Source organism: Diorhabda sublineata, chromosome 4 (genome assembly GCF_026230105.1).
Source record: "Diorhabda sublineata isolate icDioSubl1.1 chromosome 4, icDioSubl1.1, whole genome shotgun sequence".
Taxonomy (NCBI): domain Eukaryota; kingdom Metazoa; phylum Arthropoda; class Insecta; order Coleoptera; family Chrysomelidae; genus Diorhabda; species Diorhabda sublineata.
In genome coordinates, this window is record NC_079477.1 from 24,022,511 (window position 1) to 24,599,226 (window position 576,716).

The following is a 576,716-nucleotide window of genomic DNA, read 5'->3' on the forward strand; positions in this document are numbered from 1 at the left end:
TCTACTATAGATTGGGAAAGTCCTCTGGAAAAGCAGATTTTTTTTATAAAAACTTCAACAATTGACTAGAGGAAGATTATATTAAGTTTGTAGTCGTTTCTTGGACTAGTTGGCCTCGTAAGTCATCACCAGAGGTTGAATATGGGGCTAAACACAAAAAGTTCAACGTTTTCTTGATTGCAGAGGTCAAGAAATTCCAGATTTCTAAGAAACTCTACTATAGATTGGGAAAGTCCTCTGAAAAAGCAGATTTTTTTTATAAAAACTTCAACAATTGACTAAAGGAAGATTATATTAAGCTTGTAGTCGTTTCTTGGACTAGTTGGCCTCGTAAGTCATCGCCAGAGGTTGAATATGGGGCTAAACACAAAAAATTCAACGTTTTCTTGATTGCAGAGGTCAAGAAATTCCAGATTTCTAAGAAACTCTACTATAGATTGGGAAAGTCCTCTGAAAAAGCAGATTTTTTTTATAAAAACTTCAACAATTGACTAGAGGAAGATTATATTAAGTTTGTAGTCGTCTCTTGGACTAGTTGGCCTCGTAAGTCATCACCAGAGGTTGAATATGGGGCTAAACACAAAAATTTCAAAGTTTTCTTGATTGCAGAGGTCAAGAAATTCCAGATTTCTAAGAAACTCTACTATAGATTGGGAAAGTCCTCTGAAAAAGCAGATTTTTTTTATAAAAACTTCAACAATTGACTAAAGGAAGATTATATTAAGCTTGTAGTCGTTTCTTGGACTAGTTGGCCTCGTAAGTCATCACCAGAGGTTGAATATGGGGCTAAAGACAAAAAGTTCAACGTTTTCTTGATTGCAGAGGTCAAGAAATTCCAGATTTCTAAGAAACTCTACTATAGATTGGGAAAGTCCTCTGAAAAAGCAGATTTTTTTTATAAAAACTTCAACAATTGACTAAGGGAAGATTATATTAAGCTTGTAGTCGTTTCTTGGACTAGTTGGCCTCGTAAGTCATCGCCAGAGGTTGAATATGGGGCTAAACACAAAAAGTTCAACGTTTTCTTGATTGCAGAGGTCAAGAAATTCCAGATTTCTAAGAAACTCTACTATAGATTGGGAAAGTCCTCTGAAAAAGCAGATTTTTTTTATAAAAACTTCAACAATTGACTAGAGGAAGATTATATTAAGTTTGTAGTCGTCTCTTGGACTAGTTGGCCTCGTAAGTCATCACCAGAGGTTGAATATGGGGCTAAACACAAAAATTTCAAAGTTTTCTTGATTGCAGAGGTCAAGAAATTCCAGATTTCTAAGAAACTCTACTATAGATTGGGAAAGTCCTCTGAAAAAGCAGATTTTTTTTATAAAAACTTCAACAATTTACTAGAGGAAGATTATATTAAGCTTGTAGTCGTCTCTTGGACTAGTTGGCCTCGTAAGTCATCACCAGAGGTTGAATATGGGGCTAAACACAAAAATTTCAACGTTTTCTTGATTGCAGAGGTCAAGAAATTCCAGATTTCTAAGAAACTCTACTATAGATTGGGAAAGTCCTCTGAAAAAGCAGATTTTTTTTATAAAAACTTCAACAATTGACTAGAGGAAGATTATATTAAGTTTGTAGTCGTCTCTTGGACTAGTTGGCCTCGTAAGTCATCACCAGAGGTTGAATATGGGGCTAAACACAAAAATTTCAACGTTTTCTTGATTGCAGAGGTCAAGAAATTCCAGATTTCTAAGAAACTCTACTATAGATTGGGAAAGTCCTCTGGAAAAGCAGATTTTTTTTATAAAAACTTCAACAATTGACTAAAGGAAGATTATATTAAGCTTGTAGTCGTTTCTTGGACTAGTTGGCCTCGTAAGTCATCACCAGAGGTTGAATATGGGGCTAAACACAAAAAGTTGAACGTTTTCTTGATTGCAGAGGTCAAGAAATTCCAGATTTCTAAGAAACTCTACTATAGATTGGGAAAGTCCTCTGAAAAAGCAGATTTTTTTTATAAAAACTTCAACAATTGACTAGAGGAAGATTATATTAAGTTTGTAGTCGTTTCTTGGACTAGTTGGCCTCGTAAGTCCTTACCAGAGGTTGAATATGGGGCTAAACACAAAAATTTCAACGTTTTCTTGATTGCAGAGGTCAAGGAATTCCAGATTTCTAAGAAACTCTACTATAGATTGGGAAAGTCCTCTGAAAAAGCAGATTTTTTTTATAAAAACTTCAACAATTGACTAAAGGAAGATTATATTAAGCTTGTAGTCGTTTCTTGGACTAGTTGGCCTCGTAAGTCATCACCAGAGGTTGAATATGGGGCTAAAGACAAAAAGTTCAACGTTTTCTTGATTGCAGAGGTCAAGAAATTCCAGATTTCTAAGAAACTCTACTATAGATTGGGAAAGTCCTCTGAAAAAGCAGATTTTTTTTATAAAAACTTCAACAATTGACTAAGGGAAGATTATATTAAGCTTGTAGTCGTTTCTTGGACTAGTTGGCCTCGTAAGTCATCGCCAGAGGTTGAATATGGGGCTAAACACAAAAAGTTCAACGTTTTCTTGATTGCAGAGGTCAAGAAATTCCAGATTTCTAAGAAACTCTACTATAGATTGGGAAAGTCCTCTGAAAAAGCAGATTTTTTTTATAAAAACTTCAACAATTGACTAGAGGAAGATTATATTAAGTTTGTAGTCGTCTCTTGGACTAGTTGGCCTCGTAAGTCATCACCAGAGGTTGAATATGGGGCTAAACACAAAAATTTCAAAGTTTTCTTGATTGCAGAGGTCAAGAAATTCCAGATTTCTAAGAAACTCTACTATAGATTGGGAAAGTCCTCTGAAAAAGCAGATTTTTTTTATAAAAACTTCAACAATTTACTAGAGGAAGATTATATTAAGCTTGTAGTCGTCTCTTGGACTAGTTGGCCTCGTAAGTCATCACCAGAGGTTGAATATGGGGCTAAACACAAAAATTTCAACGTTTTCTTGATTGCAGAGGTCAAGAAATTCCAGATTTCTAAGAAACTCTACTATAGATTGGGAAAGTCCTCTGAAAAAGCAGATTTTTTTTATAAAAACTTCAACAATTGACTAGAGGAAGATTATATTAAGTTTGTAGTCGTCTCTTGGACTAGTTGGCCTCGTAAGTCATCACCAGAGGTTGAATATGGGGCTAAACACAAAAATTTCAACGTTTTCTTGATTGCAGAGGTCAAGAAATTCCAGATTTCTAAGAAACTCTACTATAGATTGGGAAAGTCCTCTGGAAAAGCAGATTTTTTTTATAAAAACTTCAACAATTGACTAAAGGAAGATTATATTAAGCTTGTAGTCGTTTCTTGGACTAGTTGGCCTCGTAAGTCATCACCAGAGGTTGAATATGGGGCTAAACACAAAAAGTTGAACGTTTTCTTGATTGCAGAGGTCAAGAAATTCCAGATTTCTAAGAAACTCTACTATAGATTGGGAAAGTCCTCTGAAAAAGCAGATTTTTTTTATAAAAACTTCAACAATTGACTAGAGGAAGATTATATTAAGTTTGTAGTCGTTTCTTGGACTAGTTGGCCTCGTAAGTCATTACTAGAGGTTGAATATGGGGCTAAACACAAAAAGTTCAACGTTTTCTTGAATGCAGAGGTCAAGGAATTTCAGATTTCTAAGAAACTCTACTATAGATTGGGAAAGTCCTCTGAAAAAGCAGATTTTTTTTATAAAAACTTCAACAATTGACTAAAGGAAGATTATATTAAGTTTGTAGTCGTTTCTTGGACTAGTTGGCCTCGTAAGTCCTTACCAGAGGTTGAATATGGGGCTAAACACAAAAATTTCAACGTTTTCTTGATTGCAGAGGTCAAGGAATTCCAGATTTCTAAGAAACTCCACTATAGATTGGGAGAGAATCTAATGTTTCCAAATTTTTCCATGGTCCAAAAGTCGTAGTCGACGATTCTGAAATGCCCTGGATTTCGATTCCTGACAACTAGCATTTTGACTAAACATAAAGTACCGCAATTCACAATTTACAGAGTAATAGTTTTTCATTAAAAAACTAGAGATGATCTGAGAACTCAAATAGTATTTGCAGGAGCCCTACAAGGGTCAAGGATCAATTCTAATATCGAAACTCTGAAACTAATCCAAGATAAGGTAACCAGTGCCATGTGGATTCTAAGAAGATGGCTTGATGACCAAGGACTATCGCCACCAATATAATCTTCTTGACCAGGAAAGAACGCAAGTTTGACAATATCCCAGCGATGAAAATCGAAGAGACCTTTATTGAGACGAAAGAAACCATAAAATATTTAGGTTTAGAGCATGTAAGAAAACAAAGCTTCACACTCACACGATGGTTAAGCCCACTAATTATAAATATTTGACTGCCACCAAAAGGAGACTGCTGGTGTCAGACATCAATTCACTACTTCTGCACCACAGAAGAATAGCCAAGGTACAACGCAAGGATATACGTAAAGAAGAAGATAGATAAGAAAGTGTCATGACCATAGACCATTTGCAACAAAGGTATGATATGGATCAACGATGTAGATGGACCGCGCGCTTATTATCATATGTCAAAAGCTGGATAGAGAGAAATCACGAGGAAGTGAACGGACAAGCCACGAATAATGCAGAACATATATTCTTCGAATGCAGTTATTATGATAATAAATGAATATATTTGGCACGTTGTAATCGAGTATGCAGAAACAATTATTCGGACAAATAAATGGGATATTTTGGTGGATGACCTCAATCGAGAAAAGTACAGCTAGAGATATCACAGAACAACAAATAAATGGAGCATACGCAAGTCAAGCGGATAAAAATCAAATAGAGGTTTTGTGACTTACAAAAAATTCAGCTTTGACAAATAAATCAGTTATTTTTATTCTTAATAATAGCAATAATCATATTTACAAGACGTCTCAAATATATATTTGCACTTCAATGAATTAAATTGATGCGGAAATGTAAAAATGTCAGAATTAAGCCTTGCAGAACGACTCCGTTCATGTTAGTCTTGAGTCAAATGTCATTGAGACATCTTTTGACATGGCGCATAGTATTGGACACCCATAATATGTTGTTCCATGTCATCTTCGGACTTTATAAAGCATTATGCCAACCTGGAGTGATTAGGATATTTCTTTAGATGAAATTTATTCTTTGGAATATATGAAGAGACTTGCCGTGTGTTTGACTAACTAAAATCGCAATTCTACAAGACACATGATCTAATCAGAGCTACAAAACCCATGTGAAAGGATTAATATGTATTTTTTTATCCCACGATATCCCATCATTGTAGCTTCATAAAAAATTGCCTACCTTCTATTGACGCGAAGGAAAATGATGCTCAATATTAGGTGCTGGAACACTTTTAATTCTTACTCTTTTTTTATATACAGTCGGCAACTGTGCTGTTGAAAAAGACGATGAAAAAACTGTCAGAATCAGTAAAAAAGGGCGTTGTCTATGTGTTTTTTTCATCTACTTAACGATTGTTAAATTTATTTATTGTTTTGTGAATTGTCAACCTAACTTAACCTAACCTAACCTACTATTCTTATACTTTTGTTGTTCTTTCTTGTTTCCTAAGAAGTTAAAGACTTTCTCAATCATTCAACCAACTGAATTAAACCTGATAGAGAAAGGCGAAATCCAAATTAACAGAAATATCTACGATTTTTTCGATAATAATATGTAGAAAACATGAATCAGTAAAAAACAGTCTATGTTTGTCTATGTAAATGTAATGTAAATCCGTTTATGACATTTTTGTTGTGTGCAAGCTCCGACACCTGCCACGACGGATTTTCATATTTATCTACTGAATTAATGAAAATTTCCATAAACTAATTAACTCCAACCCTTTCCGGGCTACCTTTAAATAGACGAAGTACGAGTACATCCAAATATGCAGTATGAAATGAAAGTGTGGAATTTATAAAAACTTTAGTGATAGTTTGTATGACGCGAAATTCGATAAACGGCAACACTGCTACAGGTATCTGTCATTTGACTCTTACCTGTCATTTTAATCTTGTCATATTTCAATAAGCTACGTCATATAGTTTGTGTTTGACAGTCGTTGTTAGTTTTAAAAAGAAAATGGAAAACGGAAACGGAGAAATAATTAAATTTATCTTGTTTTCGTGAAAACGTAGATTAGATGATTGATATTTAAGAGCGGGCCTTTTACAGAACCACAACATTTCTTTCTGGATTCATTAATTCCTTTCATATAGTAAATACGAAATTACTGGTATGCTCGCTAGACATTGTCTGGTGGATCATCATCTGAAGAATATGGGAATCCTCTTCTGGGGACTGTCTATTGATAAATAGCTATAGCTATTCACCTATAGCTATAAGAGCCTCTCTTTAGTAACGTTCTAAGTGTAAATTTCTATTAACGGCTTTAAAAATGACACCCAGCTCCATTATTGAATTTCTGGGTTCTATATAATAATTCATTGACGTCCATGATTCATTAATTATGTTAAAATTACAATCTCGTCCATTCTTTTATCCAAATTTAGTACCTAGTGATTAATTTTGTTTTTAAATCTGAAGAAATGGTTCGACGGAAGGAAATTTGATGAAATGATAACACACAGAGGTCGAGAGGGACTACGAGAAAGAAGAAAATAATTTTTTTACTAAAAAGTCTGCGTTAAATTTTATAGACTTATTGACATACCCTCGAGAATTTACAGTATCATCATTTATTTGGGTGTAAATTAACTTCAATCAAAATCCATTAGCTTATTTGTCCTATATTTTCAATGTTTTAGGTTCTCTGTATATCTCAAATCTTCACAATATATTTATCAATATTTTTAGCAGCTTTCAACAGCATTTTCGTTTTTTGTGAACATTTCTTTACGATTCCAGATCATTGATCTTCATTCCAACATTTATTTGATTTTCCTTATAGTTTTCAGCAACTCATTTTCCACCTTTTCACAATCCTGTATATAAATATCGATGGGGTTGTTCACGAAAAGGTATTTTTAATCTCAGCTTTACAAGGAGGGTCATTAATCATTGAATTTTTAACCATGAGAATGGATGACGTATCGCAATGCGGAGATAATATTTGCCATTGTCCTTTTATCCTGGGATTTAAAGGATAAGGGCTAATTTAGATTAAATAATTAAACGTTCAATAAAATTATATTTCACCTAATTCTATTTGGAGTAATTTTTAACTAAAAAATATCCTAAATGGGTAAATTGATCCAGAAGAAAAAGGAAATTACCTCAGTTATATTACTACAATTGAACTACAGGTGATTCTACCTAATATCTTTTCGAAGCTTATAATTGCTGAAATTGTTTTTAATTATTACTGTTTGCAGATTATTATATTTTTATTTCTAAGAGTTCCAATCCCTCTCTGACTTTGTGGCGATACAACTCTTCGTAAGTTGCTTGTAGCTCCTTTAATTTTGAATTTACAAGTTTCACTAATTTTTCTTTGACTTTGTGGCGTCACAACTCTTCGTAAGTTGCTTGTAGCTACTTTAATTTTAACTTTACAAGTTTCACTAATTTTTCTTTGTCTTTGTGGCGTCACAACTCTTCGTAAGTTGCTTGTAGCTACTTTAATTTTGAATTTACAAGTTTCACTAATTTTTCTTTGACTTTGTGGCGTCACAACTCTTCGTAAGTTGCTTGTAGCTACTTTAATTTTGAATTTACAAGTTTCACTAATTTTTCTTTGACTTTGTGGCGTCACAACTCTTCGTAAGTTGCTTGTAGCTACTTTAATTTTGAATTTACAAGTTTCACTAATTTTTCTTTGTCTTTGTGGCGTCACAACTCTTCGTAAGTTGCTTGTAGCTACTTTAATTTTGAATTTACAAGTTTCACTAATTTTTCTTTGACTTTGTGGCGTCACAACTCTTCGTAAGTTGCTTGTAGCTACTTTAATTTTGAATTTACAAGTTTCACTAATTTTTCTTTGTCTTTGTGGCGTCACAACTCTTCGTAAGTTGCTTGTAGCTACTTTAATTTTGAATTTACAAGTTTCACTAATTTTTCTTTGACTTTGTGGCGTCACAACTCTTCGTAAGTTGCTTGTAGCTACTTTAATTTTGAATTTACAAGTTTCACTAATTTTTCTTTGACTTTGTGGCGTCACAACTCTTCGTAAGTTGCTTGTAGCTACTTTAATTTTGAATTTACAAGTTTCACTAATTTTTCTTTGTCTTTGTGGCGTCACAACTCTTCGTAAGTTGCTTGTAGCTACTTTAATTTTGAATTTACAAGTTTCACTAATTTTTCTTTGACTTTGTGGCGTCACAACTCTTCGTAAGTTGCTTGTAGCTACTTTAATTTTGAATTTACAAGTTTCACTAATTTTTCTTTGTCTTTGTGGCGTCACAACTCTTCGTAAGCTGCTTGTAGCTCCTTTAATTTTGAATTTACAAGTTTCACTAATTTTTCTTTGACTTTGTGGCGTCACAACTCTTCGTAAGTTGCTTGTAGCTACTTTAATTTTAACTTTACAAGTTTCACTAATTTTTCTTTGTCTTTGTGGCGTCACAACTCTTCGTAAGTTGCTTGTAGCTACTTTAATTTTGAATTTACAAGTTTCACTAATTTTTCTTTGACTTTGTGGCGTCACAACTCTTCGTAAGTTGCTTGTAGCTACTTTAATTTTGAATTTACAAGTTTCACTAATTTTTCTTTGACTTTGTGACACATGTGATATATGACTTGATTTAAGCTTTTATTATGGGGTAGAATCACCTATGAAATATGTATTTGGGATTTTTCTACAAAAAACTGTGTATCAAAAAATATTATTTAGCAAAAAGCTCAATTTTTAAAAAAAATTTGTTGTACGATATATTTGATTTAATATTTTATTTTTACAATCATGTTCCAAACGGCATTAACTGTATCAGGTTGTATTTTTTTACTGGTTGGTTCACTACAGTCTATAGTGTAACTTTCAAAACACGATTAATTGCAAAATATTATTTAGTAAAATATTTTTTTTAGATATAAAAAGTTTGTTTTTAAAAATTTATTTTGACGAAAATAATCAAAGTTAAACTGAATTGAATTAGATTTAAATTGATATTTTATTCTAGTTTTAATTATCACAATTGTTGCATTAATTACTAGAAAGAGTATTTTCTTGCCATTTGGTTCATTACAATAGATAATATTATACCCCTAACAGGATTATTGCAAAATATTTGGGAGAAAATCTATTTTTTTATGAAATTTATTAAAAAAATACTCCATATCTAGAAAATTCACAACTCTCCGTAAGTTATTTGTAGCTACTTCAAGTATTGAATTTTTCATATTCCTTAATACGCATGTCTTTACTTACGAATATCATTTCCTCGTTTCCTTTTGTTTATTTTTCGTATAGTCCTATTTTGCCCGTTTCTTCCAGTATTTCATATTTCTTTTTCGTCAATTTTTTCAGTATTGAACACAAATTTTGTTTCAGCTTTTTTACTGTTTACTTAGAATTGTCAACCTAAATCCATATAACTAGTACTTCAGGGTTTCTCGTCTTCGTAATTCCCATTTAATTCTCCACTGTTTTCAGTGGAGAATATGTTGGTAAAGTGTTTCTTTCTGTGGATTATAATTGCTCATCAGCAGTATGTAAGATAAATGAACTATTGTCATAAAATTTAAAAGAAAAGTCCGTTGGATAATACGGTAACTTGGAATTCCGAATTTATAATATAAAAAAATTTCTCCCTATCCTTTGAACCTAACCTAACCCACGTTTATAGTTAGTGTCCCCTTTTTGATTATATGGTGTAATTAGTTGTAGTAAAAGTTCATAGTCCTCATTTGATATTTTAGTAAAGTCTTCGAACGTGGCCCCATCATCTGTTCTCAAATTTGTTAGTAAACTAGCCCGTGGGCCGTTCTGAAATAATGTTCTTTCCCATCAACTTTTCTTCTTTCGTTGACTACGTGCATTGCTTGGTACTAAATAAGCTGCTGCTAAAATGGATCAGCCATATTCTAAGTCTAAGTAGACAAAAAATTCCAGAAAGCACGATGTTGTTTCGGCGGAAAATAGCCTGCCGCACGCCACGTCGGCTGCAACAAGGAAAACGCATGCCACATAGTGTTGCCCCAGTGTATAAAGTCCCTAAGACGTAGGTTAATTTTTTAAAGAACGCATATATAAGGTTAGAAAATAAATAAGAATGTAGCTGTCACAAAAAACTGGACGTGGTTAAAACCTTAATGAAAATCGCTAAGTTTATGTATATATGTGTGTGGAGATAATCATAAATCAAAAAAATGTCAAAAATACATGTTCATTCATCTTAATATTCCATCCAGAATTTTTAAAACCGTCTCTAACAATTTATTACTCGGAAAATATGCTTCAAACCTGAATTTAGTGGCAATTATAACATAAGAACATCGCATGTGCCTTTAAGCAGTTTAATTTTTTGAAATATTGGAAATAGATTTTATCAAGCCCTTCCGATAGCTTCAGGCTTACCTCAGTGAAGAAAATGATTAGTTACTAGTTCGTTTCAGGTGTGCTAGTATAGTCGCTTTATTAAGATCGTCCGCGATAAAGCATGAATGTTTCCAAGTTAAAATAAGTACCAAAAAAATTTAATTTTATTAGCCAAATGATGGATAAACAATATTTTTTACGTGGAACAATTTTCGACGTTTATTATTATCAAATATTTTAGTAAATTCCAAAAATTGCGACTACCAATCCTATATTGTTTATTAAACATAAATAGACGAAATTTATTCATTGAAAATGGATTTTCTAAATCTTCCACTGTGATTTTCGTGTCCCAGTCGGAATTGGTATTTCAAGATTAGGTTGACAGACGGAATAGCCCTCGGTAGAATATAAAAATAAGACGTGTATGACCGAGAACAAGCAATAGAACCTTATAAATCACTTCGGAGCTGACAGAAAAAAATATGACTTTTGGCATTTCCCCTATTAAACGCAGATTAACCTTTGATTTACGATTGTGTGTCTTAATGGTTGTAATTAACTTTAGAAATTTCACTTTTTTTTGTACATATGTCGATTAATTAACTTTTTGTTCGACTTTTGATATACGAGGATGGCTCAAATAGAAATCGGAAAATTATAGTTTTTAACTTTAACCCAATGGTGTCTCGGAACAGCGAATGGGGTGTATGAGGTACCAATTCAAACTTTAATTCATTAATGTTTTCCTTTTACTTCACTTCATTCACCGTTTTTGTTCCATTGTGACCAAACGCGGTATCCATCTTGCGCACAGCTTTCTCATATCCGGTATCATACAGTTCATCCACTTTCACGAAACTAAATTGTAGCTTAACGTTATTCGTATATCATTCTCAAGTTTGGTACAATAATTGTATTTAAACATTATTCCTAACTCATTATTACATACAGGAGGTTTAAAATATTCGTATTATGCTCAATAACAAGACAAATTATAAGTTATCTTGTCTGTTATCTGCTTTATTTTAAGTTAGTTTCATAGTAGCAAAGTTTTCGAATGATTTCAAATAGTTTATTTACATTTTGAAGCAGAAAGGACACCTACAGGATTTAAAGACGAGCTTCACAATCACATGTTGTTTGATACAAAATATTTACGCGGATATCAGTCAAATTAGACCAAAAAATTGTAGTCAAGTAAACAAAAGTCTCATAGGGTTGAATTTGTATTGAGACTTTAGGCTTACTACTAAAAATAAGCCCCAACGATCTCTTATGTGCTAAAAAAGTTAACTAACTTCAAAGTCCATTTATTTTTTGGCGTTCATTTTCACCCCACTTGAATTATTCAAATATTCATTTCTATTTAATGTGGGGTAGAATTTTTGCTTGGTTGCGGGTGTCACGTTTGGTCATACAAATTTTATTTTCGTGCCATCTCTTGTGTATTATCCGGTACCTTCTCATGAAAATAAAATTTATAGAATCTTAGTTCGATTGGAGTTCGTGATAACTGACGCAGATACCGCAAAAAGTGTCATGAACATCTACACCACGAAGCAACTTTTTATTATTAATACATATTTCGGAAAAAAGTTATTTTTCCAAAAATGTTGGAATATTGCAATGCTCCAGTCCTATACGATTATATGATATTTAATTTATTTGAAAATATGTCTATAAAATATTTAAAAAGAATAAAGAATGTCTTACCAGTTTCATGGGACATATTGTATAATAAAAGAATGTTATATATATATTACATAAATTTTTTTAGATATTTATGAAATTTTAATGAAAATAGGCCAGTAATTGAAGCTTTTTAAGTCTAGAAATTAAGTTCAAATCTCAGTTTCATCACAAACCTAAACTAACCTAACCAATCACGTGTCCTCCATGCTGTCATAAAATATTAATAACATCTCATACCAAAATAACTACCAAATTATTTTTTTCTTGTTTGCTTATTCCATATTCTTCCTAGAATTAGAACACGAAAAGTTGAAAGAATTAAGGCGAAGAAATAAGATTTAATAATAATACTTAAGAAATGACACAATAAAAATTAGAATAAATAAAATTGAAGGTTATGTACAGAGGTTGTAAAGTCGGTTTTCATATGTGAAGATTCCTACACCTCAATTTAAACAGTCATTTTTGAGACGCCCTTTATATTGTAGTTATAATTATTTATATGGAAAGAGAATTGGAAGATGATTAACATATAAAACCGAAGTCGCTATTAATTTTATCTCTTTATAACCAAAAGACAAAACCAAAATGATCTCAAATACCAAGGGTATCAATTTTGAAACAAGCGACTGAATTTTTTTCCTTCTTCTTCTTTCTAGCATGGATGACCATATTAGTAGGCTACTGCCTGTTCATTGCCAGTAAGTTTTCCCCGGAAAAACGAAATCCAGCATTTTATTTTAGCTTTCTTAACAAGTCTATCGTCTTCCATTCTTTTTATATGTTTCAGAATTTTCGTTTCTGTTTAATATCTTCATTCCGTATTCTGTCATGTAGAGTTTTACCTCTTCTTCTCTTTTACTGTTCTTATTTTGACCGTTCTCATTGTTTGCAGTTTCCTACTCGTGTCTGGGTTAGTTTCTGTTGCCTAAGTGATGATAGGTCTTACAGCCGTTTTATATAGTTTGATTTTACTCTCAGTATTTAGGTATTTGCTTTTTCAAAGTATATATTTCAAACACAATGAAATTCGAGACGCTTTCCGTGTGATTCGATTTCATTGCATCGGTTCTTTGGATATCATTAGGTATTTGGTATTTTCGGTGTTGATATTTACTTGTTTTGCTTTAGTGTTATTATCTTCAGTATCGTCAACAATCACATCATCGTTATCATAGCAGACGACGTGAAAGAATGTGTTTCCCGTTTTGAATCCCGTTGTTTTGGGGTGTTTTATCCTTTAAATATGAAGAAACTGATTGAGTGTCCTCGTTTGTTTCCTGTGTATACATTTATATCTTTTGACATACTCTGATTTTTGTTATGCACTGCACACAATCATATCAACGTACATATTCAAAATATACGTACATTTGATAACGAATCAATTACTTTTCTCTATATTTACTACTTTAAAAATCTGGCAACGTCTACGAAAAGCTAAGAATCAAACGAAATAATTTCATTAACCTATTATTAAACACTATCTATTCCACCCAAGATCTTTCCTCGTATTGAAAATCGAATAGTAGGTAAAATTTATATGAATGAGAATAAAAAAGTTAGATAGGAACATTCAGTTCACATTTACTTCTCTTTATAAGATCTAGGTGTTAAAGTTGTGACGTAAATAGTCGAGCTTTGTGCCAAAATTCGAAAAAAATCGGAAATTGGCGCCAGAAGTTTCGTTTGTTTTTATTGTTACCGTGGAACTGTAAAAAAAGACACGGGTCTTCATCGATTTTATCTTTTGTTCTCAATAAATAAAAGGTAACACGTTTTTGGCATAAATATCAGCGTTCCAAATATTTATTCGATTTATAATAATCGAAAAGTTATTCTAAATAAAAATGCTATTAGGTAAATATTTACATTGATAGAGTGATTTGCAACAGCATGACTAAGCTAGAATAATGTTGCTTGGTACTTCTCAGCATTTATTGTCATTTCTGTCCAACCTTTCTAGTTTCAAAAACCATAATTTTTTCTGTTGAAATTTCGCGTTTGAATCCTCGTGATTATTAACTATTCGGAATATTTTCATATAACGCCCTTAAAAGGTCAAAAACTGCGTTATGCGTTTTGCTCTGTTTTTTCTTTAACATTACCGGTAAAGTTTGTCATTAGTTTCACGATTTCTGATGAAGCTAATCAATAGAAGTCATCACAGTTGGTTGTAGTTCCTTCACTATGAAGCGTACATTTTCCAGCTACAAAATAAATTTCAAAAGCTGCCGGGGAATGTTACGAAGATGAATTTTTTCGCATTTAAAAACCGAAATGACAATCGGTGGATTACTCAATAATTTGGTAACAAACGAAGTAGTTTAACAAATTACCCAAAACTCCAGCTAGGACGGGAAACGTAATGGATAGTTTGTGGAAAACTATCAAAGAGTTTAATAAGGTCAAACGCTTTTGTGAGATTAATGAAGTATAAAAATGCTGGGTTGTCATATTTAATGGATTTCTTATCAGTATAATAAATACTGCATCTACTCAGGATCTTCCTTGCTATGGCAAGGAGAACGCATGGTTCAAAATAATGATCTGAATGTATATCCTTATTCAAAAAAAAATTGTAACAAGATTTGGTTCGAGCAAGATGGGTAAGGAAATGAAGGACGTTAAATCATTAAAACTAATCCTTTGGATTTAATAAACTCTGGTTCATCAGATGATCTGTTGAACTTCGAATAATGAAACATTGGTGTACCAAACGAGGGGCTAGAAGAGTCACCGCTCTCCCATTTGATCTAATGAGCTCCACATCACAATATGGATTGAGTCGCCCGCCATTAGATCAGTTTTACTTGAATTTGATGATTACAGGAGTAATCCGCCATCTTAGACTGCGATTGGATATTGGAGACGGTCCCTCCTTCATGCACGTTAAAAATTACTTCAAAATACTTGAAAAAAATATCATTTTTTTCATGGAGTTTCATGAGTTGAGTAATACCTCTTCAGAATTAGAATTGTGGTAGAAAAAAAGGATTTAGCAGGAGACGAATTGGAGGATTTTGATTATGGAGGAGGAAGGCTTGCATTTCTCATTATAGGTGCATCGACTACGACTACGATCTTTCAGTAGCTTTTGAACTGTAAAGACCCGATTGAAAAGTGACCCAACAAAGAAAACAAGAAAATTTTGGAAAAAATTATCTTTATTTTTCAACGTAACCTCCTTTTACTTCAATAAAATTTTCTGTGCGATGTTCAATAAGTTCGATACCCTTTTTATAATTAGAATCGTCAAGATAGCCATTAACTGCTTACATCACCTCTTTATTGTTGAAAAATCTTTTAGCATTGAGTAATTTTTTCAAGTCTGAGAATAGAAAATAATTCGAGGGAGCCAGATCTGGCGAATAGGATGCATGAGGTAGCAATTCAAACTTTAATTCATCAATTTTGGCCATTGCAAAAACGGATTGGTGATCTGGTGGATTGTCTTGATAAAAAACACTTTCTTCTTAGCCAGATCCTGCCATTTTTGCTTGATTTCTTCGATCAATAAGTTTGCATAATACTCGCCGTTGATAGTTTCTCCTTTCTCGAGATAATTAATGAAAATTATCCCATCCGCATTCCAAAAAACCGACGCCGTGATCTTGTTTTCAGATGGAATGGTCTTTGTCTTCTTCGGAGACGGTTCTCCCATTGTTTTTGTTCCGTTGTAAGCAAGAGCGGCACCCATCTTGAGCACAGCTCTCCCATGTCCATCCAGTAACGTTTTGTGGATTTTCTTCAATATTTCTGACCTCATTTCAAATAAAATTATTGAGTGCGTACTTTCTAATAGAAGCAACCACCGTCATCTCTAGGTCAGGCCAGGTACTTCTGGGACCATTCTCATACAATGGGAGAAGACAGATTGATTGGGTCGTGTTTAATGAGCGTCCATCGGAAATTTTTTAAGGAAAATCGGTGCTGGATCCAAGAAAAATGTTAGTAGTATAACATATGTAACTAGAAAACAAAATCAATGAAATAATTGATAAGTAATTGTTATAATTATACATTACTTTCATAAAATTGCAGTTTATTTCATTCCGTGATAAAATTTTATAACCTGAACGATCAAGTTTTGATTCTGGGTACGCCTTTGTAACTGAAGACGATAACTTGATTATAGAAACATCTGGCAGATATTATAATTGTGAGGATTAGTGTAGTGGTATTAGAATATAATTAGATCTTTCTTTATAATTTCAAAAAGCACTTGCTGTTTCTCTTTCGTTGTTCTTAACAACTTCAGTCTGAGAATCCATATGCTCCGTGGTTTTGAATTAACAACAAAGCGTACAGATTCTAAAACCGACGATGTCAAACTTTCATCTTGTTCGATCATTATTTTCGTAAAACATTTTCCGTACATTGTTTTTTTAGTTACTATTAAAAACAATTTGAGGTTAGTCTTTGATTCCAGAGGGCGGTTTATATCTTTTATCACGATTCTTATAGTTTTTCGTCAAAAAGTTTGATTTGTAAATCTTTACAGCGACAAGTTTTGTAATATAATACAAACTATTCCAACTTATAAAATAAATTTTCCTTCGCAGACACACAAGGCTATAAAAATACTCGGAGTTATCATACCCGAGAGATTTCTCATCTTGAATAATTGCGGACATTTTTGTATAAGGTAAGTAATAAAAGTTACAAACATAAAACTGGCGGCACTGGTATTCTTGGATATAACTTCATAATGAAACAGGGTGTGTTATGTCGCCATTGTCCATGAAACTCTCAGAAATATCCATCTGAATTTTATAACAGATTACGAAGTGGTTGTTTGTTGTAGACAGAAGACACTAGATCTTCAAATATGGGGTTTGTAAAAAAAGTTAAGAGACGTTCCACCTTCGCTTTCACCTTTTACTGCGAATTTTGACAAATGACAATGACAATTGGTACAGTCGAACAAACGTTACAACTAACCTAACCTAACCTAACCTAAACAACTTAAACAACAACTTAAAGAGATATTTCAGGTAAACGAAAAGGTAGTCAAGCTAGAAAATTAAAAAATTAAAACCTTAATCCTATAAATCGAACGGAGAAATCAATTTTTAAAATTTTCGGAAGCAGTAATTTGTAAAATTCCGCATAATAATGCATTGGTTCGGTTAGCTTAAGATTAGGTTAGGTTAGTTAAATAAAATAACAGATTATAAATTTGTGAAACAGGTTAGGTTATATTAGATACACTATTAATATATATTATATTTTTGTTTTAATAATTAAAATCCCGAGCTGCGTAACTTTCCGTCACGAGTTGTCAAATCTTCAAGACAATCACGATCACTAGTTGGCACATTGTAACAGAAGTTAAACTTTTATGGCGGGTATTGAATTTTCCGCTTCCACTTTTAACTCACTACAAAGTTTGACACTCAGTTCATCAATTCGTACAGACAAACTTTTCAAATTTAATGAATTGTCAAAATCAGTTGATTCCCATTTGAAAATTGCCATCGTGGGGTAAGTTTCTGTGTCGTTTGTGAATTTATTTGTTGTATTTTAGACTTTATCATTTTACTTACCAATTGGCACTCCAGCTCGGTGTGAGCCTCGGCCTTCTTGACGATTCGCCTCAAATCTGGTCTGTTTTTTACCAGTGTATCACATCAAATTTTCGTGAACTTAATAAGTTCATCTGATACGGGGTCTGCTCCTTTTTCTACTGCTGTATTTCAATTAAGAAAATATTTACCAAGGTAGAATTCCTGAAGTAGTTAATGATATTCATACTTAACACACTTTTTTACTATCACTACTATTCCGATACTCTCATTTATCTGATTTTTCTGACTTTTTGTTTGGAATCCGGCTTGAAGGACCAGAAACAGCTTTCACTATAATGTACTAATTCTGTTTTTGTAAATAAAACGTCGAAATTTTTTTTATTACATAATTTATTTTACAGCATACTTTGTTTACAGCATGGGAGAATGTGTGTGTGTGTGTGACATAGATAAATGTGATTAAATTGGTACGAAAAGCTCTTAATCTTTTAATTAAACGATTAAATCTAATGATCCTCAGTTTATTTACAAGGATAATGAGAAGAGCACGTTTTTATCTTTGTTTTTTACAATTTGCGGAATGTTTTAGAGTTATTTTATACAGATTTAATCTTATTTCTTTACAACGTTCATAGTAAATTGGATGAAATGGAAAAAATAATGGTTATTGTGAGGGAAACTTTTATAATTCTGGAACTAAATGCGAAATTTTGTACACGGTAGACCCAATGATATACAATTTTACCAGCAAATCAAAAAATGTATTATATAAAAGTTTTACACAAATAATTATAAGATTTAAGGTAGATTTTGATTAGATAAAACGTGCTTTTCATTTCTAATTTCGATTTATATGTATAATTGGTAAATCATTAACAAAAATATGTTCTTAGAAGGTAAATTATGATTAAAATGTACTTGAAAACAGAAAATAGATGCTGTAAAATTTTTTTTTCCGTGCCAAAACGTTTTGCAATATTTTGTATGAAAAAATCACAACATATACTTTGGCAGGTTAATATTAACCTCACAATCTTTTAGCCTGTAGCCTTAAGTATAACATTTTACATATAAAGCACACAACTTCTAAAATTCTGAGTGCGTAACAAAATTTTTGGATAAACCTCGAAAAAAAAATAATTCCTAATGGTTCGAGGTTAGCGCAAGGAGCTGGACTGGGTATTTCTGGACCAAAATGCAAGCTCTCTACACCTCTAGGAACATTACACCATATTTAAGGTAAAACAAACAAATTTGCTCAGGAATGTTTGGATAGAAACCTCTCTAAAAAGCAGATAGCCAAACGACCTTGAAATTCCCGAAAGCTATTGAGTCCAAACTAGTGTGGGAGTGTAAACAAACTCTAAAAGCATTAATTAACAAAAACAAAGTAGCTCTAATGTAGTTTCCGGGTTACCAGAGTATACCAGGAAATGAGGAAGTGTAGACAGCCTTGCCGAAAATGAGGCAACGATTCCATACCTTGGATCAAAGCTCTACTGCGACCTCACGAGATGCCACATCAATAACGAACTAAAAGAATAACCATATCAGCTCAGAAGACTGAAAAACTTGATAACCAGTAACGACATGTAACTGGTGGTCTTCTTCTGACAGATCACTGCCTCGTCAAATATCATCTTAAGACGATGGGCATGGCAGAGGACGACAACTGCAGATTCTGCGAGCAAGCAAGAGCATGTACTCTGCGAATGTCCTGCTCATTTCGCTAAAATGCTTGATAACCTTGAAGGAATAGTACTAACACCTAGATTCACGGATACCCTACAGCTACATCGTCCTCTATCTTGTAATAATACGAAATCCTAATGTGAATAAACCAAAATAACTGAACGTATCAACAATATATGACATTAACGCAGTCTGTTAGCCATTTCGTCTGCTTATTATCGTTTTCTCCGGCTATATATGACTTTATTAAGGTCATCCAGGGTGTTTAGAGTTCACACAAAATGTTATACCAGTTTAGAATTACATCATTCAGTGCTTCCAGCGCTGATGGACTATCTGGGAAGATACGAATTGAGCAATTTGTACTTTTCTATTATTTGTTTCATTATTATCGTTTTGTTTTTAGTTAAGTCTATTGGGAACGCTTTAACATCATCAATTTCACTCATCCGACCAGTTTTACCCTTTTGATATCGTCTCATTACAATTTAATGTAGAAGCAAATAAAAAAATTTCAACCGACTAAAAGGATTTTTATGACTTGTGCGTCTTTGGACCGATTCTTGTTGGAGATCTGAGCACCATATGCGCCAGATTTCATTCCCAAGCTGCTGTAGTCGTGATCAAGACATCATACATCGACTCATCAGTTTATTTCATTCTTTAATACTCAGTTGTTGTTTGTTGTGAGTGTTACTGAGAGAAATTGATTTTTGGTGGGTTTTTATTGCTACAATTTTTTTGGCACACGTCTCAAGATGAACAGCGTTGCCAAGCTTTTTGAAGTTTAGTTATAAGTGATCCTGATAAAATATATTATGTTTTAGTCTGCATATTTATTTTTATACATTTTTGGTTACATATAAAAATTGATGCGCAACTAACTAGTGGTACCAAAAAGGGAGACAAAATTTTTGAATTCCAAATGAAACGATGTTATCCAAATCATTATGGAGTAAATTCTAACTTCAAGAACATATTTTGTGTTAATGAATTATCAAAAATAAGATATTCATCCAGAAAAAGTACTAATACTAATAATAAATTCCGTTTCCATTGCAAAAATTACATAAAGTTATTTTATAAATGCGGATATTTATGAATTCATTCAATGGATCTTAAATATTAAATTTTAAATATAAATAAGTGTGTCTAATATCACTAAAATATTCATATTTATACCCGAAGAAAGTTATACAAGGTGATCCGGGACTTGACGCAAAAAATTCAGAACTTCTATTTAAGTATATTTTCTAAATTACATTCGAATATTATTAATTTTATATGGATGATGATAACGTGTATTCATGAAGTGTGTTTGAAGGAAAAAATAATTCTAAATTACTAACTGAAGGCCAGGGGCGACTCAACAATCCGTTACTTTTACAGGGACAACTTATACAATCTAAAGATGAATTTTTGAATCAATTTTTAACGAAAAGATACTTTTTGTTCAACACGATAAAATATGGTTTAAGAGATATGTAGGTTTCCAGATCGTTGTACATACCAAGAAAACCGTTCGCCTTAAAGAGACATTCTGAAAAAAATTATCATAAAACGAATTATCTATTGAAAATACGTATTGAAACATAAGTTAACAGTTCTTGGAGAACTAATGAATACATAACTAAACATTTGTACTACATACTTTCCCCTGAATTAAACACCAGTAGACAAAAGGAATGAAATGATCGATAGAATAAACTTCTATTGCGACGTTATGGAGCAGAATCTTGGAATGCTCCTCCAAGCTAAAAGAAATATCCTGCATAGACTCTGGAAGTGTGCAAAAGTGCAAGGTGCCCACTACGAACATTTACTATAGTTTTTTTTGTGTTTATTTGATAAGTTGTAGGCTAAGCAACTAAATTTTGCTACAGTTCAATTTTTTCCTAACACGATGTTCGACAGTATGCAATTTAGCTAGAAAAGTTTGTGTTTTAATATCTCCTGTAAGTATTTTCAATAAATAATTATGGATGTCTCTAAAATTCTACATATCTCCTAAACCGTAAATTTTATAAAGTTAAAGACTATCTGTGAACGTTACGGATTATTAACCATTCGGCATGAGCCGCCCCTGGCCTCCAGATAGTGGTGTGGAATTATTTATTCCATTACACACACTACAATCATCCATTAAAAATTCATAATGGTAGAATGTATAATTTAGAAAATAGACTTAAATATAACTTCTTATTTCGCAACTTTAAACGCCTATAACTCAGAAACAGCTAAATTTTCACGTCATCAAGTCCCGGATGTATGCAAATAATAAACAGTGTCAACGTTTTGTTTATTTGACACCATTTGCAAAAGATTTTATATATTATTAGCAAAGCATATATAAAATGGATTCTATTCACATTTCAACGTGTTTCAAACTTTTTTTTTTTGGAAATGAAAAGAATCAGTATAAATGAGTATAAAAATTTACCGTTCAGAAGTGAAAAATGGGAAAGATTTAACCGAAAAAGAAGCCGAGACACGGTTTTATCATTGAAGAGATGTAATTACCAAGAAAGGCATTACTTTAATTTACCACCCGAAAGTATTTATTGGAGTGGCTGATATAAAAATTATCCAGAAATGTTGGAGGATATATAAATGGAATTGTTATACATTCATTTCGATTTATCAATACTGCAAGTACTTACAAATCCAATTTCTGGTTGAGCAAATTGAAACCATTCAGTTTTCATTTTATGGTTGATAAAATTTAGTACAAACATAACTATTTATGACAATTTTAACAACCTATACGTCAATTCACTTTATGTTTTGACGTTTTTCTTATTTTTTATTTCTATTTGACAGTTTTTTATTCAACAAGTTAAATATTTCAATCATTCCATTTAGTTTACTTTGAATTCGGAATGTTCATTAGAAAATGTAATATTTTCATATTTAAAAATATTAATTTATAAATGCATCTGTATATATTGGTAATTTGTGACTATTTTATTTATAATATCTACAATACGTGATTATCTGCGATAAAAAAGAAAATTCCAACCGAGAAACGTGATAAAAATGAAGGAAAATCAAATATTGACCCAATCTAAAAATCCAGGCATCAAATGAGAAAATATGAGGAAATTGAAATTTGAAGCTAATGCTATAATTCATACAGAGCGATTCATAATCATTATAATTTAGATGATTTTATAAAAATGAGTCAGCACGAGTTTTTTCGTATTTTCAAAAAATGTATGAGGATGAATTTATTAATCTCTTTTTCTTTTTTATCTTTAGCGGTTCAACACAACTATTGAGCGATTACTTCATCTTTCTCATGATATTTTGTCATCAGTTCATCAAAGAATACAAAAATACTGATGATAATGTGGACCAAAAAGACGCATACATATTAGCTACGATAAACTGAATTTTCTTAGAAATATAAAAATAATTATAGAAGCTTCTATATAATAGGAGAATACAGCTTGAACGGGATTTGTACCTTCGACCGGCGAACCATTTAACCGGCTAAAAACCACAATTAAAGTGGTGGGATATACTAACAGTAATAAACCACAAAGAAAAGTTACAAACAAGCTCACAAACCCACATACAATTGAATAGGAGTCTATGTACGTTTCAATCGATTTAAAAATATCTAATCACAATTTAAAACACGGTCCACACGCCCTACCAAAGCGCGTTTTTTGGGTTCAGAAGGAAATTGGAGAGAAGGGAAACTAATAGGGAAAAGAGAGCCCGGACGATCACCTAAGAGATAGATGGACAGCTGGCAGTACACCTCCCAGGAACTGATGCATAGGTACCTGCAAAACTAACAGATCATAAGATCTTAAAAATGAATAAGAATAAGAAGAAGAAGAAAAAGAAGAAGAAGTCAAATGGCTAGTTGTCGCATGGCTGTCAAAGATCTTCTTTCTGGAGTTTTTCTATGTATAAGAATCTGCATCGTATGCTAAATCTATCGTCTGGAGGCGGCATTCACCTCGACAAGCCTCCTGATTTTTCGTATTTATATTGATACATTCTTCTTCTTCTCCTTCTTCTTTTAATGCTTATCCATTAATGGATGTTCGCGACCACATTTTTCATGGCTTCTCTATCTCTAGCGGTATGGATCAATGTCTAAATATCTTGTATACCCGTCCACTGTCTCACGTTCCGCAACCATGACATTCTCTTCCGTCCCAATCCTCTCTTACCCTCAATCTTGCCCCCGACTATCAGCTGAAGGAATTGATTTTTATGGCCTCTCATTATATGGCCAATATCGTCATTCCTCACTTTGGCAGTCCATGGTATATTCAGGATTCTACGAAATACCCACATTTCGAATGCCTATAATTTGTTGATGTTTTTTACCTTAAGGGTCCGACCCTCCATCCCGTAAAGAAGCACTGACCAAACGTAGCAGCGCAAAAGTCTCAGTCTAAGATCAAGATCAAAGTCGGTACATGTAAATACATTTTTAAATTTTATGAATGTACTTCGAGCTTGTTCAATTCGGCATTTTATTTCACCGTCCGACGACCATTCTTCATAGAGCCATGTTCCTAGATATTTAAATTGTTCTACAGGTTCTATAGGTTTTCCATTATATGTTACTCTAGATTTTCTAAACGTATTCGCTTCCCTAGTGATAAATCCATGTGGTTCTCTTGGCAAAAATACACTAGGTAGTTTCCTGTTGCCTTCCTAGTTTTGCTTCAACCGCTCATAACCTGGAGAACAGACGTTGTTTGCAGCCGCCCACTCTGGGTCAGACGCTGCGTGGGAATCTTCTTAGCTTCCCCTTCATCACTTAAATTGATACATTGATACATTCCATAGATCTTATTTGATTGTAGATTTCCGACAGGCAGTGATTCGTTAAAGATATTAGACTCAAAATGGAAGCAAATGATAACAGTTAAATGGCATTTCGTATATTTTTCTTCTTGTTCAGTGGCATACCGCCCTTTTAACTGGAATAAATATGGGACAACGCTGTTTATTCTCGCTTCCATTCTTGCTTATAAAAGTCAGTGACAAAGCCTTTAATTAATAATAAATATTAACAATAAAGGCTCATTGTGCCCTGACGTTGGGTCCTATTATGCGAAAATTAATTGTGTTATGCATTCAAGAATTGTCTCTTATCGGTTTCGAAGAGATTCACGACATAAACATAGATTGAATTAATTATATAAAGAAAAACTGATTGAATTGAATATGAAAAAATATCTAATTTAGATCAGAACATAAATAATAATATGGAAAATGCGTTCCTGTAAAGAAATTTTGGCTTATCATAAATTTGGTAATTAAAGTTCAATTGAAATGTTTATAGTGAATAAGAAAGCAGGTTTTGAAGTAATCTAACTATTGAAACAAACAACGATTTTTCGAAATAAGTCAAAACAAGTTCAAAGTTATTGCTTGAAATGTCTTCAGAAAGCGAATCAGACATTCCATTTGAAGTAAGAGGTCTGCAAATGTTGCATTGTGTACGCCATAGCCTACCAAAAATTATGCGTTTGAAAAATATAAAGAACATCAACGGAATGGTACTACTTGCTTATTTTGAAAATATAGAAACATTAGAGGCGTAGACCATGTGGACAAAACATTCAATGTTGAAATATGAACTTACTGTGAGCAAAAATGTCGATATCAAGAAGTGCACTATGCTGATGAGACGAATAACATGCAAACAAATCGGAGGTTTTGACGTAGAAAGATATATAAAAGAGAATGAAAACGAAATGTTTTTATTTGCAAAAGTACGAATTAATTTACTAAATGTTTATAATTTATTATTAAATATATCTGTTTCTTAGGTCGTAGTGATAATAGGGATTGCGGGAGTCTGCAGGAAGGCTGAACTGATGTTCCTACAAGAAGGAGACGTATTTGATGAACGCATCTTTCTTAAAATTACTATTCCAGTAAGCAAAACACACGTTATTCGTGAATTTGTGGTCACTGCTAGAAATATTGTTGATATCATCGAAAATACCATTGGAAACTTACCAGAAAGGATTGTTCAGTACCTAATATTAAAGGATACACAGGACATTGTTTCAGACACTCGTCGGCGTCTCTCTTGGCGAACAAGAGCGGACATTAGACAACAAGTTGAAGAGAATATTCATCCATAAAATGGAATTACTCTAAATAGCTTGAATAATTTGTTTTCGGTAAGGACTTTGTTCCAAATTTCTCGTACATCGAGCTCCTGACACTCTTTTCACAATAATATTAATATTTTCAATTCATTATTGTTTTAAGGTTATTTAAATGAAGTTTTTCTTAAAGTTCTAGTCAACAGAGGGCAAACGGTTGTAAAATGTTTACTACAGGTTGAACGGAATTTGTACCCTCGACCTGCGAACCCAGAGGTTGACGCTTTAGCTGGTTAACGCACGTACTTAAAGTGGTGGGATATACTAACAATAATAAACTACGAAAGAGAGCTATAACAAACAAACAAGCTCACAAACATCATTACAGGAAACATACTTTCCCTTATTTTTTCGTTTACGTGGTTAAAAAAGCAACGGAAACATATTTAATTTTAGATTCAACACAAATCTTTATTGTGTCAGATAACGGGAAAATACCCGCTGGAAACGACTGAATTAACTGCTAAAACATATCCATAGCCAGTTAAGATCGAGACAAGACGGATAGGGATGACAAACTTATCGCGACCAGTTGAATAAATGGATTCTGCGTTCTGATATATGTCTAAATAGATTGATAATATTGGATGTGAGTGATACGAGGTCTGGCTATTAAATAACAAGACTACGCGCCTAGAGGGCGCACTAGACGGGTGCGGTAACAAACAAGTAGTGCGTTGGGTGTCTATATATCTAGCATCAATCTCAAATTTCTCGTTAAATTGAAAAGAACTCCGACTGAATGTTAGAAATTGTTGCAAGAGGCCTATGTGGACAATTCTCTATCTCATGCACGCGTTTTTGATTGGTGTAAGAGCTTTAGTGAGGGCCGAGAGAGCACTGAAGATGACCAGTGCCCTGTGACCGTTTCAACTCCGAAAATAGTGACCAAATCGTGCGCGCAGATCGTCGAATGAGCATCCGGATGATTGCCGAGACTATAAACGCCGATAAAGAAACGGTTAAAAAAATTTTACACGAGGAATTACATAACAATAATCTGCGTGAAATTGGTGCTAGAAAATCTGACTCCTGACTAAAATCTCTTCCGTCAACGGGTCTGCTCACATTTCCTTAAAAGGTTAGAAAAAGATCTGCTTTGAAAGGGACCCGATTTGAATCGATGGAAGCGGTAAAGCAAAAAACGGCGGAGTTTCTAAGATTTTTGGAAGTTAAAACTTGGCATTTTCCAAAAATAATTAAAACAACAAATTTTTAAACAGAAGAGACCTAAAATAGATAACATTTAGATGCATTAATATATCAAAAGGTCTAAGAAATCAGACATTAAAGAAATTTACGTGAAGATTTCGATATTTAATTTAAATTTTGGCGAGAGCGCTGATTGGGAACTCAAATTTTGGCGGACGTACTTGCACATTCGCCAAATTATACAATGAAAAAGCACAAGCATATTTATCTCTTTGGAGAATACTCGGATAAGTTTTGGGTTGATAAAATGATGTACTAGGGTAGATAAATAATATTTTTGCTTATATTGCAGTAAAAATAAAAATATAATTGCAATTATCTTTGAAATATGTTTTTATTCTAACAAGTGTATAAAAACAAACCACTTACTACGTTATGTCATTATTTTTGAGTCAAAGTTCTCTTGAAATAGTGTTTCCAAGTTTGGTCGATAATTTTAATCAATTAGAATATTTATTGAAATTCCTTTCCATTCAACAATGTGTTCGTCTGGAGATACTCTATTTTCTTTGATAGGTCTAAGCTCTAATCCAAGTGATATTAAGTCTCAAATACATTTATTAGAAGTTTTTGGTCCACACTACAACTCTGCGTTTATTTAAGGAACTTTAATTTGAGGATTATCGTCTATTATACAAGTTGCAAATAACTCGAACCCTCAGAACTGATTACACATATACGGAATTCTGAAACTTCCGCTACTGAAGATTGATTGTTTTTTGTACGTGGGTTAGTTACTAATTTTAAAAACATTAATCAAAATCAATCACAAATATGATGGTATTTTGTTACATTGATTATTTAGTTAGCATAAAACATATGTAAATACAGAGGGTGTCTCGAAAGTAAACCATCACCATCAACTATGAGTTGGAAAAATCTTCTTTTTGTACTTCTTCGGATATTTTCATTCGTCACAATCTCAATAAATGGTACTCCTAGCATTCGGCTATCTAATATCTTGGTCTATCTCTCTCTCATCCTCCCAGTCTTTGTCCAATCAACTTCCGAGGTATTTGTGGCGTATCCCCCGCTCCAATACAGCTCCATCTATCAAGAATTGTGCACGTTATCGTAAAGTTTGTTTTGTGGCTATTTATCTCTAATACGTATTTACTAATATGATTTAGTCGGTAGATTATGTGCTGTAGATCTTCAATAGTGTCTGCTATCAGAACTTTCACTTCTCTATCTTCATTTTCAAGTGCTTCATTAGAAGTTAAATAAAAGTGGAGATCGGATGCAGACTTGTCTAATTTCTCTGCTAATTACTATGTAATCTGTCTATTTTTGAGATATTATTGCACAAAAAGTTCAAAGCAGCCTTGGAAACAAGGAAAATATGTAGGAAACACACAGTTAATGAGCGAACGGTACAGTGTTGATTAAGGCGTTTCAAGATCTATAAAAGTTGTCGAAATTAGTACCACGTTCAGTGAACCAACAAGACGAAGCTAAACCACATACTCCGGAATGAGATCGAAGAACTTAGTGCTTATGAACTTCTACTATATCCATTATTTAGTCCAGATCTTGTACCGTTAGATTATTATTTATTCAGATCCACGACGGAATTTTTGCGTGCGGAAAAAATTGAATCTGAAAGCTTGATAAAACCACAGAATTATTTTTGTATAATTTTTTTGGAGATACCTGTGGTGGAACTGTAGGTTGTAGTGCTCGAGAAAGACGTGTCTTGGTGCTCGGTGCTCAAGAGCCACGTCTGCCTGGCGAGATTATTTTGAACAGCTCGGAAGAGCATCTCCCATAGTAGATCTTTCTCTCCTATGCTCTAAACTGTCCAAGTTTCTGGTCAATTCTGGATAGCCTATAGATCGAACTAAATTTTGGAAATTGACATTATTTGTGTGTATCCACCGTTCAATAATGATAGAAATATCAATAGGAAGTTCTAAAAATGGTGCTAGCACTAGGGTTGATTGAATTTCGTATGCATTTATTGGTGAAATGTCTAAAAAAATGACTATATATAGAAAACGATTTAGAATATCTTTCAGGAATATGCAAAATTGCACCTCCTCGTTCCCTATTATGTTCCCGAAGATAACATACATCAAAGGATTGATCACGGAATCTAAATCTATTATATCTCATTTCAAATTCGCGTCATTAATAATTTTCAAAGTTATTTCATATTTATTAGCGATAATCATTTTTTATTCTTCGAATAATCAATTAAATACTTATTCTAATCCAGACTTACTACAAATTCTAATCTATACATCGATAATGTAAAAAACGATTCACAAATTATTAAATAGATTTTTGAAATCTATCAAAATCTTCAACTATTTATTGGCATTTATCAAAAATCGAAAGCAAATAAGCTTCTGCTTGGTGCAAAATGAGTTTTTGAGCAATCCTTTGAGAATTTGCTACCTTCTCGATGAATATAATGTATCCCAGTTGTTTCCCTACCACCTTTCACCTCGTTAATTTCAGTGTACCATGTTAATAAGAAGAATAGCACCAGCTAAAAAGCACTGAAGCAACGATTGAAATGGTGTAATTGGTGCAGAATTGCAGGCGTCTTCGTTGCAACAGTAGGTCATGGAATGCCAGTTTTCTGAAAAGAAAAAAGGTTGTTACAATTATTTTTGAAATTCTAATTTACGACATTAACTTTTTACGTTTCTCCTTTTTGAGCTTTCGACTTGTGAAGCAAATTAGATATTAATAATTCGCAAGATGAAGCTTTTATTTCGACCTTAGTATGCATTAAATCATATAAAAAAAGTTATTACATATTCTGTTTATATAAGTATGTATTATAGTCGAAAGAAATGTAATTGAAAATAGTATTAATAATCTACAATTTTTCAGAAGTGCCATTGAATGTTGAGAATTATCTCAAACTACTATATTACACAATAACTATCCATCTAGTTAACCTAACCTAACCTAACCTAACTTAACTTAACCTAACCTAACCTAACCTCACCTAACCTAACTTAACCTCCTGAATTTTTAGAGTACAAGAGAATACCTCACGAAATTTACTTATGGTTATTTGATGTCTTCAGATAGTATGTTATAATTTTCGTCAAACCCATGCTTACCGACTACCATGTAATTTAATATGAAACCTAACCTTCACTAACCCATAGAGATCAAAATAAAAATATAATTCAATGTGATTTCTGTATTGTAATATTCCTAAATATAATTTTATGTTTCGAAATTCGAAAAAATACTTAAACAACACTTAGTGTCTTAACGTACTTTAGAAGAAATCGTGTGAATGAGAACTGCTAGAAAATCGCAATGCAGCATATTGAATTACTGACGTTGATATGAAGAATAACCTGGACGTTGGTTTTCGTATCCGGAATATATAATTTTCTAATTCGTCTATGTCATCTAACTTGAAACTACATATTCACGACGTCATGTACCAAATACAACAACAATTATCGCCATTTTCCTTCAAGTTTCTCCGATTTAGACCATTGCGATAATCTACTGTATGCAATATCATACTGTTATTTCGATTTCTGTGGCACCAGATCCAACGGATTAAACAGCATGGCTCTACTTAGGAAAGCGGAGCACGACCTTCACTTACCCACTCCACGTTCACATTAGTTAAGGGCTCAATATTTTACAATGCAAAAAATGCACAATCACTTGCCAATTGAAATCACTTATGGAGATTCTCGGATAGTGTCTGCTGCCAAGGATATTTATTATAACAGGAGACTCGCCAATTCTCGTAATGTTTCTAAAGAAACAAACAAAACAAATCAAGCGTCGAATTATAGTTCAATAGCACAAGTCTCAGTACTTGACCATATGTTGTTTCTTTTGTTTATAAACGACTATCTAGGCATTAATGGGCCTTTATCTATCTACTCCACGTTCAGAATTAGTTGAAGGATCAATACTTGACAAGGCTATGAGAATAATTGAGAATTTCTACTGGAACCAATTAGCAAACCTTACAATCGAAGAAGAATACACATAAAAAAGAAAAATGAGAAGAATCCGTCAAGTCTGCATATTATCTCCAATCATGTTCAACTCTTATTCAGATATAAAGATGATTCCACCGTATTTGCTGACAAAATAGAAGATTTACAAAGGCTAATCCAAGAAGACAAAACTCATGATTATGATCCCAATAGAAAGAATCGAACAGTATCTTCAAACAAATGAATGCCCACCTCAAAAGTTACAATGGATGCTGAGAAACTAAGTTTTCTGTCCTGTTTTATAGAGTTGATTCCTGGACCTAGAACGGAGATATGAACAAAAGATTAGAAACAAAGAAGAAGTACTTGGAAGAATAGGGAAGGTAATGATAACTATAAAAACGAAACTAATTCCATTAATCCAAACCATCTTGCAATGCAAAATATTTGGAAAAAGAGGTCCTGGAAGGAGTACCACAAACTAATATTACAATATATTCAATTTGTAGTACTTATTTGCGTCGTGACGTAATAGGTAGTTGTGTCGATTTAAGTCCATCAGTAATGATGAAAAGTTATTAGAAAATAGAAAATTAGAAAATTTGTTTACCAACATCTATTCTGATCAAAGAAAGTAATTTTGGTAATGTTGACTTAAATATATCGATGTGTATAAAATATTCAAAATTCAATCTAGTCTTTCACAAATGAATGATGCATAATTCAAAGAGGGATTCCACCAACTTGAGATGCAATTTGTTTGAGATCTAACACTGCAGATTTATTTAATTATTCAGATGATATAATTAGTAAACTATGTGGCTTCTAATATGGAATTCTCACAAAAAAGTTGATGAGATAACAAATATATGAATAGTGCAAAAACAACTACTCAGTATTTAATGAATTATTTTAGAAGAAGCATTTTTACTATAAAGAATTATGGCTTAGAGTTCGAATATACAAGGTGTCAATAAATAAAAACTTAATTTTATTTATATTTCAACCCAGTATCCTAATTCAAAGATATTATTCAATGATAATAATTTTTTCCACTTAATTTTACATTTTATAATACAATAATAAGACAGATAAAGATGGATAGAGCAGAGATAATGATATAGCAAAAAGATAGAAGAAGGAATTAATAATAATTAAAGAAAAAATAATGATGACAGTGAATGTATGCAACGTTTATTGAGAGAAATGAACGATACAATGAAAATAATAAAAAGAACTAAAAAGAAAAAAAATTAAAGAAAGAAGAACTAAAAGATAGTAAAGATAAAATGGAATTGAAAAGGATTTAAGAATTTGAGAGTATAGAAATGTAGAAAAAATATGATCATGGAAATATTGAAATAAATACAGAGAACGAAGTTAAAATGACGGGAAGTTGCCTAAAGTATATGCATCTCATTCCACCTCTACTCTACCGGATGAGTACACGTTGATATATTTTTAGAGTTGCCAAAGTCCCACAACTAAAACATTTGTGACGAGTTAAAACTATCTGTATATCGCAAAATATACTTATAGTAAAATCATGAAACTTTCTACTTTTAGGTTTTCGGATATAATCTTTTTAACTAAAATGTTTTCAAAGATGGTCGACATCCGGTTCTACCGGAAATCGGCTGTACCTTTGTTAATTTAAATAGAACACCCTATATATTGATACATTTTTGAAATCTACGTGAAATTATAGTATAGTTTTGTCTAAAAACTTTTTTTAAGAAATACATACTTTTTGATTTATTAATTTTTTTGTAAAAAATTTGACCGTTGCAGACCCTTAAAAATTATTTTTTTACGTAGATACCCTCAAAGATATTAAAATGGTTTCTATTTGGTTGCTTTTAGCAAGGTCAGAGATATTTGAATCTATCTTGAAAAATTTTTCATTTTATACAGGATGTGTATAAAAAGTGTTCAAAGTTTAACTTCATAAATATCAAATTTCTTCATTTTTTTAAATAGAACGACCCGGTTTTTTCTATTTTAATGCATTCAGGGGTAAAAAATAAGGCAAATTCATGTATACTTTCCTATACCTAAACCTTACCGTTATCCAGGTATTACATGTTTTCTGTACATTTTTAGAGATGCAGGTGTAGTCTAAATTTTATTTTGACCCGTTTAAACAAACGTTAAGAAATAAAAAAGTATTTTTCTTTATCTTGTCAGGGTCTGTAAAAAAGTCAAATAAAATTGTATTTACTAATCCTATCACAACTTTTGATCGTTTCCGAGATATTTTAGGTGTTTTAAATTGTAATTGTATTTTTTTTTCAATTTTTAATTTTTTCTGAATACTTTTAGTAGACTTTGTAATCAATGACACTTATTTAACTGTCATTAGTCAATTTTTGATACTTTTGATAATCGTTTAAACAGCTCGTTCTCAATTTAATTACCTATAAATTGAATTTACATCACACCTGCAGAAAACATTTAATATCTGGATAACAGTAAGATTTAGGTATAGAAAAGTATTAATGAATTTGTCTTATTTTTTTACCCCCGAATGAATTAAAACAGAAAAAAACTGGGTGGTTCTATTAAAAAAAATAAAGAAATTTAATATTTATTAAGTTAAACTTTGAACACTTTATGTACACACTCTGTATAAAATAAAAAAATTTTCAGCATAGATTCAAATACATCTGATCTTGCTAAAAGCAACCAAATAGAAACCATTTTAATATCTTTAAGGGTATCTACGTAAAAAAATAATTTTTAAGAGTATGCAACGGTCAAATTTTTTACAAAAAAATTAATAAATCAAAAAGTATGTATTTCATAAAAAAAGTTTTTAGACAAAAGTATACTATAATTTCACGTAGATTTCAAAAATGTATCAATACATAGGGTGTTCTATTTAAATTAACAACAAAGTTACTGTCGATTTCCGGTATAACCGGAAGTCGACCATCTTTGAAAATATTTTAGTTAAAAAGATCGTATCCGAAAACCCAAACGTAGAAATCTTCATGACTTTACTAAAAGTATTTTACCACATACAGATAGTTTTAACTTGTCGTGGGACACCCTGTAAAGTATCTATGTTTTATTTTGAATCAAATCTAGTAAAAGAAAATTTTTCTATGGAAATAATAATGATTCGAAAATTTAACATTTTTAGCGGATTAAAACAAAGTAATTTGTTTACGTATTTACTTTAGATGCAATCAATCTTCGGTTCGGTTCAAAGTAGTCAATAAAACAAGCTAGAAATTACCAAATTGTGTTTTAGTTCGTTTCACGAGATTAAATTGAACGCAGAGGTTCAACAAAATTATTATTATTGATGTATTGGAAACTTTAGAAAACATTAAAAATAGATCCACGAAAATCTTAACTCGATTATACGAGGTTTATCTATAAATTTTTCCCTTATCTTGAAACATTTCCATGTATCAAATTAATCGTTTTGATTTTAGAACCAAAATAGGTCTAGACCTAAAACCAAGATAATGGATCAACAAAAAATAAAGAAGTAGATAAACTAGTATGTTGTTTAAATGTCTCAGTAACTATTAATACGGTTCTTTATATTAATTTTTTACGAAAAAAAAAAACTATTTTATTGATGTTGAGGGCGTATCGTCGTTTATGTCGATTGGGAAAAGTAATTCTACTCTAATACCGCAACAATAAGAAATCGACAAAAGTTTTTAGATAAGAGAAGGATAGAGAAAATGATTGATTCGCGTCCTTATAAGAAACGAAAGAATTTCAAAGCAGTTTTCCATCGTTTTTCAGATACGGAAAGATAATCAAAGTGTGTCAAAGAATGGATTAGTAATTTAAAAATCAACAGCACTTTGTAAAGTTGCAGTACTTCAAATCATCGAGAATGTACACCATAAAGCAGATTTTTCTGAAAAATAAGCGAGCTCTGCGTTTTCCGTTGGGGTTTTCGCCTTTTTCTGTTGGCAGCACTTCATAAAGAGCTCGTACTGTTTTTCGTAACTTGCACGAGATTTATCCGGCAACGAATTAAAAACGGCCGCATTGCTTTTCATCGCTGACGTTTTCTTTTCCATCATCATTCATTTTTATTCATTAATTTAGACAAAACTTTGAATAAAACAAATAATTTCATAAAATTTAAGGTTATGCAAAATCATCGAAGTAAAACTGTCAACTGTCAACAAGTTGCTAGAGTCACTCCAGAATCACTCCAGAGCGTCCCAAAAGTGTTTTTGCGGTATGTAACTGTCACTTTCACTACATGGAACACTCAAAACGCTACTTTCGGTATGTAAATGAATACAGAACGAACAACTTTCAGATGGCGTCGTCTAAAAATATTATTTTCACCTACACCACATACATTCATATGGATAATGACGAAAACTTAGTTGGCTATTATCAAATACTTGACACAACTGACAGATTAAAGAAGTTTTTTAACTTCTTAAGGTAATTTTCATTCACGGTTTTGATAATACTCCGCCAGAGATATCGAAAAAAGCATCAAAAGTAACTTTAGATTTGTTGCTGGAAATTTCGAGAAAAAAATATGAATTAGCATTAAATACAAAAATAAAATCTTCGGAAACTGTACGTTTGGTAAACTTCGAAAATTTTAAAGCCGTCTACACTTTGGTCACAATATTCAACGTTGCCAAGTACTATCAGTATAAAAAATAACATTGATATATCCACTTAACAGAAATTACGTTCATTTTTGAAAACTTCGACAATTACGGCGACAAAAAATCAAACTTATTGACATCAGGCCAATTGCAGATATTTTTAAACAAAGCTCCAAACAAGGAATATCTACTAATAGAGGTAAATTTATTTAGAAGAAACTATTTTTTTTGTTTTTTTTACTTGCAGATATCTGTAGCTACAGAAGTAACTACAGCTTCTGCAAAAAGGATTTAGAAGATTTATATTCAGCTGAACTTGTGAAATTAGAGAATTTTATGAAATATATAAAAAATATGCTGCTCTTCGACCGATTGACTTGCCAGAAAAACGTTTCTTTTTAATTTACCAACACAGAAAATATACTGGACAGATTTTTTTAAAATTATTATTAAACTTAAAGCGCCATGGAGGATGGTAATCTAGTATCGTGTGTATTAAAAATAAAATTAACGTTGTTAATTAAATCGTTAACTCCATTGAAAAACCTCTCGAATCCTTTACAGAAATGGTGTATGAACAATCAACACTCAATATCTGAAATTAACATAACAGAAAATGTAATAAAAAGAAATGACGTTCCGGGTTTAACTATACGAAATTGTAAAAATTTCACAATCAACTACAATTTTAAATAATATTATTTATTAGTTAAGAGAATACTTCAGTATTATTTCGGTTTTACTAATCATAAAAATAAACATTAAGTTACATTACTGTTATTATTTCAATTTGTGCAGTTGTAGACAAATTATAGTGTGCAACATGTGGGGAAAGTACTTTTCTCACTCGTGTGAGAAAAGTTGAACTTTTGTCATCAAGAGCTAGAAAGTATGCGTAATTTCAAATCAAAAAATCGATTTAAAATTAGTGAAAGTTTGATTAGAAAAACTACATCTAAACCGTCAAAACAACAAACTATAAAATGAGTTTAATAAAGTGTGATAATAAAATAACAAAGCCAGTGAAAATTCAACATAAAAAACGTCTGGTCAATTGTTTTTTCGGTTTTTTGTTTGACGTAATAAAATTATTTTGAAAAAATTTTTATTTCTTCGCAAAACGACTTGTAAAGACAAAATAAACAAGATGTGATATCCTCAAAAGACGTTAACCTTAAAATAAATGAACTCTCCAGATTTTCTGAGAGTCTTTCAGTGTGAGAAAATAAGTTTTTTCTTTTAGCTCGTTTTCGTCATTCTCAGATTAATTTCTGAAATTAATTTCGCAATGCTGAAAAATATTATCTCGGTTTTGAGCCACATTTCTACAATCCTAATAAAACTTTAATTTGCTTTGGAATAAATGAATCAATATTTTATTTTGGAGGGTTCTATAGAGAGTTTTCAAAGCTCCAAACTCTTTTTACATTGTTCGCATTTATGGACTCTTTAGTATTTAAAAATCACACTTCGTAACCTGATAAACAATTATTCTTTAGACTACTATTCAAAAAAAGATTTGAAAATTATTTGTAAGCATATAGTTGTAATCCTCAAGTGATTGGCAGCTTGTTTATATATCAATCTCGAATTTCTAATGGAATTTAATGTTAATGCTCCGGGCATTGAAATTGAAGATCGAGGGTTCGAGTCTCGTTTAGAAATATTTACTTTTTTTATATAAAAACCGATTTTTTGTAACAAAACAACATAATATAGTTAAATTAAGAAAGCATTTGACACTGCCGTGGTTAATAAGTATTATTAAGGTCGAGAAAGCAGATATATACCTAATGAGTACACGACATAACAGTCGTGGATAAAAAACTTTGTTTAACTAGTGTTAAAAGTATTTAAACGGACGCTTTGTTATAAAATTCAATTTTAAGCCATGTCAGCTTGAATTAACACTTTTAACGTCAGTCAAATTTTTCGTATTTATAGCAAAAATTTTCACAACTTTGAATCTTGCCGTACTGAAGACGTAAACAAAGTCAGAAACGTTCAAATAAACAATAATTTTTACGATAATACCAATAAATTTTGAATAGAAATATTTATTAGAGTGAGGGACTTAATTTATCGACGAGACTCTTGATAGCATCCACCATCTTCATCATCAAATTGTTCCCCTTTCACTTGCTACGCCTTTAGTGCGTGATTTATTATTGTAAAACAAAATAAATTCAATAATAATTATTCCTTTTCGAGTCGTTAATGCAGATAACTTCTTGTAACTTATACAGTATGACTCCATTAGATTAGAAGTACGCGTGTAAGTTATTTATGCCTCTTTAAGGAGAAAACGGGTAGAGACATCTGTAGAATATTTATTGCAAATCATGAGACGGTCCTAATATTTATCTATGGTACTTTGAATGAAATACGTAATGCGGTCTATGAGTTCTCATCTTTAAATAAACAAAAAACTGTGATTATTCTCTGCGAAGCCACATTAGTGTACGAAGATGGTTCCAGAAGTACATTGCCTAACTTAGAGATGGCGGTAGTTGCTTGAAAAATACCACTGTATCAGAAAGTACGACCTGCGAAGACTGGTCGACCAAAGGTGAAGACAGAAATGTTGAAGAAGATACACAAGCGTTACTGGATGAACGTCGACTGAAATTTTTACTGAGAATTTGGACATGATAAAGCTGTGCGCAAAATGGCATTTGCTTACAATGGAACAAAAACAGCAGCGTGACGTTATTTCCTTCGAGTTTTCGGCAATATTTACAAATAATAAAGTCGAATTTTTTCAATTTGGTAAAACAACCTCGATTCTGTATAGCCGTAGTTGCTGAAAACTGTACAGAAACAGAAAAAAATATTAACGATGTATATGGTGTACCTTGTAAAATTGAATCCACCATAGATCTTCAATTAGGACTAAAAGTCGATAATCTCAACGTAGTTTTCAAGTAAGTCATTAAATTTATAAATATACTCATTAAAAAACACTTAATTCTGATGTGGAACGGTTCGTAATTTCTAAAATTTCACTATCGTCGGGAAAATTCATACTCACAGACTTCAATACTACATCTAAACGTACAGATCATCAATGGAAGTATTTCATTCTGAGAAATAGCTTTTTAAACCTCTTCTAAGAGCTTGAGGAAAATACTACTAACCTTCTTAGAATGTGACTTTAAGTGTATGGAAATAGTCTAAAGTTTATCGATTCAATTGTTGTCAGGGATTATCTTCATGAAAAATAAGATTTTGCGGTAATCTGATCAGAATTAATTACTTGAATGTATCGATTTATATAAAAATTTCTCCTGATGAAGACTAAACGTGGTTGGTACTTTAGTACAAGCATCATGCAAGACTAAGCGATGTTTCACAACCATATATGAAACGTGGGTCCATCATCTCACACCCGAAGCAAAATAACAATCATAACAATGGACTGAAACGGGAGAATCGGCTCCAAAGAAGGGTAAAGACTGTTCCATCTGCAGGTAAAGTCTTGGCGTCCGTTTTTTTTTTGGGATAATTTTCATTAGCTACCTTGAAAAAGGAAAAACTATCAACTTCGAGTATTATGCGAGCTTATAGCAATGTTTGAGCGTACAAATCAAGCAAAAACGGCCACATTTGGCTAAGAGGAAAGTGTTGTTTCTTCAAGTGAATGCACCAGCTGACATTCATTATTGCTACCTTATGCTCCAGATTCAGCCCCCTTGGTTTATTTTCTGTTTCCAGATTTGAAAACATGGCTTGATGGTCGAAGATTTTCCAACAAAGAAGAGGTGATGTCAACAGTTGATGGTTATTTCGAGGTGCTTGACGATTTTTATTACAAAAAGTGTATCGAACTTCTTGAACATCGCTAGGAAGAGTAACCACCTTCGTATAATAACCTTGAAAAGCTAAGCAAAAAGGCAAGTCAAAGAAATAAACACGAAACAAGCAGAATAAAATTTATTTTCGTAAAATTAAGAACATTTGATATTCTTGTGAAATTTATTTCAAAAAGTAGATATTTTCCGATAAAACTCTACTATAACAAGTATTAAATATTTCAAATTATTCCCGTTTAGGAAATCTTGGAGGAATATCTACAATTATACCCTCTAGATCTTGGGATACATCGTTATCATATGTTTCTTCTCTACCTTCTTCTTCAAAATCCCATGGGATATTATGACATAATTTTGTGGGAATTGTGTGTGCAGAATCTCGAACTTCCTCCACAATTTTACATCTATAACCAAAACGTTTATTTATGAATAATTAAGAACTTGAATTTTCTAGATCTAGAGTCAAGAATTGTTATATATCTCAATCATGGTAAATGTATATGATATTTGAAAACTTTCCTGAATTTTTATAGAACACAAAAAATGTTCTGAATCCTTCAGAAAAATTTAAACAATTTCTACAAAGTTCGATATAATCGTATTTCTGAATCGTTTATGCTAAATTAGAATGAATTCTTTAAAATCTGATGAAGTTATAGATATTTTCTGAAAATTTGATCATTTTATGTGAATAATTGTGGTTTGAAATGAAACATAATTTCTAACCAATCTATACGGGGTCTTTCAAAACGTTCGAATGCGAGTTATATCACTGCATTAAGGGAAAAAATCGATTAAAAATCACCAAACAAACACAAGTCTATAACGCAAAGCTCAAAAATACGACAGCAGCTAAATACTTTTATGGCTCTTTCGACCGCTCGATAAGGAGGAACTTAAACGTTCCACAAGCTTTGATTGGCTAAACCTTATTGTTAATTTGCGATTAATCTATGCGTTATAGACATGTGATTGTTTGGTGATTTTTAATCGATTTTTTTCGCTTAATGCAGTGATATAACTCGCATTCGATCATTTTGAAAGACTCTATATACGAGAATGATCCCAGAAGTACTTGGTCCAAAAAAGAAAAGACAAAAATTATGGAATATTATATAAATAGCTCCAAACACTTTCCCCAGAGACGTTTAATATCTTTTTTATTATAAGAATCCTCAAAATAACAATTTCGTGCCGACATCATCTTTTTGTTGGGAAATCATCGACCACCGAGCCAAATTTTCAAGTCTGGAAACAGAACATAATCCGAGGAGGCTAAATCTGGTGAATAGGGTAGCAATTCAAACGTTAATTTATTAATTTTGACCGGTGCAATGATGAATGTCAGCTGGTGCATTCACTTGAAGAAACAACACTTTCCTCTTAGCCAAATGCGGCCGTTTTTGCTTGATTTCCTCGCTCAAACATTGCTATAAGTTGGCATAATACTCGCAGTTGATAGTTTTCCTTTTTCAAGGTAGCTAATTAAAATTATCCCAAAAAAAACGGACGCCATTACCTTGCCTGCAGATGGAACAGTCTTTGCCCTTCTTTGGAGCCGATTCTCCCGTTTCAGTCCATTGTTATGATTGTTATTTTGCTTCGGGTGTGAAATAATGGACCCACGTTTCATATATGGTTGTGAAACATCGCTTAGTCTTGCATGATGCTTGTACTAAAGTACCAACCACGTTTAGTCTTCATCAGGAGAAATTTTTATATAAATCGATACATTCAAGTAATTAATTCTGATCAGATTACCGCAAAATCTTATTTTTCATGAAGATAATCCCTGACAACAATTGAATCGATAAACTTTAGACTATTTCCACTACACTTGAAGTCACATTCTAAGAAGGTTAGTAGTATTTTCCTCAAGCTCTTAGAAGAGGTTTAAAAAGCTATTTCTCAGAATGAAATACTTCCATTGATAATCTGTACGTTTAGATGTAGTATTGAAGTCTGTGAGTATGAATTTTCCCGACGATATTGAAATTTTAGAAATTACGAACCGTTCCACATCAGAATTAAGTGTTTTTTAATGAGTATATTTAGAAATTTAATGACTTACTTGAAAACTATGTTGAGATTATCGACTTTTAGTCCTAATTGAAGGTCTATGGTAGATTCAATCTTACAAGGTACACCATCTACATCGTTAATATTTTTTTCGGTTTTTATACAGTTTTCAGCAACTACGGTTATACAGGACGAGGTTGTTTTACCAGATTGAAATTGGAATACATCGAAACATTGACTATGGCGTCGATTTCCAGTAAAAATGACTGTATCATTTTTATCTGTTATGATTCCATAAGAATGTTTATAAATTGATGATTTAGTAAAACAGTAGATTTTATAAAAACCTTCTTCGTTATAATAAACTTTTACGCAGTTTGTATTTGTGTTAATTTCATCTGAAATTTTAAAATAAAAATTTTATTTCGGCAGATAATATCAATTCTACAAGTATATGAATGTTTCGTTTCAATTGAAAAGCAGACTTAACACAAACATATCAATTGGTAATTATGTAATTATCTATAGTACTTACCTGTAGTACCATAGCTTGGAAAACTAGTAAATAATAAAACTGATATAGAAATAGAAATTTGAAATAGCTTCATCTTAATGTGAATAATGATTAGGTCAATTTAGTTTATCGTGAAATGAGATAGTAACTAAAACATTACTCAAGGCTGAGTGTTATCGACCAAAATAACATAATTGATAACATATATAGCAGAAAACTTTTTAATCTACCAACTAAAGTAATATTCACTCATCATCATCGAGAAATATGATACGGAATACACGGTTGACACCACCACTGCACTAGCATTCAAAATTACACTGTCTGACGTGTGTTTCGATAACCTAGTTAACGTCTTCAGAGGCTCGAGGTAAACTTAAAACTAATGAGTTTACTTACCTGTTTTATACTTAATTCTCTTCCCAATAAACCTTGGCGGGAATCTTCACATTCATTCTTTGAGTGGACTGTAGGGAACTGGCCCTTTGTCTAGCAATTTCTATGCCTTCGAATTCATTAATAATCCAGTCAAAATAGACAAAGATAAGTCATAACTTAGCCAAAATTCGCATAGAGCTGAAAATTGACAGATACATTAAATACATCATTATAAATGAAAAGTCAAAAGTCCCCTTCGATTCTACTTCTGCAAAAAATTTTATTCAATGTCAAAAGTACAAAATTAAGGTTTTTTCCATTTTTCTCGAAAACGGTGAGTATTATCGTGAAAGTAGGTCAGATAAAAGTTGTAGATCATATAATTCTCTACAAAAATGGTCCAGTCACTTTTTCTCTTACGACTCACCATTCGTGAGATATCGCGGTTTTAATCGCTAGAAAACATCTTCATCTGTTGATATCTGTTTGATCGATCTATGAAAGTTCCAACAAACCAACAACAATTTCTTGCAAATAGTCACAATAAGTATCGCTTCATTATAATGCTATGTGAAGAATTTACAGCTGCTGGTTTTTCAATAAAACAAGCTGATAATGATGCTGATGTCCTTATAATTGAAACATCAATAGAACAATGGAAAAGTTCAAATACTGTCGTTGTCGGGGAAGATGTTGATTTGTTGATATTATTGACTGCACGGACCCTAAATGATAAAATTATTTACTTTTTAAAACCTGGGAAAGCTCAAGTACAATCAACAATATATTCATCACAAAGTTTGACAGCATATCAGAAATGTAAAGATCATATTTCATTTTTACATGAAATAACTGTAAAACTGTGAAACATCAGTGTTTAAATTGTTTGGGAAACTTAATCGACATCGTTACAAATGGAATTCGTTTTCTTCTTGCAATATATGGTGCTCCAAAAAAAATTGAGTCCATAGACAAATACAGATATTTGAAGTTTGTAAAATCTGCATGGAACAATAAAACAGTACAGCTGTCTTGTCTGCCTCCAACATCTGTTTCTGCCTTTCAACACTTGTATCGCGTGTATTATCAAGTTCAAGTGTGGCTAGGCAATGAGCTGGAACCAGAAGAATGGGGTTGGAAATTAACAGATAATTATTTGGAGCCAATTCAAACTTTACTCCCACCTGCTCCAGAAAAACTACTCGATACTATTTTTTGTAAATGCAAGACGGATTCTAGTAAAAATTGTGACTATCAAAAAGTGGCCAGTATGCTTCAATTGTCAGGGTCAGACTTGCTCCAATATTGGAACAAATACAACAGAAATTCTGCAAGAAGAAGAGAATGAAGACGAAGGAATAATTGTCGAAGTAGAATTAGACAATCATCTTATATAATGACATGTAGAAAAAACAACCTATTCCACTTTAATCATTAGCCATATTACTATTCTTTCAATTAATAGGATACGATCTGATCAAACTTTCTTTATTACAATAGATCGTGGAGTATACCTACTGGGGAAACCACGTTAAAAAAAAATGCGCCAAGTACATTACCTCACAGGTGGTGCGGAAATGTGTGCATATTATGAAAAATATGAATTTTCTAAAGATTATAACCGCGATATCTCACGAATGGTGAGTCGTAAGAGAAAAAGTGACTGGACCATTTTTGTAGAGAATTGTATGATCTACAACTTTTGTCTTATCTACTTTCACGATAATACTCACCGTTTTCGAGAAAAATGGAAAAAATCTTAATTTTGTACTTTTGACATTGAATAAAATTTTTTGCAGAAGTAGAATCGAAGGGGACTTTTGACTTTTCATTTATAATGATGTATTTAACGTCTCTGTCAATTTTCAGCTCTATGCGATTTTGTTTAAGTCAAATGTCTATTTTGACTGGACTATAAACAATTTGAAGATCAAATATCTTGATGATTATATTCGTTTTGTACGAGGGTTGCTACTTTAGGTTCGGCAAATATTCATTATTCAAAATAATCTTCAAGATCAATACCCTTTTGCATGCGTTTGAACCAATTGTCCTCCAAAACATATGAGGCATCAACTGCTTCTTCAGGAGCAAAAAAACGTTGGCCTCGCAATTTATTTTTGATCTGCGGGAATAAGAAGAAATCATTGGGCTCCAAACAAAAACTGTACAACGGATGACTCATCAATTCGATGTTTTGACTATTCAAAAACGTTTCTGTTTGAACTGATGTGTTAGAGCTCTGTGAAGAATGATTCGTCTTCTACGATTGGTTTCCCTGATTCTTTCGAACACTTCTGGTAAAGAAATGTTGGTGTGTACCATTCAGAATTAACCGTTCCACGATGCTCTAATGAATTGTTTCGTCGCAAACAATTTTTGTTACATTTGGCTCATCTTAAAAGATAAAATGTCAAACTTTATGATGAAATAATCGCAACAGTGTTGCCATATTTCGAAATTTAAGTAGCAACACTCGTATACCAGTTAGATATTTCTTTCTCTATTATTTGTAATTTTACTTAAACCTAATTATTGATTGTTTGAGGTAATAGACTATTATTATCTCGTATTGATTGAATGGTCTTGTAGTTGAATTCGAATTTCTGGACCAGTGTCGAAATTGATTAGAATACGAGATGCAAATGTATCTGGTTTGAATATTAATTGGAATTCTGACAGTTTCAGATATTCGTGATTCTACACGAGTTCGTAATGAAAAAAAAATTTTTTATTGATAGATTATAATTATACAGAAATAAATGAAAATATTCAGACATAGTTTATACCAGAGATTCCCCAAAACATACGTTTTAAAGCGCGTTTACTTTGGAAATAAATTTTGAATCATTTAATTTAGTTCAATGCATATAATTCAAGTTCCAATTAATTTAAAAACGCATATTAAGATCTAAATGCGAGCTTGGTATGAAAATATGGTAAAATATCAGGACTATATACATAAATAAGGACATTTCATGACACATCTAACTTAAAGGACTTCTCCGAATTGTCTACTGTTGTGAACCAACAACAAATTTTTCATAGCAAAATGTGCAGCTCAAGAAATATCATGAACTTACTTACATTGTTTTTGAATAGGGTGAGGAATATTTTAAATTTGGCCCTGATATAGAAAATACTTTCCTCTGCAGTGGAATTAGTAGTAGTTTTACGATCGACGATGTGGGATTTAGAAAAGGGTTTCACGTAATGGTCATGAGGGAATTGTCAAAAAAGGCAAGACCCAAATTTGTAATATGCCATAAGATCTGCTTCTTTGGACTGCAATATTTGTTACAATTAAATATTTTTGATTTGTTAAATATGAGATTTTGAATCTATAAAAACATTTATTACACTTTAAGATTTCTATTATGATATAATATAATAAATATACTATTATTAATATAGGACAAACACCACAAGATTTATAACATAGATGTGAAAATCATAAATTACGAATATTTGAAACGAAACCGAATGCTAATTGATAATAGAAAGTTTTGAAGGATTATTTGTGATGTAAAATCCCAATGGACCTTTATTCAAATTTAATTAACGAATCAGTAGGATAAAGCATGGTCTAAAGGACATAGAAATAGGACAATGATGAATTTATAATATTCTAAATATATCTCGTTGATAGACATTGCAGCCGTTACCCTAATAAATAATTTGAATATTCTCAGTCTGTTTTCATTTTCATGTTAATACATTTTGGATGTTATCAATAATTGACGCATCAATGTTCATCCTATTGGAAAAATCGACAAATATAAAGTTTACGAATTCAATATTACAACATGAAAGATAGTCGCAGAAGATAAACGCTTTTTAAATCTTCACAAGTTCATAGACGTTTCTTCTTTACGGAAAAAACTGAAACTGGAATAGTATTTATTACAGATGGAGCTCCGCCACATTGATTTATTTCTATATTAGAAGTTTTTGACTGAATGCTTTCCTCCACAATGAAAATGAAAACCTCGTTTCAATTTCGAATTTTTACTTTAATAAAAAGTAATTTTCAAAATTAGAGACATCGTTTATAATAATTCTTCGAAATCACGGTAATACGTAGTAAAAGAAAACATTCTTTCAGTTGATATTGATCTTTGACGAACCAAAATAAACAAGAGATTCCCTTTTTTTTATTAATTATTCTCCAAGAAGGTGAATAATGTTCATTTCGAAATTTTATATTTTACAATGAGTCAAATCCATGCATTTATAATTTAAAACAAAAGATGTTATTAATGATGTCTACGAACCAATCATTCACTGCCAGTTTTCAACTATATACAATAGAACCCTATTAAACTCCATTAAGTGAAGGTGTTCATAATGAAATTTCATGATAATTGTGGGAAATATTGGAAAATGTTGTTGTCTTTTATGTGATGATTTTCAATAGATGATTAATTATAACATAACTCTTACTTATAGTAGTAAGAAAGAAAATTACCATAAATTTTCATTTTTTGATAACGAGAAGACTAGAAACATTGATCTGGATGCTTGTCTAGTACGAGAGATACTTTCTATACTTTGAGATGAAAATATTGAAGATGTTTGGTCTGGAGAAAATAAAACAACAAAAATATACTTAAATCAAATTAAATACCTATATATTCATTGGAAAAATGTCATTCCGACCGAGGAGTGTGGCAAATAATCGGGAAATATCACAAATAGTACAGTGAACCAAGCAAATCATTCGCAATTTCAAAGACCTACATGGATTAGTTTGAAATTTTGACAGAAGATGATTTGGTACCAATGTATGCTTCTACCCCAGGGGTGAATGCCAACCTTACTCAGAGGTGGAAATTTTATGAAGAAAATGTAGAATGAAGTTTTTTATTTAACTCAATAATTTCTGAGTTATTTGCGATTGAAAATTAAAAAAACAAACCACGTTTTTCAACATTTTTTCACGAAAAACTCGAAAATTAGGCATTTTCTGGAAAAAACTATTCTCATCAACATTGAAGCTTATAAAAAAACAAAGAAATTAGTTAGTTTAAATTAAATTTTTTAAATAATATTTAGCAACTTATGAGGCACTGAAAGCAGAGGTTTCAGCTCAAATAACGGAAAAACTATCAATTTTTCATAAAAAATTGTAATAAACATTTTCAAAGTACTTTTTCAGACCTTTAAAATGAGCTTTTATAAAACCGTCTAGCATGAAAATTAAGCGGGTTATGACGAAAATAAGTTTCCATACAATACAAAGTAGTTCGGCAATTCGACTAGAGATGGCGTTACTGCGCATAACGTCCACTAGTTCGGCTGCAACTGCGTCTACCTCTCCTCAAAAGATGGCTCTAGACGCTACGATTTATATTCAAATACGCCCTTGGAAGCAACTCTTAGTATATAGATGTTAAGAGAACACAACAAAGAACACCAACCCATTTTTTAAAGAAAATTATCCGAGGAGGCTAAGTCTGGCGAATAGGTTGCAATTCAAACTTTAATTAAGTAATTTTAGCCGTTGCAACAACGGATGTGTGGGCTGTTCTTCTTAGCCAAATACGGCCGTTTTTGCTTGCAGACCTTGCCTATAGATGGAAGGGTCTTTGCCCTTCTTTGGAGCCGACTCCCCTTTTTCAGTTCATTGTTTTTATTTTTTTTTTGTATCGGGTGTGAAGTTATGGACCCACGATTTATCTATGGTTATGAAAGGGCGCAAAAATTCGGCGTTAGTGTTAGGTTAGGTTAGGTTATCTTCATCTGTCATATTCAGCTGCTTCAACGATCATACCTTGTCAAATGTCAACGCAATTTTTGCTAAGATCCAAATGTAGGCTGTCATGTCAATAGGCAACGCATAGAATATGAAACAATCTCAAGATGGATGTACTTTAGATCTTTACACCAAAATTACCAATGTACCAAAAATAAAGTCAAGAATTTCATATTTTCATTGATTTTAAATAAAGTGAGGTTATCTTATATAATTTTTGTGTTCATTAGAGTATTATATCACTCTTATACCATAATTATTATATATTACAGAGTTGTTTGGGACATAATGACACCCGATCTTCTACATCATCCACTTTACTTAAATTATGGACCTTCTCAACTCTCTTCTTCGACCCTCTTGAGTCTATAGCTTAAAATTTAGTTACGTAATAGACATCCACCCCAATTTAATATACTCAAATGCAATAAAACATTCCATTCGTGAATAGACCGGTATAATCTTCGTACTCGACTTATCTTTCTCAAAAAGACAATTTATAAACATTAGTTCTATCAAAAGTATCGCTAAATAATAGCCACTATTCCTTTCAAAAGACAGGATCGTATTATAAAGATAAATTTTCGTTTTTCGTTGATTTTATGAATTCAATCGTGGCCGCACTTCGCTACTGGATAAATTTCGTAAAAATCTGGTAGTTCTGCCAGAAAACATCGATATTTTGCGTAGATTTATATTGCAATATCAATATTTAGCTGTCAAAACGATTTGTTCGTTAAAAAAAATTCGTGTCGATTGGTGCAAAGAAACGCTTCAAAAAACCTCTATAAGATCGTGAACCAATCGAATTTTTTGGTCTTTCAAGACGCGCCAAATCCAACAAAATGCACAATTAAACACATTTCGTTTTCGAAATTATGTAATTGCACAACTGCCAAGATTACAACCACATTGTCAAATCTCAATTTTTTTGAGACTACTACAAACGTAAGTTCACAAGTAAACTGTAAAATGTAAATATAACTAAAGGTGTGTTTACATGAAAAGTGTTAAGATAAATACACACTGTACATTTACCAGCTTGTTTTTTCAGAACTGTCAATTTATCAGCCAGAAGTATCCATTTTCCATAACGACAATGCCAAGCTGTCACACGTTTTTGAACTGTCAAAACATCGAATTGGTGGATAATCTGCCGTTGTTTGACACCCAATGATTTCTTCTAATACTTATATATAAAAAATAAATTGCGAGATCAACGTTTTTCTACATATGGAGCCATATCGATTTATAAATATTTGTTTTCATTTGTCTGTCACAAAATTTAAGTAGCTACCTCCTCACCGATTCAATATTTAACGTTATTACTTGATAAAATAATTGTTTATGTCATAATTGAATCAATATTGACGTTCGTGTCATTATGAAACTCAAATTTATATATGTTGGAAGTTTAATCTTCATACAAAGCTGCTTTGCTTTATACTCAAATGTGAATCACGTGGCGGATCTAAGCCCCAATAATTTCGAAAATTTAGTAGTAAAAAGTGACGAAGTCTGGGTGGTTCAATTTTACGCACCGTGGTGTAGCTTTTGCCAAAATTTCGTTCCAGAATTTACGAAATTAGCTAACGTTCTAAGAGGAATTATAAAAGTGGGAGCGGTTAACGTCGACGAATACCGAGAACTAGCAGGAATTTATAATGTTAGAGGTATGCCGACGATAAAAATATTCGCTGTAGATAAACAGAAACCCGAGGATTATACTGATGTTAAGAATGCTAAAGAGATTATGAAAGCGGCTTTAAACGCAGCTTCAGCTAAGATAGTGAGCAGATTTGACGTAAAAGAGCAGCAAGAGTTTATAAAAAACATAAAAGATGGATACGTAGTCCAATTGACAGATAGTAATTTCAATGATTTGATATTACTATCGAGAGATATATGGATGGTGGAATTTTACGCGCCATGGTGTGGATATTGTCGAAATTTAGAACCTCATTGGCAAAAAGCAGCTGAAAAACTACGCGATAAAATTAAATTTGGAGCAATAGATGGCACTGTTCACAAAGCTAAAGTAGCAGAATATGACATCAAAGGTTATCCTTCTATAAAATTATTTATTCCTGGTTCACCTCCGATTGATTACGACGGCGAAAGAACTTCGAGAGAAATCGTATCATGGGTAGAAAAAAAATATGATGATACTATCCCAACACCACAAATAACAGAAATTGTAGATGAGCAATTAATACTCAAACGATGCGAAGGTAAAGAATGGGCTTTAGTGACGTTTCTACCAGATATTTTGATTTGTAAATCAAATTGTCGCAAATCGTATTTGAAAACATTGAAAATGCTAGCTGAAAAATTTAAGAAAAACAACTGGTGTTGGTTGTGGTCTGAAGCTGATGCTCAACCGGAAATACAAGAAATATTACATGTTAGAAGATCTGATTATCCAGTTATTATCGCTGTTAATACTGAAACTAAAACTTACAGCAAACATACGGGTGTATTCAATGAAGAACAAATTTATAAATTTTTGGTTAATTTGAACGCTGACGTAACTATCAAAAACCCGATAGAAACCGATACTTTTCCCGAAATAATTAACATTGAACCATGGGACGGTGAAGATAAATTTGAATCTTCAACTGAGGAAAAAGATGAATTGTAAACATTTTTAAATACAATACTTTGAATAATGTAAAATTAATTATTTGTGTGTATGATCAAAATCACCATCTTCTCCCGTAGATCTTGCTTTTTGGGATTATAGTCTTATTACAAGGGGTAGATCTTTCGCTTTATTAATTTATAAACTTAAGATAATTCATAGATTTGGTAGATACCTTGGTGGAGCACTGACAATAAGCAAAAGTCAGCAAGAGTCATGGAGATCATAATGCAACCTTCAGCAGGTCATACTAACCAAAATTTAAGTAGATTAACTTCGAAAAACAACCAAAATTCCAGAATTTATTATGTTAATTTAGTTGAAAATTTAACCATGATAGGAAAAGTGTTAGTTATGGTAAAGAGATGGATTCTCGTCTTAAAACAATAGAGGATTTGAAATACAGTATTAGTACATGTATGTAAATTATTTTTCCACAATTATATACTAAAATAATGGATTTTGAATCATTTGAATCTTTAGAAAATACTAAAATAAAGCACGAAACTTAATTTCTGAGCAGTAAACCGGAACAAGATGCATTCGGTTCGAGAGAACCTCAGGAAACTTTGTGAATAAAAATTATGATTAAGAAATGAAAACTCCATGACCAATTTGCACGGGACTCCAGTAGATGACGTAGATGTCGGCCACCTTTAGCACCAAGTACCTCGTAGATTTTTTCTGTCAAGTTCATCGTCCCATACTAGTAAAATTGAAGTATACCTCATTTTGTGGTGAAATAAAAGTCAATTTTACAACTATTACTTTCGTAGAAAATGTCTTGCTACGTAATATAACTTTATCTGCTTCAAGATTCAAGGAAACTACAAACCTTCTAAGGATAAAGATTTTATTTATCTTCAAAGTAATTACGATACATTTTACTAACCAATGCTTTTATACAATTTGAAACCTTTTGATGTGCTCTACAAAAATTGATAGATTGTCTTATATTTTTGATCTTCCTAAACTTGACGCATGTACGAGGATGGTTCCAGGAGTACCTCGCCTGACCTAGAGATGGCAGTAGTTGATTGACAAAATACCACTGTATTAGAAAGTTTACAAGATGCATTCGGCTCAAGAGAACCTCAGGAAACTTTGTGAGCAATAATTATGAATAAGAAATGAAAATTCCATAACGAATTTGCACGGAACACCAGTAGATGACGTAGATGTCAGTCACCTTTAGCATCAGGTACCTCGTAGATTTGTTCTGTCAACTTCATCGACCTCGAAAGCCCCATACTAGTAAAAATGAAGTATACCTCATTTTGTGGTGAAATAAAAGTCAATTTTACAATAATTACTTTCGTAGAAAATGTCTTGTCACGTAATATAACTTTATCTAATTCAAGGAAACTAGAAACCTTCTTAGGAGAATGATTTTATTTATCTTTAAAGTAATTACGATGCACTTTTCTAACCGATGCTTTTATATAATTTGAAATCTTTTGCTATGCATTCAAAAAATTAATAAATTGACTTATATTTCCGATCTTCCGTCACGAAACTTGACAAATGTACGAGGATGGTTCCATGAGTACCTCGCCTGACCTAGAGATAGCGGTAGTTACTTGTATTAGAAAGTACACACTCTATATAGCATATATTTCAAGTTTGAAGACGCCAAGTTGTTTAGTAATGTCAACAGTAAAATATTGGATAACAGAGTTCAAACGAGGCTATACAACCTGCGAAGACCAGCAAGGCAGTGGTCGACCAAATGCGTCACCTCATTTGGTCGACATTTGGTCCAGAAATGTTGGATAAAATCCACAAGAAATGCTGGATAAAATCCACAAAGTGGTACTGTATGATCCTCGACTGAAATTGGACGAGCTAGTAGACACTACACATTCAGCATATCGCATATTTACTGAATATTTGGACATGAGAAAGATGTGTACATGATGGGTGCCGAGTTTGTTCACAATGGAACAAAAACGGCGTCGTTAAGATGTTTCTATCGAGTGCAAAGAGCAATCATAACAATGGACTGAAGGCAATACCTGAAATATTTTCAATTTCAATTTCAATAAAAATCGAAACAATTTCAAATAATCGATCAGAAAGTAATGTTCATACCTCCACTGGTTGGTGGTAGTCCTTTTTCTGAAAGAACGGCACTTCCCTGTAAATGTAAATGCTACCATAATATACCAAAAACTAGCCACATATTTACGAGTTACCCAGAATGTTATCCAACTTCTTATTAATCTGATCGAATTTAATCTGGATACAGCTTCCTGTTAATTTAAAACTGAAATGGTTCGGAACCTTTCTCAGATAACCCCAGTGAAACTCATTAAGGCATATGGATATGTGACGGGTGATTTACTCTCTTTTTGTTTGTCTTGAAGTTGACGTTGATTAAAGACGCTTTCTAGTTGGGGTAACACACACTTCTCGGTATCAGGTGTCTTATTAACAGTCTGCTGTTGCTTGAAATAATGAGATATCTATAAAGACCTAGAATATGGTTACTACATAATGAGATAGTTCTAAAGTGATATAAATGAGGATTTAATGTGAAGGGAAAGACAAAAGAAATAGCTTTCTCTTTATATAAAATATAATTTTTATTGTACGTTTATAAATACCAATTATATTCGAGTGAATTGAAAATGATTTAATGTGCGTTAACTTGGTTAGAAGTTTAAAACATTGAACAAAATATCTGGCTATGAAGTTCCATCTCTAATAGTACAGTGAACAAAAGTTATTATAAACTACTGGATAATTAATTGTACTCCAATTTGATAAGGAAATTTCTATTTTTAGCCCTCTGAATCTAATTATTTATTTTTTATACTGTTATCTCAAGATAGAGCCGATTCAGAAAGTTCTGGTGGAATTCAAAAACAGTTTTTTGATTTCCAGGACTATTTTGTTAAGGTCCAAAATGCAAGTATAAGTGTATCGATACCTGAGGTTGATTTGCTACTGATTTTCTGCGGAATTATTTTATTTACAAAGGCTGCTACTTTTGGTGGGAAAGCAACAAAACATCTAGAAGAATTACCATCAAAGCTTTTCAATGGATTCAGAAGCCCATAAAGTAGAACCTTAATAGTTATATGCAAGCAAGTCAATGACATATTCCCATTACTGCTGTTGATGACTCCAGAATCGTAGAAAGATTTTCAATGGTTCCAAAATGATTTATAAGAATTGAAACCAATAAAAAAATAATCAGAAAGGAGGGTTTTAATTTTTTTTTGATAGTTGGAATGCAAGAAGGATTCTGATGCATGTCGAATCGAAAATTCCCACTTATTGAAGTTAGTACGAAATTAAAATAGTCCGGTCAAATTAGACCAAAAAATAGTAGTGAAGCTACATAAATTCCCATCAAGCTGAAAATCAGTAAAATTGTATAAAATACAATTGAAAATAAAATTTGAATGTTCCTTATTATTTCCGTGTATAGAAAAAATTTTTATCAAGGTCAAAGGACAAAAAAATGAGTTTTTCGCGATTATCAGCAAAACGGTAAGTTTTATCATGAAAATACCTCAAACAAAAATTGTAGATCATAAAATTATGTACAAAAAACGTAGCAATACTTTTTTTTCTACGAGCCACCGTTTCTGAGATATAACGATTCAAATAGTTGTGAAAGTTATAATGGTTCAGATTTACTGTCGTATTTAATGGCTATAATGATTGCACGAGAAATACCAAAACTTATGATAAATCCCACAAGTCAATAGAAATTTCTTACAAATACTCACAACAAGTCTCATTTCATTTCAATATTGTAAGAAAAATTTACTGGTGAAAATGATGAAACCATTAAATACGACAATTTTTACAGCTTTTTGAATCATTATTTCTCAGTAACGGTGGCTCGTAGAGAAAAAAGTATTGCCACGTTTTTTGTAGATAATTTTATGATCTATAATTTTTGTCTGAGGTATTTTTATGATAAAACTCACCGTTTCGCTGAAAATAGCGAAAAACTCATTTTTTTGACCTTTTGCCTTGAATAAAATTTTTTCCATCAATGGAAATTATCAAATTCTATGTTTAATTGTATTTTAAACAATTTTACTGATTTGCAGCTTGATGAGAATTTATGTAACTTCGAATGTCTGAATTGACCGGATTAAAATGTTTTTCGACTATTTTGAAACCGTTAATTTGGTCGATAGCAATTAGAAATGAAAAAAATCGACATCCATGATATCTTCGAAGGACGTATTTCGATTATACGGAAAATATTAGCGATCGAATCAAGTTTTTGATGATTATGTAAAAGCTGAATGCTTTTGAGTTCTAAAGCTCTAAAATAGGTTGTTTATCTAGTAATTCCGATCATCCGTTACTTGGATTAGCCAACCAAATGACATTAATATCTAGATTTGTCAATTTACAAATATAATTCAGGTAGAAATATGAGGTTTTATACATGAGTCGTCATAAATCAGGCAATGCACTCGAAAAAAGATTCAAGAAATAATCAAACCTGCCTGAGGTGCCCGTGTGTGGGTAGGTGTCCATGTGGTAGGTCTCGTGGGTCCGTACTTTTATAAGGGATCACGTGACGGGTTAAAGTTATCAGGAAATACTCGAAGATTTACGTTTATGAGATGTTTATATTAGAAAGTACACAATCTGTTACAGCATATGTTTCAAGTTTGAAGACGCTACGTTGTTTGGTAGACAATATAAAAGCTGAACTAGAACTCTCTGAGTGAGACAGCGGTAAAATATTGGGTAGCAGAGTTTAAATGAGGCGAAGAGCAGCATCGCAATAGTCGACCAAATGAGGAAATGACTCCAGAAATGTTGAAGAAAATCCACAAAGCGGTGCTGGATCTTCAACTATTGGAAGTACGTAAGCTAGCAGACATATTAGGCATTTTAAAAAGTGCAGTACATCGAATATCAACCGAAAATTTAGGCACGAGAAAGCTGTGCGCAAAATGGGTGGCGCGTTTGCTCACATTAGAACAAAAATAACGTCGTGAAGATGTTTCCTTCGAGTGTTTTACAATGTTTCATAACCCTGGATGAAACGTGGGTCCATCAAAACAAAAGAACAATAAAAACAATAAACTGAAAAGGGAGAAGCGGCTCCAAAGAAGACAAAGACCGTTCCATCTGCAAGAATGATCATAGCGTCGGTTTTTCGGGATGGACGTGGAAGACGTGGAATCATTTTCTTTGCTTACCTTGTAAAAGGAAAAACTGTCACTGGCGAATATTATACGAATTTATTGCAGCATTTGAGCGAAGAAATCAAGCAAATAGGCCAGGTATTCAAGCATTTCCTTTCCGAATTATTTAATGCAGCACCGATTTATTTGAAATTTATTTGACAGATGATAGGTGTGTATCTAAAAAGCGAGATCTACATAGTGCCGAAATGTGCAACCCCAAAAAATCGGAAGATCAGCAAATTTAAAGTAAAAAATGTCATATAAAGTTTTTTCGCCAGATTAATAGTTTTTGAGTTATTCGCAATTGAAAAGTACGATTTTTCGTCAAAAAACAGCATTTTTCAATAGTTTTTTACGTATAACTCTGTAATGATGTATTTTATCGAAAAAATGTGATAAACAAAAATGAAGCTTATAAGAAAACAAAGAAATTAAGCTTTATTTTAAGATCATAAGGTTCTACCTAAGCAAGTTATAGGTACTTGAATAGCTTTTGTTTTACGTAATTGAACATTTAACCTAAAATAACGGGAAAAGGGTACATTTTTCAACAAAAAGTCATAGAATACTTTTTAAAGAGCTTAAAAAGACCTTTCAAATGATTACTGATAAAAGTCGTTTTGATTGAAATATTGAGATATGACGTAAAATAGTTAAAGCTAAAAAAATTACACTAAAACTCATACTATTTCATTGAAAATCAAAATAAATACTTTATTTGGATGTTACTTACGACATTTGAGAGTTTCACTGATTAGAAATGCATATTTTTAAAAAAAATGAGCATTAAATAATACTTTTTTTTTATTTTAAAAAAAATTTTTTTTGCTCATTTTTTCTCCATAACTATAAGAGATACAAAAACAAATAAACAGTCAATACACTTGGATACTGAAAGAATTCAGAATCAAAATATTAACAGTCATTAAAATTTTTTTCTTAAGGATTGACAGGGTATAGACAATCAAAAATTAATTCAAGTAGAAACTTTAATACCAAAAAGAATGAAAAATCTAAAAGTTGGCAGTCATTAGATTTATTTTTATATCATTCTCTGCAAAGGGGTAGTTTTTAAGGGTTGAGTAATGAAAATTAATAACCAATTTTATTGAAATGCTTTGAATTTTTCACAGTAAAAATAAAATTGCAATGTTTTAAATGGTTTTTTCCTATATTATTTTCATCAGAATGGTAGATTTTAAAGATTTTTAAGGGTTGATACTTCAAAATATATGAATTTTTTATTATACAATATGTTAAGATATTTATGCTGCATACACGAAAAAAATTTGAACTGAAAAAAAGTAGGAACAACTATAATATTGATATTTTTCGATAAGGGGTGGTTTTCACCCCTTAAAAACAATTTACACACCTTGCGACCATGTAGATCTTGATATGGAGGTGAATATGAGCTTAATTCTAAATTTTCAGGAAAATCGGAGCTGCATTCAGAGGTTTGACACCATTTTGAGTTTGAATGCCTGCACGAAAAACCAGTCGCATTTGGCTAAAAAGAAAGTGTTGTTTCATAATGACAATGCACCAGCTCACACATTCGTTACTGTAATAGTCAAAATTAATTAATAAAAGTCTCAGAATTATCAAATCGAACTTATTAAACATCGTTGGGAAAAATGTATGGAGCTAAAATGAGTTGAAAAATAAATATATTTGTCCAGAATTGCTGTCTTTTCTTTGTTGGGCCTGGTACTTCTGAGACCAAACTCTTGTATAAAAGTTTAGTAAAATCACTCTCCAAAGACGGACCCGAATTTTCGTTTCTTGAAACCAAATTTCCTAGATTGACTGTGATGGAAATTAAAAAAGGCATTTTCAACCATCTTGACATAAAAAAATTTTTTTATGTAGTTTCAGACCTAGTAAAAAAATGCTTGGCTTTTATCGATGTAAAAAAAATTCCTGGATGCAGACCACAAACTTTTAAGCAACTCTTCAATTTCGTAGATACTTCTTTAATTTTTTTTCTGTATAACACGATTTCAGTAAAAAAATTAACGCGGGGAAAAATTTTATCAAAAAATAGTATGAGAAGCGTAATCAAGATAGATAGCAGCCAGACATGCTTGCCGGGTCTATAAGAAAAAAGTTAATTGTTCCAAAAAATTACTTGTTTATATAGAATATAAAAATTTATAAAATTTCAACTGAAATAAATAAATGCGTTGCACTACTCATCTTGATGTGTGATTTATTTCAAAGTTTCCAATAGTTCCAATCGTAGTTACACAATGGAAAAGAAAAAATTACTTTGTTGCATGAGTTATATTAAAAAAAAAATACTTTTTGGTACTCCTTAAAAGATCTAAGATAATCTTGTCGAACTGTTATCCCAAAGATTGGAAACGTTATTGAAAGCTCTGTCGTTTATAGCGTCATTTTTCAAAATTGAAATATATCTCAATCTAACCGTATCAAAAACACCATGTTTGATACTGGTCAGTTTATTTCCATCGAGATTTATAGATCTGATGGCTGCATTCTGGAAAGCGCCTTCGTCTATATCTGATATTAAGTTATTGTTCAATGTGAGTTCGTCCATTTCTAAATTAGCAAACGTATCGTTGTTTATTTTGGATATGCGGTTATTATGTAGTAGAAGCTTCTTTATCTTGGACGACTTGAAAGCTGACGGCGATATATTTAATATTTGGTTGTTGTTCAAAAGTAAATCTAAAATAATATTAATCAATATTAACTGTTAAGAACAGGAGATTATAGTACCGATTGCAACGGATTATTCATCAATGTTGTGTTGTTTTTTGGTAAATAGAATCGTTAGTTCCCCGATTTATCACAATTTGTTAATTAGACAGTGAGTTTTCCCATTAACAAATACAAATTTTTTAAAACAAATACCACTACACGTTATCGCGTCAAAATGCGTCAAAGCCGGAACATAACCTCACTTTTTAGTGTAGTTGTGAGTTCACTCAACTCAAGTCATATGACTAACTAAAAAATACTTTTTAATCTCCTCCAAGAGCAATACAATCATTCCAACGTTTCTCTAACTAATAGTTGCCAAGGATTTGTCTTTTGCGTCAAAATAAGCTACAGTTTTAGTAGTTTCTTCTTCATTTGAACTGAATTACTTACCAACGAGCATTTTTTTTAAATCAGCGAATAGACAATAGTCACTAGGAGCCAGATCTCGACTATACGGTGGATGAGGAGCTAATACGTTTAATATAACCATCGTTGCCAATGACTTGTGAATCGGTGCAATGTCTTGGTGAAACAAACGACATATGTGGCCGTTTTTAGTTGATTTTTGCCTTCAAACTCTATGTAGTATTCGCTATTGATTATCTCTCCTTTTTGGATGAATAATATTCCATGCGCATCCCAAAATACTGAAGCCATAAGCTTCCCAGCTGGCTGTTGTGCCTTTGGACGCTTTGAACGTAGTTCACCGGCTGCAGTCCGATCAAATGATGATCATTTTGATTACTGGGTGAAGTGATGGATCCATGTCACATATCAACTCAAAAACATGGCCAAACACTGCTCTAAATCATCAACGCGTTGTTTTTGATCGACTGTGAGTTAACGCGGCACCTGCTTTGAAAAAAACATTCTCATGGTCACACACTGCCTTCTGATATCTTTACGGCCTCATATATCTCAAGCAATTTCCATTTACGATTTATCATAACCAATTTGAGGACTTTTTTGATTTTTCCTGGAGTAATCTCATTTGGACGACTAGAACGTTCACCATCATCGATATCTGTACGACCACGTTTTAATTCAGCAAACCAATAACAAATTGAAACCATTGCTGAGCTTGTACGGTATTTTTTCTCATCAAGAAGCGATGATAAATTAAGACACGAATCCATCGTTTTGAAAATAAGTAGCTTCACTTAAATGACTGTCACTTTTTTCTGACTAATCGAAATGTCATGACATTTTACACATAGTCTTTTGAAAGTTGGTACTTCGTAAACGTCATATGGATTTGACAATGGCAGCGTCATCTTTGAGCTGACATTTTACACATAGTCTTTTGACAGTTGGTACGTCATAAACGTCATACAGATTCAACAATTGCAACGCCATCTTTGTGCCAGTCACACGACTTATTGAGTGATGTAATATTGGTTTCGGAGAGATATAACCCTTCGGGCGCAAATAGTTACCGTAGTAATTCTATAATCTCTTACCTTGTAGACATCTTTATTTATACACATATTACATACTTAGATTATATCAGAAATATGTAAAATATATATTAAATTACTTAGAAAAAAAGTCAGTTATAAATTTTTCTTTATCAAATGACATTCTAGATTTGGATGCAATTTTCCGCTTTTTCTTTATCTACAAAATATCCATGCGTTGAGGTTGAATTTTGCTCTATGTACAGGGCAATATCAAAAGCGTTCTATTAGAATCCTCGTTCAAAGTTTCTTCACCATTAGTTTCACAGTCTTTGTCACATTGGACAATCCACTCCTCAACTTCACTGGTAGGGACATTCGGTTGTATGCTTTGTAGATCTTTAATTATTTCTTGTGTGTTGTTGCTTTGCTCATCTACGATCAGGCCGATTTCAGTCAAACTTACGCCAAGATTTTCGCAAAGTGTAAGATTTCAGTTCCTTCTATGAATCAGCAATTGCATAGATAGCATCTTTGATGTTAGAGGATTCCAATGATTCAAATAAGTTGAAACCTCCTTTGGACTTTTCTAAAACTAAACTGATGTACTTTCTGCGATACCGCCTCTTTATCCATTAAGTTCCTGATCCATTAGATGGTTAAGTGATGTAACATTTAGTGGTTTTTATGTCCCTTTTCACTAATTTCTCCTCGAATGGATGTGATGGTGCGTTATTTAACAGCAACACCAGTAACAGGAAGCTTTTTTCGTTTCAAGTCCTTTTCAACAGATCGAACGAACTCGTCGATAAATCAAGATAAATTTATGCTTTGGAATGGAAATTTGGGTGTTCCATCAGCGTTGCTACAAGAAGCAATAGTTGGCCTTAATCTTTTATAAGTTTTGTTCCTGCGACGGTATCATTTGATGAAGCGAGTGTTTTGTTTGCAAGCATTTTATAGTTTAAGTCTATTTCGTCAATGTTGTAGATTTGGTAAAGTAATAGTTCATATTGTTGGACAAATTCTTGAAACTTCACAGACAACTTCTCGACCATCTCAGCATCTGTGGATAGTTTTTCAGAAATTGGAACAAACCGGACGCCATGACGGGCTTTCCAGTGATCAATCTAGCCTTCACTAGCGACGAACTAACTTCTGACTTCTAATTTTTTGTACAAAGCCTATCCCCGAGGGCGGACGAGGAGGTGACAAGATTTTTACGAAGAAGGCATCCGAAAGCTTTCAAAGAGGTGGCGAAAGTTTGTAGAGCGCGACGGAAACTATCTACTGTGAATTTCCGGTTTATATTTGAATCACCCTCGTATAACCATAGTAATGTACAATATAGCTACAATATTGTGACTTTTCCGGTGAATTTGAACTACTCTAAATAACTCGAAAGCGCGCTCTAGTTCTACAAAAGGAAAGTCATTTCATTATAGATATAAATTGAGCAAAATCTTATTGAAATGGAATTATTTTGAGAGAGTTTGAGTGCTAATTTTGGAGGAATTTAAATTTTTTTTAATTGAAACATACCAGTTCTATTTTTAATGACTATTCAAAATTTTAAAATCACATTTTCCTACTAATTTATCTATCAGAAAACACTGCAAGATTTTAACGATATAAATGATTCGTGACGTGTAAAGGTATTTGTATTAAATTCTATATCTAATCGCAGTATATTTAATACTTATTTCTTATAATTACCTTGTATATTAGATCCGTTAAAACATCCATCACCGATACTAGTGATATTATTATATGATAGGTCCAGATAATGCATTTCGAAAGAACGTACAGCCGTTCCTTCGAGATACGTGATTCTGTTTTCGGTAACGTTCACTTTCGATAAACTTTTCAATCCATTCAACATTCCTATATCCAAAGATTTCAGTTTGTTGTCGAACAACCACAAAACTATCAAACTATTCAAATTTTTCAGTGAAACTCTTTCCAATTCGTTGACTTGCAATAAAAGGACAGTAAGTGCTGGTAAATTCACTGAAAATATCTTTGATCAAGTTTACAATAAAGATAATACATTTTCGATATGGTGGAAGACACGTTTTTTTGCACTACAGCGTTTAGCTGCTTGTCTAGAAGAAACAAGAAATGCTATTATATCGTGAGAGCCCGGAGAAGCCGTTTTGGAGAAGATGTGGTTGAATATGTATTGACCCAACAACGTGCTACATAATTAGGATTCAATCGACGATCTTCAAAGAAAATATAATCTGAATACGTTCCCTTAGAGTATGCAGACACTACACCAAATGCTAAGCTCGGACTGTCAAGCGAAAATCACCAGAAGCTTCGGTTAATTTCCATGGATAACTGAACGAGTAGACTAACCTCTTCGGAGGTAAACGTATAGCACTAGAAAAATCTTTACAAACGTCTAAAACTACTACATGACGTGATGTTAGTAACGCTCTAAGATCAAAGTCTCTTATATCAAAGTTACTTTTGTCGAAGACTATTTAGAGCTCTTCCTACAGTTCCAGGTTCGTTATAAGTTGCTTGCTCCTACAACTTTTTCGTTCAAAACATTTCCAGTAACTAGAAAAACCAGGATTGTTTTTTTTTCTTTTTGTCCAAAAGAATATGTACTACTTTTTAAGAGAGCAACGTTCTGTAAGAAGATTATTGAGAAGATGTACCAACATAGATATTTATCATATCTATGAGGACTAAAACTTTTTGGTGTGATTTACTCCTGGAAGGATCCGCTATAGATCAGATTTTTTTGATCTAAAATCTTAAAATAATCGGAAACTGTTGAGAATTGATCAAATTGACAGCTGACCCGACCTATCCCTATCTCACACTATTTTGTTTTATAGAGTCAAAGTTGGTAACCATGTTTATATTAATTTTTAATTTAGTTAAGTTGGCAGGCGATAAGCATGTTCAAGTGACAGTGAATGACTGAAAGAAAAAAAATTGTGACAGACAAACGTGTTCCAATTGGTAATTTTAGAATTTTTAAGTATTGAGCAACAATCCGACGATTGTTCAACAAGATTTTTGTTAATCAAAACAAGTATCATTTCTTTATCATTTATCAACCCAAAACCACTGAAAATAACAACAGAAACCGAAGCCAAATAGATTGTAGTTTGGCTTGAACCGTGCCATAAACATGGCACTTTTCTATTTGATTGAAATTTTTTGTTTGATACAACAACAGCTGGAGAAACAATATTTGCGCAACTTCTATTTAATGAAAATAACTGGGTTTTAGTTATAATTACTCACCAAATGAGCTGGCTTCTATTTGTTTTATATTATTATTATCCAGATCTAATTTAGATAGCTTTGGTAAATTTTCGAAAGCACCTTCTTCGATTCTTTCTATCCTATTAAAATCGATTCTGATTGACGTTAATTCTTCTAAATCTTTAAAAGATCCTTTTTCGATTACTTTGATAAAATTTACACTCAATACTATGGACGTTATCTTTTTCATACCCTCGAAGGAACCACCTAGCAAATAAACATTTTATACATACATCTATTAAAATATTACGTATTACGTATCATTCTCGTTTGTTTTTATGAGCTATTTTGAAAAGCGACAAGATTCGCAAATCCCATTCAAAAAATTATTCTAATACATGATGTTTAAGGTGAAAAACGAAATATGGAAGAATTGATTGATCAAGAAACAGAGGTTACCACTACCAGAGAAGTTATTATCGAAATAAAAGAAAATATCGATCCGAAAAAACTCCTTATTCAAGAAAAAAGTTAAATAAACTAAGTAACCTGATAAATAATGCCTTCAAATTGAAGTATGTACCCAGCTTTTGGAAAATTGGTTATCATGTCATGACTACTCTTATTCAAAAGACAAAAATCGCTTATCACCAATTTGTATTTAGAAATAAGCACTCAAGCGTTTAATAGATTAGCTCAAGCTTTTCCATCCATACATATCGGAAAGATATTTTAGAATCAAGCAAAAAGAAGCCTATTCAGATTTTTAAGAAGTTAAAGCTGGAGTACCACAACGAAATGTTCTAGTCACCTTCGCCGACGGCATCCATTCTAGCAGGAGGAAAGAGCAATGAAAAAGCAATCAACAGGTTACAACAGCTATCCACCTTTCCATGATTGAATGAAGAAATGGAAACAAAACGTATTGAAACTTAATCAGTACAGTTCACAAAAGGATAGATCATATTTCAATCAGAATGAATAGGAATGTGATTCCACACTCAAACACAGCAAAATCATTACGTAGATGCCAATCTTCGATGGAAAGTGCATGTTAAATGTAAAAAAGAAGAACTTGAACTGAAATATAGAAAAATTTACTGGCTAATTGAAATAAACTCCACTCCACTACATAAAAAACAAAATTTTGGTGCAATCTATTCTACAGAATCTAAGGAGCGCTGGGTATACCTTAGTTTTAAGTTTCTAACTCTATTAGATTATCACAACTAAGTTGGAATTTCTGGAACCGATGGCGATATTCATACAATACATACAATTTGCTGAATAAGGGTTTGGGTATTGATGTTGCGGGCGATGGCGATCTCGGCGAATTGATTGGATATATTGAAAGTTCCATTCAGTATCTGCCTCAAGACGCTAGGGACTTCGTCCGGGCAGCGTGCAGAAGTCAAATCTTGAAAAATATGTCTACTAGAGATCTGAATACTGTCAGGAGTTTGAAGAGGAAAGATTGTTTCTAGTTGAAAGCTGATAAAGGAAACAACAACTTAATTGAAATAAGACCAATGATCACAAATGTGAAAGAAACACTTAAAAATTGTAAGAACCTTATGTTAACGAAGGAGTTTAAAAACCTACAGATCAAACCTGAGAGTTTTTCAGTGAAGAATTCCTTTGATGTAAGCGGGCCAATCCCACAGACCTTCGTGTAGCTTGAGAACTTACTGAGATCTAATAATTTGGGAGCTGATGTGATAGAAAAGTATTAACATTTATCAAAAATATGTATGGAATAAAACTATTTCCAGTGCAACAACAAATTCTATAAGATGAAGGAACAGCAATGGGAAACTGCCTATCACCGTTCATGGCTGAACTGTTCATGAATCATTTTGAAAAGCAAAATTCAAGAGTTTCAGTATTTTCCCAGGATATGGTACAAATATGTGGATGATATTTTCGCCATATTCAATACGAAGAAGGCAAACGTAAACGAATTCATTTTGGAACTCAACTCAAAATATCCATCTATAAAGTTCACCTATGAAATGGAGGATAATGAACAGTTTCAGTACTTAGGAATAGTGATAGGTTAGAATTTGATCTATTTAGGAAAAATACCGCTACGTGCAGGTACATCCCGATTGATTCTTTTCATTGTATCCAACATAAGATGGCCAGTATCCATTTCTATTAGATTAAGTTAGAATTAAATTCCTCATTCATCAATGTACACCAAATTGTATATACTAAATGCCTTTCACTATTTTAAAGTTAGATAAATGAGAAACTAAAATAAAAAGCGACCCCTTAGAGTTGATTCATAGAGATTATTTTTATACAACAAACTGAAACAATTGAGAGGGTATCAAAAATTAAAATAACAAGAAACCACTTGGAGCAGTAGTTTGGGGTATTAGATATAGTCTGAATGAAACGAGAATCAATCTCTCGAAGGTACAAAGACTGGTTGCCCGTCACCATCACTAAAAGTGATTCTAAATCTCCCACCTCTACACATAGTACTGGAAAGCGTGGAAGAAAACACTGACCAAACCTGGGACATGTCTCAAGATGATTAATCGAAACGAAAAAGTTTAGCAAAGTGAAAAAATGTATCTCAATCTTAAGTAAAAATAAATGAGATTCAAGCAAAAATTTATGCAATTGAAGAATGTATCCATTTCAAAGATATCGTCAATATCCGATAGGCAATACCATAAAATCCAAACTCGTTTGGGATTGCCTGGAAAAATTAAACGAACTAGACGAGAAAAATGAAATTACCCTACAATGGATTCCGGGACACATCGGAGTGAAGGGAAATGAAATAGCTAAAACAATGCCAGGCAAGCCCTTCATAGTACCTAAACTCTTCTCCGAACAATGGACCGTTTATTAGGACAACCTACAAGGAATAAGACAGGCATACTAATAGAAGTCTTAACGTAGCACTGTCACCTCTTTAGACACCTAAAGATGCTAGATTTAGGAGTTTTGTTGCATAGAGGACCTCTAATCACATTTTCATATGAAACCCTACAGAACTCTAGAGCACTACACCTAGTAGCATATGAAATGAGAGAGAGAGAGGAATGCTTTATTGTCTCAAAACATTGTTACAATTTATAGACAAAAACTTGTAAAAACTAAAAAAGCGGGATGCGGGAAAAGATAATATCGATTTGATTTCAATTGGCAAGTGATTGTGCATTTTTGCATTGTAAAATATTGAGCCCTTAACTAATTCTGAACGTGGAGTAGGTAGATAAGGGTGCAATAAGTTCTCTGAAATTGGAGATAACGCAAACGGATTCAAAGATTAATAAGGAAGGAAGTCCCTACTGTTTAGTCCTAGTACATATTTAACAGCTCTTTTTTGTAGTTTGAATATTCGCTCAAATTGAGTCGCACGTACCCCAGAAGGTGAGGGAATATCGGAGATGAGACTCAATAAGGGCATAAGAAACTGTTAAGAAGGTAGGTAAGTTCAGTTCTTTTGGAAACTGATCTCAGCGCAAAGCAGGAGGAACTTAATTTTTGATATCTACATACTTACATACAAAGTTTCTTTTCAATCAAATGTAAATAACAATCTATATATTAATAAAAAAATTTCAATACCTACCTTCGACTGATTTTATTTTATTATCATCAAGATACAATTTAGTAATTGATAAGTTTGTGAATATTCCTTTCTTGACAAATTTGAGCGAATTTTCCGCGACCACCAACGAATCAAGTTTCTTAATGTCCTTGAAAGCACCAACTTCTAATTCTCTCAAATCAGTTTTGATGATCATTAATTGTGTTACATTTAAACCTTTGAACGCCCCTTCGTATATCTTTGGTATAAATTGTCCTTCAATTTTAATAGAATCGTAAACATCGGGATCATAATTGATGAGACTGTGCGGTAAATTGTTGGACGTTATTGTAATTTGTTCTTTTTTAGTTGGTTGTTTTTTCGAAATTAAAGAAACTTTAACATCAACGAAAGTATTAGTTTGTGACAGAACGGTTTGTATAAAAAGAATGAATATTAATAATGAGTTTCTTACTTCTGTCGACACCATTTTCAATAAATATGAATTAAACTGAATACAAACTGTTGTTTTACGTCAAATCGAGTACATATCTATTTGATAATGACCTCAGGGATCAGTTAATATCAGCTACTAAGCAGCTTATAACGAAATGTATGCTTCAAAAGTTGAAAAAACAAACTAATGATTACGGATATCTTTTGTTTTTATTTTGAAATTCTAGTCTGGAGAAGTGTTTGTAAAATAAAAGTATAAATATTTGGTTCACGTATAGTTTAAGACACAAAACTAAACCGTCATCGGTGACTTCTAGTATCAAAATGTTAAGTAAACTTTGCTCCAATTGATATTTGTCGTGATAAACGACAAAGAATTTTTTTCACATCATTTTCCTAAAAAGATCGTGTCTATTACTTAATAACCACCAACATCAGTGGATTTAGCTATATGACAATAATTATTATCATAAGGTGTGAAAAGGTGTGTAAACTTCACAGTTTTTTTTTGAAACAACAGTTAAATACTTAAGAAAAGTATTAAAAATTGTTTGAATCTCAAATCAGTGCTTTAAAGTTCTACCCTCGAGACTTAGGAGAAGGCCGAGCAACTCGCTACCCCTAAATGACTTCCCACTACTCCTAAATTATTAGTTTTTTGAGATTTAACAAAATTTTCAAAAATTTGTTTCGCATGATTTGCGTTTGATTGAATTAGCTAACCCCAATATCACATCATGGATAGAACACCGAACCAACGTATCCGTATTACAAGAAATTGGTCCACGTCTAAGGCTGCTAACCAGAATAAACTGTTGCAGTATCTGGTGCATGTAACTAGAAGATCAGGAACAAAGAAACGATTAATCATAGAAGAGAAAGTAGAAGGCAAACGCTCAAAAGACAAATCTCCAACTAGATGGATAGACCAAACAACCTTGATACATATGATAATTCATCAGATAGGCAAGCATGGAGAAAACTGCTGAATCAAATATAAATGGTGTCACTTCATCGTTTGGAGGATAATGGAAAGAAAAGAGAGATGATATCACATGTTTAGCAAATGATTGGATGGATCTTTCTGAAGATATTTATTCTAAATGTTCGATAAAACTATCAGGTGCTTCAATACAGCAAAACTAATCATCTCATATCCATGATCTACGAAAGGAACAAGTACTTCATCTAAAACCATCAGATCACTCTTAAGTAAGTTACCAATTAGCAGTGGTGTACCTCAGGGTTCAGTTTTAGGTCTTCTTGTTTTGGTATTCATTAATGATGTATCATTTTCAGATATAAACGCCTGATTTTCTACCATGGCAAAGATCTCATAACTACTAAATCCTGGGCTCTGTGAAAACACTGGTAAAACTTCGATTTAATACTGTAAAAGAGTTTCACAACATCTAAAACCCTACAATGACTTAATATGATCTTCAAATTCGTTGCTTGGTCTGCATATTAACGATGACTTTCAATAGTCTGTACATAAGGACATTTTGGTGAAAAAAAAAATATCTCCTGCTTAATTCAGTTCTTGTACTTTTTAACAACTCGTTGTTCGAATCGCATCTTCGCTATGGTTAACCTTCCTGGGGGTCTTGTAGTTTGCATTTCTTCGAATCTATCTTCAGGTTTCAAAAAATAGCTATTCGCTACATTTGTGGTTTGAATTGCGAATTCTATTTTGAAAAATACAAAATTTTGACCCTTGCCCGCTCTATCTCGTTGTTCGAATCGCATCTTCGCTATGGTTAACCTTCCTGGGGGTCTTGTAGTTTGCATTTCTTCGAATCTATCTTCAGGTTTCAAAAAATAGCTATTCGCTACATTTGTGGTTTGAATTGCGAATTCTATTTTGAAAAATACAAAATTTTGACCCTTGCCCGCTCTATCTCGTTGTTCGAATCGCATCTTCGCTATGGTTAACCTTCCTGGGGGTCTTGTAGTTTGCAATTCTTCGAATCTACCTTCAGGTTTCAAAAAATAGCTATTCGCTACATTTGTGGTTTGAATTGCGAATTCTATTTTGAAAAATACAAAATTTTGACTCTTCCCGATCTATCTCGTTGTTCGAATCGCATCTTCGCTATGGTTAACCTTCCTGGGGGTCTTGTAGAAAAAAGAAAAAATTTGGATATTTATTTAACAATATCCACAGTTGAAAAGACCATCCCAAGGTATTTCTGTTTGAAAGACCTTAATATTCTGTAGCACAATTCTACAATCATTAATTGGCATAATTCATTATTTAGTATCATTATTTTTTCCGTAAAATCAAAGTAATATCAATGTGCTTTCGTCCGTTTTTCATTTACAAACCAATTAAAAGTTGAATAGTAAAAATAATATAACGGGCGTAATAGAATTTGTTCTGTACAACAATATGGAATTAGTAATTACTCGTAATAGATAAAGTAGATAGTAAAGCGGATTTCTGCATACGTTGCAGTTGTTATTTCCGGATTTGTTTATGTCGCTGACGTTGCGACAAAATCAGGGAAGATTCGAGACAACGGGAAATTGAATCAGCACTAGTTCTGATCCATATTAAATATAATAAGACAAAACCACATTAAATAATTCGTAAAGTGTTATATTAACTTTAAGACTAATTGTGAAATTTCTCTATGTACTCATAAACTAAATAATAATAATTTAACACCCTTAATGGGGGTTGCGCCGCAAACATCATATCTAGATCCTCTGGAACCGTTCCCATAGTTCATGTCTATACTTTGTCGGTTATTTCCCGCTACAACTCATCTTTTACTGTCAATTTATAACTTCTATTCTGCTTAAATCATCTTCTAACTCTTTTAACCACTTTGTTCGTGGACTATCGCGTCTTATTCTTCCTCCGGGATCCCATTGAATCATTTTGAATGCTTCAGATTTTGTTCCTTCTCTCTATATTGCTCCAACCACTTAAGTCTCTTAGCTTTGATTTTTTTTACAATATCTGAGATCGTCGATTAATTCTTGGTTCATTCTTATCTCCTCCTCCATTAACTTTTACTAGTTTTTCTTCATCATTTCTTGTTTCAGCTGCTGAATACATCATTACTGGTCTAATCATCGTTTTATATCATTTTTATTTCTATTTTTTATTTTTATTTGGTATTTTAATCATTTCATATTTTTTTTGTTTCAGCTTTTAATTTCCACGGTGAAATACCAAGGAGTAGGCAGATTGAGGCCTTGGAATCAACCAGGACAAAGGGGTGATTCGTTGCGTTCATTTGGTAGATTGAGACCACGGAATCGGATTACTTATTACAAATGAACAAATAACCACCCCGTCCTTACCCTTTTGTTTATAATGACTCCAAAACGGGAGCCGAAACGTCGAGAATTTTTAAAATACCAACGCGGTTCAACTAGTGAACCTTTTATTCATAATAAAACTTTTCTGCTCCCATAATTTCATACTCTCCAAGTTTCACTTTTCCCCCTTGATATTGCTTTCAAATCTCAGTATTTTTGTTATGTTTTCATTGAGTTTTGAACCCATTCGTTTTTTCTCTGTAACTATATCTTTTAATATTGTCTTCTTTTGGTTTTACTATATCATCAACATAACGATTATCTGTCCACTACTTGATATAAATTCTTTCTATGGATTTTCGTTATTACTCCTTCATTAATCACAAACTCATCAGATTCTCCTTTAGGTGTTAGTATGCTGACCCTTGTTTCGCTCGTAGTCATCTTGATCTTCCTAGTTTTGCATCTATATCTTGTTGAAAATCGTTGGAGAACAGCCATCACTAGTGAACATTTTCAGTGAATTTTTAAACATGGAAAAAATTGGTCATCATATAAGAGCTGAACTAGATTGTATTTTGGGCGAGACTGCTCCTTCGTTATCAAGAGTAAAATATTGGGTAGCAGAGTTTGAACGAGGTCGTACGACCTGCGAAGTCCAGCATCGCAGTGGTCGACCAAATAAGGTGATAACTCCTAAAATGATTAAGAAAATCCATGAAGCTGTACTTGATGATCGTCCACTGAAAGTGCGTGAGCTATTTAATGAAGTAGGCATTTTAAAAAATGCATATTTGGACATGAGAAAGCTGTGGGCAAGATGGATGCCTCGTTTGCTGACAATGGAACAAAAAAGAAGTCGTGAAGATGTTTCCATCGATTGTTTGGCAATGTTTCACAAGGCTAAAGCCAAATTTTTGCGCCGTTTCATAACCATGGATGAAACGTGAAAGGGAGAACCGGCACCGAAAAAGTCAAAGCAAAAACGGCCTCTTTAACTAAGAAGAAAATGTTGTTTTCTCAAGACAATGCACTAAAGCACACATCTATTATTAAAATGGCCAAAATTAATAAATAAAAGTTTGAATTTCTACCTCATGCACCCTATTCGCCAGATTTAGACTCCTCGGATTATTTTCTGTTCCCAGACTTGAAAAAACATCTGTATGGTCAAAGATTTTCCAACAATGAAGAAGTAATGTCGATAGTTAATAGCTATTTTAAAGAACTTGACAATTCTTATTATAAAATTATCATTTTCTTTGTTGGATCAGGTACTTTTGGAACCATTCTCATTTATGAAAACATTGAAAAATCAATTTTTTCCAAACATAAGTAGAGGTATAATCCTGTAGAACGATTAAGCCTGCTCTCTAGCTGGAAATTCTGGAATTCTTTTGCTCAAATCTTCTTCAGTTTAAACAGAAATTGTGCCTTCACTTTAACCACAGCAACAATTCTTTTCTCTTTATTGATATCTAAACTTACCAGGAAACATCAAAAGCTAGAGGAAACAAAAATCTTCAACAAGAAAAGTTACCAACAATTTATTTCTCACTATCTCAATGATGATGGATCTTTTTGATCTTTTACTCTCCATGGACAGTTTATTGAAATATTTTTCTATTCATACGCATTTGTAGATACTTCTGTGACTCAGAGCTGTATTTGACCTACATATTAGTCGCCAAATTATTTACGAATATACCGTTTTATCAAAGTATCCAGCTACTCCAGTAACAAATGTCCAAATACCCCTCTAAATCCTCTCAAACGGAACCGTTTCTATTGTGTATAACACCGGAAGTTCATAATATGTCCGCCTCGATCGTCATCATAAGCTTATACCCATCAGTGGTCCTTAATCGTTTGAAACATATACATCTGCTAACACGCGTGGATAAATACGTCGGAATAAGCCGTTTCCAAGTGGAGAGCACAGGACGGAAAACGGACTATTATTCTTTATTAGTAATTTCATAATATTGCGAGATTAAGCAGATGTTTTTTTTTGGGTAAACCAGGCAGTTACATTTAAAGAGAATAAAGGATGAAACGAAACAACATCCAGAATTTACAAAAAAAAAGCGCAATCGATACACCCGTCATCCAAGAAAATCTGGCGCAATTTGTAACACGATAGGCACACAGTCTATTCTACTTTATACTCCATCTGCCATTTACTACACGTACAATTTAGAAAGTTGGAAAACAGGGTCGGATCCAGGGGATTTTCAGTTTTGCAGGAACCTCAATTTCTTTTTGACTAATCCTTAAACAAGATGAAACTATAATTTTATCATGTTGAATTCTGGTCATTTTTTCAGTTAATAGACTTTTGAAAATCACACTTTTGTCTTGTGTGATCTCTCTCAAGTAGGTATTCAGCTCCTGACATTTTTCTTCTTTTCTTCTTTGTTGTTAAATATCTATTAGTCCAGTGAACAACGGTTTTTACCTCAGATTTTTATTAAGACGTATTTGCTTGAAATTTTAACAGTAGATAATGAATGTCTTGAAAAGCAATGACGGGGTGTATATACCACCCCAACTAGAAAGTGGTAATTTTTTTGTTAACCGTAAAAATCGATAGAAAGAAGCATTATAAGTATAAATTACTCTATGGTGTTTTTTCGAAAAATGAATACTTTTTGACTTATTCGTAATTGAAATTTTTGACAAATAACTTGAATTTTTTCGAAAAAACTTTAAGAAGGTTTATTATAGCTTCTAAAAAAATAAAAAGAATAATTTTTTTTGGTTATACACCTAATACAAACAGAGTTATGATTTATTAAAGGTGGAACTTATTTAGTCAACCGAAGATTATGGAAAATTGAAAATTGAATAAGAGCAAAACGGTCATTCTAGCGAAAAAAAGTATTGAATCTTTTTAAAAGAATTTTGAAAAACCATTCAAATGAGACTATATAAGATTTTGTAATACATAAAATAAGGGAGCTATGACGGAAATAAGGAAGAATAGCTTCATTTCATTTCTACCCTAGGTACTGTCACCCTAATTGAAATAAAATGTTATAAAGTTTCAAATCCCTTTAATTGAATACAAATATTAGGATCAAGAAGTTTGATTAGTTTAGAAAGTGCTTGATTCTGAAAAAAATTATGGTTTCAATGGACAAAGCATTTTTTAATTTTTTCAAAAATTACTTAAAAAATTTGATAAAAAAACGTTAAAACGGCTATAAAACAAAAAGTTTTTAGGTTTTATTTAATTTTTTTTTCAATTATAACCCTTCAAAGCTCAAAGTAGCGTGTGACTGGTACTTTTTGGAACCCTTTGAACGCTTCCCTTTTAAAAATAAAGATTTCAATTTATTCCAAATCTATTAGATTATAAATTTTTCTACAAAATGGTTAGCTCAAAAATAAGTTTTTTTTTATTTCGGAGCAGATAAATTTTTGAGGATACGTTTATATAGGTTAAAATACAAATATTAAGGGTTGAAAGACATAAATAGTATTCTAAAACATCATGCGATTTTTATTTTAATAGTACAAATGTTTTCTAAATACTTTAGCTTTTACTTTATTGAATTTTGACAACAAGGGATGGTTTTTACCCCTTACAATAATTTCCACATATTGGCATAGGGTAGATTTCAAAGTGAAGAGTAAATAAAAATTCCATACCATATTTTTACCGCTGTTCACTGGACTATATGGTATCTATTTTTCTCCATTTCCTTTTCTTTTTCATAATATCTAAATAAATAAACGATTTTTGACGATTTTAATCTGTTGTACTTTCGGAAAGTACAAAATAATTTTGTAAAAATACCGGCTTTAGGAATATTAGCCATAACGTTTATTTTCACGATCTATTCGATTTGATTCAATTGTGTATGATTGAAGATGTGTATCAATCACGAATCACGAAAGATTTAGAGCTCAAATTGTATTCAAAAACTAATCCAAATCCGATTCTGATAATCGGTATTCTCCAAAATTCGACACTCTTCTGTCAACGTGCTTGTGGTATCGTTGTAGCACGTAGTCAGGATTTCAGTCGAGTTAGTTTACACACATTCGAATACGTCGATAACATGCCATTGTTCATTTGTCATTTCTAATCGCAATCACTAACAGCATGCGTCATGTGCTATTCGTTAACAGCTATATACACAAACGTACTTTGAAATAAATAAACTTTTCTATTACAATCCTGTCTTTCCTCAAGTTTTTTGCGTGTTTGGCAACAATGTCGGATAGAATTTAAGCTAACAGTCTCCGAATGTGAAGTTTGCAATCTTTCACAAAGAGGATGCTTCAGACAGTAGCACCTGTTTTTCTTTTTTAGAAGGAAACGATATCGATATAGATGTTTTCACACTTAATTGATAAACACGAAAGGATATGTTACAGCAGGGAATAAATAAACACTATATACCGGGTGTGTACAAGAAACACGTGAAAATTACTTTCAAAATTTCAACTCCTCTACTAGAGAGAGTATTTTGAAATATAAAATAAGCAGATTTTTTTTAAATTTCCCCAATTAAGTGACACTTTATCGAATTCTTCAACAAATTAGTCTATTTCTTTATGATGGGGGAGAGTGGTAACCTTTTTATGAACTCTGTAAGTCCGTGTCTGTTTAACCTAATTTTATAAACTTAATTTTGTTTAAAAATAAGCACGAAAAGTTCAAGTAACTCTTTTACTTTTACTAACACTTTAAAAATAAACGAAATTAAAATGAAAATAGCGAATAAACCGTATGTAAACGGCAAGAATGTGTTTTCAAACTTCTATTAGGCTGGTTCGCCCAAGCGGAAACAAAAAATTTATTTTTTATGTAAACAGATCTAACAGTGAATTACTTAGATAACTAACTACGTAATTAGTGATTCCCTAGGAGTTCAAAATGTCGTCCATCTTATGAAATCACTCGCTGAGTGGTCCGGGTGATCAAGTAAATAAACTTCCACGTTCTATCCACCTATAACGGTAAATTTGATCTAAAAAATGCCGAATATATATGGAATTTTAACTAATTGTTTCATTCAAGATCTCGCACTAACAATGTTATCGATTTGCTGCGTTGTTTTTGCGTGCAAGCTGCAATTCTAGTGAGAAATCTAGTTACTTTTGGTTTAACAACCAACCTGTCCATGACTCAAAAAGCAAGACAGCAGCAGACATAATTATTGACAGCGATCTATTAATCACTTCTTTTGCTTAATTCACTTAATTTGAGGTTAATAATTCATTAAAATTTACTAATGGAATATTTGTTAGTGGCAGTCGTGATGCAATGGCAAGTTAATTCATCTATGCATTATTTTGACCCAATATTACATGGAATTTCTTGAACGTTGTCTTGTCAAGCGGCCTTAAGGGTATGTCAAGAAGTGGTAATTCCTTTATTAAAAAGTCTAAATACCTAGTCTGTTTGAAAATTTTTATATATAAAGAGTTTTCCAATAAGAGGTGTTATTTTGAACAGCCCGCTATTTCGGTAAATGTCACTTTTGAAGCTGTCATTTTTTGACATTTGACAAGTAGAAACTACACCATTAAAGAAAATGGAACGATACACGCTTCAACAACGCAATGAAATTATTAAAATTCGCTATAAAAATGGTGAAAGTTTGGCAGAGACGGTTCGTAAAACTAAAACATTTTTGGGTCGACGTGAAGCACCTTCTCGGACCGCAATACAGAAATTGGTGGAAAACTTTGAGCTGTTGGGACAAGTTAGTGATGTTAAGAATAAAACCTGTGCACGTCGCTCAAGAACAACTGAGAATATTGCTGCTGTAGCCCAAAGTGTTGAAGAAAACCCAGGTTTTGTCCATTACTCGTCGTTCTTTGGAATTAGCCATTCCACAAACGTCATTACACCGTATTTTGCATAAAGACTTGGGTCTTAAGGCCTATAAAGTTCAGTTAACATAAGAACTCAAGCCGGCCGATCATCAACAACGTCGTGTCTTTGCTGATTGGGTCCTTGAAATGCATGAAAATGATCCAGAATTTCATCGAAAAATCATCTTAACTGATGAGGACCATTTCCACCTTAGTGGTTACGTCAATAAACAAAATTGTCGAATCTGGGGCTCGGAAAATCCAAGAGTTATTGTTGAAAATCCTCTCCATCCTCAACGCGTGACTGTTTGGTGCGGTTTATGGTCTGGCGGTGTCATTGAACCTTACTTTTTCGAAAATGAGGCTGGAGCAAAAGTTACGGTGAATGGATTGCGCTATCGAGAGATGATTAATGATTTTTTATGGCCGGAATTGGATGGTATTGATTTGGACAACGTTTAGTTTCAACAAGACGGCGCTACGTGCCACACAAGCAACGAAACCATCGATCTTTTACGGGAAAAATGTCCGGACCGTGTTATCTCTCGAAGAGATGATCACAATTGGCCACCGAGATCTTGTGATTTAACACGTTGCGATTTTTTCCTTTGGGGCCACGTGAAAGATAAGGTCTACGCCAAAAGTCCAGCATCGATTCAAGACCTCAAAGATGGAATTCATGAGGCTATCGAGGACATAGGGCAGCCGCTTTGCAATTTGGTTACGGAAAATTTCATGAAAAGGATATGGTCCTGTAAACGCAGTCGTGGCGGCCATTTGGCTGATGTTGTGTTCTATTATTAACGGCATACCTTCCTCTTTATAATGAAATAAACATCCGATCATTTATCTCAAAAAATGGCATTTTTCTTTGAATATCAAAATAACACCTCTTATTGGAAAACCCCTTATATTGCAAAAATGTCTACTTATGATAATATTTTTATTTAACCTATATTTATATTTCTTTTTGAACTATTCATGATTTGTTGTGCTACTAAAAGCCATTTCTAGTTAGAGGTCGTGTTTTAAATGCTAACAAATGTAACATGGGACGGCAAAACCCAAATAAACGACCAGGATATATGCTGAGCCATTAATATTCAAGCGAACGTGTTTGACATAAAATATATTCGGTTGCGACTAAAACGAATACCGAACGTATTAGCAAATGAGTTCAATAAAAATCACGGAAAATAAAAACCGTTCGGGAATTAACTAAAAATAGTTTCCTCAAAGTAATCCTGGTGAACAAACCTTTTGTACATAGAAAAAAATAATTATTGCAATCAACATTGCAATTGACGTGTATGATGAAGCATCAACTAATTTTAGTGTCATTGTGAGATACTTTATAACTCAATATTGGCCTCCCCGCTCACCGGACCTTAATAAATGTGATTATTTTCTTTGGGGGGTATTAAAGGAGTTATTTATTCCAATAAATTCCCAAGAAGAATTGTTGAATCAACTAACAGACAAATGCACTACCGGCAATGATAATTGTTCATTTATTAAAGGAAAAAATAACAATTTAAGTACTTGAAAACTGAATTTCAAGTACAATGTACGAGGTCTGGCTATTAAATAACGTCTAGAGTCTAAAGACTCGATTTGAGTCGATGGAAGCGGGAAACCAGAGCTCCTAAAGGCTCTCGCCAAAGAAGACTTCCAGCACTGCTAGGATCAATGGAAAAAACGTATGGAAAGGTGTGTGGCGAGGGGAAGGGAGTATATTGAAGGGGTGCATTTGAATGGAGAATAATTTTTATAATAAAACCCTTGTTATTTAATAGCCATACCTCGTATAAGCAGCTTTTTTGTATCAATTAATTCCTCTCACTTATCATTATTTAATGCCCTTCACAGACACAGTCCAAATTAGGTATGGGTGGCAAATACATTTATTTTTCTTTCAATTTTTGGTCCTACAATTCATCAGGGATGCAGATCGTCATAATTAGGGCCTCCGCTCGGTTCTCATGCAGTACAACCTGTATAGTATGGTCTGGATCAAGGTTTAGTTTTTTCGAAAAACTGAAGGCTTGCAAGTTGTCCCAGTAAAGGAGGGCGAAAAAATCCCTAATTGAAAATATATCCATTCCTAATAATTTCCCTGAAGTCTTCAATAAGTTTACGCTTAGGACACTCGATTTTAGTGTTTATATCTCTTTAATTTTTTTTCATACAAAAAAATTGTAGCAAATTATAGGCACTATAACTCGGCGAAACCATATTTCCAAAAAAAATTCACGACCATATATATTTCGAAATATTATCAAAATTTGGAAATTTATTCATAAGCATAGTAAAAATAACCGAATCAACATGATATTTTGATGGAAATATGGAGGAAATAAATGAGTTGGTGTTATCAAATTTTGAAAATTCAAAAAGGCGATGGCAAAGAAATTGTAGTTCAATAAACAATACCAAAAAATTTCCAGTTAACATTATAATAGACCTTCAAAAAATATAAATTTTGGAATAGATACCAACGAGAATGACTCAAGTTTCCAATACCTTAACACGTTCACTGCCAAGAAAATTTTCACAATGTTATTCGATCGTATTATATGACAAAATTCTTAATAATCACACGCAAATTAGATGAGTTCCAGAATGTAAAATAATCATACAATAAGGAAAAAATTGAACGATTGAACAAACTTTAACTATATGAGAACTTGGTTACGTGAAGACTGGTCATCAGACTTAGAGATCAAGTGCAGGATAGAAAAAGCAAGAAGCTCATTCGTGAAAATCAAAGACGTATTTACGAACGTTGACTTTGACCTCAACCTCAGAATAAGACTACGTATATGGTAGTTTTCCAATAGCTTTCATATTTGGAGCTTGATTTTCGTGCAATTGATATTCTTCTTCAAGATCTTTGAAGTTGTTGTTGAGCACTGCTACTCAGCAGCAGCAATATCTCCCATATTTCCTAACTATCATCGGTACAACAATGTGATTCATCTTATATTGCATAATTCTCTCAATTTTTCCTCCCAAAGATACTACAGCTTTTTGTGCAGCTTGTACATCTTTAGCAGTCACTTCCACTTTTCTTCGAGCTTTTTCGTCCTCTTCAATAGCGGCTTCTACTTCTTCTTGTTTCTACGTTCCCAACGGCATCCAAATTACTATTGATTGACTACTATTAATTTTTTTTTTTTTGAATTTTACTAATCTTTTTTTCTTTTTTTCTTCCTGAGCCCTCAATTCTCTATCTTCCTATTGTCTTAAAAGTTTTTCTGGGCATTATTAAGGTGATATCAGACGGTTCATTTTTTCTTCATTTCTGTCTTTCATTCAGCATCTTTCATGAAGAATGAAACGTCTAGGCATTAAATGAATCAAAAGTGAAAATGAATTTATTAATGAACCAATCCAGCGATGTTGGATTTCGGCATTCGGCATCAATCACTCGCACTCCGAATGAACGAATAATAAAACGTTCATTCTTTTGCCATTTTGTGTGTGTCTTGTGAGCGTGGAATGAAAACAGAGAGAATATTCACTTGAGTGATCATTCATCCGAATAAACCGAAAAACCGTCTGATATCACCTTTAATGGTCAAAAATTACTGCCTTGGTGATAGTTAGAGTGATATTTCTGAACCTTTCTTTAATCGGCTTTGTCCGAATTAAATCTAGAGAAAGAAATATTTCTGGTTCCATGGTTGTAAACTGAAAATTAACACCATGAACAGATTGGAGGCATTTGAGATGTGGATCTACCGAAGAGTTCCAAGGTCGACAAGAAAAACTAACGAAAAATTCTGAGGAAACTAGGTACATAAAGGGAATCGCTGGGGATTGGGCGGAAAATGTATGTCGTGGCTCCACAATATAAAAAATTCGACAGGGATAAGAGCTGCATGAGAATTAATTCATACAACCAGAGACAGGATAGGATGGTCAGAAGTGGTTGGAAATATCCATTAATGGATAACAAGAGAAGAAGAAAAGAAGAAGATCATTGAAAATACAAATTTATACACAAAGTTATTATTATTGAAAGTTATTTATAGAATCCGGAAAAATGGTTGTGGGGACCAATATTCATGTGGAAATTTTGAAATTTAGAAATCTCATTTAAAAATTATTCCATATTTTAGGATAAGTTGAAGAATTTGCGCTACCTTACTGTTTATTGCGTTACCTTTTTTTCTATTGAAATTTCGATAAAAAATGGATTATCATGGTTCTTACCTCGATCTGAGCATTTAGGAACGCAGTCCTTAACAGTTGATCCTTCGCTTATATATTTCTGAAACAAAAGAAATGCTCTAGTAGCTTTATAAGTTAAAATAGAAAGAGAATTTTATATACAACACTTTAAACTTCAAAAGAGGTGTAAAAGTAATTTACTTGCTACGTAATTTTGATGACAGAAAAAAATTTTATTAACTATTTAAATACAATTAAATTCTTATTGTAGAATTTTCTGTTATTTTGAATTTTCGAACTAACCAGGACGAACAAGATAGCTGTGTCGGAAATTACTATTAATAATGCTCATATATACTCTAGTTTGAGCGAAATTTAACACGTTCACTGCCATGTAGGTCGACATATGTGTACTCATTTGAATAACATCGTGTAGCTTCAACCAGAGCGTATAATTTTGGAAAATTAAATGTTTATGCATTGTCAGTCTCATAGAAAATTTCAATGATAATGCAGTTTTTATGGAAAGAAAAAAACCTGATAAAACTTTGATAACTTGGAACTCTGTTTTACAAAAAAGAATCTCACGTATTATTTCCAAATTCGTGAAAATTGGTAATGTTTTACACCGTTTTTTACAAAATTTTGGAAAAAATGATCTCCTTTTAACTCCGTACACTTTTCCCAGTGATATTTAATAAGTTCGATACACTTTTTATAATAAAAATCGTCAAGTTCCATTAACTGCTGACATCACATCTTCATTGTTGGAAAAATTTTGACCACCAAGTCATTTATTTAACTTTGATGATCCTAGGGAGCTAGATCTGACAAATAGGGTGCATGAGGTACCAATTCAAACACCAATTCAGTGATTTTGACCACTGCGATAACGAATGTGGGAGCTGGGGAATTGTCTTGATGAAAAACACTTTCTTCTTAGCCAGATGCAGTCGTTTTTGCTTGGTTTCTTCGCTCAAGCGTTGCAAAACTAATACTCGCCGTTGATAGTTTTTCCTTTATCAAGAAAGTCAATGAAAATTATTCCACGTACATCCCGAAAAACCGACGCTATACCATTCTTGCAGATGGAACGGTCTTTGTCTTCTTTGGAGCCGCTTCTCTCTTTTCAGTTTATTGTTTTGATTATTCTTTTGTTTTGATGAACCCAGGTTTCATCGATGGTTATAAAACGATGAAAAAACTCGGCTTTATTTCTGCCATTGCCAAACCGATGGAAACATCTTCACGATGCTGTTTTCTTTCTTTCTTCTTTTGTTTGGAAACAATTTTTGTTAATTTTGGGGGTTTTCTAGTCCATCCACATCTTCCGAGATTTCCATAGGAGCATTTTCGTTTTGGTTTTGGACCCTAGATACTCTTAGAACGATCACGAGCTTATGCATCCTTCACCAGAAGTGAATTTGTGAATTGGCGAATACATGGCAAGCAGGAATTCATCCGTAAATTGATAGTCCCATCAAATATTCTGATAGATATATTTTTTATTACAGAGAAAGTAGAATTACTTTTCATCGTGTGTGTGGGTGTGTATGACAAATAAAATGGCTTTGAACCAAGTCCATCATCCACAGAAACTTTTTATCGTTCAAATGCAAGTTGTTTCAAATTCATTAACTTACCAAGGACACTGCGATGATCAAAACAACTCTAAACAAATGTCCAAATTCATTAAATAAATGTACACGTTGAACGCTAGTTATAGACAACCCTGTGAGTCAAAGAATTATAAAGAATTTTTTGTTGTTTTTGATGGAAATTGAATAGTCTGCTTTGTTGCAGAAATGAGGAGGTTTTTCAATCTCTTCTTGCAAGCGGAATAATTTCGAGCAACTATTAGGATATTTCGCGGTTCAATATCGTTGTTTTGAGGAAGATTTCGACTTGGAGTGACCCCTACAAGATTAGAAGAATACTAGTAACGACTGGTTTATAAGAGACCGTGTAGAAGAGTCAAAGAATTAGAAAGAAACTGATTAAGTAAAGATCATTGTTGTTTATGGTTGGAAGCTTGAATTGTCAGGCCTCGGTGGCAGGATTTTGAAGTTTACAAGCTACTGAAATCTACCGTAGTTTTGTGAAAAATTTTACTCGAAAATCGGCTTCCACAGCATCGCTTTTCCTTGTTTGTCATAGACAATTAGACAACTGCAAACAGATTTTATTATTATGAATTAATAGAAGATTTCTACATCTGTTTATCCCCAACATTAAATTACATTTATTTCCAAGTATTGCGAAGGTTTTTCCAAGTTATTGCAAGATTTATTTTGATTGTAAGATTAACCTCAAATCAGATTTTCGTATTCTCTACATTAATCCTTCTAAGTAGCTCTATAATATAAATATTCATTCTGGTGGATTATTTTTAATACTGTATAAACTTCTGTGACAGTTTTTCATAAGAGTTTCTACATTGTTTCTATGCTCCAGCGCACAAATTCGCATTTTTCTACTAAACTGAAACTACTCATTTGCTTTTTTTTCTATCTATACTATGTCGCACATGTAATTTCAATTAGGATTTTATCAATTTGTGTTTTTGGTACACGCAATGGACATAAATACGAAACATACAAGTTTGCCTGGAAAACAACTATGGAAACTCTGACTCAGATTAAATCTGGGTAACTTCTATTATCAACATGTTCTGTTGCGGTTTAGTCTCCAAGTTATGAACCAAAATATTATATTTTAAGTTCAGTGGCGTATCAATTATGTTTTAAAGCTACAAATATAAAATTAATCCCGAAAAATAAGAAAAATTTACTAAATAAGAAATACTGGATGTTAGGACATTGTATAGATTTTTTCTAAATATGACTTTTTGTCCGATTCTACGGCTGCTTTGCTGCCTTCTTCATCCAGGCTTGGAACCGACCATGACTGAGCTACTTAATCCACCTAATAGTTAACAAAAGTGGAGTTCTGAGCTCTGGAACATGTGAATGGAAAGAAAGAATGGAAAACAGTAGACTTGTTAAGAACACAACCCAGAAGACAAAATACCACCTAAACGATTGCTCGGATGCTGAGCTTATTGGTAACATCAGGCAGTAGCCTACTAATATATTCAACCATGTTAGAAAGAGAAGAAGAAGACTTTTTTCTCTAAAAATCATGAAAAACATGTTCATTGTCTTAAGTAATAAAACTTGAAATAAACCTTTGATTCTGGACATACCTAAGCAGTCGCTTTTTTCATTATTCGACACTGTATTGTTTCCAAAGAGCCTCAATACATTTAAGTAGTTGGTACAAAACGAATAGTGCATTGGGTATCTGGATATCTTGTCTATGCACGTCCCAAAACGTGTTCCCGTCACTATTATAGTATATGTGTTTGAAATGAACGTGCCACGAAATCAGGAACAACGTACCAATCTGAAATTTGTCGTTAAAATGAAAAAGAATCCGACTGAGTGCTATAAATTGTTGCAAGAGGCCTATGGGGACAATTCTCTATCTCGTGCGCGTGTTTTTGATTGGTGTAAGCGCTTAAGTGAGGGCCGAGAGAGCACTGAAGATGACCAACCCCTAGGTCGCCCTGTGACTGTTTCAACTCCGGAAACAGTGATCAAAATGAACCAAATTGGCGTGCAGATTGTCGAATGTACATCCGGATGATTGCCGAGGCTGTAAACGCCAATAATGAAACGGTTACAAAAATTTTAGACCAGGAATTACACATGACAAAAGCTGGTACCAAAAAATCTGACTCCGGACCAAAAACTCTTGCGTCAACGGGTCTGCTCAGATAACCTGGAAAGGTTAGAAAAAAATCTGCTTTGAAATGGACCCGAATTGAGTCGAAGGAAACGGTAAAGCAAAAAACTGCAGAGGTTTTAAAGGCACTCACCTAAGAAGGCTTCCAGCACAGCAAAGCTCGACTTAAACTTATGATACTTATCATAGCCTTACCTTTCAAGTGATAATATACACACTATACTTTAAATACATTGTCTAAATCATATTATAATTATCTAATGACGTATAAATACAAGAAACGTCATTACATAGTATCTATGAGCGATTCAAACTGACTAAAAGCAGTCAGAATCAGTTTAAACTTGATAATAGGAATCCAAACGTTCCAAACAACTTTCTAGTGAAACATTTAATCTTTTTTATCCTTTTTTAGTTAATATTGCAGCAATTGGCACGGCACTGAGTTTTCTTTCATTACATTAGATGTTATTAGAGAAAATACATTCTTAATGTAGCAACATATATGAAAGATAGAGTAGAAGTTGAATATTATCAAATAAATGTAATTTTATTTGTGTTTTTAAAACTACTAACCAATGAAAACCATTTATTTTTCCTTGAAAATGGTGAATTTGTAGTATATATCGCAACTTACTTTGCAAACCAGGGTTGTAAAGTTGTTTAATGGAATTAAATTCGTTGAGTTGGTATCATTGACATTCGTTTTTTTCTTATAGAAAAACCTTATGTTTATTTGCAGTTTAATTGCGGTTATATTACATTTTTACGGTTCCAAGAACTGTAAACGCGGTAATAAAATATTCGTATTCCACCATCAATTTCATTTCTCTTTTTCTATAATCCATTCCACCGAAAGTCATTAAATTCCACCAATTTTGTTTTTATTCACATTCCTCACACACAATTAAGAAATAATAGTAACAATTTTGTATTTAGTTCTGAGATGTGGCAGCACTGATGTGAATATGTCAAATCTGACATTGCCATCATGACATTTGACACTTTTAATGGTGAACGTATTTAGAACGTGTTGTCATACGAATGATATTTGAATTGTTACCAACGTAGATGGGTTAAATTTGATTCGTATACCAGCATTTATTTACCAGAATGGTCAGGGAAACCAATCGCAGAAGACGAATCATTCTTTACCATGACAATACATAGTTCAAACAAAAACGTTTTCAAACAGTCAAAACATCGAATTAATGGGTCATCCGTCGTACAGTCCTTGTTTTGTACACAATGATTTCTTCTTATTCCCGGAGATCAAAAATAAATTCAGGTCAACGTTATTTTACACCTGAAGAAGTGGTTTATGCGTTCAAATCACAGTTTTCAAAGGTAAACTCAATCAAAATCAAGCCATATGTTGTTGACAGTTGTCATCTATTTCTCGATCGTAAATCGATTTTGACGAAATATTTCAATCGAGAAAATTTTAAAAAATTCATTAATAAACTAAATTATCTCTTACAAAATAATTCATGTTTCTGTAACTAGTTTCCGCGACGAGTTTTTCGTGTTTCCTAACCTCAAAGTTTATCGCATAAAAGCTTATTTTGAAGAAGATCGCTGGGAAGTGTATAGATTTAAGACGAACCTCGTACATTAGAAAGCCCGTTTGAAAATAAGCCGTTTCCATCTGTATATAAGAAACAAATTTAAAAATAATAACGGGATTCGTAGTATTTTCAAAAATAGTTACTTCATATCCTAGGTCAAATATCTAATTATATCTACAAGTTCAAAACATTCTTGAACTAAATTTCACTAAAATGAGTCGCTTATATTTTTGTTTTTGTACTTTGTTCTCTATTTTGAATGGAGTTTTATGTGATGAAAAACCCAAAAATTGTAAGTAAAATATTTTTTTATTAAACATGAATAAAATAACTATAAGAATTGTATCAATAGATTTTATATTGTGATATTACGAATGTTATATGACGCAATTTTTCAAAAATTTCCAAAACTTACTTCATTTTAAGTATTCAAACTCAAGTAATCGATATTCTATTTAATCAACAAAAGTATGAGAAAATTCCATGCCCATTCCAATTTTATATATCTACATGCCTAAAATATTCTTCAGAAAAAATAATCATCGATATTAAACAACTATATTTGATATTGAAAGTGCTTTTGACTCGATTGAATTGATAAAGTTATAATATCCTTCAAAAATCTAGTTTAACATGTTTTAAACATGTTTTTGATCAATGCGTCCTACCAGTATTAACTTATGGCTCAAAAATAATGATATTTACACAAAAAATGGTAATTAAGATAAGAAAACCCAACTAGCCATTAACAGGTCCATGTTAGGGACTGACATTACGAGATAAAATCCGAAACTGCGTGCATGAAGAAAAGTTATGGATGCAATTGCATTTAAAATGGAACTGAGCTCGCTATGTTGCCAGATTGCTAGACAAAAGATGGACGAAAAGAATACTAGAATGGCGTCCTAGGAATGCACATCCTTTACATAAAAAAACCTTCACAAAACGTAACAAACCTCATTACATCCATACATTTTCCAAAACAACAAATCTGATATTTATTTATTGAACAATATTTCTTCAACTTTGGTATTGATGTCAACCACTTTATCCACGCTGCTAGCATCTATGAAACACAAATAAATTATAATTTGGTTGTTTGCAGTAGTTTATTAAAAATATTTCTAATTGCAATTATGAAAAATTCAAAGACGATTACAATTAGTTATTCGTCTCCTCTTGGAAACATCTTTGAGTTTCTAAGAAGGCCAGTTCGGAAGAATCAACTGTGGAATGTGTGGCGTCAGCATCTTTCCTTCGGAACCTATGGTGGGAGACGACTTAATTCATGTCTTAAAACGAAGAGCCCTCACGATTTTCACAAACCACCGAACAACAACTTTACGTTTGATCTTTCATTTGGGTACCATTTCACACTGGAAACGAAACTGCACATCTCCATGTCAAAGAAGCTTTTAACAATATTTGAGAAATCATAATTCAGCTTGCTTAGAATCGACTTTATCCAATATTCTTAGCACAACAGTAAGACTGCAGTTCACAAAATCCATTCGTCTATTTCGAATTAGTCATAGTAAACACTTCATACTGTCATAACTATTATGCTGCTCTAGTTGCGAAGCAGACAAAACTGCTCTACAGAAATTGAGGAATTTTTAGAGTTTTATGGATACATCTTCGGTGAAACCTCTTAGGTGTCCACTATATACCTCGGTATTGATAGCAGAAAAGCCCTTCATGGAACCCGAACCCTTCTGAAATATTAACTAGGAAAAAGCACTGGAAAACAAGGTATATAGGACTCCTACAGGGGACGAGACATGCAAATACTCTCCTGGGAAAATATAACCAAGTTCTGCTGAATGTATCAGACTAAGTAAGCATACGAATACTAACAGGAATTCTATAGGGGCAACAAATACCTGAAGACGCTAGACCTAGAAGGTAATGCGGCGTGCAGATTTTGTTGCACGGAGGACGAAACCTCTATCCACATTGTCTCGAAGGAACTCCAAAGCACTACACTTGGATTCGTGTGAAATAGAATTAAATTAAAGCCATACCACAATATGAGATCCCAAATCCATACATACTTTGATAGCTCGACCATCTGGAACCTGGAGCCTTAAGCTCACCAGGCACAAAACAAGACTTTTCGCTCGAATCAACCAGATTTTCTATTGTCCTGGAACAGGCATGGAATCTGACAACGCTCATAAGCTAATCTCGGTATTGAAAGGAACCAATATTATGGGAATATTTTCAAACTGATCATTTAACTTTTATTAAAAATCATAGGTTCAATTCCATCAATATCATTTCTGTTCAAATATAAAATACTTACTACCCATCAATTTGTGTTTTTAAATAAAAAATGCACAAATGATGATTATTCTCAATCATTAATAATGTGTACTCTAGCCTAAACAATCATCAATCTACTGCAACAACTTTTTGTGATTTTTCTAAGGCTTTCGATTGATTACTACCAAAAAAAATAAAGAACCAAACCAGAAAATCATTTACCTGTACACCTACGAGAATTTATTCTTAAATCTCGTTATCTAGCACGTTAATGTTGAATTACCTTCTTATAAGGTTAATTATTCACTTGAACGTATGTGATAAACAAAAAAATTCGTGATACAGGATGTTTAAGGAATATTGAGAAACAACTATTATTAAAATTATGATGAAAAATGAAGAAGAACTCATCAAGATCCTACCGCAAGGACAGTGATGAAACAGGAATCAACGAAGCTTCAAATACCAAATCTTGATGATTGCATACAACGCCATCTCCGGAACTGTTTACTTGGTCAGTTAATAAAACATCCGATCGTGTCTGTTTTGGAAAATCTGTTATGAAAACTTTGAACCGAATCCAGGAAGTAACTAACGGAAAGACAACGCGGAAATCAAATCATCAAGATTCTACAGCAAGGACAGTGGTGAAACCGGAATCAACGAAGCTTCAAATACCAAATCTTGATGATTGCCTCTTGCATGGTTCAAGTTATACCTTACAAACAGAAGTCAGCTTGTAAATTTTGATACAACGATGTCTTCTTGCAAACCACTAAAATGTGGAGTGCCCCAAGGCTCAGTACTAGGCCCTATTTTGTTTCTTTTGTTTATAAACGACAACGACGACACTAGTTTCTATTTAGTCGGACTTCTTAAAAAGATTAAAAATTCTGACTCTCCTTCTGACTAAGGGCTCAATATTTTACAATGCAAAAAAATGCATAATCACTTGCCAATTGAAATCAAATCGATATCATCTTTGATAATTTTATAATTTTCTTTATTTAGTTTTTACAAGCTTTTGTGTAGAAAATTTTCACAATAAAACATTTCTCTCTTTCTCATATAACTTATATTTCTTTTATCTGTTGCAGCGACATTTCATTTTACTGCCACTCGTGAAGGCACATGCGTCAAAGTCTACTATTCCGAAGACAGTTTCTATAAAATCTACTGCTTCGAACAAATCAACAATACCACCTCTTTAGGACTCACCACGGACAGAAATGATACGTTAATTTACAAAGGATATGGTGAAACTTCGGAATGTTTCGAAATCCAAAGATCTAGTAACCACACGTTAACATGCTTGAAATTGCTATCTGAAAATTGTAACGAATACAAAATGAATAGCACTTTTAAATCTCTCGACGAGATAGATCAAATAATGTGTAATAAAACTGACACGAAAACTTATTTGGGTATTGAGTATCAAAATTTGAACGTGATCTTTCGATGCGTGTTATTTTCGAACGGTGTACCAGATGGAGAACCGCACGCGAGATTCTGCTACAACCGCCCTACTATAGAACAAAAACTCAAATTGAAAAAATCTAATAATTTTTTAAGTAATTTAATGAAGATGTTCCAAAAAGAACAAAACTAAAATCTACTGTAGTTAAAAGTAAAAATAATAAACTTCATTCATATCTATGTAAGTTCGAAATAGTTTGTGATCGTTCGGAGCAATATGTGCGTTCCAACAAGCAATGAAATGGATGTAATGTCTGTGGACCATTCCAACAAGTTCTGAATCAACTTCGCACGATTTTTTAATCGTCAGAAAAGTAATTTGTTTATGGTGCAGTTCAAAAACATCTCAGAATGGCGCTAGTATAGACAAAAAGTAATGGTAGATGAATTCAAGTAAACCGAGCTAAAAACATAACCTAAAAAAGTTATTATGAGAATGTGTACCAATAGTATTTATTTTTAATTCGTTTTTGGCACTTTCTTTGAAAATTTACCCTCATGTTAATGTGGCGCCACCCTTATTTAACGCATTTCGACACTTTTCATATATACAGATTGTTCTTCTATTTACCCTCCATAGTTAAATATAATATAATTATTCTAATTCGTGTAGGTTTTTTTTTCTTAGAAATAGACAAATCGTAAATCAATTACGAATCTATTCACGATTTATCAATCTATAAATTGATTTTAGGATTTTTCGTTGAAACAATTGTATTATAGTCTGTTTTTATGAATGAGAGAATAATAAAATGATAAAGCATTCGTAATCTATATCTTCTATTAGACAAATGTGATATATTTTTGAGAAATGTCATTAAACTGACTTAAAAAAGGCAAATTTTTGCTGAAATTTCACTAAAATGACAAAAAACATAAAACAAAACTGGAATGTCATGGAACTCATGAAATTGAATTTATTTATTGGTGAAATTTCATTAAAATCACTTAAAAATACTTAAAAAATTATATCTGTGGGACAAACTGTCTCTATGAAAGTATAAAAGAAAAAAACATGAGAAATGTTAATGAATTGAAGAGAATGAAGTAATTTCACTGAATAAACATTAAAATCAATTTGATTTTAAACCGAAATCTAAAGATAAGACAAACTGTATCTATAAAAGCTAAAAATATAGAAAAATGACGTGGGACTGATGGAAATAAGCTCATTTTAGGTGAAATATTACTGAAAGAATAGGAATTACATTCAAATCAAATGGATTTTTAACAGGAATCAAAAGATGGGACATACTGTATCTATAAATGATAAAAATATAGAAAAATGATGCGTAAATGAGATCATTTTTGATGGAATTTTATTTGAAACAATGAAAATTACGTTTTTCCTTATTTTTTGGTGGAATTTTTTTAAAATCATATGAATTTTGAACCAGAATCAATATATGGGACGAACTGTATCTGTAAAAGCTAGATAACAACAGGAATATCACCGAAACTTGAAAATAAATTCAATTTTGGTGGAATTTTATGTGAAAGAATAGGAATTGCATTCAAATCAAATGGATTTTGAACCAGAATCAAAAGATGGGACATACTGTATCTATAAAAGATAAAAATATAGAATGATGCGGAAATGATGGAAATCGGTTCATTTTTGATGGAATTTTATTTGAAACAATGAAAATTACGTTTTTCCTTATTTTTTGGTTGAATTTTTCTAAAATCAAAATATGGGACAAACTGTATCTGTAAAAGCTAGAAAACAATAGGAATGTCACCGAAACTTGAAAATAAATTCAATTTTTGGTGGAATTTTATGTGAAAGAATAGGAATTGCATTCAAATCAAATTTTGAACCAGAATCAAAAGATGGGACATACTGTATCTATAAAAGATAAAAATCTAGAAAAATGATGCGGAAATGATGGAAATCAGTTCATTTTTTGATGGAATTTCATTTTAAACAATGACAATTACGTTTTTCAGATTGTTTGGCGGAAATTTATTACAATGATATGAATATTGAAGCAGAAACAAAATATTAGACATACTGTATCTGTAGAAGCTAAAAAGAAATATGAATGTCCCTGGAGCTTGGAAAATGCATTCAATTTTTAATGGAATTTTACCGAAAGAATGAAAGATGGGACATACTGTATCTATAAAAATTCAAAATATAGCAAAATGGAAATAAGCTCATTTTTTGGTGGAATTTCATTTCAAACAATGAAAATTATATTTTTTCAGATTTTTTGGTGGAACTTTACTAGAATGATATGAATTTTGAGCCATAATCAAAATATGGGACATACTGTATCTGCAAAAGCTAGAAAACAATAGGACTCTACCTTGAAAATAAATTCAATTTTTGGTAGAATTTCACTATAAAGGTATGAAATTAAAACAAGATTTGAAATACCGTAACTATAAGACACACTGTATTTGTAAAGCGAAAAAGTTCACTCAAAATTATGGAAGTTATGTTTTTCTCTTTTTATGGTGGAATTATTAAAAAATTGACTATAAAAGGTTATATTGGTGGGAAATATTTGAAACAATACAAGATGATGAAAACCAAACGTCGTGCCTTCCGATAAAGACGAAGAAGACCAAAAAAATGTGGGAAGAAAAAAGTAATAAAGAAATGTTTATATTAAACACATCTCTGCTTCAAAATAACATTTTTTCAAACAATGGTCTATTATGTTTACAGTTGCCTGTGAAACAATAAAATAGTTGATCTTAAGGTTCAGAATTGAAATTGCAGATGACGTTGTCGTACAGATCGCTGGATTAATATTAAACAAAATTGTTAATGACAACCAAATATATATTTTTCGTCTTCTAATTGGAATTTGTATTAGTTAACTTTCGATTGATATAAATAATGATTCAATCAACAAACATGAGCAATGAATATTTAATTTAGGAACAAATTGCTTCACGGGAATATTTTCGTGAAATAATTATGATATACGACCTGACAATATGTTTATAATAGATTACGCCTTTTCATTCTGTTATGTAAAATCAAATTTGAAAAATATATATGTAATTATTGAAGTATTATTTATATCTTCTGTTCTACTGGATATTTTTTCCAGAGCATGCATTTAAAAATCAGACCTCAACACCTGCAAAATTTTATCACTCACAGTACAGCGACTTAAAGAAACGGAGAAGATATAGTATAGAAGTGGTTTCCAATTCAGGAATGTACAGGGGGTATTGAAAGTAATCTGATTGCTGTGAGCGATTTCGTATTGAATTTTAGAAAAAAAATCTTTAATAGGTTGTTTTAATGAGCGAACTTTGGCTGCCGCTATCTTAAGAGGTTGTCGTAGCCAGCTCTCAACATCTCCAGATTAACGTCAAGTTGAACTTGACGTTATATTCAAATGGTGAAGTGAAAACTTTTGTAAAATATTGATAAAACTGTATAAATTATTACCTTGGTAATAGAGATAGTAGCTCGGATCAATGAACCTCTTTTAAGACGTCAAAATTAAATTAATAGGTTACGGTGGGCTGAAGAATATAAAAATTAGACGCATGAAGAGTTTTATGCAGTGATAAATCAAATTTTGAGGTTAGATGTTCGTCACATTATCTCTATTTTTATAGGATTCAGTGATTATCACTGAAGATGATAATTTGGTAAACAGTGTAATGTTAAGTATTAATAGTCTAAATATACATATCCAGCAAGCATTCTTCGACGTCTAATGAATGGTTAAATACGTTCTATAAGGCTGTTTTCACAATAAATCTTTTGAAGTCGTCGCTGTTTATTCCAAAATTCAAAATTGGTTCGGCCTTGGAGTGCAGCAACTACAGAACGGTTTGTGCCAGAAAAGGGAACCAGGGAACAAATATTAAATATCAAACAACTTATTGAAAAGGCTAGAGAATATTCCAATGTATCTATTTTGTTCCAAAAAGCTTTTGATAAAGTTAACTGGAGCTATCTTTGGACCATACTAGAGGAAATGGAAACGCCAAAACACCTGGTCATGTCAAAGGCTCTATATGAGTGGCAAGACATTGATCATGGCGTGAACCATACCAACAATAACAGAAATTATGACCAAACTGTCTGTTATTGGCGAAAAATATGACTTAAAAATAAATAAATCAAAAACGAAAATAATGATAGTTGATAGACAACTCAAAACAATGCTCCAGGCAGAAACTGCAGACTGAGATGTAAACAATTTCAATTATCTTGGTTCCTTTTACTGTTTCAGTACCTGGAACATGTAGCTAGAAGATCAGGAACAATGAAACGATTAATCAAAGAAGGGAAAGTAGAAGCAAACGCTCAAGATGCAGATCTCCAACTAGTAGGATAGATCAAACAAAACCCTTAATAAATATGAGACTGCATCGTGCCGAAAAGATTGCACAAGATACGCAAGCATGGAAAAAACTGCTGAATCAAATATAAATGGTGTCACTTCATCGTTTGGAGGATAATGGAAAGAGGAGGAGTCATCACCGACTATCGCAGTCTTGAGAGGTTGTGGTAGCCCAACATGCACATCTTCTGATTAGCGTCAAGATCAAAATGAGGTTATAATCAAATTGTTTTAGAAAAAACACTTTGGTGCTTGTAAATTAGTACATATATTTTATTATTTTTAAAATTTTATCCATCACCGTCTAGATCTCCTTTTTTATCAAAAGCTATTGTATTTTAATAACTTGTGTATGTATATAATTCCTACAGGCTTATCTGGCTTCCGGCTTCGAGTTTTTTCATTCTTTCTTTTTATATTTTGTCTCATTTTGCTAGTCCTTCACTCCCACTGTCCTCAAATCGTATCTAACCCATTTTCCCTTCCTCTTTCTATTCTTTTTTCTTTCCTATTCCACCTTTTAATAATCGTTTCACTCATTCATCTTTTGTCATACATTTTAACAAAAAATAGGTGATGGGTAAATTATAATGGATGATATTGTAAATTCTATATTCTTTTTTCTTTTCAAAAACAACAAAACTCGAACTAATTTAACGGTTTTGTTAATACTAAATTGAAAAATATATTGGGTGAGGTGAAGGCCGCTAAATCGGATGTGTTCGTGATTGGAAATTGGCAAAGCTTCCAAAACTATAAAATTATTACCGCATTTAATTTATAATTTTCGTCGTCCATTGCAAATATCTTCCGGCCGACGGAAATTCTATCGATTTTTACTATAAAAAAATATCCAATGGCGCGGTCGAACTTTAAATCCTACAAAAACACACACAACGTTCCATAGAAAATACCAAGCCGCTTAAAAATTTTTATCAAGCGAAAAAATGGTACTGTGAATTATTTCTTCGATGTTTATAATTGTAGTTTAGTCCCAACTAGTCCTGTGAAACGCAAGATTGTGCTGTGATTATACTGTTTGGACCAAGACTCTCTCTTAGACGCATACTGAAGATAGCCTGGACTGCGAGTATCACCAACGACGAAGTACTAAGACGCATTGGTCGCAAAAGCTGTTGACAATTATTAAGATAAGAAAAACATTTTACGCAATGACAAATACGTACTGCTACAGAACATAATTCAGGGCAGAGTAGAGGGAAAGAAATAAGAAAGAAGAAGAAATCTTGGCTCGTTAACATAAGAGAATGTACTAATCTCAGCGTTGGAGAATTGTTTCATGTTGCGAGGGGCAGAAACGTGGTCATGAAACTTCAATGAGAAGACGGCGACTATCGGTTGAAGCTCGTGCATGAATCTTCATAGTATATGCAAAAGTAACCGTTCCATACCTCGTAGTACGTGAAAAAATATGCATCCACCAGGAGTTTTGGCGATGGAAAACGTTCAACGTGGTATTGATCAGTAAACGTGATTAAAGACACTCGGGAATAGAAATAGCAGCTCAGATCAATGAAAAGGAGATTGAGAGACGCTGGACTTTTTAGAAACCTTTTTAAAACGTCAAAAATGAGGTTGCGTTAAGATAAATAACATAAAAATTGAAGGTATGAAGAGTAGGATAGAGTTTTATGGAGTAATGAGTCAAACTTTGATGTTAGTCCTTTTAAATGTTTAGTCAGTTTCTTGGTCAAACTAACAGTTCCCGTTTTTGAAAAAAAGAATAGGTTACACTAGTTTACAATCATTTTTTTATCCATTAAGGTGAATTTGTCTAGAAAAAGCGATAGAAAAAAATCTATCATGTCTGGTTCAAGAAATATTTACAAATATAACTGAAATTTTATAGATATTTAAATTAGTTTCTCTTATAATAGACCATCAGTAATCTCCTAACATGTTTTCATCCTAAAATCTTTGATTTCGTCCCACGAAAACCTTTTTTTCGGTGAAAACGTTCTTATTGTGAGTGCAAAAAATGAATCTTCAAAAATTTTCTAATAAATCGGTTATAATTTTGTGATTTCCACTTTTTATTTGCCAAAAAAGTTTCCATAATCATTTTGAATGACTACCAAGCTGATTGTTCATTAACAGATAAAAGGCTTTTATAATTTTATGTATTTGAGGGCCAAAAACTCTCTTCCAGTTTTCCCTCAGCAATATTTGGAAAGATTTTTTGTGTAAAGGGGATAGAATGATGTTATTGGGATCTACCAACAGCCCGCGCTTAATGTTCATTTTGCCATGAAGACTCTTTTCGAATAGACCATTCTTTTCCTACACAATAATGTTGTTTCGCTTTACTGTTCCACAAACAAACGAAACAACAGTATTTTGTGTAACCACCCTACAACCCCAATAATATATTGATGACCTTGAGATCGCCGCACATTTTCCATAGCAGTTCTTTATACTTTACACATCGTTTCACAATTAATTGTGTGTTCTATTGGTAGGGACAGTTTTTTATGACTCTTGTATAATAAAAAAAGGCTTTTAGATTATATTTCGAAAAATCTATGATTAAGCGCCATCATAGTTTTAATTCAATGCTCAAAAAGTCCCGGGATATCAGTATATTAACAATAGTCACCTTCTGTTTTAAAAAATTCTGAGTGAAGTTTGCTGTTGTTTCTGGAAAACGTTACTTTTGTAAGAAGTGCTGTTTTAGATCTTGATAATTGTAAATCTCTTATAAAATTATTCGAATCGACTTTGTTAATTAAATGTGGATTGAGAACTTATCAGAATCACTAAAAATCGGTTTGAATTCAACTCCATTGTCACCTAGTACTCGAATTACCGGGACACCTCTCCACATAGTACTGGAAAACCAATAATAAACTATAACAAGTGGGATCAAAACATAATCTAGAGAGGAACTATCGCCAACAGGAGATCATCATCCTGTCCAACAGTCAAACAGCTATTAGAACTCTAAACTTCAATATAATAAAATCATGGACCCCTCTGTGGCATCAGCTACAGAACAATGGAAGAATCATTAGAAAGGAAGTTGATAGGAGCGAAACCAATTATTGAGACGATCTACAGAGGCTAAGACAGGCGAAGACTCTCCCTGAAAACTCCTCAACAAGCACCTGAAGACGCTGAAGACACATTCTATAAGGAGTGTGATTGATGAATCAGCAGATACCATAAATCCTTTGTGTCGATGGGTATACGACACCCCAAAGCCATACATACTTACCAGGACATACTGGTGAACCAAATGGAAGGGAACGATGACCACTAGAGTAAGACGATTCTACAGCTTTCGCAAAATATAATGAGTCATCCACTTTTTATCTTAATTTGCAACAGGAAATCAAAAATGAAGAAGATATGCACTTTTTAACGAGTCGACAGTGTGACTTCTCTTTTTTGAAAATATTAACTGTCCACAAACATAACAAAAACGATCAGAACTTTGTTTACACTTTCTACTAGAGATTTAAATCAATCTGAACCAAGATAGTTGTCGTTTGAAGCGAACGAATAAACAATAAACCGTCATCACCACGTTAGGTAGTTAAAAAAACATTTGACTACAGGAAAAAACTGTGACGTGAGTTATCTCAACCTTCTGGACGTCGCAGGAAAAGATAAGCGAAATCGTGAGCCTTGCAGTATATAAAAAAACTTTTGTTCCAAAGATTGTGACATTAATCCGTTTGAAATTTGAAATTAATATATTTTTGTCCAAAAAACGGATGTCAAAGTTCTCATAAGTTAATTGGCGCAGTCAATAGGATGTCTGGGAATTAATCTAACTTGATGTCTTTCAACGGTACCCCAGGTTTTAGAGCTGCTCGTGATGTATCTGGATGTCGGGAAGAAGTATTAGTTGGATGTGTTTCTGATCAGGGACTTCGATTAAGAAGGTACCTTTCAGCTTTTTCGCTCATCTTTTCTGTCCGTCGAAGTTTCAATTCACGACGCAAGAGGGGGTTAAATTGATAGCGATGGAACCATAGGAGTCTAGGAAGTTATCTCGTGATAAAATATTTCTGCCAACAGGTTTAAGGAAAGTGGATTAACATATTTATATACATTTATTTTGGGGTTAAATTTTGTAAACTAGTGTTATTATCTCTCTTTTTGTGGGCTTTTGTGATTTGGATACTAAATTGGAAAATCTAGGACCGTTTCCAGTGAACAGACACTTCATGACGCGAGTTTAGATTCAGTCACTGAAGATGATAATTTGGTTAACGAAATGCGCGTCGAACAATGTAATTATAAGTGTTGGATACTAGTTTATGTGAATTTCTGTGAAAAATTCTTGCTACGATTATTTTTAACATGAAAATTTTCCTGTACGCCTGTGGCAGTCCGAAATGTTGGGAGGAAATTGTTGATGTGGAAATAAAATGATTTGGACAGCATGCTATTTTCGTTTCGGTTAGAAGGGCACTTAATTTTAAACGGAGATGTCGTGAGTTTGAATTTTAAGTACACGACAAGAATATGACATGTATTATTTGTAAAAGATGATGGATGTATCTAATATCCGAATAATTATTCAACAATTTTTTATTAACGTATTCCAAACAATCGAAACTGATTATTATTTCATTCTAAACAAAAATATTCACTTTTTAGAATGTTTTTTTTATATATATAAAACCTTCCCAGATATTTCTGTCGAGATAAACCTTTTCAACATAAATGTTCCATTAAAATTAAATCAGATTTAGTTTGGAAATGCTATAGGGCCCTTTGGGGAAACGTTAAAATTCCGCCAACAACCAAAGCAAGGGGTACGAAATGTTGGTAAAATGTCATACGTCTAAAATTTCACAAATTGTGGCAGTTTGTCAGCCTATTTATTATTCCACCCATCCACGTAAGGGTATTCTTACCAGTGGCGCCACTAAAAATAATAAATTATAATTTATACATAAACACAATTAGTTCGCCCCATTTTTTGAAATGTTACGTTCAAAAGAAAAATTGACGTTGCAAATGAAATCATCACTGAATAAGTCATGTGATTGACAAATCCATATGACGTTTGCGAAGTACCAACTTTCAAAAAACTATGTGTAAAATTTTATGACATTTCGATTAGTCAGAAAAAAGTGACTTCAAGTGCAGCTTCTTTTCGTATTTTCAAAAACAATGGATTTTTAATTTATCATTGCTTCTCGATGAAAAAAAAATAATATACCAGCTCACCAAAAAGTGTTATTGGAATCTGCTTTATCGAAAAGAACTATTTGTTATTAGTTTGCTGAATTAAAACGCGATCGTACAGACACCGATGATGGTGAACGTTCTGGTCGTCCAAGGAACTCCAGGAAAAATCAAAAAAGTCCTCAAATTGGTTATGATTAATCGTAAATATAAATTGCATGAGATAGCTAAGGCCATAAAGATATTAGAAGACAGTGAATTTAGAATTGTGCATGAAATTTGATCTTGAGAAAGCTTTTTTCAAAGTGGGTGACCCGTTTACTCAGAGTCGATTAAAAACAACAAGATGTTGATGATTCAGAGCAATGTTTGGACATGTTTACACGTAATAAGTCAGATCTTTTTATCGATATTTGACAATGGATGAAACATGGATCCATAACTTCACTCCGGAATAAAAACGATAATCAAATGAATGAACTACGGCCGGTGAACCACGTCCGAAGCGTCAAAATGCACAACACTCAGCTATAAAGATAATGGCTTCAGTATTTTCGATGCGCATGGAACATTGTCTATCTCTAAAATCAACAATGAAATCAATCAAAAATCAATGAAAAACGGCTTCGTATATTGAAGAAAAAACCAAGACAATGCACCGATTCACAAATCGATGGCGACGATCAATAAATTGAACGAATTACACTTAGAATTGCTTCCTGATCCACCGTATAGTCCAGATCAGGTCCCCTGTGACTACTGGTTATTGGCTGTTATTAAAAAAATGTTCACTGGTAAGAAATTCAGTTCAAATGAAGAAGCAATTGCTGAAACTGAAGCCTATTTTGAGACAAACGACAAATTTTTCAGCAAGCACGGCATCAAGAAGCTAGTGAAGCATTGAAATGATTGTATTGGTCTTGAAGAAGATTACATTGAGGATTTGAATCGATTTTTGACAAAAAAAACTGTTTCAGTTAGTCACGCGGCTTATTGAAGAGTGATGTTTTTTAGAACTTATTATGTTGATAAACTCCTTATACTAATCTTTTATTAGCTACCTTAAATTCTACAGGAGGAATATGAGCATAAAACTCCACTTCTTTCATAGGCAACTGAAGAGGTTTCCGGAAAATCTAGGAAATTTCAGCGTGGAGCAGGGAGAACGTATACACCAGGACATACGCGTCAAGGAAATCGCCGTAAGGTTATTTAGGATACAAATATAATGTCTTTTAATATAACATATCATATAATGTATTCAGCAACAACGAAAATTCCTTTGTCAACTTTATATAACAGCTAAATGGATATAGAAAAATCAGCAACCATTGCTAGTTAAAATGTTTTATAGAGTATCTTTTTTTGAAAACCACATTTCCACAAGAATTTTGTACGTTTATTAATGTAATCCTGTGAAGGAGAAAAAATCTAAATTAAAATGCTAAAACCAAAACGGATTTCTTTTCAAACGCAACCAATTTTCCAAGAATTTCCCACAAGAGGCGCGGATAATATCTAATAAAACTTTTCACAACATTGGCATCACTATATACTATAAATCAAAGTGCAGCTTTAGTTTGATTAAAAAAGCGAGCGTAGTGGGGAATGTTAACAATTTTTAAATAGAATTATTTTAACGAAAAGAGAGAATTTTTAAATCGTTCATTCATGATATAGATAAATATCTATTAAAAAGAGAGCGAATCGGTAAAAATTAAAAATGAAACTAAAAATGTGAACGTTCTGATTCTGATTCTCTTTTCACTGAGCATAATTAGCACGATTGGAATAATTGGAATAATCATTACCAAGAATTTTCTTTGAATCCCAATGTTTAGAAGCAAATTTTAACACTTCCTTGGTTATACGAGGGTCGCTAATCAATATTTTTCAAAATATTCTTCATTAAGATCAATACGCTGCTGCATACGTTGGAACCTATTTAAAGTCGAAGCATTTTTTCAATTACATGTGATTTGAATGCATCTTCAGGTGTACAAAAACGTTAACCTCACAATTTATTTTTGATCTGCGGGAATAAGAAGGAATTTTTGAGTGCCAAACAAGGACTATACAGCGGATGACCCAACAATACGATGTTTTGACTGTTTAAAAATGTTTTTGTTTCAACTGATGTGTGAGAGCTCGCATTGTCAGGATAAAAAATGATTCTTCTTCTACGATTAGTTACCCTTATTTATTGAACACTCCTCTCAAACAAATCCTGGTGTCGCAATTCAGAATTGACCGTTCTAAGTTGCTCTAATGGAACTGAGGCGACCATTTGCTTCGTAGTGCTTCGTGCGCGAACAATTTTTATTGGATTCGGTTCGTCTTGTTATTAAGATTCGGATTCGTGTGCATAAATCCATGATTCGTCGCCAGTCATGATCTTATAGACATCTTTTGAATCGATAAGAGCTTTTTTTGAGCGATTAACAAATTATGCGGTATCCAACTCGAACTAATATTTTTGACAGCCAAATTTTCATAAAATATTGAATGTACGCAAGTGGAACTAATACCCAAGTATGCCTCAATCTCACGGTATGTTACATGACGATCTTGCAATAACAGTTCACCCACAGCATCGATGTTTTTTGGTCCATTTTTGTCGACTGTTACGAAATTCATCTTGTAGCGAAGTGCGACCACCACTGAAACCAGCGAAAAACGGTGACTCGGGATGGTGTTTCATCACTAAAAGTCGAAGCGAGTTGATTGGCGCACTGGTATTGGGAATGTTCATGATTTAATTACATTTTTTGACCAAAATGTATGTTTCAAATATCTGTGAACGTTCTGGGTACGTTCAACATGAAAAATGTCAAACTTTAAGATGTCAGATTTGACATATTCACGTCAGTGCTGTCATATCTCAAAATTGAATGCAAAAACCAGTTTTAAAATATTTAGAAACAAAAGATAATACAATATATTTATAAAAACAATAAATGCAATCATAAGAAATAACCAAAAATCAAAAGGCTTCTCTACAAATATGGGATTAAGACAAGGGGAAAGCTCAAGTTCATTATTTGCACTGTATCAAGTAAAAAAAAATGTGTAGGACAATTGCAACTACAAAAATGTCAGAAATTGCACTTCGAATTGATTCACCACCCATTCTATTCACCAAATCTTGTGCCCAGCGATTTATTCCTGTTCCCTAACCTTAAATTTTCACATATAGGAGAGATATTTTCATCAGACAAGGACATGTAAACGCCTATTTCGGAGAGAAAGGCGGTAACTATAACTTGGAAAGGTTAAAAAGGTTAGGGGACCGTTTTTGGTCGTTCGTGGGGTAAAATGAATGAGACGTTGAAAATTATGTGAATAATAACTTGAATCCTACGTATAAATAAATTATTTTTATCCTTTTTTTAAAGTCCAAGGATTTTTTTTCCAGAAATCTATGGTATACTGCGAAAAGTTTGCAAGTAAATATTTGTGAGATTGGTACAAGTTAATAAATGTGTAGTACTCCATTTTATTTTATTTCGATGAATAATTTATTTAAATAATAACAAAAACTTACAATACAAAACTTGTGCTCCTTTTTAGGACACTCTATCAGCTTCATAAGAGTTTCGTTCAAACAAGGAGTTATAGAACCAACTCCTTCGTTATACATCCCGCATTGAAAACACTGCAAACCCAAAACAGTGGCCACAAAACAGACAAAAACCCCGCCGAATAAAAAAAATTTAAATCCCATTTTTTCTACTTTAAAAAAGTTTTTTAATTTATCGATATTTTACTATGGATGAACCGGTCCTGTCTAGGAGATGTTTTCAAAGCGCGGCCCAAAATTGAACTGAACTCCTGTAACGGCAACAACTTCGGAGTTTGGAGAGTTGCGTCGTATATAGAGAGACAAAAATTACGTTTAAAGGTACATAAAATTAATAAGAGGAATAAAAATTTATATATCATTTTTAAATAATGGCTAATACGAAATTATCATCATAAACATATGTCAAGTTGAGAATTACAACCACCAGGCTACAAATTCAACAAATTTCCATAGATAAGTCCCAGCGTTATCTTTAATATATAAATAAATCTGAGTTGTTTGTAATTCATAACTGCTTTGGTTCGTTGTGCTCTTTTGGATACGCAGCAATATTAAGTTGGATAATCGATATTCTTAATTTAATTCATTAGGTTTTTTCCAACTTTTCAGCCTTTTTTTATTAATTATTAACATCATTCGTTAAAAAACTGGTGGCGTCCAATTTAATACTAATTAATTGAGACCGAATACCACTCCCTAAGGAAGTCTCCTGTCCGAAAGTGAGGTTATAAAATTGGCCGTCGAAAATTTCAACAATTCGTGAGATTCTTCGGCACTGATTCAATACATCGGAAATACGTAAAATGATTGTAGTAGAAAAATGAAAAGCTGGAATGGGATTATAAGACATAATAGTTGAAGTAAGTGCTGCTATTGAAATTAGTTCACGGTATTTTTATATCTCACCTCGTATGTTATAAACTGAATTATAGTTCAATACGTCAGATTGTATATTTTGTTTTTATCGACCATATTTTAATTAAGAATACTGAATTAGAATTCGTAATTTTACGAATGTTTTTGTAAAAAACTTATCGGATCGGATGTAATCATAAAAACGAAAAAAATAATGCCTTATCGTTCCTTTAAGGTATTTTTTACAAACGATTTCCGTTTTTTTCGTGAATTTTACGATTGCAAATAAGACGGATGATATGAAAATCCGTAAAGTCGGAAAAAAGCAGTATAATATAATAATAAAATACAGGCAGTTCTAAAGAAAAAAGTTGTTTTGACTAGTTTATGGCTCAATATTTCTTTTCCTAATGTCCTTTAAAAATATTTCATAATAAACCTTCGAAAATATTTATAAAAAAATTTACACATCTAAATTTAGTTTAGGAAAGTATTGTTCCATAAATAATAGTTAATAATGTGATTTATTTAATTAATATCTTTGATTACCCACCTTATTTTTTTGCTGTGTTGATATTGAAACAATAAATTCCTGTGAAATGTTATGCAACCAAAATTAAAGATTACTATTAAACTAACAAATTAAATATCTAATTGAAAGACACGGGGGATTTTTTGGGGGATAAAAAGTTTTAGGGAGAAAATGAATAACTTGTTTAATCGGAATTTTTTCGCTTAAACAAACTAAATAAAATTTAAAATGTCTAAGTTTTTGAATTCTATGAAAAGTAGTATGTCGCCCTCTATCGTTCGTTTCATCAACTTAGTGGTATTATGTTTAAATATCAGAACAAAAGTAATTTTTTATTAAGAAAATTTTATATGTATTTTTTGTTCTAATCGATGCTTTTTATATTCATAACTAAATTTCATCACAAAGAAAAACTTACTTTATCTTAGTGTTAATCTAGAGGATTTTAAAATATGCTTGGGGAAAAAAATTTCGACCGATTGGCATCACTGGTACTCATTGTCAAGCATCTCGAATTATTAAGGTTATATTCAAACTGTCAATGACACTATTGTTTTATTACATTTTGTTTTTAAATAGTTTTTGATTGAAAAAAAAAACGCTGTTGTAATCTATTTTTTGTGATATATCTAAAGTGTGAAATAAGATTCAATTATTTTTGGCGTAAAAAATTGTTTTGACAACCTTAAAAATCTCTATAATCACAAAGAAACTCCATAAAAAGCCCAACTGAAGATGAAGTGAAAAAAATAGTTAAGAGCACAAAGTGAGGTCAAAAACAAACTCAAAATGTCATTTTTGGGCCGTATACTTTATTTTCAGTGAGAAAAATAATTACCAGTAACGATGATTTACATTAAAGTATTTAATATAAAAACCTTCATACATAATGGTTGAAAGGAATAAGATTTTTTAGATTTATATTCAATACATTGATATACAGGGTGTTACTAAATTGACGCAAATTGCAGGAAAGAGCCATCTTAATTTCAAACAAGCAATCACCTCCTGAATTTTGTTGTATGAATTTAGATACATCCTGTATATCCAAAAAAGAGGAGGATAAGGTAAAAAATAATAAGGAGGATGTTATTTTTATAATTTTTTAGTTTTAAAATTTGTAGTATATGAATATAAATAATTGTTATTAAAACTTATATTTCAACTAACCTAATTTTAAATAATAAAATGTTCAAGAAATGAAACAAACATCTTAATATTTAATTTCCTATACATTGTTTTAAACTTTTCAAAGAATTATTATACAATGTTATTTTTTTTTTAACAAAAATTAATGTTGATATTTCCATCATTGCATGCATTATATTTTAATTCAGATTATCGAGTGTCAATACACAATTTAATTTGCATTTTCACAAGCATCTATCCAATCATTATACACATCAACGGGTTCTGATAAGAAATTTATAGTTGTTTGGAAATCTTCCAAACATACTCTACATGTTATTCTCGCCGTACTTCGCCCTTTATCCCTGTAAAAAACAAAACTTGAATCTATACCTCCTTTCGGTGGCCTAGGAATTACGAACAATGAACCAATCTACTAGCATTCGTTTTTCTATCATATTCATCAACTTCAAACTTCACTCAAATAAATGAAGAAAAATAATAGAATAAATTAGGGCGAACAGCGTAAGAAATCACTTTCCAAATAGCGTACCTACGAAATTGTAGCTGTAAAACCAGAAGCAGCGGTATATATAACACATTATTTACAAACATTACCATGCATGCATAGGTAGAAACTTACATTTTCACATCACAGGATTTTTCGTGGTTACAGAATGGGCAATTAAAAAGTATATCCAAAGGTTCAATGGCTTTTCTTTTCGCTGGAGGTTTCCTTTTTGACTTCCTTCGACCCATTTCAATATTAAATGAACAAAACTAATATTCTCTTTATTTGGCTGTCAAAAAGTAAATACATCAAACTGTTTACAACATTAATTACAGAAGTACGTTCAACTGTGCACTAAAATGGGCAGAAATAACACACTCTGTCATGAATTGTGTGCTCTGAAACATACGCTCTTTTAATAAATTATTCATTTATATATAATCGTGATACAAAATTCCTAACAATTAAGGAATCAATATTGTGTATAATAATATCACACAGTTTTTGTATAAAATTTAAATCATTTGCAATTTTTTGAGATGATCACAGAACATATTATTTCTGTATCTGTCATTTGAAAACTTCAAAGTCCAAAAACATTCTAACCTAACTACATAAAATGCATTTTAGTTGATCTATGAGGCATATGGTTTTTATATATATATATATAAGAATCAACATAGATAGGTGATAATTTGTATAAATGATTGAAAATGAGTTTTTCACAAGAATTTCAAGTAGTTGTTTTGGCAGCTGGTAAAGGTTCCAGAATATCGGAAATAACAACGGGAAAACCTAAATGCCTTCTACCTATAGGACCTAAACCACTTGTTTGGTACCCTTTGCACAAATTACAAACATCAGGATTTCACGGTATATAAATGTAATTATAATATGTATAGTTTGTGCGAAATTAACAAATTTTAGAGGTAATCTTGGTGGTGCTTGAACATCAAAAAGGAGAAATCCAAAGTACTTTAGAAAAAAGTGATTTAGATATAAAAATAGAATACTTGTCAATAAGTGAAGATGAAGATTTAGGTACTGCTGATACTTTGAGACTGATTCAAGATAAATTGAAATCTGATGTGTTAATATTCTCTTGTGATTTTGTTAGTGACGTTAATTTAAATGGACTTTTGGATGTGTTCAGAGCAAATAACGCATCGATTGCTTCTCTGCTAATACATCCTCAGAATACTGAAAACATTATTGTACCAGGCCCAAAATCTAAACACAAACCAGGTATTAATAAAAATTTGAATAAATTAACTACTTAAACTTGATAAACATATTTCAGAAAGGGATATTATTGGAGTGGATGCGCAAACAGGTAGATTGATATTTCTAGCGTCTGCTAGTGATTTTGAAAGTGAATTATCTCTACCAGTATCCCTTCTCAATAAACATACAAAAATTAAAATTCATACTAATTTGATAGACTCACATGTATACGTGCTTAAAAACTGGGTTATAAAATATTTAAAGAGCGTTGATAATTTTACATCATTGAAAGGTAAATGTTGAATATTCATAAGATTGTTGGGATACTATAAATTTTCCTTTAGGTGAATTTCTGCCACACATAATCAAAAAACAACTATCGAAACCTACAGATTCGTCAGATACAAAAGAATCCATTTTAAACATTAAATATCCTGATGATATATTTTCTTTTGCTAAAGAAGACAAATTGGAATTGACTATAAGAGAACTATCGGCTTTTAACGATCATATAGGAGATTTGAAACCAACTTATCATGGGGATTCAATAAGGTGTTTCGCCCATATAGAACCGAAGGGTAATTTTGGGGTGAGGGTGAATACCTTACCTGCTTATTGGTCTACAAATGCTAAGGTATATATAATATCTTATAGAAAAAATGATTTTATATAGATGCTAGAGTTTTTCTTCTTGTTTTCACTTTTGGTCGTGTTCCAATTGTTTTCTCAGCCTTAGAAGCTTATTTTAGTTTTCCAATGTTAGTGAGGAAACTCAATTTTAGCTATGTCACCACAATCTCTTTAATCTCCTTCTGGTTCAGCTTTTTGGTAGATCTACTGCATCCTGATGTTCTAAGGGATGTTTAAATTGTAGTCTTATTAGAGAAATCATTGAGATTTTTATGATCAATTAAAGAATTATCCTGTCATTGTAAAAACCAATTAAAAATCACTTTAGTTAGAAAACCAGGTGTTTCCACAAAACATTTCGAAATTTTGTATTTCGTACCAAAAATTTCATTATTTTTGTGATGGTATAACTTTAAATAAGCAAATTTAGAAGCTAAATTAGTTAGAAAAAAGATTACTTGTGTTTTAGTAACTGATATTACCTTATAGTTAACATTTACTACCCATAGATAAAATCAATTTGATCAAAACAAATATCGTAGATCAATTGAACAATTTGTTTCTTTTATATACATTTTTAGATAATAGATCTTTGGAGTTCCTTGACACATTGTAAAGAATTAATATTAAAATCACCAAAATCAACAATTGTGTCTAATCAAGTAGATGATAGGTGTATTATTTGGGAAAACGCCAATCTCACTGAAAAAACTTCTTTCAAAAACGCCATTATCGGAGCTACCAGTGCAATAAAAAGTTTTAGCAGAGTGTTCAACAGCATTGTGATGAACAACGTTACTATACATGAAAAGTAAGTCAAATATTAAATCTGGAATTGAGTTTTTTGATAATATGTTTATTTACAGAGTTGCTATCGAAAATTGTATAGTTTGCGATGGTGCTACAATTGAAAGTGGTTGTAATCTGAAAGGATGCCTTATTGGCAGTAATCACGTTGTTGCAACAGGCTCTGAACACATGAACGAAGTTTTAACCGAGTCCGATAGATTGATGGAATTTTAAAAAAATTATAACTTGAAAAAACTATTTCTCTTTTTATTTTTATTCCTATTACTTTGAGGGTGATAATGTACAAATTTTATTAAATTTTTTCTCATAAACAATTAAAGAAGTATATTGAACATAATTTTAAAGCATTTTCCCAATCCCATTTTGAAATAGACCAAAAAACTGTTTAATGCCTCCCATTTCTACAATTATATCAATCATGACTTATTTTGCAGAGACAATGAGCATAACAAAAAAAGAAGTTGAAATGATGCTTAAAATAGAAATAAAAATTATTGACCTGAAAAAGAAAATGAAATATAGAACAGGGACGAAAGGACATGACTTCTTCAGAACAAGAAGTGCTGGAGGTACAAATTATGGTAGAGATAATAAAAAAAAGCTAAAGAGAGAAGACTGGGATAAGAATGATGGTGGACGCAAGATGGAAGAAGAAGACAGAGTCCAAGGTGATGAAGGAATTTGAAAAAATGGCTATGAATAGGCAGACATGGAAAGGGATGGTAAACAAGCTGTAGGTGTAGGAAGCTGATAATTGATATTGTAATTTTAAATAATTATTGATACTAAAATTGGTAAACTTCATACTCTAAAAGTGTAGTCATTACACCACAATTTTGAGTAGTTCAAATGCACTACAACTAACAACTAATGATTAGTTGAGGGAACAGTTTCGATAGTAGGCCAAATGACCAAAATTACAAGCCATCCACACAAATCGCCAAGAAAATTTGTGCAATAGAAAAGTTTGAAGTTCATAGATACGGGTGAGTTTTTAAATCAATAGTGGCAAAGCTGGTAAAATCAATTTAAATTCTATTGAGGAAAGAACAAAATAGAATTAATACAGATAATTTACACTATTTATAACAAATTCAACTTTGATTCTTGAATAATCTACTCGCATTATTCACTCTAATAACGCTGAGGCTCATATTATAAACTTTATCTTCATGTATTACACAAATCGCAATATTCTAAATATCGTTGATTCCATTTTCGTTCTTTCGAAAACTGAATTTTTGACAGAATATCGTTATCACAGACCATGTATTTTTAAAAGTTTCGTGATAATATTTTTTGTTCTGGCGAAATTGGCGGTACCTAATAATGTTAATCATAACTATTTATGTTATTTTACAATAAGCCATACCACTACGTTGAAACAAGTAGAAAATTTTCAAATTTATCTTTTTTATGACTCAAAGTTCGTATATTTTGTTTAAATTGTATTTCTAATTGAATATAGAAGTTAAATTTAGTACGTAGTCTGACCTAACCTCACAAGGGTTATAACAGAACATACCTTAAGGGTATACGAAGTTTTATCTATGAGTAAAAATACTTTGCAACAGTGCTATCTAGAATGTTAATTTAATTATATTAAAACTATTTATTTTCGAAAAAGAATGATACTATAGGTTGGAGTGGGAATTATTATTTGTATTAGTTTGTTTCCTTATAACCATACAAAATATGATTCTGCTCTCTAAAAATTTACAGCGCGATGTTGCCTTTTACAAAACAAACCATAGTTGCTGGAAATCAGCTGTAATTGTATATTAAAAAGTTATTTTTGGAAAACTAATCTCAAATCTTATAAAACAAAAAGATACACTTTAGATTTTTTCATCTACTGTGAATTTTTTATAGTTTTAAAAATGTAATTTTTACATTTATATTTTTATTATAACGAATGTTTTCATTAATACTAAAATAAATACAGGGTCGAGTCTCATTTATAACTGTTTTTTCAATCAATCTTTATATACACTGTTATTTAACCAACAAAATGTATTGGAAAATGATTGAAAAAAAATAAAAAACGATTTTTCGATAATGTATTTCTTGTAATAAAGAAAAACAATAAAGGTATTTTCAAGCATTATTATTATTATTATCTGAAATAGCTACACATTTAAATCTTATGTGTAGTCCAAAGCAAATCAATTAATTTCATCTTCCATTTAATTGAAACTCTTCTTGTATACGTCTCATCGTCTCTGCAGCTACATCAGTGTATTTCGTCAAGTTTTCAGTGAACCATCCTGTAGGAAAAATGGGAAACATCATTAAGGTTCCGGCTAATATAACCAAAGGCCAAAGTATGGAAAATATGAATTGTATAGTTTTCGTTATCACTACCCATCCCCCAATGAAACAGAGGAAGGCTATTATGGCTATTTGCGTATCTTGAGTGGTCAAAACACGCGAGAGACTTTTTACTACATTCTCCATGTGTATTTTCAAAATTGTTACTAATAATTTGAAATCTTTGACGTCTCTGCCAAATAAAATCAGTGGCGTATTGAAGTTCATTATTATTGAAATAATTTATCAACAAGATCTCGAAGATTATTGTTAATAGTGTTATATAAATAAATGGGAACAAAACACGTGTAATTGGCCACCATAGCATCAAATAAAATTTTTATAAATATATAAACTAATATACTAAATATACAAACTGTACAATATTCGTTATTACTATCCAAGCAGCTAGGAAACAGAGAAATCCGATAATTATAACTTGGTTTTCTGGATCTGAGAAAACGTCGTCCAATTTTTTCAACAAATACATTTGTGTGTTTATCTACGCTCTTCACTTAAATTTCTCACTGTTATAAAAGGACAAAACATTTGACATTGGCACTCTTTAATTATAATGACGTTTTCAACGGGCCCATAGACTACTTATGCGAGATCCAAATTTTGCTGGATACTACCCTGACGTCGAAATTTATAGTCTGTGTTTGGTGGATAGATATAATATTAAAGATAGAGAGAGCGACATGTAAGTGGGAATGTATTATCGGAGGATAGAGAATGAGCATTTCGTTTACCATTCTATATCTCTCTCTACTCGTTATTGAAATCAAAACTTTATTTTCTTGCTTTGCCGTTTCCACCAATCGCAACGTCATCATGATCCAATCAGAATAGGATGGTGAGAGAGATATAGAGTGGTACACATATATGTAATACTATTATAGCATTGTATAAAGAATAGGATAGTAGGTTAACCTTAACGAGGTGGACGCCACCAATAGATGGCAGTGGTGAGTTGGCGTCCACAGCACGAGTTTTCTTAGTTTTGGTTGCCGAATTACCCCAATAACAGATGGCGCCAAAATTATTTAAAATATTATATTCAACCCTTAAGCTGTGTTGTAAAGTTTCTTATTTTGGGTGCCTATAGCAAAGTTGCAATTTGAGTTCATTATTGTATTGTGTTCGTTGTGTTATTGTAAAGTTTCGTTGGTAGTGCATTTGGATTATTTTTTTATTTGACAATCTTTGAATTTGGATATATTTCATTTTTAAGGTAAATGGATATTATTACAATTAATATACATCATTACTCTCTTAGTTAATATATTCAAATTATAAGAGGCGCTAGATCTATAAATGCTACAGCTTAAAATTTCGAAATAAAACTGTATATTTAGCGAACTACTTACTAAAATGTATTTATATTACAAATAATCACTTGTTCTTTTCAATTTTTTAGAAATGGCTGGAAATAAGTGTGTTTATTTCAAGTGTGGACTAAGTAAGAGATCAGATCCTACAATTAAAATGTACCGATTTCCTGTGAATGACCCTACCAGATGTCAAAAATGGATCATACACTCGGGTGAGTTATTCTTAAGACAATTATTTTTCATAAAGGAATAAAACAATAATGAATGTGAATAAATGACTGTTTACAAATGTTCAATACTAAACATAAGTAGGTATTTAATTATCGTCAAATAAAAGATAATTCGTCCAATAGTTTTTTTTTTGATATTAAGTTTATTTGTATTATAGTTGCATTGCATATTAAACGATTACAATGATTTACTACAAATTCCAAATGCATTCAATCTTATAAACTTATCAAAAGTACTTGAATCATACCTAAGTTTAAACTTAGAAGCCACCTTTATAGTAAAGATAAACAGAATAGAATAAAACAGTTTTGAAAATATTTCAAACTTATACATAAACACAACTAACGGAATACAAAGGACTGAACTTTAATATTTCATAAAAATTGAAATAGTATTTTTTGTTATTTTTTTATGTTTGAACTAAGCACATAATAATAAGGTAGTGTATCTGTGTGTTTATATTTGGAAATTATCCTGTCAATAAGGCAAAAATTATGGTCTTATGAATTTCAATATTTTTAATTTTGTAACAGCAAACGGAAAGTCAAGTTTATGAAACACCCTTTACTTCAAAGATGATAATATATTACTAACTGCTATATCTGTTTGATATAAGCTACCACGTTGGTAAAAAAAGTAGTTGTTTGTTCCTTGTCAATTGTCATTTTCAAATGGTTTTGATTAGATAAAAACTGATTTAGTTTTTACTCCAATAAATTCTCAAGGAGAGTAACGCATTTGGAAGCAGAACGTGTGAATGTGGTTTGGAGTAATTTTTATTTCCCAGACAGTCGTTTATTTTGTTTAGATATTGTTGTAGATATGTTGCTCTACATAAGAGTTTGTATGGTTTGCTAATATTGCTTCTTAAATGATGTGGTAGTTATATTTCTAGTTGTCGGGAGACCAGTAGTAAACAGTGAGTGAGGTTTAAGCACTTGTTTTTTTTTATACTTCATCACAAAATATCTTTCTTGGAAATATAATTCTAATATGAGGTATATTGTGTGTGGGAACTGTTTCTGCAGTTAATAAAGTAAACTTGATATCAACCTTATCAAAGACTTAGTTAACATCTAAGAAAGCTGCTACACTTTGTACTTGTTTGATGATGTTGTCTAGATCCTAATTGGTGTTTTGTTAACATAATTTAATTTTTCCAGTAATTTGCTCAGGGTAGGAAGAAATTAGATAGGTTTGTAAGTAATGTTATTAGAAAATATTCTAGGTTTAGGGATAAGTGTAATTTAGGAATTATTTTCCATTCTAACAAGACTATAACTTTCCTAAGTTCTTTCATAGTTTTTCTGTTTTAAGGTCATAACTTGGGGCTTTATTAGGATGTCTAATCATTGCTTTTGCTTCTTTTACTGTGAATGAAGAAATTTGTGCAGAATGTATTAAAGCAACGTGTTTTGGAATAAAAAGTGTATGTATCTTGAAGAACTCTCTCTTACATTGTTAATAACTGGTAAATTTCCATGTAGCTGCTGCTTTGTAGATCATTACCTAATTTTTTATAGATAATCGGGATTTTCTATCTTATCAGCTGGTATAAATCTCTTTCAAACCCAATTATGTTTTCTCCAGGTCCAATGCTTATCTAGATATTTGACATCTTTCATTGTCATATAATTTGATAGAATTTGTTTAAGAGAGACTTCTGGACATTTGCCTTAACAGTTGGTGAAAGTTACCTACATCTCTTTTGCTTTAATTTGCCATTTCTTTAACCGGTTTTACACCTTATTGAGGTGAGTTTTGGAACCATTGATATTCATACTAAACACACTGTTTACACTACACCAACATTCACAATTACACTATTGTGTGTTGATGTAGTGGTAGTGTAAACAGTGTATTCAAAGCTGTAGTGTACTTGATGCTACAGCAGGATTCAATTGTTAAGAGTGAAAAAATTACAAATTGTTTAATAAATGCGGCTTTTTATTTTATATACAAAAATACAATTTTAAATTCTAAATAAACTGACTCAACAAATATATATTTACAGTGGTATTACACTAAAATAGACACATATGTGGTAAAATACTTAATAAGTAAAAAGATTGGAGATTTTTCGAGAAAAATTTTACAACTTACAAAATTTGGTAGACTCTATTTGTTTTGTATATAGAGAGTGCAAAAACTCTAGTTTCAAATGTAAATTATATATCCTAGATGTTATTTTATATTCCTCTAAATTAATTTACTTTTATTCAAAAGTTTTTTCCGTTGATGTATTGAAAAGAACATACATCGGATTCTATTTGTTGACAAATTTCAGAATAAATTTGAAAACTATAACGAAAGGACAACTTTTTTAGGAAAATACTTTTTATAGCTTTTTAATTTAAAGAAAATTTTATGTTCGATTCAATTTTTTGAGCATATTTCCTGTAAATTTTGAAATTATGAATAAATTTCTTACAACAGGGCCATTTTATTACTTGTGATGGTAATAAAACAGACTATAGTTAACAATTTGTCATTGCAGGCTCATACAATGTACAAAATTTGCATGTAGTGATTTTGATATCCTTAAAGAACCGCTATCTTAAGAGAAATTTTTGTATAAAAGTAAATGAGCTTAAAAGGATTTAAAATCAATTGTAGTTTACTTTTAGCTTAAGGGTTTTTGAACACACTATATATTTGAAATAATTTTAACAATAGTAAAAGATTCATATAAAATAAAAAATTGATGATGTGAATATTTGAATACATCATTACAGTATACGTTGTTGTAAAATTATTCAGTACTGGATTGTGTGACTATGCTAGAAATTTAATTATTTTGTTCTTATAATAAAAAAATATGACGATACAACAGGGCTGAAAATATTTAAACAACGAAATTTTGTGTTTCTATTAATCAAAAAAGTTTTAAAACAAGGCATAGAATAATAGAATTGAGTTTGATACTGTAATATCATCACACCAACACTAACAATTATAATATCTGATTATTTGATGCTCAAACCAGATATAAACCAGCAACTAATGGAGGGTCAAAGAACCAGATAGTGTAATTGTAGCAAACAGTATGTTCAGTACTCAAAAAATCAAACATTTCAGTTAGAATTCAAGAAGGACTAGAATTATGCTCTAACTGGATACAAACTAACAATTAATAAGACTTTGAAGAACTAGAAAATGCATATGTGAGGGTAGTTGTAGAAAACGTGTGTTCAGTACCCAAAAATCAAAAGTTACGATTAAAATTCAAGAAGGACTAGAATGATGCTCAAACTGAATATAAACAAGCAATTAATGGAAGTTTGAAGAACTACTAAGTGAATATGTGAGTATAGTTGTAGCAAAAAGTGTGTTCAGTACTCAAAAAATCAAATGTTATGGTTAGAATTCAAGAAGGACTAGAATAAGGCTCAAACTGGATATAAATTAGCAATTAATGGAAGTTTGAAAAACTTGAAAGTGTATATATGAGTGTAGTTGTAACAAACTGTGTGTACAGTACCCAGAAAACCAAATGTTAGGGTTAGAATTCAAGATGAGAAACTAGGGATTCAATTTGAGATGAGGAAATTCTAGGTTGATATAAAATTAGTTTGTTGAGGGCTAAAGAATGTATGGATATGAACAAAATATATGAATATTCATAAAATTAGTTTATTTTTGATGAAAGACCAATTATTTTGAATTTTTGTGTAGAATAAAAACACAAAACTCAATATTATTTCTTAAAGATATGCGTTTTTTATTGAAAAAAAATATCACTGTCATTATACTGTTTTGCCACACAAAGCCATGTCCAACTCGCCCAAGATTGTTCGAATAAGTACATAAAACAGGTATTTTTTTCATATCCTAATAAAAAATCTTTATTTTCAAATAATTTTTCCAGATTTAAAATTATTGTGGATATTTATATGCATCAAGTGGATTTTCTTACAATGTATCCTGATTTGGAGTTACCCTTTTTCAATAAAAAAAATTAACAGAAAATAATAACGGAAAAATATGTCCAAGGAATATTGAATGCTATGACGAATTTAGTACAGGCTAAAAATGATTATTGCTGGAAATTAAAGTTTGGAATTGAGGCACTAATGGTTGTTCCACAACTAAATGTACCTTTATTAATTCTGATCTCAAAAAATAATTACATTTGTTTTTTATTCAGAAAAAAATGATGCAAAATCATGTTTTATTATTAAAATGGTGAAAATCATTAAAAAATTTGGTATTTGAGATTTTAAAACACAGATTTTGATTCACACTGTATTTATAGGACTTTTAAAAGCATTTTAATGGTCGTTTTGACCGAATAGAAAGTTTTAATAACAAAAACTTTTGTTTTTGACATTACAAATGTCCTAGATAAAAAATTCAATATATAGTGTGTATTAAAAAGTAGGAATTTTTAAATAATAATCGAAATGGAAGATCATAAAGTTAAAAAATTAGTTTCTAACGATTAAAATCCCACAATTTTAACTCACACTGTATTTCCAGGACTTTTTAAAGCATTTAAATGATCCATTTGACCCAATAGAAAGTTTGGATAACAAAAAATTCTGTTTTCGAAAAATATAACTGTTCTAGATAAAAAATTCAATATGTGTATTAAAAAGTGGGAATTTTTAAATCGAGGAAAAAATCCTGATATTTTGTAATATAATAAAACCATAGTTTATTTTATAAATAAAATTAAAAAGTTTAATAAATAAAACGACTTAAAACCAGTATTCGGAAACATACCTACACTAAAAAAAAGTAGAAACTGCATTTTTGGATTGTTTTAAAAATATAAACAGTCAGAAGTGGTAGAAGAAATTTAATTACTGGATAATGGCAAAAGGGCATTAATAAAAAGACGTAACTTTGTGTCGATAAAAATAAAAATCATTAATATATATATATACATACACTACACCTCATAATTGATTAATTTAACTAAATTAATATTTAAAATACCTCCAAAAATATAAATTCCCTTATACTACCACGTCCAAACCATTTTATTTTCCTAAATCGCATTTTTTATAAATAGAAACAAAAATTATTTAAAAAATAAAATTCGATCTAATCTACTCGATTTTTTTGCTATTATGTTTTGTTATAGATTGTGTTACGAAACCTTTCGTGCTACCATTCGAATAGCAAGCTTCATAAGAATCCGTAAACTCCCCTTTGATGTAAGTATTGTTAAGAGTGCCGTTGCTGTTGGATTTTTTGATACCGTTGGAATTTTCGTCATCCAAAATAGGCTGAGAAAAAAAATATACATATAGAAATCAATTAATGGTGAAATTCTTAATTAATATTAGAAAAATTGATCAAATACGTTTTTTTTTATTTAAAATAATGATAAATTGATCTTTTTTGCAGTTATTTTACACTTCATTATTATAACTATGAAAATCTTTAATAAAAATGAACAAAAAATGTAAATGAAAGAAAATAGTTTTTGAAAACTAATATCCTGACATTTTTAATCATATTTATTTCATTACGGTTCAATATCCTACAAAATTTCTATAGAATTCAGGTATGGTCAATGTAATTGCCATTTCATAGTATCAATTTTAACTTCTTTCGGTTAATTTTAGATTAGATTGGATCTAGTTTGTTTTTGCTTGGTACATATACCCAAAAATATATTATGTACCTCCAAAATATGTAGATTCCTCCCTTAAGGAAACTATTTTTCTGGGGGAGACCCCTAAACCTTTAGCTGCTTTCGTGTCAGTTTGACTTGCTCATTGAATCTTATCGTCTTAAAGTGGTTTTTGAAACATCAGGAGATTAAGCACTAATTTAATGTCGTTTCGAGACACCCCAAGAAGTTTCTCATACTTTTTAAATGATGGTTATGAATCTTTTGGATTTTGTTAGCCCCATCTAATCTTTCATCTATCTGTTGAGTTAATTGTTGGTGTGTCATCTAATGAGACAACTCAGATTCCAAAAATGGAGTTGTTGCCCCTTTTTGGCAAGTTGTTTGCTTCTTCATCGCCTGGTAGGGTCACTTTCTATTCATAGATGCCTTAAGATGAAATGGAAATAGATCCTGTGCTATCATTATGGTTTTCTCGTAGAATCTGATGGTTTTAATACAAGAGGTACCAATAATCAGATTAATGTCATTTCAAGACATCCCAAGAGATTCCTTATACCTTTTAAATAATATAGTTTGAATTTTTTTAGTCCTAGAGTGTTCCTTAGTCTTAGTCTTTTCGTTCAATTCATTGTTGATGTATCATCTAATGAGGCAATAGTAGACCTCTGACTCAAAAAATGCAGTCTTACTCCTTTTTTTGGACACTCGTGAGCCTCTTCATTGCCTGGTATACATGGCAGCGATATTAGGGTCACTTTCTATTCAAAAACATCTCAAAATGAAATGGACATAGATGCTGTGTTGTCATTATGGCTTCCTAGCAAGATATTATCGTCTTAGAATGTGTTTTATAAGATCAGGTACCATTTAGTAGACCAATAACAGTTTAATGTCGTTTTGAGACATCCCAAGAAGTTTCTCCAACGTTTTAACTGTTATAGTTATGAATCTATCGAATTTTCTTAGTCCTACAGTGTTTCTCCATTTAATACTTCAGTTATCAGTTCAATTTGTTGTTGATATGACATCTCATGAGGCAATAGTAAAACTGTGACTCAAAAATGGAATCTTCCCCTTTTTTTGGCAACTGCGAGTGCTTCTTTTTTGCCTAGTATCCCCTAGTGATCTAGTAGCTACGTTAGGGTTATTTTTCTCTATTACTAAAGTTGGTTTACATTCCCACGAAAGCTTGGAGGTGTCCTTAAGTATCAAAGAGGATGTAAATATGCTTTTTATTGAGGCACATACTAACCCTGCCTGAAAACTAGTTAAGGGTTATTCAGTGGTATGGAGAGCTGTATTTTGATCCAAAAATTTCCAATCCATCTCTTTCTAATAGCTTCAAACAATCTGTATACCATAAAAATGCATTTTGAACTTACAGAAGACCCTTACATTGTGGTCATTGATTACCATTTCGAATGGGACGTCTGTATGTATTTGGTTTCTCACCGCTTTTCAGTTTTATTGATTCTAGAATCTTTATATGACCTTTCAAGTTCCTTAAATTTCACCATAAAGTACAATGGAAGCTAGTTTAGTACCACCTCCAAGGTTGTGGTGAGATATTTTTCCATGTTTACCAAACATATTAATATTGTCCAATCTATTTTGAGTTGTTTTATATCAACAAACAAGTAATTCTTGTGGTTTTAATGAACCGTTATACCATCTTAGAGGCTAAAATCCCTATAGCTATTTTTAAGGTTGACGATGAGTCCTAATAGCCACAGTGGCTTTGTCTATCTTATTATTTTAAGTGAGTATTTGTTCCAGGAGGATTTCTTTATTTTACTGAAAAGGTTCAGTTCCTTCAAGGGTATAGTAGTAATTGAATAACATTTATTTTTGTCCCTAGATCAATTTTAATACTTTTTTTGCTCTAGTATCACCATCGTACTTCAAAAAGAATTTTCCTGTTGGATAGAATAACGCCCTTAGACAAAATTCAATGTTATCCATATCAATCTGCAATTGGTTACCATTTGACAATATATTGTCGAAGGCAGTATCTTCAGTTTATCCAAGAGAATCTTCAATTGGGTCGAATTTTACCTTTTTGGTGATAATTTTCTCAAAAAAGTAAGCTAATATGGAGGACATGTTATAATTTGTAAAGGTATTAGAGTTTCGAAAACAATTGTGATTCTGGAACCTTATGTAGTACAAAATTATCACCAGGAAGTGGGAATTTCTTAATTTAACCTCATCAAACACTTTGGGGGAATTTCTTGTAATACTATTACCTAACCTCACTTCTACATTCATATATATATATATATATATATATATATATATACATATACAGTGTGTGCTAATAAATACTTACCATACATGCTCCATTGTCGGTGCTTTTCACAGTCTTTTTGTCACCGGTATATTTGACTTTATAAAAGTCGGAGAACAAAAATAGAAACATGACCCCGTGTAGGGCTATCCATACCATAAATCCCTTGGGGTAATTACATTCTGTGAATAATAATTGGAACTGATGGACGAAAATGGCGACGAATTGTACCTATAACAAATTATAAAATAATTTTTCGGAAAAACCTTAAGGAAAAGTCATTTTACCATTTGGAAAGTGGTCAGGTACTTCTTCCACCATATGTACTTTTGGTATTCGGGGCCCATAGCTGCGACCATATAATAAAAGTACATGATGATGTGAACGAAAGCGTTAAGAAGGGCAAAGAAGGTACTGTGACCACCTAAAATTGAATTTCAAGAATTGAGTTTATATTATAATTTGAAATGTTTTAACGTCGAAAATCATTTGAAGTATTAATGGATCTACCTGGTGCAAATTTTAGACCCATCCATACAGAGAAAGGCATGCAACCATGATGGATAACATGTAGAGTTGATACGTGACTGTTTTTCTTCCGTAAAATGAAGAAAAGTGTATCGAAGAACTCCGTAAACTTTGAAAAGTAGTACCACCAGCAGGTACTTGCCATCTAAAAGAAATAAACTTACAAATTGAAGTGGCAATTTTTGCTACACACATTTTATTTGGTTCAAAGGAAATATGAGCATCCTTTTTATACTGGACAATAGATGTACAACGTAAACGATAAGGTTTTCCAGTGGTGTGCGTAAACTTTTATAAAAGATCAAAACTTTCATTAAATTGACAAAAATACAAAAAAAAAATATTAAAAAAGCAAATGACAGGCCAAAAATTGATATATCGTATTTTTCTACAAGGATTGTCCATAAAATAAAGTTCTGAAGGATGTGCAGATTCTAGGAACGCTATTAGACATCTATTGGATGTAACTTGGTTTCCTTTCTCCCAATTCCCGCCCCCGGTTTTCTACAACGTTCATTCTTGTTTTGGTAGCCATAAAGATGCCCAACACGCTACGCCACCCCACGTATCGAATATCTGCATATGTTTTTCCATTTCATTCAATTGTCTGCGTACATATTTCACGTGAAACGATTAAAAAAACTCAGATGTAACCGACGCGTGTTAAGACGTGTGAACGCTCCTCTCTTACCTTTGTACGTTGCATGGCGTGGGGTGGCGTGACGTATTCCTAGAAGGCTTCGACCTTTACGCTCTGTGATTTGTGTGCAAAAACTGTGTGAGGTATATGGAGAAAAGTAAAGCTGAAAGGGTGATGATTCGACACCTTGGCGAGATGATCCCTTGCAACTTTTTGAGACATCGCTTAGGCCATGCCAAGATTTGTGTTAAATACGCTGACGGATGACAACAAACGGGAACGTGTGTAAACCACCCACGATTTTCTTCATATCCATAAAACCGATGGCGAGCATTTTTTGTGAGACGAGACATTTGAAAAAAAAGAACAATCCCGTCATTGGAAAAAGCTCGTCGAAGCCGAAGAAGTTTAAGCAAATTCAGTCTGCCGGCAAAGTGATGACGAGTGTTATGGGACAGGAAAGGGTTGTCGTTGTGCGAATTTCTGCTTAGCGGCGCAACAATTGTTCGAGGCAATACTTAGCTCTGAAGACAAATGAAACGCAACAACAACCTTCGTCATAAAAGTCCTCCGGAACGTGAGATGTCTCATAATTGACACTCAGTGCGAGGCGCTAGGTTATGTAAAAGCAAGCTCGGTACACTGAACGTAGAGGGTTGGTTCGTGTCCAATCAACGACAACGAAGAACAAGAAGAGCTCAACATGTCATCCATGTCATCTTGAACCTTCAACCAACCAATCTGATTGGAGGATGCAGGGAAGTAATAAAGAAGAAAGAGTAAATTACTTCCTCGCGAAGTAATGATCGACGGCGGTTTCCGCTGGGAATTACAGGCCCACAGAGACATCTATGGAGTAAGTTTTAATATATGTGGGGTGCACTCCACCAAGAAAACTCTCGTCCGCATACCGCCCGTGTTACAACTGATCTCAACAACAGATTTGGATGGAATACTGTCTCACAGCCCTTTTACAACACAGACTTAGCCTCTAGCGATTACGGTTCCCCATTCCCTTGGGAGATACGCATTTCACAATTGAAGAATAGCTGGAAGAAGTTTTAAGAAAATTCTGTCTGCCGATCAAGTGATGGCGAGTGTCTTTTGGAACGGGAAAGAGTTTATGGGGATCGCTACTGTCAAACTCGCGATTCAAATCAAGAGGAGAGGCATGCTCACAAATGGAATGCCTCTCAATCAAGAAAACGCTCGTCCGTGTTAAAACTGAACCCATCAACAGATTTGAATGGTATACTGTCTCGCAGCTTCATTACAACCCAGACTTGGCCCCTAGTGATTACCACCTCTTCCCTTGGGAGTGACACATTTCACAAACGACGACGTTTATGTCGGAAAATCACGGGAAGTCTCAGCTTTCCAAAGATATATTTCTCAATACCAATAAACATGTTTTTCATTGTGAAAATTTGTAGGACGAGCTTTATATGATATAATGGAGAAACAAAATTTTGTAAAAAAAAGTGTGGGTCTCGTAGTTCTAACCTACAATTATTTTTTTCGTAGATTCTACATGGATTCTACATAACTTAACGTTTCTATGACTGCTTGTTTATAATGAAACAACCATCTAATTATAGTAGCCCTAGTTAGTGATTACGAGTATTCCGATGTCAATGACCACAGCCCTTTTTATTCACTGGAAATTTATCACGCCATAATCATTGATTTTAACTGTCGTTAACGTAAATTTTTTTTCCTTTCGTATTACTGCTTTTTTTAGAACGTTATATAAATTTATATATGCATGATATATTTGAAAAGATTTTGGAATAAAATTGATATGAGATTCGAAAATAAATAGCAAATTATATAGATATTAAAGGGTTTGGGAATTATAAAACTTACCCTTAACGCTAAAGGACTATTCGAGTAATCTACCGGTTGACATCTAAAGCTATAATCACCCCACCAACCACTCATAAGATACTGAAATGAAAAATATTTATGGATTCACCCTCGTAAGACGAAATTTATCAATTAAAAAAGTGAATATATCCGTTAAAAATGACTTACTTCATAAAACAACCACGTACTAAAAATAGTTTGTACTAAATTGTAAAAAATTAGAACATTTCTAAGATTCAACGGTTTTCTATTTTCCATTATCTTCGGTCCTAAGACTTTGGAAAAATACGCGTAAAATATGCATATTAATAACGTTGGTATAGGACTAGACATCATCCACCATCCCTTCACTCTAGGATCTGTAATTGAAATTAAAAAAAACATGTTATAAAAACTATTTAAGTGTTTTTATATATATATAAAAAATTAAACTAGGCAACACCGCTTCGTCGCGCACAAAAATTATTAGTCGGATAACCTGCTAGTCTGGACCGTTCTTGGAACGGTTATTGGGAGCCATAGATATTTTCTGCGCAATCTCCGGCTATGGTAATAGTACTTGCTATCAACCAAGTATCAGGAAAACCCTTCCGGAAACGGTTCAGAAACGATACTTAAGTCGATTGGAACGCAAAACGGTAACCGCCCGGTTGGAACACGTAAACTCTATTGCGCAGAATCGTCACCGTACCAAGGACGGTTTTTTGATGGGTTAGAACGAACCTCATAAAAAGTTTCGAAATAAAAATATAAGTTTCACTTGAAATTTTATCATCAACGCAACGAATCCGTCTGAAGTTAAGCCGATGATGAATTTCTTTGACCTCTTCCTTTGAGCAGTGAAAACATCAACTTAGTGGAACGGTTCAAGCCTGTTTCGGATCGTATATATACCTACAGAGTGGTAGACAGATGTGGAAGTAGTGACGGGATATTTTGGAGTTATGACTAAATTTCCGAAATGTCATTGCCATATATGGTATAGTAAACATCAAATTATTATTTTCTTCAAACAATTGGATATCAATAACACGTAGGATTTAGAAAAAAAATTAAGAATATCAAAATTTCTCGTTTCTGTAGTTTCTTCATATATAAATATTGCTACGAGGTTTTTGCTACTAGTTATGAAATGTGGCAACATTGATGTGAATATGTCAAATCTGACATTTTTAAAGGTGAACGTACTGAGAACGTGTTGTTATACGAGTGTTATTTGAATTGTTTACAGATACTTGAAGTATACATTTTCTCTTCAACATTTTAGTGCGAGATTTTTTATGACTTGCCGTCATCGGACGAAGCACGCGCACGCATCAGACGATCGGATTTTCCGAATCATCCGTACGGAGTGCCAACAATGTCTGGAATATGCGCGCTCATCATCAGGAAATAATGTGTGATATTCTCCTGGCTCTTCTGATTGATTTAATTAACTCAAATTGATGGCCAGCTGATGCTCTTTCTCTTCTTCTTCAGCCAGCAAGCAAGAAACTATTATAATGTCTTCAATATCCATACTGTACATTCTACAAAAATCAAAATTTTTATAATTGAAGTCAAAAACCAGGATGCCACTCAAATTCACGACTGGCGAGAGACTTCGGAATCGGTAATTTGTGGAGCTGTGTGCGCAGCCGTTGAAATAAATCCGATCCGTCCGTTGCGAAAGCTCCATCTGTTGACGACAAATGCGTGATTAACTAAACTCGTTTCGACTTTTGGTGAATAAACACCATCTCTAGCCATCGTGTTTCGCTGGTTTTCCGATTTCAATCGTGGTCGCCCTTCGCTACAAGATGGATTTCGTGAAGGTCGTCCAAAATCGACTGTTGCGCCAGAAAACATCGATACTGTGCACAAACCGATCTCGTAAGATTTAAGCATATTTGGGCTTTAGTTCGACTCGCATATTGCATGAATATTTGGCTGTCAAAAAGATTAGTTCGCGTTGGATTCTGCATAATTTGATGTGTCGATTGGTGCAAAGAAATGCTAACAACAATCGACTGTATCCAAATCCAACTAAAGTTGTTCACGCAAATGGTCAAAATAACTGGACTTGTCGCCGCCGTTCCATTAGAGCAACGTAAAACGGTTAATTATGATAGTACACAGCATTTGTTTGCTAAAAGTATTCGAAAAAATCAGGGGAACCAATTGTAGAAGACGCATCATTCTCTACCACGTTTTCTCTAAACGTTTTTGAATAGTAAAAGCATCGAATTGATGGGTCATCCGCCGTACAGGCATCCAATGATTTCTTCATATTCCTGTAGATCAAAAAGAAATTGCGAGATGAAGAAGCGGTTGATCCGTCAAATCACATATTTTGGAGGTACCTCTATCGGAATGGAAAAAATGTTGCTTCAAACACATACAAAATAACAAAGCCATATCAAATTAGTATTTGTCTCTTAAACTTAAGTAGCAACTCTCGTATCTTATAATAATTGTGACGCGTTTACGTAGGACAGGCATATCAGTATTTAGAAAATAGATTAAAAGATCATCAATACGTTCAATTATAAAAATTGAAGAATTGTTGAAACTGAATCAAATACATGTAAAAAAAATTACGAATAATTCAATTGTTGGCTGCTACATCGAGTCGATTTCGATTAGGTCGAAGCATCAATGTCAATAGAAACATATAAAAAGGTATAAGAAGTAAAAAGTTGCGAGAAATTTATTTCCTTAAGGTCTATTTTCTAAATTTTTAAAAGTTATTGGAATCGATAATATATTTAAGTTTGCAAATTGCTACGGTTTTGGAATTTTGTGAAATAAATTAAGTTTTTTTTTAACATACCGGTTAGGAAATGCCGTCAATAATTAAAAAAAAATAAAATGCTGTTTTCCACAACTAAATTATAGTCTATTATATATATTTTGCGATATTATCTCTCCTAAGCCAGTATTTCATGAAATTAGGAAGAAGAATTTGATGACGTAAATGAATTTTCAATAAGTTACGATTTTGAACAATTAGATTTTGTTTTGGTTAATTCAAGGCTTAACTGTTTTAATTATAAATATTGATGTTTGTAAAAAATTTCCATTTGACGTAAATAGTAATTTTTTTATATTCTTCATATCCCCATTGGTATAGATATTAAAATATACAGTGTGGTACAGAAAAAACTATATAAATTCGTTATCAACAATTGTATGGAAAAAATGTTATTCACCCCCATAGAATTGACAGTCAAGTCAAAAAATTGGTCTAAATACTTATCGTAATTTATAGTTTTTGATAAACCCAAAAAAATAGGAAAGCTCCGCGGGGTTTTTGAAACTTGGCGATCCCTATTTAAATAAAAATAAGTTTTTTCACATTCAAGATTCAAGTTCTTATTTATTGCAGTATTCCTTGAATGATTTTTATTTCGATGACCAGGTATTTCTCAAACAATCTACTCTATTCATTTCTCTTTATATCAAAGTATAAACCCACTACATTAGGATACTTGCATAGAATTTCAATTGTTGTAAAATTATACCAGCGAAAGATTTCAGTACGTGATGGCACTCCAATCAGGAACTAACACGACTTGTGTATTCATTAACTGATCGTTTTTGCGTTTTTTACTGGGTCATTAATAAATAAAGGGTCAAAAAGGAACGTATTAGATTTTTATTAATAGAAAGGACATCTTCAACATAAACTTTTTGGTATATACTAGCTTTGGTAAGGGAAATAAGATTATGTAAAAGAATAAAATAATAGATATCTAGACATGCGCCGTATGAAGTAAAAAATCAGCCACTAACTTTATGTCGCTCACTAATTTACAAGACATTTATTTTAGTCGAGTTGTTTCTTCACTAAAATACAAAAAAATAAATGGAGTTGCTATAAATACACGGGAAAATTTTTTAAACAAATTTAGAACATTCAAATCCCAATAACATCAATTCTTTTAATCGCAGCTGTCCAAATTTTTGATTTTTAATGTTTGGTCATCCTGAGAATTTAATAGGTCCTTCAATGGATCGCCCATCTCCAAACCTACGTATATCAACAATTTTTTTACTAATTTGCAAAAAATCTGATGGCAAATTTTTATTCTCATCTACCATTATCTGTCTATGATATTCGTAGCATCCTAAGATAACGTCACATCTCTCGAAGGCTTCTAGTCTTACTCTCACAATATGCTTTGAGGGTATAGGTTTCTTCATAGCACTCGAGCATCCATGTTCTCAACTCCTACATGAGGACGCGGGTACAGAAAAGTGACCGCGGTCGAAATTAAGATTTTGTTAACAAACAAAGCCTCCCTCGTGTCATTTCTAAAGCTGAACCATGTATCTTTTATTTTTTTTACGAACTCGTCCATTGACATAGACCATGAAAACGGTTCTGTCCTATTACTAGGGTTCTTCCGATATTATCGATATGGGTATGGTATCGATATTTTTTCTTTCGATACCGATATTTTTACTCGATATTTTTGTTCCGATATATTATCGATATCAGTAGAGACTTGTGAATTTCGAATCAATCAAATCAGGACCTCATCTAACTACCATCTTTTTTACAGATTATTTTATTTATATACGAATTAGGAATTTTCCAAAAGTACATGGAATCAAAATAAAAGTTTTGATATTGTACCAAACTCAAGGAGGCGGAGCCCCGGGCTAACAGTAACGGCAAATTAGTATAACCAGTATAAGAGTTTAAAGTTTACATGTTTGATCTTTAGTAACCGAACCGCTTACCGTACCGTTACCGAGTACGTCGTGTACATCCTGTACATAATTATTTAAATGTTTTATTTACGTTTAATTTATTTATATTATAGCTACATAAATGTCGCCCCCCAAAAGTAAAATTTGGGCATTTTTCGACAAGAAAGACGCCAATGTGTGCAAATTATGCTTAAGATAATATTCAAGTCTAAATTAATTGTTTTGATTTTGCTATGTGCATTTTTTCTCTAATTTCAGTTCTGCTGGATTACCCTCAACCTCAACGTCTGCAACAGGCCCAAAAAATGTTGAAACACCTGCTACGTCAAGGAAAGCAGATGTTTCGTTGGAAAAACTAAATCCTATAAAACAGTCATTAAAAAAGGTTTCTTCTTATAGTGGTAAGGAATTTCAAAAACTGAATCAAGTATGGTTTTTCTTCGGTATTATTTCACTTATTATTTCTTTTGTTTCAGAAGGTGGAACTCGTCACGCTGCCATATCCAATGCTATACCTATGTTTAATTATAGAAGATTGCCGGCCCTTCAATATTGTAAATGGGTTAGGATTCGCCAAGCTAATGAAGGAACTGGCACCATCTTACAAAATCCCATCAGACATTTTTCAAAAAATGCCTAGTTTCCAGATATGGCACACTAGCTGCCCAAATGAAGGTAACACTGCAAAATAATCTTCATGTTTTCCTCACTACTGATACATATTTGGACTGAGACCATGTCCGAAACTAGCTATCTGGTTGTGACCGTACATTTTTTACAAAATGCAAAAATTGTGTCTGTGGACCTAGCTGTGAAGGATCTCTAAAAAAGTCGCACAGCAGACTATATAAAAAAGAGATTAGAATTAATATTAAATGAATGGGAAATTCCCCTTGAAAAGGTTGCTAGTGTGGTTTCAGATAGTGGCGCAAACATAGTTGCAGGGGTCAAAAAACTTGTTGGGGAGCATCGCCATACCCACTGTTTCCCATACCCAGAACCTTGTAGTAGAACCTGCTATAGATTTACCGTCAATCAGTTGTGTAATTACCAAAGTGAGGGCCATCGTTAAATTTATAAAAAATAGTGTTAAGATGTCTGATAAGTTAAGAACTCTACAAGTTAGCAGTGGTGTTACGGAACAAAATACATACAAAATCATTTTGGATGTAAAAACTCGATGAAACTCTTGTTTTTATATGGTTGAACATATATTACATTATATGGAAGAAGTTACAAGTCCCGAAATGCCAACAGCTCAAGAAATTGAAATTCTGAGGCAGTTGGAGAAAATACTCAAACCATTTGAGTACGCCACCAAAGAGATGAGTGAGGAGCGATATATAACGGTGTCAAAAATAATTCCAATGGTGTCCTGCCTAAAGCAAAGCACGGAGGCGTTCATTACCAATAATGAATCAATTAATGATGTGAAAACTTCGCTCTTGGAGTCGTTAAAAACGTTGCTGGATCCGAGTTGAATATACATTTCATCGATGCGAAAACAAATGCAAAAGCCCAGGCACGAGTTCGTTCAGCATTAAAGAACGATCTTTCTACATCGGGTGAATCTGATGAATCTGACGTCTCACCTCAGCCCTATGATTTTAGGCAGCATCGCCGAAAACTGGCCCATGGGCATGGTCAGGGCCCCTAGAGGCCAATAATTAATCATGAACTTTTTTCGTACTTGACTACTTCAGTTTCGGAGCTTAAGAGCAATCCTCTGCAGCACTGGGGGGAAATGAAAACTGTTTTCCTAGGCCTGTACAAGTTTTCAAGGGAATATTTTGTTAATTTGACCACTTCTGTTTCCTGTGAACGGCTTTTTTCAAAGACTGGTTCAACGTTAACTAAGACCCGAAACAGGTTAAGTCGAAAATACTTGGAAAAATTAATATTTCTGGCTAGTCTTGCTAAAAATTAAAGTGTAACTTTTTCCCGTTTGGTAATGTTTGTAAAACTTAATATTAATTTGTAGATTTGTTTTTATTTTATATTGTAATTATTAATTTTCTTTGGTTCCATTTATAAATAACTGACCTAAGTTTTAATATTCATTTATACTATATTGTAATCGTTTTAATTTTTTAAATTAAAATTATAATTTATATTAACAGCATAGTTCCCTTATTTGATTACTATTCCTTCTTGTCAGTTTCTCATCAACAGCAAGTAATATGACACATCCAGTGACTAGGAGCAATCTTCGGTTATGGGAATATTCATTCAATATCCTAAAAACGAAACCCACCCGTTTATTCCGTAAAAAAGCAAACAATGCTTTAATAGTTTAGTTGCCATATTTTGAGGAATTAAGGAAGTTTTGTTGCTTTCAATAAAATAAGTAGCAGTTTTTAAAATGGATAGCATTTATTAGGTAAGAAGGTATCTGTGTTATCATATCTGAGATTTTTTTTACAATGTTTATTACTTAGTTAATAAATGTTGGCACTTAAACAATAGAGAAAATTTTAAAAGTGCCTTATGTGGACATATAACACGATACATCGATATTTTTGGGTAGCGGCAGAACCCTACCTATTATGTAAATAGAATCTAGAGTTTGGTGGACGCGCCGGGTACAAATTCCTAGAATGCGCTGATTATAAAGCGGCATACTTCGTATAGTTTTTATAGGATGTTTATATCGTGTTTTGACTTTTTTTTATAGAATCCGAATGATCGAGAAATCCGTTTTATATAAATATGCGCAGTTTAGTAGCCACATTCAGTACCTAAATAATCCGATGTCGTTAATAATTAGATAAGTGTTTAGTAATAAGTGCATAGTTTAGTGAATAGTGAATAATTTAGTGTATCCAGTTAACGTATAAAGAAATTAAATGAATAAGTAAGATACGCTGTGTGGAAAAAATTCACCTCATCGTTAAAAAAATCTGTAAACAAATAAGGATTCCATTAGTATTGTTCCTGATTCTACTTTAAAATGGATTTCAGTTTTACTGTGATCCGATAGTGGACCCTTTTACAGACTTGGAAAACGATGGAAAATAGTATCAATGACTTCCTCTTCGTTCTGTTACCAATTAAACATTGATTCATTAATAACACCATAAAAATTTACCTGGGACTCACTATAATGTACTTACAAACGGTAGAAAGAGGCACATATTAGTATCAAAATGGATTGTATCGAGCACCGTGTGGTGATTAAAAAAAAAAGAGTTAAAATAGTGAAAAGTGTCGTTTATTGTAGTAGATAAACACGCAGGTGAAGCAACTACAATCGTTACTATCATTTGATATTTCTATTTTTGGAACCTAACCTAACCATAGAGAGATCGCTTATTTTCAGGATGTGAGTAGCAATTTTTTTTGTTGTTATGGTCACGATTGAAGCCCACCAGAGACATTATATTAAAAAATCGGTTATAATTTACTCCATATGGTTGTAAATTGGTATATTATTTTGTTTATGACTTGAAGATTTGCGTTAATGTCTGAATTTTAAATTTTACCAATACGTAAAAACAAAATGTGAAAGTTCAATGTTTTCAACTGAATATTCAATAGATTTGATTGTGTTTATTGCGTAAGAAATTTAAATATTTTTGCAAATTTATTTATAATTTAAAAGAACACTGATTATTTTCGATTAAACGTAATTAATTTTTTCGTAGATATACCTAAAAGATTGGATATGATTCGATAAATAATATTAGAAACATAAGGTCAATAATCTATAGAAGTGGAAAAGCATTATAAAATATTTCGTTAATCGATTTCTGCGGAAATTGCGCGTAATTGATCAGTTTTATTGTAGATAAGCGTACTTAAGTACCTACTTCAATAATAAATAAGCTATTACTCATTCTTATAGAAAAATAGTCGTTTTTCGGTATAACGGGAAACGATATGAGGTTCTAAATAAGTTAGATCGATTATTCGTTTCGAATACGACAAATTTTCCAATTCAATCAAGTCAAATTTATCCAGATTCCAGAGTATCTTCAATTAAATATTAACAGTAGTCTTTATTCTTTATTTTAACATCAAACTAGAGCTCCAGAAGATAAAACCAGACTAAATGCTACCCAACTGAAATGCAACTGAAAAGACTAATCCAAAATATCGAGAATAAGACTATAAGTAAGTATTTGAACGAATTGACAAACGAGACCAAAATATTAAAGAGGTCAATCACCCAAAAACCTCCAATCAAAAAACCGAGATGGTAGCTGGGCTAGAAACAACCATCAAAAAGCAAATAGATATGCAGAACATTTAGCACACATTTTCACAGCAGCATCAAGAGTTGAATAGTCAAAACAAAATGAAGACAGCTTGAAAATAACTACTACAAAGGAAATATCTGCCCGAAGAAATTTCTGGCATTGGGGAAATACTAAAACATTCACCAAAGAAAATTATAATGAAAGTAACGCAACTTCACATCAGTTTGGTTTCAGAGCAAAACACTTCACCATAGATCAAGTACATAGAATAACCGATTTCATAGAAAAATCACCAGAAAAGAAGGAAGTCTGCTCCTCTGTTTTATTAGACGTTGCTTAGACATTTGACAAAGTTTGGCATGAAGGGCTTAAATATAAATTGAACAAACTCTTGCCTAACCTATATCCAAAACTATATATTAGAACGAGCCTTCAGAATAAAACAAGAAGATGTTTACTCAGACTTAAAGGAAATCAACGCGGGTGTACTACAAGGTAGTGTTCTTGGGCCGGTTCTCTACCTGTTATACACTAGTAACATCCACATTAATGGACGACACAGCCATTTAGACCGTAGTTCATTCTCACAAAGAAGCATCAATTAATAAAATTGATTATTGGACCAATAAAATGGAGGATAAGCTTGAGCAGGAAAAAATCAAAAAAACAATTAAAAATAGACGATTAACAGTTATAATATGTTAATGAGCAAAATATTTAGGGTTTACACTAGATTCGAAGTTACGCTGGAAACTTCACATGAAAAAGAAACCAGAAGAACTACGGGATTCAAATATGGAGATGTGACAGCGAAAACAACACCCATATAAATCAAAATTTTAAAAAAAAGGAGCATCGTGATGAACCCTGATGAATCCATTTGACGGGGCATCATATAGATTTGACAATGTTAGCGCCATCTGTGTGTCAGTCACAAGATTTATTGAGTGATGTTATATCTAAAAATTGTACATAACTTTCGAATGCGAGTTTTTTTACTTCTTCTGAAAAAAATTATCATGGTGATTTTAATATTTTTACACTATTAGAAAATTGAAATTTCAATTTCACCAACTTTTTATAAAACGCTGATATTTTGACGTTTTAATTCTTTATTATGATGCTTTTTCGATAGTGAGTCAAAATATGATGAAAACATAAATATTTCGAATCAAATAAATTACAATGTGTTTGGAAAATAAAAAGGTAAGTTTTCATTAATTTTGTGACAAATATTTTGTTTGTAATAAATAAAAAACTCGATTTATTTCAATTTTTCACATAAATTTTTGAGATTATGTGGAAAAAGTGTCAATACAATAGTTGTGGATCTTTTTATTATCTACAACTTCGCTATTAAACTTTTTTTCCATAGGACATAGTTTTGTCCTTTCACTTCTCGGCCTCAGATTAAGCGTAAATTATTATTTTTTTTTTAAAAAGGTTTCATCCTATTTTTTTTCTGCTTTTTATTGTTTTTAAAGGCTTCTACCCTGGTCTAATCATTCTATTTTGGGTCTCAAAGTGATCTCGATTTCGTCTCACCTCTCAAGCACAGCATTTACTTCTTTCAAATTTCATAATATTATATCTTAAATTAAATAATTAAAAATGTGCTGGTTCATGTTTTAATGTAACTAGTTAATGCGCCGGACTTGAAAATAAATTTATTGCCAATCCAAGTAAAAAAAAGTGTAGGTTTTTGATTCAATTTCATCTATAATTTTGAAAAATTATTATTTTTTCGTAGGTATTAAATGGATAATTAGCATCGTCGTTTCTTTTATATCAATTTTTAATTGGGTATTTTGGTTTTTGTAATCGAGGATTTTCATTTTTTTTAAGTATAAAATATTAATCTCAAATAGATAAATAACAGAAACTGAATCGGTATTTTAAGAAATAGCTCATACTGAAAAAAATAAACTTTCGCGAAATCGACATAACTGTTGAAAAATTCAACATTCTACCATTTTATTCTTCAAACAAATTATGCACATTAGGGTGTTTTTTTAACTATTTTTGTTATTTCTGTCTCGTTGGGAAATTTGTGTGCAAGTACCCAAAAAGTTTGGGCCCTTATTCAAATGGTATAACTTATATAATGACCTATTCCAATATATAATTATTAAAAATGAACTTACCACTTTTATTTTCTAATATATCATGGTATTTATCTATAACACTGGTAACTAGATGTGACATTTTGGTATCTAAAACAAAAATTAAAATATAAACAAATAAATTTCTTTAGTTTCTTAATTCTTAAGACTCTTTTATATGTTTTTGTTACTAAATTGTCTTGATTTTAGATCTCTTAGCATAGGACAAACATCTCAGTATTTAGTAAATAGATTAAAAGGCAATCAATACGATATAAAAAAATAAAAATGCATTAAGAAACCAGGAAATATCAAAAATATATAGATTATGAAAATCAAAATAAATTAATGGTTCTTAAACATTACAAAGACCTCAACAATTTGAGTAAACCAGCCACCGCAGGCACCAGGTACCTCGCCGTCGTGATATTGACGTTCAGAAACTTCGAGAACCCCCAGGATGTATATATTTGACCAAATTTATAACGAGTTTTCATCATCATGAGTGCCAGGTACCTCGTAGACTTTTTCTGTCATGACATTCGTGTTCAGCGACCTCAAGAACCACCAGGATGTATATATTTGAAAAAATTCATAACTAATTTCCACGGGGCTCTAGTAAACGACATGATATCGGGTATCCTGGGTGCCAGGTACCTCGCAGACTTTTTCTGTCATGATATTCGTGTTCAGCGACCTCAAGAACCACCAGAATGTATATATTTGAAAAAATTCATAACTAATTTCCACGGGGCTTTAGTAGACGACATGATTTCAGCTATCCTGGATGCCAGGTACCTCGTAGACTTTTTCTGTCAAGATATTCGTGTTCAGCGACCTCAAGAACCACCAAAATGTATATATTTGACTAAATTCATAACTAATTTCCACGGGGCTTTAGTAGACGACATGATGTCAGGCATCCTGGGTGCCAGGTACCTACCAGACTTTTTCTGTCATGATATTCGTATTCAGTGACACAGGATGTATATATTTGACTAAATTCATAACGAGTTTTCACAGGGGTTCAGTGGGAAGGAAGTTTACCTTCAGTCTCTGAAGACTATAACTTGGTTAACGAAACGCGCGTCAGATAGTGTAATCGTTAAGTGTTGATGTAAAGATTGTTTTCAATATGACGATTCCAGAAATTCCAAATTTGTCCCCTGTACAAATACAATTTTCATTTCTTAAGGCCGTTTGACATCGCATCATGGTTGCCACTAATCTAAATTCCATAAATATTCCAAAAGTAAACAATTTCCTGATCTTAAAATGTATTTAATATTTTGTGAGCAGTTTGAAAACGAAAATAACAAATAGTAGTAAATAAGAAAAAAGTCAATGCATCAGTGGAAATAATGTATACGGTTACTATCTTGCTTTTGGAGCCTGAATGGCAGAAAAGAACATCCAGGCGATGTCTGGATAGATCAAAGGGGGGCTTGAGTTTAACTATAGAATAAGACGAGAAAACATACAAAAATTAGTTGAGAATTGATGAAGAAACGTTTGAAAAAACACTAAGGAAGACCTAACCAATCAACTGAGAACTTGATCTCTTCATGCTTTTGATCAGGAAATATTGCACGTTGTGTTGAATCAGATCAAGCGGCCTTTATTCATAATTCAAAATTTCCTGAAATTCCCCCGAATCTAATGCACTTTGTTGCATCTTGATCCGTCGTACTTCTCAGAAATTCGCAAGTTTCGCCCTTTTTTGTTGTTAATTGTTGACACATTTCGCGAAGGCGAACTTGAAATACGAAAACGGCGTTTATTGTTTCAACTAATTAAATAAAACATAATCTATCTAACATAAATACGTTGAAAGTTTTGGTATGTTTCACGTATTCTACAAACAGCATTACTGCAATTAAAACTGGGTCAAGGTATGCAATTAGAAAAATACCGTATTCGTTAAAACAAGTAGACTCTTTACAATATTAAGAAAGTGTTTTCATTTCTATCCCATGAATCACATTTGTTGATTCATTATTATAAATATTATCGTTTTATAATACTCGATAAGATTATTACAAAATAATACATCTATGAATTCTGTAAATGGGACTATTAATTTTTGTAAAAACAAATGTCATCGCTATAGCAGCCTTGAGATTGTACAATTGACAAAAGACAATTTTGGTATATAGTCTTGGTATAATCACGTGACCGATTCAGCCGAAGCAGCTTCACAAAAACTTCAAGACCAAAAAACTATATATATCCCTTTACAAGGCCTAGATTCTTCCATCTTTAAAATATTGCTCGCCCATAGGAGCTCGGCTCCCAAGCAAGCCCCGAAGATGCTCGACTAAATACAGAAGACAGCCGGGAGATTTATAGGCGATCCAGAGTTGACCAGAAACTTGGACAGTTTAGAGCATAGAAGAAATTTCGTTGAACGAACATTGTTTTAGCGATACTACAACGGCAAATACTCTTCCGAACTGACCAGCATGATACCACCCATGTATTTGCAGATGTGGATCATGAACATCGAGAAATGCAAGCCGGTGGAATGGAAGGCACTTCTTTCTCGAGCACTACAACCTACAGAACTTCATCCTGCAAGCACCACTCGAAGTACTTGATTGTTTACCCTCTTCTGCTTGGTTTTAACATTAAAAAGGAAGGCTTTCCATTTCCTTCTGTTTTTCGCTATTTCTATAGTCTTTTTTCATGTTAAGTTTATCTGTTGCAATTCTTTCGCGATAGTTTTTTACAGGTCTGCTGTTTTTGCCTGTTATACAATGCGTCTTAAAGGAAAGTTCAACTCTGTATTGCTTAGTGTAAACGCAGCTATTCGGTACGTCTGGATCTTGGGAATTTAGTATCTACGCAGCGTTTCTTTACAAAAATGTAGCACGTAAAAAAGTTGTAATATTTGTTATTTAAATGATGCGCCAAGTGCTCGACTGATTGGAAAATAAATCGAGAAGTTTGAGGAGACCGGATCAACATTGGTTAACCAAAATCCGGACGTCCAAGGTCTTCTAGAAAGGTCGAAAACAAAATTCGTTGGTGCAAAAATTGAAACCTCGGTGTGCTGGTCAGAAGCTTGGCTTCGTTAACTAGATGATTGACTGCTTTTCAACGTTTACCAATATCTACAAACATCGGAAGCCTGCGGCCTGCAATGTCATCTCGAGAAATTATGGACTCTTACTCTTTTGAAAATGAAATGGGGAGCAGTTACGATGTATGTTCTGTGCAAATATTGGGCGATTTCTTTTCAATGGTTCCAGCAGATCGAAGCAACTTCACTTGCGGTTGATTTTCTCACTGAATAACGAACTGTAAACACGTAATATTATAGTAACGTCCTAAAAAACACTCGATATTACAGACTTTGGAAACATTGAACGAATTGGATTTGGAAACTCTGGATCATCTTCCTAATAGTCCCGATTTGTCGTCCTGCGACTATTATTTAATCGATCCATCGAAAGCAATTCGGTTGTAAAAGAATACGAATGTTTCCGGAGAGGTGGCAAAAGTATGTAGATTATGACGAAAACTGTCAAACATTTCATCTCTGTAACTTAATAATAAAATTTTTTATAGAAAATTTGAACCACCCTTGTATATTACTATAGGATTTGACAATATCTCAGTATATCCAAGAAGAGAAACTTTAGTTATCATGGAGTAAAGCTAGATGATTATGATAGAATTTAATTTTGTCGAACCATAATGTAAAAGTTAACTTGGTTTCAATAATCTGACCACTGTTCTCGTTGGACGTCAAGACTATCTAGAATACTCAATGCATGTTTATTCTCTCTTAAATACTAATCCTATTGTATACAAAATCTATAATTAATTATATTTATGTCGTTAGAGCCATATCAATACAAAAATAAAGGTTAGGCATTTGATAAGTTAATGAAACTTCAAGTGTCTAAGGTACATATGGAATCGCTTAACTACGACGTTGGTTCCCGTAGGGAACGGTCAGATTACAATAAATCTTACCGAATACAATAGCAAATAAAAGTTATTTATGATTGATGTTCCCATTAGGAAGGTCGAGATAATTTCCAGATTTTTCAACAAACTTTCACGCACTACACTAGTATTATTAGATTTTTTGTTTCGTCATACACATTCACTTGTCAGATCTTTTAAAAATTTCTCGAAATTAACGAAATTTAGTCTGTTGAAATTACATAAACAAATAATTAAATGGATAAATGCCTGACCCAGATAAATAGATGCGTCAGGAGGTAAGTTATTATGGAAGTATTAATATAGACATAGCAACGTGAACAACTGCAATATACAAAATTGTGATCAAAGCAGACACTGTCAATGATTTAGAGAGATTTCACTTTCCCAAAACTGAATTTTTGTGAAAAATGTCAATGGAGGTGTCATATGAATACCTGGCCGGAAAAACGTTGCATGTAGGAGAGTGACTGATGTCCAAAACGCAATTAAAACGACAACTGGCAAACTAAAGAGCAACATATAACGTTTTTCCACTAAATAAAACTCATCCAATTGCAAAAACAAACTTAATGGGTGTACAAAATCTACCTATTCATTGATATGTTCAATCACATTTTGGTGAAAGATTTGGGATATTGGAGGAGGGATAATAAGAAAATTGAAGCGATTAAGCCGATTTTATTGACAGAAAATAAACAAATATTTACATGAACAATGACACAAACATTTATAATGAACACAAGTTACTGAAGAAAATATAAGTGGTTGCTACCTTAGCTCCAAAATACTACAAAACTGATGGAAGAGTTTTATAAAACGCCCTATGGTCAGGATCTGTGAGACACCGAGCCATATCCATGAGGTCCTTCTTCTTCTCTTTTGGGCAAGAGTGCTGAGTAGAGGTTGGGAAGATCCTTGACGTCACATGGATTAAACCGGGTCGGAAACACCTGTTCATCCAGAGGTATTTTGTTATCATGATTTTTTCTAGATTTTTCCACTTTGATCCAATACTAAGAATGGTTTGTTTAGTTTTGCACCAACTATTACGTGTTTCCAATCACCTAGAACAAGGGCTTTCACTCTTTTCTTTGCACGTTCGATAAGAATGAAATCTCTGTCAAAAAGAACAAATAAATGGTCGGTTTTTCACTAAATAACTATATAGGATGAGCTTATTCCAACTATTGTTTTGGCCTGTACATCGATCTGACCAAACTAGGGGGTAGTGGTCGAAATTTAGAGGTGGTGTATCTCAAAATGCAAGATCCGATTTCCTTCGAACAAACATGTTTACAACGATGCCAGTCATATTGTGCATTGCCAAGTTGTATGTATAGTACTGACGTTGGTAGTACACGTCCTCGTGAGTTAACATAGGTTTAAAGACTTCCTGTAGGTTTACACATATTGTTATAGCATTTCTGTTTGGTGAATCATCTAAAAGAGTCAGCTTTGCAATGATGTAGACGACTATCAACTTCGATCGACTTTATCTCTTCGTCAAATTAAACTCTCTTTTCAAAATCTTACCAAGCAAAGTAGAGTTTTCTCGATTATCAGGGTATTTCTGTTTGAATAAACGGTGGAGACACTCGAACATTTTTTAGATGAGACAATTCGACGATTCAAGTGAGTGCCCCTCTTATCTTTTAGTGCAAGCTGACCATCTTTTATTTTTTGTTGGTGTTGGTGTAATGGCAAACGTTTTACGACACACGGGTTTCACATTCAAAGAATAATCAAAAGAACCTTGTCGTGTTGATGTGGAATCTGATTTACCAGTACGCCTTTTCCGTGGTTCACGTAGAGCGATGAATTTAAGGAGTAAAAGAAATTATCACAAGCCATTGAACATCCTCGAGGATTTGTAGATGGAACCTTTTCAGGAACGACATCGTCCTTTCCGCAATTGGCTTTGTATGATTTTCCACTGTTTTACATAATTTTACGCTTCTTGTCACTCCATTCGGCGAACTGAACAGCACGTTTACGGTTATTCACTATTTCTAAATCACTAGCCGTTATATTAATGATGGGAAATGAGTAAACAACAAAGTGGACACACTATGAAACCTCACAGCAACAATACAACGTGGATATCAGCGCTGCCAACATGATACGTTTTTCTACCAAACCCAAGCGTGATTCGCCTCCCTTCTAGCGCATTATAGGCTATCTAACGGTTTGAAAACTAACTACTTCAAGGTGGAAGTCGATCCAAAGATCGTTTATCCATCAAAAACTAACTGAACTTTTCTTACGTGGTTTGATTCGTGGCCCCCCGTAACATTGCAATTTATTCTAACAAATAAAACTTCAGCATTACATCATTGTAAACAATACGTTATTTTCAAGCACCCCGTATAATTAAAAGATACATTAGATCTTATAAAAGTGAAAGTTATGGTTGTGTAAATGCATATTTTTTTTCCTGCAATAACATCAATAGGATTGTGTAGTTTTTAACGAGTTGGTTGAACGCACTACCGAAACCGAAAAAAAAAAACAAGTTCCACCTGATTCTGTATAATAAAATGCAATTCACAACGACCTAAATCTTCTCAATAGGGGAGATGCGATGTACGTAGAGAGGTCTATCATTTCCTAACATATAAAGGTCATAATTAAAAAAAAAAACGTGATTCTTGTTCAATATATTCGTCTTTTATTTTCACAAGCTTTCTAGAAAGCCCGACCAAAGCTTTTATGACACTTATGTCAAATATAATGCATCTTTAAAGTTAAAATATTCGTTAATTCCATTTTCGCTGCTAAATCTTTTATGTCTTACCTTGGCTTTCAGCTTTGCAAACAAAAAATAATAGGACCGGGTCAGATCAGTGAAAAATATTTTTTCGCGTTCGATGCAACAATCGATTGTATGTTTTTTTAAGACGAGCCAAATCCAACAAAAGTTATTCCCGTACGAGGCATTTCGAAGCAAATGGTTGCCTGTTTTTATGGAATAACTACAGGCATGTCGCCGCCGTTCTATTAGAGTAACGTAGAACGGCCAATTATAAATGGTACACCAGCGTTTGTTTGCCTATGTGAGGCCCAGATATAATGGATCTTGATAAAGGATTATCTTTCAACTTTCATTTTCTTCTAAAGTGTAAAGATTTACATCAATAGTTCCTTCAATATATTACTTGTTTCTACTTACTTGAATGGTATTTACGTGGACCTCTGTGTCGAGTCCAACGTTTATATCTGGAACACTTTGGGAATCACTGAACTAGATCAATCTTAAGCTGGGTCACACTATATAGATGGAGAGCTTCGTAAATTTGATGCCATTCCGTGTTGCAGAGCTACATATAGCTTGGGAGGAACCGGAGTGTTCAGTTCCCAGCCAGGTGCCGAAGAAAAAGGTAGATCTTGTAGTAGCCGCTGTTTTCGCCGCATCAACTATGATATTTTCAACAGAGATAATAGGATTGAATTTGCTATACAGCTGAGCTATATAGCAGATCACCAGTGCCTTATTTTGAACTTGTAGCAGAGCTTTATAGCTGTGCTGCAAGTAGCTCTGCTACTTAGTATAAACCTTGCTTTAGTTTCCATTTGGACGAATGTGTGTGAACCTTGCTTTAGTTAACATTTTGACGAATGACAGTGTGAACCTTACTTTAGTTGACATTTTGATGCATGTGTGTGAATCTTGCTTTAGTTTCCATTTGGACGAATGTGTGTAAACCTTGCTTTAGTTAACATTTTGACGAATGACAGTGTGAACCTTGCTTTAGTTAACATTTTGACGAATGACAGTGTGAACCTTGCTTTAGTTAACATTTTGACGAATGACTATGTGAACCTTACTTTAGTTGACATTTGGACGAATGTGTGTGAACCTTACTTTAGTTGACATTTTGATGCATGTGTGTGAATCTTGCTTTAGTTTCCATTTGGACGAATGTGTGTGAACCTTGCTTTAGTTAACATTTTGACGAATGACAGTGTGAATCTTGCTTTAGTTAACATTTTGACGAATGTGTGTGAACCTTGATTTAGTAAACATATTGACGAATGACAGTGTGAACCTTACTTTAGTTGACATTTTGATGCATGTGTATGAATGTTGCTTTAGTTTCCATTTGGACGAATGTGTGGTTTCAAAAAATATGTTATTTATATCTATAAATAGTTACACAATGGAGATTGCGGATTGGTGATTGTTTATTGATAATTTAAAAATGTAGGTCATCGATTTGTTGAAAATAAACCAAAAATGAGATGACTCTTGTCAAGTGAAATTAGTACATTGAATCAACGATTACAGTAACGTATGACGTAAATTGTCACTTTCACTTTCTTCGAAGATATTCATTCGTTCGAAATATTTGTTGTTACATATATAGTTGTTTGGAAAATCGTCTGTCAAGGTTATTTGCCCGTCTAATGCATAGTGGAATTTCGTCAAAATAAACAAATCATAATATTTTTTGGAATTACTAAATTATTAATTTAGAAAAAAATCTGTTTGTTAAAAACATTTTTAAATCAAAACATATATTTATATACATATATATACAACAAAACAACAAATATTTATCAACAAAATTTTTATTATTGTTTATATATTATTGAAAATATTTTGTAAACAAATAATGAAAATAAACGAATTTGATCATTAGAAAATTTTATATTTTGACTGAGATTATCTTTCAAAATAAAAAGCAAAATTAATTAAATTGCCAATAACGAATTATAACATTTTATTATCTTAGAATATTGAACATTAAATAAAGTGCTAGTCGTTTGAATAACATTTTTTGCCAAATATGATTTTATTCATCAATGTAATCTCCAATTCCAATGCTTCTCTAACTTCTCGAAGGTTTTGTCGTTTGCTTCAAAATAGGCTTCAGTTTCAGTTTCTTCACTTGAACTGAAATCTTACCAGCGAGCATTTTTCTGAGATCAGCAATAGCCAGTAGTTACTGGGGGTCAGATCTGGACTATAAGGTGCATGAGGAAGCAATTCGAAGTGTAATTCGTTCCATTTAGACAGAAACAGTAGGTTTTTCTTCGAACATTTTTCCTTGATTTTTGCCTTTAAACGATCCAACAATTCTATGTAGTATTCTCTGTTGATTTGGATATAATCGACGATACCATAACCTTCCCATCTGAATATTATGTCTTTGGACGCTTCGGACGCGGTTCACCGGCTGCAGTTCACTCAGATGATGATAAGGGCTGTATGGGGGATGTAGCATCACTTCCAGCCAAGCACCAATAGATTCCCACGAGTTGCCGAAGATGTGTGAGGCCTCGCATTATCAAGGTGGAACCGACTTGACATTTCTGGCAGTTTTTCTTTGATTGCTTCATTCAGTTTCATTAATTGTAAACAGTGAACATTGGAATTGATCGTTTGGTTCCTTGGAAGTAGTTCAAAAAACACGACACCTTTGAAATCTCATCAAAATGACAACATTAGCTTTTTTGTTGTTTTACAGCTTTCGATTTGGTTAGTGCTGGTTCATCGTGTTTTCTTCTCAATTGTTTTCGAACTACGTTACTGTACAGGACCCATTTTTCATCACTGGTGATGATCCTTTACAAGAAAGAGTCGGTTTCATTTCGTTTAAGTTGTATATCGCAAAAGTTGATTCTTTCAATTCGTGAGATATCCAAACATCAAGCTTCTTAACTATCTTAACTATCCCAAATATCTAAAGTGTTTTCCAATTGTTGTCTGTGATAAATGTACACTCTTCGCAACATCTGGAACATTTATTAGACGATCCTCTTCAATTATGTCTTTGATTTGGTCTAAAGTTAGGTCAATGTGACCAGTATCATGTGACAAATGGCAAAGTACAGCACTAACATAAGATATTCAAAAAATGACCGAGATTTCAACTTTGGGCCCTTGTACTTTTCAATCGAAATTTCATCACAAAGTTTCGATCGTGATGTTCACAAAACTGTGTAATTTGTTCACAGACATATTTATGTATTTTTGTGGTGTCATATTTTGACTACATAAGTAGAACTATAACTGAAGCACCGCATATTGATAAATCAACAATTTTAAGACAATACAACCCTGTTAATAAACATAAAATTTATACTTGACAATATTAAGATAATAAATCGAATATTTAATGAAGTTTTATTAAAATAAGAATTCATCTACGTCTCAATAGGGTTGAGGGTATTTAGTTAGACTCAATAGTAATTTATCACTTACTACTAGCATTTCGATTTTATCTCATAGAGATGACACAAAAAACTTGCATTGGATACTATAACTTTCAAATATAGATCAAAATATTCGAAAAAACGTTATGAGTTATCAGTATATGATGTTTAAATAATATTTTGAATAATTTTTTTCTCCTACATAAAAAGGAATATATCAACAATTAGCTTCATAATGTTTTTATGTTAAATGCAACTCCCTGTATATTATACGTAATAAACGAGTGTTTAATTGTATAAATAAAGGCAATGAATAACTTTTATAATCTTAAATTATCGCGAAAAAAATTATTTTTATTTTGACTTAGTGATTAAGTTTAACAATAAAAATCTTCGTGTTGAAATATTTTTCTTGTTAACAATATTATAGGTTTCAAAGAGTATATTTACGTCATTATCTAAAAAATTCAAATGTTAAAATTAGATATGTACAAAACCTCACATCAAAAATAATCTTTAACAGATTAATCCAATTTATGTACATGTATCATTACTAAGTACATTCCAGCAGAATTATAATTGAACAAGAGAATCATTTTAAGTTTTTATTGTATTTAAAGTTTATTATTGAGTGTTAATTTTTATACTCTTCAAATTTATTCAAGGATTGCATTAATTATTCAACCTAACCTCAAAAATGTTTCGATATTTAACTGTTGGGCAACTCACAAAAGGTAAGTTGTTCATAAATAAAAATAATCGATGTTTAATCAGTCCTAACTCGTATTTTACTAATAACTATTAATTTCCACTGTAAATCTATCGTTGGAAACAAATTTATTTCTTTTTAAGTAATTAAATAAAGCCAGTAATAATATTTCTAATTATTGTTTAGTTACATGGTAATTCCCAGTTTTTTATATGTTTTGTACGTTAATCAGAAATAAAGACCAAAATATATCGATTCAAATCAAATTATCAAGATATTAGACGTCCAGTTGAGTTTTTAAATGAAATAAAAATAGGATCAAACAAAAATCAAGCATCTACAATTTTTGAATCATTCCTCGTAACGTAACAAATAAGAATTAATCTTTAAAAAGTTCATTTCCTATGGTACCATAAATAGACGAAAAATGATTTAAAAATAGGTGTGAGCGCTATAAATTGATTATTTATTATTCTCACCTCGTACTTTAGAAATTAATTTAATTTATAATTTAATAATTTATACGCATAACTTTATGGTATATCTAATTCAAATCAACATTTTAGGTGTAAAACAAGGTTTACTCTTTAGAAAAAAAGTATTAAAAAATTTAGCCCCTATCGCTCCCAAACTTGACAATAGAAAGTAGAATTTCGTATTTTGCATTCATTGATTGAGTAAAAGTAGGGTTAGGTAACATCGAATTATATTCAGTAGCCAACAAACGATTGTATCTTCATCGATATCAAATTACAAGTTTTAAATATGAAATCTAATTTTGAAAATAAATGAAATAATAACGTTTATAAACATAATTGTGACAAGAGTTGAATTATAATACAATTGTGGTTATTTTTTCGTTTATCACACCATTCACTAATAATTAAAAACTAGAAAGTTTTTATTATAATAGAATTGGCTTACATAGGTATGTATTATTTTATTAAGGGTAACGTTTAATAAGAGATAGAAATAGTAAAAATTAACAAATTTAAATTCTAAACTTTTAATAAAACAAATGAATTATATCTAATAGGGCATTTGTGAATAGATATTAAGTAACCGTGGATTGTACGACTAGCCAGAACTACTACAAAAATAGTAGCAAATACTGTTATCATAATAAATGAATCATTAAAAAAATTTGGTATATATAACTGTCACATGAGGATATGAATGAAATAATAACTACAAACCTTTTATAAATCGAACCAGTTGGATAGATCGAAAAAAATCCAAATAATCACAGTGAGTTTATGTTTTGCCCACTCACAAAAAATTATCACCACTGAAAATAAATCACCCGGCGGTTCTTAACGAAAACGTTTAGAGTGAGAGCCCACTTGAAATAAATTAACTAAATTAAGCTGTAATCCGACAATATATATGTGCAATTTTCTAATGTTTATCACTGAATTGAACACATTGTTTTAATTTTAAATTAATATAGGCGTGCCTCACTTTATAAATAGGAAATCGGTCAAGACGCCTCTGAATGTGACAGCTCACTCGAATTCAATATCTAGGGTTTCGTTGCGTTCTTTTGAGCGAATCGGGAAGAGCAGTTATATATAAGCTGTCGTATTACGACGATCATTCCCGAACGCTAACTAGTAAAGCTCGACTCATACTTCAGACTCCGTGGTCAGTATTCAGTTTCGATCAGATTTCATCACTTAGAGAAATGGTATTTTTTTTTAAAATTATTCCAAAAAAATATCCAAATAACGAATGAAATATTAGAAATAAATAAATATTAAAGAAACTACTGTGAAGTAATTTTTTTAACTACTAAAAACTTAGAAATCATGTGAATTTTTATTTATATTTTGTTAATACGAGGGGAATAGAAAGAGTGTGAATAGAGTTTTGTACATTGTCCACCTATAATCAGAATTTCGTCATAATCATTTGGATTCACCAGAAAAGATAAAAATAATAAAATTAACTTAAAATAATGTTGAATATTTTGTTTCCTAATTACATTTCAATTAAATATAACTTATGAATTTTTTGTCAAGTAACGTGGAATTTTATTTTAAATTGGGTTTTATTTAATACCTTTAGATAAATTAGATGGAATAAAACGTAAATTAAGTTTTTTTTTATTTATACTAATTGGTTTAGACCGATATCTAACTTTCATGACAAATGAAAATTAGAAATATGTATAAACAAAGTGGTTCTTAAGGTTAAACGCAATATATTAGTCAAGCACTTTATGAAGCCTCAAATGTCTGTGCTGGATGATAATTTATTTTGAAAACAGCTTGATTCTATCATAGTCAGTAGGCTAATGTAACAATGAAGTTTATAAGGAATTTCAAGGTAATAGGTTCGAAGATATAATCGCTTAATTAAAAAAAGTATATCCTCCCTAAGAATTAGGAAAAAATGTTTCACTTACGACCAATTCAGTCGTTCAAACTTTTTATTATTTTTATTAATAATTGATAAAGTTTGAAGTTGGGAAAACTTCAGAAATTGTTAAATCTGACGTTCTCTCATCAAAAATTTTTCTTCTTCATGATTTTCTCATTTTACTCCTTTCTTAAATTCGAATGTTTTGATAATGCAGCTGATTCATTTAATTTTTCTTTGCTAGACTATAAATAGGGTTAACAAACCTTTTAATAATCTGTTTTTGATGATCAAATGTCGATAATGCCATTTATTTTTTAATAATCTATAATTATATATTAGTACATCGAAGCCCAAAGATATTCCTTATACAGGGTTAATCGTTTCATAGAAAATTTATTAAATAAAAATCAAAGAATTCGATCATGAGGGGTTTATTCAAAATATTTTGAGGTTTTTAATGTTCTAAAGCATATATCAATTGAGAAAAAATTCTTGTTAATTCCTTCAATCACAATTTTTCCTAATATACATCTCAAAATAATGTCACAAATCTCAAGTTATGGAAAAATTAATATTTTTTCCAAAATTTTCGTCATTATCTAATTAAGTATATTATCTGGACTCGATTGGTTTTTTTTTAAACGTTATTTCAACTAGAAAACCCATCAGTCATCATTCTACTTTTATTATACGTACAGGGAGGGTTAAAAAAGTTGTTGCATCACAAAGAATAACCAGTGGGAGTGTTTGATACTTCACACAGCGTATTATTCAAAATTAATAACGTAATCTTAAGAAAAACCAAACAGTCATCGTTCTACTTTCATTATACTTACAAGGAGGGTTCAAGAAGTTGTTTCATTAAAAAGAAATTAACAAAATAATTACTTAATATTATTAAAAACCCATCAGTAATTATTCTACTTTTATTATACTTACAAGGAGGGTTAAAAAAGTTGTTTTATCATAAAAATATTAATTACTGGGAGTTTATGATATCACATGTAGTATATTCAATAATATTAATAGCTATTGCTATTTTTTGTCACAATAAACCCGGGCTATTATTGTATAAAACTGATTTCTATAATTACGTTAACGAAAAAAATTGTTACGTAAAATATGTGTAAAAAACAAATTAAACGAAATTATAAACGATAAACTCATGATTTAATAGAGGCATAAATATTATAGGGTGAAGCAAAAACATGTGCAAAAAATATATTTTATTCAAACAAATTTTCAAAATGAGAAAAATAAAACGATTTATAAAAAATAATACTGTTCATCTCGCCGCTGGGACTCCCGAAACCTGAGACATATTTTCGAAACTTTTCCCTTGAAAATAAATCAGCTGGAGATAAGTCTGGGCTACGAGGGGACTATGGATTATCTCCAAATCGCGAAACTAATTAGTGAATAACGAATGAACTCTCGTTACGCCATCTTACTGCATCCATTTACTAATGTTGTAACCTTCAAAATGATGTAATTTCAATAACCCCACATCCTGCACTAGACTTGTTACAAAAGTGAAAAAATTTATGGTTCACCCAGTATTATGTCTTTTATTATTATTATTAATGATCAAATCAACTATACCTTACAAAACTACTTTGTATTTCGTCAGATATATTCATAAAAAAATAATTATCTTTATTCCAGTATAACAAGGTAAACATGAAATTGATCAGCAGCTTTAAGTTTTATTCAGTTAAATATTTGTATCAACAACTTGATTATAATGTATAATGAATGAATGAAGAGGGGCTTTTTGGAAACTATAATCAGATTAACTTAAAATTTATTGTATAATAGAATAAAGTACTACAAATAGAGAAAACTAGAAATTCCCTCGTATACAGCACGATTCCAAACAGATTATAACATGTTCCGATTAGGGATTTACTCATATCACCTTTCATCTTCTATTTATGATAATATCTGTATAAAAATCATTATCAACTGTGCTATATTACGAAAACTAATTGCTTTTGGTTCTAAATTAAACTTTCACTATCAATAATTGTTAAATAATACTTTCACGAATAGATCACTAGTTGGTAACGGTAGTAAATCAAAACAATAAATCATCGTTCCAATGGGATTAACACTTGTTAATCATAAGCAAAATTCAATTTACTAATTTTCGAATTCACGCCGAATTATGAGTCACAATGGTGGCCATTGTTAAGTGCTGGAACATTTTTAAAACAAGTTACCATAATGTCTTATCCAAAATTATCCAAACTCATAATATTCCTCATCTTACTTGTATAACTATTGGAACCATTTATTTTGGCTATTTCATTTGTATAAGACTATATATTTCTGACTAGCACTAGATAATATTTCACAGGACTTGATTTTGTTCAAAGTTATTAGAAATTCCATGTGTATAAAATTAAAAAAAAAATACGTCACGAAAAAATTAAAATTTCATTTTTGAACAATGACCATTGTTATAATAGTGTTTATTTTTATAAATTCGAAAAGCATGGCCTGCTATTTGAAAATCTAGTAACAATCACGCTCATATCACATGTTGGGACACTTTGCATTTAATGTCAATTTTTTGCATCTCAATTATGCACATTACTCTCTGATACTAATTGTTATACTAGATCTCGATTTCTTTTTCATTTTACATTCTTACAAAAGGATCAAAAAATATTTTGGAACAACAAAAGCAATGAAAAGTCATTAAAAACATCCACAGGAAATATAATCGTGCATAGTCGTGCGAGATCGTTTTGATATTAGTAGGATACCCTCCAGAGTTGTAATTGAAGATTTATTTGAAAAAACAAGGTATTGTTTGAGCTTGCATTAAGGTAATAAAAACAAAATAAAAACGAGTTAATAAATAAATAGCATCTTTCCTATAATGCCCCTATACTTAGTCATAAACATAGATAAATTACAATAGCATAGAGAAATTCTTCTATGATTAACTAGCGCAAGGACTTCCACAGAGTTTCTTGTGGAAGTCTTACAATTAGTGCTGTTTCATATCTCATTTGTCTCAAATCTGGAATTCAATTTACATTGTATAAAATTTCGAGCTTATTCTTAATTCTTTCATCATCGTAGATACTTTTTACTTAACGAACTGTTTTCAGAGCGTAGAAACAATAAATTTGTCTACTTCTTTCATGTTTCAGACATTCATTAAACCATTCCTAGTTGGTTGCTTTTCAATTTATTCATTCGTGAAAAATCTATTATTTTAATAATAAATCAACTTCTCATTTTCTGAAATATAATGAAATTTCATTTGTCCTGTCATCTATGTTAACTGATTATTTTTATTAGAAGAAATCTATCCTCTCAATTATTTCATAAAAAAAGAGTAGAAATCTGTAACTCATTTAGAAACATACCTGCCATCTATATATCAGAAGAAAAATTAAAATGAAACCAGGCGCTATGAATGTGATCACTCTGCCATCTATGCACAAATGGTAATACCCATTTTTATTTCGAGAAGGAAAGAGTATATTTTTACAAATTCCTATTTTATCAATCCATGAGGTTGATCATAAAGTTGCGACCTCATTTTTATGGAAAGTAGAGAGAAGGAGAACTGTGTATATCAGTTATATCAATTTTGCAGAGGGCCATATATTAAATTTTGAATTCGTAGGTGTGGCAGATTGAAAATAAAAAAAATGAATTGAATTATTATAACTTGCTTGCAGCTAAGAGATGGCGATACTGTCTTTCTTTCTCGCTTGTCTAGGCACGCCCTTGAAATTACTTATAAACATTCTTAGACTTGAAAGTACAAGTATTGGAAACTGCGGTAGAAGAATTTTAAGTAAGTTTAATAATAATGATTTTAGGTTATATGTACTACGGTACACTTCAATTTATCTACAATCTCTACATTCATGTCATATCCTTTGTCTATACCAGCGCCATTGTAGAAGCTTTTTGAACTGTCATTTATCGTATACAGCTGGACAATGTAATAATTCTTCTTCTCTCTTCCCCTCATATTCACTTTTTAATCACTTATGAAGCAAACTGGAGATTTTTCGAGACTTCTAGAACGCCAAAAGGAAATCTTTAAATAATAATATACGATTGATTTGAAACTGAATATAATTATATGTATGAATAATTATCAAATTCTTTATTTAGTCCACGCCACTGGTCGATAACTAGTTGGCGCGTGCTTACCACTCTCATTGCGATCAACTTTTTTATACTAAAATGTCTGCACTATATTTCTAATGATAATTATTCGATAATTATTGGATAGGTAATTGATAAATTAAACAGATTACATGTATTAAAATGAAGTTTACTCAAAAAAGTAATTCTACAAATAATTCTTGTCAAACGTAAGTTGATTTGAGACGTTTAACAAAAAATATATAAATATACAAATAAAAATTACAAATATTTACAAATCACCTTATATAATTTATTTTACACGATGTAGCACGTGCGGTATTAGTATTATATACCGATGTATATTTTCAAAGCTACTTTTGATAAATTTTATTTTTTTTTTAGACTCGTATTTCATAAAACAGTTGGTATTAATCCATCACAATGAACAATATATAAAAAATCTACAATTAATTAAATATATAAACAAACAGAGGCAAGTTTGTAATCGTTATAAATATTAATACAATAAATGCCTCGTACACAAACACCCTGAACACCTTGTGATGATAATAACGATGATAACCATTTTTGTAACAACTAAAATGATATTACATTTTGTCGTTCTTTTGTAAGAACGCTCTATTTCTTAAATCGCCATCTTTATTCGTCGTATAACCGTTCGTCATGGGTTTCATACCGTTTATTGCATTGGTATGATCGTAGAGAGCTTCTTGGGTGGTAAAACATATACCCACTTTTGATTTACTAGTATCGCCGTTTCTTTCTTTCGCCAACGCCTGAAATAAATACTATTATTTTATATATCACATAGAGGTAAAATAGAACAAAAAATTAACAATTATGTCTCATGTAAATGTAAATATCGATATACAAAAAAATAGATTTGGCAACACTGCTCCTCAATTGTCATTTTTTAAGAAAAAGTGACGTAGATATTCCGAAGGATAAGAATTGAATTATTTGGTTCAAATTTTATTATAATCATATAATTTTTTCTAAATTTTATATTATTTGCTATAGAATAATGTTTAATTATGGTAAAGCGGATATTACCGTCCGCCATTCTAGATACCAAACTTGTTTATTGCTCCTTCCTTTACGTTTAATACCTTGGTTACGTACGAGCGGCAAATCACAAATATACCGCCATTTTGCATCATGGCTGTTTTGTGTGTCAATGAAAATGTAAAACGTGTTTTTGTTGTTGTGTAGTGATTTTTTTGACATATTTGTTGTTTTGCAGTGATTTTCTTAAATAATAATTTTTTTGTGATAGTTGTGCTGTTTATTCAAGTACGTATTTTATACTACTATTAGTCTATTACCAGTTGAAAGTGGTTTGAAGAAGACTACGAGGTTATTTTATGCTATACCATTTCATTTAAAAGTTTTTTCTGTTTAATTTTTAAATGCATGTACACGAAAAAAGTAATTTGAAAATGCAATAAAATTAAGAGAGGTGATTTCATTAGAAAAAATTAAAACAAATATAACAGGTGGGGTAAATAGAATAATTTCATCCAATACAGTTGCTTTCGAGGGCAATACAATGTTATAGAGTTCATACAATTTTTCGATTCCATCTTTATATGTAGTACGATTTGTCTTTAGCTTCAAAATAGGTTTCAGTAATAATGTCTTAATAAGCGCAACTTTCTGTCCAATGAGGTCTGAAACAGAATAACATCGTTGAGGGCCGAATCTGAAGAATATAGCGATTTGAAGCCAAACTCTATCATCGTTTACATTAATTTGTGACATGGTTGCATGAAATATCACTTTCTTCTTCAAATGAAACAATTTTTTTTTATTTTGTCTTTCATACGCTCCAATAATGCTACGTAATACTCGATTTTCATACTTTTTGATTTTTAAATATATTCGATTAATATTATACAAGATGCATACCAAAATACTGATGTAATAACCTTGCCAGAAGTAGTAGTAGAAGAACGACAAATTTCTACAGGTGTCCTTTGAAGGTTAGGGCTAATTTGAAATCATTTAGATTCAATACTACGTACTTCCTGCTTTTCAACTCAAAAGAATTCCACTACATGGCAGTTCCACTACATTTTCGAAAGAAGTGGGGTATAGAAATGAGGAATCTGAAAAATCTCCTAGCTCCACCAAATAAAACATCAATCTTGAGAACTAACAATGGCAAAATCAAAAATGATTACCATAATAGTGATCTAGAAGGAATAAACTCAAGCTAAGAAGAAGGAGAAGAATCCATTGGAAATGAAGTCGAACTAATTGAAGATATAATTATAAAAATAAATGATATAGGAGCTATTTAGAAGAACATATAAATAAAATTAATGAGCTTGAGATAACATTAATAAAAATTGTTTTTTACTTCATTTATATCTAGTACTGCCCTCTAATATGAAAGCTACATATCAAAATGAATATACTTCACTTATCATAAATAATTAGTAAAATAATGACAGTAAGTTGAAATTTACCAAGTCAGTTAGTTACTTTAAGTCATATTTAGAGCAGAAGCATTGTTAAAAACTTTGCTAGTTTAATGAAAATATTCTAAAATTGTTTTTATTATCTCTAATGTACGACATATAACTCGGTGCAGTTCATTACCTCGGCTTTGGCCTTCTTTTTGTTGTAAGTTTCTTTATAAAAGTTGGAGAACAAGAAATAAAACATAACGGCATGCATTCCAATCCACCAGACGAACGCTTTTGGATAATTGCAATCAATAAATAATAATTGGAAGGCGTGAAGCATCACCAAAACAAATTGGACCTGAAAAAAAAAATAAAGTTCTCTACAATTAGTTTTAAGCTATCTACCGTTAGATAGCGCGATAAGCAAGAAAAACTTACTAAGTAAGGTTAACGCTAGATGTAGGGAATTACTACTTTAGTCAATTTTATTTTCAATTAATGTCGAATTTATTAGCAACAAAAACATTTCATACGTAAATACGTGAATAATTCCAAGTAGACGTGAATTGCAGAAATAAAATACCACGTTGTAAAATTGAAAAAATTCTGTTTTTAAACTTTATAAACAATAGCAACCATTGTTATTATTTCCGCATAGTTTCTATTAATCAAAATGCACAATAAAATTTTTAAAAATTAGAGGACGAAAGTATAGTATCTTCACTTGCTATATACAGGGCGTCCCTTTAATAAAAACTGTAAATTAGGTAAACAGAAAGTCTAAAAAAAGATTAGATTCAAATAAATAATTAATACCATTTGAATAGCCGTTAAATATTTCTTCCACCATAAGAATTTTTGGTATTTGGGTCCGAGGGCGGCGAGAAGATAATAACTATACATTATAATGTGGACGAAAGTATTCAAAAACCCGAAGAAAGTAGAATGACCGCCTGGAGTGAATTTTACACCGAACCATACTGACATTGGCATGATTCCGTGATGAATTACATGAAGAGTCGAAACGTGGTCGTATTTCTTACGTAGTACGAAGAAAAACTGAAAAAAAATTTCCATATTAGATATAGAAATCTGAATTTGTTTTATAACTTACCGTATCAAAAAACTCTGTGAATTTCGATATGTAGTACCACCAACAACCACTGGCTGTCTAAAAATAAAAATATTGTCATCATTATAATAGTTTATTGATTTTTTCATCAAATTCATGCATAATACTAATTGCGCAATTGAATCTTATCAAATATATATATATATATATATATATATATATATATATATATATATATATATTTATACCGCTGCTCATCTGCCATTTTCGCAACCATTCATACATCTTCACCCCATTGTAACTTTCCCTGGAATTATCAGCCTAGTTAATAAGTAAACAGCAGCAATGAACCATGAAGTTTAGTTAACTAAAGTCTCAGTAGAAAAACAACATATTAAATTACGACGTTTTCAAGATCTGGCAAACATTATTAGGACCTGACCTTTAATCTTTCAATGTCAAAATACAAGCTGTCAAGAGTGGGAACTTATAATTCATAATTTTTACGGAAATTTGATTAGAAGATTATTTCATTGAATAATCAACAATTTTTTGTGGTCCGGTTCTGGATTTTGTATATGAATTGAATATGAATATGTATTGAATAATGTATGATACAAAAAAACTCGTTACCATCTTAGCAACTACCTCAAATCTTAACATATATCATTAACTTTAATTTCACCCCTTGAATTACTTTTTTATACACGTAAAAAAACATGATTTTGAACATAAATTGTCGATACTAATGTAATTTTCGTTGCATTAGAATAAAAAATATCTCTGTAACGCTATTTAACGATTAGTGTATGGTTACTCATTGTCAGATATACATCATCCCATAAATTATCATTTATTCGAAGAAAATTTTATATAGGTAATAACAGATTGAATCTATACAAATAACAATCCAAGTCTAGAACTTCTATTAACGTATTGCTCAATCAGATAAGTGAAATTCTCTTCTTATTTGGTAACGGTAGACTCTTTCTCCGTAGCATAAACAGCGACGCTTGATTTATCTTTGGCGTAAGTATTCAGTAAAACCCTAAACTAGACTCTTACATATAACAAAACAAATAAATTCTTAAAAAATATGCTCTGGATGTGTTGCAAAAAGTAAAATGTTTGAAAACTTGCTTTGGATGTGCACCAATAAGTCATACACTGAAAACCGCGTTTCTAGATGTGTACCAACAAGGCAATCATTCAAAACCACGTTCCTGGATGTGTATCGGCAAGTCAAATTTCTCAAAATATGCTTGGGATGTCTACAAATAAGTCAAGTATTAAAAAACACGTTCTGGGCATGTCCTAACAAGTAAAATGCTCAAAACTATTCTGGATGTGTACCAATAAGTCAAACACTAAACACTGCGTTTCTGGATGTGTACCAACAAGTCAAATTCTTAATAGATGAGCTTTGGATGTATGCCAAAATGTTTCAAAACTTGTTCTGGATGTGTACCAAAAAGCCAAATGCTCAAAACCCCACGTTTCTGAAAGTACATCGACAAGTCAAATTTTTCAAAGTATGCTTGAGATGTCAAAGTTTTATTTTGGATGTGTCAAAATTCTTAACAAATGAGTGCCAAAATATAAAATTCTTGAAAACTTGTTATTGATGCGTAGTAAAAAGCTAAATACGTTTCTGGATGCATACAAATAAGTCAACTTCTTAATAAATAAGCTTTGGATGTGTACAAGTGAAAAAACCACGTTTCTGGATGTGTATCAACAAGTTAAACTTCTCTAAATATGTTTGGGATATCTACATACAAGTCAAATATGAAAAAACACGTTCTGAGTTTGTCCCAACAAGTGAAATGTTTAAAATTTTATTCTGGATGTGTACCGACAAGCCAAATACTCAAAACCGTGTCAGTCAAATAATAATTACAAGTTTTGGATGTGTACTAACAAGACAAATAATATAAAACATATTTGAAAATTCGAATTATTTTTAATTTTTTGGTTGAATATGAAATGTTTGTGTTGTAGTATAATTCCAGTCATTTACATCGGCATTTCCATTATACAGCATGTCCCAAAATAATTTAATATCGATATTTTCGTTTTCAAACTTGTTTTGGATGTGTGCCAACAAGACAAATGTTTAAAAACTCGTTCTGAATATATTCGAATACATAGTCGAGTACTAAAAAACAAGTTTGAATGTGTACCGGGTATGTAAGACTGTGTTTTAAACACAGTCACTCAGTACCTAATATTTCTTTAGTTTTTCGCTTAATTGACGGTAATAATTAACAGTTTTTTAGACAGATTAGTCTATGATTAACGTTGCGAAATAGCTTGTGGTTTACAACAATAAAAAAGTGCTACGAAACCTATAAATTAAAATATCGTTAAGACTTGTTTCGCAATTTGATTTATAATTAATTAATTTGGTTCCAACTGCTTTGAAAAGAGAATAAAAATAGAATACCTGGACGTTTGTGTGGTAATGATGGACAAAATTATATTGAAAATGTAGTATACAGTTCAAACTGAAAGATAATGTCTTTATTTTCAATAAATAACATTGAAAAAAAACTTCTTTGTATATTAATGAGCAAATAATATCAGGGAAAAGTCAGGGCATATATTTTTAGAGGAATGACCTTCTCAACTTCATTATTTCACGTGTTTTTTTAGTTCTACACTCAACAATAATGGAGTTTAGTCTTCGTTTATGATTTGAAGTATGGCAGATATTTAATCAAAAATATTATTTCAGTATTGGTTCCTTTTTAAGGATCGTGGACAATAGGTGCGAAATCAGGCTAGTGACCGGACTTCTAATCGGACACTACCATCTAAGATGTTACCTTCACACCATGGGTATCTCGCCCATGGTGGTGCATGGAGGACGACGAAAGTTTAGGCCACGTGATCTGTGAGTGCCCTCAACTTACACGGGCGCGGCTTAAACACCTTGGCAAACCCTACAACTTGCCAAACGACATCAAAGGGCTTAAGCCAAAGTGTCTGACGGCTTTGGTAACGTCAACTGGGGTACGACGGGCCTATCTGAAGGCTCAACGGCTTCAACGGCCACCCACACCTATGAAGTATGAAAGATCGTAGACCTAGTGATTGACATTGCAAATTCCAAAACACTTTTTTCCAAAACAAAGGAAAATGTTTAGAAACGAGTTAGTTTACATAAAATCAACTACATTGTTTGTCTTCCCTATTCCATGAGGAACGATTAATTTTAACAACACCGTCTCGATTTAATGTTTCCCTAAATCGGTAATGAGTTTTTTTTTAACTGATCCGCAAGTATCTACAGAGTGTAGCGTGTACTAATTTAAAGGTAGGCGGAGGTGCATCGGCTTTTTTTCCAATCCCAAGATCTACATAAATCTATTAACACCCTATAAAGATATAATGAAAGCCATAGATACTATTAATTAAACAACCAAACAACCATACAAACGGTGTTAGTTGTGGGAGTAATGGGAAATGTGCTAATTATTTGAATTTTCTAAATCTCTCGAATTTTCGAATCCTGTTATTGCTTGTTAGATTTAGCATTTTTTTTCGAAAGAACGAATGTGTTTATGTGAAATTTGACTAAGACTAATAGTATTAAATGGTCATTGACCTTTTTCAAGGTTAGAAAAATTACAGATCTCGCTATTTTTTTGTCGTAAAACTAAAACCGCTGATATATAATTATTAAAGGAAGTTATTAGTGATTATTGAACAGGAGGCAATAGAAAATTATTGTAATCGAATTACGAAATTCAAAAAATTAATGAGATATATTATTCCAAAAAATCAGGATTCAAATTGCCAAAATATTCTATTTATAGTTCACACGAACGCAGTATATATTTTACTTTTTTAAACAAATCATTACTACAAAGTGAATAAGCAAATCGTTTCTGGATCGGAATTGACGTCATGAGATGTAGAGAGGTGGTTGCTTCGAATGTCAAGTGTCAATAGACTTGTGTGTCGTATATTCTCTAATCCCATGTTGAAATATGATCCATCTGTCATAAGGATCAACCATCTTGTGTTTAATGTCCTCGATGATCGCATCTGTCATCCATCATATATGTCAAACATCTGTATTGTGGGTCATCGTAAGTTGTAAGGGTACATTACATAATTTGAATTGAGATTGGAATCTCAGATTGTTATTAATTTTATGCAACAGTAAACTTTCAACAAAACACATGATTTTATATTATAATTATTAATCATATATTTTTTTAAACTACACCGTATTCTTTTCTTATTTAGATGATTTGTACATTCTTAAAACTTACCCGTAATGCTGAAGGTGATAGAGAATAGTCCACAGGTTGACACCTGAAGCTGTAAGTGGTCATCCAACCAGTTACACAACTCTGTAAGACAATAAGATAAATAATTAATCACAGTAAAAAAAATCTATTTTGTTGAAAAGTTGTTGAGTTCCTCTTTAACTAGAGTGGGACTGAACATGAACATTTCTGCGAACAATCCGAGAGGAGGTGTCAAAACTAATAAGAATTCTCCCGAAGATGCGTGGATCAAACAGCTGCAAAAGAGCCATTCACAACATGATTTTGTATAGATTAACAGAGTGGAAAAAGGATGTCGTCGTCGAAAAAACCAAAAAATACTGAGGTGGTCCCAAAGAAACGCACAAACTTAAAACTCAAAATTTAGAGCAGCCTCGGGAAGCTACAAAACAGAGTCTTAGAAAGAACTCTAAGAATGTGGTAAGGAAGATGGGAAAACGAGACAATCAAAGCACAGTGCATAATAGGGTTGCCAACACTAAATCAATAAATAAGATTTCGTAAAACAACAATTAATAAACTTAAAAAAACTGAATGAAGTGCAGTATTTTCTTCGTTCTTCATCGGTTACTATTTTTTTTTTGGCATATTCAAGCCCTTATCTTGTTGAGAATTAGACAAAAAATCAGTGCAACTCATCTCTAAATTTAGAGATATGAGAAGTTCGGCTCTCATCAAATACGAGGATGTATTGATATCTAGTTAGCCTAGACCAGTTCCATGCATAAACAAAATATTGCGTTACCATAGCAGCGAACAATAACTTAGTAGAAGTGTCAGTGTAAAGTTTAACGTCAAAAAAGTGAACCAGAATTACGCAATAAATTAAAAGGAAAAATATGTCCACCGAAATTGTGAAAATCGAAAAATTGGAGTATCGAGCCATCATCAAGTACCTGTGTTTAGAAGGGTTAAGAGGTAAGCATATTTACGAAGAGATGCTTAATACCCTTGGTGATCAATGTACTTCTTATGTGACCGTGAAAAATTGGTCTACAAGCTTCAAAAGAGGTACATTTTTCATTGAAGATGATGACCAATCGGGAAGGCCAGTTTCTGTGTCAGTTCCCGAAATATCGACCGTCGAATTGGGCTAAAACGGATATCTGAAGCACTGAATATTTCATATGAACGCGTTCATCATATAGTTCACGTCAATTTGGACATGAGAAAAATTGCCACAAAATTGCTGCCCAAATGTTTGAATGTTGACCAAAAGCGTGCAAGGGTAGAAGCATCGCGTTCGATCTGTGCTCGATTTGAAAACTATGTAGACTTTTTAAGCCGAATTGTTACTATGGATGAGATTTGGGTACATTTCTACGATCCAGAAACAAAGCAACAATCGATGGAATGCGACACTCTGGTTCTCCAAGACCTAAGAAGTTTCGTGTCCAAATATCTGCTGGAAAAGTTCTTGCTTCAGTTTTTTGGGATCGCCATGGAGTAATAATGATTGATTTTTTGGATAAGGGTAGAACAATAACTGGAGATTACTATTCGACATTACTGACCACTCTACGGGAAAGAATTGAAGAGAAAAGTCGCGTAAAGCTATCCAAAGGTGTTTTGTTTTTACAGGACAACACCTGTGCACATAAATCTTATGTTGCCATGCAGAAAATTCGTGATTTATAGTTTGAATTACTAGAACACCCCCCTAATTCACCAGATTTAACTCCGTCCGACTATCATCTCCTTCCTCAACTGAAAAAAAGTTTAAAAGGTCGTAAATTTTCTTCCAAAGGGAGGTAATAAAAGCTGTGGAGCTCTGGTTTGCAGAGTAGGAAGAAAAATTTTTTTTTGAAAGGTCTAGAGACGTTGCAAGATCGTTGTAATAAATGTATCCAATTAAGAGGAGAATATGTTGAGTATTAAAATATTTTGACATTAAAATTTTGTTTGGTTCCATAGTAGGCTAAGAATTTTTCAATATATCCTCGTACATGCAGTGGTTTCTGGATTTCGTCCATTTGAACTGGGAGTTCAGAAAAAACTAATTTTACAATAAAATGATTATCGAATAGATTTTTTTCTCAATGCCAGTGCAGTGGTAGCTTCTAAAAGGAGTTTCAAAGAAAAACCTCCGTCATGGATAGACAAGATATTTTCTTCAAAGTATTATCGTCGCTGACGTCAAAATTCTTATCTAAATAGTGGCCAATGTTGTCTTAAAACTCTGGAAATCGGAAAGTGCACTTCGAAAAATGGCCATCCTCAGATGGGAACTAAAGAATTGTTCTTCTTTTCTATCAATAATTGATACTTTTAAGTTTTTAAGTTGCAAGGAGTTCAGTACCGCTGGTTTCAGTTTTCTGAAGTCTATATGGTTTTTTTATGGTGGCGCATATATTGGGAAGAAAATAATCTCATAGAGACATTGGGTGAGAGCAATTTGGGAGTTAGTGCAAATGATGATAAAGAATACCACATCCAAGAATAAGGAAAAAGACGAACTATATCGAGCTGGTAAAAATCGCTTGCAGTTCATCATTAATTGAAGGGGGAAAGAGAACAACCACCTGCACTCGGCAAGCCATCAATTAGGCAGAGAAACATCTACAATTCCTTACCCGATATTCTTCTCAAAAAACTCTTGAACTGCAAACACCTAACCTTCATTACAAGTCGTCTAAATGACCGCTACTATCGAATCAAACAACTCCGCTGCCAAAGAAACTCTTCTCACATCCTGGCTCTCCACAAAGCCCAAGAAAAAACTACTCTATACGCCCATTCGGCTACTAGCAACAGTATACGAAGACCTCCCCAAGAAATACCGTAACTTCTTAGATAATTCTCCCTTAGCCATTAGATAAAACCCTACTTCTCTCTTTTCATCGATGTGTTGCAAGTTTTCGTCGGTTTTTCTGTAACCTAGTGAACCAGTACAACAGCCAGGATAGGGAATAATGCAGCCGCAGCTATACCCACCCGCAAAAGAAATAATATATCCCTGAACCAAGACGAAATCAGGTTTTTAGGTTAGAGCTTTTTTTCTTCTTCTTCGAACCTATCACCACAACACCAGCCCTGCAGAGGAGAAACTCCTATATTAGGGCCAATTCCAATAAACCTTCCTCTCTATCAGAGCTTCCTCATCACACCCAAATATACACAACGAATATACCTCTCCAGATAAGAGAGCCGGATGCCAATGAAGATAGGACTAAACAGCATAGCACAGCATCTTCGCGGGCGGTTTTTGTCTATTGCTATGCCTTATTATGTTTAAAAAAATAACCCTATAATCCTCTAGATGAAATGGCGGATGAAAATTCCAAGAAATTAATGAGATTCATCAATTATTAGGGAAGCCAAATGAATGTTGATTGGTTGGTATTAAGAAATTTAAAAAATATCATTAGTTACGTTAAAAAAGTTAATATACTTACTTCGTAAAACAGCCACGTACTAAATATAACCTGAAATAAATTATAAACAATCAAAACTTTCTTCAGCTCGTACGGTTTCCTATTTTCCATCAATTTTGGTCCTAATATTTTTACTATATATACGTATCCTAAGCAGATTCCCAACGTGTAAAAAGGTGAACTCATTAACAACCAATCGTTAACTCTGGGATCTAAAAGAAAAAATTGTTGTTCGAGTATTTGTTAATTGAATTATTACAGTATCTACTAATTGTTTAGGTACCTAATAATGGCGTGTAGGTGTACGAGAACCACGAAACTAGAGGAGCTAGATCTGGCAACACATTTGAATACCTAGAGTTTCGATTCATATCAATAATACATCAGAAAAAAGTAACTAGACTTTTCTTTTTAGAATTGCAGCTTGCACGCGATAAAAGTGACACCAAATAATGTTGCAAGTGCGAGATTTTGCATGAAACTTCATCTGCGCATGCTTTAGATCAAGAAATATTGCGCGTTTTTTTCTGTTTTATATCTACATAGCTGAACGTCAAAAACTGAAGCTGACGCAGCAATGTTGCCACTTGCCTCATACATTTTGGACTTTTAGTAATATTTTTATAAAAATAATTCATAAAAATAAATTTGTTTTATGTATACAGAGTGTCCCACGACGAGTTAAAACTATACGTATGCGGCAAAATACTTATAGTAACTGTTACTCTGTTATTTCAAATGGAACACCCTGTATATTAATCCATTTTTGCAATCTACGTTAAATTTTAGTATATTTTTTTCTGAAAACTTTTTTCCAAAAATGCATACTTTTTGGGTTATTATTTTTTTTTGTAAAATATTTAACCATTGCAGACCCTTGTACATTATTTTTTTATGAGGATACTCTTATGAAATGGTTTATGTTTTGTTGCTTTTAGCAAGGTCAGACATATTTGAATCTATGTTGAAAGATTTCTCATTTTATACAGGGTGCGTATAAAAAGTGTTCAAAGTTTAACTTCATAAATATCAAATTGCTTTATTTTTTTAAATAGAACTACCCGATATTTTAATGTATTTAGGTAGTAAAGTATACATGAATTCGCCTTATTTTTTACCCCTGAATGCATTAAAATAGAAAAAACCGGGTGGTTCTATTTAAAAAAATAAAGAAATTTGATATTTATGAAGTTAAACTTTGAACACTTCTTATACACACCCTGTATAAAATGAGAAATTTTTCAATATAGATTCAAATACGTCTGATCTTGCTAAAAGCAACCGAACAGAAACCATTTTCATATCTTTAAGGGTATCCTCGTAAAAAAATAATTTATAAGGTTCGCAACAGTCAAATTTTTTACAAAAAAAAATTGAAAACTCAAAAATTATGCATTTTTCGAAAAAAGTTCCTAGACAAAAGTATAATAAACTTTTATGTAAATTTCAAAAATGTATTAATATACAGGAACGTAGAAATTTTCATGATTTGACTATAAGTATTTTGCCAAATACAGATAGTTCTACTCGTGGGACACCCTGTATAATTTCTGGAGATCCCATTTTGGGATTTAATAATGATCTTTCAATAAAGATTATTTGTCTTAATCAAATAAAATCTTCATGTAAAAGGATGGTAATTAAGTTATCAGTATTTTGAGACCAGATCGCTTCGTGGTATACGAGGACTATATGAAAAGTTTCCGAATCCAACTTAAAAATTGCAGATTTATTTGAATAAACCTGGGATATGTTTTTTGATTTTTTTATAAAATAATTATTTGGGAGGAATAAAGAAAGGTGGCGACGCTTTGGCTCTTCTTAAATAGAATATACTTACCGCTTTTATTGTCCATCAAGTCATGATAACTGTTAATTATATTGCTAATTGTTTGTGCCATTATTATAACTGAAACAATAAAAAAAGCGTTAACAAAATGTGTAAATGACATTTTTTATGGATATTGTCTATTAAAAAAATTCAATTTACGCTACCGCCATTTTTAATATCAGAAATTTGAAAACATCTACTTTTTGAGGAATATTTCCTCTATATTTCTATATAATACCAATTTTATTCTATTAGTTTTATTACATGGCAGACCACCAATGATAGAAAAACATTTAACACACACATTAATAAAAGTCCCAGCCGAAAACTCTCACTTTCTATAGGTGATTTTCGCTAAAAAAAAGCGACAATTTTCCACTAAACCCGCCATTTTTTACTAAATTCCACCATTGTTAAAATTGTGTGTATCGGTTGACATTTGATGGTTAACTGATAGTAGAGGATCAAGTTGATAACCTTTTATGAGGATCTGTCATTCCCAATTAGCATTATTGTAAATAAACATAAAAAGGGTAGTTACTGATCATAACATATTGTTAGACCGCGAGAGCAAGGAACATTATAAGATTTTACAAAGAAAAAAAAAGTTTTTTGCCAGTGACTTGGATGGCAGGGATTTCGATTGATTAGATTTTTTCGTTCATGAGGTAGATTAGCTCGATAGAGACAGTGTGGCCACAAGAGAGTGGCCGCCGTGTTTAACTCAAAATACGACATAAAATAAATCATTTTCGTACTTTTTTAACTAAAAATACTAGCCCTTAGAAAGTTTTTGATTAAGTATTATAACCGTTATTATGAAAAGAACACAAATAAACCGCGTTTGGGTTAAAAATGGTTACCCTACGAGTGGTATCTTGGTTTGTAAACGACTTTCGAAACGAGGTTTTTCTTATGTAAAAAAAAACAGAGGGTAAGCCGCATTACACTCGACTAATTCGAGTGGTGCCTGACGTATGATGATACCTGTGGATATAGGTCTTGAACTTCTATAGGCTATAGTGCTCGGGAAAGACGTTCCTTGGTAGCTAATTCCACAGGTTTGCATTTTCCCCGATAAATTGTTTTTTGGGGATTTGCCTGACGAGTAGGTCTCGGAAGAACATTTACAGTGGTAGTATCATTAAAACAAGTCTAAGTTCTAAGCCCTCCAAATTTCTGGTCAACTTTGGATCGCCTACAAGTCTAAATGCTCCCTTCTGTATTGAGTCGAGTATATTCAGAGTATGTTTGGGAGCCGAGCTTCAAATGTGCGAGCAATATTCTAAATATGGACGAATCTGGGCCTTGTAGAAGATAAGAAGCTGTAACGGGGTATAAGCTCTTTCATTTTAAAGAAAGCTTCAAGTTTTTGTGAAGCTGCGGTGCTAAATCGGTCACGTGACTATTCCAGGACATAATGCTTCCAATCTGAACACCCGACAAGGTATTAGTATGAAGTAAATAAGATTGTGTTGCAACGTCGTGGATCATTTCATACATTATGCATTAGATCGTCATTTCTCGAATAAATTTAAAAATATTGAACAAATGTCCTTCTTATAGTGAAACTTTTGTATTTTTCTACATTTATAACATCGTTAATTCAAACCTACTTATAGTATTATTTATAAGGAAATAAGTATAAACTTACTTACATTGAGATCACTTCTAGGAAGTTAGTTGAATTTTTTTAAAATATTTTTACATGTTATAATATTCATTATAATTTTTAATGGGTTTGTTTGTGTTCCTTATTTTTTATTATTCCTTTCTGTAAACAAATATGTCGTTTTAATCTTTGTATCCAAAAGGAATTTTTTCCTAATTTGTTTTCTCTGATTCTTTTTTTTTGTTTTGTTGAAATTATTATTGACCTTACGTCAATGTAAATAAATTTCATTCAACTACACACCCAAAGATAATAGTCGGAAATTTTCATTTAATCAATAACACTAATTTGAATTTATAAAAATTTTGTTTATTGGCATTGTTAAATCAATAAAATCGCTTCATTAACCTTTGAATTCGGGGGCTTATAAAATTAATGTAACGTTGAGAACCCCTTAAGAAATGTACAGAAGGATATATTATTGGCTCAAATCTATCTTTAGTCATAGCGACTGCATAAAACGATTGACGTATGGACCTATTTGTGGACCACATTCCTCGGGTTGATTCGTTTCTACATCTCCCCAGCTCCAGTGCCTCAGCTTTGATCTGCATGCCTATGAAATTATCTAAATCGATCTTCTCGACCTGTAACCAATGTTTTCGTTTGTTAAGATTTTTTCATTCCAATTATTGTGATATCTAATAGCTTCTTGGTTAGGTCTCTGCATAAAACACCTTGTAGTATCAAATTTAGCATCGCTTAATCCGGGGTCTCAGTGGGACCCCACTTACCTCTGTATAATATCGCGACTCACTTGCAACGAATGCTCAAAACACACTAAAACACGATAAGTTTTTTTAATTTGAAGCACATAGAGGCGCAGTTGCCGATTTTGTTTCAAAAATATTAAGAAAAATATTGTATTGCGTCCTTCAAAACCCCCCTTCTAGAGTGTATATTTTTCCGACTTGTTTGAGAAAAACTATTTAATAACGTTGCTACTTTAATAAAACTATCTAAGTTATTTTGAATATTATATTTTCCTAAAAGCCTCATAGTATTATAAATAATTTGTTTATTGTGCTATTTATTACTGTACTGTCTAGAAATGACACAAATACCACGCAATATTCACTGTATTATATACAAAACTATAACATAACTTGAAACTTCGCCATCTCTATTTTCCTGTAAAACTTATCTGATTCTGTCGTAGTGTAGAAAACTGTAATTCTTTTTGGTCTATTTCCGACTCTTAGATTAATAAACAATGTACTTTTGGCGTATTTTAGCACTTAATACTAATTATAAAGCGTCGTTTTAATGGATTTTTTAATTTCATAACAGTTTCCTATCCAAAAAATGGCCCTAACGGCCCCAAATGAAAATTTGAGGTTATAGATATAACGTGCAGCATCCTTTACATTTGGTATCAATGACTAAAAAAAGAAGAATATTTCGAACCGTTTGTTTCGTAATTTCTTATGTTTCCTGTATTGGATGGAAATATAAACAAAGAAAATCATCGATTAAATGTATTATTAATTAGGAAACAAATACTTAAATAAAAAATCACTTTCTAATTTTGTCATGACGTCGAAATCAAATCAAATGGTATTCAGTTTCGCAGTAAATATTTACTAACTAAGATTTAAATTGCCAAGTTCACGTGTTTTGCATAAAATTTTGTTTGATAGACAATTTTATTAAAGTTCAATACCACGTAGTTGGTTTATTGTAATACCCTAAATAAATTTCCGAAATAAAAGTTGTATTCAACTATGATTAATTTCTATTATTTTCAATACGTATACAAGTAAATGAATTGTCGAAAAAAGCAAAAAACCATTAAAATCCTAAGCCTCAGTAACGCTGGTTATAAAAATTAATAAAAAATGTAGGGGGAATTGACTCCGTTCGTTTCTGAATTTAGTGATAGGAATTACTCTTAGTAGTACAGGCGAATTAGGCTAAAACCTTAAATTAAATTCGGCGGTTTTGATTTCCTAGATACTCGGATACTCCGATTTTCGAAATTTCGGGACTTGAAATTAAAAAAAAGTTTGAAATGCGCATAACTCGAAAAAAAAACTACCGTATTAAAAAATATGGAGTACAAAATTCTCTTCAATAAAGTTTTTGTTCCTAACCTCAAATTTTTCACCTTAAAATTGGTTCATACACTAAAAAATATTTTGAATCGCAAAAACTACGAGGAATTCGAAAAAAGTACTAGCGCAAACATGTACAGCATAAAATTTTCTAAAGATTGGTCTCCAAGCAATTTTTCCTAACCCCAAAATTTTCACCGTAAAATGGTTTCAAGTACTCTAAAACATTTTGAGTTGTGGATAACTCGAAAATTATGAGGAATCAAAAAAAAATTGTAACAGAATATGTAGAGTACAAAATTCTCTACCAAAAAGTATTCCCGTTTCTTGTTCCTAACCTCAAAATTTTTACCTTAAAATTGGTTAATACCCTCAAAAATATCTTGAATTGCAAATAACTTGAAAACTAAAGGAATTCGAAAAAAAATGCTGGAACAAAAAATATACAGCACAAAATTTTCTACATCTCCGGCTTTCGGCTTTGAAGGAGGTTTACTCACAAATAGTTGCTCCAACGAAAAAATTACTGAAAACTTTTTTTGTAGAAAATTTTGTGCTCTACATTTTTTGTTTATGCAGTTTTTTTCCGATTTCTTTCAGTTTTTGAGTTATTCGCGTTTCAAAATTTTTTTGAGTAACAAGTTTCAGAATTCCGAAAATCCATGATCGTAATTTTGTCAAGAGCTATCAGGCGTCCTCAGTAACCGAAAACCTTTGAAAATCTAGGAAATCAGAAGCACCCAATTGGTATCGGTAATGCCAGAAGTAGCTAATTCTAGGGAGAAACTAGGAGATTTTCAACATTAATTTATTTGCATAGGCCCGATGAGAAAATTACGTATAGTAAAAAATGCAAATGGAAAATTAGTAGATCTTCATATTTCTTTCTCTTGAGTGAATTAAAAAAAGTTAGGTTATGTGAAACTTAATGAAACGAATATTTTGTTAGCATTTATTTGAAAAATGAGGAATAGAACATAGAGGCGCTGTAGTATCGAAGGCAACCAGGAAAACGAACTGCGAAACAGAGAAACAAGAACAGCGACGCTTGCGAGGTGTTGACACGTCAACATTTCTATAGTAAGCATCGTGACGCGGCGTACGGCGTGACGCTGTACGTGGCCGACGGCGTTTATATTAAACCGTAGCCTAAAATTGGGGTGTAAAACAGAAATGGACCAATTCGAATCCTGGCAACATTCTGAAACATCCTGCATTCTTTTCAAAGCTCAAAACCACACACCGAACGCGAGCGATCTTCACATTTGTGTACTCAACTCCATCTAGCTCCCGCTCTATAAACTCTTATTTTATTATGTTTCTAGATACGTACAGAAGTGGAATTGTTAAAAATAACAGGTTATCACAGACAAAAGACGATGTTTACTAAGTATAAAGATAAATGGAGAAATGTTTCCATAGAAGGTGTATCTAATTTAATATTTGAATTTTGGTAATTTGATAAACAAATGAAGTCTCGATTGTTTATTTATTTTTGGAAAGTATATGTAAATAATTTTTTTCTCTCTCAAGACTTGATGTATTTATAATTATTATTTTTGATATTTGCAAAGGAAATTGAATAATTTACGTATAATATATTCTGAAAATTAGGATCTACGTAAATCGAGGAGAATTTTGGAGGTCATAATCTGAATATTTTAAAGTGATTAAACAGGTATTAGAAATATCTCTATAATCAAGATGAAATATTGCTAAAAGCAGTGTCACGTCATGTTTTACGTAAATCAAGTAAATCGACAAAAAAATAAATAAAATATAAATAAATCAGTAACATAAACCAAGATTACCAAGATAGTGTATATATTAGTTCAGTCAAATTGGCTTAAGAAATACGATTTTCGAGGGAACTTGTGTGAAAATTGAAGGTCATATCTATTGGTGGTAATGTCTAAAGGGTGAAAAAATGGTTCAACTATAACTTAAGTAAGGGTAATAAAACCCAATATTTAATCCGAAACTTAGTACAGTCATTTTAAATATTATAAACGGATTTATCTAAGGTAATTTCTTACCATCGCGGTCCCCTCATTTTTTGGCTATAGAAAATCGAAAAATCATCCGATTTCGATGAATTTTTTTTTAAATCTTGGTTTTTACGGCGGATTTACGAAAAAATATTCGTGAAAATGCACTCATTCACGTATAACTGTTAATAACTTTTTTCCTAATAATAAAATGAAGTTATTATATTTTTTTTCATAATCTACACAAGAAAACAACAAATTAAAAACATTTATGCAAAAATGTTGATTTATCATGTTTTTACAATTAAAAATATTAACTATATCTTTTAAAATTGATTTATGATCACATTTAAAGTAAGAAAATCATATAAAATCTTCAAGTGAGATATTTCCAATATTTTTTCACATAAATTCGCCCTAAAAACGAAGATTTTCAAGAAAAATTAATCGAAATCGGATGATTTTTCGATTTTCTACAGCAAAAAAACGAGGGGACCTCGATAGTATAAAATTACCTTATCTAAATATTTCCTAAAATTTTCATGAATGCACCTAAGCTAATACAAGTTTTCGGGGCTAATTTCCGGATAATTCCGGCAACGAATGATAGTATAGTTTGGTATATACAATGGGGTGGGGGTGGAGACTCCAAATATGGAATATAAAGCTGCAGAAGCAGCTAGGGGGCGGAGATATGCCAATGTGATTTTTTGACCATTATAATTTACTCTGGGGCTATCAAACCCGTATATGAAATATTTTTTTTGTCAACTCGTTTCTCCGATAAACTTCTTGATATTCGTTCAAGAAAATCCGTTTTGTGTCTAATTAAAAGGGATTTAATATTGTTATTAGTGATTTTGACGTTAGTTATTTCTCTTTCTGTTTGTTTATTTATGATGGTCTTTTAGCTCTGCTTGCTATATTGTCGTTCATAAATACAGGATTACAAACAAAAAATTTTGAGGTTAACTACAGTAACCTCAATTTTTATTAATATTGTATGAACGTCAAACTGCAAAACGAAAAGTCAAATTTATGAATCGGCTTTAATTATTTGGTGACAACCAATTTCGTTTCACATTTATTGTTCTATTGCATTGTTGCCAAATTTTTCAACATTCTTAATAGTGTCAATTTCATTGTCAGCGTTAACTCTATGCTTGACCTTTGTTTTTAATTAGTTTTTATGTCGCAAAGTAAACTGTGTGATTCAGTTTACAAACAGTATTCGACGTTGCAATCAAAGTCACATCTAATGCATACAGTGGCGTATCAGTTGAATTTAAAAAAGGGGTATCTATCTATTTTATAATTTCTATACAGATAAAATGTTGCGAAAACTCAAAAACTGAATATTTCAATTTATGTTGGGTTTAAATTTTTTTTCAAACGTTAATGTAGCTTAATAAGGGTTTTTTATATAACTGCATGATAATTTTTCATCATTAGTCACGGATTTTGGTGTTTTTTGACGTAATCTTTCATAACTGGTTAACTGTCTTGACCGTTTTTTCGCTTCTGGAGTAGTGGTGGATCCAGATCTCATTTACTGTTCATTTGAATGTTTGTATGTTTTGTAATTTGTAATAAATAATTTGTAATGTTCATTTGAATGTGCCATAGTGAGCTAACGCTTCACCCGACGTGATATATACAATATGGCAAATATAACTTTTATAATCATGAATGATGTATGCGTCGGTGACAAATTTCAATAAGCTTCACTCGAAGTCTGCCGCTTCGATCCATTTTATTATAGTAGACTTCCAACGACCAGTCTAGTTGTTTTGAAATATCTCAAATTGAGTTTCGTGCTTTTTTACTAAGCATTATAACAAATACGAATCAAAAACAAAATGGAGGTTGTTTACGTTGACTTGGGAATTAAACCATCAGTAGATCTTAAGTCAACAAAAATGATTTAAAGTTTGAAATAAAAGAAATTACAATGGAAATATGAGCGTGATTCCCAATGTGCTTCAGGTGGACCACCACGGGAGACCGACGGGGGTCTACGTTGGGCGTGACAAAAAATAGGGGTCCGCAAACGTAAGCGGCGGTCCATGAACATTTATTTGGTTTCGATATTAAAAAACTAAAATGTTGGCTTGACTTGTCCTATCAATATAGACAGCCCGTTGCCGCGTTGGCCGCCGTCCCGTTCACAACGCTTGTTAAGACGTGTAAATTAATACGACTTGTGGTGTATGTGCTTGCAATCTTGCATGAACGTTACTTATTGGTTCTGGATTTTCATAGTAAAAAGTGAATCGATCTTGATTTAAAAGTAAACCTGATACATATTAACGCAGATGTATTTGACAGATTTGTTCAAAAAATTTGATGACATCAACTTATAATTACAAGGGGGCAGCCTCAATTTGATAAAACCAAAGAGTGTAATTGCAGATTTTCTTGGTAAATTGGAATTTATGAAGGAAAATATTGTACAGCACGAATTTTCACAGTTTTCAAACTTGTCGCAGGTGGAATGCCTTGAAGAAGATATTCAGACATACGTTCAACATTTGATTGCACTGCATGATGATTTCAAGATAGTCTGTCGATGGAAATACCACCATGGATCACAAATCCATTTGTTGAACGGTGTGGAGAATGTAAGTTTCTCGAGCTTAGTACTAATAAGTAGCTGAAAGTGTCGCAAAAATTTGTTTAGTCGTATCGAGCAATCAATTTTAACCTTTTTTCTTCGAAAACTGTTAATTAGTCGTTAAAATGCAACGCAATTTTCCATAGATAAATATAATCTTTTTTTCGAGATTTGGAAATTGGGATCCACCGGATACAGTAAAATTTCGATGGTGTATGAATCAAAAAAGGTTGGGAACCAAAGGTATAATTATTATATGTCTCCTGTCACAATGGGTTCGGCTATCACAAAAAACTATAACTAAGTGAAAAAGAAACGAAACTCGAAATTTGAAAACTTTGGAAAGATATAATTCCCTACATATGTAACTAGAAAACGTCAAACGTCAAAGTCAAATAATTCTATTATTCATGCGTCAATTTAAGACAATACTTGAGCAGAACATGGTACTGAGAAGTACCAGATGATATTGAAAAAGAAAATACTAAAAAATGCACTAAAAAAAAGTTAAGTTATATGAAGAACCAAGAAAAGATATACATGAATTAATTGATAGCTCTTGATCCAAAAGTAACTTAAAAGTACATTGATTGTGATGCCGTATTGCTGATTTAATATTTATATTTAGGTATTGTAAATCCCCGCGTTTTAGGGGGGAAACACGTGTTGTACGGGGGACATGGAATCGCGCTTATATTGAATAATTTTCTGTCATTGAAGATGTTGGAATTTTTTACCAGATCAATATTGTTGAGTAACTATGAATGGGTCTCTCAGTTAAGTTGTTTTTAAAATAGAATTCGCAATGAGTTTTACTACTTAAGCCATAAATATAACGAAAAGCTCTACTTTGTAATTTGAAGATTGATTTTCGAAGAGGTGCAAATTACCAGAAAGGCAAACCATGGCGAAGATGCGGTTCGAACAACGATTACTAAGTTGTTAAAGCAATACGAGAATCGAGCTGTTTAGACACAGATTTAATGGCAAAACAAGCAGAGGATAATTTTCCCCCAAAATCTTTACATATACAGACCATTGAAGGGCACGTCAATATGTAGACCAAGAAACTTGATCGAATTTTAAGATCGTATTAAGTCATTGTTGAGTTTTAGGAGCAAACTATAGTTTGAACAGAGCCTCAGACCTAATAATGAGATCTTTGCTTATAGTAGAATGTTATAGTTCATAGTTGTGGGCGATTAGGAAGCTGTTGAGCACATAAGCCTTCAGATAGACCCGTCGCGCTCCACTCCAATCAGGCGCTGCGGCTTGAACCCTTTTATGTTATTAACCAAGTTGTGAGATTTGTCCAGATGTTTAAATCGCGCTCGAGTGAGTCCACGGCACTCGTAGATAACGTGGTCTGCGTGGTCCACACACCAACGATACTCCGGATCGTCCGTGATGCTCATGGTGTGGAGATGGCATCTTGGATGGCAGTGTCGGGTCACTAGTCACGCCTGTTTAATTGAAGTGAGACGCACAGGGTCCATCTATATGTGCTTGTCTCTTTCCAGTTGTCTCTATCCATCTCTGCCGAGCTCGTCTTGCGAGTGGACCGGTCAGAGACGCGATGGCATCGCTTTTGGTCACACCAAGGATGGGTTTTGGACCCATCGGTTATTTCCCAAGTGACCGGGCTCCCAAATGAGCTGGATCTTGCAGCAATCGCTTACCAGACTCTCTCGCACTCCAGCACTATCGTTTTAAGCCGTCATCAATTTGTAAGTCTGTGACATCGTTAATGTGATCAAAAAAAGAATTGGACCTAAAACTGAACCCTGAGGTACGTTGGTAAAATACTGGAAACTTTATCATTAGTTCGTACAAGTGTTTTCTACATTCAAGGTAAGATACAAACGATTTTAAACGAATACCTCGGATGCCGTTATACTCTAATTTGTTAACCAGAATTTCATGATGAACACAATCGAAGGCATTATCGAAGTCACAAAAAACCGAAGCCTTACAAAATTTATTATTAAATGAGGTATATTTTCCATTAAGAACAGGAAGCTTAGGTTTGTTCTTGGCACCTGCATTGGAACTGGACCAGTGCAGGTCAGTTCATGAGTGTTTAGAATTAGTTCTATCGGATACAAAGAACGATATAGTGGAATGGAGCATCTGTTGATTGTTGTATTTGAGGTTATTTGATGTAATTCAGGCCTTAGAAGAGGTTTTAGTACTTTTTGATATTTTACATTCGTCCGATGACGAAGTTGTAGTGTCACCGTTTCCAGATTACACTGTCTTGTACTACACTGACTGAATTGACTCTAGACCTGATGCAAGCAGTACAGTGAACTGGATTCACTAGTTCTATTGCACTGCTACTAGGAACAGCGACACTAGCGCTAGTTACAAATAACGCTTTAGTGTACACATCCTGAAGTAGTTCTGCCGGTGCAGTTACCAAGAACAAACCTCATTAGTGCATTTATTGAGTAAGAAACCAAATTGTTTAGCTTTCAAGATTTTATGTTTAAAAAGAAAAGGGAATGGACAGTTTTTCATTAGTCTTTCAATTATCTTCGATAAAATTGGTAACAATGCAATATAACAATTATAGCTGTTATTAGAGAGCTAAGGAAAAGCCTTTTATCAAATGATCCGTTCATTTGAGAGCATAAAATGTTAATGATCACTTCTGGAAAATTTAAAAATAACTAACTCAGTTGAAAACCCATCGATGTCGCAGGAAGATTTGTTTTAAATGCTGAGTATGGTTAGCTCTACAGGAAGACATTGCGCATTACGACTTGGAGATATTTTAGAGCTAATATTCTCATTATCGTTCACAAAATAGTTGTTAAGTGCGTCTAGGTCAAGGTCAATAGAAAATGATGATGACACACCAAGTTTCTTTGGAGAAATTTTTAGCTCTAGAGATGCGATCATTGTAACAGTTTTGATACAATAATTTATAGTTATACGGAAATATACTGAGAAATAATCACAGTTTTTTTTAAATTTATGATTTTTCTATGGACTAAATACATAATTTTTAGAGGATCTTATTGTGTTCGGTAATTTTTCTTAATCAAATTCCTATGTAAACACTCGTCATGTGTATAATGATTATTTTCAAAATTTTTTACATCTCGTACGAGTTTTGTAAAATTTTTATTTTTTTCTTTAAAGTTTGAAGTGCAATAAATATTTCTATATAGTTGAAGTAATAGAGTACTCACTCTGTTTATTAAAAAAAACTACACTCAAACTGATCACCTTAATTATTAGAATAAATATACGGAGCCCCCCTCTATTTTTTTAATTAATAATTCAAAAATTCCTTATTAATATATCTGTTTTTTAGTATTATAGTGATTATTTCTGAGTACGTCAGCAAAATATTAATTTAGTGATCATCAAAATCCAGTTGCGATAATAAAATAAGTGAAACTTTAATTTTTTTTTCCTAAATAAACTTATTGTTTCGGAATATTTATATAGAATAAATGTGATTTTGGAAAATACGTTTAAAAATCAATAAAGTTTCATAGAATCATTTATTTTGAAAAAAATTCACTACGAAAACGTTGGGATAGAAAACCTTAATAGTCCAGTGATCACAGCTCCCGACTCACGAAAATTATTTATGTCGCTGACATCTAAATTTTGTCCCCTAAGCGATATATTTTGGTCAAAATTGCGAATTTTGCAAATAACTCGAAGTCTATGCCAAATTTCAGAAAAGGTGAAGGAATCAAAAATGTAATTTAAGAATTTTTCTACAAAAAAAGTTCCCTGTGATTTTTCCCAAAGAGCTGTCATTTCTTTGTAAAATGCGCTCATACTTCGGGGTCACATCTTACTAAAAAGTAAGTCACGTAGAGTCTGAGGGAAATTATGTCTTCGGTTGAAGAAGAATCTGCTGTATCTCTTCGAAAACTCAACATTTCGGGACGAAAGAAAGTGCATGTTGGGTTTTTTCATAGTTGACAAGTTTGGTTACTTTTTTACAAGTTGTTGAATACCAGTTCCATTTTCGCAAAATAACGAGAAAACTAAAGCATGCATTTTGTAGCTGAGTTGTCAAGCTTCAATTTCCTCCCCAATAAGTTCGTAAAACCTTCGGTTTCCCATCAAAAATTTGAAAACTCGCCAAAACAACATTTTTTTCTTAAATCTTTTTGCGATTTTCGAGTGTTTGGTTTTAACGCATCATACGAAAGGAAAAAAGAAAGCTTACGTGATATCCATTACAAAATAGAAACCTCTATCTACTGGGAGAGTTTCTTCAATACATCTACAGGTGTAGAGGGCGCTGTCGGAGCAAAACAGAAAGACGGCAAAAAACATCTTATTGGTGCACGTGAAAGGATTTAATGTTAATTGTTGAATGAAAATTGGAAAATAAATAGTGAAAATGGCAGAAAAGGAACCTAATGGGAGTGCTTCAAGGTAAAAAATTAACTGTGTTTCTTTTTTAGTACGTCAAGTGTCGTAAATGCCTACATCAAAATACTTTTTGATTAATAAAATATTGAATTATTCTTATTGTACTGATTGCGATTTTCTTCAATAAATATGAGAATGGAGGAGACTTTCTTGACGAGTCACATGTAAATATCCATAACAAGTGAAGCCCAGAGTCTCAAGTCGTGAAATAAGACTTTACTATAAAATGTGGTTAGAATAGAAGTTTAGTTAAATACTGTTTCAAGTATTTTCATTGTACCAACTTTTCAATGTGTTATTTCGATTTTCAAACTTTTAAATGGCGAACCGTAAAATTGGAAAGCTTCCTCTTGATAATCAGACCAAATTTGACCCTGCAGAATCTTTTATTTCCAATTTTTAGCATATTTGAATCTGGTTTCCGGGGTTCTCATTGTATGAACGCTTATAGTCTGACTCTCTATATCTCTAATGTGTTACTGTGAACTTTATGAGCATTGAGAAGTTTTAAAGCCTTCCAACAAAACGACTCTCATCCGTGTTTATACTACCGAACAACTTTCTTTCGCAGATCTACACCTTCAGATAACAATTGTTAGAATCAGTTAATATCGGTTCCAAAGGATTGGGTATCTTGATATCTTGATATCTTGATATCACTAATTCTTAGCGAAACTCTTCTAGGGTCTCTTCCTCCCATCTAAGATGCAACCAAATTGCATTGCTTAAGATTGTATTTCCAGGTTCAAGTATGGCTCTCCAATACCAACTTAGATCCAGTAAAGTGAGGATGGGAGACATTTTGTCACCAACAGCAATGAAGCAACCACCAGCGCCCTCAGATATCTTGAAAATAATTTTTTGGAACTGCCAAAAAGGTGGTAGTAATTTGTGTACTTGCAAGAAGGCTGGACTGCTATGTAGAAGCCTGTGCGGGTCGTGTTTACAAAATTCATGCACAAATCTGATTCCTGTTAACTTGGAGGAAGAAGAATTTTTTGACCGAGAGACCAGTCCTGCAAGGAGAAGACAGTGAAGACACCCAGATGGGTACGGAATTCCTTTTGGAAAAATGCTCGAGAGTGATGATGAAATCGACTAGATCGCAATTGATTCTTTACATTCAATTTGTCTTTGTCTGTCCCACACTTAAGTTTAGAGTACTTACAACAATCAAGATTTTAAAAGAGAATTTCTGGCATTTTAGGTTAGGAAAAATCATATTTGAGCTTCTTCGAAGGTAATTTCCTGCTCGGCATATTTTTTTCAGAAATTTACTTCTAAATTTCAAGTGTTTTTTGAGTTATTCGCAAAAAATGGACTGTTGAAAAAATTCGCTTTTTGTAAGAGTAATTTTGAGATTAGGAAAAAATCACAGGGAACCTTTTTTGTAGGAAATTTTTTGAGCTACATTTTTGTTCTCTTCACTTTTTTCGAAATTCAGCATAGATTCCGAGTTATTGGCAAAAATTCGAAATTTTGAAAATTTAATCAAAAATATATCGCTTAGCGGCAAAAAATTTGATTTTAATTTTTATTAATTTTTATTGTATCGATAGAGCATCTTGAGAACTACCTAAATCCAGAAAATCAGCGACATATTTTCGTGGGTTTTGGCTCTAATTGTGCTGTAATCACCGGACTAACTTATTAATCAGATAAGAAAAAATTTACTGATGAGACAATTAGAGCCGATCCTCACTATATTGCAGTCCTTAGTTTGTCATGATCCAATCACGCATATAAAGTGCTGCACAAAATTAACGCACTACTCTTTGAAAGTAGGCCATGGAACTAGTTTGACAGTGACAGTTGTTTACTATAATATGACGCAATCTTATTTTGACAGTAATTCGTATTAAACCTCGTTTTAGACTAAAACTTTCTTAAAAAGTGAGGATTGAAACAAAGTAAGGTGTTGATTGTAATTACATGCAAGTTTGGAAGTTCAATTAAAAAAATGGCTGCCAAAGAAGGAAGGAAGGAAGACATCATTCTAGGACAAGGGAGAAAACGTTTTGAAACGTGTCTCGAACGGTTAGAAGACGTTCAGGGTTTGCCAATTGTAATACCTCTCCTAAAGTGGTGGTTTTAATATGTTTTGGGGAGTAATTTGCTCCGATACTCATACGGAATTGATCCTTATACGTACGAGTTCTATGAATGCCCAATATTACCTTTTACTTCGTTTGTTGGGTCTAATTTTTTAGTCATGCAAGACAACGCTCATCCCCACGTGGCTACTTATATGATCCCTTTATTAGAGTGGCCACCTAATAGTCCGGATGTGAATCCCATAGAACATCTATTGTATTATATCAACAAGGGGATTCGAGGTCATAGTCCCACTGTTTCTAATCACAACCAACTCATAGAGGTCGCTATTGAAGAATGGAAGAATATACAACAAACTTTTATTGAATATTTGATGGTTGATAATTTTAAAATTTGAATTTTGTAACCAAAGATCCGAGTCTGAGTCGTGGTTAAAATATCAGCTGACGAAAATTATTCACGAGTATGTAAAGTTTAAAGTCAGTTACCAATACACAAGTAAAACTAATAAAGTCTAGGTTTAGATATGAGTATATCCGGAATATGAATGAAGAAATTTTCATTCTAATTCAATTTTTTAAAAATACCGTTTAATGTACACCACTGATTACCTCGAAATGTATTGGATATTGGAAATTATTGTCTATTTATTTAAATTGGTAAATGTCTAACAAATAGTTTAGTAAGATTGTAATTACATTAATGCTGGGCACATCCATTATTACTATCGATGTTTTATCATTCTTTGTTCTTATAGGTTACCTACATCGTAGAATATACAAGGTGATAATGAAATTATTTCACATATTATAGTTTATAACATACGCAGATAAAATAATGCATAAAATGTTTATCGGTGTCAGTCTTTTCCACCGAACGAACTCAATTGCGACTATTTTTGTTTTCAAACATAGGAACAAAAAAAATTTTTCGAAAACAAACTCGAAACTCGATTTAAAACCGACTGAAACTAGTCCGAGTTCTCCAAATAGAAACAATAACCTGCCCACTACCGAAGATCGTGTTTATTCTATTTATCAAAGAAAAATAGTGATCCAAAACAATGATCAGTGCATGATCATCACGTGAACATCCCAGACGAAACGCGGCGCGGCTTCGTTATGTTGTATAATGACACGGATATCCTAGCGAAAAATAAATGATAGTGAATATTTATAAATACGAAATGAAAGAAAAATATGACAAAACTGTTGATGACTTTATTTCTAAAACGGCAAATATCCTTAATCGTTCGTGAGTACAGAACTAATCATTCAGTAGTTGACCCAAAAAACTATCCATCCAGAAACAAATTCAATTGATCATTTCGACAGAAGCACCATCAAAGTTGTGCACAATGAGTTATATACTGTGGATAAAGTTCTAAGAGTAGTTAACGAAAATAAGGACAGATTTTGAAAGATTAACATTCTATAATTTATTAAAAGAAAGTGCGCAGGACTCCCAACTCAAAATTTCCTACGAATCCGCTATAAACAGTTTCCAACTACAATATTTCGTTCGGCTAACGCCTAAAGGCTATTTCAAATGTATTCCCAATAATTTAGGCCCCCCAAATGGAAGTTTGACAAGATTACACACTACTCGACACGAGTGTATATTTTTCTCTGACCCATGATGGTCGATCAAGTCACAAATCAGTCTGGACAATAAAAAAATTTTCAGCGTTATTGGTTATGAATATTAAAGCATTTAGAACAGTTTGTTTGTTGGCTTAACTAATACATTTCTGCCATACATCATAAATAACAATGAAATCAACTCAGAAAAATTCCAATTCATTTCAAAAGAAAAAACAGAGTGGCTATTGAGAAGTATCCATGGTACATGTCATAGACGGTGCAGAAAATTTTGTTGCATGGTGCTAAAAAAGAATTATAAGACTTTCAGGATCAGAACCTCTACCAATAGATAGAAACCTCTGGAACCTTCAGATCCTTTTATTAAACATAACGAAGGGTTCATTGAATCGTAATTTTTTGACTTTGAATCCCCAGTTTTTATTATCGACAAAATTGTCCAGATTTTGAATTCCTCATTAGTTGTTTAATTTTTCTCGAAATTACAATGAAAACAGTTTACTTTGATTTATATTTTTGCTCTGAGTCGAATGAGGCAAACTCCAGGTTTTTATGTTAAACCTTAAACGGGAATTAAATCACATATGATACCATCTATCCAATATTTTTTTTAAAAATCGGCGGTAAACCTTTGAATCTGGTTCTTTCTCTCATGGCAAGGGAATTTAATTGTGAATGTGTTGGTAATACTGTTTTACGTCAAACGAAAGTTATAACAACATTTATTAACAAAAACCTTCAATAAATCACATCTCATCAGTGAAATGGCGTCTCATCCTAAAAATTTAATTTGTTTTTTGTTATTGTACAAACAACATAATGTTTTTGGATCGCGGTAAATTGTCTTAGCTTCATAATATTGTATTGAATGCAATTATGGAAAGGAAAAATCGTGATAACTGATTTTCTATTTGATACTTTACCCGTTTACGGTAAAAGTTAAAATTCCTTTTTTTAAACAAAATTTTTACGCTTTTGATAACTATATTGATATTTATTATATTATTTTGTGTATTATTATATTATTTTCAATAAAATTATTTTGAGCTAAGATGCGTTGTTGTCTTAATTTATTGCTCTCATCTAAGTGATATGATTGAATGGCCATGGGTCTTGTTTTACCATTATTTAAATAAAAATATATAACAAAAGCAATCAAAACTAATTACTATTTAAATTTAATGGCATATGTCATCTTTGTATGGTATTTTGAAGAAAAAAAATTTAAAAAGACTATATAAATGTGAAAAAATTATTTCAGATAAATTCTAGAAATTTTTATCTAAATAACTATGAATCTCAGTACCCCCTAAACCGGCATATGGTTCAAATTTGGAAAAAAAAGTTTTTTTCTGGCATCTTACTTGAGGTTTAAATGATAGGAAATCATGAAATATCGGATTTTTTGCGACACTCTGTGCGCCATGTATTTAAATATTTTCAATTTTTCATATTCTAGCCGTTTCTTCGAACAACTTGCTCAGACCGAGGCCTAAGTCACTAAGGATTTGTTGGTATATGTATATTACTATACATATATACGTAAGTTTCAACTAGCTACATAACCTCTTCGCCATTCTCGTCTCTAAGACTATCGCTCATACGTTTTTTCAAATACATATGCTTGATTCTCATATGGGTTTCTTCTTGCTTTGGCTGCTTTGAATATCGAATTGGACGAAACGTTCCATCAGGCCATTTTCTTAATAGAAAAGCTCTATTAAACGAAATGGAGTCTAGTAGTGCTAACAGGTTATTGTAGGGGATTTGGAAAATATCTTCCAGTAGCCAAATATTCTCATCAGAATCTTCTATACTATTATTTCGAAGAAAATACGAGGATGTATTGATATCTAGTTAGCCTAGACCAGTTCCATGCATAAACAAATTATTGCGTTACCATAGCAACGAACAATAACTTAGTAGAAGTGTCAGTGTAAAGTTTGACGTCACAAAAGTGTACCACAGTTACGTAATAAATTAGAAGAAAATTGTGAAAATCGAAAAACTGGAGTATCGAGCAATCATCAAGTACCTGTATTTAAAAGAGTTAAGAGGGAAGCAGATTTACGAAGGTATGCTTGGTGATCAATGTCCTTCGTATGCGACCGTGAAAAATTGGACTGCAAGCTTCAAAAGAGGTAATTTTCCATTGAAGATGATGACCGATCGGGAAGGCCAGTTTCTGTGTCAGTTCCCGAAATATCGACCGTCGAATTGGGCTAAAACGGATATCTGAAGCACTGAATATTTCATACGAACGCGTTCATCATATAGTTCACGTCAATTTGGATAAGGAAAAAATTGCTGCAAAATGGATCCCGAAATGTTTGAATGTTGACCAAAAACGTGCAAGGGTAGAAGAATTGCGTTCAATCTGTGCTCGATTTGAAACCGATGTAGACTTCTTAACCCGAATTGTTACTATGGATGAGATTTGGGTACATTTCTACGATCCAGAAACAAAGCAACAATCGATGGAATGGCGACACTCTGATTGTCCAAGACCTAAGAAGTTTCGTGCCCAAATATCTGCTGGAAAAGTTCTTGCAGTTTTTTGGGGATTGCCTTAGAGTAACCATGATTAATTTTTTGGATAAGGGGATAACATTAACTGGAGATTACTATTCGAAATTACTCGGAAAGATATCCAAAGGTGTTTTATTTTTGCAGGAGAACGAACACCCCCCTTATTCACCAGATATGGCTCTGTCCGACTATTATCTCTTCCCTCAACTGAAAAAAAGGTTAAAAGATCGTAAATTTTCTTCCAACCAGGAGGTAATAAAAGCTATGGAGGTCTGGTTTGCAGAGCAAGAAGAAACATTTTTTTTGATAGGTCTAGAAACGTTGCAGGTTCGCTGTAATAAATGTATCCAATAAAGAGGAGAATATGTTGAGTAATAAAATATTTTGATATCGAAATTTTGTTTGGTTCTATAGTAGACTAAGGATTTTTTAATATATGCATAGCTTCTTCATTTAAGTTTGTGCTTTCTAAAGCTAACTCAATATTTTCTTGAAATTGCGTTGCTGGAAAATTCCATTGAGGAAACTTGCCATTTTTTTGTGTATACTTGTTTTTCTCGTTTTTCTTCTGTGTACATGGGTACTTGACCTACCATCTCAGAAGAAAGCTCAGAGGGGACTGCGGCAGTCGTACTTTTCATAGGATTTGGTATTGCATCTTAGTTTTGAACTTTTGAACCTTTGATTAAGCTTTCATGTGGCAAAAAAGTGTTATTTTTCTCACCGTAGCGGTAGGAAGAAAATATAGGACAAAACGTTAGCGGGAATATAAAGTAGGGAAGTAAGAAAATGGAAGTTATAGGATATATCTAATTGAGAAATAATATAAATTAGCAAATCAATCATGAATTTTAATAAGATGCAATTAAAAAATATCCTAAATTGCGATAAAACTTAACCTTGACATACAAACGACTTTTGAGGAGTATCAAATTTTTTTATTAATAAAAACGAAGGTTGACGAATGCAATTTTTAAGTTTATTAAGAAATCAATAAACAAACACCCATATTTGTTGATATTACGTATTACGACAGGATCTTAATACAAAAAACAATCAAAATCCGTTTCAATTTTTTTTGCTTAATCAAATATCTACGCAATATACACTAATAGTCAATTAAATCATGATAGAACAGGTTTTTTCAATACACTCATTTATTTGTTATTAATATTAATATTTTCCACGAATTCTCGACAGATATTTTAGAAGATTCGTGTATATTGATATTTCTTTGACTATTTCTTTTCATCGCAATTATCGTAATAATACAAAGAAATTGTCAAATATTTTAAAACATCGTCCATCATCATCATGTAACTCCCAGTAGAGCTGTCATTGTTTCAGCAACTGTATTAAAACAAACAGACCGATATTCGTCAAATTTTGTTAACTAAACCTCTATTTCCTTCTGTTTCTAACTATTTCTATAATCCCCATGTTAATTACATCGGTTCTTATCCATTTTTATACAGCATCTTTTTCTTTAACTCTTATATTATTATCAAATACTTTTCTGCTTATTTTTGTTACTGGTTTCCTTAGTCTAAGACCCCATTTTCTCTTCGTAATTGTTATGTCTATATTCTCTTCTTCAGTTTTGTTTTTTTGTTTTGTTTTGTTTGAACATCTTTCTATTATACTTGACCTAGAGATGGAGGTCGTTACTTAAAAAATACCTGTATTAGAAGGTACACAATTTATACAGAATATGTTTCAAGTTTCCACATAATGTTTTAATTTGAAAAGCCTTAGCTCAACCAATAAAAAACCTAAACTAGATTCTACTTTGGGTTAGACTGTTAGTAAGACCTTCGTTATCAATAGTAAAATATTGGGTAGAAGAGTTTAAACGAGGTCGAAGCATCACTGTGGCCGACCAAATGAGCTCCAGAAATATTGAAGAAAATTCACAAAGCGGTACTAAATGATCGTCGACTGGAAGTATAGACATAGTAGCATTTAAAAAAATGTTTTGCGCCTTTTCATAACCATGGATGAAACGTAGGTCCATTACTTCACACCCCAAACAGAACAACAATCAAAACAATGTACCGAAAAGGGAGGACCTGGTTCCAAATAAGGTAAAGACTGTTCCATCTGCAGGATAGGTCATCGACTACCTCGAAAAAGGAAAATCTATCAACGGCGAGTATTATGCGAACTTATTTCAACATTTGAGCGAAGAAATCAAGTAAAAACGACGGCATTTGAATAAGAAGAAAATGTTGTTTCATCAAGAGAATGCACCAGCTCACGCATCTATTATTACAACGGACAAAATTAATGAATTGGAGTTTGAATTGGTATATCATATACTCTATTTGCCAGATTTAGCCCCCTGGGATAACTTTTTTTCGAAAATTTGTTTGGCCAGTTACTTCTGGTAGCATTCTCGTTTATTTTTTCTATTTTTTTGTCTCTTTATTCTTCTCTGCACTTAAATACGTATTTTTATTATAAAAATTTACATAAGAAGAAGTTATCAATATAGTTACTGTAGAGTTTTATTACAAAAATACATACATCATATGGTGATGGGAAAAACCTGATTAATTGATAATTAAAGAATAAAACCATGTAAGAACATTTAATCTTTTCAATTGAATAGAATACTTCTAAAACAATTATAATATTTCGAAGAAGAAAATCTGCTAATTAGAGTCATCCTGTAATTGGAGGTTATTTGAGAAATTTTCATGTTTCTGCTGTTCTACATCTGATTTAGATAGTCTGTCATCAATTTTAATTCCAAATCACTTTCTCTTTTGAAATGTCTTGTATTTTGTTTCTAAAACCGTCACCTTCAGAGTAGTTGGGTAGTTATTAACAAATGTCACTAAATCCCTGATTTATTTCAGTTAAATTGATAGGTAGAATTGTTTGATAACATGTTGTGATAATTTATTTTAAAAATAAATGTCGAAAAGTTAATAAATTCTAATTATAAGCAATAAATTGTAATTTTTTATAATAATCGCAAATAATAAAAACTCAAATTTGCCTCTTACGTTAATGAATCACTTTATATTATATGCAGCTGTTTAACTAAATAGAAAATGTACCAGGTTATCAACATAAATTGTCCCCCCTTTTATGTTTCAAACAAATACTGAAACCAGATCTAATGGGCTGTTTCCACGTTGACGTTTGACGTTTCAAATATTCAATATTTCAAAACGGTCACGATTTAGTTGTTATACTGACGAAAATATTAATGAAATTATCGAATCAAACATACCAAAAAATACCTTGGCCTACTGTTTTCGAATTTTTTTCGAACAATTGTCAAGCTCCTTGTATTATTACTGCTTAATAGCAAACGTGTGTCATTTTGCATTTTGTTGGCTTATTTGAAAAAAACGAAATTGCTTTTATGAAGGTGATGAATTTCTTCATACTTCGAACTTAGTGACCCGACATTAAAGTAAAGGTGGCCATTATGAGGTTATGTATCATTGCACTCGTTGATGCTTTACAAGGTTTATTGTAATTGACACATTCTAAATGTCAACACGAAAATAATTAGTGAATTATTACATAGGTACAAGTTGTCCTAATGAGGATAAAACGAAAATTTTGCGATTTAGACCTGAAGAAATCGGCATTTATCTTTGAAGTTGGGAAATATATATACGCATGCTTCAAGTGATTTTTACCGGAATTTCATCCATTTTTGAGTCTTAACTTCTATTTGACAATAGTACAAGGGTTGCTTGTAGTTTTAAGCATGGCAGTTTTAATTTATTTAATATATAATTATGACAATGTCAAAATTTCGTAAATTAATGAAAATTCTAGATTCTGGGTTAGATACTATTTAATTTTTTTAATTTCTTATTACTTAAACCTTTTGATATATTAATACATCTAAATGTTCTTGATTTTAGATCTCTTATGTTTTAAAATGCGTTTTTTTAATAATTTTTGGAAGATAAAATTTGACGTTTCGACTTTTCTTTAAGTCTTTACCAAAATTAAAAAAACTTATTTTAAAAAATAAGAGACCTAAAATCAAGAACATTTAAATGTACTATATACTATTTAATTCTAGTTACTGTTTACAATGTTTGCATACAACACCTGCTCTGGCCCTACACACGCCCTCTACCGGGTGGGACCGAGCCTGATCGTGGTTACAGTCCCCGCAATCAAATATGGGGGCCATGGTTTTAAGATAGACAAAAATTTATAATTGGATATGGCTTTAATGTTTTTCAAAATATTCCCCATTAAAATGAAAACATTTTTCATGTGTTTGAACCAATTGTAAGCATTTTTTCCATTCTGATTGAGGTACATGTCATTTTAATGCATCAACCGCTGTTCCATTTGGAAATTGACCTTTCTACGTTGCTCTAATGGAACAGTGCTTCGTGTGCGAACAACTTTTGTTTTGTGGATTTGGCTCGTCTTGACAAACCCATGCAGTAGATTGTTTTTTAGTTTGGGGTTCATATGAATATAAATGATTCGTTGCCTGTCACGATCGTATAGAAGTACCATAATTGAATTTTTTTGGCATTTCTTTGCACCAATCGACGCGAACTTTCTTTGAGCGATTGTCAAATTATGCGGTATCCAACTCGAACAAATCTTTTTGAGCTAAACGTTCGTGCAATATTGAATGTATGCGAGCGAAATTAGTTATGGAATGTTTTTTCCAACGGAAACGTATTTGTTTTAAAAGAGTGCTTGGACTCATTATCGCGAATCGTGACAAGAACTTTGTCTACTGCCAGAAGAATTTACTTAAACTAGATTATAAATGTGTTTGATTTCCACCTTATTAATTTTATTCACATAATTCAATTGCAGATAAAAATCATCCTATTGTCATTCACCTTTTTGATCTTTGAAATTTGAATTATATTTTTTATTTTTGGTGAACTTAAAAGTTCAAAGGAGCGTAATTATTATTCATACCTTTTCAATTGTAATATTTTAAACAAATTATAAGAAAAATAAAGCTAAAATATGTGAATATTGAATTTTCATTCACACAAATACTTCCTTATAACGATGAAAATGATTAATGAAATGATCAACAGGAACAGTACGGATATAAATAACACATGGCAACAGAGCGATATCTAGCTCGTTATATTTTTGTTAAATAGATACAAAAAAATATTTTAAATGAATTTGCATGTATTAACCACATAGTAAAAACGATATTTGTATTATTCGTTTCTTTAGTTTCAAAAAAAAAAATGATTAGCCTGTACAGTATTAAGTAATATTGTGTAAAAATTTTTAATTAATTACTTCCCACAAATAGATTTTCGGAATTAAATCAAATACAAAATTTCAATGATAAAATTAAATTCAATGGTTGGTTTGGCATCATTAACCGTTATAATTGACACACATCTTGAAATGATAGTTTTTGAACATCAGAATTCATTAAAACAATTCAATTTATAATTATAATAAAAATCTAGTACAAAGTGAGAGCTAGTACGACTCTGGCTTTCGATAATGATTAGATTGCATTAAAGTTTTATTTACAGCTGCGTATCGAACAGGTTATTGCATTTATGATGTAATTACGTACGAATTTATTTTGCTTACTATCATAATACCATCTTTTCTTGCGTAAAATCAAGTTATTACTTTAATTAAAGAAAAAATTTTCATATTTTCTACACGAAAGACATTTCAGAAATAATGTACACACAATAACTTTTTTTCGTTCTTAATTATAATTGTTCAAATTAATTTCACTAACCATAATCAATTTTCAAACTAGAGTAAAAGCAAATAGTTCTACAAAAGTCCAATAAAACTGTAAATAAATTGTTCCACTTCCACCATTTTTGTTTATGTCTAATTTGAAGTTATTTCTCTTCGTTTTTAGAGGTCCATTTCTATGTGGCTATACAGGCAGCTTTTGAGTAGACAATAGCATCTCGATAAGAAGCATTGACTATATCACAATTATTCTTTGTTAAAATTGTTTTAAAAGCTTTGTTTTATCTAATAGTCAAGGAAAACTCTATGTATTTCTGAGCAGAAATACCCAGTAAGCAATCCTGGTTCATACGTCGTGTCGTGAAGCATTTTTTAAGAAATTAGTCGAAAATGTATATCTCAATCCGTTGATAACGAAAATCTAATGATTTTAAATTAGTAAATTACAGTCTCATTGAATAAACCGGATATTCAATTTACCTAAAAAATACAAAGACGAGATGTTGGTAAACGACCTTGAATTATTAATTTTAAATGAAAAATGGGATTGATATAAAGGAAGTCTTTCAAGGGTATCACCAGAAAATTTATGCAACTTAATTCCCAACCGATTTTTTTAGACGAAATTGCTACTAGTATCTAGAGGTGTTTGCTAACGGTTACTTTTTATCATAATCGATATCTTTTCGTATGGTTCATATATATACCAGTGGAAAGTATATTATTATATGTATATTAAATATCGTTAAATTTATCGCGAAAATTAAATTACTAGTGGTTATACTATTGATAATATAACTTTTTAATACTGAACATTGACGTTAAATCCCATCTCGTTATTTTGGTTTCGATTAACTCATCATCTCTACTCTCCTCGCGGATCGTACAATCTCGAACACTTGACAGTTGCGGCGTTGCCGTATTTATTTCTCCATTTAAAGTTAATGTTTCATATAAATTTTCAAATATTAACAATTATCACCTAAACTAGATCGAATACATTCATTTACCATAATTTCATTAAATATAATCAATTATCGAGTATGCCAAATATAATAATGCAACTCTTAATTATGTTACGGTTGAATAGTTATATAGTACAAATAATATTTAATATGAAATAATAAGGCAGTGAATAAATAAAATTTTTTTAAAAACGTTTAGAAATATTGTTCAAATAATTTTTTTGTTCTTTGGGTTAACTTTGATCAAAAATCAACATTATTATGACAGTATTCGAAAGAGAAAGATTCGTTGGGTATATTTTTGGTAGGATAAGGAAATTTTTTACAGTGAGAAAAGTTCGTTTGAATTGGCCCGATAAAGGAGTTGCTCCTCTGCAGGACTGGGGCTGGGGAAAAAGAAAAAAGAAAAAACTAACGACCGTTTAATTCTTTGTCGTTTGTTTTTTTTTTAATTTTTATTTGATAGGAATCGAGTAAAGGCCGGGTCACACTTTTCATACACCGTTTAGATCCTATTCCACTCCTATTTTGCTCCAATCTTCATTTTTTTGTGTAAATTAACGAAAAAAAAATGTATGAATTTATAACAGTATTAATAAATTATTTGGTAACAACATTGAGATCTTTATTAGGTTACGTGTATAAGCACAGCTCATCTCTACCAACCTGTCCGATGATATTTTAATATAACAAAAAATGACTTTTCAATACCGGTTTAAGCATTACATTAAGGGACTTTTTAGTCTTATTCAGAGCTGTATCTTCATGGATTCGCATATTTACGTTAAGTTTATAGTTAAAAAATGTGTAATCAGTAGTTATCTGTTCAAACAAAGAATGTTATTCAATTCGTTACCAACTTCACGCTTCAAATGTCATAAAATGGTGGCTAAACTTACAATGTACCAAAGAAAATTATTTAAAAAACAAATCTTAATATAATTAACTATTTTTGTGTCAGAATATTTGTAAATAGAAACTAATTTTGTACGAGATCTAATAAAAGATTAAAGGACTTCTTTAGTCTTATGCAAAGCTGTATCTTCATGGATTCGCACATTTACGTTAAGTTTTTAATTAAAAATGTGTAATCAGTAGTTATCTGTTTAAACAAAGAATGTTATTCAATTCGTTACCAAATTCACGCTTCAAATGTCATAAAATGGTGGCTAAACTTACAATGTACCAAAGAAAATTATTTAAAAAACAAATCTTAATATAATTAACTGTTTTTGTGTCAGAGTATTTGTTAATAGAAACTAATTTTTATACGAGATCTAATAAAAAATTAAAGGACTTCTTTAGTCTTATGCAAAGTTGTATTTTCATGGATTCGCACATTTACGTTAAGTTTTTAATTAAAACGTGTAATCAGTAGTTATCTGTTTAAACAAAGAATGTTATTCAATTCGTTACCAACTTCACGCTTCAAATGTCATAAAATGGTGGCTAAACTTACAATGTACCAAAGAAAATTATTTAAAAAACAAATCTTAATATAATTAACTGTTTTTGTGTCAGAGTATTTGTTAATAGAAACTAATTTTTATACGAGATTTAATAAAAAATTAAAGGACTTCTTTAGTCTTATGCAAAGTTGTATTTTCATGGATTCGCACATTTACGTTAAGTTTTTAGTTAAAAACGTGTAATCAGTAGTTATCTGTTTAAACAAAGAATGTTATTCAATTCGTTACCAACTTCATGCTTCAAATGTCATAAAATGGTGGCTAAACTTACAATGTACCAAAGAATAAGTATTCAAAAAACAAATCTTAATATAATTAACTGTTTTTGTGTCAGAGTATTTGTTAATAGAAACTAATTTTTATACGAGATCTAATAAAAAATTAAAGGACTTCTTTAGTCTTATGCAAAGTTGTATTTTCATGGATTCGCACATTTACGTTAAGTTTTTAATTAAAACGTGTAATCAGTAGTTATCTGTTTAAACAAAGAATGTTATTCAATTCGTTACCAACATCACGCTTCAAATGTCATAAAATGGTGGCTAAACTTACAATGTACCAAAGAAAATTATTTAAAAAACAAATCTTAATATAATTAACTGTTTTTGTGTCAGAGTATTTGTTAATAGAAACTAATTTTTATACGAGATCTAATAAAAAATTAAAGGACTTCTTTAGTCTTATGCAAAGTTGTATTTTCATGGATTCGCACATTTACGTTAAGTTTTTAATTAAAAATGTGTAATCAGTAGTTATCTGTTTAAACAAAGAATGTTATTCAATTCGTTACCAACTTCACGCTTCAAATGTCATAAAATGGTGGCTAAACTTACAATGTACCAAAGAAAATTATTTAAAAAACAAATCTTAATATAATTAACTGTTTTTGTGTCAGAGTATTTGTTAATAGAAACTAATTTTTATACGAGATCTAATAAAAAATTAAAGGACTTCTTTAGTCTTATGCAAAGTTGTATTTTCATGGATTCGCACATTTACGTTAAGTTTTTAGTTAAAAACGTGTAATCAGTAGTTATCTGTTTAAACAAAGAATGTTATTCAATTCGTTACCAACTTCACGCTTCAAATGTCATAAAATGGTGGCTAAACTTACAATGTACCAAAGAAAATTATTTAAAAAACAAATCTTAATATAATTAACTGTTTTTGTGTCAGAGTATTTGTTAATAGAAACTAATTTTTATACGAGATTTAATAAAAAATTAAAGGACTTCTTTAGTCTTATGCAAAGTTGTATTTTCATGGATTCGCACATTTACGTTAAGTTTTTAGTTAAAAACGTGTAATCAGTAGTTATCTGTTTAAACAAAGAATGTTATTCAATTCGTTACCAACTTCACGCTTCAAATGTCATAAAATGGTGGCTAAACTTACAATGTACCAAAGAAAATTATTTAAAAAACAAATCTTAATATAATTAACTGTTTTTGTGTCAGAGTATTTGTTAATAGAAACTAATTTTTATACGAGATTTAATAAAAAATTAAAGGACTTCTTTAGTCTTATGCAAAGTTGTATTTTCATGGATTCGCACATTTACGTTAAGTTTTTAGTTAAAAACGTGTAATCAGTAGTTATCTGTTTAAACAAAGAATGTTATTCAATTCGTTACCAACTTCATGCTTCAAATGTCATAAAATGGTGGCTAAACTTACAATGTACCAAAGAATAAGTATTCAAAAAACAAATCTTAATATAATTAACTGTTTTTGTGTCAGAGTATTTGTTAATAGAAACTAATTTTTATACGAGATCTAATAAAAAATTAAAGGACTTCTTTAGTCTTATGCAAAGTTGCAAAATATTAATTTTGACACAAAATTTATCAAAAAAATAACGATATGGAGCAATTTTATTGAAATTTTATTATCACTGAAATACGGTGTGGAGGTTATTTACAATGACTTGTGACAATCATTTTTAACAATTAGAAATGGGTCTTTGCTGTTCCGCTGAGATGAGACGGTGACTACTCCAAAAAACATTAAATTATTGGAGGAAATCACCTAAAAACAAAAAAAACTGCAGCACAGACCGGCATTTCCAAAACAAGTATTCTAAGGAGCAGGAGATTAACAAATAATTTTATTTTCGTTTAATGCATAATAAATATACTTCGGAAAAATCAATCGATCTTTTTGTATAAACATCTTTGATTACAGTAAAAAAATTTTTGGTTCAAAAACAATCGTCTTACTTGGAATCAAAGTCTAATTATTGTTCTTAATATAATGCTGTCTGCAATCGAAGGTCTTCTTGTGAATGACCTATACGAAATAATTTTTTGTTCCCAAGGTACAATTAATCACCTCACATATTTATATACAAATTTCGGTATTTCAATAAAGTTTTAAAAAAACACGTTCAATAAATATTTTTTCAACCGGTAATGTACTTTTGCGAGTATGTTAAATAATATTATTGGCATCGAAGATTGAAATTAATAACATTTCGTGACTGCCGACACAATATTTGTTACATGCAATTGTTTTCAATATAAAATGTCTCATTATTGATACCCAAATTAAGAATTACCACTCTTATTTCTTTGTTTATATTCTCGAATTTTTTCATCAATGTTTACAAAACAAATAATTTTCTAATTAAGATCGTTACCGTTAAAAAATTCTAATTTTTCGTATATTTATTAAGGACATAAAATTTGAATTAGATTCACCGAGATAACTCAATAAAAAAAACTAGAAATTTAACTTCAATTTCATACGCTCTCTGTAGTTCTGATCGTTTTTTAGTTATAAGAAAAAATAACCATCAGAAACTTTCAAAAACTGATCGTCTTCAAATGTATTTGTAATACAATTATTCTAATTCTAATTATTTACGAATAACGTATAAAAGTTCCAAACTCTAACTTTATATCTACAGAATCGAACAGTAACAGCTTGGCAACCATGTACGCGAGTTACGATATTATTTGCGCGGTAAATTCAAACGGCATAGTACCAGCTGGTTGATACATGATTCAAAGAATACGACAGGCAGAAATTGAAACTGCTGTCTTATGGACACGTTATTAATTATTAGATTTTTACATGGCTTATTAAATGATTTGTATTATCAGAATGAATTAAAGCGTATTTTCAAATAATAACGTATTATAATGTAAAATAATTGAGTTTAAATCAAAAAATTTGAGAAACCATGTTGCTGAAGTATTTAAGAATTTACAGAATGGAAGATTCCATCATCAGTACAATGACAAAACACGTATTTTCAAAGTCTTTCAATGACTTTTTATAGATATAATTATAGGATATGGATTTAATCGCATCTGGTTGTGGCTACTGCTACATATATACGTTATTGAAACATGAAACTTGATTAACACGATGCGGGTTTCTCTAGTATTTATGTTAAATACTTAAAGCGATTATACATAGTCAATCAGATAAAAAATTATGAATTGCAATTTCGAATATTTCATTGACCTACAAAAATAGTTTTACGCCTGCTTAAAAAAAAAGTGAATCAAGGTTCATAAAGGATTTAGACGAATTAAATTCGTACAGGCTTAGTTTAAATGCGTGAGGGTCAGTTCTAGGAAGTTCCTTGAGAATGATAAATCTTTTTACGTAAATTAGCAAGGCGATAGAAGCTTTCATTTCTCTATTTGTATAAAATAGCTTTCAACTAAGTCATATTTTCAAATTTTGGAACAGTAAAGCAGTAAGTTGCCTACACTTTTGGATCCCCAAAATTCTGTACCCATCAAACCTAGTTTTTACTTTCTTAGGTGAATTTTCCTCAAGATATTATACCCTCAAGGGCATAATAGTGTATCCATGTTTAATGTACCGGGTGGGCAACTAAAATCGGCGGATTAAACTAAGAGCAGTGTGCTAATCAATTTGCTTTGACTTTTGGTGATGATCAGGATCGTCACGTGACATACCGTGAGATTGAGGCATACTTGGGCGTTAGATCAACTCGCATACATTCAATATTGCGTTAAAATTAGGCTTTCAAACAGATTTGTTCGTGTTAGATACGGCATAATTTGACAATCGCTCAAAAAAAACTTGTATCGATTGGTGCAAAGAAATGCTGAAAAAATTCATTCACGGTACTTCAAAGAATGTCTATAATATCGTGACTGGCAACGAATCAAGGATCTATTCTTTTGAAACAATCGACTGTTTGGGTATTTCAAGGCGAGCCAAATCCAATTAAAGAACCTCGAAGCAAATGGTCGGCCGCATTTTGGAAATAACTGGACATATGGCTACCTTTCCATTAAAGTTACGTAGAAAGGTCAATTCTAGATGATACGCCAGCATTTGTTTACCAAAAATGTTCGAAAAAATTAGGGAAACCAAACGCAGAAGACATCAGTTCAATCAAAAACGTTTTTGAACAAAAAATGTCTATAAGATCGTGACTGGCACTGAATCAAGGATCTATGCTTTTGAAACAATCGACTGTTTGGGTATTTCAAGGCGAGCCAAATCCAATTAAAGAACCTTGAAGCAAATGGTCGGCCGCATTTTGGAAATAACTGGATATATGGCTACCTTTCCATTAAAGTTACGTAGAAAGGTCAATTCTAGATGATACGCCAGCATTTGTTTACCAAAAATGTTCGAAAAAATTAGGGAAACCATACGCAGAAGACATCAGTTCAATCAAAAACGTTTTTGAACAAAAAATGTCTATAAGATCGTGACTGGCAACGAAACAAGGATCTATTATTTTGAAACAATCGACTGTTTGGGTATTTCAAGGCGAGCCAAATCCAATTAAAGAACCTCGAAGCAAATGGTCGGCCGCATTTTGGAAATAACTGGACATATGGCTACCTTTCCATTAAAGTTACGTAGAAAGGTCAATTCTAGATGATACGCCAGCATTTGTTTACCAAAAATGTTCGAAAAAATTAGGGAAACCATACGCAGAAGACATCAGTTCAATCAAAAACGTTTTTGAACAAAAAATGTCTATAAGATCGTGACTGGCAACGAAACAAGGATCTATTATTTTGAAACAATCGACTGTTTGGGTATTTCAAGGCGAGCCAAATCCAATTAAAGAACCTCGAAGCAAATGGTCGGCCGCATTTTGGAAATAACTGGATATATGGCTACCTTTTCATTAAAGTTACGTAGAAAGGTCAATTCTAGATGATACTTCAGCATTTGTTTACCAAAAATGTTCGAAAAAATTAGGGAAACCATACGCAGAAGACATCAGTTCAATCAAAAACGTTTTTGAACAAAAAATGTCTATAAGATCGTGACTGGCAACGAAACAAGGATCTATTATTTTGAAACAATCGACTGTTTGGGTATTTCAAGGCGAGCCAAATCCAATTAAAGAACCTCGAAGCAAATGGTCGGCCGCATTTTGGAAATAACTGGACATATGGCTACCTTTCCATTAAAGTTACGTAGAAAGGTCAATTCTAGATGATACGCCAGCATTTGTTTACCAAAAATGTTCGAAAAAATTAGGGAAACCATACGCAGAAGACATCAGTTCAATCAAAAACGTTTTTGAACAAAAAATGTCTATAAGATCGTGACTGGCAACGAAACAAGGATCTATTATTTTGAAACAATCGACTGTTTGGGTATTTCAAGGCGAGCCAAATCCAATTAAAGAACCTCGAAGCAAATGGTCGGCCGCATTTTGGAAATAACTGGATATATGGCTACCTTTTCATTAAAGTTACGTAGAAAGGTCAATTCTAGATGATACTTCAGCATTTGTTTACCAAAAATGTTCGAAAAAATTAGGGAAACCATACGCAGAAGACATCAGTTCAATCAAAAACGTTTTTGAACAAAAAATGTCTATAAGATCGTGACTGGCACTGAATCAAGGATCTATGCTTTTGAAACAATCGACTGTTTGGGTATTTCAAGGCGAGCCAAATCCAATTAAAGAACCTCGAAGCAAATGGTCGGCCGCATTTTGGAAATAACTGGACATATGGCTACCTTTCCATTAAAGTTACGTAGAAAGGTCAATTCTAGATGATACGCCAGCATTTGTTTACCAAAAATGTTCGAAAAAATTAGGGAAACCATACGCAGAAGACATCAGTTCAATCAAAAACGTTTTTGAACAAAAAATGTCTATAAGATCGTGACTGGCAACGAAACAAGGATCTATTATTTTGAAACAATCGACTGTTTGGGTATTTCAAGGCGAGCCAAATCCAATTAAAGAACCTCGAAGCAAATGGTCGGCCGCATTTTGGAAATAACTGGATATATGGCTACCTTTTCATTAAAGTTACGTAGAAAGGTCAATTCTAGATGATACGCCAGCATTTGTTTACCAAAAATGTTCGAAATAATTAGGGAAACCATACGCAGAAGACATCAGTTCAATCAAAAACGTTTTTGAACACTCCAAACAACGTATCTATGAGTCATCCGCCGTATAGTTCTTGTTTGGCACCCAATGATTTCTTTTTATTCCCGCAGATCAAAAATAAATTGAACTGTATAATAAAAATAAAGTTTCAAAGTAGCGATTATCGTGTTAAATAAAAATAAATATTATTCATTAAAATTTTATTCAACTGCAGATAATTTAAAGATTTGCAATCTTCCAGTTGCTTTCTACAAATTTGTTCAGCTACAAATTTATTTTTAAATACACGTGAATATTTTGAAACGTGTTCATCAACATGGAAAGGGATAACATTCTTTATTTTCAAATAAACTTTTCTGCATTCGTTAAAGACACTTTCTCAAAGTTTAAAATTGAGTTTTACAGATTTATCTTCAATGATAAATTTAGAAATTTCGATAACGTCAACTTTGCAGCTTACCTTGACCATCGTCCGTAATTTATAACCTTTTAAGACTTCATTTGGCGCGGTCAACGAACGCCTTCATTTTGAGACATTGAATATTTTTTCAAGGTTGTTGTCTTCAAAACAGGCAAGTTTGTTTTTGAAAAAAAAGTATAGTGTCTAAACGTCCTATCATAAAAAAGAAATAAAGAGAAAAGAAAGACTGTACATTTGTTTGGAGATCAAAAATATATTAATTCTACCAAAAAACCGGATAAATCAGTGATTATAATGTTGTTGATTATTTATTTATAAATATATGTATATTTAAACTAAACAGGTATCAAGTTATACTGGATATACAACCACATCTACAGTGGGTCCTCAGGTCTCGAACCGGATTTGAACCGGGGTAATTGAGCGTGTTGGTGAAGTGGATAACACAAAAAGTTTTCGCTCGAAAAGTGAATCAATCAAGGTCGTAATAGACATATAAATTCCGAATTGAAATCAATTCATACAGTCATAATATTCGACAAATCTTTTCGACTTTACAATCCATGAAGACGTTGTCCTCCTTTATCATTGTGTTTGGGTCTGGTTCTATCTCTTGTAATCTATTTTTGAAGCGTCCAATCCTTCTACTCCTTTCCTATAGATATTTGTTGCTGTTTCGTCATTCATCCAGATATCCCAGCCACTGTTTTGGTTTTTCTGCAACTTAATTAATTCCTCAAATATCTCAGTATTTTATTGGTCCATATATTTTTCCGATATTAAGTACTGGATGAGTAAAATAACTTTGAGAACGCGTAAAATTCATTTTCAAAATTTTCAGTCTAAAATTAGAAGACGTATTTGAAAATAGGAAATTAAAAAGGAGAAATTTTTGAAAATTTACCCAATTAAGTGGCATTTTATATACTATAATTGAATTCTTTAACAAATTCTACGCATTTTTCATTACACAAGCTTTATTCTATCTTTTCAAATAAGGTGTGGGGGAGTGGAAACCTTGTTCTGAAAAAAAATCCTTGTAAGTCCGGTTCTGTTTAGCCGAACTTGATCGAAATGCGGTTTTCGCTATTATAATATTAATTTAGTTCACTTTTAAAATATTTGCTTAAATTTTTATACTTCCATTTAACATTTACAAGAGAAATCACAATTTCTAAAATATACAAAACAATGCCCTCTAGTTTTCACGTTGCTAATTAAATTGCTTAGCACTTATATATTTTGTATTGATGAATTAGAGCTCTACATCAAGTTTATAAAAATCGAATAAGCAGAACCGTACTTGAACCGTTTTTCATAACAAAATTTCCAACTCTCCCCCATTTCTTATTTGAAGAGATTGACTAAAACTTGTAGAATGGAAAATGCGTAGAATTCAATTATCTTATAGAAAATGCTACGTAATTAATTAAATTTTCAAAAATTTTGCTTTTTTTATGTTTTTTTTAAAATATGCCCTCCGAATATGAACCTGAGATCCAGAGTTATGGCCGAGGGCTGTTCTTAATTGCCCATCCGGTACATTCGGTACAGTTCCTTACAGTTCTATCTCTACATCTTCGACTAGGACGTCATAGAAATACCTCGCTGTCTATATGGTTACAAACGACATCCCTTAGTAAAATTTTTATCCGGGTTACTGTAAGGGTAATTGCGCCCCGAAGACCTTCCGAGAAATAAGGTACTAAGTTCCCAGGGTTCCCAGGATAATCGATATTGATTTCTGGTTAACCATATCCTTACCCGGAGCTTACGTATATTATATATTACCAACTTATTAATCATATCAAATTGATATAACTACTATGGATTTTTGATATTACATCACCAAAAATATTTTTGCAAATTACATTCCCGACATGCTAGTATTCGATTTACCTTTGAAAAGTTTTAATTATATTGTAAACATGAATTCAGAGTCCGTTATTCTAAATGTGTCCGAAATGTTAAGTGAAGAAGGAAAAGTATATTGTAAATGGTTTTAAATTAGGTTTCAAATAATTTCAAGTCGTAAACAACGATGGACATGTACAAAAACAACGTTTATTAAAAAAAAAAAATTAAATAATTGTGGACGCCCTTATAGAACACAATCCTAACCTAACTTAATCAATCAAGACGCTACAGAACAATCCAGAATCATAATCTGCGCAACACCAATATGGCTGCTGAACCACAAACAACGTATTTCCGCTATTGTGACCACAGAGCTTTGCTACGGTTCAATAAACTTAAAATAATTTCAAAAACTGCTTAGTTTTTCGAACTTATATGATTTCTAGGTTTCGTTTCATCATACTTTACAGCTTCCCTAGACAGGATGGGTTTTATTAATGTACTGATACGCGCTAATTTAGTAAAAGCATCAGAAATATCTTCTGATGATGAATCTATATGCAGTTCTTGAGTACATTTACATGGAAATTCTTTTGGAACATTTGAAATTAAATTCTGCCGAATAATAGTTGAAACTACGAACAGAAGTTAGGTTAGGTTAGGTATGGTTTATAGCCCGTGTTTAAACTGGAATCCCAATCAGGGTTTAATGTATCCTCCAGATGTGAGGGCTTCCCTGATAAAAGAAGCAGAGGCTGGACTACTGTATCAAGCATATATTTTGGAAAATAATTTAGGCTGCTGTGAAACGAAGGACTTTGAAAAAAACTGACAGCATCTCTTTTAGATCTAAATTCAAACTCCGCGCAAAATCATCGTAAACAACTTTTCGATTAAAATGAGATCAACCACATCGGTTAAACAGATGTTTGTGACAGATTGTTGAAGTTTATTGAAACTTGTAACATTCCATTTTATATATTTTAAATAAAATATAAAAATTTTGTTGCATGCTGAGCGCTGTTAATCGTCTGGTTTTATGAAGATCTTAAAAAATCTAACAGCGATCATTTAAATCCTTTTGGAAATAACTAGTTTGTCCTTGCGAATTTTTTTATATTAATCGGAACATAGATTGGTATGTAAATTGGTTTTGCAAACACAATTTTACGTAGAAATCCCTATGACATTTTACGAAATACCAAATATAATAAGTAAACATATATTTAAGTGAATTTTATTAATATAAAATATACCTACACTAAGAAATAAGTAAATGAATAAAATATAAACTATTTATAATAAAAAAAAACAAGGCAATAGCTATATATGATCAAAGGTTAATTATTTTTTAATAGATGCGTGGAAATTTCCAAATACAAACATTGAGAGAAAAATCTTTGTTGTACACAAAAGATTTTTACGCTCCATCTAATTCCAAGGTCTTTATCTCAATTTTATTATAAAATATTTTGTTTTCTTTCTTTATAAAATTAAATACTGGAAATATAAGAATCACATTGAGAATTGGCAACATCGGTGAAAGTTTATACTATACACAAACGTCTCGTGACTGCTGGGTCAACCCAACGGTATTTTTTTCACATTACTTCGTTGTTGAATTCGAATTTTGACGTATTCAAAACCAAATAAATACAACAAGTGATAAAGTGCGCTGAATACGAGTCATCTGCTATTTCCAGATTTTACCATCGTTACCCAAGAGACTGGTAACTTTCATGGTTCCAGCACATCGCTGTTCAAGTCCTTCAAGAGCTCAAGAAACCCGACGTGTGGATGGACAGTCAGAACAAGACTTAAGGCAGCTAACCTAGAGTCAAAAAGCCCAGCTGCTGGTCCAAAATTAACTCCAGCCCGTCTACGAAGTGCCAAAGAACACGTTAATTGGACTGATGAACAATGGGTCCGTTCTCATTTCAGACGGATGCAGAGTGTAGCTGGATGCTAGAAATCGAAGAGGTTGAGTCTACAGAAGACCTGGAGAAGGATTCGCTTAAAATCCCGAACTTAAATACTATCGAGAATGTATGGAATGAACTTAAGAGGAAAGTTTGAGCTAGAAATCCTGATATAGCCACGAAATCGGATCTCAAAACGGCGCTTAATAAAATATAAGATAGCATCGAACAAGTAAAAAACTTATGAGATTTGAAAAAACGATTATTTTGACGTATTTGAGCTTGTATTTTCTTTACTGTTGTTTGTTTAAGATTTCTTTTCGTTTCTTCTTCACCAAAAAAATAATGGAGGCTGTAGATTTTTCGCTATAGATTTTTCCGCGAGCGTGCGACTTAGTTTTCAATTGAAATGAAAATTGTACAAAAAGTTTTTAAGACCCATTCCTCTCAGAAATCGACAAAAATAATTGTAGGAGTCAATAAAGTGTTAGACAAGTTTCAACAAGCTTTAAACAAAGGTCAACTTGCCGTTTCAATCTATTGTATTATACTAGAGTTCGAACGAGTCAAAATGTTTTGAAAAATGTCTCAAATTGAGTTTCGCGAAGTTATAAAATCTTTAAATAGAGAAGGATCTACATCAACACAAGTCAAAACAGGAGAAGGAGCAATTAGAAATGGGATTTAGCTGTTTCACTGGGAGTGACTACTTCAGAAAACTTTGAATTAGTGGCGGAAATTGTAGCACCAGCATTTCCAAAACGAGTGTTCTAAGGATAAAAATTGGTGCAGGGAATTCTATGAGATGCAAAAGTGCAAGGGTTGATTTATATCCAAAAAGGAATCCATGACGTAGCATCAGAAAGGAGAACCCGCGCTAAACAAGGCAATGGTCACGAAGGGTATCAAAAAATTGATGACGAACGCGGCATATTACTATGACTTACTAAGACAGTTGCTTCAAACAATAATTATCGAAAAAAGACGCAGTAAAATCAGCCGGGGTGTTACAATCAACACTACATCGCTTTCTAAGGCTACTGTATGTGGTTTCAAGGTATTGATCACACACCATATAGTCCTGATTTGACCCTTTCCGACTATTTTTTTGTTCTCAAAGCTGATTGCCTAGTTAAGGGGTAAAATATTTAACATCAACGGGCATTGTAGGAAATTTCGACTTTAAAGATGCTTCATATTTTTCTAGTGGCAAAGTAACTTCATGTAGATGTTTTGAAAAGTGCGTGAAAATAGAGGAAGTATATATTGACAAATAAGCACAGTTTTTAATTATTTATGACCTTTCTAAGTTAGTCAGAAATCAAAATCCTTAAGTGAAATAAGGGCATTCGGAAATGATTTAGTTTCAATATTTATGTTCAAGTGATAATTTATTTATTAGTTTTTAATACTTTTCCTACCTAGGTAGTTAATTGTATATTATAATTGATGATTTATTATGAAATAATGTAATAAAATGAATAATTTACCTTATAAGTTGCGAGAAACTAACCACTGTCACAACAAACCACAAAACTTCATCCACTTGTCGAATGTTTACCTTGTATATCGCGAAAATGAAAGTAAATCCGCGACTGCTTTGACTAGTTTTCTATTTATCCTTCCAAACGTAAAATCAAGCGAATGCAACGACCAAATAGCGTACCGCGAAGAACCACCAGCTTTAAATTATAAAAGCAAAGTTGCATTTATTAAGTCCCCACCTTCGTTTCTTTTTTTTTTCGATGATTGTTTGACTTAACCTAAGCCACACGTGGTTTGTTGAATGGATTTTTTGTTTTATTAAAATTATGAATAATTGCATATTCATTTTGATTATAAAAAAAATCAATTTGAAATAAATAAAAACAAAAATACAAACAAAATATGAAATAAACGAGAAATAAACAAACCAAATAAGTTACATGGTAATTTAGAGTGAGTAATAATCATTATATACTTATACACTTATTTATATTTATCCTCAACTATCCATGAATTCATTGAAAAATGGAAAATTCGTTACTGATAAACGTTTTTATTAATGATAACGTTAAATAGATAATTTTCTAAAGCCCTAACCGCCAATTTTAATGTATCCGTGCAAGAAATCTCTTTTAAATCTGACCAGAGGACCCGTGCTGCTCCGCAGAAATGACTATTTGAATAATTATAGCTTCTTCATAAAAATAATCGATACCTATGTCGTCAAATGTAAAGTATCGGGACATAGTCAAAAAAATCAGTTGGATTTCCCCGCATAACTCTCGTCAAACTCACCCATTTCACTCATATGATGAAGTATTTGAGAGACACAAAGCTTTCATTGAAAATCGTAGTCTTAGAAAACTAGCCTCATCAAAAAGTCGAAACAATGGTACTCTAAAGTCGTGGCGTTGATATCCTAGAGTTTGACACAAAAAAAATGCTTAACAATGTAATTGGGAACCGTACATTCAATAAACGAATTATTACTGGTGACGAAACGTGACGAAACGTCTAAGCTCATCGTTTTTTTCGTTTACCCCGGTGTGTTTTATCATGAATTTGTTGCAGAGGGTCGAACAAACACTAAGAAGTACTACTTGATAGTTTTGAGGCTTCTATATTGAGCAATTCGTCTTAAACGACTAGATTTTTGAGCAGGCGATTCATAGATTTTTCACCACGTAATATTCTATCGTGACTGAAAAATGCTAGTAGCAGACAAATTTCTTGATTGATTTATATCATTCCATGAAAATGACATCATAATTCGATCATAGACATAATAATACTAGACTGCGCGATTTATATACTTTCTATTATTGAAAACTCGTGCTAACAACATCTAGTCTAGTCTAGAAGATATTTTTGTTCCACTGTGAGGTAATTGATGAAGTAATTTGAGGAAATAGAGATAAAGAACGATGGAAGAGGTACGATATATGTAACTTTCTTTGTTTCTCGTTTGGAAAACGAATTTTATCGAATACGCAGTCTAGTTTTAGCGAATGGCAATGAAAAAAATCTGATAATCTCGCTAAATCGGGAACAGTTTTTCATGGTACCCGAACCCTTCTGTGGTATCAGCTCAAAACAACTAAAAATTCACTAGAAAATAAAGTAAATTGGAGCAAAACCAATTATTGGAACAACCTATAGGTGCTGAGCCAGACAAAGAACCTTCTGGGAAATTATAATCAGAGTAGATCTGCAGAATGCATCAACAAACACATGAAGACGCTAGATCTAGTAAATAATGCGTAAAAGGGAGCGAAACCAATTATTGGAACTACCTACAGGTGCTGAGCTAGACAAAGAACCTTCTGGGAAATTATAACCAGAGTAGATCTGCAAAATGCATCAACAAACACATGAAGACGCTAGATCTAGTAAATAATGCGTCAAAGGGAGCGAAACCAATTATTGGAACTACCTACAGGTGCTGAGCTAGACAAAGACTCTTCTGGGAAATTATAACCAGAGTAGATCTGCAAAATGCATCAACAAACACATGAAGACGCTAGATCTAGTAAATAATGCGTAAAAGGGAGCGAAACCAATTATTGGAACTACCTACAGGTGCTGAGCTAGACAAAGAACCTTCTGGGAAATTATAACCAGAGTAGATCTGCAAAATGCATCAACAAACACATGAAGACGCGAGATCTAGTAAATAATGCGTAAAAGGGAGCGAAACCAATTATTGGAACAACCTACAGGTGCTGAGCTAGACAAAGACTCTACTGGGAAATTATAACCAGAGTAAATCTGCAGAATGCATCAACAAACACATGAAGACGCGAGATCTAGTAAATAATGCGTAAAAAAGAGCAAAACCAATTATTGGAACTACCTACAGGTGCTGAGCTAGACAAAGACTCTTCTGGGAAATTATAACCAGAGTAGATCTGCAGAATGCATCAACAAACACATGAAGACGCGAGATCTAGTAAATAATGCGTAAAAAAGAGCAAAACCAATTATTGGAACTACCTACAGGTGCTGAGCTAGACAAAGACTCTTCTGGGAAATTATAACCAGAGTAGATCTGCAGAATGCATCAACAAACACATGAAGACGCGAGATCTAGTAAATAATGCGTAAAAAAGAGCAAAACCAATTATTGGAACTACCTACAGGTGCTGAGCTAGACAAAGAACCTTCTGGGAAATTATAACCAGAGTAGATCTGCAAAATGCATCAACAAACACATGAAGACGCGAGATCTAGTAAATAATGCGTCAAAGGGAGCGAAACCAATTATTGGAACTACCTACAGGTGCTGAGCTAGACAAAGAACCTTCTGGGAAATTATAACCAGAGTAGATCTGCAAAATGCATCAACAAACACATGAAGACGCTAGATCTAGTAAATAATGCGTCAAAGGGAGCGAAACCAATTATTGGAACTACCTACAGGTGCTGAGCTAGACAAAGACTCTTCTGGGAAATTATAACCAGAGTAGATCTGCAAAATGCATCAACAAACACATGAAGACGCTAGATCTAGTAAATAATGCGTAAAAGGGAGCGAAACCAATTATTGGAACTACCTACAGGTGCTGAGCTAGACAAAGAACCTTCTGGGAAATTATAACCAGAGTAGATCTGCAAAATGCATCAACAAACACATGAAGACGCGAGATCTAGTAAATAATGCGTAAAAGGGAGCGAAACCAATTATTGGAACAACCTACAGGTGCTGAGCTAGACAAAGACTCTACTGGGAAATTATAACCAGAGTAAATCTGCAGAATGCATCAACAAACACATGAAGACGCGAGATCTAGTAAATAATGCGTAAAAAAGAGCAAAACCAATTATTGGAACTACCTACAGGTGCTGAGCTAGACAAAGACTCTTCTCGGAAATTATAACCAGAGTAGATCTGCAAAATGCATGAACAAACACATGAAGACGCTAGATCTAGTAAATAATGCGTAAAAAAGAGCAAAACCAATTATTGGAACTACCTACAGGTGCTGAGCTAGACAAAGACTCTTCTGGGAAATTATAACCAGAGTAGATCTGCAAAATGCATGAACAAACACATGAAGACGCTAGATCTAGTAAATAATGCGTAAAAAAGAGCAAAACCAATTATTGGAACTACCTACAGGTGCTGAGCTAGACAAAGACTCTACTGGGAAATTATAACCAGAGTAAATCTGCAGAATGCATCAACAAACACATGAAGACGCGAGATCTAGTAAATAATGCGTAAAAAAGAGCAAAACCAATTATTGGAACTACCTACAGGTGCTGAGCTAGACAAAGACTCTTCTGGGAAATTATAACCAGAGTAGATCTGCAGAATGCATCAACAAACACATGAAGACGCGAGATCTAGTAAATAATGCGTAAAAAAGAGCAAAACCAATTATTGGAACTACCTACAGGTGCTGAGCTAGACAAAGACTCTTCTCGGAAATTATAACCAGAGTAGATCTGCAAAATGCATGAACAAACACATGAAGACGCTAGATCTAGTAAATAATGCGTAAAAAAGAGCAAAACCAATTATTGGAACTACCTACAGGTGCTGAGCTAGACAAAGACTCTTCTGGGAAATTATAACCAGAGTAGATCTGCAAAATGCATGAACAAACACATGAAGACGCTAGATCTAGTAAATAATGCGTAAAAAAGAGCAAAACCAATTATTGGAACTACCTACAGGTGCTGAGCTAGACAAAGACTCTACTGGGAAATTATAACCAGAGTAAATCTGCAGAATGCATCAACAAACACATGAAGACGCGAGATCTAGTAAATAATGCGTAAAAAAGAGCAAAACCAATTATTGGAACTACCTACAGGTGCTGAGCTAGACAAAGACTCTTCTGGGAAATTATAACCAGAGTAGATCTGCAGAATGCATCAACAAACACATGAAGACGCGAGATCTAGTAAATAATGCGTAAAAAAGAGCAAAACCAATTATTGGAACTACCTACAGGTGCTGAGCTAGACAAAGACTCTTCTCGGAAATTATAACCAGAGTAGATCTGCAAAATGCATGAACAAACACATGAAGACGCTAGATCTAGTAAATAATGCGTAAAAAAGAGCAAAACCAATTATTGGAACTACCTACAGGTGCTGAGCTAGACAAAGACTCTTCTGGGAAATTATAACCAGAGTAGATCTGCAAAATGCATGAACAAACACATGAAGACGCTAGATCTAGTAAATAATGCGTAAAAAAGAGCAAAACCAATTATTGGAACTACCTACAGGTGCTGAGCTAGACAAAGACTCTTCTGGGAAATTATAACCAGAGTAGATCTGCAGAATGCATCAACAAACACATGAAGACGCGAGATCTAGTAAATAATGCGTAAAAGGGAGCGAAACCAATTATTGGAACTACCTACTGGTGCTGAGCCAGACAAAGACTCTTCTGGGAAATTATAACCAGAGTAGATCTGCAGAATGCATCAACAAACACATGAAGACGCTAGATCTAGTAAATAATGCGTAAAAGGGAGCGAAACCAATTATTGGAACTACCTACTGGTGCTGAGCCAGACAAAGACTCTTCTGGGAAATTATAACCAGAGTAGATCTGCAAAATGCATCAACAAACACATGAAGACGCTAGATCTAGTAAATAATGCGTAAAAAAGAGCAAAACCAATTATTGGAACTACCTACAGGTGCTGAGCTAGACAAAGACTCTTCTGGGAAATTATAACCAGAGTAGATCTGCAAAATGCATGAACAAACACATGAAGACGCTAGATCTAGTAAATAATGCGTAAAAAAGAGCAAAACCAATTATTGGAACTACCTACAGGTGCTGAGCTAGACAAAGACTCTTCTGGGAAATTATAACCAGAGTAGATCTGCAGAATGCATCAACAAACACATGAAGACGCGAGATCTAGTAAATAATGCGTAAAAGGGAGCGAAACCAATTATTGGAACTACCTACTGGTGCTGAGCCAGACAAAGACTCTTCTGGGAAATTATAACCAGAGTAGATCTGCAAAATGCATGAACAAACACATGAAGACGCTAGATCTAGTAAATAATGCGTAAAAAAGAGCAAAACCAATTATTGGAACTACCTACAGGTGCTGAGCTAGACAAAGACTCTTCTGGGAAATTATAACCAGAGTAGATCTGCAAAATGCATGAACAAACACATGAAGACGCTAGATCTAGTAAATAATGCGTAAAAAAGAGCAAAACCAATTATTGGAACTACCTACAGGTGCTGAGCTAGACAAAGACTCTTCTGGGAAATTATAACCAGAGTAGATCTGCAGAATGCATCAACAAACACATGAAGACGCGAGATCTAGTAAATAATGCGTAAATAGGAGCGAATCCAATTATTGGAACTACCTACAGGTGCTGAGCCAGACCAAGACTCTTCTGGGAAATTATAACCAGAGTAGATCTGCAGAATGCATCAACAAACACATGAAGACGCGAGATCTAGTAAATAATGCGTAAATAGGAGCGAAACCAATTATTGGAACTACCTACTGGTGCTGAGCCAGACAAAGAACCTTCTGGGAAATTATAACCAGAGTAGATCTGCAGAATGCATCAACAAACACATGAAGACGCTAGATCTAGTAAATAATGCGTCAAAGGGAGCGAAACCAATTATTGGAACTACCTACAGGTGCTGAGCTAGACAAAGACTCTTCTGGGAAATTATAACCAGAGTAGATCTGCAGAATGCATCAACAAACACATGAAGACGCTAGATCTAGTAAATAATGCGTCAAAGGGAGCGAAACCAATTATTGGAACTACCTACAGGTGCTGAGCTAGACAAAGAACCTTCTGGGAAATTATAACCAGAGTAGATCTGCAAAATGCATCAACAAACACATGAAGACGCGAGATCTAGTAAATAATGCGTAAAAGGGAGCGAAACCAATTATTGGAACAACCTACAGGTGCTGAGCTAGACAAAGACTCTACTGGGAAATTATAACCAGAGTAAATCTGCAGAATGCATCAACAAACACATGAAGACGCGAGATCTAGTAAATAATGCGTAAATAGGAGTGAAACCAATTATTGGAACTACCTACAGGTGCTGAGCCAGACAAAGACTCTTCTGGGAAATTATAACCAGAGTAGATCTGCAAAATGCATCAACAAACACATGAAGACGCGAGATCTAGTAAATAATGCGTAAAAGGGAGCGAAACCAATTATTGGAACAACCTACAGGTGCTGAGCTAGACAAAGACTCTACTGGGAAATTATAACCAGAGTAAATCTGCAGAATGCATCAACAAACACATGAAGACGCGAGATCTAGTAAATAATGCGTAAATAGGAGTGAAACCAATTATTGGAACTACCTACAGGTGCTGAGCCAGACAAAGACTCTTCTGGGAAATTATAACCAGAGTAGATCTGCAAAATGCATGAACAAACACATGAAGACGCTAGATCTAGTAAATAATGCGTAAAAAAGAGCAAAACCAATTATTGGAACTACCTACAGGTGCTGAGCTAGACAAAGACTCTTCTGGGAAATTATAACCAGAGTAGATCTGCAGAATGCATCAACAAACACATGAAGACGCGAGATCTAGTAAATAATGCGTAAATAGGAGTGAAACCAATTATTGGAACTACCTACAGGTGCTGAGCTAGACAAAGACTCTACTGGGAAATTATAACCAGAGTAAATCTGCAGAATGCATCAACAAACACATGAAGACGCGAGATCTAGTAAATAATGCGTAAATAGGAGTGAAACCAATTATTGGAACTACCTACAGGTGCTGAGCCAGACAAAGACTCTTCTGGGAAATTATAACCAGAGTAGATCTGCAAAATGCATGAACAAACACATGAAGACGCTAGATCTAGTAAATAATGCGTAAAAAAGAGCAAAACCAATTATTGGAACTACCTACAGGTGCTGAGCTAGACAAAGACTCTTCTGGGAAATTATAACCAGAGTAGATCTGCAGAATGCATCAACAAACACATGAAGACGCGAGATCTAGTAAATAATGCGTAAAAGGGAGCGAAACCAATTATTGGAACTACCTACTGGTGCTGAGCCAGACAAAGACTCTTCTGGGAAATTATAACCAGAGTAGATCTGCAGAATGCATCAACAAACACATGAAGACGCGAGATCTAGTAAATAATGCGTAAAAGGGAGCGAAACCAATTATTGGAACTACCTACAGGTGCTGAGCTAGACAAAGACTCTACTGGGAAATTATAACCAGAGTAAATCTGCAGAATGCATCAACAAACACATGAAGACGCGAGATCTAGTAAATAATGCGTAAATAGGAGTGAAACCAATTATTGGAACTACCTACAGGTGCTGAGCCAGACAAAGACTCTTCTGGGAAATTATAACCAAATGGCAATTAAAGCCATCCCACATTCTAGACTTTTTAAAAGGGGTTGAATTGATGGAACACCTGTAAACACTGAGTTTTCAGCGAGAAAGGGAAAGGAAAGATCCTTTGGATCGCAGTGTATACAAGACCCCAAATCTATACATACATCTATGGTCATTTAGAGGGTTAAGATAAAGGTTAGTAATAAGTAAAAGTCTCACATCTTTATTTACAGTTCTAAAATTATTATTTATAGTGGTCATACTCTCTAAAACGAACTGAATACACACCAGTCAGCGCCAGTATTTGAAACGTGACATTTTATATTCTCTAGCTATTTGTGGCTATTTTTACTTCCAAATATGAACCAAATTCGGATTTCACATTCCATATTACAGACGACAGTTTTTTAAATTGGTTAAACTCATTTTAAACGTTTTTTTATTTATATAAGGATAAACTCTGGTTAACATATTATGAGTAAGTAAAGCGATGAAAATGACATCTAATGGTTGCATAAAATCATGTTTGACATTGTGAGATCCGTAAAAAAACTAACAATAAAAAATAATTCAAAAATTGATATCCATTACAAAGCTCTGTGCTAGTGTTGTTTAAGTTAGATACAAGACAACTGTAATAATAAAATTGTTGAAATACTTGGCAATTAAGATGGTTATCTGGAATACCGTCAGTATTTTTTGGTTCCCTCAGTAAAAATTGATCATGACGTACTATAAAATTAGTTTCTTTCAAATACATTACTATAAAAATGTTTTTTTTTTATCTAATTACGTTGTTTTTTTTAATTGAGTTAAATTATTTTGTTATACCAGATATTTTGTTAGTATTTTACGAGGTATCAATTGAAATTACTTTGTAATAATCTTTCTTTAAATTACTCCTTATCATCACTGAAACTGAAGTTTCGAAAATCTGTGAGTTGATTTTTCAAGTCTCACAATGAAGAAGTCAATCATTCAAGTGCTTACAAATTGTAGTACTCAAGTAAAACAAAGATTTAAAAAATATATAGTGCAATCGGATGATTTTTCTGTGCTAAAAAACGAGGGGAATGCGATAGTTGAAACTACTAAATTGGGAAAGTGAAATATACATCATCTTTAATCATATATATGTGATCTGACCCTCAATAATACCTGCTAGCGTCAAACAATGACTCAGGATAATTTTAAAAATACTCTGAATCTTTCAAAAAACTCGTTGGTTGATTTTTCAGATCTCTTAATGAAGATCTTTCAATTCCTTACTAATTGAAGCACTCAAGTAAATTATATGATGAAATACTTTGCTACCTGAGTTTGAAAAACGTGACCCAACCGTTTTTTGTTCTTAATTATGGCACTTTTTGCAATTGCGATCTTTCTAAATCGATTTTAGAAGTAGACAAAACGGAACCAGTTCAAATTTGTCATTTCTCATCTCAAAACGTTAAAGTAAATAGAAGAAATAGTAGTTAGGGGGTATTCTATTCATTTTTTTGATTATTTGTACAATTAACTATCAAAATAATATATAAACTCGTTCATAGTTGTACAAGATCGTTTTTACGTTAATCCCTATTAAATGTTTTACCACTTCTTCGGTCAAAACAGTGGTCCATCAACTTTATGGTCTGAGATAGAATGAGATTGCTTCTTCGTGATCTTTGTTTACTGTTATTAAAACAATATCATAATCAAAGATGGCTTCAATAATGGAGTATCATTGGGGTGAATTAGAAAAAGGATTATCTACAATACACTACCTTGTGGTACTTCTACATTTATTTATTTCATGTCTTAATAAGACTCTTCTAGTTTGATACTAAAAGTTCTATACGGAACTTTATAATTCTTTAAACTCTTTAAGTAGAAGTTTACTTATGTCCCTCGTAATATGTTATCGAAATAAGAATTAAAATTTGAAGAAGTAGATAAGTTAGAAATTTTCGTATATATCCTGTACATTATCAATATGATTTAATTAGTTGTTGCTGATGTTAATAACTATTTTGATTTGTTGTGCGTGTTCATATTATACCGGAAAATCTAAATATTAATGACATGGATATTTGAAGAAAGATAACTATAGTCATTAATAATGTTTCTAAATGATTTTAATAACATTAGAAACGGTATTTCCATGACCTTTTTTTACTAAATACACGTAAAAAACACACTAAGATGATTCCACTACCTCTAAAATTAAAGATTTATCACTATTATACAAGGTGCTATCGATATATCTATCTCGATAATATTTTTAAAAATTCATTATCATTCATTATCGATGAATACTGTATATTAGAATATCAATAAATTGAAAAAAACGTGCTTAATGTGTTTGTTTGATTTTTTTCTCTCAAACAAAAATAACTTGAAGGTTTTTTAAGACAAAATAAAAAAGGTATTTTATTTTCTACTTCGCACTTCACTATATTTAATTATAGTAAAGACGATTGTTTTCTAAATATGTTGATTTATTTTGAAGTATACTTTAAGCAATATACAATTAATTATATATCTCGTAAGAGTCTTATACTTTTTGATGAATTTGGCAACGTGCTGCTACAAAAGTATTCTTCTTCTCTGCGTTGATGGGCTAAATTCGTAGACTATCTACCCAGGTAAGTAACAAAAATATTAATAGTTAAAATTGGTTTTAATATATAACAATTAACTAGATAAAATTAATTGATAATAAACACGTGAAATTTTTTGTTTTAATATATTTTTAAATCGTTAAAACTATATTATGCGTCATAAAATAATCTGAATTAAGAATTTAATAAAATAAACGTTTTATTATAAATTTAAGTAAATTATCCTCTAGCCCTGTTATTGGTTTTTATATTATTCTCAATGCTGTTGTAATGTTTATAAATAATGATTTGCCTCCACACTGTATAGACCATTATTTTAAATCGTTATTTTTTGCTCACCAATCCCTAGGAGTACGACTCTGACCCCAATAATTTAAATTAATTAAACAATGCTTCGGTTCGACACAAAATTTTAAACTATTATGAAAAAAGGCGATTGTTCAATAATATGGTAATAAATAGCATTTGTACTGAATTACATCTTAAGCATATTAAAATTATTGTTGCGTTATAAAAATAATTTTGTGAATGTCTATCGTACACTATAGGCAACCAGTAATACAATACCAAACTACCTGCTACTTTTAAGGTCTAGACCAAATTTATTATAAAAAAAGACGAAGAAAAAACGCATCGTTTACTTCCAAAGAAAGACGTTAACAACTTTGTTAAAAACTAAAAATGGTAAAACTAACTGCAGAAATTATTCAAAATTCTATGCAATACATAAATCCAGTTAAAGATAGAGAACTGGATTTAAGAGGTAAGTTTAGATCTTACTATATCTTTTTAAGGTTATGAATTCGTATTTGCTTGTTTTAGGATACAGAATACCTGAAATTGAAAATTTAGGTGCTACTGGTGATCAATATGATACAATAGATTTTTCCGATAATGATATCAGGAAATTAGATGGTTTTCCTTTTCTACAACGATTAAAGTGTTTACTTTTGAACAATAACCGCATTGTGTAAGTTATTCCAGTTTTTTCTGTAAATTGTGGTATTGTTGACTTTTTTTTTGTAAATTTCGGTATTGTTGGCCTTTTTTTGTAAAATTTACTGTTGCCTATTTCTGGATATTCGGAGTTCAGTAATTAGTAGATTCATTATCATATATATACAGGTTTTTTGATTTTTTGCATTTCTAATATATGTATTTTCAATGTAAAGTGGTTTCCACAATAAGTTATTGTCAAACTATCAATTTTAGTCGTATTGGGGAACATCTAGAAGAGTATATACCAAATTTGGAAAGTTTAATATTGACTGGAAATCAAATTGAAGATTTAGGTGATATTGATCCTTTAGTTACTTTAGAGCAACTTTCTACCTTAAGTTTAATGTTCAACCCTATTACATCTAAGCAGCACTATAGGTCATATGTCATATACAAACTTCCTCAATTAAAATTACTTGATTTTCGAAAAATTAAATTGAAAGAAAGAGAAGAGGCTAAAGCTTTGTTTAAAAGTAAAAAAGGAAAGGATATACAAAAAGAGATTGCTAAAAAAGCAAAAACATTCGTACCTGGAGGTTCTGTTAACAATGTAGCTAGGAATAAAGGTGAGTTATATTATCAAAAATAATTTATGTTTCATTTTAATTAGATTTTTCGGGATTAAGGTAAGAGCACCAGTGGCAGATACTTTAATGAGGTTCTTTAAAAAAAATTTCAAATAAAAAAAAGAAGAATAACTTCCATCTTGAATGAATTGCTATTAGGTAGTTTTTATTTCTTTTGATATGCATTTTTTATTTACACGTGCAAATGAACCTATACTAGAATTAGGGTGGGCAAAAAAACTATTTTTATGCTACTATAAAAATATCTTCAAGATGATGAAAAAAATTCTGGTAAGGTTTGGGCTCTTAATATCAATATTTAAGGTGCCACGTCGTGGTTTTTGATTCCCCATTTAGATTATACAAGAATTTTTTATTTTTTTTTGAATTTTTAATGTATTTCAATGAATTATTGTGTAGTAAAAAGAAATAGATATTTTTATAGGAAATTGAATGGCCTACAAAAAAGGTCTTAAATTTGTTGCTAAGTCAACTTGGTTAAAAGTTATTCTCAGCTAACGGTATGTTCTTCTGTACAAGCCTAAATTTTAGGCATTTTTCAAACTAACTAAAAAAAATTAAAAAATCAGAATTTCAACAAATTACAGTCTGATAAAGTGGGAACTACAAAAATATGGTTGTCATGATTTTTAACTCTAATAGCAAAATAAAATTGATTTTTCAAAAGATTAGCGTTGATTTGAATTTGTATTTGTATTTAGGTTTGAATGATGAAGAAATCAAAATGATAAGAGAAGCTATCAATAAAGCCAGTTCGTTACAAGAAGTAGAAAGGTTACAGAAAATACTACAATCCGGTCAAATTCCCGGAAACATTTTTGATTCACGTAAGATAACTGAAATACATTTTTTTTTTAATATAAATACCAACCCTTTCAGACATATAGCATACATATAATTTTAAATATTCCTTTCTCTCAGTCTATCATTAGTTTGAATGTCTGGGTACTAAACACACCAACCAGGATATAATGTGATGGAGTCATGTTAGGTTAGTGTTTTCAAGATTGTTGAATCCATTTCAAGTACTAGTCAGATTATCTGACATTATGTAGGGAGACCCTCTCAAAAGGCAAATTTCAACTCTGAATCAATATTTCTACATATTATACTCTGTACTTCAACATTCATAAGGAACTGCTTGATCCTTAATTTTGGATATAAACAAGTGGTCTGTGGTATGTGTCTGAAATGGTTCGGAAGTAAAAATTTTTGTCAAGATAGAAGTTACGTTTTGATAAATTTCCAGGAAATCAAAATGGAGGGACTTCGATGGATTACGAATAAATATATTTTTTCTCGGATTTACTGATTTAATTTTTGTTTGGTATTCAAACTGATAAGAACATTGTACACACTGCGGCGATAAAATAAAACAAATTATACCAAAAAAGGTTGAGAAGCGATTTTTTTTTAATTTTTCCACAGATATAATTTTTCTACTTCATCTGTCACAACATACGACAAAATTAACAAATCCATATATTTTAGGTTTATTAATGTCAAATGACATTTAAAACATAACCTCTAATATCACTTCAACTTCTATAACTACAATTTCACAGTTAATACTTCTTTCTCTTTATGAAATAATCGTGACTCTGTCTTCTTTCTTCCGTTTTTGTTTTCAAACTTTGGATTTCTTCTTATTTTCCTCATATTTTTACCCTATAATTGTGACTAAAAGTGATTTTTCTGGAATTATTCTTTTTCATTACGTTTGATATTTACAGTCATTAACCTAACTTTATTTTTTCAAATGGAATAGTGTCATCGTACCACATTTTTTTGTTTAGGGTCGTAACAATATTTGAAAATCGTTTATTTTGTAAGTTAATATTTCTTCTTCTTTTCCTCATAATTTTCATCCAATAAATATGACGGCGATTTTCTTGCATTTCTTCTTTATTATTACGTTTCACTTTGACGGCTATACAGTGATATAACCTAACTTCTGTTAAATGTGATTATGTCTAATTAGGGCCGTAACATATTTTGTGTGATTAAGAAAGCTTTCAGGAACATAAAAATTTTTGATTGGTATTCTAATTACCAAAGTAAACATTTGATTTGGTAAGTATGAGTATAAATCGAGTGAATATTTAGATAGTTCGTAAAATATTGACAAGGTTTTTTACTACAATTCTGGATAGAGATATAAAAAATAATCTAGATTATGAGTATTTAAGTGTTTTTCTTCATCCTTTTCCTTTTGCTCCTAAAACTTAATAATAATAACCTTTCCCTTACATTTCAACCCATACTTAAAAAAGAAATAAAGTCATATATTAATTTTGAGGTTTTCAGGGTCGCTTGATTATGAATTTCATATCAAATTTACGAAAACTTACCCCTTTCAGTCTGATAGATTTATTTAAGTGACGTACGGCCATAGATAATCTTAAAGTACGGAGTGACTAGTTCTCGTGGTAATGGTGAATTTTTAAGATTTTTTTTTCTCATTTTTGCAACATCTCGCGAGAACCGATAAATAAAAATAATAAATTTCAGTTTCAACAATTACATCACTTATTGTTGTAGTCTTCATTTTTTTGGGAATGAAAACGTTGTAAACCCGACACGAATATAAAGGTGATGACCAACATACTTCGGATAAAGTTAACAGCTGTATATTTCGGAATATAAACATAAATAACAATTCAATCAATCATAAATGATTAAAAAGTTAAATTAAGAATATTGATAGAAATTATTCAAACGTCGATTTTTATAAAAAAATCATCAACCGCACATGTTGTTACGTTTTTCTTTTCATGATAACTGATAATAATCCATATATTTGCCCATGTACGTCTTCTATTTTCGTATTTGGATGTTGGTATTCCCAACTAAAAATAAATTCAATAATATAAAATTCAACGTTCAGTCAGTTCGAGTTTCAAATTTGAAATTTCCACCGAAAATTGAATCAGATCATTTGATCTAAACATCGTTATGGTTTAGCATTCGAAATCAGGTGATAGGACTCAAGATTATAATTTTTTAAAAGCTCTTATGACTTTTATATTGTTCAAAATGAAAAAGAAAACAAAATTTGAAATATAATCCTTCTAAGAAACAGATTTTATAATTTTAATTATTGATTTCGGGACGTGGATACGTTGACACCAATTTCTACTTATTTCCAAGCCAAGCACTAAATAATTTATTTCTTAAAACAGATCTATAACTCTTGAACTTATATTGTGGTTGAAAATTGTAAAATCCATCATTTCAACTAGTAATTTTACCTTAATGTAATGTACTTAGTTGAATTAGTATAATTGAAGTTGGTTTTAACATGGCCCATTAGCTCAGTTGGTTAGAGCGTCGTGCTAATAACGCGAAGGTCGCGGGTTCGATCCCCCCATGGGCCAAATTTTTTAATAATTCAAAACTTTAATAAAATCCAAATGTGGGTACCTATTATTATTATACAATGAAGTATTATAAAAAAAACGTATTAATTTTTTTCTAATGATATTCTAATTTATATTCAAATACGGTCTGGTAAAGAGGGTAGCGGGGTGTTTTTATTTCTCGGGTGCTAAGTAAACTCACTCCCTGGCCGCTAGGTCGGCGTTGTTATCAAAGAAATTGTGTTTCACGTAATAATATTTATTATTATATCCGTAGGCATTGTTATAAATAAAAATAGTAAATATTTGACATAATTATATAAAAGTAGTTAAATAAGTTCAAATAATAATTGTTGTATAAATTCTGTCAAAATATTTGCTTGTCTAATATGCAACTGTGCCCTAGACACGTCCATCTCTAGATAGCAGCATTGCCATTTCAAACGAATCCGGAAACAAACAGTATCAAGCCGCTATATAAGAAATTGGGCTTGGTTTACAGACCGTGCTTCAAATAAATTAATGACAAGATATTGTAATTAATGATTCTAAAAATGCTTAAATAGAGGAGCGATAGGGTTACTTAGGTGATATATTGATTAATATGATTACGCAAATTGTCAGAGTCAAGTTATATTTTGATAAAAAACGGAAATGTTGATATTTTTACCTTTTATGAATAAATTAATTTTTTAACAAAAGAGACCTATCATCGAGATAATTTATCATTAAAAACGTACGAAAAAATTTAATACGAAACTTATAAACAAAATATTCGATTGGTTGAAGAAAGTTTTAAATTTTTTGTACGTATTAAATATAATCCGATATGGTCTAGTGGCTAGGATACCTGGCTTTCACCCAGGAGGCTCGGGTTCGATTCCCGGTATCGGAATTATTTTTTAAACTTCAAAAAAACTTTTTAACCCAAAAATCCATACCTTCAAACGTATTTTGTTACAATGTATCCTTACTAACAACTAATTTGGACAATCCTGTGTTTGGTTATTCACATTTTTATGAAGTATAAGAAATCTAAATTGAGAAACTATTATAATCAAAACAACAATATTTTAATTATATTATCATGTTATAATCACATCGAGGCTCAAGTATTTATTAATATATATAAAAAATTAACATAAAACTTTCTATTTCAAATGTTTTCTAAAATGAATCTATCAATTCTCTTTACCCCTTGTTGCATGTTGTTTATATAATCAATCCGAGCCTCTCACTCCTCAAAAACGTTTTATATTGCAATACTCACTCCAAAATATTTAATAACTGTGCAACTATATAGGCGAAGACCACGTTACGAATAAAAGAATAACCTAATAATCCTCGTAATATCGTTTCATAAATATAACATTGTTTCTTTGTAGATAATTCGTTTCGATTTCCTGCCTCTTCTGATTAAGATTTAGTTTTTGAAAAAAGTGAAAATATTTTAGTTTTTCTAAATAAATTAAAAGATAAGTTGAAGTTTTCTGCATCTATATCCACTAAATTTTATTAATCCGGTATGGTCTAGTGGCTAGGATACCTGGCTCTCACCCAGGAGGCTCGGGTTCGATTCCCGGTACCGGAAGTTTTTTTTATTACTTACACTTACCTGTTACCGTACATGTCCCGTACTATAACATTATTAAAAAATATTTTTGACACATTTTTAGTATCATTATTCGACATTTCATATTCTTCCAAATTTAAATAACTGAATCTAGCCATAATTTCGTTTACATTTTTATTTAGAGTATTATGTTCCGCTACACCAAGGCCATATGTGATTTTTTCATAAATATCTGTCGTTTTATATCTACAAAAAAGGCTAAATGTATTACATATATGATAAACATACATAAATTCATTCTTTTTTATTATATTATTAAAGATAGAGAGAGTGAAGTATCGGAGCCCGTTCAATGGACAACCGAAACGTGACGTCACGGCCGTCATATTGTTATAGTTCATTTTCCAAACAAAATTTGTAATGAAAATACGAAAAAATCACCAACATATACGATCGTCAATGCTGCTAAAGCTTTCTAAAATGTTAACTGACCTGCGCTAGCAATGGCGGTGTGTGACGTTAGCATTTCTATAGCCAATTGGGCCCGAAGTGCTGATAGAAAGAGAAAGGACATCGATATATAACGTAAAACAAGGATAGCTACCAACTATATACGTGAAAAAGTGCAACAGAGGTAGCCATCTTAAATACCTAAATATATGATTTTATTTTGGTTGTTCGAGAGCACGGTTTGTTTTCGTGAATTTTAATTATTTTCAAAGTTGGATGACAATTGACATTTTTGACATTAGAACCTACTCTATTCTGGTATCATGATTGGATAACCATAAGCTTCGAGTGGTTGGAAAACCAGAAGAGGAAAATAATAATTTTTGATTTTATTAGCGAATAGGATAAAGGTAAACCTCTCTCTCTTCCAATAGTACAATTATCACTCTGTCTATCTTTAGTATTAACATTTTGAGATTGACTTATCTGTCAGGCGACCATTGAGAACCCGAAATTAGAACGGATACGGATACTACTTACTCGCAATTCAATTGAAATACCACGGAACTGTTTTCATAATTGAGCTGTAATTGGAGTATACCTTTTAATACTTCATTTTTTTTAGATAATTCTATTTGTGCTTGAAGTTGAGTTCCTATAATAATTGTAAAGAATATTCGTTTTTATTTAATAACCCTAGAAATGTTAGACAACTGGAAGTACTTATAATACTAGTCACTTGAATAGGCAGTAATAGATTTGTGAGGTTATATTAAGTACATACCGCAATATTGACTCTCACTTCTAGTAGACAAGAACATAACTCCTTCTCCTTTTGCCTCTTCACCAATATTACCTATATCGGTTCTATACGATGGATCTAATGTTGTAGAATTTCTATCGTGAGATATTTGCGGAAAACAACTTCCTTCTTCGAAGGATATTCTTCCTCTGGGGCAATAATAAGCTGTCATTTCGCAGACGTTCGTATTTCCCTTTTTTCTCTCTACCATGTTTTCAATAGATTCTCTAAATAGATGGAAAGCCCTTATGTGACTACATACTAATTCCGAAGAAAGTCCTCTTTCTAAACGGAAATAAAATATTTTTTAAATATTAATATGTACCCAAAAAGCAACAAAATGTTCAATACGTTAAGTGACTATCCTAAACTAAATCCTCGGTAGTATAGTGGTAAGTATCCCCGCCTGTCACGCGGGAGACCGGGGTTCGATTCCCCGCCGGGGAGATATATTTTTTTTCATTTTCTTATTTCTATTCAATTTATTTGAGAAAAATGTTTTTACACACACTAAAATTCAAATAAATACATTGTTTGATATTTTTTAATTTACTTTTATTAATTTCGTATCACAAATTCCTTATTGCAACGGCTAAAATGGTTTGGTGGTCGAAGATTTTTTGAGGAGCTTGACAATTATTATTATAAAAAGATAAATATATATTTTTCCAAAATTTTTGTTTTTTTTTTGTTGGATAACATACATCTGGGGCAATCCTTGTAAAACTTTAACTACGAAGACAGAATGTTTAGATGTCTAATGTGTGTTTTGTGTTAATTTTGAGGTTTGTGCTTCCCAAAATGAAGTCTAATGGGCAGTAATGAATTTACACATAGGCCAGTGAGGCCAAGAGTAACAATTTTTTTGAAGTGTAAAAATATTAGAGACGAAAAAAAAATTAAAATAATCTATTCTATTAGTTCAAATTAGTTTTAAAAAATTCTTTAGAATATACACTGGAAAAACAGTTAACTCCACTCAAGAAAAAAACTGAATTAAAAAAATTATTCCTTTGAGTAAATTTTTTAGACCAAATATTTTTTCCTCAATAACAAAATCAAGTCTAATAAAAAATATAAAAAAAATTGATTTTTGTGAGTTTAATAATTTGTAAAAATTTTACTATTCCTTGATAAATTGAATATAAATGTGAAAAATGTAAAAAAAACATTCAAAAAAATTATAAAAAATAATCCTCCCCGGCGGGGAATCGAACCCCGGTCTCCCGCGTGACAGGCGGGGATACTTACCACTATACTACCGAGGATTATATGGAATAATCTTTAATACCACTTTACATGTAATTTCCACTTTATTGAAAATATAAAAAAAAATTTTGATTTTAGTTTTTTTTTGAAAGAAAACCAATTTAAATTGACAGGTGAAAATTGACGATTTCACCTATTTCGGCCTTTACCAAAAAATGACTAGACATTTTGATAGGTGGAAACGTCAAATTTTTACTTGCTAGTTTAAACTGATTTTCTAACAAAAAAAAACTAAAATCAAGATGAATCATCACTAAAAACATAAAAAATTCTAAGAAGTACAAAGTTGAGTGAGAATTTTATTTACCAAAATGAGAAACGACAATAGAATCTTTGACATCATTACATCCCGGCTGATCTTGTCCGCCATTAGGAAAAAAATCGACATGCCCTATTGGATCCCATAATCCAAACCCGTCAGTCAAATACTGAAAATATTATTGAAGAAAATTGTAAATTCAACACAAAATACTAAATTCATCCACAAAACTTTCAATCATATGATAACTCACAGGACTTGAATCGGTATGAACGACATCAACAAATTCGGCGTCACTCCTATCTAATTTTTTATACTTTTCTCTTAAATAATTGTTCCTAAAAAGGGGACTAGCTGGATCAAGACCTAAAATGAAAAGTATACCCTGTTTCCTAAATTTACAATTAAATGATCCAATATATCGTACCTAACCTAATATTCTCTACTACATACCGGTAATACGACCAATTAGGTGACCCTCATTCTTCAAACTCTCCGATGCAGTACCACAAACGTGCGCCCCCAATGAAAATCCAATTAAATGAATTTTCCTTGGTTCCAAACCCTTTTTTACCATATTAGTTAATAGAATACCCAATTGTCGTCCTACTACTTCGGTGTTTGCTGCTGCCACTGGATACTGAGGTCCCCTTGCTCCGATATGCCAATCCATCAATATCACATTATAATCAAACTAAAGTAAAATGTAATAAACAAATAGAAATAGTCTTTTTAGATATATAACAATGTAAATTCCTTTTCGTTTGGAGTGGGTTGTAACCCCTGACTAGTTTCGACGTTTTCGCGTCTCATCAGAGCGCGTAACAGCCTCCAATTCGAAGACCACACCTGCCAGCGCTGCTATTTGGTTCAATCCTATCATAATTGGGCATATTTTGGACACACGTCGTATGTCATCAAAATGTAGTGACTAGTGCTTCACAGTTAGAAGTGAGGATGTCGCCAGAAAGCGTCTGCTACACGAACCAAATAGCAGTTCTGGCTGGTGTTGTCTTCAATTTAGGTTACAGACTCCAATCGTGAGGTTGTTACACCGCTCGGATAGACGCAATAACGTCGAAACTAGTAGTCACAATTCCCTTATTGCAGTTGCCAGCCAGGAAAGTAGTTGTTTTCTTCTTTGAATAACCTTATTTTGAAAATATAGAATTTCGAAAGTGGGACAAACAAAAAACTGTTGCAAGTCAGTGTATTACATAACATGTCAAAATCTTCGTTCTTACGACTGGAATTTATGCATTCAGATGGAAGGCAAGGTTTATTTATGTGTATTTAGCACAGTTATATCTATTTGAAATAATAAAAATAAAACTGACTTATTAATTTGTTCATCTCAATTTGACCTCGACAAAATAATCGGTTTTAAAAAATTATGTAATTGATGAAATCGTTCTTCTAATCATGCATATAAAACTTTCTCTTCTTAATATATATCAAAATATATCAATAATATATCAAAAACGCTGTTTTAGAAGTCCATTTTGGTCACCGAACAAAAAATAAAGCTATACAAAAAAAGTTTTTAGTTAAACCTATTTTTTTGGTTGTTATAATCCAAAATATACCAAAAAGTCAAATTAGAACCATTTGGAGTCGCTCACTCACATACTTCGAGGAAATTAGGTTAGATATTTTGTGTCGTAACAGCCAAAAGAATATGTTTACGTAAAAAATTTATATAACCTTTTTCGTAGAGATTTATATGAGCTGTATTTTTTGTACCAAACTTTTTTTTGTAAAATCAATATTTTCGTAAATATTAAGTAAAACTTTGGAGGGAACTGGAGGACAAACGAAGCTTCGAAGAAAGTAATTAGGAGTTTGTGAAGTTGTACCAATTCTACCTGTTTTTTTGTAATCAATCAATAGAGATTTGAAATCAGTTTGTGCTCTCTTAGTAGCACTTTTTTTAAAGGGGTCCATTGTTAAAAATAATTTCATACATTTTTTCCTTGCAGTTGAATTCTGTTAATTAAAATTATAACGCAACATTTAGGGCCATGCCGGTCCTGCCCGCTTTGTATCCACATATGTAATACGGAAAAAAACGTTACGGTGCCGAAAATATTCATTGTCTCTCTCATTCGAGACACTTTATCTTTACTGCGCGTGCCTGAGATTGCGCAGAACCGAGCTGAAACCTCGGAGGATAGGGAAATCGTTATCATTCTGTCTTTCTTAGTCGGAACAGCTTCCACTTACGGAAACACCTTTCCTCCCATCTTTCTCACAAGGAGTAAAGAGGAGACAGGACCGGCATGGCTCTAAATGATAGATGTGTTATGAATTATTGAATATTTATGAAAATCGATGTAACATAGATGTCGTTCTGGTAACAACAACAATTCTTACCATTTTCAAATAGGATTTCATAATAATCAAAGATCCTTTCTCGTTCCATTTACTCACGTACCCATGCACGATAACTTTCAAAGGATTAGATAAATTAAACGAAGATATTTTCAAGGATTCACCGCCATCGTCGTAAAATAAAATTTCTGGTTTTGCTAAATCAGTTGATCTAGTGAATAAATAAAATTTCGTATCAAGCATTTTAGGATCTTCTGGATGTTTTTGTAAAGGAGAATTTTTATGGGGAAGTTTGAAACATCCCACAATATCTGAAACAAAAATTGTACTACTTTATTTAAATATAAAGGTTATAGAAACGTGTAGGGAGTCCCAATTTAGATCAGGTGGGCTGAAAGGTTCGTTTGATGACACATAGATGGGGATACTAGTATTAAATATAAATTCTTCAGTTAGCCCCAATCTTCGAAGGATACGTGCAGTAATTTGACAGTTGTACAATTATTCGGAATTTGCACTAGGAAAATCCACCATCACGACGTGGTTTGTTAAGTTTAAACGAGACTGAATGATTACCGAGAACGATGCACTCAGCGAACTCTTCAAAGAGACTATCTCCGACGAAAACATTAAACAAGTCTACAAATTAATTGTGAAGTGGAGCTGATTGAGATGATTAAGACCTCGAAGGAATATGTTGGACATATCGTAACATCTCACACAGGAGTTCAATTGACAGTAATATGAGTGGATCGAGTCCAAAGCGTAGAGAGACCCAAAAGTCGGCTGTCAAAGTTATGGCATTGGTATTTTAGAATGCGCATGGTATAATAACCATCGAATATCTAAAAAATGGAAAACCATAAACGGCTTCTTTTGAAGAAGAAGAAAGTGCTGATTAATTGAGAAAATGTACCATATTACTAATCAATGGAAATGTTAACAAAATTGCAAGAATTGGACTTTGAATCGCTTCCATACCCACCATATTCTCCAGATCTGACCCTCAGCTACTTTTGTCTGTTCTCATAGTATACTCGCTGGACAAGATGAAGAAGTTAAGCCTAATTTTAGGCTAAAGAAAAATCGTATTATTAAAAAGGTAGACAGGAAAAAACGAGTTCTTTATTGAAAAAGATTTTTTTCATGATAATTAACGAACTTTTTGACTTTTCCCAAAAAAATGGAATATCTCAAGAACGACTAAAGCTAGTATCTGAAACCTCATTTCAAATTTTTAATGTAGAATTGAAAAATGCGATCAAATACAGGGCGTTTCATTTGTTTAACTACTTTTACGACATCTTGTATTGTTGGAAATCATTCACCCTATATATTAAATAAGGAATCTGAGTGAATCTCTAGTTATTTAATATACTTTTCTAATTATATTCCTACGGGTTCAAAATGGACTAAACAAAAATATAATTAAACTTTCTCTTAATTTTGTTTTATAACCTACCATAACACACAGACTGCGTATTTCTCTCCCTGAAGCGCTTGATTCTCTCTGAAATACTATTCTTTAAATTAATAGCAGTTTTTATATTCATAATTTGTTCTTGAAGTCGTTTCCTCAAGCGTATTTTTGACCAAATTTGTGCCTCAACCGTAATGCTTAACAAAACTATAACAATAAAACACTTCATTAACCACATTATTTACATATTTATGTTCACAACTGTTTCAAACTGGTGAATGCGTGCCGGCATAAACAAAATATTCTTAAAACTTTCACTTTTTATATCGTAACCATAAAAATGTGGTAAACGAATGAAGATTATAAGAAAAGAAAAAGTAGGGATTTATTTTATTATTTTGCTTCAACTAGGAAGAAAACTAGACAAACAGCCACCGAATCGGTCTAAATAAGAATTCTCACTTGTACAAATTCTTTTAGATTAACAATCTAAACATGAAATTAATCAGCAACATTATGCGTGAAAACATTCTAAGAGAGTAGGTAAAAATTAGGAATTCAAACCAAACAGAAACTGTACAACATTTAAGAAGATCGGCGAATTCATCAAATGGTTCCAGAACCCATTCTTGTTGTAGTTAAAAGTGTTATTATCACGTGTCTCAACGGTCTGCTTACAAGGCGGGCTTGGCGGAAAACGTTAGACATATTTGGACCATCCGCTTCTTTTAAATAACTGCTCTGCTTAAATATGCTCGAAATCTGACTAGTGACTGGACTTTTAACCAAACACGGTCTGTTGAAACGCCATCTTCAAACGAAGGCCATCAAAGATGATCCGAAGTGACGCTGGTACATGGAAGAGAATGAAAATGTAGACCACGTCATCCGTGAACACGAGCGCGGCTCAAATACTTGACTAAGCCTCACGGGTTGCTTAATGACATCAAACGGTTGAAGCCAAAGTGCGTGGGAGCCTATCAGAAGACCTATGGGCTTAAAGGCACTTGACCGTCCACAAATCTTCTATGAACTATAAACATTTAAGAATATTTGAAAGATATTTCCAAAAATTGAAACATCAAGTAGTTGTAGAAATATTATAAGAGTGTTATAGTCCTAGATTTGGACAGTGTCCGTTGAACATACCACTAACTTTTCTTATCTCATCTTTGCTAAATGTGATGGACCAATTGGTAGTATAATATTGGATTGTTCCAAACCTGGGGTCTTACTCCATGTTTCTGTTATTTTTTTGTTTATTTTTCATGACTATTACTTTTTGAGAAACCTATAAAAGGTTTATAAAAACCTTTCTTCGCTAAGTGATAAGCTTATTCATTGCCGTGCCCTCCTTCGTAATTAGGTACCCACGTTAGAGTAACTTTGTTGTCCATTTCCATACTTTGACTCAATTTTATACGTATCAAGTGCTTGGAAAGAAGCTCTATGAGCTGAGCTCATAGATTTAGGGCCATATATTCCTGATCCTACTAATCCATATATACGAACCTCGTAGGACCCCTTGATTTCAATTTGTAGCGGCGACTTCATAGTTTTTGGTCGGTCTTGATGTTCTGTTACTTGTGTGCTTTCATTGCATATATCATCATCAAGTCTAAGATGTCGTGGGGCTTGATCATGAAGCAAAGCACGCAGTTTATCTAGAGTTGTTTCCCCAATGTGAATTTTTGTTTTTGTACATCATATGAAAGCTGCGCACTGCTCTTGATATGTCGTACAACGGATTTGTACATTCAGTTCATTAATTTTGGGTTCCACGTTCACCAATCACCATTCGGCAGCAGTTCTAGTCCTAGTATGATTTTTGATAGCGAAAAGTTTCTCGAATAAAAGTTCAGATTTCTATATGTTTCTCTTTATGGTTTAAGTTTAAAACGCGTTGATTTCAACATTAAGGAAATAGGTTAGAAAATGAAACTGAATATTATCTCTCAACTGAATATTTTATTCGTAATTTCAAGTACATATTAGGAGGGTCTAGCCATTTGAAAAGCTATCTTAAATACTGACATTTTTAACATCTATATCTTTTATATTTTCAAGAAATATTTTCACAAAATTTTACTACTGAACAAAATTAATTTTATAATCATATTTGCTTTTATACTTCACATCTTTTGTGATTATTGTCTTTTAAAAATTGCTGGATATTCCAAGCCGTAAATTAAATGCTTCAAGGATATCAAAGTTCGTTAAAAAAAGTAATAAAATTCCACCGAAATTTATGCCCTATAACCACATCTATTACGAGAACATTCTAAATAAATTTGTTTTGACATTTGTCATATAAAAATCTTGACTGGGTATATTCTAATTTAGTTTGGAAGCTCAGAATTTAAATGAATAATTCATCTAACATTAAAAAAGATAAAGTGGATTTAAATATGCCAGCAAACGTTTCCTGGGATAATAATCTGACGTATCAACTATTGTTTATACACATTTCAAATGTATAACTTATATTAAAAAATACACATTTGATATTTGGTCCGTGAAGCCGGTCATGTCCTTATACGAGAGTTGCCGTTCAAGTTTTTACAACCGAGCAAAATGTGGCGTTAATGACGACGTGGCATCAATGTATTTATGAACATTGATTTTTGTTATTTCCAAACCACTTGACTTAAGTAGTTGTTGATGGCGAACGTTTAAAAGAAGCTTATGTGTGTAAAAATGGAAATCAACCGCGAAGGCTTATTTCTATGATTAGAGAAAAGGCTTTACTTAACAAGATGTAATTAACAGATAGATACAAAAGTCTCTAAGGATATTGCAGACTGCAATACAATCAATTTTATACATTTAAGTGTGAGAAATCAAAAAATCGCCGGTATTATTGTTTTTCAAAACCATGTTTCTACGATATAAGCTTCAGAGTGGAAAATTTTGGTTGGAGCCTGTGCAAAAATGTATAGACCTTAATGGTGAATATTTTGAAAAGAAATACTTTGTTTCGAACCTGTTCATCGCACTTTCACTTTATAAAAATTGAAAAGGCAACCCTCTTAACGTTGAATCAACTCATCCAAGTAAACATATTCTCATTTTATCGAAATTAAAGAGGCTATCAAGAGATTTAAAGAATTCGAATGTTCGAGAAGGTGGTTTTATATATAAAGCGTCCAGCAGCCGTTATTCAACAATTTGATGGCATAGTGGATGGGTCAGGAGAGTGTCAAGTGAATATTTACACACCATTTAGTATTTAAAATAAATTAGATTCTGTTGCCATCCAAAGATTTCGTCAAAATTTGATAATTTTCATTCTATGGTATGAAAAAAATTTTTCTGTCATATTTACTTTTCGTTACGAGCATTTAAAAATATTTATACAAAAAAAACTCAGATTTTGTTAGAATGGGAACTGAATAAAATTTTGTGATAATATTGAAAAAAAAAATATGTATACATAACAATTTAATAGTCTATACAGGGGAAGGAATTGATATAAATTAACATTGTAAAATATTGGAAACTTTAAATTGGAATATTAAAATAGTCAATAAATTTTTAATTTAAAACAGTTTTGAAAATATTTGACTCTATTCATAATACTATTCCGGACTCGTCCACCAATATAGACCGTGAAACCGGTCCTGTTCGAATAAGTTGTCGAAGCTAAAGTTTAGTGGACGCGCGGGATATTTCTTGCTTATTTTTTGTGACCAATCAACACGTTTCTAAGAAGGTCTTTTTGTTTGTTTACGGCATAGTAGAGATTTCGAGGAAACTAAGATTCAAGAATGTGATGATAGTACATAAAACGAATCTTTAGCTGCCAACGGAGTCAGTCAACAATTAATTCAAGGTGATAACGTGTGACGAATCAAACTGCAATAAAAGAAACAAAATTTGAGTCTGTTGAAAAATATACGCGCGTCTTGTAGGAACATAAAAACAGAAAAAGACTTCCCGCATTGTCTCGAACAATGGAAGATTCGTAGATATAAGGACAGATGAGGATATAAAAGTCAGAAATAAAAAATGTAACAAGACTTTGAAGTTCCAGACGAAATTACAAAAAAAGTTGAAAAAGCAATTAATGGCAGAAACTTATATGGCAAAGAATAAGAAGTGGATGAAAATATGGTAACAATTAATGAAAACAATTTATTGTTCTGAGATGGACAGAAACTGATAGTATAACCTCAATGCAGATGGAGCCAGCTGGTACACAGATGGCTCCAGGAGGAATGGCTTGGTCAGAGCAGGTTTCTGCGGAGGACACCCCAAAATAAGCATTGCTTGGGGAGCTGCCATAACGGCTGAAAAGGCGTGCTCTAGACTAGTACTGGAGTGCTAGAGAGTCCTATAGAATCTGGTGAGTGATGGCATCAAAATCCAGGCATCCAAAGTCATCACAACTAGCTGTGTGGAAAATAAGAACAAAAAAACAGATTACGTTTCAATGTCATTTTAGAATATAGTTTTTCTAGGCATCTGCCTCTTCTAGAGGCTGCGAAAAACATACACCTAACAAGCAATAGCCAGGATTCTGAAATGAGGAGGTGTACCATAGATTTTGGCGCTCTTTCCACTCTCACTATCAGTAAAAAATAAATAATGGTAACTAGTTAATATCAAAATGTTCTTTTCACTGTTAGTGTTCATTTTCCTGACAGTTAAAACCACCTGTCCTCTTTCCTGCTATAAAACAAAGTTCATTCTATGTGGCTCCAAATAAAACTCATTCAGTACATCAATTGGTGTAATAACAATCATTGAGTAAAGCCGCACCTCAATTGATGTATTTTTAAAGTAGGAAAAGACCTTTCACTTGTTAGAATAGTTTTGGGGCCTCTTTGACTAGTTCAAAGGGGAGTTGTTGCTGGAAAACTCCTCCCATGACTACCAACAGAAACATCAAAACTGAATAAAGAAAAGAAATAGGAAATAGAAAGTACAAAAGAACAACAAGAAGACTGACCCCATCGGATGACATGGGATATGTATAAATTAGTGTGTGTGTTGTGTGTGTGTGTTTGTGTGTACAGCTAGAGGAATTCAAAGCAATAAATTGTTTGTTGCCAAACATGTTTCCAATATTATACAATTACTTTTAGCTAGATAAATATATAATAAATGGTCAAGGTTTTACGTTATTATTGTACACACTTCAGCCGTCATGTATAGGAAAGTATAAATTCTATAATGATATGTGCATACAACATTTTTACATACGCAATTTTTTTTAATATGATCAAATTTTCGTATAGAACTTTAACAACCAAAAACGAATAATTTCTAGATAGTATTTATATATTATTTTGTGACAAATAACTGGTTTCCTAATTTTATTACATATTTTTTTCATTATATAGTCCAGGAGCTGTCCAAATGAAAAGAACTTCGGTACAACCGATTATGAAGATCTAAGAAAGCCTTATTTAATTAGATACATTAAATTTCTTTAACTTCAAAAATACTCCTGAGCGTTTATACCACTCTCCTTTTTTTTAAAAAAAAACAAAAAAGCCTATCAAATATATTGGAGACAACTATTTAGTACGCCAGCTCTTGTACTAACAGTATTGTAATAAATTACTAGCTTTCCCTATTCTTGCCACAAGTCAAGGTCATTTGCAGTATTAAATATTATCCCTCATCAAAATTGTCTTAAGACTATCAGGCTAAAAAATTGGATTAACGCATTTATTTCTGAAAGAGATTGAAATTGCCTGCCTTTTCGTCTAGACAATTGATTTTCACATTTTTTTTTCCTGAAAAATAACGAAATTACCTCTCAAATATATTGCAGACAACTATTTAGAGAGTTAGCTCCTGAACTAACAGTATTGTAACATATTATCAGTTTTTCCTTTTGTTTCAAGCAAGTCAAGGTCATTTGCACTACTAAGTATTATCCCTCATCAAAATTTGTCTTATTTTCTGATTTGATTGAAGCGTTTTTTTCTTATAAAGAACGAAATTTCCTATCAAATATATTGCAGACAACTATTTAGAGCGCCAGCTCCTGAACTAAGGGTATTGTAACTAATTACCAGCTTTCCATATTCTTTTACACAAATCAAGATCAGTTGCAGTATTAAAAATTATCCCTCATGAAGGTTTGTCTGTTTTTCTGGTTAAAAAAATTTTGAATTTTTTTTCTAAATAAGAACGAAATTTTTTATCACATATTGCAGACAACTATTTGAAACTTTTAGAGCGCCAGCTCCTGGACTAACAGTATTGTAACATATTACAAACGTACCCTCTTCTTCTTTTAAACGATTCAAGGTCGGTGAAATGTTAAATATTTTCTTAGTATTTAATCAGAAGAATTGGGTAAATGGAATTATATAATTAATTTTCAAATAACGAATTTCTCACTTGTATATAATGTTGTTATGATGACAAAATAATTTGAATAGTTAATTTATACTTTGTATACGGTATAAAAAATGATATTACATAACCTAAAACAAGTTAATTCACAATTTAACCGTAACATGTTAAGTTACACACAATTTCGACCATTCTGTTTCAAGAAATTAATGTATTTGTATAAAAAAACAACTGTTAATGTCATTTCTAAACAATTATATCGGAAATTTTCGTGTTTACTTCTCCTATAGATACATTTTATATATTCGTTCTTAGTTGTTAAATTCTTTTTTACCCAGTGCTTGCATAATCTAATAATAATAAATTCAACTACTCATCTCTAAAATTGACTAAACTTAAAATTGACTAGAGTATCTCTCTCCACAGCACACAGTCTCTAACATAATAAATATACATTTTTTTGTTTAATTTATTTAGCCACATTCACTACTTTAGGCGAGAAGATACCGACCAAATATATTTTGTAGATAGTGGAAAAATAGCCAAAATTATTTATTCAATGTATCTTGCTAAATTTACATAAATGTATATTTCTACGTCATTGGAGAAACGTTACATATGCCTTTATTTACATCAGCTTTCTTACCTACAGATGGCGATAACTTCTCTATTCACTTTTATTTCGATAAATTTTTAGTATGATTGACAGATGGCGGTGTAAATACAGAACCTATTTATTTTTATTTCTTACTGTATTCTATATATGATATTTTTTATTATATTGTCATTTTAATATGTTATATTCATGAGTATGATATATCACAAGAGGTAAAAAAAAAGATCTAGACTGTACGCATCACTCCTTGATGTTGAAACGTAGATAGCTATATAGGGACTTTTAAAAAGTTGTTACAAAAGGTTTTACCCCCATCTGACATTTGTAAAAAGGAACTTTTACTCAAATTTAGTCCCTACTAACTTATTTTTTTGCATATCTAAAAGAATGTCACAGAACTAATGTATATATAAAATATAGGTTATGTATTGTCTTCATTATATGGAGAACTTTTTCACTTTTGGTAAATTCGTTTTTTATCCTTAACACTACGGAAACTCCTTTCGCCATTTTTAATTCAATTCAAATTATAATCTCAATGAATCAAATTTTATGTAAATGTAAAAACATTTTTACTAATTTTCCTCTATCCACCGTACTGATATGACCTTGGTACCTCTTTTAATTTGTGTATGCATTCAACATCAAAACCTAATGACTGCTCTCTAGCACCGCAAAGTAAGTACAAAAATGCAAAAAATTATGGAATTTGGGATTCACGTTTAGTTTTTGCACAATTTCAAACATCCACAAGACAAAACGAATAACAAAACCAATTTCTTGATAGGGAATGTTTATAAGCTAAATTTTATAATTTCAAATAGGTTTTCAGTTACGATCATTTAGAGATTTGTTTGGGGATTACAAAATGAGGGATTTATAATGACGTTTACACTTCATTCAACCTCGAACCGGAAACTAAATATATAGAATAAAAAAAGCACGAACAACAATGGCCACTATTCCTTTCGTTACAGTTTCCTACGGTACGGAGAAATAATTGACGTTTAGAATTTGCTGTAAAGATGGCGTAACCGACGGCATTTTAGTTATATTCCTGGTATATAATTTATTGGAGTTAATTAGTTATTTGTTGTTCGTTTTGCTTTACGAGATTATAATTATACAATTGTTTATTACATAGTGCTAAGCAGACGTTCCATAATATATTTTATAATATTTATATGTACAACTAGAATATTATCCCAAATATACATACCATAATATTTAAAACCAATTTTTTTTATAAAATATATAAAATAATATATTTAATGAAGAAATCGAAATTATAGTTAAGTTGAAGTTAATGCTACTTGGTTATTAGAAAATACAACAAATTAATTGTTTTTTTGTTTTTATTATAATTATTGATTTTATAACCAAACAATATTAATGTGAACTAGTTATAGTCCATTCGTTTAACTCGTGAAGCAAATTAGGTGACCAGAAGCAATAATATCAAAACAATACAGGGTGGTTCGTATGTATCGTTTTTATACTTTTATTATGTTTTCACTTGAACACATTGTTTTTTCGTGAATTTGTAAATATTTGGGTAGGTATATTAACAATATAAATAAAGATAAATGTTTGGAAGTAAGGTACACCCTATTTTTGGAAGAGAAAAATCGTAAAAATTGAAATTTTATTCTCATTTTGTCCATTTTTTGGCGAACTTAATTCAATATCAGGTCTAATTTTGAAAACCAAAATTTCAGTACCTTTTTGACTAATGAAAAAATACTGTTTAAACAATTTTTTAAAATTATCAAAGAATTGAAAATCAAATTATACACCAATTAAATAATTTTGAAATTCACGTATTGCTACAAAGAATGCATGAAGCTTAAATGGATTCTAACCTAACTTAAAAACATTAATATTTAATTTATCATGACCAAAAATAGGGTGAAATAGTATTTATTCTATATTATTAAAAAAATGTTATATTTCATGAAGATTGATCTTATTTTTATTGCTTTTCACAAGGAAGGAAAGGACTATAAGATCTTTAAAATATTTCCACGAATCATTTAGCAACAATTTATGAGCCTTAACCTGAAAGCAAAAATTAGATACTAAAAATTTCAACTTTTCATATTTTGTTTTCTGGGCATGTATGAATTTAGGTCGATATTCTATAAAACGAACGATTCTCAGCTGATTCTGGACAAGGGCCTAGAGGTAAGTAATTGGAAGGAGCATGTATGGAACGTCCATATCGTTAGATACACTTTCAAAGATATTCGTTTTTATTGCCATACAAATATTTAAATAGCAGAACTTTCTATCATGCAATGTCGATAATATATACACAAAAAACATTTATAATAAATATTTCATAACAAAAACGATATATTATATGTAGAAACAATCGATTACAAATTTTTTTTATATACCCGGAAATGTTTGCATGGCAATTAACATTATAAATAAAACAAATACTGTACATATAACAATTAAGTGCAAATTAAATAGTTTGAAACGATTCACGATTTTTTTTTCAGTTGTTCCTACTATATACATGTTTTAAAATGTACAGAGATCAGACCATCTTAAGCGGTTAGGATATTATGAAAAATTACAAATTCTAGAAAAAGAATCAATCACAAACTCTACAAATATTTTTTTTATAATCGCGTACAAATTTTTTCGCTATAGATACTAGATGGAAATCTGCCTACAATACGTTACATGGCAGTGACGTTTTTATTTTATACATTAGTATTTATTTTGTGCACATATTTTAAATTATTAAAATTATGCATTCTCCGCTATTGATGATAATTTCCATTTCCCAATTCATAGAGCATGTTCAGTTTACAGATGTATATAAAGATGAGAATTTCTACTAACATCTTCAGTTAAAAAATAACAGTCAAAGCTCGACATAACATCCAGCAATTCTTCGTCTGGATGAGAAAGCTCTACATAGGAGTTAATTATGTCTAAAATTATAAAGATAATTGAAATAAACAATACAATGAATGCAAATAAAAATTTTCTGATAATAATAAAAATCTCAATAATCTACCACGGACTAAAATTCTGTCTGTTATTTTCAAACTGACAAAATGTGAACTACATATTGCCACCTTTATACTGGTAGTGAATGTTATTCAACAGTTTCCTGCAATACGGTTTAATAATTGACATGTAGGTTCGCTGTTACATGGAGAGATGGCGTAATTGTTTTAATCCAGACTTCGTTTCTTTAGTTACTTACCCTATTATGAAAGTCACGTGATTGTATGGTAATTTAATAAGATTTTTGTATGTGTATTGAAATTAGAGTGAAAAATCGAGAAAATGATATAAATATATAACGTTATTTAAATATTCCTGAACAAAAAACGACAAATAAATACAAATTTTTGAAAACAACATTAAAAAAAGAAAACTTCATATTAAATACATAAAATAGAGACGACAATTAATTATAATAAAACTCTATTATGTTAAAGATAAGATAAGAAAATTTATATTGGGGGTTACAGCTCTTATCTACGCTTAGTTATTTTTGGTAATAGAGCCATGGCGTGATTCGTTGAATTCTGTGGTCATAATCAGTGTAGCCACACTAACTAGAATTGACGTAGGAATGTAACACCGTAGAATAATAAAACACTTCCACTATAGATGTCAGTCAAATATTCACACACATCACCGTAGTTATAGATTACAAAACAATTTTAAAATGTTCACATAACTCAAATAGCAAAAAAGTTTATTATGAATGTGATGAGTTGGCAACGTTGAACGTAGAAACAAAAATAGAATAATGTTTTTAATGGTAATGACTATGCAACAGATTGACTATTACAAAAAAATAATTAATTTAAAAATGTACGACAAAAAATGACTGGCACTTTGGAAGAAGCTTTATTTTAAAGAAAAATCAAAATACTTTTATGTGCAGAATTTCGTAGTTGGTACCATTTTAATTAGTTATAAGTGGAGAGGTGGTAAAAATGCAGGTAAAGGCAATGGCTACAATCACGTGACTTTGTTGGCATAGACACTTTGCTTTCAACGAAATTTATTTTGGGTTTTCTATGATTTTTATTGTACTTATGCCAATTAAACACGATCTATCGATGAAATCTCTTTCAACTGGGAGTAATTACTTTTTAATTGAAATTATCTTCGAAAATAGCATCGATAATGAAAAAATAAGCAAAAAACCTCCATTCCAAATTCAAACCAACATGTTATTCCAAAAAATATATATATTTTTTCTATTCCGGGCTATTTTTGGCAAATAGTTTGTGATTTGTTAATAGATAAATGCAAATAGTTACTAAGGGTGTCATATAAGACAATATATTTAATGTTAAGGTCACTAAATATTAAATTTTGAATTCAAAAACAATTAGGACTAGTGTTTTTAGTATTTATTGATTTAAAAAAATCGTTCGACGAACAAAAATTATCATACGTCACAAACATTAACACTAATTCAGAATATAAAAAAATAATCGTTTTTATATGACCCCTTTTTACCCTGTTTATATGTAGAGTTTGTTGGGCATGTTGGTAATATGGAACGTATTTTTATGGATAGTAATAACATCTAATGAATATCACACTTTAAAAAAAAATCAACATAAAAAATAAGTTGTGTGTAACACCCAACAGTTATATTTTCTATCCCATTTAGTTAATACTCTATCATTTTATAAATATTTATTTATCTATTAAACTAAAATTATATAAATTTAAATATTAGATAACAATGATTCTATTGTTTTAATTTGATTTCTAGTAAGCAAATATACACAATTCGTGTTCGATTCAATTTAAGTCGTATTATTTTCTGATATTTATTTCATCTAAACTTAAATAATTTGTTTTCAATGCTGTTATTAAAATGTTTATAGGATTGTATTTATATCGTAAAGAAAATGGCAACGCTGTACTACATAAACTACATCATTAACAATACGATCGGATCGTGTGTAATAAGCGAGATTACACCAGTGGTGCCAGCCGTCTGAATTATTTCCCCCTAAATTCGAAACTATCTTTTGGACGTGACAATAGTTTCAACGTTTTTAGAGAAATGTCGAAAGAAAATAATTTCAAAAAATATTTAGTGCTTTTGTGATAATTTGTCTTGATTTTGGGTCTATTTTCTTGGAAAAAAATAACAAATTAAATTTTTTTGATAAATAAGGTTGAAACGTCAAATTTTTACCAGTTATTCTAAACCGATTTTCTATTAAAAGAGATCTAAAATCAAAATAAATCCTCACGAAAAAAATATTAAAAAATCTAAGCAGTTAAAAGTTGAAGAAAAAAAATATATACTTATCTAAATATATTTAAAATAGTAGAAATAGTGACTGCTGAATCATAAATAGAGACAAATTATTTGACGTTTTGAATCATTTTTAAGCCATCACTAGGTACATCTTTCTATAACACATATTTTTATGACAATTTTTTTTCCATAAATTTAAAGTGAAAAACTGCAAGTTGGCATCATTGGTATATATTCTAGCTAGACGTATTGACTACGCTCTCTTTGTATTGTATTATAACGACAAATTTTACTGCAGAGGAACTTTGATAATCGTATTTTTAATTTATAATAACAAAACTTTTACGTTAAGGTAGAAATATATTGGTAAATTCGATTATGTGATCTCAGACATTACATCTCGTAGGGTTTAGTAAAAAATTCATTACGATAATTTACGTTCGCTGCTTGAACCGACGCCGTTAAAAAATGTGTTTTATCCATTGAAGGCATCCATTGAAAATTATTTGATCTGGGGTATTAAAATTGCGTTTTTAATGTGTAGGCACAAAAAAATATAAATATATCGAATAAACCCCACAAAAACGAAAATATTTCAACAAATTTTCATAGAAATCGAGTCTAAATTAAAATTAATACTCACTGGTACAAAGAATTGAAAGTCTTTGAAGAAATTTATTAATAGTGAACAAATTATGTATTAGAGACTATTTTTCGGCCTCAATGTTTTACTATATATAAAAATACTTGGTCGACATTTTATAAATGAATGACAGATTTATTTACTCGACTGGTGACAGTTTATTTTACATAGTAAGTAATATTTGTTTGGGGTCTCTAATAATTGATTCTAACTATTAACAAACTCTTCACATACTAACAAATCAGCTCATTGACAACGATATCCACCGACAGAAAGTTTCAATAATTCGATTGAATTCGTTATAAAAATGAAACTAACTCACCGAGAGCCTTCTTCCTTTTCCTATAAACAAGAACTTTTTTAACATTCTATCTCTCTATGAGTTTTTTTGCAATTTTCTTGGTTTTTCCTTCCTTGCACGGTTTATTTAATTCTCTAGTTGTATCGTTAACCATTAGGACAATGAATATACAAAACAATTCAAAACACACAAATACCACTGAATTTTTGCACAAATAAATAAGAATATAAATCAAGAGTTAGAGAGAGGAGAATAAACTCGACGACTGCGCAACCAAATTTCGATGGACACCGTGGAGCATCGATTTTGATCGACAGTTGTTTGAGTTGTCAAGTGTCTGTTATGAAATTATGGCGCGTAAGTGTTAAAATGTTCAGATTCTCACAAAAATTATGTTAAAACACATTGACATTGTTGTCATAAAATAGTGCTAAAATAAATAATACCATTATTTAAGAATGATAACTTTACGTTGAAATAGTGATTATACGTCAACAATGCTATTGTGTTTGTTGTTACAGCAGATTTGGTGTTAATTATTATTTTCTAATGCAACGTGCTTGTGTTTTCGTAGTTTTGGTAACATATTACGTAGTTTTAGTTTATAAGTGTCAGTTATTGAACACTGTAGTCGTCGCGTTCGGTTTTATTAATGAGAACGATGTAGTGAGAGACGAAAAAGTGTAAAAACATTAAAAAGTTCAAACCTGAAGGTATTTTCTTTCACCAGTAAGTAGACCTATATTATATCTTGATGTACGGCCCATACAGAGTTCTCTTATTTCCTTTATTTTACAGTGTTGCTTATTTTAATATTGTTATAATAGTTATTTACGTTATAAGCCCGGGAAGTGATTTAGTACGGTACGAGATAGATGTTTATGGACGAGGCCACGAAGGAGCCGAGTTAATATCTAATCACGGCCGAATATCGTAATATGTTTTTTATACTGTTTTCGGTTTTAAATAAAAAGCAAAATTATATTAAAATATAAAATGTCATATTTTACAATTTTACTATTTAAAAAAATATTGAATTTTTGGAAATAACAAAAATATTTCAAACGGGATTGGGAGAATTTAATAGTACTGTAAAGTACAAGGATACCGTAAATTACAATTTTCCGGACTCAAATTAGTACTGTAAAGTCGACTTTACAGTACAGTATAAAAAAATGTTTTGAAAAGTCACAATTTTTATTCTAGACGTTGGCGTTTATTTGAAATGTTTGAGACTATTCATTGACTCAACGCATTCGTTTACGTTTTTGCCAATAAGAAAAACTTCGTTATTTCTCATAATATCGTCTATAAATATAGGATTACTAACAAAAAATCAAAAATATCACAAAAACAAAAACCTGTACACACATCAAAAAGAATAACAAAATTTTTAGGTTAACGGTAGCCACGTCAAGTTTATGAATAGGATGTAGAATTTGCTACGAACGTCAAACGGCAATCGTCACCTGACGTCGCCTCTCTGTTATAAATTGATATAAATGCTACACGGTCAGCTGACGCGAGCTAAAAACGCTGCCATATTGGCTGTTCTGCCATGCGCTTATCACTTTATCCCTACTCCGCGTCCAGCTGTAAAGCGATAGATAAGCAAAAAATATTGCGACAATGTAAAAAAGTTTCACTTCAAAAAAATTTGTAAATAAATTAAAATTTTCAATCTAAATACTTGACTTTTTGAAAGTATTAAAAATAATTTCCCTAAAAGAACGCCGAAGTTGGTAACGATTCAATAAAATAATCTTATATATTAAATATGGCGCTCGTCTTGTCTCGGGTTACCTCGGAAACGTCTACTTCCATCATATTTCGAATGTTGCCAAACTTATATTGAAATAATACTTGACATGATGAAATAAATTATTTAAAAAAGTTGTAGAACAAAATACAGGGTAATTCGTTAATAAATCTAAATAGATATTTTAAAGGATTGAAAATTGAAAGGGTGGGGTTTTGAGTTATGCACAGTCGATCTAAAATATTTAGAGCCTTCTATAATTTTGAGTTGTACCAAAAGTAAACTTCACAATCCCCTTTTCTCTATATATTTTTGGATAAAACAAGTTTCTTTAAATTTAAATATTAACTTGATAATCATACAGGGTGATCCATCTATCGACTCAAATTGAATAACATCGTATATAAATAATATTTTTTTTTATATTGATGAAGACAGTATAATGGTTACATACAACGAAGATGAATGATTTTCTACGTTGGAAATCTTAAATCTAATACTTATTTGTGCTGCCATAAGTAAATAATGATTGGGCCCTCGCCGCGTTGTTTCAGTCACTCTGTTCTCCATCTCCTTCTACGTCTTTTTCTCCCACTTCCCTAGTGTTACTGTCTTCGGTTTCTATACTACTGGTAGGCGTTGGGGTTTCTTCGACGTTTAATAACCCGGAAGTTGAGCTACTGGACTGTGTTACGTTTGGACTTGGGCTCGTGTCATACGTTACGTTCTTACCCGCACTGTATTTATTCATTTCGTTCGAATATGTAGTATTTAAATAATTTTTATCCAAAAAACGACTGCTTATACCGTTAGTTTTATCGGAGGAATATAAATAATCGGAATCGTAAGAGCTCTTCGTATTCAATGTCGAATATTTATTGACATCGCTGGTATAGGAATCAAAAAACGATTTAACTTCTTTCGAAGGACCGATAGTATTGAATTTTTCAGTAAAAGAAGAATCTCCGGGAGTGTAACTCATATAAGATCCCGTTAAAAACGGATTGGTACTGGCGTAAGTCGTCGGTTGAGTATAAGTAGAAGACTGAGAATAATTCCAACCGTAACCTCCAGTAGAAGTAACTGTTATGGGTAGGTTAGTATAAGTAGAAGTGAATGAAGGAGTCGTCGTCCCTAACGTGACGTTAAGTCCCGCTGAACTCGCTTGCATAGCCGGCGAACTGGATCTCGACACCTGATTCAAAACAGAAGGCGAAACTCTACTCAAACTCGAAATAGAAGGAGAATTTCTAGGACCCGGAGACGCTCCGGATACGGAGCTTGTGATCGAAGGAGAATGTCTCAAACCCGGTGAACTGATAGTTACCGACGGAGACGATCGTAAATTTGTTTGAGATGAGGGAGATGCGCGGATGACGGGAGAACTGACGCGGCTGGGCAGGCAGTGTTTAACTGATTCTGATCCCGATTGTGAGTCACTACTGCTGCTTGGAGATCCTGGCGAAGAGACTATCACTTGCCGCGGTCGAAGCGCTCCTGCCGAGGTAGTGGCTTGAGGTCCTACCCGAGGAGATAGTGGACGGTAAGGACCTTTGCTTGCTGATGATGGGCCCTGAAAAAATAATAATAAATAAAATAAATCATTATGTTTCTAAATCATCTTGATTTCAGGTCTCTTCTGTTTCAAAATTAGTTTTTTTTAATAATTTTTGAAAGATTGCTAAAATTGACGTTTCGACTTTTCTTTAAGTCTGACAATTTCCGTATTTATATTAATTGATTAATTAATTAATTCTTCTATTGCTCAATTGTCAGTATCAATATCATATTTTTATAAAGACTCAAAGAAAAGTCGAAACGTCAATTTTATTTAAAAAAAAACTAATTTTGAAACAGAAGAGTCTTAGAAATAAGAAATTAGAGAAATAAATCGCTATTATATTAAGGAATTATATAGCTGTCACTTCGTAACTGTCAAACGTCACAAATTAAATTTTTGTAACATAAGTGGCTTTGTTCCGTTGAATTTGTTCAGAATTCGAATTCGTTCTACTAACTTTCAAAATATATGAAATTAGCAAGATATAAAATTTGTTCTCATTTAAAAAAAAAACTAATATTCATCTAGATTGCAAAGATATAATTAAATTTATTTTATATTATAAGACACTTGTAGTCCTCGGTAGTATAGTGGTAAGTATCCCCGCCTGTCACGCGGGAGACCGGGGTTCAATTCCCCGCCGGGGAGAAAATTTTTTTTCTTTTATTTAATAATTTAGTAATTTTAATTATATAGCTATAAAATCGTTATCGAAGAATTTTTTATATCAAAAATTAACCTGAGGAACGTAATTCTCGACCAACTTAAAAAAAATTGTCATTTCCAAGAAAGATCCAGATTAGTTGGTTGGAACAAACCTATTACGAACAGATGTTTAGCGTCGTTGCCACGTTGTATCTCTCATAAGAAGATATTGTATAAATATATACAAATAAAAAGTGAAATTTTGGTAATTGGAGGTTTGTGTGTATTTCAATAACGTTACAATTTGACTTTTGGAAAACTATACAAAAAAAAAACAAGAATAAAATTGCGTTATTCGGACGTAAATAAATCTTCTGACGATATCAAAGACAAATAAAACACGCCTGCCAACGTTTAGAATTGAATTTCCTCTGATATATGAGCAACAATTTTTCCGTTGTCAAATTTTAAATTGTTCCCATATCGTTACAAGTGGATGTAACGAAATATCAACTACAATCAATTTAATATTAGTAAAAGTAATACTGGATTTTCCTCGCTAGAGAATCGCTAATAGAGAGAGTAAAAATCGGTATTACATTTACTATCTCTCTTTACTCTCTTTTGATTGGATGGTTATTACGTCGATGTTTCGAGTGGTGGAAACGTCAAATAAGATTAACAAGCTATAACTTGAATGACGAGTAAACAGAGATAGAGAATCTTTTTCTTAAAGTAGTACAATTCCACTTACATACTGCTCTCTCTATCTTCAATATTAATTCTATGATTTTCCCTCTCAAGTTTGACTAAGCATCTGTATCTTTCTAACCATGTTGCCAATGTGAACATACATATTGAACGAAATGTTGCGAAAAGTTTCTAACTAAAGCGGTATATAGAATGAACGCGAACATGACGCGATGCAGACGTTCATAAATGTCAAAAATACACCCCGAATTTAATTATGTGTGAATTATACAAACCGTTATTTGACACGGCGTTGGTGGGTGAATAGAAATATCTACAGTTACTTTACTACAATATATCTTAAAATGAAAGTCAATTAACTTCGACTTGGTGAACAAGGTGAATTAACTTTGACATTTATGAACGTCTACGGCGCATCATGTTCGCGTTCATTCTATCTACTGGAATGTAAAACTTTCGGACGTGGCTGTTTGGACAGATATACGAATACCAGTATAATTCTAACGCCTTGGCAACAGTGGAATCTCGTTGCGTGATCAATTTATTTTTATAATTTTAGTTGTTATTCAATTAAATAACTACATTAGGATATAATTTATTGCAAATACAAAATTAATAAGCAGACTTTGAGAAAAATTGTTTTTAAATATTTTCTAATTTTATTCATTATGATTGTCATTTAACAAACGTAGAGTGTAACGACGAAAAGGATTAAATTTCGAAATTTTTTGTAAAATCTAATCTAATCTACAAATAAAGCCCACGGAAATACCAAATAGCACTAATATAAAAAGCTGTAGTCTCGTTAAATTTATAACTAGTAGTTACTAAGGTATACTTACTAGTATCTGGTGTAATGGGACCTGTGGCTGTGGGCCTCGCGGGCCCGAGACTGCTGAGCGAGGAGGAGGAGGAAACGGAGCCGCTGAGAGCCGAGACGGCTCTCGTGCCCCCGCCGATGATTGTAGAGCCGCTACCGCCGCTCCCTGAGGAGGACACGCACTGCGATTGTCTCCACGCGGCCCGGATGGCCTGCCGCGCCGACCTGTCTGGAAAGGCCCCCTCTAAATACCAACAACACCCCCACACATCGATATACAAACTACGCAGGCTACTTGATAGTCGATCGCAGGTTCAAATTAAAAAAGATTCAAAGTACTACGGAACTTTATTCAGAAATTATTCAATTGCTGCGAAAATAATGAATGAATATTGATGAAATTGATTATGGTGTTTCGGATGAAGTTACTGGTGGCGGTGACAAAGAAAAATCAATTTAAAACGCGATAAATACTTCCATAAATAGATTTTATCGAAGTTATGTATTTTAGAAAAGTTATGTTATGATGGAGATCGTTCAAACCTGGATCTATTCTCGCGTTGCCTCTACTGAAAGTTTTCTGAACTACAATTTCACAAAAACACATCTACCATGAGTTATTTGGTACTAATGTTATTATTTGGTTCATGGTTCCGATGTATTTCGTCGTTGATGATATGTGGGTGTTGTAATTAAATGCGTCTGACTAATACTATAAGTAAAATGTACATAAAAAGCCATCTAAAAAAAGTTTTATGCACCGTACCGAAAAATTTGATGGGTATCATGGCTGAGATGAGACTGATAAACATTTAGATAAGTATATTGATAATACCAGAAAAATATGAAAAAATTTCTTAAAGATATTCAACAAAGATTCTTGGAAAGAGGTAATGGAAACAATAGGTAGAATAAAAAGGCTTAGAAAATTATAAAACGGAAAGAATAGATGAAAAAGAATGAACAAGAGGATCAGAAAGAATACAGAATATGAAAATAGGCGTTGTGAAAAGTAATAAGAAGTAATAAAAATATAAAGAAAATCATGGAGAATTTGAAATGATATAAAACAATGGAAAAAATAGAAATATTAGAAGAAAAAAGAGAAATAAAAAGTATACGAAACTTAAAATGAAATATGGGAATAACTATGTGAATTGGATGTTTAAAGAATAGGAATAATAGGAGATAAGAAAGAAAATGAATAATATAAAAAAGATTTAAAGGGATGGCTGGAATAGAATGACTTAGAAGAATGTAAAAAGAGAGATAATTGGAAAAAGATAGAACAAAAACAAGAAATAAACTTATTAGGACGAATACGTAATAAAAGAATAGGAATCATGGAAACTATAAAAAGACAATAGATAAAGAGAATTATAAGGAGAAAAGAAAATTGTGAGGAAAATATAATGAGAATAATGTTCAGGACGTAATAGGGAATAAAGCAATAGGAAAAATAAAAAAAGTTGGAATAATATAAAGAATGAGAATATTCAAAGAAAAAAGAATGAAATATACAAAACATAAAAGGAAGAATGGGAATAATAAGAGAAAATTGAATAAGTTGGATGGATGAGGGAAATAGTAATAAAAAAATAGCTGAAAGATGAAAAAGAAAATGAAAAATATAAAAAAGATTCAAAGGGATAGGTAGAATAGAGTGACTTTAAAGAATATAAAAAAGAGAAAAAAAAGGAAAAATAAAAAAAGGAATAAAACGATCAGAAGTAATACAAAATATGAATAGACAATAGTTATAAGGGAGAAAGAATGAGAATAATATACAGAACGTGATAAATAGAGAATAAATCAATAGAAATAATGTAAAAATAGAAAGAATAGTGTATTAAGAGAAATAGGAAAAGTACAAAAAAATAAACGAAAGAAAGAATGGGAAAAGTAGGAAAATTGTATGAATTGGATAGGGAGAGAAAAAATGAATAATAGAAGAACTGAAAGATGAAACAGAAAATGGAAGTGGAAGGAATAGGCAAAATTGATATGAAGAATAAGAAAAACGAAAAGAATAGAGAGAATAAAGGAAACGAAATAACAACGAGAATGTATAGGTTCGAAATAAAATAGATGGAAATAGAAAGCATAATAAAAAATAATATAAAGAATAGGAACAGAATGAAATGGCAAGAAAACAGAAAATAAGGAGAATAGGAAAAGTAATAAGCATGAAAGATATAAGGAAAATAAAAACACAATAATAGAAAGAACATAGAAAAGTAGGAGGAATAGTAATGGAAGGCTTGAAGGAATAAAAATTAATATAATATAAAAATAAAAAGAAAGAAAACAAAAGAATTAAAGATGATATAAACAACAAATAAAAGGAAGAATATGAAACCAACAGAGAAGGAAGAAGTAGGAGACATATTAAAAGGAATAACACGAACAAAATGGTAGTTGTAAGAAAAAAAAGAAGGAATACAGAAAATGGGACGATAATAAAGAATGGAATGAATAGAAAGGTCAAAAGAGGGGATTCATAAAATGGTAAGAGTGAAAGGGGTAAATAAAAAAAAATATAGTGGGAACATGTGAGATAGGAACAAAAAAGAGAAAGGGAGACTATTAAGAGGAATAAAATTAATGAAATGATAGATAATGATCGAGAAAGAAAAAAAAAGAACGAATAAATTGGGATGAATACGAAGAATGGAATGAATAGAAAGTTCAAAAGAGAGGATTGATGAAATAGTAAGAATAGAAGGAAATATAATAAATAATAGTAATTATAAGGGCGATATAGAAAATCGAAATATCGAAGAAAGTGAATAAAAGGAAATACTAAGAAGAATTAAAGTGATAAAATAACTGAAAATAATGAAAAAAAAACAAGAAAAGTACGAAGAATAGAAAGAGAATGTTAGAGAGAAAGAATAAATAGTATGAGTAATGAAATGAATAAGAAGATCAAAATGAGGAATGTAGAAAATAGGAGATTAAAAGGAGAAAGGAGACAATAAATAATAGAAAATTATAGGGTAAACATAGAAAAGACAAACAACAGGAAAAGTGGATAGAAGGGTTATATTAAAAATAGTGGAAAGAAATAAAAAAAAAGAAGAGTACGAGGAATGGAATGATTAGAAAAACAAGAAAGAATATAAATTATAGAATCAATAGAAAGATCGAAATAGGAAATGTAGGAAATAGAATAAATAAAAAGAATAAGAAGACAATAATTAATAGGAATTAGAAGTAAAATAGAAAATGGAAAGGATTGAATGAAATTGATTGATGAAAAATCATAAAAAATGAAGAGAAAATAGGGAAAAAGAAAATGGGAGAAAAGAAGGAAAGGAAAAAAATTGAATAAATTGGAGGGATGTGGAGGAAATAGTAATAAGAGATGAGCTGAAAAATGAAAAAGAAAATGAAGAATATAAAAGAGATTCAACGAATAGAATGACTTGAAAGAATATAAAGAAGAGAGAAAAAATAAAAAATAAAAAAAAAGGAATAAATGGATCAGAATTAATACAAATTATAAAATGGAAATTTGGATAGACAATAGTTGAAAAGAATTATAAGGACAAAGATAAGAAAATTGGGAGAAATAATGTAATGAGAGTAATATACAGAACGTGATAAATAGAGAATAAAGCAATAGAAAGAATGGAAATATTGAAAAGAAAACTTTATTAAAAGAAATAGGAAAAGTACAAAAAACTATAAAATCAATAGAAAGATCGAAATAGGAAATGTAGGAAATAGAATAAATAAAAAGAAGACAATAAATAATAGTAACTAGAAGTAAAATAGAAAATAGAAAGTAGTAGAAAATTGAAAGGATTGAATGAAATTGATTGATGAAAAATCATAAAAAATGAAGAGAAGATAGGAATGAAGGAAATGGGAGAAAAGTGGGAAAAGAAAAAATTAATTATTAATATTTAGTTACAAGGTACTGTAAATATTAAGGAATATTAAGGAAACTCAGAAATGTTTGATTGAAAATAATAATTTTGTTTAAAAAAAATGAATCATTATAACAATCCAGTATTATCATTATACTTAACTTCGTTCTAATTAAGCACTTGGACTAGATGAGGAAGACAACTAAACATTACCTGAGTGATGGTGTTTTGGTGTAGGCCAAATTTGCAGAAGATATTTTAACACGCTTATCGGTTGTTGGTAGTCGATTTCGTGGGGTTTGGCGGTTGTCGTTGGGGTAACGGAATCGCTAGTTTGTAATATTAACGGGGGAGCTAGGGCGGTCGCTAAATTTTGGGCAGACATCTTGTTACGATCCGAAGACGATACGACTAAAGCGAGATGATCCATTAAAAATATTAACGTGGCCTGAAAATACAAAATCCCATCGTTTTTTTTTTTCTAATCGATCCGATTTGATAATCGCTAATTACCCTATTAATTCTAGGTAAACAATCCAATATGGAGAACATAAGTTTAGCGTTACCCTCGGGATCGTCGGGTAAGCAAACGCTTAGGGCGTCTACCATCATTTGGTAGAGGCATTTGGTGAATAGAGGCTCTGGCAATTCTCTGAGATAGTCTTTGAGTACGCCTGTGATGACGTTAATGTCCGGAACGTTATCCGGGCTCAAATCCACGGATCTGCTATTTCTTTCGAATGCCTCTCGGAGGATACGTTTTTTGGTAGCAGAACCGCACAATCGGTACAGACCTATGACGATGCAAACACAAAATTATGACTTTTATTATCAAATTTTTTTAAAAAAATTGTGATATACAAAATTATTCGCTTCAACTGAAACCTAATATGCATCTAATTTTCCCTAATCGTATGTTAATAAATATTATCAAGAACTCGCCCATTGATGATATAGACCGTGATGCGGGTCCTGTTCTAATACAGGGTTGGTTCTACAAGTTGTAAAAAGTAAAAACGATTAGAATTTTTTACGATAGCACCCTTCCGCATCTACACGTTGCTTTTAACGAGTTTTCCATCTTTGTACTCCTTCAGGAAAGCCGGGACCAAAATGGACCGCCTCTACGGTGATTCTTCCCTTTGAGTGCGAGTAGAAAAATGTCTGGTGGGTCCAAGAAGATTATAGCATATCGCTTGGATGGCTGAGTGCTCCTCTGACAACACTCGCGCCATCAACTTCACGCACACTTTCGCCATGACTAAGTTTTAAATCAAAAACTCGTGTTCGTTCGATGATTCTCGATGACGAGACTTCTCGTAAGGGATTCACAGTACAGATCTGCTTTTCTGAACGCCGATAGCTGTCTGTCTATTTTTTACGCATTCTCATTCGTGTTCGCGCAAACTACTTCTCATCTGTACATTCGCTGAGGAAAAAACCAGTCCTACGACTTTCAGAACAGACCCTGTATGTTATCGAAGCTAAAATTTGGCTGATTTTCCTTTTTTTGATCGTTTTTTTTTATATAAAGAGTTTCTAAGAAGGATTTTTGTTTGTTCACGGCACTCTGGAGATTTCAAGAATTTGAAAATACGAGAAGGCATTTTTAATATATAAAGCGAAAGTATAAAAGTCGTAAGTCATTCAACAATTAGATAACAAACGTCGAGACAGTGACAAGTAAAAAGAAAAGTGTATATATCGATTATTAATGATTAATTCAGCGTTTAAATGAACGTACATTGTTGATTCAGAACAAAAATTTCATTCTTTTTTAATATCACCAGAAACCAATAATTATTCAAATCTGTAATAAAAAATTTTTAATAATATTTAATTTATTCGTTTTTGGAAATGTCTCAATTAACAACAACAGAATTTCGAAAAAGTTATTTCACGGCAGTTTCACAGCTTTGTAATGAATAGAAAAATTAATATTTGAAAATATTTTTTCTATGATTTTCGATGTACTCACCAATTATATCCAACCCTCTTCTTTCTACTTCTTCAACACATCTTTTTATTATAATAGGAATGTTGTGTTGACTACTGGATACTAAACCCGTGGCTACTCCTCCGGGTACACCACCAGTCTTACTTTCTCGATTTACCTTTAAGACATCACCAATTTTGTATTATGTTACATTTTTCAGTATACCTTGTAGGAAATATATAACGAAAAAGCCGCGAAAAATTCGAAACAATATCGAAATCATTTGAATTTTATAGTACGGTGATTGAGCAACGCGAAAAACTGTCTTACTTAAGACTTCTAATCGTCGAACAACGTAAGAAACTGCTTTAATCTGACGTATCGAGCAGCGATATCAACCGACTGTCATATTTAAAAAAAAAAATATGAGTTTCACAATCTAATAATTACAAACAGCGTTTCTTATTGTTGAGTATACGAAATACTCACGAATAATTTGGAATAACGTTAAAAGTTTCTGAAAAATTAGTCTAATCTTATTGTACTATGTCCTAACTACGCGAAAAAGTGCCTATGTAAGACATAGGATTCAGAAGTGACAACCAATTGAAATAATTTGAGGTTTTCACGATTAATCGTGAATTAATGCAAGAAAATACCTTAATTTGACGTATCACGCAGTGACACGTATCAAAAAATATAATCGATAATATAAAATAATCGATTATTTTCGATAAATCGATTAATCGAAAATGATCAAAAATAATCGATTTATCGAAAATAATCGATCAATAGAAAATAATCGATCAATCCAAAATAATCTTCAAAAGAACGATTGTGGTTTGATTCCTACAAAAAACAAGATAAAGAGCGAGTAAATCACTAGAAACATACAGAAGACATTATGGTTTGATTTCCAATAAAAACCAACCAAATAATGAACCTACAGAAGATATTTGGAAGTAAGATTCTGATATTGAATTATGTTGAAATAATTGTTTAACGACCTCAAGATTAACATCGATTTTTTTATATTTTCCGATTAATCGATATATTTCGATTATTTGATTATTTTCGATTATTTGATTATTTTTCGATTAATCGATTATTTTGCCCACCCTAGTAGTCACATCTAGTTGGAGTTTTTTGACGTTTTTACTACTAATCGTCGAACAACGCAAGAAAATGCATCCGTATGACGCGCCACTGTCATTTTTAAAAACATTATGCTTCGTAGGATCTAATTTTAGAATGTGACTCTGTGTCCTGACATTAGAACAGACTTAAACCTCTGATAAATAAAAGAAAAACCCACGATAATTAGAAATGACGTCAGAATTACTCTGACGTTTATCAATTCCCACGGTATCCCAGCGACGCGAAAAACTGCCTACGTCTGATGTGTGATGCAGTGATGCCAAATCGATTGTCATTTTCAAAAATAAAATTAATGAACTGAAAAAAGTATGTTTTCAAGATCTAATTTCAGATAGCTTATGTCCTATTATTAAAATAAAATTGTATAATTTGAAATTACGTCACGATTACCGAAAAATGTATGTAATTTGACGGTACATGATCGATCAACGCGAGAAACTGCCTGTGTCTGACGTCAAACGAACGCTATGAGAAATATAATTGATAAACTTACCACAGTTTCTAAATCAACACCAAAAAGCGGCGTCGTTCTAGATAGAGGTAACGTTGAAAGAGATCTTCTACGATACAAAGTCTGGGAATCGGTATGTCTCAGTCTCAAATATAATGTGCCTGAGAAAAATTAAGCTTTTAGTCCTTTTTGACCAAAAGAAATATTTATTGTGAAAATAATTGTTAAAAATTGAGATAATAATGAAAGAAATCACAATTTACCTCTCGGTTCAATTTTAAGTGCTAATTGGTGTATAGGACCGGACTTGAGCAGAGTGGGCAAATAAACGGAACCCTTATAGCACAATTTGTGCCTGTATTGAGGATCCCAAGAATAAATCAACAAATCCAATTCCCTATTATTAACTAAATCGAGCTCGAAACTTTCGTCCCAGTCGAAAACTAAATCTCCAGTTCGTACCTGAAAATAAAATATAATATACTTTTATTTTCGGTCTCTGAAGACGATAACTTGGGTATCGAAACGCGCGTCAAACAGTATTTATATGTATCTGACCTCAAGTTGATAATAACGCAATCTGAAAAGTTGCCAAGGTCACAATTATGAGAAATTACTAATAAAAACAATTTTGAGATTTCCGCTGTATAATTTAAAATTAACAAATTTTCATTATGAACTTTAAATAATCATCTGAAACTAAAAATATTTATGTATTTAATATAAAAGTCATCAGTACGCCACTGCTCAGCCATGATGGCAGTTTTTAAAAGCGTTACGTTACTACGCTCGTGACAATTCCAGCAATCATGGATTGTCTAAAGTATTTATAAATGTAATGTTTCCTCTATTTCTATTGAATAATATATCATAAAAAAATCACACTTTCATTATTTTGTTCCTAATGAATTTATGGTAAATTTGACGCTAACAATAGTAAATACACAAAATTGAAGAATGTTGCAAATCTTTCTCTATAATATTCCTATGAACATCAATATAAGAGGTTATTAATACTTCACATACAGTGTTGCCACTAACTTGTATCAATTACGAAGGGAGCTTGTGACTAAGACATTTCGGTTATTTGAATAAAACCTTTTTCATTAAAGCTTCAAGCTAATGTTATTCGTCTTTTCTTGTAAAAATAATGAATCACCCATTTTGAAATATGTTGAAATTGCTATATACAGAAAATTTCTGTGACCATAATAAGAATCATAAAAAAATTTTTGGTTAAAAAGTAAATTTAAATTTCTAGAATAAGCAGGTAAAAAATTCTAATCAGACATTATATTCATGTTATATAAATCCATAAAGGATCAAAGAATTTCATGATGAGGAGTTTCGATCGAAAAGAGCCAGAGTTCACGGGTTCAGCTACTTGTGGCAACACTGCTCACATGTAACAACACAGAAAGGTCATTCAAATCAAAATGAATTAAAAACTGAACTGAATAGTTTTAAAAAGAACAATATTCTTCATAATTAAATAATTATTAATCAATTTATAGATGTTTAAACTGATGGATATATTGTCAACAGGAGTTCGTATATTATGGAAAAGAATCATATCAGGAGTAGTTAGAAATAATTCCTTTGAATAACTTATGGCAACGTTGCTCACATTTGATATTTGGAAGAGGTTATTGAGTTAAGACGGACGGAGTACTAAATGAATGAATAGAACTTTGAACAAAAAAAGTTTATTTAAATTAAATTAATTAGTTAATTAGTGGATTATTTTTTGATTGAATTGATCATGCATTCTCATTAGGAGCGCGTTAGTATGCAAAATTTCAAGTCAAAATATTAACGGAATGTTATTTTAATATTAATTAAAAAATTGGTAGCATACGACAAGACAAAGAAAGTTATATACAGGGTGGGAAATTGAATATCAACTTACCACTGTTCTAGCTTTATGTACACGATCGCATTCCAAAACACAGTATAGATCTCGTATAGCTGTTGGTCCTTGAACAAATTATAATAATTATATTAACCTCAAAATCTATTATTCAGAAGAAAAGTTCACCTGTGATAGCTGTTGGTGCACCTCCGCTGGGTGTAACAGGAGTAGTTGCCGTTGAAGTACCCGTAGATGGACGTAATCCTCTTCCTGCAAGCAAATGGACCCAAAGCATACCGCTGATGGGCTCGTCGGAAGCTAAACCTACCGATCCTGCTGCTAGTTGAGATAGACCTACAAGAAGTTACTCGATGGAGACAGATTAAGAACTTTTTTATTATTTGGATGAAAATTTTTTCTATAGTCGATATCGCGGATTAATCGATATTATATCGATATTAATCGATATATTTTCAAAAAAAACCTTTTAACCGCACCAACCTGTTATTGAGGTCCCTCCGACCATTCCCGTCGGCTTATCGATTTTATATTTTAAAAATTCAGCAGGGTTGATGTCAAGTTGTCTTTGACCTCGAGGAAGTGTACCACTAGGTGTCGGCACCGGACTGGGAGCTCCAGTTCTTACGGAATCTAGGTCGAGAAGTTGTCTCATACGACGCATCGAAGGAGATCTCGTATTACTAAGAGCTAATTCAATAAAAATAAAAATATAATAGAAAAAATATTGATCATCCTGTATAAAATATAAACAGTCTACTTGATGTTACATGATCAATTGTTTCTATGTATTTCTAAAGCTAACTGTCGAGCAAAATGAACGAGGCTATTCAGAGATAAAAAAGAAGAAGTCATATTTATACTTCATAATGTTATATTTAAGACAATTATTCTTGTAGTAACAGATTACTGGAAATTTCGCAATTACAACAACAATATTATAATGTAAATGACATCAATAGAAATACTGAAAGGCATAATGCAACAATAACGTCCCTTAAACGCGTAATTTCAATTTTCCGGTTATAATAATATTACAATTAATGTACGGGGTTTTCGAGTCGGCCTTGAAATTGTTTAGAGGTGGGACAATCATTTTAGACGGAACAGTTCTAATTTTTATTCACGTATTATATAAATAATTCTCATATATATATATATATATATATATATATATATATATATATATATATATATATACAGGGTGTTTCTAAAAATTTTATATATCAAACAGTTTAACGAGTTATGGAAAATATTATTTTTACCTGGTGTTGACGTGATATGTTGGATTGATAAAGACCTCGCTGGTATATTAGATGTTTGGGATCTATTAAAATGTCGATCAAGTGTTGCAGTTGCTCCCGGACGACCGTATCCACTGTACAAACCGCTTTCCATCTAAACACGATAACAAAATAAAATTTTCGTAATTTTCAGCGCCGCTAATTATCCACTTACATTTTTCAAAGCGTCATGTATATTTTCAGCGCTATATGTGAATCTGGCAGCTCGTTGTTGATTCAAAACATCTCTAGATGCTCTTATTTGCTCATAGATGGCGGAAGTCGATGGCGTTCGACTCAACCATTGCCTATACTCATCTGAAGAGAATACACTAGTTGACTGTATCCCTCCTTTAGTTATGAAAATTAATAATAGTTTTGCCTATTATGTTATACAGAGTGTAACAAAGTGGTAAATCGAATATTGAATCAATTATAAATCTATTGAGGATGAATTATTTCAATGCAAACGTATGCGCAAAATCTCAATAACGTACCTAACCTATTTTTTTCCATATCTTAACTCCATTGACTTTAATTTGTGATTTTAATGAAGAAGAAAGTGAATTCTGTTCAAATAATATTAACAAACAGCAATATTCGCATAGACTAAAGTGTTAATAGGTTTCGTTAAAAGCCAGCAATGTTTCAAACAATTTTCATTTTGAAAACGGTTTAGAATGTGTATTTTCGAAAATAGGGACCATTGTGAACATTAGAACGCAATCGGCTTTTCGAAAAAGTCTCAAAATTAGAAAAATGATCAAGTTTTCACAATACTAATTTGATTGTAAGGTATAGAAAAATTTGAAGGGTGATATGGGTTCAAAACCCCCTCGAAACCTTATTGTTTCGTAGATTTTGAGGTTATATATGAAAATTGCCATCACCACATCTCTTTTCTTTGTTTATATATGATTAGTACAAGACATTTCACATCTTCATACTTCATAATTAATATTAAACCTATTGATGACCATGAGTGCAGCTATCAAATGTTGCGTTTGAAAATGAATAAAATGTATTTGCGGAGTTGCCAATTTTAATATTTATAATGGAAATCTAAGTATTCATGGACAAAAAATTCGGGTGTGAATAAATGACATAAAAAAATTCTCATACGACCCCTTGTTTCTGAGTTATAAGTCTTTAAAGCTAGACACTTCCGGAGTTCACAGAGGATATTTCTTTGAACTTGGAAGAGCATTCCAAGATTCTGTCAAGCTTTTAAGATATCCCCAAAAACATGAATTCATTGTATTCAATTTAGGAGAACGTGTGTAGAAGTTATATGCTGACCAACTAATTTTTTTTACATTTAAATTTTTTTCCTGTGTAAGTAACACGATATTCAACAGTATACAAGTCAATTAGACATGTTTGATTGTGTTTTAATACCTTCTGTACGTATTTTCAATAAATAATTACAATTTATGATAATTTTCTTCAGAATGTATTTTAATTAATGGTGAACGGTTTCCATGGCATGGGAACCGACTAAAAAATCTACATATCTCTTAAATCATAAATTTTATGCAATTGAATAAAAGTAAATTTGTGTTAAAAAATCGATTAAACCAACTTTAGATTGTACAGTTTGTCCCTGTAAAAGTTACGGATTGTTAACCATTGGGCATGAGCCGCCCCTGACCTTCAGATAATAGTGTTTATTTACTTATTCCGTCAAACACACAACATGGACGTACGTAATCATCCAATGAAAATACATAATGTTCAAATGTATAATTTAGAATAAATAGTTAAACATAAGTTTTGATTTTGTAGTTTCAAAGTCCTATAACTCAGAAACGAGAGGGGGATTTTTTTGCATCAAGTCGACGATTTATGACAACGTGCGTAATTAAAAATGGCGATTAAAATTTTAAGAAAATACGTAAAAAAATAGGATTTCTTTAGTTTTAATATGGTTTACTTTATTTATCTGTGGGTTATGATGTCTATAATAGATCTGTCACGGATGTCACAAATGTCACTGTCACAAGTATCAATTTTGACTTATTTATCTGTGGGTGATGATGCCTGTGATATATCTGTCATGTATGTCACAAATGTCACTGTCACAAGTGTCAATTTTGACTTATTTATCTGTGGGTGATGATGCCTGTGATATATCTGTCATGGATGTCACAAATGTCACTGTCACAAGTGTCAATTTTGATTGATTAGTTGAAGAAATAAAAATTAAATTCGTTTTCTAGGTGAAATATAGTTATATAATAATATAAAATAGTTTATTAATCATTATCATTTATATAATGTATTTATAATAGAAATAAAATCTTTGTTTCTTAGAGCAACACATGTGTTTATTTCAATTAATTTGAAAATCGTCTTACAAATATATTGACAAAACACATCTGGGAGAGATTATTGAATTCTCAACTGAGATAATGACATAACCTAAAAATATTCATCGTGTAAGTTTTCTGATCATTGGAGCTGAAAATTTGTATATCAATTGATTGAAAAGAACTTAATATGTTCACTAAACATTATTCACAATTTAATAACTATACATTTCATCATTATAATTCAGTTGTATGTTTCTGTAAATAAAAATCAATTTTTTTCCGCTTACCTCTATCTCTTCGTATGGAGGAAGGCATTTCGGGTGCTGAAAGTGCCCCGTCAGCTTCGTCTTGAATAAGCGACACGCTTCTATCACCGAATCTTTTATTCATTGCCAATCTAGTGGGGAAAAAGTATTCCGAAATATAATTATTACTTCATACAATATAACTTTTCAAACTGTTCGTTTTCAAGTTCAAACTACATCAAACACTAAGAAAAAGCATGTAAAACGTAGATAATCAGTTTTAAATATTGTATAGATGTTGCCGCTTCCTGACGGGAACCAACGTCTTAGTTAAGCGATTCCATATGTCCCTTAGATACTTGAAGTTTCATCAACTTAACAGATTGCTTACCCTAATTTTTCTATTGATGTGTTATTAATAGTTTCAACTTCCAACGAGTACAGTAGTCCGATTATTGGAAACCTCTTCATTTATTTATATTTTAGGTAATTTATTTCCTCAAATACTTAATCAAAAACTTTTAAGGGCTTTTAATTTGAATATGATATGAAATTAAATATAATCTTACCTTGTTGCCGCCCTGGTGTCTCGAGGTAAAGAATTAAATTTAGTGGTAATATCTTGAGATGTTAGAGAATTTTGACGTCCCAATGTTGGTATTGTACTATGCGGGATACCTCCTGCAGCTCCCTGATTACGACTTGAAACAAGAAATTGCACTTAATGCTTCGTTGACGCTTATTACATCTTCGAGTATAATTAATTTAAACTAAGGTCACGTTTCTAGTTGGAAACAAAGTCTATCGGATTATAAGAGGACAGGTTTACCCGTTATAAATTACCCACCCCTTATCAGCTTTATTATTCTCTATTATATAAAAAAGTTTTGTGGTTATGTCTGAAAGCTGTTAAAATATTCTTTACATAATTTTCTACTGAAATTTGACTTGAAAAAATTGGGAAAAAAAAAACAAAAAAAGATCCTACAACTCGAATGAGCTCTACGACGAGTTTTTCTTTGGGGATATTCAAAAAGGAAACCACTTGGATTGGAGCTATACATTACAATGAGCAAAAAACCACGACCAAGGGTGTACAGCTACCTGTTTTAAGCCTCAACAAGGAGAAAAACCCTCCTGTATTCCCCCATAGAGCTGGGAGGAGAGAAACGAGATTACAGGCGAAATCTTATAGCGAAACACGATGGAGACCTGTCGGAATGACAGGGGGTAGTGGAATGTCGTATGACGAGGCACACGATACATTCACTTTTTGAAATGAGAATAAGTTGAATTAAGATTCTTCATCTTCAAATGAAAATACATTTTTACGTCTAAGGAGTTTTTGGAACCGTTGGCGATATTCACGCTGAACACACTGTTTACACTACACCAACACTCACAATTACATCGTTTGACACGCATTTTGATAACCAAGTTGTCGTCTTCAGAGACTAAAACCTATTAATTTTAATTGAATTTCCTATTTTATACTAGATTTTCCCACCAGCCCACCCTTTTCCTCGAACAATAATTGCAAGTACATGCCGTTTGATTCTTAACAGTTATGATAAGAGAATTGGTTAATTAACCGTCACAGGTTTAAAAAATCTCTATTTGGAAACATCTTTTTCCAAAATCAAAATGAAAAACAAGAGAAATTTGCTCTGGTACCTTTTCTTCTTGTTTATACATTGAGATTGAATGGAATTTTTATCGGAGTGGTTCATAAATTTGTTTACAAATCCCACTATATAACGAAACATACCCAATAAGAAGGTCAACTTGTATGTAAATTTCGGCAACATAAATTTAGTTCTACCACTTACCAATCATGGAGCCAGTGCAATAGAAATGTGTCATAACTGTCAATGTCAATTGTCGTGATAAATAAACATTTTTTTTTTCAATTTTTCAAATGCTTTCCTGTTATTAATATATTTTGATTTGTTCTAATACTACTTTCTCTATTTATAAGATTATTCTAATGTTCTCAGATTCGCCATTTTATATATACAAGGCTATACATTCTATTGAGAATTGTAGCCGCTCAAATTGAGCTCTTTTGACCCTGTATTTTTTGTGGGTTGTCAGCTAACATTTTATCCCTATTTAATCACAGCTTATCACATATTTTCGCAGCCTCGACAACAATTTAGCATAGTCATTTTCACCAATCAACTTTTGGGGTACTTGTAACTTTTTCATGTCCCTTATAATCGTCCTCATTTTCAGACTGTCGAATGCTTGTTTGAAGTCGATGAAAAGCATTTGCATATTAATTTTGTGCTCATAGCTTTTTCGAACACTAATTTTATAGTATGTACTGTTTATTTTCCTTGTCCAAAACCCTTTTGATATTCCCCTGTATCCATAATCTGTTTCAGTCTTTCATTTATTAATCTTGTTAGTATTTTGTATACGGTATTAGACTTTAATACATATGTTGGGATTTCCTCCCTTCAATATTATATTAGACCAAATTTAGTTAGATGTATATTGGGCAGACTAAGAGATCCGTTGATGTTAGGTTCAAAGAGCACACAGCTTATTGCCGATCACGCTGCCAATCATAATCATGAAATTACATACAAATTATGAAAAAATCAGTTAAAAAATGTATCCAATAATAAATTGTTGGATGGTTTTAGTCCACTTTCAGTCTATGTAGACGATAACTTGGTTATAGAAACGAGCGTCAGACAGTGTTATCGTGAGTGTTGGTGTAGTAGTAGTACAAACAGTGTGTTCAGTAGATACTATTAACTCCCATAAGTAAATAAATAACCATAAGTAAATAAATAAAGTAATCGATGATAAGCATAATATTAATGATACAATGTGTTTAATGGCGTAAAATACAAGTAATATACTCTGAAAAGCTCTAAAAATTATATTTATTATAATAAATATTGGCTTGCACTGCAACGCCATATCCGCAGAGGAAACTGAGTGTTTTTGTATTCGGTTAGAAAGTTTACCAAATGCAGATGTAAAAGGAAGTAGATAATTAATCACGGCATACGTTTTAATGCCTTTAAACAAGCTCTGTATTCTCTAAACGAAGAAACTTTAATCATTTCCATTTATTTAGAAATTACCGCATACGTTAGGAGTTATTCTGTTTTAGTTTTCGTATTTTATCACATTAAAATAATCTTTGATTTATAAATAGAAATTTAGAATGAATAACGACTTACTTGTAATAATAATATCCAGCTCTAGATCCCGAAGTAGCTTCCGTATCACTGGAATAATCCAGGCTACCTCGGGTTCTACGCATAGTACCAGTTGCTGCATATTGAGACCCGGTAGTACCGTATTTCGATTGGGCGATTTGAGCTGCGACGGCTGCTTGGTCGACAAAACGTTGATTATACCTGAAAGGATACGTATATGGTTTATAATTATCCAATTCTCTCGAATATTCATACTCAATATCACCTGCTTAGCGTTGATCCTGATTTAAGGCTGCTTCTTAGCAGACTATGTCTTCCGGCCGGAGTGATACTTGTGTAGTCTGAGTACTCCGTTTGCGGTAGATGTTGATCGGAACCTGATCTTGGCATGATACGTCGAGATCCCGTACCAGAATGTTGCACGTAATAGTGCGAGGAAGGACTTTGTTGAGAAGATATTCTGTAATAACCATAAGTAAACCAGACCAGCGCTGATACAAAAATTACGCGCCAAAATTGTTGAAGATAAATATTGGTACGATTGTTGATTCTATAGGATTTGACAAAGAACGTGTGCGGCAAATTTTGAATGAAAATATTAAAATGCGATCAGTATGTACAAAACTGATGCCTGAAGTATGTACAACATCCCAGAGCTAGATCACCCACATTATTCGACGGAGTTTACACCGTGTGACTTCTACTTTGTTTTCGAAGTTGAAGTCTACATTAAAAGGAACAAGTCGTTTGAAGCTGTGAACCTTTTTTGCATGTATACAATTCTAAAACAATTTGCACTCTTCGCTTTTAACAGTTTACAAGATGGAGCATCGGCTTATACGTTTTGGCTAACTCGGAGCTAGGTATGTGTAGAATATTCTCCCATATTATGGGAGCAACAGTGATAGATGAAAAGGAAGAAGAAGAAGATCCAAAGATAATCGAAAGAAAAACCATATTCTGACAAAATATTATAGAAGATAGAGAGAGAAGATTGGAGAAAAGAAGAATTAGAAGGAGAACTGAGAAGAAAAAATTCATTAAGGTATAAAAAAGCACAAGACTAAACTGGACAGGACACATAATGAGAAGGATAACAAAATGGATACCTCTATGGCCAAGAGACAGAGGCAAACCAAGAAATACCTGGAGAAACCAAATTGAAGAAGATAGACGGGAATTAAAAAACAGAAAAGAATGTAGAAATCTTCAAAATACTGTAACGAAAAAAACAAGGGGATTAATCCATATCAATAAAGGGTTTTTAATGTCGAACGTACCAGATGCATAATGTTACCATATGTATACAGATAGATATTGAACTAGCATTATACTGGGGGAGGAATTGTCACGAATGAAATGCAATCTAACATGGTGGTTACGCTTAACTATAATCCAAAGAATGGTTGATCGCGCGAATCAATAGGTACGCGTCATTACACTGTTTTAAGGGGCGGAGGAAAAAGTTCTTTTGAATAATGGAGATGTGTGCCATGAAAGCGTTTCATACAAGTTTATGGAAAAAATCTGATGCCAAAAACCACTGTCCCATTTGAAGTTCGTCAAGATATTAGTCGGTCAACTCGTAGATGAGTTTCGCTGACCTTCCACTTCAACACATGTAACAAGACTGGGAAAAAACTGCAAATATTGCGAAAAGGCAAGAAAAAAGATTGTCCTATGTGTTTTAATAGATAGGAAACCATGAACGCATATGGGTAATTGTTTTGAAAGATATCAACGGTTTATTCCAATCTTTTGGCGCTTCTCCCGTCTTCTATACTTTGTCCATTATTATAAAAACTGTCTGTTTCTGCTACTTTTACCATGTCTGTAGTTATTTAATCTATTCCATACGCCTCCCGCTAATCCTTTCTGATGTCATTAATCAAAATTATACATAAATTTGAGAAATAAATAAGTTTTATTATTATATATAAAAGAGTGATGATGAAACATCATTTTCTACGTAGAAACAATTGAAAAAAAAAACGAAGAAAACTTACGTAAATATTATATTAAATGTTCTAATGATGTTGAACGTTAGAGACAGTCATTTACCGCAGTTACGCGAAATTGATTATAAAAAACGAATAGTAACTGATTAAATTTTTAATAATGTAATTACCTTGTGCCGATAGGTTGTCCTCCCGCCGACATTCTTCTGCTCATACCGAACGAATGTACTTTTTCTGCAAGACTCTCCAGCGTATTAGGATAACTCCTTTCGTACGGTTGAAAATGTTGCATATTCGATTTAGGTTGTTCAGTAATGACAGGAGGAGGTGGTTGATAGCCCCAATTAGCGTCGGGCGGTCGGCTGTTATAAAACAAATCCAAACCGTTTGAGTCTACTGTTTGTTGCGTCGAATGTCGCGAATCTAACGACGAAAGACCCAATCCCAATCTGGATCTCGATTCTGACATTTCTCTACCGTCGCCCGTGTGTCTCTGACGAATAGAATCTCTGCAAAAAATTTTTAAAACTACTTCCAATTCTATTGATTATAATGATTGACAATGAAAGCCTATTATTTGTTTGTTCCACCAGGATATTCTACCATAATTGGTCTTCTCGTTTTGGAGGTTTAGATCCTATGCAACATCGTCGTAGCGGTTGTTTCCTCGTCGTTTATTTTCGTTTTCTTGGTTAGAACCTTTGTTAAGTAGGAAAATCTCTAATCCGACTAGTACTTCGCTTTCTCTCAAGCTGTCTTCCTGGCAAACCACTCGATAGAAAGATCCTCACGATGCTGTTTTTGTTTCATTGTGAGCAAACGCGGTTCTCATTTTATGCACAGTTTTCTCATGTCCAAATTTTCAGATATTTTGCGATGTACAGCACTTTTTCAAAAGTCTAATATGTCTAGTATCTCGTGCACTCGTCACCTCATAGACTCGTGGATTATTTTACGAATTATTAGATCATTCTTTCCAGCACTTTCTTGTGTAATCAATATGTCTGAAAATTCTCGTCAACCCACGTTTAGTTTCCTTTTTATGTCCTAACAATTCTAAAAATGAAAAGTAACTCAAAAAGAGAGGAGTTTCGACCCTTTTTTTGTTACTACTAAGATTCTTTTTTGATTTAAAACAAGACTGACGTTCACTAGATTATTATATAGTCCAGTGAACAAAGGTTTTTACCTCAGATTTCCACCAAGACGCAACGATTTGCTTGAAATTTTAACAGTAGATAGAAAAGACTTGAAAAAGCAAAAAGTGTGCTTCATGTTGTCCCAAGGTTGGATAAAAAGTGCCACCAACTATTTAGTATGTACTACCGCTGTTTATAGATTGTATGGAGTAATAAAATATTATGTATAAATAACAAAAACGTCGAATGAAAAGTATTTATTGAAAAAGAAATACAATTAAAAAAAAAATAATTTTTATTTCAATGATAAATTTCAATTACAATTTTTTACGTGAGGCTTTTGGGAATGAATCCCACAAGAAAAACGTTTACATTTGCTACAAATTATTGTAGTTTTTTGAAATTTTTTTTGGGTCGTTCCTGCCTCTGGAGCTGCACTCGAATGTTGTTCAGAACGATTTCGCAACTTTTTACCAAGTATTGACTCCATTCCCAATTATGTACTTAGGAATTCCATTTATATTTTTTGATATTTGCTCAACTAATGGTTTTACAAGACTAAGTCCTAGTTTTTGTAAGTAGATTAGCCTCCAATCTGTTTTGTTGTTATACCAAGTTGGTACGCTTCCAATAAACAGTGCGTAGGCATTCAAGGACGCAATATCAATTATCAGTATTGATTTTTGCGTCGGAATCATTAAACGTAAAACCATTTGAATGTAGTTCTCGTTTTTTTGTTAATTTTAATTCCTCTGGGATTCGTTTTCGTTGCCTACAAGTGTAATGCCAAAATTTTGGTACAAGTCTTCTGCTAATTTGACAGATGTATAAAACCGGTCAGTGGTCAAGTTGCGTCCTGTATTTTTGAGTGGTTCTATTAATCTATTCACAATCGTTGTTGGACCTCTTGACGCGGGTGTAGTGTCTTCAGTTTTTCCGCCATATATATACTTCCATTTGCAAAACATACCTTTTTACACAATCTGCCAACATTCTAATGAGAATTCCGTATTTGTCTGGCTTCTCTTTCATGAAGACTTTGAACGGGCATCGGGCAACATTTGATCCCGGAGCAATAAAATCGAAAATCAATGCGTTTTTCTTCTTTTCGAAAACATTACGAATTTGGGAAGATTTGTCGGTTTTTCTGCGCTCTTCGTATATGTCTTTATCATCAAATCATAAGTTAAACAAATCGTTACACTGTAATGATTAGAAATTTTGTTGTAAAAGAAGTAAAAATCTCATTGAATGCAGTTTTATATTTCAAAAATTACAGATTTTAAATGTCCACCATTAAACTCAAATACATTTTTCAATATTTTCTCGGACGTGGTTCGTAACTGCGTCTCGAAGTCATCAATTCTTCTTATCTCCTCAGCTATTTTGTTCTTTAGCTCATCCAGTGTGCGAGGCTTGTTTAGATACACTTTATTTAGACTTTAAGTAGGCACATAAGAAACAATCTGGAACCGTTAAGTCAGGAGAACGTGCTGGCCATGCAAGGTCTCCATTTCGGGAAATTAATCTCCTAGGAAACTTATTCCTTACGAACTGCATAATTATTCTAACGGTATGACTAGTTGCCCCATTCTGTTGAAACCATATTTCGTGATTTTCAACTCTCAATCTACTTAATTCGGCAGTAAGAAATGTTTGTAGCATTTGCAAATATCGCTCCGAGGTAACGGTTACAGTTCGATTGTTCTCTTCAAAAAACACGGTCCAACAATCCCAAGGGTTGCAATACCGCACCAAACCGTAATTTTTTCAGCATGTAAACGTTTCTCATGCAACTGCATTGGTTGTTCTGTACACCAATATCGAAAGTTTTGTTTATTAACAAAACCCGATAAATAAAAATGAGCTTCATCCGACATAATTAAATTATCCATCAGATCTTCTCCTTCGCCCAACAATCTTACGAATTCCCTGTAAAATGCAAGTCTGTTAGATGCATCTTGTGGGGATAATTTATGCACAATCTGTATTTTAAACGGATGAAACTTGAGATCATCATGCACTGTACGATCTGATAAGTTTAGAGCCCCTGCAGAACGAAAAGAAACGGCAAACTTATCACAGACGGTTCCATGCGCTTTCCACTTCTTAAACCATTACAAAATAATGTTCCGCGATGGAAGGCGACCACATCTTGGCATATTAAACTCAACTCGAAATCGTTTTTGGATCGTAATAACAGACTTCGTTTCAATGTAAGCTGTTACGGCGAACACGCGTTGATTTACCGGCCAATTCTCCATAGCTACTAACAGGGCCTGTGCACTGAAATAGGAGAAGTTCAGGACGATTTTTAACGCCATCTATATTATAGGTTTACATCTAAAAGCTTACTTTTTGGTGTTTTTATTTTTGAATGTTTGTCAATCTGGATACTGAAACTAAGTTGCAATCATGCAAAGGTGTTTTATATTGTTTGTTTATTAGCTATTTGCATTTTTGTGCATTTGAAAGTTTGTTATTTGTTACGAATTGTGTTTACTTACTCAAATATGAGTAAACGAGTAAAGGCCTGCTGTGTACCAGGATGCATGAATAAGCAAGCGATAAGGTGAGAGTAATATTTACTATTTATCAACATGAAAATATTTAAATTGAAATTGAAATCAAGTTTATATCTATACGAGAATAACTCTTTTCTTCCTAACTTCATTAATTTGTATTTACGAAACCAATTTGTTGAATGGTTAAATATGTTGAATGATTTTATCCTTATTTTACTTTTTTATAGACATTCCATTCCTAGGAATGAAGACGTTTGCAGAATTTGGTTGCAAAGAATAAATAACCCCAAGTTGATGCTTGCAGAAACAGTATTATCATCACATAGAATATGTGATATTCGTTTTGAACAAATTTGTAGAAACCCCAATGGCAGGTTAAAAAAACTTTCACTCTACATTTACCTGGTAAGTACTTATATTTACTGTAATAATAAACCTCTTATGAATCCTAGTGAAAAGTTATGCAGAGGAAAAGAATTGCCATTTTCGTTTGTAGGTTACGAAAAAGGTGAAAATGATATTTTTTGGGTACAGGAGCAACCATCTTCATTTTCAACTCCAAAAAGACTGATAGGTAGGTATGAATTGTAGTATATTATTTCCACAAAAATCTACCTGTTAAATCTTCTAGTCATGTAATCAAGATGCTAAATTGTTCGAATCATTGTACATTTTGGGACAGAGTTATAAGCAGGTAATTATTTGAAAACAAAGAGAAATGGATTAATGTGTTAAATATCTGGAGAATAGGCTTCATGTTTTTACTTCATATTAATAACCAAAAGGATTATTCAATAATAATTTAGGTGAAAGATAAATGTCACTGAATATTTTCTATAATGTAGTTGTCCAATTATTTATTTTTGCTTACTGATTTCCTTTTACTATTGAGATTAATTGAGACATTTTTTATAATCAATTGCAAGGACTAGTTCCTCTATCAGCACCTTTACTGGTAACAGCCCAATAGAGGGAACAAAAAAACCTGTTAAGGTGTATACAAGGAAGCGATTATTTCAAGCTCTTGTTGAAGAACCTTGTAAGTATTAATCCAAAATGTCACTTGTGCACAAATATAATACTGTCAAACGAATTAAGGCAAATTCATTAATATATTCTAGGGAACATAAAAAATATTTTATGTGCGCCTTCAGCAAAATTCTGTGATATTTTTAAAAGTTTTTCTGATAAAATCTTCAAAAGATTGCCCCAGTTAATCAATTCGTTAGGCATAAAGAAACAAATATTTCATTTGGAGGATTTGATCGCCATTTTCTCAATATTTTGTTCAGATAATAAGGATTATGTAAATATGTTTGTAAATAATAGTTTTAACATATGCATCTTTCATTACATAGGTATTATTAATAAAATTTTTAAGGGCAAAATTCTACAATATAAAGACTACGATGTTGTGATGAATATGGCATATGTTAAATATAGAAAAAGCTGCAAGAAAGACAACGGTAATCATTAATTATCCATGGTTATAAAATCAGTTTTTTATATACCATGTACAAACAGAAACATTTTTTAAACACACCAACATCTCCTGTCCTAAGCCTGCTAAAGTGTGAAGGAAAATTTTTTGTTTGTGGATATAGTTATAAAATGTCAAAAACTAAATAAAAATTATAATTATCATCCTGTGTTACAATATTCCATCTACTTATATCTTATATAAACCATTTAATTGTGAAATTTAGGTGGTCGGACCTGGTTGTCACATAATTTCAGGTATTTATATTTTCTTGGTAAACAACAATATTTGAATTTGAAATGTTAGCAAAATGAAAGTATTTTGCATAATACTTTTGTTTCATTCACAATTTGATGTGGCAACTAGCTTCGAGCATTTAAAATTACTCGAGATATTTTTAAATTTCCAGCGAAATTAGTATGGATATGAACCTTACATCAAATCTTTGATTATAGAAATCTCTTTTCTTGGTACTAAACCAATTTGAGAGATGTCGCTAGGATCGAATTTTGTCATTAAATTTTTATACAGAGTGGCAGATGTACCGAGTATATAATCAAGACCAAAGATCGCGATAGTCCATTTTGGTGTCATCATTAGCGCCCATCAGAATCAAAATCTCAATAAAAGCATACATCTCGGTAGTATTCTTAATAGGAATTATTTGTCGAATTGCTTCTTTGTTAGTGTGCATGTCGATAACACTCATAATTTCGTTTGTAAAAAATTTTTGAAATTATTCTAATATAGTTTACACTTTTCCGTTTTGCAGCAAACTTGGTTTTTCACGCAATATACTAGGAAACGACTTGAAATTCGAGGTACATCTTTTTATATATACACCCTAACATTTTTCGCAACAAATCGTATCTTGTTAAGAGTTGTCTGACGATAAATCTGGAGCCACTTCTTCTTCACATACTTCACTAACATGATCTTCCTCATCACTATCACTTGAGGATTCGTCGCACTTGAAGAATTGTGTAAAAAACAAACTATTATTACTATTATTCGAAAATTTGCTACCCAATAATGAGTTAGAAAAACGCACAAGTGGATTTCAATTTGAAAACTGAACAGAACTTACGAAAACAAAAGAATCAGCTGAAGACTTTGCGAGGGAGCGTGTTGAACGCAGGTATGGCACTTTTTAGCCAACCGATTTTGAGTTTACAGTATTTTTTCTCGAAAATTTAAAGAAGATACAAAAAAAATGTCTCAAGGTGGCACTAAGTGCCAAACCTTGGTTGTTCTAGGGTTAAGGGTTGAAAATTATAAATAGTATCCTAAAACATCGTGCCATCTTTATTTTAGTACAACAAATGTTTTTTTTTTAACTTTCTAAATGCTTTAAATTGAATTTTGACAATAAGGGGTTGTTTCCATACCGTACAGTAATTCGCACATATTGGCTAAGGGTAGATTTTGAAGTGAAGGGTAAATAGAACTTAATTCTAGAATTTCACGCAAATCCCCATGCGTCTTGATGGAAGTCTGAGGTGATACCATATTTTTACCGTTGTTCACTGGTCTAATGGACTCGATATTTTGTGCAGTTTTACACTGAATAATATTGAGATAATTAGTAGTTTATTACCCTCTGATATCCATCATAAATATGTTTTTTCAAACAAGTTTAATACGATATTTTAGCCTCTTCATCCCTTTAAAACCTGGAATTACTGCGGAATTATCTCTATGCTTGTTCATCGTCCGTTATAGCCAAGTTTCTTAAGGACGTTGTTCGAGAAAATCAAAATTGATTTAGCGACATTTTCCCTTTTATATTTCCGCGTGGAAAACTATCATTTTGATGTTTGATGTATAAATAAATATTTATCTATCTGTTGCTTTGTAGTTTGTAAAGTTTTCTTCTTCTTTTACCAATAAAAAACTTATGTTAATGTTTGGAGAATTCTGCTTCTAACTTTTACGAACTGTGTTTTATATGAAGGGCACGTACACCAAACTTAAGAGTTGGCTTAAAATAAAGTTTAATGTTGAACATTACGTCGTCTAAGTTTGAAACTAAAGTTCGGTTGATTTTCGTATAATATATTGACTTTTATTTCTCTTTTTCCTATTTTATAACTTGATATATGTTTTTAGAATAGAGATTCTGCGTGACATTTTCTAACAGAGAAAAAATGGGAGTACCTGTGATCGAGATCCCCGTCATCAGTCTCGTCGTCTCTCAATTCTCTTTTAATAACGACTACGGGAGGGGGTTTGTGCTCCACTCGGGGCTGAACATTCGGCGAACTTTGTCCCCCTTTACTTGCTTTTCGTTGTCTCGTTGCTAAAACCAGTCGTCTTGGTATCGACATTATTATGACGACGTCGTCTAAACTCATCCTCGTCACGTCGACCAAATTTACGGCTAAAATTTCGTCTCCAACCTGAAAGTAAAAATTCAGGTATTGGAATACATTAACAGAAAATCGTTGATGAAATTTGATTTTTTAGAAAAGAAAAGAGAAAGTTTAGAATTTCTTTAGAAGCAAATTTATGGTATCTAATACTAACAAGATTATTTGATCCTTGGACTCGCGTTCCTCATTTAAAAAAAAATGTAATTTCATCGTATATATGAAATCATGGTTCGTATTCATTTTGATTTATTTTTATTTTTATTTAATTTATTGTCGCATCAACAACAAAGGTTATTAGCGACATGTCAGTAGAAGTAGAAATTTTGGTGTTTGGAAAGTTGTTAGTTAGTCTTTTGTTTTTGTACTTTTGACAGTTTTGACACATTTGTCTTCTTTTTCGTTTCCTGGGATGCCTTTGTATAAAGGGATCCAAATAATTGATACGTTTGCCTTGGATTGGTGGATAAGGTGTTTGGGAAAATGTTGAATGGTTTGTATTGAACTCATGGTGTATTTTGGATGTGTCGGAATACAGAAAATGGTATTCTTTATGTTATTTTTTTCTATTTTAAAGCAGTTGATAGTGGCAATAGGGATTGTCCAAGAAGGGGAGATATTTACGTTGGCTAGAAAGAAACCTGGTAATTCAAGAGCTAGGGTGTTTACGTATTGGCGAATTCTTTAAAAGAAAGGAATAGGTGTTTAAAGCGATCTGTGTTAATTTTCTGATTAACAGGATTATTTTTAATTGACAAGACTGATGTTGCTTAGTTCATACTTAGTTGAATTCTTCGGAGTCGGAGGGATGATACTCCGGTGAGACAGTGAAGGCTTTCAATCGGTGTGCAGTACTTTGAAATGTCTCACATGATGCATGAATGGCTGGCTAATGTTGGTTTTGCTAATGTTTTGTTTCCATGTAAGGTGATGCCCATAAACTTAATACTTTCCACAAATTCTAAATTTTTACCTTTCAGATTAATACGGGCATTTCTTGTATGTATTTTCTGGAAAAATTAAAACACTCTTTTTTTTTGATTCAGAGAATTTCAATCCGCTAGTGTTAGACCAGTTACTTATTTCGTCTAGTACAGTTTGTATATGTGTTTGAGTAGTAGTCAGGTTTTTACTTTTTGCAAACAGTATCAGATCATCGGCGTACAATATTCCTTTGACTAACGGAGATCATAAAGAAAGGACTTATTGTAGATCCTTGTGGAATTCCATTCTTCTGTATTTTTTTAACAAAGAGGTTTGTATACATTCTTACTTGGAAGTATCGGTAAGAAAAATGTTTCCTCTTAGACCACAGTGATGTAATTTTGAGATTATGCATTCTTGTTTGTTGGCCAATCCTTCGCTTATTTCAGATTCGAGATCTATCAGATTATCGCGAAATCCACTTTGTTCTGGTACTAATAAATTATTCTGTTCTAGTACCCAGAGGTCTACGATTGATCGTTTTTTCCATGACTTTGCATAGAACGTTAGTTAAAGATATTCGTCGATATGAGACTGGTTTGGTTCTCGTTTTTTCGGGTATCAAAAGTGAAATTATCACAGCTTCGCCCCGCCGGCTTGAAGGGAAGACTGTATTAACCGAAATGTTTATTTTTAATAGGTAATATTTGGTGGTGATTGAGAGTTTTTGTTGGAATATTACAGGTATTTGGTCTGGATCAGGAGCTGTCTCTTTTTGTAATCTCAGAGCTTCGTAAATTTCTGTTTTGTTGAAAGGGTAATTGATGGGATTTATTACAGTTTCGGTCAAATCTATTAACTTTTCTTTCTTGTATTTTGTATAAATGTCGGGTCGTACTTTTAATCACTAGTTTTTGTGATAAGGATTTTATATATATTTGATATCAATACACTTTTACGTGCTGTTCAAAAACGTTTCGTTTGAATTGATGTGTGAAACCTCACATTATCATGGTATAGAATGATTCGTCTTTTGCCATTGGTTTCCCTGATTTCTTTGACAAACAAATCATTCAGAATTTACCGTTTTACGTTGATCTAATGAAACATGTCCAGTTATTCCGAAGAAAACCTGGTTTGCTTCAAAATGCTTCGAACGCGAACAACTTTTGTTGGATTCGGCTCGTCTTGAAGGACCCATATAGTCGATTACTATTTTGTTAGGATCCATATGTATAGATCCATGATGATCTTATAGATGTCCTTCGAAGCACCACGATTGAATTTTTTTTCAGCATTTCTTTGCATCATTCGACACGAACTTTCTGTGGACCGATTATCAACTTATGCAGTACCCAATATGAACAAACCTTTTGACAGCAAAATGTTCATGCAATATTGTATGTATGCAAGTGGAACCAATGCCCAAGTATGCCTTGATCACACTATATGGCAGTTTACGCACAGCATCCATGTTTTCTGATACAACAGTCGATTCTGTATTCGGAAAATCAATTAAACACAGTGGTTCAAGATGGTGCTTCATCACCAAAAGTCGAAGCGAGTTGATCCTCACACTGCTGTTGGTTTAATCCACGCCCAAAGTCATTGACAATAAAAGGAAACCCAATAAAATTGGGTGTAAATACCACTTGGGGGGCTATGGAGGTTAGAGGACAATTTCCACATCTGTTACGTTAGATCGTTGGCATCAAATTCGTCCAAGGTAAAATAGATTCGGTTTTTAATTCATTTATTTCGTACTTTTACCTAAACAAGAGGTTCATTTGTTGTGGTATATTAACACATGAGGCCCATAAAGGCCATGACACACTTATCATACACCTCTCCGATCTGATTGCGGTCTGATTTTGCTCCAAAAAACGGATCGGTGAACACAAATGTTTTATACGCTTCCGAGTTTTTTCCGATTTCCAGCTCCAGCTCGATACATTCGCCAATCTGGATTCAATTAAAGATTCTGTGCGCAAATTCCAGCAACTCTGATTAAGTCATGTTGGGACTTTGTTTTAGAACAGGAACTCGAAGAAAATCGGAGATATTCAATTCCATAGCAACTTCTTTCTAGATTATGTCTTTGTAGTTGACTATACGGTACTGCTCGATTGTCTGGTCACACAGTACTAGATACTTCCTCTTTACTTCAAAAAGTTCTTCCGGTTTTACACCAGACATCATTACAAATTCCAACGACACGCGTCCTACAGCCGTTAAACGAATGCATGATCGGAATCATGTAGGGATGGGATTGGACACGTGTCGGGAAGGTGTGCTGTCTGTTCCAAATCTAGTATCATTTCCCTCTCAGACACTCGTATGTTTGGATCGCACTATTTCGAATCCACCGTTTTATATTAAGGCGGTTCGATGAGTACTAAACAAAATTGACAATCAATTGTTCAGTAAAGTGTTTTTTTAGTCTGATAGCTCAAACATAACTCTAATAGTGGTCTCAAAGTTGCGCTGGTTGTTCGAAGTGAGCTTTTTTCATAATGTGCTGCACGCTCTTGCGATACTGATACTCTTAGGGTGAATATTTACCGGACCGCGCTCGTATAATGAAAAACCATAATGATACTTTCCAAATGAATACAAAACATGAATTTTCTTTTGATAAAATCTGGTCTAGACATTATAATCACATTAAAGTATATAAAATCGTTAAAGCAGGTTTTTTAAAAACCGAAATTTGTATCTGAAAGAATCTACAATAATGCTCGACCTTTATCAAAACTTATTAGGGCAATATATCAAAATATAACAAAAAAACAACACGGCATTGTTCGTGACTATACCCCAAGAATGATTTTGACTACGAACCATTAACAACAATAGGGTGAATTCCATTAAGTTTTTTATTTACATGGCGGTTTTTTTTTGACGAAATTTTTATTAAAAATGATCGTTGAACGATTTATTTTTAGAAATTGTTAAATGCATACATAATACCTCCGCTTAGTATCAATATATTTTAATGCAGAACGTTTCTTTACTTTGCCAAACAACTTCTGAAGGCAGCTTAAGAAAGTGCAAGTTTCTTGTCACTGCGTCATGGCTGACAAAAATTCCATTGGCAAATCGAACAAATTCCTAACGTCAAATTTTATATAATATTTTGAGAGCGGTTTAAAAATGAAAATAACCAGGTTAAGTGAAATGATCAAGAAAAAAGTGAATGAATGGCAATAATATCTGCTGCTGCCTCGCTTTTGAAGCCGCATGGGCAAAATTGCAATTTTCAAAATTTTTTTTCAACGCATAAAACGTGAAATTGAATCTAAAATGTTCAGTACTTGGCACAGCATATGGAATGAAGTACAAAATAATCTGAAAGAAAACAAAACAATTAGTAATTCTTGGCCAACCAACATCAAACATGAAAACATCGAAACGTAAACATAAATGTATATCTATCGGCTAAAGCTGTCGGAGGGCGTATGTACACAATTTCTTCGAAATGTTCCTGTACAGACAGACAGTCTCTGCGTTAAGCAGTGGCGTCGTTTGGTGAGGTAAGCAAGAAAAAAATCGAAATAAGGTTAGATTCACCATTAGGTCGAATTGATTAGTTTCGCGAAAGTCATCTGATATGAAACTGACATTTGATTGATTGTTAAACCAAAAGTAACTAGATTTCTCCCTAGAACTGCAACTTGCACGATATAAAAATGGCATCGAACCGATAAAGACCGCTTGATATAATGCAATACAACGAGCAAGAATTTGCATGCAAATTTCTGTAAACGGTAAAAGTAAACAAATTCCTAACCTCAAATTTTACCTAATATTTTGTAGTTTAACAACGAAAATAACAAAACAAAGTTTTACGAAAATCAGCTGATCTGTTATGACAAATGTAACTAGATTGCAACTTGCATGCAATAAAAACGGCACAAAACCGATAATGTCAAGATCTTGCATGAAACAATCAGATGAACTTCATTTGCGCATGATTTTGATCAAGAAATATTACATCTTGCATTACATTGCACTTTGTATTGCATCTTGTCAAGCGGCCTTGACAGTTCATGTAGTTTTTGCTTCTGAAAGAAATCTACTTGAAAATTCATCACTGAGTTGTTGCACAATTGAATCTTTGAATAATTAAGTTCATGGTCACACCTTGGCAAATCAATTATAATTATCAAATCTCACTAGTAGAGAACCAATTAGTCGACTCACCTTCAAACATCCACTGTTATACACTGCCGATTCCAAAGCTATCCTCGATATGAAAACTCCATCGCTTCTGTCAATTCCATTACCTTCTCTGATATATAATCCCAGCGTTTGACCGGGCCTCTTCACTATCTCCACAAACTGGACCGTGTGTTTAGCATCCTGCATGGCCGTAAACCGTTTCACGGCATCGTTGGCTGTTCTGCTAAGGTGACGTGCTTCCAAGATGCGAACTATCATCTCACCGCGTCTTTCCACGTGCTGAAAAACAGTGTTTTCTAAATACACACAAGTGTACTTCATAATTCATCCATTAAATTTCGAAATAATACACTTTAACAAATTCATCTTTCGTACAACAAGTACCCGGCTGATTTGTTTATTATTATTCAACTATTAATTATTTCTTTGGTGTTTATGATTGTAGTTTAGTCTCTTTGAGAGGCAAAGCCATGCGGAGGCTCATACTTTTTGAACCAAGACATCTTTTTGTGAATTGTCGTACTTGTAAGTTTTAAAATAGGTAAAACCAAGAAACTATCGATTGGAGCTCGTCCATGAATCGCAAGTCTAGGTAAAAGTAACCGTTCCATAGCTCGTAGAACGTGAAAAAATTTACTGAAGATGAACGTATTGTATTGATCAGTAAACTTGATCGACGACTCACGGGTCCAGAGATAGCAGCTCAGATCAATGAATGTACAGATATGCCTTTCAGTACTTCTACAGGTGATTGAGAGAGAGTTTTATGGAGTGATGAGTTGAAGTTTTTAAGTCCGAGGAAAGAGTGTTTGTCCGCAGGTCAAAGAAAGAACGGATCCATGTTTAATGACGACTGTAAAGAACAGCGGAGCCTTGATGATGGTTATGAGATATTTTGGAGGAAGGGCGACTGGAGGTCTGTAGAAATTGAAGTGATTTTGAAGAACCAGGGAAATAAAAAAAATGAAGGAGAATTTAGTACGTTCTGGACAGCACCAGATAAGCAGTATAGCACGACAACGATCCCAAACATACTTCGAGGCTGTGCAAAGAGTATTTGGAAGAATTGGAAATAAATAATGTACTGAAAGTAAAGATTTCGTCGTCATAATCGCCCGACCCTAATCCAATCGAGTTGTTGTAAGACAAATTGGACAGTCTTTGTTGGGCCAGATACTTTTGGGAGCATCTTCGTATTGAAGATTCAGTAAATTGGTCCTAAATTCGGCTGCGAGTGCAAAATGAGAAAGGAGTACCTGCAAGAGCAGGCTAGATCGTCCCATAGAAATTGTTAATCGTTGATGCTACTGTTTTTTTTTGGAATAATATCAATAATTATAATAAAATTATAGGTGTGATTAGGTATTTGAAAAAAGAGAGATTAACTGATTATTTCGCAATCTAGTATAAATCAGTACACTTGGCAACGCGGTGTATCGATGCGATATTTACAGATCTCTGTATTTTAGACTACAATTTATCGTTTCGGAGTGACAATTGTAGATGTAGTCGCTTATTTCATATCGCAATCTTTTTATAGAATTTCAAAAAAAGTTTTTATATCCCAATAACAAATTATAAGAGTGAAAATAATTTCTTAAATTTAGGTATAGTCGTTGCAGTTGAAAAACCGGACTTGCAGCAACTAAAAGAAGAATTGAAGTACAAAAAGTCGATAATAAAAGGGCCCTAAAAGGAAATGAGATATTTTCGAAAATATTATTGAACCAAATAGACCACGATTATTTGTTGCGATTTTTGCCAAAAATTAGCACCGAAATAATAAAAAACGATTAATCAAAAATACAAATATCAAAATCGATGGTATTGTTTTCACTATAGGATGGGCAAAAACTTTGGTACACGCTAGTGTATATTTTATTTAATTAAAACAAAAAAATCTATCGAATTATCGCATATTCAATCTGTTTAAACGTATATATTCAATATTTTTTCATTTATGATGATTATAATAGTTGAAAGGTAATGGTTGGAGCATAATTGAAGTTTTGTATCATTAAAAAAACATAAATGTTAAGTTTATTGGTATTCTGTTCATAGCTATCATACTATTCACGATTTAATGTATTTATTATAGATTTATGTAAATTAACGCAAAATTATTGAACAATACTAATCAAAGAGGTTAAAATTTTCATTATGTTAAATTCAATGCATTGTAATCAAGTTTAAACTTCTATTAGATAGGAAAAATGTGAAAAATTTAAAATTCTAAATATTATATACCCAATAGAAGTACAAAGACAAATTTAGGGGTTAATTTCCACGAAATTTTCGACATTTGTTGGATGAGAATCCACGCTGGATGAAAGAAAACTCAAAAAAAACTGAATATTTCGATAGGGATTGTAGAAAATTAAGTTTTCTTAACTTCCGGATTTCCTTTAACGAATACTGATGTAATATTACAAAATTTTACAGAAATCTGATACTTATTTAACTGTTTTTATTGTTAGTCACTTACATCCAAAGCAGCAGCCGTCGAGGCATCATGATCATTTTCTACAGTTTCTATCTGCTTAAAAATTTCACTGCTAATACCCGACACCTGTAAAAAATAACAAACAACGTAAATTTACTTACAAATTAGTGAATTAACATTGAATTGATTAATTATGAGGACGCGTTAAAGTATTTGAGGTTTTACTCATCAAGTGACCGATTAATTCCCTTTGTATCACGTAAATTTCGCTAAAGTATCTCTCGTCATTATATCGAGCGAACCAACATTAAATTTATTTATTGAACGAAAGCTTTATCTCGACTGAACCAAGTTATAAATCACTAACGAGCTTAAAGCTCTTCAAACAATGTCGAAACAACTAAGGATTGCTAACCATGTTGTAACACAGGTACGTAGAGTTTAAACTGAACTAAATTCACTTCAAAGTTATTATATAGAGTGTTCTTTCATTTTATCAAATAAAAACCAAAAAAAAAAAAACTATTATTCTATCGTCATTTTGTTCCTTGTGTTTACCGGTGCTACATATACCAAGCTTTTAAGATATCTCCTAAGAAATGACTATTTCAAGGTATGCGTGGACAGTATGAATTTCAATTAGAAATGTTTCAATACCTCCTGTAAATATTTTTAATAAATAATTACAATTTATGATAATTTTCTTCAGAATGTCTCTTTATGGCGAACGGTTTACTTGACTTGTACAACGATCTAAAAATCTATACATCTCCTAAACCATAAATTTTATCGAGTTAAACAAAGTGTACTTTATTGTTAAAAAATCGATTTTTGCCATCTTTAGATTATACAGGTTGTCCCTTTAAAAGTTACGGATGGTTAATTGTTCTAATTTCGCGAATTTAAATGCCTATATCTCAGAAACGAGAGATCATACGAGAAAATTTTTTGTATATCACAACAATATTTTCACGTCATCTACTTCCTCCCAAATTTTTCGCATCAAGTCCTAGAACACCTTGTATAGTTAAATTTAATAGCAGCAACATCTCTTGTTGAGACTCATTATGCATGAACTATCCGTAACGAAGAAGAAATGTGCATACCAGGTGAATAACAAGCAAAGAAACTCCTTCTGGTAATGAATTCATTCCCGACTGTGATTAGCCATCCATTATATGAATTTAGTCCTTCTGATACCCCTCAAAAAAACCAGAATCACGTGGTTTCCTATCCAGACTCATAGCAAAACTTTATCCACATCCTACCACCTAAAAAAAACAATCCTAAATCACCCCCTCGCTCCGTGGACAGCCTGAACGCCAATTACGTGGAGGTACCTGATAACCTGTAACCCTTCAATTGAAGTACAACTTTAGCTTATTCAATTCATTAAAAATCTCTGTCGAAATTCACCTATATAACTATAACAAGTCCTGTTTTCTCAGCCAGTTGAATCCTCCACTCCATCTCCTCCTAGGCCATTTATAGCCTTCTTGCGCTATGCCAAGGAGGATCAGAAATATGCGTACTTCCCCATCCAAAACCTAAACTAATGAGCTGCCTCGACCCATCCAAAATTCCTAACTATCCAATCATCTAAACAACTTTAAACTACCAACAACCCTCCGTCATCCAGCTAACGAAAAACCCAGCCTTGTTTCCTCACGAAATGTTGGCAAGGAGAAAATCGTCATCAACTCATCAAGTCCTATCCAATGTACACCCAGATCCTCTTCAAATCCAAGAAAATCTTTTTCCATGGATTGCAAGAAATCTTTGAATTTCCTAGTTATAAAGTCTTGATGGATCATAGCCGGATTTCCAAACCGCCCCACCATAATTTTTATGATTTTCACACTCGTTAGTGTTTAATGCCGAATTTTCCACTTCTTTTGTTTATATTTCAGATAAAAATGTGTAAAGCCAAACTTCATCTCAGACACAACTTCATCCGCCATGTTCTCTTGCTGTCTGTCTATGATGCAATCAAAAGCGTATAAATAGCTTCCAAGAGTACATAAAGACGTTTGAAAGCCTCGGCTACAATGTGAACATAGCATAACGTGCTCTATTCCAAAACTACAGTTTTTTTTTCAAATATATATACTAAAAATTTCGGTTCAGTAATAGGAAATTAGAATTAAATATTTTGCACCTTTCTGAAATCACCCTGTATAACCATAGGCGGAGGGTGTGTCGTTCTAGAATTAGGCGCCGCCGCTGGTGCTCGCAGTGGAGATGCTGTGAGATCCAAAGCCTCTCGCCCATTATCCTGTAATAATAAAAAAAAATTAAAATTGAAAATCGCAAAGATTTCTAATTTTTAAGTACATAAGAAGACGATTCTCATTGGTTTTCAGTTGTAACGTCATATGTTTAATAAAAACATTGAGCAGTTGTCTGCTTGATGATTACGAGGTTATCGTTGCCGGCAACGTAGCGTGCGCTATCATAATACAGTTTTTATTTATTAATACGTATAAATAAAACATTTTTCTATATATAAGAATAAAGTGAATAAACTTTTTATAGGTTAAGTTCTTATATTATTACATAATCACGTTAAAAATTAAAAGTATAATAAACTCATCAGCTTCGTCAATGGCAATATCATGTGCCATTTAGTTTAATTGGAGTACATCGATTAGTTTCTATCAAAATTAAATGTTTAAACTACCTACAAGATTTTTTTATTTTCAATAATTTTTCTCTCTATAAATATTGATCAAAGAATTGGAAAAAAATTATAATAAAAGCTGTATATAAACTATCCAAAACTATTTTTTTCTCAAACCATACAAGTACCCTATTCTAAATCAAAGTTTAATAATAACGCTTATTTTAGAATAACCTTTGTATACTTTGTATCATATGTCAAGTGTTTTTTATACCTATGACATCACGCGATATGGCGGCCTTACTGAAATGATTAAACTACCTATATAATTTTTGAATTTACAATTATTTTTTTCTCTATAAATATTGATGAAAGAAAAAATGTAACAAATTATCAAAAACTATTTTTTTCTCAAACCATGCAAGTGCTATATTCTTCTTCTTGCCTAACCAAGTTATTACAGGGGAAAGAAGAATAACCAACAAATATAATGTTGAAGTAATTATCGGATTTAAATGTTTTGAAATAATTATGTGAAGGAATCTTAAAAATAAGAGTAGTTTATGAATATCTTTATCAAAAGAACTCAATAAATACAAAAGAAAACTTTTATTTTTTATTATTGTTTAAACTACCTACAAAATTTTTGAATTTTCAATATTTTTTTCTCATCTATCTATGGAGATATCCGTTGTTTCGATAATCACATAGTTATCACCCTTGAACGTTTTGTCAATTTTAAAATTTTTACTTAGAAAGGCAATCGCCACCCCTGCTATATTATCTGTAATCTATCCTTTTGTTCTGGCGATGTTTTTATTTGATTCCGATATTATCTATGTTGTGATTATTGTCTTCGTCAAAAGCAGTATCATTTGCTACCTTAGACCTGCCCAAGTTCAATTTTTTCAGTTTTTATCAAAATGAGATGTTGAAACTACCTATAAAATTTTTTAAATTTTCCATAAATTTTTTCTATCTATCTAGAGAAATATCCGTTGTTTTGATAATCACATAGTTATCACCCTTGAACGTTTTGTCAATTTTAAAATTTTTACTTAGAAAGGCAATCGCCACCTCTATTATCTATAATCCATCCTTTTGTCATTATCATTTGCTATCTTAGACCTGCCCAAGTTCAATTGATTCTATCAAAATGAAATGTTGAAACTACCTACAAAATTTTTGAATTTTCTATAATTTTTTTCTCTATAAATATTGATCAAAGAATTAAGAAAAAATTATAATAAAAGTTGTAAAACTTAGCACAGAAACGTGTTGTTTTCCGATCCATTCTAATCATCAAAAATTTATAGTCCACCCTACTTAATCGCTTCTTATTCCCCACTTATTATTATTGTTGTTTGCTAAACATTCTATAAAAATATTCGAAACAAAAAAAAATTATTGTATGCGGAACATATTTTCCAGGACACTTTTAATGCAATCGATAAAATCGTACGAAAGCTCCGGCTCCGTGTTCTATTTAATTATTATTCAGGGAAGGAAGTGGTAAGTCTCTCAGAATTCCATAGGTAAAATGGGGTGTGATATTCTTGAACGTATCATGCTATAGCTCGATAGAAATTTTGAGGAAGACGAATTATTAAATAAGAAACTTTAACGTTGTGTCACAAATTAATTACTAGCGATATTCAAAATAGAAAAAAGCTTTATTGTCAAAAAAATGTTACAATTTGTAAACAAAAGCTTGTAAAAACATAAAAGAACCAAATAAAGATACAAATAGAATAAAATCCCATTATACATAAGAAAATCACAATGAGTAACAATATTATAGGTTATAATTAGTAGAATTAGAGTGATATCGATTTGATTTCATTTGGCAAATGATTGTGCATTATTTGCATTGTAAAATATTGAGCCCTTAACTAATTCTGAACGTGAAGTGGAGATGCGGCTCAATATTTAAGACGGAAAGATATTTGAAACAGGACTTTTTATTTCCGGTTAACTTTAAAATAAGTTTTAATGGAAAAACAATGAATGCCAAGTGTTCAAACTTCGAGATGAATTCTTGTGAACCGAAATTGAATGCTACTTCATCTTATTTTCAAAACTCGTAGCAGTCTATTGAACAAAATTATCACCATTCCAAAGATGATTAATTTTCTTGTAATTCCGCAAAAATCGATCCTACTTTTTACTGAATATATACGTCTAGAAATTATTTCCGCTCGCTTGATTCCAAGAATAATTCCACAGGAGAAAGAGATGGAAAAGAGAATGGAGGAATTTCATGTAGTTGTGGCCTCTTTAGAAATTCATTTAGATTCTAAATTTTCTTTGAGATCGTGAAGAGTAGAAGTTATTGCGATTCTTTAGTGAAGGAATAATGCGGAAAATGCAAAATCTTTTATACGATCTAGTCGATCACGTTATGCATAGTTTACCCTGGAAAAACAAATGAATGAATATCTTTGCAAACGTTAATATTGAAGTAATAATTAATATTTTTTGAAATAAATCAAAAAATCTTTTTGTGGCCCTCGGATTAACCCAAATATCATCAGGGTTACTACTTAAGGTTTAGATATGGCAACACTATTTTAAATATGTCAAATCCGACATTTCCACTATCAAATTCGACAGTTTAAATGGTGACGTTTTGTTATACTAGTGCTATGTGAGTTGTTCACTTGTAAGTGCATCCAACTTTCAAGTGGAAAACGATTTTGGCGATCCCCAGACCGTACCACGAGATTATGACTGCAAAGTGATCTTGAGGATGAAGTGGTCATGAAATTTGCGTCAATGTATTAGTCACTTTCCAATCAACTTCTACTTTACGTCGTTTGTTGGTGGGAAAAACTGGTGGACCTCAAGTTTTTGCCATTCGAAAGAAATGATTTCCACAACTGATGTAACGCTTTTCTTATTCACTTAAACTATTTCTAACGGTGAAGTGAACTATACTAATTTAATTTAATTTATTTATTCACTAGACAATTCAATAATTAACTTATTAATCACTGTTTTTATAATTTATTTAAATTTACAGGTTACTTATTACTATGAGTTAGAATTATAAACTCTCGCAGCAAGCAAGAATTTATACTATAAAGGAATTCTAAAAAGTAAATAAACAAACAAATAAATAAAAAGGCTTCCTTGGTAATTGGTTCAATTCGTAACAATATTAGTACCGACACGACCCATTGGGCCACATTCAAGTGACTTATTTTTCACTTATTTAATGGAAATCACTGTTTTCGACACCATAGTTCAGTTTTGATCACTATTTAAGTACGTACACGTTAATCTGAATAAGTTAATACTTTGTTTTATTTACTAATTGTTCATTTTTCTAGTTGTTATCTTTTGAAGCATTTTGATGACATTAGATAATCAAGTTTTTAATCAAAATCAAACGAGGAGTTATCCAGATAAAGTCTACAATGTATTCTGTTTCAAATAATTGGTAGTGTCAAAAGAAATATGAAGTTAATACGTTCAGTCCAGATTTATTTTCTCAAAATAAACTCAGTGATTCAATACATAACCTCAATTTATCAAAAGGATAATCACACCTGTTAGCCTGAATATTGAATTTATTAACCTTTAGGAAGAGACTAAATACACTATGCCATTGTGAATATAATATTATAGAATAAACGAGAGCATTTCAACGAGCATTCTAGCGAGCTTTTCGCCGAACCGAGCAATGTGAACTTGTGTACGTTCTGGTACAATAATAAGATATGATATGTTCGCGAAGAAAATGTTTTGACGAGAGTAGACTAAATCGTTCTCTAGAAGGATCATGGAAATGTTCGTAGCGATATTTGTCTCTGGTTAGTATATCAGTTCGACCAAGTTAAAAACTGTAAATACTCGACACCTTGTTATAAATAAATACTCAGAGTTACGGACCTGGAAACTATTGAACTTTTATAAAATAATCAATTGTAAACTCAGCATTTATTTTATTGTATAATACTTGAATCTTAGATTCAGACTACAATTTTGGTGTAGATTTTGATGTAGATTTTTAGTACAGATTTTGTTAAAATAACTTTCTGTTCAGTTAATATTGTATTAATAAAGTTGTTATTTGTTTTTTTCATCGCGAAGAAACGTAATTTCGCTTAAATTATAACTTTAAAACGATCAAAAACATCGTCAACGTGTTAAAAAAATAATCGGTGGCTGTACAAGGCGCATCCTCCGTAATTTATATATGGTAAGTATTAATTAGTTACAACAAATACTGAATGTATATAAATATGTTAATCTACCTTTCTTAAACCAAAAAAGTGTTAACAGAAACATTTTATCTCTGGATTTAATATATCGAGTAGAAAGCATAAATCTCAAGGGTCCGTAGGTTATTGGGCTTGCAGAGGCCTTCACAAAATACTGTTGTTTTGTTTGTGGGGCAGTAGATCCCAATAACATCATTCTACCCCTTCAAAATGGGGCTCATAGAAAATTTTTTGGAAATTTTAAGACGCTTGACAAAAACTGTGATGCTTTCCGGTATTTGCCGGGTGAATCAGCTCATGATAATGGATTATCAATTCAAGAAGAAATATACGTCGGTCAATGCATGAAGAATGTATAAGAATTGTCGTCAATCAATAATATTTTCCAAATTATTGAAACAAAGTTTATGCTAGAAGCTTCTAATGATGCTCTGGCTGTAGCAGTTGACAATCTGGTACAAATTTATGGTGAATTTGAGCAAGTTTTCCAAGAAATAAAAAGGTACCGCAGGCATGTAAAAACCACCGATAAGACTATGGACGTTGCTGCAAATGGAGAGCCCAAGAAATCCTTCAATTTATAATAAAATGGGACTTCAATGAATCGTTATAATTCAATACTTTTTGACCATTTGCATCTCGGTTGCATCATGCGAGAGGAGCTTTTCCTAACCTACATACTTCTCTACAAAATGAAATCCAATCACAAGCAGGGTTTGCTGTTATCGAAAACTCTTCCATGATTTTTCTTGATGAAATGGTGGACAATAAATAAAAATAATATACAAACTGTATGTAGAAACATCGCTTATTTTATTTATTGTCGACCATTTCATCAAGAAAAAAACCATGGAAGAATTTTTGATAACAGCAACCCCGGCTTGTGATTGGATTTCATTTTGTAAAGAAGTATGTATCATTCCAATTATTTGATTCTTTAAACGCAAAAAAGTACCTGAAGGGATGATTTCTGCGCCCTATATATATTAAAAATACAATTTACAGTTGGTTAATAGAAAGAAAAATCTCTAAAAAACAGGCCGTCACATGGGATGATCCCTTTAAGTCGAATTCAAATTTTTTAACGAAATAAACATACAAATGTGAACTGGATAAAAAGCTTGTAAAACTACATTTTTTAAAGATGAAGGGCCTCATTCAGCTTTGCCGCCCCGAGCCTCTGACGGGCTTAGTCCGCCACTGGAATTCACTAACCCTCTGATTAAAATTAAATAAAATTGTTTCCCTAAGTTGCCGATAAACATCTTTCCTCCAAATAATTGAGGAAATCTGGAATCAATCGACAAAAGAGACGAAAAAAAAAGAGCGTCGCTAACTTCTTTTCCACTTTTGTATGCTTGTCTATTTTTCCCTGTGGTAACTATATAATGTTTTATAGAAACCATAGATATTGACACAATCATAAAGTTTCCATTTAAAATTATATATAACTAACTTTTACCCGAAATATATCGATATGATAACTTTATTTTATTGCTGGGTTAGTATTATCGATTTTTAAAAATTACTACATACAGTGAAGCTTCAAAACATTTGTTGGGTCTGACGAATTTTTAGATAACGTAGATTCACGCTTTCGAGGCATTTTTAGACATACGCTTTCAGTGACAGTTGAAAATAACAATGGTACCTAACCTCAAAAATTCCAAACAGCTGAAACTATAGTCAATTGAATTGGATATATAGATTAACTTGACCGTCGGTAATATCGTACGTCGATAATATAGTTTTTAGGGTTTGAACTTCATTACTGTATGTTAGATGGCGCTGAAGTAACAAAATGTTAATATTTGTTGACTTTGGTGTTACTTCTAGTACCTCCCAGAATATGTGTACAAAGTTTCATGACGATTCGTCAAGTAGTTTTTGCGTGAAATCGTAACAAACATCCAGGTTTTCATATTTATAATAGTAGTAAGGATTATTTTGATTTACTGTCCCTCTAACTAAATTTAACATATATTTAACCCTCCTTATTCATATTTTATTTCATTAAACATAACCAATAAACTTGATTTTTCTTCTTTCCATCCTAATTCTGACAGCGAGTTAAAGATAGGAAAATATCAATTCCTGTTTTTAGGTTATGTCAATTTGACATTAAATAATTTTATAATGACATATTATTTATATCTTGAAAATTTAGCTTATTTATCATTTATTTGATTTATCTTATTATATATACATATATTTATTATTTATAATGAAATTATCGATATATAATGTAAATATGTAATATTATTAATATAAATTTAAATAAGGTGTGAAACGAAACTGCGTAGTTTGAGTAATTTAGAGGAATTTTCAAAATAAATGTTGATGAATTTTCACCTTTCTAAGGATGATCCGTTTAATTATCGTTGCACCCCCTCAATACGCTCTACCGATTACACTAAGTATCTTCATTGACTATGGAACATGAAAGGAAATTGTCGGGTCAAGTTCAGAAAATCACGTAGAAATAATAATCCCAGAACGATTTTAACGAATCATCACTACATCAACGTAGGGTGAAATAAATCCAACTGCCACTTGATACATTTTACCCCGATAGGCATAAATTCACTATTTGGCAACGTCTATGTGACGTTTTTTCGAGTTTTACCAACGAAATTCCAGTAAACGAACATATTATAGGTTATATAAATGAATTTGAACATGCTTTTCATTTACCTTTCTAGTGAAAAAACAGCCATTTCCATTTTTATCACACATAAAACTAAAATCGTGAAATTGGTCGGCGCCAACTTGGATTTTCTACCCGGTTATTGATCTCTGAACGACGTAGGTTGCTAGTAGAAGTGCGCGCGCATTTACTATACGCTATTTGATTGGAGATACAGCGTACGCGCCAAATCTCTTATGTCAATTCACGTTAAGTCGCGGCACGACTGTAGCGTGGACATGCGAGCTTGATAGATCGCCGTGGAAAATTTAATTGATGGGAAAATTTTATGCGGGTTTATGTATGTTTGTACCCTGAAAGTTTGGTGAGTGGTGGATATAGACCAGGAATATTTTATGAATTTAATGCATACGTAAAACTGTTTGACGGTAACAAAATCGCTTGAATGCTGTGAAATGTTCTACGTGATTCTTTACGCGCGTCTAACAATACGAGGGGAGATTAAAATTAAAGACTGGGAAATGCCAGGATTTATTATTTTTAATACTTCGCAGTAAATCGACAAGTTGATTTATCCACTTACCTTCTAATTCACGTTGTTTTCATCTACGTGTTTTGCGCGCTCTTTCCATTACCTAAGATAATATGACTTAAATGTAACTGGAGAAATTCGCTGAATTCAACGCGTGATACACCGTGGGTTAGATTCCGAGTAGTTTTGTTTTATTTGATTTCAATAACAATATACTATAATAGTGTTCAACTAGATACGAGGTATAGCTATTAAATAACGAGACTGCGTGCCTAGAGGGCGCCCTAGACGGGTGGGGTTAAAAACCAATAGTATTTGTGCAGTAGCGGTTTGGAACGAACGTGTTAGTGCTATAAATTGTTGCAAGAGGTCTATGGAGACAATTCTCTATCTTGTGCGCGTGTTTTTGAGTGGTGTAAGCGCTTTAATGAGGGCCGAGAGAGCACTGAAGATGACCAGCGCCCTGGTAGCCCTAACTCCGGAAACAGTGACCAAAATCAACCAAATTGTGCGTGCAGATCGTCCAATGAGCATCCGGATGATTGCCGAGGCTGTAAACGTCGATAAAGAAAAATTTTACACGATATTGGTGCCAAAAAATCTGACTCCTGATCAAAAGCTCTTGCGTCAACGAGTCTGCTCAGATTTCGAGGAAATTATTCCATTCCTGAATATTATTATAGAAAAAACTGTGAGGATTGCCTCAAAATTTGTGTGCTAAAACAAACTACTACCCAGTCTACCTGAAGTTGGATCATCGACGCCATAAATAGAATTTCAACAGCGAGATGTAGCGGAATCTTCACAAAGGCATCAGCAGATGAACTAATAAGTCTACTACGCAACCTCATTTCACTATCATATAGAAGAGCTCTCTTCTTTGCAGATTGTAAACTTGCTGGGATTCAAACCATATTAGAAAAGGGAAAAAACGGTTCCTTACACCGTCCGAGTGCTTTAGTCCCTCCCAATGTCATGGAGAAAGTCTTTAACCAGCTAATCTTGAGATATCTTGTCATATGGGGAATCCAAATCAATCGCACTGGACATATCGAAGGCTTTTTACAGAGCTTAGCATACTAATCTTCTAAATAAACTAAGATCCTAAGTTTCCTAACTTATCGACTGGTTCAGTAGTAGTACTAGGTCATCTCGAATCATTAAAAAGCCATGTGAGGCTAGATCTTTGAAGGGAAATATTTACTTGACATTTCGTCGTTTCCTCATTCATTAAGGTGTTGAATGTCTCTATTCCTTCTTTGATTGATTCGATCAGACCTCTACTAAAAGATTGCAGCGCTTTTTTCATATATAATAATGGTAGTTTGGTGGTTATCGAAACGACTGATTAATCGCAGTCCAGGAAATTCTAAACAATCTCCTGGAGCATCACATCCAAATGAATCAACCATAATATGTAAAGCTGTTTACCCTTTCGAGATTGTCAAGTCCATAGGTTCTGTTTATCCACGATCATCACTATCCACTGTTTATAGTTAGACCAAACTTCCTACTCTCCCTGGTGAATGATATACAGCTGGAAATTAGTTGTGGGTCTATTGGTTGAGTCTGTTTAAGCTGTTGATGATATTTTAGAAAGTAGGCAACAGGGAAAAACCTACTGAACTTCTGAATTCATTGCTGTGATCAGAAAAAATAAAACTAAACACAAAAATGACGTTCGTATGGATGCGAGTGCTGGTAACTAACGGAAAGACAGGAGAAAATTATAGAGGTTGTGGAAATGGACTATTTGAGAAGACCGTGCAGGATATACGATGATTAACAGGTCGAGTATACACGATTTCAGAGGGAAAACGGATTAAACAATTGCTCTGATATGGACATATGCTGAGAATGGAGCCGAGCAGAGTTGATGTATCAACCGCAGAATAGAAGAAGACCAGGAAGATCCTCAAGGACTCAGAAAGATCCATGAAAAGATGACACTTGGATCGAATTCCACAAGGATGTCATCTCATTTATAAATATGTCTGCTTAGTTATCATGAATTTTGATTATACATTTTAATATTCAAAAGTTACTTCTCCAATAATTTAATGAAGTTTGTTGTGAATACGAATGACCGCAAAAGCGACTTGAATCCGTACAAAACGAAAATAATTAAAAGTTTTCAAAGCGAACCGGAAAATGTACTCATAATACGTTAAATAAAAAAACATATTTCACCACTGTATGTTGTAACGTTATTACGTTAGATTTTTTCATATAGCGGCAGTTGAAAGTATTAAAATTTCAAGAAACTTCATCTGAAATGTAACACTCAGAAGTTAGTAACAGGGCTGCTACTTAAGTTTTGAGATATGGCAACACTGGTGTTAATATGTCAAGTTTGGCATGTGAAACAACAATTGTTCAATTAGAGTAACTTAGAACGTTCAATTCTGAATGGAACATCATAATTTGTTTACCAGAAGTTTTTGAGAAAATCGTGGAAACTAATAGCGGGAGATAAATCATTCTCCTCCATAACAAATACGTTTTTGAACTGTCAAAACTCAAGTTGATCGGTAATCCGCCTTACAGACCTTATTTGGCAGCCCTTGAATTCTTATTATCCCCGCAGATCAAAAATTTTGCGAGGTTAACATTTTTCTACACTTAAAGACGCAGTTGATGCATTCAAATCACATGGTACCTCAATCGGAACGTAAAAAATGCTTCGATAGTTGGTTGAAACGCATGAAAAAGTGATTAATTTTAATGGAGAATATTTTGGAGAATACAAATTAAAAAATTTGTTTGATGATTCTTGTTTGCACAATCTCGCGGTTCCTTCTAGATACCGCATTCGAAGTATATGACGTGAATACCGCAAAACTTCGAATAACTCACGGTATTAAATACAAGTTCCGAAACGTCGGCGCTATTAAACAGATGACCCTTTCGTGGCAGCTACCATTAAACACAGATTCAAAGTTTTCGAGTCTTTGAAATCGTTCTTGAGGTTACTTATTCTGGTAGCTTTTGACTAAGTTTGATATATGTCTTGTTTGGATCGCGTATTCTGTCCTTGTCAACATCTCCCTAGGTTCCATCACTCATTGGTGGAGATATATTTATCCCCAACACATTTCTAACAAATTTATCCTAAGTAAAAATAAAATTTTCTGTATTTTTTGGAATAAATTAGGGCGTGCTGGGAAAAGCGCTTGGACACGTCTATTCGTATTTTTAAATGTATATTTTTTTTTGAAAAAACATACCAACTATCTTATTTAAAAAGAAAACATTAATTTCCATGTAGGAGATGCTCCAAATACTTACCGGCAACATGCTAACTTGGTAAAGAACGTTCTTAACATCTCAGGCGCGATTAATCTAATCGCAAACTTGATTCATCGTTTTAAGTCATCTAAGTTGAAAGGTTCAAGTTTTGTATACAATACTTTTAACATATACCCACAAAAAGAAGTTTAATGGCGTCAGATTAGGAGATTGTGCTGGCCAATGTATCAATCCGCGCTTCCCTATCCATCGATTTAGAAAAATTTGAATCAGGTACATTTATTTGGTAATAGGATATTGGTCAATATTGTTGAAACCATATTATAGTCTCAGGATGTATGTGAATCTGTCTGCATTAGTTTAGAGCAACTCTAAATATGTATCTCCATTCAAGGGAACTACGATATGATTTCCAACAAATAACTTTTTCAGAATATTCTTTTGTAAATGTATCTGTTGTGTCCACTGCACCCTTTAAATCTCGTATTTATTGGTGGTATATAGGAAACTAAGGTTAAAATTTTCCTTAAAGGCTACATGCTAAAAAATTCCTTCTCATATTTTGCTAGAATTAGTTCTATTGGAACATAAAGTTTATTTTTACGCAGTTTACCGTTCAAAGGTTTTTATCTAGAAGCTCGTTGGCTAGCTTAATACTGATAGAAGTTTCCTGTAGTTAAATGGTTTACCAAGTCCATGACTACCCTTCGTCCTTGGGTTATCTCTGGTTTTTTTCGTAGTTTATCTAAATAAGGTTGGATATTTGTTGTATATGCCGCATTATAATCAACCAAAGACCAAATTTTTAAACCGATACTCTTCAAGTAAACGCGAAAAGAAACCTTACTTTTTCATACGGAACAATCATAATTGTCGAATCTCAGAGAGCACATAATCTGTTAGAATTTGTTGCGAGCTAAGGCAGATGATATAAAGCTGGATCTTGGCTCTAGTTCATAAATCTTCTTTTATGGTGAAAAATTGGGGTCTATATCTGGTCAAATATATTGAAACCTTTTGAATATTACATTTTCTTTCGTTTATTCTTGAAGTCAATGAAATTTTTGCCCACAGACGACCATCTTAGAAGAATAAGCTGAATGATGAGTATCAAATTTTACTGACGGATCTACTTCATCTGTCATCTGTCATTGATATCATGAGTTCCAGTCACCATGTCATTTTTACAGGCACGTACTCGACGTGACTACACATAAGTACTACAGAACGTTGTTATTACATATATTGGGAATCCCCGAGAGAATTGACGCCTAGAAACGGGGTTTGACCGAAATATCCTCTAGAATTCATGTTTTCTACATTAATAAACATTTTTTTTTGGAATAATTATCTTTTTTTCTTATAGTTGGTATCCTTTTGGAGGCCTCAACAGTAGTTTGCAAGCGTGGGCATCTAGCCTGTTAAAGCTTCTCACACTCCATAATTTTTTGATGAAATCTTTCATCGTTTTTATCACTTACCGAACCTATTTTATCGCGCAGGAAAAAGTCATTGTGTGAAAGCACTTTTCCAAACCAACTTTTTAGCTTTTTAGAATCAAAATCAAAAAATTGCTTCAGGATTCACATTTAACAACACAATTATATTTAACCAAATATCGAGATTTAAACTGAAAATAAATCACATTTTCTGATATACGAACTTCAAGTACAGAAATGATTGATGATGAAGCCATTTCGTGTCGGTTCAGGAATATAAAAATTCGAAATACGAAACAAAAATCACATCACAGGCGTAATTCATTCAACGGACAAAACATGATGGAAATTTGGAAAAATTGCTCCTTTGTGTGGTATCTCGGAATATCTGATACTCGTTTTGAAGTTAATCGGTTCAAGTGATTAATAAAAACATAGTCATCACATTTGTTAATTGGAAAATTACATTACTTTTTATACCTTCCTTGTATAAGTAGTGTGCGCCATTAGAGACTTTGAGACACTATTTTGAAGGTTTATTATCGTTTTCAAGTCATACTTTATAAATATTATATAATAATATCAATAATTAACAAAGTTATGACAGTTTGAGGGGAGGAATAATATTTTAAGTATACAATTCCACAGAAATCGAAGAAGGCGTGGCAAGTCGATGTCATGACACATGACACGTGAACTGTGACGTCATATACTTTACAAAATTAATAGTTACAACCAAATTTATCAAATATGTAAAAGTTTTCATCCTCCAAATTATCGTTTAAAATATCGAATATTAAATGAAAATATTCGATGAGACTTGTCAACGTTGTAAACAGCTGTAATGAAAATTTATTCGCATGCAATCAACAAAATGAACGTGAATACACCAGAGGTGTGATATGACGCCGTTCATTGAAATACTTTTTTTTTGTAGCTTTATTATGAATGTATAAACGTCACGTGAGCACGATCGCGTACAAATGTCATAGTAATTAAAATTCTACAACTGTTACTTGCAACGTTGCCGGCGATGTTAAAAATCTAACAAAGAAATTCATACAAATAACACTTAGAATTAAAAAAAATAGAACTCTGTGTGTTGTAGAATTCAACTAGTTATTCACACTTGGACTAAATCAAAAAGTAAATAACACATTTTAATAGAGTTTTGTTTTATTAATTCATATTTATTAGATATAACCTACAATTCATCCTTCATCGCGTTTATTAATATATCCCGTCAATCCTAACTAGCATCTCAATTTAAGGTTAAGTTCTTAACTTGTCGTTAAAGTTCAACGTTTATATCCACGAATACAATCGAGAAAGCCTTATTTATCATAGATCTTTATCACAAACTGTTCTGTCGTTTCGAAACGTTCCTCAATTAATGATCATTCTGGATGTCAGTGCACATAATACATTATGGTTTACCTCGCCATATCTTAATTACGTCTTAGCAATCTTAAGACTCGGATCAACGAAAGGTACTTCGTCTTTTCGAAAAGATCTGATTGAAAGTGTTTGCCGGAGGGTTTGAAGATTTATTTCTATAGACGTCTGCACTTTTTACACTCCGTTACACACTATGAAATATGTTGTAAAACGCACAGTGTTTGGATTGTTTTGTCCTATTGATTTTGACATTCTGATAAATGTCTAAATCGACTCATTTTATAATAATTATTGATAAATGTCAAAATTTGACGTCCTACTCGCGTTAAATTCAATGGAAATTAATATGATGGAATCGTTAGTATGTGTTTTTACTGTCAATAGAAAGAGATAGAATGTTGAAAGTCAGTTTTTACTGATCGATGAAAATAAATATGATCAAATCGTTATTACGTGTTTTTACTGTAAATAGAAAGAGATAGTCTGTTAATTCATGCTAGATGAAGATCAATATGTTGGACTGTATTTTGATAGTGACTCACCTTTCTGCGGCCACAGCAGAGCATGTTGCGCGTACGTGACCGACCGGATGTGATCTTCGAGCGCGCCAATTTCCGCCACTGCATACCAGATCAGCGCTGGGTTGTCTCTCTGGAATAACATACGAAAAACCAATTTAGAAACTTCATTTAATGGAAAATATGTATTTGAAATTTCACGTGTGTTATAAAGACGTAGTACTACGAAACTAATAGCGCCATCTTTTATCACTAAACTTAATAAACATCTGGTTATATTGTAATTGTGGGGATTGAAATTTTAGGAATATTTTTAGGGATATTGACTAGACTTCTTTTATTAAAATCAGTAGAAAAAAAACATGATCTCAAATATCTCAAAAACATTAAAAGATATCAAAAAAATTTCAAGCAAAAAATGTAGAGACTAAAATTTTATATAAAATCGTTACAAAACATTTTTGACCTATTTGTAACAGAAACCTAGATATTTACAGTAGAAGAAACAAAAATTTATTAAGTTCGAGTTTATTTTAATAATCCATCGTTAAAATTCGTGCTAAATGCATGGAAAATTAAATTTTTCTGGGTGATTTGAATCCTTACATGATCTGATCAAATTTGATTCAAACTGCGCGCGTAAATCGAATTGGTAATCGATCGATTTTTTCTCATAATAATTCACAATGACGAAACTATACAAGGTGGAAATAGAATGTTGGTGAATCGATACAATGTCAAAATCGGTGAAATCACCTTTAAACGTCAATTCCGACATTTTTATCTCACCTATTTATACTCCTTCACCATACATAAAATCAGTTTCTCCTAAACGGGAATCTGGAATCTTTAAACAACACAATATTAAGCGTACAGTCAAAACCTTAATACTCAATCTATTTTTACTGAAAAAAAGATAAAAAACCAACCAATAAATCGCCCAACATAGTATATGAAATTTCTTGTTTAAATTGTGACATTTATCGGTCGATATGAGATCACTCACCAATCGTACAACCTCTCACAAAAGTGATTGCAAATGATATCTTGACAGGTATTTTCAAAAACGGACATTATTGCCAAGAATGATCAAGCATTAATTGAGAAAACTGATTTAAATAACCTTAGTGTAATCTAAGAAATTCAACGCATCAACATTGGTCGTGCATCAAATGCTACGTCCTATATATATATATATATATATATATATATATATATATATATATATATATATATATATATATATATATATATATATATATAGTGATTGAAACAGAGTTTTTGTTGTGTTTGGTAGAAATATCCTGTTCATTTTTATGTTCCCAATTATTTTTATAATCTGATTATTATCGTGTCTGAAAATCATCTACGAAGATGGCTGAAAGTGGTTTTGTGAATCAGACAATCTACCGAAAATAGATGCGTGAAGATTTTACTTTGGATGAGGTAAAGGGAATGAAAACTCCAAGTAAATTATCAATATGCATTATATATCATAATAAATTCCATAGTTCTTTATGTATAAATACCTACAATCAGCTTTAGTTACTAAAACATAACCTATAAATAATTTTGATTTACTGTTGTCTTATTATTATCTATATTGTAATGTCTTGTAAGTCATAATAGGCTATGTAATTGGTATTTCCTTAAGTTTATTCTAAATACATGATAATGAAGTAGACATTTATATTTTTTTTTTATAAACTCCAATTATAATTACAATCTAACCAAAGTAGTAATTCAGTTGATTCTAATAGACATGCAGGAGTATCTTCCAGTGAAGAGCTATCAATCGGTCAGTATTTTTCAGAAAGCTTTGAAAGTTTTATCTAATATTTCCCCTATTCTGAAGATCTGAGGTTATTTTAATTTTATACTTGAAAATAAATATTTTATAAGTAAATATGTATATAAATATTTTCTACGCGGTTTTAATGTTTTAAAGTCTGGGGCCCCGCAAGTATGGAATCAAACTTTTTAAATCGCGAAATTGCTATGCTACTGATATTTCCCGGGTAAGAGCCCCCCCTAACTCACCTCGCACAGGGCCCCGCGGTGGCTAGCGCAGCCACTGACTTAAACCTTATGTACCTAAATCTGTTTGCTAAATCATCAGGTTCAAAGCGTTTTAGTCTGCGCACTTCACCTTGATTATTATCAAACAGACCTTCCTCCTATTAGGATGTGCACCTACTCGATCATTGTACCTGCTGCTGTTCCATTTTTTGAAACTTCCTTCACTTAAGGTACTTGAAGGTCTTTCTCTATATATACTGATGTAATATTCCACGGGGAATTTACGGTAGTTCTTAACAATTTATTTTGAATCCGCTGCAGTATTTCTAGGCTGAAATTGCTTGCAGTCCCCCACAGATGGATGCCGTAAGTCCAAATTGGTCTAAGTAAAGCTTGGTACAACAGCAGTTTGTTTTCCAAAGTCAAATTCAATGCAAAGTTTCTTCTTTTTTATAATTACAAGTTTTTGCCAAGTCAAACGTCTGTCAAGATGAATACCCAAGTACTTTGTATCGTTTAACTGGGTTAAATCATTAAGTGTGACTGGTTAGGTTAGGTTAGGTCGCTTTAATCCTCCATTTTGTCAACCATTTATCCATTTTGTTTAGGTTATCTTGTAGGTACCTTGATGTAACTGTTGGATTATGATATAGAGCCAGTACTGAGCTGTCATGTGCGAATTTTTTATGATTGCTCGCTGGAAGACCGGATGTATGAAGGAGATATAGAGTGGGCTCCAATACACTAACTTGAGGAATCCCAACTTTGATCGAATATCGAATTTATATGAACAATCTTTTTTATGTATTTGTTTATTATAAATCATTTACAACATTGCATTTTCGTATGTCTCGGAACGTGAAAAAATACTTTATCGGATGTCCTTCTATTGTCTATTGTCTTCTTCAAAAATTACGTGAAACTATACAGAAAAATTTATCATAAGACAATCAAAGCTGGCAAAGATATTTATTGTAGAAGGAGACTTGCCAATTCTGGTAATTTCTGGTAAATTCTGGTAGGCTTCTTCATCGAGCATAATGTCTACTTCACCTGATAACCCTAATAATTCCTGAATGTAACCAAAAATCTATGAAATTCTATAATTGCTTCTAACTTATACAGTTTCTTCTTTATGCCCATAGTTTCAACAGAGCTTCGCAGTACAATTCAATACATCAAAAATAAATATTCTTCTGGTACTGATGGATTTTAATTGCAGTACTTCGATTTTAGGAGGACACCTCTCGCATGATTTAAGTCATACCTTATCAACAGAAGTCAGTTTGTAAGGATTAATACAACGATGTCTTCTTGCAAGCTAATAGAATGTGGAGTGCCCCAAGGCTCAGTACTACGCCCTATTTTGCTCCTTCTGTCTATTTGCAGAAGACACTAGTTTTTCTTGGTGCAATCCTGATCGGACGCCACTTCATAGAACCATATCTAGTGACATAATCACCCTTAAATCATGGTACCATTTCTAATCTTCTCTGTCTTAACGTTTCTAAAACTAAAGTTTTTTTTTATTAAATAACACCACCATTTAGGGCTTGATGTGGACAATTCCTTGAAATGGGAGTTACATATGGTTAAGTTCCAATGAACTGGACTTATCCATCTCCTTAACAGTTTATTTATGCCCTTAGTTTTTACAAGCTTTTGCTTACAAATTTTTGACAATAAAGCATTTCTCTCTTGGACTTTTACACTCTGGTATAATTCAATACTTGAAATGAAACTGTTTAACTTTTTCCATGACTTTTATCGATATCATAACCTAAAATTTGTTTAAAGTAACTATCACACTTGAAATAAACAAATACTGAACTAGGCAAAGATTATTAGGATTCTTCTGATAGAAAATATATTTCTATCGAGTTATAACTTCATTTTTTGGCGAAACCTGGAACGAGAACCACTGTATTAACCATATTTGGCTCCCTATGACTTTTTCCTCGTCTCTAAGCACAAAAATTCGCTTCGGGAAAGACGCCATAACATAAGTCATAAAAAGTAAAGGCTATCCCAGCCGAGGTCTACAAAAAGTGTATTAGGCATTGTAATTTTTGTATAGGTTCACAAATAGCTTATTTTGAAGGCTATAATAAAAAATTTGTACTTTGTATTTGTATCTTTGTTTTGAAATTCGATGATGCATCGTAGATCCATTTAGACTAATTTTAAAGGGGATAGATATATAATTAGCAACACCCACACTTCGAGAAACTAATTTTCAAAACACAGAAGGATTCTAAAACTATATTAACCCATTAGTAATAAACGTTTTTGATAACTAATTTTATTGAGAACATTCCCGTCATTGTTATGTAATGTTCCGAGTATCAAATTACCCCTTTATCACAAGTTGTAACAAAATAGGCGAGACACGCAACCCTTTCGAGTAACACCTATTATACCGTTCGGAAACAAAAAAGGTCAAAAGGGTTCTGTGATCATAAAAAAAAATGAAGTACGGAAGGGGGAAAGAACAATGCCTGAAGAAAATTAGGATTCTTTTCGTTTGGGAAATAAATCATACATAAATTTGAATGATTCAATATATTTACATATATAGAATGTGTAAGATGATAGATGTGAATAAAATCAGTTCAAGGGATAGAGTAAATAACAAAAAAGAAAACAACTAATCAAAAGTGATAGATCAATCAATGATTTTCAATTTAGTTTTAGTTATAAAAAATTTTGTTAATCTTTGATCTTGGAATTATGACTTGAAAGTTTATGTTTCAATTTACGTGACCAATTTTCAAGGGCTGATCCCTTTACACACATATAACTTTACGAAATATATGTTCTCCAAGTTTTGGAAACAAATAGTAATCGCCCGAGGTTAAATCTGCTTAATACGGTGGACTTTCAACTAATCCGAAACCTGCTTGAGCTTTCGTTGGATCCAAACATATGCTTAGCAGCCTTTCCCCCTCGATTAACATTTCAATTACCGAAAATATGTACCAGGTATCACTTTCCAAAATTGTCCCTGAGAAATGGCGTTTTCTAATAACAAATGGTATTTCAAAAATGACAGCTTGTGATAATAAATGACGATTTGTTTTTTAGAAAAAAGGCAGTTTCTATTTGTCGGTTCGTTTTTGAAAAAAAGAGTTTCTAAAGGCGGTTGTTTTATGGAAAACACGATTTCTAAAGACAAATGTCAGTTAATTATTGAAAAAGATAGTCTCTAAGACAAGTGTAAATTTGTTTTTCGAAAAAGGTAGTCTGTGTAGGACACTGTCGTTTTGCTTTTGAAAAAACATAGTTTCTTAAGGCAAGTGTCGGTTTGATTTAAAAAAAAATGTCTCTAAAGACAAATATCGGTTTATTTTTGGATAAGACACTCTCTGAAGACAAATATCGGTTTATTTTTGGATAAGACACTCTCTGAAGACAAATATCGGTTTATTTTTGAAAAAGACAATCTTTAAAAACTATTGTCGATTTGTTTTTGAAAAACACAAATTTGAAAACACAAATATATTGGTTGATTTTTTAAAAAGGTAGTCTCTACAGGAAAATGTTGATTTGTTTTTGAAAAAACATAGTTTCTCAAGGCAAATGTCGTTTGGATTCAAACAAAAATTGTCTCTAAAGACAAATGTCGGTTGATTTTTAAAAAAGACAGTCTTTAAAGAAAAATGTCGGTTGGTTTGTGAAGAAGACAGTCTTTGAAGACTATTGTCGATTTGTTTTTGAAAAGACATGAATTCTAAGGACAGATGTCGGTTGATTTTTGAAAAAGGTAGTCTCTACAGGAAAGTGTCGATTTGTTTCCAAAAAAGCATAGTTTCTCAAGGCAAATGTCGGTTAGATTTAAAAAAAATTGTCTTTAAAGAAAAATGTCGGTTTATTTTTGGAAAAGACAGTCTTTAAAGACTATTGTCGATTTGCTTTTGAAAAAACATAGTTTCTTAAGACAAATGTCGGTTTGATTAAAAAAAACTGTCTCTAAAGACAAATATCGATTTATTTTTGGAAAAGACAGTCTTTAAAAACTATTGTCGATTTGCTTTTGAAAAAACATAGTTTCTCAAGGCAAATGTCGGTTAGATTTAAAAAAAATTGTCTTTAAAGAAAAATGTCGGTTGGTTTGTGAAGAAGACAGTCTTTGAAGACTATTGTCGATTTGTTTTTGAAAAAACACGAATTCTAAGGACAGATGTCGGTTGATTTTTGAAAAAGGTAGTCTCTACAGGAAAGTGTCGATTTGTTTCCAAAAAAGCATAGTTTCTCAAGGGAAATGTCGGTTTGATTTAAACAAAAACTATCTCTAAAGACAAATATCGATTTATTTTTGGAAAAGACAGTCTTTAAAAACTATTGTCGATTTGTTTTTGAAAAACACAAATTTGAAAACACAAATATATTGGTTGATTTTTTAAAAAGGTAGTCTCTACAGGAAAATGTTGATTTGTTTTTGAAAAAACATAGTTTCTCAAGGCAAATGTCGTTTGGATTCAAACAAAAATTGTCTCTAAAGACAAATGTCGGTTGATTTTTAAAAAAGACAGTCTTTAAAGAAAAATGTCGGTTGGTTGGTGAAGAAGACAGTCTTTGAAGACTATTGTCGATTTGTTTTTGAAAAGACATGAATTCTAAGGACAGATGTCGGTTGATTTTTGAAAAAGGTAGTCTCTACAGGAAAGTGTCGATTTGTTTCCAAAAAAGCATAGTTTCTCAAGGGAAATGTCGGTTTGATTTAAACAAAAACTGTCTCTAAAGACAAATATCGGTTTATTTTTGGAAAAGACAGTCTTTAAAGACTATTGTCGATTTGCTTTTGAAAAAACATAGTTTCTTAAGACAAATGTCGGTTTGATTAAAAAAAACTGTCTCTAAAGACAAATATCGATTTATTTTTGGAAAAGACAGTCTTTAAAAACTGTTGTCGATTTGCTTTTGAAAAAACATAGTTTCTCAAGGCAAATGTCGGTTAGATTTAAAAAAAATTGTCTTTAAAGAAAAATGTCGGTTGGTTTGTGAAGAAGACAGTCTTTGAAGACTATTGTCTATTTGTTTTTGAAAAAACACGAATTCTAAGGACAGATGTCGGTTGATTTTTGAAAAAGGTAGTCTCTACAGGAAAGTGTCGATTTGTTTCCAAAAAAGCATAGTTTCTCAAGGCAAATGTCGGTTAGATTTAAAAAAAATTGTCTTTAAAGAAAAATGTCGGTTGGTTTGTGAAGAAGACAGTCTTTGAAGACTATTGTCGATTTGTTTTTGAAAAAACACGAAGTCTAAGGACAGATGTCGGTTGATTTTTGAAAAAGGTAGTCTCTACAGGAAAGTGTCGATTTGTTTCCAAAAAAGCATAGTTTCTCAAGGCAAATGTCGGTTAGATTTAAAAAAAATTGTCTTTAAAGAAAAATGTCGGTTGGTTTGTGAAGAAGACAGTCTTTGAAGACTATTATCGATTTGTTTTTGAAAAAACACGAATTCTAAGGACCTATGTCGGTTGATTTTTGAAAAAGGTAGTCTCTACAGGAAAGTGTCGATTTGTTTCCAAAAAAGCATAGTTTCTCAAGGCAAATGTCGGTTAGATTTAAAAAAAATTGTCTTTAAAGAAAAATGTCGATTTATTTTTGGAAAAGACAGTGTCTGAAGACAAATATCGGTTTATTTTTGGAAAAGACAGTCTTTAAAGACTATTGTCGATTTGTTTTTGAAAAAACACGAATTCTAAGGACCTATGTCGGTTGATTTTTGAAAAAGGTAGTCTCTACAGGAAAGTGTCGATTTGTTTCCAAAAAAGCATAGTTTCTCAAGGCAAATGTCGGTTAGATTTAAAAAAAATTGTCTTTAAAGAAAAATGTCGATTTATTTTTGGAAAAGACAGTGTCTGAAGACAAATATCGGTTTATTTTTGGAAAAGACAGTCTTTAAAGACTATTGTCGATTTGTTTTTGAAAAAACACGAATTCTAAGGACCTATGTCGGTTGATTTTTGAAAAAGGTAGTCTCTACAGGAAAGTGTCGATTTGTTTCCAAAAAAGCATAGTTTCTCAAGGCAAATGTCGGTTAGATTTAAAAAAAATTGTCTTTAAAGAAAAATGTCGATTTATTTTTGGAAAAGACAGTGTCTGAAGACAAATATCGGTTTATTTTTGGAAAAGACAGTCTTTAAAGACTATTGTCGATTTGTTTTTGAAAAAACACGAATTCTAAGGACCTATGTCGGTTGATTTTTGAAAAAGGTAGTCTCTACAGGAAAGTGTCGATTTGTTTCCAAAAAAGCATAGTTTCTCAAGGGAAATGTCGGTTTGATTTGAACAAAAACTGTCTCTAAAGACAAATATCGATTTATTTTTGGAAAAGACAGTGTCTGAAGACAAATATCGGTTTATTTTTGGAAAAGACAGTCTTTAAAGACTATTGTCGATTTGCTTTTGAAAAAACATAGTTTCTCAAGGCAAATGTCGGTTAGATTTAAAAAAAATTGTCTTTAAAGAAAAATGTCGGTTGGTTTGTGAAGAAGACAGTCTTTGAAGACTATTATCGATTTGTTTTTGAAAAAACACGAAGTCTAAGGATAGATGTCGGTTGATTTTTGAAAAAGGTAGTCTCTACAGGAAAGTGTCGATTTGTTTCCAAAAAAGCATAGTTTCTCAAGGCAAATGTCGGTTAGATTTAAAAAAAATTGTCTTTAAAGAAAAATGTCGGTTGGTTTGTGAAGAAGACAGTCTTTGAAGACTATTATCGATTTGTTTTTGAAAAAACACGAATTCTAAGGACCTATGTCGGTTGATTTTTGAAAAAGGTAGTCTCTACAGGAAAGTGTCGATTTGTTTCCAAAAAAGCATAGTTTCTCAAGGCAAATGTCGGTTAGATTTAAAAAAAATTGTCTTTAAAGAAAAATGTCGGTTTATTTTTGGAAAAGACAGTCTTTAAAGACTATTGTCGATTTGCTTTTGAAAAAACATAGTTTCTTAAGACAAATGTCGGTTTGATTAAAAAAAACTGTCTCTAAAGACAAATATCGATTTATTTTTGGAAAAGACAGTCTTTAAAAACTATTGTCGATTTGCTTTTGAAAAAACATAGTTTCTCAAGGCAAAAGTCGGTTAGATTTAAAAAAAATTGTCTTTAAAGAAAAATGTCGGTTGGTTTGTGAAGAAGACAGTCTTTGAAGACTATTGTCGATTTGTTTTTGAAAAAACACGAATTCTAAGGACAGATGTCGGTTGATTTTTGAAAAAGGTAGTCTCTACAGGAAAGTGTCGATTTGTTTCCAAAAAAGCATAGTTTCTCAAGGGAAATGTCGGTTTGATTTAAACAAAAACTGTCTCTAAAGACAAATATCGATTTATTTTTGGAAAAGACAGTCTTTAAAAACTATTGTCGATTTGTTTTTGAAAAACACAAATTTGAAAACACAAATATATTGGTTGATTTTTTAAAAAGGTAGTCTCTACAGGAAAATGTTGATTTGTTTTTGAAAAAATATAGTTTCTCAAGGCAAATGTCGTTTGGATTCAAACAAAAATTGTCTCTAAAGACAAATGTCGGTTGATTTTTAAAAAAGACAGTCTTTAAAGAAAAATGTCGGTTGGTTTGTGAAGAAGACAGTCTTTGAAGACTATTGTCGATTTGTTTTTGAAAAGACATGAATTCTAAGGACAGATGTCGGTTGATTTTTGAAAAAGGTAGTCTCTACAGGAAAGTGTCGATTTGTTTCCAAAAAAGCATAGTTTCTCAAGGGAAATGTCGGTTTGATTTAAACAAAAACTGTCTCTAAAGACAAATATCGGTTTATTTTTGGAAAAGACAGTCTTTAAAAACTATTGTCGATTTGTTTTTGAAAAACACAAATTTGAAAACACAAATATATTGGTTGATTTTTTAAAAAGGTAGTCTCTACAGGAAAATGTTGATTTGTTTTTGAAAAAACATAGTTTCTCAAGGCAAATGTCGTTTGGATTCAAACAAAAATTGTCTCTAAAGACAAATGTCGGTTGATTTTTAAAAAAGACAGTCTTTAAAGAAAAATGTCGGTTGGTTTGTGAAGAAGACAGTCTTTGAAGACTATTGTCGATTTGTTTTTGAAAAAACACGAATTCTAAGGACAGATGTCGGTTGATTTTTGAAAAAGGTAGTCTCTACAGGAAAGTGTCGATTTGTTTCCAAAAAAGCATAGTTTCTCAAGGGAAATGTCGGTTTGATTTAAACAAAAACTGTCTCTAAAGACAAATATCGATTTATTTTTGGAAAAGACAGTCTTTAAAAACTATTGTCGATTTGTTTTTGAAAAACACAAATTTGAAAACACAAATATATTGGTTGATTTTTTAAAAAGGTAGTCTCTACAGGAAAATGTTGATTTGTTTTTGAAAAAACATAGTTTCTCAAGGCAAATGTCGTTTGGATTCAAACAAAAATTGTCTCTAAAGACAAATGTCGGTTGATTTTTAAAAAAGACAGTCTTTAAAGAAAAATGTCGGTTGGTTTGTGAAGAAGACAGTCTTTGAAGACTATTGTCGATTTGTTTTTGAAAAGACATGAATTCTAAGGACAGATGTCGGTTGATTTTTGAAAAAGGTAGTCTCTACAGGAAAGTGTCGATTTGTTTCCAAAAAAGCATAGTTTCTCAAGGCAAATGTCGGTTAGATTTAAAAAAAATTGTCTTTAAAGAAAAATGTCGATTTATTTTTGGAAAAGACAGTGTCTGAAGACAAATATCGGTTTATTTTTGGAAAAGACAGTCTTTAAAGACTATTGTCGATTTGTTTTTGAAAAAACACGAATTCTAAGGACCTATGTCGGTTGATTTTTGAAAAAGGTAGTCTCTACAGGAAAGTGTCGATTTGTTTCCAAAAAAGCATAGTTTCTCAAGGGAAATGTCGGTTTGATTTAAACAAAAACTGTCTCTAAAGACAAATATCGATTTATTTTTGGAAAAGACAGTGTCTGAAGACAAATATCGGTTTATTTTTGGAAAAGACAGTCTTTAAAGACTATTGTCGATTTGCTTTTGAAAAAACATAGTTTCTCAAGGCAAATGTCGGTTAGATTTAAAAAAAATTGTCTTTAAAGAAAAATGTCGGTTGGTTTGTGAAGAAGACAGTCTTTGAAGACTATTATCGATTTGTTTTTGAAAAAACACGAAGTCTAAGGATAGATGTCGGTTGATTTTTGAAAAAGGTAGTCTCTACAGGAAAGTGTCGATTTGTTTCCAAAAAAGCATAGTTTCTCAAGGCAAATGTCGGTTAGATTTAAAAAAAATTGTCTTTAAAGAAAAATGTCGGTTGGTTTGTGAAGAAGACAGTCTTTGAAGACTATTATCGATTTGTTTTTGAAAAAACACGAAGTCTAAGGATAGATGTCGGTTGATTTTTGAAAAAGGTAGTCTCTACAGGAAAGTGTCGATTTGTTTCCAAAAAAGCATAGTTTCTCAAGGGAAATGTCGGTTTGATTTAAACAAAAACTGTCTCTAAAGACAAATATCGATTTATTTTTGGAAAAGACAGTGTCTGAAGACAAATATCGGTTTATTTTTGGAAAAGACAGTCTTTAAAGACTATTGTCGATTTGCTTTTGAAAAAACATAGTTTCTCAAGGCAAATGTCGGTTAGATTTAAAAAAAATTGTCTTTAAAGAAAAATGTCGGTTGGTTTGTGAAGAAGACAGTCTTTGAAGACTATTATCGATTTGTTTTTGAAAAAACACGAAGTCTAAGGATAGATGTCGGTTGATTTTTGAAAAAGGTAGTCTCTACAGGAAAGTGTCGATTTGTTTCCAAAAAAGCATAGTTTCTCAAGGCAAATGTCGGTTAGATTTAAAAAAAATTGTCTTTAAAGAAAAATGTCGGTTGGTTTGTGAAGAAGACAGTCTTTGAAGACTATTATCGATTTGTTTTTGAAAAAACACGAAGTCTAAGGATAGATGTCGGTTGATTTTTGAAAAAGGTAGTCTCTACAGGAAAGTGTCGATTTGTTTCCAAAAAAGCATAGTTTCTCAAGGGAAATGTCGGTTTGATTTAAACAAAAACTGTCTCTAAAGACAAATATCGATTTATTTTTGGAAAAGACAGTCTTTAAAAACTATTGTCGATTTGTTTTTGAAAAACACAAATTTGAAAACACAAATATATTGGTTGATTTTTTAAAAAGGTAGTCTCTACAGGAAAATGTTGATTTGTTTTTGAAAAAACATAGTTTCTCAAGGCAAATGTCGTTTGGATTCAAACAAAAATTGTCTCTAAAGACAAATGTCGGTTGATTTTTAAAAAAGACAGTCTTTAAAGAAAAATGTCGGTTGGTTTGTGAAGAAGACAGTCTTTGAAGACTATTGTCGATTTGTTTTTGAAAAGACATGAATTCTAAGGACAGATGTCGGTTGATTTTTGAAAAAGGTAGTCTCTACAGGAAAGTGTCGATTTGTTTCCAAAAAAGCATAGTTTCTCAAGGCAAATGTCGGTTAGATTTAAAAAAAATTGTCTTTAAAGAAAAATGTCGATTTATTTTTGGAAAAGACAGTGTCTGAAGACAAATATCGGTTTATTTTTGGAAAAGACAGTCTTTAAAGACTATTGTCGATTTGTTTTTGAAAAAACACGAATTCTAAGGAACTATGTCGGTTGATTTTTGAAAAAGGTAGTCTCTACAGGAAAGTGTCGATTTGTTTCCAAAAAAGCATAGTTTCTCAAGGGAAATGTCGGTTTGATTTAAACAAAAACTGTCTCTAAAGACAAATATCGATTTATTTTTGGAAAAGACAGTGTCTGAAGACAAATATCGGTTTATTTTTGGAAAAGACAGTCTTTAAAGACTATTGTCGATTTGCTTTTGAAAAAACATAGTTTCTCAAGGCAAATGTCGGTTAGATTTAAAAAAAATTGTCTTTAAAGAAAAATGTCGGTTGGTTTGTGAAGAAGACAGTCTTTGAAGACTATTGTCGATTTGTTTTTGAAAAGACATGAATTCTAAGGACAGATGTCGGTTGATTTTTGAAAAAGGTAGTCTCTACAGGAAAGTGTCGATTTGTTTCCAAAAAAGCATAGTTTCTCAAGGCAAATGTCGGTTAGATTTAAAAAAAATTGTCTTTAAAGAAAAATGTCGGTTGGTTTGTGAAGAAGACAGTCTTTGAAGACTATTGTCGATTTGTTTTTGAAAAAACACGAAGTCTAAGGACAGATGTCGGTTGATTTTTGAAAAAGGTAGTCTCTACAGGAAAGTGTCGATTTGTTTCCAAAAAAGCATAGTTTCTCAAGGCAAATGTCGGTTAGATTTAAAAAAAATTGTCTTTAAAGAAAAATGTCGGTTGGTTTGTGAAGAAGACAGTCTTTGAAGACTATTATCGATTTGTTTTTGAAAAAACACGAATTCTAAGGACCTATGTCGGTTGATTTTTGAAAAAGGTAGTCTCTACAGGAAAGTGTCGATTTGTTTCCAAAAAAGCATAGTTTCTCAAGGCAAATGTCGGTTAGATTTAAAAAAAATTGTCTTTAAAGAAAAATGTCGATTTATTTTTGGAAAAGACAGTGTCTGAAGACAAATATCGGTTTATTTTTGGAAAAGACAGTCTTTAAAGACTATTGTCGATTTGTTTTTGAAAAAACACGAATTCTAAGGACCTATGTCGGTTGATTTTTGAAAAAGGTAGTCTCTACAGGAAAGTGTCGATTTGTTTCCAAAAAAGCATAGTTTCTCAAGGGAAATGTCGGTTTGATTTAAACAAAAACTGTCTCTAAAGACAAATATCGATTTATTTTTGGAAAAGACAGTCTTTAAAAACTATTGTCGATTTGTTTTTGAAAAACACAAATTTGAAAACACAAATATATTGGTTGATTTTTTAAAAAGGTAGTCTCTACAGGAAAATGTTGATTTGTTTTTGAAAAAACATAGTTTCTCAAGGCAAATGTCGTTTGGATTCAAACAAAAATTGTCTCTAAAGACAAATGTCGGTTGATTTTTAAAAAAGACAGTCTTTAAAGAAAAATGTCGGTTGGTTTGTGAAGAAGACAGTCTTTGAAGACTATTGTCGATTTGTTTTTGAAAAGACATGAATTCTAAGGACAGATGTCGGTTGATTTTTGAAAAAGGTAGTCTCTACAGGAAAGTGTCGATTTGTTTCCAAAAAAGCATAGTTTCTCAAGGCAAATGTCGGTTAGATTTAAAAAAAATTGTCTTTAAAGAAAAATGTCGATTTATTTTTGGAAAAGACAGTGTCTGAAGACAAATATCGGTTTATTTTTGGAAAAGACAGTCTTTAAAGACTATTGTCGATTTGTTTTTGAAAAAACACGAATTCTAAGGACCTATGTCGGTTGATTTTTGAAAAAGGTAGTCTCTACAGGAAAGTGTCGATTTGTTTCCAAAAAAGCATAGTTTCTCAAGGGAAATGTCGGTTTGATTTAAACAAAAACTGTCTCTAAAGACAAATATCGATTTATTTTTGGAAAAGACAGTGTCTGAAGACAAATATCGGTTTATTTTTGGAAAAGACAGTCTTTAAAGACTATTGTCGATTTGCTTTTGAAAAAACATAGTTTCTCAAGGCAAATGTCGGTTAGATTTAAAAAAAATTGTCTTTAAAGAAAAATGTCGGTTGGTTTGTGAAGAAGACAGTCTTTGAAGACTATTGTCGATTTGTTTTTGAAAAGACATGAATTCTAAGGACAGATGTCGGTTGATTTTTGAAAAAGGTAGTCTCTACAGGAAAGTGTCGATTTGTTTCCAAAAAAGCATAGTTTCTCAAGGGAAATGTCGGTTTGATTTAAACAAAAACTGTCTCTAAAGACAAATATCGATTTATTTTTGGAAAAGACAGTGTCTGAAGACAAATATCGGTTTATTTTTGGAAAAGACAGTCTTTAAAGACTATTGTCGATTTGCTTTTGAAAAAACATAGTTTCTCAAGGCAAATGTCGGTTAGATTTAAAAAAAATTGTCTTTAAAGAAAAATGTCGGTTGGTTTGTGAAGAAGACAGTCTTTGAAGACTATTATCGATTTGTTTTTGAAAAAACACGAAGTCTAAGGATAGATGTCGGTTGATTTTTGAAAAAGGTAGTCTCTACAGGAAAGTGTCGATTTGTTTCCAAAAAAGCATAGTTTCTCAAGGGAAATGTCGGTTTGATTTAAACAAAAACTGTCTCTAAAGACAAATATCGGTTTATATTTGGAAAAGACAGTCTTTAAAGATTAGTATCTATTTGTTTTTGGAAAAACACAAATTTTAAGGACATATGTCGGTTGATTCTTGAAACAGGTAGTCTCTACAGGGAAGTACCTACTTATTTTTAAAAAAACTAACTTTTAAGGCAAATGTCGGTTGGATTGTGTGGAGAGAGACAGTCTTTAAACACTAATGTGGATTTTTTTTTGAAAAAACACAAATTCCAAGGTTATATGTCGGTTTTACTGTGAAAAAACAAATTTAGATTTATTTAAAAAAAACAGTCTGCAAACACAAATGGCAGTTCGTTTTTTAAAAGAAAGTCCCTAAAGACATATAATATTTTTCTTTATTGGTAAAAGAATCCGTGCTATTAAATGTAAATAGTAAATTTTTGACTAACGGTGTACCCCGTATACTTCCAATCAACTCATACAAATAGTCCGAATTATTATTAAAAAAAAACTGGTATCCTACATTTTTTATGTTATTTATAACAAAAATGAAAATATAAATTACATAACTTTGGGAAGACACTGTATAAATTTATGATACGAGATAAATATGAAGTTTTTTTTATACCAACGTAACATTTATGTATTTAACGATAAGAAAGAATCGATATGAAGCTAGAATTTATTACCTCAAAAGCCAGGATCAACGCAAAAAAATAAATTAACTAAATATTCAATTGAATCACACTCACCTATATACATACATGATCACCTATTTTTAAAAATTCTTCCAAAACATTTCTGGTGCTTTACGTTGATCCGGATTCGCTGCATTTTAGCCTAATTTTATCAACGGCTCCGTAATAGTAGGTTGTAGATCGTACAAACCAATCAATAATTCCGGCCGAGACTTTTCTTAATACAATTACTTGAAATAAAAAATAAAACACGTCCCCCGATCAGAATTCGATTAATCGGTATTCTTGAAGTTATTGTCCCTTCGCCATCAACAACGAATAATTGTCTACGAGAAGATAATTTCCCCGAGGTGAAAAAATGGCGTTATAAACCCCGAAGGTGTTTTCTCGACGTCGTCAAACTTTACTTCAATGTTGGACGGGTTTAACGAACCTCACTAACACTCATGGCTTTCTAATCGCCTTCTAATTAGTTAATAATTAAGTAAAATACGTTTAAAACGTCTACGTTCAAATTTGGAGCAGCCCCGATGGCTTGACTGTTCGGCCCCCTCCCAGCACGAGTTCTGGCGAACGGTGCCGAGGCGGCCGGGAAAATCGGGAAAATAAGCGAGCGCGTGCGTCGTGCGTGTAGGTCAAAAGGGGGATGAAACACGAGCGCTGCTCCTGCGAGGTTTTTCTTTAGGGGAGCAACGGAGGTCGACTGGAAGAGACGGTTAGCTTGCTATTTCTTATAAGTAGCTCTATAGGGTGGTTCACCTACGGGTTTTCATTAATTTACACGTAATTTAAAAAGTTTTTAAAACAATAATTTTCAACAACTGACGACTAAGCTATACGAAATTTATCGTCAAAATACGTATAAAAGTTGCATAATAACTTTCTTTTTACAATTATTCCGATACTACAAGTCTTCAGTTTTCATACTATTCAATTGCCGTGTCGTTTCTAACTTGTTGGCTTCCACTTTTTCTTTAAGTGCCGTCCCCGAAGCACCATTTTACGGTTTGGAAGTCACAAGGAGCTAAAACGGATGCTCTGTCACTGTGATTGAGCTTCGGGTTCGTTCGTGTGAACGTGCGAATTATCGTGATGAAGGATCCACGCGACCCCTTGTGCCAAATCGAGTCGAACTCGGGCTACACCAGCTCTGAGACTTCTCGAAACGTAAAAATTTCCTTTCACTCTCTGGCCGGAAGAGACAAATTTCTTGTGAATAATACCCCTAGGATGAAAGAAAGTAATCAACATTGTCTTCATTTTGGACCTTGATTTTCGCGACTTTCTTGTTCTCGGTTTTCCTGCTAGCTTTAATTGTTTGCTTTGAGATTTGAGCTCAACATCGAATTCTTAAGAACAGAACTTGTCTCTAGTGATGACTCGGTCGAAAAATTCCCCTCTTTCCTCTACTTTCGCACACTATTTTCTAAATTCAAGTTTTTATATGAGAATTTCGTGGAAGATTGTATTGGGGATTGACAGCTGTCATTTTGACTGTCAATCTACGGTCTTTAAGAACACAAGCCCGAACTCATTCGGCCATTTTTGCCTATATTTGAAAGAAAATTTATGTTGCTTAATCAGAGAGAGCTCCACGTTAACGACAGGTGGAAAAGGGTAACTGTCAACAAGCAGACACTCACCCCAACTTACACGCAGAGCGCTCTGACTCGAACTAGCTACAGCAGCAGTGCAAACTGGCGGCGCCTGCAATCTTAAGGTAAAGTTATTATTCAATTTTTTTAAGTATTTTGCAAGCAAACCTCGTATTGTTGTCTAGTGCCAAGTGATTTCTATCAGCGTTTTTATTAGATTTACGACAATTTTCGACATTTTCAGTCTTTCTATATCTCTTGATAATGTTGAAAACCGTTGATATGTTATTAATTCTTTTTAAGACCACCCTATATATTTTATTTTAACACATATACTTCTGTAGCAACCATTTAAACTTATAATCTAACCCTGTATAATATGTACCTATATTTTAAAATAGAACATACAAAATAAAATCGTGAAAAGGTGGTTGCATACATTACAATAAAAATAATTATTGTATATCTTCCTGATTCTCAAAAAATATTCAGAATTTAATGCTACCATAATTAAATCTAATTAATTTTCTATATTCTGTGTAAATTTTTAAATAATTTAGATATCCTCGTAAACGCAGTTTAATAAAAATTTATTTGCTTACTAATTTAAAAAAAAAAACATTTTTTCAATAACAAAATCTGTGTCACTGATAATGTATGAGTTAGTTACGTAAAATAAGATGAAAATAATCATCAATTTGCGTGGGATCGGTCTTCAGATATTGCGAGGGCGTGACCTTTTATATGAGTGTCACATTATATCAAAAAATATTTTCGTCTGTATCCCTTGAGGCTCGTGAAAAGTCTGGGAATGACAAAATATAATAGAGATATGGTATATCGAAGTTTAAACAGGTAGGAGAAGGGAAGTAGATGTATAGGAATTAGCCAAAGGCGTCGTAAAAAATTGTACGTACGAGAGGATAGAAAAATAATAAAATTGCCTGGCGTTTGCCTCTATTAATCTCAAAACCGGTAATGATTTGTAAATCTGGTTGCCTATCTTGTAAAAAATTAACGATTCTGACTTTTGAAAAGATATTGAAGAATATTTAATCAACTGAAAACACAAGAGCTTTTTTTGTCGGATAAATTTCTTTTTTTAACGGAATAATTTTGCCGATCAGTAATTTTACGAGAAAAACTGACGTGACAAAATCGCGAGACCAAAGGTCGATTCGAGATGAATGAACAACAACAATTATTATCTATATTGATACAATTAAATTATTTAAATGAACATGTTATGTTTCAGTATCAATTATTCACAATACTTAAATAACTGACGGGGCAGACATTGTGACAAGTGACGTAAATATACTAGATGTAGACGCTTAAGAAGAACAGGTGTTTTTATTCGAGATAATAAACGATGCACCTTTTTAATATAATAATATATAATTTAATAATTAATATATGCGATAATAAAAATGACAAAAATAAAACAATAAAAATAACCTATATAGATATCTCAATTGGTTGAGTTTACAAACATAAAAAAGAAGAAGTGTTAGTTGAATATGTAAAACTAAATAATGATTATAAATTCATACAAATTCGTGTAATATGAGTTACATTTGAAAACCAAACAATGTCGTCGACAAAAAAGAAAACCAAAAGCCACTTGTAAGAGGAAGTTTTTCAATTATATAGACGGAAAATTAGTATTATTAAATTTTTAGAACATACACTAGAGAGCAGAAAATTGTCGCCGCAGTTTGGTATCATGAGAAACAGTACACAGGTCTTACAGGCGAACAAATACGTACAAATTTTTTTATAAGGTTTAAGACGAAACTTCCTCGTTGGGAAACAGTTAGAGAATGGGAAAGAACCTTATTTGAAAACAACCAGTTTAGTAAAAAGTCAAGAATATCCAAAAAGAAAGTAATGTATAGGTGAGTAACATTATTTTACGTAAATACATTAATTGATTTTTCTATTTGAATTTTAAGGTTAGCTTACATTCCATATATAAAAGAATCTTTTCAAAAATATCCTAATTTATCACTCAATAATAGAGCACATATGGTCGGTATCTCTACAGGAACTCTTAATTGTATATTAAAACATGATTTTTTGCCTGAAGATTTGGAGGAAATCAAAAAGTATTCTACAAAAGATCAGATATCAGATCAAAATATGGGAAACAGCGAAGAATGCTCGATAGAGAGCTCAAACGAAAATAGTAACACAGAACCTAGTAAAGAAGATTGATTTAATTGAATGTGATGAACAATAATAAAAAAATAAAACTCAACTTTTATATTTATTGAGTTCTTTTAATTAGAATATAATAAAAAACATAACAAAAATTTGAATCTGATAATTACTTCAATATTAGATTTGTTGGTTATTCTTTTTTCCCCTGTAATACTTGATCTTTACTAATACAATTAATCAGTTATTGAACATCCTGGAGTGTTTAAAAAATCCGCTAGAATATAGTACTTGCATGGTTTGAGAACAAAAATAGCCTATAGTTTATATACAACTTTTATTACAATTTTTTAAGTCTGATCCATATTTATAGAGAAAAAATAATTGAAAATTTAAAAATTTTGTAGTTAGTTTAAGCATATCAGTAAGGTCGTCGTAAATACAATAGTTATTCTAAAATAAACACTATTATTAAATTTTTGATACATCTGAAAAATAGTATTTAAATCGTGTTTTGTGCCAGGATGTGAAAATACCACGACTAAAACACCTGATAAAGTTTTTATTTATGATGCCAAAAAATACGAATATTCTACAACAAAAATGGTTTGAAAGTGTGTTTCTCATTTTAACGTGATTATGTAATAAGGTAAGAACTTAACTTAAAAAAGGTTTATTCTGTTTATTCTTAAACATAGAAAAATGTTTTATTTATACGTAACTAATAATGAAAACTGTATTATAACAACACACGCTACGTTGCCGACAACGATAACCTCGTGTTCATCAAGCAGACAACTACTTAATGTTTTTATTAAACCTATGGCGATGATGATGAAAGCATTCAAGAAGAAGCCAACCACCAGGAGGTCAGCGGGCTGACTTCCAAAGAGATGGGCCGAATCATAGACATCGAGACTGAAGAAAATGGAACATAGAGGGCAAGCACTAAAATAAGTGGAAGAAGAAAAAAAACATTAATTAATAGCAAACTTAACTCTGAAAGTATTTTAAAAACAAAATATACCATTTTTAAGATTTCGTTTATTTTTGGTTGAAAAAATGCCGATCACAAAAACGTGGAAGAAATTTTTAGATATGGAGGGTAGAGAAAAGGAGTAACTCTTATGGTAAAAAAGTCAAAAAAATGTTCAGTTAGATGCAATAAATGACAAATCAAAAACCTATCAGAATGATTGTAACAATTTTATATATAAATTAAAGTATTTGAGATAAAACAATTTAATATCATAGTGCATTATTCAAAATTTCAACAACTTGCGTTGCAAAATAGTGTGAAAAGTTATCTAAGGCATAAATAATATTTATCACTTTCTTCAAAATTTACTATGATGCTAATGTGGCGCCACAGTTATATAACTCATTTCGACGGACACTTTTCATGTTCACAGATTGTTCTTCTTCTCTCCATACAATAAATATCAAATAAAATCAAGCCATAACCCACAAAACAAAATAATTCCATAAATGTGAATACGTAATGCTACAAAATACCCTTATAAATGGGAGCGATATAACTAGAATAAAACAAGATATCTGTAGATATAAATCTAAGAAAATGTCTGTAATTAGTAATGTGAGGTCACCTATAATAATTTATTCTTCAAAATAAATTTTAAAAAATCTGTCAAACGAAAATAACTTCTGAAAATGTCTATCTTTATTTTAAGTACCTATATAAGATTTGTAATGTGTAATATCCGTAAAGAATTTACAAAAACTTCGAACAAAGTTAGAGAAAATTTAGATATAGTGGTTTTCCTTTTACGTCTTTATTCTACAGTGCCTCACAATAACAAAGAATCAAAAATTAAAATGAAATCGGATTCTGCACGAAAATCAAATTAATGAAAGAATAGTATTTAATGAATATTTATTATTTTCTAAAAAATGTATTGAATGAAAAATATTTTGATGTGAAAAAGTTTTAGTTTATTTTCTATTTTAATCGTTAACCACCCCACCCCCACATAACAAGTTTCCGCGACTGTCAAATATCTAATTCTTGTGTTGATTTAAAATTTGAAGATGGAAAAGTAAACAACATGGCGTCGGTTTTGTCAGAGGATTCTGTCGACAATTTTTCAGATTATTCCCAATTTTCAATAGTTTGGGATGAAAACCTTAGTGAAAAAAGTGATAATAATGATATTCCCTCAATACCAATAGAAAAAACTGAAAATTTAGTTAATAATGTATTAAATAGACAGGTAAAAACACAGCATAACCTCCAAATTGTCAAATCGAATACATATTGTATATTTTCCAGTTGTACGGTCGATTTTCCAAAAATCCCAAAGCGAAAACTGAAAGAATATTTAATATTATTCATCAGAAATGTAGATATGCGTTAAGTTCATTAATAAAAGACCCGGATTCTTTGTAAGTATTAATTTTTATATTAAAAATAGTTTGTTATTATTATTTGTTTTAGTAATCACATTTACATGGGGTTTACTATGTGCGGGCAGTATTTTATAAGTTATACAGAGAAATTATGTGAAGAATTAGGTCCTCTACATTTTGTCACTTCATATGAATATGAATTATTCTTGTGGAGATTTGTTCCTGGGAAAAAACTTCAGTTTATATCGAAACATAAAATATTTAAACATTTAAAAGGTTCAGACGCTGTCGATAAGATAATGTTCATGCAATTTCCCAGAGATTTATATAAAATAGTTTGTTATGGACTCACGTATGTTGATTTCATCAAATCTAGTACATTATATGTTTATCAAAGTTTATTTCAGTGCAACCAATCCTGATTTAGTTCACATTACGATTTTAACTTTGCCTGCACCAAAAAATTGCAAACATTGTTCCAGAATATTTTCTCCAATAGATGGTAAGCGTAATATTTCATTTTTTATCATTTAGCTTGTTATATTTTCCTCATTTCATTTTATATCATTATATTTTTTTAGAACTTCATTCATTTAATCTAAATTCCCTATAAATAAAAACTTATCTTAGTTGATAGGGAAATTTCAGTGAGCTAAAAAACTAGTTATTTCTTTATATATTTATGGGATTCTTCATGTTTTTACTTAGATGAAGTCTTTGATTGTTCACTTTAATTACTTTAGGTTGACTTTAGCTTCTATCAGATTAAATTTAGTTGAAATTTGATTGGGTTAGTTCAATTACTTGAGCTTAGATTAGGTTGAATTTACTTTAACGTAGATCAAGTTTTGTCTACTTTATCTTCCATTGGGTTAGGTATACTTTAGCTTCCATTCGGTTATGTTCACTTTAGCTTCCATTAGGTTAGGTTTACACTAGCTTAGGCTGTTTTCTTCTTGCTTTCTGTTGCATATTTTTGATTCTTTACTATAGTAGCCCTTTTGTGAATACTATTTCCCTCTTTTAATAGTCCAATTTTTCTTAAATTCATCTTAAACCTAAATCTACGTAAGATATTTAGATTTTTCTCAATTGGTTGGCTATTTTTCCTTATCTGATCCTCTTTTTTCTATTTCCTCCTATCTCTAGATGTCCTTCTAAGACATATTCTTCTTTTTTCTTATATGTAGTGCTTCTATTATGTTGCTTTATTGTTTTATCATTTTTATAAATGATCTTTCTACTGCTGTTATTGGAGGGTTTTCATATAAGTGTATCATTCGTCTTCCACTTTTTTCTTCATATATATGACTGCATATCTTTCTTTTCCACTTGAGCTTGGAAAACATATTGTATACTGCATCAAGAGGAGCAATTCTTCTACAGCTAGTGGTTCTTCTATTTGTACCCTTTTGTGGATATTATTTCCCTCTATTGATAGTTAATTTTTTTTCATTCATCTTAAACCTGAATCTATGTAAAATATTAACTTTTGTCTCATTTGGTTGTCTGTTTTTCCTTATTTCCTCCTATCCCTAGTGGTCCAAAGTGGTCCAAATGCACCCCCAGGAGTCTACGGGAAGCTCTACAACAGGAGTGTACTTGAATTTCCTTAGTTAGATGGTGTTAATATATCAACTAAAACTCTTAATAAGTATTTTGAAATTGGTTTACGAGGAAGAAAAGTTTGGGAACTTCTGCTGTAGATGTCCAATAATTATAAGTCTTCATCCTTCTTGTTCTACCTATTTTTTTATACCTAGTATTTAGTAAAAATTAATTAATATTGATTACTTGGAAACTATAATTTACTTATATGTTTATTGTACTGCATGATGAAAATTGAGACTTCAATATCCGCCCGGTTTAGCTTCATGATAAAAACACGTTAGTTTAACGTTTTCAAGATCTTAAAATCCATTTATACCAGATTTCACTTCAATTTTGGACTTTTTGAACTGAATTTATGAAAGGTTTTATTTTTTAGAGGGAAAAACTATTTTTTTTAAAATGGGGGCTTGATTGAAGAGGGAAAATATGTACAGAACAGTAAAATGATTGTTTAATCACGTTTTTGTTTATTACACTTTTATTTACATTCGACATAGGAATTGAACTGATCAAATTTCTAGGTTATGTTTATTGTAGCTTCTATAAGGTTAGCTCCACCCTAGTTCCGATTAGGTTAGATTTACTTTAACTTCTATTATATCAGTTTAGATTAGGTTAGGTCTACTTTGTAGGGGAAAGTCGCCTGGCATTGCACATCCCGCCGAGTATTTTGGCATAAGCTTCCACCCTACCTCATAGGACAAAAAAATTCTTGGTCTACTTTAGCGTCGATTAGATTAGGTTTAATTTAACTTCAATTACCTTAGATGAGAATAGGTTATGTATAATTTAGTCTCGATTAGGTCAAGTTTACTTTAGCTTGGATTAGGTTAGGTTTAATTTGACTTTGAATACTTTAGTTTACATTAAGTTAGGTATTTTTTAGCTTCGGTTAGATCATGTTTAATTTGACTTTGATTACTTTAGCTGAGATTAGATTACGTTTACTTTAGTCTCGATTAGGTCAAGTTTAGTTTAGGTTTAATTTAACTTCGATTACTCCAGCTTAGATTAGGTTAGGTCTACTTTAGCTTCGATTAGATTAGATTTAATATGACTTTGATTACTTTAGCTTAGATTAAATTGGATCTACTTTAGCTCCGGTTAGATTAGGTTCAATTCAACTACGATTACTTTATCTGAGATTAGATTACATTTACTTTAGTCCCGATTAGGTCAAGTTTACTTGAGCTTTGATTAGGTTAGATCTAATCTAACTCCGATTACTAAAGCTAAGATTTAGTTAGGTCAACTTTAGCGCCGATTAGAACAGATTTAATTCAACTTCGACTACTTTAGCTTGGATTAGATCAGGTTTTCTATGAAATACAGTGAGTTTTTATAACCAAGAAGAATTCAAAAATCCAGTTTTAAAAGTCGAACCGAACGTATTAATTTTCTACATCAAGGATCACGATAAGTGGATTCTACGACGTCGAAAACGCCAAACTAACTTTTTTTTATTACGATTTTCACCCGGGTAGATACGCAAGTCCAAGTTTCATTTTTTTTTCGTTATTTCAGAATCCGTTAATCAGGGTTGGTGTACAAAACACGGATTCGTAGTTCATTATATGATTTCAATGTCTCAACCGACTCCACCTTTCGATCCCAACATTTCCTTGGCCTATCCCAATCATCTAGTTATAAATACCGGTCATCACATCCACATACTCAACGTCACAACTTCAGAACCGCCCCAACTCACAATTTCCCTGTTGAATTTAACGAAAGACGACGACAAAATCACCAACACCCCGACGCACACTTTTAACGATACCCTAAGCGAAGTTTCCGAAACTCCCAGCGAACATTTCGGTACTAGTAGCATAGTAGACGCCATATTAGAAGATTTCAGCGAATACGATTTGGAATCGAACGAATGTAATAAACCTTTTCACGAGCTGAACATCAGCTGCGAACCATTGAATGTTACCGGAAAAAGTTATCACAATACGTTAGTTCAAAATATCGTCGATCCGAGAGTGAAACGTTTACAGACCAACAACAAAGATTATTTATTTTCTATACCCCAAACATCGAATACGCAAAAAAGTACGGAAAAATCGAAGATCGATAAGAAAATAGCGGAAAAAGCGTACGAATTCATAGAAGAAAACGAAAAATACGAAAAGATCAGTTCGTTCAGAAAGAAGCGTCTGGCAGAAAAGAAATACGAATTTTCTGAGGATAACAGCGAAAATATAGTTCCTTTTAATTCGTTACGAAGGGAACGTAGATACCTTTATAGATCTCAAAATAAATGTATCCGATCGCCGGATTTTAATTCGTTATTTTTGAGTCCGAAATCTAGCGGTCTAAGGTCCCCTATGCAATCGCCCAAATCTAGAAACGGTCAATTTTCGCCGAGCGGCGCTCGTAACCTTTACTGTCCTTCGTTACGTAACTCGCCCCATCATTCCAAATCTCCCATCAGTCCCAAAGAGTCCGCCAGGAAATTTTACGTCTATTCGCCGAGTTTGGACAGCGATTGTTCCGATTCGGATTCGAGGCTTATTATGAGAATGTCCGGGAACGTTTCTACGTCGGGCGACAGTAAATTTAGTAATACCGGATTGTTGATTGTCGATCCTAAAGTCGAAACGCCGAAATGGATTAAGAAAGTCGTTAGGAGGTACTCGAATGGTGATTTCGAAAACGGGTCGTTGGTGTCCGGTCAGAGTAGAGGTGAGAAAAAAAATTTATTCAAAAGATGTAAATGTGTTTCGTTTTTATTTTCTGGTAAAAAATGATTTTTTGGCACCAAAACGTTGGAGGGGGGGATGGGTAATAGTGACAAATGACACAAAACGTTAATTTCGTTCTGATTTGAATTTAAGTTGGTAATTGTGTGGATTTTTGATTGGATAAATAGCAGCGAAAGTAAAAGAAACTGTATTCGTTGCGTTTAAATTTTTTTCGTGATGAATAGTTTTGATTTCAGGTCTCTTTTGATGAAAATATTTCATTTTAAACTGATGTTTGATCTAAAGAGACCTATAGTCAAGACTTTGCGTCGCAAAAAAGTCTGGGAAGTGCAAAATTGGAGAAAATTAAAAATAATTTAGCATTTTGAGGTTATGTTTCTGATTTCCACTGTATAATTCACTCATCATGAGTATAATTTAACCGGAAACGCTCGATATATAGAAAAAAATTCGTGGTTATAATTTCGACTTCCACTGTATACTAAACTCATAATTAGTATAAATTAACCGGAAATGTTCAAAACATAGAAAAAAATTTGCTTTTAGAGGGTATATTTCTGATTTCCACTGTATACTATATTGATAATAAGCGTCATTTAACCGGAAATGCTCAAGGTTATAATTTCGACTTCCACTGTATACTAAAATCATAATGAATATAATTTAACCGGAAAAGTTCAAAATGTAGAAAAAAATTTCGTATTTCGAGGTTATATTTCTGACTTCCACTGTATAGTATACTGATAATGACAATCAATCATTAACCAGAAATGATCAATACAAAAAAAATTGTATTTCGAGGTTGTAATTCCAACTTCCACTGTACACTACTAAACTGATAATGAGCATTATTAAACCGGAAATACTTGAAACGTAGGTAGTAGTTCGTATTTCGAGGTTATAATTCCAACTTCCACTGTATACTATACTGATAACTAAAATCAAGTATTAGCCGGAAATGCCCAAAACGCAGAAAAACAATTTGCTTTTCGAGGTTATATTTCCGACATTCACTGTATACTAAACTGATAATGAGCATCATTTAACCGGAAATGTTAATAACATAGAATAAAATTTCTTATTTTAAGGTTATAATTTCGATTTCCACTATATACTAAAATCATGATGAATATAATTTAACCGGAAATGTTCAAAACGTAGAAAAAAATTTCGTATGTCGAGGTTATATTTCCGACTGCCACTATATAGTATACTGATAATGACAATCAATCATTAACCGGAAATGATCAATACAAAAAAAATTGTATTTCGAGGTTGTAATTCCGACTTCCATTGTATACTGAACTAATAATGAGCATTATTAAACCGAAAATACTTGAAACGTAGTTCGTATTTCGAGGTTATAATTCCGATTTCCACTGTATACTATACTGTTAATGAAAATCAATATTAACTGGAAATGCTCAAAACAGAAAAAATATATATCGCATTTCGAGGTTATGTTTTCGACCCCAACAGTATTTTTCACTTTATAGCCCACGTATTTTAGCTAATTGTTCAGAAAATCAAAAAATTTGTAAAATGGAGTGAAAAAATTTATTTCTAGAACTGTCAAAACTTAATATGCTAGAAATTTCCTTTGAAAAATCATTTTTGACCCGTTCCCGACCAGAAAAGCGACAGTTGCTAGAGTTGGCTGTCCAAGCGGACACATTTTTCTCTCTGGTCTTTTGCAGTTGGAGTCATATGCAAACTCTAACATCATAAGAGGACGTCGCATGGCTATGACTATAGCTGACTACAGTGGAAAGCATAGAACATTGGCATTACTTATAATTGCCACAAAGCCGATCTAAAAACACGTACTGACGATAACGGATGAAAAGTAATTGTCAAAGGAAATTGCTTGAAAATCAAGTTTTGACAACTCCAGAAAAAAATTTTGCCGCACTATTTTACTAATTTTGTGATTTTCTGTAAGAGCATGAAATTACAAATCCTGTAATTTTAGTAAAAACACGTTATTTTTTACCTTGCTATGTTTTTTTAGCTAAAATTCCTATACCTACTATACAATTTTAATTTGATTTTTCTTGTGTTCCCTTTCTAGTTCGTTTTTTGGAAAATTGACTTAAATTATTCTCTTCAAAATTATCTTATTTATTGATAACTTTGTATGTACAACAAACTTAGGAAATTATCAAAAAAAGTTTAAAAATGTTAATAACGAATTTAAAAAGCAAAATTACTAAAAATTAAAAAAAATAGTCCAATGATTCACTTATCTTATGTTTTGCATTATTTTACACATATTTAGCATGGATTTGTTAACTTTTGTTTATTGTAACTACCTACGTCCTTGTATTAGTTCATTTATATCTAAAAAAGCCTTTTGATTGGTGAAAAACAATTAAATATTGTCATCTTCATACTCCAGTATCAAATTGTATCACAACCATATAAAAATAAACGTATAAAACAATTTTTTAAAAACTTTAAAACGATGTGTAAACGAACTAAGTAATATCACGAACATAACCTAAAAATAATCTTTTTTAACATTGATCAAGCACTTGCTAATTGACTTCCATTAATTATGGCTAATATGTCGGTTAGAAAAAGTTTCAATGATTTCTTGAACAATTCCTCCTCATATAAAAGTGTACCAAAGTTTCAACTCTGATTCTGATTCGGAATGAAACTGTGGGCATAATTAAACATAGTTGCCACGTTTATCAGTATAAAATGGATAGAATATATTTAATATTGTCATTAATATTCGGTATTATCAAAACTGTACGATTACGTCATAATTAGTTGTCTTTGTGCCATTTTTCTCATTATATAAATAATTAATTGATATTTCGGACTATATAAAAGACTATCGAACATAGTAAAAAATTATATCTTGTGTAAAAAATACAACATGGCAACAATATAAAACATCTGTCATATATCGTTGCAAACTTCATAGTTGTTTACTATTGTTTGAATACTTTTTGAGAGTTAATAAATTTATACGAAATAATGTTATTTTAGATGACTATAATATTCCTATAGAAATACCTCTGTTAGTTCAAAATCTTACCGAACAACATTTAGATTTAGTGCCGGATTTTACGGAACATCTGACTGAAGTACAATTAATTGTAACGCAAAGATCGTTCGATTGCGAACAATTCGTCCAACGCCGAGCTCAGAAACTGTGTTCAGACGCACAGTTAGATTTTATGCATTGCGAAGACTACGATATTAAAATTATACATGTGAGTAATTACAATTTTTATTTATCGTCGATTGGGGTCACTTTGTCTTCTGAGGTAGTTTTGCCCAGTTTTGAAGAAACAGAAGGTCTTTTGAAGCGTTGAAGTCACTGAAATATTCATCCTAAATATCTACGAAATATTCCATAGTTTGCAATGCATTTTCAGTTATATTTCATAACTTAATTTTACATGATTCGTTAATTATATAACTAATAAACGTAACATCCCCAATTGACAGTATATTAATTTAATAAATCTCGTATTTATTAAGGAATCTTTTATGTTGGTTACGAGAATGGTTCCAGAAATACCCAAGAAGACGCCACGTTGTTTAGTATTTGTTTGACAGCTATCAATGGTGAATGTTTTCAGTTATTTTGTAAATATCAGAAAATAGGTCATCTTTTTATGGTACAATAATTTTATTTGTATTTCTGGGATCATCCTCGTATATATGTATCGAGTTTCCAGTTTTTGGTAAAAATGGATTTTTGTTTAAGATTTGTCCAATCAACGGCCATATAATTTGTCATGCCATAATAAAAATAGGTGCTGTTAAAAATCCGAGCGAGAAACTGGAACATTTTTCCGCTAATTTCCTATTCACTTGGAGTATAGAAAGTGACGCTTTTGATATTATAGATCACAAAGAACCAACGAAATTATTACCAGCAGACGAATTGATCGATACTCCAGACTACGATATACCCAGGTAAATTATCATTATTTATAAACCCCTTGACAAAATTGACGCACCACTTTAATTAATCTAAATATTAACACAAAATAAAACCAAGTTACATTGAAATAATGAATACCTTCAAATTAGTCGAAAATGACCTTAACATAACCTCAATTTGCCTTATATTTTCCATGAAAATTTGTTTTTGCAGGAAAGGCATGAATAAGTTCATCATACCTCCAAATTTAAAAAAAAAACAGTGAAAGCGAATAAATGTATATAGGTCAACCCTAAAACCTCGTAGGCCTTCCTCTACTTCTTATCACTACATTCATGCTTCAATGTTCAACAAAAGCTTGCGGTATATTCTCCCATTCTTCAAAAGCAACCTCTATGAGTTGGTGGTAATTAGAAACAGGGAAACTATGACTTTGAATCCTCTTTTTGGGATAGTCCCATAGATGTTCTATAGGATCCATATCTGATACTACTCTAATAAAAGGAATAAAATATTAGGCACAACAAATGGAGCAAAAGGTTCGACAATAATGTTGTCTAAGTAATATTGGGCATTCATAGACCTCGTACTTATAGGTACCGATTTTAGAGCCACCACCAAAAAGCGTTTTAGGAGAGATATTACAGCTGGCAAACTTTGTGTTCTCTGGTAAGCAAGGATTTTTTGGCTGGTCTTCTGTTCCTGGTGACTCTCTTGTTTCTGAAAGCACGTCGTCTCAAAAAACGATCATCAATTGAATTAATGCTACGTTTTCGCCCTTGTCCTGGTCTTTGATGGTACGAACCCGTTTTATTATGTCGCCTCACCATGCGACAGAAGCTGGAATATCCTTCAGTCAGGAGAGTCGACGCTCGCACTGTCTCCTTCATTGACAAATTTTCTAGAAGGTTAATTTTTTACTTGATATACTCCGAAATGAACAGTTTTAGTCTGAAACGAGGTTTAATACGAATTACTGTCAAAATAAGATGGCGTCATATTATAGTAAACTTAAATAACAACTATCACTGTCAAACAAGATCTGTGGCCTACTTGTTGTATAGTAAGAGAAAAATGTGAGTGGGGCGTTAGTTATGTCATATTAAGACATACTAAGTGTTGATTATTGTTGTTTTTTAGATGTAAAGAAGTGCTTGTTATGGATTATTGTTATGCCGCATCTAAAACGAGTCTCAGGGATTCAAATAATTATTACGAAATTTGTTTGGGTTCGACGCATATTGCTATTAGGTCGCACGCTTTCGTGACGCAAGGATATTCGAGCGATAGCGATTGATTTATTTGTTAAACAGTCTGGAGATGAAAATAGATTTGTATAGAGTGATGTTTGGAGGAAAAAAAATTAATTTTAAAACAGGTAAACTGATTTTTCTTTGTTTATATTCGATCATTGGATTTGTAATTGGTTCGAATTTTCGTTTTGAATTGGAATATGCTTCATTCATTCAAGTATCTAGATATTTACTAAAAAATTTTGGCAGCTTCTCTTCGAGAATGTATTAACACGTCGACTGCCAACGCAATTTTTATAAATTTAATTGAATCGTATTAAATCATTGTAAATTCTGCCTTATAAATACTGTTCTTTACTTATTTAATTTATTTAAACACTTTACACTACACTTAACTAATTTATTTAAATTCTTCGGGTACTTTTCTATTTCCGTTTACTATGACTATTTATTATAAACTAACTAACTCCGCTAAACGTGCTTGGTTTATATAGCAGAAAAGATATTTCTAGAATTCTAGAAAATAAACAAATAAATGACAAGACCTTACTAGAAATTAGTTTAAAAAAAACGTACCGTAAACAACTCAACGCTGTTTATAAAAAGATATATACAAATGATTTGGACTATTTGCCAAATTTTAAAATTCCATTATAACCGGACAGGACAGGCTTCACGATCTACGTCGTGGACTTATTCGTAACAATACTCAATATGCATCATGTTTTTCCATTTATTTTTTTGATAGTAGGTGAGTGCTTGAAATAAAACAAAAAAATTAAAGTTTAGAAGTCATATTTATTTGTAGATTATAATAACATAAAATAAATTCTTGTTTCACACCTAGTGACGGATAAATACTATACAACATAAAAATAACTTTAAATGTAAAATATGATACTTTTTTTGGCACTCGTTGCACGGTCCAATGAACTAAGTGGCTTAAAAACGCCTCTGGTGATGCATCGTTTTTATAGTGTTCCAGGCATCAAACAAAAAATCATGAAACTACCATCTGACATGTTATTGATTTCAAAATTAATTTTTGTTTTTTTTTGCACCCTGGGTTTAGACACCCGTGTGCATTTCACACTTATGCACATATGGTAGTTTTTCTTAGTTTGATTAGGGAAGGGGGGCGTAAAATATGTTATTTCGTGGTTGGCAGTCAACGTGTTAATTTCAAATACATGTACGTGTAACTTTATATGGACAATTATTGACCTAACCTAACCTAATTAAAAAAAAAGTTGCAATTCTATATGAAATTTAGGAATAAATAATCTCGTCCTGAAAGTTTTTCTTCTCCAGTCTGCAGTACTAAACCAATCTCAGTTTTATAAAGAAATATCATCGAAAAGTAATCATTTAATTTAACACACTGTATATTTCACAATAATAAACAGTAAATTTTATTTTAAATATACTTAATTATAATTGTTAAAATAATGAATAACGTGGATAGTTTTTATATTTATTAACTTCTATATAAGAAAATGTTCAAAGACACTATCATTTGTCTAAAAAGTGCTCTGGCCATGACTTCTGACCTCTGACGTTGTTTCTTGCTTGCTTCGTTCATCTCGTTCACCCTCCTAGCTGTCACGTATTGTTAGTTTGTTTTTCTCGCGCCCAGGACAGAGAACATAGACAATGATGAATAGAGTTGCTTCAATAAGTATCTGAGAATCAACACACCTCCTTACTTATGGAAGCAACACTCATAACATACCATATATACTTAATACTATTTAACATATACTTAACAGTTGTCTCAATTTTTCAAATCTTATGACACTTAGCGCTTTGGTTAAAATGTCTGCCAATTGATCTTCAGATGAAGTTTTTGTTACCTTTATTGTTCCCTTTTTAACATCATGTACATAGTGATACCCAACATCTATTTGCTTACTGTTTTTTGAAAAATTCCCATTATTGGCCATATGCCTAGCTGATGAATTGTCTTCAAATATTTCAATAGAATGATTTACTTTAATTTGCAAATCTTTAACGATGCCTAATAAGAGAAGCACTTCATCTGTAGCTTCATCTAAAGCGATGTACTCTGCGTGGCAAGACGACCTAGTAACTACCTTTTGTTTTCGTGATATCCACAAAACTGGATTACCTAAAACTCTGATAAAAATACCGCTTCGTGATTTTCGGTCAACAATGTCACTTGCCCAATCAGCGTCAACGTAGCAATCAATAGGTATACTGTTTGATGAATCAAAATTAAGTTTCAAATTTTTGGTATAATACAAGTATTTCAAAATTCTTATGGCATATTTATAGTGAGTGCTCGAGTAACTATTCTGAAAACCACTCAGGTAATTGACTGCGTATGCGATATCAGGACGAGTGCCCTGACTAATATATAACAGGGCACCTATCAAATTTCTATACTGTATATTTTCTGCACATGTATCAGCTGGGCTTAGCTTTAAATTGATTTCGATTGGCGTTTTAAAATTTTTGCTTTCACATGCGTTGTATTTTTCTGCTGTAATTTCAATATATTTAGTCTGACTTATACTCATACGCTTTTCCTGTCTGTTGTAGTCGATATCCATCCCAAGATAATTTTTGATCTGTCCAAAATCCTTCATTTTGAATTTTTTGTTCAAATTTAGTTTTATCTCATTCAGTATTTCAACATTTTCGCTACATAGAATTAAGTCATCAACATACAAAATAATATACACAAGGTTTTCATTCATATTAAAATATAGACAACTGTCATACTTAGAATTTTTAAAATTTAAAGAAATCATATATTCATGAAAGCAGCCATACCATGCTCTTGAGCTTTCTCGTAGTCCATATAGGGCTTTATTCAATTTACAAACCATGTTTTCGTTGCACTGAAATCCTTCAGGTTGGTGTAAATATATTTCGGAATTTATTTTTCCACTCAAGAAGGCTGTTTGTGCGTCCATTTGATTAATCTACCAACCTCTGTTACATGCTACTGACAGCAAGGTTTTTAGTGTGGGCATTTTAGCAACAGGCGAGTATATTTCTTCTTCTAAGCTTTTTGGTTGCTGATAACCGAGAGCAACTAATCTAGCATTAAATGTATTATCTGACTTCACTTTGTAAATCCACCTCACTTTTATAATCTTTTTATCTTCAGGTACTTCATGTATATCTGTCAAGTCCCATGTTTGGTTTTCATTTAGACAATTTATTTCTTTTTCCATAGCTTTTTGCCAGAAGATTTTTTCATTCGACTCTATAGCTTCATTACATGTGTTTGGGATTGAAACCTTGGAAAAATATGCATCTACTATGTAGTCATTATGCCAAGCAGGTTTTTTTTCTTCTCTTTTAGGTCTATCATCCGGAATTTTGCCACTGGACTCATTTTGCTCATTCAACACTTCACTCTCTGAATTATCATTCAATTTTCTATCATTCTCATTCACTTCATTCTCTCTTTCTTGTTCATCAATCTTTCTCACTTCAATTACACTATCGTTATTCAGATCATTCGATATTTTTATGCACTTTTCATCTTGTTCTACAAATTTCACATGCCTGCTCTCAACTATTTTATCATTTACTAAGATTCGATAGCCCATATCACAGTACCCTATCAAAATACCTTTTTCTGATTTGGGTTCTAATTTTGAATGCCTATTTGTTTCACTAATCCTTACAAAAGCTGTACTGCCATAAACTCTCAAGTTTGAAACATTTGGTTTTCTACCTAAAAACAATTCATATGGGGTTTTATTGAAATAATTGTGTTTAGTTACTCTATTACTAAGATACGTTGCAGTTTTTATACATTCGGGCCAGTATTTTTTTATCTAGGTTAGCATCTGTTAACAAGCATCTTGCAGTATTCATTAAACTTCTGTTGTATCTTTCAGCTACCCCATTTAATTCATGTGTATAGCTAGGACTTGGTCTTAGCCAAATACCATTTTCTTTTGTAAATTCGTAAAAATTTTTATTCAAATATTCTTTGCCCCGGTCACATCTAATTTCTTTAATTTTACGCCCAGTTTGATTTTGAATTAGATTCACACAATATTTAAAGCAACTAAAAACTTCATCCTTAGACTGTATGCAATATGTCATAACAAATTTGCTAAGTCATCAATAAAAGATACAAAGTATCTTTCACCTTTGAAACCTTGCTGGGTAATTGGGCCATTAACATCGGTATGTATTATTTCACAAGTATCCTTAGCTTTCTTTCTATTGTTGTTAAATTTCAAGTTTGTCATTTTTGACAATAAACATGTTTCACATTGAATAAGTGTATTTTCTAATGAACTGGGTAAACCTTCACAAACATTATTTTTACACATAATTGAGAGATTTTTAAAATTTACGTGACCTAACCTTTTGTGCCATTTTTCCTTTTCTTTTACAACATTACAAACATTGGATTCTAATTTCTAAAACTATATTACCATTTAGTTCATATAGGTTTCCTCTCTTTTCAGCTAATGCAATAGTTTCATCATTTTTGTTTGGAATTTTCAAATAATTCCGCTGAGCCCAAATTTTATTGCAATTATCAGTTATTTTTGACATACTTAATAAGTTTTTTGACATTTCTGGTGCAAAACAGCAATTTTTAATACGTGTTTTGATTTCTTTATCACCTACAGTAAAATTTACTACTATTGTCCCTATAGCCAAGGCTTTTATTATATGACCGTCACCTACCTTAATGTTTACTGTTTTTTTTTTTTAATTCTCTTATCTCGTTAAAATAAGTCTCTTTATTAACAATGTGATCGCTGCATCCGCTGTCTAGAAGCCATGTTATTTTTTCTTTTGCTTCTGTTACATCTTTCTCTGAATTCATGACTGTTACCTGAAAAGAGTTGTATTCTTGTGCATCTGCAAAATTTCCTGTCGAGTTAGAACTGCTTGTTTCTTCTCTGTATCTTCCTCTGCCTCTAAAAGATCCTCTACGGTCCCCGTGACCTCTGTAATGACCTCTTGTATTGCGATAACTTGTACAAAATCTCTGTATATGACCCATATGTCCACATTTGAAGCATTTTTTCATACCATTCTGTTCATCATAATTTTTTACATGATTTCCTCTGTTTATTGCTCGTGAGTTAAATACTTGTGTATTATTCTCTTTAATTGGATTCTTCTTGAAATCTATGAGTAACTTTGACTTAACATATTCTACAGTTCTTTGATTAGGAGGCAATGCATCTACAATATCTATTAAATTGTCATAGGTTTCTGGGAGAGTAAGTAATAGATAATTAAGGTGGTCATCTTCTGATATTTGTTCTCCTGTACTTCGTAATTCATTTATGTGTTGTTCGAATCTCGTTAAGAATTCTTTAGCATCATCGTCTTCTTTCATTTTTAATTCTAATAATTTTCTTTTTGCGATTAGCTTCAATGCTGTTGAGAATGGTTCATATATTGAATTCAATTTTTGGATCATATCAGATGCTGTTTTTTCGTTGATAATTAGTTCAAGTTGAGCATTTGACACACCTTGTACTATTAGAGATCTTGCTTTGACATCATTTCTTTTCCAATTTGTTCTCTGTACCTCTTCTTCTATTCCCTCTGGCATTTTTTCATTAATTACATTTATGCAATTTTTACTCTCCAATACTAGCATTAATCTAAATTTCCATTTGGTCCAATCTTTACCATCAAATATCGGCAAAGCAAAATCGTCTCTTCTGTCGGCCATGCTTTCAAGCTATTCTATTTTACCTTCAATTTTTTACTTTTTCAAATATCGACTTAATCTTCTTATTCAATTACCTTTTTTAACAAACCACGCTCTGCTACCATGTTAAAATAATGAATAACGTGGATAGTTTTTATATTTATTAACTTCTATATAAGAAAATGTTCAAAGACACTATCATTTGTCTAAAAAGTGCTCTGGCCATGACTTCTGACCTCTGACGTTGTTTCCTGATTGCTTCGTTCATCTCGTTCACCCTCCTAGCTGTCACGTATTGTTAGTTTGTTTTTCTCGCGCACAGGACAGAGAACATAGACAACGATGAATAGAGTTGCTTCAATAAGTATCTGAGAATCAACAATAATTATCAAAAGAAAATATTAATTTAAAAGTTTTTTTCTGTTAAAATTAGAGTTTTTTGACACTTATACTTCCTCTAATAAATCAAAATATTATTTTCCTGCTCAGGTAACGCAAATTGGTGTTAATTTTTGGTAAAAAATGTTTTACTAGGATGATATTTCTTATTTACAGTACTCGATTAATTTATTGATATTTTTAATATTTTTTTAAAAAAATAGATTTTTTTATATAATTAATCGTGACGCCATTCGAAATTTTATGTATATTTATGTATCCTAAGTTACTAAATAGTAATAAGTTGAACTGTGATTTTACGATTGTGAAGTTTTAAAATAAAAAATAATTAAATATTTATTTTTTTGGTATTTTTTTATTATAAAACACCCCCTATACCGCTTGAAAAAGGTTAAACCATTTAATTAATTATAAAAAAATTAATTATTATTAAACGTATGATCGTACTCTTAGTTATATCCAGTAATTCAAGTTGCAGTAGGAGAATAATCTCTCTCCTACCTGAATGAATTATTTAAAAAAACTCCTTTCCCTACGCCTACAAAATAGATCAATTATAATTAAACGTATGGTCCTACTATTAGTCATATCCAGTAATTCAAGTTGTAGCATAACAATAACTTCTCTCAACAATTGCTGCTGTTACCCCAGTTAACACAGTTAAGGACAAGAAATTCATCAATTTTGTTTTTATTGTTGTTTTTTACTAGATCATTCCCTCTCAATTCCACTACCAACTGAATACTCTACATCTAAAAAATATTTTACCTGATAAAAAACGATACACGATCTAAAATATGCGCAAATATATATGTACCAGAAGTTATTCAAAACATTTTTGCTCGTCTCGAATTAGTATTGAACAAGAACTTACTATAAATACAATGTTTTGGATGAAAAAAAAAACGACAAAACAATATTATTAGTAGACGTATGGTCGTACCCTTATACATATCTGAAAATTCAAATTGTAGAAAGGGTACAGCGCCGACCAAATTTTACGTGTAACGTCATTAAAAAACTTCATTCAAACAGTATTCATATTTTATATGAACATTTCCTGTTCAGTCATGTAATTTTATTATTATGATTTAATAATTTGTAATTAAACCTTTAATCTTTATATCGAATTATTTTCATAAACATAATTGATGTCTTACAACGTTGCCATTTTATAAATATTTGCAATCATTAGCATTTCGTTGACTCTAGTTATATCCAATTCAACCAGTAATTGTAGCGGAAAGTTTAATCTTGTGGATTTTGTATATTTTAGTATTACGTTAAAGTGTGAAGCCTGGTAACTCTTAAACGCAAAACCTTTAAATTGTATCACAATAGTCAAGTTCGACTACAATAAATCTTACAACACCGAATACCGATGTCACATGGCTGCCAACGCTTAGAATGCATTTTTCCCTAATACAAGAAACAATTATTTCTTTCACTATTTGACTATTCAAACTTTACTCCAACTACTAAATACTATTTCATATTATATTATATAATTTAAGATTCGTAAAATTAAAAAAAAAACATACTTAATTAAACGTATGCTCGTACTCTTAGATATTGACGACTATATGATAAAATTACTCACATAATACTACAGTCACTTTAAACTGTTTTCACGTTGTAATTTTTCTCCAGTAGTTAACGTGAAATGATGAATGACGGAAAGAGAACATCACTGAATATAATTTCCAAACAAAAACACCTCATTAACGAATCTATACAATACTATTATCATTATTAGTATATATTTTCTCATATAGTTTGGTAATTAAAAACTAATCGTAATGTATTCAAATGAAAAACATCATTAAACGTATGGTCGTCCTCATAGACATATCCTAGGATTTAAACTGTCATTTAGAAAATACAAAAAACAAACATTGAACTTAGTTTGCATATGACATAAATTCTATTAAGAATTATATTAAGTATATTTTCTATTTTGAGATGTATGAATAATTAGTAAACGACGTTTGAAACAATTCTGTTCAGACACAAAGCCTTTTTGTAAGCTATGTTCAGGTTAAGTCGAACACGATTTTCATTAAATTTCATTAGTTAAAATTGTGATTTGACCTTTTCGGAAATATTTTTGATTTTTCTTCAATCATAAATAAAAAAACTTTATCAAATGTAGCCTTGATTTTTTAAAATGTTCCTGATGTCTATGGAAACCATTAATTCACTCACTAATACGTCAAAAACAATAAAATTCAAAACTCAAAATTGTCAGTGAAAGTAATAACGTTAGAAAAAATTCCTAAAAATGGCTGATTGCTGCCGACCTATCCCGTGCATAGCGAGCTGTCCTTGTGCTCCGTTAATGCCAGTACCATGCGTTCCTTTGGGACAACCTTCTTGCCCAACACAAATCATTAGACCTATCCCAGTGTACCCCCAACTACCATGTCCCTGCCCTTGCCCTATTCCTCCTTGTTCCCCTTGTTGCCCGCCCGATGCTTGTTGCGGACCATGTTGTGGAGGGCCCTGCGAACCCTGTGGACCCTCTGGTTGCGCTGCTGTTCCTTGCTGCATGCCTTGCGGACCCCCTTGTTGAATACTTTATAGAGGTTGTCCTTGTTAGTAAAAATGAAGTATTGTTGAAATTAACATGTAAGTTTGTAAAATGTTAAGTAAAAATCTTTATTAAACTTTTGTTTTTAATTTGAATTTATAACTAAGAAACAATTCGCAATTAATTTAACTAATATATTTTAATAAAGACCGAATTAGGTCGTAACGTCAATTTTTTATTTTAAACTGATTTTCATAGAACAGAGACCTAAAATAAGAAATTAGCACAAAAAATATAAAAAAAAGTTAAAAAAATATGTAAGGGTATGAATTGCTTACACTTTAATGTAAAATTGAGTGAGATTTCAATAGTGTTTTGTGTTCAACCATGTTTAATGAATGAACATAATTATTGAGCTATTTATTATATATTTATTGAAATATTTAAGTGCTGATAAGATTAAATAACGATAACAATATATAATAGTTACTGTTTAAATTATGTATCAGCCGAAATAGCTCAGTTGGGAGAGCGTTAGACTGAAGATCTAAAGGTCCCTGGTTCGATCCCGGGTTTCGGCATTTTTTTTATTTTGATCCAATGTATTCAATTTCTATTTAAATGTAAATAATTTTATTGTTGATGAAATTAATTCAAAGAAAAAATCCGGTAACTTGAGAAATATGATAAAACAGTCATAAAGTTAGTCATAGATAAGAAAGGTATGAATTGTAATAAAAAAATATTGAAAATAAAATAATATATTTCCAAATCCATTACAAAAGTTGTATTACAAATTTATGGTCTAATAAATAATGATGAGATTATTGCTTTTAATTATTCTATATCTATAAGATAACGCCTAAATCGCATTTTCGCGCATGCGGGAGTCTAACTATTTTATGATTAACCAAAATGGGCGCCATTATAGACACGCTGTCGGTTGTATGAACATGGTAGTGCTACTTTGAAATGGCATATGATGCTCTTATTTGATGTGATGTTATTCAGCATGAAATAATGAAAAATTAGTAAATTTCTAAATACAATAGTTTTACCAAATTTATTGACAATCTTCATTATAGGAAATTCGTTCGCAAGCCCTTTTTTGATATAGTTGAACAAAATTTATCATTTTATTTAGGTGTTTTAGCCATAGAGATATTAAAATTAGAGAGAACACCACGTAAGTTCCCACCATTCGAAAGTTCGACGTCATGGCAATACAATCAGAATAGAGTAGAGAGAGAGAGAGAGAGAGTTGTTGTTTCTCTCTTTATCAACAGTTCGTATTCCAAGCTCACTCAATCTTTAATATTAGTTCTATGGTTTCAATTCAGAAATTATGAAACGTTAAATTGAATGAATAAAACAAGTTACATAATGGGAAAACATGTACTAAGACGAAAGTTTGAATAAAAAAATAAAGGTTGAACGAAACTTCACGAACATCCCTCGTATAACACCAACAATAATTATTTATAATCTACTGAGATAACTTTCATATATTTTCTCAAAATGTTGATAGTCTTGTCCATCAACTTTGATTTTTGGGGAAATAAACTGTCCGAAATGCATTTCACTCCACATGTTCATCACTTTCGTTGAAACATCCGCAGCTAATAACGTCTTGTTGGATGTAGATGAGAAGATTAGTTTATTAAGTTGTTCTGCAGCTTCTAGCGTACATTCTTTACTTCTTAACTCCTTAAGACTATATATTTTAGATGGAGTCCTATTTGCAACGGACGTCATATTCTTCAGAATGTTAAACTTCATTTTAGAACATAAAATATTGTGTATGACTTTTTCTGGTGGGCTAAAGGGACTGCCTAATATCGAACTTAACATATCTAGTTTCTCGTTATCTATTCCTTGATTGAGTAAATATTTATCGGTATCATAATCTCGATAATTCAAAGTAGGATCAGTGTTAATAAATTTTCTATTATATTCTAAAGGAAATCGTTCAAATATTTTTAATTCATTAGAATTTATGTTGTCTTGTAGAGGATCACACCAATTTAAATCGTTAGTAAACGGAGCTACTTCTCTGACACAATTAATTGAATTATTTCTAATACGATGTATACCTGTGAATATTTCCTGAATTAACGTTAAATAACTGGTTAAATCATTTATTTTAGTTGTAACCTCTTCTTTGATACATCGTAAAGATTTATTCAATTCATGTATATCTGAGAATGATGAGTTTTGAGTATCATTGATTTCTCTTTTCATTTCTGCAAGTAAACTGTCTAACCCCACATTTTCTATGTGTAATTGTAACTTTTTCTGTAAACTATCCACTAGATCCTGTGAATAACCTTTATGGTGTAAAGAAGCATAAAAACTTTCGTTTTTCTTATTGAATTTGTCTATTAAAAGCTTCAACACAAAGTTACTTTTTATTAGTTTTAATTCCGTTGCAACATGCAAAGTTTGTAGTTTTAGCAATTCAACTGATTTTTTTTTATCATCACTTGACATTTTAATTTCTTGGAAATTCATTTTTTTAGATATATCAAAGTGTATATTATCATCGAGAAATTTAAAAATGTTCCAAATACTAGGTCTACTATACTTATGTAGTAAATGTGTTATTTCACTACCAACCGAATCTTTGTGGATCATTTTTAATAAAGTTTCGTTACTTACTTCACTATTTATTGTGTTACTTCCGCTCATATCTTGTATGGTAGTAAATCGAGAGAATGAATGCTTGAAATCAGGTAATGTTGATACAAACGAAGCTTTATTTAGATCAACCAAAAAATTTTCATCATCATTATCTTCGACATACATTTCCAATGATTCTCTTCTAGTAGATAAATCTATTAACTTATTCTGTCTTGTCTTCATTTTATAACCATCTTCAGGAAATAATCTTATACTCACTTTAGGTGTACTAGCGACTCTTGTTTTTGGAATGTGATTTTTTATTTTATTGGCAGTTTTTTTTTCGGTCATACAAAAGTAGTTTTCAAAAGTGTTATTTTTCTTAGCAGTTTTTTGTGCAGATGGCAGAGGTTTATACATCGCCCCAGAAGAAATATTTCGTCCTGATAGAGGTAACTGCTTAATACTATCTTTCAACATTTCTTTACACTGCTGTAAAGTGTGTGTAATATCATTGGAACTATGGGTTTCCATGATTTCCGATGGGGTACAAACCATGGACAAATTATAAATATCTTCTGCTTCTTCTACATATTTATCCAGCATTTTCATTTTTTCTCTAAGAAGAAATTCCTGTTCCTCATTTTCTTTAATTCTCAGGTTTGTTTTTTCTATGGTGAACTGTTTAATACTATTCTGTTTGATCAGATTTTGTTTTATTGTTTGTTTTCCTGCTATAGAATAATTCATATTTTCGATAGTTTGTTCTAGCTTTCTTTTCTTCAAATACAGATTGATTTCTTTTGGAAAACATTGTGATTTATCCGTTTGATTTTCATTTACACCTTTTTGTTTCAAATGGTTTACTAGAATATTGTTCCTTATATTATCCACCTCAATTTTAGATTTGACGTTATGAATAAGTTGATCCCAAATAAACGACGTTGAACTATTGCAAATTTTATCAAAATTTTCAGGAAAATTACCGTCATACCCTAATTTTCGAATCCATTCCAGTGTCTCTTGATGTGTGCTCATTGTAATTAAAAATCACTACGTACTTTATTCTCGTATAACTTTTTTAACTAAATTTATGTATTAATAATATAGGTTAACAACTTGTCCAGTAAAATTTGAACATTCAAAACTGACATGACAATTGAAGACAGTGCGTTAACCATATTTCTAGGGAATTTTTATGGCTATGATTTTGCAGTTAACCATTGTTATTAAAATACTTCAAAAAAATGAAAATAAGCGTAAATGTATTAAACTTGAAATTGTGTAATAAACATAGAACTCATATTCGGTTAAGTAATTAATAACTTTTGAATTGATGTTGATTGATTTTTTTTATTTGATACAAAAGTGCTGGTAGATACACCTTCATAATAAAAAAGAAGAAGAATAGAAAGCTTACCGTATTTTATTTGAATGCTTATATTATCATCTTTTTAATGTAACAGTATTTAAAAAATCATATTTTTTTTATTTATGTAGTATCATATAGTTTATTAGCAATATTAGAAAAAAGTACTTATAACGTGACTCTGTTTTGAATAAACCTCTAAAGTAACTAACCACCATTTAATTTTGATTAAAATGACAAAAGTTTAAATATACTTTCCACAAAAATAGTTATAACCCTACAAATACTGTATTAATCCTTAATCAAATGGAGCTTTTTTTAAAGCGTAGCAAGCAAAAATACGCCTCTATGGATCTCATGACAAAACTACCACCAACTCCCACCACTCCTCAAATTCAGTTGACCTAATTCCTAATTTAGATTTAGACAGGTCATTTTAGTGAACTCTTAATACATAATGTAATTTAAAAACATCACTTTAAAAATGTAACTTGAAATTATTGAAAATGTTCATAGTAACATCAGGCTAGGACCGAAAATAAAATTCATTATCATATTCATTATTATATTATTATAATTCATCAATTAGTTAATTCAAACATAGAAGCATAACCATATTGAGAACAAGAACTGAAACTAAAACTAAGCCCGGAAAGCGCGGTTGCCTATTCAACAATTAATAAATCTTGATTTATTATATTTGTTTTCCAAAATGAAAATACAGGTAAAAATTGACGTTTCAACCTATTTGGTTCTTTATTGAACTAAAAAACGTTAATTTCTACCTGTATCTGGAATCTAATTTTTTATCAGAACAGATATAAAATCGAGTAAAAAGTCAAAGTCATTTATATCTGTCAATAGATATGAATTATTTACTTAATTAATATAAAATGTATGTTTTGAATTATAATTATTTTACTCCAACTCGAACGTATACGTAATTCATTAAATCATAATATTAGGTTAAGTATAATTTTATGGACCGAAATGAAAATATATATTCAAAGGATTTGCTGTGTTAATTAGCACAAAAAATAATATATCATCCAGTTTAACGACTTAAAATAAACAAAATGATTTATATTATTATCATTTCAACTACTACAGCGTAATATTTAAATTTAATGTCAAATAGAACTTGAAAATTTATAAAAGCCGACAACACCGCCAAGTGATGGAGGCAAAAAGATTGTTAACGGGCCAGAGAAAGATAACAATAGTCCTGCATTGTGGGGAAAGCACGTGACCAAAGCTAAACACGTGCAAATTTGGCGATAAGCAGGGTCGTATTAAAAAATCGATAGTTGAAAATTGAATCAAAAATAGGAAAAACAGTAAATCTATTCTTGTTACGTTTTACTGTACAAATTTAATTCATTATTCAATAGAAAGCATAAATATAGATTTTTCTGATCGAACTTTTCATTCCTTTCATATTAATAATAGCAATAGTGAAATGAATGAATTGTTTTATTTTTCGTGGATTCCACGCGGATTTACGTAGTGAATTCGTAGCTTCTACAATATTAGGCCCATAAAAGATCAGTTATTTTTAAATGATAAATTTTACTTTGGGGACCTTTCTGCCTACTTTTGCTTGTAGCTAAGAATCGATTGATAGTTCGAATCCGACTCTGTTTTGAACGTTAAATAATCGGTCTCCTGAATCTGACTGAAAGCCGGCAAAGCTCTATCCGTGATGGTATGGCTCCAATTCCGTCGGTTTTATTCAGTAGGTAACAAATAGTGCGTCGTGCAGTGTGTATCTATTTACTCGTTAATTACTAAATTGGGGTGGAGTAGTTCGTAACGAATACGAGTTTTTCGGAAGCAACAAGTTACTCAATTTTAATATTATTGATAGCGTGATTTAAAATTTGCACGTGTGAATGATCAGGTGAGGTTATATGGGTGTTTTTCTATTTCTATTCATATTGACTCAAGATAACTGGTGTATATTTTTGGTTAATACTTTATTTATAAATTATACTACATTTTTTCTACGTCTATAATAGACAATGAATTTTTTAAAATAAAAAAATAAAAGTGTAAGAAAAGCCGAACGGTTCATTCCTTTTTTTAGACTAATGACAATAATAAGTTTAAAATAGACTTTTTTCGAATAAATTTAAGAAAAAAAATTAATTCATTTTTACAGGGTGATTATAAGAATCGTTATATTAAAAGTTAAATAAATGTTTACTTAATATAGTAGCAGTATAATAATTTAGTTTTTAAAGAGCACAATCAAAGAACTACTAAAATTCACAGTTTTATGTAAATAAAAAGCCAATCGGAGTTATTGAAATGGTTGATTGATTTTTCTTTTTATTTTCTTGTAGACTTTCCAAGTTTCTACTAGTTTATGTTCGAAATCGGTCTTCATTCGTAATTTATTTAAAGATTTTGAAGTATATACATAAAAAAACTTCGGGAACGGCAGTGTATATCAATTGGTTGAGAAATAAATATTTATTTTCGTTCTGTTTTAATAAGAACATCTGCTTTTCAAATGGGCCAATCAATAAATTTATTGTTAAAATTTTTTTAATGATTTACTTTTACAGATCATTCGTAAAACCAACAATATTTTTAATTTTCAATAAATCTTTCATTGATGACAATGTGGTATACAGGGAGTAATAAAAAGTGAGGTTATAAATTAAATGGTAGATAAAATTGCCGATAACGTTGCTTTATAATGGAATTATGATTAAACTAAAGCACACAGTGGCGGCTCGTGATAAAAAGTTTTAGGTATTCTACAATGTTTTCACAAAAAAATATCTTGTTAAAGAAATTTCTATTGATTTTATCGGTTTACAAGATGGATTGTTGGACTGGTTAGTAAAATATGATTCACCAAGCACTATTTTACGTCTTTACTGTACTTTACTTATATTGTCTTCCACTTACAATAACTTCATCATGTTGAGAGATTCCCCATTAAAATAAAATCTTATTGTGACGACAAACTTATACGGGGGTATTTGAAATGTTAGTAAGGTAGAGAACTAGGCATATTACGTTTTCAAGTTATACCACGTATTTTACACCGATGAGATTATAGAGTGGGTCATAGAAAGAGTGCGCAGAACACGTTAGTGTCTCTCGTATGGATGATAATATTGCAACGACATGAATCAGAAGGAAGGTGTGCTATTCAACTGGTCTAATTTACTGAATGTATTAAATGTATTGGACTAAGAAACAGTGTTAAAAATTTGTATTTAGATAGATATGATTTCAAAGATTGGTATAATGTGACAGTTATCAATGACAGTTAAGTACGAAGTAGTCAGTCAGAAGTGGTCATGGTGGAGATAGCTCTGCTCTACGTAAGAGGTCATTTCATTTAATATTTCCCTGTTGAGTAAATGGATTTGTTTGTTTCGTGAGGTAGTCACTCAGCTACGCATTTTTTGATCGATATTAAGCTGTCTTAAGCCTTAACAAAATCGGTAAACTTAGACGTATGAAGAATCATGATTCTATACCTACAAAATGCTCATTGTATAACAACGGATTTTGCGTATATATTTGGCTTGAACCAGGAATAAGTTTGAGAGGTTATTTCACATTTTAGAACTGTTCTTGGCCTCCAAAGTCTCCCGATTTATTAGTGTGTAATATTTTTCTGTGGGGGTGCTTTAGGAGTTGTGTGTTTAACCACAAACCTCGAAATTTGGACGAGTTCAAGCCTGAAATCTTTCAAGACATCGCTGCTACCCATACAATGCGTTTACTATTATTATTCACCGACTTTGCGTCTGGTGGAAACTCGTTTTATATATATTTTCCTCACATTCTAGAATATTCTTTTCTAGAAATCTTTAAATTACCGTAAACGAACAAGTTTCTTCGAATCTTCTATAAAACGAGGTGACGAAAGTTGTAAACATTACAAAGATTTTAAAAAAATTGTACCCGGCGCGTCCATCCAACTTTAGTAAGAATGTTTGTAGATCTATTAGATAGTGTTAGTAACACTGCCAAATGAAGACCAATAGGCAGGTACAATTTCCACAAGTACTTTTACTTAATAAAGTTTCTTTTATTTTCATGAGGTGGCAGTAGAAGTAGACGATTTAGTGAGTCTTATTTTTGTTGCTTTCAACTAATGACTTCGCTAAATGAATGGGTTATCATATCATTGCTTTTCGAAATATACAATAAGTCATTGCTAATTGTTGAAATAAAATATTAATTATCGTGATTATTGACAGAAATGGATCCGTAAATATCGGTTTTATAATATTAGTTTAATGTGCCAGAAATATATAGAAACGAATTTATAAATTATATCACATGGTCTACTGGATATCATTTAATTATATCAGCCTAACAAGGACATTCTAACTTAGATTGTAGAGCTAAAAAATTGTGGGTAACGTGATCTGATAAGTAATTTATTTGGTTTCCCTGTTGTCATTGGTCACACCAGTGTTTTATTGTACTGCGTCGATAATTAACCACGAACGTAAATTATAAAAATCCATTTTCGGTAATTAGTTTGTTACTAGTACGTAGTTATCTTGAAATAACACATTTTTTTTTTGAAAAAACTGGATTATAATGTTCAAACGTAATCTTTATTGTCTATATTTTGAAATAATCTGTTCAATAAGAGGGCGGTTTTAGGGTTGTTGGAAGGGAGACGTAAAATTAAAAATTTAACCTAAAATATACTTATTTACACGACGCTGGAGTTGTAACTAACTGTACCGTAATAATATTTTTTTCTAAATACCAGAAAGTTAGGTTATGTGGTTTTAATTTTATATCCATGCTTCTATCTTGTACGAGGATGGTCTCAGAAATACCTGGCCCTTCGAAGAAAACACAAAAATTTTGGAAAAAAATATATCTGGCAAATAGGGTGCATTAGATAGCTTTCTTTCATTGATTTTGGCCATTGTAATAACGGATATGTCAGCTAGTGGGTTGACTTGAAGAAAAAACACTTTCTTCTTGGCCAAATGCGGCCCTTTTTGCTTGATTTATTCGCTCAAACGTCGCATAATACTAGCCGTTGATAGTTTTTCCTTTTTCAATATAGTCAATGAAAATTATCCCCCGTGCATCCCAAAAAACTGACGCATTGACCTTCCGTGCAGATGGAACAGTCTTTGCCTTCTTTGGAGCCGGTTCTGCTTTTTCAATCCATTGTTTTGATTCTTCTTTTTTTTTGGGTGTTAAGTGATAGATCGACGTTTCATTCATTGAAACGGTGCAAAAATTAGTATTTTTGTGAAACTTTGCAAATTGTGTACTTTCTAATACAGTGCTACTTTTTAAGAAACTACTGCCATCTCTAGGTTTTTTATAAGGCCATTTTGATATAGTTGAGCTAAAAATATTCATTTATTTCAAGTAATCATGTATTTAGAAATAGCACAGGAAAAAACTACAACAAAAATACAATTACATATTATTTGACACTATATTTTTGTTACATAACCTACAATCAAACGATTCTATATTGGTATTTGTTGTTAATCAGATAGAACATCGAGTGATCTTCCCATAACTCAGTTTCGCCCACTTTCTTGTATTTCTTGATTTTTTAAAACTTCTGTTACAATTAATTAGACGCGTTTCGGCGTTTTGCAGCAATTATAATATAACCTATTACTTTTTATAGCTTTTATAAACTTGTCTTCTTTTTCTTCTATTTATTCCTGTCCACTGCTTCATATTTCGCAGCCAGGACATTTTCTCCCTTCCTATTCCGATCCTCAATCTTACTTTTGGCATTATTTCCCTAAAGTACACCATTCTTTTATATAAATATACATATTTTTTGCAATGAACATATATAGAACTGTTCTATCATGACAATGCGCAAACTTGTCATTTACGAATAGTAACTTCGATATAATAAAATTAGTTAACGTATTATTTTTAATTTTTGTTGTAAATATCATATATTTGTATAACGGTTACTAGGAGAATAATAAAAAAATGAATTGGACTCTTCAGCTGATTCAATAATTTGGTTTTTCCTATTTTTAAAGTGGATATTTACACTTATACCTGTCTGTTTATACCTATTTTGGAATTCCCCATTATCAAACTTCTGTCTTTGATAACGGTCCCTTTAAAAATAAATAATGCACCACTTATTAGAACACATAAACATCAATGCTGACTTTTAAATATATTCAGTCTGATAATTTGTATTTCAAAACTTTATAGTAAATGGGCGCTTGCTGTAAAAATAATTTGTTTTCTAGGTAAGTGACACTTTTTGCGTTGATAAAATCGAAATTCATCTTACCGTGTATAATATTCAATAAAGATTTGGTTAAAAACGAAACGTTTTAATGAATATTCTTTTGACTAATTAATATCAAGCTCTGTACCTTAAAATTTATACATTACAAATTGGAAGATTAACCATAATATCAAAAAAATGCGTTTATGAATCGAATCAGGGTAAAACACAATATATCTTGCCCCCGCCAAATACAGCAAAAAAAAGCGGCCGTACCATCATTTTCTCGAAGCAGTTCAGGCCGTTATCGAATCCCTATAAGTTTGTTGTGGATTAGACTAGAAGCCTGTATTTTTAGTAACCAAGCAAGCATTGTATAAACTCGGTATATTTCAAATTTGAATACAATTAGTGTTTAATGTATAAATCACGGAAAAACTAAAATATTTTGCAATTTCAGTCCAGTAGGTGTATTAGGCCGGTTAGTAGTAGTAAGTATAGGGAAATCAATGAGTGCGAGATAGATAGTTATAGTGACGCAGTGTGACGTAGGGTCTTGTGACGTCACAGGAGGCCAATTACATTTTTTCAGTCCAGTTTTCTAGATATACCAAATGATATGAAATAAAAAAAAAATAAATAAATAATTAAATATTAATGGTTTTATTGGTAAAGTGCAAAAAGTAAAGGTTGATCCGGAAAATACAGAAATAATTAGGAAAATAAACATTACATTACAAACATTATTCACATCCGGTCAAGCTTACGTGGCACTTTCGAGAGTTACAAGTCTCCGAGAAAAACCCATAGTGGGCTACGAGAAAAACTGTAGTTGAAGCTCAAGAATTAGTACCGGAAAAAAAGCATTGTTGTATTTAAGAAGTAGATGGTACTGAAAGGAAAAAAAGGCGGTCTATCTACAAAAGAAAATGAGATGCCATCAAAAACGAAACTTGTAAAAAAACAAGTTTTACAACTCAGTTTTTCTGAGGTAAAAAGATTTAAAGATTCAGTAGATACACAATTATTTGAAAATTAAATTTATTTCATATCTAAATAAATTAGTAGCTGGCTCATATACTATCAAATACAAATTCCAAGTATGTCGGCCATTGTTGTATATTTTTTTGCTAAGAAGCAAAATCTAAGCATAGACATTGGGGAACATGTGATAGTTGTAGGTAGATTGTGTTGTAATAATAACAAAGATTTAAACTCATAGATATTTTGACTAAATAATTTGAAAATTTTATTATGGCGTGATAAAAGTTTGATTTAATATAAAAAATATATTTTGGTACACGTGCTTTCGACATTTTGACATGTGATGGACGATACTATTAGACGAAGACAAACATAATTTAGGTAATTTTTTTTTAATTTCTATTTAATTCTTGTTTCAGAAACTAAAAAATGGATCTCGAAGATAACAAGTTAGTATTCAAAGATCTGCCTATCGGTCCATTAACTCACTATAGGAAACAAGCTAAATTCGATTGGTGGAAACTGAAATTATTTTTTGAGGAAGCGGAAATGTTGAAAATGCAAGTGAGTCAGATATATTTTTACATTGTGGTTTAATTATTTGGTGTTCTTGTTAAGATTAACCAAATTTCAGTAATTTTGACAAAATTTTTATAAACAGATTTTATTCATGGGAATTTACAATTTTACTATATACAAGTTAAATGACAGATGACACTTAAACTCCGCGGAAGTATAGTCACCATAGCAATGAAATGAATTTTTAAAATTCCTAAAAGCGGTTGTAGTATAAAAAATATTCCCATGGTAGTTGAAGAAAAACTTATATTTGATATAAAAATTTTCAGTTATTGGTATGGAAAACTTTGGAAAAAGATCCATTATTCAAGAGGTTGGAAGTAGAAGCCAATACAGACGAAAAACAAAGACGAACAGCTTTACGGTTAAAAAAATATTTGTCATATGATTTCATATGGGGTGATTTAAATAAAATGGCTTATAAACAAAGGGTAATTTATTTTTATGTATGAAAGTATTGCTAATAAAGAAAAAAAAAATATTTTTCAGACCAAATTACAATTAGCCTGCAATCAAGCTATAGCTATAACTTTTCCAGATGTTTCTATAAAATTAGCTTTAGGTCAAGGACTTTTTAGTAACACTATAGTAACTTTAGGAACAGAAAGACACAGTCAGTACGCTTATCAGGGAAATAAGGTAAGTATTTACCACATATATTTCACTTATAAATAAAATTTTAGTTTATATTGTTCGTTGTACGTACAGTAAGGCACAACTGACTTATGTCATTTGTCATGAAGTCTTCCATGTGACATATGACAGTAACTGGGAAAAATGTCTACCTGGTAAAGATGTAAAACATCTGTTATTTTATATAATTGAAATTATTATTGAATGACGCTATTTGGAAATATTGAAAATATTGAAAAATACATTAATAAAAAGAAATAACAAGAAATTACATAACTTAAGTTGTTTTTTTGTGCTTAAATTCCGGAAATTTTTATAACATATTAGATGTGAAATTCTAATGGCTTAAACTAGCACAAAAAAAATAATAAACCCATAGTAAAAAATGTAACTTTCTGTTACGGAAAATTTGACTAGAAATAAAAATAAATAACTTCAGGGCGCATATTTTTAGGTTATGTTGCCGGCGTATAGGGTATTCCAAGATTTTGACGTTTATGATACCAAAATGGCCTCTGGGAGGCAAACATAACTTTCGGGCAGCATTGTTTTCATTGTTTCTCCCGTTTCTTAATAGTTTTTCATTATTAAAATCGTTTTCTTTTGTCGATCATGTGTAGTTTTTATAAAAAAGTATTCAAACATCAAAATTATATCGCGACATGGCGGATTCACATACAAACAACGAAGCAAATAATAGATCTTCACATTATTCTCTAGTTCAGTCCATATAGGGTATTCGTTTATGACACCAAAATGGCCGCCGGGACGCAAACATAACCTTGGAGTGAATTAGTCAGAACTTGCTGCCATTTTTTGATTTCTGATTCGTTTCCTATAAGAATAGGTGCTCGGAAATGGAATGTGTATCGAGATAAGTTACTCCTAGTAACAATAAATGGTAGTTTGTGTTACAGCACAGCAGGTAGTCCACGAAGTCGTCATTATGAAACACTCAATCCTCCGCAGCAAGTTGTAGAACATACAAAACCGTAAATTTTAAGAGGCGAAATCGAGTTGTCAATGTTTGGAAATCTCATATCAATAACTTCCAATAGGTCGAGATCATCTTCTAATAATATTTTATCAAATATGTCAATTGTAAAATCTTACAAACTAAGTCAACTTTTTATGAAAACATAGGGATAAGATTAAAAGTTTTTTTTTTTAGGTTAGGATAAATATAACCTTGGTTTAGCATATAAACCACGTTTAACTATACGGTTAGGTTAGGTCCAAGTGTCCATAAGTGAAAGAAGCCACTCATTTTGTAGTTCTATTAATGATGAGTTATTATATTTATTTTCATAAAAACTTAAAGCATAACTGTGATATTGTATTTTTTGAGGTTATTATTGTATTGATGACACCATTATGCGTGGTGTGGTTAAGTATCAATAAATTTCAACAGTCTAACATGTGGGCTTATTTATCATAAAATAAATATTAAATACTTTTTGTACCATTGTTTTATATTATTTATTATATAACAGTGTATGTGTATTTTTTTTATTGGAATCATTATATCAGCTTAACCACATTGTGATAAGACTATCAGGTCCGGAAATAAATTATAGTGTATTTTGTGTTGATGTAGGCTTCGATAAAAAAAATAGAAAAATTACATGTTCCATTTTGGTATTATATTTATCGGGGGGGGGGGGGATATTATTAAATATTTTGTTTAAATATATAATAATTATAGGAAGTACCCTGTATATTCGTGAATGATTTAATGAATGCTGAGGTTCTGTTTTACTTTCACCATAGACAATTTTTCATTAATTTTCGCTAAATTTCAAAAATTCTTAACCTTAATTTTATAATCGAAAGATAAAACGAATCCTTCTATAATAACAAATATAAATTACTCACATCGAAATATTTCTCTTTGGTAGATTTTTTTTATTTGTTTTCTCGTTATGGGACTCATGGGACAACTAACCAGGAATTTCGCAATCTATCTTCATAAAGAAAATGGCGGCCGTGGGGCAAACATTCGATTTTCTCGTATGTACCCGTGTTAGTTTTTAAGGAAGTAAGCTTTCAAGCTATTTGCAAAATTTACAACATTTTGAGCTTAAATTTCGTGAGTTTTTTGGACACTTTTGCCTTCAAGTTTATCAAACCAGAGTGAGTACTTTTTGAGGTTACAAAGTGATAACCCAGTGGTTATAAAAGGTAAAAGTTTAAACTTGAAGCTTTAGGTGCAGTTGCGCCTTTTTTTATTAGATGAAAAGATCCTTAGTTAGAATCCTGCTTATTTTCCACAAGTTTCCAATAAATTTGTTTTGCAGTCTATATTGTCCGAGAAAATTTCATACTTCTTCAAGTAGCAACTATTTAATAAAAAAATTTGGAAATAAAACTGAAAATAATAAGATCTAAAATCCAACAAATAACTTCACAAACTACACAGAAATTTACGTTAAAAGTATTTGTTTACCCCGGCCATTTTGAAGTGGGCATCAGCTGATTTTGACAATTCGTTTTATTGCTCATGTTTTTGCACTGATAAATATTAAAGATAGAGAGGGAGAGCGAGGTACGAAAGTTTGTTTAAGTGGACACGAACTGCTGATAGAGAGGGAAAGGACATCGGTATACTACTTGATGTTTCTTTATTCCTTTCCTTTATTCCTTTCTTATCCCTGTACAATAAAAACCAATCAAAACAAAGTAAAAAGAGATAGATAGTAGTGAACCCATGTACTTTGTCTATCTACCAATAGTACAATGTCATTTACTCTTTCTTTCTCTGTAATATTTGTTTTTGACGTCAATTTTAGAAGAGACGACATATTCTATAGATTAAAAATGTCACGTGATCAACTTATTTTGTTTAGTCATGCAATTAGAAGCGCGAAGGTGAGGTTTTAGGTTAGGTATGTGTTGGGTATCGTTATTATTAATAAAAATGCCGTTTCATTTGTTTTCTTTACAAAATAGTGTTTACTACCCAATACAATTTGAATAAGTATTTATATTAAATAAATATCTAGGTATTATTTGAGGCAGTTACAATATTTTACGAGGTTTGGCTGTTAAATAACGAGACTGTGCGCCTAGGAGGCGCCCTAGATAGGTGGGGTAAAAAACGAGTGAAAATACTCGATTTGAATCGATGGAAGAGGATACAAAAAACGGCAAACCTCCTAAAGGCACTCACCACAGAAGACTTCCAGCACTGCTTTGATCAGTGGAAAAAATGTATGGAAAGGTGTGTGGCTATGGGAGGGGAGCATTCGAATGTAGAAAAATTTTTATAATAAAACCCGTTTTTCAAAATTAAGTTCCATATTTTGAAATTGAAATCTTTGGAAATTAATCTGAGAGAATTATTTTTATGAAATTAAATTAGCTTGAATAGATTCAAATTCGAAAAATTAAATATAAATTTCTTTTTTTTGCACTATTTTACATATTTTTCTACTAAAAGGAATAGTTGAATCCGTGTAACGATTTGATTAAATACAAGAAAAAACAATTTGTATTTATGTTAAAAACAATTCTACGAGGATTAACCCAAAAGTACCTTGTCCAACAAAAAAAACGTGATTCTATTTTCAATCGAGGTCAATAGACATCAGAAGGCATTAATCAATATGAAGTGGCAATTGGCCTCAATCGGCTCAGTGTGGAAAAAATATATTTTTCAACGTAATCTCCTTCGAGCTCCATACAATTTTCCCAGCAATATTCAAAAGCCGTTAACTGCCGAGATAACCTCTTCATTGTTGGAAAATCTTCGACCACCGAGCCATTTTTTCAAATCTGGGAACAGAAAATAATCCGAAAGGGCTAAAACTGGTCAATAGGGTGCATAATTAATTAATTTTGGCCTTTGAACTAACAGATGTGTGAGCTGGTGCATTGTCTTGATGAAACAACACTTCTTCTTAGTCTATTGCGGCTGCTTTTGCTCGCCGTTCATAGTTTTTCCTTTTTCAATGTAGTCAATGAAAATTATTCCCGGCGCATCCAAAAAAAAAACGACGACATGACTTTGACTGCAGATGGAACGGTTTTTGTCTTCTTTGGATCCGGTTCTCCTTTTTCAATCCATGGTTTTGATTGTTCTTTTGTTTTGGTCGTCAAGTGATGGACCCACGTTTTATCCATGGTTATGAAACATCTTCAAAAAGCTGCTTTTGTTCCACCTATCGCACCTATGTATCGCAATTTTTGAAACGCCTACTATGTCTGCTAGCTCGCGCACTTTCAGTCGACGATCATCCAGTACCGCTTTGTGGATTTTATTCAACATTTCTTGAATTATTTCCTCGTTTGGTCGCGATGCTGGTATTTGCAGATCGCACGGTCTCGTTTAAACTACGCTACCCAATATTTTACTCACCCAGAGAAGAATCTAGTTCATCTGAGGCTGAGGCTGACGATTTTCAAATAAAAGTATTTACAAATTCATTGAAAACGTTCACTATTGATTGCTGCCAAACAAATTCTAAACAACGTGGTGTCTTCAAACTTTGAAACATATACTGTAGAGATTGTGTACTTTCTAGGTCGGGCCAGGTACTTAATAGTTTTGTCAAAATAAATTGAATAAATACTGAGGTGTTTCATTTATACTCCAAATTTTTAGATGTTATCTTGTTTGGCTTTAACTGAAATTTCCCATGGAAGTAATACCAAACAGATGAGAACCACAGCTACTTACGATGCTAATACACAAGAGTTCGTTATCAATACACCAGATTTTGAAGCTGCGAAATGCTGGGTAGGAAACTTAGGTAAAATATCAATTGCAATACGAAATGTTTAGTTTCCACTTGAGAAATGATTTTTTAATCCGCATTTTTGTAAATTTCATCTATTAGTGGTAAATTTCTTAGGTAAACAATGCACGCACGCACTACTTTTTGCCCAACTATATACCAAAGGAGAATGCCATGGTTTACACGCTTTTGTCGTACCAGTACGAGATCCAAGTACAATGCTACCATTTCCTGGTATAACCATAGGCGATATGGGAGAAAAAATTGGTTTAAACGGTATAGACAACGGGTAAAATATTCATCAAACGAATAACACCCTGTATCTCAAAAATAATTTTTATTTATTTTCAGGTTTGTCTTGTTCAAAAACTACAGGATACCAAGAGAAAACTTATTGAATCGAACTGCCGATGTTACGACTGAAGGTGACTACGAAAGTTCGTTTAAAGATCCGGGTAGGATCCTGGGGGCCGCTTTAGAAAATCTATCGATGGGTAGAGTGGGTATCATGCAGGAAAGTTCGAATAATCTCATTTGTGCAGTGACCATCGCTATGAGATACGCAGCAGTCAGGAAACAATTCGCACCGAACGGCGAAGGAAACAATAACATGAATGAATTACCAATAATTGAGTATCCCTTACATGTAAGTACATTTAGGTGGTTCGTGTGGGAGCACTCGGTATTAGAAGCGTTGTTTTCATTTGACCGTTTTGTTCATTTTATGTTTATTTGAAAAGTATCATGAATTGACCGTTTGACCGTAGTTAAAGTTGGTAAAAATCATCAAAAGGAAAGTGTAATTTTTTTTCTAATTTATTTAAACTGTTTTGGAAATTTTTAACATTGTGTTCACCTACACTAATCACTCTAAACTATGCCCTAAACACCAATCTATTCACTATTCACTAAATTATCCACGAAAACTTAACAATTCACTAAGTTAATACTGAGCACTTCACTATTCACTAATTTATTCGCCGTTTACTTGTCTATCTCGATGCTTTCGGGATTTGACCGTTTTATTCATTGTTTTTTTATTTGAAAAGTATCATGAATTGACCGTTTGACCGTAGTTCTACTTGAAGTTGGTCAGAATCATCGAAAGAAAAGTGTAATTTTTTTTTTCTAATTTATTTGAACAGTTCTTAAGGTTTTTAACATTGTGTTCACTAACACTTATTACTCTAAAGTATGCCCTAAACACCAATCTAGTCACTATTCACTAAATTATCCATGAATACTTACCTATTCACTAATTTATTACTAAATAATTCGCCGTTTACTTGTCTATCCCGATGCGTTCGGGATTCGACCGTTTTATTCATTTTTTTTATTTGAAAAGTATCATGAATTGACCGTTTGAGCGTAGTTCTAGTTAAACTTGGACAAAATCATCGAAAGAAAAGTGTAATTTTTTTTTCTAATTTATTTAAACAGTTCTTGGGGTTTTTAACATTGTGTTCACTAACACTCATTACTCTAAACTATGCCCTTGTCACTAATCACTAAATTATCCACGAAGACTTACCTATTCACTAACTTAAATCTAAACACTTCACTATTCACTAATTTATTTGTCTATCCCGATTTGTTCGGGATGAGGCACAAATTATTTTTAAAAAATAAATTTTAATATGTAAATATGGTACTCGATGAAGGTAAACATAACTGAACAACGTGAAAATACAAAATGGAGATATTGAGGTCAGTCTCAAGTGTTACAACACTCATATGTTGGTTGGTTTTTCTGAAAATCAAATTTAGATGGACAAAAAATGTGCCTAGAGACGGAACTTTAGCCCTAATCAGGTAATGAGAACAATGCTCGCGGGAAGACAGGAGACATTCCTACAGGTGTGGGGACCATTACAAATCCTTTTCTTACAATCCACCCCGCGGGTTTTGAGGAAACGGAATCCACTACCCGCACATCTTTCGATGTCGAAACTTTGTGTGGTGCTTTTGATGACACCTAGCTCAAATGAAGCAACATCAGTGGTTCGGAGAAACCAAAGTAGAAGGAAGGTGGAGACTACCGAGTCGGTTAAGAACTTTTGGATCATAAGGTCACCTCGACGTCCAACCCTCCTTACATCTTCCGTCTTTAGCCTTTATTTTGGTGCCTTGTAAAAACGACAGGAGCAATCGGGAATTTCTTCGATGTTCTTCAGTCGGTAATTCACCAGATAGTGCTCAGCGACCCTACCAATAGGTCATCTTAGCTCATCTCTACTTATGAAAGGGACTAATTGGTGAAACAAAAGGGAAATTTCTCTTTATCATACCTGGCGTGTTACTCCATGCTTCTAATTTTGTTTTCTTATTTTTTTAAGACTATGATTTTATGGGGTTTTGGGAAACTGTCATGGGAATATCAAAAATGGTCATTTATTTAAATGGAACCGTAGATAATATTTAGATTCTCATTTGTAATATCTAAAAAGGTTTTTTTTGCTTAATAGCAATGGAGGCTATTTCCACATATGTCTGCAGCGGCTGTACTTCGAGTATTCGTAAACGGATTTACAGAAACTTATTTATCTGCCGTAGAAAAATCTACGACATCTGATGAACTACAAAATTTAGTAAGTTCATATCAGTATTATATATAACTTTCTAGAAAATTTGATGATATTCGTACTGAACACACTGTTTACACCAACACTCACGATTACACTGTCGGACGCGCGTTTTGACAACCACCTTATCGTCTTCGGAGATTGTCTCTGAAGACGATAACTTAGATATAAAAACGTGCGCTAGATAGTGTAATTGTGAGTGTTAGTGTAGTGCTAATGTAAACAGTGTGTTCAGTAGTATTGTTTGTTTTTAGAGTGAAATAGTATCTGAAACACATGCTTTAGTATCCGCCGCCAAACCACTTTTATCTTGGTCGTGTCGAGACGCCGCACAAGAATGCAGAGAAGCTTGCGGCGGTCACGGTTTCTTAAAAGCCGCCCGATTGGGCGATATACGCAATACAAATGATCCTTGCGTCACATACGAAGGGGATAATAACGTTTTGGTACAACAAACCAGCAACTGGTTACTAAAACAATGGCAGGCCGTACTATCCGGCGACGAGTTATCTACACCGTTAGGTAGCTGCGTATTCTTCAAACACCACGCCATAATTAGAACCAGACAATGTACAATTAGGAACATTAGCGATGTACAAAATAAAGAGTGTAAGTATTAATTTGTAGGAAAAATAATGATAATAAGATACTAGCAAACTAACCGGATAGATTGATAGATGTAGCGAACCCATCGGACTACAATATGATACAAAAAGGAACAGAGAAGTTACTTAAATATAAGAACCTACAGATCGAAATACAGAGGGGAAAATTCCCGGGAAAACACCATAGGAGCACCGGGGTTAATATCCAACATCATCGAAGAGGTTCCGAGAAAACACTGTAGAACCAACTGGGTTAATATCCAATGTCACTCATCCAACATCATCGAAGAAGCCCCGGTTAAACACCGTAGGAGCAACTGGGTTAATATCCAATATCACTGTTCCAACATCATCGAAGAAGTCCCGGGAAAACACCGTGGGAGCAACTGGGTTAATATCCAATGGTAACCTGGACTACCAAAACGTTCATTATCATAGGTGTCTGCACAACCACGTTTAAATTAAGCTAACCAATAACAAATGGTTCTCATCGATGTAGCAGAATCCAGATAACACTTGCCATTGCTGAGCTCGGATACTATTTTTTTTTTCATTAAGAAATCACAAAAGTAACTTCACTTAAATGGCTCTCACTTCTTTTCTGGTTAATGAAAATAAAAAACACATAGATATTTGAAAGTTGGTACTTCGTAAACGTCATATGGATTTGACAATGGCAGCGCCATCTATGTGTCAGTCACTAGACTTATTGTGTGATGTTATATACGTAGTTACATACAGATAGAATTTTGGTGAGAAACTGTCCAGAGGTTGCATACAGTTGATAATATTGTAAATTACACAAACTACTGGCAATTCAGTTTGACCTTAATCCATATATTTTCAAATACATTCATTCTCTCTTCCTCCGTCTTAATATTCAACCCAACATCTCCTCTATTGCTAATAATACGGTTACACCGATGGAATGTATCACAAACGGCTGACTCAGTCAAGTTTTAGTCACCCAAATAATTTGTTATATTTGTACAAAATAAAGAATGTAAATATAAATTTCAATGTAGCACATTTTTTTTATTACAGTTGTAATGAATTCCTACGAATGGCTTATCCTGTATATGGTTAACGAGATGCATAAAAAACAAGAAGAAGTGATCCGCAACGGTTTAGATAAATTCACGGCGCGTAACGAGTCTCAAGTTTATAGAGCAGCCGTGTTATCTAAATCATACGGTGAATACACGGCTCTTAGATATTTCTGGAACAAAACGTCTTCTGCTGATGAGACTCTTCGATTAACTCTACACAATTTGGGTGTTTTGTATGGTCTTTCGTGTTTGGATAAACATTTGGTCTATTTTTATCAAGGAGGATATACAAGAGGACCAGAATTTTCTCAGGTGTTCAAAGATGCTGTATTGGATATTTGTAAACGATTGAAACCGGATGCTTTGAGTGTTATTGATGGTCTTGCACCTCCGGATTATGTCGTACATTCTGTACTAGGAAATTCCGACGGAAAAGTATGAAATTCTCATTAGTAATTAGTCCAGTAAACAAGTTCGAAAATTGGGATTCGGTATCACTTGTAGAAAAATATTTTGATGCCAAAATGGTATTTAGTTTTTTGTTAATAATTCGAAAAATATTAATTTTTAAGAAATTTTGAAAAAAGTTTGTTAAAGAGGAAGAAGTTTCCGATAAAAAAGTCCAAACATCCGGAACTCGTATCTTCATTATTTATAATTTTAATTTGACCTTGAAATTAGGGTTTCGCGCAATAATTTTTTTATTACATGAAATTATAATTTAAAAATTTGAAAAAATTCTAGCATCTTGTTAACACTTGAAATAATCGAGTTCTGTTGTGTTAAAAATGAAACACTAGTTGTAATAAACTGGGTTCGAGACTACGTTGTCACAACAGTGATTTCGTTGTTGAAAGTTAAACCAAAAAAAAAAAACTGAATTGGCCTGAATCAAAAACAAAAAAAATTAAATCTCGATTTACGTCAAATTATTTTCAAATATAAAAAAGGGACTCTCACTAGTCGCGTGACTCACACTCTTTTTGAGGGAGAACTCTCCATTTTATAGGAGATCGACTTTTTCAAGTGTTAGAAGATACTAGAATTTTGTAACAAGCTATTCGGCTTGTTACGATTTTTTCAAACATTTCGAATATCCCTTTGTTCACGTATTGTGGCACAGTAGTCACATCTGATTTATTTATTCTAACATTCCAGTGAAGAAATTAATTTGTTATCGACCTCCCACTTCATTCGAGATAATAAAACCCCAGCTTCATTGCTAAAACGTCCTCTATCTATCTACACTTCAAATCAAAATAAATTTTAGTAAATTTGTGATGTTATTTCTTTATATTCCCTATATATTCCATTGCCTTTTTTATTGTTCTCACAAAAATTCCGGTTATCTTTATCGATTTTCTTTCATTTTTAACAAATTTTGTATGATAGTTTTCATATAAATTCGTATTTTCTATTTATTTTGGGGAACTGAACGAATAGGATAAAACAGATTCCTGTTTGGTTATATTAAAAAATTAAGCTTCTTTTTATTTAAATTTGTTCTACCTACTCGTTCCTTCTTCAGTAATTTCCATCAGTTTCCTTTCTTTGTATTTTTTTCCGTGGTTCTACATGTTGTGAATTCACCATTTGAGTACCAGTTATTAAAATACTTCAACTGAGGCCGAATACCACTTCCTGAGGAAGAGTTTCCTCCCGGGAAATTGAGGTTTCATCTGACGAACTGTCTTTAACGCCGACGCGGATCCCTATTTACAACGTCAAATTATAAATAATGAAAATGAAGTTCCGGGAGTTGAGACTTTTTTTTGTCGGAAACTTTCTTCCTTTTCGCGATTTTTTTCAAAATTGCTTAAATCTCAATATTTTTCGACTTATTAACGAAAAACTAAATGCAATTTAGTGGTGATTCTGAATCCAATATTTTTATTGCCTTTATTTCTATTTTTCACCTTTTTGAACTTGTTGACTGGACTAAATGATTTAAATGATTTCTTTATTTCAGTTGTATGAAAATCTACAGAAATTGTTAATGGGAAATCCTCGAAGTATGTTAAGACCAACGTGGTGGCACGAAATTTCTTACGACCCTTCGAATCGCACACATTTGACCAGTAAACTTTAATAAAATCCATTAGAAAAGCACCAAATTTACAAAAGCATTTATTTCATCCAAAATATATATTTTTGTATAATGTACATGAGAATATATAAAAAAATGTATTTTTAAGGTTATTTTGGTCTCAACGCTGTTATTTAATTTGTGATTTATGTTGAAAATAAATAATTAAATCAGCTCAAATAATTAGTAATTAATTGGAAATAAACAATGAGATGGTAGGGGGTAAGTTGATCATACTAGTTATGAGGCCATCTTATCATTACAGCTGCAGTAATAGAAATAAAGTCTTCATATCATCTTTATACTTTTTTAATATTATATATTCTTTAAAACTCATTGTATATTCAGTCTTGCATTAGCTTTTGTTCAGAATTTGTTCTTAATGTATTTTTATAAAAACCGATATTTATTTTCATAACTGACGCAGTCAGTAGGATACGCGTGGGTGTTTCAAAAATAAAAAGTATTTCTTTTATTAGCTTTTGTTCGGATAACACACTTTGTCGTTTCTACGGATCTCTCTAAATGACATGAAAAACTATTCCAGATGGGATAGATTAGATGATTTTTGTATGGAAATTATCGAAAACAGACAGCAGATAATGTATTTTCTGTCGATAAGGAGATTTTGGTTGAAAATTCAGAAGAAGAATCACTTATAGACCAAGGATTAATGTACGATTCTCTATGAGGAATGCCTACACAAGGTACGGCACGGTACAAAAAATCACAAGATTTGCTAGAAACTAGGAAAAACTGGAAAGAAAACAAAAATCCTTGAAGACTCTCAAAAACAGTTTGCAGCAGTGGAGCAAGAATTGGTTAAATTAAAAAAATAACTTGGTTGTGCTAATGTACTTGTATTTTCTAAAATAAATCTTCATCATAATAAAAGTGTAATAAATTCATGAAATTTCAACCGGAAAAATGTGGAAATAACCTGGTAAAACCGGTAGAAAACTGGAATTTGATTTCCAATTTTTACTAGACAAAGGGATACGGATACTTAGTCACTACAATTTACTGAGGTAAACAAATATGTCAGAGAATAAACTTCATCTATCCACTTCAGTAAACAATCTCAAATTATTTTTTAAGGTTACCAAACTCATTTAAAAAATGAACATGGTTTCAAAAACTTTTAATAGAAAATAAATTTAACTTATTCTGACAAACATCAAAATCTAATATTAACTCATTTTATATACATCCTTTACCTTTTAGTGAAATGTTTGGGTCTGGTGTTATACCGAGTATTTTTTACTCGTATTCTACATAATTAATCATTATTTCCAATGAAAATGGTTCTTTTTTTCCATCCACAAATTTTTTCTCATTTTCATCATCCATATTGTCAATAATTCACATATACCTTTAGACAAATGACAGTCTTTTGCTACTTTTGATTACATCAACAGTAAATTTAACTTTTTTCATATATGTAATACTATATGGACAGCTGGTATAGGTAAAAAGTCCCTACGTTACGGTGCCGACAATATTGATTTTCTCTCTCGTTCGAGACACTTTATCTAAACATGCTTGAGAATGTATTCTGTTTTCCTTAGTGGGAACAGCTTCCACTTATAGAAACTGTCCATATAGAAGTATGACATATATGCCTTTAATTGGTTTAAGTTTAATTTTTATGAACAAAGTAATTGACAAGTTAAAGAGGCATGCATTTTTTGGACATTTATATTTTAACATAAAAATAGATCATTAGTTTTATATCAATAATTTAGTGTAAAATTTGTGTGAGTGGGTAATTTGTTGATAACCATTATTGAACATCAAATCTAATAAACAATATAAAAACTATAGAGATTAAACATGAAATATTATGGAAAAAATAATACATGATATTAAAGTAATAAAAATCAAATGATTTTGTTAGCTACGTTTTTAATTTGATATTACCACCAAAATCCAATTAAAAATCTTTCAAGTTAGGTTAGGATCCGCAATCAACTGAAAGGTGATTTTTTTGACCCATGATCATAGTTTCCGGAAACCTTTTACCACAAATTTTAGTTACTATATGCTTCATAATATATTTATATATTAATTTTAGGTCTCGTTAAATTGAAATATCATTTAAAAGCATATAATATTGACGTTTTCTCCTACTTTCGTCTTTATCAAAATATAGTTTTCCTAATATAGGTGCGTTTAGCAAAGTAGTTTATTAGTTGGTGAACGCCCTTACTTATTTAAAAAATTTCCTGCACAAAAATGTCATAAGTAGAAAGATCTATAACCTAAAATAGTTTTTATGCAAAAAGTTATTCAAAAACGGATTATTCAATATAATAATAGCAATACAATAAATGGGGAAACTCCATTTAGTTCAAACATTAAAAAAAGATGCTGGTCGAGTATGGAATCTCGACTGGCACCCCAAAGGGGACGTTTTAGCTTCTTGTGGGGAAGAAAAAGCAATTAGAATATGGACGAAAGATTTGTCTGGAAAATGGACAAATAAAGTGGTCCTGACAGATGGTCATAAAAGGACGGTACGACAGGTTTCTTGGTCACCTTGTGGCAATTATCTAGCTTCTGCCAGTTTTGATGCAACTACATGTATCTGGGACAAGAAAAGCGGCGAATTCGAATGCAACGCAACTTTAGAAGGACACGAAAATGAAGTAAAAAGTGTCGCGTGGTCAAAATCAGGTAATTTATTAGCTACATGTAGTAGAGATAAATCTGTCTGGGTATGGGAAGTAGCAGATGAAGACGAATACGATTGTGCCGCAGTTTTAAACGCGCATTCCCAAGATGTGAAAAAGGTAAATTATTTATATAAATATACAATCATACTAGTTTTAAAATTGTATCAATTCAGGTAATGTTCCACCCCGACAGGGATTTACTTGCTTCAGCTTCATATGACAATACTATCAAATTTTTTCGTGACGATCCCATCGATGGTGACTGGGTATGTTGTGAAACATTATCAGGTCATGAATCAACAGTTTGGAGCATTTGTTTTGATAAAACCGGAAGCAGATTAGCCTCTTGTAGTGATGATAACACCGTTAAAATATGGAAAGAATATCTTCCTGGGAATATTGAAGGTGTACAGACTCAAGATGATGATTCTACATGGAAATGTGTTTGTACATTAGCAGGGTATCATCAAAGAACAGTGTATGATATTAGTTGGTGTCATTTAACAGGACTGATAGCAACGGCATGCGGTGATGATGCCATTAGGGTTTTTAAAGAGGACGAAGGAAGTGATCCAAATAGTCCTAATTTTAGTTTAGTTTGTACGGTTGAAAATGCACATAATGAAGATGTGAATTGTGTTGTGTGGAATCCTATAATACCATACTTATTAGCTTCTTGTAGTGATGATGGAGAAATTAAAATATGGGAATTTCTGGATTAAACTATAGTTAAAAGTAATTATATAAGTCTTATATCAAAATTGTTGGTTATGAAATAAATTTAATAAAATAAATGTATGTATATTATTGATTTTGAAGATTTTTATATAGGATATATATATATAGGATTTCAGTATTATTTAATAAATACTCAAAAATAATTTGATTAAGAACAAAATTAGGCTGAAACTTTGAAAAACAATTCATCAAATTGGGCCTAAAATGAGGAATATATATTAATATTTGTGTCTAGTTTATATTTTTGATTTATGTGGTAGTGTCACTGACTCTCACATCAATTATATGCTGATGATGCTCGGATCCTGCAATATTTAATTAAAACTAAGAAATATCAATGTTTTTATGAAATACATGAATATTTTCTCAAATTTTTCACATCTTAACCCTTTTATATGTAATTTTTTCAACAAATGAGTTCAATTTTTAGTACATTTTGATAAATACTCAAAATATTCTGATAAAGAGTGTAATTGGGCTGAAACTTCAAAAAAATCCATTATTAATTAAATTAGGCTCTGAAACTATGGTTCTCAAACACCGCAGATTTATACACCAAAATAGGGATCTATTGTGCATCCTTGGAGATTCCACAAAGTAAAATCTCAATCTGAATAAGATTGAAATTTTGCTGTTACGTTCTTAGAAACATGAAGAAAATTTGAATTTGGACATTTATATTTTATATATTTAATGTACCAATTTCTTTATAATTTGTTTAAAACAACCATTTGTTTGGTAAAATGGCTGAGTTCAGACGATAAATTTATACACAAATAATCATAATCTAATATGATATTAACTTGCAAATTTGAAATTAAAAGATATTCAAAGTACTGGTGCAAGTGAATGAGTTAAATAAATGAATATATTAAAGTTTACTTAGTGAAATTCGCAATCACATACATGATTTAATAAAAAAAACAGTGAATTTAAAAATTATTTTTTTTTATTTTATTTCCATTTACAAACTTAGGTACCAAATATTAAAAATAGTTTATTTCTTTCCAAATGTATTTTGGAAAAACGCAGGGGGGAGTTGTTCCATTATAGTCAGTGGGCTCACTTCAACAGCTACTAGTTCATCTTCTTCCATCCACTCTAAATGCGCCAAATGTTTATACTTTTTAACCAGAGAAATTTCAAAACCTTCCGACGATTTTTCTAAACTGTTTTCCTCTGAATTGGTTCTAGCAATTTTATTTTTTTTATTTGTGCTTAAATTTTTGTTAATAACAATTATATTGCTGTCGTCTTGTAAAATAATGTTATTTTTATTTCTTGGATCAAAAGTTATATTTCTAATCGGGTATAGTCTTGATTTCCAATCGCTTTTTTCGAATTCATTGGAAAAATTTGTATATTCTTTTTTCTTCAAGTCATATTCTATCAACTTTGAATCCGAATAGACCACAACTAGATTTGTTGTTTTCGGATGTAGGGCCATTACCATTGGAGGAGACTTGTACCGAGGTAATTTACAATATTTCAACCACTCATTTTTCTTTCCATTCCACTTCCACGTCAATATATTACTTTTAGTATCACCAACCACTAGGTAATTACTACAAGTACTAATGTTTAAGAATGTAATACATTCAAATGAATTAGAAGTTTCTATGGTCTGTAATAGTGAAGCTTTGTTTTCTAAAAGCTGATACACTAATAAATTTCCAGAGTTTGGACAAGTAATTAGTTGTTTGTTATTAGAAGTAAAAGCGGCGCAGAGACATGGTATATTTTTATGTTCCAAATTATCAACTTTCAATAGTATCGGATTTTCCTCATTATATATAAACTGGAATAAGTTGACTCCTTGAATGGTACTATATAGTATCCAAGTTCCATCTTTTGAAATAGCTGTACAAATTATTCCTTCTGAATCTTCCTCGTTTTCGTAATTTTTCATTACTCTTTTTAATTCTAACAGTTTCTTAGGTTCATTATTGAGTGATAATAGTCCTCTGTAATTAACATCGACATCTTTACTTTTACCAAGATTCCATAACTCAATATGTTTTGGATATCTTAATAACAAACGTTTAGCTGCAGGTGCTAGTTGAACACAAGGGTTCTGCAATATAGGGGGTAGTTTTAACAGTGTTTTAGGTGGGTGGAAACTACAAGCTAAATAACTATCGGCGCCTCCAGAGTAAAGTTTATTTTCTAGTAAAACCAATGCATTAACATCATGTTCGTGTATTTTTCTTTGTATACTTCGGACCCATTTTGGTGCACCACTTTTTATAGTTATTTTTTCGTAGTTGATAATATTTGGATCTACTCCAGCGCAATATAAAGATGATTGGTTGGATGACAAACATATTGTTAATATATCTGCTTTATGCGATTGATAACTTTCTATCTGTGCGCCAATTTTCCCATCCCAAAAAGTCAGTTTTCCTCTTGAGTCTCCACTTATTATTGTAAAATCATCAGTTATGTTAATACACCATACTATAGTCGGTTTATTTGCTTCTGATCTGCCAGTAGTCATTTTGTGGATTGCATGACCAGTTTCGACATTCCAAACTCTAATTGCATCTATGCTTCCAGATGCAATAAATTCTCCTGTAGAATCAAATTTAAGGGAAATTATGCGACCTTCTTGTTTATCTAGGAATTTTTTAAAGTAAATTCCATCTTCTTTTACTGTAAAGATATTTAAATATCCTTGTTCTGTACCAATGGCTATTTTTGTGTTGGTTTTATTAACATCCAAACAAAAAGCTGCTTCTCCTGTTACGGCCCAACGATTTTCCAAGCATAATTTTGATAAATTATATTCAACCAACAGTCCATGAAGTCCAACACTTAGCAGTCTGTTATCACACCAGGCCAAATCTTCTATACTGAAATTTTCTGTGGTAGGTACAATGGATTTTTCTAAAAACCATGTATTTTGTAAATTCCAAATTTCTACAGATGCATCTGATCTAGATAAAGCCAATTTTTTGGTATTATAGTGAATTTTCATACATCTAATTGGCTGAGGTTCTGGATTGTAAAATCGCACATTATGTACTTTACAATGTGTCATAATTAACTCTTAATAAATCAAAAAAACGTATTTACAACATTAATAAGAGTTAATAGCATAACTTTCGATACTACTTCACCACAACTTTCACAGTTATTATTTTCATACAAGTATAGACTCATAACCTCAAATACGCACGTGCTGAATTTTATGACATTTGTATTGTCAACTGTCAACCAGAAGATGAAATATTAAAACTTTTCTTATTATAGTTTACAAAGCCTGTAATTTGATTATATTTCTCATTATTTATAGTTTATTAATAAATATTAATCAGAATAAATTATTTCAATCCATAATTCTTTATATTGGTAGAAAGAAGCATGTGCGTTATTTGGTATAGATTCCAGCTACATCACTGTGGTTACTATTAGTTTATCTATGTTTAAATGTCTAAAACAAAACGAAGAAAATAACCTTCACAAATTGAATTTTAAAATCTTAAAAATAGCTTTATTTCTACATTTTAAAACTTATTTAAAGTTTGCTAGAGCATTCAAAACGATAATTGACTTACTCTTAATTAATATATAAACATTCTAAAATGGACAACTTTTCATCAAAAAAACAAAAACCTGAAGGTAAGTGTTTTTCTTTTTAATTCTATATAATTTTTTTAGTTGCTGGAAGGTATTTTAAACTAACTTATTATAAAATTGATAAACTTTTCGATACAACTGATCTTAATATTTTTGTAGAATGTTGTTTGGTCGTAGTGGTAGTTAATTGCTTATGTATTATTTATAGGTAACTTTATAAGATTTATTTAAATCTTATATCTGATTTCTAACTATATTTAAATATAAAATTAGCCCCGCACATATCACTTTCAAGCTTTTAAAGATAGGAATATTATTTAGTTTTACCCAAATCCTTAAATTGTTTATTATTGCTAGTTTAACTGACAGTTGACGTTTGTAATTGTGAGGTTATAATATTGTTTATCGCCCATGTGCTTAAACGGTTTCACAAGTATACATTTTATCTAAACAACTACTTAAAATGATTCGACGACAGGCACGTTTACGGAGAGAATATTTATATAGAAAAACAGTAGAGGACCGACAAAAATCTATACAGGATAAGAAAAATCGAATTAAAAAAAGTCTTGAGCAGCACACAACAATCCATGGAGACCTTCAGAAAAAGGCACTTCATTACGCGAAGAAAATAGAATGGGAAGATGCAGGACCAGAAGCAGCTGCTAGACTTGGCGGAGAAAGTGGAGGAGCCGTAGCAAATTCTCAAGACGACGAATACAGATACGCGGGAGTAGAGGATCCGAAAATTGTGATAACAACATCCAGAGATCCAAGTTCCAGGTTAAAAATGTTTGTTAAGGAACTTAGATTGATTTTTCCCAACGCTCAAAGAATGAATCGCGGTAATTACGAAATGAAACAACTAATACATGCTTGTAGAGCTAACGATGTGACGGATTTCATAGTTGTTCATGAACACAGAGGTGTACCTGATGGACTAGTTATATGCCATCTGCCGTACGGTCCAACGGCTTATTTTAACATGTCAGATGTTGTTATGAGACATGATATACCTGATATAGGAACAGTTTCTGAACAGTATCCTCATTTGATATTCCACAATTTCAAGACTCCTTTAGCTGAACGTACTATGAATATTTTGAAGTATTTATTTCCTGTTCCAAAAGATGATTCAAAAAGAGTCATTACTTTTGCTAACCATGATGATTATATAAGTTTTAGGCATCATACTTATAAAACTGTAGATAGGCAGGTAAGTACACATTTATTTTTTCAACTGAGTTGATAATGTTACAGAATATAGATTTTTTATGTTTGAAATTGTGGTTTTAGATTGAATTGAATGAAGTGGGCCCTAGATTTCAATTGAGGCTGTATGAAATTAAATTAGGTACTTTGGATAATGTGGATTCGGCAGATACGGAATGGGCGCTTCGTCCTTATATGAATACAACAGTGAAAAGAAGATTTTTTAGTGATGAAGACGGTTGGAAGCAAGATGAAGATGTTTCATAAGCTAAATTATGTTTTGTTTAATAAAAACAATTTTCACAATTTGTGTTTTAATTGATTAGAAAAAAATTATCTACCAAAATGTTTCTTATCATATTAAAAGAATAGAAAAGTCCTTTTATATTTTTTTCGCCTTAAGGGTGTAACTTTTTCAACGTTTTTTTCGTTGTTTCCAAGAAAAATTAGGAATTATACATTTTATAGATTTTGCAGTGACTGGTATTTCAAGAAGTGGAAGGGTAAGAAAAAAATCATCAAAATTGATGGACTTTGAATCTCCAGATGAAATTGATAGAACTTTTAATAAAAGATCTCCGGCTGTAAATAGAAAACCGGATGTTTATGAAAGTTCTTTAAAAAAAACCAAGTATGATGAGGTAAATTCATTTTAATGACATATCTGTCACAATTAATATTTTTTTCTTATACTTTATGTGTATTTCATAAGTTTTATTATAATTTGAGATGTATTCCAAAGATGATAATTATGATATGGAAGATAGTGGATCGGAATACAACAGTGAATATGAACCGAATGCAAATGCTACAGAATCGAGCATTGAAGATTCGGTTGAATCAGAAAGTGATTTTGAAGATACCGAAGGATTCAGAAGACTTGATTCAAGTTCATCGAAAAGGAAACTTGTTATTAAAGACGGAAAAATTGTTAAGACTGACAAGTTAAAAGGAAAAGATAAAGGTAATTTATAATTTTTCTATAGTTACATAAATAATACAATTTATGTTTTTAAATTGTCTTGATTTTAGATCTCTTCTGTTTTAAAATTAGTTTTTTCTATAATTTTTTTAGCAAAATATTCTGTCTTTTAAATATAAACAAAACTAATTTTAAAACGGAAGAGACCTAAAATCAAGATGATTTAGATATGCAAACTTATAAAAAAAGGTTTAAGAAATTGAAGAAATAATACAATTTAGATACTATTTTAGAGCAATTTTCGACTTTTTCAAAGTCTATCCAATCAAAAACTCCTCTAAAACCTACTAGCACTACCAAAAAAGTGATTATGAGTAATAATAAAACGCCCCCTGGACCGTTAAGACCCTTTCAAATTGGGATACCGACATATGAGAATATAAATGTATCTCCACCCAGTCCTCGAGGAAAAGATTCCCCTTTTAAAGTGAACGGTATCAAACCAATAGATGTTGCTGCACATTTGAAACTACTTGGAGAAAGTTTGACCATAATTGGAGAAAGGTTGAAAGAACACGAGGTAAGTTTAAGTCTATTTATATTAGTTAACACTTTAAATTAAGTCTTGAGGAAAAAATCCAACCAAAATTTCAATAAATTTATTCAAATTACAAAAAAAATGTTCTAATAAAATCATATAATTACAAGTGAGGTAAAAGATACGCTAAATGAATTTTTATAGTAAAAATTGTTTATACTGCATCTATTTCAACTAGTAGGTATCTTATATTCTAGTATGTTCTTCTATTATAGCTTTTTTACTAAGATAATTTATTATGAACAATTATGAATCTTGATATTTGTGAATGTTTGGTTGCTAAAAGTCTTCCTGTTTATCTACTTCCGCCCTATTTACCAGATATAACACCATTCTACTTCCGGCTCTTCTCAAAAATGTGCTAAAATAAAATGTTTTGGGGCTATTCCTGACATCGGGATGGTCAAAAAAGAGCAGATGAAAGTTATTTTCGAAAAAAGAGCCTATCAGAAATGCCTCATGTATTGGCATAAGTGTAAGTGCAGTACTAACCAAAGATGGTCTTTTTACTGGACTATAAAGCCAATACCACTATGTGAATTCCTTTTGTTGTTGGTGGATTTTTCATTATTTCGTTTTAAGTAAGATAATTTCTCTCAAAACATACAGGGCGAGTCAATACTAATCAAAATCATTACTTTTACAATGACAAGAGTGTGCAGTTTTGACAGGTCAATAGTTGATTCTATTTTAATGTACGTAAACTGGTTATAGTTATAGAAATGCCCTTTCAATTTTCAAAAAACAATGACATATTGAGTTAGTTTCAAAATTAAATTCTATTGACCCTAAATTTATGGAAATTGGTTCTCTCATATGTAGCGAAACTTGACAATGTTTTGAGTTCAGTTACTTCTAAGTTATAAGACCGTTTTCAAAATGTTCAGATTACAATCCTACTTGGAATTTGAACTTATAGGGTAGACAATCATCTATTCCATCAGCATACATCATTTTAGAAACCAATTGAGACTCTTCATTATTTGTCAGTCAATCAGACTTCGACCCCCCTTATAATTTTCATATTTGTCTCTCGCGTATGCTTACTTGGCAAATTCTAACCTATAAACTTTTAATTCCATCCTTTTATCCTCATAAAATATACTATTTATATTGGATATTAAATAGTTTGAAGTTAAAAAAAGTATTGTAGTTCTTATTGAAATAAACTACAGAGTCGAAAAACAAGATTTTTTAATTGACTCAAACTTGAGGTTGTTGCTTAGACTACCTAGGGTCGATGTTACTACTATGAATCACCCTGTATAATAAAATTAAATATAAACAAAACAATTATCGTTTTTAGGGACAAATTGCGGTGTCTGGTAGTTTATCAGTACTTCTAGACTCACTTTTGTGCGCTTTAGGTCCTTTACTTTGTCTTACACAACAAATACCTGAATTACAAAATGATTGTTGTACGCCCGAGGAGTTGATGAGTACTTTGGATAACGTGGCTTTTATAATGCCGGGTCTATAGTGGAGTTCTGATTATGTTTTAGAATATATTAGTTATATGTATGGTTGGTCCATATTTCAAGAATATCGATTTTAATTTTAGAATTATTCAATAAAATTATAAAAAAATCATTTATTGTTATTAAAAAAGTAATAAATCAATTTTTGGGACCTAAATTTGTTTTATTTCTTCCTCTTAACGAATAAGTACAAAGCTGTGGTTTGAAAGATATTAGTTTTAATATATAAGATATTTTACATCCTGTTGAGCACTTACTCCTGTATAAAAGAGTGAAAGAATCATAAATTTGTCAAAAAAATCGTAATATTGAGATTCCCTATCATGATAACTGACTGAATAACTGAAACAAATGTCCTTTTATATGTGTAGTTATGAACTTCTTTGATAAAATGTATGTATGTCTAGCTGCAGAAAACTGTAAATTTCTTTTTAATGTTTTCTTACATACTATAAGGATATATTCATAATGGTTAAAAAATATGATGAAAACGAAAAAATGACGTAACAACAAAGAATATCACAAAAGTGATATTCTTAAGCTGTTTATGACAAGTGGAACACATAATTACAAATCTCACACACTCACTGTATTTTTACTATTTTATGTTGTTTTTTAATTGAACAAGTACAAAAACTCCAACTATAAAAATGATTCCTATTTTACTTTATTAATATTTTAAAATCATCAAAACATTAAAAACGACGAGAAGAAAACATAAAAATACAAACGAAGTTAAAAAGACCTCTCGATAGTGATCAAATTACGTTTTCATTAAAAGTATTTCAATACGAAATAAAATCGTTATAGAAAAATTTTTTTTACAGTTTTATATTTAGTTTTTTTAAATAAATTTTTATATCAAAACGCCAAAGAAAATTATAGTTTATTAATTACCTATCACTAACTACATCGTAATATATCTGGATATCCAAAAAGTTGAGAAATATTACAACATATAAAAATTCAAAGTTTATAAATATTGAATGTTCTTGACATCTTACAAATACATGGAACACGTCTGATTGGTTGCGTAAATAAATGAAATACTTAAAACTATTCTTTTTGATTTGATGTAGTCTTATTAGATCGGATTTTTCAGCCAATAATCTGATAACCACAATATTGGAAGTTACAATAAAAAATGTAGAATTTTTTTTTATATAACATTCCCTCTGATATAACAAAACTATTCTAAAAATCTAAATCGTTTGTTTTATAAGTATTGTAGAAAACAATCATATATTAACGAGACTAATTGATATGAGAGAAGACGAAAAGTGATAAATCAATTCCTAACTTAATGATAAGAAGAATACAAGATCAACCACATGGAGAAAGTTCACTTTATACATAATGCAAACAAATTCAATTAGTTGTGATATTTTAATTCCTTCAGTTACAATAAAAAGGTGTTATAGTTGGCCTGTTATTATTAATTAGATGTTTACTTTTGTATTAATTTGTTGGATTATTGTAGCGTTCTCCCAAAACCTTTAGAAGTTCGTAGTCAACTAAAATAAATAAAATTTAGTTTCAAATAAGACCATTATGTACTAGTTATTTTAAAGGAGATTATTAAAACGGTGAACTAAATATCTTTTCAACTGATTTAGTTAATGCAAATGTTTCTTACTTTCGGGTACGTGATATTTGGGTTTCATTCCAGGTGGATGGTTAAAACAAGCAGCCTTACAAGGTAAGTCGTATTGGCAGTCTCCCTCTTTTAATTTCCAATGTTTACAACACGGTCTGGTACATGGTTTCATTTCATTTCGTTTAGGAGTTTTCTTGATTTTTTCGCCGGTATTATCAGGACGAGGTTTAATTTCAATGCACCATGCACCGGAACAATCGGGGGAAGGAGTAAATTTGAACATACATGGTATATTATTAGTTGCATGCTTTTTGTTATCACCAGTTTTCTGTATAGAAATGATATTTATAATTAAATAAAAAATGAAAAATAGTAACCTTACAACTTTTATTCATTCATTTAGTTCATAACTATTTTGGCTCGTAAAATTTTTGTAAGTTTCCGAATTTTTAATATAAGTTACATTGAAAGTGTCGGAATAGATACATCAACTTTTTTTTGTAATTATCCATAGCGTTGCAATGGAAGGAATTGCGCCATTACTAATATTTACAGAGCTTGGGAAATTGGAAATTGTAATTAACAAAATTCATTTCTTAATTAATAATTAATCCATTTTAATAAATATATTGAGCAATCTCTATTTTACCTTCCTTTTGTCTTCATAAGGTTTATTTTCGAGAGGACAGCGAGCTGATTGGCCTGATAGTGTCACTCCTTGTTCAATACCTTTCCTTTCCATGGTTTTTCCCGTAGGTGTTGTATGTTTCCATAACATTTCCTCTCTGTAGTCTATACCGTAGTTGTTGTAATAGTTTCCCACCTCACGGTTTTCGTTTTCTCGAGTTTCCACCATATCTGAGGCCCTTCTAGCCGAGCATTTCTAATTAAAAAAATAAAGCACTCGTTTTTTATATTGAGAAATAATCAAATAAAATTTTGTATACGAGAATCGTGGCTTTTCATATTAACATACCACCAACCATGGCCCCCACATTTGATTGCGGGCATTGCAACCAGGATCAGGATCGGGACCCCTCCCTTTATGTTCATGTGCTACTGAAATGCTATGTTTCAAAAATTAAAAGGTAAAAGGGGAAGATAGAGGGAGTGTTGTGGGACCCGAGCATGCGTTGTATGCAAACATTGCAAACAGTAACTGGCACGTGCGCACCTAATTAAACAGTAACCAACCTAGAACCTGGAATTTACATTACTTTACAAATTTTGATATTGTCATAATTATATATTTGAATTTCAATCTAAGATCGACGGTAAAATATTCTGTAATAAATTAAACAATTAAATTAAAAGATGGCTACGCCCAGGCCCCCCCCGACACCATACACACCTCTCGCTCTGTTTACATTATTATGTAATGCGATATGATTTCTGGTTAGTGCGATAGATGGCGCCACCGTAAATGCATTCAAATGTTCGTATGATCTAAAATACGGAACCAATCCCTTCCCAGCGATTCCGGATTTACGATGTTGTACTGTAAACGCCTCATCATTGGTCATGACGTCAAATGACACGTCCTGGATTTATTGAGGTCCAAACAGAGTGTTGGTTGTATTTAAAACGAAAATGTTTATTTTTGTGTTACTTAAGAGTTTTTAAATTCTTCTGACATTCTTGACTTCACGTATACTGCATATTTTGCATGTAATCAATATTTTACATTGGCTGATGTCAAAGGAGTAGAAGCATTGATAATTTGCAACAAAACAAACATTTCATTCTTGTTTACTCATGTCCCTGAACTCTATCGGGTTTCCTTCTAATAGAATTTTCACACTCAGGTACAGCACAGTACCTATAAATCGATTTTTTAACTTTTTCAATGACTTTTTATCTATGTTAAAACCTATAAAGTAGCTGTCATACTTGAAGTAAACAAATACTGGACGTGACAATTGACGTCATCCAAAGCCCGCGAAAAATAACGGCGTTCAAAACAGTTTATATTATAGATATTATTTTAAAATAATTTATTTCGAATTTTTTCGATAGTATATATATTTTTTATTGAGAAAAATATAAAAATATACACGCGTATTCCCTATTAGTCAAAGAAAAATCTATTCGAAAAACTGTTATATTACATCAAAAAAGGACAGTACAGAAAAAACACATTATTACAAAACAAAGAGATTTTTTTTAGTTTTTCTCCAAACTGGACAGAATTATGAAAATTTGTAGAGCAAGAGGCAACATTGCTTTCAAACATCCACCAACGAAACTAAAAAAATCTTTTACCGGTATCAATTTATTTTAAATTAAAAACTGCCACCGTATTTTTGGAATACACCTCGTATAACACATTCATAAAAATTAAAATCTAGTTTCAAAGCAACGTTGACTTGTTATCTGTTAAAACACATTGGTTTGCATTTACCCGGAACACAATGAATGGGACAAATATCAGAGTCTTTGGGACACGGTCGTTGCCCGTTCGATTTACCGACTAATTTAGGGGGACATTCTTGTATTTCCGCGCACCAAAGGCCACAAGGATGACAATTAGCTGGCGGACGCATCTTCATAACGCACGGTTTGAAACCCGTAGGACAACCCTTGTCCGTACAACAATCGTTCTTTTTCGGACCACAAGGACAAAGTGGATTTTTACCGTCTATTGTGACGCCCGTTTTGGATTTAATATCGCTTCTTGGATCCGGAGATGGTGGACCGCAAGGTTTGATTGCTTCGGTTTTCCAATCGATGTTGTAGTTGTTGTAAAAATTCGCGTGTCTATAAATGAACTGCTCTTCGTCGCTCATACGATTCTAAAAATAATTAAGACTATCTGTCAAATATACAGTGTGTTTACTTTAATGTTTTTCATGACAAAAACGTAGTTTGTTCAGAAGTAAACACACCAGTACTAATCTTCGAGGACGGTCCCAGAAGTACCTGGCCCAACAATGAAAACACAAAAATTTTGGAAAAAAATCTCAAGGTCTTCTACATAGCTATTAACTGTCGACGTCACCTTTTCATTGTTGGAAAATATTTGACCACCCTGTTATTTTATCAAGTCTGGGAATAGAGAATAATGTCAGGAAAATAAATCTGGCAAATAGGGTGCATGAGGTAGCAGTTCTAATTTTAATTTTGGCTATAGCAAGATGTGTGAGCTGGTGGATTGTATTGATGGAACGACACTTTTTATCAGTCAAATACGGCTGTTTTTGCTTGATTTCTTGGCTCAAACGTTGAAATAAGTTCGCATAATACTCGGCGTTGATAGTAAATGAGCGTACATCTCAAAAAACCGACGCCATGACCATGCCTGCAGATGACAGAACGGTCTTTGCCTTCTTTGGAGCCAGTTATCCTTTATCAGTCCATTGTTTTGATTGTTTTTTTGTTTCTGGTGTGAAGTGATGGACCCGCGTTTCATCTATGGTTATGAAACAGCGCAAAGATTTCTGTGAAACGTTGCCAAAACTCGCTGTTTTTGTTCCATTGTGATCAAACGCTGCACCCATCTTACGCACGGTTTTCTCCAAATGTCCAAACTTACAGTTAATATGCGATGTACCTCATTTTTTGAAATGCCTACTATGTCTGCTAGCCCCTATCTGTCGACGATTATCCAGTTGTCGCCTTGTCGATGTTCTTCTGGAATCGCCACCTCATTTGGTCGATTACTGCGATGCTGGTTTTCGCAGGTCGTAGGGCCTCGTTTAAACTTTGCTACCCAATATTTTACTGTCGATAAATAAGGAGCAGTCCCACAGAGTAAAATCTAGTTCAGTTTTTATATTGGTTGAGCTAATGTCTTTCAATTTTTTCCATGTTTACAAATTCACTGAAAACTTCACTATTAATGACTGCCAAATAAATACTAAACAACGTGAGGTCTCAAACTTGAATTCATATGCCTGTATACTTTCGCATACAGTGGTTTTTTATAAGCAACTACCGCCATCTCTTGGTCAGGCCAGGTACAAATGAGACCATCCTAATATAAACATTAAATTTTGATAAAATGCTACAAAATTTCATAAAACTACAGCTTGGATTAATATTTATATTGTTTCATCAGTTGAATAAATGTAAATATTGGTGTTTTAAACACTTAAAAATGGTTTAGAATCTTCATTTTGAAGCGATCATAAACCTAATTTTATTCAATCTATTCTAAATTGAAGGTAGCAGTACTAAATATTTATTTTACCTCGCATTTTTCCACGGGCATCATGAGAGGCTTTACAGGCTCTGGAAGCGTCGGTAATACTAAAGGTGGAGGACAAGGCATGCAGCAAATTGGATGTGGAGGAGGTGGGCAACATCCTGTACAAACCGGCATCGACGGAGGACAGCAGGGTTGTTGACAACATGGTGCGCCACTGCCTGAGATGTTTGAACTACTACAATATATTCATGTCGATTAGTTACAAACTCATTATTCAACAGAAATTCCAAATTTTTTGCAGTAATAATTTTCGAAAATTGAAAGTACTTACAGCCCGGCTAGTTCGTTCATAACACCCTGCAGCTGTCCTAATAAAGGAGCGTCACAACAAGCCATTATATTCACAAAAATTTAGAAAATGAAATGAACTAAAATTTTAAACTTCGAAAAGTTTTTGTGACGTTTAATTTTGTTTATATATTTGTTTCCAGGTTTCCATTGATACAAAATTCTTCTCGTAACATAGACCTTTTTATAATAAGATAAACAACCACATCGAATAATATTTTTTGAATAATAGTATGTTTAATTGCAATTTGGGTATCATCACAAAATATTGACGTTAATAATTTTATTAACTACAACGTATTTGTATAATGAGATATTAAAATAAACTGATATTTGAAACTTTGTTTTATTGTGACGTACATCCCTCTTATTTCAATTAAGCAGCTGATCTACATCAAAATGACGGCCGTGGGGTAAGCAATCGACTTTTTCGTATGTACCAGTGTCAGCTTTTCGTATTTTTTGTATTTTTTTGTTTTATGATGTTAAAAGGACTTCATAGATGTTGTTTAGATCTGTTTCAGTTAATTTTTTTATGTAAGTCTATAAGTAATTCACAAAATATAGAATACAAGGACAAACTTAAATCTTTAGGTGGATATAACTCCTTTCATTAGATGAAAAGAACTTTAATTAGAATCCTGTTTATTTTTCACCAGTTTCCAATATATTTGCTTACCTACATTAAGCACAACATTGCATAGTCGAGAAAAACTGGATGAATCAGGTTTTCGAAACGAAATTTTGCATTTCTTCAAGAAGTTATTCTTTAAAAACCCCTTTTGTAATAAAACTGGGAATAATAAGGTATAAAATAGAACAAATAAGGTAGAAGCATTTGTTTACCCCACAGCGGTCATTTTTAAATGGGCATTACTTAATTGAAACAAACTTCATTCGACGTGGACTTTTATATCGTAGGATAACCAACTGCATCTGTTTAAGATAGGTTTGTTACTTACAATATTAACGTGGAGGATATGCATTCCATGGATTTTTCGGTTTTATTCCGACAGGATGATCGTAACAATGAGCTTTACAGGGACAATCGTAACAACAACATGATTCGGGTACTGGTTTGTGTAAACAACATGGTCTAGTACAAGGACCCGGTGTATATTTATTCGATTTCTTAGGTTTCGGTAGACATTTTTGAATTTCCGCTGACCATACGCCACAAGGATGACCATTACCTATCAAAATATGAAAATTGCAGTTTATTAAAATTTATACAATGTGATAAATTGTTATTTTTTTTTGTTAACTTACACGGTGGAGATAGTTTCATATCGCAAGGAAGGAATCCAGTCGGACATCCCTTCGTTGGTTGCTTCCTTTTTCTTCTATAATCTTCACATTTGGAGCTGGGCGGGTGAGTATCTTGTGGCGTTTGCTTTGGTGGTCGGCTGGATGGTGTCGACATATGCCAGTCTTCATTGTAAGCGTTGTAGAAATTCATGTAACGATACTTTTCTGCCATTTCATCCGACATGGGAGGCTGGAAAGTTATTATAAATATGGAACCCCTTGTAACTGTGATTTTCATCTTTTTATTATTTACTGTTTAACCAAAGTCGATACCTTCTTCAAAGATCACGATTATCAATTTCGCTAAGCATTTCAACGTTCCACTGTCCTCAAATATCGCGAGAAACGTTGGGAAATATTGAAGACATATTGAAGGATAGTAAATATATTTTTAAATATATGAAAATGAAAAAAAAAATGGAGTACTTACATCATCTCCACAACAAACCGTGGGCATCATCAAAGGTTTCACTGGTTGGGGTTGAGTTGGAGCTAATATAGGAGGTGCGCATGTCATACAGCATAATGCATGTGGATAAGTAGGTGGAGGAAATGGCGATTTGTAAAATGGTCCACAACTGAAATTAATTTGAGATGAAAATATAAAATATTCGCGACTTGCGTTCGATTTAACTTACCACGGTTCACCACTACACGCCATTTAACTATAAAAAACTGAAATTTTTATTGTTTAATAGCCTAAATAGGAAATATGTTGATGCACAAAAATTTATAATAAACGTCAATTTATTAGACAGTTGATTTGAAAACGTTTCTATGACAATTTTTAGTGTCGAGGGATAAGTAAAGTATCTTAGGAAAAGGGTGAATTGAAATTAAATGAATATACAAATAAGCAGAATTCCGGACATTGTATACAGGGTGTCCCACGACGAGTTAATACTATCTGTATATAGCAAGATGACCGACCTCCGGTTTTACCGGAAGTCGACTGTAATTTTATTATTCTAAATGGAACACCTTGTATATTAATACATTTTTGAAATCTACGTAAAATTTTAGTATACTTTTGTCTAAAAACTTTTTTCGATAAATGCATACTTTTTTAATTATTAATTTTTTTGCAGAAATTTTGACCGTTACAGACACTTATAAATTATTTTTTTACGAGGATACCCTTAAAGATATGAGAATGGTTTCTGTTCGTTTGCTTTAAGCAAAATCAGACGTAACTGAATTTATGTTGAGAATTTTTTCATTTTATACAGGGTATGTATAAAAAGTATTCAAAATTTAACTTCATAAATATCAAATTTCTTCATTTTTTATTTTGACCCGTTGATACAAGCACCAAGAAATAAAAAAGTATTTTTCTTTATCTTCTCAAGGTCTGTGAAAAAAATCAAATCAAATTATATTTACTAATCCTATTCCAACTTTTAGTCGTTTCCGAAATATTTGAGGTTTTAATTTTTTATGTATATTTTTAATAGGCTTTGTAATAAGTGACACTTATTTAACTGTCATTAGTCAATTTTTGATAGTTTCTAAAATCGTTAAAATAGCTCGATCTCAATTTAATAACGAATAAATAAAATTTAGACCACACCTGCATCTCGAAAAATTTACAGAAAACATTTAATATCTCGATAACGGTGAGGTTTAGGTATAGGAAAGTATAATTGAATTTGCCTTATTATTTACCCCTGTATGCATTAAAATAGAAAAAACTGGGTGGTTCTATTTAAATAAATGAAGAAATTTGATTTTTATGAAGTTAAACTTTGAACACTTTTTATACACACCCTATATAGAATAAAAAATTTCTTAACATAGATTCAAATACGTCTCACTTTGCTTAAAGCAATCGAAAAGAAACCATTTCCATATATTTAAGGGTATTTTCGTAAAAAAATAATTTATAAGGGTCTGCAAAGGTCAAATATTTTACAAAAAAATTAATAACTCAAAAAGTATGCATTTTTCGAAAAAAGTTTTTGGACAAAAGTATATTAAAATTTTACGTAGATTTCAAAACTATATTAATATATAGGGTGTTATATTTAAATAACAAAGTTACAGTCGACTTCCCATAGAACTGGAGGTCGGCCAGCTTTGAAAATACTTTAGTTATAAAGATAGTATCCGAAAACTCAATCGTAGGAATTTTCATGATTTTACTATAAGTATTTCGTCATATACAGATAGTTTTAACTCGTCGTGGGACACCCTGTGTGTCCGATGGCTAAAATTGACACATAAACAGTATATCAAACCAAATATATTTTATACAACTTCATAGATATGCTAGTGTAACAAACATAGACAAAAATTTGATCAAATACATTTTTTTAAATACCAAACTTCATTTAAAATGATAATAAACTATATCGAAAAGATATTTTACCAAAAATCGATAAACGTTGACAGAAAATTCAGTAACAACTATGGAAGTATAGTTCTTCCAATATAAAAACCCTTGCCGACAATTTTGTTTGATGTACCATAGGCGTACATACCTCATTTTATAAATTTATAATTTTTATAAATACTTTTAAAAATATGTATTTGTTAAAAGGCAATCGAATCATAATATATATTGGACGGCAATATACGCCGTTGTTTAGACACATGCACTCAATTATAGTCCTAGTTGAAACTTAATTAAATTGATCTCACCAAGACACGCCACTGCTAATCGCAGACTGTCTCTGCTAGGAAAATTTCGAACAAATTGTTTACGATTCGATTCGATGTTTTCATAGGTAAGCAGTAAAGATGATGAGTCCACGTGGACTGACGGTTCGTTAGGTGTTTATCATTATTTTTCAGTTCTTAATCTATCAAACCACTACAAACACGAAAGCCTTGTTGGTATGCAGAAATAAGTTCGCATGGAAGAATTGGGAGTGAAACCCAAAGATGTTAATGTGGGGCAGCGGTTTGAGTTACTAGAACCAGTCTGAATACCACGAAGAATAATCGAATGTACACTGGCTTGTATATGTTCAACCGGTACGGAACAACTGCACTAATTCTCTTGTAAATGTGATCCTATTGGAAAGCAACACTCAAAAAAACTCCACTGAAAATGATCTAAGAAGGAATCAACTAAATGATGAAATCTTCCAAATAATAGATATTGATATCCAGAAGACTAATAGACAAGGTGAAGATACATAACCTATAAGTTCTAGATACGAACTAGTCTCGAAATATCCTTCAATTTATTCAAAATATTCAAAAAAATTGAATATAATATTATTAGATTTTGTCTAATTATATAAAATTATATAAAACAAGACTAATTGAGTGATCATTGATATGAAATCGCCACACAGATATCGAGCACAAAAACCCTATTATTTGGATTACCAATTACATAAATTCAAATCTGTTAATCAGAAATTAATGGAATTATTATTTATACGAGTTATTTCTCACAGAATTAAAAAAAAACACATTTTCGATCAATATTTTTAATCGTTTCTACGTGTTTTTCTTAATATTCCACAACGTTTCGTCTTATAATATACATCAGATTTTTCTGTTAAAAAACTATTTACGAAATAATCATACGAAGTAACCAAATAGAGGTAATTATCCAACAATTCTGACAGGTACAGCCGTGGCGTATCTCATTGGATTGCTACAATACTTTTCAACAGATTTTTTCAATCTTCCTCGTTCGCGTATCTGACGATTCGTCGTGGATACTTCTCTAGGTTGAATCCTCAAGCTTCCAGCAACTGATTTTACAGATAATGGACCATTATTTCTATCGTTATTAACAGGAGAGTAAAGTTTCGATCTGATTTCAGCCACACTCCCAAGTTTAGAACATCCTCTACTATTAACTACTCGATTTAGTACACCAGGATAATCTGGAGGACATTTTATAAAGTTGGTTGGATAATTAATGTCACTAGGTTGTTTCTTCTTGGCAGGTAAGACGTGTTTGGGATCATTTGGGGTTGAAGGGAGACGCGGACTGCTAGTTATAGGTATTCCTGAGGTTATTTCATTTGTTTTATGTGATAATGTAGGTTTTTTGGTCATTTCCGTTAGTCCAGTTGTTGCTCGCACCTGATGTGGAACTACATTTATCTGAGCTGTTTTCCGTTGTATTGCTTGATTAACATACGAACTTCTATGTTGTGGAATTTTCGATGCTAAAGGTTTGTTTTCCAAGAATAATCTTTCCAATTCGGAAGGTTTCATTTGCGGATTATGAACGGAATTGACCGTTTTTCCATGGTGAGTTGTCGAATTTACGTTTCTGTTCAAAGTGTGGTTATGTTGCCTATTTTGAACGACTACCAACGGACCCGTGTTGTACAATTTTGAAGGAATTCGTATAATTGCCGTTTGTGTCGGATTTAATACTCCTTTTGGTATAATGAGGTTGGTTTCTTCGTTGATTTTTGTCGCTGCCATATGTGTATATTTTTTTCACAATAAATTTTATTTTAGATATTCAAATTCATTTATGATTATATGACTTTTAACTTATGTCATGTCAAGTACATTATAAATGTCATTAGAGACAAACATACAATTCTGAAAAATAATAGGAACCTTGAAAATATGATTTATCATTATACTTAATAGCTAATTATTAAAAAGCATATGACAAGCTTGGTACAATTACTTTGTCAAAAGTAATTGTACCAAGAATTACGCCAACAACTTTTTGCATTATCACTATAGGTTGCAGTGTTCGGGAAAAACGTGTCCAAAGAAAGGAATCCCGATAAATTGACGTTCTGAGCGTCTGCAAACAAACTCGATGTTCATGAGCCCAGTCTGCCTATCGAGTAGGTTTTGCGAATACTGCTCTAGGTGATATTATATTGGACAGCTCGGAAGAGCATCTGTAGTATCGTTAAAACAGAATCAGGTCAGCGACTTTTCTTCTATGGTCTAAGCTGTCCAACTCTCGGTCGCCTATGAGTAGAATTACTCCCTTTTATATTAAATCGAGCAACCTAATGGCGTGCTTGGAAGTCGAGCTCCCAATCAGTTACCAATACTCCAAAGATTAACGAATATGGGTCTTGTAGAGGACTAGAACCTGGCTAGGACATCTTCACGGTGATGGTGATACAGGACAAGACCAAATCCTGAGCTGCAGCCCCAGATTTCTTTGCAAAAATAATAGCCTGGATCCTTGCTGCAATAAAATCAATCAATGAATAGAAGAAATCAGAGTTGTGTCTATCGATGTCGGTCTTTGAGAAAGCTACTAAGCCAGTCGATGAGTGAGGACGATAAACCGTACGATCTTGATTTATTTAGAATGTTGGCATTTCAAACCCCGACAAAAACCTTCGATATATCCAATGTGATTGCTCTAGATTCCTCGTTTCTGATAACATAGGCTAGAAAATTCCCAGTTGATCTATGTTGACAGAAGCCGAATTGATAGTCGCTGATGATGTTACCCGATCAAGATTTGCTGGTTAACGACTTTCTCTATGATCTTGGCAATGGCTGGGAATAAAGCGCAATCGGAAGTATTTTCATTTTATAATATGATTTTCATCATAACATTTTTTATATTTCCTTGATTCCCATACTATTTTCGAAGTCTGGCACCGTTGTTCAAATAAGATATATGACGTGGATCGATAAGTTTTGTTTACCACGGTCTTACATATAAACCAAATTTTACAGAGCAGGTTTAAAGCGATTTTTATAATCTCAAAGTAGAACTGAAATCTGAATTATTCATTATGGAAAGTAAGAATAAAGAGGAACTGAAGACTGGATTATTTAATTGTCCTGAGTTAAATGTTATACGCACTTTTCTATGTATTACAGATTTCTATGTACATACAATTACAATTACAATTGAAAGAGCCATGGAGCGACGCTGTTATCTAGAGATGGAAGTGGATAAGGTTAGGTTAAAACTTCAGACATGAAACATATAACCAATTGAATTATTTCACGTTTTTCATATTTATTATCATTCATTCAAAGAGCGAGTGAAAAGAACCAACTAAAACCTCATAAATCTTAAGGTCTTATGTACTTTTTAATGATTATATACCTCGTCACCATTAAAATTAGGTTATGTATCATTAAACGTCTAATTATACACATTAGACAGTTAATCTATCAAGTTATTTAAAACTATAAAATTTACAGTGAGATGTGAATAATGTCAACAAATTCGAATAAAAAAATTATTATACCAAAAGGTACTCTAAATCCTAATGAAACCACAATTTTGAAAATATGCAATTCAGTTAATAAAACAAATAACAACATAACTGCCCAGACAGCTACAGATCGAAGACAAAGTTTACCGAAAAATTTCAAACCGACAGATACACAAGGATTCAAACCACCAAATTTTCTAACAAGGAAAGAAGGTTCCCCAATAGTTTCAAGATGTCCAGCAAGTGCACCTCAATATTCTTCAACTTTCGAAGATTCAAGTCTTGAAAATGATTTAATGCCCGGAGTTTTAGGCAATCAAGCAGGACCGATTAACCGCGATCAAAAAGATATGTACAATAAAATTACAGTACCAGTAAAAACCCCATGGCAGGCAGTACCAAACTACGGAGCTAACAAAAGACAAGGATTCGCTCCTTGCAGTTGTAGTTCATTAATAGAAGGTAAAAATTTACAAATGGAAGATATAAATGACATAAGCGCTTTGGAAGATTCAAATTTCGATACTTCCTTTCCCAACCAACAATCTTACGGGGATGATACTTATTATACAGAAAAATCTCAACCCTACAATAACCAAACGTACGCAACTGCTAAAGAAAATAACGGGCCTCAAGTAACTTATGTACAATGCCCAATCAATACCAGTCAACAGAACTCAACTTTTGATGATGTACAAGGGAATAATGCTACTTATAATACAGCTCCGATACCCGACGCAACTTTTTCCAGACCCCAGAATGTTACTTATGAACGAAGATGCTCGGACAAAGTAGATATCTCTGACAATCCTCCAGCCAATTCCACGTTTAATGCGAGAGGTCCTCCATCTACCTTTAACGAAACCATGAATGAATCAACTTATAAGAAAAGAGGACCGTGTCCTTTGAAGAGTATTAATCAATCTGCTAATGAAGTTACAGACGCTACGTTCACTAAAAGAGCTCCGAATCAAACTTTTAACGTATCGAACGGATCACAGCCTCGTAGACCCTGTCCTTTGAGCAATTCTAATCAATCTGGTAACGAGTTTGCGAATGCTACGTTCACTAAAGGAGCTCCGAATCAAACTTTTAACATATCGAATGGTTCACAGCCTCGTAGACCCTGTCCTTTGAGCAATTCCAATCAATCTGGTAACGAGTTTGCGGATGCTACGTTCACTAAAGGAGCTCCGAATCAAACTTTTAACATATCGAATGGTTCACAGCCTCGAAGACCGTGTCCTTTGAGTAATATAGATAGAGTAGCTGCGGATTCTACTTTTGTAACTGAACAACTGAATAATACATTCGATGTAACATCCCCTAATTATGGTAATGGAGCAGCTATTGACGATTATAGACCTAGAGGTCCTTGTCCGTTAAAAAGTAAGAACACAACTAATAGTGGAGCGAATGGAACAGGACCGTGTCCATTGAATGCGTCAAGAGCGATTAAATCTTCTACGGGAAATTCGAGAGGAGGTGCAACTGCTACTCCTGGTAGATCTGGTAGCACAACCTTCAATAGCGGAAATGATAGTGGAGCTATCCCTTGCCCTTCAAATAAACGTAATGTAACTTTCCAACGATAAATAAATGAAGGTTATACTTGTAATATCATTAAAATTTTGATAAGAAAAAATTTTTTGGTTCTTTTTTTTGGCTGTGACTTCAGTATAAGTATTGCTTCACACTTGAGTATGTATCTTCTTGAGACTCGAAAAAGAAACGAGCCGATGAAGCATGAACAGTCACAGAACCACTCAATCGACTAACTAGAAATTTTGGGTGTCGACTGCTGCCAAGAGAAGACTGTTCATATCAGTTACAAATTCAATACTTCTGTACAGCGCAGAGGTATTAAGATAGAGACTATGCAGAAAGAAATCCTTTGTAAAAGAATAGGCATGCTGCAAGGCAGAGCTGCTCTTTGAATATGAGGTGCATATCGCTAAAAAGCAGTATTAGCCATTGCGGGAACCATACCAGTAGATCTGCTAGCATTTGAACGTAGGAGAACATACAAGGGATAACGTAGACCACAATGAAATCATCGACAAAACCAGAATTGTAGGTAGCCTCTTCTCACATTTCAAAGTCACGGGAAAGTAAACTATTAACCCAATTACTGTATGGAGATGGGTACTTTCGATCCTATTGGTTTGAATGAGGGAAATTAGAGTCTCTCAACGGACAAGCTGTGGATAAAACAGAGCAAATACAATCCTATAATTATCCTAAAAGAAAAACGCGACCTTGGAAAAAGGCGGTCTTAATCGACCCAACCTCCAACGATCGCCATCACATTCGTAGTTGTGAAGAATTATTTAGAAAAGAAATCGCTACGGAATAATTTCATAGCTTAGAAATTAGATATTTAACTCTTCTGAAAACGTTGAAATGCGCTTGGAATTACCTAACCTAACCTTTGAAATCGGTGCTCTCAATCGACCCAACCTCTACTGATCGCCATCACTTTTCGTAGCTGTGATGAATTATTTAGAAAAGAAATCGCTACGGAATAATTTCATAGCTTAGAAATTAGATATTTAACTCTTCTGAAAACGTTGAAATGCGCTTGGAATTACCTAACCTAACCTTTGAAATCGGTGCTCTCAATCGACCCAACCTCTACTGATCGCCATCACTTTTCGTAGCTGTGATGAATTATTTAGAAAAGAAATCGCTACGGAATAATTTCATAGCTTAGAAATTAGATATTTAACTCTTCTGAAAACGTTGAAATGCGCTTGGAATTACCTAACCTAACCTTTGAAATCGGTGCTCTCAATCGACCCAACCTCTACTGATCGCCATCACTTTTCGTAGCTGTGATGAATTATTTAGAAAAGAAATCGCTACGGAATAATTTCATAGCTTAGAAATTAGATATTTAACTCTTCTGAAAACGTTGAAATGCGCTTGGAATTACCTAACCTAACCATTGAAATCGGTGCTCTCAATCGACCCAACCTCTACTGATCGCCATCACTTTTCGTAGCTGTGAAGAATTATTTAGAAATAAAATCGCTACGGAATAGATTCATAGTTTAGAAATTAGATATTTAACTCTTCTGAAAACGTTGAAATGCGCTTGGAATTACCTAACCTAACCTTTGAAATCGGTGCTCTCAATCGACCCAACCTCTACTGATCGCCATCACTTTTCGTAGCTGTGATAAATTATTTAGAAAAGAAATCGCTACGGAATAATTTCATAGCTTAGAAATTAGATATTTAACTCTTCTGAAAACGTTGAAATGCGCTTGGAATTACCTAACCTAACCTTTGAAATCGGTGCTCTCAATCGACCCAACCTCTACTGATCGCCATCACTTTTCGTAGCTGTGATGAATTATTTAGAAAAGAAATCGCTACGGAATAATTTCATAGCTTAGAAATTAGATATTTAACTCTTCTGAAAACGTTGAAATGCGCTTGGAATTACCTAACCTAACCTTTGAAATCGGTGCTCTCAATCGACCCAACCTCTACTGATCGCCATCACTTTTCGTAGCTGTGATGAATTATTTAGAAAAGAAATCGCTACGGAATAATTTCATAGCTTAGAAATTAGATATTTAACTCTTCTGAAAACGTTGAAATGCGCTTGGAATTACCTAACCTAACCTTTGAAATCGGTGCTCTCAATCGACCCAACCTCTACTGATCGCCATCACTTTTCGTAGCTGTGATGAATTATTTAGAAAAGAAATCGCTACGGAATAATTTCATAGCTTAGAAATTAGATATTTAACTCTTCTGAAAACGTTGAAATGCGCTTGGAATTACCTAACCTAACCTTTGAAATCGGTGCTCTCAATCGACCCAACCTCTACTGATCGCCATCACTTTTCGTAGCTGTGAAGAATTATTTAGAAATAAAATCGCTACGGAATAGATTCATAGTTTAGAAATTAGATATTTAACTCTTCTGAACACTCTTCTTAGAAATGGTTTTCGGCGTTATATCAAGAGCGAAAATTCAATATATTCGAGCAATCGAAAATAATCGATTGTTATCTGTCACTCGAGCTACGTATCGATAACTGACTTAACTAGCTATTTTAATCGATGTTTTTTTTTAATAAATCGCTTAAAGAGGAGGATATTCAAAACACTTTCAAGGGCATATAAGTTTATTGCATTACACAAAGAAATTTAAGTGACAAAATCAATGCTTATCTACAGAATAATACAACTTCGATAGATTTACATTTACTTTTCTAAAAACTAATTTTAAAACAAATTGGTTATTAGAAAGGCTTTATCATCACAGTTAAAAATAATATATGTTAGGTATATGTATATATGTACCGATATTCTAATAAAATTGATAAAGAACCGATTCATTTTTCGAAAATATTAATATTTGTAATCATGTTTACCTTTCTAAATGAAAATCTACCCTATTAGGTTGGGTAATTAGCCTACACATGATGCATCTTCATTTTTTAACTGCTTTGTTAGCTTTTAGGACTCGTAAGGCTATTTAAAATCTTTTAATAATACAATAAGTGAGTAGGAATTTTAATTAACATTACCTTGATCACTTTTTCATTAAAAAACATAAGCTCAAAGTTGGGGCTTCATCTAAAAACAGTCTTAAACTTTTATGAGTATAAGAAAAATTAGTATTGTATTAAAAACAAAACTTTTAACATAAATAACATTATGGCAATGAACAATAGGAAGAAACGTATCTGATGCTGATGAAATTGATAGTGATCATGAGATTATAGTGATGACAAGAATGACAGGATAGAAACTTTAAGGTTATGGAAAAGGAAATAGATTTTCAAACCGAAACTAAGCGTTCAAAATGGCTGAAATTTTAGTGAGAATCTCTCAACGCGAGCATGTTCGTCGTAAAGATGAAACATTGATCACAAAATTGTCTAATATCATCGATTAACCTTTTAAGTACTGATTGATAATTAAATAAACGAATATTTGTATATTGTCAGGGGACGGTAAAAGATAATTGTCAATACATATGATTATGAATGAAATTCATAGTTTTTTTTCGAAAAATGAACCAACTCAAAGGTTATATGTATAGAATCTGTAAAAGTGACAGGGTAGATGATATTTAAAGTATATAAATCTTCAAGGCAATCGTTTATATTGAAGGTATTGACTTTAATAAATGTCCAATATTTGGATCGAAATTACTGGTCTTTTCTAGAAGTTTGTTCAACTCATACAACACTAAAATAGCCATCCATTACCAATATTCTATTAAAAGTACGACATATTCAGTTTAAGTTAATATTAGTTGGTTTTTTATTCATAAAAAAAATATTTGTGATTAAATATTGACAATGGATTGGTCATGGCGACGAAAATATCACAATGGCGTCAAAACACCACAAGACGGTTCAATGCAAACATTTATTTTAGTGTATTTTTTTGGACCCGTTTATATGTATATAAGTTAAATCACTATATTAATCTTTTGGACGAGTACGATTCCTGTGGCGCCTGGATTTGGCTATGCCATTTTGTGAATCGAACCAAAATAACTCGAAAATTGAAAATAAAATTTTTCGATATCTCGCTTCGTTTTCTAGATATCGATACTTGAAGTTGGAAAAATTTATTTTTATTTAATATTTGTATATATCAACCTAACCTAACCTAACTTTCTCGTGGTGCACTTTGAATGTAAAAAGTTCAAAAATCGTGAATTTTTTACAGCCAAATGTGTCTAAAAAAATTATTCTTTACGTGAGGATTATTTTAGCTTCATTTTATTATTATTTTTTTTCTTATGAGGGGCTTCGCCTGGACCTCGCACCCTGCTCTGCCCAAAAGCCACGGGTGTGTTTGAAAAGGGGAGATTGGAGGCAGATAAATTCGGAACGGGTGGATTTGGAATAATTTTTTACAGTCATTTTTCTTATTCGGTTGATTTTGTCGTTAAAAATAGGATAAATGATGCAGAAATAATTGCTAGAGAAGTTTTCCAGGATAATTGTGAAAAACTACAGTTGTCTGGCTATTTAATTATAAAACAAACGAATACAAATAACTTTTAAAAGCATTCAGAACGTACTTTTTTTCGAAAGAGGATTTTTTTACAATAAATTACTAATTAAATCTTCAAACTATCATTAAATATTTTTTTATTTTATAAATAATGAAAAATAACCGACATTTTTTTATGAAAATCATCAAATTATTCATGTATTTATCTTATGTTGACTTATATACATCACAAAGTGATGAAAGTTATCAAAAATGGCTCATTTTGTTAAAAAACCTGTTTTCACCTGATTTTTCAATATAATTTTGGAGAATCAGTGTAAATAATATAAAAATTAGATAAAAAATCTTTTGTTTATTGAATTACAAGATTCATATTGAATTTGAAGTGATAAAATATTCATTTGAAACGTAGTATTGAACGTCATCTGTTCAATAAAGCGAATTTTGAACTAACTTTTGATTATAACTTTAAGTATGAAAATCTTGAAAACGAAGTGAGACATTGAAAAATTTCATTCTTAATTTTCGATTTATTTTGGCCTAATTAAGCCAAATCCGCTGTTAAATCACGGAACCACGGAAATCGTACTCTCTCCAATCTTCTAAGTAAATTGATGCAGAAATTTGAAACATTTTTATTTTCAAGCTTTGTTAATTCATTGGTCGTGATAGAATGTATCGTTATTGGACGTGTGGCTATTAAATAACGAGATTAGTGATAATAGCTGCTTTCTATTTACATCAAAACTCAGATTATTCAGACTTGAGACGCGTTCTTTTTCAGTTTCACGAGTGAGATCTGAGTTTTTACCAGCAATCTGTACAAGCCAGAGACCGTGTGCTTTAACGAGTGGTGTAACTCAGATAAAAAGTGAGGTTAAGGACATCGCGTTGTCAGATCTTGTCATCAAAATAAGCAAGTAATTAAACAAAACTAAATGATTGCAAACAGTTATTCTTGTAAATAAACTTATTAATAATATTATTTTAGTTATGTCGTTTCTTTTGCTGTGGGTAGCAGACGGTTGGATCACCAATATTTACCATCATCTTTAAAACATACCCCTGCCCTATCCTTACATCCCTCCATGCGAATCTTCCGTTGTTCTAAATAGGGCAGGAAATATTTTTCTGTCGTTTCCTTCAGAATTCCTTTCGATCAATCAATTTTCAATCGCATTCAAAGTGTCAATGCAAATATTTTGCGAGATTTTTGTTCAAATATGAGGATCCGTTCCTCTATTATATACTATACTTTGTATAACTTTATTTTTCTAATAGGGACTTGACAATTTTGAATTTAATTTATGAACGCACCTTTTCACTTAACATTGAACTGTCACTGTCAGTTTATTAAGTAGACATAACCTTTTCATTATGGTGATGTACACGAACGAACAAAGTTTGTAAATCTTAAAAATTTACTACAGAAATTCGGTGTCGGTGGCCGTTACTTTAAGAGCGTTAAATTCAATTTTCGGTCGTAATTCTCTACCTAGTAGACAGGCAGTAACAAGTTTATTGAAAAAGTTTAAAGAAAAAGAATATTCGTTGTGTGATGTTGCCGTGCCAGTGAGACTACGGGTTGGTCGAAGTGTCCAAAATATCGCTGCCGTTGAAACGTCCGTAGCAAACGATCCAATTCAGTCAATTCCACGCCGTGGACCATTTTATGACAAATTTTGCGTAAGGATCTTAGTTTAAATCCATACAATATTAGGCTCACCCAAGAATTGAAGCCGAAGGACCATTCGAAGCGACGTACATTCTCGGATTGGGCTGTGGAAAAGATGCACCAAGATGATCAATTTCATCGGAAAATCATCTTCAATGAAGAAGCTCATTTCTGGCTCGATGAATTTGTCAATGAACAAAATATGCGGTTTTGAGCGGGTGAAAATCCACATGTGCTTAATGAAAAACCACTTCATCCACAAAAGATAACTGTTTGGTGCCATAATTATCGATTATTTTTGGCCCGAATTGGAACATATGGACTTAAACATGTGGTTAGGTTTCAACAGGACGGCGCCACAAGCCATACAGCAAACGTTACAATCAATTTATTGAAGAACAATTTGCTCATGTTAACTATATAAACAAACAAAACCAAATACACGATGTTCAAATACCTCGTAGTAACAATACAAATGAAAAATGAAAAATGACAAATGACAAATGACAAATGACAAATGACAAATGACAAATGACAAATGACAAATGACAAATGACAAATGACAAATGACAAATGGCAAATGGCAAATGACAAATGATATATGACATATGGCAATGGCTACACTGGTTTATGTACAGACACTGTAAGCATCGCATTCGAAAGAGTAGGTTTCAGATTAAACATCTGACAGTCGTTAACCTGTGACGCATACGTACTTTTTCTGTGTCGTTACTTAATAGTCAAACTTCGTATTCACGAAAAGGTGGATCGAGTATCATCGAATTTCACAAAGAATATTAATATAAGTAATGGAATAAAACAAAACATCGTTAGTTTATATACAAACTCGTAATTTTGTAATAAATAGTTTTTTTAATAATTAACCGATAAGGAGGTGTCAAGACACAACAAGGGTATTAGTATTTTATTGAAGGCTATGACAGACATCTTAATATTTTGGAAATAAATTAGAGAGTCATCTAAACGATTAAAACGTTAAATAGTATTAAAAAAAATTAAATAGCTTAAAAATAACAATTCATACCTCAATCCACCTCGAGCTGTTAAATAAGGAAAGTTTTCGAATCTATTTATTCATATTCATCCCAAAAAACTATTTTACAAAATCAAACTGAGATAGATTTCAACATAGAGTGTGGAAAGATAAACGAAATAAATTAAGGTAATTATACACTTTCACGGTCACCTGGTTTTTTGGCTCTAGAAAATCGAAAAATGGATGGATTTTAATGATCTTGGTCTCAAAATGTTCCATTTTAGGGCGGATTTATAAAAAAAATTAGTAGAAATAGCTGGAATGAAAATTTCTCATAGTTTTACTGTTTTAAATCGTAAAAAAAAACGGTTTTGCAAAATAATCCTTTACAAAAAATTATCTCATTATCAGATAAAGTTCTTATATTTTTTTTTGTATTCTACATAAATTAATAAACAATTTAAAAAAAATCCAAAAAGAATGATTTTTTTCTTTTTTTATAGCTTAAAATGAAATCGATGAAAAACAATCAATTTTCGTGAATAGTTTCCTACTATATTCTTCAATGTTAATAGTTTTTGGACCATTAAAAATCAAAAAATAGATAAATTTTATAATTTTGGTCTCAAAATGTTCCATTTTACGACGAATTTATGAAAAACCCGGGGGTAGTGGCTGAATTTGCCGTTTTTAATAGTTTTAAACCATAAATAGTAGAAAAACTTTTTTTTTTTCTCAAAATATCCATTTTTTTATGTAAATTGCGAAAAAAAATATACGAACTTGATTCCACGGCGTCAGAAACAGTTACGAAGGATTATATGTAGAAAGTCATTTTTTTTTTGCATTTAAAGTCATGAAACTGTAAAAAATATTTAAATTTTTTAATTTTCTTATTTTTTTTATAAATCCGCCGTAAAATGGAAAATTTTGAGACCAACATCATTAAAATCCATCCATTTTTCGATTTTCTAGAGCCAACCTAACCTAACCTAACCAAAAAACCAGGTGACCGCGAAAGTGTATAATTACCATAATTTTTTGTAAAGGATTATTTTGCAAAACCGTTTTTTTTACGATTTAAAACAGTAAAACTATGAGAAATTTTCATTCCAGCTATTTCTACTAATTTTTTTATAAACCCGCCGTGAAATGGAACATTTTGAGACCAAGATCATTAAAATCCAACTTCGATTTTCTAGAGCCAAAAACCAGGTGACCGTGAAAGTGTATAATTACCTAAATTAAATATAAGAATTACTATATAAAATAAGAATTATCAATTTTCTCTATTTCCAAATCTGTAGATATAGAAAGAAGCATTGATGAAATGTCCATCATGATCATCTGAGTTCAACTTATTAGTTTTTATGTGAAAAGAAATAATAATTTAAAATAAAGATTTTATTTTATTTGTCTTTTCCCACACTATATATTTATAATAGATTTTTTTCATAATTGACTAATTTACGTTAATATGTATATGTTATAAAGCTCAATAATTTGATAAAACTTTTATTGACATATCTACAATTATTTATGGTAATATAGAAATTACATCATCGTTTAGCTATAGATATTTTTCTTTATTTGAATAAAATAAACAATATTATAAACATTCTTATTTATTCAAGTTGTGATGAATAACGATGAAATTGTCTTAGAGTATGAATATATTAGAATCGAAATACATCAGTAACAAAACAAGAGCGTGGAGATGGTATACATCGAGAAAATGAAATGAAAAGTTATAACGCAATTTAAAAAATGATATTTTTGAAGGATCTGTCGTTTATAATTAGATATTGATCGTAGTTGAACCTTCTTGATTCGATGTCTCCAAAGAATTAGGGTTTAAGTAGGGATTCCACGAAACTACGTCATAGGCTCACTTTGAATGTGTTTCCCAGTGTTAATAATCTTAACTTAACAGATTATAGTACAGTGTCGGCTTCAGGTTATATACGGGGTGTCCCACAACGAGTTAAAACTATCTGTATATGGTAAAATACTTGTAGTAAAATCATGAAAATTTCCACGTTCGTATTTTCGGATACGATCTTTTTAACTAAAATATTTTCAAAGTTGACCGACTTCCGAAGTCGACTGTAACTTTGTTATTTTGAATAGAAAAGCCAGTACGTTAATACATTTTTGAATTCTACATAAAATTCTAGTATACTTTTGTCTGAAAACTTATTTCGAAAAATGCATACTTTTTGAGTTATTACTTTTTTTAAAAAACTGTATAACGGTAAGGTTTAGGTAGTTTAGGAAGTTCAGGTACAGGAAAGTATACATGAATTTGCCTTATTTTTTACCACTGAATGCATTAAAATAGAAAAAACCGGGTGGTTCTATTTAAAAATATAAAGAAATTTGATATTTATGAAGTTAAACTTTGAACACTTTTTATGCACGCCCTGTATGAAACGAAACATTTTTCTACATAGTTTCAAATACGTCTGACCTTGCTAAGAGCAACCGAACAGAAACTATTTTTATATCTGTGAGGGTATCCTCATAAAAAAATAATTTATAAGGGTCTGCAATGGTCAAATTTCTTACAAAAAAATTAATAACTCAAAAAGTATGCATTTTTTTTTTGGACAAAAGTATATTAAAATTTTACGTAGATTTCAAAACTGTATTAATATATAGGGTGTTATATTTAAATAACAAAGTTACAGTCGACTTCCCATAGAACTGGAGGTCGGCCAGCTTTGAAAATACTTTAGTTATAAAGATCGTATCCGAAAACTCAATCGTAGGAATTTTCATGATTTTACTATAAGTATTTCGTCATATACAGATAGTTTTAACTCGTCGTGGGACACCCTGTGTGTCCGATGGCTAAAATTGACACATAAACAGTATATCAAACCAAATATATTTTATACAACTTCATAGATATGCTAGTGTAACAAACATAGACAAAAATTTGATTAAATACATTTTTTTAAATACCAAACTTCATTTAAAATGATAATAAACTATATCGAAAAGATATTTTACCAAAAATCGATAAACGTTGACAGAAAATTCAGTAACAACTATGGAAGTATAGTTCTTCCAATATAAAAACACTTGCCGACAATTTTGTTTGATGTACCATAGGCGTACATACCTCATTTTATAAATTTATAATTTTTATAAATACTTTTAAAAATATGTATTTGTTAAAAGGCAATCGAATCATAATATATATTGGACGGCAATATACGCCGTTGTTTAGACACATGCACTCAATTATAGTCCTAGTTGAAACTTAATTAAATTGATCTCACCAAGACACGCCACTGCTAATCGCAGACTGTCTCTGCTAGGAAAATTTCGAACAAATTGTTTACGATTCGATTCGATGTTTTCATAGGTAAGCAGTAAAGATGATGAGTCCACGTGGACTGACGGTTCGTTAGGTGTTTATCATTATTTTTCAGTTCTTAATCTATCAAACCACTACAAACACGAAAGCCTTGTTGGTATGCAGAAATAAGTTCGCATGGAAGAATTGGGAGTGAAACCCAAAGATGTTAATGTGGGGCAGCGGTTTGAGTTACTAGAACCAGTCTGAATACCACGAAGAATAATCGAATGTACACTGGCTTGTATATGTTCAACCGGTACGGAACAACTGCACTAATTCTCTTGTAAATGTGATCCTATTGGAAAGCAACACTCAAAAAAACTCCACTGAAAATGATCTAAGAAGGAATCAACTAAATGATGAAATCTTCCAAATAATAGATATTGATATCCAGAAGACTAATAGACAAGGTGAAGATACATAACCTATAAGTTCTAGATACGAACTAGTCTCGAAATATCCTTCAATTTATTCAAAATATTCAAAAAAATTGAATATAATATTATTAGATTTTGTCTAATTATATAAAATTATATAAAACAAGACTAATTGAGTGATCATTGATATGAAATCGCCACACAGATATCGAGCACAAAAACCCTATTATTTGGATTACCAATTACATAAATTCAAATCTGTTAATCAGAAATGAATGGAATTATTATTTATACGAGTTATTTCTCACAGAATTAAAAAAAAACACATTTTCGATCAATATTTTTAATCGTTTCTACGTGTTTTTCTTAATATCTTAATTCTTAATCTGTATATGGTAAAATACTTGTAGTAAAATCATGAAAATTTCCACGTTCGTATTTTCGGATACGATCTTTTTAACTAAAATATTTTCAAAGTTGACCGACTTCCGAAGTCGACTGTAACTTTGTTATTTTGAATAGAAAAGCCAGTACGTTAATACATTTTTGAATTCTACATAAAATTCTAGTATACTTTTGTCTGAAAACTTATTTCGAAAAATGCATACTTTTTGAGTTATTACTTTTTTTAAAAAACTGTATAACGGTAAGGTTTAGGTAGTTTAGGAAGTTCAGGTACAGGGAAGTATACATGAATTTGCCTTATTTTTTACCACTGAATGCATTAAAATAGAAAAAACCGGGTGGTTCTATTTAAAAATATAAAGAAATTTGATATTTATGAAGTTAAACTTTGAACACTTTTTATGCACGCCCTGTATGAAACGAAACATTTTTCTACATAGATTCAAATACGTCTGACCTTGCTAAGAGCAACCGAACAGAAACTATTTTTATATCTGTGAGGGTATCCTCATAAAAAAATAATTTATAAGGGTCCGCAATGGTCAAATTTCTTACAAAAAAATTAATAACTCAAAAAGTGTGCATTTTTCGAAAAAAGTTTTTAGACAAAAGTATACTAAAATTTCACGTAGATTTCAAAAATGTATTAATATACAGAGTGTTCTATTTAAAAGAAGAAAAGTTCCAATTGACTTCCGATAGAACCGGTAGAACCGGAAGTCGGTCAACTTTGAAAATATTTTAGTTGAAAAGATCTTATCCGAAAATCCAAACGTAGAAATTTTCATGATTTTACTACAAGTATTTTGCCATATACAGATAGTTTTAACTCGTCGTGGGACACCCTGTATAGAAAAACAATATTAGATTCAATGAAATGGATGGATGATTAATTTGGTTATTCAAAATAGTTTTTTACATTATTCTTTCTGTATGCACGCCATGAAAATTATTTATTTATATTAAAATTAATTAGTTTCGCATGAAGAACACATACATAAAATGAAACCGTCTACTACCATATCAGCTTTCAGAATTATTAGACTCATATATATTAAAAAGATGGTTTAGAGTTAAAAAAGAAGAAGTATACTCAAGTAGGAGTAACCCCAGAAGTATAGACTTTAATAATCCATGTATTAATGAGGGTAGGTACAAAAAATATCTGGTAGATTGTTGATATAGAAATACCTATAAATTTGTTTACAGCACCATATTAAGGTAACCCAAAGTATAAATTAATGAATATAGATGTAATTTCTGTACTACTACAATATTTATTTTTACGTAAATAAATTGTATGTAAATTTACAATTTTGAAATACTTATTCGACAATAGAAAATATTTAGTTCTACTAATATATACATATTTTATTTAAAAAGAAACCTCTATAAGTACAAACGAAAATAGAAGAAGAATTCGATCAGAAATGGTAAAATTATAAACAAAATATTTACAATAAAGATATAGATGATAATTATAGACAGTTTTGAAGTATAATGTAATCAGTGATTGGTTTAGATAAACCGAACACTTGAAATACTAAGAAATATAAAGTGACAAACATGTTTCGAATATTTATAAATCGAATAACATTTAGTCAAAATTTTTGTGAAAATGTTTAACCAGAAAATTAACTGCAGTTTAATTAGGTATTTGACTTGGTTATAGGAAATAATAAGTGCATGGAATCGACCCGGCCCGTACATTCGATCTTATCTTATCTTATCTTAGAATGTTAGGCCTGTCTCGCACGTATGCGGTTCCATTCGGCTCGCTTCGTTCTTAGTCCTAATTGACAATGCTTCGACACGAACAGATTTTGAATCGGTTGAATATATTCCCTGATAAATGTATTTAGGCATTGAAGACGGTCCTTTAGATTCATATGCAAAGTATTTCAGAGAAATAATATAGAATGCTTCAAATTCTTACTGTAAAATGAACGTAAATGTATGTAATTTCAATTTCTTGATCATTTTCTTAAGCTTATCTTTTAGTTCTTCAGTGGTCAGGTTTCTTTACATTCCATTTAGGAAACAATCCACGAACCTTCTCAAAAAAGCAACCAGTTGATATATTAATTTCCAATTATCATGTGGCAATACGCAGGGTTAATTTTTAATTGTGTAAGGATTTTATCCAATTTCTCTGACGTGTTTTTAATCATACCAAGGATATTATGAACTCGCCATTGGACCTGCCTACCAGTCAAACTTGTTGACACCAAAAAAGTGTCATCGATTTTTTTGCACTTATTTCAGTTTTTTTCACCTATCTTCTTATTTTGGCCAATATAAAAGTAAAATGGAAAACATGTGTTTCATTTTACAGATAATATTTAGTTTCAGCGATTTTTCAAAAATTAAAATATGATATTTTGAGCAATTTGTTATAAAATATTTGGTAATTTGAGTATTAACTTTATTTTACATAACCAAATCTTGAGAAAAAAAATTGGAAATTCAATAAGATAAAGGGTGAATGCACCCTTTATATAATAGAATAGATAACTACAATAAGGGTGATCAGTCATTATTACGGATAATACAACATTCAAATCATTGAATTAAATTTTACACATTACGTTTTAGATATGATATCTCGCAATTTCTTCACGACTTTTTTCTTATATCACCTTGTACATTTCAAACATGTCACTTATGAAATTACAGTTGACATTTGACATCTTATTATTGTGTATCACTCAAGATTTACGTAACTTTTCCTGCTCTGTTGCTGTCTTTTAACTTTGGCAATCTAAGGAACTGTCAAATTCGTTTAAAAATGGCCGCCGTGGGATAAACAAGTTTTTGTGTTATTTGTAAAGTTATTTATTTGTTGGGTTCGATCCTATTAATCTTATTAATCTCAGTTTTAATGCAAAAGGGTAAAATTCATTCCAGAAAACGTTGTTAAGTTGGTTTATCTTGACTATGCAATGTTGTGGTTAGTGTAGTTGAACGGTAAATATAGTATGAAAATCACTTTTATTGGAAACTTGTGGAAAATGAGCAGGATTGCCACTAAAGCTTTTTTATTCAATAAAAAATGAGAAAACTCCACCTGAAGCTTCAAGTTCCTTCTTGTATATTTCACTGCCTCTGAGTCATAAATTTGAACGCAACAGCGGACATTAATTTCCAAAAAAAAAACTGTGTACTCTAAATTTTGTAAATTGCTTGAAAGCTTACTTGCAGAGTAATTAATAAAATGCAAAAATATTGAGTTCCAACTGCATTAATTCTACTGAAATCGATTTAAAAAATATCTATGGATTCTATAAAATAAAATAACTCTCAATATCGGGAAAAATCGATTGTTTACCCCACGGCCGCCATTTTGATGTAGATTAGCGGTTTTCTTCGACTGCCTAATTGACTTGTGTGAACATTTGAACAAGTTACGTCATTCAGTTGATAGCTATTGCATACAAACTACCTCGATATTTGTGAACAATTTTTGTATTCTAATCGATCGTTATTTTTGTACAAAAAACTATGAATCCAACCAAGGCTGAAAACCTGTATTACATCCAAAAAGTCACTGTACCTCTGGTTATAATTAATTCACTATAAAATGATATTTGTAACGTTTTTGCGGCCTCTTTCAATTTTTTTGTTGATTGGATAATAGTAGGGGAGTTTTAGCTGGTAAACTGGAATTTGTTGAGGAGTAATGAGAATCAGTTGGATTGAATAGTTTATAAACAATGAACATGAGTTATTGGAGCGTGAGGATTTCAAAATCAACGAGAAACAGGATGATTAGAGCCATTTTGGTTTTTGCAATTTCAACACCTTGTTATGTAGTTTCAAATATTGCATCATTAACTCATTTTCCAAAATTTCAAACTGTTTTCATCATATTCATAGCGGTTTATGTATGAAATTACGTTAATTCAGGTCGGGGATAAAAGAATGTGCAAAATTTTATACAACTTTTTGACAACATATATTCTTTGTTGTTTTTAAAGTTACATTATGAAAAATTTTGGAAAAATAATGAATAAAAAACTGAATTTGCATCTAGCAAAAGGCTTTTTGTCGCCCCAGGATCCGTTTGATACGCCGCCTTTTTTATCCAAATAACTTAATTTTATTGAATGAATGAATGAATTGAAGTGAATCGACATCAATCGACGCCAATAGACATTAGAAGTCAGTAATCAAGTGGAAATCGACTTCAATTGGCTTCAATGGATTTTCAATCGAAAATATCTGACAAAAGTAGAAGCAATTGACCTTAAATGACATAAATTGAAGTGAATCGATATCAATCGACTTCAATAGACGTTAGAAGTCAGTAATCGAGTGGAAATCGACTTTAATCAGCTTCAATGGATTTTCAGTCGACAATATCTGACAAAAGTAGACGCCGATTGACCTTAAATGGCATGAATTGAAGTGAATCGACATCAATAGACTCCAATAGACGTTAGAAGTCAGTAATCAAGTCAAAATCGACTTCAATCGGCTTCAATGGATTTTTAATCGACAATCTCTGACAAAAGTAGACGCCAATTGACCTTAAATGACATGAATTGAAGTTAATCGACATCAATCGACGTCAATAGACATTAGAATTCAGCAGTTAACTAGAAATCGACTTTAAACAGCTTCAATGAATTTTCATTCGACAATATATGACAAAAGTAGACGCCGATTGACCTTAAATGGCATGAATTGAATTGAATCGACATCAATAGACTCCAATAGACGTTAGAAGTCAGTACTCAAGTCAAAATCGACTTCAATCGGCTTCAATGGATTTTTAATCGACAATCTCTGACAAAAGTAGACGCCAATTGACCTTAAATGACATGAATTGAAGTTAATCGACATCAATCGACGCCAATAGACATTAGAATTCAGCAGTTAACTAGAAATCGACTTTAAACAGCTTCAATGAATTTTCAATCGAGAATATCTGATAAAAGTAGACGCCGATTGACATTAAATGGCATGAATTGAAGTGAATCGACATCAATAGACTCCAATAGACGTTAGAAGTCAGTACTCAAGTCAAAATCGACTTCAATCAGCTTCAATGGATTTTTAATCGACAATCTCTGACAAAAGTAGACGCCAATTGACCTTAAATGACATGAATTGAAGTTAATCGACATCAATCGACGCCAATAGACATTAGAATTCAGCAGTTAACTAGAAATCGACTTTAATCAGCTTCAATGGATTTTCAGTCGACAATATCTGACAAAAGTAGACGCCGATTGACCTTAAATGGCATGAATTGAAGTGAATCGACATCAATAGACTCCAATAGACGCTAGAAGTCAGAACTCAAGTCAAAATCGACTTCAATCGGCTTCAATGGATTTTTAATCGACAATCTCTGACAAAAGTAGACGCCAATTGACCTTAAATGACATGATTTGAAGTTAATCGACATCAATCGACGCCAATAGACATTAGAATTCAGCAGTTAACTAGAAATCGACTTTAAACAACTTCAATGAATTTTCAATCGAGAATATCTGACAAAAGTAGACGCCGATTGACCTTAAATGGCATGAATTGAAGTGAATCGACATCAATAGACTCCAATAGACGTTAGAAGTCAGTACTCAAGTCAAAATCGACTTCAATCGGCTTCAATGGATTTTTAATCGACAATCTCTGACAAAAGTAGACGCCAATTGACCTTAAATGACATGAATTGAAGTTAATCGACATTAATCGACGCCAATAGACATTAGAATTCAGCAGTTAACTAGAAATCGACTTTAAACAGCTTCAATGAATTTTCAATCGAGAATATCTGACAAAAGTAGACGCCGATTGACATTAAATGGCATGAATTGAAGTGAATCGACATCAATAGACTCCAATAGACGTTAGAAGTCAGTACTCAAGTCAAAATCGACTTCAATCGGCTTCAATGGATTTTTAATCGACAATCTCTGACAAAAGTAGACGCCAATTGACCTTAAATGACATGAATTGAAGTTAATCGACATTAATCGACGCCAATAGACATTAGAATTCAGCAGTTAACTAGAAATCGACTTTAAACAGCTTCAATGAATTTTCAATCGAGAATATCTGACAAAAGTAGACGCCGATTGACATTAAATGGCATGAATTGAAGTGAATCGACATCAATAGACTCCAATAGACGTTAGAAGTCAGTACTCAAGTCAAAATCGACTTCAATCGGCTTCAATGGATTTTTAATCGACAATCTCTGACAAAAGTAGACGCCAATTGACCTTAAATGACATGAATTGAAGTTAATCGACATTAATCGACGCCAATAGACATTAGAATTCAGCAGTTAACTAGAAATCGACTTTAAACAGCTTCAATGAATTTTCAATCGAGAATATCTGACAAAAGTAGACGCCGATTGACATTAAATGGCATGAATTGAAGTGAATCGACATCAATAGACTCCAATAGACGTTAGAAGTCAGTACTCAAGTCAAAATCGACTTCAATCGGCTTCAATGGATTTTTAATCGACAATCTCTGACAAAAGTAGACGCCAATTGACCTTAAATGACATGAATTGAAGTTAATCGACATCAATCGACGCCAATAGACATTAGAATTCAGCAGTTAACTAGAAATCGACTTTAAACAGCTTCAATGAATTTTCAATCGACAATATATGACAAAAGTAGACGCCGATTGACATTAAATGGCATGAATTGAAGTGAATCGACATCAATAGACTCCAATAGACGTTAGAAGTCAGTACTCAAGTCAAAATCGACTTCAATCGGCTTCAATGGATTTTTAATCGACAATCTCTGACAAAAGTAGACGCCAATTGACCTCAAATGACATGAATTGAAGTTAATCGACATCAATCGACGCCAATAGACATTAGAATTCAGCAGTTAACTAGAAATCGACTTTAAACAGCTTCAATGAATTTTCAATCGACAATATATGACAAAAGTAGACGCCAATTGACCTTAAATGGTATGAATTAAAGTGAATCGACATCAATCGACGCCGATAGACATTAGAAGTCAGCAATCAAGTGGAAATCGACTTCAATAGATTTTCAATCGATGATATCTGACAAAAGTAGACGCCAATTGACCTTAAATTGTATCAAACATCACGAATACTCTGTCTACCAATTTTGTTGAAGAATGTCTAGAATAAACATTTTCTTTTCCAGAGAAAGATGTTATTTCATTTGTTCTGAGTCATGTGGTCAAATTTTTTTATTTTTTTTGCGACGATTATAATAACGATCATAATCATGAATTCTAGATAGTGCTTTAGTTTTTTCTTCATGTTCAGAAAATTGTCTGGCTTTCTTATTTGATATTCCGGATATTCTTGAAGCTCCTTGTTATATCTAAAAGATACAAGCAGAAACACAACAAGCTTCTTCCTGGAAGCAGTAAAACGATCCAAAATTAATTCAGTATCGGTTGCGATTTTCTGAGTTTTGAAGATCTTTTGCATCCAGTCTGAGATTTATCCAATGTGTCTTGCCTAATGTCATTTATAGTGCTGTTTGTATTAATTGCCAGCCCTGGAAGAAGATTGCGTCTAGTCCAGTGCTACCACGTTGAGCAGACAGCATCCTTTGTTCGATATTTCTAAGTCGCCTGTTATCAAATGTATTTTTGCTCAAAAACAATATGAGAACAAGAAAAACTATGAATAAGGGTGAAGCGTCGTATTAACAGGAAATGCTTGAAGAATAAACAGCTTTATGTACATGGACGATAAGTTCTAATAAAACATTACATGTAATTGTGAAATATCTTCAGTATATGCGGTTTATGGCAGTTTTTTGTGGGTGAAAATACACTTTATGTTACCTAGAAAGTAGGGATTATACTTAAGCAAATCACCTCACGCTTTTTAAGCTAGTGATAAACGGCGTAGTACAGGTGAAATAGGATTAAACCCTGAATTAAATTGGGCGCTTCTAATGATATAAATTCTCAAAGGTTTTCGGTTACCGAATATACCAACAAAATTACGGGTATGGGTTTGCAAAATTTTCAAATGCGAATAACTCGAAAGCTAAGAGTAATTCGAAAAAACTGCCCCAGCAGTTTTCGAGTTCTTCGCGATTTAAAAATTTTTTCTGCATTTAAGCTCATTTTATTATGGAAATTTTGAGGTTAGGAAAAAATTGAAACCTTTTTTTTGTGCAGAATGTTGTGTTCTACTTTTATTGACCCGGCAGTTTGTGTCGAAATCATCATAATTTTCGAGTTATCCCCAATTCAAAATGTTTTTGAGTTAATTTTACGGTGAAAACTTTGGGGTTAGGAAAAATGCCTATAAATCAATCTATAGAGAATTTTATGCTGTACATTTTTTGTTCTAGCAATTTTTTTCGAATTCCTCGTAGCTTTCCAGTTATTCGCGATTCAAAATATTTTTGAATGTATAAATCCATTTTGAGGTGAAAATTTTGAGGTTAGGAACAAATACCTAGGATACTTTTTGTAGAAAATTTTATACTCTACATTTTTTGTTATGGCAGTTTTTTTAGAATTCCTCATAGTTTCGAGTCCCAAAATTCCGAAAATCCATGCCCGCAATCTTATTAAAAGTTGCTAGTATACCCAAAACCTCCCAGAATCTAGAAATTCCGCCCTATTTAATTAAAGGTTTTAGCTCAAAATCGCCTAATTTGCCTGTACTAGCAGTAGATATTTGGAAACAATTGTTTAAAATAGTGTTTAGATTGTCTCGACTATAAATTAGTCGAGTCGAGTCACTTCCGACTATACTAAAGGAGATTTTGTTTATAACTGCTTCTTTAGAACTGCATGATATGATAGTAGAAATGAAAAAACCAAAAAAAAATGATGGAGAATCAACCAAAGATTTATCTGAAACTCTACTATTTTTTTATTGAAATTTAAACGACGATTTTCAATATTAAAAGTTTGATGTCACTTTTTGACTAATTCAATCTTCTTTGTAATAAAACTCCCCTACTATAAAGAATTACATTAATTTGATTCATAATTATCAACTGAAACAACTTGAGATTAAAATTTGTTCCTTGAGATTTGGATTACAAAGTAAATCATACACTAGTTTCGCACTCATTGGCACCGTTTTCAGTGTTTTTCACTTTATTGCTTTAAGAGTTAGTAACTGAATCAATATTTACACAGAAGACGAAAGAAATTTGGATTTTGAATTGTACGTGCTGGGTTATTAGATCATACATTTACACGAATTGTTTCTTTGATCGAAAAAAACATCTAGAAAGATAACATCAACGCGATTTTCTATGTAGAATTCTATATTGCATTGGTCGTTTTTAATGGCCCCAAAAGTGTAGAAAGGATGAAAATTCATGAACTGTATGATCTAATGCTGTTTTTGAAGTCGATTTTGCCGAGTTTTACTATATAGCATTCAAAAATATGGAATCTGTGATATGATGAAGAGGTGACTATCTGATTTACACTATCCTCCACAAACTCTGGTCTCCAAATAATTTTTTACGAGACATGTTAACGAAATTTCTTTAAAATTTTATTTTCATTTCATTCTTTAAAAAAAAATGTTCAAAATACTTTAAATTCAAATGAATATTCACTAGTAGAATTTTTCTTAGTGTAACTAACAGATAGGATATACAATTATCCTGCAGGAAATGAGTCAATATGAGCATCTAGTAGCTCAGAACACAGACCACAAAAACGGACTTTAAGGAAAGTAATCTCAATCTTCACTGATTACTCAGGAGTCGATGGGTTTTTAAATATCTAAAATATAGAGAGGGGTGCTAAACTGTTATGGGAAAGTAGTGATTCAAGCAGAAATACAACAAACTACATAGATGGCTTTAAAAACAATATCAAATATTAAAAACGACGAAAGCAAAATTGATGATGAGCTGTCTTGAAAAACTTTCCTGGATTCGTGGCATTGAAGTAAGTCACAGTTGGGTACCTGGACTTTATGAAGTAAAAAGGAACTCTAAAGCAAATGGGCTTACTAAAAGTAAAACGAAGACAGAGGATGCCGTAGACTTAGTTACTAGTGCCGATGGAATTACCAATAGAACCTTCTGACAAAGAAATCAGAGTTAAAGATCAGGATATATGATCGAGCAGAAGTGATTGCACCATATGCAGAGCGATTTAGCCAAGGATTAATTAAGAAAAAACAAACAAATAAAAATAAATGTAGTGATCACTACTGTACATTATACGAGGATAGAAAAAAATATGTTTTTCAACGTAATCTACTTTCCCAGCGATGTTCAATAAGTTCGATACTCTTGGCATCGTCAAGCTCCAGAAAATCATCCGAGGGAGTAAAATCTGGTGACTAGGGTGAATGAAGTAGCAGTACAAACTTTAATTCATTACTTTTGGCCATTGTAATAACGGATATTTCAGCTGGAGCAATGTCTTGACGAAATAACACTTTTTCTTAGTCAAATGCGGCCGTTTTTGCTTGATTTATTCTCTAAATTGCAATAAATTCACATAATTCTCGCCGTTGATTTTTTTTTCAAGATAATCAATGAAAATTATCCACGCGCTTTCTAAAAAACCGACGTGATGACCTTGCCTGCAGACGGAACGGTCTTTGTCTTCTTCGGAGCCGATTCTCCCATTTCAGTCCATTGTTTTGATTGTTATTTCGTTTCGAGTGTGAAGTGATGTATCCACGTTTCATCCATGGTTATGAAACATTGCAAAACGCTCGATGGAATCATCTTCACGACGCTGTTTTTGTTCGCGGCACCCATCTTGCGCATAGCTTCCTCGTGTGAACATTATATACCGTAATTTTTTAGTCGATGATGATGACGATATTTCCAACATTCCTGGAGTCGTCATCACCTCATTTGGTCGACCACTGCGATGATGGTCTTTGTCTTCTGCTACCCAATATTTTACTGTTAATATTGAAGGAGCAGTCTCAATCAGAGTAGAATCTAGTTCAGCTTCTACATTAGTTGGGCTAACGCCCTTCAAATAAAAGTATTGTTGGGTATGAAAGGGTAAGACAATGGGCCTCAGGCAAGTCTAAGTACTTTTTCAAGTTCTAATCTTTCACTTTTTGTAGAAGTTACCAAGAATGTGAAAATTTTGAACCAAGAAGCCTTGGGGTCTTCAATGGATACAATATATTGATAAATTTTTCTATCCTGACTCATATAACATGCTTCTGCTCAATATTAAACATTATCACCAGTATATAATCTTTTGCTGGTGGTGGAGATTGCTCAATTGAAATTATTCCAGTGGAACTGCTGCTAAATTTAGAGCAGAGGCTGAAGGCCGAAATAATCACATGTGTTGTATGAAAAAGAATATATTGTGTAATAAGAAAAACATATTAAATTTTTTTCCTGAATACCAGTCGAGAGTTTCGAAGTACTGAATGAATTGGGTCAAATGGATTGGGATCTAGCTTTGCTCAAGTACACTCTGTATTTTTCTACCTTGGTTAATAAGAAAAGCGTTTCCTACATCGATAAAAGTGATTATAAAAAGCTAGTAATGAGAAAAAATTTTTCTTGTTGATATGATAGAGTTAATCATTATAAATAATACGGAGTGAAATCAATATTTAAAAAGTTTTACGTAAATTAACTATTTAGAATTAAGTATATTCAATGAATTCGTTGTTAATACGATATATACAGAATGTTTTGTAGTTTAAGGAAGGCTGTAGTTCAATAAAAATCTCATTCATTCTTTGTAAATATCTTTTGACATATAAACTTTTTTAAGAAAATATATTTTTGGCAAATCTCGGCAAGATCCACTCATCAGAACAACCATGTGCATAACGCTACATATCACTCTCTCTGCTTCATTAACGTTTCTGTCTCTGATATGTCTCTATCTAGTTCTTTTTCTTCGTCTTCGGGTGGCGAAGGCCCGGATATGGAAAGCTGGGGAAGTCCAAAATGCTTCTCCTCCAAGGAGATGTTATCCACACTTCTCGCTTTTCTACATAGTCTAGAAACGGAGCCGTGTAGACGGAAGAACTCCTTGGGATCTATGCCGGGTCCGCTGTTTGACACAAAGATGGCGCTGTTCATGCGTGGTCGAGCTGTTCGCGGCGGTTGTGCATGTATCTGCTAACAGACAATAAAATTAGTTTATTTTGGAATAAATTCGAAATATATTCGTGATAGTGTGCTGATTTGTGTTGGCGAAAATTCAGCGTGTTGTTTGTGCTTTTAATCAACGTTACAAATTTGATTGACGGTTGTTTGCTTAAATAATGGCTTTTAGAACTTAAATGGTTTTGACAAATGAAAAATTCATAAAGCGGTGAGTGAAAACAACTAAATTATTATGATATCCGTATACGTATTGTGTACTCTTTGTGTATGTGTATAATTCAAAAAATACGTTTTGCATGTGAACATTTATATAGTAACGGCACATTTAATATCAATTCTGCGTGAAAATTCATCAAATATATATAGTGATATATAAAAAAATTTAAACGAAAATTATAAGCTAGAAAAAGTTGGAGATTATATTTGAAAATTTATGATATAATGTTGAATAAAATAATTTTATAATATTAAAAACAGATTTTGAGTGGATATGTTGTTTGTATCATATTGTAGTTTAATTTTTTTATCAATAAAATCGTCTCCATACTGCTATGTACGAGGTCTCGCTATTAAATAACGAGACTGGTTACGAAAAAGGGTTTTTTTAATTGATCGAAACAGTGCTGGAAGTCTTCTTTGGTTAGTGCCTTTAGGAGCTCTGCTGTTTTTTGCTTTACCCCTTCCATCGACTCAAATCGGGTCCCTTTCAATGCAAATCTTTTTCTAACCTTTCAAGGAAATCTAAACAGACCCGTTGACGCAAGAACTTTTGGTTAGGAATCAGATTTCTTGGCATCAACTTCGCACCGACTTTTGTCATGTGTAAAATTTCACTAATCGTTTCTTTATCGGCGTTTACAGCCTAGGCAATCATCCAGATGCTCATTCAACGATCTGCACGCACAATTTGGTTGATTTTGATCACTGTTTCCGGAGTCACAGGGTTACCCGGGCACTGGTGATCTTCAGAGCTCTCTCGGCCCTCACTAAAGCGCTTGCATCTCTCAAAAACACGCGCACGTGATAGGGAATTGTCCCCATAGAACTCTTGCAACAATTTATAGCATTCAGTGGGAGTTTTTTTCAATTTAACACTTTCGTTTCAAACTGCCACTGCACAAATTCTATAATAGTGACGGAAACGTGTTTTGAGACATGCATAAACAAGATATATAAATACCCAAGGCACTATTCGTTTTTTACCCAACCGTCTCTGGCGCCCTCTAGACGCTAGTCTCGTTATTTAATAGCCAGACCTCGTATAATAAAAATTAGATTAAGAAGTAATTGGAGGTGGATGAGAAGACGAAACAACAAAGGAAATCTGTAGGGAAAGTGTAGAAGGAAAAAGAGGAATTAAAAGCTATAGAAAAATTAACTAGATGATAGTTAAATAAGACTTAAAGAGAATGAAGATAAAAAATTGGAAAAACAAACCCAGGGAGTAATTTTCGTCCTTTTATTTTCACATAGAACATCATGAATAAGAAATTTTTCAAGAATTCAACAATGGTAGCAGTAAACTTCGTACCTGTAAATTCTTCTGCGATCAAACATGTTTCAAAGTGGGTATGAAATTTGAATTAATTTGTTTCAAATTACTGTTCTTTATTAACAACCCCGCAACATAAAATTATCCTGGAAGGTTTCTTTATGTCTTTTTAGTACATTTTTCTCGGAAAAACCCGTGATTCTAAATCAGGCAAATAAGGCGGATAGGCATGGATAAAAAGTACTGGCGAATCAAATAGGATTTGTGTCCTTTTCAGGTCTTTATGTTGTTTCTCTGTAGACGATAAATGGCCTGAAATTACATATTTCCTTTTCTTGGGGGGCGAACGGACACTATTTGTTTACAATTTATACAATTGCCAACAAGTGCTAACTTAAATTCAAATTAGTACTCCTTATTTAAAAATAGGGTGTAGTTGTATACTTCTGTTCATTGAAATAGCTTCTTGGGAGGGATTTACAATTTTTTAGTTGTGTAAAGCTACTAATTAAGTTATCAGGTAAGTATTTATAAAAACATTCTCATTATACAGTATAATCTCACTAATCGGACACTATTAAAAACCGAAACGGTCCGGATTATTGGAATGTTCGGAGTACAGTGAAAAAGTCGTAGGTAATGAATAAAATTAAGCATTACGTAGAGGGAATAAATGTATGTAATGTATTAAATATGTACATATGTATGTAATTACATAGTTTTGAAATAATTCTTAATTGAGGTTTTCTTCTAGTCCTTGTTTATTTAAAAACTTTTTCTCGTATTTTGCGAAGAATATCTTTGGCAGATATGTCGTTTTCTTCTGCCCATATTGGGTAGGTATTGAAACAAATCAAACCATTATCTGGTTTAACTCTTATTGGTGTACCCGTTGGTGGCTCCAAAGCTTTCTTCTTCATCATTTGCTCTGCTTCTTCGATTCCTTCAAACCGAGAATTCAAATTATCTTCACTTGTCTCCAATCGTTTTTCAGATAGATTTTGTAACCAATCGGCAATACACAGATTATCTTCAGGATCCCAATCAACTGTTTCTGATACATCATTCATTTTAGACCATAACTTTTTCCATGAAGATTGGAATAAGTTAGATGAGACAGAATTCCAAGCGAGAGAGAATACAACATCCTTTAAGGCTCTGCGTTATATAACTATCCTGAGATATAATATGGATCAGCAATTTATTTTATACAAAGACTTTTTGAATAACATTTTGATCCATCGGCTGAAGTCAAGGTGTGCAGTTTGGTGTTAGGAAGATGGTTTAATTTTGATAGTAGATGTTTATCTTCTGAAAGGATGAGTGGATGTTTTTTGAAAGAAGCAAAATATGAAGCTTAGATTCTACCTCCAACACGGATAAGATTGTCTGAATCTAAAAATTGGTTTGAGTTTAAGATTCGAGCTTTTCTTGGTAAAGACTTATTGGCAAAAAGTTCTAGTGCTGTGAAAACACCATGTTTTCTATCTGACACTTGAGCTTTACAATTAAAAATAAATCTTTGGATATAAGCCATTGACCTTCTTAAAGTATTAAACTTCGAGAAATTTTTGAATGGGAATAATTCAATTGTTACTGACACTGCCAACTGTTTTTTAAGTTCTGGTATGATCTCTGGATATTTGAAGAGAGATTTCGGCCAGTTTTCTTCCTGATCTGATAGCCATTTTGGACCATACCACCAGAGACAAGATGTTACTAGGTTTTTCGGATTGATACCTCTAGAAACAATATCTGCTGGATTATCTTTGCCTTTAATGTGATTCAATTCGTTGCAATTAGTAAAAGATTGGATCTGAGAGAGACGATTGAAGTAAATTGGGTTGAGTTTTAATCCAAGATGGCATTGTCAAGTAAAAGTAAAGCTTTTATTAGCAAGTTGGATCTTTTCATAAACTTTTCGACTTGACAAAGTCTTTATGAAACCATTTGCTGAATACTTCTCGATATTAAATTTATCCAGCCATCCTTAACTGGGTTTTAGAATTTCTCCTGAGTTTGTTTAGAACGCCGTTTCTGTTGTGGAATTAGTGTCTGTCATGGTTGTAGTCGGTATAGTGAAGTAAGTGGTTGTAGTTGTTGTCGCTTTAATCACGTCGTAGTAACCTCATGTCTTGTCAAAATTTGATATATATAAAAATTATTTAGTTAAAAAAAGTCAGTCAGTGTAATCTTCAATAGTTGCGATTAAATAGTTTCCGTTTCTTCTGTTAAGTTCATATGTTTGCTTGTGGCTGAACCCGATTCCCCAAACATCTGGCATCCCTGGTGGGGAAGGACTATCGTCGACGTCATTTTGTTTCAGCAGTTTGGAACTATGGAACGTTTGTGCGCGGAACGAGCGCAACTTAGAAGATTCTTCACGATTGCCGCGAATGGTTGTGAAGAAACCTTTGGAAAACCTGAGGCAACCGTCGAAGAGGTAACTGTTGCTTTTATTAAGCTTACCGACAAGGCTGATAGGCTTTTTCTTCTCGATGATAAAGTAAAAGAAATTATGTTCGAGTCATTGGATCAGGTCAAAGAAGAAGATTTAGGTAAGGAGTTTGAAACTGTGGAGAAGTACAGGGACACCTGGCTAACTTTGAGTGCTAGAAAGAATGAGTTACTGGAAAAAGTCAAGGCCAACACAGCGTGTCCTACCGAAGTTTCTGCTGCTGCTCCTAGTGATAACCTCACCCTCAAATTACCTAAGTTGGATCTCCCAAAATTCGACATCACGCCTAAAACATGGATCAGTTTTTGGGCATATTTCAAGAAAATCCATGAAAGAGAGGACCTGCCTTCTGAGGATAAGTTCTTGATTTTGTTGCGTATTGCCAAGGATGGTACCCACGCAAAGAAACTGTTTAGTAGCTATCCTGCATCGGGGGCCAATTATCCGAAGGCTTTTGGCCAACTGAAAAACCGTTTTGGCCGTGATGAATTGCTGATTGAGTTGTATGTTAGGGAGCTTCTCTCATTGGTCTTGGTACAGACATCGGGTAAAGTTTCTTTGACTCTCGCACAGCTTCATGACAAGCTAGAAAACCAGCTAATGGCCTTGGAGAGTTTGGGAGTTACATCAGAAAAATACGCGTGCATGCTCGCGCCTTTAATTGAATCCGCACTTCCTGAGTCAATTTTGCGGGAATGGGAGCGTAAGCGGAAGTCGTGCGGCATTGATGAATCATCCCTCTTTGAAGCTGCAGATCAAATGGTCAAGTTGCGAGATTTTCTGAAGAGAGAGGCTGAAAGCGAGGAGCGGTTTCTGCTAGCTAGGAGCACGTTTTCTGTCCCCAGCGCTGCACCAAAGAGCAGTGCTGGGAATGTCAAGTCCTCGACTGGAAAGTACACCACAGCTGCTGACCTAGTTGGTATTGAGTCCACTGAAGGCACTGAAGATGTCAGTTGCATTTTTTGCAAAAATTCTCACAATACCGAATTGTGTTCAGAGGCGAGGGACAAGAGCAAAGAGGAGAAAATTAAGCTCCTCAAAGCTAAAAGCCGCTGTTTTAAGTGTCTGAAATAATTCCACGAGAAACGGCCTTGTAAGGAAAAGCTGTGTTGCTTAGTTTGTGCTGAACCTCATGTTACTGTGATGTGCCCAATTCCTCGTAACCGGAATTCAACGTCTATTGAAATTAGTAAGGCGACGAAGAAAGAAAACGATGTAGAGCACAACTATGCTAGTATCCAGAGTGCACCAGTTTTGATGCAAACGTTGAGGGTTCGTTTGAAAGGAGAAAATCCTGTCACCACCAGGTTGTTGATTGACACAGGTTCTCAAAGAAGTTATATAACTCAAGCGCTGGCTACCAGAATGCGCTATGAGCCGATCCGCACTGAGAACTTGGTTCATGCATTGTTTGGTGGAAGCAAGACTGAACCCAAGACGCATCAATGCTATAAGATCCGTCTGCAAAGTTTGATGAGTGCGTTTTCCTGCAACTTTGAAGTTCTTGACTCGGAACAGATTTGTCACGCCATTCCCTCCATTCCTAAAGGTCTATGGGTATCTGAACTTCGCGAGAAGAAAATCGAGTTGACTGACGACAGAGAGGGCCCAATTGGCATTCTTGTTGGAGCGGACGTCGCGGGAAAGCTACTCACCGGGAGGCGCGAGGTATTAAGCTGTGGTTTGGTTGCTATCGAAACTAGCCTAGGTTGGACCATAATGGGCCGCGTTAAGGACGCTGAGACAAGTTGTATGGTTAACATCAATTTGCCCTGCGCCCAGGAGTTCGACCCTTCTGATATGTGGAGGTTGGATGTGTTGGGCATCGAGGACCCCGCTTTGGTTAGTACCAAAGAAGAGGCAAAAACGTTTGTGCGTCGGCACTTCTTGGAAACAGATTTTACCTGATGGACGATATGAGGTATGTCTTCCATGGCTGAAGGAACATCCCCCGCTGCCTCGAAATTTCGATCTGGCCCGTGGTAGACTTGAATCGACCCTAGCCAAGTTACGTAACGGTCATTTGGTGAAAGAATATGAAGCGGTGTTTCAAGAATGGCTGAAACATGAAATTATTGAAGAGGTACAGCTTGATAAGTGGGATTTCGGACATTATTTGCCTCACCGAGCCGTGGTTAAGGAAGCCAGTACCACCCGAATTCGTCCTGTTTTCGACGCCTTGTCCAAAGAGAAAGGCAAACCTAGCCTGAATATGTGTCTAGAAAAAGGGGAGAGTTATGTAGAGTTAATCCCATCGATACTTCTACGATTCAGACTGAACGCAATAGGCGTTATTTCTGACATAAGAAAAGCCTTCTTACAGATTTCTGTTTCGGAAAAGGATCGGGATAGCTTGAGGTTCCTATGGAAGGACGAGGTCGGAGAGATGAAAATCTACCGTCACAGGAGGGTGGTGTTTGGGGTGACCAGTAGCCCTTATTTGCTAGGGGCCGTTATTGACCATCATCTCTCAAAGTGTGAGGAAAAAGTGGTTTCAAAAGAGGTTCCTTATGAAAGATCTGTCATCTCACAGTTGCGCAAATGCTTGTACGTTGATAACTGTGTGACTTCGGTTGATGATGAGAAGGAACTTTTGAGCTTCATGTCGCAAGCCAGGGAAATTTTTATGAAAGCCTGCTTTGATCTTCGTGGCTGGGAATGGAGCGACCCCGATTGTGCTGCTCACACCAGTTTCCCCGTTCTTGGACTTCTGTGGGATAAAAAGGAGGATATTCTCAGGTTAAACCCTCCCAAGCCTTTGGAAAGTGATGCCATCACGCGACAAACAGTGATGTCAGCAGCACACCGTATTTTCGACCCGCTCGGTGTATGTGCCATTTTGATACCGAGATTGTTAGTTCAAGAAAGTTGGGGTGAGCTGGGAACTGGGATACCCCTTTTAATGAGCAAAGCCAGGCAACGTTCCGTAAGTGGATGAGTCAAGCTGATGCCTTGAATCAAATCGAAGTCCCACGATGGTTGAAATTGACCGTTGGTAATGTGTCTCTACACACATTTTGTGACGCAAGTCAGGTCGCTTATACCACCGTCTCATTTTTGCGAGTTGAAACAGATAACATGGTATCTGTGATAATGGTGGGAGCGAAAGTTCGTGTTGCCCCTGTTAAGAGACCTACAATTCCGCGCCTAGAGCTTCTGGCTGCAACAATAGAGGCGCGAATGGCTTTTAGTATTGTAAAAGAGATTGGCGATGTAGAGTGCCATTTTTGGTCAGATTCTTCCACGGCTCTGTGTTGGATCAAGAAAGAGGAACCGTGGGGAGTATTTGTGTTCAACAGGGTTAAGGAAATTCGTTCTCTGACTGATCCTGATACGTGGAAACATGTGCCAGGGGTGATGAACCCAGCAGATCTTCCTAGCAGGGGTTGTTTTCCTGAAGAACTTCTTGACTCCAAATGGTGGGAGGGGCCGAGATGGTTGTACGGGCCGCGTTCTGAATGGCCTAACTGCGATGTCACTCCTTATGAAAATGAAGTTCAAATGGAAAGGAGAAAAACGCCTTTGATTTCAGCTTTATCCCAAGAACCAGGTGTGTTTTACTGCGAAAGATTAGCCCGGTACTTTTCTTCTTATCACCGGATCGTTCGAATGGTTGCATGGATGATAAGGTTTCTGTGGAACAAATATTCAAAGAAGGAAAAGCGCTCTGGAGAGCTGTCTTTGTCGGAAATCGCAAGAGCTGAAAAGGTGGTTCTGAAATCGATACAGGATGAAGCTTTTGAAGGGCTAGGTGATAAACAGCTCAAAAATTTGAAGCCACACGAAGATAAAGTCGAACTGATGCGTTTGAGAACCCGTATTTGGGCGAGAAAGGAACCTGAAGACTTCCGTGCACCCTATATTCTTCCTTTCCAGCATGTCATTGTTGACAGATTGATCCACGACTTGCACACGCAGAATGGACACATTGGAGGGCAAGGTCTTCTGAACCTTCTAAGAGAAAGATTCTGGATCGTTAGAGGGAGGCAAGCTGTGAGAAGAATTGTGTCTGCGTGTGTGATATGCAGGCGTTATAGGGCCAAGGCATTGGAAGTCGAGTCTCCACCGCTCCCGGAGAATCGGGTAAGGGACGCTCGTGTGTTCGAAATCAGTGGCACGGATTTTGCTGGTCCACTCTACCTTAAAAATGGAGACAAGGTTTGGGTGTGCATATTCACCTGTGCTGTTTATCGTGTCACACATTTGGAATTGGTTACTGCCATGTCAAAGGAAGCCTTCACAATGGCGTTTCGACGTTTCATTACGCGTTGGGGCAGACCTTCCTTCATGTACAGTGACAATGGTTCAAACTATAAGGGGTTCAAAAATGCTCTCGATGGAATTGATTGGCAGAGAGTAGCGTCCCGCGGTTTGGTGAACCAAATTGAATGGCGCTTCAACCCACCCACAGCAACATGGTGGGGCGGGTTCTGGGAACGCTTAATAGGAATTTTGTAAGTTCATCTTCGTAAAATTCTGGGACGGGCTTCACTCACTTTTGAAGAGTTGAACACCGTGATCAGTGAGTGTACTGCTTATATCAATTCTCGCCCCATCACCTATACATCGGATGACCCGAGAGATTCGGTGCCTATTACTCTACAAATGTTCATTGGAGATATTCAAGAAATGGGTGTTCCTGACTTGGACGAGGTTGATGCGAAGAGTTTACACAAAAGAGTTAGACGTCGCCAAGAGATCAGAGATAACCTAAAGCAGCGTTTCCGGTCTGAATACTTGGGCCAGATGTTCATGACTGCTAGTAATTTGAAGAATCCGAGAGAGCTCAAGGTGGGAGAAATAGTCCTCATTGGCGCTGACAATCAGAAGCGAATGCATTGGCCGATGGCAGTGGTTGAAGAACTGATTCTTGGTGTTGACGGTCGGTGCCGAGCTGTCAAGCTTCGAACGCAGGATGGCCAACTGACGCGTCCTGTCCAGCGAGTTTTTCCCTTGGACATTCCTCTCGAAGAAGAAATGGATCAAGGCCAGCTTCTAGCTGAGGTCGAACCAGAAAGTGATTCTGGTGGTTCAGCTACCGGCGGTTCTCTAGTTGATTCAAAAGTCAAGGTCGTCGCTTCACCACCCCAAATCCAAGAAGCTCAACCTATTAATTCTGAAGACCCTCTGATGAAGTTTCATCATGTGGAAACCAGATGTGGAAGGAAGGTGAAAGTTCCAAGTCGTTTCTCCTAGTTCCGTGTGTTATTTTTAGTTCAAGTGTTTCAGTTTCTCAAAGTTTGAAGTCGCTTTCAAGTGCAGTTTTTGTGAGAAATTCAGATGTCCTTGAATTCAGTTTGATAGTTGAGTCGCTATTCTCCTTAAGGTGGGAGGATGTTGTGGAATTAGTGTCTGTCATGGTTGTAGTCGGTATAGTGAAGTAAGTGGTTGTAGTTGTTGTCGCTTTAATCACGTCGTAGTAACCTCATGTCTTGTCAAAATTTGATATATATAAAAATTATTTAGTTAAAAAAAGTCAGTCAGTGTAATCTTCAATAGTTGCGATTAAATAGTTTCCGTTTCTTCTGTTAAGTTCATATGTTTGCTTGTGGATGAACCCGATTCCCCAAACAGTTTCCATTGTTTTGACATTGTCTACTATCTTTTGCCTTTTTTTCTTAAGATCGTATATAGTAGCACGCCCAACAACAATTTTCTAACTGGCACGTGATAAGTTTTGAGGTTAGAATGTTAGTCGATGACGCAGCGACCGAAGCGCACAGGTGTAGAGGGGCGAGTGAGGCGTGAGCGGAGGGTGCCGGATTAGTGAGGTTATACTGTACCATAATTATTAACCCTTCTAGTCCAGCCGACTCAAGTAAATCCTTACTATTCAATGTAAGTTAACTGAGGAGGCATTACGTACACTTTTACTTCAACTGAACTCAAATTAATTATTGACATTGACATTGACAATGACAGTGACATTAGGAAGTCCGATTTACGCAGACAAAATGTAAGTGAACGCTTTTCCATTAAACATAAGTGTACATCATCTGCAAACATTTCATGTGAAACCCAAAGTTTGAATCAAAACTTGATGTGTGCTTGATTTCACTAAAGTAGGTAAAGTAATCACTGTTTATAAGTGATTGTAGAACATGTTGACGTTTATGGAAACTCATCAATCTTATTAGAATGTTTTTGAGCACATCCGATCCGTGCGATTTGAATAACCGTTCTATTGTCTATGGTACATTAGAATATTTTTTCTAAAAATAGAATAACGCACATCAGGACGCTTTGTATGTCTACAAAATAATGTTTAATATGCTGTTGGAGAACGGGAACATTATAATTTTTATCTTCTCCGTTTTGTGTTGTTGAATAATGTAAATTATATAACTGAGATAACTTTAAAGGTTATTTAGATGCATTTGGAGTAAGGGAAACATAAACTTTGTTGTTTGTAGCTTGTGAGATGACTATGATTTGTTTTAGAATGCATTATTAGTCGCAGATACTTTGGTAGTAATATTTTCAAATATGGCCGCTTTCCTGTTCTACCGGAAGTCGACTGTAACTTTGTTATTTTAAATAGAACACCCTATATATTAATATATTTTTGAAATATAAGTAAAATTTTGGTAAACTTTTGTCTAAAAACTTTTTTCAAAAAATGTATACTTTTTGAGCTATTAATTTTTTTGTAAAAAATTTGAGAGTTACAGACCCTTATAAATTATTTTTTTACGAAGATACCCTTAAAGATATGAAAATGGTTTTTATTCGTTTGCTTTTAGCAAAGTTAGACGTATTTAATCTATGCTGAAAATTTTTTTATTTTTTACAGGGAGTGTATCGAAAGTGTTCAAAGTTCAACTTCATAAAAATCAAATTTTTTTATTTTTTTTAAATAGAACCACCCGGATTTTTCTGTTTTAATGCATTCAAAGTTTTTAGCAAAATGTTGTATCTCATTTGTTGATTTTTGACCTAAGGAATCTTGGAAAAAATCTTCTTATCCAAATAATACAGTAAAAAAATATAAAAACATATTTTAGCTTTTAACTTAAACATCAAATAGAAACCACTTTTGGCATCAATTGCAGAATGATTTTCCTTCAAAATCCCGTTTACTTTAGGACTTTTGACCTAAAAAGAGGGGAGTTATAGAGATTCTTAGTCGAGCGTCATGTCAAGTCTTATAGTAGAGTTGTTGACGCGTAGATTTGATATAACTATTTATAAGAATTTCTCGAAAAAATATGTGAATAACTTTTTTTGCAGATTTTCACGTCCTAGTGAAGAAGTTTGTTCATATACATTGTATTGAAATTTCCAATCCCTTCCACGTTATTTACAAAATACCGAGAGTTTGCCCCAGTGTTAAAAAATTGCTTGTATACCAAAAATCATTTCTATTGGTTTTAAAGTCAGTTTAAAATCCCTGGTTCCTGGACCAAACAGACTAGACAGTGATCTAAGCGAAAGAAAATAATGAAGAGAACCTGAGAGGTGGAGATTTTTGCTGAAAAGGGAAGCGATGAACTTCCTCCCTTAGAAAAACACTGTTAATTAACTATTTTTAGTATTATTACTGTTTTTAATTGTCTCTTTTTTCCCCAGTACAGTGCAGACTCGATAATCCGAATAATCGATAATACGAATTCTTTAGTAGCCTGAACAAGCATTTTCAATACATTGGATATTCTCTAATCCGAACCTGTACTTTTAGGCCTATTTCTTATAAAAATTATGACTAGATGTGTCGAGGATTCCCCCAATTACCCTTTTGTTTATATCTGAGACTCAGATTAAACTGGTGTGCGGCATTTTCACTGCTTTTGTACGTTTTTGAGCAGTGATATTTACATACTTTGCTGGAATGTTTGTAATGCCATTTTAGGTGATATAAGTGGGTTTTTATTTTAATATTTGCTTAAATAAAAATGCATCCTAAAAGAAAACACAAGACATTGTCCATAAAACAAAAAAAAATGAAATTATCGTAAGACTTAATAAGGGAGAAAGTGGAAAAGTGTTGGCCGCTGAGTATGGGGTTGGAAGATCTACAATCTGTGACATAAAACAGAAAAAATTTAAAAAAACAATTTTAGTGCTTTTCTTTCGCATTCGCATACGATCTAAAAATGAATTTTATTTTTCTGAGCAGTGTAAACACATCATAAATTTGACGTGAAGACATTTGACACATTTTGCAAATTTAAATCAATTTTATGTCAGATTGAGAAGAATAATCATTGATAAAACAGTCTATGGCCACTAAATCAACATCTGACCAATACTTTAATATGAAATATAATGTATAAGATATTAGTGGCCCTCAAATACACTGCTCCAAGATTTGTAAATCGAGCGAAAATTACAAATTACTTTATAAATTATTACATACAATATTTACTTTTTTATACATATATTTTTTAGTGTTACTTATTCGTAATTACTGTTTTTCTTTTGCGATTAATAATAAAGATTATTATAAAAAACAACTGCTTCGGTAATCCTAATTATTTGTTAATCCGAATCGGCTTGATTTTTATTAGTTCGGAGTTTGCGCATCCAGGTGACTTCCATTTCCTTCGGAAAACTATATGTTTTATGGCAGTAACATTAACTTTATTTCATCCGGGAAAGTAGACTGAGATAACTAAATTTGTCCCATAAAATCCTCTCTATTACCTAGTGTAATCCACCCTGTATAGTAATTTAGAGCCAAATCTCATTAAAACTTAATTTGATTCGGGATCAATAATTGGTTGTGCAATTTACGCACCTATATCATTTCTTGATTTTAATATTGTTTATTTCGTTATTTCAAGTAAAACATGTCATGAAGTCAAATTAATATAATACATCAAACATGGAGACGAAATAGCTGCCTAAATTGCATCGCCAATTATTGATCCCGAATCAAATGAAGTTTTAATGAGATTTGGCTCTAAACTACTATACAGGGTGGATTACACTAGGTAATAGAGAGGATTTTATGGGACAAATTTTGTTATCTCAGTCTACTTTCCCAGATGTAATAAAGTTAATGTTAATGCCATAAAACACAATGTATTAATCACGTTTGACATCATCTTTTATATAGTTTTCCGAAGGAAATGGAAGTCACCTAGTTAATAGACGAAGCGAGAACTTAAGCTAAAATAAATTTCCAAGGAAACGGAGGATGACGTTGATTTAGAGCTGTTGGAGTTTTTTTATTTATATGAACGGAATTTAGGGGATGATGAACATTATTAATGCAACACACCAAACACTGGGCTACTTTTCTAACCGGATGGGTCTGGTTTGGTCCAGAACTGCTACACTGATTGATTCATTCCTGATCTATCGTCATATATTTCCACATAAATAATGTATAATTAGTATTATTAAATAGAAAAAGTCTTAATAAATGAAATATAGTGGGGTGTCGGAGCTATATCATCTCTAGTCAAAAACTGTTGAAAAAATTGAAAGAAACTTTTGCATATACAGGTACATTATTACAAAGATTGATACTCAAGTTTAGTCAAATCTGAATTGTCATCATAAATTTTAACACTTTTAATGGTGAAAGTATTCAAAACTTGTTGTCAAACAAACAGATTTCCGTGAAATGATTTTCTATGACTTTTGACGTGGATTAAACCATCAACTCTATTCGATTTTTGCTGATGAATCACCATCTAGATCCACCGCGTTTAGCTGGTTTTCCAAATTCAATCGTGGTCGCTGCAGAATGAATTTCGTGAAAGTCATCCTAAATCAGAAAACGCAAGATCTACAAAAGTCAAACATCGAATTGATTGGTCATTGACAGTATAGTTCTTGTTTGACACCCAATGGTTTTTTCTTATTCCCGCAGATCAAAAATAAATTACCAGATCAACGGTTTTCTACACATATTTTGAAGGTATCTCAATCGGAATGCAAAAAATGCTTAAATTGGTTCAAAATGTATGCAAAATAGAGAACATCTTGAAAAACAATAGTCCCATATCCAATTATGAATATTTGTGTTTTTGGTCTATCCTAAAAGTTATGAAAGAACCCAATATATATTATAACACTTGGAAATAAAATGATTTATTGACCCGAGGGACCAAGTTTTTTAGTATTTAAAGAGCAAATCAGCTTTGTTTTTATATTTGATTTAACTTTTGGATAATTTATTGGACGATGGCTTCTGCCATTCACTTTAATATTACTTTGAGTCTGGGTCATAACTATAGCAACATGATTTATTATCAATAACGATGTTTGACAGAAAATCTGGATCAATTTTAAGTTCTTTCGAAGCACATGTTGGACTTAAATCTTTTTTTCCTGATTGTCAGTTAACAAGTCTGTCTGGTTGTTTTTCAACATTCTGGTTTGTTATCCATCGGGGAATGAAATGTATATTGAAATTATTTCCATAGCGTCATCTTTGAAAGATTTTGTCAACGTTGAAATAGTTTCACCAGCATTTTCACCGAGTATAATATAATATTTTACAACTCTACGTTGTTTATTCAAAATTGGCAGGAAAAATGTAATAACCAACAAGCCACGTCGATAAATTCTATTTCGAATATTATTGGGTTTATTTTTGAAGTTCCACGACATTCACGAGTAGTATTTGGAGTAACTAGTAGTCCGTTTATATTAGCTGTTACTATTAAATTACATTTGAAGTTATTATCAAGAGAGGAGAAGTTCAAGGACATGTTGACATCGATAATCAAATTAATTTCATCCTTTTATATTGGTAATTGCGTTACTAGTGTAGATTCTCTTGAAAAATTACATCGATTCAAAGAAGAATAAACGTTATTAATGGCAGAAGGTAGTTTCAACTTACGAAGAGCCTCATCAGTTAACATCAGCTGTAGGTCTTACATGGTACAAGAAATACGATGATTTAACGCTAAAAATTTCAAATTTATCTGAAACAATTCAAGAAAAAATAACAGAGAGAGAATTATTTTATCTATTAGTCATAAAATATTTGCTCCAATCGGTTTTGCTTGTTGCAGAAAATTAATACTTTAAAATGGGGTACTGAAGTTTCTCAAGAAATTAAAGAAGATTTTGAAAAATGGTATTATCAGTTGAAAGTATTAGAAAAAGTGAAGATTTTACGTTAGTACACATTACATGGTTCCGTCGATGCTAGTCAAGTAGCTTAAGCCGCAGTGATTTATATAAGAATACAGACTGAAACAGATTCGAAAATACAACTGATTGATGCTAAATCAAAAGTATCTCCAACTAAAAAGATGACTATTCCACGTTTAGAGCTTCTTGCAGCAACTATTGGTGCAAGACTGATAAAATCTTGAAACTATGGTTTATGACCAACAAGAGACTTATTTTTGCTGATCTTCCTTCTAGAGGGTGTACAACTAGTCATTTGGTTGAGTCAAAATGGTGGGAGGGAGCGGATTGGCTTTAGAATCCTGAAGAATGGCCTTTAAGCGAATATTATATTAATTATAAATAGTAAATTGAAAGAATTTGTAACTAAAAATGAAACTGTAGATGATGTTTATTTAAATAATGTTTCCAATGCTGCCACAGTTAAAGAAAGCGATGTAAATAAGGTAAATACTGATGAATGGTATTTCAATTGTTTTACACAATACAGTAAAATCGTAAGAATGTTTGGTTGGATAAAAACTGATAATTGATTTCATATAAAAGTATTTATTTAAAAGTTTAATTAATTAAGAGATAACTAGAGTTTTCGCAGTATACAATTTCTATTCTTCTTTTTCCTTCGGGCAAATAGATTTCTGAAAGCAAAAAACATCTCCAAGGACTGTAAAAACAAGAGCTTGTGCATTAAATGTAAGGCAAGCATAAGAAATATGGACAATGACAAAGAAAAATGAGAATAAATTGTAAATAGGGTGAATGAAACTCTTCAGGTACACATGACGGTGTCAAAATGACAGAAGGTAATCGGAGAAGAAGCCGAAAATAACACAAATATCATAAAGAACAAAATGGTTAGAACCAGAATACCACAAAATAAACAAAAAAACTACAGAAGTAAATTATTTATGATATAATAAATTAATGTATCTCAAATTATGTTCAGTATTCATGATTGTCGAAGATTTATAATTGGAATTCCTTCATCATTATAATATTCAGTTTATTCAGTGTTCCAAAATGGGATAAGGGTCGTCGTGTTTTAGAAGATTACCTCATCTATTATTGCAAGTTCTATCTTTTCGTTAAAACACTATTATTTTCAAAATTTCTCATAAAAATTTGAAGCATATTTACAACATGGTACCCATGGTACAAACATTTCTGCGTGATTTTTTCATTTGCAGTGATTTATATAAGCTGTTTGATCAAAAGCAGGTGCCCATGCATTTTATAAAGAAAATATACGTGTTTTACCATGGCTCAAAGATTTTTGTTGAAAAAAAATGGAATATCTTTATGTACAAAACAAATAATTGATGAAAGAAGATACTCACCTTTTTCTAATTTTCTCATAACTTTTGTAATAGGTTATTGAAAAAAATCTTCCGATTTATTTAAGAAATCGTAGCTATTCATCCGAGAATCCGATCTCACGAGACTCGAGACTATAAATTATTATTACAACAAAAGATCAGACAACAAATCTCGCAGGAAAACCTCGCAAAAAGTATCGCAGATAAACTTAATTATCATAAATATTATTAAAACATTTTCTGAAGCCACATAATAATGTGTTTACAATAAGTTTTACGCAACATTTCCACGCGAGACTAAACTCGAAACAATAGTTTCTCGTGTCGTCTCGTAGGCAACACTAGATTTGAGCAAACAATACAAGTTAGAAATAGGACACCCTGGAGTATTATTTTCTTTTCGCTGGATGTCAACTTTATTCAATTTTCCAAACATTTGTTGTAAACTTAGGACGCTTTTCAGATCCTTATGCCAATTACTCTTTACATCGTCCAGAGACTGATGGCGTGTCCTCTAAAGGAATTTTTATGTTTAGAAGAGAGAAAAAAATCACTGGTCACCAAATCTAGCAAAAACTGTGGCTGAGAGATGATTGTAGTTTGATAGTTGTCAGTCAAATCATGCTGGAGAAAGGATAGAGGAAAACCTATGAATTATCTGTCCACCAACCGATCGTTTACGATTTGCTTTGTACGTAGATGTTTCAAAATTGTCAAATAGTATTTTTAGAACTCCGTTCGTTAGATTGTTCAATTATTTCAACGTCATAGACATAAATTAACGCAGTTTAAATGAATCAGTCTGGATCATTTCTGTATGATTTATGTATGATTTCTGTAAAAAAATGTTTATAATTGATTCTTGCTCGTTTGCTTGCCTTCTTAATCACACAATTTATTTATTTTTAGTTCATCAGTTACCCAAGCTAAATAAACTACAAACAGAAACGTAAATGAGACCAGTTAATTCATCTAGATTACGTTCATGTTGCTGGACGAAACAAAAGGCCTTAAAAACTAATCAGTTGGTAGTAGTGATGTATATTTAATGAGGTTAATTTCTTCTTCTTTTCGAGTTTGTTTTATAAGCTGAACAAAGTTATAATTTGATTAGATATTTTTCGAACTAAAAAAAGCATTTTTATCTCTATAATAACTAAAAATAATAAATCGTACAGGTAGAAATGATAAATAAAGTATTAAACAAACAAAAATCTCTAAGCCATTTATGTGAAAAATCAGCGTAAACATATTATATTCAAAACTAATATTTACAGCTTGCATGGTTTTAAAAAACAGCTTATTTTAATTCACTTACAGAAACAGTTGACGCCATATCACTAGGTTCCGGATGGTATTCGTACGATATTGCCAAATCGTATTGTGAGGACGTCAATTCGTATTGCGAGGTTGCCGAGTCAGCGCGCTCTAGACAATCGTAACGCGATGTCGTTTGATCGTAATTAGTTGTGTCAGAGACGAGCTGACATATCTCCGTTTGCTAGGTATCTTCGGCTCTGTGTAATAGCGCGAATTGGCAACCACATTCTCGTGATTCTCGTGTTCTTCGGGGGTAGTGAAAACATTGATCCCATATACAGCACCCCTGATAACATATTAGGATAAAAACGGATTAAACGTGTATGACGGTGTATGATCAAATTTTTTTATATTCCGAAGATTTTAAAGTCGTGGGTTTATGTTACAGTTATCGTTTGATTTGTCCAGGGTTATAATCTCGAATTGAGGTTACTGATTAGTTTGAAAACAACATTTTTTCAATTATTCACGTTTTTTATCACAAATACAGCGTGTTGCTTTTCTTTTTTTTCTTTTATATGATATTTTGATCATTGTGTGTATTCAATTCCTTTTATTTACATTATTTTTTCTATTTCTTCTTTTGAAACAAAAAAAAAACAAACTACGATGTATTTTTCATTTTAAATTCAATGCCGATACAAATAATTCTCTCTTTATGACGCAATTCTAGTAATTAATGACGTTAATAATAATTTACTGCCATTGTAGGATGATGTATATATACACGTATTTGTATAACCAAATGAAATAAATTCAATATTCCATAGATCTTAAAAAGTAATATTCTGATTCATGTTAGGCTTACAAAACAATAATGAATAAAAGTTGATTATAAATATAAAAAATTCTTGTGAAAACATTACGGAACCTGGATTAGAACATTATGTACAATAAGGATCAGCCCACCTAGAAAAATAATCATCTGACGGAGATAGTTATTGCAGAATAATATTTTGTGATACCAAAAAGTATCATGTTACATAAAAAGCTAGAAACAGTGATGAAAAATGGACTAAATGCATAACGCAATAGATGTAGACTTCACATTCGAATTGATAATCATGAACCTCTTGCAAGCTCAAACTTCATCTATCTGTTGTACTCCTCCTCTTTCCATTATCCTCCAAACGATGAAGTGATACCATTTATATTTGATTCAACACTTGTTTCCATGTTTGCCTATCCTCAATGTTTTCGGCATGATGTAGTATCATATTTAACAAGGTTTTTGTTTGGTCTATCCATCTAGCTGGAGATCTGCCTCTTGGGCGTTTACCTTTTACTTTCCTTCCTATGATTAATCGTTCCATTGTTCCTGGTCTTCTAGCTATACGACTGATATTCCGTTTTGCAACTTATCTGGTGTACACATCGTTTAAATTTATCACAAGGAGCTAGATTGAGCATTTTAAGACCAAAATGCAAGTTCTATATACGACTAGAAAGAGCAATCATTATTTTAAACATAATTGCTAGAAATAAACAATCGTGCTCAGAAGTTTTTGAACAGAAATGTTGTAAAATAATATATCCACATTCTACGCGAAAGCCAAGCGGCCTTGAAGGCTCAGAAAGCTATTAGAGTCCATGTTCAAGCTAGCTAATAGAAACGAAGTAACACAATGAACCTAATCAGGCTACTAGGGTATACCAGGTAATGAGGAAGCGACAGTATTGCCAGAGCTCTTTTATTACCACATTAGATATGACACTAACAGCAAACTGAGCGGAATATTGATGGGTCAGATGGAAACACTCTAAACTTAAGATAATCCAAAGGATTCAAGTACATATCATTTAAAAGTTTGAGGCACTTCTTAAAATGTCAGAGGAGGACAATTCCTAAATCTGCGAGCAAGCCATAGAGACTCTGCGACTCATTTCAGCAAAAGATTCTGGTAACAAGATTAAGGTGTGAAGTGATACCTCAGCAACTAGCCTCATTAAAAAGGACACTACGTATTTTGGAGGCAGAACAATGAGATGCAGAGTAATGTACAAAATATCTTTTACGTTTAGGTGCAGAGCGGCTGGGAAGTCAAAGCGATTACACAAACAATTTTGTACATAAGATTTTCTCAATGAAGTCACATTTATTTTGAATAGTACAATCATAGAAAGTTAATATTGGAGCAGATATTATTTTTAGGAGCATTCTTCGCGGAAGATAATTTCAAAAGTATCAAAGTATTTGGTTGTGTTGTCGAATCAACTAGTTCCTGCAATGTGAAATGCGATTGCCAGGTAGGCATTTCAATGTTGGAATCGAGGGTGTACAGATTGAAATAAAAGATTTCTTGATTGATCGATTTTGGGAATATTTGAAAAATATCGTGTACCAGACAAAACCTCATGATAGGGATAAACTGAGGAATATACTACTGTTAATAACGAAGCAGAAATTGCAATTGTATATCATTTTTTCATTACAGACAGGGATACTATCAATTAAAACAAAGAAATCATTTGTTGCTGTTGTTTAAGCAGTTCTTATTTGAATTATTTAAATAAACATTTGTCCAAATGTTAGTAAATTGTGTTAATCTATTATCATACTGTAGAATGACATGGTTTGACGTAAATAAATCTTCCAAATCTTCAATCAATAGCCAATTTTCTGAACGGACGATTTTTTCGAAACATTTACTGTACTGAATTTATTTCGTTTGGCTACCCAACAATGTATAAATTCCAAATAAAAAAAAGGATATATATTTCTTTTAAAAGAGCGAACTGAATTGTGATGAGCGATGTGTAATTTTCTACTCGTTCTATAATGAAAATAGTGGGGAACAAAAGCTTGACATATACAACGTTGCCAGATTAAGATTTTTACGATGTAATTAGTAAAGAACGGATTTATATGCTAATAATTTTTTGAAGAATTGCGTAATTTAGGTGGATATTTGGTCATTTCGACACCAATTCGTTTAAATAAGCATATACAAGGGGTTCTAAAAAATATGATCTCGTCTTTAGGATAAATAGAATACTTAAAAATATTTGGGGCTTACTAGTCGAAAATTATATGTTATATTATACACACTTTTACGATTTTTCGTACTACTGATAATTTTATACGAATATGTTTTCTGAATGGTTGGGAGTCAACTATGAGATCTTTATATTTTGAGATAAATTCACCTCTGTAGCATAAACTTTTTCTTTAAGATATAACGAAACTGTGTAATCCAATTGATATTTAAATCGTATGATCGTGGAGGCCAATGAATCGGAGCTTCTACACCTCTACCAATCCATCGATTCGCAAAATGGCTACACAACTAATTACGACACTTTCTATCAAAGTGCGGTGGAGCTTCATCGTGTATAAAAAATAGAGATATTCGCTTTTTTAGCGTTAAATCTTCTAATATCCGAATTAAGTGATTGCTTAAAAAATATTGATACGTGATCATCAAATTGTTGTTTGTTTAATACTAAGGCCTCCATCAGCTCAGTGCTCATATTTATTTAAGTCTGAAACAAACAAGAAACGAAAGCCCTCAGTCCCAATTTTTTTAAATGTATCCGTTTTATCCATGGGGTTTCATTTACTCGACAAAAGGTTTTCAATTCACATAATGTTTACTAATTGATAACTTAATAACATTAATAATATATACATAACATCATAATTTTCAAATCAAAATATTCCGAAAACGGTAAACACAGTGCCAAAGTTCTTTTGAAAGTTTTTTAAATAAATCTAATAATGAAAAAGTTATGTTCAATAGTACTTGGTACGAACCGTGTAATTAGCGCCCTCTATGAGAGTCACACATAAAATCAAATATTCATTGGATGTCTTAGCTTCCAAAACATATTCGTATAAAATTTTAATACAATGTTGCCAGTAGTTGTGACAAAATCGTTAAAAATGTGTTCGAATGGCGTTTCGAAAATTTTCTACTGAGCGAACTCCAAATATTTTTCAGTTTTCTATCTATCCTTGAGACGGGCTCATATTTTTTTTAAACACTCTGTATATGTACATTTTTTAGGAATATGCAAGGAGTTTGAAATTTCGTTTTTAGTAATTAGTATTTTGTCTACTTTAAAAAATATTACATCGAGTCGACGAGAAGCTGTGATGACAAAAAAATTATATTTCGATCACCACACTCACTTATAGATATTTGATGTCTTCAGAGAGTCTCTTTATATCTCAGAATTGTCACGTTAAACATATTGCAGATAATATTTAACCCAGTGGTTTCCTACCTTTTTGTAGCTGCGCCCTCCTTTAAAAAATCTGTTGCGCCCCCTTAATTTTTATAATAATCTAATTTCATAAATACTCAACTGATATTATAATTTATTTAATAGGCTACGAAATAAAATACATAAAAAATAATTATTTATTAAAAGAAATGATAATTTTAGATGTAATAAAAACAAATCTTATAAAAATACAAAAAAAGATCGATACTCTGTTTTTAAGATGTAGAAAAACCAGTTTCACATAGGTAAAATGTTAGAATTTGCAATAAAATTCCTGAAGCTTAGTTTGTCAAAATAGGAAAAATATATGCTTTAATGTGTTATCACTAGATAAGTCAAGGCTAATTCATTCATATATGGACATTTCAAGATCTTGAGAGTGAAACAAGAATTGCTTCCATACACTGGTTAAATGATCGTTAATAAGAATTTCACTTTCTGCTTTTTCATCAGCCAGACAGGTAATTTCAAAAAGGAGAAATATTACTTGTTAAACTTATTATCCGAAGAAAAATTCGCGGCTGGGATTGTACAAACAGCTGCATGCCCCCCTTGCAATAGTGTTGCGCCCCACTGGTTGGAAACCACTGACTTAACCACATACTAGCAATACGAGGGGTGGTTATTAAGTAATAAGACTAAAAAGTACGCATACGATTGTCAGCGTTTTAGCTGTTTAGACTGAAACCTACTCTTTCGAATGCGATTCCTACTTTGTCTGTAGACAAACCAGTGTAGCTTTCGTTTGGAAGGGAGCCGACAACACAAATAAGAGCAACGTGAAATGTCACATGAAAGTGCAACTGAAACTTATAATGAGTTTTCAAGTACAGTGAACCAAGTAAATCACCTCGCAATTTTAATGACCTTCATGGATTAGTTTGAAATTTTGACAGAAGCTCAAAAACGATGCAAATAACAAACCTGATTTGGTGTTAATATATGCTTCTACCCCAGAGGTGAATGCCACCCTTACTAGGGGTGGAAATTTAAAATTTCAAAATAACACCGGAAATCGATAGAGAATTGAATTTTATGAAGAAAATAAGGAATGAAGTGTTTTATTTAACTAAATAATTTCTGAGCTATTCGCGATTGAAAATTGAAAAAAAATAAACCACGTTTTCAACATTTTTCGCGAATAACTCGAAAATTACGCATTTTCAGGAAAAAATTATTCTCATCAAAATTGAAGCTAATAAAAAACAAAGAAATTAGACAGTTTAAATTGAATTATTTTAATAATATTCATCAACTTATGAGTCGCTGAAAGCCAATTTTTTCTTTTTCGTAAATTTATACAGAGGTTTGAGCTCAAATAACGGAAAAACAATCAATTTTTCATGAAAAATTGTGTTGTGATGAACATTTTTAAAGTACTTTTTCAGACCATTAAAATGAGCTTTTATAAAAACGTCTAGCATGAAAATTAAGCGAGTTATGACGAAAATAAGTTAAGTAACTCGAATTTAAAAAAAAATGTCGGTAAATTTGACACCATGTGCGGCAAAATTAAAATTAATCATAGCCCATGAAAAATTATCTTTATTTAAGCCCTTACGACACGTTACAAAAGTTTGATGGTTTGGAACACGTTTATTTTGAAAAAAAGTTGTTTAATGTGAATTTTTTTTCAATTTAAAAAAATACGTTATTTTTTCAAAATATCTCAAAAACTATTGTACCAATGAAAGGATTTTTTTTACCCTTTAACATCAAAATTATCTGAAGAAAAGAGCCTAGAAGGGTTGCAACTCTCATGGTTTTGTAGCTTATGAAATTCCCTACAAAATGATGTTTGGATGTATGCAAAACGCTTAAAGGGAAGCCGAGTTATTATTAAAAAACCGAGTACATTTTTCTAGAGATAATGCTGGAAAATCACGAAAAGTTTTGATCTTAAAATGATATTTTACAATTGTTAAAAAGGATGTGGTTCAACTTGCAGGTGTCGCAAACTTGGTTTATATTGCAATCAAACTAGTGGTATTTGCTCTGGTGATAGATGTCAAAATTGTCCTCCTGTTGACCAAGAAGAAAAGGAAGTTGATGAAGAAGAAATAGATGAAGAAATAGAAGAAGAAATAGACAAAAGTTAAAATTAAATTATTGATGTATACCTTAAAAATCATGTTAATTTTATACAAAGTATGAAGTTCAAAAGGTTTTATATTTATAGGGGGTAAAAAATTGTAGAAATATTTCATTATATCAGAAGCAACAATTCATTTTCATTTTCGTAACAAAATCTATTACTTTAAGCTTTCAAAAAAAATGTTTCCCTAATTTTTGTGATAAGGGGTAGCTTTTACGGGCTGAATTAAATTAAAAACTTATGTTTCAGGTTTGTTATATTTAGATTATATATATTTTTTCTATTCAAAATCGAAAATAAAATGATTTCATACTTTCAGCCGTTTTTTAAATAACTGTAGTAGGGTAGTTTTTAAGGGTAGTTACATATAAAAAATAGAAATATTACTTAGCGGGTTTTCCAATAAGAGGTGTTATTTTGATATTCAAAGAAAAATGCCATTTTTTGAGATAAATGATCGGATGTTTATTTCATTATAAAGAGGACGTTATGCCGTTAATAATGGAACACAACAACAGCCAAATGGCCGCCATATCCTTTTCATGAAATTTTCCGTAACCAAATTGCAAAGCGGATTCCCTATGTCCTCGATAGCCTCACGAATTCCATCTTTGAGGTCTTCAACCGATGCTGGACTTTTGGCGTAGACCTTATCTTCCACGTGGCCCCAAAGGAAAAAGTCGCAAGGTGTTAAATCACAAGATCTCGGTGGCCAATTGTGATCATCTCTTCGAGAGATAACACGGTCCGGAAATTTTTCCCGTAAAAGATCGATGGTTTCGTTGCTTGTGTGGCATGTAGCGCCGCCGTCTTGTTGAAAGTAATCGTTGTCCAAATAAATACCATCCAATTCCGGCCATAAAAAATCATTAATCATCTCTCGATAGCACAATCCATTCACCGTAACTGTTGCTCCAGCCTCATTTTCGAAAAAGTAAGGTCCAATGACACCGCCAGACCATAAACGCACCAAACAGACACGCGTTGAGGATGGAGAAGATTTTCAACAATAACTCTTGGGTTTTCTGAGCCCCAGATTCGACAATTTTGTTTATTGACGTAACCACCAAGGTGGAAATGGACCTCATCAGTTAAGATGATTTTTCGATGAAATTCCGGATCATTTTCATGCATTTCAAGGACCCAATCAGCAAAGACACGACGTTGTTGATGATCAGCCGGCTTGAGTTCTTGTATTAACTGAACTTTATAGGCCTTAAGACCCAAGTCTTTATGCATAATACGGTATAATGACGTTTGTGGAATCGCTAATTCCAAAGAACGACGAGGAATGGACAAACTTGGGTTTTCTTCAACACTTTGGGCTACAGCAGCAATATTCTCAGTTGTTCTTGAGCAACGTGCACGGGTTTTATTCTTCACATCACTAACTTGTCCCAACAGCTCAACTTTTTCCACCAATTTCTGTATTGCGGTCCGAGAAGGTGCTTCACATCGACCTAAAAATGTTTTAGTTTTCCTAACCGTCTCTGCCAAACTTTCACCATTTTTATAGCGAATTTTGATAATTGCAATGCGTTGTTGAAGCGTGTATCGTTCCATTTTCATTAATGACGTAGTTTCTACTTGTCAAATGTCAAAAAATGACATAACAATGACATACCGAAATAGCGGGCTGTTCAAAATAACACCTCTTATTGGAAAACCCTTATATTGTAAAAAAACAACAATCATATCACACGTTTGAAACATAATGAGTCCAATAATAGCTTCCATTTAGTAATTTGAAATTTTTTCCAATCTAAGGGGTGGTTTTTGGTGGTTGCATTATTAAAAATATTGAAGGTCAGATTTATCATACTTGAAGAAAGTAATTCTCCTATTAATATCCATAAAAAATTTCATGTTTTTTACCCAATTTTTTAAATAATCTTTGTATGAGGGTTGTTTTTAAGGGTAGGTGAGCCGTAAAATATCAAAATATTGAAGTCATTATAAAAAACAATCTATTATTTATTATATTTGAACATAACTATAGCCCATTACCGCTTTAATTCATCAATTTATTGGAGTAAGGGGTGATTTTCACCCCTTAAAAATAAAAAGCGACCAAGTCAGGTTTAAAGAGAAGAGTAAGATTAACTTAATTCCAAATTTTCAAGAAGATCTATGAAGGTGTTTAAGCTTGCGAGGTTTCGGTCGATTTTAAGCTTGAATGGCTGTTTTATAAGATGATTTAAGTTTGGATCGCACTTTCACGTTAAACAATAACAAGTTTTCTTGAGATATGAATTGACGAAGAATGTTTGTGGCAAATTTTACATGAAATTTTCAATACGTAAAAAGTGTGCGCGGCGCTGGTGTTTCGTTTCGCCCTGTCCCAGTGCTAGACCACCCACCTTATTAGCAGGATTTTGCACCGTACATTCGTACTTTGAACTTCTATATTTGTCCACTTAACTTTATAACTTCAGATTGAAGAAATATGCGAGGAGATTAGAACTATAAAGTAAAACTTTTACAATATATCATTATTTGAATTTAAATACTTTTGTGCCACACTATAACATTCTAAAATTCGCTCCTATGCCTTTCTATCATCAAAAATTTTAATGTGTACTAAAGGCCGCTTCACATCACGCAAGACAACGTTCAATGCAATGCATGACGTAATACTTGATCAAAAGCATACGCAGATGAAGTTATGTTTCATTTAAAAGATCGCACTTGCAATAATATCGGTTTGGTGTCAAATTAGTTTCAAACTATAGCTTGGCATCTATTTCACCCCAAAAATATATTATTTTAAGAAAAATAGGTTTTTTACGTTAGTATTTTGAGTTTTTAGAAATAAATTTGAAATCGACCGCGAAAAAAGCCGAGACTGTCATGGCGTCTTGAATGATGTCACACCTCGCGAAACAGCTGTGTTTGTTTATGACAGTCTATTGTGTTTTTTAATAAACAATGAATTCCTCGTATTATAAATACTCTATAGTACCCCAATATGAAAGTACACTGATAAAAATGCCAGACAAATTATTCATATAAGTTCCAACCAATAAAGAAATACGAGGAAAGTGCTTAAAAATGGTAATTCTACAAATTATTTCTATGAAGATCATTTTGAGGTAAGTATCAAACAAAACTTGATACATCTTTTATAAATGTACAAAATCCACCATAATATACCACACATAACATATAAAATGTTATGACTTAATTAAGTTAAAGTTATTGAAACTTTGTATTCGCTAACCTCAAAATCAGTTAAGCATTTAAATTTTAAATGCGACTCTCTGACTGGTAACTGCTAAATAAATAATACTTTGTTTGTTTTTCACATAATACTTACATATAAGTTTTAACACCGCGGACTTTCCATGAACAATAGTAGGTGTACAATGCAAAAAAATTGTCAAGCATAACTTCGTCAATTTTTGGCAAATTACTTGTTAAATCCTGATTCCATGGCAAATTATAGCAGTTTTTCAATATTAAACTGAAAACGATCCTTATTAATTTAACAATAATTGCTGAAAACTCGAAATAACTTGGTTACTTTATACGAAAATGACATCTACAACATAGCGTTTCGCGAGGTGTGATGTCACGCTCTTCTGATTGGTGTTTAATGTCACGTGATTAAACGCCTCATTTTGTCGATAGTGAAAAATCTAGTTACTTTTTGCTTAACAACCAACCTGTCCATCAGTCTCTAAAAATAAGACAGCAGCAGATATAATCATTGACAGCGATTTATTGACCACTTATTTAATTCGTTACTTAGTTTTGTAATTTTCATTTCCAAACCGGCCAAAAAATATTGAACAAAAATTGAGGTTATTATTTGTTTGCTTTTACAAATGGAATTTTTGTTAGTGGCAGCCATAATGCAATGCATAATATCAAGCGACTTGCATTATTCATCTATGCAATATTTTGATCCTGCATTGGACGCAATTTCTTGCACGATGTTTTGCACCATGTCAAGCGTCCTTAAGAGACAGAGACAGGGTTTATTAATTTTTGCTACAAATGTAATTTGATTGAGAATATCCATCAGCTCTTGTATATACATATAATTCGTATCTACTTGTAATTGAAAGATAAAACAGTTTATTGAGAATATTTTTTTTAAATACCAAACAATTTCTCTATAGAATTCTATAAAATATCATTAATATCCACGATGAAATTACTAAAATATCCTCAATGAACTTAACGAATATGAAAAAAAATCATACCGCGCGCTTCGTTTAAATATTGTATTTGTGTTGGCCACAAAAAACTCACCTGTGTGGCTTTTAAACCTTCTGCTATCTGCAAATGTTTGATATTTTATAATATCTCTAGTAGAAAACATTTCAATAGTAAGAGGAATTACCTTTCATTTGAATCTGAAGTATTTAAGGTAAATTTGTTTTTAAACTATTGGTATTTGTAATAATTATTTATTGAAAATACTTAAAAAGCAATCAAATATTTCTAATTGAACTGCATATTGTCGAACAATGTGTTATTTATATGACGAAAAATTGTAATGTGAAAAAAATTAGTTAGTTAGCTTACCACATGAAAACAAAAAAAAACCTATAATAACTTCTATAGAAATATTATTATTAGAATAGAAGTCGCAAAGTAGAAGGCACAAAGATGTTATCGATTTGATTTCAATTGGCAAGTGATTGTGCATTTTTTGCATTGTAAAATATTGAGCCCTTAACTAATTCTGAACGTGGAGTAAGTAGAGGTAAAGATCGTGCTCCGCACCGCCGTGCAACGATCTTTCTGCAATTGGAGAATCGTGCTTAGGAATTAGGAAGAAAGAGTCAGAGTTTTTAATCTTTTAAAGAAATCCCTGCTCGCACCACACATTCAGAGGAAAGCAAATAGACCTCCTCGACCAATCCACCCATTAGGAAAAATGTTAACATTTTCAGTACATAATTAGAATTTATAATTTTCTTTTTTATATTGTTCAGGATATCGCCGCAGAAGTTTCGGATTGTTAACCATTGGGCATGAGCCGTCCCTGGCATTCAAATAGTAGTTTAGAATTATTTATTCCGTCAAACACATTAAGTACATGGACATACGTAATCATCTATTAAAAATTCATAATGTTCGAATGTATAATTTAGAAAATACACTTAAATATACTCGTAAGTTCAGATTTGGCAACTTTAAATGCCTATAACTCAGAAACGACAGGTCGTAAGACAGAATTTTTTAAGTACTATTTTTTTTTTGTATGAAATCCCGTATATTTTAAATCATCTGCTATCTGCGAGTGTCTCATATTGTAGGACTTTGCTCAATAAATAAACTAGTATGTATTAATTATTTTGGTCTACTAGAGCAACTGTTAGTAGTTATATTGTCCCAATCTGTACGCAATTACTATAAAGTTTACATAGCAGGAAATTTGATTTCAGCTTTACTGCCATTATTTACATCCAATGTTAATTCAGTTTAATGTCAAGAACTCCCAAAGCACGGAAGACAAAGTTAAATAAAATCTCTAATTTACATTTGGTAAATACACTCGAGTATCGTTTACAAACGTGACATTTAAAATCACATTTTTCTCCATTAAAAAAAAGTATTGATAAAGAAGATAAGTCGTGATATGGTAATATCAAAAGTTCATAGGTTGACATAGGACAATTATGGGTCGAGGAAAATTAGGTTAAAAATCTTGTAACTAAATTTTTTTACCATTCACTTAACTAAGTTGAGTAAATATCAAAATTTCATTTACAATTTGTAGAGCTAGTTAAAATACTGCTTAGTACTATAGTTTAAAGCTGTGATTCCCAAAGTGGTCCTGATGGACTACCAGGAGTCGACGGGGGTCTACGAGGGGCGTGAAAAAAAGGGGATCCACAATCGTAAGTTTTGATCCATGAAAATTTATTTGCTTTCGATAATGAATGATGGCTTGACCTCCCAATTTAATAATTATTGCGAAGTTTTGATATAAAAATATTGTTTTATAGAATTCACAGATATATATTGAAAGATAATAAATGAAATAATAATTTTATATCACATAAGTTCAGCCGCATATTATTTTATCCCTGATGATGACAGCATCGTTGTCGAAACCGGTCGAATTATAGAGGTGGTATATATTATATATTCAGTGGGAAAATATTTAATCTTTGCTTAGCTAAAACAAAGTTTTTTTTATTTTTAGGTAGGTGATTGATACGAAACATGGCCGGATCTAAGAAGAAGTGTCGTCAGTACATTGTTGAATATTCAAAATTTAGTTTTCTTCCATCGAAAGTAGAGAAACGATTACTCACATGCTATTTATGCAATAAAGTCTCGAGCAATGACTTTATGAAACCTTCAAAGGTAGAAGCTCATCTAAGAAGGTCTCACCCTAATAAATTTGAAATATTTCCAAACGTTGAAGGAAAAATATGAAAAGTGACACACCGTGTACAATATTGTTACGTATACGTATCCGCCTTGGAGCCGGTCCTGCCTAAATGTATTGGAATTCTAAAATTCGGCGACATACTTTTTATAAACCGATATATATGAAGAATTTCCTTAGTTTAGATCAGTTTGAAGTAATCGAAGAATCTGAATAAATTATTCAAGTTTATTATAAGTTAGTGTAGTGTATAGTGCTTAAATAAACGTAAGAGACAGTGTTTATTAATTCACCCCACGAATATAAATCTTATAAATAAAGTAGAAAACATTACAGTATATTCACTTTAACGTAATATCTCATTATTCATAGCAAAATTTGGAGATCCGCACACCATTGGAAAACACTTAATTTTACTTGCTGTTAAAGAGGTTCTAAAAACTGTTTTACATAAATCTTCATTTAACATATTCAAAGGAATTCTTTTGAGTAACAACACTGTACAAAAACGTATTGGTAAAATGGGCTCTGATGTTGAAAGGTTCTCTTGTGATTATCTGCACACAACTCAGTTTTCTAACCAACTTTTTATGGCAAAAAAGCATTATTATTGGCATATGTTAGATTTGTTATGAGAAATCCATGAAAACGCGGAAGTTTAGAAAACGAATACTAAAAAAATCGATCCCATCCACGAATGTTATATCGGTGGCAACAGATGGAGCTCCTGTTCCAATCATGGTCGATCGATATCGTGGATTTATAAACCATCTTAAAAGAATTATACCAAAGGTAACTGCAATTCTCTGCAACATTGCTGTTACCGAGGTACGATGGTCGAAAGGTACATGGGGTCTACCGGATCCAGCAAAATTTTGCAAGTGGTCTATAAAAGAAAAAAGTTTGGGAACCGATGGTCTACAGTAATACTTGCAGGAGCAGAGGCTTCACTTGTTATAATCTGTTTAGTATATATTTTGGGATAGTTCTTATCCAGTCTTCCTTTAATGCTTTTGCTTCACCAAATTCTACGCATTTCTTCTCTTTATTATCTTACTAATGTCTTTTTATTCAATATCTACTATAGATTTCTAATGCAGAAAGATTAAGAATCCTAATTCGAGTCTTTGCTACTAATTAGAAGCTTGTTTTTTTTTTCAAAATTAGATTTTCTATTTTGACATAAACACGAGAAATCCCTGCTTCGTATTGCCTTGGAAACAAGCCAAAGCAGCTTATAACAGAGGGAGGAAATTCACGATAGATTTAGTTCAAGTTAAATATTGAAGTAATTTATTGTAATTAAATTCTACACCATCTTTTTATCAGAACCTAATCGTATAGTGTATCAAACTTACGTTGAAATTTCTGCACTTTGCATTATATTGAGAAAGTCTCGAAGTTGAATTTTCAAATAAATATACCAACAAACATATCCACTCAGAAATCTTGTTCATAATTCATTAAATTCATTCGGAATTGATGCAAAATAATTTTTAATCATTTTATTTCAAAACACGTAGGTATGGTCCCTATTTCTATTTTAGATTATACAGACAGAAATGTACAAATTTGTAATAAGAAAAACAGTAATAGTGCAGTCATTAAAGCGAAAAATAGGGTCTTACTGTGAAGGGATTTGCATAGAATTTTGGAAATGGGCTCATCTTACCTTTAACTTGAAAGTGAAAATGATCTGAGCTCCGCCTATTATTTTTAAGGGGTGTAAACGACCCCTCAATGGAAAAATTGACATTGAGCTATTTTATCGCTCGAAAATGTGTTTAATATTAATGTGTGAAATTGTTAAGTGTTTTCTAGCATAATTACCTCATAATAAAATCTTTTTTAACCTTTGAAAACCTCACAACCCTTGCAAACAATCCCTAAATTGAAAAAATTACAGCAGATCACCTGGATTTTTCGTGGTTGGCCCCTCCGAGCAATATACATACTTACTTTTATTCAAATGTGTTATATATACATATATAAACGTTGATATGTATTCATGCCTACGTTTCAAAAATATATGTGTCATAAGACAATAGTTTTGGGTCTCTATTATTGTGTACTTTCACTTTGCTCCAAATATTCATTTTCAGTTTACTAAGTAGAAAAAAATACGATTAGTTTTTAGAACATAACTCCTTCAATTTTGATGCTATCACAATTTATAAAAAACCATTTTAAAGGTAATTAAAAGAGCTAAAACTTTTTTTATTACAATATATAGTGAAAAACCTTTTATTTTAAAACGGTGAAGGGTTAAATGGCTCGAGAGAGACTGTGATTGCGCTGCCGCGCGCTCTTTAAATAATCATATCTCCGTCATTTTTGTGTGAAAGGAAAAAAAAACAAATTTTTTGTCAGAAATACACCTAAATTTTTCATCATTATACTTTTATACCTATCATTTTTGAGATATTATGAAAAGAAGGAGGTTTTTTTAAAAATTCCAATTTTTTTTTTCTTAAAATCGTGATTTTTTTTGAAAAATATGTGTCCTAAAGCAACCAATTTGCTAGAATCAATCAAACTCTTCATAATAAAGTTAATTCGAGGAATTCGATTAATTTTAATTTTGATGGAAATGGCACTTATGAAACCCATTTATTTAAAAGAAAAAACCATTAGATGTTCCTCTTATTTGCATTACAGCTCACTCATTTTACGTGCAAAAGACTTTTAACAGTGCTTATTTTTAAGCTTATTTCAAGCACTACAAAACCCTATTTCATTAGAACGCATAAAATGTATCTGCTCGCCGCTAGATGGCATTGAATATATCGATTAAATTTCAGACAAAATTAAAAAAACGACTTTGATCTTGAATATCTCGCTTAATATTGCACTTAGAACATTTTATAAAAAACAAATTTTCTCATTTTTTATCTTGTTACAATTTTTTTATTATAAACTTTTCGTTAAAATACATATTTTTTGAAGATATTTCCAAAATCGATGGAAAACGTAAAATATTTTCAATTGCCTATAACTTAAAAAGTATTGGGTTTTTTGGAGAACTTTATAGAACATTTTTTTCTCAAAAATTAGCTTTCTATCGATATCCGAGGTTATTTTAAAAAAACATTTACACCACCGAGAAGGGGTGGCAACCACCCCCAGGGTGGGTGAGGAGTTCAGATCATTTTCACTTTTGAAGTTAATGATAAGATGAGCCTAATTCCAAAATTTAATGCAAATCGGTACAAAGTAAAAAAATAACGCTTCAATGACTGCACTATAATTATTCTGAAATGAAGCAATTCACATAACCTCATTTTTTGGAATTTTCTCTTATTCAATATTATTATTAATTACACTACAAACAATCACGTACACGTTTGTATGTGAAAAGCGGTTGCATTCCACGGAAAATTGAGACAATATATACCGGGAAATTTCGACGAAATTGAACATGTTTGCGTTTGGTATCATGTCAGTTCACCTGCTCGCCATGCTGGTAGATTTATCGATATTTTCCACGAACATGGTTTTAAAAACAAGGAAAGTTACGTGGTCGACGAATTATTATCGACAATGAAATACTGATGTATTAGGAAAAAACAAAAGACGTTTTGATGCTGGTTAGAAATTTTATCGAACCGAAGTGAATAGGGTATATTAAACAATAATAATTTATTAATTTAAACAGTGTTTTCTATATAATAAAAGTCGATATAATATTATACAAAATATAATATCACACAAAATAAATTGATTATAGATATTTTAAATATTTTTTTGTGGTGCAAAACATGTATAGCACAAATAGCAAAAAATTCTAGTAAATACTCAATTGATTTATTCCGATTCAACGTAGTCAGACAGATATCCCATTTCCATGTTTCTGTAAGGACACGTACAAATTGGACCTTGAATCGGCTTCGGACGGGATAGCAAACGTAGCCGCTGCCTTTTTCTCTTTTTGCACTGAATTTTTAGGTTATGTTAGTAAGTTTAATCAAAATAATACGTATTAATATTAGTGTGAAAATTTGAGATGTATGAGGTGGACTTTGAGGAGTTTTAGTTAGCCTAAAGCCTAAAAAAACGTGTACCATATTGAAAATGAACATACACTTTCTTAATAAGATGTATTTCGAGGAAGAAAATATTGTAAAACGAAAAAAGGGTAGTGGAAGGAAAACAATTGAGTTTAAAATGCGAAAATGTTATTTTTACTACGTCCGTTATGATATTCACGTTTTTTTTTCATTCATTTGTATTCGTAAAGAAAGTAATTTCTGAATCGGTCAAAAAGCGTGAAAAAAAGTAACGTGGTGGTTCTTTTTTAACGTTTTTGCATTTCTAAAGTAAATTCGTTTCTCCGATAAACCGTCACACTTTTATTTCTTAATAATCGTTCAAGAAAATCCGTTTTGCACACCAGAAGATGTTGTTGAATCGGCAACTGCAGCGACTATGAAGCTTCTCCATGAGAAATTCAGGAAACAGTATTTAGAGGATTATAATTTCTTTTATGGAGTGGCGTACTAGAAAAGGCAGCTTCACAGAAAAAGTTTTATTAACTTTCTTGGAAACTAAATCCAAAATGTTGAAGTTTTCAATATTTTGGTCGACTTATTCAAAACTGAAAGGCACTCCATGGTAAATAACGACGGTAACAAATAACTACTTATGATTATACTTAAAAAGAAGCTTTTTTCATAGAATGGAAGTTTATTCTATAGAGTAAATCGTTTTCTAACAAAACGCGATGGAAAGTTGATTCCTTATTTCGCCCTCTCTTCGGAATTACTACAATACGGAAAAACTTGATTGAAACTTATCGTAAATACAAGCATCAAAGTACGTTTCATTCCTTAAGACCACTTCAATATTCAACTGAGGTTTCTTTTTGAAACAGCTGCCATAAAACTAGTCCATATATTAGTTTTAAATAAGGAACAAAAAAAAAACTGAAAAAGAGGTTCAAAAGAATTATATTCATGTTGTATGCCTTAACAAAAGATAATACCAACAATGCCTCCCGATATATATCGTCAGGTTACCAGCAACGTTTTAATAGAAATTTCTCTAGAAAACACGTACACAATCCCTTCGATGGCATTGAAGGCACTGAAAGCCATTGAGTGCAAGCTCCAAGTTAGCGTATTAGTGCCAAAAAAATTTTAAAAGTACTAGCTAAGAGTAGCTGTGTAATCTTTATGTGGCTACCGGGCCATCAATGTATGATGGAGCTGATAGCCTATCCAAAAAAGGGGCAACGATTTTATACTTTAGATAACAGTCTTATTGTGGTATACTAGCAAGCTACATAAATAACAAACCAAACGAATTGCTGAAGAGTTTTACTCGAGAAACCCTCTAGGTCTAAGACAATCCAAAATATTCATAACCAAGTCAGCTGAGAAGTCTTAGGAACTTCTCGTGTATCCAGAAACGACATTGAATTGATAGTCGGACATCTGAAAGGTCATCATCAAATACCATGGACACGGAAGATTATCCTCGGAAAATCTTTGCATTACGTATTTTTGGAGATGCTGTTAGGAAGTTCAGATCCAGGGCTTGTATTTTATTCAAGAACATAGTGTCTTGGGCAAGTAAAATCTATGTACTTGAGTTCAACTTGTTGAGAATATCTCAGATAACGATTTAGTTCTAAATAACTAACTTGATAAACAAAATTTCATCAATTCTAAGAAGGTACCTGGAAAACTAGGAAAATGTTAGATAAAACTGATAAAAAGCCAATTCTACGATGGCTTCTCCAAAAAACTTTGATTGGAAAATGAAATGGAGGTATTGAAAAAAAGTTATTGTAATCATGTACTGCAAAGAGGAAAAATAGGAAGGTAATTTTGCGTCATGACTTTCAGTCGCGTTCCTTGAGAAAACATTTAGTTTCTTTACAACAATTTTTCAACTCGAAACCTTCAAAATTCAACGAAATTTACTGTACTAAATCATTATTTCACGTTTCGATATAATTACGGCTGAAAATATTGACAAAACATTTTCATTATGCGGTAGTGGTTACTGCCCAGTACATACTGGTTAAATATGATACGACTAGTCGCTAAATACCTATTTTTTCAAACCATACAGTAACTATTCAAGCGAAACAACTGATAATATTTCACATCGAAGATCTATTTAAATCGAACTGATTTAATTCATTTTTAAATTTATTTTTCAAAATAATTTTAATCATTTGACCTCCCACTGATGTAATATGTATGTAATTAGTGTAATACCAACTCAAAACCAACCCGTCGTGTAATTAATCCGCTAAGTTGATAAAGCAATAACAATTTCAATGCTTAAGATTCAATTAATTTTATAATAGTGAATCCTTTCCTGTCATTCGGAGGCTTCTATCAAGCTTTTAATTAAAATCGACTATTCTATGTTCACGTTTTATTTTATATAAGTCATTGTGAGTGGTATATTATACAAAATAATACCATCAATTATAAAATATATTTTCGTGTGTCGATGAATCATTATTTTTAACCATTAAAAACCGTTTAGGCTAAGACTTGGATTGAATAATATTATGACGACACTGCAAAAAAATAAACCATCATTAAGGGAAACGAAGCAGATTAAGCAGCTCCGATGAAGCTCAAAATCAAGAGGTAGTTGTACTGAAAGATATAATCGGTTAAAGCATAAAAAACTTTAATTCTTAGTGCTTATCACGTTTGATCATAGTGTATCGAAAATTATTTGAGTATTAGATTGATTGAGCAATAGATTTGAAAAGAAAAAATAATAATCGGAATCAATTGATTGTGTCCGTGCTCATAATATCGTCCAGATTTGATTCACAGTGACTACTAGCAGAAAATTATACCATTATTAACGGAAATGAAGCAGCTTATTCATAACTATCCAAGCTCCGATGAAGCTCAAGATCAAGATGATGAAAAAGGTATTTATACTAAAAGAAATAACCAGTTAAAGCATGAAAACTTTAATTCTTAGTGCTTATCACGTTTGATCATAGTGTATCGAAAATTATTTGAGTATTAGATTGATTGAGCAATAGATTTGAAAAGAAAAAATAATAATCGGAATCAATTGATTGTGTCCGTGCTCATAATATCGTCCAGATTTGATTCACAGTGACTACTAGCAGAAAATTATACCATTATTAACGGAAATGAAGCAGCTTATTCATAACTATTCAAGCTCCGATGAAGCACAAGATCAAGACGATGAATAAGGTATTTATACTAAAAGAAATAACCAGTTAAAGCATGAAAACTTTAATTCTTAGTGTTTATCAGGTTTGATCACAGTATATTAAAAATTATTTGAGTATAAGACTGATTGATCATTAGATTTGAGAAGAAAATATCAAAATCGGAATCAATTAATTGTGTCCGCGTTCACAATATCGTCCAGATTTGATTCACAGTGACTACTAGCAGAAAATTATACCATTATTAACGGAAATGAAGCAGCTTATTCATAACTATCCAAGCTCCGATGAAGCTCAAGATCAAGATGATGAAAAAGGTATTTATACTTAAAGAAATAACCAGTTAAAGCATGAAAACTTTAATTCTTAGTGCTTATCAGGTTTGATCACAGTGTATTAAAAATTATTTGAGTATTAGACTGATTGATCAATAGATTTGAGAAGAAAATATCAAAATCGGAATCAATTAATTGTGTCCGCGTTCACAATATCGTCCAGATTTGATTCACAGTGACTACTAGCAGAAAATTATACCATTATTAACGGAAATGAAGCAGCTTATTCATAACTATCCAAGCTCCGATGAAGCTCAAGATCAAGATGATGAAAAAGGTATTTATACTTAAAGAAATAACCAGTTAAAGCATGAAAACTTTAATTCTTAGTGCTTATCAGGTTTGATCACAGTGTATTAAAAATTATTTGAGTATAAGACTGATTGATCATTAGATTTGAGAAGAAAATATCAAAATCGGAATCAATTAATTGTGTCCGCGTTCACAATATCGTCCAGATTTGATTCACAGTGACTACTAGCAGAAAATTATACCATTATTAACGGAAATGAAGCAGCTTATTCATAACTATCCAAGCTCCGATGAAGCTCAAGATCAAGATGATGAAAAAGGTATTTATACTTAAAGAAATAACCAGTTAAAGCATGAAAACTTTAATTCTTAGTGCTTATCAGGTTTGATCACAGTGTATTAAAAATTATTTGAGTATTAGACTGATTGATCAATAGATTTGAGAAGAAAATATCAAAATCGGAATCAATTAATTGTGTCCGCGTTCACAATATCGTCCAGATTTGATTCACAGTGACTACTAGCAGAAAATTATACCATTATTAACGGAAATGAAGTAGCTTATTCATAACTATCCAAGCTCCGATGAAGCTCAAGATCAAGATGATGAAAAAGGTATTTATACTTAAAAAAATAACCAGTTAAAGCATGAAAACTTTAATTTTTAGTGCTTATCAGGTTTGATCACAGTGTATTAAAAATTATTTGAGTATTAGACTGATTGATCAATAGATTTGAAAAGAAAATATCAAAATCGGAATCAATTAATTGTGTCCGCGTTTACAATATCGTCCAGATTTGATTCACAGTGAATACTAGCACAAAGAATTTAAAAAAGAGTTCTTTCCCTATCTCGACGTTGTTGTTAGATAAAAAAATTATCGTTCAGTCGATATTTTACGTGGTAATAGCCTCTTTCTATATGTTTTTATAGATATAAGTCTATGGAAGTAAATTCGTAATATAAAGTTTATATTAGAGTTAAATACATATGAAAAAACTGATGCTTCAATTTTTTCTGCATATTCTGTATACATTACTGCTTATTATATGTATGTACATATATGCATATATATTGTACACTCCACCCAACTCACTTCAAATCTACCAGATTAAGCTTCAATGGAATGTCGAGGAAAATGATGATAATTTTAACTGTTCCACTGGATTTCCATTATACATAAAATAAGAGCGAGCCGAGTGCATAAAAATGAGAAGACAAGTCTACACGAATTTGTGGTTTTAGGTTTCTTGATCACTTTAATAAACTGGAACTATAAATATGGACAAGCTTCATATAAGTTGTTGAGATTTTGTAGGTTATAACAAAATTTCCAAAGATTAATTTCAAATAGTATTATTTGCACATTCAGTGGCCTTACATTTAAAGAAGCCTCGCGAGACTTCTTAGGTTAGGTAAAAAATTATTAAAACTACTTTAGAAATAATATGAACCAGGTCAGAATAATGTCATGAGGAGGCACATCTTAGCAAATCATGTTTGGTGAGATTAAGCTATTAGGTAGATTTTGGGAACGTCTATATGAGACCACGCCACGCTACGCCACGCCAGGTCTCTGTTATAGCTTTCGAAAAATTTCATAATTAAAAATATTCTACAAATTATCAAATCAAACAACGGTCTTACTGTAACAGAATCTTTTCGAAAATAAGAGGAAATAACGTTGGAATAATAGTTTTCCTTATGAATTTGAAATCAGTTCGTTTTAAAATATTTCAAGTCGTTATCGATTCTGCTCTTGTTTTGATACTAATCGATTCTAATTCTGACTAGTACGGTATTAAGTTTGTTGAATTCTATAGTAGCAGAAATCTACATGGATAGATACATCTACGAGGATAGTCCCAGAAGTACCTGGATTGATCTAGAGATGGCGGTAGTTACTTGAAAATAACACTTTATTAGAAATTACACAATCTATACAGCCATATGTTGCCAATTTGAAGACACCACGTTGCTTAGAATTTGTTTAGCAGCCATCAATAGTTTTCAGTGAATTTGTAAACAAGGAAAACGTTGGTCATCGTTAAGTGATACGACCGACGATCGCAGTGGTCAATTGAATGAGGTGACACAAAGTGGTTCTGGATGATCGTCGACTGAAAGTGCGCGAGCTAGCAGACATAGCAAGCAGTTCAAAAATTACATATTTACTAAAAATTTGGACATAAGGAAAGAAGATGTTACCATCGAGTATTTGGCAATGTTTCACAGAAAAAAAGCCGAATTTTTCCCCTGGGAAAAGTGTATGGAGCTAAAAAAAGATTACGTTAAAAAATAAAAATATATTTTTCCAAAATTTTTGTTGGGCCATGTACTTCTGAGACAATCCTAGTAATATATATTTTGATACTGATTCGAATCTAGGTTTTATATTCTTTTCTTAGTTGGTTGTTTCTTGAGTGAATCTGCAGTCTCACGACGCAATTTTTAGGTATTTAGCGACATCAAGTCCATTCCAAAAAAGCTCACTCTATGCTTTGGGTTAATTTAACTTTATCTTTTTAAAATAGCAGATGAAAGTGTTTTTGTTTATATTTCGGCTCATTTGTACAAGTCAATTTATGTATATTTATTAAATACATAAGTGAAACTGTTAACCATAACATAGAAGTGCATTTTATTTCTAAAATTTCTATAATCTCCACTAGTTTATCACCTTTTCAAATTTTCATAGATATGTCGTAAAAATTTCGATATCCAGGCTTGATGATATTGAACCCTAATTTGGTTATTGAAAATATCTACTAATTGATCAAATCATTTACATTCTTCTTCTTCTTCTTCTTCTTCTTCTTCTTCTTATTTTAAGACTATGTCTTGTGTTTTCAAAGAGACAGCCTAAGTTGTGACTTCAAGAACCAGCTCTCATACCAGCGCTTTCTTCCAGGCGGTCTACTTGTATTGGGTCTCTCTTCCTTTGCGATTTTCGCCAGTCGATCGTTGTTCATTCTATTGACATGATCTCTCCATGCTCTTCTTCTAGTTCTGGCCCATCTCACTATATCCGGAACGTCACACATTCTTCTGATTTCATTGCTCCTTATTCTGTCTCTTAGTGTTTTCCCTGTGATTGAGCGTAATGTCTTCATCTCGGTTGTTCTAAGAATCCGTTTAGTAGTTGCAGTCTCCGCCCTCGTTTCTATGGCGTATGTCATTACTGGTCTGACACAAGTTTTATATATCCGTGTTTTGCTTCCGATACTTAAAAATTTATTCCTCCATATCACGGTTCGAAGGAATCCTGATATCCTAGATGCTGCTGTTGTTTGCGTTTTGACTTCTTGTTTCAAGTTCCTATCGCTCGTGATGTTAACCCCTAAATATTTACAAGACATAACCTGTTCTAAGCTTTTATTATAAATTGCCAGTTTGCATCTTCTTGGTTCTCTCGCTATTGTCAAGGATTGTGTCTTTTGTGTCGATATGATCATATTGAGTTTTCCTGCAACTGTTTCAAATCTGTGTAGCAGTTTTTGCAGATTATCTTCGGATATCACAACCGCGTCATCAGCGTAGCAAACTATCTTAAACTCATGTTTTTCCATTCTGTATCCTCTGTACATTCATAACTGATAATTCTTCGCATAAGTTTCATTAGACAAACTACTGAAAAATTGATTCAAAAATGTGTTACTTTTAAGATTTCATATATCTTTTCCAACTATTTCACTCCAAGTTACCTCGTTTTTACACGAGAGCAGCCTCCGACCAAACTACTCACCCAAACGGATATGACAATGTCCAACTTTAGTGTTAACCAGCAGTGGCTAAGGAAGAAAAAAAGCCCAGCTATCCCTCCAAAATATCAATTGAGGAGTTTGTCTTTCTGGAATTGCTTTTTTGAACTTTGACTCTACGAACTCAGAATTTTTGAGTTCAAGTTGACATTGCAGTATAAAGTGAGAGGATAAAACAGTTTTATGTAACCTTACAATTACATATTGTAGACCTAACCTAATCTAACTTAACCTAATCTAACCTAACAATCACACAATAAAGACATTTTGCTTGTTTTCTTTTCGTGGTAAGATGTGGAAAATGGTTGAATTCTGATTATAATAGTTATTTTTCACAGTCAGTATATTTTAGTATACGAATTGGAGCTAAAAACATCAATTTTGTGTCTATAGTCTATGAATATTAGGTCATTTTTCATATTTTTCTAACAAAATACACGTTTTTAAATAAACTGCGTGTTATAAATATTAAAAGGTTCCAATTACGATGTTCTCAGTGAATAAATTTATCTAAAAAAAACCCGCACTTTATTAGCGGATTTGCTTTCGACAACATACGTTGATTCGAGGAGTAATTTAATGATCTGACGTCATAAAAAAGGATCGATATAGTGGTTGTTATTGATTTGGGTTTAATATAAACCAATATAACTACTTTACTTTATTTTAATTAAAAGATTAACGAGGATCAAATAGAAACAGTTCACGAATCTATATACAAAGTAGGCTACAAAAATCATTATACACAGATAGATATTTTTAAGATACAGACATTTGTATATCTGTCATTTGTCAATCATTATATTCCCGACTATATAACGAGGTGAATTCTATAATGTGAAGTACTCTGTGTTAAAATAATTGAAAAATCTAAATTATAATTAAAATTCATAAATCGGAAACTAGAATGTTTTGATTCATTCTTTTTGTTATTTTATCCTTCGCTTTTTGGAGCTCCTTTTTCTATTTTTATTGTAGGACTTAGTCTTAATGTAGGATTCCATTGATATAAATCTGAATATATTCCACTCGTTATATGGTCCAGTGGGTCATATTTCATTTAGTATTGGTTTTAGTCTCCGAAGGAATCAGTTTAAATAGAATTGACAGGAGACAGTTAAGTCTGTTAGATTGAGGTTAGGTCTTTCCCGGATTCATAGATGAGAATGATTTGGACTACTTTAAGTTTGGTACCTCCAGTTGACTGACCTTCTTGTGTATTTATAAGAGTTGTATGCTCTTGTCTTTATGATTGTTTTTGTCGCCGTGAATACTAAATAGTTTGATTTTTCAGGAGTTTTTTTTTATTCTTGGAAATATTCTTATTCTAGGACCTACTCTTATTGCAGGATTTCACTGATATGACCCGCAAAAATATGAGAAATAGCACAGTCATAATTATACCAATATTGGAGTGAAAACTTTATTGAAATTGGTCCAAAAGAAGAGGTTAGTTAGGTCTGTTAGATTGAGGTTAGGTCTTTACCAGGTTCATAGATGAGAATTATTTGGGCTACTTTCCACTTAAATGGAAAAAAAACAAGAACAGCAAGGTCTAGAATATCATAGCTGAAAGTTGACTGACTATCCTGCGTATTTGTAAGGTGTATGCTTTTGATTTTTTGATTCTTCAAATTTCTCTGGATGCTTTATTTAGGTTAGTTTAATAATTTGCGATTTCAATTTAAAATGCACGTACTTTTTAAATCGATAAATAATAATAAGTTTCTCTTATTATTTTTCTCTTTTAACTTCTATCGGAAAACGGATTTTGAAATGATTTCAGCACATTAATGTGCCGCTTTATAAAATTTCTTTATGATTGTTTCCGTATCCGCTCTGGGGAATTCAATATTTACCGACAAGCCGTACGTGGAAAATAGCTTCTAGAAAACATTTTATATTTTACTGAAAGCCCGCAGCTTTCTACATTTCAAATATTTACATAACCTATACAGATGTTTGGAAATAGACGTCGGTATACATTTTTTTTTGTGATAATTATGTCAGAGCGAGAGATATGGATTGATATAAAAAACAATGGAAGAAAAATCTTATTTTAGATCGAGTAATTTTGGTCTGTATTGGAACGAGTGAATGTCATGGATTACAATCCATTTTGGAATTATGAGCAAATGGATATTCTGGATATAACTTTGACAAATCTGCAATTTCTTGATTACTAATTTAATAGACATTATGTCTCTTTTACATATTTAAATTATTTGTTTCAAGTGCATCAAGTATGTACCTTAACTACTGCAGTAGATCTTATTATAAATTATCTGTTTAACAAATCTTTCTATTGAGGAATGGTTCTAGTATTGAGTAGAATAGTAACTAATGGTCATTCCTTTTAGTTGAATTAAATAATAAGGCCGATATTGAACTTCCAGGTTTCAGGCTTCAGGAGATGTCATCTACATATGTTTTGCATTGTTTTACTTCTGTGGAATTGAACAGAAGGTATCGCGGTACTTGCTAAGTTTCCAGGATATCTTCTGGTCTTGGTGTAACCGAACGTAATCAGCAATGTTGAAATAAGTGATTTCAAAAGACAAGACAATTGATAAACAATTTTGCAAAATGCTAATAACGCCGACTACAATGTTATAAAGACTTTTTACTGTTTATTGATCCATTGACTTGAACGAAAAACTTGACTCAAGAGAGAAAAGTTGTAGAAAGAAAACAGCGATGCCTTTAGGAAGCTTGAGTTTATTGATATAAGAAAAAAATCAACTTTCTGGTTCAATCAAAAGGTATAACAAACATGTACCGGTGTAGTGTGGACTTGTGATAATAATTTGCTTCATTTGGGTTTTATTAATAATACTTTTTTTATATTTTTTAGTTACATAATAAAGGCTTAAATTTATTTCTCTTGGCAGGAAATTTTTTCATCTGATAAAGATAACATTTCCTCAGAAGCCATTTGCAATTGCGGGTTCTTTTTCGCTCAAGATTTCTCTCGATTACCGATAAAATTAAATCAAATTTTCCAACAGACATTCTTATAAATTCGAAAAACCTTCCACGGAGGTTTCCGAGTTCTCGATAGAGATGACGTACTTGGTTAATAGGGTGTTTTCTTCTTCTTAACCGTTTAATATTAAAATTCCTCAACGTGGTCAAAACAACATCTTGATAGACATTACTCCCACTTATGAGTATTACATCCAGTGGCTACCTCTTTAACGTATACTCAAGTATAAGACGCCCTAACGGTGGAATTCTAAGTCTTATATCATTAAGATAACTTCAATTATAAAATTGGTGTTGATTACACGAAATTCGAAGGGTTTGTGGCAAATACATGGCATATATTCTAAGACAAATACCTTTACTAGCCACACATACCGCATAATACGAGGATGGTTCCAGAAGTACCTGACCTAGAGATGGCGGTAGTTGTTTTGAAAAATATCACTGTATTAAAAGCGAACTAGCAAGTAGGCAGTTCAAAAATTGCGATACATCGCATATTAACTGAAAATTTGGACACTAGAAAGCTGTGTGCAAGATGGAACAAAAACAGCGTCGTGAAGACGTTTTATAACCATGGATGAAACGTGGGTCCATCACTTTCTTATACGTAATAGAAGAATAATCAAAACAATGGACTGAAAAGGCAGAACCGGTTCCAAAGAAGGCAAAGACCGTTAGATCTGCAGGCAAACTCATGACGTTGTTTTTGGGTGGTGCGTGGGATAATTTGCAGTGACTATTTTGAGAAAAGTGACAACTATCAACAGCGAATATTATACGAACTTATCGCAACGTTTGAGCGAAGAAATTAAGCAAAAAATGTTGTTTTATTAAAAAAATGCATCAGCTCATACATCCGTTATTAAAATGGCCAAATTTGATAAATTAAAGTTTGAATTGCTACGCTATTTACCAGATTTAGCCTCCCCAGATTATTTTCTGTTACCAGACTTAAAAAAATAACTCGAAGGTCAAAGATTGTTCTATAATAAAGAGGTGATGTCGTCAATTAATGAATATTTTGAGAAACTTGACGATTCTTATTATTAAAAGGGTATCGAAATAAGAAAAATGCGGAATGACAAAGTCCCGCGAGATGATGGAATAGAATCGGAACGTCTTATACAGGGTGCGGCAGCATAACTTCCTTTTTTCAAAAGTTAATAAAACTTATTGTATGAATCAGAAAATTTTTATTCGTTTTTTATAATACAGGCACATACATAAAGTTTTGTTTTACTGAGTTTTGAAGATCAAATCAGTTAGGTGACGTCCCCCATTCTCCATACACTGAGTAAACCGATTTCTGGCGTTTGTCATGACTCTTGCCAGCATAGCAGGCGTTATGTTGGCAATTTCTTCCTGGATGTTCGTCTTCAAATCTTGTAGGGTCCTTGGACGGTTCACATACACACGGGATTTCAAAAAACCCCATAGGAAATAATCACAAGGGGTCAAATCGGGAGAGCGGGCTGGCCACTCCAAATCGCCCCTAATTGAGATAAGGCGCTCTGGGAAGTGTTCCCTCAAAACAGCCATCGATGTTCTTGAAGTGTGTGCCGTTGCTCCGTCTTGTTGGAACCAAGTGTCCCCTAAGTCCAACTCATCTAGCCGTGGGAAAAAAAATTCCTGTAACATGTTTACATACCGGTGCGAATTCACTGTCACTGTGACTTCATTTTCCTCAAAGAACCAGGGACCAATAATTCCACGTGAGTAAATTGCACACCACACTGTGACTTTAGGTGAATGCAAAGGCCGTTGATGCAATTGTCGAGGATTGGTATCAGCCCAGTAGCGCATGTTTTGTTTGTTTACGGATCCACACAAATGAAAATGGGCTTCATCACTAAAAAAAACAATAGCGTCCTCACAAAACCTCACACGCGTTCCTCCGAGAATTGAAGTCACGTTCAGAAAGTTCCTGCACAATTGCCATCTTGTATGGATGAAATGAAGATCGTCATGAAGTATTCTCCTCACAGAACGATCGGAAAGTCCAAGGGCAGACGCATGTTTGCGCGCAGAACGCCGTGGTGATCGCAACACTGAAGTTCTAACTAACTCAATGTTCTCCGGTGATCTAATGGGCCGAGGGACTCCAGTTCTTCGTCTTGTTACACTTGCAGTTTGTCTGAACGTAGTGACCCACGTAACAATTGATTTCCGGTCCGGGACAGGGGCCAAGGGGGCTAAATTAAAGCGATTCCGAAAGGCGCGCTGGGTTGCGATCACAGAACATCCGCTCGAAAAGTAAACCTCAACGGCAAACGCACGCTCCTCACTGTTCCAACGCATGATGGCGACTGAACTGTGCCGGGACAAAACTTTATAGTCCCCCCTCTCGAACGAGACCACTAGCACTCCGTTACGACATCTACCGACTAAATGGCGAACTTTTTAAAAAAGGAAGTTATGCTGCCGCACCCTGTATATGGTGGAGAAAAATTAAGTAAACATATTTTTAACTAATGGAGCAGATATGGAAAGAAAACAAAATCCCAGACAAGTGGAGTACAGGCATAATCACACACAATATTTAAGAAAGGAAATAAAGAAATATGTGAGAACTATACATCCATCATAGTAGAATACGCAGATGATGTAACGATTATCGCAAATAGACAAAGAGAATTAATAAAATGGATCAACAAATTAGAAAAAGAAGCAAAAAACCACGGACTGGAAATAAATGCAGAGAAAAACAAAATAAATGAAAATAGGAGGAAAACTAAAACAGAGAACACACCAACTGAAAACTAGCAAATACAATTTTAAAACAGTATCGACCTTTAACTACCTAGGAATAACGTTGGAACAAACAAACAACCAGAGAGAGTAGAAAGGATACGATACAAAAGGTCTATCAAGTCTATGGAAGGAACAAAAACCTACTAAAAAACAAAAAACATAACCAAACCAAATAAAGATGTACAAAACCCTAATAAGACCAGTAATCACATATGCAATGAAAACAACAGTAATAAACAAAAGAGAAGAAGAAGAACTTAAAAGAACAGAAAGAGAGATAATGAGAACTAAAACAGACCCAAACATAACACAGGAAAGAGAAAGAAGAGCAAAGTAAAACGAAGAAATAGAGAGAGAATTGGGGAAGGAGAATATAGTGAGACACATTAAAGCACAAAGGCTCAACTGAGCCGGGCACATAATGAGAAGAAAAACAACTGAAATGATCGAAAAAATAACGCAATGGATCCCATTGTGGCCAAGGAGAAGAAAGGCCGAGAAAAACTTGGAGAAACGGAATAGAGGAGGACATAATAGCTTCAATATAGAAAACTGGAGAGCAAAATGCCGAAACCGAAAAGAATGGAAAATAATAACAGGAACAGCCAAAACAAACGACAAACCATAAAGAAAATAAAAATTAGGAAACGAGGAGTGATCCACCTCAAAAAAGGGATTTAAAGCGCCAAAAGCGATAGCCATAACCCACCTAGGATTGGAAGGATTAATGATGATGATGATCGAACTTATTGAACAATCACATATTTTCCAAAATTTTTGTGTATTTTTCTTGGGCCAGGTACTTCTGGGTCCATCCTTTTAGAGTAAGTAAAATATTTAAGCGATGTCTTTAGTATACCAAAATGAATAACCTAGACTGTATGTATTTCAAAGCAACGCATTTTTAGTATCATTTTTGAATTAATTCAATATTCAATCCGATCCAATAAACAAAATATTCATGACCGAAAGATAAGTTTATTCCATTTATTTTGATTAAAAATTACATAAGATGCATCATATTATATTTATGTGGATTTAAGTTGATAGCTGAAGAATTTAGGATGAATAAATAATAACAAATAGAAATAGAGTCGCTTGGAACATGGCATGTTTCAAATAAAAGAGAAAGGAATATCACAAAAAACATAGAAACTAAAATCAGACCATGAATAATTTATAAAAAATGAAGAGGAAACGTATAAAAAACCTGGATGTACTATTGTAATATTGTGTATTATTAATAAATTAGTTACTACAGGTGAAAAACTTGGGAATATTTACATTAGTTTTAATAAAACTATAATAGAACTATTGTATATTTATGAAACACAATTTATTCAATCTATTTTTTCATATTTATGGTAAATATAAGTGACCTTAATCTCATTTAAGGTCAAAAACTCTTTTCGCGATTCTAGACATGTCTGAAAAGGAATAACAGGCGTTGAAGTACCTTTCAAATCATGTACGATAGATATTTTATTCATAAAACTGTCAGTCTACATTTTCTTCCCTAATACCACATTTTTAGGTAATTTAATTTAATTTTTTGAACTTCTATGTGAATAAAAATATGGTTAACAGTTCAATAAAGTAATAAAAGTGTTAATTTTATAAATATTTTCAATATAAAGGATGTCCTTACTATTTGTATGTCTAATGTAGTTACAAAATAAATTTATAAACTCTAAAATTTACTAATATAATCAACATATTAAAGTTTTGTCTATCCAAAGCTCGGGTTGAAGCAAAACTACAAAAATTGGAAATGTTTTTACCTGTTGACAGATGTGGTCCCCCGAATTGTGCGTACAAGTAGCTCCGGACGCGGTAGCTGCTGCGCAAGCCGCAGTACCTGGTACTTTCAGCTGTTCTTGTTTATAATCGGGTTGGTAGGGTAACAGCATTCGAATTTTACCCCAACGATTGAAAAATAACGCTATGGCCGCTATCCATACGAATAATACTAAAAGAACTATACCTATTTCTACACCTCTAACCTGTAATAGAAAAAGAAAATGAGAATTCTAGTTTGGACCGGTTCATATCGAATGAATTTTCTTGATTTAGACGGACTGCAAAACGAATTTTTTGTTTGTATAGCAATGTACTATTAGAGATTCATGTTTGTACAATAAATTGGACTAATAAGGCCCCGCGAGAAATGTCTCGAAACAAGATATATATTTTTTGAAATTTTAGAGTACGACCTATCCAACAGTACCCTTCTTTATATGTTTTCTTGATCAAAATCTGAAGAAATTTGAGTTCAAAGTTCGCTTATTTAACATGAGCTCTTATAAGAGACTTTGAGTTAAATTCTTTGATTACCAATTAAATCAAATTTGCCGCGATTTATGATTATGTAGATTTGATTGGTAAGAAATCAATTTTTCTAATGGTGTCTGTCGTTATAGGGGTAATCGAAAAAAAAAGAGATAAAAATGATTTTGGATCATTTTTACTCTCACAAATTAAATATATTTCACTATAATGACCGATGCAGTTATTCATATACATACACAAAAGATTTATTTAATAAAAAATTGCAATTTATGATAATTTTCTTCTGAATGTCTATTTATGGCGAACGGTTTCATAAACATGTACAACAATCTAAACGATAATTTTTATCCAGTTTAACAAAGAGTATCTTTTTGTTAAAAAACCGATTGAAAAATTCATCTTTCCTATCTTTAGATTGTACAGGTTGTCCCTGTCAAAGTTACGGATTGTTAGCCATTGGGCATGAGCCACCCCTGGCCTTCAGATAGTAGTGTGGAATGTTTTATTCCGTCAAATATACTACAAGGACTTACGTAATCATCCATTAAAAATTCATAAAGTTCGAATGTATAATTTAGAAAATATATTTAAATATATGTTCCAATTTCGCAGCTTTAGAGGCCCATAACTCAGAAACGACGAGATATTTTTCTCCATATCATTTTCATCCACTCAGAGCAGCAGCTTTAATACATTATAGTTCATAATTATTTACTTTAAGACTTTTAAGCATAAGTACATTTGGGAAAAATCGATAAATTAAATTTCAATAACCTCAAGATTTTATGTCAATAATTGATATGCTGCCTATAAAAAAGCTGATAATAACAATGTTTAAACAAAGAAAATACACAAACTTGAAGAAAATTTGATGCACTACAAACAAAATCTATCAATAATTTTCATTAAATTAATTTCTCCAAAAGTTTTTCGACATTAATGTTGAACTTTGAAAGGAGTTTATGGACTTTTCAGTGCTAAAATCTATTGTTTTCAATTTAGGTTCCTATAAAAATTAATTACTAAACTTTCTTTTCTTTCAATATGTCTGTTGAGAGAATTTTATTAATAGGGAAATTAATACTAAAAATATGATTTATATGAAGTATTTAGTGATTTTGCTGCTAAATTTTCTTGATTTTAGGTTTCTTCCGAACGAAAATTAGATTTTAAACAGGTAGACAAACATGCACATCATTTCGGTCATCTTTAAACTTTCGACACCATTCACACAAAACACCATCACTCATGGAGTTTTTCATGACCACACACGACCCATTCTCCGATGGATTTCTACAGCTTCAGCCTGAAGAAAACGAATCACACTTCTCAGTTTAGACTTGACCAGAGAATAAATAATGGCGGACAAGTTTACGTGGCTGTAACACAACGCCGACTGACGCCCGAAGTCAAGAATTGTGAAGTGTGTAGTGCGTGTATAGTCGTCTATAGCGCATGCTCGCTTTGTGCTGCCCGCCTAGCGTCAGCACGGAGCGATCGGAGGGTGAAAAAAAATGGTCCTCGTAAAATTGATGTTTCCACCTATCATCAAAATATTTTGATAAAGAGTGAAATCAATAAAATTTAGTAACAAAAACGTATGAAAAGGTCAAAAATAATTGAAAAAAATTGGTTTAGTTCTCCTAATTTTAATCAATTTTAATGACTAAAATGATGGGATGGAAATTATTTGATGTCTTTAAGCATAAAAAAATTAAAATTCACTCAAACAACAACGAAACAAAGCAAAAAAAAATAATGTAAAAATTGCTATGATTTTTTTCTGACGATATATCATTATTATTTGCATTCCTCTAATATTTTCATAATTATCAACTTCATATATTATTAATTTAGGAAATGACCATGTTACGTCCCTTTTTTTTTCAAATTTGAAAAATGTGCAATATTTTTTGAGATATTTGCAAAGAAACCACACCGCATTTTGGTATCAAAATTAATGCACAAGTCCATAAATGCTTCCGATAGAAACTTTTTATTGTAAACGGTATTTTTTAGTATGTTTGATTCTATAATATTATTAATATTCCCGTCAGTTTTCAATCAAATCGTTACATTTTGGAATATTGAATATTTTCAAGGTGAAAATCAATATTTATAACAAAGTGAAAACTTTTCCAACCCTCTGATGAAATTATGAGAAGAAAACAGTTTTTCGTTAAATTTCATTGTCTTTTCAAATTTGAAAAATATCAAATAGTTATTGAGATATTTGCAAGAAAACCACACCCAATTTTTTGGTTTAGCTGTTTTAAATTTATGGTATATAAAATGTCAATAAATTGGATGAATTTGGAAGAAATTTGCTTTATTCAAATACACTTGATGAGGAATTAATTGCCTGCAATGAAATATTTCGGGGTGGGTCTGGACTTGTAAAATATCCTGTATAGCTTGGAGCACAGCTTGTATTTTTTCAAAACTCCCATGATCTCCATTTTGGTATCCATTTTACAGTATGGATGAATTGATTTCGAATCTTCAAACAGAGGCAACACAAAGCTGTATTTCAGTCATTTTTTTTGTCTTAATTCATCCTCCCCATACTTTGTATTAACTTTGTAATCATTTTATCCTCTTCCCATGCCTTTTTTTAAATCACGATCACTAAATTTTCTATTTTTTTGGTCTCATCTTAAGTAACGATTTTGAATTTTACTTATAAATAACTCTGTATCAATATCCGAATCTCCCGATGATGCCATGAAGATACGAGTCCTCTTACATTCGTGAGAATTGATGTTTGTATGCGACATTACAAAATGGCGTCTACGCTACTATTCGCAGCGTGCGCGGCGTGATCGTTGCGCGCTCGCTCCGCTTTTAAGACACTCGCAATCCGCTAGTGTGATAATGTCTTTAACGATGATGTATCTAAAATTATGAAAATAATTTTAGGCTGTAATATAATCCGTTCCAAACAAATGATACAAGGAGGTTGTTAGTTGCCAACCCGGCACAAAATAATACTTGGGCGGAATGTTACAACTTACACAAAAAACATATTAATAATCTAATCAATGTACCAGTCGTGTTTGTTGTTTAAGCTTTAGCGTCGTTAAATCCAAACTGACAATATAAGAAGGTATAAAAGTGACGATAAAACTCTAATGAAACCCTGGAAAGTTTTTCTTTAGGGGTCGTATAAACGTAATGTGACAACCTGATTTAATCATCAATCGGTTATATGTTTCTGTATTTAGAATTGAAAGTGGTTAGAATGACAGAATCCCAGCTGGTTTGAATGAAAGAAATTAATTTTTGGTATAAAAATTAGTGGAAGAGACTCCGAGAACATTCAACTTCAATGCACACGTAAAAAAATAACAAATAACTTGATTGTGAAATGTGGATGTGTATGTACGAGAATATTGTTTGTTTGAACGTAAAGTTTTTGACCTTCACCTGCCATCGCGTGTCTCTGCGTATCGACAAAATATTTAAACGTTTTACCTATTCTGGGTATTTTCAAATACCTTCTGAACGGCAAATTTACATACAAACATGCTGGAAGATTTTTTCTTTTGTAACTGTATGTAAGTCTTGCTAAATTGTTGAGTTTTGAGTCTGGTCCTTAATAAATTGTATTGATTGAAACATTTAGAAAGTACTAAAGTACTAAAATAAAAAAACGTGTATGATTTTTCTGAAAATTAAGTTAAAATGTTACAGAAACTATCCTTGGGTTAAAATGCACTCAACTCAACTGTGAATACAAAATTGTAATCATTTTTGCAAACTTTCTTCCCTTCATTTCGCTATGGAGTAACCTTCTCGATGTCTAAAATTGTATAAAGCAGTTTTTTAAACAAAGTTGATGGCTAAATTCGTTTTCTGAAGCAAACGTGAAGTTTCAGCATTCAAAACTGGCGAATCAAATGCGACTTGGAGCACGATCTTCTTTAATGGGAATCTTCCATGTTCAATTTCGAATATTCAGCCTCCTTTTGAGATCTTCTGGAGACGTTGGGCTTCAGCTCACGTAACGTTTCTATGGTGGTTTGATTAATAGCATCTATGTGTTAAAATGCAATCAATCTAACTGTAAATACACGATTGTAATCATTTATGCAAACTTTCTTTCCTTCATTTCGCTATGAACTAACTTTCTCGATGTCTAAAATTGTATAAAGCAGTTTTTTAAACACAGTTGTTAGCTAAATTCGTTTTCTGAAACAAACGTGAAGTTTCTTCCATGTTCAATTTCGAATATTCAGCCTCCTTTTGAGATCTTTTGGATCTTCAGATCTCGTAACGTTTTTATAGTGTTTTGCTTAGAAGCCTCTATGTGTTTAATTCCTTAATCCAGTAACTGACTAACCAATCTTCAAAGTATGGAATGGTTCTGATTTGTTTTTTATGATGTTGACCTTATGAATAATCCAAGTTTGTGACCTCTAGTACCGAAGACAACTTTGTCAGAAATCGAAAAAACAAATTTTGTTTATTATCAAGTGGCAAAGCATCAGATGTTATCGTCAGCATCGCTTTCCCAAAATTCTCTTTGAAACCAGAGCTTTTTCTCTCCATCCATGTATTTAGTCGAAAAAAATCCAGACGTTGAAAATCATGCTGTGATATTTTCCGACACAAATTCTACACCTGACGAGATAGCAGTAGCAGGAGAACATAATTGTTCTATACGGAGGCAATCCCAGCATCTATAACCTTGACGAGCTGTGGTACCAACTGTTCTGCGACAAAAATCAGCTTCAATCTAACCAGGTTACCTCCAGCATGAGAGTGGTCTATTTCACTCCTTGCAGACATACAATCAGATAAAAATTTGTCCTTGCATCAGTAACTAATCATTCATTATTTCTCTTTCCTGGAGGCGGATGGATATCCACGCCCTAAGACATCAGCCCCAATATGATGAACAGAGATGCATCCCCATAACACCTCTTGCAGATGACTTCTTGCGACTGCATGGAGGGTTTTGGAAACGCGTGCAGCTGATATACCTGATGTTGCAGTGGAAGATATCCTAGAAGACGACGATCTGTCCGACGTCGAAATGGATAATGACTTGTAGGCACTAGACGTGGACAATTCATCACCATCTCCTGATGGGGATATGTCATCCCATCGATCCAGATACGGAAAGAGCTAAATTAATTTAAATTTTTGATTTTGAATATTACTCAATTTTCTAATAAATAAATTTATCAAAAATACAGTTAATTTATTTGGAGAGAATAACAGAATTGACTGACAAACAAGTGGTCTATTACATAAATAGGATTGTATCAATTATTCTACATTTTTCTCCTTTCTCTTTGAGTTGTTTATTTCATTATCATCATCATCAGAATCGCAAAAAAATTCTAAAAAATGTACTAGAAAGTTTTTTAAATCGAAATAATTGTCTTCCTTAGAAGATGGTTAGTGCCAACCAGATGTAGTTGATTAGTTCGACTTCGATAATTGACGATAATTAAAAAAAAATACTTAGAAACAGTACCTAGAAAGAAAAAAACTTATCTAAAGAGGACCAAACCTAGAAATTATGAAGATAATACAAAATATTTATGAAAACAATAAGGATGCAGTCATAAGAAATAAAAAAATATCAAAAAGCTTCACTACAAATATGGGATTAAGATAAGGGGATGTACTGTGCATATGTGGGACATTGGAAACTACATTTGGATTGGAGAAGAAGAGAGCAAGAAAAATATAAGAATGGATACACAAACACTGAAGCAAGTTAAATTCAAGAAGCGTTTGGGAGTCGAGACCTTGCCTACAAGAAGTAGCAAGCAGTGGAAAAAGCGATTAACCAAAAGCACTATACCGAAGAACAAACAAGAAATAAGAAACCTTTACTAGAAGGTGAGAAAATCGAGAAAGGTGGGCCGAATATTTCGATAACTTGAATGACAACAGAGGGCACTCTAATATAGTTAAAGCAGCACAGAATGATGAAAGACAAAACACAAAGAAAAGGATTGTAATAAGGCAACTAAAAAGAGAGAATTTGACAAAAAGAGCTGTTCAACAAATGTGGTCAGGGTATTAAGAAACAAATTGAGATTAATTCATAACCAAGAAGACAAGGGGGCTGTAGGAAGCGACGAAGCACTACGGACTAAATTATTTTATTAAGCAATAATCAAACTATATCTGCTGTTTATAGTTGTAAGAGGCTCTAGAAGTTACAGAGAGACCAAACAAGCTAATAACAACGGTGGCACTGACTCCGGTTAGAGCTGGGGGTTATCAGAAGATTATCAAGAGGTCTGAAGCATCAACTTTTAGCATATGCAGACTATTGGGACTCAGGGTTGATAACGAAAAGATTAAACGTATATAAATGATACGACGAAGGAAGAATCAGGGGCGAAACAGAAATTTAACGATGGAAAACGAGGAAGTTGTGCCATTGGAATATCTAGGAGTGCTGGTAACGGATACGGATGATGAAACGAAAAAAATTCGAATCTAAGACCAAGAGGAATATCCAAAGCAACAAAGATACGATTATACAAACGATGTACTGTATGGGTGTGAGTCCTGGGTATTAACTTAAAAGAAAGAAGTTTGGGAGAAAAAAGTGCCCCCAAAAATACTTAGTGACGTGAACATAGACAACAATTTATAAAGAAGGATAACTGAAATAATATATAGTCAGAGTTTATAGAGTCAGATGACTGAGGATAAGAGAAAAAATCAGAATGAGAAGATGAAGGGTGATAAAGAAATGAATAGAAGGGGTGATATCAGATTCGAAGACATTCTAAATAACTGAGTGAAGAAGAAGAATAGACGAAAGAAACATATGGAGAGGTATAGTAATTAGAGTAGAACAAAACAGAACTTAAAGAGTTAGGTTAGGTTATATATTGATAATTGTACATGATAGTTTTCAATTTAATTTTGTTACTAGGTGAATTTGTAGGAAAAGCAAGGCCTTTTTGAGTGTACTAACTTCTCTATCAGATTTAGTAATATGTGATCGTACCCTAAGAAGTTTTCTTATTAATTATGAAAGTTCTAAATGCTTGTCAAAATATTCTAAGATATTAACGCATTTTTTTTTCGAAAGTAATTTTCAAATTATTTTTTTTTTCTCAGATAATATATTTACTTGCGAATATTTCGTTTGATTATTTCGTATATTCAAAGTACATACCGTTGAACTGGCCTGTGGATATTCGACCAAATCAGCGGGTGACTGTCCAGACTTATTATCCTTGCCGGTGGACGTCGTGACCGTAGGTTCAGCCGTGGAAAAAGCAGCTGCCATCTGATCTTGCTGCGGCGAGGTCCGCGGTGGCTCTGGAACACACATTTTTAACTGTTTAACACGCGCCGATACCTTAACGCGACTAAAAAGAATTGCACAACTTCTATATAAAATCTAGCCTAACTCCTGAAATTCCGTTTTGATTCAACTCTCTACGACAACGATTATTTTCTGAGAGTTCCACCGAGTGGATTGTTTGTTCAAGCGAGACAGGGAGCGTCTGAGTAAAGTCTCTCGAGGAACTTATGTCTATATCTACGACGGTGTTTTAATAAAGGAGGAAGGGGGAATTTATCGGGAGAAGTTGCAGCGGATTTCGTGCGTTGAGCATATTTGATATGTAAATTAATTTTTTCCCGTATAGATTTCCGATGGAGAGAAAAGAAAGATTATTGGGAGAATCTTGAAATATGACTAGTCGCACAATCATATAACACAAAAAGGAGTGAGCACATATACCGGGTTTTTCAATAACAAACAAAAAGGTATAAGTTTATAATACGAGGATGTATTGATATCTAGTTAGCCTCGACCAGTTCCATGCATAAACAAAATATTGCGTTACCATAGCAATGAACAATAACTTATTAGAAGTGTCAGTGTAAAGTTTGACGTCAAAAAAGTAAATCAGAGTTACGCAATAAATTAGAAGAAAATTGTGAAAATCAAAAAACTGAAATATCGAGCAATCATCAAGTACTTAAATCAAGTATTTAAAAGGGTTCAGAGGTAAGCAGATTTACGAAGATGTGCTTAATACCCTTGGTGATCAATGTACTTCGTATGCGACCGTGAAAAATTGGACTGCAAGCTTCAAAAGAGGTAAATTTTCCATTGAAGATGATGACCGATCGGGAAGGGAACTACCACAGAATATCAGTTCCCGAAAATATCCATGCAGTTCATGATTTTATCAAACCGTCGAATCGGACTAAAATGGATATCTGAATCTCTGAATATTTCTCATATGAACGCGTTCATAATATAGTCCACGTCAATTTGAACATGAGAAAAATTGCTGCAAAATGGATCCCCAAATGTTCTAATGCTGTCCAAAAGCGTGCAAGGGTAGAAGCATCGCGTTCGATCTGTGCTCGATTTGAAAACGATGTAGACTTCTTCTCAAATTGTTACTATAGATGAGACTTGGGTACATTTTTACGATCCAGAAACAAAGCAACAATTGATAGAATGGCAACACTCTGGTTCTCCAAGACCTAAGAAGTTTCGTGTCCAAAAATCTGTTGGAAAAGTTCTTGCTTTAGTTTTTTGGGTTTGCCATGGAGTAATCATGATTAATCTTTTGGATAAGGGTAGAACAATAACTGGAGATTACTATTCGAAATTACTGACCGCTCTAAGGGGAAAAATTGTAGAGAAAAGACGCGGAAAGCTATCCAAAGGTGTTTTGTGTTTGCAGGACAACGTCCCTGCACATAAATCGCATGTTGCCATGCAAAAAATTCGTGATTTAGGGTTTAAATTTCTACCCCCCTTATTCACCAGATTTGGCTCCGTCCTACTATCATCTCTTTCCTCAACTGAAAAAAAGTTTAAAAGGTCGTAAATTTTCTTCCAACGAGGAGGTAATAAAAGCTGTGGAGGTCTGGTTTGCAGAGCAAGAAGAAACATTTTTTTTGAAAGGTCTAGAGACGTTGCAGGTTCGCTGTAATTAATGTATCCAATTAAAGGAGAATATGTTGAGTAATAAAATATTTTGACATTGAAATTTGGTTCTATAGTAGACTAAAAATTTTTCAATATATCCAGATTGTTCTCGTTCTAGTAAAAATACATTTAAAAATAATCATGTTTTAATTTCGTGATGCTAATTCAAGATCCAGGTGATATTTAAAGAAAATATTCACAACAAAGGCAACAATTTGCTTTGGAATTGGCATAATGAATTAAAGAGCGCGATATTCACAAATTCTTGTTATGGATTGTTTCTTTTGAAGTCCTGAGGAGGTACAAATATTGCGTGAAGGAATTGGTTTTAATGGTTGTAATGAGTTGATTGTATTGGTTTAGAAACATTTCAAGACATCCATGTAAAGATAAAGTGGTGGATACTATAGGCCTCCAGTTTATATCTATTGATCATAATTAAGTGGCTTTAGAAGGTTTTTGTCATCTACTACTTCCATCTAGATTGCCAGATCTGAATCCATTAGAGTATGCTTGGGATTAGTCACAAAAAGGTACAATATGCGATGAGAAACCATACAGGAACCTTTGATGGAAAATTTATGGGAATTGCATAAATGAGGGTCACACAGATTCTTGATTAAACATTATTTTCATTAAAGTTCTTGATAAATATTTATTACATATCAACATTTATTTAATTTCCAATATTATACGAAAAGAAAAAATGTTATTTGTCATTCAATAGTTAACATATATAGGGTATTCTATAGCTTGATGCAAAACATTCGGAAGTGAGTAGATGACGTGGTATGAAAAAAGTGTTTTAATACCACTTCTCGTATATGAGTTATAGGCGTTTAAATTTCCAAAATCTGAGCTTATATTTAATTATATTTTCCAAATTATACATTCGAACATTATGAAATTTTGATAGATGATTACGTATGTCCATATAATGTGACGGAATAAATAATTCTACACTACTATCTGAGGCCAGGAGCGGCTCATGCCCAATGGTTAACAATACGTAACTTTTACAGGGACAACCTGTACAATCTAAAGATAGCAGAGATGAATTTTTCAATCGATTTTTCAACAAGAAGGTACTATTTGTTAAACTCGATAAAATTTGTGGTTTAGGAAGTATGTAGATTTTTAGATCGTTGTACATGCCAAACCGTTCGCCATAAAGAGACATTCTAATAAAAATTATCATAAATTTTAATTATTCATTGAAAACACTTATCGTGGGTCGATATTTTCTCGATTAGGAACATAGTATTTCTTATAGGGAAAAGTTGTTGATGGTTTTCTAATATACTCAGACTAAAAATAGATTATTTAGATAATCGAAATAAAAAAAAGGGATTCAAATTGAAAAATTGATATTTGGTACGATATTCTTTATAATGAATGTACTGTTAAAAGTAGCTTAGGTTTTTGCAACAATTTCTGCTGAAGAAGTGAAGATAAAAATTTGACAGAAAAAGTTTTTTAAAGTAATATAACATTTAAGCGGCCAATTTGATGTTTGATGTAGTCATTGAAGGAAAACATTTCTAATTATTTGTGTTTGAAGTAGTTGGTTGTTTTATTTTAGGTTGAAAGTTAGTTAAGACAGATAAAATGAAAATGTCAGAAAAATGTATTTCTAGTATAATTTTATTCCTTATTTTGAATACAGTTTACTTTATTAAGAGTTTAATTTATTAGAACAGTAAATACACCGTACAAATAGCTTTTAGAAAGCAAAAATGAGTGTCTGCTGTTATTATTAATAATAAATTGTTGATTTTCTTAAGGATAAACAAAACATTATTTGTATAAATTACACACTCATTTTTGTGATAAAAAACCCTTTGAGGTTACCCAAGGAGTTTAATTTACGGTAAGCACATATTTCTGACGAAGGTTCAAACAGTCTGGGCTTTTATATCAAAGTACAAGGAATTTGGGACCCTTTTACGTGTTTATTGAGGTTAATAGATGAAATTTAATATTTAAATAAGATTAACACTTTCAAATTATTATACAAAGTAGAATATTTTTGTTGATTTATGAGCAAAGGTATCTGGATCTGGTTAATTGAGAGAGAAAAAGATAATCAACACTTTGAAGAATATATACCAAGTGGTTTGATAAAAAATTGACTAGGAAAAAATTAACAAATCCATCGTAAAAAAAGTAACAGTGCAAGCAAGTTCATACGAGGGTAGAAATACCTGGCCTGACCTAGAGATGGAGGTAGCTGCTTATAAGAAACCCACTGTATTAGAAACTACACGATATTTGGAGCATTTCAAGTTTGAAGACGCCACGTTGTTTAGAATTTGTTTGCCAGCCCATAATAGTGAAGTTTTCAGTGAATTTGTAAACATTGAAAAAATTGTTCATCGTTATGTGATACTTTTATTTGAAAGACTTTAGTTCAACTGAGACCAAAGCTATAGTATATTTGGGTGAGTCTGCTTCTTGATCAAACCGGTTTAGTACATGCAATGCTGCTAAATCTACTGCAATATTGCCAATTTCATCACACTTTCGTATTAACTAATATCAACTGGTTTTGTACAGCTATATCTACACAATTTATTGTCGTATTTCAAGTTGAACAGTGGCAAACAGTGATTTTCAACTAGTGTAAATATCATAATTTCCTTTTAAAAGCGAACTAGAATTATTTTTAGCAGTATTTTTTCAAGGTTTTGTTTATAAAGGTTTTTTAAATATACGAATTGATTGTGATCACTGATATTTACAGAAATATTTCAATGAAATGGACAAAAATAGCTCAGAGGTGATGTTTGCACGTTGATTTTTTAATATAAACAAATAGATTTTCGTTTAAGTAAAAATAATATACAAATTTATTGTTCAAGTTATTTTACAACGTCGAGAAGTATCTGGTTGTAATTAATACATGACGAGATCAAAAAAGTTACTAATACATTGTTTAAAGAAGAATTTCTAATGAAATTTACTAACTATATTCCAAAAATATGATATAATGTATAATCTTACCAATAATTGAGGGTTGCTACTTAGCTGATGCGAATTCGTCAAAACTGACTTTGGCATCATCAAGTTTGACATTTTTAAAGGTCAACGTACTCAGAATGTGTTGACATACGAGTGCTATTTGAGTTGTTTACACATACTCGAAACATAATCTTAATCATTGAATTTCGAACAATTCGTCTGTGCCGATCAACTTTTGATGATGAAGCAACATCTCGAGACATCGTGTTTGTGTATGTGTGTTTTTTCTTCTTGGTTAACCATAATTTGACAACTTCGCCACGACAATGCCGGCCCTCACACATCCGCTCAAACAGAAAGGTTTTTGAACAGTCAAAACATTGAATTGATGAATCATCCACCTTACAATCCTTGTTTGGTATCCAATGATTTCTTCTTATTACGAAATCAGCGTTATTCTACACCCGAAGAAGTGGTTGATGAGCTGACAAAATATGTTTTAAGAATCTTCATCACTCGAGGACATAAGCGTGAAAGATGTTGTACTGTATTAGACAAACTATACATGTAGTATCAAACTAATTACAAAAAAAAAAAGATTTTTTGCAGCCAGGTCAACTTGAGGTGTTATGAGTTATCACATATACAGTTTTTTCCATATCTTTATTTGATATTTTATTATATCCCCTTTGAATGAACCGTATCTTTCACATTTTCAAAATTCATATTTTTCTTTGCCTTGTTTTACTCAATATTTTGAATTGAAACGTTCTGTTTTTGAGAATTCGTATTATGTGTGCAAACCAATTGAGCTTCATATATTTTATCTTAAAATGGTTTTATCTTTATATTTTTCATTCCTTTTTCTATTTGTTTTGGCTCTATTTCCTCTTCTTCTGAGGAATTTCATGTACGAACTTTATTATAACAAAATTGATCGTTGAAACTACATGTAAAGCTTGTTGAGATATGTAAGTGAAGCGTAAGTTGTTTCATCTATTACTACTGAGAATAGCAGCAAGCGTTTTCATTATTTTTTCTCATTGCTTCCAGTACTTTAAGTAAATCTTGTTTCCTTATTTGCTCAAAGGCTTTTTCCAAACCTATGAAGCATATAAAGTCACTCATTCTTCTTTTACTGTCATGTCACATTGTGAGTCTTCTAATAAAAAAAGATCAAAATATATATTACAAATACTTTATTTCCATATCAAATAAACATATTTACCAACTTCTTAGTCTGTTGCTGAATTTTTTATGACTCCTTGGAACTTTGAGAGAAATCACTGCGCACAATTGCAGAATAAAAATAGAAAAACAATTCTTCAACATAGTGAAACTAATTTAATCGTGATTTATCTGCATTGTATAATTTATTTATTCTACAAGCCCAAGAGTTGTATTTACAGTATTTCCAGCTTCGTATTGTATTAAATATGATAAAGTAAGATATAATATTATATAAGAAATATATAAATAACTAGCTTCGCTCGAATTGAAGCCATTAAATAAGTATCAATCAAAATGATTGAAAGCAAAAGTTATAATTTATTATTTTGCTTAAAAATTACTTTGACTCATCTGTAAAACTTAACAATAAAGTGTTTAAAGGCTCTTCTGGTTCACCAAGTATTGATGAAAGAGCACATTCACCTTCAACAGCATTTGAAAGCATCGCATTAGTGATATTTTTTATTCATTGGGCCAAAGGATGATTATGATATCAAATTGAAAGATTCTTCGATGGTTCTGGTGTTTCTATCGCTCTTCTAGCTGTCTGCAGCGTAGCTTGTCTTTCCGAACGAGCTTGTGTCTGAAGAGGAGTTTCAGCTGCTCCCAAAGCACTGTTGCTCTGCTTGCTGTTGTCTTCTTATCTCTGCGTGAAACCGCATAGAGAAGTCTCAATCATGGGGAGATGTAACTGAAAAAAAATCAGCATCTTGCTAGTTCAACCAGTATCAAGAATACGTATCAACAAACACGACCGGATATCGATATGAAACATACCCATGTTTAAAAAATCATATCTATCAAAATAGTGGGAGCATTGAGCTGAAATTATGGAGAAGTCTCAATCATGGGGAGATGTAACTGAAAAAAAATCAGCATCTTGCTAGTTCAACCAGTATCAAGAATACGTATCAACAAACACGACCGGATATCGATATGAAACATACCCATGTTTAAAAAATCATATCTCTCAAAATAGTGGGAGCATTGAGCTGAAATTATGGAAAAGTCTCAATCATGGTGAGATGTAACTCGAAAAAAATCAGCATCTTTCTAGCTCAACCAGTATCGAAAATACGTATCAACAAACACGACCGGATATCGATTTGAAACATACGCATGTTTAAGAAATCATATGTACCAAAATAATGGGAGCATTGAGCTGAAATTATGGAGAAGTCTTGATCAAGGTAAGATGTAACTGGAAAAGAATCAGCATCCTGCTTGCTCAACCAGTATCGGAAATACGTATCAACAAACACGACCGGATATCGATATGAAACATACGCATGTTTAAAAATTCATATCTACCAAAATAATGAGAGCATTGCGCTGAAATAATAGAGAAGTCTCAATTAATGTGGGGTATCTGTCACTTATAAAAGGTTTGTATGATTTAATTGAACACCAACTGATATATTATAGTTATACATAACTTGATGACGAGTTTTAATGAGTTAGTCAAATTTGTTTTTATATCAACTAACTCAACCACTAAACTTAACATTCCAATAAAGAACTCACAAATAGGTACGAAGAATCTAAGAGTAAATGGTAGATTCATTGAACATAATGAACATCAAGAACACAAAAACAGTTAGACGTCGTATTTTTGCGAATTTACTTTGTGAATAGTTTCGAGGAGATCAAAGATATAATGGTTACCCAACTGATCTTCAAGTAAATTTGAATATCAATCTATGAACTTTACTGTTTTATAGAGCCTCAAATATTAACGGTGTATGGTTTTTAAATCAATACCTTGTAGGTTTTGGAATAATAAGGGTCATTAATATGAATCAACTAGTTGAGTTAACAGGTTGGTAATAAATCTTTCAAATGTCAAGATATTGAGATTGCTTCAATTAACGAGGCTATTTAGGCACAAGTGAACTTTTCTATTCATGTTAAACATCTTGAGTTGATAAATTAATCGTTAAAAATTCATTATTGATTTTTCCCTGTACGGAATATTTATAGATATCAATTTTTTTAATCGCTGATTATGATCGAAGGTAGACGATGTTTTTCCCTCGGCTACTGTAGTTTCTTTTCTCTTTATTCTCATCCTTATTAACACTCTTTTTATTTCTTTACGAAAGTTTAGATTGTATTTTCCAGCCGGCAAACTTAGTTGGAAAGTTTTGAGCCATTTCTTTTCAATCACCCATTTTGTAGATACCTGCGGATAATTAGGAGGATTGGAGATGTACACCAACTTTGAATACTTCAGAGAAACTTCGGAAAAGGTAAAATAATTTGAATTTAATATAGTCTGGAAAGGATGCAAGTCAAATAATTTAACATAAATTCATATTATTATACATTATTTGTATAAACTGAATAAATTTTCGTTGAAATAAATAAAAATATATAATTTTCTTCAACTTTCTACTTTTTAGAACTTTTTATAGGTGTTTCAAAAGTCACGCCTTAACATTAGCTTCCTCGATCTTCAGAGTTAAATCCTTGTGATTTATGTTCAAGGGGTTACCTTAAATCATAAGTCCACAGTTGATATCAACGATTTTTTTAATCGTTTTCAAATACACCATAAAAAAATCACCTCAAATCTTTGGACTTGGACGGCAATCCATGACACGTAGACCACGTTCATGTATTTTGGCTACAAGTGGTTATTTTCAGCATTTATTATGAATTGTATTATATTTTACATCTTCAGTTTTCCTCTCTAAGTTTCTAGCTTTACTGAAATTTTAAAAAAAAGTCAAAACTCAATTTTTGTCACCACCTTTCAAGGGTGATATCTTGAAAAGGGATGGCCTGACGAAAAAACCCATCTTGATTTCATACGAGCAATCACTTCCTGAATTTTATCACATGAATTTAGAAACACACTGTGTTTCGTGATGATTTTTCTTGATTTTAGGTCTTTACTCAATGAAAATCAGTTAAAAATTATAAGTAAAAATTTGATAGATCACAAAAGACAACTAAAATCGACAAAAATCAACACGAAATAAAAAAAAATATTGATAATATTGCTAGAAAAGTAAAGAAGATCAGAATCTGAAAAGAAGCTGTAAATCAATAATCTACAGATTTCTAGAAACTTCTAGAGATGAATGAATGGATAGTAACGATCAGTTAAACAAAAAAAGTAGAAGAAAATAACTTTGAATATGAATGAAGTAAGCTACGACAAATATAAAATGTTATCAACTCAATAATTTATTTTCTTTGTTCTAATTTCTGTATTTTTTGTTTTCTAATTATCCGCGACACAAAAGAAAACCTTATCATTTCCCTGGATATTCACATCTTATGAATAAGCATCTAAAAAGATGTTTTTTCAAAGAAAAAGTTCGTCAAAAATGAAAGAGACCCAAGCCAAGCGTTCGTTCTGAATTAATTACGCGCTACGATTTGATAATTGTATTATGATAATCTCTGACCTTATTTCAGACTAGTGGAAAAGAAAACGTGATGAAAAATAAATCTGCATTATTTAGCTTGAAGATTTCAAAATTCATTAAAAACAACACGACGATTCCTAGCACAGGATTTATTCAAGAAAAAATCTGCATACAAGTGTGATTCATTAAATTTATCTATATGTATACTTTAAAGTCGTTTCAAAGACATTTTGAGGTTTTTCTGACTTTCAAAACTTTGAACATTAGACTTTTTCTTGTTTTCTTGTTATTTGAGGCCAGCCTAATGTCAGAAGTGCATATCCGTTATTGTATACAGTTCAATGTAAATGAAAGGATTGATTTAAAAACTATGATCGGATAATTCTGATTCCTATAGATCAGAGAGACCAAAAAAATTATACAATGACATACCAAGAGTAGAAGTAGTAGGTAGAAATCCATGTCATACAATCAAAAAACTTCTTTAACCAAGTAAGAACGTTTTCAACATATTAGAGTATTTGTTTGGGCCCGAAGGGAACAAAGCCAATATAGAGGTCGGAATAAGTCAGATAACGCTCTCGAAACATCTATATAAGTCCGACAATGCTCAAAAATCTGAAAACGCTGTCAAAAAATATTAAAACGAAACAGCAATAGACATGTTTTTAAAGTAAATAACCGATACAAGATTACGTAACGTCGTGCCGAATTTCAACAACGACTTCCGAACTCGTGGCTACCAAACTGTTCAACATTGTGGAAGATGTACCATATTCTTAACAACGGGTTCGGTTGCCGACGCGCCGCGTTCTGAACTACAGGTATCTGTAACAACTAAGGAAAATATAAAAGAAGTGATATTTAAGCAGCCGAATCAATCGGCTGTTTCGGTATAACTGCATGTACTGGAATGACCAGAATTCTCACGACTTTATTGAATAAGAATTAAACCCATCTGGGGTGGGTATGGTTGTCACGTGACTGGCCAAAGTTATCTGAATATGATAGAAGAACCATCCAATAATCAGGAAATTCGCCATTTCATGCAGGATTGAGCTTCGACGCACAATGCGTTATATGAGTATCTTAATTTTCAAACCGCATGGTTTCTTTCTGTGGAACCTTCTAGAGGACCGAGCTTTTGCGAGAGGAGCACGCACCCTATTTGACCTCTGAACTGCAATTCAAAAAGAATTTGAAGCTCTTCGCGGACAGACATTAGTGGCAATTGAAACAATGTTTTTCCATTTATCTATTAAGAAACATTTTAAAGTCTAGAACAGGGTTTTTAAATGTAGGAATCACTCCCCACATATGGGTAATTGGTTGTTGAGGGGAAAAATTCATAAATGGGACTCGATTCGAGTTTAATCGCTTTCTCTTCGGACCATTTGAATGCAAATTCAATTATTAGGCTTAATTTGGCTTGAAGAGACCAATTGGGTATTTAAAAGGTTGTTGATTGAATAAAAAAATTAATTTATATGTTTATTATTGGTAAGAATGTAATATTTACTTAAATTTTATTATAATTTTCCACAAATTATATTATTATTAACCTTTCATTAGTCGCGCGTGTACCTACGAGATACATGGCTAACTTTTTGCTAAATATTTATTTATGTAATAGCTCTAGAAAATGGAGATTTGCAGTAGTTCTCGGCAGATGTATCTCGAAGCCTTTCCAAGAAGTACAATGGGCTGATTTTACTTTTACAACCCCTGGCCACCCTAAACCCGTCCGACCGCCGGATTTGTACCTTTGCTAGATACAGCGCGACCAAAAGCGGCAGTTTATATTCAGATTTAGTTTGGATAAGTTCTCGTTCATTTCGACGTTTTTTAATTATTCAAACGTAAATTTTATTGTTTTTAAGTGTTTATTTGTTTATTTGGATATACAAAAAATGAAACGTTAGTTTAATATGTCCCGAAAAAAGGAAAAACTTATTTCCAGTTTGCATGTGGCGTCGAACGAAATGGAAGCAGATGCTTCATAAAAGCCAGAAATAATATCATTTTATAACAACACAAAATCCGGCGTTGATGTGGTCGACAAGCTTTGCGCTACTTATAATGTTGCTAGATCAACTAAGAGGTGGTCTATGGTAATTTTTTACCATTTACTGTTATCAACTCGCGGGTGATATTTCTTGGAAACAAAAATACGTTTGTCACAAGAAGAGAATATTTGAAAAAATTAGGACTAGCCTTGCTAGACGAACAACTAAAAGTGAGGGCCCAAATAAAAATTCTTCCACGACAAACCAAAGATTTGCTCAAAATTTACAAAACCTTGGAAGCACAACAAGAAGTGCAAGAGGCAACACCTGGACCAAGTAAAAGAAAGCGATGCGAACCATGCTATGTAGAAAATAAGAAAACGTCAGTGTTGTAAAACATGTGGAAATCATGTATAAAGCTTCATACAAATATGATTTGTAATAAATGTTATAATAAAGAAATTGAAGAGGATGATTACTCCGATTAATTTTATAAGTTTGTAAAATATTTTGAATAAATAATGTAACTTTAAACCTAGTTCTGGCGATAACCTTATTAAAATTTCACACATTTTACATATAAAATAATTATTTTTTTTACTTGCAAAAATGTTAAATTAAAAGTGGAGAAAAGAAGTATTCAAATCATATAAAATTTGCTGTATTAATATATTAAAAATAATAATAACAACAAAAAAAAATTATTTGATATATGTACCTGCTAGATACAACGCGACCAAATACGTTAGAAATACCCGCGCGCCTAAAAGGAAGGTTAATAAAAATTTCTCAATTGAACAATGCAGTTTCTAAATATTGAATATTGTGTATGACAAAATCCGTTCTTGGCAAATATTTTCATCACTACACGCTGTTTGGTTGATCTTCTGTTATTCTTTTGATTCCACTAATAGCACCAGATTTTTCTCTCACATAGCGAAACCATAATGAAAAGACAAGTTCTCCAATGCTGTACATTCGTCGAGGATTTCTCAGTTGCCGCCGATTTGGGGCAAACAATAACTGTGATTCGATTCTTTGATTGCTTCTGAAGTATCAAAAATATATTTGTTGAAAAACTAGCTTATACAATAATCAATTATTGAATTAATTATTAACTAATACTCAACCAACTTATTTAATTCATTCAAATTCGCCGATTTGTTTTCAATTTCACAATTTCAATCTAAACTAAACTAAATTAGTATCGCGAAACAAACTCGTTTGTATATCAAAAACGAAATTCTCGAAAATTTTAGAAAATAATGAAACAGAACATAAATAAAAAGACCTTGCTAGAAATTAGCTCAACAACTTATAACTGTTTGTAAAAAGTATTTCAAACTTGCCATGTAAATTTTAAAATTCCATTATAACCGGACAGCACTGGCTTCACGGCTTATATCTTTGATTTTGTAACAATTTCCTAGATTATTTTCAAATTTATTTTGTCTTCACATAACGTATGTGTTTTGGCACAAAATATTTTTGTTGTATCTTTGGTGAAGTTTTTCTTATTTGCAATAATTGACTGATAAGTAACTGATATAATTTATAATTTAAACTAAATGGTGGGGTCCGTGCTTCTCAACTTGGCGTAAATTTTCGCGAACATCTCTCCTTATGTCTTGGGCGACTTGAATATCTATTCAGCGTATTTTTCTGAAAAACGGTTTTCAATTTTCGGTTTACCATCTTCCATTATAATTTTTGAGTTGTCCTTGTATAATAGCAGAACCCGGATTTTGTATCAAAAAGATTACGATATTCGTTAATTACATATAAGACCTTTTTTTCTTCTGAAAATTGTCGTTTTTAATTTGATACATTTATATTTATGTCTCCTCAATTAATAAGACAAGAAAAATATTAATAACGTTAGTAGACTTACGTGTTAAAAAGATATTTTTTGTTTTAATTAAAAATGTAGTATTCTGATAAAGGTTAATTGAATTTTTTTACTAATTTCGTTTTAATTATTTCGTGTTCGCCCTAGAATTTCAATTAATTTTTTACCTTAAATATCTGATTCTGTTAATTCATTTCGCCTCGAACTTGTTTATATAATAATCAACGTTATTATATTTTTAAAAATAGAGGATCAAAAAAAAAGTAGATAAAAAATTAGATGTTATAAACTCCAAATATAACTAGGAAACAAAAAAAGGTGAAATACATCAAGACGTAGTAGAAGATATGAGAACAGAATTTAGAAATATAATACTGATTCAGCAGAAATATATGTGAAACAACAAGAAAAGCCAGCAAGTGACATAAGAGATTAAACTGATGGTTGAACACCATAAAAAACGTAATAGAGTAAATACGTAACAACCAAAGCACAACCAAACTACGGAAAATACAAATAAGAAAAAACAGAAGCTAAAATATTAGTTAAAGAACAAAAACAGAAGACACGTCGAGAATTTGAAAGAAATATGAAAAACTCGTACGACAAAAATCAAAAATCATTAATTAGAGTCATTTAAAATACAAGAAAAACATGTACTAATACTAGTAATGATAGACTCACCTATAACCATAAAAGAAGCTGAAGAAAATATAAGAACAAATGAAGATAATATCGTGGAAACGTGGATACAATATTTAAGTGATATTTGAAGACAAATTGGTATAGTAAAAGAAATAAAATAGTAAAAACCCAAACAACAAAAGAAGAAATGAATTCAAAAGTAATACAAGAATACAAATACCAGAAAGCCACCAGCAATAAACTAAATGAAGAAACTACAACAACTGTAGAGGAATCACATTATTAAGTGGTACATACGAAATTCATAAGAAAACAGATTTAGAGACGTAACAGAAGAAGAATTAGAGCAAACAAAGGGGAAATGCATTGAGATCGAGAACTTTCTAAGCAAATTGTGTTATTGTATAGTGAAAATTTAAATTTATTTTGTTAATAATGGATGTACCTCAACGTTTAACAAGACATGTAACGAATGAAGAAGCCGCCAGCATCATCGCGCTCATACAAGATGGCCGCAGTCAAAGATACGTCGCCAGGTTAATTGGAGTTCAACAAAGCACCATTCGCTACCAAGAAACAGGGCAGCCAACCAGAAGACCCGGACAAGGCCGCGGAAGGGTAACTTCTGTAGTAGATGATCGAATAAACCTACAAAAAGTTCGAAATAGACTGGTCCACGTCTTACCAGAGAACATCGAGAACACGCAAATTGGAATATTCAAGATTAGTTCAATATTTTATACACGGATGAATCAATATTTTGTCTGTATTCATCAGATAGGCGTGTACCAGTTTATAGGCGACGTGGTGAACGGCACGATCAGGTTAATTTTTGTCAAACTGAAAGCTTTGGTGGTGGCTCTATCATGGTTTGAGGAGGAATTTTTTTCGAGGATCGTACGGAGTTAGTACCAGTGAATGATGGAAGACTAAATCCTGACAGGTATATAACCAATATCCTAGAACCCCATGTTTGCCTCATATCGGTGACAACTCTGTGCTAATACACGATAATGCTAATACATGCTGATAGAGTGGTTCGACAGTACTTAGAAGAGGTAGAGATACCCACCCTGAATTGGCCTGCACGTAGCCCAGACCTTAACCCAATAGAGCATGTCTGGGACCATCTGGGATGGCAAATTCAGCAAAATTCGGCACCAATAAAACACTAGATGATATCCAAAATGTTCTTTCTTCTGGGAAAACATGCCGCAAGGATACGTCCAGAACCTGTTTAGAAGCCTTCCAAGACGAATGGAAGCTGTAATTAGAGCAAGGGGCACCAACATACGCTATTAGAAATTCATTGGCTGGTTTTAGTTTAATCATTGGTAAATAAAACTTTTTGTCCTCTGTAGATTGAACTGATATAAAATAAATGTTGCAAAAGGAGTGTATCTATTGGTGTTTTAATTCGTAATAATAATAAAATTCGAAAAACAGGCAACACATTTAAAATATTTACAAAATAATGAGTGAAGCGATAATTTTTGTGATGTGTTTATTTTGATATCAATGATACTGAATTCTCTAATACTAAATCTTTCTTTTTGCATAAAATGAAGTATTTGTAGATACTCAGTAAATGTAGTTGCCCTTATAAATTAGAAAATGAATCACTGATAATGAATTTATAAAATACGCAATTACCCCTTTAATTAATACAATTAGCATTTCTTTTTTTAACTCTTCCCTATCGTAACGAGCTGTACTAACTGAAGAAATAGTTTGTTTTTAACATTTTTGACAAAAATGATATCTGTATATTTTAGATAAAAACTGCGGCCTTAGCATTAGCATATGTTACGGATTTATAAATTACTTGGACAATACCGCTTTGCAGAACATAGACGCTATAATAAAAATTTTTAATTGAACAGGCTGTAAATAGAAAACCATTTTTTACAGCATCGAGTTTTTTCGTAGCCAATTCTACTATGATGGATTTTATTATTGGAAGCATAACATCTTATGTCATCGTCGCTTTGCAGTTTTTCAACAATTAAGTGAATTAATATAAATTTTCCTAAATACATTAACTAACAAAAGCAGATTTTCTTCTCATGCATCAGCGGAAAATTTATAAAAAGACTTCCAGTTTTCTTCTGTTAACGCACTCTTTACTTCTCAATCTCAGAAAATAATAACCTAATATTGAACCATAAAATATAATTTTTTTATTGATATCATTTGATAGTTCAGAACTATAATATGAAAATGTAAATAATTACACTTAATAATAATGTTAGATATACAGAATACTGGGTATCCCTACTATGCAGATATAAATCTATCCTTGCAATAAAAATTTACAGATTAAGTGTTCACTTTTAACCATTACGTGTCTCTTTTGAAAATTATATATTTTGTTTAATTATTATTTCATATATTCTCATTCATCTTCCATTTTTTTTTTTCTATAAAATTATGTTATATATTTCAACATTCTGTAGTAGTCCTCTAAAGTAAAGTTCCTCATGCACTTATTCAGCAAATGTTGGTAAAATTTATCTATCTCAATCACATTCAAGACATTTTCCGGGACTGTTGAGCGATGGTACCATGAGAATGGAAAAAGAACGATTAATAAAAAAGATAAATGAACTAAACAAAAAAGGAAAAAGTGGAATGAAATGACAGAAAATCAAACAAAAGACAGGGTTTAGTAATGAATGGAAACAGCAGTCTTATATACGTTGTTAAAAAATGGAATTCATAAAAATGTGTGTAAAAACAGATATTTTCATATAAGTACGAAAATCTTAACATTCAGTTATTCAGTAAAGTTATTCCTGAATAAACAACATTACTATAATGATATATAAATGTGTTTTGATGAGAAATCAATGAAAATGTTGGAAAAATGCTAAATTATCCATATTTCATTTTTATTAGACACCAGTCGGATTCAGTGAGCTCATTTAGACAAAAATACAAAAATTTTTCTAAAAATAAAATAGAAAATGGATCAAAAAATCTTTATCATAATTCATAAAAGAATTTTTCATCCAAATATCGATTAGTAAAAACCCAACAATAATATTTCAATTAAGGATAGAAAATGACATAAACAAAATGATTTAACAGAATATAATTAAAAGCAGGATTTAGCCTTAGATTACTGAGGTATTCCGTCACTGATTATAACATGTAATCTCGCCTCGGCAAACAACATAAATCTACTTATTCTCAACTGTGTCTTTGAAATTAGATCAACCTTTCAATGCGGATAAGCTAAGCCGGGCAGTTAATGAACATCTTACATCAATTCCGGGTCTTGAGAAAATACGAAAACGTGTATATACCAGAAGTCAACATGCACATTGGAGTTATCAATTTGCTGAAGAAATCTTTTGTTCTATGGAGTTAATTTCATGTGTAATTCGATTGAATACCGTTAAGATTGCAGATTGCCAATGGAGGATATTGAATAATGTTTTTAGAACTTCGCTCACAGCTTACGGATGTAATAGTAGGCGTAAAGTAAATTTGAAAGCAATACCGAATACTAGGAAAGAAATCGTGTAAATTATGCGCATAATTCTGATGAAATCTGCCTTCATATCATCAAAACAAAACTCTTCGGGAGTTTCATGCCGATTGAGACTTTTAATTAACTTCCCTTCGTCCCAAAGTACATTCGGACAATTCAGGAGTAGTTTTAATGGGTTTGGAAGAGTTACGAGCCTATGAAGACTTTTAATTAGAAGCTTCAAACTATTACTATGCCAAGTTTCAGAGAAACTGTGCAGAATCTCTTCTTTTATGGTATCCTTGGACACTTCAGGACTAGTTTTAGGGGGATTTGGGGTCCCGTGCTTCTAATCAGCTTGCTTTGAACTATCATTGTGCCAAGTCTCAAAATAATAGGACAAAACCAATTTCTTTTCTGGGTAGCTTCGGACACGTCAGTGGTAGTTTCGATCAGGTTGGGGGGTTTTGATATTTAGTGATCATTAAGACATTTAATCAGCTTGCTTTGATCTATGATTGTGCCAATTTCCATAAGGGTATTTTCCTGATATCCAGCTTATTCCTACAATTCTGGTTTGTAAGCGTTTATACATTGTCAATATTTAACACAATTTTTCTATAGTCTGTACATTCCTGACGGTTTTATTATTGAGATATCTCGTACAAATTTTGTATAACAATTATTCATTGGTACTTCTACAGACATAAATTCATGAATAAATTACATCTTTGAATAATTAGAACGAAAGTAAGTTTCGATAGCGCATTTCAATCGTAATCAACACACGAAATTTACGTTTTTATAGTTGTAAATGTATAAAAAACACAATGTCACGCAAACAACTGAGGACTTGTACATCGATTGGAATGAAATTTTAATGCACAATCTTCAAATATAAGTTCTATAGAATATTTTGTAATAGAGTCGCCATCTATCATCATTATTATCAAGTTCTGCATCTACGTTCATAGATTGGTTGTATGTCAATGGTGAAAATTGGGTTAAAATCAAAGATTACGACGAGCTTTGTCTGTATTATATTACGTTGTCTTGTAAAATTGAAGCTCGGTTTCTAAGCATTCCTCGAAGATACTCCACTCGATACCAAAAAGAGCAATTTGACTTATAGGAGACATAGAGTTGAACAGAAACTTAGAGCATAGAAGAAAATTTTCAGGAGCTACTTGGGGAGACGTGGCTCATGAATAAGACTTGATAAACCGTACTAAATATTACTTATTATCTTTGAGAAAAAAGATTGTGTGGATGGAGCATATGGGCCGAAAAAAGGAAAAACTCCGGAGAAAGAAAATGGAAGAAGGCACATAGAATCCCGATCCAGAGCTTTTAGAAATAGTTGCGATATCGTACTAAATATTAGATATATTTACCAGAAAAGGGATTGTTCAGCAAGAGCAAAAAAGATAGATTTAAAGAAAATGTTTTTAGTTTAGAGAAACATGGAGTTCAACTGCAAACGTCTAGAATGTCAATTCATTGATTCTCCATATTTTGAATAAGTGCAAGCGTCTGCAATCAGCTTAAAAAGTTCAAAATCATTACCCAGAGGTAACTTTACTGGACTTTTTTCTTTAGTGCTTGCTTTTTTCCATAAATAAATAACTGGTTCATGTTGGAGCTCACAGAGCATTCGTTAATGAAATCGATAAAGTAGCTAACCAACTTGGAGATGTCAGTGGATATTAATCTTGAACTTCTGTAGGCTGTAGTTTTCGGGAAAGACGTGCGACGGTAGCTGATTCCACAGGCTTGTACTTCTTCAAAGAAAAGTCCCGACAAATTGTCGTTCTAGGCGTCTGAACCACGTCTGCTTCTCAAGTAGATCTTGCAGATACTGAGACTGCTCTGGTATAGTTCAGAAGAGCATCTCGTGGTGGTAACAGTAAAACAAAGTCAGGTATCTTTCTTTTATGATCTAAGCTGTTCAAGTTTTGGTCAACTCTGGATCGCCTATAAGTCGAATTACTCTCTTCTGTAGTAAGTCGAGCATCTTCAAGGTAAGCTTAAGAGCCACGCTCTAAATTTACTCTAAAGATGATCGAATCTGGGCCTTGTAGAGAAGTTGTGGCGAGGTATAAAGCTCAGTTTTTGTGAAACTAATTTGACCACGTAACTATGCTCCCAATTTCAGCACCCAAAAAGCGAATTTGCGGTGATGGTATTAATTTAAGTCCAAACAGCACCAAATCCTGAGCCGCAGTGCCAGCCATCTTTGCAAAAAAAGTATCCCAGGTCTTTGCTACTTTAAGGTTGACCTTAAACCTCTCTGAGGTGTGACTATCAATGGCGACCTGGATGGAGTGGTCTTAGCAGACTCAAGATATATCGAGCTTTGCTAGTTAACGACTTTCTTGGCAATGGCTAGCACTGAAGCAGTAGGATGGTAATTGTTAGTAACCATATTCTTTTCTTTTTTCTTTTAGAGGTTATAATTTCATTTTTCTACGTCCGTTATTATTTTTTTACGTTTCTTTCAATTAATTCATCAAAAAGTAACAGTGAAGAAAGTTTCAACTGCACACCAGAAGATGTTGAATCGGCAACTACAGTGACTATGATTCTTTGCCCTGAGAAATCCAGGGAATAGTATTTGAAGGAATATAATTCTTTTATGGATGAATTGGCGTACTAAAAAAGGCATATACAGCTTCACAGAAAAAGTGTTACTAGCTTACTTTGAAACTAAATCCAAAATGTGGAAGTCTTCAACACTTCGATCGACTTATTCAAAACTGAAAGGCACCCTAATGGTAAATAACGAGGTAGACATCAGTAAATACTCGAAACTTATTGCATATTTGAAAACTAAATCAGGTTTTGTCGAATTTTTTTAAGTCTATGGACGTAAAAAATTTTTTTTATGAAACTCGCGAGTAAAGTAACTTTTTTTTCACTCGTAGGAATTGGTCAAACCGTCCTACTCGTGAAGAAAAGTATTACTTTACTCATTTGTTGCAAAAACATTTTAATATGTTTAGGTAACGATCATTACGTGTTTTTACTAATTATTTTTTGTTTTCTTGTAAATTAATTGGTAGGTAAATAATTGCTTTGGCAAATATGTTGAGCAAGCCATAAAAACGTCTCGAAATGATAAACAATTATACCGCCTTCGTTATTATGTATTTCTTAACAGCTGTTCTGGAGTAAACTTCTGATGAACTAATTTAAGATACATGAATTTGAAATTGGTAAATACATATATAATATTATATACTGTAGTGGCTGTGAATAAAATACTGAACACAGGATTGGAGCTAGATATGATTGAAATTGTAAATAATTATTCAACTTTTTTATTCAATCTATTGTGGATACCTCTACTGAAAATTCTATAGAAGTTTTTTTGTGTCTTTGTTGAAGTTTTCAAAAAATACATACACCCTCATTTCAGAAAATCATTTATAACGTTTTGTCGGTTCAAAAGCGTCACCAGCACAATTATTTTAGCTACAAGAAAAAACAATTTATCACAAATGTTTAGTAATCGCGTTTTTACTTATTATGAACTTATAAGAGCAGAAATGTTGAAGTTTTTCAACAATTTTGTATCTTTGTTTCCTTTCGTTTTTCAGAATATTCCAAAGGTGTGAAATGGAAATGGCTTCCTTGTCCAGATAATCCCAAAATTCAAACGAGTTGAGGTCGGGCGACTGTGACGGCCAAATCGTCTTCTTCCTTTCCAAATTTTCCAAATATTCTTTGCACAGCTTCGACAAATGCTTGAGATCGTTGTAATGCTGGAAAATAAATTTTCTGCAGATCAGGTGCTGGCTAGAACGTATCACATTTTCTTTTAGTATTTTTTCATAGCGTTCTCCAATTTTTATCAGGTTTCTCATCGCCTCTCCTCCTAAACATCTCCAAACAATCATCTAAACTCTGTCACGTTTTACAGTCAGGATTACACATGGATCTAATATCCGTTCTTCCTTTGACCTGTGCATAGGCACTTTTATTCTAGACCCAAAAGCCTCACCTCTTTTTTATGTTCTTTGACCCACTGCAGGCTCCTAATTTTATTTTGACGTCTTGGAAGAAGTTTGTTCAATGCCATCTTTCCAAAAAAGATTGCCTCCATCAACCTCCTTTTCACTGTAGAAGTACTCAAAGACAGTTTTCTAAATTCATTGATCTGAGCAGCTATCTCAAGGTTCGTGATTCATCGATACGTTTAAATTCAACGGTTTAGTTCCTTCGAAGCTCCCTTGACCGTTTTCTATCGCCAAAGCTCCTGGTAGAGGCACATTTTTTGCGTTGTAGTCCATGGAATGTCGAGGTATATTTAATTCAAAGGCAATGGTAGAGTCACTTAAAAACTCAATGAATTCACGAGAATTATGTATTGTCCAACAAGTACGATTCACAGCACGTTTTTGCGTCTCACAGGGACTAAACTACAATCATAACCAACAAAACAATAATTAACGGTTGAATAATAATAAGCAATCCAGTCGATAACAAGTTTCAACTTGTCGTACTCATCGACAGAATATAAACATGCGTTTTTAAGACATTATTTCGACCTACGCTTGACAATGTGAAACAAAATTTTTAAAAGTGAATTATTTTGAAATTTAATGAATTGATTATGGGTTGGACAGAAACTTTTGCTTAGATACATCCGTCTGTGGTGATAAATACGTAACATAATATGTACAATTAGTTTATGATGCCAGTATCCATCCCTAGATAGCAGCGCCGCACTATGGCTTTTTCAAACACTTAAAAAACATGAAAACCATGCAGGTCGCTAATGAAGTATGATTTTTAGGTTAGCTAAATCGAAATTTATATGTCGACAAGAAACTGCTTATCGAGTATTACACAATGTTTGGAGGATTGTCTTATGTTACTGTACTCACCCAGTGTTCGGAAGACAATTGGCCTACTCCTGTATTTCTTGCCGCCCCAAACTGCAGCGACGGTCACCTGATACTGAGTGTCGGCCTTGAGGCCGCTCAAGGTCACAGCGTCCGAATTTCCGGCCACCACCGCCACCACTCTGTAACTAAGAACCTGGTTCATTGGAGCTATACAAGCTACACCGTTTTACTTATTAATACTTCGGTTTAGATGCATTAGTTAACATTAACATGAAGTTTTTAACAAAATAATTCATCACACTTCGAATGTTATAATACTAGACTACCTTTGGTGGTTAGATATATGACAAAGGAAAATACTCAGAAGGATACTAGGAGGTACTAAGGAAAATAATAAATCCAAAAGTGGCTGGATCACATTTAGAGAATGTCAGATTTTACAGAAACGAAAAAAATGAAGGACATAGAACTAGGAGGAACAAGAAAAAAGGAAGACCAAGGAAAATATGGTGCTCAGAGATGATGAAATATTTAAGAGAGATTCAGGATTAGAAAGAAAGGAAGAAATAGGAAAGAATGGATGAGAAACATTTCCAAGCTATAGGCCTAAAAGGCATGCGTGTAAAATTGAATTATAACAATATTGGATGATTATCTTCCAGGACATTGTTCATTCACTAATATATTTAATACCTTCTAGATTAATATTAGTGATACGTACTCACCGATTGAACGAAATTGAGAAGTAGTTTTCAGTAGAGAATGTTTTCTAATGACGATCTAATTGTTTTTTAATGACACTTTTTTATTTAATAATATACCGGAATAGAATAAACAAATTCAGATAATGTATTTCTGGTTATAGTCACTCTCTAAAGTTGATGAAACAACCGACTTTATTGAAAACACTTTAGAAACTACTAATATTCTTGCTCTACCCACTTTTTTATTTATGAAAAATATCGACTCGAAAAATGTCGAGGAAAACGCGGTTTTTGTCATGTTTACTATGCAATAATGGTTTATTAATTATATATTTAGAGTTTGAGGGTTGCGGCATTAGGATCACGACACCATAAATTATCAAAAGAGCTGGACAGAAAGGTTGCGCCTTTTTAAAAACGACATCGTTTATAAGTTAAGTGAAATTGTTTAAACTTATGTATTAAATTCATTAATTTCTTAGACTTTTTGATATGTTTATGTTTCTAAATCTTTTCTATTTTAGGTCTCTTCTGTTTCAAACTTAGTTTTATTAATAATTTTTGAAAAATTATTGAAAAAATTAAGTTTGAAAGAGAAGATACACTAAATCAGGAAGATTTAGAAAAATAAACTTATGTATTTTTATAGTAATGGTCATGACATACAGGTTGTTTCAAAAAAGGTGGTTCCGATTCTGGGGCCATTCGTGTTCAAGATAAAGGGCGTTGTACACATTTTTTACGATTTTACCGCAACTACTGGCAACATGGTGTTGAAATTTCAAACGATTATATTTTGGAAGCTGTTACATCAAATGAATTTATTTTTTTCTTTAATTTTTTTGTTTCTTAGACCTATTGATATAATAATGCATCTAAATGTTCTTTATTTTAGTTCTTTTCTGTTTCAAAACTAGTCTTTTTAAAAATTTTGGAAGAAAGAGAAAATTTGACGTTTCGACTTAAAAAAAGGTAATAACACTGACAATTTGCGTGTTTATATTAAGGCACGTCCACACTGGAGCAACATTTTCCAACATAATACAACAAAAACTTGTTATAACATAAAATGTTTATATTTGTTGGAATATATTGTGTTGCGTTGCATAAAGTTGGTGTTGCGATTCAACATAAATTGTAGTATGTTGCATAAATCCGTTTTTAGCGGTAAAGATCAAAGGATAATATGAAACAAAGTGAAACATTTGGCAAAATTGTTTCGATGTGGACGGATTGTTGCGAGTTTAGACCTGTTGCAAATTGAGTGACTAGACAGTAGACAGACTGCCGCGTGATAGCGTTTAAGTGGACTTCGGAGAATCGTTTAAATTTAATTGAGAATTATAGACAATATCCATGTATTTGGAATCCTAAAAATGTTAAATATAAATGCAGAGAATTAAAAAATGATGCATGGAATGCAGTTTGTTCAGTTGTAGGGTGCTTATCTCAGGAAGAGGCAAAAAGAAAAACTCGTAACTTGGTGAACTTGGTGAATATCTAAATTGTTGATGCGTAAAAAATTTTTTAAGCACCCATCGGTTCGAAGTTCTAATAAAACGTCATCTTTCGTTAAATCCGATAATAATTCCTGTCCACCATATTCTTCCGTTTTCTTCAAACTTGGACGGAACCAACATTTACGCCTCCGTTTTCGTGAATCACCACAAAAAATTAGAAATCACGCGGTAGCAGTTGATAAGTCTTCTTCCATCATGTCACAAAACTACAGTAGTGTGGACAGAATGTTGTAGTCAACTGAATTTTCGAGATTCGACAAGTGTACAAATTCATTAACATTGTTGCACTAGTGAGGACAGTTTGTTTTATGTCAATGTTTAATGAATTTAAACATGTAGCAACTCGTTGCAACATAAAATTGCTACAAGTTGCTACATGTTGCTCCAGTGTGGTCTTACCATTAATCAATTGATCATTCACATCATGAACATCAAAATAAGAATAAAATCAAAATAGAAAATGTTCTAATAAAAAAATTACATCGTAAATATGTAGCAGTACTTAATAAATCAAATTATTTGTAGTTTTTTTGGAACTCACAAAACAGAGCTATAAATTTTACTTAAATTATTTAGATCTTTATAATTGAATTTATGTTTTTTTTATATTTCATGGTTAGTTAACGCAGTTTTATTATTTTTATCATATTGATGACTTCTTAATCTATTTTGTACATATTGAGAGGTCTGCCCTATGTCAGTGTCAATATCATATTTTGATAAAGACTTGAAGAAAAGTCGAAACATTTATTGTTCCTCGAAAAATTATTAAAAAAAGCTAATTTCAAAACAGAAGAGACTTAAAATCAAGAACATTTAGATGATGAATTTATTTTTATGTTTGACACTCATAGAGGGAGCTAGTTACAAGGTTTGTACTAAGTAGTATTGAACATAACTTTTCAATTTAATTTAAGGTACTCTTAATACAACTCGATACTGTGTATCGTTTTCGGAAGTAATTTTTTTTCTTCAACGCCATTTGTGTCGAATACAAATTTTTTTATTGAGCAAACCCTAAATAATTTCCAGTTTTCTATCTATGCTAGAGACGGGATAACATTTTTTTAAAACACCTTGTATGTATTTGATGAGTAATGACAATTTTCTGCTTTTTCTTTGTCTCACACCTGCCCTTAATCATCTTTCTATCTGTATTATTTCCTGTCGAATATATCCATATATATGTTTGCAGCAGGAGATTGTCCTGAAACGTCCTCAATTTCCTATATTCTTTGATATTTTAATTTTCTGCTTTCCCTAACTGGTTTTGTTAATTGATTATCTCAACGTAAATTTTTCGAGTATTCTCCATGTCAATCGTTTTCCATATAATTTTCCCTCCAAAAATTATCCCACTCTATTAAGGACGTTCTTTGAGGGTGTGCTAATATTGACTACACATAAAATATTTGAGGAATTCACGGTCAAAAGGTGCGGCCGTGGTCACAATTATAGTAATTGATTATTTTTTATAAACAAGTCAATGAATATAAATTTTTATTAAATATTCTAAAGAGTAAATCGATTCATACAAGTTGTGAAAACTATTTACAGTTTTTATATACTTGATTGTCAATAAGTTTTAACGGGGTTTAGGGCTTGGAACCGAAGTCACCCTAATTTCATCTGTGGATATAAAACGAGACTTAAAACCTTCTTATGGTCTCTATAAACAAGACAAATTAACAACAACATATAATTTCTTATAATGTAATAAACAAGAAATATTTTCCAGTATTTTCGTGGCAATTCCTCGGTATCAACTGAATCCTTTTATTATTAAATCGTTTATACCACTGGTAAACTAATATTCAAAGTTACTATATTATTTAAAGACGTTTCGTGGTAAAAAACTTCAGGTATGCTTGGTTTTTTTTCAACCTCCGATCGCTCTGTGTGGATGCTACGCAGGCAGAAGACATTCAGGCGTCAGTTGGCGTTGTGCTACAGCCACGTAAACATGTACGCCATTATTGATGCTCCCGCTAAGTGTGAATTGCGAAGTGTGATTTGTTTTCTACAGGCTGAAGCTGCAGAAATCCATCGGAGAATGGGTCGTGTGTATGAGGAAAACTTTATGAGTGATGGTGTTGTGCATTAATGCTGTCAAAAGTTTAAAGATGGCCGTAATGATGTGCATGATGAAGAGGGCGAAGGATGCAAATCTGTCGTTTCAGATGACCTGGTTAAACTAGTTGACAGAATGGTTAAAGAAAACATCAAAAGTTTCAAGGTCTGTTTTGTAGTTGAATTCATTGGCGGCTACTTTCTTTGAAGAGTGTATTGAAAAGCCTTTTCACATATATGACAAATGTCTGTGTCGAAAAGTAACCAGTAGGTGTACCAATCTTTTGATGATAAAATTATTGTTTTATATGAATTAATTTTTTAATTATAGTCTATCGAAGATTGAAATAAAAAACAGGCCTCGTATATACTCTGTATTTTCTAATACAGCAACTACCACAACTATAGGTAAGGCCAGGTACTTCTGGGATCTAATGATAGACAGATTCGTTTTAAGCATGGTTTCAGATTCTTAGTTTGGATGGGATCAAAAATTGAAATAAAAAAAAAGAGCTGGTACAAACGAAGCAGCATTTTTTTATATGGTATCACCTTTGCGTGCCTTATACCGCCCTATTATATTCTATAAGGATATTTCAGCCCTATGATACCCAGAGCTCCTGCTTAGTTGTCTTCCTTCAATTTCGCTTCCTTCCTGAAAGTTTGGATGGGGTGGTTACCCCCATGACCCCCTTGAAACCGCGCCTATTTTAGATACACATCAAATTTAAAAAATTCTTGATAGTATCGAACAAAAAATAATACGTAAATAGAATTTTTGTATACCGTTTTCATTTAAAACTCGAAACAACTGATTCCTCTTCATGGAAGTCCAGTCGTGTTATCCCGTGAAAAACCACCACGTCGACAAATCGATAGGTTATTACGATGCATGCGACCTCCGAACCTGATATTGGTACAGGTAGAAATAGGACTCGAAGGGATTTTATCCCAAGGCTGATTAATGTCGAAAGCATCGTAAAGATGAAACGAGAAATCCTTTTGGATTTGAAAAATCACACCGAAGAGGTGGACGAGATAAAATGTTAGATTGGATTAGATTATGTTCGTAATATCACACGCAGAAGAAACCGTTTTTGGACTTTTCTGTCACTAAATTCATCTTTTTCAATACGAAATTTGAAATAATCTAGTATTGACACGGCCATCTTGTTATACAGTTCGTAAATCTTTACAAGAACTTTTCCAGTATTACTATGATGAGTTATAATAGTATTAATTGCTCTAAAACGGTTAAATAATCAATATATTAATCAATAGGAGTAGATAAAGTGAATTATTTATGTTATTAGTTAATAACTTAACTGAACTTAACTGAACTTGTGATTCCTTCACGTCTTACAATTGATTGTACTGATAATTTTAGACTATAGAAGAGAAAACAATAAGAAAAAACAACTATTTAAGTGTTTTTCATAATTTAAGAGAAAAATTTGTCAAAAATACTGCTTGGAAATTGTAAAAAAATCATTATTATACCTTGTTAACCTGCTACAATTATTAAATAATAAAACGTAAATAGAGGTGTAAAATGTACCTGCCTGTAGGGAGTTTTGTTTAAGCAGGGTACCAGACGTGAACTGAGCCGTTTTTGTACCCCATTCGCTTCTTTTTACAAAAACCAAAATAAATTCTTTGCAAATAAAACAAAAACATTTCAATTCCAAAGTATCTTTATAAATGATCATTGTAGTCAGAATCGTCTGAACTAGAGTCAATATTTAGTCAGTTTTTTGTGTTTAAAACCACATGCTGAAAAAACTTGACGCAATATTTCTAAATTGGAAATCTGAATAATCTGCTACCATTTTCTGTATTACTTCTAAATGCTGCAACCCTGTTCTCTTTATATAAACTATAAATTGCCCTACGCATTAAATATTGAGTAGCTTTGTCAAATGATTTCAGTTTTTCTTTACATGTCTTTCGGTGCTGCAAATGATCCACAGCAAAAAAATTATGAATTGAATTAATCTCATCAATCCACGCCACTGCTTAGCGCAGACTGTCTCTGGCAGGATATTTTCATTGGTAAACAGTGGAGATGACGAGTCCACGTAGACTGATGGTTTGTTACATGTTTACCGAATTTTATACGGGGAGTAAACATAAGTATTTATAAAATATTGATATAGAGTGCGTTCGAAACAGTTTTAGAGCCAATTATTATAGTAGAGCTCGAATGATAACTCAGTCAAGCTGTTCTGAAAAATATCTCAAATTGAATTTCCCGAAGCTATAAAATTAACACATATTAAAAACTAAATGAGTATGGTGACGATGTTTTTTGTACATTATTTTCAACAATTAAAAATTGGTATAAGTTGTTTCACTGGGGACGATCCATGTGCGGGATGAATTCTGCAAATATCATCAAATCAGTGGAAGAAATTATTCGAAGTAACCATAGTTAAGAAACAAAAGAAATTCTAGCAAATAATAACTGAATACTAATTCATTCCCTCCCAAACAATTTTTGATAACGCCGCTGATTATTCATTACCCTGATTGTACAAACGATATCTATTCAAGTGAGCTTGAAAAGGGAAATAGTGAACTTTGGGTTCAAATGTGTCCTTTGTAATGGGAAAGCTTCGAAACAATTATATGGAAGGTTTCGAAATTCTAGCCTGCAATTAATAGCTGATTACAATCAGCCAATCGAGCATAGAAACCAGAAGTAACTTTGAAACGCTATTTCTCAGTGGTGTCGACAGAATTAGTGATAAAAAAAAGTTTAAGAGAGTGAAATAACTTAACAGTTGATGCTTACGACAAAAAAAATAACAATAACATGTAAAAAGTGAGTTTAAATTCATATGAAGTTGATATTTTGAAGTTTTCTTTTAGTTCTTTATGCAGTGGATGAATTTACAATATTTAACTAGAGCCAGAACGGCATTACGAATACTCAAAGAAAGTTAAAAATATATCGAACAGCTTGTTGAGATTTCACCCACACTCGTTTTCTATTCATTCACAAATGATTAATTCACTTAATAATATTGCGTAAAAAACGTATTATTAAGGTCTCCGTAGTGTAGTGGCTGAAGTACGCGGCTCACATGTGAGAGGTCATAGGTTGAAGTCACGCTGATGCCATGTTTTATTTTTGTACCTATATAGTAATAATTATTTCTAGGTGTCCTTTATACATGTCGAAGAGAATAGTTGAAAAATTTAATAACACAAATTCGTCTGTTGTTTTGTTAATTTTGTTCTAATTTTGACCAAAACGTCAAAAATATTAATAAATTGATCGGTTTTCTCCTTCTCGGTTAGGTCTCTCTTCTTTTTTTTGAAATCATGTGCTGTAGTACACCATAGGAAAATAAAAAACATGGAAGGTAATCCAACAAAACGTTTGCATTGAATTGACCTAACCAACCCAACGAAATATAACCTTTTTTTGATTTATTTTGTAAATGAACACAAAGACGACAAAAAAGCTATACAAAAGTAAGAGATAATCCTTTGGGTTTTTGGGGGATGTACATACCTGGCACCCGTCGGTTTATACGTAACGTCATATTTATCCGCGTTTTCAACGGAAGTTGCCCACGAAACGCGAACGGACGTGGGATTGAGAAAAGTCACAGTTATATTCTCGGGAACGCCGGGTCCTCCGGGCATCGAACCTGAAAAAGAAAATAGAAAAATGTCAGAAAAATCTTCGTGTAAAGATATTTCAATGCCTGAGCGAGATAAAATTCATTTTTCGATGTTACTAGAGTTTGGACACATTTGGAGCCTACAGAAATAAATGAAATATCTTTAACCAGAATAATGTTAATTTTAAACGATATTTTAAATAACTGTACTGGTTTTAAGCAAACATAAGTTAAGAGGCGTTTATGAGGGGTTATGTGGTAGGTCAAAGTGGTAATCATCGTCCCCTTAGGGTTGAAACTTTCTCTTTTATATGTACCACAGAAATGAAAATTTATTTACATAACTTCTCATTCTGTTAACGGCTTGAGGATGCGAAAAAGCTACAAAAAGGATACTTTTTAGGATTAATTGAAATTTATTCAACAAATATGGGAATATTTCGTTTATTTTTTATATACCACGATTGTATGTCAATAAATTATTTTAATATCATATAAGGGGTTACCCCCGACGAGTTAAAACTATCTGTATATGGTAAAATACTTATAATGAAACCATGAAAATTTTTACGTTTGGGTTTTTGGATACGATATTTTCAAAGATGGCCGACTTCCGCTTCTATCGGAAGTCGACTGTAACTTTGTTATTTTAAGTAAAACACCCTATATATTAATATATTTTTAAAATTTACGTGAAATTTTACTATACTTTGTCTAAAAACTTTTTTCGAAAAATCCGTACTTTTTATTTTATTTATTTTATGTTATTAATTTTTTTGTAAAAAATTTGACCGTTGCAGACCGTTATAAAAAATTTTTTACGAGAATACCCTTAAGGCTATGAAAATGATCTCCATTCGATTGCTTTAAGCAAGGTCAAACGTATTCGAATCTATGTTGAAAATTTTTTCATTTTATACAGGGTGTCTATAAAGGATGTTCAAATTTTAACTTCATAAATATCAAATTTATTTATTTTTTTTTATTTTTCCGTGCATAAGGTTTAGGTATAGGAAAGTATACATGAATTTCCCTTATTTTTTACCCCTGAATGCATTAAAATGAAAAAAACCGGTGCTTCTATTTGAAAAAATGAAGAAATTTGATATATATATATATATATATATATATATATATATATATATATATATAGAGTTTAATTTTGAACTCTTTTTATACACACCCTGTATAAGATGGAAAATTTGTTAATATTCAAATACGTCTGATTTGCTTAAAGCAAACGCTCAAATTTCTTACAAAAAAATCAATAACTCAAAAAGTATGCATTTTTCGAAAAAAGTTTTTAGACAAAAGGATACTAAAATTTTATGTTGATTTCAATAAAGTATTAATATACAGGGTGTTCTATTTAAAATAACAAAGTATCAGTCGACGTCAGGTAGAACCGGAAGTTGGCCATCTTTGAAAATATTTTTGATAAAAAGATCGTATCCCAAAACCCAAACGTAGACATTTTCATGATTTTACTATAAGTATTTTGCCATATACAGATAGTTTTAACTCATGGTGGGACACTCTGTATATTGCGATATATTGATAATTGATTTCGTACATTTACTCGCTTTCCTCAGATCTCTTTATAGAGTGATTCATTCGTGACTACTATCTTGATTATTCTATATACGAGGATGGTTTCAGAAGTACCTGGCCCAACAAAGAAAACAGAAAGACTTTAGAAAAATTATATTTAGTTTTCAACGCAATCATCTTTTGGCATCGATGTTCAATAAATTCGATACCCTTTTCATAATAAGAAGTCTGGGACCAGGAAATAATCCGAGGGGGCTAAATCCGGCGAATATGGAGCATGAAGTAGTAATTCAAACTTCAATTCATTAATTTTGGCCATTACAATAACGGATGTGTGAGCTGGTGATGAAACAACACTTTCTTCTTAATCAATCTTCCTTCAAACGTTGGAATAAGTTCTCATAATACTCGCCGTTGATAGTTTTTCCTTTCTTAATAAAAATTATCCCACGCCATGCCTTGGTCTGCAGATGGAGCGGTCATTGCCCTATTTGGATCCGATGCTCCCATTTCGGTCTATTGTTTCGGGTGTGAAGTGATGGTTCCACGTTTTATCCATGGTTATGCGATGTACTGCACTTTTTAGCTCTCTCACTTTCAGTCCACAATCATTTAGCTCCGCTTTGTGGATTGTCTTCAACATTTCTAGAGTTGTCCCCTCATCTGGTCGACCACTGCTATGCTGGTCTCCGGTGGTCGTCGTATAAACTCTGCTACCCAATATTTTACTGTTGATAATGAAGATCAGTCTCACCCAGAGTATGTACGATGTAACATGAAGAAATTAAGTAGAAGACAGAAGAAGTAAATGGATAATAGAGACCAACATTAAATTTGAAAAGAAAAGAAAGAACAGTTAAGAACAATTGATTGTTTAAAAATATCACTCATATTTACATACAATTTTGTGTTATTTCAAAAACGAGAATTTATTTTTGCACCAGGCAGAACGAAAGGGAGTCTCTATATATCTTGACCTACTTTTTGTCTTGTTTAGGGTCACAGACCTTAAATTTCCTTTTGTGTTAGTAGCTGTTCAAATGCTCTCGAGTCGAGGGAAAAGTGAAATGCTGATACGGCGGTTTCCAAAACTTGAGTACTCACATAATTTTAATGATATATGACAAAATTAGGTTACCACTAACTTCAGTATATTGTACAGTGTGGTCAGTATATTTTGAAAATATCATATATACGAGGTTATTCGTTATAAATCACCTACCCAATATTTAGTTTTAAGCTTTGTGGTTATGAATGGATTTTGTTAAAACTACTAAATAAGAATTGATGTCATCGTAAAAATGTTTTTTGAAAATCACTAAAAAACGGATCCGAAGCAGTTAAATACTGGTTTTGGGCTAGTGATTAGTCCCATAATGTGAATTGGATACAAAGTATAGGATCAATTGAAGAAATGTATTCTGTATCACAAACGCTTCTACGAATTGTGTTCAAGATAGGTGCCAAAATTGTTAACAAATATTCATTAAGAAAAATGAATGGGGCGAGCTTTGACATTTTTGTAGGTCCACAATGTGCATGGTGATTTATCACTAAATGGTATCGTGGCTTATGACGAGACGTGGAGAAGTTTTGACACGGAAAGTTTTCAGAAGTCAAGGTTTTTGACAGTGGAAATTATCATGAATCACGTTAGGTTTTGACATTGACATTTCTCGCTAATTATAAAAGTTTAAGGTTAGGTGTTTTCGAAAAAAAATCTACCAATTTGATCACGAACGAGTATTATGGTGTTTCCGTTCTATTTTCTCTAACCATTTTATATGAAACATGTGCAGAAGAAAGTAAAAGTCGATAATTTTGTTTGCTCAGCAGATAGGCACCAGAATTCTACGAGTGCCTCAATTGTATATTATACATTATAATATATATGTGTGAAATGAGAAGTTACGGATGCTTTTGCTTTCTTACCTGCTAAACCGGTACTGAATAGCAGTAATGCAGTAACCAATAAAATCATATTAGCTGAACGTGGATGCGGATGCTGCCCCTAACATGGTGGCGGCTTTCTTGGGATTAGAAAACGTCAAAAATCCCAATCCATTTTGTATCCACCACTGATATCGAAAGTTCGTCACGTGAATCGAGCTGAAACGGAGAAATACTAAAAATTATACACGTTTCTACATGCTTAAGTGAATTTATTTTAAAAGAATGATCTCCGTAGAATTATAAATGTACTTATTAAAATAAGTATTATATTTAAGTAATATGTAATTAGATGTATCCCATGGAACCTTAATCAATATTTCATATTAATCAAAATATTTTTTAACACGTTCACGACCGCTATTCCTAAATTTATTGATACTATAAACCAACTACTTTTTTGCTCGTGTAAAATAACTTTAGACAATAGTTATTTTCCTAACAAGTGTGGAAAGTGATACTTTCCCGCACGCGACTGCAGTTGTCCCGAACGACGCGGAGCGGAGTTCGGGCAAGCGGTCAAGTGCGGGAAAGACACTTTACGTATGAGTTAGGAACATTATTTTTTCTACGACCGTATATACAAAAAAGTAAACCAACCCATTTTTCAAAAGTTATTTTATTCCAACAAACATAATAATATACAAAATTTATACAAAACTACAAAAATATAACTAAAAACTACTAATTATTATAAATATTGATATTGAAAACACAATTTGTTGCATTCTGTAGACCAGTAAGAATTGCCGGCCCAGTGGAGTTATTTGGTTTCAATTGGAAGGTAGATGACGTTCGCATAAAGATGACGGTGACGACAACGGTTTTAAGTCATTTGTAGTACAGAGAATTTTATTTGAAATTTTTTTCTTCTGATTCTTGGAGTTCTCCAAATAGCTCTCAGCGACAGTAGTAGACTTCCAGCTACCCAGCTACCTAGGAACGTTGCCGAAGAACGTCTGAAACTGTGTCCTGTATAACGTTCCGGATTAGGTAGGCGTAAATATGCGGCAATCTCTGCTGGCATCTTACCAAAAGTGTTTAAGCCAACACATTGAACTGAGTATTTTCCATTCTTATAATGAATAAAAGTGGTAGGTGGTCGTAAATCTGCGTATTTTCTGTACAGCGTCAAATAGGTTCCATCATTTATTTCTTCAGATAAAACAAATGATCTTGACGAATGATTTTTGGAATCAGAAATTTTCACAACAATTAAGTTGCCTTTATATTGAATGTCGTCGACAGTGGTATTTACAAGCTCGGATCTGCGGAGAGCGCCAGCCAGTGCAAAAATGGTACTCACTTTAACCATCAGGTATACTTCATCGGGAGCTAGCATAACCCTGGATATATCTTCTTTGGTAAAAACTTGTGCTTTCTGTGCTCGAAAACCAATATTTTTTTGTTTAAGAAACGACGTTAGCTTATGGAAGTTTCCTATATCCAAATTTTGTTTTATTTTTACTAAACTTTTTACCATCGAATAGCGGGACCATAATGTATTAGATTTCAAAACCTTACTTAGGTCTGAAAAATACGCCAAAAATACCTCTTCCTTATAAGTTTTGGCCCCTTTCTCCTTACACCATGTAACAAAATGGTCGTATTGCTTCTCATACCTTAGTCTGGATTTGGCAGGTAACAGCTCGGAATTAGCTTCATTTGCAGCTTTCAAAATGGCTTCGGAAAGTTCTTCGTCGGATGAATCCATTAATATTATTGTATCGGATTTGGTTTAATGTGGTTTAATTTAGAAGAAGATTGTTCTTACTCGGTCACTTCCAAGGCGATTTGAACAACTTTGACGTTTTAGTAACAATTACATGCTTGGGTTGTCATAGCAACTGATATCGAACCCGGGTGATTTAATAGTTGTTTCTCCTTTGAAGAATGTCACTTTCCCGCACTAGTGCGGGAAAGTGACACTTTCAAAACTAAAATGCGTGCGGGAAAGTGGGTTAAAACGCACGGTCGTAGAAAAAAATATTTTCGGTTTTTTTTTTACTTTTTGTTGTTACTTTATCTTTTTTTTGTGTTATGTGTTATTATGTAAGGTCACAAATTTGTGTAGAGGTGTCAAACTCAATTTTGCAGAGGGCCATATATTAAATTTTCAATTCGTAGTTAGGCCAGATTGAAAATAAAAAAAAATTAGCTCAATTATTATAATATTTTATTTATTGAATTATATAAATTTATAATATACGGTTGTTGAGAATCATATTCGTTGTAGTTATTTTAAGAATTGATTGGAGATGTTCAATCGTAGGTCTTGTGCGATGTTTGTTCTTATTTATTTTCATGAAGGAAAACATCTGATCACATAAATAGGTGCTACCAAACATGCAGAGAATGCGTGCTGCATGCTTTTTTAATTCCAATATCTTGAAATATTGTGTATAAAATGTAAGAGCGTTAATCTCATTGAATTTTTCTTTCAAAATACCATCCTATTAAAGATCTATTAACTTGCAAATGAACTGGTGCCTGTGAAAAACGATTGTTGAATTCCGTAATCAAATTTTGCAGAAGTTGAGAACATTCATCCAATTTTTTTGGTTCATAGTGCCAAATGATTTTAAATAAAGGAAATGGCCCAAAGTTTGATTTTTTACCTGATTTTCTAACTTTATTTGAAAGGCTTGAATATATGAATACATTTGAGTGACAATCAGATTTTTACCCTGTAGCTTTTTAATCAGATGACTAAAGTGTTTATTCATATCTACCAAAAGAAACACAATCCATTCACCAGTCATTGTCATAATCAATTGGTTTACCTATTTTTAACATGAAAGCTTACAAAATTTTTTTCTAAAACGATTTCTCGGTGAAATAAAAGATATCAGAAAACTTTTTGTCCAAATTTTATAAAAATTGCCTGAACTTACATGATCCATTTTTAAATGTTTATATGTCAATTATTCCTGATGAATTATACAGCGGAACCCCACAAAATTCCCTGATGTTTTCTGTTGTAATTTAGTTACAACGACGAAGACTTGAGAGTTCGAGTATTTAAAACATCCGTAGAGGAATCGAATGAAGCCTAAAAGCTATAAAAAACATGATTCTTCTTTCTGTGACACATAGGGGCCGGAAGCGGCCCGTGAGCCGTATCTTTGACATGACTGGTTTAAGGTAAAATATCAAAATAACCACATGTAACAATAATGAGAATTAATATTATGAAGATAATGCTACACATTTTACGATTTTATGCTCAAAATTAATAATAATAATAACAACATATGTTTTTTAAATGTATATATTTGTAAAAAAACTCATAATTTTTAAGAAAAGCACTCAAATAAAAAAATAGAAATATAAGAGAAGGAATGAAACATTAATTTTTTCAAAAAATACTATTTTATATTGTTGTGCCATATGTCAAAGCAGGAAGACGATCCTATAGGACCTTTATTGTCCTCAGATGCCAAACAGGAATACTAGGTCATTCTTCCTTTTTGTTGGCTGCACAACTCACACCTTTTTCTCTTTTCTTCTTTATGTGGAAAATGATCGGATGATACTTGTTTTACTTGCAAAAGACAATTTTTTTTAATTATTTTATTTAGCAACCAATTTCCGTTCCATATGCAAAGGTCCACAAGATGAAAGAACACTCTCATGTACCATCAAATACTTTTTCTTGATGTGCTCTGTCAACGCGGACATATACCTGTTAGACTCAGCTACCATTTCAGGTTTAAATTTCTTTACTACCTCTTGTGTAATTACTTCTGTCATCCCTGATTTATGTGTACTCGAAATCATAAGAAAATCTTGCTTATTTTGCCATTTTAAAACTTTTACCCTTCTTTAGTTTTGAATATACAACTGTTGGAGGATTTCCTTTGCATTCCAAATTTTCTAAACTCAATTCTAGAATATTCTACAATATTCTAGATTATTTTTGTTTGTTCTAAAATGATATAAATGATCTTGGGTATTTCTGAATACTCTAGAATGTTCTGTTTGTAGAAATTACTTATTTCTAGCTTCAAAAACAAACTAAACAAGTAGGTAACAAAAACATTTCCCATTTACAGTAGAAAGAACAATCTTCCATATTATTCTGGAATATAAAGGAGTGCTTTCAAATATTGTTGAAAGATCTAGAATTTCCTAGAATTTTATAGATGTCGAAAATTTTATCTCGTGTTTTCGATAACACCATTCATTCATTCATGCAATAAATTTTTTTTTATTTCAAATTCTGAACTGTTTTGAAGAGGCTTCGAGAATAAAAAGTTCGTTCCTTTCATACTTGATGGAGAGTTTTTATAGAGACAGAATTAATTATATGAAATGGCTATTCTCGCTCCAGAAACAGCAGCTCTGAAAATTTTTGTAGGCGTCCTTCCGTGCCATCTGCGCAAGACTTTCAGCCATGAATTTTGTCTACGGCCGACCGACCGTTTTCGTTCGATCTTCCCTTCTATTATATGTCCTAGGTACTGCAACTTTATCTCCTTGATTGTCGTGAGAAGTTACCCATTTGCTGTAGGACCTCTATGTTTGTCTTATGTTCCATTTAAGATATCCGCAACATTCGCCTGTAGGCGTACATTTGGAACGCACCAAAATTTTCTTCTCTATGGTCGCATCCATGGTCCAACTTTCGCATCTGTACAAGAAGAACAGGAAAAATGTAACAGCGAAGCATTCTGGTCCGGAGTTCCAGGCTGAGGTTGCGGCTTATTAGAAGTTTCCTCATGTTGCTCAGAGTTTTCCGCGCTCGCTCAATTCTTGATCTGATTTCGAGTTTTGGGTCGCATTGCTGATTGAGGAGCGTGCCCAGGTATCTTAGAAATGACACGTGTCCAATGATACCTCCATGGAGTCTTTGGGTGGCGTTTCTTTGTATTTTTGAGAATACCAATAGTTTGGATTTGGACGGATTCGTATAAAGGCCGAATTACTCACTATATTCTACAATAACGTCCTTAAGAGATTGAAGTTTTGATAGGCTACTGGCCACTACCATGGTATCATCTGCGATTTATAAATTAAAACTGTGACAGTATTGACTTTACACTTTTCATTTATGAATTTTGAATGGAAATAAATATTTTTAATCTGTCGCATGCTTTTAATAGTTCTTTATCTTCAACGAGACTCCATGAATTGCTTCCTGGCGGCCTTATACAATCCAGAAATTTGGGTAAATTCAAACACTGATTAATAATTATCAGTTTTTATTTTCAGAGCAATTCAAAATTGATTGAGACTACTGACTGTATAGAACGTTTTTGTCTTAATGTACTGCTTAAATCAGCAGAAACGCTCAAATTAAGAAGGTACGTACAAAAGACTGAGGCTGTAATGAGTTATTTTCAAAATTATTGAAAAAAATTAATGGAGAGATTCATAGTATGGATAAAACCATAAGTAATTTTTATTATTATATAAAGAAATTTGATAGTGTTGCACCAATACCATAACTTCTTTGTTATCTTAATTACGTTGTAAGAAACAATTTGTTATATAAACATTAATCAAACTTCTGATAAATATTTCCAATTGAGATATAGATGGTATTTTATCAAGAGGAAATAATAAATATTAAATCGCTTCATGCGAATTCCAAGTCAGCATTAGCCTACGTGCAAAAATTTTGATTTCTTGTTATTGTTTATGGTTGATAGTAAATTTTATCATGTTAATCATCATGTCACAAAATGCCTGTTTAGGCTATTAGGTAAAATATGTAGATAGGTGATTAATTCGAATTATAGAATATAGGACGTTCATTTAAATACGCCCGAATTTTTAACAACAATCATTTCATTTCTCTTGGATATTCCCGTCTTGTTATATCCAATTGTAGTAAAAAATTTGATTTGTGGTACATAAGTTCTTAGTCTAGTATAGAGAAAAAAAGAAGAAGTATTATTCTTCTTCTTTTATTTCTTCTTCTATTCCAGACCGTCTCACTGAATAGCCCAGTCATTTTAGGTACATTTAGGCAAGAATTTCGGAAAATCGAGATACCCAGCTATAAAATCATTTGAACTTGTTCATTTAACATATTGAAAGTCCTCTCAAAACTCACATATAATTCGATGTGAGCAACTTTAAAAAACGGGGGCCAAAAGTCAAAAAATACGATTGTTTGCACATTTTTTGCAAATAATTCGGTTCCTATGGGTTTTACATTAATTGTATTCTCTATCAATATTATAGAGCATTAAATTCTCTACAACTTTTGATTACATCTTTTTTCATATGGTAAATCGTTTCTGAGATACAGGGCAGATCGCGCGCGGCTAGAATCCCGTTTGAAATCAACTGGTAGTCCTGATCAAAATAATCTCGTATAAAGTTTATAAATTATTGCTAAATACATAATTATAAATAATTGTTTCTACATGCACTAAGTGACTGTGGCACGACTTCTGCGCTCTTTAACAAAGCAAATTAACGTTTTTAAGAACATTTGAAAAAGTTTATAATTTTGATGAACTTGCTGCATCATTTGAAGAAGAAAACTGTCCAGTTCAAAGATTATTTGAGAGTCGATTGCAACCCTTATTAGCAGTTCCAAAATCTGAGGATAGTATCGATCATCTCCGCTATGCACCATACGTCAAGTTAACAAAGCTCAATAAACCTGTGCAGTTAACAAGTCTCCCACCAACAAGCGGAGCTGCTCACCAACATTTCAATCGTGTTTATTTGCAAGTTAAAACTTGCCTTGGGCATGATTTGGAACCCCAGGAAACAAAGCGGGGCTGTAGTGTTCTTTAGCTTGTGGCCAGTGTAATGGACAAGCTTGTCTTAATGCTGTATCATATGAAACTGATGTAAATGAAGACAGGACCTTTGATCCAGAAATCATGGAAAAATTGGAAACAAATATCATTGAAGACGATAACGACCTTGGAATTTTAGAGCTGCAAAAAGACGACGACGATGAAGAAAAAGAAAATAGAAATTAGAATTCATTGTCCTCATAATTATGTTTTAATTGTTTTTTTTTTAATTTTAACAATCACAAATGTATCGAACGACATTTTTTCATAAACAGTAATTACATTTTTATTTCTATCCTATTATTTCTTATTTACTTAAGAATAATTACTATAAATAAGATTTGAATTATAATATGTTTAAAATTTTTCTGTCTAAGATTTTGAAACTATACGGGCAGGTAAGTGGTATTAAATGAATTTATACTTGATGGGATAAATAAATAATTAATTGAGCAAAAAATATTTAAATATAATGTAATTGTTAATAAAAAATGGAAATTATATTTTTAGCAATAATCTATAAACTAAATTATTTTGATCGGGACTACCAGTTGATTTCAAACGGGATTCTAACCGTCCTCTATCTCAGAAACGATTGACTGTATGAAAAAATTTTTGAATCAAAGTTTGTGAAGAATTCAATGCTCTACAATATTGATAATGGATAAAAATAGCGTGAAACCTATAAAAAACGAGCTATGTGGAAAATATTTGCAAAAAATCGGTTTTTTTGACTTTTGAAACCCAATTTTTAAAGTTCCTCACATCGAATCATATGTGTGTTTTCAGAGGAGTTTTAAAATGTCAAATGAAAAAGTTTAAACGACTTTATAGCTGGGTATCTCGATTTTCCTAGGTGAACTACCTTAAATGACAGAACTAGAAGCTTTTGTGCCACTATAAAGATACGATCCATCTTTATAGTCAAAACGTTCGTCTTTGCCAACAAAAAATAGTCGGATGGGACAGATCAGCGCTATAAGGTGGGTACTCAATTTCTGTGAAGTCACAAACGTCTATATTAGCCTTGGAAAGCGTAGCTGGAGCTTTGTCATGAAACGAGCGCCTTTTTTCGATAATTTTTTAAAGCAACTGCTTTATAAGTCGAGTCACGGTTATATGCTTATAGAGACTTGTCACTAACGCGTGCATGAAGACTTTGCGAACGCGCTTTACCATATCTGACCAAGAACTCATGAACTTCACTACGTATTTCAGAAAAAATACGAGGAAACTTATAAAATATTTGTACGAGCATACCATCACTTCCAATGGACTAAAAATACTAAAAAGCTAACGAAGTGGACTTTTTAATTAGTATCAAACATGTATTTGGGTATTTGTGTTTTTTAAGATATCTATATGCAGTGGACAAAGAAAATATTCTTGGGTTTTGAGATTCAATTAATCAGCTTCGTTCGACCGTGTAAATTTGAACTCAATCGGGCCTTTCCCAGATTATTGAAACAGTATATTAACAATCATAGAACTGTTAACGATATTGTCCGAAGCATACCAAACCGAGAAGATTGAAGATTGAAGTTTTTTTCGGATTTATCTAAATTTCTAAATTACTCATCAGATTAAAAAAATATGTTTGCAAGATAATCTTCTAAGCTTTAATCGAAAGAGTACTTGGTAAGCGAGCTGTTGTTAGACAATTGAATATGACCAGGGTAGTGGTTCGAAGAGCGTGACTTGCGTGACCTTTCATAGGCGGCCTGGAACAGGCAAAAGGCGATGTATAAACGCTCGTGATGTATCAATAACATTAAGAAATCGTCACTTTAGTGCCTTTCAAGTGCAACGACAGCTTCGTGAGGTACGAGGAAAGAATTCTGATCCTTAAAACACCTGCGATCGGTCCAAAACTTATTACAGCTCATCGGTAAACACGCTGAATTAAACTTTGGAACAATGAGGATCTGTTTTGTTTTCAGATGAGACCAAAATATTAACAGTTAACAATTTTCGGCAGTATGAAAGTTGTTTTTAAAAAAATAATTAACAATAGATTCCGTGAATATCCAAATGAAGAATTAAAAATGTAGAAATGTAGGTCAATACCAAAGATTATTATAAAAAAACAAGAAATTTATTCAAGATATTTGTATTAAAAATGATTGGATTTGAGGTTGTGACCAAAAAAATGCGTTATATGTTTACCCAACTTGTTTTATGGTAGCGATAAAGCTTCGACGGAAATAGGGATCAGGGATCTAGAGAATTTGAGTTTAAATATAAAAAGAGACAAAAATACAAAAAGCCATCATCAGAAATACATTCGAATTATCAGGACAAAACATGTGAAAATACAAGACACTGATGATATGAGCTCTCAATTATCCTTTTGGTATCGAGATTCATGTTTTGGGAAAGTACCTTTGACTTTGTCCGTGTGGGACTAAAGGAATTTTTTCTTCTTGTGAAAATAATTCGTAAACATGTTTTCATCTTTCATATCTCGGTATTATCAGGGACCAGTTTTGGTAAAATTATTGAGGGATTCTTTAGAACACCACAACTTATCTTTTCAATCAATTGACAGTTCTAAATGGTAAAAAGAAACATGTGACATCATCAGTATATCATATTGTGAAGCGAAATGTTGTGTGTTAAGGAAGGACCTGTAGGTGTTATAGCTAAGTACTTGGAGAATGCTGAAATAATTATAAAGGCAGGATATTAATAAATACCCAATATTTTTCTATACTGTCATAATTATTCTTTTCTTTTTTATCAAGAAATAAAGCTTGATGATAGTTAATTATCTCCAACTCGTCAGAAGCCATCTTGTTTCATCCATTAAGGATATGAACTGCTGTGAAGGTTGAAAATGTTTTATATACATAGAAAAAATTAGTACTATAAACTAATTGGTTCAAATTTCACACCATTTTATCTCTTGGTAGTGAATAATCAACATGTCAAATGTGAAGAAATATGAATGTACATTAAAATAAAAAAAATAAGATATGAAAAACTCAAATTGGTCATTTAATTTTCTTGAGAACAGATGTAAGATGGTTTCTTTTTCTATTTATGAGAAAACACCGTGTTATTTTACTCAAGGGAAATCAATCTGGGAAAAGTTACTCGTATACGGGGTATAAACAAAATGCAGTAGTCATGATGAAAAAAACACTATTTAATATAATAATGCAATCACTATGAAAATTCTTACAAAAACTAAAACGAATCAATTGGGTACATAAATCGTTTCTTAAATTTCAGTTCTGATTTTCACATATCCTCCCTTCAAGGACCTCTAATCTCCATAAAACTTTTCTGCTTATTCAGTAGAAATATACGCGATGAAAATAGTTTATAGAATCCGTGAAGAAAACATTGATTTATACATTGTATGGGATCATAGAAGTCCTATTCAAATACACATAAGTCTTTGGTGAAAACTTTTAGATCATTTGGTCTCAATATGCATGTGAATTCGGTACTAATTTAATAATTTCTTCACAGGTTTACTAGACCTTGAGGCAGAGATGTACTGTGTCACAGATTCCTTTAAAATAACACCATCAGCTCGGGAAAATTTTGTCAGTAAACAGTTTTTTCATTTAACTTACTTTGTTGCTCAGCCAAATTTCCCCGGGCTAAATAAAGTGAACATACTATATACCAAAAGCTGTGAGAATGTGCGATGCCCTTTAAATCTTAAGCTTACTTTTGCGAAACTTATCAATTCAGATATGTTTAACTATGATTGGTTGATTCAATCCCACTTATTATTATCAATCAATTTTAATTGGTAAATATATTTGCAGATTCGAATTATTAATATTTGATTGGTTATTGAATATTTCCTACCACAAAACTGAAGGACTATAAAAATGTTGATACGAACAAAGAATTTTCAAATTGATTCGATCTTTTGAGCGAGTTTAAACGAGTTAAATTTATTGTGTCGAATTCTAAGGCTCTCAATTTAAAAAAAAAAACAAAAAACTGTCGCGAGTGATTGTCGTTAATACGGAATATCAGTTAAGAATTATTGTCGAAGCATAGATAATGCAGTTTAGGGTAAGATTCAATAATATTTTTAATTCATTATTTCCAAAAATGTTTTTCAATTATATAGAATGTTAAATTTCATTGTTTTGGACTAATTTATTTTGTTTTATCATTTTTGAGTTAAAAATAATTGATATCAATCAAGAATAACTCAATTTTCAATATTTATTTCATTGTTAATTGTGAAAACTATAAAATATACGAATATTGAAGTTTTAGTAGTTTGAACACCCTGTGTATAACGAATTTACTACGATAAATTTGAAAAATAATCAGAATATGTCATTTAAAATTGTAATTGTTGATTTTCAATTACAAATTTCCCATTATTCTACCAGAGAAATCAATTTTAATTTGAAATTATGTCGATAGAACTATCAATTGTACAAAATTATGGTTGATTTTAAAATGGAGTTGCTACTTAATTAACGATTATCATTTACATTGTCCACAAGACTAATATAAAAAATAAATAAATAAACAGAAATGCCATAAAATGCCACAAAGATTGTTCAAAAACAGCAGGCAGACCTGGAAGATGATGTAAAGGTCTAGAACCAAACACTCGGAAGTCCCAGTTGTTGGAATTGAATTTACTAAGATAGTGGTGTACCGGTTGTGTCGTCCTTTGTGTGATTGAACTTCAACCTAGCAGCTGTAAAAGTGCCGATAAAGAAGAAGAAGGAAACGAGAAGGCAAGAAGGAACGAGTAGGTCGAACAGATTTGAATAAAAAAGGAGCTTATACTGAAATATAACCAAAGAGAAGTTTGAGCTATTCTGATTGTTCTTTTCCACAAATAAATCGATAATACGAATTAACATGAAAAGTATTATACAAATTTTGCTTAAAACAAAAGGAAATTGATCAATATAAACGGAATTTTATGAGCACTATATAAAAAGCAATGTCAAATAGTTATAATGAAAGCTATAAAGAATCATTTCATCACAAATTTTACTACGTTTACTTTGAATCAAACACTTTTAGAGTGTTGATAGATAGAGGAAGATTTAGCAACGAAACTGGAGTTTTATGGAATCGTCCAAATGGGAACGATGCGGGAATTATCAAAATGATTGAAGAAAAATGTAACGAATCGAATGGCATGTGTCGAATTCTATGTAACATAATCTGTCTTACAGTAAGTGTTTGGTATATTGATTAAAGAAGGCTTCAATAAGAATCGTTTTTTAACATTGATTCGATTCTTTTAAGAAGACAAACCTACGCTTTTTACAGTTCGACTTGAGAGATTTCTTGTATAATGGAATTAGGAATGTACCACGGGGAGTTCACAATAGTTTTGAAAGCTTTATTTTGGAAACTTTGGAAGATTTCAATATTAGAATTACTTATAGTAGCCCAGACAACCATCTTCTTCTCATGCCGTTTTCTCATTGAAAGTTTGCGAGTTGCTGAGATTTGTTCTTACCGATGCCTTTTTCCCTCTACTCTGTCTTGCATTATGTTTTGAACCAGTAGGTATTTGTCGTTCTGTAAGTTGTGTCCTATGTAAGTTGTTTTTCTTATCTTAATAATTGTCAACAGTTTCTTTTGCGAACAATGCGTCTTAGTACTTCGTCGTTGGCGATTCTGGCAGTCCAGGGTATCTTCAGGGTGGATCTAGTGCGCCATATCTCAAATTTCTCAAGTTTTTTCACTGTACTGACTAAACATAACATTCCAAGACTCCTATTTTGACATAGAGGTCTAGATTTTTGTTTGTAAACATTGAGGAGTACTTGATAAATGCTTTTCGAGCTATTTCAATTCTGATCTTGATTTATTCGTCTGGATGCATGATTGAACGTTTTAGACTGAGCCAAGATATATTTTTTTATATGGGGCGACCATATGGGTTTTAAAATTTCACTCATGGTCATATGTCTTTGGGTAAGTTGGATGGCAATGTTTGCTAATGATACAGCAGGACAACAACTCAAACAATTTAGAAAACAGGTTAAATAAAATCAAAATCTGAATGACCAAGTAGAAATTCAAGTCTAATTCAATAAATTGAAAGTCAGTACAGGTCACAATCATGAGAAGTCTGATGAAACTTGTACAAACAGAAAATTATCTAAGATTAAGAAGAATATGAAGATGGTACAAACATATTAACAACACAATGAGAAATTTAGATAAATGAAAAAAGTCCCGGGAAAATAAAGATAACCAAATGAAAATGTAAAGAGACTTACATTAAAATAAATAAAGGAATTAATTGATGAAAGAAGAGTTGAATCATCAAAATACAATGGCTTTATCGCGGAAAAGTCCTTTTCCCATTCATTTAAAAGTCAATATTTAATTTCCTATTTCAATCAGTATAACCACGGCTGTAACGTGAACGACAAATACTTTTTTTTCTGATTATGCATTAGAAAAGTTCCATTACAACGTCAATTTTCTCCATTAATTCTAAAATTCCCGTAATGGCAACTATGAAAGGCGCAAAAGTTATTGAATTAACATGTTTTCAATTTGTAAAACGGGAAAAAGGAAACGAAAATAAAAAATTAAAAGGAATAGAAGTGAGTTGATTACATGAAAACGTTGAAATTGCCTAAAATGTATACAGTGTGGTTCTAAATTCATGCGTAAAGTTTTTGGAAATATAGAAAGATTTTACCCATAACAAATATTTATAAATCGCGATATGACATCTAAAAGGTAGTAGATCAAATTAAGTTACATCGTAAAGGGTTAAAACAAGCATATTTTTCTATGTAAAAACCAAGAATAAGAGGGTAAATACTAATAAACTCGAGTGGTGCCTGCTGTGTGGAGATGCCTATGGATATTGATCTTGAGCTTCTCTATATTGCAGTGTTTGGAAAAGACGTGGCTTGGTAGCTTATTTCACAGGCTTGAACTTTTTCTCTTCGGTATTGAGTCGAGCATTTTCAGTATCTTTTTAATATCGAATTGTTTCTCCTAAATAAAAATATCATTCTGTTCATTTTAGATTTTTTAGACAATGTTTTTATAACGAGTTTTAAGAGAAGTTTTCAATTTAAATTCCACTCCTCATGATTTAAAAGGCAGAAAAAATAACGACGGTTAGTACGTAGAAACTACAAAATTTGACATTCCTATCTCTTTATTTGAATTTGAAAATAAATTTCAGCTTATACTTTATGAGTTTTGTTATTAGAGAAATTCATTCAGAGTTAATAAATGCAAACAATTTCTAAACGTTCTGGAATATATTAAGAAATACTCTCTATCATATTGGTGAAATAATTCTACGCAAATTTGAATTTAGTCTTATATAATTTCTCGATCTTTTTTTTTAAAAAAATTATTTTGGTGTATTTTGGGACATTTGAAACATTCAGTGTAGTAGATGCTCTAAACTGACGGTTACTTATCGCCACGTCTGACCGCAGCATCGAAGTATCAAAATATGGGGTGTGCTTAAAAAAAACATCGAAGTATCGGCCGTTATCACTTTTCAAAACGCGTCATTGTCGACAAGCCGAAATCAGCTAAGATGAAAAATACTATTATGTGGTACCTTTAAAGTTTGCTAAAACATGAAATCTGTATAATTGTCATCTTCATCGTTCTCCATAACCGTACAGGTATCATAATCCCATTTTAGAGCTTTATGGAAACCATGATCTGAGGTCAGGTAGATCTTCTATCAGGTGATTGTGGATCCTAATCTAGAACCAGATTTTTATACGTCGCGTTCAAATTTCAAATGAACTAAAAGAACATTCGATTTTTATTATTTTTTTGTGGGTTATTTCTTGTCTTTTATTTATTTCTCTTATTTATTTGGTTATGTAATAGATTCTAGATGTTGAATAATTGAAATTGAAATTATTTAGCAATGATTAAGGATTTACCCCATCACATTTTCGCACTAAAGTTTAATATTTATAAGTTATTTTTATGTTGAAATGTCGAGTGCTTAGTCCAATGAATTTTGTTGAACCGCCTCGTAATTCAGGTTGGTTAGATTTTTATTTTGACTTTTGATGATAGATTTTTCAATCATCCAGTATTATAATGATTTGTGGAGTCTTAGCATACATTTAGTTATTATTTCAATTTTCTTTTCTGAAATTGTAAAGAATGTGGTTTGAAAATATTATTTGTGTTATGGGGTTATGATTTTTGTACTTAAAATGATTTTTCACGGAAAATGTTATTGAATGTGCAATTTACTGCAGAAAATTAATTGGTGCATTGAAGAAAGGGATGCATACTGCTTTGTAGATAATTATGATTCTACATACAGTGAACATCCTTATTTTCGGTGTATTCATTTCAGCGTGACACATTTTTGAGTTCTTAAAATGCAATTCTACTTTCAATATGGTAAAACTGTTACCCAAATGTTTCTAAAACGACGTACTTATTACCATATTAAAAACTTTCCTATCTTTGATTTACGTTCATGCTTATATTGAGCTCTATTTTTTAAATTTTCCACATGTCTCTTTAGTCTAAGTCTTCGCCTCCACACTATCCAGGGTGTTCAAGGACTTGCAAACCAATCCGGAGTGAGTAAATGACGTGAAAATAATGCTTTTACTTAAAAAAAATTTCTCATACTATATACTACCCCTTGTTTCTGAGTTATAGGCCGTTAAAGTACGACATCAGAAGTTATATTTAAGGCCAGGGGCGGCTCATGACCAATGGTTAACAATCTGTAATTTTTACAGGGATTTGTTGTAACCTAAGCAACTATTTTTTCTAGATTCTAAATTCAATATTTTTCCTTATGTAAGTAACACGATGTTCGACAGTAAGTAGTACAATTTCAATAAATAATTATAATTTATGATAATTTTCTTCAGAATGTCTCTTTATGGCGAATGGTTTCCTTGACTTTGGGTATCAATGTTTTAAAAGCATGATTCGAATTCTGTAGTACATCTACATCTATTCGGTCTTTAGTGGGTTAACGAAATTTTCAAATTTTTTTTCCTTGCCTTATGATGTCCCAAAAAAAGTTCAAACTTACGATTTGTTGAATGAAACGCCCTATATTCGATTACATTTAAAGTTTCAGAGAGAATAAAGTTTCTAATAACATTCATTAGATATTTCATTTTTTCAAAATGAATTGACGTGTAAATTAGGATATTAGGGTCTATAACTCAATTCGTGCGGTTTGATAAGAGATGGCGTAACTTGTATAATATTACATCGTTCCAATATTTCGAACCTGCGTTGGAAAGCTACTGATATTGTACTTCATTTCAGTATATCTCATTAATTTGAAGCGTTAACAAAAATAATTTTTTTCACTCAAATATGTCGAGCTTTGTTTCTGAAAAAGTGGTTTTGCGGGGGAGTTACTTTAATATGAAGAAAAATGCTGCCAAAAGTCATCGTATTTTGGTGGAAGTTTATGGTGAACATGTTTTAGCTGAGCGAACGTGCCAAAAGTGGTTTGCACGGTTTAAAAGTGGTGATTTTGGCTTTGAAGACGATGAACGTCTTGGGTAGCCAAAAAAGTTTGAAGATGAAGAACTGGAAGTATTACTCAATGAAGAAGTTGTTGCCAACTACAAGAAGAGCTCGCGGAATCTTTGGGTGTCACTCAAGCAGCTATTTCAAAACGTTTAAAAGCAGCTGGATATGTTCAAAAGCAAGGAAAATGGATTCCGCATGAACTCAAGCCGAGAGACTTCGAAAGGCGATTTTGCATATCGGAAATGCTGCTGGAACGCCACAGAAGAAAGTCATTTTTGCATCGGAATGTTACTGGTGATGAAAAATGGATCCATTACGACAACTGCAAGTGCAAAAAATCATAAGTGAAATCCGGCCAACCAGCCAATTCAACGGCAAAGCCGAATATCTATGGCGCGAATGTAATGCACTCTATTTGGTGGGATCAGAAGGGTGTGATGTATTATGAGCTGCTAATTCCGGGTAAAACCGTCAACAGAGAACGCGACCGAACACAATTAATCCGTTTGAAGAAAGCAGTAGCCGAAAAACGCCCGGAATATACGACAAACGGCACAATATTTTCCATCATGACAACGCTCAGCCTCACGTTGTTATTCAGGTTAAGAACTATTTGGAATACAGTGGATGGGAAGTTTTACCTCACTCGCCGTATAGCTCAGGCCTTGCCCCTTCTGACTACTATTTGTTTTAGTCGATACCGGTTTACATCAAAGGAACATATCAAAAATCGGCTTTATTCATTCTTGACTACCAAGCCGGCGCAGTTCTTTTGGGATGGGATCCACAAATTGCCAGAAAGATGGGAAAAGGTCATAGCTTCAGATGGGCAATAATTTAGTACTTGTTTTTCTTAAATAAATGTTAAAATTTTGGAAAAAAACGCACGAATTGAGTTATAGCGTTCAATATAAAGAATCGGGTGTTTTAATCTATTTAAATTAACTTTGGGACATCCTATATGACTAGATATCATTTTAGAGATAGCAGTAGTTGATGAATATCATAGATTACTCACAACATGTTAGATATATTGTATACATCCGGCACCTTGTAGGATTTATTTTCCACCAATTGCTACCATCTTTAAATAAACTGTTTGCTTTTTTCTCTTGTTATTATTCCTCAACTTTTTTCAATGTTTTGGTTAGTTATCTGCAAATGCTTGATTTATTTTTTAAACTTTTTGTGTAACTGCAATTTACCTAATAGGCAATATGTTATGTTATGAAGTAAATTCTCCAGCGCGTAAACTCTTAAATCTCAATATAAGTCTTATTCCAAAGTATTTCTTTGTTCATACATGTCTCAATTGATATCTAAACTTATCTGTCTTAATCATTCAGATCAAAAGATAGCAGGCGTTTTGTTCAACTGATTGGCTAGCACAATTGGATTTAGTTTTATATAATTTATCGATCTTTTCGTTTGAAAATAGTTTAATAAGATTTTAGTGTATTTTGGGACATTTGAAACATTCAAAACGAGGGAAAAAAATACCAAAAATGCCCACAACATGATAGATATGGTATAGATCAAAAGATAGCAGGCGTTTTGTTCAACTGATTGGCTAGCGCATTGGTACGAGCTGACACTCTTTCACCATATTTGGCAATCAATTTCTTATGGCTTATTTGATGCATGTCATGGTGAATTACCTTGATAGGGATTTAAAAGGGTGCGTTGACTATTGCTTGTAGCACTCGATTTTGGAACCCGCACAATGGGATTTACTGGTAGTACCTCATTCGAACCAGTTCATTTGATGTAGTGGAGCCTAGTTGTTTATGATTTGTAAATATATATTTCTTTCAGGTTAAAGTTCTATTTAAATGTATGCCTAGATATTTCGAGTCCTCTACATGTGGAAATATATTATTATTAATCTTTACTAATGAACAAATTTTTTTTCGTAGCGTCAATGTTATGTCCACTCTTTTTAATTCATTGTTTTTGACACACTATTTTTTGAACCGCCATCGTAGCTTATGCAGGGTACCTTTTGGATGTTGAATTGGTCCTAAGACACTGCGTTTTGTAACGGCATAGTGTAGGGGCTGAATATTCGATAGGTATGTTATTGCCTTGTACTACAGTGAACTGTTTGTAAGATTTGTGGAGCTGATTGTGGAGATGTAGTTGTAGATGTAGGAAGTAGTTTATTGAACTTGATTTACAATCCGCTATTTTAACATTTCATCAAAAGCTTGGATACGCTAAATGATGAATCATCACTATTCAACTGTTTCAAATTCTTTTCTCCAACAAAACAACTATGGATAGTGATTCGTCTCATCATAGGTATCAAATTTTCAGATGTTCAAGCTTTTCTTACAAATTTTATAAATTTATGATAAAAATGTTATATATATATAGAGTCTGGTTTCTTTAAACGTATTGCAAGTTTGAAAACTTCAACTAAAATTTTTCGTAAAAAAAGTTGTTAAATACTTAATTATATTTTTTTTAGTAGCTTCGAGGTAACTAGCAGACCCGGCCACGCGTTGCTGTGGCTGAGTAATTTAAAAAGGATTTGAAAGACCAAATTTAACCTCCTCAAAACTTTCCTGTCGAAGTAGTTGCTTCAAGAAGGTTTCCAGTGATTTTTTCTATCACTAAACGTGTACCTTTGCATAGTTTAGGAGGGTTTAAATTACGCAGTAGAATAATAGGTGATCCAATTTTCAATCGATTTAAAAATTCGATTAGGAAATTCACTGCCTCGTTTTCTTCTACAGTAGCATCGATCGACTTGAATGACATTAAATCGCTTGGTAATAATTGTCGTATCTGGTAGTTAATCGGATCAACCTCAACATTTTTCGCTGCCAAAATTGCACGATTACAAAGCCAGTTATTATTTAAATAGTTATTTAGTATTTCTGGGAAGACACTTTCGATCAGTTCATTTTTAGTTTCAACGACAGTACAGAAATTATCTGGCAATGTAATATGTTGCGTATCTTCATGAAATTCTATATCACCGTTTCCAAGATCCAGTAATTGCTTAGAAAATTATTGTACTGCTGGATCATTTTGGAGTTGTACTCGCATGTTTTTTGTCAGTATGAGTGTTTCAACATTTCTCCATAGAATTGATTGTTTTAGACATTAATTTCATCTGCAAAAGTAGAGCGAGGAACGTTTGCCAAAAATCACCAGATAATAGTAAAGTCTGTCACTATTGTATAAATCCTGCATAGTCCTATTTAATGTTTCGAATGAATGCTTATGAGCCATAGTACACTCATCCCAAATTATGATCGAAGTATTCCGTAACACTGCTGCCATTCCGCTTCTTTTTTTGATGTTACACATTGCATTTGGATTGTTAAATATATCACATTAAGGTATGGCGCCATCTTTCAGGTGAAAAGGACAAAATTTTACTTAAAACGCCATCTGTTCCAGAAACTACGATTAATAACAACAATCAACGTTGATGATCAGTTTATTTTCAATTATTCGGACCATAAATTTGATTGATAACTATCCTATCATTTAAGTTGGACCAAATTACATGAATATAAGTTTTTGATTTCATTCGGAACATACACACGGACTCAGAATTTTTATATATTAAGATATTTTGATGTGGTCAGCCTCCGTTGATCTTTTGCGAACTACTTTATAATTATTAGTAGTTTGCATTGGATCAGTCGAGGTAAATCACCGTACTTTCATCAAGACCATCTACAGGACGAACTACTTTTTTGAAAAGTAATTCTGATGGTGTTTTCAATTACATTTGAACTATTGTGAACATTAACAGGGTTACACGTTTCTATAAAGAATAACTTTAACATTATCTATTCAATATCATCAAATAACTGTTTAAGAAAATATTTCTTCCAGCTTATCGTAGTATAAAGATTACTGATACATTTTTGGGGCTAATTGGAATACTTATAGACAAATTTTTGATACACATTGAAGAGAAGGGTGAAGATTGCTTTGTAGATAGTTATGGTTCTACATCAGTCGACATTCTACTTTTCGATGTCATATCTCAACTTGAATATTCCAGAAAAAGTATGGAAACGATACTTATAAATTCATAGAATTGAATCTACTTTGGATATAACAGTATATATTGAACAGTAATATGAAGACTGTATGAAAATATTATGAAGTTTCAAGCAGTCCACATTTTACTATTCAATTTATATACTACAAATTTTTTGTGACTAGAAAGCTAGTTTTATTTACATGTTCAGCCTCTGTTGATCTTCTGCAGACTTCTTTTTTCGTAGTAGTATGCATTTGATCAATGTAGGTTAACCATTAGATCAATCATCAGATATTAGAAATTTGTGTTTATGGACGTGACGAAGAAGCGTTTGAGCCTAATTTTATTGTTTTGATGAAAATATACACAAGAAAGTTATCATTTATTGAAATAATAAGATAGGTCAACTAGTTTCTCGGCGAGAAGAGCCGAGAGCGTGTAGTAATTCAGCCTTCAAGTCATCAAAACTGAACTGATTCACCTCCACCTTCAATTTGTAACTTATGTATTTATAATTTGTTCTACACACACACGCATGGGCTCTTTTGTACGTTTTTCTCACAAAAATAAACTTTTGGAGTAACATTTTTCGAAAATATCGTAGTACGAAGCTAGAATCGAGCGATCTGCACAGAAAAATATCTATAATTATATACAATGCAGTTAAATAAGTTAAATTTTAGCGTTATTATGTACTATGTAAAAAAACCTGTAAATATTTTGATTTTTATTCTTAAATTAACAATTTACAGTATGAAAATATTAACCCCAACTAGTACGTCCTCTGAATTATAAGTACCCCTTCGAAAATTTTAAATAGGAACGGGCTTAGAAAGTGATTTTAGTCCTCTGTTCAGAAATATAAAGTTTCTCAATTTTGATGCAATAATAACTGAGATAATTAATTTTTAAGATGTAAAATTTTGATCTCCATCACAAATCTTTATGTAGAATGAAGAATGTGTTTATGTACTTTATAAATAAATTAAATGTTCAAAATGACCACCATTCAGATCTTGACAATAGCCTAGGCAATTTTGGTGTTCTCGTACAATATTTTGTATGACCTCAGAGGTTATTTTGTTAATTTCTTCCTTTTAAATCAGCTATATTGTCTGGTCTTTCAAAATACACTTTAGATTTTGAATAACTCCATAGCAAGTAATCGAGAGGAGTCAAATCGGGGGATCTAACCGACCATTCGATCGTTTCACGTCTTCCAATCCATCTATTGGGAAAAACCTCACTTAATTAATTTCTAACTGTACGTATAAAATGCTTTGGAGCTCCGTTTTATTGGCATTAAATAGATTGATCTACCTCATTTGGATGATTCAAATTTTTGTAATGTATGCCTTAAGAAGTTAATTGGAAAAAGGTAGATAAATAAGGACAAATAATTTTATTGTTAATGATACCAGTACAAACGTTTATTTTTTAGAATATTGAGTGCGAGCCTCATACATCCAGTGAGAGTTTTCTCTGGTCCAATATCTACGGTTCTGTTTGTTAACCGTTCCGTTCAAAAGAAACGCTGCTTCATCAGGAAAAACTATTTTATGACCTGCAAATCTGCGTTTATTCTGTCCATCATCTTCATTAATAATCTCCATTGTCTAAGCAGTTACCAAATATCAATCAATCAATTCTATGGCAATTCAATGTTTTCTATAGTATTTAGGGTAATCAGCAAATTGTCTTTGCGCAAATTTGCCTCTAGTTTAAAAGTCTTAGAAGCGGATGATAAGGTGCATTGATTGATAGAAAGATCTAATACCCAGCCGCCACCTTTTTCTTGTTATTTTACTTCCAATCATGTTAATTTTCGTCTAATAAGAATAAGTTTACGTTTAAGTTGATTATTGATAAAGTTGATTCCCCGAAACTCCCTGTATTCTAAATTTCATGAAAATTATTGGAGCCGTTTCTGCGATTCAGATTATATCTATACAAGAATTGCTTGTTTCAAGATATAAAGTATTCTCATTCAAATATTTAATATGTTAATGATATTTCTATTTATTTATTAATAATTTGTGAAAAAACTAATTTTCAACTTAACACTGTAGTATTGCATTAACCAAAAAGCTGAGCTTATGTTTTCGGTTGACCTACGTGCAGATATTTCTTAGTCATTTTCATGAATAAAATTTGAGGAGAATTTTATACTTTACAATTCTTATAATTTATATAAATAAAGTTAGAGGGAAAGGACGCAAGATATTTTTATAATACTGATTTTCGTGATTTTGATTATGTAAAAACGTTCACATGTAATTTATGAGACAATATTTAGAGTACCAAATTAGAAGTTCGAACAAACTTTCAGCTTATTCATTCTGAAGTTAATTCATTGTCCAGCTTAAAGTGACTGCACTATAAACTAAGCTGTACTAAAAGATTCATAATTGTACGGCTTTAATAAAATGCATATGCAGAGCTTGTCATAAAGTACCTAAACGACATTATCAAATATTAAAATTTATTATCATGTAGCCATTTTTTTTTAAATGAAAATGAATAGTGTATGCAAATTTTATTTGTCTCAATAAAACCTTTGTTTTACTCAATATCTCGTTATTTGTTCAGTTCGACAGTCTCGAAGATTTATTAAAAGTGAAAAAAATATTGATACTTCTTTATACTCTTTGTTAACCGTTTCTCTTTTCTATTTCAATCGGACATAAGTTTTGGTGCAATTTTTCGATGTTAACTGGCAAAAAATCGGTAATTAGCGGACCGTTAATGCTTCGAGTTTAACTTATATCAACTCCTGAATTTTATTTATTATCAAAAATAATCATATGTTCACATTCAGCTGTTTTAAAGTAAGTAGATCAAGAGAAAAAGCCAAAAATGAAGATACAGTTTGTCCATTATACTGGACAAAAAAGCAATTGCGCTTTTCAATTATCTAAAGAGTTTGCTCCATGATTTTTGTCGGCCAATGATCTTAATAGGTTTCATATGTCATTATGAAGTGAAAACAATCAGCCTGTTGGTCATCAGTAATGCATTGGTTGTTAAAAACGCAGGTTCCAAGTGTCGGACACCCTATATGGCGCGCGCTATATGTCGGACAACATGAGTACATGCTTTTTCAATTTATTAACTTTCGAATTCTCAAAAAATCAGCTTGCTGGCTATCATCCATTAATATAAGCATCGTAAACTGACATAATTAGCCTGTGGACAGGGAAAATGGCGCATTATTTTTGTCGGACAAATTTGGTTTGAAATAAATATTAACTAGTTGGTAATTAATTATTGGTAACTCGGCCAAATTATATGTTTACCGCCCTCTACGGGGCGAGTTGCGCAAAATCAAGGCTTTTCGCAAAGGAATGAGTTGTCGGTCTTAGTCTTAAACCTCTTAGTCCTAAACAAGCGATTTACAAATTTCCAGCTTGTTGGTCATCATCAAAAAAATGGGCCCGAGTACTAGAACCAACTGAACTTTGTAGGGGTGGTATTTTTATTTATGAGAAACTCGCAAAATAAATGATTTACTGAAATCATTGTCGGCGGCAAGATCTCTAGTTGCCTTATGCGGATTTTCGTCAATCTCGTGATGTCCAGTTTCACGAAACTTATTTACAATTTTGCTATCTATAGACTGCGAAACGTGTTGACTAAGGTATTTATTATTAAAAATATCTTGTTTTATCACCACAACCAATAATAATTGAAATAACTATTGTTTGAGTCAGTCAAATGAGCAGAATATTATCTATATCGATAATTTGAGACACCGTTCAAATAATTTATGAATCATAAGCTTATGATTATTAGGATAATAATGGAATTTATATCTTTGGAAATTCCTAGTTTTTGTAGCGAGCAATATAGTGATGGGTGATAAGCCTTTGTTGATCCTCTGCAAATTACCTTATCAGAAGTGCTTTGCATTTGATCAGCTAGGTTAAATCACCGAACTGACATATTCTAAAGAAGAATCTACTTTTTGGAAATGTAATTCTTTTGGTGTTTTCAATTATACTTGAATTGTTGTGAACATCATTAGCATTACGATTTTTCAAAAAGAACAACAACTATCAAATGATAATTCGTGTTAAAATTAATCACTAGTTTTCTGTGTGGTTTTTCAGAAATATGTTCACGTGGTTGGCCTTGGTTGCTCTCTTGCAAATTACTTTATAAGCAATAGTAGTTTGCATTTGAACAACATAGGTGAATCATTGTGATAGCATCAGGACTTTAATTAACAATATTTTTACAAAAAAAACGACTTTTTAGAAATTATATTCTATCGGTGTTCTCAATTACATTTGAATTATTGAGTACATTGTTAGGATTACAATTTCCGGAAATAATCCGAGTACGAGCTAAAAGTTCTTTTGACCAGTCATTAAAGTAGCGACTGTCAAAAACGGGTCAATCCACAACAATATACTATAGCATACGAGGATGGTTCCAACGAAGAAAACCATTTTTCAAGTCTAGAGAAACAACACTTTCTTCTTAACCAAATGCGGCCGTTTTTGCTTGATTTCTTCTTTAAAACGTTGCAATAAGTTAGTATGATACTCACCGTTGATAGTTTTTGGAAATTATCTGCAGATGGAACGAATTTTGCCTTCTTTGGTGCCGCTCTCCTTTTTCTATCCATTGTTTTGATTGTTTGTTTGTTTCCGGTGTGAATTGATAGATCGAGGTCCCATCCATGGTTATCACATTCGATGGAAACATCTTTATGACGGTTTTCTTCTTCCATTGTGAGCAAACGCGGCATTCATCTTGCGCACACCTTTCTAACGTCCAAATTTTCTGTTAATAACGAATGAGCAATCTTACATAGAGTAAAATCTACTTCGTATTTTAACTTTCACATTGGTTGGGTTAATGTCTTTCAAATAAAACGTTTACTAGTGATGGTTGCCAAATAAATACTAAACAACGTGGTGTCTTGAAACTTGAAATATATGCTGTATGGATTGTGTATTTTCTAATACAGTGGTATTTCTATACTTTTGAAACCATCCTCGTAGCATAATATATGTACAGGGTGGGCTACTAAAGGAGATAAATTATAATCTGGTAAAATTATGACCTAGAAAAACACGTGGAAATTATTTTCACAACTTTAAGTCCATAATTATTTGAAAATATAAAATGAAAAAAGAATTTTCTCAAAATATGCTCAATTAAGTGGAATTTTATAAACAATATTCAAATTCTGCCCATTTTTATAGTCTTATATAGTTTTATAGTTGAAAAAATAGTCCGGTTCTGCTTAGCCGATTTCTACAAACTTGATTTGGTCTGGAAAATCTTTTGTCCAGCAATACAAAATATGGGTATAAATTCATGACATGACATGAGAAAGAAAACGTCCACAACCTACTATTTTGATAAAACAATTTTATAAATGCGTTGAAAACTGACACGTTTCGGCATTTTTCTAACGCAAAAGCGTGAAAAAATTAACTGACACGGTACCTTTTCTCTCGCTTTTTGACCGATTCAGGAATTACATTCTTTATGAATGCCAAAAAAACGTGAATATTATAACGGAAGTAGAAAAAATTAATTTTTTGATATAATAATTTAAATGGAAAATTGAATTAAAAAATTAAATTAGCAAATATCTAACACAACCGCACGCCACCAAAGGTTAAGCTAAATAATATTACCGCCAAAATAAAACACTCAAACTCACACTACGTTTCATTTTGCTACTTTTTCTAATGATGCATATTGAAAAGGGATAGAGTATTTACGTAGTACTTGTCGAAAATTTCAAAGATACATGATCACTACATCCATTTAACGTATTAAAGGAGCGGTTATTTATCGTTAATAACCGTTATTTACGGTTATTTACCGTTATTTACCGTTATTTACCGTTATTTACCGTTATTTACCATTATTTACCGTTATTTACCGTTATTTACCGTTATTTACCGTTATTTACCGTTATTTACCGTTATTTACCGTTATTTACCGTTATTTACCGTTATTTACCGTTATTTACCGTTATTTACCGTTATTTACCGTCATTTACCGTTATTTGCCGTTATTTACCGTTATTTACCGTCATTTACCGTTATATACCGTTATTTACCGTTATTTACCGTTATTTACCGTTATTTACCGTCATTTACCGTCATTTACCGTTATTTACCGTTATTTACCGTTATTTACCGTTATTTAGCGTTATTTACCGTTATTTACCGCTATTTACCGTTATTTACCGCTATTTACCGTTATTTACCGTTGAGTGCAGAAGATTTAACGTCAAAGCTGCAATAATACGTTCTGGTTATGTTTCTGATCATACAGGTATAAAAAGTAATTAAGAATCCGGGAAAGGAGAACATATGTGATCTGGTGTAGTTTTTGAAGGTATCAAGAAGCTTCTCTAACAATAAGAATGAGAAAACCAAAAGAGAAGTACTCTGAAAAGTATTTCCTGGCTACAACTTTCCGAATTTTGATAATTCTCGATTCAAATTTTAATTGTAACAAGCTACACTTTTGTATGGTTATAGAATATCTAAATATTACACAGATACGTTAGAGAGGCTGCAAAAAGATAATACAATTTTAAAAAACGTTTCCTAGAACATCAAGTAGTTGAAAATGGGAACTATAGGCATTAGAGTTGATGGTTTGTTTGAAATCTATCATCTCTTCTGCCTATATACCTATTTTTACCCAAATCGCCGTCATAAACAATAAGATTATTGTGATGCTTAGTAATAATAATGATTTTCTTATTTTTAAATTGAACATCTGGTGAAAAAAAACTGAACTTTATTTAGTGGTTTGTTTTTAAGATTTTGATGAATGCGCGGAGCGGAACCACCAAAATTTTAAAAATTGGTGGTTCTGAATTAATAAATGTGATCACCAAATTTCGTCACATTTAGGATTATTGATTTATTTGTTTCTAAATCGTCTTGATTTTACGTTTTCTCTGATTTGAATTCAGTTTTTTTATAATTTCTATTAGAAGCTGTTTTTGATACTAAACAATTTTTTTTCCTGCAGTTACTGGCGTTAAATTATAGTCACGTTTCGAATTGTATCTTTCTACTCCTTTTTGATTATTTTTCCAATTATTTTATAACAAAATTTTCAAGTTTCAGTAATTTTATACTTTCGCGGTCCTCTCGGTTTTTGGCTATGGAAAATCGAAAAATCATCCGATTTCGATGAATTTTTCTATAAAATCCTCTTTTTTAAGGTTGATTTTAGGAAAAAAATAGGGTAATAAAAAAAAGGGAAACATATATTGGTTTTAGGGCTTCACGTATAATTGTTGATAACTTTTTTCGAAATAATCAAATGAAGTTGTTATGTTATATTTTTTTTCTATGACCGTGCGTTTTAACTCACTTTCCCGCACGCATTTTAGTTTTGAAAGTGTCAGTAAAATTATGTAAATAACGGAATGTTATAAAGGACATAGTTTCAGACGTTCTTCGGCAACGTTCCTAGTAGACTCCGGCGAAGAAATAACCAACCTAAAGCGCCTCGGTGTCTGGAAATTTACTACTGTCGCTGAGGGCTATTTGGAGGAAATATCAAATAAAATTCTCTGTACTACAAATGTCATAAAACCGTTGCCGTCACCGTCATCGTCATCTTTATGCAACCTGCAACAGATGCCATCCTCATCGACGTCATCTACCTTCCAGATGGAACCAAATAACTCCACTGGACCGGCAATTCTTACTAGTCTACAGAATGCAACAAATTGTGTTTCCAATATTAATATAAATATTTATAATAATTAGTAGTGTTTAGGTGAAGTTTTGTATATAATTATGTTTGTTGGAATAAAATAATTTTTGAAAAATGGGTCGGTATTTTTTGTGTATATACGATCGTAGAAAAAATAATGTTCCTAACTCATGCGTAAAGTGTCCTCCCGCACTTGACCGCTTGCTCGAACTCCGCTCCGCGTCGTTTGGGTCAACTGCAGTCGCGTGCGGGAAAGTATCACTTTCCGCACTTGTTAGGAAAATAACTATTTCATAATCTACACAAAATAACGAAAAAATTTAGAAAAATGTTGATTTATCATGCTTTACAATTAAAAATAATAACAATTTCACTTAAAAATGACCTTTTCTCACATATAATCGTTTGTACCTTTTTTATTAAGTAATCATTGAAGTTATATCAATAAAAACATTCTTAAAATTACTTATTGTAATCAAGTGTACAATCTTAATGATTTTTCGATTTTCTAGAGCGTTTATGATATGATTTAAAGTCAGAAAACCATATGAAACCATTAAGAAAGATAAAAAATGAATAAGCAAACATTTTTCAATTTTTTCCCAAAATATTCATTTTTTGTGTAGATTAACAAAAAAAGTATATAATTTGCGTTTGATGCTTTGTAAAAAAACGATTATATACTAGTAAGTGCGTTTATGATCACATTTAAAGTCATAAAACTAAATTAAATCTCCAGGTGAGATATTTACCATATTTGTTTTCAAAAATCCGCCGTAAAAATGAAGATTTTTATCATCGAAATCGGATGATTTTTTGATTTTCTAGAGCCAAAAAAACGAGAGAACCTCGAAAGTATAAAATTACCCGAAATTCCATTAAAGGAAGTGTGCAGGAAGAACTGTCACGATTTTTGTTTTCGCGTATTTTCTTGTATATTTTCAATTATAATAATCTCTTCTTAGTTGTTATAAAGGAAAATTAATAATACAGTGAAACTCCGTTGTGACTGAAAAGCTTCGCTAAAAACTTTTATGTCTTTCCCTAGGAAATCCAATTATTTTCCAACTATAATGAAAACTCAATTTTTTAGACTTTTTATACACATTTCAATAAATACTATATATTCTGATAGACATTTCGATCTAATTTTGATTAATTGATGACAACTTCGATAAATATAGGAATATACAGGGTGTTCCTCATAACAAACGACATAGAGGAGAAGTGTATATGGAAGCCCAAAATATGATGATTGGGATCAACTAACCTTTATGTCAATTTGCATCCCTGAAGAGTTAAACGTGAAAATACCAAATTTGGTATACTGTAAAAGATTATTAAGGACATTAAATAATGATAAATAGAATTCTGAGGGGTTAATTAGAAGTTTTTGGAGAACAAGAACTAGATTATCTCAAATATTTATATTTTCTCTGGATACTCTTTTCAAGTTACGGAAAAGGATTTTGGTTCCTTCTTTATAAAATCTTTTTATTTCGATAAGGGTTTTTTTTCTTTCCTGTCTCTTTTATTTGATCTATATAAACCTTATTTTTTTACTCTTCTCCTAAGTTTTCAGTACTTTCCTCCCAAAGCACCCCATCTATCTTACATACCTCAATTTTACTTAAATTCCTTTCCTTTTTTTCCCGTCCTCCTTCTCTCTTGACCCTCCGCGTCTACATTCCATTCCTCAATTTCTCATTTCCAAGACCTTTTCAAATGATATAAATTTTACCTAAATTATTTCCTGTTGTTTTTAATGCGAACCATTTCTGAAAATAATTTGTTCTGTGTGTTCGATTCCGTTTCAGGAATTTTTGAATCTTTTTCCGATATTTCGTGGTTCATTAATGCATTTTTATTTTTTTGTATCGTATTGATGACCTTTTAATCTATTTTCTTAATACTGAGATGTTTGTCCTATGTAGACAGCGTCACAATCATTATAAGGTACTTGATATATAATATCACTTCTTTTGTTTTTGGGTTTTTTAGATTTTAATTTAGTGAAATATTTGGATAATATATCATGTCCTTCATATTAAACTGATAATAATTATTATAGAAATAATTTGATAGCGATTGGGAATTTCCTAGTAGATATGGTAAGAAGAGTTATTTTGTGTTTTGATATTTGGTTTCTGTTTTATTTGATTATAGTATCTGTTTATCCTTTTTTTGAATATGTTGTTTATCATAATTTCCGGATAATTATTTTCTTTCAATGTAGTTTTTGAATAGCTGAGCATCTAAATTCAGGATCTGATAGTTGGATAGATCTGTCAGTCAAATGTATTATCACTGATCTCTTTTTTTTCATTTTTGTTTTTCATTTGATTTTTAAGTTTTAAAACGTCAAAATTAGATCAGGATAGAAACTAAGCAATCAAAAAGAAAATTAATCTGGAACAAAATTTACTTAAGACAGTTTTCTCAAGATCTTTCATCACTAATTGAGCTGTGTTTCTTTGCCATGAATCATTATCTTGTTACATCTTAATCTATTCATCATTCTTCTCATTCAACGGCCCACAATCTTCATTTGCTTCTTATTAACGGACAGAACGTCAAGAATAGACACCAAAAAGAAAATAAATCTGGAACTAAGTTTGCTAAATAAACTTTTCTCAAGATCTTTTATCACTAATTGAGCTGTGTTTCTTTGTCATGAATTATTATCTTGTTACATCTTAATCTATTCATCATTCTTCTCATTCAACTGTCTACAATCTTCATTTGCTTCTTATTAACGAACAGAACGTCAAGAATAAACACTAAACAATCAAAAAGAAAATAAATCTGGAACAAAGTTTGCTAAAGACACTTTTCTCGAGATCTTTCATCACTAATTGTGCTGTGTTTTTTTGCCATGAATTATTATCTTGTTACATCTTAATCCATTCATCATTCTTCTCATTCATCTGTCTACAATCTTCATTTGTTTCTTATTAACGAACAGAACGTCAAGAATAGACACTAAACAATCAAAAAGAAAATAAATCTGGAACAAAGTTTGCTAAATAAACTTTTCTCAAGATCTTTCATCACTAATTGTGCTGTGTTTTTTTGCCATGAATTATTATCTTGTTACATCTTAATCCATTCATCATTCTTCTCATTCATCTGTCTACAATCTTCATTTGCTTCTTATTAACGAACAGAACGTCAAGAATAGACACCAAAAAGAAAATAAATCTGGAACAAAGTTTGCTAAATAAACTTTTCTCAAGATCTTTCATCACTAATTGGTGCTGTGTTTTTTTGCCATGAATTATTATCTTGTTACATCTTAATCCATTCATCATTCTTCTCATTCATCTGTCTACAATCTTCATTTGTTTCTTATTAACGAACAGAACGTCAAGAATAGGCACTAAACAATCAAAAAGAAAATAAATCTGGAACAAAGTTTGCTAAAGACACTTTTCTCGAGATCTTTCATCACTAATTGTGCTGTGTTTTTTTGCCATGAATTATTATCTTGTTACATCTTAATCCATTCATCATTCTTCTCATTCATCTGTCTACAATCTTCATTTGTTTCTTATTAACGAACAGAACGTCAAGAATAGACACTAAACAATCAAAAAGAAAATAAATCTGGAACAAAGTTTGCTAAATAAACTTTTCTCAAGATCTTTCATCACTAATTGTGCTGTGTTTTTTTGCCATGAATTATTATCTTGTTACATCTTAATCCATTCATCATTCATCTGTCTACAATCTTCATTTGCTTCTTATTAACGAACAGAACGTCAAGAATAGACACCAAAAAGAAAATAAATCTGGAACAAAGTTTGCTAAATAAACTTTTCTCAAGATCTTTCATCACTAATTGGTGCTGTGTTTTTTTGTCATGAATTATTATCTTGTTACATCTTAATCCATTCATCATTCATCTGTCTACAATCTTCATTTGTTTCTTATTAACGAACAGAACGTCAAGAATAGGCACTAAACAATCAAAAAGAAAATAAATCTGGAACAAAGTTTGCTAAAGACACTTTTCTCAAGATCTTTCATCACTAATTGAGCTGTGTTTCTTTGCCATGAATCATTATCTTGTTACATCTTAATCCATTCATCATTCTTCTCATTCATCTGTCTACAATCTTCATTTGCTTCTTATTAACGGACAGAACGTCAAGAATAGACACCAAAAAGAAAATAAATCTGGAACTAAGTTTGCTAAATAAACTTTTCTCAAGATCTTTTATCACTAATTGAGCTGTGTTTCTTTGTCATGAATTATTATCTTGTTACATCTTAATCTATTCATCATTCTTCTCATTCAACTGTCTACAATCTTCATTTGCTTCTTATTAACGAACAGAACGTCAAGAATAGACACTAAACAATCAAAAAGAAAATAAATCTGGAACAAAGTTTGCTAAAGACACTTTTCTCAAGATCTTTCATCACTAATTGTGCTGTGTTTTTTTGCCATGAATTATTATCTTGTTACATCTTAATCCATTCATCATTCTTCTCATTCATCTGTCTACAATCTTCATTTGCTTCTTATTAACGAACAGAACGTCAAGAATAGACACTAAACAATCAAAAAGAAAATAAATCTGGAACAAAGTTTGCTAAATAAACTTTTCTCAAGATCTTTCATCACTAATTGTGCTGTGTTTTTTTGCCATGAATTATTATCTTGTTACATCTTAATCCATTCATCATTCTTCTCATTCATCTGTCTACAATCTTCATTTGCTTCTTATTAACGAACAGAACGTCAAGAATAGACACCAAAAAGAAAATAAATCTGGAACAAAGTTTGCTAAATAAACTTTTCTCAAGATCTTTCATCACTAATTGGTGCTGTGTTTCTTTGTCATGAATTATTATCTTGTTACATCTTAATCTATTCATCATTCTTCTCATTCAACTGTCTACAATCTTCATTTGCTTCTTATTAACGAACAGAACGTCAAGAATAGACATTAAACAATCAAAAAGAAAATAAATCTGGAACAAAGTTTGCTAAAGACACTTTTCTCAAGATCTTTCATCACTAATTGTGCTGTGTTTTTTGCCATGAATCATTATCTTGTTACATCTTAATCTATTCATCATTCTTCTCATTCAACTGTCTACAATCTTCATTTGCTTCTTATTAACGAACAGAACGTCAAGAATAGACACTAAACAATCAAAAAGAAAATAAATCTGGAACAAAGTTTGCTAAAGACACTTTTCTCAAGATCTTTCATCACTAATTGTGCTGTGTTTCTTTGCCATGAATCATTATCTTGTTACATCTTAATCTATTCATCATTCTTCTCATTCATCTGACTACAATCTTCATTTGCTTCTTATTAACGGACCAAATGTGAAGATTAGATCAGGCTAGAAACTAAACAATCAAAAAGAAAATTAATTTGAAACAATCAGATATAGAATATATTGAGAGAGATTAGTTGATTTGAATAAGAGAAAAAAATATTGAAATTGAGGAATAATATGATAATAAACCAGAAATATTCTTAAGAAAACGTATTTATATTGATTTATTTGTGACAAGACAACCCACTGATGAGGTTTTCTTCCTTATCGCGTTCATTAAAAGTAAAATGGGTATAATGATTTGCGTCAAAACCAGAAACTTACAAAAGTACAATGCAACATGAATAGGAAATAATAGAATCGAGGAATGTACAAAATCCGGTGGAATCTTTCACAAAATGGCGTGACGACAAATCGTTAGTTAAGAAAGTATAGTGCACAGTCAACGTTGTCGACCTAGAAAGTAATTAATTGTAATTAATTAACTGGCATTACATATTTTACTAGTCACGTTCGTTGTTATAAGATTATAGGATTATTTTGATTAAATTCCTATTCCAGATTCAAATTGCTTCAAAAAGAAAATTGAATATTGTAAAAAACAAGAACCAAAAATTAAATTCAATATAAACTAATATAACACCAGATAATTACAGTGGGGTAAAAAAGTTCCACATCTGCTTCTATGCTCATTAATATCTAAACAATATTTTGAATAAGGTAAAAATCTCGACAGATTGAATATTTTAAATTCGTTCTGCCATCTATTAGATAGATATGGCAAACAACTGACAGTACGATGCCTAGAAAGCCTCTAACATAGATGTCGGCACTTGGGTCAGAAGAAGAAGATAAGACAAAATCTTATAATTGATCAACTGAAACATATAATACTGATTACAGCTCTTTAATAATAAATCAATAATTGCGTGATTCGATTGTAGATCTTGATTCTGTTTGAAAGAAGAATTTGTCAAGGAACTTTCAGTATGTAAGTACTGGAAACATAATATCAGAGATTTTTCTAACCACAGTGGAAGTAAGAAAAAGCAACAGCTTTTCAATATATTCTGTAGTGAATATCTTCTCAACAAACCTATAAAAATAAAGAAATAGACTTAGAACGGGGAATTGAGAATTATTATAATAACACTTTCACTGCGTATGTCATTTTTGAGGAATACCTCTGTTACGGGTGTTTTTCTTGTTTGAATTTTCCATATAGACATTTTTTTATCATTTTTAATGATTCTAATAGTAATTAAGCAAAAAAAATTAACCGATAGCGCATTTCCGGAAGTGTTCTTTCACCTGCTTTGCGGGTTAGTATCAATAGACACCCATTAGGTCAGATTATGCTAAACCCGCTACATTTATATCTAATGGTTATTTATTGCAAAATAAATCTCCAGTATTGTCGAAAATTTTTATTGGAAAAGCAAATAACAATTACTAATTATATATAATCATTGATTCAAATTATTTTCAATTATTTTAACGTTAGCATATTTTTGATCGCCATTTGCAAATATAATTATTTTAGCTGTTATTTCAAAATTGTGGGAATTATCTAATTTACATCGATATAAAATCAATAAATAAAAAGCAAAAATTACCCGGCGACTACCAAGAATCTATATCGAATTCTGATTTTTACAAAATATCCTTCGTTGTTAATCGAAATCTGCAACAAAAATTCAACAACATTGTATAATAAATTATATTTACTTGTAAACAATTTATTGAAGGAAAACTTTAAAAAGTCATAAAAAGATTCGAAAACGAAACACACTGTTAGGCTTAAAACAGACGGAGCGTTTTGTGCCGAGTCGGCTGCCGCCTCGGCGGCTCCGTTACGACACTTCTGTTACATAAAACAGACGGTGCATCGTCGACACAGGAGGTACCCTGTCGAGTACCATGCGACGAAAGCGTTTTTACGACTCTAGTCGGCACATCAGTACGTGTTCGCGTATGTGGTGAAACATACGACGAGCGTTTTTTAATTTTTGAGAGTCTCAGGGTTGCCAGATTACAAAAACAATGGAAAATTTGGACATTGACCGATTTCTTAATGAGGTTCATATAAGACCTGCGATTTGGGATATGCGTTCAGATGAGTTTACCAACAAAATAATAAAAAAAACGTTGTTGGGAAGAGGAATCGGAAACTTTTGTTAGCGAGGAAAAAAGAAATACCTATAGGTAATTATATGAATTCAAATTTTATTTATTAAAATAAAAAAGAATCAGAAACAATCAGCATTCTCAATTTATTAACCATTAAACCAAATGTGCATTCAACATATCTTCGAGCCCTTGACAACCTATAGTTAAAAATTCTTTATTCAAGAGATAAATTTGATTCACCGTAGGGTCTAATCAAATTTTCAGAGAGAGGAAAGGCTTCATCGGCTTCGATTACAAATGGATAGTCTATCAAATCTCCTTCGATGGGCGTTGCTGCGAGTATGCTCAGTGTACCATTTATCATTTTTTCATACAGTGTGAAATTTTTAAAAATTCCAGAGTCACTAGATTTTCCATATGAGCCAATATCAACCAATGTAAATAAATAATAGCTATCACACATTGCAAAAAGCACCATTGAAAAATACTGTTTATAATTAAAGAACATAGAGCCGCTATTCGCCGGTTTTATCAATCTGATATGTTTTCCATCGATAGCTCCTATACAATGTGGAAAATCTGCATTTTTCTTGAATCCTTCAGATATTTCGAGCACAACTAGACAACAGCACACGACTGTGACGACTGTGATTTTTAAACTTTGTCAGTCGGCAGTTGCGGAGACGCGCGTGTGTTTTGAGCCGCTTTTCCGCCGAGTCGGCAGCCGACTCGGTACATAACGCTCCGTCTGTTTTAAGCTTTTGAAAGCTCTATCGATACTGAATGCAACAGTCACTACCTGAAATTTTAAAATTTTCCCCTTCACTTACGAGCCTTTTGAATCTAAAAGGAAAAGTTACAGAGGGCCGGCCTTCCGTAAGGACACCCGTAAGCGGGTAGCGTCGCTGCTGTCCTTATGTAAGTACACCCGCAGCGAAAGTGTTAATTTACAACTGTGAAACATGGTCTAAGACTAACAGACAGAAATGTGCATTTGCAAGCTTCGGTGATGAAATATCCAGTTACAACGATTTAAGCAAAGCAAAGCAAATATAGTTGAGTTAGAATTTTTAATACCACATTTTTATCTCTTATTCTAATAAAAAAAAAACAAATTATAGCAAATTCCTTCAGTTTATGAACACACTGTGTTTTAGAATTGAAAGTAATATCAACAAAATTAGCAGGAACAGAGATATAGTTGAGAAAATATCATAAAATAGAATACAATATAAAGAAATTTCTGTTTTTTATCCAAATAGAGTTTTTCTAATTTTAGTTCTACTCTGATTTAAAATATTTTGATAAAGACTGAATGTAGTCGAAACGTCAATTTTTTAACTGCGTGAAAAAACAAATTTTAAATAAGAAGAGATTTAAAATAAAGACGATTTAGAAACACAAACATATAAGAAGGTGTAACCAATAAAAAATTAATTTATTTGATCACATCCGGAATCTAATCCAAGCTTCTTTGATAAAAAGAAGTATATCTCTTTTCAAGTTTGAAGACGCTAGGCTGTAATGTATTTGCGACCATCAATAGTGAACGTTTTCAGCTAATTTGTAAACATCGTTAGCCCAATCAAAATAAAAGCTGAACTAGATTCTACTCTGGGTGAGACTGAGAGTAAAATATTGGATAGTAGAGTTTAAATCTGCGAAAACCAGAATCGCAGTGTTCGATCAAATGAGGTGAGGACTCAAATGTTGAAGAAGATCCACAAAACGGTACTGGACGATCGTCGCCTGAAAGTGCTAGAGCTAACAGACATAGTAGGCATTTAAAAAGTGCGATACATCGCATATTAACTGAAAATTTGGGCACGACGAAACTGTGAGCAAGATGGCTGCACTCAATGGAACAGAAACATGTCGGGAAGATATTTTCATCGAGTGTTTGGCAATGTTTCACAGAAATAAATCCGTTTTACAATCATGGATGAAACGTGGGTCCCCATTCCTTCACACCAGAAACAAAAGAACAATCAAAACAATGGACTGAAAAGAGAGAACAGGCTCCAAGGAAAGCAAAGACCGTTCCATCTGCATAGCATCTGTTTTTTGGGATGAGCGTGGAATACATTCCATCTACTAACTCGAAAAAAAAAAAATTCTCAACAGCTAGTATTATTGCAACGTTTAAGTGAATAAATCAAACGAAAACGGTCGTATTTGGATAAGAAAAAAGAGTTGTTTCATCAAGGTAATCCAACAGCTTACACATCCGTTATTTCAATGACCAAAATTAATGAATTGAGGTTTGAATTGCTAGTTAATGCAACTTATTCACTAGATATAGCCTCCTCGGATTTATTTTTCTTCCCAGACTTGAGGAAATGTCAAAGATTTTCAAACAATGAAGAGTCAGTTAATGACTATTTTGAGGAGCATGACGATTCTTATTATCTCTGGGAAAAGTGTATGTAATTTTAAATTTTTCTTTGTCCTTGCTGTCTAACTTCAAGTTAGACAGCAATTATGATTTTCCTCCTACAAAACTAAATCTGCATCCAAATAAATACATATTAAGTTTCATTTTTTTTATTTCAAGTTCCTATAATTCATAATTTTCTTTCAACTCTCTTATGATGTACTTATTCTTCTTGGGAAAAATAACTCGATCACGGTAAAAGTACTGCATGTAGTACACTTCCTTGTGCCTGTGAAACTATTGAAAAGTGTGGGTTATAGCATATATCTTTTAATCAGCTAGAATTTCTAGCACCGTTGGCGATATTCATACGAAATACACTGTTTACAGCACCAATACACCAACACTCACAATTACTAAAACTAAAAAAATTTTTAGTTTACCTTCAGTCTCTGAAGATGATAACTTGGTTATCGAAACTCGCGTCAAACAGTGTAATTGTTGATGTAAACACTGTATTCAATGTATCCTCTTAGTCCTAATGTGATGAATATAAGTTCATTACCTATTTATATTTGTACTTTTTTGTCTTTATATTTCTTTTCAATGTCCATTCTTTCGATATTTGTTTACCGTACACTATTATATACTTTCTCTAAGTTTATGAATATCAGATCTATCACCTATGGACGGTCGTATTCAGTCATTATTTTGTTCAAATTATAATGGAAATTGTATGGTTCCCTGATTGACATCTATAACACACAAAAGGTTTCTCTACTAATTGTAAACTGTTTGGTTTGTGTGTTGCAGCGTAATTTCCTCATCAATTTTAGAAAAAAAAAAAAGAACAGTGAATATAGACATTCCTCATAAACATAATAATTAATATTATTTATAGTTTGTTAACGTCAAAATTAATTTTAAAATAATCTATTTTTATTCTTTTAATTTCATTTTTAAATGATAACTCAACGCTTCGGGTTATTTATAACCATCATTAGTGATGCTTTCGTTGTTGATAGTAATTTAGACCACCCTAATATCGCGCAAACAGTTTAAATCTATTTCTGTACATAATATGAGAGTAGGTAAATATAACTCAAGATGCATCCAAACAGTAGTTCAATCAACCGAGGTCGATATATCAACGGTAGAAAATATATGCCCACTATTTCCTTTTGCAATTTATTCGATTTTGAAAGTATAAGGCAGATTTTACTCTCGATAATTTCGTTTCTAAACTCCGAATACAAAATTATACAATTAAACAATTGCAATTATTTTCTGGCATTCCTCAAGGTTCAGTATTAAGCTCTACTTTATTTATCCTTGCAATAATTGAGCTGTGTAATAACTTCCCATCTGCCGTAATATATATCCAATACGCTGATGACCTAATCCTTTACTGTCATGGTAAATACGTCTCTTCTACAAGCCAACTGCAATAAATCTACTACAAGAGAGATCCCCCTACATAGGATTATAATTTTCCCGAAACAAATCCACGCTGATAAAATTCTCCCGACGAAAATCTATTAACTCACCTCATATTTTCCTTGATAACTCCTCTCTACCTATTGCAAATCAGTTCAAAATCCTTGGTATGACTCTCGACTCAACTGGAATCACCATATTCATGATATAAAAGGCAATCGCCTAAAAAGGCTGAACATAATAAAAACCCTCAGTCACCTTCAATGAGGCTCCAACGAAACTATACTGCTAAGAGTTTATAGAGCTTTCATACGCTCAAAGCTTGACTACGGTTGTTTCTTCGCCTCGGCCTTGATGCCTTTCGCTTAAGCCCCGCCGCTAGTGTCAATGTTGAAGCTAATAAGCCCCCACTGTCCTTAAGACGACAATCTCTACTCTTGTCTTATGCTGCTAAAGTAAAGCTACTTACCACCACGTCCGTACCTACTAACTCACGAGCAATTATAAATTCAATCCCTCTACTCCAAAATACCAACCTCTCCTTAGCCTTTCCACTTTCTTTGCCTTCTTCTCCCCCAAAAATATTCTCATAGTAGATACCTACCTCACTTACCATTTATAATAAACACGAATCCTAAAAAATCATTCTTAGAAATTCTGCATAAAAAATCCTTCGACCTAATTCTCTATACGGATGCCTCAAAAGCTGAATCCGGTGTCGGTTGCGCAGTCACTACAAACCACGAACTTAGTTCTTTCCGCTTACCTCAGATGTGTAGTGTTTACACTGGTGAACTATACAGTATTCTTCAAGCCTTCAAATCTATCTCTCCTCCCCATAAACATATCACCATATGTACTAACTCTCTTTCATCCATACAGTCAATTACAACCATATTCACCGACCATCCAATAATCCAAAACATTTACCAAACTCTCATTGCTCTTGATATAATATTATCTCTCATCTGGCTTCCATCGCACATTGGGATTGCTGGAAACAAATCTGCAGATCGCTATGCCAAAGAAGCCACAAAGAATCCTCCTGAAATCCCAGTTCATCTTGCCAATGATTTGAAGACTAACTTCAAAAACCTCATTCAAAAATTTTTTCTACATCTCACCTTTCCCTAAACTTCTTGAATAGGAGGGAAGCTGTGACAATAAGAAGACTCCGCATCAACCACACAAAACTTACTCACCCACCAATCTGTATGAGAAAATATAAATAATTTACGTATTGTAATAGATTTTGTAACAGCCTTTTATTCAACTTATGTATCTTATGATTGTTTTTGTGTGCCAATGACCAACGCTGTCGAGGCACGTTAAACAGAAGTTAAAAAAGTAGACAAATCTATGAACGAATTGACATTTTGAATGAATCGTGCTCTTTAAATAATCTTATGAATTCTAGTCAGCCTATTCTTTATAGTTCTTATGTGTGAGTGAATTTTGATAAATACATTTCTTCAAAATACATATTGGAAGATGAATACAGCAGGAAATTTTCCATTCCTCCTTTTATTACGATTATGTGTAGATTTTTATGATTACTACGAGGATGGTCCCAGAAGTAACTGGCATGACCTAGAGATGGCGGTAGATCACTGTAGAAAGTACACAATCTATTCAGCATAAATTTCAAGTTTGAAGACGCTTCGTTGTTTAGTATTTTTTTGGCAGCCATCAATAGTGAACGTCTTCAGTGAATTTGTATACATTGGAAAAAATGGTCATCAATATGTAATACAATACTTTTATTTAAAAAAACAAATAATATAAAAGCTGAATCAGATTCTACTCTGGGTGAGACTGGTCCTTCATTGTCAACTCCAGAAATGTTAAAAAATCCACAAAGTGGTCCTGGATGATCGCCGACTGAAAGTGCACGAGCTTCCAAAGAGAGCAATTCTCATTGACCATCTTGAAAAAGGAAAAACTATCAACGGCGAACTTATTGCAGCGTTTCAGCGAATAATTTGAGTAAAAACCGTCGCATTTAGCTAAGAAGAAAGTTTTCTTTCATCGAAACAATGCACCAGCTCACACATCCGTTATTGCAAAGGCCAAAATTGATGAATTAGAGTTTGAATTGCCCCTCTGGATTATTTTCTGTTCCTAAACTTGAAAAAATGGCTTGGTGGTCAAAGATTTCCCAACAAAGAAGAGGTGATATCGGCGGTTAATTTATTTGTTTCAATCATCTTATTCAAGTGTACATAATTTTAATCCAATCTTAATCTCTTCCATTCATGCTCTATATTCTATAACATATCTCTAATATCAATCATTTGATTTATTTTGAATTATTTATATTCGGTCACATGATGCTAACTTTTGAGAAATAACTAACATCTACTCGACACCAGCCACCTGAAATTTTTGCGTTAGTTTTTAATAAAAGTTTATATTTTGGGAATTGGAAATAACGTTAAACATTGCTTTAATCAAAAATTCATACAAAATATCTGTTTAATATACTGTATAGTTTCTATTTTGATTACATCAAATATGAGTTTATTTTGTTTTTATATACATTGCCGTTGAATTCATTTTAACGTTGATTGACGAATAGAAAATCAAACGAATTAAATGAAATGTTTATTAAGATAGTTGATCCAAAATTTTGATAAATTGACTTCAATATAAGTAGACAATAACTGATAACTTACTAATACGAGGATAGTATTAAATAAAATTGAGTTTCAAAATGTACATTATTCTATATTAGTTTTTCTTATAACTAATAATTCTTATAATAATCAAAAACAAGATGTTGGTTATTTTGAGCAGTGTTTGGCCATGTTTACACGTCGTAAATCAGTTTTTTTGCGTCGATATGTGACAATAGATGAAACACTTCACTCCGGAATCAGAACAATCATAATCTGAACCGTTGAGCCACGTCTGAGGCGTCCAAAAGTACAACAGTCAGGAGGGTAGGTTATAGCTTCAGTATTTTGGAATACTCATGGAATATTGTTCATCGACTTACTCCAAAAGGGAGAGACAATCAATAGCGAATACAACATAGAGTTATCGGATCGTTTGAATACAAAAATTAATGAAAAACTGTCTCGTATGTCGAAGAAAAAACCAATGTTTCACCAATACAATGCACCGATTCACAAGTCGAAGGTTAAATTGAACGAATTACACTCTTAATTACTTTCTGGTCTCTCCAGAAGCTACTGGCTATTCGCCGATCTCCAAAAAAAGCTATCCGGTAAAAAATTCAGCTCAAATTAAGAAGCAATTGTTGAAACTGAGGCCTATTTTGAAGCAAAAGACTAATCTTGATTTGAGGCAATAAAAATTTTCTTAGTTAGCCACACGACTCATTAAGTGATGTGCTGAATGTTAAAATGGAAGATCTTAGTAACCATGTTAGAAATATGATGTAAAGAAAAAGTAGTAGTGGCCAAAAAGCTGATGGATGTCGATTTTACAAGAAAATGCAGATTATAACATGATATTCGTGTACTTTAAAGTATTTTTTGATTCGTTTTTCATCTAAAAAATAACGTTTACTGACTTCTTAACACAACAACACACGAAAATGATCGAATTCTCTAGATTTAATTATTTAAAAAACACTAATATTTGTATCCAAGAACGGAATATGATGTGAAAAAGTACTACAGATCAAAAATCGAATGGGTATCAGCTAAGTTTATTTTCTAGGAAAATGAAGATGAAAACATGTGTGACAAATATATTCTGACACAAGAAAGAAAAGTATTTTGATTCCAATTTATGCCAAAGTAAAGAAAAACGTTTACAAAAATAAATTCAGCAAGCAAGTGAATCATTATTCAGATATTTCTGTATTATCCCAATTTGTTTTATTTTTAACTCAATAAATCGTATAGAAAATCCCATTCTCGAGAGAAAAAATTATTATTTGTATAATGAAACTTGTCTTTCAATTTTTTTCACAAATCTCTTAACCCTCCTTTCAAATTAACAGCGTTTTTTTCCACATTACAAAAATTCTTTTGTAGTAAATTAACAGATGTATTCTAGTACAGATTTGCCGTTCAACAACATTCGAATATACACTACCCGTCAAAGTAATGAAAAAATTAGTTTTCAATGTAACAACTTCGTTTTTTATGTTATTTTAAAGTTGGGAAGAGCAAGTAAGACACTTATTTTTGTCTTCCTTATCAAATAATTACTTTCAATACAATTTTTCTTTTTAATTATTTCAAATACTTCTTGCACAGCTTCGAGAAATGCTTGGGAGCTTTCTAATGCTGGAAGACGAATTTTCTGTTGATCTAGCGCTGGCCAGAACGCACAACATTTCTTCAAAATCTCTTCAACTCTTACCAGATTTCCTTCCTCCTTTCTCCAAAACATCCCCTAACAATCACCGAGCCTCCTCTTTGTTCTACAGTGGGGAATACACATGGATTTAATAATACTACTAATAACTTCTCTTAAACCCAGAAACCTCAAACTTTAACTCTCCAATTTTTTTATTCGCTAGCCCACTGGAGCCTCTTAATTTTATGTTGACGTCTTAGAGGAGGTTTGTTCCTGCTACCCTTCTAAAAAAAAACTCGCTTCTCTCAATCTTCTTTTCATGTCGAGGTACTGAAAGGCAGATCTCTATTTTCATTGATCGGAGCTGTTATCTTTGGGTCCGTGAGTCGTCAATCAATTCAATAAATGTTAATCTTCACCGGTTTTTCAAAACATCCCTGAAAATTTTCTATCGTCAAAGCTTCTGGTGGATGCATATTTTTCACGTATACGAACTTTAAAAAAAGATGTCTTGGTCCTAAAAGTATAAATCATAGCACGTTCTTACGTATCACGGGGTTAACTACGACTAAACTACAATCATAAACAACGAAGAAATGATTATGTGTTCGTATGAAGTAAACAAATAACGGCCACTATTATTTTTGGTTTATAAAACACCGTTTCGGCGTTCGCTATTTTTGATGTACAAATATATGTTTGTATCGAAAAAATCTATTTATAATACACTTATAAGAACTGTAAAACGTTAGGTAATTAAATTTAATGATTAGTATTTTAAACTTAGAAATCTAATTCATTCAAAATGCATTTACTTCCAATAGAAATTAGAATTTGGCACATTTATGAACATTTTGACAGTATAATCGAACAAGTTCAGTCATTAAATGTTAATCAATTCTGTTTAATGGTGAAATAACTGTATATTTATTTTCGTATTTGCAGTATACAAGCCGAATAACATACAGGGTGTTCCGGGACATGAAAATAATGCTGTGACATAAATTTCTCATACGACTCATACTTGTTGTTCATCTAGAAATTCTACTTGCATGGTATGCACCGAGAATTTTCAATAAATAATTACAATTTATGATAATTTTTATCAGAATATCTTTTAATGGCGAACGGTTTTCTTGGTATGTACAACGAGCTAAAAATCTACATATCTCCTAAACCATAAATTGTATCGAGTTAAGTAAGGAATACCTTTTTGTATAAGTTTGGCAGCTTTGAAGACACATAACTCAAAAATAAGGGGTCGTATGAGAATTTTGTTCTATGTCACAGTACTATTCTCAAGTTATCTACTAATCTAGTGCCAAGACACCCTGTATAATGGGCTAATTATTGAAGTGAATAACAGGAATGAAGTTGGAAGATATCCTGGTGAAGAAATGGATAATACGGACTATAGAAATAGGACAAAATGCTTTCTAAAATCAATTAGAATAGAATAATTTGAAACCACGGAAATTCGAACATGAAATTTATCATATAAAAACACCTAATGTTCGTTTTGTAAGCCATTCCATACAAAAAAAAACCACACATTGACGTATTTCAGACATTATCAGAAAATAACTTTCCCTACCGATCAATATATCAGCAATGCAGCTATTTTTTTATTCAATTGAGGAAAGATAAGGTAATATATTAATTCAATTTAATTTGATGATGATTAGAGACTGATAATGATGAGTTTCGTGTCCCACACATATACAAATTGGCACAGGATAAGCTTATATTATTATTATCATGAAAATTTGTGCACGAACTATCACAAATTTGAGCAGAATATTTCACGTCATCATGATTATATCGAAAGGTATTCCGAATAGGCGGAAATTTGGATAAATATAAAATAAGAATGCATTAAATCTGTAGCTCGATCATTTTTTTTTTAATAAAAATTCAACTTCCATATCCATAACACCCCAGGGTATTATATAGAAATGATAACAGCTCATATATCTTCACTTACGAGGAGTGGATAGTGTGATGAGATTCGTAACCTAAAGTTCGATATGACAACATGGTAATCACGTGACAGAAGGACACGCGATACATTTTTAGTATGAATTTGAACTTGATTGAGCCGGTAAATTGTACGAGGTCAATGGAAAACCATATTTGGAAGTGTGTTTCACATCAGCAGCTATTCTCAGGTATTTTCAAAAGAACTGGAGTTGATGTAAGATAGATTCCGCCTCAAAAAGCATTTCAATACCACAACTGATGAGATTCTCGACATAATACAAGATCTTATGTATTTAGATCTCCGGTTGATGATCATAACGAACTGAAATTGAGACACATTGGATTTTATCTAATAATCTAATAAACAAGTTAAATACCATGAATTGAGCCTTTTTTCTCCAAACTTTTGAACTTATATATAGAATTTCATTTGAGGACCGTTTAGCTGAAGGATATTCTGCTAACTAAAATATGAGTTTAGCAAGAACCGTCTCCAAAACTACGTGGCTTAATAGTGAATTAACTTTCAAATAAAAAATATTCTATACAACTGTATATCGATCTAACTGCATGGTGTTACAATCCTAGTTGAGCATCTTAATCAATTTGGTTATCTAGTAACTTCCATTCAATTTAGATGTCGATGTTTTTTACCATACAACACTTTTTGTATGACAACCGCCTACAGGATTTTCGACTTTTTTTACTATAGTTTCTTCTTCAAATTGTAGTGTCTTCTGTCGACTCATTTCTTTAGAGCGCCAGTTGATTATCATATTGACCTGAATTAGAGTCCAATTTTATTTTTGTCAACTAATTGCGAATAAAAAAGCTGCACAATCTACTGAACGAGTTTAGTGATTACAAAAACATGTTTGTGGCTACTAAAACTTCAACTACCATTAATTGAGCCTTCCCAAATTTTCTGTTTCTCCAAACTTTAAAACTTATCAATAAGAATCTCGTTTGAGGACTTTAAGAAACCTTTGAAGGATTATAACCGTTTAGCTGAAGAATAGTCTACTATCCAAAGTGGAATAGTGGAAGAACCGTCTCCAGCACTGCATGGCTTCGTAGTGAATTCAAGGACAACATTCTATCCATCTTTATATAGATCTAAATGCGTGATGTTACAACCCTAGTCAAGCATTTCAATCATTTTGGTTATCTCGCAACTTCCATTGATTTTAGATGTCGATGTTTTTTCCATACAAAACTTTTTGTATGTAAACCATGTACAGGATGTTCCATTTTTTACTTATAGTTTCTTCTTCAAATTATAGTGTCTTCTGTCGACTGAAAAACGAGAGCTCATGTATTTAGAGCACCAGTTGATGATCATAATGAATTGAATTTGAGTCAAATTTTATTTTAACAACTAATTGTGATTAAAAAAGCTGCACAATCTACTGAACGGGTTTAGTGATTACAAAAACATGTTTGTGGTTACTAAAACTTCAACTACCATTAATTGAGCCTTCTCAAATTTTCTGTTTCTCCAAACTTTAAAACTTATCATTAAGAATGTCATTTGATGACTTTAAGAAACCTTCGAAGGATTATAATCGTCTAGCTGAAGGATATCCTACTATCCACAATATGAATGGTGGGAAAATTCACTCTCAAGGACAACATTCTATCCCTCTGTATATCGGTCTAACTGCGTGGTGTTACAACCCTAGTCAAGCATCTCAATCATTTTGATTATATCGTAACTTCCATTGAATTTAGACGTCGATGTTTTTTCCATACAAGACCTTTTGTATGAAAATCGCCTACAGGATTTTCGACTTTTTTTACTATAGTTTCTTCTTCAAATTGTAGTGTTTTCTATCGTTTAAAAAACTTATTCTCTTCCTTATAAGCATCAGAATCGTTTTTTAATTGTATTTTCTAGCCCATTAGCAGGAATTTGTCATGTAAAAGATTGCCTGAGTTGAGGTATTTAATTGATTTTTGTAATTTATTGATTTCAGCTGTATTAGTACGAAAAATGCCAAACTTTTTGGGCATCATACAACTGAAATCAATAAATTACAAAAATCAATTAAATACCTCAACTCAGGCAAACTTTTACATGACAAATTCCTGCTAATGAGCTAGAAAATACAATTAAAAAACGATTTTGAAAATCTCTATACATTATAGAGAGAGATTTGATTGGATTGTGAAACTTACAAGTATTTTTATACTGTCCTACCCTCGTAGTAATAATTGATCTTTATTCATGTCAGTTGTAGAGATAACTTTTTTATATCTTTATTTTTGCCACTTATTGTATCAAGACAGAATAAACAGTTATAACTCTCTCTGATAGACATTTCGGTTAGTCCGGCTGGTAAACATTAATTTTGTTTCTATTGATTCTTAACCTTATATTCCCAACTTCTAAATCACCTGGCAAAACTTTCACTTATATATATTCTGTCGTTTTCGATAAGGTTAACAGATGCCGATAATATATATGGTCTTTCCCGATGGAATACCGAGGTTGGTCTTTCATATATATCATCCCGAAAGTGTCAACAGAACTTTAGAGAGAAAAAATTCACGCATTTTCCTCTTCACGCTGTTTTTTATATTTCTTTTCAGCCAGCTGGTATCTGTCGTCGTATTTTGATTGATTCGTCAACCGTTATCTGACGAAATTACCATTGAAATTCTGGATATTTATCACTAACAGAATCCATATTTACCACACTATTCAGAAATAAAATAATTACGTTATCTAACGTGCCAATCTTCAGAGATCAAATGTAGAGTCAATGGACAACATTTTAAAAATCTATTTAAGCAATTCATCATTAATTAAATATGTTTCATGTACTAAAAACTTCTAATTTAGTTAATTTTCATGGAATTACGATTGATTATCATATTTTCTTCGTGAAATCTAAAGAATAATGTCAAATATCGGCGCTGACTGTTTTTCTTTGATCCAGTATGTACAGAATATAAGAAGTTATACACAGTGGCCGATTTACAGATTCGCTGCTTTTGGTTATCTATCTTTTGCGCGTCTACTGATCTCTGAAATTCGATCAGAGACAATGTAAAGACATTTAAGTATTCATTTTACTACATACAATACTATTACAAATGTCTATTAAGCTAGTTTTTCTGTAAAAATTTCAAAACTTTTATCTCGTTAGCTGAAATAAAAAATTTTTGTACAAAATTTGCAGTCCTATGAAATTTGCCAGCTGGTAAATCCACCAATTGAAAAATGGCTTTATTTGAAAGTATATAATTAGATTTGGTAGTACGCGTTGTAAATGAAATGGCTGCTCATACACAACGTCTCTATCTCAACAATCTTAATTAAACCCAATTCATTTGGGGTTAAATCAAGGGTTAGGTGACAAGTAATGATACTTTATTTAAAATAAAGGATATTAAGGTATTATTTATGAAAACCACGCAACGTATTACGAAGTGAGATTGAATAAAAATAAAGAAATTCTTCATTAAATACCTAATTGAATTATTTTCATGTTTTATGACAGACAACTAAAATACTTATTAACAGTTTTCGACGTTTCTATATCATCACTGTGGTGATGAGTTAACATTTTTGTTGTGCTTTCACAATTTCATATGGTTTGAAACTGAAGTATATGTTAATGAGTTGTTAAATATCTATGTTCTAAGTCAGAAATTGCTAATACATCTAACTGCAGCAACTACAAACAGTCTTCGAAGTTTCCACATCACAACCGTGGACATACTTCAAGAATTTATGTTCTTTTTTCATAATTTTTATTAAGTTGAAACCAGAATTATTATTTGAGCGTTCTTAAAGATCCAGACATTGCGAATATTCAATCTCACTTAAGCAACTATCCACGTTAGCAGACGAGTTTAAACTTGCAGTTTTATATAGAGTTACTGTGAACATTTTGTGTTCTTGTTTGGCTTTCATTTATATCTTGAAACTAAAATTATTTTTAATTCCTTCTTCAGGGTCCATATTTCACTGTAGACATTGCGAATATATCTCACTTAAGCAATTTAAACTTCGATGTTTCTAAATCATCACCGTGGACACATTTTAAGATTTTATGTTATTATTTTTTCATGATTTTTTATAAGCTTATACCAAAGTTATTATTCAAGCAATCATCAAGATCCAGACATTGCGAATACATCTCACTTAAGCAATTAAGTTCGTTAGCAGTTGAATTCAAACTTACAAACAGTCTTCGATGTTTCTATATCATCACCGTGGACACATTTTAAGATTTTATGTTATTATTTTTTCATAATTTTTTATAAGCTTATACCAAAGTTATTATTCAAGCAATCATCAAGATCCAGACATTGCGAATACATCTCACTTAAGCAATTAAGTTCGTTAGCAGTTGAATTCAAACTTACAAACTGTCTTCGATGTTTCTATATCATCACCGTGGACACATTTTAAGATTTTATGTTATTATTTTTGCATAGTTTTTCATAAGCTGATACCAAAGTTATTATTCAAGCATTCATCAAGATCCAGACATTGCGAATACATCTCACTTAAGCAATTAAGTTCGTTAGCAGTTGAATTCAAACTTACAAACTGTCTTCGATGTTTCTATATCATCACCGTGGACACATTTTAAGATTCTATGTAATTATTTTTTCAAAGTTTTTTATAAGCTGATACCAAAGTTATTATTCAAGCAATTATCAAGATCCAGACATTGCGAATACATCTCACTTAAGCAATTAAGTACGTTAGCAGTTGAATTCAAACTTACAAACTGTCTTCGATGTTTCTATATCATCACCGTGGACACATTTTAAGATTCTATGTAATTATTTTTTCAAAGTTTTTTATAAGCTGATACCAAAGTTATTATTCAAGCAATCATCAAGATCCAGACATTGCGAATACATCTCACTTAAGCAATTAAGTTCGTTAGCAGTTGAATTCAAACTTACAAACTGTCTTCGATGTTTCTATATCATCACCGTGGACACATTTTAAGATTTTATGTTATTATTTTTGCATAGTTTTTCATAAGCTGATACCAAAGTTATTATTCAAGCATTCATCAAGATCCAGACATTGCGAATACATCTCACTTAAGCAATTAAGTTCGTTAGCAGTTGAATTCAAACTTACAAACTGTCTTCGATGTTTCTATATCATCACCGTGGACACATTTTAAGATTCTATGTAATTATTTTTTCAAAGTTTTTTATAAGCTGATACCAAAGTTATTATTCAAGCAATTATCAAGATCCAGACATTGCGAATACATCTCACTTAAGCAATTAAGTACGTTAGCAGTTGAATTCAAACTTACAAACAGTCTTCGATGTTTCTATATCATCACCGTGGACACATTTTAAGATTTTATGTTATTATTTTTTCATAATTTTTTATAAGCTTATACCAAAGTTATTATTCAAGCAATCATCAAGATCCAGACATTGCGAATACATCTCACTTAAGCAATTAAGTTCGTTAGCAGTTGAATTCAAACTTACAAACTGTCTTCGATGTTTCTATATCATCACCGTGGACACATTTTAAGATTTTATGTTATTATTTTTGCATAGTTTTTCATAAGCTGATACCAAAGTTATTATTCAAGCAATCATCAAGATCCAGACATTGCGAATACATCTTACTTAAACAATTAAGTTCGTTAGCAGTTGAATTCAAACTTACAAACTGTCTTCGATGTTTCTATATCATCACCGTGGACACATTTTAAGATTTTATGTTATTATTTTTGCATAGTTTTCCATAAGCTGATACCAAAGTTATTATTCAAGCATTCATCAAGATCCAGACATTGCGAATACATCTCACTTAAGCAATTAAGTTCGTTAGCAGTTGAATTCAAACTTACAAACTGTCTTCGATGTTTCTATATCATCACCGTGGACACATTTTAAGATTCTATGTAATTATTTTTTCAAAGTTTTTTATAAGCTGATACCAAAGTTATTATTCAAGCAATTATCAAGATCCAGACATTGCGAATACATCTCACTTAAGCAATTAAGTTCGTTAGCAGTTGAATTCAAACTTACAAACAGTCTTCGATGTTTCTATATCATCACCGTGGACACATTTTAAGATTTTATGTTATTATTTTTTCATAATTTTTTATAAGCTTATACCAAAGTTATTATTCAAGCAATCATCAAGATCCAGACATTGCGAATACATCTCACTTAAGCAATTAAGTTCGTTAGCAGTTGAATTCAAACTTACAAACTGTCTTCGATGTTTCTATATCATCACCGTGGACACATTTTAAGATTTTATGTTATTATTTTTGCATAGTTTGTCATAAGCTGATACCAAAGTTATTATTCAAGCAATCATCAAGATCCAGACATTGCGAATACATCTTACTTAAACAATTAAGTTCGTTAGCAGTTGAATTCAAACTTACAAACTGTCTTCGATGTTTCTATATCATCATCGTGGACACATTTTAAGATTTTATGTTATTATTTTTGCATAGTTTTCCATAAGCTGATACCAAAGTTATTATTCAAGCATTCATCAAGATCCAGACATTGCGAATACATCTCACTTAAGCAATTAAGTTCGTTAGCAGTTGAATTCAAACTTACAAACTGTCTTCGATGTTTCTATATCATCACCGTTGACACATTTTAAGATTCTATGTAATTATTTTTTCAAAGTTTTTTATAAGCTGATACCAAAGTTATTATTCAAGCAATTATCAAGATCCAGACATTGCGAATACATCTCACTTAAGCAATTAAGTTCGTTAGCAGTTGAATTCAAACTTACAAACAGTCTTCGATGTTTCTATATCATCACCGTGGACACATTTTAAGATTTTATGTTATTATTTTTTCATAATTTTTTATAAGCTTATACCAAAGTTATTATTCAAGCAATCATCAAGATCCAGACATTGCGAATACATCTCACTTAAGCAATTAAGTTCGTTAGCAGTTGAATTCAAACTTACAAACTGTCTTCGATGTTTCTATATCATCACCGTGGACACATTTTAAGATTTTATGTTATTATTTTTGCATAGTTTTTCATAAGCTGATACCAAAGTTATTATTCAAGCAATCATCAAGATCCAGACATTGCGAATACATCTTACTTAAACAATTAAGTTCGTTAGCAGTTGAATTCAAACTTACAAACTGTCTTCGATGTTTCTATATCATCACCGTGGACACATTTTAAGATTTTATGTTATTATTTTTGCATAGTTTTCCATAAGCTGATACCAAAGTTATTATTCAAGCATTCATCAAGATCCAGACATTGCGAATACATCTCACTTAAGCAATTAAGTTCGTTAGCAGTTGAATTCAAACTTACAAACTGTCTTCGATGTTTCTATATCATCACCGTGGACACATTTTAAGATTCTATGTAATTATTTTTTCAAAGTTTTTTATAAGCTGATACCAAAGTTATTATTCAAGCAATTATCAAGATCCAGACATTGCGAATACATCTCACTTAAGCAATTAAGTTCGTTAGCAGTTGAATTCAAACTTACAAACTGTCTTCGATGTTTCTATATCATCACCGTGGACACATTTTAAGATTTTATGTTATTATTTTTGCATAGTTTTTCATAAGCTGATACCAAAGTTATTATTCAAGCAATCATCAAGATCCAGACATTGCGAATACATCTTACTTAAACAATTAAGTTCGTTAGCAGTTGAATTCAAACTTACAAACTGTCTTCGATGTTTCTATATCATCACCGTGGACACATTTTAAGATTTTATGTTATTATTTTTGCATAGTTTTTCATAAGCTGATACCAAAGTTATTATTCAAGCAATCATCAAGATCCAGACATTGCGAATACATCTTACTTAAACAATTAAGTTCGTTAGCAGTTGAATTCAAACTTACAAACTGTCTTCGATGTTTCTATATCATCACCGTGGACACATTTTAAGATTTTATGTTATTATTTTTGCATAGTTTTCCATAAGCTGATACCAAAGTTATTATTCAAGCATTCATCAAGATCCAGACATTGCGAATACATCTCACTTAAGCAATTAAGTTCGTTAGCAGTTGAATTCAAACTTACAAACTGTCTTCGATGTTTCTATATCATCACCGTGGACACATTTTAAGATTTTATGTAATTATTTTTTCAAAGTTTTTTATAAGCTGATACCAAAGTTATTATTCAAGCAATCATCAAGATCCAGACATTGCGAATACATCTCACTTAAGCAATTAAGTTCGTTAGCAGTTGAATTCAAACTTACAAACTGTCTTCGATGTTTCTATATCATCACCGTGGACACATTTTAAGATTTTATGTTATTATTTTTGCATAGTTTTTTATAAGCTGATACCAAAGTTATTATTCAAGCATTCATCAAGATCCAGACATTGCGAATACATCTCACTTAAACAATTAAGTTCGTTAGCAGTTGAATTCAAACTTACAAACTGTCTTCGATGTTTCTATATCATCACCGTGGACACATTTTAAGATTTTATGTAATTATTTTTTCAAAGTTTTTTATAAGCTGATACCAAAGTTATTATTCAAGCAATCATCAAGATCCAGACATTGCGAATACATCTCACTTAAAGAATTAAGTTCGTTAGCAGTTGAATTCAAACTTACAAACTGTCTTCGATGTTTCTATATCATCACCGTGGACACATTTTAAGATTTTATGTTATTATTTTTGCATAGTTTTTTATAAGCTGATACCAAAGTTATTATTCAAGCAATCATCAAGATCCAGACATTGCGAATACATCTCACTTAAACAATTAAGTTCGTTAGCAGTTGAATTCAAACTTACAAACTGTCTTCGATGTTTCTATATCATCACCGTGGACACATTTTAAGATTTTATGTTATTATTTTTGCATAGTTTTTCATAAGCTGATACCAAAGTTATTATTCAAGCAATCATCAAGATCCAGACATTGCGAATACATCTCACTTAAGCAATTAAGTTCGTTAGCAGTTGAATTCAAACTTACAAACTGTCTTCGATGTTTCTATATCATCACCGTGGACACATTTTAAAATTTTATGTTATTATTTTTGCATAGTTTTTCATAAGCTGATACCAAAGTTATTATTCAAGCATTCATCAAGATCCAGACATTGCGAATACATCTCACTTAAGCAATTAAGTTCGTTAGCAGTTGAATTCAAACTTACAAACTGTCTTCGATGTTTCTATATCATCACCGTGGACACATTTTAAGATTTTATGTAATTATTTTTTCAAAGTTTTTTATAAGCTGATACCAAAGTTATTATTCAAGCAATCATCAAGATCCAGACATTGCGAATACATCTTACTTAAGCAATTAAGTTCGTTAGCAGTTGAATTCAAACTTACAAACTGTCTTCGATGTTTCTATATCATCACCGTGGACACATTTTAAAATTTTATGTTATTATTTTTGCATAGTTTTTCATAAGCTGATACCAAAGTTATTATTCAAGCAATCATCAAGATCCAGACATTGCGAATACATCTTACTTAAACAATTAAGTTCGTTAGCAGTTGAATTCAAACTTACAAACTGTCTTCGATGTTTCTATATCATCACCGTGGACACATTTTAAGATTTTATGTTATTATTTTTGCATAGTTTTTCATAAGCTGATACCAAAGTTATTATTCAAGCAATCATCAAGATCCAGACATTGCGAATACATCTCACTTAAGCAATTAAGTTCGTTAGCAGTTGAATTCAAACTTACAAACTGTCTTCGATGTTTCTATATCATCACCGTGGACACATTTTAAAATTTTATGTTATTATTTTTGCATAGTTTTTCATAAGCTGATACCAAAGTTATTATTCAAGCATTCATCAAGATCCAGACATTGCGAATACATCTCACTTAAGCAATTAAGTTCGTTAGCAGTTGAATTCAAACTTACAAACTGTCTTCGATGTTTCTATATCATCACCGTGGACACATTTTAAGATTTTATGTAATTATTTTTTCAAAGTTTTTTATAAGCTGATACCAAAGTTATTATTCAAGCAATCATCAAGATCCAGACATTGCGAATACATCTTACTTAAACAATTAAGTTCGTTAGCAGTTGAATTCAAACTTACAAACTGTCTTCGATGTTTCTATATCATCACCGTGGACACATTTTAAGATTTTATGTTATTATTTTTGCATAGTTTTTCATAAGCTGATACCAAAGTTATTATTCAAGCAATCATCAAGATCCAGACATTGCGAATACATCTTACTTAAACAATTAAGTTCGTTAGCAGTTGAATTCAAACTTACAAACTGTCTTCGATGTTTCTATATCATCACCGTGGACACATTTGAAGATTTTATGTTATTATTTTTTCATAGTTTTCCATAAGCTGATACCAAAGTTATTATTCAAGCATTCATCAAGATCCAGACATTGCGAATACATCTCACTTAAGCAATTAAGTTCGTTAGCAGTTGAATTCAAACTTACAAACTGTCTTCGATGTTTCTATATCATCACCGTGGACACATTTTAAGATTTTATGTTATTATTTTTGCATAGTTTTTTATAAGCTGATACCAAAGTTATTATTCAAGCAATCATCAAGATCCAGACATTGCGAATACATCTCACTTAAACAATTAAGTTCGTTAGCAGTTGAATTCAAACTTACAAACTGTCTTCGATGTTTCTATATCATCACCGTGGACACATTTTAAGATTTTATGTTATTATTTTTGCATAGTTTTTCATAAGCTGATACCAAAGTTATTATTCAAGCAATCATCAAGATCCAGACATTGCGAATACATCTCACTTAAGCAATTAAGTTCGTTAGCAGTTGAATTCAAACTTACAAACTGTCTTCGATGTTTCTATATCATCACCGTGGACACATTTTAAAATTTTATGTTATTATTTTTGCATAGTTTTTCATAAGCTGATACCAAAGTTATTATTCAAGCATTCATCAAGATCCAGACATTGCGAATACATCTCACTTAAGCAATTAAGTTCGTTAGCAGTTGAATTCAAACTTACAAACTGTCTTCGATGTTTCTATATCATCACCGTGGACACATTTTAAGATTTTATGTTATTATTTTTTCATAGTTTTCCATAAGCTGATACCAAAGTTATTATTCAAGCATTCATCAAGATCCAGACATTGCGAATACATCTCACTTAAGCAATTAAGTTCGTTAGCAGTTGAATTCAAACTTACAAACTGTCTTCGATGTTTCTATATCATCACCGTGGACACATTTTAAAATTTTATGTTATTATTTTTGCATAGTTTTTCATAAGCTGATACCAAAGTTATTATTCAAGCAATCATCAAGATCCAGACATTGCGAATACATCTTACTTAAACAATTAAGTTCGTTAGCAGTTGAATTCAAACTTACAAACTGTCTTCGATGTTTCTATATCATCACCGTGGACACATTTGAAGATTTTATGTTATTATTTTTTCATAGTTTTCCATAAGCTGATACCAAAGTTATTATTCAAGCAATCATCAAGATCCAGACATTGCGAATACATCTCACTTAAACAATTAAGTTCGTTAGCAGTTGAATTCAAACTTACAAACTGTCTTCGATGTTTCTATATCATCACCGTGGACACATTTTAAGATTTTATGTTATTATTTTTGCATAGTTTTTCATAAGCTGATACCAAAGTTATTATTCAAGCAATCATCAAGATCCAGACATTGCGAATACATCTTACTTAAACAATTAAGTTCGTTAGCAGTTGAATTCAAACTTACAAACTGTCTTCGATGTTTCTATATCATCACCGTGGACACATTTTAAGATTTTATGTTATTATTTTTGCATAGTTTTCCATAAGCTGATACCAAAGTTATTATTCAAGCATTCATCAAGATCCAGACATTGCGAATACATCTCACTTAAGCAATTAAGTTCGTTAGCAGTTGAATTCAAACTTACAAACTGTCTTCGATGTTTCTATATCATCACCGTGGACACATTTTAAGATTTTATGTTATTATTTTTGCATAGTTTTTCATAAGCTGATACCAAAGTTATTATTCAAGCAATCATCAAGATCCAGACATTGCGAATACATCTTACTTAAACAAATAAGTTCGTTAGCAGTTGAATTCAAATTTACAAACTGTCTTCGATGTTTCTATATCATCACCGTGGACACATTTGAAGATTTTATGTTATTATTTTTTCATAGTTTTCCATAAGCTGATACCAAAGTTATTATTCAAGCAATCATCAAGATCCAGACATTGCGAATACATCTCACTTAAGCAATTAAGTTCGTTAGCAGTTGAATTCAAGCTTACAAACTGTCTTCGATGTTTCTATATCATCACCGTGGACACATTTTAAGATTTTATGTTATTATTTTTGCATAGTTTTTCATAAGCTGATACCAAAGTTATTATTCAAGCAATCATCAAGATCCAGACATTGCGAATACATCTTACTTAAACAATTAAGTTCGTTAGCAGTTGAATTCAAACTTACAAACTGTCTTCGATGTTTCTATATCATCACCGTGGACACATTTGAAGATTTTATGTTATTATTTTTTCATAGTTTTCCATAAGCTGATACCAAAGTTATTATTCAAGCATTCATCAAGATCCAGACATTGCGAATACATCTCACTTAAGCAATTAAGTTCGTTAGCAGTTGAATTTAAACTTACAAACTGTCTTCGATGTTTCTATATCGTCACCGTGGACACATTTTAAGATTTTATGTAATTATTTTTTCAAAGTTTTTTATAAGCTGATACCAAAGTTATTATTCAAGCAATCATCAAGATCCAGACATTGCGAATACATCTCACTTAAACAATTAAGTTCGTTAGCAGTTGAATTCAAACTTACAAACTGTCTTCGATGTTTCTATATCATCACCGTGGACACATTTTAAGATTTTATGTAATTATTTTTTCAAAGTTTTTTATAAGCTGATACCAAAGTTATTATTCAAGCAATCATCAAGATCCAGACATTGCGAATACATCTCACTTAAACAATTAAGTTCGTTAGCAGTTGAATTCAAACTTACAAACTGTCTTCGATGTTTCTATATCATCACCGTGGACACATTTGAAGATTTTATGTTATTATTTTTTCATAGTTTTCCATAAGCTGATACCAAAGTTATTATTCAAGCAATCATCAAGATACAGACATTGCGAATACATCTCACTTAAACAATTAAGTTCGTTAGCAGTTGAATTCAAACTTACAAACTGTCTTCGATGTTTCTATATCATCACCGTGGACACATTTTAAGATTTTATGTAATTATTTTTTCAAAGTTTTTTATAAGCTGATACCAAAGTTATTATTCAAGCAATCATCAAGATCCAGACATTGCGAATACATCTCACTTAAACAATTAAGTTCGTTAGCAGTTGAATTCAAACTTACAAACTGTCTTCGATGTTTCTATATCATCACCGTGGACACATTTTAAGATTTTATGTAATTATTTTTTCAAAGTTTTTTATAAGCTGATACCAAAGTTATTATTCAAGCAATCATCAAGATCCAGACATTGCGAATACATCTCACTTAAACAATTAAGTTCGTTAGCAGTTGAATTCAAACTTACAAACTGTCTTCGATGTTTCTATATCATCACCGTGGACACATTTGAAGATTTTATGTTATTATTTTTTCATAGTTTTCCATAAGCTGATACCAAAGTTATTATTCAAGCAATCATCAAGATACAGACATTGCGAATACATCTCACTTAAACAATTAAGTTCGTTAGCAGTTGAATTCAAACTTACAAACTGTCTTCGATGTTTCTATATCATCACCGTGGACACATTTTAAGATTTTATGTAATTATTTTTTCAAAGTTTTTTATAAGCTGATACCAAAGTTATTATTCAAGCAATCATCAAGATCCAGACATTGCGAATACATCTCACTTAAGCAATTAAGTTCGTTAGCAGTTGAATTCAAACTTACAAACTGTCTTGAGGATTTTCTGATGCTTTTTGACACTTTTTTATAGTTTGGAACCAATATGAATGTTAATGCGTTCTATTACAACAAATATTCCTAATAAATCTCACTAAGTCAATTACATTCGCAAACTAGTTCAAATTTTTCTCAAAATAGAAGGATCTTAAGTAAATAATCGTATGAAAATTCATTTCTTTCATCATATTTACTTCGTATTTTGTACAAATATTAAGTTCAAAACTCTTTTTTAAGTTTATTCTAATTTGAAAGTGACACTTTTTGAATAACATATTGTTATATTTTATAGATATAATTCAAACATAATATAGACCATACAGACCCAAAATATTTTGTTAAAGGACAATTATAAGTAATTATAAACAGTTAGATTTTCCGATTGATATTGTTAAGACATACCTTCAAAACTGTTCTCTAAATAAAAGAAAATCCTCCAAGAATTGAAGTCTTTAATTACTTATCAAACCATAACTGAAAATCAGTCTTTTAGTTTCATAATATGAAACTAGAAATATTAAGGTACTAAAATTCGTTATTGAATCTAATCATCAAAATGACAATTTTTGTTGGGTAAAACCAAAAATTCCTGAAGTTATTCGATTGCGTGATACTGTATCTAAAATATTACAGCAAACGCTATTCAATTGTTCCATTCATACGTAAACGACGGTTTCCCTCTACGAAACACGAACAAGTTGTCGTCGGAAAGTCAATAGTGAGAAGTAGACTTGATTAAGGGGAGGATTATTATTCGAAAGATGGATTCTTCAAGCATTGTTAACACTGTTTGATATGAAATCATAAAGACACCAAGAATTTGAGCTATGAAAATAGAACTTCCGATTTCTATTGTGTTGTACATTTTTTGGAAACAATATGAAAACTAATTGATTTATTTCTTGAAAAAACCTAACAAAGAAGAAAACTTGTTCCATTAACGAAATAAACGTTTTATTTCGATTGACAATGAATAATACACTAGCTTCACACACTATTCTCAATTAATATAGCCTTTTCCGATTACTTTCTGTTCCCAAAATTGAAAAAATAGCTTACCGGAAACCTTTTTAGATAAATGAATAGGTATTGACCAAAAACTAATTTTCTGGTTTAGAAATTATTTTTTTCTCTTTAGTTGATGTACATGGTCGCAAATCGGATCTAATTTCCCCATTTTCACACTATAATAACTAATAATTCTTCAACATACCCTTCATCGTAATTTTTCCTCAATGTCAGCAAGTTTTTCCCAGATTTAACGAAATGCATAGCAGAATAAACCACGAAGTACGAAGATTTTTCATTATTACAACTTTAACTTTGCTAAATTTTCATAATCAAAGATGTTTCTGAGTCATATTTTAGCATATCATATCATAGCTTTCTTACCAATTTTGATTTGGTTGATTTTGATATTTTTTCAAATATAATTTTTATTATGAAATAATACAAGCTTTCGTTGATAGTTTTATAACATTATATTTGAAGAATTTAATGTTTTCTCCAACTTGAATTCGATAGATAATAAACAGTTTCAGCTAGGGAAAACTTTTGCTATATTACTTTTTCTACATCTATTAAAATCTAATATTGTTCTCCCTTGTATAACAACAAACTGTTTATCTAATATTAATCATATCGATTGTGAATTGTAGAAAAACCAACCTCCAAACCTCCCTCCCATACTTATCGATTTGTGTACAAACAAAATGTCTTTCAGTTCATTTCTCGCTCGCAGCTACAATGAACTCCAAGGATTTCGAACAATTCTCATATAAACCTCGGTTGAAATTGCAGTTCGTTAATTAGATCATTATTCCCGCATATTCAAATGTGGAAATATGAACCTATCAGAAGACGTAGAATAAAGGGAATGAAACTAAATATCTGTGAATATAATTAGAATTGAACAAAATAATAGACATAGACGTTTGTGAAATCTCATAGGAAAAAATGATTGATTTAGCTGTTCCCAAATAAATACAGCAAACGCCGTTTTATGCGTTTGATTTAAGATGGAGAAGGGACAGGAAAATACGGAGGAAATAGGTAAATGAATGATAAAGAAAGGGCAAAAGGAAAAATGAGAAGATGATGAAGATACGCAATCCTATGAGCTGCATACGAAAGAAAAAAATTGAAGCTAAGAAACGGTTAAAATTAACTTAAGTTTTTGATATACGAACATTTAGATTATTCCCAGATGGTAAAGATATTCGTAAAAATAAGAGGGTGGTTTAATTGGTAAGAAATCGTATACGAATCTGAGATAATATCCAACTTTAAGAAAATCACAAACAGACGTTTATATAGCTATGTCATCCGCAACATTGTGAAGAAAAAAATTAAATTCTCAAGGATTGCGTTACATGAAAACGATGATAAAACAAGAACTGGAATTTTATACTACAAAATTTGTATTTAATAATTGTGTGATGTCATTATTTCTATATTGAAAAGTGTGACATGTATTACATCACACACTAAGTCGTATGACTGACATACAGATGGCGTTGCCATTGTCAAATCCATATGACGTTTATGTAGTATAATAGCCAAAAAACTATGTGTGAAATTTCATGACATTTTGTTAGTCACAAAAAAGTTACAGCCATTTAATTGAAGGTACTTCCGTTATTTTCAAAACAATGGATTCAAGACAATTTCTTGTGTTAATTTATCATTGCTTCTTGATGAAAAAAAAACTGTCAAGCTCAGCAATAGCTTAAAAAGTGTCTAGACTCTGTTCCATGGGAAAAATTATTTGTTATTGGTTTGCTGAATTTAAACGTGGTCGTACAGACGCCTATGATGGTATACGTTCTGGTTGTCCAATTGAGGTGGTTACAGAAAAAGCATGAATATTTGACCATGAGTGAGATTTTTGTGGGTGCCGTGTTTATTAACAGTCGATCAAAAACAACAATGTGATGATGATTCATAGCAGTGTTTGGCGTTGTTGACACGTAATAAATCAGATTTTTTGCGTCGATATGTGACAATGGATGAAAAATGGATACATCGATCTACTCCGGAATCGAAACGATCATCGTCTGTGTCTGTGAACCACGTCCTAATCATCCAAAGGGACAACAGTCAGCTGGGAAGGTTATGGTGTCAGTATTTTAGGATGCGCATTGAATATTGTTTATCGACTATCTTCAAAAGTGTTAAACAATCAATAGCGAATACTACATAGAGTTGTTGCATCGATTGAATACAAAAATGAAAGAAAAACGGCCTCATATGTCGTGTGTTTCACCAAGACAATGTACTGATTCATAAGTCGATGCCAACGATGATTGAATTGAACGAAGTACACTTCGAATTGCTTCCTAAACCACCGTATAGACTAGATCTGACCCACAGTGACTACTGGTTATTCGCTGATCTCAAAAAAACGCTCGCTGGTAAGGAATTCAGCCCAAATTGCTGAAACTGAAACCTATTTAGAGGCAAAAGACAAATTCTTCCACAAGCACAGCATTAAGAAGCTAGTGAAGCATTGGAATGATTGTATTGCTCTTGAAGGAGATTATGAATCGATTTTTAGGAAAAGAAAATGTGTTTTCTTAGTTAGTCACTCATTGAGTGATCATTACTATTGAAATTAAGTGTACCATTGTTCTACAGATATTATAATTTCCTTATCGCTTCCATATATTCAAAACGAAGTGACAAATATTCGTATATAAGTGAAAAATAATTCCTCACTGATTCAAGTCAACGATGAATTGTTCCATGTCTAATTTAACGTTTAAATTAGGTAATGCGTAATATCTACTCAGGCCATAAAATCAATGTTTTTCATATTGTGTGTGTGTGTTTGTAAGAAAGAATAAGGCTTGAAAGCAAATCCATCACCCACAGAATATTTCAATTAATGATACAATTTACTAATAGATCCAAAGTATGTCAGTTATCTATGCTTAAAAGATGTGTGAGGTTTAACAGGTTACTATAAAAAATTGTCTGTTTTATGAAATTGATTGCTGCATCCGAAGAAAATGTTAGCATAAGAATTATCATCATTATCCAAATAATAGATAATAGATGAGTAAAATTAGAAGCCTACAGAATCAAATACATTTCGATGCAAATTAAATCAAGTTTAAACGTAAAGTAACGTCGTTATGATGGAGAGATCTCATGTTAACTTTTGAAAATTAATCATACTTGTTTGGGATACATAAGGTAATCAATCTTCCATCTAGGTGGTAGAGCTCTCGGTGGTAAGCGAAAATAACTATTTTATCAAAATTGTGACAGTGAATAAACATATGAGAGTTGTTGGAATTAAACGTCTTTTTGTAGTGAATAAAGATCTCATTACTCAACAGACGAATACATAATGTTAACCACAACTAACTAATGACACATTTCGTATTCTTAGAAAATTAAAATTGACATTTATAAGAATATTTATTTGTTTATTTATTAGAAGATAAAATCATATTCATTTTGTTATTAACAACCCAGATATTAGTTCTTGGTGATTTGTGATTGGTGTGATATTAACATTTCCTCATCTTTCACTAAAAAACTTAACCCCAAAAAGGTGTGTAACATCAAAGTTCTTGGTGTTACATTTGTTAGTAGAATTTAAGATTGTTGAGCATATTAATTTTTCTCTTGATAAAGCCTGTAAAATCTTGGTTTTATATTGACAAATTCTAGGTATTTCCCCGAAGTTAAATAATATGGAATCTTTAATCCTAAATTTAAATATGTCTTCACCAAGCTACCAAACTCATATCAGCAAAATAACAATTATTTATGTACCAAGACCAGACGAGTGTCCGTTATTTGTTTACTTTATACGAGCTCATGCTTATATTTTGTTGGCGAGTGCGACAAGTTGAAACTTGAATGAAGCGGTTTATTTGTATTCTTTATGTTTATGATTGTAGTTTAGTCCTGTGAACGGAAACGTAGTGTGTTCAATACTTTTAAGACTAAACGCCGCTTAATACGCCAATACAACGTGCAATGCAATGCAAAAAGCGATATTCCTTGATCAAAAGCATGCGCGGATGAAGTTTAGCTGATTGTCCCATGCAACATCTCGCACTTGAAATTTTATCGATTTGGTGCGACTTTTATTGCGTGTAAGTTGCAATTTTAGAGAGAAATGAGTTTCTTCATCCATTCTCAACTAATTTTTTTGTTTTCCCGTCTAATTATCTAGCTAAACTGTCCATCTGACTCCAAAAAAACGCAGCAACAGATATAATTATTGCCGTTAATGCACTTAAGTTTACTTAACTTAGATTTGTTATTTTCATGGTTGAAATCTCTACAAAATATTGAATATATTTTGAGATTAGGAAATTGTTTACTTTTACTTTTGGAATTTTGATTAGTGACACCCAGACGTCTCGTGGACCACAATATGAAACAATATGCGTTCACCAGGAGCACCAGATTGCCGTGGGCTGAATAACATAAAAATGGAACCTATGAAAAGTAAGAAAGAGTGGTATTGAATGATGAGTCAAAATTTGAGGTTAGGTTAAAGAAAAGAATGTTTGTACGCAGATCAAGAAAAGAACGGATGCTACTTCCATGCTTAATCTCGACTGTAAAACACGGCAAAGGTTCGGTGATGGTTTGAGGATGTTTTAAGTGCCTGAAGACCTGATAAAAATTGAAGGAATTTTGAAGAACGAAGCCTAAATAGATATTTACGGAAAATGCAGTCTGAGTAGCAATAAATTATCTTTCATCATGACAACGGCCACAAGCATTATTTGAAGCAGTGCAAATAATATTTGAAAGAATTGGAAATAAAGAATGTAGTGAAAGTAAAGATTCACACGACCTGTACCCGATTAAGTTGGACAGAAATTTTAGAAAAAAATGTTTTACTTTAGGGTTGGCAAAAAATTTTGATCGGTACTATATGTAATTCAAATCTACTACAAGTAACATCTCGAAAAATTGTGACAAAGCTAATCTTGATGATTTAGCGACTAGACGTACGTACTTAATACTTATTAATTAATTGTTAAAATTTATCAACAAAATTGCGTGTCTAGAATTGCTAGGTCTTCTAAGAATACATATTTGTTGGGTTACGATTCGGTTGTATTCTTTATTCTATTTTTCAGTAGTTTTCACCTTCATATTATAGAACCAATCGATATCATTGTCATATGCAGAACTATTTGTCGCACTAAGTCTAGTACGATAAAAAAAAATTTCTCTTTATTTGTATTCGGCAGAATCAACATTCAACAATTATCTAAAATAGTTATTTTCGTATCTTCCTGTTTACTATATGATTCACAATTTATCTAAATATACTATTTGACTCAAATTGTTCAATTTTTAACTGTTTTATATATGTTTTTACACCTATTAGTTGACCCTTGAGCTACGGGGTGATGTAAATAAATATTTGAAGAAAACATTCAAAACATTCTTGTGTATATTAGCCTAAAAATAAATTGAAGAGATATTTCTCTAAATACGACAACTTTTCAATAGCATACCTGGTATTAATAACAAACAGAATGAAGTAAATTAATATCCAGACAGAAATATTTTGTTGAAATTTATCTTTATTAACTTTGAAATAAATTTGATCAACTGTGACTACATTTTATAATTCAATTTATTAGTTATATAATTAATGAAGTATTCTTACTGCATAATTTTTATAAAAACTAATTATTACCTTACTCAACTTCTCAGGAAGTTTGAATAATACATAACTAACACAAAAGAACTAATCGTATTCGAACTGATTTTTTCCGATCGTAATTTACCGATTGGTTGGTTAATCCTTCTCAAAGTGCTTTTTCATCATGACAATTTCAGTTTTTATTATATTTGGCAAATATTCGGCAGAAATATATGACCTATTATTCACGAGCGCCGCGGCGGAACTGGTCGGTCTTACAGGTACGTAGCGTGATAGCGTCGACGCCGTGTAATATGCATCGCGACGATTCAATTGAAAAAGTAAAATTATTGTGGATGTAACGCTGCGGACCTTTTACAAATTATTACGATATTTTTAGGTTTTAGGTTATAGTTTTAATAAGAAATGATAAGCTTTGATATATCTGAAATTAGGACAAGTAAGTTTAGACCAGTTGTAAAACCAAAAAACTGAAACTACGGCTTATTTTTTTAATGTTATTAGTACTAGTTTTGTTAACATGTTCGAACTTTGCAATATTGGGAAAACTGGGAATTTTTTTTGTATGTAAGTCTTGCACAACTATTTATATAAACGGATAAACTGATTTAAAGGAATTTTTTGTGTCTATTCCGGAGGATTTGAGAATTATTTAGATGCAAAATTTGCTCCAATGCATAATTATTTATTTATAAATTGTTATTGTAGCTGATCTTCGAATTTTTTACATCGGATCAACAATTATCCTAACCTAAAAATCTATTTGTGTATCTAATTGATTTTTAGCACATTATTAGACATCTTTTTTTAATTTAAAATGAAATAAAGGAAAAAAATATAAATTTACACATTATTTATTTAAAATTCGATAAAATAAATCTCTTCAATTCTGTTTCTTAGGAGTCAATTATCCTGTAGAGTTTTTGAATTCACTGGATTTACTAGAAAGCCATCACATAATTTGATATTGAAGATTGGCTCACCTATAATTTTGCTTCGAAATTTGAACGCTCTGAAATTGTTTAATGGTACGCGATTAGTCATAAAAAAATCATGGGTAACATTCTTGAATCCACTATTTCAAGGTGAAGTTGTACTTTCACCACGGATCCCAAGGATTCCTTCAGATTCACCTATACCAATCAATAGTTCACAATTTCCAATTCGCTTGTCATTTTCTATGTCTTAAGTCACAAGGTCAAACAATGAAAATTTGTGACTTAGATATAGAAAATCCGTGTTTTTCTCATAATCAATTATATGTTGCGTGTTCCAGAGCTGGAACAACATCAAATTTATTTGTTTATACCCTTCAAGGATCAACAAAGAATATCGTACATCCAATGGATATATAAATTATTTTTGGAGTTTACTCCTTAAGAATCGATTTGCATATATAAGGGGCCCGGTATGAGAAAAATGTGATGAGTATTATCTATCGATGAATGACCTCGTTACGTTTTTGGTGCGCAGCTTTCTAATTTGTCAGTGTCAACATACTTATATTGCTGTCATTGTGAAGTTTTATTATCAATGTGTTCCGCTAAAGTGAACTGAAAGTATTTTCAAATAACTATGACAGAAAGAGGTGTAGATGATATTGCCGGAACATCTAACAAACACGTGGTTGCAAGGTACGTTATAATTCATGTATTATATGTATGAGCATGTGCATTTTGTATTTTTTAAATATTCTAATAATTATCGATGTAGTTAATATAAATATATATTTGAAAACAACACATAAAATTAGATAATTAACCCAATATGAATTATCGAGCGCATCCACATAAAATAGAAAATTTCTAACCTAACCAAAAATTAATTTTTTTGTCGATGTCTATAAATTCTTCCACGTTATTATGATTTATTTTATAAATAATTTTTAAATATCAACAACTGTAGTCAATAATTCGATAATATCAGAAAAATCGACAATATTTTTCCATTATAATAATGTTTTTATATAATTTTCTTTCGAAAAGTTATTTTTTAGCTTATTTAAATAATTTTCATGTACTATTTATTATTGTATGTGAAAGATTTAGTGACATAATTATCTTTTTTTAACCATTTTTGTTAATTATTAAGATAATATTATATTTTTAATAAAAAATAATTTAAAAAAATTTTAAAAAAATGTTTATAAAAACCTTTTTTTATCAATTTTCTTAAAGTCGGTTAAAATTTTTATAGTTATGCATTTATAAATTTTCTAATTTTTTTTAATATTTTTTGACTAGGAAAAAATTTAAACCTCCAAAAACTCCAGCCGAGAGACAGCCAGCTTACAGATTAAAAAAAAATTAATGAAGGAAGCCCAAAATATTCTGGCAATCAACCAATCTTTTTTAAGTTAAATAAACTCTTTTTGCTTCTGGTTAGACTATCGAACTTAAGGAGTAAACTCCAGTCGTGCGTCGGAGCTGACACACACAATTTTTTTATACAATTTGATAAATACAAACAGTTGGAGTTTCAACTTTAATTAAAATAGGTTAATTTTTTTATCGCACAGCCTCTACATTTAACTTCCCTCATAGTATACACAAACTCTTATAATAGTAATTACAATTACTTGCTTATTTCTTCTAATTCCATGTTATTGCGTATTCAATATATTAATGGAGATTTTCCATTCCAATACTCTAACTGCCATCTGGGAATAATGACAAAACCCATTTTGGCTTTAGTCAGTTTAGTTCATAAACAATTTACTACGAGGGTGGTTCAAATTCAAGTCAGAATTATTAATAAACCCGTGATTATTTCAGAGTCGCAAAAGTGAATGCACTGGATGTTAGACCGGTCAATTACGAAGCGTACAAAACACCTGGGACTACGTAACCTCGTTTTTTAGTGTACTTATAGTCATGGGCGAGAAGGATGTACCAATGTCTATTGCGCAACGCTTCATTATACGTTATACGCAGCTTAAGTGGTATTGAGCAAATACTTCATGAAAGGCTCGATTACCGCAAAATTACAGCGAAATGGGTGCCAGGACATTCGAATTTTGAGTAGCTATTGACACGCTGGAAAGTTTGCACGCGTCTCCGCGAATTGAGTTGGGAAACACTGGTATACCCTCCTATAGTCCCTATTTCTCACCGTGCGACTATTATTTATTTGGTTAATCGAAAGAGGCACTAGACAAACTCCGATTTCGAAAGCAATGTGGAAGTAGTCGTTTACGTGAAAAGCCGAATGATTTTTACGGCATCCAAAAGCTTCCGGTAAATATGTGTAAAGTGTGAATGAAAGTATCTAAAAAAACTATAAAAAAATTCAGTTTTGTAACTTAGTGATAAAATTATTATTACTAGCGTTTTAACCAGCCGTCCGTCTGTATGCAATAGGGATACGAGGTCTGGTTATTAAATAACGAGACTTGTTACGAAAAAGGGTTTTTTATAAAAATTGTTCTACATTCGAAGGCTCCCCTTCAATATACTCTCATCCCGTCGCCACACATTTTTCCATACGTTTTTTTCCATTGATAGAAGCAGTGCTGGAAGTCTTTTTTGGTGAGTGCCTTTAGGAGCTCTGCCGTTTTTTGCTTTACCGCTTCCATCGACTCAAATCGGGTCCCTATCAAATCAGATCTTTTTCTAACCTTTTTAACCTTTCAAGAAAATTTGAGCAGACCATTTGACGCAAGAACTTTTGGTCAGAAGTCAGATTTTTTGGCACTAACTTCGCAGAGATTTTTGTCATGTGTAATTTCTCGTGTAAAATTTTTCTAACCGTTTCTTAATCGGAGTTTACAGCCTCGGCAATCATCCGGATGATTATTTGACGATCTGCACGTACAATTTGATTGATTTTGGTCACTGTTTCCGGAGTTGAAACAGTCACAGTGTGACATGGGCGCTGGTCATTTTCAGTGCTCTCTCGGCCCTTACCAAAGCACTTACACCACTCAAAAACACGCGCTCGATATAGAGAATTGTTCTCATAGGCATCTTGCAACAATTTATAGCCCTCAGTCAGAGTTTTTTTCAATTTAACGGGAAGTTTGAGATTGATACGTTGCGTTATTTAAACTAGACCTCGTATCTACTCACAGGAAGTATGTAGCGGTTTTTTTGTATTTAATTCCTGTATATTTGTAAATATGCTAAAACGCAATCAATTTTGGGTTCAACAAGTGTATTGGTAAAAACATACATATTTCAGGATTTTGTCGAAACCTCTAGTTACTTTGTAATGAAGTTTGTTACGAATATGTTTTGAAAGGTGATACATCCCATGAATTTGTTTTTATACTTGACATTCGAAGGATATTTATACAAGGATATGTCAATTTTCTTAATAATAAATATTTTTTTCAATCTAATGAGAAGTTTCCTGTCTATTTTAATCGAGGTCTCTTAATTTTGAATACGACCGTACTGTATATATTGAATTCAGTACCACGGCAAGTTCAAAGTATATTTGATGTGTATATTTGTACTTGTTTGTAGTAAAACTCCGGTTTATATTTGAACCACCCTCGTAGTTGAGGGGCGTTGAAAAAAGCCCGCATTTTTATACAATTCTGTCGAAATTTCTGATTACTTTGTAATGAAGTTTGTTATGAATATGATTTAGAAGGTAATATATCCCAAGAATTTGCTTTTATACCTAACATTCCAAGGATCTATTTATAATTCAATTTTTAATACGTCAAAAATTACTCAAAAGAAGAATTTAGTATTGTCAATTTTCTTAGTAGTGGATAATTTTTTCATTCTAATAAAAGTTCTTTGTACATCTCAATCGAGGTTTCTTTATTGTGAATACAACTATATTGTACTTGTATATATAGAATTCTGTACTTTAACACGTCGACTGCCAAGGCAATTTCACTAAAAACACTAATTTGAAGAAATTTATCACCAAAAAGTTTTACAAATTATTTAGTAGTAAGAAAAATATCTTTGAGGAATTTAATTATTACATAGTTGGCGGTTAACGTGTTAAAGTATATTATATATATCGACTTTTATACAACTCATAACGATTTTTTACAGTAAAAATAAGGTTCTCCCCGTAACAAATTTCTTTTGTACAATTCAGCGAGCACACTATTCCATTCTAACTTTATTTATGAGGCGACAATTGTGTAAAAAGAGTAGAGAAACGTAATATCACTTTTCGTAATGTAATTTTCTTTCTTTATTACTGGGTTTCTGCTAAAATCTCTCTCAAAGGACGATGTTCTTGTTCTGTTGCCTTTCACGATAATAGCGTATTTGTCACTAGTGAATTTAGCCCAATATTCCTAAGCTTAATGTGTGTGTATAACTGAACTCAAATCAAAATTAAAACATTTAATTCCTGTGAGTTTATGAAATGAATAAAATATTCAAGAAATCGATCTGCATTTGCCTTGGTATGGAATAAATAACAAGACTTGCCATGTGTATTTACCAATATCATAATCCCACGGAATACTCACGATATCAATAAGTTTAGTAATCTACAGGGAATAGTTATAGAACGGAAAGGTTAGATTTCAGGCAACGAGTTATTTGCCGCGATTAAAATTCACGTGGTACAGAAAGTGTAGGAAAAATGACCAGCACTCGCCATTAGTTCGATTTGTTTACGTAACAGTTAAAAACTTAGTCGAATTATTGAGTCCAAAAATCCTACTCTTCTAAAATTTTATACTTTTCATATTTCAGATTTATTACTGTATCAAAGTGAAAATTTTCTATTTGAATATTGGTATCTGAGTATTTAAACAGATTTCTAATACACAAACTGTAGTAAACTCTGTATTTATAAATATATTACTAAGAAATATTCAAGGTTGTAAATTAATATGCTTTCAACTGTCATAATCTTCGTATATTTATATCTTGTTTTTTAAATTGAATTAAAGCCCTACAATTGAGCTTTTAGCTTGATATTAGGTGAAAATTATACATTGGATAATGAAAAATTTATTTTTTTTCCCATAACACGATGTAATCTCCTTCTAGAGCGATACAATCAATCTCTCTACAAAACTCTTCCCGAACTTCTAGATGCAGTACTTGTAGAATAATTTGTTTTGCCTTAAAATAGGCTTGAATTTCAGCAATCTCTTCTTGATTTGAGCTGAATTTATTACTGGCAAGAATTTTTTGGAGATCAGCGAATAGCCAGTAGTCACTGGGAGCCAGATCTGGAATATACGGAGGATGAGGAAGCAATTCGTTTAATATAACCATCATTGCAAACGACTTGTGAATCGATGCATTGTCTTGGTGAAACACACGACATATGAGGCCATTTCTCTTTGATATTTGCATTCAAACGATCCAACAACTCTATATCTATAGAATTGGCTACTGATTGTTTCTTCCTTTTGGAGATAGTCGATGAACAATATTCCAAGCGCATCCCAAAGTAATGAAGCTAGAACCTTCCCAGTTGACTGTTGTGCCTTTAGACGTTTCGGACGTGGTTCACCGGCTGCAGTCCACTCATATGATGATCGTTTCGATTCCGGATTGAAGTGATAGATCCATGTTTCATCAATTGTTACGTATCGATGCAAAAAATCTGATTCGTTACGTTTCAACATCGCCAAACATTGCTCTGGATCATCAACATGTTGTTGTTTTTGATCGGCACCCACTTTGAAAAAAGCTTTCTCATGGTCAAATGCTCATGCATAATTGTGAACACAGTGCCTTATGATGTATTTATGGTCTGAGTTTGGTGTTTTATGGAGTAACTTCCTCAATTGGACGTCTAGAACGTTCACCATCATCGGTGTCTGTACGACCACGTTTCAATTTAGCAAACCAATAACAAATGGTTCTTTTCGATGGAGCAGAGTCCCGATAACACTTTTAAAGTCATTGCTGATATTGTACAGAATTTTTGTTTTCATCCCAGAAGCAACGATAAATTAACATTAAATAAAATTAACATAAATTAACATAATTAACATAAATGAACATAATTAACATAAACTAACATAACAACAAATCAAATTATTTTGAAAATAACAAAATTAGCTACACTTAAATGACTATCACTTTTTTCTGACTAATCGAAATGTCACGAAATTCTACACATAAGCTTTGGAAAGTTGGTACTTCATATACGTCAAATGGTTTTGACAATGGCAGCGCCATCTGTATGTCAGTCGCAAGATTAATTGGGTGATGTAATACTTGTATTTTTTCCAATTCTGGATACTTCATTATCGATTCAGAGCCCAATTAGAGTACATTTCTTATACAGGAGAAGATAATACTACAGCAACAAATCCACTAGTTTTTCTCTGTCTAAAAATAAGAATATGTGAGGATAGCTACGAAACAATTGTTTGAAACAATAAACTGTTATGATAGATTTGTTGATTATAAATGTTTCCTCGCGAAATTATAACCTCACAACAACAATCACCAGTCAACACATGTTCGATGACAGCTGACATTAGTTGACATTAGCGAGTTATTCGCAGCCAATTATTACCTTCATGAAAGCACACCTTAAGTCATGTGAATAATTGGCTTTTGGATATAAAGATCGTGAAATCATGAAATATCAATGGATGGATTATCAGTAGAACGAAGAGATTGAAGGTAGTAGTAATTATTTGAAGAAAATAAAGAATTTGTACCTATATACAACTACTTTGGCCGTATTGAAACATTTTCTTGTATTTATTGAATAATAAAATAAAAATTACATAAGAACATGAAAACGTACGTGCCTATGAATTACTATTTCTGTAGAACGCAATTTTATGAATTATGCATCAATACACACTTCTGTAAATGTCAGTATTCTATTGATTTACTGCCTAATTTATTTCAAAGTATTGATTGCTTTTACTAGGAGTGTTGTTGTAATATGTTGTAACCAAAAATCAATAGTGATACGAGGATGGTCCCAAAAGTAACTGGTCCAGCAAAGAAAACACAAAAAGTTTGGAAAAAAATAACGTAATCTCCATCTAGTTCTATACACTTTTCCCAGCGATGTTTGATGAGTTCTATACCTTTTTTATAATAAGAATTGTCAAGCTCCTCAAAATAATTATTAACTGTCAACATCACCTCTTTATTGTTACAAAATTTTTGACTATTCAGACATTTTTTTGAGTCTAGGAACAAATAATAATTTGAAAGGGGGCAAATCTGGCAATTAGGATGCATGAGATAGCAATTCTAATTTTAATTTTTTTCTTAATGGAACTGGAATTTTTTCTTAGCCAAATGTGGTTGTTTTTGCTTGATTTTTTTGCTGAAACTTTGCAATAAGTTCGCATAATACTCACCGTTAATAGTTTTTCGTTTTCAAAGATAGTCAATGACATTTATCCCACGCGCATCCTAAAAAACGATGCTATGACCTTGTATGCACAGAGAATATTTGCATTTATTTCTGTGAAACGTTGTCAAATACTCGATGGAAAAATCTTCACGACGCTGTTTTTGAAATGCCTACTGTATCTGCTAGCTCGCGCACTTTCAGTTGAACATCATCGAGTACCGCTTTGTGGATTTTCTTCGATATTTCTGAAGCGTCACCTCATTTGGTCGACCACTGCGATGCTGGTCTTTGCAGGTCGTACGGCCTCGTTTTAACTCTGCTACCTAGATACACAAATATAGATTGTGTACTTTCAGATACAGTGGGATTTTTCAAGCAACTAACGCCATCTCTAGGTCATGCGCCAGGTATTTCAATCCTTACTTACCAAACGAAGCTCTTTTCTCAAGTGAAAATGAAGTTAAAACAAATTAGTTTGTGAATTGTATTTAATACAAAAATTATTTTACAAAACATATTAATTTAAAAGAATGTGTTTGTTTGTAATTGATCTTCATAGTTTACTTTTAGAAAAATATATATCTCTGTAACAAAAAAAGTGTTCAGTGTTTCTAATAATTATCAATATTTTGAACGAACGATTTAAATCTACTCACCTCCGCATCGATGTTTTTTTGTATACATTTTTGCATTTCCCATATTTTTTTGTGTGGTTTTGTTTCATCTGGAATAATTATAAAATAGTACAGTCAAAGTAAGCAATTGATAAGATAAGATGAAAAAATTATAGAGAAAAATGAAGATATACAATATAGTGATAGCCATTTTGAACTAAAATGGAGGTTGTTATGAATTTGACGTATTTAAAATGAATATGAAGATAGAATTGTTACATAAGATATATAAAATCAATGTCTCTTTTTAGCATTGACAAAAAATAATACCAGGAGTGTATTGGTTTGTAAAAAAACGTTTAAGAGACCTATTATGATAATTAGTGAAGTTTTTTATGTGAAAAGCAAATCCTACTACAGTCGAATAGATCGAGTGGTATATAAAATTTGTGGTATTCAAGAAATAAGTGCCTTGGTAGTTGATTCCACAGACTTGACCTCTTTGAAATATGTAAATCGACGTTCTCCAAAAGAGCCTACAGCTCATGAGTCACGACTACCAAGTAGATATTGCTAGTGGAATAGGAATCGTGCAAGTTTTTGGTCAACTCTAGATCAAGTCGAATTACAAATGCAATACTTCTTCTTCTTCTTCCTCTTCTTGTTTGTCTTTTGTCAAGGCTTAGTCTTGTTTCTACTACTATTCATTCTCCTTAGAAGTAGATGTCCAGCTTTCGTGAAATTTCTAAGGAGGTCGGAGGTCTTCTTGGAGTTGTTTTTTCATCTATTGTCCATTTAATTCTTCCATCATTCCGTCGACATGGTTTGTTCAATATCGTCGTTTCGATATTTGAATCGTCCTTTGAATATCCTGAATTTTCAGGTTTTCAAATAGCTAACGTCATTTGGGAACACTCAATTGAGGTTAACAGTGAAACACAACAAAGTCTTAAGATCCAATACTAACAGGAATTCTACCAGGTGATAGTGTATTCTGCTAAATATGGAAAAATAATTAATAGCGTGTCTCTGGAGGTTATAAGATGGAAGGAAGATCAATAAAGATATAACGAGGCTGAGCTGCAGAGTTTGGTAAGCAACTATTAATCTTAATTCTTCTCAATCTTCTCAAATTTAAATCAATCTTAAAGATGTAAATACTTGTAGCTCTACAGATATGCACCTGAGAACATTAAGATGATGTTTTCCAATAACAGTAGGCCCTTTAATCAGATTTTTTCTATTACAAGAAGACGTCGAACAAATAGAAAAAGATCAAATAGAGGTTTTCCTCTAATGATTCACTACATATTAGATACATATTCATTAAAGGCTGCTCTGATTTTCGCTAAATCATCAATTATTTTTCTTCAAGCTTCATTGATTTTTCAAAATAATAAGAAGAGTGGTACTTACTTAATTTCAAAGCGTTTTCATTACATGTTATATATACATTGGCGTCTTGAGATAAGTTCATTTCTTCCAAGTATGGAAGAATCAAATCTTTTCTTATTCTCAGCTGGTCGTCTAGCTATAACAAGACGGAAAAAAACGTAATTTATAATTTAGGTTCAATATATAGAAATTCAACTTACTCCTTTAGCAGCCAACCATAGACATAGGGTGTAATACTGAAAACAAAATATTGTACTCAATAAAGGAAATTGAAATCTCGGCTTGAAATTTCGAAAGCTATATTCAAATATTAAACAAATACAACAAGCTTTAAAAAATAGATAACTTAATTACAGTTTTTCCACTTTGCTTCATTGTTTGTTTAGTTTTGAATAAATCTGTTATATCAAGATATAATTTCATGATTCTCTAGTGAATATGAAAGCAGTTTTAATTAATATTTGGAAAATATTGAACTTCTAAATTAAACTAAAGCTAAAGCTCACTATAGCTTGTTCATCGAAACGCTCGTCAAACAGTAAATAAAATAAAAACTTTAATTTGTTTTGTCACGTATTTTGTATTATGAATATAATTATTACTAATTGGTTTTGATCATACCTGAATTGAAGGTTCATTATCTGGGAATTTACCATCTCGAACTTCGTCTATCAGTTCTTGTGAAACATCAGTAGTAAGTTGACACAAATGATGAGCATGTACTGTCATAACAACAAATGTTTTTCCAAAACTCTGAAACACAAGTAGAATTCATCTTGAAGAACAAAATAGTGTCCATTTTGAGTAGTTAGTAGAGTTTCAAATATTATCTTGATCAAAAATATAATTTCAACCAATAAATACCAAAGCACGTATATGTTTGAATTTTTCGACTTGTTTGCTCATTTTTGATCTTGTTTCGATGACTCTAGCCTTCGAAAAGCTTTGAAACAAAAGTAAAATTCATCTTGAAGAAGAAAAAAGTGTTCACTTTGAGTAATTAATAGAGTTTCACATATTATCTTGCTCAAAAATATAATTTCAACCAATAAATGTTTCGATGGCTCTAGCCTTCGAAGAGCTTTGAAACAAAAGTAAAATTCATCTTGAAGAAGAAAAAAGTGTCCAATTTGAGTAATTAGTAGAGTTTCACATATTATCTTTCTCAAAAATATAATTTTGACCGATAAATACCAAAGCACGTATGCGTTTGAATTTTTCGATTTGTTTGCTAATTTTTGATCTTGTTTCGATGGCTCTGGCCTTCGAAAAGCTTTGAACCAAAAGTAAAATTTATCTTGAAGAAGAAAAAAGTGTTCACTTTGAGTAATTAATAGAGTTTCACATATTATCTTGCTCAAAAATATAATTTCAACCAATAAATGTTTCGATG

The 576,716-nt window shown here is 32.1% G+C and overlaps 24 protein-coding genes and 7 non-coding genes across 37 annotated transcripts in view; 16 read left to right on the forward strand and 15 right to left on the reverse strand.

The window, feature by feature from the left end:
- Positions 1–28,790: 28,790 nt before the first annotated feature.
- On the reverse strand, positions 28,791–102,498 carry LOC130443227 (uncharacterized). The gene is made up of 3 exons (XM_056777755.1): positions 102,258–102,498; positions 80,215–80,272; positions 28,791–29,291 (listed from the first exon to the last, which is right to left on the reverse strand). Exons 1-3 carry the CDS (start codon positions 102,435–102,437, stop codon positions 29,164–29,166), a joined length of 366 nt encoding a protein of 121 aa, XP_056633733.1. The 5' UTR covers positions 102,438–102,498; the 3' UTR covers positions 28,791–29,163.
- LOC130443225 (uncharacterized) lies at positions 39,158–41,849 on the reverse strand. The gene is made up of 3 exons (XM_056777752.1): positions 41,607–41,849; positions 41,124–41,469; positions 39,158–39,456 (listed from the first exon to the last, which is right to left on the reverse strand). Exons 1-3 carry the CDS (start codon positions 41,677–41,679, stop codon positions 39,279–39,281), a joined length of 597 nt encoding a protein of 198 aa, XP_056633730.1. The 5' UTR covers positions 41,680–41,849; the 3' UTR covers positions 39,158–39,278.
- On the reverse strand, positions 52,500–67,052 carry LOC130443224 (leucine-rich repeats and immunoglobulin-like domains protein 1). The gene is made up of 4 exons (XM_056777751.1): positions 66,478–67,052; positions 62,925–63,152; positions 61,374–61,667; positions 52,500–58,224 (listed from the first exon to the last, which is right to left on the reverse strand). Exons 1-4 carry the CDS (start codon positions 66,923–66,925, stop codon positions 57,857–57,859), a joined length of 1,338 nt encoding a protein of 445 aa, XP_056633729.1. The 5' UTR covers positions 66,926–67,052; the 3' UTR covers positions 52,500–57,856.
- On the forward strand, positions 85,503–89,993 carry LOC130443226 (uncharacterized). Its single transcript, XM_056777753.1, has 2 exons — positions 85,503–85,779; positions 88,850–89,993. The coding sequence occupies exons 1-2, from the start codon at positions 85,701–85,703 to the stop codon at positions 89,359–89,361; spliced, it is 591 nt and encodes a 196-aa protein (XP_056633731.1). The 5' UTR covers positions 85,503–85,700; the 3' UTR covers positions 89,362–89,993.
- A 1,726-nt stretch (positions 102,499–104,224) lies between the features above and the next one.
- Positions 104,225–105,635, reverse strand: LOC130443229 (transcription elongation factor 1 homolog). The gene is made up of 2 exons (XM_056777757.1): positions 105,455–105,635; positions 104,225–105,176 (listed from the first exon to the last, which is right to left on the reverse strand). Exons 1-2 carry the CDS (start codon positions 105,568–105,570, stop codon positions 105,044–105,046), a joined length of 249 nt encoding a protein of 82 aa, XP_056633735.1. The 5' UTR covers positions 105,571–105,635; the 3' UTR covers positions 104,225–105,043.
- Positions 105,636–105,915: 280 nt separating this feature from the next.
- Positions 105,916–108,309, forward strand: LOC130443228 (translation initiation factor eIF-2B subunit gamma). Its single transcript, XM_056777756.1, has 6 exons — positions 105,916–106,195; positions 106,250–106,567; positions 106,623–106,838; positions 106,891–107,180; positions 107,758–107,987; positions 108,043–108,309. The coding sequence occupies exons 1-6, from the start codon at positions 106,036–106,038 to the stop codon at positions 108,197–108,199; spliced, it is 1,371 nt and encodes a 456-aa protein (XP_056633734.1). The 5' UTR covers positions 105,916–106,035; the 3' UTR covers positions 108,200–108,309.
- A 5,478-nt stretch (positions 108,310–113,787) lies between these two features.
- Positions 113,788–146,175, reverse strand: LOC130443230 (elongation of very long chain fatty acids protein AAEL008004-like). The gene is made up of 8 exons (XM_056777758.1): positions 145,787–146,175; positions 133,811–133,879; positions 122,938–123,128; positions 122,770–122,850; positions 120,246–120,408; positions 120,023–120,159; positions 119,778–119,966; positions 113,788–117,095 (listed from the first exon to the last, which is right to left on the reverse strand). The coding sequence occupies exons 2-8, from the start codon at positions 133,869–133,871 to the stop codon at positions 116,916–116,918; spliced, it is 1,002 nt and encodes a 333-aa protein (XP_056633736.1). The 5' UTR covers positions 133,872–133,879; positions 145,787–146,175; the 3' UTR covers positions 113,788–116,915.
- A 5,067-nt stretch (positions 146,176–151,242) lies between these two features.
- Positions 151,243–203,385, reverse strand: LOC130443231 (elongation of very long chain fatty acids protein 7-like). Its single transcript, XM_056777759.1, has 8 exons — positions 203,182–203,385; positions 164,096–164,164; positions 162,277–162,467; positions 158,864–158,944; positions 154,623–154,679; positions 154,325–154,567; positions 153,702–153,866; positions 151,243–151,873 (listed from the first exon to the last, which is right to left on the reverse strand). The coding sequence occupies exons 2-8, from the start codon at positions 164,154–164,156 to the stop codon at positions 151,685–151,687; spliced, it is 987 nt and encodes a 328-aa protein (XP_056633737.1). The 5' UTR covers positions 164,157–164,164; positions 203,182–203,385; the 3' UTR covers positions 151,243–151,684.
- Positions 203,386–213,369: 9,984 nt separating this feature from the next.
- LOC130443233 (U2 small nuclear ribonucleoprotein A') lies at positions 213,370–217,391 on the forward strand. Of its 2 annotated transcripts, none has more exons than XM_056777761.1 (5): positions 213,370–213,646; positions 214,212–214,385; positions 214,445–214,592; positions 214,835–215,187; positions 215,910–217,391. In XM_056777761.1, exons 2-5 carry the CDS (start codon positions 214,304–214,306, stop codon positions 216,104–216,106), a joined length of 780 nt encoding a protein of 259 aa, XP_056633739.1. In that variant the 5' UTR covers positions 213,370–213,646; positions 214,212–214,303; the 3' UTR covers positions 216,107–217,391. The 2 variants fall into 2 exon arrangements, with proteins under 2 accessions (XP_056633739.1, XP_056633740.1); XM_056777762.1 differs by lacking the exon at positions 213,370–213,646 and having other exon boundaries at positions 213,998–214,385; positions 215,910–216,035; positions 216,458–217,391.
- A 431-nt stretch (positions 217,392–217,822) lies between these two features.
- LOC130443232 (pancreatic lipase-related protein 2-like) lies at positions 217,823–226,966 on the reverse strand. The gene is made up of 9 exons (XM_056777760.1): positions 226,714–226,966; positions 225,294–225,562; positions 223,374–223,614; positions 223,174–223,286; positions 222,969–223,089; positions 221,375–221,677; positions 221,131–221,245; positions 220,183–220,386; positions 217,823–218,057 (listed from the first exon to the last, which is right to left on the reverse strand). The coding sequence occupies exons 1-9, from the start codon at positions 226,907–226,909 to the stop codon at positions 217,967–217,969; spliced, it is 1,653 nt and encodes a 550-aa protein (XP_056633738.1). The 5' UTR covers positions 226,910–226,966; the 3' UTR covers positions 217,823–217,966.
- On the forward strand, positions 218,512–218,585 carry Trnai-aau (transfer RNA isoleucine (anticodon AAU)). The gene has a single exon. It is a non-coding gene; the product is annotated as a tRNA-Ile (tRNA).
- Positions 219,391–219,462, forward strand: Trnae-uuc (transfer RNA glutamic acid (anticodon UUC)). Its single transcript has one exon. It is a non-coding gene; the product is annotated as a tRNA-Glu (tRNA).
- Positions 220,087–220,158, forward strand: Trnae-cuc (transfer RNA glutamic acid (anticodon CUC)). Its single transcript has one exon. It is a non-coding gene; the product is annotated as a tRNA-Glu (tRNA).
- Positions 221,768–221,839, forward strand: Trnad-guc (transfer RNA aspartic acid (anticodon GUC)). Its single transcript has one exon. It is a non-coding gene; the product is annotated as a tRNA-Asp (tRNA).
- Positions 222,589–222,660, reverse strand: Trnad-guc (transfer RNA aspartic acid (anticodon GUC)). Its single transcript has one exon. It is a non-coding gene; the product is annotated as a tRNA-Asp (tRNA).
- Positions 226,967–228,625: 1,659 nt separating the features above from the next.
- On the reverse strand, positions 228,626–311,767 carry LOC130443015 (rho GTPase-activating protein 100F). 2 transcript variants are annotated; one of them, XM_056777458.1, is made up of 23 exons: positions 311,121–311,767; positions 295,285–295,393; positions 280,790–280,906; positions 278,674–278,757; positions 276,210–276,467; positions 270,871–271,112; positions 263,740–264,078; positions 261,877–262,071; positions 261,633–261,812; positions 259,002–259,133; positions 258,475–258,584; positions 256,051–256,226; positions 255,858–255,990; positions 255,076–255,282; positions 254,761–254,928; positions 254,632–254,699; positions 252,986–253,184; positions 252,765–252,883; positions 251,156–251,291; positions 249,691–249,971; positions 249,391–249,625; positions 245,325–245,527; positions 228,626–243,138 (listed from the first exon to the last, which is right to left on the reverse strand). In XM_056777458.1, the coding sequence occupies exons 2-23, from the start codon at positions 295,366–295,368 to the stop codon at positions 242,116–242,118; spliced, it is 4,689 nt and encodes a 1,562-aa protein (XP_056633436.1). In that variant the 5' UTR covers positions 295,369–295,393; positions 311,121–311,767; the 3' UTR covers positions 228,626–242,115. The 2 variants fall into 2 exon arrangements, with proteins under 2 accessions (XP_056633436.1, XP_056633437.1); XM_056777459.1 differs by having other exon boundaries at positions 245,325–245,531.
- Positions 243,703–243,774, forward strand: Trnad-guc (transfer RNA aspartic acid (anticodon GUC)). The gene has a single exon. It is a non-coding gene; the product is annotated as a tRNA-Asp (tRNA).
- On the forward strand, positions 267,163–268,394 carry LOC130443016 (uncharacterized). The gene is made up of 3 exons (XM_056777460.1): positions 267,163–267,280; positions 267,461–267,638; positions 267,730–268,394. The coding sequence occupies exons 1-3, from the start codon at positions 267,222–267,224 to the stop codon at positions 267,802–267,804; spliced, it is 312 nt and encodes a 103-aa protein (XP_056633438.1). The 5' UTR covers positions 267,163–267,221; the 3' UTR covers positions 267,805–268,394.
- Positions 311,768–314,167: 2,400 nt separating the features above from the next.
- Positions 314,168–315,004, forward strand: LOC130442873 (uncharacterized). The gene is made up of 3 exons (XM_056777259.1): positions 314,168–314,287; positions 314,344–314,559; positions 314,617–315,004. The coding sequence occupies exons 1-3, from the start codon at positions 314,253–314,255 to the stop codon at positions 314,876–314,878; spliced, it is 513 nt and encodes a 170-aa protein (XP_056633237.1). The 5' UTR covers positions 314,168–314,252; the 3' UTR covers positions 314,879–315,004.
- A 1,856-nt stretch (positions 315,005–316,860) lies between these two features.
- Positions 316,861–333,081, forward strand: LOC130443138 (uncharacterized). The gene is made up of 8 exons (XM_056777622.1): positions 316,861–317,052; positions 317,112–317,224; positions 317,277–317,540; positions 317,596–317,690; positions 320,324–321,487; positions 324,508–324,734; positions 325,235–325,446; positions 326,555–333,081. The coding sequence occupies exons 1-8, from the start codon at positions 316,888–316,890 to the stop codon at positions 326,709–326,711; spliced, it is 2,397 nt and encodes a 798-aa protein (XP_056633600.1). The 5' UTR covers positions 316,861–316,887; the 3' UTR covers positions 326,712–333,081.
- A 2,694-nt stretch (positions 333,082–335,775) lies between these two features.
- On the forward strand, positions 335,776–335,848 carry Trnaf-gaa (transfer RNA phenylalanine (anticodon GAA)). Its single transcript has one exon. It is a non-coding gene; the product is annotated as a tRNA-Phe (tRNA).
- Positions 335,849–336,018: 170 nt separating this feature from the next.
- Positions 336,019–339,050, reverse strand: LOC130443200 (uncharacterized). The gene has a single exon (XM_056777717.1). It carries the CDS (start codon positions 338,922–338,924, stop codon positions 336,747–336,749), a length of 2,178 nt encoding a protein of 725 aa, XP_056633695.1. The 5' UTR covers positions 338,925–339,050; the 3' UTR covers positions 336,019–336,746.
- Positions 339,051–340,917: 1,867 nt separating this feature from the next.
- LOC130443258 (peroxisomal acyl-coenzyme A oxidase 3-like) lies at positions 340,918–358,909 on the forward strand. Of its 3 annotated transcripts, none has more exons than XM_056777798.1 (11): positions 340,918–341,155; positions 346,879–347,023; positions 347,308–347,469; positions 347,528–347,677; positions 352,275–352,422; positions 352,525–352,696; positions 352,759–353,053; positions 354,873–354,995; positions 355,244–355,598; positions 356,639–357,078; positions 358,613–358,909. In XM_056777798.1, exons 2-11 carry the CDS (start codon positions 346,889–346,891, stop codon positions 358,730–358,732), a joined length of 2,100 nt encoding a protein of 699 aa, XP_056633776.1. In that variant the 5' UTR covers positions 340,918–341,155; positions 346,879–346,888; the 3' UTR covers positions 358,733–358,909. The 3 variants fall into 3 exon arrangements, with proteins under 3 accessions (XP_056633776.1, XP_056633775.1, XP_056633777.1); XM_056777797.1 differs by lacking the exon at positions 340,918–341,155 and adding an exon at positions 346,576–346,652; XM_056777799.1 differs by lacking the exon at positions 340,918–341,155 and adding an exon at positions 346,590–346,656.
- Positions 358,910–360,956: 2,047 nt separating this feature from the next.
- On the forward strand, positions 360,957–362,198 carry LOC130442676 (probable cytosolic iron-sulfur protein assembly protein Ciao1). The gene is made up of 2 exons (XM_056776993.1): positions 360,957–361,521; positions 361,578–362,198. The coding sequence occupies exons 1-2, from the start codon at positions 361,060–361,062 to the stop codon at positions 362,124–362,126; spliced, it is 1,011 nt and encodes a 336-aa protein (XP_056632971.1). The 5' UTR covers positions 360,957–361,059; the 3' UTR covers positions 362,127–362,198.
- An 813-nt stretch (positions 362,199–363,011) lies between these two features.
- Positions 363,012–366,096, reverse strand: LOC130442675 (U3 small nucleolar RNA-associated protein 4 homolog). The gene is made up of 2 exons (XM_056776992.1): positions 366,049–366,096; positions 363,012–365,575 (listed from the first exon to the last, which is right to left on the reverse strand). Exon 2 carries the CDS (start codon positions 365,180–365,182, stop codon positions 363,140–363,142), a length of 2,043 nt encoding a protein of 680 aa, XP_056632970.1. The 5' UTR covers positions 365,183–365,575; positions 366,049–366,096; the 3' UTR covers positions 363,012–363,139.
- LOC130442678 (HMG domain-containing protein 4) lies at positions 365,566–370,082 on the forward strand. The gene is made up of 5 exons (XM_056776995.1): positions 365,566–365,763; positions 367,402–367,574; positions 367,663–367,897; positions 368,149–368,435; positions 369,760–370,082. Exons 1-5 carry the CDS (start codon positions 365,727–365,729, stop codon positions 369,931–369,933), a joined length of 906 nt encoding a protein of 301 aa, XP_056632973.1. The 5' UTR covers positions 365,566–365,726; the 3' UTR covers positions 369,934–370,082.
- Positions 366,075–367,239, forward strand: LOC130442677 (U3 small nucleolar ribonucleoprotein protein IMP4). The gene is made up of 2 exons (XM_056776994.1): positions 366,075–366,937; positions 367,018–367,239. Exons 1-2 carry the CDS (start codon positions 366,185–366,187, stop codon positions 367,198–367,200), a joined length of 936 nt encoding a protein of 311 aa, XP_056632972.1. The 5' UTR covers positions 366,075–366,184; the 3' UTR covers positions 367,201–367,239.
- Positions 370,083–371,180: 1,098 nt separating the features above from the next.
- LOC130442841 (uncharacterized) lies at positions 371,181–371,866 on the reverse strand. Its single transcript, XM_056777208.1, has 2 exons — positions 371,568–371,866; positions 371,181–371,445 (listed from the first exon to the last, which is right to left on the reverse strand). Exons 1-2 carry the CDS (start codon positions 371,809–371,811, stop codon positions 371,390–371,392), a joined length of 300 nt encoding a protein of 99 aa, XP_056633186.1. The 5' UTR covers positions 371,812–371,866; the 3' UTR covers positions 371,181–371,389.
- A 5,123-nt stretch (positions 371,867–376,989) lies between these two features.
- On the reverse strand, positions 376,990–377,992 carry LOC130443331 (uncharacterized). The gene is made up of 4 exons (XM_056777898.1): positions 377,970–377,992; positions 377,762–377,909; positions 377,293–377,521; positions 376,990–377,216 (listed from the first exon to the last, which is right to left on the reverse strand). The coding sequence occupies exons 1-4, from the start codon at positions 377,990–377,992 to the stop codon at positions 376,990–376,992; spliced, it is 627 nt and encodes a 208-aa protein (XP_056633876.1).
- A 19,760-nt stretch (positions 377,993–397,752) lies between these two features.
- LOC130443217 (uncharacterized) lies at positions 397,753–565,295 on the reverse strand. Of its 3 annotated transcripts, none has more exons than XM_056777738.1 (7): positions 565,083–565,295; positions 498,981–499,157; positions 495,386–495,524; positions 487,611–487,750; positions 465,397–465,542; positions 457,733–457,954; positions 397,753–408,341 (listed from the first exon to the last, which is right to left on the reverse strand). In XM_056777738.1, exons 2-7 carry the CDS (start codon positions 499,027–499,029, stop codon positions 408,060–408,062), a joined length of 978 nt encoding a protein of 325 aa, XP_056633716.1. In that variant the 5' UTR covers positions 499,030–499,157; positions 565,083–565,295; the 3' UTR covers positions 397,753–408,059. The 3 variants fall into 3 exon arrangements, with proteins under 3 accessions (XP_056633716.1, XP_056633713.1, XP_056633714.1); XM_056777735.1 differs by having other exon boundaries at positions 407,312–408,344; positions 487,611–487,756; XM_056777736.1 differs by lacking the exon at positions 565,083–565,295 and having other exon boundaries at positions 408,017–408,341; positions 487,611–487,756; positions 498,981–499,095.
- Positions 565,296–573,784: 8,489 nt separating this feature from the next.
- Positions 573,785–576,716, reverse strand: part of LOC130442724 (uncharacterized) — a 6,408-nt gene continuing 3,476 nt past the window's right edge. The window contains exons 3-7 of the mRNA XM_056777069.1: positions 575,945–576,076; positions 575,524–575,559; positions 575,345–575,459; positions 573,971–574,038; positions 573,785–573,898 (exon numbers count right to left, since the gene is read on the reverse strand). Of these exons, the coding sequence (XP_056633047.1) occupies positions 573,881–573,898; positions 573,971–574,038; positions 575,345–575,459; positions 575,524–575,559; positions 575,945–576,076 (369 nt within the window). The 3' untranslated portion in view covers positions 573,785–573,880. The remainder of the gene's footprint in view (positions 573,899–573,970; positions 574,039–575,344; positions 575,460–575,523; positions 575,560–575,944; positions 576,077–576,716) is intronic.

What these genes read in the sequence shown, in the direction of transcription:
- LOC130443225 (XM_056777752.1), bottom strand. Translation starts at nt 41,679, where the DNA reads ATGAAGCTATTTCAAATTTCTATTTCTATATCAGTTTTATTATTTACT. An exon ending in TCCAAGCTATGGTACTACAG is followed by an intron (nt 41,470 to 41,606) that starts GTAAGTACTATA and finishes TTAAAATTTCAG; the next exon opens with ATGAAATTAACACAAATACA. An exon ending in AATCTCAACATAGTTTTCAA is followed by an intron (nt 39,457 to 41,123) that starts GTAAGTCATTAA and finishes TTTTGGTTATAG; the next exon opens with ATGTAAAATTGTGGAGGAAG.
- LOC130443224 (XM_056777751.1), bottom strand. Translation starts at nt 66,925, where the DNA reads ATGGTGTCGACAGAAGTAAGAAACTCATTATTAATATTCATTCTTTTT. An exon ending in AATAGAAGCCAGCTCATTTG is followed by an intron (nt 61,668 to 62,924) that starts GTGAGTAATTAT and finishes AGATATTTTCAG; the next exon opens with TGAATTTACCAGCACTTACT. An exon ending in TAACGGATCTAATATACAAG is followed by an intron (nt 58,225 to 61,373) that starts GTAATTATAAGA and finishes ATATTATTTTAG; the next exon opens with ATTTACTTTTGAACAACAAC.
- LOC130443226 (XM_056777753.1), top strand. Translation starts at nt 85,701, where the DNA reads ATGAGTCGCTTATATTTTTGTTTTTGTACTTTGTTCTCTATTTTGAAT. An exon ending in TGATGAAAAACCCAAAAATT is followed by an intron (nt 85,780 to 88,849) that starts GTAAGTAAAATA and finishes TATCTGTTGCAG; the next exon opens with CGACATTTCATTTTACTGCC.
- LOC130443227 (XM_056777755.1), bottom strand. Translation starts at nt 102,437, where the DNA reads ATGGGATTTAAATTTTTTTTATTCGGCGGGGTTTTTGTCTGTTTTGTG. An exon ending in AGGAGCACAAGTTTTGTATT is followed by an intron (nt 80,273 to 102,257) that starts GTAAGTTTTTGT and finishes CTTTTGTTTCAG; the next exon opens with AAATATATAAGCGAAGGATC. An exon ending in TCCTAAATGCTCAGATCGAG is followed by an intron (nt 29,292 to 80,214) that starts GTAAGAACCATG and finishes TTTTCTTTTCAG; the next exon opens with AAAACTGGCATTCCATGACC.
- LOC130443229 (XM_056777757.1), bottom strand. Translation starts at nt 105,570, where the DNA reads ATGGGTCGAAGGAAGTCAAAAAGGAAACCTCCAGCGAAAAGAAAAGCC. An exon ending in AAATCCTGTGATGTGAAAAT is followed by an intron (nt 105,177 to 105,454) that starts GTAAGTTTCTAC and finishes TGTTTTTTACAG; the next exon opens with GGATAAAGGGCGAAGTACGG.
- LOC130443228 (XM_056777756.1), top strand. Translation starts at nt 106,036, where the DNA reads ATGAGTTTTTCACAAGAATTTCAAGTAGTTGTTTTGGCAGCTGGTAAA. An exon ending in AAAATCTAAACACAAACCAG is followed by an intron (nt 106,568 to 106,622) that starts GTATTAATAAAA and finishes AACATATTTCAG; the next exon opens with AAAGGGATATTATTGGAGTG. An exon ending in AACGTTACTATACATGAAAA is followed by an intron (nt 107,988 to 108,042) that starts GTAAGTCAAATA and finishes GTTTATTTACAG; the next exon opens with AGTTGCTATCGAAAATTGTA.
- LOC130443230 (XM_056777758.1), bottom strand. Translation starts at nt 133,871, where the DNA reads ATGTCACATCTAGTTACCAGTGTTATAGATAAATACCATGATATATTA. An exon ending in GGGTCTAAAATTTGCACCAG is followed by an intron (nt 120,160 to 120,245) that starts GTAGATCCATTA and finishes ATTCAATTTTAG; the next exon opens with GTGGTCACAGTACCTTCTTT. An exon ending in CCGACAATGGAGCATGTATG is followed by an intron (nt 117,096 to 119,777) that starts GTAAGTATTTAT and finishes TTTTTTTCTCAG; the next exon opens with CCTATTTTGGATGACGAAAA.
- LOC130443231 (XM_056777759.1), bottom strand. Translation starts at nt 164,156, where the DNA reads ATGGCACAAACAATTAGCAATATAATTAACAGTTATCATGACTTGATG. An exon ending in CTTGATGGACAATAAAAGCG is followed by an intron (nt 162,468 to 164,095) that starts GTAAGTATATTC and finishes TTTTTCTTTTAG; the next exon opens with ATCCCAGAGTTAACGATTGG. An exon ending in AAAAGAAGGCCAAAGCCGAG is followed by an intron (nt 151,874 to 153,701) that starts GTAATGAACTGC and finishes TATTTATTTCAG; the next exon opens with GCGTTGGCGAAAGAAAGAAA.
- LOC130443233 (XM_056777761.1), top strand. Translation starts at nt 214,304, where the DNA reads ATGGTAAAACTAACTGCAGAAATTATTCAAAATTCTATGCAATACATA. An exon ending in TAGAGAACTGGATTTAAGAG is followed by an intron (nt 214,386 to 214,444) that starts GTAAGTTTAGAT and finishes TGCTTGTTTTAG; the next exon opens with GATACAGAATACCTGAAATT. An exon ending in TTGAACAATAACCGCATTGT is followed by an intron (nt 214,593 to 214,834) that starts GTAAGTTATTCC and finishes TATCAATTTTAG; the next exon opens with TCGTATTGGGGAACATCTAG.
- LOC130443232 (XM_056777760.1), bottom strand. Translation starts at nt 226,909, where the DNA reads ATGTGGTTAATGAAGTGTTTTATTGTTATAGTTTTGTTAAGCATTACG. An exon ending in TACGCAGTCTGTGTGTTATG is followed by an intron (nt 225,563 to 226,713) that starts GTAGGTTATAAA and finishes TTTTTGTTTCAG; the next exon opens with ATATTGTGGGATGTTTCAAA. An exon ending in TATTGTCGTTTCTCATTTTG is followed by an intron (nt 221,678 to 222,968) that starts GTAAATAAAATT and finishes ATTTCCGTTTAG; the next exon opens with AAAGAGGACTTTCTTCGGAA.
- LOC130443016 (XM_056777460.1), top strand. Translation starts at nt 267,222, where the DNA reads ATGAGTAAACGAGTAAAGGCCTGCTGTGTACCAGGATGCATGAATAAG. An exon ending in ATGAATAAGCAAGCGATAAG is followed by an intron (nt 267,281 to 267,460) that starts GTGAGAGTAATA and finishes ACTTTTTTATAG; the next exon opens with ACATTCCATTCCTAGGAATG. An exon ending in TTTCACTCTACATTTACCTG is followed by an intron (nt 267,639 to 267,729) that starts GTAAGTACTTAT and finishes TTTCGTTTGTAG; the next exon opens with GTTACGAAAAAGGTGAAAAT.
- LOC130443015 (XM_056777458.1), bottom strand. Translation starts at nt 295,368, where the DNA reads ATGCAGTGGCGGAAATTGGCGCGCTCGAAGATCACATCCGGTCGGTCA. An exon ending in TCAGGATCAACGCTAAGCAG is followed by an intron (nt 261,813 to 261,876) that starts GTGATATTGAGT and finishes GTATCCTTTCAG; the next exon opens with GTATAATCAACGTTTTGTCG. An exon ending in ACTTAAAATTGAACCGAGAG is followed by an intron (nt 252,884 to 252,985) that starts GTAAATTGTGAT and finishes AATTTTTCTCAG; the next exon opens with GCACATTATATTTGAGACTG.
- LOC130442873 (XM_056777259.1), top strand. Translation starts at nt 314,253, where the DNA reads ATGTCGTCGACAAAAAAGAAAACCAAAAGCCACTT. An exon ending in AAGAAAACCAAAAGCCACTT is followed by an intron (nt 314,288 to 314,343) that starts GTAAGAGGAAGT and finishes TTAAATTTTTAG; the next exon opens with AACATACACTAGAGAGCAGA. An exon ending in AAAAAGAAAGTAATGTATAG is followed by an intron (nt 314,560 to 314,616) that starts GTGAGTAACATT and finishes TTGAATTTTAAG; the next exon opens with GTTAGCTTACATTCCATATA.
- LOC130443138 (XM_056777622.1), top strand. Translation starts at nt 316,888, where the DNA reads ATGGCGTCGGTTTTGTCAGAGGATTCTGTCGACAATTTTTCAGATTAT. An exon ending in ATAATGTATTAAATAGACAG is followed by an intron (nt 317,053 to 317,111) that starts GTAAAAACACAG and finishes TATATTTTCCAG; the next exon opens with TTGTACGGTCGATTTTCCAA. An exon ending in ATAAAAGACCCGGATTCTTT is followed by an intron (nt 317,225 to 317,276) that starts GTAAGTATTAAT and finishes TATTTGTTTTAG; the next exon opens with TAATCACATTTACATGGGGT.
- LOC130443200 (XM_056777717.1), bottom strand. Translation starts at nt 338,924, where the DNA reads ATGAGCACACATCAAGAGACACTGGAATGGATTCGAAAATTAGGGTAT.
- LOC130443258 (XM_056777798.1), top strand. Translation starts at nt 346,889, where the DNA reads ATGGATCTCGAAGATAACAAGTTAGTATTCAAAGATCTGCCTATCGGT. An exon ending in AAATGGCTTATAAACAAAGG is followed by an intron (nt 347,470 to 347,527) that starts GTAATTTATTTT and finishes AATATTTTTCAG; the next exon opens with ACCAAATTACAATTAGCCTG. An exon ending in CGATGTACAAAATAAAGAGT is followed by an intron (nt 355,599 to 356,638) that starts GTAAGTATTAAT and finishes TTTTTATTACAG; the next exon opens with TTGTAATGAATTCCTACGAA.
- LOC130442676 (XM_056776993.1), top strand. Translation starts at nt 361,060, where the DNA reads ATGGGGAAACTCCATTTAGTTCAAACATTAAAAAAAGATGCTGGTCGA. An exon ending in ATTCCCAAGATGTGAAAAAG is followed by an intron (nt 361,522 to 361,577) that starts GTAAATTATTTA and finishes GTATCAATTCAG; the next exon opens with GTAATGTTCCACCCCGACAG.
- LOC130442675 (XM_056776992.1), bottom strand. Translation starts at nt 365,182, where the DNA reads ATGACACATTGTAAAGTACATAATGTGCGATTTTACAATCCAGAACCT.
- LOC130442678 (XM_056776995.1), top strand. Translation starts at nt 365,727, where the DNA reads ATGGACAACTTTTCATCAAAAAAACAAAAACCTGAAG. An exon ending in AAAAAACCAAGTATGATGAG is followed by an intron (nt 367,575 to 367,662) that starts GTAAATTCATTT and finishes TTATAATTTGAG; the next exon opens with ATGTATTCCAAAGATGATAA. An exon ending in AAAGGTTGAAAGAACACGAG is followed by an intron (nt 368,436 to 369,759) that starts GTAAGTTTAAGT and finishes TATCGTTTTTAG; the next exon opens with GGACAAATTGCGGTGTCTGG.
- LOC130442677 (XM_056776994.1), top strand. Translation starts at nt 366,185, where the DNA reads ATGATTCGACGACAGGCACGTTTACGGAGAGAATATTTATATAGAAAA. An exon ending in ATAAAACTGTAGATAGGCAG is followed by an intron (nt 366,938 to 367,017) that starts GTAAGTACACAT and finishes TTGTGGTTTTAG; the next exon opens with ATTGAATTGAATGAAGTGGG.
- LOC130442841 (XM_056777208.1), bottom strand. Translation starts at nt 371,811, where the DNA reads ATGTTCAAATTTACTCCTTCCCCCGATTGTTCCGGTGCATGGTGCATT. An exon ending in CAAATATCACGTACCCGAAA is followed by an intron (nt 371,446 to 371,567) that starts GTAAGAAACATT and finishes TATTTATTTTAG; the next exon opens with TTGACTACGAACTTCTAAAG.
- LOC130443331 (XM_056777898.1), bottom strand. Translation starts at nt 377,992, where the DNA reads ATGGCGTGTAGTGGTGAACCGTG. An exon ending in CGGTTTGTTGTGGAGATGAT is followed by an intron (nt 377,522 to 377,761) that starts GTAAGTACTCCA and finishes ATAACTTTCCAG; the next exon opens with CCTCCCATGTCGGATGAAAT. An exon ending in TATGAAACTATCTCCACCGT is followed by an intron (nt 377,217 to 377,292) that starts GTAAGTTAACAA and finishes ATATTTTGATAG; the next exon opens with GTAATGGTCATCCTTGTGGC.
- LOC130443217 (XM_056777735.1), bottom strand. Translation starts at nt 499,029, where the DNA reads ATGATTTTATTGGTTACTGCATTACTGCTATTCAGTACCGGTTTAGCA. An exon ending in AATTGTCTTCCGAACACTGG is followed by an intron (nt 465,543 to 487,610) that starts GTGAGTACAGTA and finishes TGTGTGTTCCAG; the next exon opens with AGCCACCGCGGACCTCGCCG. An exon ending in ATCCACAGGCCAGTTCAACG is followed by an intron (nt 457,955 to 465,396) that starts GTATGTACTTTG and finishes TTTCTATTACAG; the next exon opens with GTTAGAGGTGTAGAAATAGG.